This window comes from Diabrotica virgifera, chromosome 8 (assembly GCF_917563875.1).
Source record: "Diabrotica virgifera virgifera chromosome 8, PGI_DIABVI_V3a".
NCBI lineage: Eukaryota > Metazoa > Arthropoda > Insecta > Coleoptera > Chrysomelidae > Diabrotica > Diabrotica virgifera.
In genome coordinates, this window is record NC_065450.1 from 220905222 (window position 1) to 221475555 (window position 570334).

A 570334-nucleotide genomic window follows, 5' to 3' on the forward strand; every position below is an offset into this window, starting at 1 on the left:
ACTGCCCTATTTGTACAAACAAAAAACATGCTTATAATTTTTATCTATCGATTGCCTGTATTAAATAAACTTTAATAAAAATAAAATCGTGATAAACTTTTTGCCCTTAAAAACTCGTCTCCTTTCACATCCCGACCTCAGATGTCCCGTAAATTATTTTTGTTTTTGTTACATTTTCTTCATTTTCCTAAGGTTTCCATATTGTTACTATTTTTTTTCGTCTCAAAGATTATCGGCCTATCTTTGATCTGTTTGCTCCAAATCAGCTTGATATTAGTTCAGGTTTTTTTCAACTTTGTCTTTAATTTTGTTTTTATATCGATATGGCAAAACGAACAATTTGGTAAAAAGTCCGTAATTTTGTTTTCTAGTTCTTAGAGTCGTATTATTTAAGTATATTCTCTATATCTTATTTGCTTATATAATAAAGTGAATATGAATGACCTTAAATAGCCTGATATGGAACTGCAATAAAACAAAGATTAAAAATCAAAGAATAATTTTTATTTCACCCTGTGACATTGATATCAATATATTAAATTTCAATATTAGTCACTTGCATATAAATATATATTACCAATAGGTATCAAATGACTTAATTCAGATCATTTACATCTTGATTGATGGTGCAATTATTATATTTTATATAACGACATAATATTTATAATATATTATAATATATTTAAATTATTAAATAAAGAATTTTATTATTTTCACTAGCTACAGATTTTTCCCGTGGGCCATGCCACAGGGATCCAATTATTTGCCATCTACAGTCACTCCACTCAATTTTTTCAAAATTTTAGGATCAACAAACTTTCAAAAGAATTCTTCTTCTTCTTAAGGTGTCTTCCCCATTATTGAAGGTTGTCTATAACTACAGCAAATTGCTCTATATCTTGAGCGGTTCTCAGTATCTAATGTGTGTCCATGCCTGTCCAGTCTCTTACATTCTTCAGCCAGGAGCATTTTCTTCTTCCTTCCATTTTCCCTTCCATTATGAGTCGTAAAAAGTTGTATCTTTCTCCCCTGTAAATATGTCCTAGATATTATAGCTCGTTTTTCTGTTTTTCCAATATTTAGGAGTTCTCTCTCAGTCCCCATTCTTCTCAGCAGCTCGTTGTTGGTCATACAGTTGTTGTAAACTGTCTTAGTAAACAAACTCAATAATACTACAGTTATCACTAGATTGTTGTCACTGGCAAACTGTACTATTATATCTAACGCCCATGCCAAATCATCATCATCAATGGCGTTACAACTCTTCGTGAGTCTATGCCGCGTTTATTATTGCCTTCCATGTTTGTCGGTCCTGTACCACTAATTCGCATTTTCACTCCTTTTCTCCAGATCTTCTTTGACTGCCTCTTTCCACCTTTTTCTAGGCCGTCCTACAGACCTTATTCCATCTGGCCTTTCCCAGAGCACATTGTTTATAAGGCGATTGTCGTTACTGCGTATCACATGCCCTGACCATCTGAGTCTATTGGCCTTTATACGGGGTGTTTCATTAATAATTGTCCATATAGTAACTGGAGAAACCTTAGCACAAAATACGAAGATTTAACCTAAAACACTTAAACAGGGTGTTTTATCTAAAAATTTCAAAACTATTTCTGCTCAGCATTTTAAAACTATTATTACAGAGTGGAGACCATGGACATATAAACGAAAGAGAGGAAGACCACAGTTGAGATGGGCAGATGACCTAAAACACCAAGCAGGCTCAAAATGGATGCACATAGCTCAGGATAGAGAAAGATGGAGGAGCGAAGGGGAGGCCTATGTCCAATATTGGATGTCGCAAGGCTAATAGATAGATAGATTTTAAAACTATTCGACGTATCCTTTTCATACTTATACTTTTCATACTTTCTGCCATATTCGGCAGAAAATGCGACTACTATACACTAGGGTGGTGCGAAAAAAGTCAAGTTGATAATTCCATGTCGCTATAGTGCGGAAAAGTTGCGATTGGTAATTACAAGAAAAACAAAAAAAAAATATTCAAATCGGACTTTATCTTCCGATCCCGCAACAGGCCTAAAGATTATGAAAAAAAATGAAATTTTACATTTTTTCAAAAAATTTTTATTTATCCTTCGTGTACATTTTATTAATCGCTATAGTAAAATTTATTTACAGTTTGCATGGTAGAGTAATAAAAAAATAGATTTACGCATTTAATGAATATCTTCCGATCCCGAAAGGTCAATCAAAATCTATAAATATTTGAAATTTTTGATGATTTTGATAAATTAAAAAACAGTTATCTCATTTTTCTGTTACATTGTGAAGCTCTTCGCTTGTTTAGATATTGTATGACAATATTTAAACAACCCAGAAGTCAAAAAGAGGGGGTGGTGGCAGTTCTAGCTCCACACGCACCCCTCTCTCCAACCAACCAATGAGTGTGTGTTTTTTACATTATTTACATATGTACATTTCTTTTTCATCTGTTTGTGTCCAGCTCTTAAACATCAACTTTGTATTGTGATTTCTTGGTAAAATCTGGCAGCATGGACCTTGATTTAAATGTTTTCCTGATTAATCCATCTGTTGATTGGGGCCCACATACATTAGCATTAGACGATGCTTCCTTGGGCAACTTTAGACACCGCTCGTCGGCTTGCATGTGGCAGGGATAGTTTTGTACATTCCAGTCTGGCATGTCTCCCGATGTAATGCAAGAAGTTATATCTTCATTTGAAACTCTTCGAAGAACTGGTGGAGAAGATAGTTTTGTAACATTCCAGTCTATTATTTCAGTGTAGTCCTGTGCTTGAAAATTTAAAGGAAGGATGAAATTTCTAATACTTTTGCCCTTGGCTTTAGTCTGTCCGGCTTTTAACACTCTCCTTGGTCCTAGCTCTCTAATGTGTTTCCTTTCTCCCTACTACTTAAAGCACAGGACAAAACTAAAATAATAGACTGGAATGTTGCAAAACTATCTTCTCCACCACTTCCTCGAGGAGTTTTAAATGAAGATATAACTCGTTGTATTACATCGGGCGACATGTCAGACTGGAATGTACAAAACTATGCCTGCCACAAGCCAGCTGATGAGCGGTGTCTAAAGTTGGCCACGGAAGCATCGTCTAATGTATGTGGGCCTAAATCAAGAGATAGATGCATCAGGATAGCACTTAAATCAAGGTCCATGCTGCCAGATTTTACCAAGAAATCACAATGCAAAGTTGGTATTTGAGAGCTGGACACAAACAGATGAAAAAAAATGTACATATTGTAAATACTGTTAAAAACACACACTCATTGGTTGGTTGGAGAGAAGGGTGCGTGTGGAACTAGAAGTGCAACACCACCTCGTTTTGAGATCTGGGTTGTTTAAATATTATCATACAATATCTAAATAAGCGAAGAGCTTCACAATGTAACAAAAAAATGAGATAAATTAATGTTTTTTAATTTTTCAAATTCATCAAAAATTTCAAATTTTTATAGATTTTGATTGACCTTGCGGGATCGGAAGATATTCATTAAATGCGTAAATCTATTTTTTTATTACTCTGCCATGCAAACTGTAAATAAATTTTACTATAGGGATCAATAAAACGTACACGAAGGATAAATAAACATTTTTTGAAAAAGAGTAAAATTTCATTTTTTTCATAATCTTTAGGTCCCTTGCGGGATCGGAAGATAAAGTCCGATTTGAATAATTATTTTTTTGTTTTTCTTGTAATTACCAATCGCAACTTTTCCGCACTATAGCGACACGGAATTATCAACTTGACTTTTTTCGCACCACCGTACTAAACTATGATAAACAAACGTTTCTAGCTACTACCAGAGGCGTACGACAGGGGATAGTGAATGGTTGACCCTTCTCAAATTCTACGCCACTGGAGGAATTACTATTTTAGTGCCGTTTTTAGATTCTCCAATACTTTCTACGTAAATAATATACTCTTCACAAATTGAAGAGGCTCAGATGCAGAATCCACCATTAAAATGGTAAATAGTAATTTAAATCTGAGACTTTTCATGTTGAAAGTTCTTTCTGGTACATCCTTGATCTGCGACTTTAACAATTTATAAGACCGCAGACGATGAATATAGAAAACAAAAAGGATTCCTTGCAATCACATTCCGTTTTCATTCGTCTTGGAAAAGGACAGAAAAGGAACTTTCTAGTACTCAAATCTGAGTAAAGATTCCCGTGAGAATTCCCCTTAAATTGATGGTTGAGCTGTTTTTCGATTCAGAGGAGTGCACGCTAGCGCTGTTGAAAAAGCCTGAAACGGTGGAAACAGCTGTCCGGCGATTGTGCATCCCTCTGAATCAAAAACAAGCAAAATCATCATTTACTTTTCTATCTTTACTCAGATTTGAGTACTAGAAAGTTCCTCTTCTGTCCTTTTCCGAGACGAATGAAAACGGAATGTGATTGCAAGGAATCCTTTTTGTTTTCTACATTCGTCGTCTGCGGTCTTATAGATTGTTAAAGTCGCAGATGAAGGATGAACCAGAAAGAACTTTCAACATGAAAAGTCTCAGATTTAAATTACTATTTATGGTATGTTAAACAGTAAATGGTTAAGTTCAATTAGTTACCACTATAAACAGCCCGGATTAACCGATAATAGTATAAAAGGCCCGGTTTCAGGTAAAATTTATTTTAGGCTTTATTATGGGAGTACCGTCTAGTCAGTGTTAATTGGAAAAGACCAACTCTGTCTACCTCGGTGGCTTATCGCTCCAGGTGGGTCTTAACAATGGGCCAGGTCAGATACATTTAATAATATTTACGACCGCACTAATTGAACTCAAACCATTTACTTTTGAACAAACCATACCATTTTAATGGTGGATTCTGCATCTGAGACTCTTCAATTTGTTAGGAGATATCGCTGGATGGCGTCCCAATGGGAATTTGAATGATCTTTCAAATTCCCCTTAAATTGATGGTTAAGCTGTTTTTCGATTCAGAGGAGTGCACGCTAGCGCTGTTGAAAAAGCCTGAAACGGTGAAAACAGCTGTCCGGCGATTGTGCATCTCTCTGAATCAAAAACAAGCAAAACCATTACCTTACTTTTCTATAATATACTCTTCATTGGTAACGATCATAGATATATAATACTCTAGATTGCGCCCTGCGATCTTAAAATGGGTGACGGTTGCGACAGAGATAAATGAGCCTATTTGGTCGGTAGTCTCTTTTTAATTTAAGGGGAATATCGACGACGTGAATATCCCACTTTATCGAGTAATATGTGTTGACAGTTGGAGCGGGTGGTGACGGGAAATGGTCTTTGGTCTTCGGACGTGGATAATATCGTGGTTCGAATCCCATACCAACTTTACTTTTTTATTTTTATTTAACCAATATTGCGTTTATTAGATATTTTTACATCTGAAAAATGGACCTAAGTAAATCTAGCAGATAATAAATGTATGTATAGTAAGTTAATATTGGAATACATAATTTGTGAACTGCATAGTAAAATAAAAGTCATTCGTTATTAATATAAATTCGTCCTTATTCGAATGATGTGAATGTTTGTTTTGCTTCTACTTTTTTAAAAAATTGTAACAATAGTTTCATAAATAAAAATAATGTCTAAATATTTATAATTGAATCGGTCATTTCAAAAACAGCAAAGTCCACAATTTTCAGAAACTAACTTTTTGAGAGTAATAGACTCCTTTAAGATAAACGTTGTGTGCAAAAACGACACCAGTCCAGTAAAAACATTAGGAACAAAACTACAATATAACTCTGAATTTTGATGTCATCCATTTCATTCATCTTTCGACTATATAGTTAGTTTTCTTTGCTCTTCTGTAAAATTAGGAATATGTGACTCATGTTGTTTTTGAAATGACCGATTCAATTAATAAATCGATGGTACATTATGTTGATATTAATTATTGGTAATTTTTTACGAATATTCTTAACAATTACTTTATACAATTCTACAATTAACTTATTAAAAAAATAACATTGGCTTTTATATTTTTAAAAATCTATTGGTACCTACAAAGTTTTTCTTATTTGTTATATATTTCTTTGCATAGATTTACTTTAGAGATGTAATAATATCTAATAAACGCAATATTGATTAAATAAAAAATAAAAAAAGTAAAGATTGCTATGGGATTCGAACCAGGATTATCCACGTCCGAAGACAAACTACCAGTTCTCGTCGCCATCCGCTCGAACTGTCAAACCATCTAAAATACTCGACGACAGAGTAGGATAGTGACGTCGTCGATACTCCCCTTGAATTAGAAAGAGACTACCGACCAAATAGGCTCATTTATCTCTGTCGCAACCGTCACCCATTTTAAGATCGTAAGGCGCAATCTAGAGTATTATATATCTATGGTAACGATAAAGTCATCAGTTTTCGAGATATTTGAAGTTAAATATGAAACAGCACAGTTATTTTGATTAATTTATATGATTCATATTATTAAAATTTAAAAATTATTTGTACCCAGTACTAAACTATTTGGCGTATCCTTATCATACTTGGCAGAAAGTGTAGGTACTGTACACCCTACTAAATTAAGATAAATAAACGTTTCTAGCTACTACCAGAGGCGTACGACAGGGGATAGTGGCTGGTTGACCCTTCCCAAATTCTACGCCACTGACAAAATTGCTACAGTGGAACCTCGATAACTCGGATTAATCGGGACCGCGGTCGATCCGGGTTATCGAAAATCCGGGTTAACCGGAGAATATAGTAAAAATTAATAAAATACGCTATACTTACAGATAAACTCCGTTATAATTGAAACAACATGAAATATATATGCACAGTACACATCTAAAATACTAAAAACACGCAAAGACAAACCTAAGCAAACGGAAGCGAACAATACAAGACTGTACTCCACACAATACAGTCACAATCGGAACGATATTATGTTATTTAAGAACAGTGGAGACTAAGACCATTGTTTAAAAATAATTTTTTAGATAGCCTTTTTTAAACCGTGCTAAGACAGTTTGAAATGAATAAAGAAATACTACAGGTGCCTGTTGTTTCCGATAATCCGAGAAAATGAACGGCACTTTGCTGCCGTGTACCATGAGGCATTTTTACTATCCTATAGTTCAAATTACACAAATACACATCTCTCACAATTTACACAATATTATATTACATACATTTTTATTGTTGAAATGTTTGTCTTATGAAAATCGGTCCGGGTTAGCCGGACTTCCGGGTTATCGGGGGCCGACTTATCGGGGTTCCACTGTATTTTAGTGTATTTTTTTTATTTTCCAGTACTTTTTATGTAAATAATATACTCTTCATTCGGAACGATAAAATGATTAGTTTTCGAGATATTTGAAATTAAAAATGAAGCGACACAAAACATTAATCAAAATAACCGTGTCGTTTAATTTTTAACTTCAAAGATCTCGAAAAATAATGACTTTACCGTTACGAATAAAGAGTATATTATTTTCATAGAAAGTATTGGAGAATCCAATAATTGAACTAAAATAGCAGTTCCGCTAGTGGCGTAGAAAATGGAAATGGTCAACCATTCAAATTCCCCGTAGTACGCCTCTGGTAATAGACAAAAACGTTGGTTTACATCATTTAGTAGTTTGTACAGTACCTATACTTCCTGCCAAATATGAAAAGGATACGTCGAATGGTTTTAAAATGCTGAGCAAAAATAGTTTTTAATTTTTAGATAAAATCAGTAACTCAGTAAGGAACCACATTTTATTTAAGAGTTTTAGGTTAAATCTTCGTATTTTGTGCTCGGGTTTCTCCAGTTACTATATGGACAATTATATTAATGAAACACCCTGTACATCTGACTAGATTTTCCTTTCCGAATAGACTCTAACTCGTTAACCGGACCTATGCCGAATGATCCAAAAAAATATTAGGATTACTAAAATACATAAAAAGTCTGTAATTTTTATTGAAAAACAAACACAAAGCATAACTTAATGGTATAAGAATAACTTAATGGTATAAGATATACACGATTATTTAATTTCGCTAATTTATACAATCTCAACAAGTACACAGAATACTTTTACTTCTAAAATGACATTAAACCTTGTAAAAAATTATGATCTACTGACAACTAAAATCACATCACTATTGACTACAGTTTTAAAAGATAATCTCAGTCACCTGCATAATCTCAAATGATCTAACAAATATTCAAGAATAGATACACTTATTTGACTATGGCTATGCTCTGTTTTTAAACCAGGGGGTAATTCAAATTTACCGAGCCTTAATGCTTGTTTGTAATTGGTCTATAGCGGACAAGTTTACTCCACTGTTACGAAATTTTGACAGTATTGACATTTATGAAATTTTGACACGATTGACATTTCATAGGTTAATTAAGTTATATCAGCATTTTTTTGAGTTTTCTGCGTTATTCCTTTAATTTATACTATAATATTTATAGATTACCATCGAAATCTGACATGATCAACCATAAAAGAAGATGTATTTGGTGATTTTTCTAGTGACTTTCTTGGCTGTGAATCTGTCTTTTTAGTTTACTCCTCCTGGTTTAAAAACAAGACATAGTTATTCTTAAAGAGTAACTGAACAATCTTTTGTATCTACATAATATATCTACTTTCACAAAACTGCTCAAATATGCTACGCCGAACACAAAGAAATATTTACTTAAATAAAAATAATGAGAAAAAGACTCGCTCATCTATAATTTTGATAAACATCTCTGAATTTGTTTTTTCTGTCTTTTTTCTAAGTAGATATAGCAAACGAAGCAAAAACGAAGTACATGACTGTCAAAAGAACACCTGACAATGAGAATGCAAAGAACAATAAAGATGTTTATATTATACTTTAAAATTTAGTTCAAAGTAAGATACATTGAAATATGTACATAAATATACTAAAATAACTTGTTTTATGTGAGTCAACTTGTGGGAAAACCGTAATTTAAGATTTTTCAGTTACTCCGTATTACATAAAACTTATAAATATTATTATGGTACTTGTATAGTCGAGTCAATGTAGCCTCCAAATCCTTTACGATTATGTGAATAAGTTGAAATAAAAAATGGCATATTTTCCAAGCTACTCCAAGATGGACTGGAAATAATTATGGGTCATTGGGTAGATATTTAGAGTTTAACAAAATACCATTAAACAACAGTGTCTGCATAGATTGTGGTTTAAATAAGTACCTGAATAGGGAACTTGCACATTTTTCTTTATTACATAATGTTCAGTTTTGTTTAAAAATGAGATTTCCAAAATTTCACGCTTCAAAAGCTCGTAATAACTTAGAAATACAAATTTAAAGTATTCTGCGGTATAAAATAGTTCAAACGACCCGTGACGTCACATAGTTTTATTATATAGTTATGATTATGGTTATATTTAGGTATATTCTTCTGATCCTTCTTTAGTTTATTGGCCTCCACCTACTAGGGTATTTGGCCAGCTCATCGTCGCGGAATAAGGGAAAAATATTTATATTCTAATGACATTTATCGTTGTAATAATATATACCAGTTTATTGAGATTGGAGTTTGATACAGTTTTTGAAGGAAAGGAAAGAAGGTTTACTATGGAAAATAAAACCATTTTGTAAAAATACAAGTTTTCTATGAATAGTTCAAACGATCAAAAACACTTGTGACGTCACATAACTGTATTTTCTACTGACGTTTATAATGTCTAATTTAAAATTATATACAATTTTGTTTACTTTGTTGGCGCAGAATGTAAACACACAACCATATGACGTCACGACGCTTTTTGGGCTGGCTGGTATAATTTGAATCTTTAATCGTCTTTAGGTGCCAAACGAAAGACAAAAAAAACTTTGTTTCATGTTACATGTTACTATCTTTGATACATGTTTTAAATTATGTTCTGTTGTGATTTATAGCATTTTTTTCGAATTTAAAATTGTATGCAAGCTCCCTATTACTTCAGATTTAAAATAATACAGTACTAACACCCATTTATCTGCAACCGCAAAGAAAATACACGACAGGCGTTCGTTGATGCGTCGCACAGTGGGGCAGGAGAGCTAAAAAGTTGGCATAAAATGAAAATACTAAACGCAGTATTTTCTGTCGCATTCATTTTAATTAAATAGTACACAATCCTGCGTATGATTTGGCATCATTTTTTCCCCATTAAATCCCCCTCCAACAGTTGCGATGCGTCGCAAAGGGCACATGGTCCCGTGTTAACAATGCGTAGGCCGCGATAACGTGATTCGACTTACGTTTGATCCACTTATTTCAAGTGAAAAGTTAATTTACTAGTAAAATTGGCTACGGATATTTGATCTTCAGGAAAGTGACAATATTATTACAGATGTGATATAATAATTAAATAAATATAGTCTCTTATAATATATTGTTTAAAATTACCTGTACAAAATATCAAAATATGCATTTTTCAAAAAGAGCAAGTGATTTGTTAGTGTTCCCAGACTGATCCAACTTTAATTTTGTTTTATTTTGAAAGCTTGAGTATTATTCTTTAGAAAGTCATTTTAACTTTTTGCTCATATTTGCTCCTTTTTTCATAATTTTATTTTTTGTGAGGTTATGTTGACCTAATTAAATTGAATAACACTCTATTCTAATTTTTCGTTATTTGCATAATTCAAGCATAATAATTCAAGAAAGTGTAGTAGATGCAAAACAAATTAAGATGTATTCCACTTTTTGTTGATTAGTAGTGATCCACTGATCACAAACAAAAGAAACATAAAAAGAAAGAAATTAGAACACCTGCCAGTGGAAGCACTGCATATTAGTGCATAATATATTATGTTCAAATCTCCGAATGTGCAAGATGTTGACGTCACATCTGATGATTCTGATGATGATCTGTAGTTTAAGTTTTTCAATATTTTACCTACAAAATTTTATGTTATTCTTATAAATATGCGGTAAATGGTTTTAAAGAACAATTTGGTTAAGCAATTTTTCAAAAATAATGTTAACACAATTGTTTTGAGATATAAATAATATTAGATAATAATAAATAAATAAGATATAAAATAAAAATGACTAAACTTCAAATATCATTTAAATCAATATCGGTAGTAACTACGGACATTCAGCTTTGAAAATTTTGAGCAAAACATTTTTTGAACAATCCATCCTTCAAGGGAAAATATTTGTAAAGCGAGGCTCAGGAAGAAGAAGAACATCCTGGTTAAAGAACTTCAGAACCTGCTTTAGCACAACATCTGTGCAGCTTTTTCGCGCTGCTGCAGATAAAATAAAGATTGCCATGATGATCGCCAACATTAGTCACGGATAGGTACATTGAGAAGAAGAAGAAAACTTTGAAAAAACATCGTTTTTTTATGTACACACAACTTATAATATTTGAAAAAAAAAATTGGCCATAAATATATCGACAATGATTTAATGCCAACTTATGTTGTCTCTTGCCCCACTGTGCGTCGCAAGTGACCTTGAGGGTTTCAGTTAAATATTTTCAGTTATACAGAAATACTAACATTTAATAAAAATTATTAAATTCTGACCTCTATATGAGCATTAAGAAGTTTTCAGTATTTTAATAATACATTCACTTGACTATAATGATTAAGAAATAAAAATCCGTCATTAAGTAGACTAGTATAGAAATACAACATCAAAAAATATTTTTTAACACGTATTTCCCATAAAATAAAATCCTTACACTACAAAAATTACTGTTTTTATAGATTTAGGATATTTCTCGACTATAATATTTCACTAGGATTTTATAAAAATATATACAGGTAAGGTAATTTGAAAATCCAAAAAGAAAAACGATAGATATATATAAAGAATATTACTTAAATTTGCTGAGCGGATGAGAAATCGTATCCGCCAGTTTTTCCGGAACTCTGAGGAATGACAGGTCTGTCGAGATCTTCGTAGGCGTCACTTCCGGTACTATTTCCACCAGGGAATATTCCAGTTAGGACACCTGGAATATAAAAAATGCGCATTTATTCATCGTAAAACCTCGCAAAGTTAGCGAAATGCTTGAACATGTTACAAAAAGTTATTTGAAATAAATTCTCCCTCTCTGTCTCTCTCCGTCTCTTTATGTCTCTCTCTGTCTGTCTCTCTCTCTCGCTCTCTCTCTCTCTCTCTCTCTCTCTGTCTCTCGGTTTCTCTCTCTCTCTCTCTCTCTCTCTCTGTCTCTCGGTTTCTCTCTGTCTCGTTCTGTCTGTCTCTTTTTGTCTCTGTCTGTCTCTGTCTTTCTCTGTCTGCCTCTCTCTCTCCCCCTTCCTCACACTTCACGCACCCCGTTACTATCCTGCATACTCGTATCTCATTTATACCCCAGGCTGTGGGTGAAAAAACGTGATATAATTCAGGAATTTTTGAAACCTATCAGGTGTTGTAAAGGACGATGCCAGGAATAACTTCTACTAAAATGTAACCAAAAATATTGTGCGCTTTTTTTTTAATTGCGATTTTCATTTGTTAAATTTGCGATTTTTATTGATTTTTAATTTTGTAGCTTAGGATATTGATTTTAGAGAACAACTTTTTAATAGAAAGTTGTAGTAAATTAAAAAAACCTATAATTTGAGCTATGGTAAGTTTAATTTCGTTAATTGGTTATTGCAAAACAGCCTGCGAAAAGTCCAAAATGGCCGTGTTTTACAATTGCATTATTTATTGTACAAATAACTTTTTTTTATTTTTTAAAGCTTTAAAATGAAGATCTTTCAATTCCAAACATAAAAAAAATTGTAAAGCCAGATTAACGAATTTGTTGCTTAGATATTATAAATTGTTTATCCCAAGAGGTCAAATGTCGAAGGCTATAACTTTTTGAAAAAAATCGTAGAAAGTTGGTGAAACATCCAATCTCCTTCTAAAGAGTTACATTTTCATATTATGATGTAAATAAATGCGTAAAACATTTTTAAACCTCTAATTTTTGGATTTGAAAATAAGGGGGCAAATTTCGTTATAAACATTTAGAGCTGAAGCGGCCCTGTATATCCTATGAGTTTCTAACTTACAGATTATTGTTGCTAAAGACGAAATGAAGATTTATAAAAAATATAAAATTTTCACAACCAACTGGAGCCGAGATAATTGTTTTTTTTTCTTAAATCATAGTGCCTTTATTTATAACAATTAAGAAATTATTTTACAGTCATTGACTAAAGAAAGACTTATATTATCTTAAAATGAAAATTATTATAAAATATAATTACATTTAATTATTAAAAATTATTTTTTAAATCGGTGCTTTTGCAAGCGGCCGAATTTTGCAAATCGCCCGGCTCGCTTCAAATCCGCGCGCTCGAAAAATTTTTACGTAACTTGTATTAAATTTTGACAGAAAACAATTTAATAATACATATTACCATTATAATATACAGTCTATTTACCACTGTATTTGTTTTTCTTGTTAAACTTTTATATGTGAAATCCAAAAAGAATAGTCACTACAAGAAGAAAAAGTTTTATATTGTATATTATAGTAAGAAGTAACATTATTATTATTATATTTATATAACAAAGAAAAAATTAAAAATATAGTTATACATTTCATATATATGTATCATTTTTGTAATATTATTTCTTCAGAAATGAAATTTCACATATAAATGTTTATCAAGAAAAACAAATACAATGGTAAATAGACTGTATATTATTCTGGTAATATTATTAAATTGTTTTCTGTCAAAATTTAATACAAGTTACGTAAAAATTTTCCGACCGATTTGCAGGCGATTTCCGGGCGATTTGCAAAATTCGGCCGCTCGCAAAAGCACCGATTTTCAAAATAATTTTTAATAATTAAATGTAATTATATTTTATAATAATTTTTATTTTAAGATAATATAAGTCTTTCTTTAGTCAATGACTGTAAAATAATTTCTTAATTGTTATAAATAAAGGCACTACGACTTAAGAAAAAAATAATAATTATCTGGGCTTCAGTTGGTTGTAGAAAATTTTTATTTTTTTATAAATCTTCGTTTTCTCTTCAGCAACAATAATCTGTAAGTTAGAAACTCATAGGATTTACAGGGCCGCTTCAGCTCTAAATGTTTATAACGAAATTGTCCCCTTATTTTCAAACCCAAAAATTATCTCGGCTTCAGTTGGTCGTAGAAATTTTTTATTTTTTTATAAATCTTTGTTTCATCTTCAGCAACAATAATCTGTAAGTTAAAAACTCATAGGATGTACAGGGCCGCTTCAGCTCTAAATGTTTATAACGAAATTTGCCCCCTTATTTTCAAACCCAAGAATTAGAGGTTTAAAAATGTTTTACGCATTTATTTACATCAGAATATGAAAATATAACTCTTTAGAAGGAGATTAGATGTTTCACCAACTCTCTACGATTTTTTTTCAAAAAGTTATAGCCTTCGACATTTAACCTCTTAGGATAAACAATTTATAATATCTAAGCAACAAATTCGTTAATCTGGCTTTACAATTTTTTTTATGTTTGGAATTGAAAGATCTTCATTTTAAAGCTTTAAAAAATAAAAAAATTATTTGTACAATAAATAATGCAATTGTAACAAACGGCCATTTTGGACCTTTCGCAGGCTGTTTTGCAATAACCAATTAACCAAATTAAACTTACCGTACTTCAAATTGTAGGTTTTTTAATTTACTACAACTTTCTATTAAAAAGTTTTTCTTTAAAATCAATATCCTAAGCTGCAAAATAAAAAATCATTAAAAATTGGAAAATTTAACAAATGAAAATCGCAATTAAAAAAAAAGCGCACAATATTTTTGGTTACATTTTAGTATAAGTTATTCCTGGCATCGTCGTTTGCAACACCTGATAGGTTTCAAAAATTCCTGAATTATATCCTGAAATCGACCTATTTTTCACCCACAGCCTGGGGTATTAGCGCAGTATCAACTTGTTTGGTGTGGGCAGATCTGTTCCAAATGGGGCACGCATATTCAGCAGTTGGCAAACCCAGTACATGTGCCTTTGTTGTTAAGACGCCAGGGTATGCACCCCATTTACTTTCTGTTAGCTTCCTGAGTATGCTGTTCTTAGTTGTTACTTTCCCTCTCGTTTTTATGCAATGTTGACTAGCTGAGGGACCGGTTCAGAGTTACTCTGGTACAGACCGGTACAGAGTTTAATGTATTATCATTCCACGCAATTTATAGTTTTCGTTTACCTTCCTTTGCGTGAAGGTGGAAGGCGCAGACTTGGGTTTTATGAGGATTTGGTCGCAGGGAATTCTGAAGGTAGTACACAGGCATTGTTTTTAAGGCAGTTCGAGTTCTTCTACTTCTTCAAAACACTTTCCTTCTCCCACATATTGCGAGATCGTCAGCATACAGGAAGTGCTTGGTTTCAGTCGGCGTGGATTGGTCGTTGGTATACAGTGCTGGTCAAAAGTCCGGTTCTCCCTCGTATCTTTTGAACGGTTAGACTTATAATAGTGAAATTTGGAGGGACGAAACAAACAGACGTAAGCTTCTCAGACAGTCATAACAGCAGACGTAATAGTGACAGATGACGTTACAGAGTCACATAGTCATACTAATAGGCTATTGATTATGTACTATAGAAAGGAACTACAACGTTAACGGGGTTTTATTATTTCATATGGTCAATGAATCTCTATATATGAAAAAAACCGCGGAGTGCTACCATTTAAAGGGGTGCGTTTTTGAGTAATGGGTGAATTAGTCCCTGGGCACACGTTACATTAGGGTGAGTTCTATGCACTTTTGTTACAAACACGTCTACATAAAAATTGTTCCTGGTTAAATTTCCTATCTAAATATGTATAACTTTTTAAAGTCAAAGATACTTTTTTTTACAAAAATATATTCAAAAGAAAAGCACAAAGAAACCCAAAAGAAAGGAATTTTGTTTTTTGTCCCATAACTTTTGTCCACGGGGATATAGGTATAGACATTGCTTCAGAGAAAAAAACTTACATATTTTGTCTTCAAAATGATGTTTGGTAGCGGTCATTACGATTTACAGTTTTCGAAATATGATTTCTCAAAGTTCGTCACTCACAGCAATTTTGGGCAATTTTCCTTGTTATTTCGCAAATATTGTTCTATAACTTTTTTCTACGTAACTTTAGGCATACGCAATGGTACATGTAAGAGGAATAGAAATCAATTACCTTTAAAATATTCTACTGTATAATGTTGTACGACTTCATTTAAAGAGGTTATATTTTTCAAGACTTTATACTTTTAACGAGTTTTTATATTTTTTACGATTATTTTTTAAATTACCCATTATAACTTTTTTTCTACATTTAGGTATATATTACATAATAAAAAAGATAGCTTATTCTGTTTACTTTAAAATGGTGTATTATAAAAAATTCTAGGATTATTTTTGAATAAGATATGCTTTTTCAAAATGTAATAAGTACTTGCAACGGTTTTTGATTTTAGGATTATTTTTTAAATTCCCCATTATAACTTTTTTATGTGATTGTATGTTATGATTGAAGCTCATTTTTTATAGGTAATACTTTGGATCCACTTGACTCAGCCGGGCAAACTTCAAAATATGGATTAATTCCAATATTTACTGTCAAAGCTCCTGCACCACAAGCTTTGCTTGAAAAAATAGCATGTAAATGTACCAAAGGATGTATAAAAAACTGCGATTGTAGGAAGATAGGAATTAGTTGTTCAATATTCTGCAAAGGGTGCATGTGCATGGGTACTAAATGTGGGAACTCTAAGATAACTGAGGTGTCAGAGGAAGTTATTGAAGCTAATAATAACGAAGAGATGGACTTTGATTTTGAAAATTTTTTAAATGTCAACGTTTAAATAATTTTAACTAAAGTGATGTTTTCTAAGACTAATGTTTATGTAATTTTTGTAAAAGAAATAATATTAAATAATACAGGTAAAAAAATATCAAAGAATCACTCGGTTTCCATTACATATTTAAATATAGATGATACACCATTTTACAGAACAGAAAGTAAGCCCTCTTTATTGAGCAATATATAGTATATTCATGTATGTACAAGAAAAAAAAGTTATAATGACAAATTTCAAAAATAATCGTAAAAAATGTAAAAATAATATTTTTTTGTATTAGGTATTATATAATATATAATATATTAATATATTATATATACTATATATAATATAATATTACATAATATATAATATATTATATAATATTATTTTATTTTTATATTATATTATAAAAAATCGTTAAAAGTATAAAACCTTGAAAAACCATAATCTCTTTAAAAAAAAGTCGTACAACGATATACAGTAGACCATTTTAAAGGTAATTGATTTCTATTCCTATTACGTGTACCATTGCATATACCTAAAGTTGCGTAGAAAATAGTTACACAACAATATTTGAGAAATAACAAGGAAAATTGCCCAAAATTGCTGTGAGTGGCGAACTTTGAAAAATCATATTTCAAAAACTATAAATCCTAAGTACCTCTACTAAACAGCATTTTAAAGAAGAAATATGTAGATTTTTTTTCTGTAACGCAATGTCTATACCTATATCCTCGTGGACAAAAGTTATGGGACAAAAAACAAAATTTCTTTCTTTTGGGTTTCTTTGTGCGTTTTCTTTTGAATATGTTTTTGTAAAAAAAATTGTCATTGACTTTATAAAGTGATATTTAGATAGGAAATTTAACCAGGAACAATTTTTATGTAGATATGTTTGTACCAAAAGTGCATAGAACTCACCCTAATGTAACCTGTGCCCAGGGACTAATTCACCCATTTCTCAAAAACGCACCCCTTTAAATGGTAGCACTCCGCGGTTTTTTCATACATAAATGCCCAGTGACCATATTAAATAATAAAACCCCGTTAACGTTGTAGTTCCTTTTAGCTATCTTATTTTGAATATAATCAATAGCCTATAATTTTATTTGAGTTTAAGCTCATTTTGATGAATAAATCAAATAAATACTAAAATTGTAGTTTCGCATTTAATTAATAAATATTCAAATGTCCGCCTGTGGTTAGTTGTCAAAAAGTTGACGTTTTTAAATTCTTTTAACTTTTTTGACAAATAACCCCAGAGGCGAACGTTTGAATATTTCTTAATTAACTGCGAAATTACAATTCTAATACATATACCTATTCACTCATACTATTTTTTTGGGTTTAAGTTGATTTTGATGAATAAATTAAATAAAAATATAACATTGTAGTGTCGCATTTAATTAATAAAATTCAAACGTCCGCCTATGGTTATTTGTCCAAAAAGTTGACATTTTTGACAACCTTTTTGACAAGTAACCATAGGCGGAAGCTTGAATTTTTAGTAATTAAATGCGAAACTACAATTTTATATTTATTTAATTTATTCATCAAAATTAACTTAAACTCAAACAAAATTAGTATGACTGAGTAGATATTTTCAATACCTTTCAAACGAGGTATCACTTGCCATAAGGTCCTATTTAAACTTATCTGTCGCAGTAAAGTCATCTGCCACCTGTTACGACTAGTTCAGAAGCATATATCCGTTTATTTCCCCTCTGCAAATTTCAAATTTCACTATTATAAGTATAACCGTTCAAAAGATACGAGGGAGACCGGACTTTTGACTAGCACTGTATATATTTAAAAAGCATTATAAGAGAAAATATAGAGAAAATATATGAGAGTAATAATTATAAGAGAAAACTATCAAAATAAAAGTTTAAACATACCTAAATAAGAAAACAAATTACATTTTTTTTTTAAGTTTTACTCACCTGTGGCACCGCTTCGTTCTTCTAAATTCTTAACTAACAGTATTGTACTGAACGGGCGAATTATAAGATGTAATATTGCCATAGCTGCTGAAAATTTATTTCTGGCACCTATAAAATGTATATAATATCTATTAATTAATATTAATAAACAATTCAAAAACAATTTCAAAACCAACAACAATTCCTCATTGTCTGATGAATCAAAACGTCTCTAACTTTATGTATCACAACGAACGGTAGAAGAACTCAAAGAAATGAAAGACATAGGGATTGGCCAGGTAGAGAAAACGGCCAGGTGCTTCTTACTATAATGAAGGGGATGGTATTAAAGTCAATACTCCTACCACATATCCCCCAAGAACAATGTGTGACAGATTTTCAACCTGAAACAAATTATAGAAAAATCTAGAGAATTTATTCTAATAGAAACTTATTAAAAAAAACTTCGTCGACTACTCTAAACCGCTCAGGCGCTCGACAATGTAAAGTGGCATACAATTTGGCGAATACTAATTTATTGTATGTCAACAACACAGCAAAAGTATGAGTAAATAACACATATTCCTTTTATAAAAGCAAACACCCCACAATGGACAAGTAAATTGCCTATATAAAGGAAGAAGAAGAAAAACAATCAGACACTTAAAAATATCTGGAACACCAGATAAAAATAAGCAGAGACAATCAAACACATGACATAAAAAACGAATAGGCCTGACAAGGATCTCATCTAAGAAGTTTAATTCCCAGTTGTCTCAAGCAAAAGGTTTATAATCCATGTGTTTAGCGTGCTAAAACTTATGAAGAAGAGACTTAAACGCGGACGCAAAGGTCCTCCACTAAACTCACAAATTACATAACGGGTCCATGGGGCGTGGAATGCTAGGCGTCAGCCTTCGAGGCCACATAACAACATGTCAAAGCAACAAATCAGTCAAATATTTATTCATTTATTTATTGACGGGACACCACCCAATTAAATATAAGCACATAACAAATATAAATCACCTAAATTACAAACATTTTTGAAGTTATACTTCTTTACCGGCGATAAGAGGGTGAATTTTTATATGTTAAAACCTATGATCCCGGCGCATGTGCATTATAACTTTGTTCTGATTGGATGTTCAAATGACATGTCAAAAATTATTCAATATGGCGGCTGTGGCACAGCTGTACGTAGTTTGATTATTTATGTTTGTTGCGTTTTGAAATTTGTGGGAAAAGAAACAAAGTTAGTTAATAGTTAGGTATACTGCCTTTTTAAATAGTTTTCGTATACCTATATTTTTGGACTTTTGGACTATTTTGGACAAGGAAAACTCATTCTAATTTGGTAAGTAGTTTTTATTATAACCATATTGTAATTATACATTTGGATTAGGTTGGAATACATACATTTATTTTCTCAAGAATGGGGATTTTAGAGAGAAATCCCAAATTAGGTCCGATTTTTATTTTTAAATTATGATTTTTTGACGTAGATTTATTTATCTAGTAGGTATGTAATGCTTTGATTTACATACTTAATTTGATTACCAACAAAAGTTCTACCAATCTTCATCTAATATATTGTTTTCTTACTGTTTTGTTATATTTTAATATTTTCTTCCACAAAATTTAAACTACATAATTTAATTATATTCAAAACAACTGTCAAACAGTAAAACGTTCAGTTACCCTATTTTTCCACATGACAAATAATGTGGAATTGGACGAGTGAGTCTAGGCGTCGATTACGAATCAAAGCGTCCCGAAATTCACGGGTTCGATTCCCGATGCAAGTTTTTATTTTTTTATGCATTTTATGATTGTAAGTATATTTGTTATATAATTTTTTTTTCAGAAAATGCGTATTTAAAATTTTTGCCAACAATTATTATCGTTCAGAAATAATTTTTTCTTTGTGCCATTTTTCAATGTGTTTGTGTGCGTTTTATTCTTTTATTTTTTTAAATTTTTGGTATTGTCTTAAAAATCACATAATATGTAGTAGAAGTATAACTTCTTACGTGCGTACAAAGTACACACACATTCTTTTTTTACATAATGTCTACAAATGTTTTCGGAAGCGCACAGTAACAAATCGAAGTCTATTCTATTTCCATTTAGAATGATTCTACTCAGTGGAGAATGCCTACCAAAGTTGCAGCGATGAAATTTAATTGCAAAATTTTTGAGATATTCTAGTGACTCTAGAGGGAACATTAAAATCAATTAGAGACACTATTGCAATTTATTTTAGAATTCAATAGTTTATGTAGAAACAAAACATCAGCATAAGTCCGTCTAGAAGATAGCCTAGGAAGGTTTTGTATTTCTAATTTCTGAGTAGGAATGGTCATTTAAAGGTTTGTGTAGTTTAAAACTTAAATACCTAATGAATTTATTTTGAACTTTTTCAAGCTTGGCTATATGGACTTCAGAAGTGGGTGACCAAACCACTGAGCAATACTCAAGAACAGATCTAACTAGGGAAATATAAATCAGTCTGATGGAATTAATGTTATGCAAACATCTAGAAGTTCTGATAATGAAGCCTAACATTTTAAATGCCTGGTTATTCACATAATCAAAATGAGCACAAAAATTTAGTTTGGAATCTAATTGAACACCTAGATCTCTTACAGTTGATACAGCCTTCAGTGGTTCTTCAGCTAATTTGTAATTATAAAAGTGGTTGTTAACTCTTCTGCAGAAACTAATAAAGTGACATTTTCCAACATTAATGCTCATTTGGTTCAATTTGCACCATGCCATAATTTTATTAATATCAATTTGAAGCATTTCACAATCTGAGATGGATTCGATAATTCTAAAGATTTTTAAATCGTCAGCAAATAGCAGAAATTTAGAGTTAATCTGAGATTTAATGTCATTAACAAATATACTAAAAAGGAAAGGCCCTAAGTGGCTTCCTTGTGGAACACCAGATGTTACGGAAATTTAACTAGATTGAAAGTGTTTCATCTTAACAAACTGTATTCTGCTAGTTAGGTATCTACACAGCCAGTTATACAGATTGCCTGTAAATCCAATAGCTTTAAGCTTGTTACATAATAATTTATAATTCACGGTGTCAAATGCTTTAGAGAAATCTGTATAAATAGCATCTATCTGTAGTCTCCTTTCCAAAGCATCAGATATGTATTGTGTGAAAAGTAAGAGATTTGTCGAAGTTGATCTACCTGGAATAAAACCATGTTGCTCTGCAATTAGTACATTGCATAAAGGTATTGTAAATATCAAGAGTTCAAGACGTCATCAAAAAAATCACGAAGTTAAAGTGGAAGTGAGCAGGGCACTTAGCGAGAAGATCGACAGTGGACAAGACGAATCATGGAATAGAGTTCCAGAAACCATAAAAAAAGCAGAGGATGATCACCGACTAGATGGACCTATGACGTAAAAGAATAGGGAGAAAGAGGCCCAGTGTAATGAAAATTGGAAGAGACTGGGAAGGCCTATGTCCAGCAGTTAAAGCGATTAACTGAATGGTGAAGATTTTAATATGCTCGGAAGACACAGTAAACAGCGACGCACAAGCCCTTTTAGGAGTCCATATATGGAGAAGAGCAGTCACAGACAAGCAAGGGTGGAGGCAAAAAATAAAGGAGGCCAAGGCTCAATTTGGGCTGTGGTGTCGTAGAAGAAGAAGAAGATTGTAATGTATCTTTAAAAACACGGTTTAAAAAATTCCATTTTTCCACATGTATTTAGTAGAATGCGCCCTACTGTAGCCCAGACAAAATATATCGTGGGGTATTGGTTCTTTATTGACAATTTTTTTTTGTTTTATTAGTTTTAATTATCTTGGCATAATTTCTGTAGATTTTTATTATAACTATGTATAATATGACCTAATAGATAATACTTACTATCGTCAGAATGTGGAAAACCCATTACCAAGATTAAGATATCTAAAAATATTGAACTCCCATTTACAACAATGGCCTAAAAAGTAAAAATAACGTCATCGAAAATAATATACTATTGACATTAAGAGGCTACATCAGCGTGTCATCAAAACGGATAACGCGTTCCAAAAGATATTTGGCATACATATACGTAATATACTAAAGAATGGCGGTACAGAGCCCAATATGTTAGTATGTATGTGTAAATTATTCTATAATTAAATAAAATATTACAAAAACGAGTCTGTACCACCATTAAGAAGAACAAAAAAATACACTTTATTCAAATAAACTTTTTATCCCAAGCCTAGATTTTGTGTCACATTGGAACTACTAAAAGTGATTATCTATAACAAGAAATATAACGAAACTGACTGATTTGGCAACATAGAGAAATAGTCATCGTCATCACAACGTATATTATCACAATATAATGTGCCTTCATCTTTGGTAGTGTCACATACTGTTGCTGATGCACTGTTGCCAAAGGTTCGCAATACTTTCAACAAACTGTGTGGCTACTATCTCTCGAATTAATATTGATGACAAGCTGATGTAGCCTCTTAATGTTTTTACATCAAATTAATATTGACAGTAATTTAGACAGTTAATGGCTAAGAGTGCAAGCTCTACAATTCGGCTGCATGGACATGTGATTCCATATAAAATGTCTTTAAAAACACATACAATAAAAATATTTTTAACTTTTTCAATATCTAACCTTTTATTAATCATATCCCAATGACTCAAACTACTTTTTAAACATGTTGTAATGCATCACATATAAATTAACTGTTCTCTATCAGAAACAACAGTTGAAGCAACCAGCAATTTTAAATGTCAGTTTCATGAGCGAAAAAATGTCTTTTAAATAAAATTTGTCAACATAACAATTATATTCGATATCTTCTGGTCAGAGTGTCCTATCGACAAAAATGATCATAAAAGGTAAAGCGTGCAGCTTTCTTATGCAATTTATTATTAAACTCTTTCAAAAGTATAGTTTTGTATCTTAATTTCTCTGGTCTTATTTTCTCTTCAATTCAATATTCAATTCAGTTTATTGATGTCAATATACAAAGTATTTACATAAGTCAAAGTCTGTTAAAATGCATCATTGAAATACATTGGCAAGCTAACACTTAATAAGTAAAATCTATAAAATTTTATCACCTAGTCTAAATACTTAACACAAAGTTAGAATATTAGCATAAAAACACAAGAGCACACAGATCATTTAAGAGAGCTGTAGGACTATCACAACAGGGTAGCCCCGAGATATTCCTCCTGAGAATAGTAAGCACCCACCAAAAGAAGTTCTTTGATTTTTATTTTGTATGTATCTAAGGGCAGTTCTCGAATTATTAGGGGTAATTTATTAAAGAAATGTATAGCCAGACATGATGGGCCATCTCTGCACCTGTCCAGCCTACGAAACTTTTGGGCAAGGTTCCCTCTAAAGCGTGTGTTAATATTATGAATCTGTTCATGAGTCTGGAATTTATGCATATTGCATTTTACATATATAAGATTATCATATATATTCTGGCAAGGTAATGTTAATATTTTCCAATCTATAAAAACTTGTCTGCAATCGGCTCTATATGGCTCTTCTAGATCAGAGTAGATATTTTGTTTTTCCTTCGTTAATTTCTAGATCTCTTTTCTGTACTTCATTTGCCAGGATTGTTACTGCTTCTTTTAATCTCTCCTTGTCTCTTTTCATAAAAACTATGTCATCTGGATATGCTACTCTTTGTGTTGAGGAGTTAGCTATAGTTCTTTTAATTCCGGTGGTCTTGACTGTTCCTCCTACTGCTATGTTGAAGACTGTGTTTGACAGGGAATAGCCTTGTCGCACTCCTATTTCTATCTCAATTGATTTTGTGCTACCTTCTTCTGTTGTTACTTTAACTCGAGATCTATCCATAATCTAATTTTGTTAATCTAATTAGCTTTGCTGGTATATCTTGATTTTTCATTTCAATAAATAAGAAAAGTCAAGGAACAGGTTATCATTGTTTGTGTCATTATATGGTTCGTATCTGTAGTGTGTGCAATCTTTTTCTCTGTGAATTGAGTTTGTCTGATGAGGGCTGTACGAATTTTGTATGTTGTACTCAGTAGAAATATTCCTCTATAATTGTTACAGTCCATTAGTTCTCCTTTCTTAAATATTGGTATAATTCTGCCTTCTTTCCAATCCTCAAACATTTCTTCTGCTTCCCATATTCTAACTATAAGGGTCAAATGCTTGTTAACACGTTGACGGACAGAACGTCTATAGACATCTAATTTCCATTGATGTAATGTGACACAACGTCTATAGATGACATTTTTAAAATGAGTTGTGACCAGAGACATGTAAAAGGATAGACTTGGCTATTGGCTATTGATATGCCACTCAATGCATCGAGGTGTAACGTCGACATAGGATTGAGTGGCCTAACCATCTTTGTCAGTCACATGCGCGGGATCGCTTGGTTAAAAGAGATAGATAGACTACCGATCGACTGTTTCCATGCTGTTTCTGTGTTATGCTTTTTTGGTGAGTATGCAGAGTCTACGCTTAATATGTCAATGATTCTGGCAAAAAGTCGGTGTCAAAAAATGTCACATTACATCTACAGATGCGTATTAAATGTGACACAATGTCCATGGTCTTCGTCTACATGTTTACAAACAATTTTAAAAAGCTCATTGTTTCCATAAACTATAAAGGCTAAAAGAAATTCAGCAATTTCCCTATTCCACTTTGCAAAATACATATAGTGTCACAACACTTGCTTATACATTTGACGCACTGTCTGTCAACTTGTTAATAATTTTTCCCCTCCGATTTTATTTAGCTCATTGGGAATTTCATCTGGGCCAGGTGTTTTTATCTGTTTAACTTTGTTAACATATATGGTATATTTTATATATTTTGAGTTACTTAAACCGAATGTTCCGCAATATATTTAACATTATTTAACATAAACCTTGAAATATAAAAAAAATATATACCAATTGTATAGGTTCATGACTTTGGTCATGATACAAACTCCAAAGGAAGAGAAGAATAAGCAAACTGTTATAAAACAGATACGCATTGGAACTCCAATATCCCATCGTACTTAGCGACATAAAAATGAAATGAATCAGAAACAGGACCTGGAAATAAAGTTGATAAGTTTATCGATAACGTCTCAAAATAATATCAATTTACCTTGAGTCTGAAATTTCTAATTTGTGACAATTCAGGCATTTTGTATTCACTGTATTCTTACGTGGGTTGAACGAGATTACATTACATTAAAACTTGATATCACTAAAAATACTTCCTTTCTTTGCAAATGACTTCGTGATTGCAAAATGTTTAACCTAAAATTACAAATGTCAAAACATTATTTTTTGAGTTATTGACTAACGAACAAACTTATTTATAGGCCAGTAAATGACCGTCGTAGAGTCTAAAACTGTATAATTTGATTCTTGTTGATTTTAGATCACCTTTTTTATGAAAACCGTCTCCGATGAAAGCGCACCATCTTAAATTTAAATAATTATAATTTTTGTTAATTATTATTAAATTGTACGATAATAGAAAACGAAATGACTCTTTTTAATTTAAAATTCCTGATGTTAATAGTTTACGCACGCCCATGGGAGCAAATGATGGCAAGTGATAAGTAAAACGAACGAACTGATATCATCTGATATTTATTATTAGACTTTTGGTTAACCTCTGTTCCTGTTGTTGATATTTCTGTATCAGTGATTTATCATTTTGTTTTTGTAAAGACAATGTAAGAAAATGATTAACGGTAGCAATAGTTTTTTCTTATTTTTTAGCACAGTAGTGTTTTTATGTAGCTCTAATGCCGATACGTGTATCAATCACGATCCGTGCCTTTGTCGAATCAATGAAAACGATAAAATAAACATATCAGCACTCTCAGAGGATATTAAGGCCCCAAAATATTTGAGCGACACCGATGGAAACTTAACTTACACATTTTTAGGTTGTAAAGATGAGATCTTTCCGACAGATGACAAAACACAACAATATAAGGGAACTGTAAGTAATTTATACACCTGTATTATAAATATTATATTTCATCAGGTTTTTCATCTATTATTATTTCCCCAATTACTATTCCCTAGTACTTGCATGGACTAATTCATATTTGTCATGATTTTTTTCTTCTTCATGATTGATATCCACTGCATATTGTTGATTTAATGTATCCTGTTTTCTGCTCATTTAGTACAATATGGTGCAATTGGTTCTGTTTCTCCCCATAAAAAGGATTAACCATTAACCAAAAGCTCAGGTAGTAATACATTTTTTATAGAAAAGTTTCTATTAGAATAAAATACATGAGAAGAATAGCTGGAGTTACGAAGTTTGAAAGATTTAGAAATGAAGATATATAATAATACTTTATTTGAAATAGGATAACCTAATATAAACATGCTAAAGTACATATAGTCAAAACAATACAAGTATTGATATAGTCCATAACATAATTTAAAAAGTAAAAAACTAAAACTAATTTAAAATGTCAATATCTAAAGCCACAAACATTTGATAATTTAAAATTTAAAAAGTAAAAAACTCAAACTAATTAAATATACATTTGATACATATACATATAAACATTTGAATAAAATACCAATGCGATTAATGTAAGCACAATAAGTACACATATAAGGCAACACAAATACATTCAACACATCTTATTCTCTATAATATATTTTTTTAAACTGTACTTGAATGTATTAATGTTTCTACAAGTTCTTAAATCGAGAGGTAGTTCATTATATTCTTTAAACCCTTTGCAAATTAAAGAATTCATCATAAAGCTATTTTTAAACTCAACAATATGTAGATTATTTGTACCCCTTGTATTATAATCATGTACATCTCTCTGAAAAGAAACATATTTTTGAAAGTAAGATGGAGCCAACGAGTTCAATATTTTATACACAAAAACCATGGTTAGGTAATGCAAACGTTGACGAACTGACAACCATTCAAGTGATTTTAACATAATCAATATTGGCGTTATTCTACTAGTTCTTAATATGATGCGCATCCCTCTATTTTGAAGTTTTTGTAACTGACTAATTTTATTAAGACTGAATAAATATACAATCGATGCACAGTAATCAAAGTGTGGCTGTATTATTGTATTATATACAGTTACTTTAGTCTCAGTCGACAGATTTTGAGCTATTCTGGTGAAAAAATACAATTTTTTTGAAATTTTTTTACTTATATACTCAAAATGTCCATCAAATGACAGCACGTTATCAAGCTGAAAACCTAAATATTTTGCCGTTTTTACAACTTTGATCTCTTCATTGTTAATGTGTAAATTAATCAGATTTAAATTTATTAAACTATACTTATATTTAGTAGTAAAAATAACAGCTTTGGTTTTATCAATATTTAGTTTTAATTTATTCATGTTGAGGTATTTATTAACTCGATCAAGTGTTCTGTTCATCTTCTCTACAGCATTCTCTAACTTAACATCACTACATGCTATCAAAGTATCATCAGCAAAAAGATTGATAAATTCACAATCCAAAAACAAATCTATATCATTTATATACAGTATGAAGAGGAGTGGTCCAAGGACACTACCTTGAGGTACCCCTACCAAAATGTCTTTCTCAGTCGATACTGTATTATTAAAACATACTTTTTGCCTGCGATTGCTTAGATAATCTTCAAACCAACTTAAAACCTTACCGGAAACTCCATATTGTTCAATTTTAGCTAATAAAATGTTTCTATCAATGGTTTCAAAAGCTCTTTTCAGATCCAAAAAAATTCCAATAGTATATTTACCATCTTTTATATCATTCTTTAGCTTGCAGATTGTTAGTTGTAATGCAGTTTCACAAGAATGGTTCTTTCTAAACCCAGATTGATTTTCTATTAAAATTGAATTCCTTTTTACATGTTCCATTAATTGCTCATAAACAACTAGCTCCAGGAGTTTCTCAATTGTCGGTAATGTATTAATAGGTCTAAATTCCTCAGCCTTATTTGTATTACTGATCTTTTGGATAGGAATAATTGTACTAGTTTTAAGCTGATTTGGCACCTTACCAGCATCCAGTGATGTATTAATTAAGTTTAGTATGATGTGACCAATTGTCTCATAAATTTCCTTTAACGTTCTACCATTTAAAATTTCATAGTTAGAATATTTATTATCCAACACATTCATAAATGAACCTAACTCTTTCAAAGTTAATTGTACAAAATTGTCAAATGGCAAATAAAGATTACAATTTACATTTATCCAATCATTAAAAAAATCTGCATGACTTACAATACTAGAAATACTCTCAACAAAATATTCATTAAAACCCATAGATATGTCCATACTGTCTCTTTTAACGGCTATTTCACCAGTGATGTTACATCGAAATTGAACACATTTAGGTGTATCTTTTGTATTTGTATTGACCAATTTTTTTAGTGTCTTCCACATTTTTTTAGGATTTGATCTATAATTATCTATTTGATTATAATAGTATGCAGATTTTTTGGACTTTAAAGTACTAACTACATCATTTCTATGTTTTTTGAAATTATTCCACATAACTTGTTTTTGTGTTTCATGACCACATGATTTGAAATTCTTATATGCATCATCACGAATTTTAATTTTTTTATAAACCTCATTATCAAACCATGGTAATTTGGGATTATGTTTACAAGTCTGAATAGGTGCATTATTATCAATTTCAATTTTACAATTTTCATGTATTTGTTGGTAGATAACATCCACATCAGTAGAATCCAAATTCCAGTTATATGAAATTAAGTTAGTTTTTATTTTCAAATAATTTTTTTCATTTAAATTTCTATATTGTTTAATAATCATATTAGATGTGGATTTCGTATTATTAAGATTTACTGATATTACTGAGTGATCACTAATTTTAGGAGAATCATGAACGTTGGATGTGATTTGATCCTCATTTGTAAGTACATAATCAACTAACGTTTTACTTGTATTTGTTATGCGTGTTGGTTTGTCTATTACCTGTCTTATACCATAGTTTGATAATAGGTTTTTAACCTTCCTAACATAAAAAGTATCAGCAAAAAAATTCAAATTAAAGTCACCGACTAACACAAAATTGTAATTCCTAGCAATAATACAATCACACATATTTTCAAAATCATCCAAGAACTTAGCATCAGAACTTGAAGGCGAATGATAGAGACAACCCACCAACCAAATAGATGATAAAAAGTTAATTTTAACAACCTTGCACCAATAATTTTTGTTCAGAACAAAAGTTTTCACAACAGAATACTCATAACTACTTTGAATATATATTAAGACTCCGCCAGTATGGCGACTAGTTGAATCACATCGAATGCATTTGTATTTTTCAATGTAAATTTCCTTCTCTTCAACATCAGAAGTTGTTCTAGTTTCGCTAAGTAGCAACACTTTAGGATTATAGCAAAGTAAACTTTGACATATTTGATCATAATTACCAATTATACTTTGAGCATTTACATATATAATATCCGTATTAACAGGTATACTCTGATAAATACTATTTACATTATTACAATAAGAAAGCTGTTGGTTTACTGTATTGGAAGTTGTTAGTTTTTTGCTGCCATTATTTTGGGTACCCCCTTAATATACCTAATGGTTAAGTTAGTCTCACCATTCGCAACCCTACTAGTTAACTCAGTTCTTACTTTCAAAAGATAATCACGTTGAAGTTTAGTTGAATCAGATTTTATCTGTAAATTACCTAACACAGTCTTATCAACTTTATTTTTATTTTTCAAAATATTAAGCACTTCTGTTTCAGAGTTTAATACTACTTTGATTAACCTAGGCTTAGCATTGACTACATTAGTTTTTTTGCCAAGACGAAAAACATGTTTTACATTCACACTACTGCAAATGGTAGTTAGAGCAGCTACAACTCTGCTATGATCATCAGCTTCTTTCTCATGGACTGTAGGCTTGGTAGATTCATCCAAATTGTAAATAATCAGATTACTTGATTTCTTTTTTCTTTCTTCCAATTCTTCCAGAAATGCATCAACGTTACTTTCCAATGGGCAGATGGAGTTAGTAGCATCTATCTTGACATGCTTACTGTTAGAACTAATGCTCGAAGACTCATTTGCGGCGGTAGTTAAATTATTAATTGTATCCTCAATTCTTATGATACGTTGTTCAATAGAAATGAATTTTCCCTGAGTGTTGGAGTTATGATCTTGAACAGCCTCCTCTAATACATTGATACGTTTTATAAGATCTGGAATCCCAATCACATTTTCTCGACATGGGGGGCAATAAAAAGGCATAACTCTAGATACCATCACTATAACACGAATTTCAGAAGAGGAGAGGTTGGAACACTTCTTGCAATAAATTCTTTTACATAGGTCACAAGGAAAACCAAACAATTCCGTTTTGCTTTCTTTAAACACACAATCATAATTACATTTAGCACATTTTCCTGTTGATCCCATGGTACTGGATTATTTAATAAAATTTATTCAAGTTCAAAATTGATACGCCACTGCCTTTTGAGTTCAGAACTCATTAACATAAACAAAACGAGTCAGAAATGACCTGGTTCACACCATAAAAATGAAATTAGTTTTTATATTGTTAAAAAGAATTACGTTAATTACCAGTTTAATGCAATGTAGACCATTAAAATAAAACTGTTTTACGAAGTTTTTCTGACCAGATGAAAGGTTATCACTTGTACTTTACTTTGATACCAAACTTAACTTTGATTATTAAGTATTTCCACACAAAAACTTGAATTTAGAGGAGCACAAAAATACACGTACTGTTTTGGTGACCGGTTTTTTCAAAAATTTGAAGGAGAAAGCTGAAATGCTTGAAAGCTTGAAATTTTTATAAGGAGAAAGCTGGAGCAAGAGCCAATAATGAGGAAGGTCGAAAACAAATAATTGAACTGGTTTGGCCACATAGAACAAATGGAGCAAAAGAGACTAACAAAGAAGGCACATGAAGCCAAAATTGGTAACAAAAGAAAAAAGGGAAGGCCGAGGAAGACATGGATGGACCAGATCCATGATATAGGTGAAAAGAGAGACATGACTACTGTAAGAGACATGAAGAACCTGGCCACCAATAGAAGTGCATGGAAGAAATGGATAATAGGCAGTACCCTACATCCAACGCCCTGAAGGGCACTAAGGATTATGAGCAAGAAGAAGAAGAGTGCACATATAAAAGAATCAAGATTATGTTTAATGAAGATGTCTTGAGAACTTAAATGGAATTATTCGAATACCAGCTGAGGAAACAGTCTCTATATTATTAAGGTTCTCAGATGTCAGCTGCTATTTTTAAAGCAGTAGTTCATCATCATCCCGTAGCGCTACAATCCTGGGTGGTTCCTGGCTGACTGTACAACTTTCTTCCAATTTGTTCGGTCTTCCATCTAACTAGGGTCAAATGGAATGTTCATTTTTCGGAGATCTGATTGGATGTGATCTCTCCATCGCATTCTGGGACGTCCGAGTGGAATCTAGAAGTCTTTTGCCTGTAGGAATCTCCTCCCATACCAGTCTTACAAGTGTCTCGTTATGAAGTCTGTGCACGTGGCCTGCCTATCTTAGTTGCTGTGATTTAATTTCTTGGACAATATCGGTGTCATTGTAGAGTGCTTTTAATTCGATGTTGGTTCTGATCCTATACTGGTTTGTGTTAATGTAGTGGTGAGGTCAGAAAATTTTTTTAAGTATTTTTCGTTCAAAACGTCTGAGCTTTTCTTTGTTTGATTTGGTCATGGTCCACGTTTTGCATCCATATGTTAGTACAGGTCTGACAATGGATTTATAGATTTTGATCGTGGAATTTCTTGTAAGATTTTTTGATTTTATAAGCTTATCCAGTGCGAATAGACAGCGATTTGCTGATTGGATTTTGTCTTTGTATTTCTTCAGTAACATCGTTGTCACCTGTGATTACGGCCTCCAGATACTTAAAACATTGTACTCTTTCAAAATTGAAGGTGTTGACTGTCACATTTTGTTCTATCCTGTCTCTTCGTGTCGTTCTATTTATACACATATATTTCGTCTTCTCTTCATTAATCCTCAGCCCTACTTCGCTTGTTGCTCTTTCCACTTTGTTGAAAATGTCTTTTATGGATAGGATGGAGTCTCCAACGAGATCAACTTGGGACCTTGAATCGATAGCAGTTCTGTTTTTATTTCGGCCGACCTCATGGCTTTCTCTAATACAAGGTTAAAAAGTAGTGGAGATAACGCATCACCCTGTTTGAGTCCACTGTTGATTTCAAACCTTTCATACAGTTTATTATTTACACATACTTTTGATATTCATCCGAATGAGTTTCTTTGATATTGAGAACTCCGCCATGGCATTCCATACTTGGCTTCTTTCTACGCTATCATATGCTGTCGAAAGTCTATGAAGAGATTGTGTATGGGTCAGTTATACCCATATCCCTTTTCTAGAAGCTGTCTCAGCGTGAATAGTTGATCTATTGTGGATCAGTTTGCCCTAAAACCGGCTTGATATTCTCCTAGGACATTTTCAGCATAGGGGGTTAGTCTACTAAGAATGATGTTTGAGAGGATTTTATATGCAGTGTTTAGGAGTGAAATTCCTCTATAATTCGCGCATTTTGTTTTGTCCCCTTTTTTGTGGATACACTATGCCATACGATAAATAAATAAATAAATGTGGATGGTCACTATGATATTTTCCTTCCATCTTGCTGGTAGCCTTTCTCCTAACCATATTTGTGTTATTAACTGGTGGATTTGGCGATGTAGTGCGTCTCCGCCATATTTCAGTTCTGCTGCTATCTCGCAGTAGTTGCTGTATACCAATATAAGCAGAGAAGTTTTATAGATTTGTAAACGATTCTTTTTAGATGTCAAATAATAAATTAAACTAATGTAATGAAAATTCCGGCTGACAACAGGACTGCACAACTGATACTAATATTTATGTTTAACAAGATTTCTCATCCAACAAAGAAAACATGCTTATTCCCAAAATCATCAAGACACCAATTCAGCTTATCACATTTCTGTAAACATATTTCAGTGAGTCTGAGAGTCATTAATGAATATAAACATTATATAAATCAGGAATTGATGAATTTAAATCAACTTTAAAAGTGAATATGGTTCTCAGTACTTGTAAATGTTCTTGATTCTTAGAAGTTCTTGAGTACTGCGTTCTCGATTCTTGAAATTTTCTGCCCATTACTAGTTTAGATGCAAAGTTTAGATGCATAGGTAAATAAAGTTAGAGTAAATTATAAATGACATAGAAATATGGATCATGGCAGAAAAAAACAATAAATCTTATCAATACCTTTGAAAGCAGAATTTTGTGACCCATTAGCAACATCGTTGTCTGGAAAATACTATTCAACTTTGTATTATATCAGTATTAAAAAGGATATAGCAAATTCTGCAGAAATACCAAGACTGCACTGGGCAGGTTATAAGAATGGATAATAATAGGATACCTAGTGAATGCTTAGAATAACTATGGTAGCACATCAGTCAGTGGGAAGAATAATAAAGAGGGGGCTAGACAAAGTGAGCAGCTATTTTATAGACATGATATGTTTTTAATCAAACTTAATGAATATGCACTTTCAGTATTCATGGTTATTCTTCTTTTATGAATATCTTTTATGTTTTTTCCTTAATTACCCATTTTTTTTTTAAGAGCAACTGAAATAAAAGATGAATTTTAAAATATATATTTTTTATTTTCAGTTAATATTGACCAACCGCACTTGGGACTTTAATAAAACCAAAAACATTTATGACGTTATAGGAAGTTCTGCTTTGGCCCGTTTTAGTAAAGATGATGATGGATATATGCTGACATATGCCAATGGGTGAGTATAAGTTTCCCTGGAATATTATGTCTTTTTGTTTTATAAATTTGATCACTTACTGTTTCTTTATACATACCTACTATGGATTCTTTACAAGCTTTCATTTTTAGCTCTGAACCTCAAGCTATAATAACGCTTCTTTGCAATAGTTATAAAGAACCATATCTTAAGATCACTGATCTACAAAAACTGGTAAGTCATCCTCAATTTACATAATTTAATAATAATTCAAAAATGTAATTTTTATTTTTTTTTTCCTTTTGCTGTGGCTGTGGCATAGTTTTAACATTACATATTTTCACAAAACAAAGAAAAACCAATTTAAAATCAAAGTTAGTTGGGAAGAACATTCATCATCATCAAGGCCTTTAATTCCTGATGGAATGTTTGCCGCTCTTACTTAGAGTTATTTTATTAGTTTATTGCAGTGAATAAGTCCACATTCTTCTTGTGTATTGACATAGTTTGTTGTATAACTTGGCTTTCGTTACAATTTTCTTTCGCTTATTTAGATCTGTGCATAGGTGGATCTGTGGCTACCAAAAAGAGCACTGAATGCTAGAATGCAGGTAAAGAGACCGGTTGGAAAGCCAAGAAAGCGCTGGGAAGACACAGTAAACAGCGACGCACAAGCCCTTTTAGGAGTCCGTGTATGGAGAAGAGCAGCCACAGACAAACATGGATGGAGGCAAAAAATAAAGGAGGCCAAGGCTCAATTTGGACTGTAGTGCTGTAGAAGAAGAAGAAGATAGGTCTCTCTAGTTTCTCACTTTCAGGATTTTGATATCTCTCATGACCTGATCCTCCCGTCTCTCTATAGGTCTTCCCCTTGGTCTTTCAGGTTCTGGCTTCTTCTTCTGCGGCTCTACAGCGCAAATTGAGCCTTGGCCTCCTTTATTTTTTACCTCCACCCTTGCTTGTCTGAGGCTGCTCTTCTCCATACACGGACTCCTAAAAGGGCTTGTGCGTCGCTGTTTACTGTGTCTCCCAGCGCTTTCTTGGCTTTCCAACCAGTCTCTTTCCCTTCATTCTAGCATTCAGTGCTCTTTTTGGTAGCCTATCCTCTCCCATTCTTATCACATGTCCGGCCCATTGCAATCTTTCTATTCTAATGAAGTCTGACAGGGGTGCTTCTTTATAAAGTTGATAAAGTTCGTTGTTGTATCGACTTCTGAAGATTCCGTTTTCCCTCATAGGTCCTAGTATTCTCCTCAGTACTTTCCTTTCGAATGTGTCGAGTTTGTTTTTGGATGTTTCTTTCAGGACCCAGGCTTCACTGCCATAGCATGTGGTCGAATTAAAGTTTTATAGATTCTCATCTTTGTATTTCGGTGGACACTTTTAGATTTTAGCACAGTATTTAGCACAGATTTTAACACAGCTCGATTTAGGTTCTGGCTTCCTTCTGGTGATTTTTCCTTCCCAAATCCCCAAACATTTTTCCTTCTCTCTATGTGTCCCAGCCATCTGTCTCTGTGCTTTAATAAGTCTAACTATATCTTCTCCTTTCATTATATCTCTTATTTCATAGTTCATTCTACATATTAACGGTTTAATATTTGATTTTATGAATTTATTTCAGAGTCTAGTCTTGTCGTCTCCCAAGCTGTGCATACAAACCGAAGAACATGGAATGAGTGGCGGTTCAGTTTTTCTGTTAATTTTCTTTATAGTTGCTGGCGTTTACTTTGTGGGTGGAGCTGCCCTAATGTACTTCATTAGAGGTGCTCGAGGAGTAGAAATGATCCCTAATATTGATTTCTGGAGAAATCTGCCAGGATTGATCAAGGTAAGTTATGAAATGTATTTATATCTGTATATATAGTATACTCTCTCTCTCTATAACGAACACAGGTTCGTTATAGAGAGAGTATACTGTATATTCGTGTATAACGAACAGGTATATGTATACCTGTTTTTGGCGGTGACGACTATAAATAAATACCCAAGCTGCCTATACACAGAAATGCCTGAAATATGTGTGTTTATCGAGGCCAGTGATGTAATAAACTCCACCGCCTGTCAACTTCTCTCTTTTTATTCACATACTCGTTTTCAAAAGCTCCTTTCAAACAATATTTGGCATCTTATATTTTGCTCGGAATGGCTTCACTATATAGGAAGTTAATGTTTCAGAAAACTACATATTCATATGTATGCACAATATTATTGTTTTTTGATATAACGAGATCGGCTTATAACAAGGTAATTAGTCTGTCATTTCAGTTCTCGTTATAGGGGGAGTCTGCTGTATGTATTTATCTATACAGGGTGTGGCGCGACAAGTTTTGACTAAAAGTAATGGCAGATACAGTTATGTTAAAAATCTGAAATTACGAAGTTTTAGGACACTGAGTTGAAACTATTGGGACCGTGCAAGTTCGGCAAAGCGACACCTATTTCTACGCTCAGCAACTTTATTCGCACTTTTAATTATATTGGCCAATTGTATTAGTCCTGGTTAGGGGCCATTCAATAACGCAGGTTGGGGAGGGGGGGGTAAAAATCTTCAAAATTTGCGTTACGCAATAGTTAAACGCCCATTAGAGTGCGTTACGTAGGGGGGGGTCACAAATCTTAAAAAATCGCGTTACGAAATACTTGAACGCTCCCTTACTGGATAATTGTCAAGGCCATAGAAAAAAAAATAATAAGAAGAAAAAATTAGATTCAGGTTATGTTATTAAAACGTAAACATGTAATAAATAAAACACGTATGTAATAAATAAAATTAGTTATTAAAATGCAGTACTGCAAGCAAAATACAATTAATTAAATTTACCCTTATATAATAATTGCATATCATATCAATAGGGAGTTTTTGTTGCTACGTAACGTAACGCATCTCCGTATACGTAAAGCAACTAACGTGTCGTAGAGGATGAATGTTAAAATAGGTAGTTTTTGTAACTGCCTTAACGTAACGTAAAGCAAATCGTAAAGTCATTTTTAAATTCCGTTGACATTAAAAAAATAAAACAATGTTCACACAATATACAATTAATATACAAATGTAAAAAAAGATAAATGAATGATGAAATTGTATAGTTTTAATTGCTTCTATTTAAATATAAAAATATTATTTTTCCTTAGGTTAAATTTTTTTTATTTTTGTTTATACCTACTTTTTAGTTGTAAATTATTGTACCTACATCAGAACTCCAGTATAATGTAAATAGTTTGGTAATATTTATTTGAAAATTTTACTGAAACTAAGTCATTTGTTTATCTAGTTATTAATTGTGGTGATCACTGTATTTCTTAAATTAATACAAGATTTGTTTGCTTTGCTTTATTAATAGACAACTTAAACACAATAAAATTTTAAATCTATTATGAAGTTCCAATTTCCAATTACAAACAAAGAATAATTTTACTCACAAACCAATAACCAATATAACCTTAAAATGTTTATAAACGGGTAGTACGCTGATGAAATGTTCATTTGGTATTTAATCGGGCAAGATCCTCGTGTGCATTCGGTGACTTTCGTCTCGATAGGGATGCGTTCTCACGTACGTATCAGAGCGTTACTTTAATGCGCAAGCGTATATGTCAAAAAGATGCGTTACGTTTACGTATTTGTGTGCACAAAAACTCCCTAATATTGTGGAGCAATATATAATTTTTCTTCTTCAGTGACAGTAGGTATGAAATATACGTCAATTTGACAATTGTTGTAGATTTTATGATAGATAAAGTAGATTTTATGCGTAGATTCATCACTATGGATGAGGCTTGAGCCCATCAGCATGATCCTAAATCAAAACAAGAGGCAAAGAGTAATTTGAACCTGGTTCTTCGTTTGAAGATTGGTTCTTTTTCTGATTCTTTTTTGTGGATTGCGTACTTGCAAACTGGTAAAACAATAAATCCTGAATATTATTGTAACCTTTTAGACCAGCTGAAGGAAATAATTCGTGAAAAAAGACTCCGTTTGCAGAAGAAAAAAATATTTTTCATCAGGTTAATGCACCGTGTCATATGAGCATTTTAACAATGCATAAAATCCATGAATTAAAGTTCGAATTGTTAGACCATCCACCCTAGTCATCAGATTTGGCCCCTAGCGACTTCCATCCGTTTCAATACCTAAAAAAAATCATACGTGGAAAACTTATTAATGAGCCTTATTAATTATATTACGATTGTTGTATGTTAAGTATGTTGTACAATAATTTTGTATTTATGTTTCAGGACGGATTGATATTTTTGCTCTCAGGTTGTAAGCCTAATTTTGTAACAACGGCAGAAACCTACGATAGAATATAATTAGTGTAATTATCGGTGTAAGGCTTGACTGAATCGATCGAATGTTGTTATATTTTTGTTAATGAACACAAATGAATGGTTGAGTAACTCAGTTAAATATATTGTAGCTTATCCTTTTTTGCACAGTGGTACACTTTTTTATGCAGAATATATATTTCAGAAGTTTCTACTCCAGCGTTTTCGTAAGAATGTTTACCGACTAAAACGTTTTGATATTCGATGTTTATAAAATCGCGTGATACTCAGATTGCCTGACTCTGTATCAAAATATAATAAGAAGTGACTTATTCAACTTACCGTTTGTGATTTTTAATTCATTAGTTATGTGTAAATTTAATGTAGATAATGAAACTTAATAAATGTGATTTAATAATATAACTTTTATTGTATACTTAACCTTCGGACAAAAACCAAGTGGGCTTTGGTGACAATAAAATAAACAAAACTTGGAGCATAATGTTGGCCAAACAGTTGGGTAAAAGTTGGCTCCCACAGGGAGCATTGATATCAGAGAAGGTGTGCGACAGGGGTGTGTTCTCTCCCCTCTCCTTTTTATTACAGTGGAACCTCGTTAACTCGGATTAATCGGGACCGCGGCCGATCCGGGTTATCGAAAATCCGGGTTAGCCGGAGAAAATGGTAAAAATTAACAAAATACGGTATACTTACAGATAGTTGGCGTATTCCATGACGTTTTTTCTATCTATTCAGCCAACCTTGACTCGCAGTGAAATTTGGTTCACAATCAGGCAACATTTTATTCAGCTTGAGTACTGATTCTTGAATAAATGGTCCAGACACTGGTAAACCACGTTCGCATTCCGTACAAAACCACACATACAAAGTGTCGTCGAGAGTCTCATTTTTAGCTTTGTTAGCTTTGCGCCGATTGTCCAAACTGTCTTTTGTTATCATTTTGAAACAAAATTCTTCGATTTTAGTTCTGTTTTTCTTCCAATCCGATACTGTAGATGTACCGACACCATATGATGCTGCAATTGTTTTTGAAGATTCGCCTTTATCAATTCTACCTAATGCTTCTAGTTTCTTTTCCATTGTCACTACAACATGTTTACGTTTTGTTGCCCTTACGTAGACAAAAAAACACGCAAACACAAAATCTGAATAGATTTACGAACGATTACAGAACGGAAGCGAACAATACGACTGTACTACACACAATACGGTCTCAATCGCAACGATATTATGTTATTTAGTAACAGTGAAGACTAAGACCATTGTTTAAAAAATAATTTTTTAATAGTCTTTTAGTCTTTTTTAAACAATGCTAAGACAGTTTGAAATAAATAAAGGATACTACAGGTCCTTGTTGTTTCCGATAACACGACAATGAACGTCGTGTGCCATGAGTCATTTTTACTATCATATATGTAGTTCTAATTACACAAATACCCATTATCTCTCAAATATTATATTACATACATTTTTATTGTTGAAATGTTTGTCTGGGTTAGCCGGACTAGCACTGGATGAAGCAAACGAAGGTATAAAAATCAATGGAGAATTAACATCAGAATTGAGAGCAGGACCGGACCCGGAAGAAGAAGACACTCATGGCTTCGGGACTTGCGCCAATGGTTTGGACTAACATCGATGGAGTTATTCAGGAACGCCGCAGGAAAAATTAAAATTGCTATGATAGCCAACGGACAAGGCACATGAAGAAGAAGAAAGGAGTGTAATGACTTGTTTACCGGTGGAATAAGCACACACGCAGCTACGAGACCATGAAAACTAAGAACGACACAATGGCTGACTCCGTTGAAAGTCTAGCTTGTACTACTGTATTCACTGTAATGACCGGCTCGGTAGGTCCAAGGGATCATATCTCTTGAATCTTTTCGATTGTTGATGGTTAAGAAGATCGACTGAATGGGGAATAAACTGGAAGAGGAAATATTTACCCATCATAGACACATCCTATTCAAGATAAGAGAGAACATAAAGAAAACTAACGATGGTAGAAAAACGAAACACATCGATAGGCAGTAGCTAAAAAAAGAAATCGGAGCAATGGAAAAAATATCCCAACAATTATGAAGAGGGATGCAAAAAAATCAAAGATCTGGCCAGAAGGTGCTGCCCACAAGGCAGAAGAATAAGCAGCCGCCCATATTGATGGACAGACAACGTAGAGGAGATAAGAAGAGGATACATTGAACTGAGAAGAAAAGTCACTAGAGACAAAAAAAACCAACTGGTGGAGGAAGAGGCAGAGCTGTTAAAAACTTCAACGAAAGAACTCGAGTTCCAATATCTTAGAGGAAATAAACAATGAAAAGCAAAGGCGCTGGGTAGAAAGATGTACGAGAACCTCTAGAATGACCTTTGGGGTGATGCGTACAAGATAGTTACCAAAAATTTCAAAGGAAAGATCCTTAAAAAAGGAGAGAGCCGGTAGAAGAGCTATTACCACAGAGAGAGATAAAGAAATTCACACTTTTGCATGTAGAAATGCCGGCAGCAGACTTCTCTACAGAGGAGTTGATGGAAGCGGGGAAAGCACCTGGAGCCGACAGAGTTCTATAAGAAAGATGATCATAGAGAAGAAAGCACCATGGGTGAAAGAAATCATTCTTCTTCTTAAAGTGCCCTCTCCTCAATGGACGTTGGCTACTACAATTGCAATATCTTCTTTGTCTTCAGCTGTTCAAAATTTAGCCCTGCCCATTGTCGGATGTTTCTGGGCCACGATAGTATTTTCCTTTCACTATAAGTTGAGCATATTGATACTTATTATTTCTCAGTATGTGGCCTAGGTATGATGTTTTTCTAACTTCCACTATATTGAAAAATTGTCTTTCCTTGCCTGTTCTATGCAGCACTTCTTTATTTGAGGTATACGATGTCCATGAAATTTTGAGGATTCTGCGATAGATCCACGTTTCAAATGCCCCCAATTTATTTACGGTTGATGTTTTAAGGGTCTATGTTCTAACTGCATAGAGAAGAGTCGACCAGACGTAGCATTTTGATAAACGTAGTCGAATTTCGAGTTTTATTCGAGAATCACAAAGCAGTTTTTTGATTTTTTCGAAAGATTTTCTGCCCTGTTCTATTCTCGATCTTATTTCTAGATCAGGATTTAGGCTGCTATTGATCCAACATCCCAGGTACTTAAATCTGTTGACCTGTTCTAAAATGTGCCCATTTATTGTGCAACGTTGAGGTACTTTTTGGTTTTTTTCGGATTGACATCACTGTCAAATATCAAACATTCATTATTCATATCCGATATTTAACAGTATATTTTTATCACCCCGTATATTACATGAACCAATTTGTTATTATATTTAACCATGTGCGGGATATACAGAGTGGCCCAAAAATCTGGAAACGGCCAATAATCTCGTAAATTGCTAGTCATAATTGTACAAAATTTTAGGTACACCTATTTTCGGATACGGAGAGTCCATATTTGATATTTGCAATGTTGCCAGATTTGCCGTTTCTCTTATATTATTAGTAACTTTGGTTTTTCAAATTCATCACCCTGTATTTTCAGCCATTATTGGAATCTCCTATTCAATACGAGTTCAACCATATGTAACACTTATGATTTTATGTAGTCTGGAGGGTCTTAAATACATAAAACAGTGCAAAATATGTAGATTTTAATAAATTTAAATATTTAAATGTAGAATGCTGTGATTTTGACATTTGTTCACCATTTACATTATTGACTAAAAATGACAGTAGTTGTGTTTTGAAAAGTTCTGAAAGATAAATGGCTTCTCTAAAATGGCTCTTAACGAAAAAGAACGAATTACTATTCTAATGATGAGAGGGTACGGTGAAGTAGCCAACTTGTTCAATGATACTTTACCAAACCGTTCTCCTATTCATAAGGCGACCGACGGTACAAAAAACTGTAAAACGATTTGAGGAATCTGGAGAAGTAAAAGATAGATACCGATCAGGTAGACCGAAAAGAGTTATGAATGACAACAAAACTTTAGACATAATGCAAAGTTTTGTTGAAGATCCTCACGCAGGGTTGCACAAGTACAGACATGATGTAGGTCGTTCTTCAGTCTTACGTGTATTACGTAAGAATAAATTTAAATATTACAAAATTAACTTATTGCAAGAATGAAGAACTAATGAAATAAAAAAATTTAGTAGTTCCAAAATGACAGAAAATCTAGGCATCGGATAAAAAAGTTTATTTGAAGAAAGTGTATTTTTTTGTTCTTCTTAATGGCGGTACAGGCTCGTTTTTTAATATGGTATTTAATTGCAGAGTAATTTCCATATAATAATATATTTTTCAAATTTAGCTCTGTACCGCCATTCTTTATTATATTACGAATACGTGTGCCAAATATCTCGAAAAAATATTCGAAATTACAGCCGCAATCTTGGAACGCGTTTTTGCTACCTGTTAATCGCTACTGTTCCCTCTTAAGGATAAAATTGAAAATGATGAAAATTTCGTTAACAGAATATGTTTTTCCGATGAAGCAACCTTTACATTGTGTGGAAGTGTAAATCGACAAAATCTAAGGTACTGGAACGACGTAAATCCACACTGGATGCGTGAAAACCATACTCAAAGACCACAATAATTAAATGTATGGTCAGGTATAGTAGGTACTCGGTTAATTGGGCCATTCTTTATCGAAGGAAATTTAACGTCAGATAGTTACGAAATGTTACTTAGAAATTAAATTGTTCCTACACTGAGAAACTTGTTTGGGGCCAATTTTAATCAGATATGGTTTCAGCAAGATGGACTCCAGCTTATTTTGGTGTAAATGTTCGGCGTTATTTAGATGAGATATTTCCCGGACGATGGATTGGTAGACGAGGTAGAATTGAATGGCTTCCACGTTCACCTGATTTCAATCCTAAACATTATTTTTATTGGGGATACTTGAAAAATTCAGTTTACAAAACTAAACCAGCAAGTCTTGCAGAGCTAAGGCAACGAATTATCGATGAATCTCGAATAATTTCTAGACAATCATGAAGAAATGTGGAAGACGCATTCTACCATCGATTAGGGTACTGTCAACTCACAAATGGAGCACATTTTGAACACTTGATAAAGTAACCATTATGTTAAAAAATGTTGTAATCTATCAGTTGTTACGTATTAATGTAGTTGAAAATAGTTATTACTAAAAAATTTATTGAGACAATTTGACATTGCCAGACTTCTGTTTTATGTATTTAAGACCTTCCAGACTACATAAAATCATAAGTGTTACATATGGTCGAACTCGTATCGAATAGGAGATTCCGATAATGACTGAATATACAGGGTGATCAATTTGAAAAACCAAAGTTACTAATAATATAAGAAAAACGGCAAATCTGGCAACATTGCAAATATCAAATATGGAATCTCCGTATCTCAAAATAGGTGGACCTCAAATTTTGTACAATTATGTGTAGCAATTTACGAGATAATTGGCTGTTTCCAGACTTTTGGGCCACTCTGTATTTTATTTGTTTAATTGTTGCAATGCACAAACAATATTTTGGCAATGGACATTAATTTAGTAGCTGACAAAGTAAAACCTTTGTTCTTTTGTCATGTGGGCTATGATCCAATTCATGTTGCCAACAAGAGAGAATACATTTTAGAATCATTCATTAGGATCAACTCAACCAGGTAAGATGTGCCTTTAACTTCATTCACTATTGGGACCGTGAAAGTTCGGCAAAGCGACCCCTATTTCTACGCTCTGTACTTTTATTCGCACTTTTAATTATATTGGCCAATTATATTAGTCCTGGTTACTGGATAATTGTCAAAAGGCCATAGTCCAAAAAAATAGTAAGAAGAAAAAATAAGATTCAGGTTATGTTATGAAAACGTGAACAACTGTATGTAGTAAATAAAATCAGTTATTAAAATGCACTACTGCAAGCAAAATACAATTAATTAAATTTACCTTTATATAATAATTGCATATCATATCAATATTGTGGAGCAATATATAATTTTTCTGCTTCAATGACAGAAGGTATGAAATATACGTCAATTTGACAATTTCAATTGACAATATGAATTATTTAAGATAGTTGCAATATTTCTCCGCGACTCACGCACGGTCGTTTCTCGTTTCCCTTCCAAGTACTTGCACACCGCGAATAGAATCAATAGAGAGATATTGCAAATTTAACACAGCCTACGTTGCGCTATTTACACCGCGCTATTTTGACAGAATTGACATTTCTCAGACGTTTCATAAATGCAGATATTGCTCAACATCAACATTTTGGTTGCGGTATTTTACGGCTCAATTAAGATTAGTTGTTTATCTAATTTGTACTCAAAATCCAGAATTTAATCTAGATGGAAGAAAGGTTTGTATTTTCTTCCAAATATCGAGCAAGAGAAACAAATGATCCTTGAATGTTCTTATAAATAAAAGATTTTCCTGTTGCACTCTTCATGTTTTACTGAACTAACGTCCAATTTTCTGGAGAAGTCAATGGATTTTGACATAAAACTTGTTTTAATAAACACAAATCGTCATCAGACGTAAATCTAATTCGTTTGCTACTGTCTGAGGTACCAATTTTAGCAAATTATTACGAATACATTTGGTTTAAATGAAAGATAAACAACAAACATAACCTGAAAACAAAATAGCGCAACGAATACCGCACAGCGTAACGACTCCTCTAATAACGGCAGGCCGTATTTCCAATAACGCAGCGTAAGCCAGATAACACATCTGCGCATGCTCTACTGTCAAAATAACGCGTGCTGTAATACAGCAAATGCAAAAAAGACTCAGCAATATCTCTCTAATATGTAGCATCAAATAAAATCTTTAACTAATTCGCGTACAAACCACATATCAGTACTCAACGTTCACTCGGGGTATCTTTTACCCTGATGTCTACCGCTATCAATAAACAATCTAAGTGCTATTGGTGTTTCTATTACTGAAAATCAACCTCCACTGAGTACGAAGATTAGACATCACTTTGTTTTTTTTTAATGTTTATTTTCATACCAAATTGCTCACAGGTCGAGTTGGTCTTGTCTATGAGTCGTTGTAGACCCAAGTCGGAATCTGCAATCAACACTCCGTCATCGGCGTATCTGATGCTGTTGATATTTTACGCCATTCACCTTGACTCCATCCTTGGAATCGTTCAGTGCCTCTTTAAATAGAAACTCGGAATGAACATTAAACAGCAGGGGCGACAAAACACATCCTTCTGTAACTCCCCTCCTAATTTTTACTTCTGTGGATGTGGAACCTTCGATTCCACATCTGGCGTTTTGGTTCCAGTACAAGTCTTTTAGTATTTTGATGTCTTTTCCATCTAAACCGACTTCTTGCAGACGTTCTAATAGTAGGTCGTGTCTCACTCTATCAAATGCTTTTTCGAAGTCTATAAAGCATATAAATATGTCTTTCTGTTGGTCGTAGCATTTTTCTGCGAGAACTATAGTAAACTGAAGAGGGCTTTCCGATGATTGTTTCGCACTTTGTATAGATTCGATTATGTAAGACTTTTAAAAGAAATCATGAATGACCTGAAAAAGCAAAAATTTCCAGAAGCATAGAAAACTTATTACTTATTCTCAAACCCAGGTAAGAACTTTGGGAACAGGTAGCTTTTAGAGCGATCTGCCTATTAAACACAATGGGCAATGTCTTCGAAACGCATAAGTAAAGACGAGCCTAGAAAAAGAAGTCCTAGAGAAAGAGGGCTTGTCTGAACGCCAATATGGCTTTAGGTTAGGAAAGGGAAATCTGCAATAGACGCAGTCAGTCGGATTACGGAATTAACTGCCACGTATAGAAGCAAGCTGGCCACTAATAACTGGAATATTAAACAAAATAGAGGTCTTCCCATGCCTACAAAACATGAATAGGGATACTTCTCAAGTAGACATATATTAACATAGCGAGAAAAGATGCTATGCAGACGTCGGTAGATGTGCCATAGGGCTCGGTTCTAGAACCGTTGCATTGGAACATCCTCTACAATGATATACAAAGAGAGTAAGATTTAGGAGAAGGAGCACAGGCTATAGCTTATGCGGATGACCTGGTCTTTCTAATAGAGCACAATGAAAACAGGCTTATAATAAATACCAATCCTGCACTGGGAAGGGTGAAAACGTAGCTGACATATCAAGGGTTGACACTCTCTATGCAAAAGACGGATGGGACCTAGTGAGAATAGAGCCGAACAAAAAGGTTAAATATTTAGGAGTGATGCTGCTGGACAGTAAGCAGATATTTGGCGAACACGTCAAATATGCTGCAAACAAGGCCAAACAGTACAAAATACAAACAAATTCTACTCCTATTAGAACTCTCATATTGCACTTATTTCCGGGTATTCTCCTTTTCATGAACATTTTTCAGTGCGTCACAAATTATAGAAAAAAAGGTAAGTCCGTGATAATACACATTTATGACATTTGTGACATTTTAGTTAAATCTGACAGTTGTCAAATTTTATTTTCAATTTGGAATAAAACCAAATCAATTGTGTCTATTGCATTTATAAAATGGTATTTTCTTTCATTTGTATAGTCTTATAAATTGTACAGATTATATTGATAATATTATTATTTTATTTAATAAATAATTCTTTTTTGATTATGGCGCCATCTATCGACAACTAGAATAATCACCGAACTAGAATAATTACCGAAGTATTCCCAGACGTGCCTTTTTTTCTGTCACATACAATTTAATGCGTTAGAGAGAAATCGAAAAACTGACGCACTGAAAGATGATCATGAGAAAAAGAATATATGGCCGGTTATTGTGGAAGTTTCTGGTCTCATTTTAGCAGTGTATGTCATGATAGGCCTAAAACTACGGATTTATATATCTAGTTTTTATTTCTATGTTCTTTTTTGAGGTTGTCGATTTTTTTTTAATTTATCCCCAAATTCTCCTGTATTTCTGGCTGCCTAACTAGTAAATGCCACTATTTTATAAAAGAGAAGACTTTTTCTTCTTTCCAACTAATGCTCATCTCTTTATCTTAATAGGCATCAGCCATCTTAAAAAATATATTAAAATCAGCTGCTGATGCTAATGTGAAGTTGAGTTTGACAAATATTTAATTTAATCAAATTTAATTTAAAAAGGCATTCAAATAAACTCCTTATTTGTAAACATGCCAGAAGACGCAGCTCCACGAAATATTCTTGAAAAATTCATTTTTTCTGTAGCGAACACATTAGAAGCCCCAACTATATGGGTGAGAGGTGAGAAAATAGCTTAACCTAAAAATATGTTCCTGTAAAAATGTAGTATATTAAACTAAATAATTAAAATATTTGCAGTACTTATGTGTAGAAATCAATGATATTAGTCATTATGTTGCCTTTCAGAAAAGATCGTAGAACCCAATCAAAAACAATCTGCCTGGTACCATCAAAAGTTTCGAAGAGTACCTACCATTGATGAGTGCTACACTGATGATATCGTTTGTATTTCAGAAGCAAATATCCAATTTAAAAGAGACAAGTAAGATAGTCCTTTAATATTTGTATTATAACAAATGATTACATAATCAATTTTTAGGCTTGTTGATAGTGAAATACTAAGCATTATGAGGGAACGATTTGAAGAATGTACACTGTATGAAGCTCCTGATCATATAGAAAGATGTAAACCTCTTTTGGAACAATACCAAGAGGCTTCCACTAACTGGTTCATTAAATGTAAGTATATACAAGTACTTAAGTACATGTTACGAGCAATGCACGAAATCATGCAATTCTAGCATTACACAGAATATATTGTCCACTTTTGTGCATTGTATCCTTTTACTGTACAATCTCAAAAATAAATATGATTGTCGGACTTTGTGATTGTCAGAATTATTGTTTTACAATGTTCAAATATCAACAAGTAGTGATGTGTCAAAGTTTGAGAGAATATGACAGATATTGAGTCATATTAATTGTTACGATTATTCCCCATTTTTATAATTAACTCTTCAGCACCACCAAATTTTTGCTGCATGTTGCACAGTGGTCCTCAAAATGAACCACTTACTATTTTTTATTAAGTTACACCTACGCAAAAGGTTTGTATTACTTATTCCGGCTGTCCCTATTAAGTATAATCATTAAGTAGTACAATTTGCACGGTTTAATTATCAGCCAAACACAAATGGTTATCAGTTGTTTCTTGAAAAGTGAGGTCATTTTATATGTGCAATTAAATGTTTCTGTGCAACAAGGGATCTAGAAAATCTCCCGCCGCAAAGAGTTTTAAAGGCAAACAACCATCGATGAGGTTATAAATCCATTATTAATCAGGGTTTTTGACTTCTGGATTGTAGGATTAAATTATTCTTTGAATAATCTACCAGTTTTTATTACTCAGGAATATATTTTTAATTTGAAAGTGAACAATCTAGGTGGTACTATAAATAGTTTTCGAATTAAGACAGGAACAGAGTATAAAAACCTTATTAGTAAAGTTATGGAAGCAAAAAATAGAGAAACCAAAACTTCATGAGACTAAAAACAAATTAAGAGATATGATGTTTTAAAAATAGGAGATACATACAAGTTCATTGTCTGAAATGTTTCACTAACATTATCACTATTGTAGAACAGTTTTTTCAACATATTGTTTTAATAATTTTTGGTGATTTTTAATAAAAACGTTAATTTCTCTTCACTACTGTAACTATTAACTATGGATGATATAAACAATGACGTTGGCGTAAAAGTTCGAGATGTGAGAATCAATAATTGAATCCCACAGAAATTATTTCTGTAATTGGAATATTATTATTTATATTTTAGTTAAACACAGCATTTTATCACATTGGGTGGAATGCATAAAACGTAGTACCTGCTAATGCTTCAAGTATGTACTATATTTTTCAAGATTTTACTATACTATACTTACAAAGCATTGAATGCTTTGTAAGTGTAATAATGCTTTGTAAGTGTAGTAAAATCTTCAAAAATGTAGTACATACTTGAAGCATTAGCAGGTACTACGTTTTATGCATTCCACCCATTGTCGATTCAAAAAAAGAACAACTGTATATATAAATAGAATATACAAAAATATCAAATAATTAACCATAAGTATTCAATGTTTGATATGGTGTGTTACTTTTCAATAATATTTGATGCGAATCAATGAACATTTTGATAATCATTTTCAAAATTTTGACCATTTTGGACTTTGTACAATTTGGGGATACAATGCGAAAAGTGGACAATGTTTTCCGTACAATGCTAGGATTGTTCAATTCCGGGCTTTGCTTGTAACATATTTATACAGGGTGTAACAAAAATACAGGTTATAAATTAAACCACATATTCTGGGACCAAAAATAGTTCGAATGAACCTAACTTACTGTAGTACAAATATGCACATAAAAAAAGTTACAGCCCTTTGAAGTTACAAAATGAAAATCGATTTTTTCGAATATATCGAAAACTATTAAAGATTTTTTATTGAAAACGGACATGTTGCATTCTTAAGGTAGAAACATCTTAAAGAAAAATTATAGTGAAATTTGTGCATTCCATAAAAACTTTATGGGGGTTTTGTTCCCTTAAACCCCCCAAACTTTTGTGTACGTCCCAATTAAATTACTATTCTGGTACCGTTAGTTAAATTCAATGTTTTTAAAACTTTTTTGCCTCTTAGTATTTTTTCGATAAGGTAGTTTTTATCGAGTTGGGGCTCCTTTTTTAATATGTTTACATAAAAGTTTTATGAGAGTTTTGTCCCTTTAAACCCCCCAAATATTTGTGTACGTTGCAATTAAACTATTACTGCAGTACCATTAGTTAAACACAGTGTTTTAAAAACTTTTTTGCCTCCTTGTATTTTTTCGAGAAGGCACCTTTTATAGAGATGTGGCTTCTTTTTTAATATGGTTCAAAAAATACCTAAAAATGTAAATCATAAATAAATTTTCATATTATTACCAAGTCTCCATAAACGTACTTAACCATTATACAAATTGTGGTGGATTTGACAAATATTCAAAATATCTCGATAAAAACTGACTTTTCGAAAAAGTACTAGGAGGCAAAAAGTTTTTAAAAACAATGTGTTTAACTAATGGTACTACAATCATAATATAATTGGAACGTACACAAAAGTTTGGGGGGTTTAAAGGAACAAAACCCCCATAAAGTTTTTATGGGGTGTCCAAATTTCACTATAATTTTTTCTTTAAATGCTACTGCCATTATAATGCCACATGTCCATTTTCAATAAAAAATCTGTAATAGTTTTCGATATATTGGAAAAAAATCGATTTTCATTTTGTAACTTCAAAGGGCTGTAACTTTTTTATGTGCATATTTGTACTAAGGTAAGTTAGGTTCATTCGAACTATTTTTGGTCCCAGAATTTGTGGTTTAATTTATGACCTGTATTTTTGTTACACCCTGTATAACAAGTACTTTACACACAAAAAGGTTACGATTTTTAAAATCTTCTAACATTCGGGTGTCCTTCATTAATTTATTTAGACTTTTAAAATGTGCTTCTGTATGAATTAAGGTTAAATTGGCTAACATAAATGACAATATCTACTTTTTCTTCAAGTTATTTTAATGTCTATTCTTCTTTTGATGAGTATTGTTTCAAATATTGGCGATCATTCTGGCTATAATTATTTTATTAACTGATGCTTTAAATAGATTAGTTTTTGTTGTGGAGAACCATTTTCTCTATTTTTAACCATGATATTCTTCTCCCAATTCCTTGCTTTCCGAATACTTTGCATTGAAGAAATATTTTCAGTAATCTGTATTTAGTGCCGTTTTTCATTATGTATCAGAGATATTCTAACTTTCTCCTGTTAATTGTATACATCACTTCTCTGTCTTTTCCCATTTTTCATAGTACAGTCACATTGTCCGTCCATGATATCCTTGGAATTCGCATTTATAGCCACATCTGGAAGGCCTCAAGTTTTTTCTCCATCGCTTCAGTGAGTGTCCAGGATTCAACTCCGTAGTAAAATATTGAGAAGATATAACATCCTAGAAGCCTTACTTTTATCTCCAGATTACGGTTGTGGCTTTTAAAGAGTTTGGCCATGTTTATAAACTGCACTCCTAGCCTTCTTTATTCTACATTCTACTTCTTTGAGTTTGTTCATTTACTATTGTTCCAAAATAAGTGAACTGTTTTATTCGGTCCGCTGGTGTATTCTTGATAAGTAATGGGATGTCTCTAATTTTATTTTTGCTGATGACCATTTTGAGGGGTTCGAGCGAAAACCTGATATCTAAAAATAACATTAATAAGATTTTAGGAAGTTTGAAGATTTCAAATCGTCATAGGAAGTTCAATCAAATCGTCATTAAACTTTCTATGACGATTTGAAAACTTCTTCAAACTTCCTAAAATCTTTAATCGCGATTATCTCGAAACAATGTTATTTTTAGTTATCGGGTTTTCGCTCGAACCCCTCGATTTAGTCTTTGATATGTTTACTTGTAGTCCAAATCTTTTATTTACTTCATTTAATTTGTTTCTTAATTGCTGTAAACTGTTTAAACTATCTGCAAAAATAACGATGTCATCTGCATAGCGGATGTTGTTTAGGCGTTCTCCATTTAGGAGTATTCCATGTTCACAATTTTCCAAGGCTTCACTAAATATTTCCTCTGAATATATTTTTAATAACATAGGTGAAAGTATACATCCTTGTCCAACGCCTTGCAGAATCTGGATTTAATTTGGAAATAATCTGGAATTAATTCAATAAAACATTATTACAGATGGTGACTTGGGAGCTTATGGCAATGCTCATGATGCCTATATGAAACAAAAGCATAGGTTGATTTGGGAACGCAGACATGGTCCAGTGGGAGGTGGAATGAAAAGTGCTACTCCAACAGAAGAGTAATAAACACCTGTGCTAAATCATAATAGTATAGGGCACCAATTTGTAATATATTGTAGTTAATATTAAAATTTTCAATGTTGATTGTGTGCTTACTTTCATTTAGGCTAATTTCTGATCCAAGTACTTACAGATTAAAAGTAGTCAGCTAGTTGTAGCATTAAACTATTGATTTCTAAAATATTTTTATGTAAATCCTTTGTTTAACACGTTCCGTGCGGATGACATACATGTGAGCCACATGGTGCCTTCACCAATGTGCGGACGGTGCGCATGTATGCCATTGATTATACACATTTTTAATGTGTTTTTTGTCCGTTCAGAGTAGTCTTAGGATCAGACATCCGCACGTAATGTGTTAACAGTAAATGGTTATTAAGAATCATTAGTTTTATCCTAATATGTTATGGCTAGTTAAGATCAGCTCCTAATGAGGGCCATCCTGCTTCATTTATATACATAACGTGTGATCCAAAATTATTGTCACCATAGGTGGCTCTAAACAACAGAGATAGCTATACAGTGCATGTCTATTCTTAATTCAGATATACTTTCCAGTTTACGTCAACTTAACAAGAAAAGTTAGGTTATATACATCTGTTGGTGGTAGACATATACAGCATCGTGTTTGATTTTATTTATTATTGTTACTTATAATTTTGTTAATTCTTTTTATTTTTGATTAAAGTTCTGTGTTAAAGGTTTTGACTGATTTTTTATGTTTTATAATGTAAATCAAAACTAATTGATAAACCAATGATATAAATTCAGATTAAAACAAGACATACATAATTTTTTGCAGGGCTAGCTTTGATCCCAATAATTGTGGATCGTTCGTTATTTTTTTATTGAAATAATACAAATCAAATCAGTTGGTACTTCAAGATGGGGGATCTAATGGATGTGCATATCTATATGTGCATTGGACTATTAGTCCATGTGGTGAGACCGCTCCCGCCAGGAAAAATTTCTGATTCGGTTTCTTTGTGGATTCGTATTCAAAAATGTCCCCTTTAAACAAATCTGAAGGGTGCCGGGCGGAATTTTTGGGCAGAAATTGTTTAAACAATTTTTTTAAACAAATACAAAAGATCACCTTTTTTTGCTCCGAAACATATATGTTTAAGTTTTGTAGGTCATTCTAAACAAGAAAGGTATCTTGTAAATGTTCTCAAAAATTGATAGTTTTCGCGTTATAGGCGATTTAAAATCTGAAAAATGCGAATTTTCGAGGCCTAAAAACTCATATATAAATTAGTAGTTTGAGGTTGCCAGATACTTAAATTGAAGATTAAACATTCAGCTTCAAGATTCTGAAGAGTGATTGCGTCTAAACTTAAGTTAAACCGTAGTTTTTTAATTGTTAAATATGCATGTCCATCCGATTTTTTTGCCGGTGTGGCGCGCTCTATTTCAAAAATCTCCAATTTTCCTCCGAAAAATATTTTTTCTAGATTCTTTGGGACATTCTAAATAAAATAAGTTTCTTGGAATTTTTCTCAAAAGTTAACAGTTTTAAAGTTAAAAGCGATTGAAAATCCAAAAATGCTTTTTTGTCATTTTTTGGATTTTAAATCGATTATAACTTTAAAACTATTAACTTTTGAGAAAAATGTCAAGAAACTTATTTTATTTAGAATATTCTAAAGAATCTAGAAAAAATAGAATTTTTCGGAGGAAAATAGGAGATTTTTGAAAGAGCTCGCCGCACCGCCAAAAAAATCAAATAAACACGCATATTTAACAATTAAAAAACAACGGTATAAATTAAGGTTAGACGCGATCACTCTTCAGAATCTTGAAGCTGAATGTTTAATCTTCAATTTACCTATCTGGCAACCTCAAAAAATTGAAATATGAGTTTTTAAGCCTCGAAAATTCGTATTTTCGCATTTTTCAGATTTTAAATCGCCAATAACGCGAAAACTATCAATTTTTGAGAAAATTTACAAGATACTTTTTTTTTTAATATGCTTTATTGTCACTGAAAATTATACAAATTTTATGGACAAAGCTTAACATAAAGTCAGAAAAAATAAATAAATAATATCTAACAATAACAATAACATATACAATTTTCTGAAATTTGATAAATCGTCAATATAAAAAAAATACAAAAATACAAAATATAAGTTAATAAAGTAAAGAAAAAAAAAACAAAATCGATATATTGCAACAATTTATAGAAATTGCAAAGTGAACATACAACAAAGTAAACTATAGATATAGGAACTAATAAGTTTAAGCTGCTGCATGTGACACCCAAATAGATAAGTTTGGTTACTTACTACATTACTGTAATTTTTTAGTTAGTCATTAAGAAACTCTTCTACTGAATAATATGGTCTTTTAGATAGATGAGCTTTTGTCATTTTACGGAACTTGGGGAAAGATGTTGCAGATTTGAGTTGTAAAGGAAGATGGTTGTGTAGTTTTTTTGCGGAATATAATATAGATTTCTTTACTAACTCAGAGGACGGGATCGGTAAATAGACATCAAAATTTGAATTTCTGGTGGAGTAGTCATGATGAGGCCTTGCTAGAAAGACATGCATGTGTTTACGAAGTAAGCAAACAGTTTCTAAAATATATAAAGATGTAAGAGTTAAAATTCCGTGATCTTTGAAGTAACTTCTGCAATGTGTTGTTCTTCTGAGGCCAAACAGATACCTCATTGCTCTTTTTTGTAATTTAAAAATAACATCTAAATGGGCAGCTGTACTAGAACCCCAAAAAGGAAGAACCATATCGAAGATGAGACTCGAACAAAGAAAAATATGTTAGTTTAGAAGATGCTAAATTGAGTTCTTTCGAAACAGATCTTATAGCATAGCAGGCTGAGGCGAGTTTCTTACTTAACAAATCGATATGAAGGGACCATTTGAGGTTACTGTCTAAAAAAATACCAAGAAATTTTACAGAATCAACGGTAGAGATCTGGCTGTTATTAACAAGCAGGGGTTGAAGAGCAATTTTATAGGATAATGCTACTGTCTTATCCACGTTAAAAGAGAGTAAATTAGAGTCAGACCAGGTTTTTATCGTAAGCAAATCAGAAGTTATAGTTGCATGAAGAGATGCAATAGTTGAGTTGCTCAAAGTGATACTGGTATCATCAGCAAAAAGAAAAATTTTTCCATCGATTTTTAAGTTAGTGATGTCATTTATAAAGATAAGGAACAATAGAGGACCCAATACTGAACCTTGTGGTACTCCACATACAATGTTTTTGACACTAGAGTCGGTATCATTTGCTCTAACTAGTTGTTTCCTATGATTCAAGTAAGATTGGAACCAATTCAAAGAAATACCTCGAATCCCATAGAAATTTAGTTTTTTAATCAAAGTGTCGTGATTTACACAATCAAAAGCTTTGGCATAGTCACAGAAAACAGTGGCAGTATAAAGAATATTGTTTAGTGCTTGGTAAACCTCATGAAGCACAGAAAACATGGCATCAGTGGTACATTTATTAGTTAAAAAGCCGAACTGATTTTAGAATAAGATGTTGTTATCAATGAGAAAGGACATAAGACGGGTTTTTATGAGTCTCTCGATAATTTTTGAAAGTACCGGTAGTAAGGCAATAGGTCTATAGTTGCAAGCTTTAGATTTTTCACCACCCTTATGAAGGGGAATAATAATGGCTATCTTTAGGCACTCTGGGAATTTGCCTCTTTCTTGTTTAGAATGACCCACAAAACTTAAAAATATATGTTCCGGAACAAAAAAAAGTGATCTTTTGTATTTGTTTAAACAATTTCTGCCCAAAAATCCGCTCGGCACCCTTCAGATTTGTTTAAAGGGGACATTTTTGAATAGTAATTCACAAAGAACCCGAATCAGAAATTTTTCCAGGCGGGAGCGGTCTCACCACATGGACTATATCCCAACAAGCCACGATTTATATCGTGTTTTTTGCCTTATTTCTATTGAAAATGACAGAGATCAAATTATCTAAAAGAATATTAAACTGGGTAAATTGAAGAAAAAACATAAAAAAAAGTACATCAAAATATATTAAAATTGTATATCTATTTTGATGTCCTTTTTCTATCTGTTTTTTTTTGTTTTCTGTCAATTCTCCCATTTAGATTGTTTTAGGTATTTTTATCTCTGGCAATTTTTGGATATGCCTCCACCATCTTAGTATTTGTGAGTTTATGGCTCATAAATATTTACTTATACACTGCATTGCATATATATCTTTCTTTCTTCCCCCCTTCCTTTTACCCTATAAGGGCGTCTAGCTACTTTACTTTCCATTCACCCAGCTCTTCCATTAATTTCTTTTCCTGTCATTATTTTCAATTTTATTATTCTTCCGTGTCGTATTATCTTTTAGTATATTTTTGTTGATTTGTTTTTGATTCCTTTGTTTGAGTGTCTTTCTTTATATTAGCATATATCAGCTCAGCGGGGTACTATTCTTTGAGGCGTAAAGTTCTATCAAAAAGGGATCTACCTGTTTTATGGAATGATCCCTTGTTTATTTAAGTAGGTACACATTTCCAACAATAGTAACCGGCTGAGCTGAATATTAATGAAATAAAGCTGAATTTGTCAATATTAGACAACCGTCTATTTCACGTTTAAAAATTATCTAGGCGTACTACCTCCCTGTTTTACGAATGGAATAAAAATGTAAACCTACAACACTGACTCTTCGCATACAATTTCCATCAGCTATCGTCATTCTCCGAATGCATAACAAACAAAAAACAATCTACCTGCTATGCTAACCAACAATCTACCTGTTGTGAAGTGGTTTATTTTGGTTTATAAACATGGTTGTTGTATGCGTATGAAAGGTGCGTTTTACTGTTTTGACATCCGAACTGTGTTTGGAGTTGCATTAACAACGAAGGGTTTTTGCAATCTGAGCAAGTAATACGTAAGGCATTTTGTATGTCAGGGAAGTATCTCGCTTAGATAATTATTTTTAAAAATAAAATAGACGACTTTAGACGAAAAATTTTTCGAATATTGACAAATTTAACTTTATTTCGAAAAACAGTTTGAGCGATACATTATTAGCAAAAATTTTGCAAAGGGCGTCCCCTATTATCCCTTAAAGAATGTCCATCAACCTACCAAACACCCTGTATATCTAGGTATATTTAGTTAGGGATGATTACCTCATTAAGTTTATTGTACTCCTATAACAGAGGGGGAGGGGTGAAATAATATAAAACCGACAATAAAAAAGTACAAATTTATTTATTTATAACAACACATCATAATACATTTTTTTGGCAGAACCGATTTTAAAATCGTACAGACAAATTTTCTTACATTCTATACTTGAAAAAAAGTCACATATATTGTAAAAAAGTAATAATTACATTACAAAATAGTATTGCATAAAAATTGCATAAGCGCTGTTTTAAAAAAACAACCAAAAATTCAATAAATGCAATTTACACAACAGAAATAAAATCGGTAAGTCGATAGCAGTTTTTTGTTCGAAAGATATCGACTTATCTACTAACTGAATAATAATAAATAGTACACAATCACAGACACAAATCATAGGAATGATGAAACAAATTGGTCTTTTAAAACACAATGCCATAAACAATAGAGTGGACATTTCAATAATTTTAATTCTACCACTACACAAAAAAATAATGTGAATCAATCATGCTATAAATATAAACAAATCATTTTTAATCCCAAATAAAAAATTGCAATTTAAAAAAATGGCATACAAAATCGTTGACAATGACATTATTGACAACTGTAATAGACATCTTGTAAATGCAATTTCAGACAATAACCAATGCAAGAATGCAAAAGACAATATATCTCTCTACTATGCTTTTACAGTTTCTTTATTGAAAAAATGTATCAGCATTGAATATTCCCTTCATCTTACAAAATACGGCATAAACAAATAACAGACATAGTTTGCAAAATAAGTTTAAACAATCAGATAATACAAAGTCGTTGACAATGCAAAATTACATAATTGACAAATAACATCTGAAGTGACACACAAGGTTTGTTCCAACTCGATACAAAACCGTTCTTGAACGGTTACGAGTATGCGCAGTAACGAAAAATGTGTTACTGCGCATAATTATTAGTTATTGCGCATGCGCGAAACGATTCAAGAACGGTTTTGTATCGAGTTGGAACAAACCTTATAGTGAAAGACAAGAAAACCGTCTGAAAACCAAAATTTACGTCTGAATGCATGGTACAAAATTCGTTTTGGGCTAAAAACTATATCTAATAAAGATTTTTTAGCATGATACTTAAATAGAAAAGCAATTAACAAGTCCATATACTTTTTTTTAATTTGAATGTTTGATTCTCATGTCAGTATAGATTATTTATTCATGTAGGGTTTTCCTGGATGGAAAAACTGATAATCGAGTGCAGAGGTGAAGGAAAAAGATCTAGGGTAAGAGCTCCAGCTGTTGGATGGATCAACAAAAAATACTCAATAACTGAGTCGACGAAGTCCAACAACTAGCCCATAACAGAGGATTATGGAAGGGAATTCCTGAACAGGATTAGTACTGAGGAGGACGAGATTTTTTTCCTTCAAATTTTGTTTAGTGTTACAATTGAAAATTATTGAAATATTCAATTCAGCTAATTATTTACAGCAAGTTGTACAGAATGTAGCACCACATCTACTACTTGCTTCCGTTTTAAAGCAAATATTGAATCATTTGATAAACAATACGTAAAATAAAGTTTTATATATTACTAATATATTAATTTACTAATGCAATCACATTTTTTTTTAAATATTGAACCTGTCCGAACGCATAACGTGGGACATTCTGTACAAATTTCTCTCAGACAATCAGTTCAGCTAAAAATTATTGATACTTACAATACCTCCTACTTGAATGCCAGTTGAGCATTTAAATGTAGATTTTTTCGGATCATAAAAAGTATACGAGGTACAAGAGATGTCTGCAAAAAAGTCAATGCGAAGAAGGTTTCATAAAATGCACATTTAAATAAATGTTTTAAATGCACCGAAAAATATATTTTTTAAAAGAAATCTCTTGTAACTCTTTTGGTACGGACACAATTTTTGAATTAAAATTAGAAACTAATAAAAAATTAAGTAGCTAATGACAATTTAAAAAAATACGATCTATAACATTATAATCTAATCGTTGTTCTTACTAGAACTGATGGTAAATCATTCTCAAAGTATTTTTATGATCTAAAAAATATTTAAAATTCTTGAAAACCACATCTACGATATCTAGGTCGTCTTTGTACTACAAGAATATACTTTAACAAAAATATACTATAAGTGTAAAGTTGGAAACGGATTAGACTTTTGATAAAATTACCAGCTCCCACGTGGAACAACAGTTTCAAAAGATTTTTCGTTAAAACTTGTGCGTATGTTTTATTTCGTTCTTGGCAACCTAACTGCTAAAGCTTAGATAAGTTGCAAAGGATGGTTTTCCATTTTCACCTATAAAAGAAAGCAAACGTTTAAGAGGCTACAGTAGCGATCAACAGGTAGCAACAAACGTGTTCCAAGATTGCAGCTCTAATTTTGAATATTTTGTCGAGATATTTGGCACACATATTCGTAATATAATAAAAAATGGCGGTACAGAGCCCAATTTCAGAAATATGTTAGTAACCCCCTCTGTGGCTCAGTGGTAAGAGCGCCTACCTTTGGATCGAAAAATCTGTAAGGTCGTGGGTTCGAATCTCACCAGGGTCAGAAATTTTTCGTTTATTATAAATTAATAAATGAAAATAGTTTCTGTCCTTGTGGGATCGGTACTCACCGGAGGGACCGCAGACGTTCGGATACAATTAGCGTCTCTTTGCAAAGACAATGACGTCGATTTTGCAAAGTAACAAGACACTTACTCAACACACACACTACACATTACTTCCCTGAGTTAGTGATAAGTTACAGTCTAAAAAATCATTATGAAATTGACTGGCCAGTTGATTGTGAAAACCAGTGCCAATAAAACACAAAACACACACACACACAGAAATATGTTAGTAAGTGGAAATTACTCTATAACTAAATAAAATATTGAAAAAAGGAGCCTGTACCGCCATTAAGAAGAAAAAAAAAACTTTCTTCAAATAAACTTTTTTATCCCATGCCTAGATTTTGTGTAATCTTGAAACTACTAAAATTTTTTATTTCTAACAAGAAATCGAACATATTATAACTAAATAACTAATTAGGCAACATAGAGAAATTATAACTGTCATTTTGACAAACCTGAGTCAGATTTTCTCTAATCTGTTCTGTCATCTTTATCGATATCTGTTCAGTGCAGCAGTGTGTTAATTTAAGAATTCGTTTTTGTTGTTTCATAGGAAAGTAGTGTTTATTGATAGTTAATTTATTATATATTTGTTGTTGTTGTATAAGTTGTTGGCCTCTTTGAAAGAATAGATTGTTATTAATTGTGAGTTTTAGTTATATGTAGGTAGGTAAGTATATTTTACGTAAAAATATTTCGAATTCTAATGCGAGTATATAAAGTTTTAGGAGGATTTTTTATTCTAAAAATATTATCAATAGTTTAACAAAATGGAAAAAGTAAATCAAACGAAAAATAAAGTAAAACCTTCCAAGAAAAAGTCCATTAAAAACCGTGCCAAAATTATGTGAAAATCGAAATTTGTTTCGCTTCACAACAAAAAATGATTATTTATTATTGTTTTATTATTAGATATTGCATGCAAATACCTTTCTAAATACCTATCTTAACATAAAATTTTCACCCATTTTGGTTTATTTTTATAAATATCTATTTATTAATAATAAAATCGTTTTCTATTACTTCCATTTAGCGCGACAATGATATTGTCAAAATATTAATCTTTTATTGCTACCTGTTGATCGCTACTGTTTACTCTTAATTTCTGTAGTCTATAGGGCTTTTCATCGATTGTCATTTGTTTCGAGCTTCTGTCATGTGTCACATAATATTAATATAGCTACGTCATACGTCTTTGGTTTGTATCATTGGTAGATACCAATAACGTATGACGTAGATATATTAATATTATGTGACACATGACAGAAGCTCGAAACAAATGACTGGGAATGAAAAGCCCTATAGGGAACTTGTATAAAATTTTAAATTCGAAAAAAATGTTATAAATCACAACAGAACATAATTTAAAACATGTATCAAAGATAAAAAAGTTTTTTTGTCTTTCGTTTGGACCATAAACGACGATTACAAATTCAATTATACCAGCCAGCCCAAAACGCGTCGTGACGTCATCGGGCTATATGTTTACATTCTGCACCAACAAAGTAAACAAAATTGTATATAATTTTAAATTAGACATTATAAACGTCAGTAGAAAATACAGTTATGTGACGTCACAAGTGTTTTTGATCGTTTAACCTATTCATAGAAAACTTATACTTTTACAAAATGGTTTTATTTTCCATAGTAAACCTTCTTTCCTTTCCTTCAAAAACGGTATAGAACTCCAATCTCAACAAACTGGTATATATTATTACAATGACATACGATAAATGTCATTAGAATATAAATATTTTTCCCTTATTCTGAGACGATGAGCTGGCCAAATACCCAAGTAGGTGGAGGCCAATAAACTAAAGAAGAAGAATATACCTAAATATAACCATAATCATAACTATATAATAAAACTATGTGACGTCACGGGTCGTTTGAACTATTTTATACCGCAGAAGACTTTAAATTTGTATTTCTAAGTTATTACGAGTTTTTGAAGCGTGAAATTTTGGAAATATGTATCATTTTTAAACAAAATTGAACATTATTATGTAATAAAAAAATGTGCAAGTTCCCTATTAAAGTAACAAGAATAAACAACCGCCAAACGCAGTAAAAATGGGTGGCGCAAAAATGTATTTTCATTATGATGGAAAATAAAATTCTAGTTTTATTTTGAAAGATTTTTCCATGATATTTTTTTGTTAAATTTGAACTAAAACGCGCCACAAAAGAGCTTCAAAATGCAAACTGTATCAAAGTTACTATTAACCACGCTTACAGACTATGTAACAAATATGTTTCCTGCTATGCCCTATAAAAAATAGCTTTGTTTGAATAACTTAAAAAAATAAGTATTTGAAAATGTTTACCTAAATTTGTAGAAGTTGCAGCATCGTTTTCTGTATCTGAAGGAGAATTCTCTAATTTTATGTTAACACCAGAATCTTGTGAATCATCTGCAACTCCACCTGAAAAATACAAAAATGTAAAGCACGATATTTTGTTTTATAGACTTTTTTTCATATTTATATGTCAATAGATTTTATTTTATATTTCTATTGAAGAGCGTAGGCGCAAATATTTTATGGCTATCCCTACTATTTCTTTCTTTACACGGCAAATATAGAGATTAGTTGACAATGACATTGTCATCATTGACTTGGAGATGGCTTTTGAATGTTCTTGGATAACCGTTACTTGTGTAATCCCTTACATTATTAATTCAGTTAATTAATATGATTACTTTTTCACTAACTTTTTTTTTTTTTTTTTTTTTTTTATTTATTATTTATACATATGACCTGGCCTCTAGTGACTAATCCAGGTCGTTTTTTCCTGATGGGATTACAGATATTTTTTTTTTATATTTTTACATTTTTTACTCAACTATTAAATCTATTTTTACAATAACAATTTGCCATAATCTCTTAATTACGTATAACAAACAAATTTAAATAAACAATTTAAAATATTTTTGGTACTATCAACTCCCTTCTAAGTTATAAAGACAGTCCCTCTATTTTCAGAAGAGAGTTGGTAGTTTTTTTTTTTTTTTATTTTTTTTTTTATTTTTATTAATTATGTATTGAATTATTATTTTTATTTATTTATTTTATATTGAATTATTATTATTATAATTGTAAATATCTATTTTTGAATTTATATTTTATTTTATTTATTTTAACTTTATCTTACTCAACTTCATCAGGGTTGGATTATTGGTTGTCTTCTTCTATTATTATAGATTTCTTGTTGTTTTTTTGATATTATTTGTGCGAGATTGTTTAATATTTCAAAATATTCTTCATTTTGTAATATATCTCTTATTTCAATTCTTTCTAATCTTCTTCTCATTTCTCTGTGTTCTTCATTTTCTATAGAATTTTCACAATGTAACACTATATGTTCTGGTGTACCTAGTTCTCCACATTCACAATATGCATCATCTTTTAAGTTAAATCTTTCCAAATATGTTGGGTACGGTCCATGTCCTGTTAAAAAGTGTATTAAACCTTGTTTTGGATTAAAATAATTTGGAATGTTTTCTAATATTGGTATAAAATTGTATAAACGTCTAGATTTTGTTGAATTTTCCCATTCATTTTGTTTTTTTTTTTTTCACTAACTATATATTCAGCGATTTTTTAATAATTATTGTTACTATGGACAGCTTAGATAAATTTTGAACATACACTCACCGGCACAAAATTCCGCCACCCAAAATTTTTGATTAAGTTTGACAATTTATAACTTTATTATTTGTGCTCCGATTTTGAAGATTCTTGCACCAGTTTGTAGGTGCATGTATTGGTATTATTCCAGTAACAAAAAAAATTGTTTGCAAGTCATTCTACAGGGGTGAAAGGAAGCGTTGTATTTTCTCCTAACTTTAAAAAATTCTGTGGAAAAATGGAATAGTTGATTTTGTTTCATAGTCCTGTCATATTATCCCGGAGGCATCACCAACATTTTGTTTTTTAAATTACCCGAATATCTTTTTTCTTGTAAGAGCTGTACCATTTTTTGTAAATAACAACACTGATTGACTCATAAAATAGAGGTTGGATTGATAAGATTAGAATGGCCCGCATGCAGCCCAGATCTCAATCCTACTGAGCATTTGTGGGATTAATAAAAAAAGCTATTTGCCGTCATCCTAGGCCTCCAGAAAATTTGGTACAATTATGGCCCTGGTAAAGGATTATCGGGCTATTCCCCAGACAAGGAAAACACATCTTTATTCGATGCTAAACAGATTGCGAGCAGTCGTTGCTACAAGAGGTGGACATACCCGCTATTGAATTGTTTTGTTTTGTTGTTAATTTTGTTTTGTGTTGTTAATTTTATTGCGTTTAATATTTTTAATTAAATAAACCTTCAAAGCAGTGTTTTTATTTACAGCTCTTACTCTCTTACAAGAAAAGAGATATTGGGATAATTCAAAAAACAAAACCTTAGTGATACCTCCAGGATAATACAAAAGTAGTATGAAACAAAATCAGTCCTCCAATTTTTCCACAGAATTTTTTAAAATTAGGAGAAAAAACAACGCTTCCATTCACCCCCGTATAATGCCATCAAACGACATTACATGTACCTACAAACTGGTGCAAGAATCTTGAAAATCGGAGTACAAATAATAAAGGTACAGATTGTCAAACTTAATCAAAAATTTTGGGCGGCGGAATTTTGTGCCGGTGAGTGTATTTAACAACAAAATACTTAGATCACAGAATATATCCAAATGTAGTCCGTGCTTGGATCTTCCATTAATAATAAATAATAGATAACTTTTTCTTAATTTCTTAAATCAATTATTTATCCAGTACACTATCAATATTATTTAATAAACAACTCAAAATATTCCTGAAGCCGTGTCAAATATTTAGTAGCCTTGTTTGCCACTGTCTTATCACCAGATTCTGTTCGACTGAGTGCGTTGTATGACAAACATAGCGAATGTTCGATTTGGAAAATATCACCACGGAAATTTTGTTAATTTTTTTCGAATCCTGAAAAAAATTAATAAATATTTTTGAAAAATTTAAACGCAGAATGAAAGACTGCATTATTACCGAGGGCCGAAAGTTCCTTAGAATAAATAAAAAGTTTCTTTTGAATGAGATATTTAAAAATCAAAATCACACTAAATTTTCACCCCTGTAACTTATAGTTATTTTATTAGTTTTCTCAGGATTTGAAAACATTGAATGCATTTAAATAGCATTGGAGCTGAAATTTTGCGCCTATCCTCTTAAGGTAAAGTGTGTTTAAACATTTTAAATGCTTGATTTACAAGTACAAAAGTTACCAAAATTCTTTTTTTTTAATGCAAGAACATTTATTCTCCTTATTACTATATACAGTCGGAAAAATGAAAGAAACCCATGAACGATCACATCAATCACTTATTTGTATTTGCTATTTTTTCTATACGCTCTGAGCTTCGCTGGTGTCGCTCCTGGCGGATTACTAATTCAACTTTCACCGGTAATTTTTAAATTTATTATTTAATTGTTATCGCTTAATATTTACAACGCTAAAAAGTAATTAAATTATAACGGATTTTTTTAAGATTTTGCTAATCATTTTGACGTTCTATTGATGAAATATTAATTTCTTACTGCGGATACTTTCACAATTATCGTGTAGATGGCGCTAGATCAATTTATAATTACATATTACGGAACATTAAAAAAACATAAATTCAGTATTTAAAACGTAAGTATATTTAAGGTAAAAATATATACCACAGCTTTGACCAACTAATATTTTTTATAATTAATGTTTTTAATTTTAATTTTAAATTAATCACTTTGACATTTATGTATGTCAAATTTCCGGTAAACGTTTACAGATTTGCCACTACTGGCGCTCGCGAATTTATAAATATCCAACAGCGTATACGTTGTGAGCTCGTACGTAGAGGGGATATTTACAAATTCGCGAGCGTCAGTAGTGGCAAGTCTGTAAACGTTTACCGGAAATTTGACATAAATGTCAAAGTGATTAATTTAAAATTAAAATTAAAAACATTGATTATAAAATATATTAGTTGGTCAAAGCTGTGGTATATATTTTTACCTTAAATATACTTACGTTTTAAATACTGAATTTAAGTTTTATTAATGTTCCGTAATATGTAATTATAATTTAATCTAAAAATCTTAGCGCCATCTACACGATAATTGTGAAAGTATCCGAAGTAAGAAATTCATATTTTATCAATATCTTAAAAAATCGATTACAATTTAATTACTTTTTTGCGTTGTAAATGTTAAGCGATAACAATTAAATAATAAATTTAAAAATTACCGGTGAAATTGAATTAGTAATCCGCTAGGAGCGCCACCAGCGAAGCTCAGAGCGTATAACAAACGTGTGTTATTTATAGAAAAAGACAGTAAATACAATATAAGTGATTGATGTGATCGTTGATGGGCTTTTCATTCACAGTCATTTGTTTCGAGCTTCTGTCATATGTCGAATAATCCGTGTATATTAATATTATACATAGATTATACAACATATGACAGAAGCTCGAAACAAATGACAATCGATGAAAAGCCCTATTCTTTCATTTTTCCACGTACATGGCGGTCATCCTTAATTAGCTGACGAACCGCATCAATGTTTTGCCTTGTGACTGATGTTTTGGGTGGACCTGGTCTGGATTCGTCGCTGAGACTGGAGCGACCACGTTGAAATTCGTAATACCAGCGGGAAATAGTTGACTAGTGTGATGCTTCATTCCCAAACACAGAAACCACTTTAACGTGACATTGCTGTTGGAATAAACCTGTCCGAAAATTGTAAAAAATTATTGCTCGAAAATGTTCTCGCTAAGATCCATTTTTCGACCAACTTGCTAATTTCAAATATTTACTGTATCTACACGACTTGTTGTGTCGCAATCGCAATGAAACTGTCGATTTATGTCAACAAAAGATTGAGGTTACGTTTGTGTCGGAAGGTTTTATTGGTGGCGCCCTCTAAGCGGCTATATGCAAAACTAGAAAGACAGGCAACTAGCCAAGTTCGTTGGACTTACCTTTAACCATCAGTTTATCAGGCATCGGTAAATCTGACGGATCCGGAGAAGACACGATTCCATTCCACAGATATTTCATAGACGGCAGTAGATGGCGCGCAGGTGAAATCAATGTGTAAGGATTGCTCAACAGCTGTGGATTTTGAATGATGGGCATATGTATCGACAGGTTTAAGCGACCCTCGATCGGAGAATTGACCGACCAAACGTTCGAAGGATTGCTATCCTACAATTAAAAAAAAGTCAAGCTGCTGTGAACACGTATCTTTGAAAACCTACTAAACGCAACAGCAAGTGACAGTAAGTGACTTGCTGTTGCGTTTAGTAAATTTCAATTTCCGACTTAGCATCGACTTATTTCGTATGCTTTAAATGATGACGCACGGGTAAAGATTCAGAGACTCAACTGTATATTAGTTTTTATTGTTGTGAGGACAGAGAAAAATGCAAGTTTATAATTGTAGTGACTTTTTAAATAGTTTTTAAAAGCAACAGGTACGTAATTATAGCAAATGTTTCAGTATTGTAATAAAAAATTACATAGGTACTTAGCTATTTGGAAAATGTATGTACCTTTCTAGTAGGTAATGCTTTGATTTACATAAATTAATTACCAACAAAGTTTCTACCAATCTTCATCTGATATATTGTTTTCTTACTCTATGTTTTGTTGTGTTTTAATATTTTAATTTTAATTCCACAAAAATCAAACTAATTTGATTAAATTCAGAACTGCCAAACAGTAAAACGTTCAGTTGGCCTATCTTCGCACATGACAGGTACGTGTAGGTGGCAAAATGATAGAGGTTTCGACTACAAATCCTAAGCACACGAATAAACGTGGGTTCGAATCCCAATGCAAGTTTTTATTTTTTTATACATTTAAAATAAATTGCTTTACTTACTGGCGTCGGTGGAGTATCAGGCTTGGGGGGACCCGATCGCTTGATGTTTGTTGGTACCATCTCGAGAGGGGGAGGTGGGGGCCAATTATTGGGACTGTCTCTCTTACCTACCGGCTCGTTGTGCTTGAACATGTAGAACATGGACGGTGGCAGCGATACGAAATGCTCTGTAACAAATATTGTAAATCATTATTAAAACAAAGAAGAACAGAGAAGCTGCATATAAGGATGAAATACCAAACGAATTACTGAAATATTGTGGAGCACCAATGACAGAACAATTAACAACATTAATTAAGAAAATCATAAAACACAATAAAATACTGGAAGACATATTACTTGAGAACGAGCGAACTAATTCTACTATTCAAAAAAGGAGATAAAAAGCAGCCAGAAAACTACAGAGGTATCAACTTGTTAAATACTACCCTAAAAATTACAACTAAAATTTTACAAGACCTAATGAATCAGAGGATAAGTTTAACATATGAACAACAGGGTTTTCGTACTGGACGATCGTGTACAGATGCAATATTCGTCAAAAAGCAAATTATTGAGAAATCACTAGAGTATAATAGACCAGTACAGTAGAACCCCGATTATCCGTGTGCGGATTATCCGGGCTGCGGATTATCCGTGCTATGATTTTTTATTACTCAAATTGCATTTTTGAGGTTTTATCAAAGTAGCGTCACCGTAAATTACTCGACTTAAACCCTATACGCCGAGAAGGAGACTCATAATGAAAGATTTATTTTCTCTGTTATCTTTTTATGGTAGGTACATATTACAGTATTTCTCATGATCATCTTTCAGTGCGTCACAGTTTTTCGATTTCTTTCTAACGCATTAAATTGTATGTGACAGAAAAAAAGGCACGTCGGTGATTACATTTCGTCGGTGACATTTTTATAACATTTATTCTAGTTATTCTAGTTGTCGATAGATGGCGCCATAATAAAAAAATAATTTTTTTTAATTAGATAATAATCTTCTTCTTCTACGGCACTACAGCCCAAATTGAGCCTTGGCCTCCTTTACTTTTTGCCTCCACCCTTGCCTGTCTGTGGCTGCTCTTCTCCATACACGGACTCCTAAAAGGGCTTGTGCGTCGCTGTTTACTGTGTCTTCCCAGCGCTTTCGTGGCTTCCCAACCGGTCTCTTTCCTTGCAATCTAGCATTCAGTGCTCGTTTTGGTAGCCTATCCTCTCCCATTCTTATCACATGTCCGGCCCATTGCAATATTTGTAATCTAATGAAGTCTGACAGGGGCGTTTCCTTATAAAGTTGATAAAGCTCGTTGTTGTATCGACTTCTGAAGATTCCGTTTTCCCTCACAGGTCCTAGTATTCTCCTAAGTACTTTCCTTTCGAATGTGTCGAGTTTGTTTTTGGATGTTTCTTTCAGCACCCAGACTTCACTGCCATAGCATGTTATTGGTCGAATTAAGGTTTTATAGATTCTCATCTTTGTATTTCGGTGGACACTTTTTGACCGAAATATATGGGAGACGGCAAAATAAGCTCTGTTTGCCTGCGTTATTCTCTTCCTTATTTCTCCATCTTCTGATCCGTCGGCATATATTTCTACTCCCAGGTATGTAAACTTTTCAACCGTTTCAATGTCATCTTCATGTATAATGTTTTCTGGGACTATATTTCTTCTCGTCTGAGTCATTATTTTTGTTTTTTCTGTGTTAATTTCCAGACCTAGCATTTTTGTTTGTGTTTTTAACTCTGCATATGTTTCCTGTGCTCCTGTTGATGTTCTACTCATAATATTAATATCATCAGCATAAGCGGCCAGTTGAACCGTTCGGTTGGTCAGTAGATTTCCTCGTCCAGTTTGCATTTGCCTAACCGCATACTCCAGTGCCAGGTTAAACAATGTTGGGGCCAGCCCATCTCCCTGTTTTAGTCCCTGCGAAATGTTAAAAAAGTCTGTCCGGTGGTTTTGTATTCGTACACATGCCTGAGTTTCATCCATTGTGGCTTTAATGAGTCTTATTAACTTGTGTGGTATTGCCAATTCAGCCAATATATAGTATAGTTTGTTTCTTTTGACTGAGTCGTATGCCTGTTTGAAGTCTACAAACACGTTGTGAACATCAATATCGTGTTCCCATGCTTTGCTCAAGATCTGTTTTACTGTGAATATTTGATCCAATGTCGATCTTCCCCGTCGGAAGCCCGTCTGATACTCTCCAATAATATTTTCTGCTAGTGGTTGGAGCCGCTGGTTTATAATATACGTGAGGACTTTATATGCTGTACATAGTAGAGAGATTCCACGGTAGTTTTTGCACTGGAGTTTGTCTTCTTTTTTATAGATCGGGCATACTATACTTTTCTTCCAGTCGTCGGGTATTTTCTCTTCTTGCCATACGTCTCTGATGAGCGCGTGGATGTGACTTGCTAGGTGGTCGCCACCTACCTTATATAGTTCTGCTGGTATTTCATCAACTCCCGGAGCTTTATTGTTTTTCTGGGCCTTAATGGCTTCGAAAACTTCCTCTATGGTTGGAGCTTCTACTCCATTCTCTTCTACGTAGATCATACCCATTTCATCTTCCATGTCTACTTGAGTTCCAAGTAGTGTCTGAAAATAATGCTTCCAGGTTTCTGTGACTTTCTGTTGGTCACTGATTATTTGCCCACTTTCATCTTTACATAGACTTGTTTGAGGTTTATACCCACTTTTTATCTTTTTTAGGTATTCGTAAGCCCCTCTAATTTCGTTGTTTTTGAAATGTTCTTCCATTTTTTCTATTTGTCCATTTTCATAGGCTCTCTTTTATTAGATAATAAATTAGATAATAATATTACAAATATAATCTGTATAATTTATAAGACTATACAAATCAAAGAAAATACCATTTTATAAATGCAAGAAACACTTTTGATTTGTTTTTATTCCAAATTGAAAATAAAATGTGACAACTGTCAGATTTAACTAAAATGTCATGTTAGAATAAATGTCATAAATGTGTATTATCACGGACTTACCCTTTTTCCTATCATTTGTTACGCACTGAAAAATGATCATGAGAAATACTGTATGTATGTATATACGTACATATGTATTATATGAGAAATAAATGTTTGGATTATCCGTGCATTCCAATTATCCGTGCCAAGGTCTGGTCCCGAGGGGCACGGTTAATCGGGGTTCTACTGTATTTCTATGTCTGATTGACTTGAAGAAAGCATTTGACAGAGTAAGACTCAAAGTTGTAATCCATCTTCTGTATAATAGAGAAGTCCCCCTAGATGTCATAAAAACTATTGAAAACATCTACCAAAACAACAAAATGGAAGTCAGAATAGATGGACAACTTAAGAACCTATAGATATAGCAAAAAAAGAATGGAATAATCACATAACCAGAATGGAGGAGACACGTGTGGTCAAAATAGCAAGAGATAAATCACCAATCGGTAGAAGAAGTATCGGCCGACCGCGCAAAAGATGGAATAACAACCTTCCATCAATCCGCCAATGAACAAGCAGAATTGCTTATAAAGAGGAAGAAGAAGAAGGTAAACAATGACACAATTTTTTAAATACAAAACGGCATATTATGTAGCAAAATCATAATTTTTTCTTTTAACGTGGAGTATAAACTCATTTGTGTAATTGGTATAAAATTTTAAGAATTAAAAATTGTAAAAAATCCAAACGGATTACATTGATTGTTCAAAACGTATTCGGACTTACAGTCCATCTTCAGTGAACTCAGTGTCCTTGCTAAATAGCCACAAAACCAAACAGTAGTTGGATTAAATGTTTAGTCTCTATTAAAATTTCCTGCATATCTACCGAAACAATAGGGAACTTGCACATAAAAATATTTTTGCATAAAATTCTTAATTTATGTTTAAAAATGTTTATTATAATAATAATTACGCCTTAACAATAAATAGTGTACGTACAACAACTGATCAAAGTTCCGCGCCCAAAATTTCCATTTCAAACAACTTTAAAAGCGCGAGCTGGGGTCTGACGTCACCAACCAGTGTTCTCGTTTGCCCGTTCGGTGAGCTATTGCGTTGAATGCATTTTGCCATTGCTAGTTGTGCGTGTCGAATAACTGAATCAAAATTGAAAACAAATCTGCGCAATATAAGTACTATATAGCAGGGTTGGAAAAAACCCGGGTTTTTTTTAAAGCCCAACCCGATGGGTTTTTTAGGGTTTTTTCGGGTTTTTTTGGGGATTTTCAGTTTTTTATTTAGATTTGATATATAGTTTCTGCTCTATCAAAAGTTTTACAAAAATTATGAATTTTATTGCAAAAATAATAAAATAACAAAATATGCTTACAAAATAAAGCAACTTGACAATGTCAGCAATTTATAAGCAACTATCACATATATGTTGAAATTAGGACAGAGAAGGAGCAAGAATTTGATAAAAATATCTCCCAAATATTAGATAATGTCGCCATATATAGAGAGGCTCTGTATTTGCAAAAACAACTTGCCGTTATTGTGAAAGCTCTAGACAGATTCCAAAGTGATTCTTTAAACATTTCTGATGCAGTAGAAATATGGAAAGATGCCCTCGACCATGATTTGTTACAGTCATACAGACAAGAAATAAAAAAGAAATATGACTTTGCCATTCAACCATTTCACCTTTTTGCAAATACTATGGATCACAAATACATGGGAAGACGACTTCCAGGGGAAGAAGAGGAAACAGTCGAACAATGGGTTGCATCGAATCTTTCTGATGAGTTTTTGGCAGTGATGTTATCATTCAAGATTAAGGATACAGACATGTTCCTCGCAACACTTTTCAAAGAAGAACTTGTCAAAAAATTCTCAACAAAGAAATGGTGGAAGCTGATATCAATAAAAAATAAAAAAACAAATAAAATACCATATGAATTTTGTATTTATATGTTATCTTTGTTCTCATGTCCAGCTTCATCTGCATCTATTGAGCGGATTTTTTCTTCATATGGATTAATATGGACTAAGCTTCGCAACAGATTAGATGCCGATAGAGCTGCAAACTTGGTAAAAATATATAATCATTTAAGAACCGAGCCCTCGTCCTCGACCGAGTCTAACGAATAACGAATGGGAATTGGGAATGTGACAAAAATACAGATTCTGATTTTCCTGATAACTAATATGCTTTGCTGATGCTTTGTTTAACAAGAAACTTGTTTATTTTTTTATTTGTCTATATACCATGTTTAAAATAAGTGTTTTATTAGTTTAGTTTCAGTTTCTCTCGTTTTGTATTCACCTACTACTTACTTCATGGTATTTATGCTAGTTTTTGTTTTTATTCAGAAATAAATATGACGTTCATTCAACTGAAAATTTGCTATTTTTGAAAAAACCCCAAAAAACCCAATAATAGTGGGTTTTATCAATTGAAAAAACCCGAAAAAACCCGCTGGGTTTTATAAGATGGGGAAATTCTATGCCAACCCTGCTATATAGTGCCGAAATGCCATAGCACAACTGTCAGAACATCCAACAAACATTTTTTTACTCTACCAGTAAAACCAAAACGTCGATTAAAACGGCTTAAAGGCATGCTGGCGAGATAAAAAGGATATTTCACAAAGGTCTTTATGTCTGTGAGGATCATTTCGATGTGGATATTTATCTAATTAGGTACCTAATAAGACATTTTCTATTTCAAGAAAAAAATATGAGTTATCGTTTCATGAAATGTGCCTATTTAACTTGTTTATTGGTTGCAGTTGGGACAAGATATGGATAACTATATATAATTCAAGGTTATGGGTGGTCCCAAAATTATTAAGTCAGGTGTTGTCCCGCGCATATTTGATTGTCAACCAGACAGAACACGAGCTTTTTCTCAGCCTGTGAGGGAAGCAGCCCTTAAAAGGGTTAAACAGCAGCATCTTGAAGATGCCGCTTCTACATCTAAATCTATTCTAGAGGACAATGATGATAAGAGACAGTGTGATCCTAATTTCACAAACTTAGTTCAATCAGGACCTGAATTAAACCAACCAGCTTTACCTCAAAAACGGTATCTCAATAAAGTTATACAGTGTAAATTTCAAAGGAGTGTTACAGTCGGGTTGTCGCCATTGAAAATACATAATAATGATGCAGGAACTACACCTATAAAAGACTTGAAACATTATTTGAAGATACAAAAAGTGAATCAGGAAGTTCTGTATTTGAAGATAATAGTGAATATAGTGGTAGTGATGACTATTGATACAATTAAAGTGATTTTGTATCTTGTGATGAAGATGCGAAAGAAGAGGAAGCAAAACAATTTAAAAGTTTGTCTCTGAATTCTACAGTGATGAAGTTTCAATAGAGAACTAGATTGTATACGTTTCATTTTATACGTTTTAGCTGATGGAAAAATATTGTAAAACACTAACAATGCATCTATTTTTAACTCTAAAAAAGATAAGAACAGGACACACATTTATGTCTCTTGCAGATGATTTCGCCATAAGCGAAAGAAATGCTTCGAGAATATTTGCAAAATCTATTCCAATAATTAGTAAATATTTAAGATCTTGTATTTTTAATCCCCAAGTTAGTTCAATTAAATTAAACTTATCCTTAGCATTTCAATTAAAGACAATTAAAATGTACTATACAATCCCCAGAATCGCCAGAACAAATCGCTTTGTTTTGAAAAACCCTCGTGAGTAATTAATAGTACTTATCGTCGTCGTCAGAGTCAAACCTCGTATGTACCGGGTGTCCCAATAAGAATGGCTCTCGGCCATATCTCAGGAACCGTTTATAGTAGAGCTTTGAAATAAAAAATTGTATAACAAAAGTTGCCTCAGGAAAAGCCTGGAAATTATTTTTATAATTGTGGGACCACCGGTAGAGGGCGTAATTGAATATCAAAAATTAAAAAATCTAAATTTTACAAAATTTTCCTAATGAAGGGGCACTGGAAATCCGATCGTCGTATTCTTCATAAAATTCTACGCATATTTGATTTGACAAGTTTAGGTCTACCTTTGGAAATAAGAGGTGGGGGTGAGTGGGAACCTTGTTATGAAAAACTGGTTGTGAGTCCGGTTCTGCTTAATCAAATTTTGCAAACTTGGTCTTGTTGAAGACAGATCTTTTTCTTCAATGTAAAAGTTATGATTTCGAACCAACTTACTGAGTAATATGCCAGCTAGAAGGCGTTATTTAATTTTTTTCAGAAATCTAGTGTTCCTTGGAAAATATTAAATACAAACATGCATTTTTAATACCATATTACAAAATTAGACAAAATTAGCAACAGAATAGCGAAAACCGCATGTTAATACCTTTTTTCTATCTCAAGATATCTTACAAAACGTGTAAATTTAAAAACATAACTGTTACTGTCACCGGTAAACGAAACTCATTAAAAGTAGTGTGCTATGGAAACAACAAAGAAACATTTTCCAGCTGTCAACGTATATTAGGTCTTTTCAACGCTTCTCATTTGTTTCGAGCCTCGTTCATATCTCGTATATTAATATTATACACGGATTATACGGCATATGACAGAGGCTCGAAACAAATGAGAAGCGTTGAAAAGCCCTATTACAAAGAAATAAAAACAACTATTTAGTGATGACATAAACGTTCAAATTTTTGCCCATCATTTTCGTTGCAAACATTTGCTCTTTCAAGAGTAGATTGAACAGCAGTCTCAATTTCTGCTCTCGATATGCTTTGAATGGCGTTTAGTATTCTTTGGATAATGTATTCTAGAGTAGTGTATGATGGGCAACAATTTGAATATTTAGGTCGTCACTAAGTAGTTCTTTTTGTTCTGTGTTATATTTAATTTTAATAGTATTGTTTTTTTTTATATTGTTGTTTTAATTAATTATATTTTTATACGTTGACAACTGGAAAATGTTATTTTGTTTTTTTCCACAGCACACTACTTTTCATTAACTTAGTTTACCGGTGATAGTAACAGTTATGTATAAAATTTACACGTTTCTCGAGATATCTTGAGATAGAAAAAAGGTATCGACATGCGGTTTTCGCTATTCTATTGCTATTTTAATCTAATTTTATAAACTATGATTAAAAATGCATACTTGTATTTAATATTTTCCAAAGAAAACTAGATTTCTGAAAAAAATTAAATAACGCCTCCCAGCTGGCTTATTACTTATTAGGATGGTTCAAAATTATCACGTTTACATTGAAGAAAAAGATCTGTCTTCAACAAGACCCAGTTTTCAAAATTTGATTTAGCAGAACCGGACTTACAGCCATTTTTTCATAACAAGGTTCCCACTCACCCCCACCTCTTATTTGTAAAGGTAGAGTTAAACTTCTTAAATCAAATATGCGCAGAATTTGATGAAGAATACAATAATCGGATTTCCAGTCCCCCTTCATTAGGAAAATTTTGTAAAATTTAGATTTTTTTATTTTTGATATTCAATTACGCCCTCTAGCGGTGGACCCACAATTATGAAAATAATTTCCAGGCTTTTCCTGAGGCGACTTTTGTTATAAAAATTTTTATTTCAAAGCTCTACTGTAAACGGTTCCTGAGATATGGCCGAGAGCCATTCTTATTGGGACACCCGGTACATAGATATTTAATAGTACATACGAGGTTTGGCTCTGGCGACGACATTATGCGTTTTAAACCCTTCAGAAAGTAGCAATTTCTAAAGATTTATAAATTTCACTTTGAAACTAAATAAACTGATTGTAGAAACTATACAAGAATACAAATATTACCTACCTGGTAATTTCCAATTAAATACGATTAAAATGTAATAACAATTCCCGTAATACTCTAATCGCGTTTTTGTCGACTCGTAGCCCGCTTACTCGTGGTCCGTGACGTCAGACCAATAGAAGGACGTTCAAGCACCTCCTAAGATATTTGAATTTCATAGCATTTTCAAAGCCTCATAATAAACGTATGGGTCAAAAATATTTGTTTTTTTGCATGCAAGCGTTTTAAGATCATGTTACCTTATGTTTTTTAATATTATTTTAATATTTGAAAATTTATGCAAGTTCCCTATTAATATTACTAAAAATCAAATCCGTGCTTTATAATTTCCATAAATAAAATCAAATTTGTTCAACTTACCAGCTAGATTTCTATTGAGCACTACCACAGTCTTCTTTTTGCTGCTTCTGATGAAAAACATGAGGTTGAAGTGATTGTAGAAGTCGTCTATTGAATAAATTTGGTACGAACTCAGCTTCAGAGCTTTCCCGTAGAAGTCTTGATATAACTTTTCTAGGTTGCAATAGAGGGCGCTGCCTCCGTTCTTGTAGAGGACGTGATACAATTGAGCGGCCAGGACGTACAAGTTCGTCAAGGATATGTAGTTTGCATCATTGTTTAATGATAGCTATAATATATACACGATAAAAATAGGTAATGAACATAGGAATTTAAAAATATTACAAATTTATATCGACGCACTGTGGATCTAAATGCCGAAAACGTGGTCATGAACCTTTAAAAGCGTATATTGTTCATACACTTCGGAATTACTTTCGTACATAGGGCTTTTAGCATAGCTGATTACGAATCTGACATTATTTTTTGTGAAAAACAAAATGGCGGATCCAACATGGAGGAAACAAACATAAATAGGGACTTTTTAGTTTACCATTACCTCATGACCACGTGTTCAGCATTTGGAATCACTATGCGGTTGAAAGGTAAAAGATTGTAACCCACAAATCAACTTTTTTCAAGAAATAGCAAAAACGTTCCATTTAAGTAATTTGATGGGGAACTGCTAACCTAATAATTTGTTTCATTAATTTGTAGGTCAATAATTGATCTGATAAAGAACAAGAAGAATGAAACCAAATAAAAGTCATTCCCTTACCGAAATTACGTTCCCGATCTGTTGTAGTCCTTCCATCGAGAAGACGCTGTTGTACCTCGACTGATATTCATACCGGAAAGTACTAAGATCTAGACAATGTGGAGACTTCAGCAGTAATGCCCAAGATCTGATCGTTAGAACACTGGGAATCGTGTCTAGTTCTATCGCAACAAGCAATAAACCAGCATTGCTGTTGTTCACCTGAAAGTAAATAACATCAATCTACAGGGTGTCCCCAAAAATAGTGCGCCCCTTAAAGGTATAGGTAGAATTCACCATGTAGAACAAAAAAGTCTTATAATATTTTTTTCTAAATTCAACCGTTTGACCAAAAAACCAAAATACATTTTGGTATGCAAATTGAAATCTGGCAACTACGTGCAATACAAAAATCTAAAGATAGACGGTCACAATTCAAAAATAATAAGTTTCTTTGTATTACAGTTCTTATCTGGTAGTAAAGTAATAAATCATGTAAATATCAATCACAGGGATATCCATTTCGCAGGTAGCTTTAGTATTTACATTACACCCTGTCTTAGTCCTCAACATCAAACAAAACAAGAATAAATGGGGGGTATGGTTGAAATCAACATTTCAAGCACATTTTTGTGATTTTTTTGGGTACGTTTAATTTATTTTTAAATTAAATAAGCTTATTAAGTACAATTCAAAGAGTATTAAAAAAAATATAGAAAAATAAGCCAACTCGGATTTTGCAATCGACATCAGACCTCGTCACTGGATCATGTGAAACAAAAAATTCAAAAAGATTTTATTGGCTTATGAGTTTCTCGAGATACGCTGTCGAGTTTTTTTCTTTTTAACGATTTTTGAGTTATTGGTATCACTCGGAAGTAAAAAAAAAAACGAAATTCTTTGTAACAAAAGGATGAAAATAAAAAATTCTTAGCCTTCATTAATACAGATAATAGCAAATGCCACATTATTAAAGCGAGAAATAATTATTTTGCAGGTAGATACCTACATTTCTGGTGTCAACAACCTCAAAAACACACCTCAAATAGTAAATAAACAAGGGGTTCTGTTCTGTTAAATTTCCAGTCATAAACGAGTACGACGATGCCAGATTATTTAATTTTATGAAAATAAAAGTTCACTTATATGGAGAACAATGTATTTTTGAAGTTATACTTCTTTAGGCGCGATTGAGAGTAAAATTTCATAATTCTGCGCGCATGCGCACACAGACAGTATGGTATGAACGTTATACGGGATCTGATTGGGTGTTAAAATCATCTGTCAATAATTTCAATATGGAGATTTTGGATAAACAAATTAATGTTGTGTAGGTATATTAGTTTTTATTGTTGTGATGGCAGAGAAAAATGCAAGTTTATAATATTGTAGTGACTTTTTAAATAGTTTTTAAAAGCGACAGGTACATAATAAATGTAGATGTTTCAGTATCCTAATAAAAAATTTCATAGGTAGCACCTACCTATTTGGAAAATTTAAAAAGAACCTACTAAAATAGTATGTATGTAATGCTTTGATTTACATAATTTGATTACCATCAAAATTTCTATCAATATTCACCTAATATATTGTTTTCTTACTCTATGTTTTGTTGGATTCTAATATTTCTTTCAATTCTAAATAATTTCAATTCAAAATCAAAATAATTTGGTAAAATTCAGAACCGTCAAAAGTTTAATCGGTTTAGTTAGTTGATCTTCGCACATGATGACACATCGTCTCCGTGGGTAAAAGTTTAAGGTGAATGAATTTCAATACTAACTGCGCTGATAAGCGGATTCGAACCCCAATGGGAACTTTTATTTTTTTATACATTTTATGATTGTAAGTTTATTATATAATTTTTTTTTCAGAAAATACGTATTTAGTTAAAATTTATACCTACATTGTTCAGAAATCATTTGTGGCATTTTTCAATGTGTTTGTGTGTGTTTTATTCTTTTATTATTTTAATTTTTGGCACTGTTTTAATAAAAATTTTTTGAGAAGTAGTAAGTATTAAAACTAGTTTACTATTTAAATAAAATATAAATAAACTGTTTAAAGTATATTAATATCGTTGAAATCATATAATAGAAGTATAACTTCTTACGTGCGTACAAAGTACACACATTCTTTTTTTTTTTTGGAAACGGTTAACGTAAAAAAATGTTATAGGACTTTTTGGTTCTACATTGTGTATTATATCCATACCTTGGATATGGTTATGGTACATCGGGGCAGGGCCCACTTGTGACGCTTAGACCATACCATACCTTAAAGAAACGCACTATTTTCGGGGACACTCTGTATATCTCCATGTAGAGGACTAGAAAGGTCTTGGTTACGACCGAATACGCAGAGCTCTGCACTACAAGTACCCCAGTCTACTGCGAAAAAATCATCGATTTCACGAAGTCGCATTGTTGTTATATTGGTGTTGGCCAGGTAATATTTCGTAATCCGTGCTGTGTGACATCGAGCCTTATCATGTATTAGACCAGGACTAATCTGTAAAAAAACGTGTATTTTTGGATTTCGGACTTTCGGATTTCTGCAGATAAAGTTAGGTGACACCTTTAGTAATAATAATTGACTTATGGTCCTTCTCAAATATGCCCGGAACATTAATAAAAATATTAAAATATTTAAAAATTTCGAAAAACATCGATTTTTTTCTGCTTCCTTTGCTTATAACTTTAAAACGGTTCCTTTGGGAACAAGGTCGTAGGGAAATAAAATAATATGATATACGAGTGGTCAAAAATGTCTTAAAGTATTACCTTTTCTTCTACAATATAGCAATAAATACAAAATAAGGGGGCAAAATACGCCTGTTGTTATTCAATGTTTCTTAACCACTTTGGTGGCACTTAGAACCTTAGTAATTCGCTTAGAAAATTCTTATAACTTACTTAAATGGTCTACCAAATTTCATTAAAATCGACCTAATAGATTTTGCATAATAAATTTGCAATATAAATGTTTTTAAAAAAGTTCAAATTTTTTAGAATCTTTCTGAACAAAAAGTAGACCATTTAGAAGTTGGCTAATTTTTTCACATATAAAGAGGTGCTCTACCTATCTAATACACTTTACAGAATTATAATCGGATTATTTAAGGGGCCTCAGCAATGTTTTAAAATTATAAACAATTTTTTGGCTTATAAACAAATAGCTTTGTTTAATAATAAAAAAATTAATTTTTAGCAATGCAAATAATTAAAACCGGTATAGTTTGACTTAAACTTTCAAATGCTGTCAGCAGAATAGCTATTTTATTTTTTAATCAAAAGTTATTCTCGTTCAAAAATTGCAATTTTTCGATTTTTTGAATGTTCCACCGCGTTTATCTCGAAAACTATGCATCCTACGAAAAAACTTGTAAGAAAATTTTTTGCTTAGAATTACCCAAGAAATACAAAAAAAGAATGTGTGTGTACTTTGTACGCACGTAAGAAGTTATACTTCTATTATATAATTTTAACGAAATAATTGTATTCTATTTAAATATTAAACTAACTTTCTTATCTACCACTTTCAAAAAATTTTTATTAAAACAACTAAAAAAAAATGAATTGTAGAGGATTGAAACCCGGGACGTTTCGAACTCTGACCGAACGCTCAACAACTAGACCACCGAGGTCATGTGATTGACACGTACGTTTCGGATATAATTATGAGTGCAGCTGGTCTCACTACTACCAACTTTGTTAAATTTCGAAACAGTAATTTCACTTTTATTTAATAATGGCACGGTAAACAATCCTCATTTTTTAATATGTTATTCCTTACAAAAATACCTTTAATTTAAGCACAAATAATTAATAATCGTAAATTTGGGTCAAAAGTTATGAACTTTTTAAGAATTCCCATAAGAGCCCATGTTAAAACTTAACTTTGACCCTTAATAGTAATTAAACGGCAGGGTAAAACATTTTTTAAAAAATCAAGTCTTAGTTTTTTGAAGTAAACTATAACATACTAAAATTTCATGCAAATCCTTAATTCTTTGCCGAAGGTGTAGAACGTCATTAAACTTGTGATATTTTGAAAATTGATCAAATTATTTTAATTTTGAATTGAAATGATTTAAGTGCACTTTACATCAACAATAAATTGAACAAGAAATTGACAAAGTTATTCAAGGCCAAATTTGACGAGTACAAAATGTATGGTTTGTAAAAGAAAATGAAGGAATTTGATGAAATAGAACAATTGGATATGTTTTATTTTGTCAAATTTCTTTATTTTCTTTTTATTCACGGCAAAATTGGATGTAGAATTGTGTTTTGTATAAGCCAAATTTGACCTTGAATAACTTGTTGTCAATTTCTTATTCAATTATTGTTGATGTAAAGTGGACTTTAGAATTGAAAAAAAATACAACAAAACATATAGTAAGAAAACAATATATTAGGTGAATATTGATGGTAATCAAATTACATAAATAAAAGTATTACATTATTACATACTATGTATTTTGGCAGATCAAACAGGTAGGTTTATACCCATGATACATTAACAATTATTACGTACCTGTTGCTTTTAAAAACTATTTAAAAGTCACTACAATATTATAAACTGTTTTGTTTCTGTCCTCACAACAATAAAACTAATATATTATACATTTGTTTACCTTTACCTTTTCCTCCAAACCACAGCTGTCCTACAGCTGCCATATTGGATAATTTTTGACATGTCATTTGAACATCCAATCAGAACAAAGTTATAATGCGCGTATGCGCCTGGGTGATGCGTATGCGCCTGGTTTTAACATATAAAAATTCACCCTCATCGCGCGTAAAGAAGTATAACTTCAAAAAAATGTTTTATTTTGCGAAAAATCGATGTTATGTAATTCCTCAAGTTCTTTGTTTATAACAATCTTATCGACATCCGGATCAACTGTTACCCAAAAAATTCGTGTTCTACAGGTCAAAATACATAAAAAAAAACTTGGGTAAATCCATCTAAATAAAGGAGCCCCTAGCACCCCCTCCTGGACACAGCACTAATTTGTTTATAAGCCAAAAAATTGTTTATAACTTTAAAACATTGCTGAGGCTGCTTAAATAATCCGATTTTAATTCTGTAAAGTGAATTAGATAGGTGGAGTTCTTCTTTATATGTAAAAAAAATTGACAAATATTTGTATGTTCTAGTTTTTGTTGTGCAAGATTTTAAAAAACTTTAAAAAAAAAAGTTTAGATTGCAAAATTATTATGCAAAATCTAGTAAGTTAATTTTAATGAAAATTGGTGGACGGTTTTAGCACATTACAAAACTTTTCTAAGCGAATTAGGAAGGTTCCAAGTGGTAACCAAGGTAACCTAAGTGATGAAAAAATATTGAATAACAGGCTTGTTTTGCCCCCTTATTTTATATTTATTGCTATTTTGCAGCAAGGGTGTTAAATTAAGACATTTTTAACCAATCGTATCTGATAGAAAATTTAATTATCTTTGTTTTCTTCCTATACGACTTTGTTCCGAAATGAATCGTTTTAAAGTTATACCTAAGCAAAGAAAGTAGGAAAAAACGAAATTTTTTGCAATTTTTAAATATTTTATTTTTTTTAATGAATGTTCCGGGCATATTTGAGAAGGAGCATAAGTCAATTATTATTAACGAAGTTATCACCTAACTTTATCCGCAAAAATCCGAATGCCACCTCTCACATCCACCTAAAAACAGATCCTTCCTGGTCTAATTATGAATCACACGAGTGTACCTGTAATCTATTCGACAATGAGCAAGTGCTGTCGCTATTTTATCACTTTTAGTTATGTCGAAGGCTTTCTGGAAATCAACAAATATCAGTACTGGTGGTCGGTTATATTCGACAGTTTATTTTCTATTAATATTTTAGACGAGCTTACCTGAACATAATCTGAAATTTTCGTTAACACTTCCGACACTGACATACATTCATACAACTGCGGCTTTAGAGGATAACCATATTCCGCCAGGAATACTTTGGGTAGATCATTTAGAAGAAGGGACTCCTGCGGTGACGATTTGATTAATATCACTATTTGAGTTCCTAATACTTTCAAAGCCTCAGGTAATGTTAAACCGACGGTTCTTTCTCCGTCGGGTAATTCTTCGATCTAAAGGAAACAACATAATAGAAAAGGTCCCATGACATCCAGCAACGTGACAGTTCGTAACTCCACAAATAGTAACGCTGCCGATTCGTAACGGCGACAATTCGTAACTATACCTATTCGTAACGCCTACATTTAATTTTTTATCCAATTTAGTACATATTATTGATAAAATAATAAACTAAAGACAGATACACAACCGATGATTAATAGTCGGCAGATTATCGGAGAATAGGCCATTTTTCGGAAAAGTTATTTACCAGCAATTTTATTGCTGGAATATTAATAATATAGGTATGCAAAGTCCGCAGATAGTGTGTTACTTTTTTTATAAACAAAATGGCACCCGAAAATCGTGTTGTTTCAATTTCTGCTCTATAACTCCAAAGATTTTAACTTAACACCAAAAACACCCAAATAAAAATTCACCGTAATTAAATTCTGCATAGAGACGTGTTTTCCCGATTTACTTCGACGAAAATTTTCCTCAGAAAATGCGGGTTTTTCCAGCAAAATCTTTAATTTTCAACTAAAATTTTCGATAAGTAATTGTTTATCAATAATTAAATAACTTGGTAATATAAAAGTTCTTTTCGTATAGATTATAATTCCAGAAGCCGATGGAAATTGAATAAACAGTTTAGCAACAATTGAATTTTTAATTAAAAATTTACGGTCGCTATAATAACCAAAATAATTATGATAAATAAGAATAACTATGATTTTTGTATAAAAAGAGACTGTAGAGATAGTGCAAACACTCCTGACCACAGCGCAGTAGACGAAATTTGGTTTAGTCCCCACTTCCATGCGAAACGCACTGTATCTACAATAGAACCTTTCTGTCTTTCCGTGAATTTTGACATTTTGACTCCGCCTTCGCGCAGCTCCATGGTCAGGAGTGTTTGCACTATCTCTACCTATCTAATGTACTTTACAGAATTAAAATTGGACTATTTAAGCGGCCCCAAGAATATTTGAAAATTATAAACAATGTTTTGGCTTATAAACAAATAGAATATCTCGGGAAATATTAAATTGAATTCAATCATGAAAACGGTATTGGAAAAAAGCGGCAGGACGCTTCTTTTAAAAGAAAAAACGTTTAATTGTGATGAGTGGTTCCTGAGATAGAACCGGTCAAAGTTGACCGGCATTTACGGCAAAGATATAAACAATAGGATCATAATTTTCGAACCATCACCTTTTTATTTCGGTCCTCTTTCTCCACACCAATTTTCATATCTTTAAAGTACTCATAACATATATTATTATAATAAAAACTATCGATATTATGAGTGAAAATTGCCAAAAATAGCAAAATTCCAAACAAAAATTAGGTTGGTGAAAATGTAATCTCAAAGTTCAAAATCGGTATACGTTAAAAAAATGCATTTTCTCGGCTTCCCATGGAGCAATTTTCTTCATTCTTTTTTTTTTGTTCCCAAGTAATTCCAGTAGAGCCATCTAACTAACGCATTATTAAATGTCAAACTTGCTTTTGTTTTGTTATAATAAATTAATTTATTTATTATAACAAAAATTTTTAATTTGTAAAGATTGTTTAAATAATTATACAGCTTTTAAATGAGAAAATTTGTATTTTTACCGTTAAAAGGTACACTTGTAGTAAGTTTATCTAAAAAAAGTCTACAACTGGAAAAAATATGTAGTTTTCTTTTCTTATAAATAAATTAATCTATTATAACAAAACAAAAGCAAGTTTGGCATTTAATAATGCGTTAGTTAGATGGCTCTACTCGAGTTACTTGGGAACAAAAAAAGAATGAAGAAAATTGCTCCAAGGGAAGTCTAGAAAATGCATTTTTTTAACGTATACCGATTTTGAACTTTAAGATTACATTTTCTCCAATCTAATTTGTGTTTGGAATTTTGCTATTTTTGGCAATTTTCACTCGTAATATCGATAGTCTTTATTATAATAATATCTATATGTTATGAGTATTTTAAAGATTTAAAAATTGGTGTGGAGAAAGAGGACCGAAATAAAAAGGTGATGGTTCGAAAATTATGATCCTATTGTTTATATCTTTAGTGTAAATGCCGGTCATCAAAATGCTCAGGAACCATTCATCACAATTAAACGTTTTTTCTTTAAAAAGAAGCGTCCTGCCGCTTTTTTTCCAATACCGTTTTCATGATTTAATTCAATTTAATATTTCCTGAGATATTCTATTTGTTATAAGCCAAAAAATTGTTTATAATTTTAAAATATTCCTGAGGCCGCTTAAATAGTCCAATTTCAATTCTGTAAAGTACAGAAAAGATAGGTACAGTGTCTTTTATACGAAAATCATAGTTATTCTTATATACCAGGGTTGGCAAAAACCAAGGTTTTTTCGAAAAAACCAAAAAAACCAGGTTTTTTGGTTTAAACCAGGTTTATTTGATACAAAGTATAATAAGTATAAATACTTTAAAAATGAATAAATTATTTTATAAAATAATAGTAATAAATAATGAAAAAAAAAGGATTAAGACAACTTTTAGTTTTATTTCTCACACAAAAAATTAATATAATAAAAAAACATCTTAAAACGTAATAATAGTCAAAATAAAGTTCGAAAGCAAAAAAATATAATTTATTTATCTAAATTTCCTTTATTTGCGGCAGCTGTAGTTTAAATAAAAAAAACTTTAAATAAAAACACCAGCTTGGAGGCTAAATAAAAAAAAATAAAAATAAAAAACCAGATTTAAACCAACTGGTTTTTTTAAGAAAAAAACCAGTTGGTTTAAACCTTGGTTTAAACCTGCCAACCCTGTTATATACCATATTTATTGTGGTTATTATAGCGACCGTAAATTTTTAATTAACAATTCAATTGTTGCTAAACTGTTCATTAAATCTTCATCGGCTTCTGGAATTATAATCTATACGAAAAGGGCTCTTATATTACCAAGTTATTTAATTATTGATAAACAATTACTTATCTAAAATTTTATTTGAAAATTAAAGATTTTGTTGAAAAAACCCGCATTTTCCGGGGAAAATTTTCATCAAAGTAAATCGGGAAAAACACGTCTCTATGCAGAATTTAATTACGGTGAATTTTTATTTGAGTGTTTTTGGTGTAGAGTTAAAATCTTTGGGGTTATAGAGCAAAAATTGAAAGAACACGACTTTCGGGCGCCATTTTGTTTATAAAAAAAAGTAGCACACTATCTGCGGATTTTGCATACCTATATTATTAATATACACAATCATAAGATTCGATTCCAGCAATAAAATTGCTGGTAAATAACTTTTCCCAAAAATGGCATATTCTCCGATAATCTGCCCAGACTACATAGTAAACATTCTTGATTACTATACAGAATTATACTTGTCCAGTGTAGCAGACCCCGAACCCCACGATATGGAACGAAGAATACTAAATGTAGGATCTGAAACACTACCAGAAATTACTAACGAGGAAGTTATAACTGCCTTGAAACAGATGAAAAATGGAAGAACTCCTGACGGAATATCCGTAACCATTTATGGAGTTACCAACTGTCGCGTTACGAGATATCATGGAACCGAATAGTATGTATGGTTATCTGAAGATATTTTGATACTTGCCTTTACTATGTCTGGTATGGCTTCGAAAAGTTCTATCAATTTGGTAAAACCATAGTTTGATACTTTACATTGATGTCCGAAGTGGTGGTGGTATGCTGGGACGAATTTGTTGAAAAACATCGAGTAATAAGGAGAGTGTCGAAGTAAATCGATGACCTGAAGATATAAAACAATATGAATAACAAATAAAAATAGACGGTTTCGTTTTGATTCAATTCGAGTCTCTCGCAATCCCCTGACACGTGTTTCTAGGTTTACCCGTTATCAAAGAGGCTTTGCGAGAAGACTGAATTGAACCAAAACGCACCGACTAGTGATGTTGATTATGCACTCACCGGCACAAAATTCCGCCACCCAAAATTTTTGATTAAGTTTGACAATTTATAACTTTATTATTTGTGCTCCGATTTTCAAGATTCTTGCACCAGTTTGTAGGTACATGTATTGGTATTATTTGGTATTATTCCGGTAACAAAAAAAATTTGCTTGCATGGCTTTATACAGGGGTGAATGAAAGCGTTGTATTTTCTCTTAACGTTAAAAAATTCTGTGGAAAAATGGAATAGCTGATTTGGTTTCATAGTCCTGTCATATTATCCCGGAGATATCACTAAAATTTTGTTTTTAGAATTATCGAAATGTGTATTTTCTTGTAAGAGCTGTAACATTTTTTGTAAATAAAAACATTGATTGACTCATAAAATAGAGGTTGGATTGATACGATTAAAATGGCCAACATGCAGCCCAGATCTCAATCCTATTGAGCATTTATGGGATGAATTAAAAAAAGCTATTTGCCGTTATCCTAGATCTCCAGAAAATTTGGTACCGTTATGGCCTTGGTAGAGGAATATCGGGCTATTCCCAAGGCAAGGATAACACATCTTTATTCGATGCTAAACAGATTGCGAGCAGTCGTTACTGCAAGAGGTGGACGTACCCGCTATTGAATTGTTTTGTTGTTAATTTTGTTTTGTTTTGTTAATTTTAGTGCGTTTGATATTTTTAATTAAATAAACCTTCAAAGCAGTGTTTTTATTACAGCTCTTACAAGAAAAAAGATATTTGGATAATTCAAAAAATAAAACCTTAGTAATACCGTCAGGATAATAGAAAACTAGTATGAAACAAAATCAGCCCTCCAATTTTTCCACAGAATTTTTTTAAATTAGGAGAAAAAACAACGCTTCTATTCGCCCGCGTATAATGCCATCTAAGCAAACATTTTTTGTTACCGGAATAATAACTAACGAAATCAATACATGTACCTACAACCTGATGCAAGAATCTTGAAAATCGGAGTACAAATAATAAAGTTATAGATTGTCAAACTTAAACAAAAATTTTGGGTGGCGGAATTTTGTGCCGGTGAGTGTAGTTACTTTTGAGTATTCGTTACAAATCGTTACTTTTGTATAAAGAAATCATTTACAATATTCGTTACTTTGATTACTATGATTACTTTTGTTACTTTTGTATTTGAGTACCGGTAATCATATAGAGAATCGTATTTCTCAGTAGGTAGGTTTTGTTATTATTTTTTCATTCTGTGAATTTGTGAATTATCTACTATCTAATCTACATCGGCAAATCGCGTAGATCTAGATAAAAATATAGGGTTCTCGCATTCGATCTTTGTTAACCCTCGTAAAGCCAGGTCTCGTTTTTCTCATCTATCTTTTTTGCGTTTACGTGTTTTTTTTTTGGAAAAATGACTGTAAGGTGCAAATGATGAAAATTCCATCCTGAATTAGACGGTTCTGCTGTTCCACCTGGAACTAACAGAGCTATGGGACAATGTCGGTGTTATTTATGTCAGAAAAAAAAAGACCGAAAGTCCCGGCATAACTGTATTATGTGTAAAAACATTGTGTTGCTCACACTGTGAAAAATTTCATGTGTTTGTCTTGCAGCGATAATATTGTTTTTAAGAAGAAATGATTACTTTGTAAAAATATGTTTCACAATATGAAAATCAAGTCCTAATTATCTTTCAAATCAATTTCCCCAACGTTCACATATAAAAAAAAATAGATATACGGATGGGGTGCACCGTTGTTTACGTAAGAATCTAAGCACCGCCTTACGAAGGTTAATGACATACATTACATATTTTACGTAAATACCATTATACCTCCCTCTGTTTCATCTTCTATCTTCTCCTAACCCTCACACCCTTAAAACGCTTCATACCGATAAAGATATTCGATAACACTCGTAAAATACCGGTCCCGTCCGTTACTCGCTGGGATACGATTGGTAGAAAGTAATCAAATGTACTGGTTGTAGATATAGTAGTCGTTACTCGCTCTGATGCGATTGGTACGAAGTAACCAGAGTAATCAAAGTAATCAAAGTAGATACAATAGTCGTTACTCGAATTTATTCAATAATTTTGCCCCTCTCTGTATAAAATATATCAATTTACCTCCGCAGCGAACTGTTTGGTCCTCATGATCTCCTCAGCCGTTTGTTCTCTCTTGGGCACTGCTATAACAAACTCTCCGTTCTCGTTCTGACTGACAACCACCGTATTCTCAGAAATTTCTTGCAGTAAATCTTCAAAGGTGCACAGTCCGTATTCGAATGCGTTAAATGGTTTGTTGATCACTTTTTCGTACGCCACTGGAAAGTCAGTCAGGGATATTTGTTTGGCAGGTTGGACTTTGAGGACACGCAAGAGATCCGAGGTGAAACGACGCACTTGAGCCGAGTGTGACAGCGTTATGGCTCGTCTGGTGCCATCGCCAAGAATCTAAAAAATCATTAGAAAACGAATCACAAACTGGAGAAGAAGACTATATGTACAGTTCACCAAATATAGCTGAAAGTGTCAAAATAACTACGATCATGATGGGCATTCGTCAAACGACGGACCTCGCACTCGCACTGACGGTCCACACCGTTTGTTTGTGCGTTCTTACTTCATTGTTAGCGCGGGCAATGGGAATTTCACACTTTCAGCTATATTTGGTGAACTGTAATAATAATAATGTAACTATACTCGATTTATACAGTGCTAGTCAAAAGTCCCCTCCCCTACCCCCCGTATCTTCTGAACGGTTATACTTATAATAGAGGAATTTGGAGGGAGGAAATAAACGGACGTAGGCTTCTCAAATAGGCATAACAGATGACGTAATAGTGGCAAATAACGTTACACAGCCACTTTGACCGATAATTTTAAATGCGACCTTGTAACAAGTGATATCTAGTTTGAAAGGTATTGGAAATTTCTATTCAATCATATAGACTAAGAGCCGCTATAGGTGAAATTTCTTAATCATTTTAGGCACGATGGGACCCTATAACTTAAATAGTAGAACCTAAAAGAAAACGTTTAAACACTGTGCCGTCACTTTTCAGTGCCACATGCGTCGACAGTGGCGCATCAAACTTTCCACTTATGGACGGGATACATAAATTAAAAAATACCCTCCCTCATTACCAGAATTCAATTATTTTCATTTTTTTAAGTTCTATGTGAGTAAGACATAAGATTCATCGTAATTTTAACCCACCACCCCCTTCTCCCTGCCCCACCATCAAAAACTTTATTTTTCGATTTTATTTTTTTTTTTGGTGGGATGCAATCAATTTTAAAATTTCAAAAAATTCACGCGCATAGTTAAGGCTTTTATAAAACACGTCTATTTTTTATAGACCTGTAGGTTGAGTGTACATAACCTCAAAAATTTTTAATTTTTTTTAAACAATAATTTTTTTTGGAAAAAAGTATGTAACTTTTTTTTTTGGGGATAGCTGCAGATCTAATTTTTTCTTAGTCCTGTGTACTTTATCAAACACTATATTTCTAATTTTTTTCAGATTTTTCTGTAACGCTGGTCACTTTCAAAAATAAAAAAAAACTGTTTTTTAAGGGGGTTTTGGGGGGTTTGAACGCGTTTCTCCCATTTTTAAATATTCTAAAGAACTCAGTTACTTTAAGTTACATATAACCTATATAATCGAAATTGATTTGATATATTATGAAGTCTATAAAATAGGGAAAACCCCCCCAAAACCCCCTTAAAAAACAGTTTTTTGGATTTTTGAAGGGGGCGAGCCTTACGGAAAAACCTGAAAAAAATTAGAAATATAGTGTTTGATAAAACACACAAGATTAAGAAAAAATTAGACCTGCAGCTATTCCCCAAAAAAAGTAATACGCTCTTTTGGAAAAAAAATTCTTTTATTTTTTGAGGTTATGTACACTCTACCTACGGGTCTATAAAAAATAAACATGTTTTATAAAAGCCTAAGCTATGAGTGTGAATTTTTTGAATTTTTAAAATTGATTGCATCCCACAAAAAAAAAAACGAAAAATGAAGTTTTTGATCGTGGGGGCAGGGGGAAGGAGGTGGTGGGTTAAAATTACGATGAATCTTATGCGTTAATCACGTAGCACTTAAAAAAATAGAAAAAAATTAATTCTGTTAGTAAGGGAGGGTAACTTTTAATTTATTTATCCCGTCCATAAGTGGAAGTTTGATGCGCCACTGTCGACGCATGTGCCACTGAAAAGTGACGGCACAGTGTTTAAACGTTTTCTATTAGGTTCTACTATTTAAGTTATAGTGTCCCATCGTGCCTAAAATGATTAAGAAATTTCACCTATAGCGGCTTTTAGTCTAATACTAATTTTGTTTGTTAATTTTGATGAATAAATTAAATAAATATTAAATTGTAGTTTCGCATTTAGTTAATAAAAATTCAAAAGTCCGCCTATGGATACTTGTTAAAGAAGTTGACGTAAACACATCTAGGTAGATAATTCTAAACATCAACTTTTTTGACAAGTAACCATAGGCGGACGTTAGAATCTTTATTAATAAATGAAAATTATAATTAATAATATTTTGTTATGCTCTACTTTATCTCTTTAATTGGATTGATTAGCAAATTCTTAATTTAATTAATTACTCAATTAATTGTAAACAAAACCAAATTTAAATTAAATTTTCTAATAAACTTTATTCTCAGGGCTAATTTTGTATTCGATGCAATACCTTTAATTTGTGGCTTCTAGTATCTCTAGTTGCTTACTCCTTACAGGATAAACAGGAAAATTAAACACATTCAATATCATATAAATGTAATCTATTATTTATTTATCCAATATACCGTATACATAATATTTGAAAAAAAAAATACTAAAATCTAAATTTGTTGCAACAATTTCTTACTTAATAAATCAAGCTTTAATTCTGATGTCTCCTTGTTTAAAAAAAATATTTAAATAAATTATTGTTTATTCATACTAAATTTAATAAAATTTACTTTTCTCCTTTTGAATTGATTACTTAAAGTTGGAATGACTAACTGAGTTATAGAACTGTTCAATCCAAAAAAAATGAGGATATATGATGTGGATATAAATAAGCTCTCTCCGTTTCGACAAATGATTTGACTAACCTTTTTGTTTCTTCACTCCTTTTCCCAGATTGCGTTGTCCTTGATTCTCCCACACGTACTCTTTTGATGTTGCGAAAAGGTCCCTCTCGTCCAAACTGCTTCAAAAACAAACAAAACCAGGACTCGCTTGAAATTCTCCACTCAGTTTTCTCCTTGCTCGATATCTTGTGCAAATAGATGATAATCAGCTACTCGTTCTAGACAGAACAAAGGAATCTTCCTCGGACACAGGAAAATTTTACTTCTCAACCGATCAACAATTTCGTTTCAACTTGATTCTGCTCGCAAAGGCCGATTTCACCACTTTACACTGACTTCTCACTTTTCAAAAACTGGACTGCTCTCTCCCGATATTAATCACACAGTGACCATCTTTTCTCTCTCAAATTCAGACTCCACATTTTCATCCCTTCCATCGATATTTCTCTACCCAAAACATCCATACTTTCCTAAGAAACCAACTTAATTTGTATACCAACTTTCCATTTTGTTAAAATTCTAAGAGACATCAAATTACTATCGTTGTTTCAAAAAAACTAAACAAAAAGCCTTACATTCTAAACTCAATAAAATTTGTTTACCGTTTAAAACCTTCTAAGAATTATTTACAAAAAACCTATTGACGCACTTTCCAATATTTCCGAACCATTGTCTGTAAATCCTTTCAAAAAACCCATTAACAAAAACCACATTAACGATTTCACCTTCCCCGAACCAGCACTGTTTATTAACTAAATTAGACTCTATACAATCTTTGGTCATATACAGGGTGAAGAAAATCTATGATCTCGTGGTCTCTGATATAAATTTATTTTCTGAATTTTTCCAAAAAACAATTCTACAACAATTTATTTAATTCATTCATCAAAATCAACTTAAACCAAACGATGTTTAGTTCAAAAAAAATCTCAAAAATTTAATTCAAATGATATGACGTCTCAAAAAATGTAATTTTTGATAACTTCGTAGTTTTACAGAATTACCACCATTTTAAGACGGTATTACTCAAGTTTTAACAGAGTTATTACAATTTTATAGGTGATTTTTTAAATATTAGGATATAGTCTTTTAAATGCACTGAATTATTTTACTTTAGAAATAAAATAAACGATTTCTTTTTGAGAAAATTAAGAAAGATAACAAAAATGTAATACAAAAACCGAAAATTACCAGCTAAAAAAAAGTTTATACAAAGTGATCAAAACTTTTTTCTGTAAAACTTACTTAAAATACATTTAATAATAAACTTCAACAATAATAAATGTTCAACAAAAAAAATTTTTAGCTCTTATACAGTATGTCTGCGTAACTTGGAACCTATTAATAACTTTTCTATTATCAGTTTTACGAAAAATGTTATTCTTTATAAAACACTCTGAAACCTATATAATCTAAGATGCAACCATCAAATATTAAATTTTATTAATTTTATACGAGGTATGTCAAAAAATATGAATTTCACTCAAGAGTAAAGTACCTTTATATTTCACAATATCGAAAATTGTTATTAAGGAAAGTTATTTCTAATTAAAAAATATGTTTCAGTGTTCAATTACATCCTTCTAATTAAAATATTGTGAATAATAAAGACACTCTAATTCATATTTTTTACATACCTCGTATAAAATTGAAAAAGTTTGATATATAATGGTTATAAATATCTTAGATTTTAGAACAGGTAGAGCATTTTATGAAGAATAACTTTTTTTCGTAACTTTCGTAAAGGTACTTTGCTCTTTAACGGAATTCATATTTTTGACATAACTCGTATAAAATTGATATCTGATGGTTAAGTTTTAGATTTTTGACTATACAGAGCATTTTATGAAGAATAACTTTTTTCGCAAAATTGATAATAAAAAAGTTTTCCATGTGGTTCCTAGCTAGGCAAACATACTGTATAAGAGCTTCTGTATAAGAATTTTCAAATTGCAATGCCATATTCGGATTCAGCATAATCAAAAACAAAATAGAAACATATTTGATCAAAGTAAAATGATGAATTCAACTATATTTTTCAAATTATTTTTACAAAACAATTGTTATTGTTTGAACAATTAATAAACAATTAGCGGCCAAATCTGCGAGTAGAACTTTTTACTTTAACATGTATATAAACTAACAAAACAAGTTTTAGAAAAATATAAGCTTGTTTGAATTATTCCGAAACAATGCATGAAAAATGAAGGCAATTAAAACAGAGAGAACAGGACAAAAGAAAAAATATGGGACCTGGAAAAGTTAAAGAGGAACTAAGAGAACAATACGAAACGACTTTAAAGGAAAATCTAACAGAAACAAATAACACAGAGGAAATATGGAAAAATATAAAAGAATCCATTTTGAATTCAGTTGAAGAGGTGCTAGGATAGAGAGAAATAAAAAGAAGGAAATAATGTTTCGATACAGAATACAAACCAAAATCAATGGATAGCAACTAAAGAAGAACATCATCGAAAGGAATACAAAGAAAACAGAAAGAAGCAGACCAATGTGGCAAAAACAAAAAATTCTGTGGATAGAAAAGCTGTTTTAAAGGACCTAGAAAAGAATGGTAACGACAGCGCTAAACTATTTGGAAATCTAAAAGCTCAATGAAGAAAATGTAGACCAGTGGTTAAAATTGACAATGGATTGTGGGAAGCACTCTTCACAGAACTATATAGATGCGAAGAAAGCTTTGAAGAGGAAGGATGCGCAACAGAAGACATGAGAGATAATGAAACAGAAAAACACCTGACCAGATGAAATTCCCAAAGAGCTGAATAAAAACAGAGGTCAATAGAGGACCTAATAGTCAGAATATGGGAAGCAGAAGAATTATACTAATATTAAAAAAAAGAAATAACAGATTATAACAAGTACAGAGAATAGCTCTACTAAGGACAACATATAAAATTCTATCATCCCTTATCAGACAAAATGCACTCAACTGAAAGTATTTCTGAGAATTTCTGAGCTGGCTAGAATCAGCACAAACGTCAATTCAACCTTCATTTTTATAGAACGGTCAAACTTAAATGATAACAAATAACCCACTTACCTGTACGACATGTGGAATCGACTCGAAGAGATCCACCAATTTGGTATATCCATAATCAGCAACTCTACATTGTCTTCCGAAATGGTGATGGTATGCCGGAATGAATTTGCCCAGGAGTAACTGGCATCGGTCTTGGGTTTTCAAAAGATCTATTAGTTCGCGGCACAAAAGACTTATATTTGGTGCAAGCGGAGGTGGGACAGATCTCAGCACTGAATCTACAAAAGCCTTGTGTTGTATAATTATGTAAAAAAATTATTTCTGTTACTACATGACATTTTCTTTCTATTTAATAGTTAAACAGTACCCCCCGTTAAGATAATTATAATGACCTCAGTCAAGCCCTAGGTTTTCAAGGGGTATTCGAGGGATCTTTTATTCTATAGTAACCAAAAGGGTTAGAACAAAGATAATTATTTATTTTCAGGTGCTGGTTTTTTATAATATATCGTCGAAAAAAGATAATAGCAAATTTATCAATTAATTAGATAATTGATGGATTCGACCGTTATTTCGTGTTTTCTATACTTCCACAAAATTTATTATAACTATGTGACTACAGCTGTTTCGGCAGAGTGTCTTTCTCAAATGATTTAGTTTACTATGGGTTTGCCTTTTTAAAGTCTTTAACTGAAGAGGTTGAGGAGTGGGGAGCTATTTGTCTCGAGTTGATCATTCAGAATTATATCTGTATTTTTTAATTTATTAATTTCTATAGATTCTAATAAAGATTGCTTAAGGCCTTTATTTTGAATATGCAGAATTTGAAACTGTTCATTAAAAGAATGATTATGATCTAGAAGGTGAAGTGCGTATGTAGATGTTTTTCTATTGTTGAAAGCCCTTTTGTGTTCTGCTATCCGTTTGTCAAAGGTTCTGCCAGTTTGACCGATGTAAGTTTTCGGACAGTCACCACAAGTTAGTTTGTAAACACCACTCTGTAGTTGCTTTCTCTTTCGGCTCTTATTGTTCTTAATATTTCCTTTCTTTTTTATGTATCTGGCTATTTTTGTTGTTATCTTGCCTGTATATGTGAGAGCAGAAGGTACTGGGTTCTTTCTGTGGTGGTGGATAGACTAATTTCAGGGCTTTCTTTTGGAGTTTTTGGTTTAAAATTTTATTAATTGTTTGTTCGCCATAAGAAAGCCCTGAAATTAGTCTATCCACCACCACAGGAAGAACCCAGTACCTTCTGCTCTATCACATATATACTGGCAAGATAACAACAAAAATAGTCAGATACATAAAAAAGAAAGGAATAACACCAGCTTTCAGAACTAACAACAACTTAAGCAAATATATTAAAAACAATAAGAGCCGAAAGAGAAAGCAACTACAGAGTGGTGTTTACAAACTAACTTGTGGTGACTGTCCGAAAACTTACATCGGTCAAACTGGCAGAACCTTTGACAAACGAATAGCAGAACACAAAAGGGCTTTCAAAAATAGAAAAACAGACACTTCTACATACGCACTTCACCTTCTAGATCATAATCATTCTTTTAATGAAGAGTTTCAAATTCTGCATATTCAAAATAAAGGCCTTTAAGCAATCTTTATTAGAATCTACGGAAATTAATAAATTGAAAAATACAGATATAATTCTGAATGACCAACTCGAGACAAACAGCTCCCACTCCTCAACCTCTTCAGTTAAAGACTATAAAAAGGCAAACACATACAGTCGGAAAAATGAAAGAATACCCATGAACGATCACATCAATCATATATTTTGTATTTGCTGTTTTTTTTTCATAAATAACAAACGAGAGAGATAGATTATTAATAATCTGAATAATATGTGATTGATGTGATCGTTCATGGGTATTCTTTCATTTTTCCGACTGTAGTAAACTAAATCACTTGACAAAAGCACTCTGCCGAAACAGCTGTAGTCACATAGTTATAATAAATTTTGTGGAAGTATAGAAAACAAACGTTTTCAGTGTTTTATTGTTAGAATTAATTAAATGTGTGTGTGTATAGATGGTACGGTACCTTATTTATGCTGAGTAGCTCGTCTTCTTCTTCTCCCTAGCCGACTAGGCTGGATTGGCTGGGTTTTCTGGCACTTTGTATGGGTTTAAAATTACACAAAACTGTGTTGTTTCACTATACATATTTAAAAAATGCGTAAATCTGCTTGACTGGCCTAAGCCCTCTTAAGTGGATTTGGGCTTGGGGTAGTGCCTACAGGACCGTATTGGTACGTAATTAAAACATACACACACAAAGTTAAACTAAATATAAAGAAAATTATGTGTGGAGGGACGGAACAAGGGTTTTTACTGGATTTGCCCAACTGTTTTTTGTCTTTCCAATCATTAAGCAGCATGATTTAAAAAAAAATTATAAAATAGCATGAGACGACATATTACCAATATTCAGGAAAGCTACAGATTTCATGAAATATGCAAAAATCCCGGTTAAAAAAATACATTTTTAGGTAATGTGCACTCAATCAACGCGTATATAAAAGAAAGTTTTGAAAGCCTTGTGGGTGAATTTTTTGAAATTTTTAAATTAATTGCAACCCACCGAAAAAACAAAAAATTAAAAACGAAAAAATTACGTTGTTGAATAAAACAAAAAAAAATGAATTATAGGGGTGAGGACATGTTGCCTATCTTAACGGCGGATACCCTTTCCATGCCTAGAGATATTCGAACTCACTATTCTTGTAGTCTACTTACCTTCATCGGTTTCTTCGTTCGTAGAGTCAAGATATCTAATAATCTTAATATTTTTATTTGGTCCTACGAGTTTTATTTCTATATTTGGTACACAGGTAACAAGATGCTCCAAGGGCACACCTCCATCGTATACTGGCAAAGGCTCATGGAACTCTTGTTCGTAACACGCCTGAAAGCTGTAACAACAAAGTGGTACATTAGTCGACAGCTAGGAAAAATTAAGTGTATAGTACCCTTCAAGATATTTTAGAAAACTGCATCTTAATTCTATTACAAGTCAATTGTATTTGAGTAGTATTGTTAAATTTCAAGAGGTGAACATATCTGGACCGAAAACTTCACTCTGCAGCAACGTACCGAAAAAGCAGTACTAAAAGATGAAAATGTATATATGGAATTCCTAGATATGAAAAAAGCTTTTGACATAGTGAGCAGAGAGGGAATATCAATCTTACTTAGAACAGACAATCTTATTTCCAGCAAATTTATGAATAACGACGGAGTCAGACAAGGAGGGGTATTGAGTCCACTGACGAAAACAGCAGCAAAATTGAAAACACGCAACAATATAATACAGAAACTCTGCGGCACTACATGGGGGTCCACAGCATCAACATTAAGATCCTCTGCTCTTGGCCTGATATATCCGGTGGCAGAATACTGTGCTCCAGTGTGGCTAAATAGCAGGCATACCCAGCTGGTCGACACCCAACTAAACCGTACTATGCGTATGATAACAGGCACAATTAAGCCCACCCCTACAATGTGGCTACCTACCCTTAATAATATAGCACCACCCAACCTACGCCGCGAACATGCATTGGTTACAGAATATAACAAAATAATGGACAGTCGCCAGCTTCTAGTCCACAACGACATCCCCGATATTCTTGGAAACCGTCTCCGATCCAGGTTACCCCCTCTACAATCTGCTCAAGCGCTGCAGCAATCCAACTTTGACTTAAATACCCGATGGAGAGAAGATTGGGAAAGTAGGACAGATCCGCATTACCATAGTCTACCGGACATCATAGGGAAACCTGGCGAATTTGAACGTCCCCGTAAGATTTGGGCAGCCCTTAATCGAATTCGAACAAACTGTGGAAGATGCGCCGACTCCCTCCACAGATGGGGTAAACTCCCCTCGCCTTCTTGTGACTGCGGCGCTGCAAGACAGACGATCAGTCACATTGTTCAGGACTGCCCACGCAGAGCATACACAGGCGACCCTATAGACTTTGTAATGGCAACCGAAGGGTCAATCGAATATATAAAAAAATTGGACATCTGTTTGTGATGCATTGTATAATGCATAAATCTAAATATATTCTGTGATATACTTAAGCCATACGCTAAATAAAAAAATAAATGAGTCCACTACTGTTAATCTGTGTAATTGACGAAGTAATTAAAAAGTGCTGGCCAAAAACAAAAAAATATACCATAGGATACAGAAACCTACAACAAACAAAAATAGAAGCCTGTGTATTTGCAGATGATATTGTTATTGTGACAATGACTGAAAAAACAAAAGTCATGGCAATATCTAACAAAGAAGTTAATGTAAATATTAAAATAGAACAGCTAGACATTTAAATACCTTAAAATAATTTTAAATAAGAAGGGGACACAAGAAGACGAAATTGGAAATAAAATAAAAGTAGCCACAAGAACATATCACTCCCTATATAAAAAGGTAGACCTAGAAATAGTACTATCGGAGGATGGAGGGAGACAGATTTAAATCAAAACGAAACCGTAGATTTTCTTATTTTACTAATGCCATACTCTGTATTAGAGTACACAGACTCGTTTCATACAGGTTCTCTGAACCGCAAATTGGAATATTTTCCTAGCGGTGCCTTTTGGTATTGTCCTGATACCTGGGTTAAACAGAAAACTTGAATCGAGTCGAAATTCATTTCACTTATTCCCCGTTAGAGGGCGTTCTAGCCATACTGCGATATAAATAGTTTTAATTTATATCGAGAAACTACTGTGGTGTTGGTGTAAATTTGTCTTCCTCGGAGCCTCCTTGACAACAGGTAGACCTAGAAATAGTACTATCGGAGGATGGAGGGAGACAGATTTAAATTAAAACGAAACCGTAGATTTTCTTATTTTCCTATATAAAAACTTCTTAAATAAACAGGAAATAACAAGGAACACCAAAATGGTAATATTTAAAACAATGAAGAAGAGAATTGGTCATTGAACGACAAACAAGAAAATCGATTGCAAGCTGCGGGAATGAGGTATTTAAAAAAAGTAATGGGAGCTAGGAGAACTGATAGAAGACGTAGTGAAGACATAAGAAGAGAATTAAAAGTAAAAACATTAAAGGAAAAAATTCATGAAAAGAAATTAAAATGGACTGGACACATATTAAAAATGAATGACAACAGACAAGTTAAAATGACATGGGAAGCGAGGCCGACCAAGGAAAACAAGTGTGATGGAAATATTGAAGAATAGAGGAAAATCGTGGCAGGAAGCCAAATAATTAGCTAGAGAGAAAAAGGGGGGCATAAATTCGCAAAGAATAACGAGTAAAGAAGACACCTCGACCCCTTCCGGTATAAGAGGAACATGGATTATGTATGTATGTATGTATGGTATTTCTCGTATAAATAGCTTAGTAAGGTTTATTTATTTTGCACATATTGCTCACCTGAGAAGATGCATCACACCCAAATGTAATTTTAATAGTACCAGAAGCTTATTTGCAAATACTTTGAGTGACATCTTAACATTTGGCGTCTGAATTACGCTTAACTCACACCAACCTCGGCTCTGGACACCATTTGGACAATGTATCGAGCAGTACTGAACAAACGTCTGCAAAAGAAAATTAATAAATTCCTAAACCTGCCCCTACGACAAAGAAACACCCCTGATAAGCTGCCACTCCCACTTTCCAAAAATTAAAAAACAAATAGCGGTGATTTATGAGCTTTTCAAAAACTCAAAAAATCAATACTTTTTGAGCTATTAAAGATCAAAGATTTTAATTTTCGTGAAAAAAGTTGTATATTAAAGGGGTTTTTCATAAATAATTCAACTATAAGTCTTTACAAAAAAGTTTACACTAAAATATTAAATTCCTAGCCAGTGTAACGAGCTCAAACTTTTTAATTTGCGGAATACGAAAGCTCATAAATAGCTCATAAATCAGCGATATTTGTTTTTTAATTTTTGCAAGTGGGGGCCAGCTCAACAGGGGTCAAAGAAACATGTGAGGGACAAAGAAACTCACCCTGGATAAATTTGGTGGAGGCGACGTCTTAACGTCTTGGTTCAATGATATTATCCTAGATCCTAGACAGTCTGATATCTTACAAACGTCTTTCAGTTTGTTAACTTCTGACACTGATACGGTACAATGATAACGTGATTCCAATAAATTTATAAATTTAAATAGGGGCATGCATTGATCAGGTACTTCCTGAAAAGCAATAATTATGGTTTAGGTACTATATAAGTCAACGTTTCTATATTTCTGCTATTTTATTATCAATTGGCAACAACGCAATATTACACAATTTTCGTTATTTCCATATTTTGATCAAGGTAAACTGATGGCTTAATTATAAATACACCTAGAAGTTAATTTTAAACTGTTTTTTGTTAATATATTTTGAATATATTATGGTTGAAAGAGATTATTAAAAACTTTTATAGACTTATTGGTAAATATGCTGAAGGGTTGGTTCTCAAACAGCTCCTTAGGTCCTTTTTTAATTAATTATAATAAATACGACTTCAATCTGATAACATTATACTTTATTTACTGGTATTCAAACTAAGAGTCACACCATATTCATAGCCAGACAAATTGCTGAGAAAGCACTGGAATATAATAAACCTGCATTTATGTGCTTTATAGATCTTAGACTAAGAGCCGCTATAGGTGAAATTTCTTAATCATTTTAGGCACGATGGGACCCTATAACTTAAATAGTAGAACCTAAAAGAAAACGTTTGAACACTGTGCCGTCACTTTTCAGTGGCACATGCGTCGACAGTGGCGCATCAAACTTTCCACTTATGGACGGGATAAATAAATTAAAAGTTACCCTCCCTTACTAACAGAATTCAATTTTTTTATTTTTTTAAGTTCTGTGTTATTAACACATAAGATTCAGTGTAATTTTAACCCACCACCCCCTTCCCCCTGCCCCCGCCAAAAAAAACTTCATTTTTCGTTTTTATTTTTTTTTGCTGGGATGCAATCAATTTTAAGATTTCAAAAAATTCACACGCATAGCTGAGGCTTTAATAAAACATGTCTATTTTTTATAGACCCGTAGGTGGAGTGTACATAACCTCAAAAAATTAAAAAAAAAATTTGAAAAAAGCGTATAACTTTTTTTGGGGAATAGTTGCAGATTTAATTTTTTCTTAACTTGTGTGTTTTATCAAACACTATATTTATAATTTTTTTCAGATTTTTCCGTCAGGCTCGCCACCTTCAAGAATCCAAAAAACTGCTTTTTGGGGGGTTTTGGGGGATTTTCCCTATTTTATAGACTTCATAATATATCAAATCAATTTCTATTTTATAGGTTATATGTAACTTGAAGTAACTGAGTCCTTTAGAATATTTAAAAATGGGAGAAACACGTTCAAACCCCCCAAAACCCCCTTAAAAAACAGTTTTTCGGATTATTGAAGGTGGCCAGCGTTACAGAAAAATGTGAAAAAAATTAGTATATTGTTTGATAAATTACACAAGATTAAGAAAAAATTAGATCTGCAGCTATCCCCAAAAAAAAGTTATATACTATTTTCCAAAACAAAAATTTTAAAAATTTTTTGAGGTTATGTACACTCAATCTACAGGTCTATAAAAAATAGACGTGTTTTATAAAAGCCTTAATATGCGTGTGAATTTTTTGAAATTTTAAAATTTATTGCATCCCACCAAAAAAAAATAAAATCGAAAAATAATAAAGTTTTTGAAGGTGGGAGCAGGGGAAGAGGGTGGTGGGTTAAAATTACGATGAATCTTATGTCTCAATCACAAAGAACTTAAATAAATGAAAAAAATTGAATTCTGGTAGTGAGGGAAGGTATTTTTTAATTTATGTATCCCGTTCATAAATGGAAAGTTTGATGCGCCACTGTCGAGGCATGTGCCACTGAAAAGTGACGGCACAGTGTTCAAACCTTTTATTTTAGGTTCTACTATTTAAGTTATAGGGTCCCATCGTGTCTAAAATGATTAAGAAATTTCACCTATAGCGGCTCTTAGTCTACTGACTAAGGCCTTCGATTGTGTAAGATTGGAAGATGTGCCAAGATTGCTAAAGGAGAAAAATTAGCCCAATAAGATGCAAGGATAATTAAAGACATTAATACGAAGAACAAAACCAGAATAAAAGTCGAGCATGAACTAACATCGGAAGTAGAAATCAACTCGGGAATCAAACAAGGGGATAGCTTGAGCCCATTGCTTTTCAATTTAGTAATGGACAAAATCATAGAAAACATTAAAGGTACTGGAAAAGGATATAAGATGGCGGAAAAACAAATACAAATCCTCTGTTATGCTGACGACGCAATCTTAATCTCCGATAACGAGGATAACCTACAGCTAATGGCACAAACTTTCAATACAGTGGCGAAGAACTACAACATGAAAATATCAACAGCCAAGACAAAATCCCTGGTAGTGTCAAGGGAACCCATAAGATGCAAAGTAGTAATTAACAACGAACTAACTGAACAAGTCTCGAGATTCAAAGATCTGGGTGTCGAAATATGTAGTTATGCAGATGTTAACGGGAGCGTCCGAAAGCAAGCAAATAAAGCCAAGTCAGGATGTCTGAGGGATGTCATCTGGATAAACAAAGATATGAGGCTGAAAGGAAAAGTACGCATATACAAATCATGTGTAAGACCGATCATGACGTACGCGATAGAAACAAGATGTGACACAGCAGAAACCAAGAGGATACTGAGAACATCAGAAATGAGAACGTTGAGGTCAATAACTGGGAAAACACACACTGGGAGACAGAATACCGAACGACAGAATAAGAGATCTCCGTAACATACAAGATATAGTACGGTGGGGAAGACAGAGACGACGAGAATGGAATCAGCATGTGACGAGAATGGACAGCGAGAGAATAGCCCATATAGCCAGGGATTCGAAGCCAACAGGCAAGAGACCAATAGGAAGGCCCTTTAAAAGGTGGCGAGATAGCTGGCAATCAACATCACAGCTACGAATACAAGCTTAAAATCGGTAAGGAACAGGCCAAGAGGCCTATTATAAGAAGAAGAAGAAGAAACTAAGAGTATAAACAGTGCCGGTTTAACCTAACTTCGGGCCCTGGGCACTAGATATTTAGGGGCCCCCTTCACTGCTATTCGTTGTCAATTTTTTTAACAAAAAAATACATGCATTAGCTTGCATTAACAATAAACGTTTATTGTAAAACCCATACATTTTTAAAGATTTTAAGAAAGATTTTCGAAACGAACTAGAAAAATAGCAAAATAAATATATTCCAAAAAATACATTTAAAAATATAAAAAAAAAAACAGAAAGTTCTACAGAACAACACATGACAAACAAAAAAACATATTCTAAAAAGTTTGTTAGAAAAAAATTAGCTCATTTTTTTCTTGATTATTAATACCTTGCCATATTAATACTATCAAAATTCAGTTGCTCCACTTCTTCATTTTTTACAATACGATAGTGATAATGCGTCTAGGTTTTCTTGATCCTTTGACCTTCAATATATGTATCTATATTCTTTTTAAAGCCAAAAAAGACCGCTCGCCTGACGCATTAGAAATTGGTATCGTCAAATAAACTTGCAGTAAAGTTAAAAATTGGCAAAAGTTTTCTTTACATCCTGGATGACACCAAATTTTCAAATGTTTATTGAAATTTTGGCATAACGTTTAAATATATAATGAATAATTTCATTATGCAAGTTCTCTTTGGTTTCATCAACATCTTTTTTATATTTCTCGCATAAAATATTAATTCACTTTTTGACTTCATCTTTATTTAACGTAGAAAAACATCTAACAGCTGATGTAACATCTTTGTAGCATTATATTCTCTTTTAAAGATCTTGAGAAATATTATGGCATATAACATTAAATAGGTACTTCAATTCTGAATATCTCTTGCCCCTTTAAAATTGTTTTTTCTTTGTTTTTTGAAGACCAATTCTATATAATATGTTTGAGATTATTGCCTTCACAAAAAAAATATTTTTTCTTTCTAGTTCAATTTCGCTTAATTTATTTCTTACGTCTCCAACAAAGCTCAAATATCATTAATTCTACTCCAATTGACACGTCCAAGTTCACAGTTTCTAACGTTTTGCTTGTTGCATTCACTCGTTTTAAAATTCTTGCCCAAATCAGTGTCAATGGAGTATCCAAGTTAACCTGTCTCAAAGGTATCCATTTTAGTATGCAGTGCCTTGGCTTTACTTCTAACTGCTGATTTTTTGTATCTATTATTGCTTAACTGGAAAAACATGTTTGATGGATCCGTAGTTTTTAAGTAAAGAATTTACAGCGTCAAAAGTTTCTACATGTTTTGTTTTCATCGCTTCCAGGAATTCATTGCAAGTTTGGTCAGACAGATAGCTAACTGAACCTTTTTCTTTATTCGCATTCCGCTGTAAATGCTGAGCTAAGAAGTTTTTAAAAGCAAAAGCAAAGTATACAAGACAACTTAAGTAACTTCCCTTATGACGACTCGTTAAATTCTCATGGGAAAACGAAAAGCTAGTCCTTGAGAAGCAAGTAATTTAATGGTGACAACAACTCTTCTTAGGTTTTAGGACCTTTACTCAATAGTCAGTTTCGCGTTCTACTTGCTCTTTCAAGCCAGCGTCTACAACTCCAATTTAACTGATGATCCATCAACTCCAACTGATGATCTTGTTATTAATGTAACCATAGAGTTCAGATGAAATTAACTTTCTTCGTGAGATTTGAGTAAACTATTCAAAGATTTCTAGTGGGTAAAATATACCCAAAATCAGTTAAACTATTTTTTTTTCAATTGAAAATAATTTGCACGGGTAACAATAAACAGCTTTAACACTTCTCTTCGCCTCCATTGGGTTTTACTCTATAAGAGTTGCTTTCATTTAATCTTATAATAAGCTTTGTCTCCTGCTTCATACATTTTTTTTACAATTTTCTAAGGAATCGCTCTTTGGTTTAAAAGCTGTCACAGTTCTTATTTATCATTCTTAAAATCAGACCATATCGAAATCTCAGGCATTTTTCTCTATTTAAAAAAATATGGTCCTCGATTATTAAGCGGACTTTAATTTGTTATTAATAAAAGGAAGCGTCCCTACGGGCCCCTCCGGGGACCGGGCCCCTGGGCGCCCGCCCCAAGCGCCCAATGGATAAAACGGCACTGAGTATAAACATCAAAAATAATAGTAGCGACCTAGCACAAGACATGTCGCAATCATCTTTATATTAATAAATACTTAGCACAATAATTCTATATAGCTAGGATTATTGTTTATATACACCTTCAAATAATAACAAGCATGACATTTCAATGTTACTCGGGGTTACTGAATCCAAGAATTAATAATACCTCGATTATTGACTTGAGTGAGGTTTAAACATCTTTTATATAGAGTGTCCTAATATTACTACAACTTACTATTTTGACTAATATTATTATACTACTAACCTGTAATAGTTCTATAACCATAGCTCTAAGTTCTTCAGGATACGGCGACGAACTCTGAGCGTAGGATATGATTATTCTTTTGTGTCCTAACTTTTGTCTATGCAACTGTGAGATCGTGAACTGGGCTTCCCTTTGCCCATTTACCCTGATGTTTGCTATGGGCATACCATCGTTTTGTACTGTAATATTTAAGCTTAGTATCTGAAAAAAATATTCACTAGAGCATTTGCTTTTACAAATCGTTGAAATAGTATAAGGAAATACGTAGGGTGAAACTACCCTAGTGATGGGGTTGATTAACTGGAAGACACTATGTATTCATAACTACTTTATTTTGATGAACTAATACCATATAAATGTATTCAGTTCATAGGTGATTACATTATTCTGCTCTAACGGTAGTAAACCTAAAAAACCTAACTAACTCGTCTGACCCACTAATGACTCAAATCTGATCTCGAATCTAATCGTGTTCCCATATTTATCAAATACTTCGTTATGTAAATATGTCTGTATATATTTTTCGTTACTGTGTCAAATGAATAAACAACCTTGTTGATGTAAGCAAAACGTGCACTTTAACTACGATATTCTACTTATGCAATTACAAACATATGCCTGATGTTTATTGTTTTATAAGTAAATATCAAACGATTACTTTAGTTAATTTAAGGATTTTTAAAATATCTTAATAATGAGATAAATCCCATTACAATAGTCATTGTTGCAAAATTATTGTAAATGAGAACGAAATAAGAAAAGAATGGCAGCTGTATCTATATTATCAGAGTTGTTTGAAGATGACAGAAATAATAGGTTTGTTCTAGCATCAGTTTCAAACGGTTTGAAACCATCAGCGACTAGTGGACCAGCGCGAGTAGAGGGGATAGCACTGGTGACTGTATTATGTTCTCTCACTGACCAACTGTTTGCTGACGGTTTATGACTAGTTTGGCTGTTTGCTGGAATAAACCTAATATCACCGAATTCTACCAAAATTGTACTGACGGCCCAGAAATTATAAAATTATAGGTAGAACACGCTATAAAAAATGCTAAAATTAGAAAACCTTGTGGTCCAGATGATACATTAACTGAGTTGCTGTAGCTATTAGATGAAGAAAACATAAAAGTAGTAGCATTGTTTATCTACACATAGTTAGACAATGCTAATGTCAGTGTTATTTGACTTTTATTTTGCCGTGAGGTGGCGGCCTCTAGGAATTAATTTCGAAAACTATCACCAGAAATTTAATTGTATGCAGATTTCTACTCGGAGCAGATTTCTACTATGTAATTCTTTTTCTATTATGTACAAGGATGCCAGATTGTGAAGAAAATATAAGACTTAAATAAAACGCTTATTGTTATTACTGTTGCATTCCTTTTGTGACAGATTGATAATTTGACAATTTCGAGCAAATGTTTTAAATTGTTTTTAATAATTTGAGATTTGCTAAATCTAAATTGGCTGGTAATCTATTTAAATGATTTAAATGCTGCCGTAAAATTTTCTTTGAAAAATACTTATTTGTATACCAGACAATTAATTATTAATTTGTTATAAAAGAAATGAATATTTAATTAAAATATACTGGATTATTTTTAAATTGAATTAATTGACGCAAAAATAAGAATGTATGTAATTTATTTAACTCTAAACACATTTTAGTGCTGTATAATAATAATAATAGTCTCCCGTTTTATACCGCTGCCGCAGCTTTGGGATTATAGCAAGGTAGTCTGCTATCTCTAGAGCCATGGATACAAGGAAGATAACAGGGCCAGCGCTTCAACCGATTATTAGTACTTCTGGTTTTATCCAAGGTACTCATTTCATTTAGGCTGACTACCGCCTGAGCAATCCGGGCCGCTACTTAACTGCCTTCAGAGTGCCGCTACTTAACTGCCTTCAAAGTGCCGCTATTTACAAATATGTTTATTTCATCTCTCTCTCTCTCTCTCTCTCTCTCTCTCTCTCTCTCTCTCTGTCTCTCTCTCTCTCTGTCTCTCTCTCTCTCTATCTCTCTCTCTCTCTGTCTCTCTCTCTCTCACTTATATTTTTGGGTCTTACTCGTGTTTTTTTGCGGTTTGGTTGCATCCCATATTCGGGACAAAACTATGTGTTGGGTAAAATAATTAACAAAACTGAAATAAATAATACTATTTATTAAGTACACAAACCATTGTTTACATAAATGAAAATGTTTTTTTTTCAATCAATTCGTCCGATCTAAGATGTTTACTAGAAATATTCTTTATTGTCACTGAAAGTTAAATAATTTTATAGTCAAAATGAATACAATTTATTAAAGTTAGATACATAGTCAATATTACAAAATAAAAGGTAATGAAAGTAAAACATTAAACAATATATTGCAAAAACTTATATAAATTGCAAATTAAACATACAACAAACAAAATACAGACTTAGGAACTAATAAGTTTAAGTTGCTACGTATGACACCCAAATAATGATAAAAATACTTTAGTTACTTGTGGTCTTATTTTTATTCATTAAGATATACTGCTTCTACGTCTTTTAAATATTTTGTAATTTTACGGAACTTGGGAAAATATGTTGCAGATTTAAGTAGTAAAGGGAGATGATTGCAGTTTTTTGCGTCCAACGTTCGACACTATACAGTCGAACCCGCTTATTGGAATAGCCTTCGTACCAAGCAAAAATATTCCTATAACCGGGATATTCTAATACCCGATCATTGATGGCTGGTAGAAATAAGGGTACCTACTGAATAGACCTACACAATAATAGTACATACTACAGTGAGCACGTAAAGGTTGGAATAAATTCATTTTCTCGAGAATGGACGATTTTGGAAAAAATCCCGAAACAGGTCAATTTTTATTTTTAAATTACGACTTTTTGCCATATATATCATACTAGTGACGTCACCCATCTGGGAGTGATGACGTCATCGATGATTTTTTTAAATAGTAATAGGGGCCGTGTGATAGCTCATTTGAAAGGTAATTTAATTCTCTATTCAGTAATATAAAGATTAACATAATTCTTTATACAGGGTGTCCAAAAAAATTTCTTTTTAATTATATTTATTGACATAAAAAGAAGAATGCGTGTAATTTATTTAATTCAAAATACATGTTACTGCTCTTAGAAAACAAAAAACAATGTTTATTTAAAAATATTCATTGCTTTTCGCTTAAATTAAATGTTCAAACTGTCAAGAGGAATGTGAGTGGCTGCTTTAATATTGAATTTAAGCAAAAAACAATATTTATTTGTCAAATAAACATTATTTCCTGTTGTCTGATAGCAGTAAAATGTATTTTTGGGTTAAATAAATTACACAGATTCTTCTTTTTATGCCAATAAATTTAATTTAAAAAAATTTTTTTGGACGCCCTGTATGAATAATTATGTTAATGTTTATATTACTGAATAGAGAATTGAATTACCTTTCAAATGAGCTATTACACAACCCCTATTCTCATTTAAAAAAATCATAGATGACGTCGTCACGTCCAGATGGGTGACGTCACTAGTATGATAGATGTGGCAAGAAGTCTTAATTTAAAAATAAAAATTGACCTGTTTTGGGATTTTTTTCCAAAATCGTCCATTCTCGAGAAAATGTATTTATTCCAACCTTTACGTGCTCACTGTATGTATGTACCTACATTTACATTATATTTAGATGGTTTTAGGTCGCTTTATGTCAATGATACAGCAGTGCAACTTATTTTATTAAAAAACCAAATTACATTTTCTGTGCATAAATCCATTAATAAGCATGAGATGTGTGCAATATGTACAGATGTATATATTATCTTATTTAAAATGCATACGACAAAATTTCTTCTCATTTTTTTTTTAAATCTTTAAGTTATACAAATTAGAAAAAATTACATTGAATTGGCCCTCCAGAAATCTTCTTATAATATTACAAACGGTTAGGACTTGCCAAATTGGATGGAATATCCACAAAATCGAAAAAATCTTCATCTTTTGCCTCATCTTTCGCTTTAATATTGAGTTGGGTGGTTTCATGGTTTTGTTCCAAATCTTCAGTACCTTCGAAAACCGATAAATTATCGTCAAACGAAACAACTCTTAAAAATATTCGTCTTTTATTTTTTCGAATTCTGTGTTTTGATGAATTGGCACATTGGCAGGTAAAAAACGGATTGTTAAAATATTCAAACTCATGTCGGGTTTATGAATGGACAGGGCGGAATAAAAGAGAACATTTCTATTCTTGTCTGCCATTGTATTGTCGAAGTCAATAAACCATTAACCAATAAAATTTATAACTGCAACCAGATAGGTCGAAATAGAAATTTTTACAAGTTTTGTGACACAAGTTAAAGTAGGTAGTCTATGGCCTGTTGTATTTCGTAAAAGGGTCCAACTGGTGCGTAATAAAGTATTTATTATCTGAAAAATATAATAACCCAGACATAATTTTACTGAAAATTTTTTGCTCAATTAGAAATCCAATGAAATCAATTAATTTGTGGTCATCTGATTGAATACAACCAATAAAACCAACATTATACTGAAAACAGATCCCATGGGCTGTTTTCACTCAACCATGTAGCTATGGATACCTACATTTCGTTTCATTTCGATTTTGACATTTCAAATATTCAATATTTCAAAATGTCACGATTTGGTTGTAATACTGATGAGAATATTAATGAAATTATGAAATTAACTAACATGTCTGGATCTTCATTAAATTTTTCTAATTGTTCCTTTGTTAATTGCACATTTAAATAAATTGTTTCTGCTCTGTATTTTTTTTTTCATAACCAGCAAAACATTTTCTATCCGAATAACCCTCGAACATTGATAAATGCTCAAAAATTTTTTAACAACTTTCTCAAGCTTGTTGCTTACAGGCAACAGACCTCCACCTACGGCGTCGGTCTGTTTCCAAGCAACAAGCTTTCGAAATCTGTTATAAAATTTTTTCGATCAATTATCAATGTCCTTGGGTTATTACTACTGATAATAGTGCTAATTTAAAAATAACAAGTATTAACCGAAATAATCGTAAAACTCTAAAAAGTCTGTTAATGAACACCTCTCAGGAATTGTATTTTAATAAAAAAATAATAAATACATCAGTGATGTTGCAAAATTGACTGTATATTGACGCTATATTAAATAACACACATTTTACACAGCATCCATCAAATATGGTAGAAAACATTTTTGAAGACATATTTTGTGAATGTGCCCATCAAATCGGTAACATATTTTAATTGACAATTTGAATCATTTATTGCATATTCTTTATAAAACAGTAATATTTGTTGCTAATTTTCTATATATTTTGTGCCCTCTAATTTGTTTTTACAATTTTCACATTTAAATTGTTCAAAACATTTTTTAAATAAGTACCCTGCAAAATAATATACTGAACATTTTTCTAAACTTGAAGCCACTCTATCTAAATCTAAATTTGTTTGTTGCAATAAGTTATTTGGAGACGCCTTTTTTTTTGCAGATAATAATACTATACTGTTTTCTAATGCGCTATCACCTTCAACAGATTCTTCGTCACTATTGCATTCCCTACAACAATAATAATATTTAGCACAACTGAAAAAATGAACTTTCTGCACAATAAAGAAAAAAAAACAATTTAAGTCCTGTATTCAAAATACACTCACCGGCAGAGAAAACGGGCACCCCAAAAAATGGGTCATTTTTAATGTCTTGTATTTCCTAAACCTGATGTCCGATTTAAGTAATTTTTTTAATATGTTATAGCCTTATTCTTTATCAATATCGCTGTAATAATATTGTTGCTAGACAGGTACATTGTCATTGTATACAGGGTGTACGAATCAAACTGTGTTTTTTTCTCAAACTTTGGAACACCCTGTGGAATGTTCTAGCTTTTACAAAATACTGAAATTATAACCAAACTATAGCCTCAGGTTTTCTTAACATTCTGTTTTTTGATTCATTCGCTTATGTTGGATAATAAAAAAGTTAAGCACTTTAACAACTACCCCTGTTTTTCGTTAATACAGGGTGTTTTTAAATAAGTACGGCAAACTTTAAGGGGTAATTCTGCATGATAAAGTAATGACAGTTTGCTTTATAAACGTATGCCCGCAAATGCTTCGTTTCCGAGATAGGGGGTGTTGAAATTGTTCTTACAAACTGACGATTTATTTATTTCTCTAAAACGGTTTGTGATATGCAAATGGAATTTGGTAGATTTTAACAGGTAGTTATTGCGCATTTTTTGGCGTACAATTAATAATTTTATATTCACCACTGGCGTGCATACGGGTATAAATATTTTAGATATATCCCGTATGCACGCCAATGGTGAATATAAAATTCTCAGTTGTATGCCAAAAAATGCGCAATAGCTAGCTCTTAAAATCTACCAAATTTCATTTGCATATCACAAACCGTTTTAGAGCAATAAATAAATCGTCAGTTTGTAAGAACAATTTCAACACCCCCTATCTCAGAAACGAAGTATTTGCGGGCATAAGTTTATAAAGCAAACTGTCATTATTTTATCATGCAGAATTACCCGTTAAAGCTTGCCGTACTTATTGAAAAACACCCTGTATTGACGAAAAACATGGGTAGTTGTTAAAGTGCCTAACTTTTTTATTATCCAACATAAGCGAATGAATAAAAAAACAGAATGTTAAGAAAATCTGTGGCTATAGTTGGGATTTAATTTTAGTATTTTATAAAAGCTAGAACATTCCACAGGGTGTTCCAAAGTTTGAGAAAAAAACACAGTTTGATTCGTACACCCTGTATACAATGACAATGTATAGCAACAATATTATCACAGCGATATTGATAAAAAATAAGGCTATAACATATTAAAAAAATTACTTAAATCGGACATCAGGTTTAGGAAATACAAGACATTAAAAATGACACATTTTTGGGGTGCCCGTTTTCTCTGCCGGTGAGTGTATATTCAATTATATTCAAAATATCAAACTATCATTATGTATATTTTTAAAGCATAAAAAGTACCCTCAATAATATGCGAACGAAAGTATTCAACCAGTGCATATTACCAGTTATCACATATGGCTCACAAACATAGACTTTCACAAAAGATAACATTGACAGAATATCCAAAACACAAAGAGCAATGGAAAGACAGATGCTGGGTATCGGTCTTAAAGACAGGAAAAGACACTCATGGATGAGAGAAAAACAAAGGTGTACGATGTATGAAGACAGGTTGCACAACTTAAATGGAATTTCGTCGGCCACTCTCTGCGGCAAAAAGATGGAAGATTGAATAAGCGAATTCTACACTTGCGACCATGGGAATAGAAAAGAAAAAGAGGAAGACCGCAGATGAGTTGGACGGACGACCTTCGAAGTTTAACAAAATTAGATAGAATTAGATTACTATAACAAAATTAAAAATAAACTTATAATGATTTTGCATGTAAAGTTTGTTCAAATAGAGATAAACGTGTGCAATTAAAATTTCATATTGAGGTTAATTTACTTATAATGTATTGTTTATATATGATCCGCAAGTTTCATGGGTTCAAACTTATTTTTAAAAACGCTGTAGCATGCTATAATTAAAAGAGTTTGAACGAGTCACTAATCACGAGTGTGTGCAAATTTTGGACAGGCATATCTTAACCAATGTCTTACAAAAAAATAAAAATATTCAAAATATTGAAAAATGCAAAACATACATTTTTTTACTTTGTGAGATTTTTGGTATCACGAATAATTTCAATTAAATTCAAAAACACCTTCATTAAAATTGTAACATACCAAATGGCATATTCAAGGGATTCATGATGTTAATAATTAAGGGCATAGGCGCAAAATTTCGCACTCATGTGTTTTAAATGCATTAATTTTTTAAATCATGAGGAAACTAATAATTATTTTCGAAAAATTTAAAAGCTTGGAATTCCGGAAAAGATGATCAGACTCGTTAAAATGACCTTAATGAAGACCGAAAATAGAGTAAGGATAGAAAGAAGCCAATCAGGAAAATTTGAAGTTAAAAGGGGATTAAAGCAGGGAGAGCCGCTGTCCACAGTACTTTTCAATTTCTTGCTGGAGTCAATAATGAGAGAGAGTGGAATACGGACGAAAGGTATGCTCTTTGACAGCAGAAACCAGGTTCTGGTCTTTGCGGAGGATGTAGTGCTAATGGCAAGAGCGGAAAGGGAACTGCTGAGGATTTTCAAATTCTTTGAAGTAAAGGCTAAGCAGTAGGGACTGAGAATTAATGAGCAAAAAACAAAGTATATTGAAATGGGACAGACCTCGCAGATGAAGATACGCACAACTGAAAATTACCACAAACAACGAGAATAAAAAGTATTGCTTTAAAAAGGTGACGGAGTTTGAGTATCTAGGAGTAACGCTAACAAAATAGGGGAAGAAAGCCAAGAAATTGAAAAAAGAATTTCAAGAGGAAGAAAGACAGTCGGAGCCCTACACAAACTACTAAGAGCCAAAAACATCTCCAGAAAGGCAAAATTAAAACTCTACCGAACAGTGATCCAGCCCACAGTTTTTTACGGGAGGGAAACATGGGTCATGAACAAAAATCAAGAAAATATGATGAACATCTGGGAATGGAGTGTCCTAAGGAAAATATTCGGGGGAGTAAAAAACGATGAAGACGTTTGGAGGAGACGAACAAATGCAGACATCAGTGAGCTGTACCGGAAACCAGAAATAAGCCAGATGGTCAGAACAAAGAGAATTGGTTAGGTCATCTTGCGAGAATGGCTGACGGAAGGTGGACAAATAACTCACTGCTGAGAGGTGAAGGAAAGAAGAGAAGAGGACGACCCAGGAAAAAGTGGCTAGAAGCATGTAAGGAAGACCTGGAACAATCGGGATATCAAATTGGAGAACTGCCATGGACAGCAGAAAATGGAGAAAAACCGGGGAGAAATTCCAAGCCATCGGCCTCTAAGGCCTGTTGAGCTATACATATTATAAAATATATATTATATGTTATAAAATGCAGCATTTTCCCGTTATTTAAGCTTGAATACTTAGATTTGGGTACTCACCGAAAAAAATATAAAATACAATTACTTATAAATCACTTTCAGTTACATAAAATTGAAAGGTTTTTCTAGTAAAGAGTTAATTTTATTTTTTATTAGCTTAAATTTTGGTAAGAATAACTTTTTTGTAAAAACTTATCGTTTTTGAATTATTATGAAAAATCGGTTAAAAACCTGCATATTTCTTTCACGAAAAATTAAAATCTTTGATCTTTAATAACTCAAAAAGTTTTGACTTATTTTAATAACTTTATATAACAAATTTTGCTTATAATTTGTCCCTCTACCGCATTATGGGGTCAATTTTAATAAAATAATTTTCACCCCACGAGAAGGGGTGGCATTCACCCCCAGAATAAAAGCGCAAGTTGGCACCATGTCACCTTTGTTTCTTAAGATACCCTCTAACCACTAACCAATTTTCATGCAAATCGATGGAGGTTCAACGAAATCGGAGATCGGAGGTAATAGCTCATATCCACCTACAGTGACTGCACTAATATATTCACTAGCAAATAACTAGAAGAGTATTAATGAAAAAACTCTATAGAACAGGGTTGCTTAAAATTAATCATTTTATTAATTTCAGGACTTATATTGGACATAATATAGTATTTCACCGTCTAAAAGGGGTGAAACACAACCCCAGGGCAAAAGCACACATCGGTACAATATCACTTTTTTTCTTTGACTTGTTAGCTATGTGTGTGGAAAATTTGTCAATCCAAGCGGTTCTTTAAAATTTAGAGGTTTTGAAATATTGTACCGTTAACGAACTTACTAAAGGTTTGTTTTGAATGAAGTATTTGAAATTAAAAATCACACTAAATTTTTTTTTTCACCCCTGTAACTTATTAAAATAAAAATTATAGAAGTTTTTAGGGACTATTGACCATCTGTAATAAGGCAATCTTTCATTCTGCGTTTAAATTTTTCAAAAATACTTATTAGTTTTCTCAGGATTCGAAAAAAATGGTTGCTTTTAAAACACATTATCACGAAATTTTGCTCCCATGGCCTTAAAATACGCTAATATATAAGAATCATTTATATATTACCATTGTTTAAAAAAGAATCTTTGTGTAAAGTTTAAAAATTATAATTTTTTAAGAAAGAAAACAAAATGAGTTACTTTTTAAGGGAAACGGAACACTTCAATGTGGAACACGGAAATTTTCAATGTGTTTTAAATGAATTCTTTTTTTTCGAATCCTAAAAAACTAATAAGCATTTTTGAAAAATTAAATTATGAGGGCCGAAAGTCACTTAGCATAAATAAAAAGTTTCTTTTGAATGAAATATTTTCAATTAAAAATCACACTAAATTTTCTCTTTTATTTTCACCCCTGTATCTTATTAAAATAAACATTATAGAAGTTTTCAGGGACTTTTGGCCCTCGGTAATAATGTAATTTTTAATTCTGCGTTTAATTTTTCAAAAACATTTATTAGTTTTCTCAGGAATCTTAAAAAATGAATATATTTGAAACACTTTGAAAATTTTGACATGCGTCAAAATTTTCATTTTACTCCGTTTCCTTTACCTTACTTACAATCTTTCATGTGTAATTTTTTTATTTGAATTTTAAAAACGTAGGATTTAAATAATATTTTACTTACCTCGAAGATTTTATAGATTTTCTATACGGAAAACACTATATTCTGCATGGAAACACTAAAAGGTGTAAATACACTTGCCACTATGTCAGTAGTAGTGCTACTGTGTCACTGTCTAAGAGATATTGCAACCCTGGTTAATTTAATTTAGAGAAACCAAAATGGACGCTAACTTTAGCTACCGTGGCACCATCTATTAGAGCGTAGCTAAACAAATATTTGTAGATTTCTATTCAATTGAGATAGAAAGAGTGGTGACATCTAGTGACTGTCTCAAATAAAATCCAATAAAATTGGACATAGGGTTGAGTTACTATGGTCTAGTTATACAATGGTAGTAGTAAGATTTTTTATATACAGGGTGCAACAAAAATACAGGTCATAAATTTAATCGACTATTCTGGGACCTAAAATAGTTCGATTGAACATAACTTACCTTAGTACAAATGTGCACGGAAAAAAAGTTACAGCCCTTTGAAGTTACAAAATGAAAATCGATTTTTTTCAATATATCGAAAACTACTAGAGATTTTTTATTAAAAATAGACATGTGGTATTGTTATGGCGGTAGTATTTTAAGAAAAAATTATAATGAAATTTGGACACCCCATAAAAATTTTATGGGGGTTTGGTTCCTTTAAACCCCCCCCCCCCCAAACTTTTGTGTACGTTTCAATTTAATTATTATTGTAGCGCCATTAGTTAAACACAAGTTTTAAAAACTTTTTTCTCTCTTAGTACTTTTTCTAAAAGTCAGTTTTTATCGAGATATTTGAATATTTGTCAAATCCACCACATATTTGTATATGGTAAAGTACGATTATGGAGACTTGGTAATAATATGAAAATTTATTTATGATTTACATTTTTAGGTATATTTTGAACCATATTAAAAAAGAAGCCACATCTCGATAAAAGATGCTTTATCAAAAAAATACAAAGAGGCAAAAAAGTTTTAAAAACACTGTGTTTAACTAATGGTACCACAGTAATAGTTTAATTGGAACGTACACAAACATTTGGGGGGTTTAAAGGAACAAAACCCTCATAAAATTTTTATGTAAACATATTAAAAAAGAAGCCGCAACTCGATAAAAACTGCCTTATCGAAAAATACTAAGAGGCAAAAAGTTTTAAAAATATTTAATTTAACTAATGGCACCAGAATAATAATTTTTTTGAAACGGACACAAAAGTTTGGGGGGGTTTAAGGGAACAAAACCCCCATAAAATTTTTATGGGGTGCACAAATTTCACTATAATTTTTCTTTAAGATGTTCTTGCCATAAGAATGTCCATTTTCAACAAAAAATATCTAATAGTTTTCGATATATTCGAAAAAATCGATTTTCATTTTGTAACTTCAAAGGACTGTAACTTTTTTTGTGTGCATATTTGTACCAAGGTAAGTTAGGTTCATTCGAACTATTTTTGGTCCCAGAATATGTGGTTTAATTTATGACCTGTATTTTTGTTACACCCTGTATAACACCGGAGTGATTCCCACAGATTGGCTCAAATCCGTCTTTGTTGCAATACCTAAAAAACAATGCGAGAAAATGCTCAGAATGCAAAGAATACTACTTCACAACAGAATTAAAGGCAAATAAGATCTCGAAGATACTCAATTTGGTTTTAGAAATGCTATGGGAACCAGGGAGGCACTTTTTGCGCTAAACATCCTGTTACAAAAATGCCGTGACCAAAGAAAAGATGTATTTGCATGCTTCGTGGACTTCGAAAAAGCATTCGATAAAGTATAACATGTAAAATTAATTCAGATGCTGAAAAATATAGGAATAGGTGACAAAGATATTCGTGTCATTAAAAACTTGTACAGGAATCAAATTGCTATCGCAAAAATTGGAAATAACTGCACCAACGAAATCTCTATACAACGACGAGTCAGACAAGGTTGCATTTTGTCGCCAACATTGTTCAATGTTTACTCGGACCAATTATTTAAAAAGGCACTTAGAGAGACAGAAATATGGAATAAAAATCAACGGGGAACTACTTAATGTGATTAGATACGCAGACGATACAGTAATTTTATCAGATAATATTGAAAGTTTTCAAATTCTGCTTCGCGATTGGACAATACGCAGTGCCGAAAAATTATTTCGATTGGCTGAAGACCGTAAGCAACTCGCCAATGTAATTGCCATCGTTAGGGGGCCCTAACATGACACCAAAAGAAAAAACCACTAAATACTTTTCCAAAAACTTACCATAGCATACTCTTTGAGCATATTTGTAAGCAGTCTTTTGAGTTCCTTTGGTTCTATAGTTGGGTCTAAATTAGAAATTACTAAATCTACTGGTTGGTTGGATTGTAAACTCTTAACGTCGCTCTCACTGGAATATCCCGTCTGAAAATGAATAAAAGTTGGATTTAACATTTAGATTCTTGTTATAGAGGTCCATACTACTCAACCAACTGTCGTTTATCTGGCGGGGTCAGTGTCCTCGGAAAAAAACCTTATTTCCCTGGACTCATAACCTGTTATTACTAAATATTTTGGTGGTACTTACCTTCTGTTCATCGCTGGTATATTCTGAACTTCCGCTGTTCTTATGACTACGACTAGGAAGATTGCCTATAGCATTCAATAATTGATCTTGGGAGGACTTACGCTCTAGACCTTTTTTGCTCCACCACGAACTGTCGTAGCAAACATCCATTGGTGATACACTCGAAGCGCCCCTGATGGGTCTGAAGGCGCAAGCATCGACAAGCTGCTGAACTTGTTGGTTGCTGGAATTCTAAAAGAAAGTGTCACATTTAAGCATATGTTTTTTTTTTCTTGGAGTAATTTGTATGTTAGAGGGCATGTTCAGGTTTCGCTTAAAAGGTTTTATCAGCAACTTTGGAGGAGAACTCATTGTTTGATAATGGTCTCGACTCGTTAGTTTCAAACTCGGCCTTTGTTTTCATCATGATACTGCTTAATTTATATTATTAAGTAAAAGTCAAGTGTAAAATAAGTCAAAAAATCATTATTTAAAAATAAAAATCGACCTGTTTCAGGATTTTTCCGCAAAGTCTTTAGCTTACGAAATACCGAATTTATTCCTTTCATTTGCACCATACTGTAAAGTAGTATACAGGGTGATTGATTAGTGTGAGGAAGCTCAGTAGATCTGTTATAGTAAAAATTACAAAAAAAAGTTATTGACAAAAATTGTAGGCAGCTTTAAACTCCACATTTTAAAATTAGTAACAATCTTACAGGGTGTTCCATAAGATGGTGGCAGACCAAACTTATGTTTTTTTAAATGGAACACCCTGTATTTAATTTTAAATTTGAAATCTGCTTCACTTCCACATAACAACAATGTAAAGTTTTATTATGTTATACCGGGTATTTAAAAAGTTATAACCAATATTATCTGAAAATCGTATCAAGTTTAACTCCCTGTATAATTAAAAAGGAGTATAGGAACATTGATCTATTTCAACCATAGTTTTTTGATAATTGTTAAAAATTATAAAACATATTCGTTTTCATAATATTTGTTAAATCAAATACAGGGTAAGTCAAAATGCAAGTACATTATTTTCTTGGTAATTTTAAATAGAACACCATGTATTTTATATCACTATCGAAAAGTACTAATATCGTACTTCAAATTTTATGAAGTACTCCCTAAACCTAAAGTTATCAGTTTTCTAGATATTTTTATTTTTCCATCAAAGTATTAATTTGGTAGATATTTTAACGTTTACCAATAATTATTGTGAGTTGGCCCCACACATTTAGAGACCATCTTGTTTGACTATGTGTTACTATGTTGTATGGATTACTTGTTGAATAGTAGTGAAAGTTATGCCTATTAACAGAACCGTTTCGATGGAATGTAGCTTCACCACCAAATAGGACATAATCAAAAAAATCTCTGCTCATTAATTTTTTCTAAGGCCCATTCACAAAATACTATTCGTTTCTGAAAATCATCATTATTTAATTGTTGGTGCTTTTGAATATGATAAGGGTGCATCTTGTTTTCAGATAGAATGTTTTAAACAGAGTAGTAACTAAGTTCTTGTTCATTAGAAAAATACTCCTTATATTTGTGTGTGGGTTTTCTGTAACTGCCATCAACACACTCATTTCGTTTTCCTCTGTCACACTAGTTTTTGTTCGTTCATGTTTTTCATAATTTACTGAACCAGTGCGGTTAAATCGATCTTTCAATTTTTCAAATGTATCTTGTCTAGGTTGCTGCCTATCTGGAAATCGTTCTTGATAAATTCTAGCTGATAGTAATGAATTTTTATTGCATTCCCCCAAAATCCAGATCATTACTACCATTTCATCAGTAGTAAAATTCATTATTGCTAATTTAAATTGAATTAATTACTGAATTACTAAATAACAATTGTTGCTAATTTACGGTGTACCCAATACTGAATTAATAAACAATAATGTCAAACTGTCAGTTTCTGACAAATCAATCATGGCCAACTCACAATAATTTATTGGTAAACGTTAAAATATGTACCAAATTAATATTTTGATGGAAAAATAAAAATATCTAGAAAACTGATAACTTTAGGTATAGGGAGTACTTCATAAAATTTGAAGTACGATATTAGTATTTTCGATAGTGATATAAAATACAGGGTGTTCTATTTAAAATTACGAAGAAAATAATGTACTTGCATTTTTACTTACCCTGTATTTGATTCAACGAATATTATGAATACGAATATGTTTTATAATTTTTAACAATTATTAAAAAACTATGGTAGCAATAGATTAATGTTCCTATACTCCTTTTTAATTATACAGGGAGTTAAACTTGATACGATTTTCAGGTAATATTGGTTATAACTTTTTAAATACCCGGTATAACATAATAAAAATTTACATTGTTGTGATGTAGAAGTGAAGCAAATTTCAAATTTAAAATAAAATACAGGGTGTTTCATTTAAAAAAACATAAGATGCCACCATCTTATGGAACACCCTGTAAGATTGTAACTAATTTTAAAATGTGGAGTTTAAAGCTGCCTACAATTTTTGTCAATAACTTTTTTTTGTAATTTTTACTATAACAGATCTACTGAGCTTCCTCACACTAATCAATCACCCTGTATATAGTACAGTAGTATTTAGTCTATAATATTTAGAAAAGCGGTCGTTATATTGACGTAACTCTTCAACGCAGTTCTAAGACTGAATTGCTTCCCTTCACAATGGAAGGTAGCAGAAATCATATTAATTCATAAACAAGGAAACAGCCAAATAAACCTAGCTCCTATTGACCAATCAGTTTACTAACAGTCTTGTCAAAAATAATGGAAAAGTTACTGATGACGAGACTGATGGAAACTGTCGCACAAAAAGCTTAATCCCAGACTATAAGTTTGGGTTTCGTCAGAAACACTCGACAGTAGAACAAGTGCATCTTGTTGTTAACACAATTATCAAAGCATTCGAAGATAAAGGTTACTGTGAATCAGCTTTCTTGGATGTGAGCAAAGCATTTGACAAGGTGTGGTATGAGGGACTCCTTCACAAATTAAAAACGCAGCTACCAACAACAATATATTTGTTTCTAAAGTCCTATTTAGAAGAACGATACTTCAGAGTCAGATATGACAATGAAGTAACTAAACTACGCATCATCAAATCAGGAATCCCACAAGGAAGTGTCTTAGGCTCAATAGTATACGTACTCTTCACGGCTGATCTGCCATGTACTGATTACACAGTCACCTCTACGTTTGCGGATGACACAGCTATATTAGCAGTAAACAGAAATGCCGAAATAGCAGCGACAATACTACAAACCAGTCTCAACAATATAGCAACGTGGGCACGAAAATGGCGAATTACAATAAACGAAAGTAAATCTGCACACATAACATTTACAAAATGTCATAGTGAAACGCCAAGCATCACATTTGACAATGAACGAATACCTCAAACAGACAGCGTAAAATATTTGGGTATACGCTGTGAGCTCGTACGTAGAGGGGATATTTATAAATTCACGAGCGCCAGCAGTGACAAGTTTGTAAACGTTTACCGGAAATTTGACATAAATGTCAAGTGATTAATTTAAAATTAAAATTAAAAATATTAATTATAAAAAATATTAGTTGGTCAAAGCTGTGGTATATATTTTTACCTTAAATATACTTACGTTTTAAATACTGAATTTACGTTTTTTAATGTTCCGTAATATGTAATTATAAATTAATCTTAGCGCCATCTACACGATAATTGTGAAAGTATCCGAAGTAAGAAATTAATATTTCATCAATAGAACGTCAAAGTGATTAGAAAAATCTTAAAAAAATCTATTACAATTTAATTACTTTTTGGCGTTGTAAATATTAAGCGATAACACTTAAATAATAAATTTAAAAATTATCGGTAAAAGTTGAATTAGTAATCCGCTAGGGGTGACACCAGCGAAGCTCAGAGCGTATACACCTGGACAAACATCTAACCTGATGTATCCATATATGGAAAAAAAGAAAGCAGCTGGATACTAAATGGAAAAAGCTGTACTACCTCCTTGGCAGAAAATTACAATTAATTATCATTACGGAACAAATTACTAGCGTACAATACCGTTCTCGAACCAGTGTGGACCTATGGAATCCAGTTATGGGGAACGCATCTAAATCGAACATTGCTGTCATCGAGAGGTTCCAGTCAAAAGCCCTGCGCAGTATAGTAGATGCTCCCTGGTTCTTAACCAACCGAGACATGTATAATGATTTAGAGATACCAACGGTTACCGAGCTGTTTGGTTAGTGACCAAACAGCTTAGCACAAACTACCTAAGATGCTTAGAGCAATATCCAAACACACTGGCATTAAATCTGCTTGACAACAGTGAAGAATCCCGAAGGCTGAAAATAAGAACATCCTTGGATCTGCCATTCTAACAGCAATTGTACATATGAAATTAATTTTAAATCGTTATAGTTTCATTCTTTTAATATACAGTGCGCTGGAATAAGTGTTACCCCCCCCCCTTATTAACTTATTTATTTTAAGCACATAAGCCAAACGATCGGACAGGTCGATTTTTAAAATAATCATTGTATATTATAGCATCAATGTTTCGAACTTTACGCGATCCCCCTTCAGGTGACAGGCATAACTTTGATTTTTTTAAATGGGAAAGTACATCATGTCATACCTCATTTAAAAGCTTCAGAAATACTGATTACAAAAATGTTTAATACTTTAATCCTTTTTAAGAATGTAGGCGCAAAATTTCAATCGAATTATTTTTAAACGCATTTATTTTTTTTCGAATCCTGAGTAAACTAATAAGTGTTTTTGAAAAATTTAAAAGCAGAATAAAAGATTACATTATTACCGTAGGCTGAAAGTACCTTAGACCAAACAAAAAGTTTCTTTTGAATGATATAATGTGAAATTAAAAGTCAGACTAAATTTTCTCTTTTTTTCAACCCTGTGATTTATTAAAATAGACATTATAGAAGTTCTTAGTAGTATTTTTTGAAAAATTTAAACGCAGAATGAAAAATTACAGTATTATCGAGGGTCGAAAATCCCTGTGAGCTTCTAGAATGATTTTTATAATTCATCGGGGTAAAAAAAAAACAAAAAATTTTGTTTGATTTTTAATTTCAAATATATCATTCAAAAGAAACTTTTTGTTTATTCTAAGGGACTTTCAGCCCTCGGTAATAATGTAATCTTTCATTCTGCGTTTAAATTTGTCAAAAATACTATTAGTTTTCTCAAGATTCGAAAAAAATAAATGCGTTTAAAAATAATTTGAACGAAATTTTGCGCCTAGGCTTTTAAAAAAGATTAAAGTATTATACATTTTTGTAATCAGTATTTCAAAAGCTTTTAAATGAGGTGTCACATGATATACTTTCCCATTAAAAAAAATCAAAGTTATGCCTGTCACCTGAAGAGGGATCGCGTAAAGTTCGAAACATTGATGCTATAGTATACTATGGTTAGTTTAAAAATCGACCTGTCCGAGTGTTTTTCTTATGTGCTAAAAATAAATAAGTTAATAAGGGGGGGGGTAACACTTATTCCAGCGCCCTGTATGTAATATGTAATAATGTGATGTCATAATTTTTTATTCTTTTTAATATAAATGTAAGAATGTAAGAATGTATATAGAGAGTGGATCATTGGACAAATTCTATTTCACGACACTGTTATCAATCAAAATGTATGCTTATTGTTATTGTATGATGTAACAGATTGCAAAATAAACATTAAACAAAACAAAAATTAGTATATAAACTTACTTGAAGGGGCTTCCTTGTATCTTTGTTACTGGTTCCGTTAAGGTAAGAATCTGTGAAGCCTGGTGGCGGAGGAGGAGGCATATCATAAGAATGAAAAGATTGATCTGCATATTTGATTGTGTGACCTACAACAATATATAACAATAGCTGTATTTCTGTATCCGATCGTTGGCAGGAAAAAGGGGAGAGAAAAGGGTAGGAACAAGGAAGGGCAAAAACAAAGAAAGTGGAAAGGGAAGCGTTAAAAGTAACGAGAGAGATGTAAGTAGAAGAATATAATGAAAAATAGAATATAAAATGCAAGACAAGAGAATAATGAAACGAGGGAGGAGAAAAAATAAGTGTAGGGAGAGGGGGATGAAGATGAAAAGGAAAAAATGGGAAGAACAGAAAACAAATGAAGAAACAACATACAAAAGGGTAAGGTAAGAAAGAGGAAAGGCGTTTATACAAGGTATTCTGTGAATGTAAATATTTCCTTAATGTATTTCAATAAAAAACAAATAATATTCAAATTAGGAACAGTTTTCTGTATGAATTACATCATAACAATTTAGAATAATTAGGCGAAAGTGCACATTACAGATTATTTTAAAGATTAATGGAGAAAACATAACCTAAAAAATGTTTTAGAATGAGAAACAAAGACGACTTACAGGATAAAAGAAATAACTGAGCGGGTGGAAAATAAAAGAAAATACGGGATAAACGAAGAATCGACCAAACAAGTGAAGGGAGAGAAATGAGGAGATAAAATGGAAGAAATGGGAAGAACAGAAAATGTAGGATCAGAAAAGAAATGGAGAAACAATATAAAAGAGAGGTAAGATACGGAAGAGACCAAGATAGTGAGTTAAGAAAAGACGTGAATATAAACGTATAAACATTTCCTTAATGTATGTCAATATAAAAAAATAATATGTCTACAAATTAGGAAGTTTTTGAATTACATATAACAATTTACAATAAGTTGGCAAAAGAAGTGCACATTACAGTTAAAGACTAATGGAGAAAACATAACCTAAAAAGTTTATTAGAATGAGAAACTAACTGTTACCTTGCTGGAAAAGAACATACGGGATAAACGAAGAATCGGTCAAACAGGTGAAGGGGGAGAAATGAGGATATAAAAAAGTAAGAAATGTTAAGATCAGAAAATATAGAAACAGAAAAAGAACGGAGAAACAATATAAAAGGAGGGTGAGATAAAAAAAGAAAAAGTTACAAACAGATAAAAAAGTTAATAAAAGAGGTTCAATATTCAGTGTATATAAACATTTCCTGAATGTACACAGAAAGGAGATAGAGAAGCGGTTAAAGTAACCAAGAGAGAAGAGAAGACAACATTACTTAGTAATGATCAGAATTTCGAAGAAAATAATGAAAAATAAAATAAAAAATGCAAGCTAAGAGAATAATGAAAAGAAAGAGGAAGGAAAAGACAAAACGTGATGGCTAAAGTGGGGATTAAAATGGAAGAAATGGGAAGAACAGAGAATATACGATAAGAAAAGAAACGGAGAAACAACATAAGAGAAGGGTGAGAGACCAAATAATGAGTGACACTCGTATGAAAAATATAGAAATGAAAATGATACGGAGAAAACAAGACACTAAAGCACTCCAAGGAGTGATATGGAACAACACTCTAACCAAACAAAGAAAAAAAGGATGTTGTAGAGCAGTGGTTCCCAACCTTTTATGTCTGGCGACCCACCTTCTGATGTTTTTTCATATTCGCGACCCATCCCTCACCCATGATGATACGCTATTCTGTACTCTGTACGTCACTCAGTACTGTAAGAGCCACGCCGCGACCCACCTGAAATCTGTCCGCGACCCACTAGTGGGTCGCGACCCACTGGTTGGGAAACGCTGTTGTAGAGCATAGTGCTGAATTTTACCCTATAAGGAGTGAAAAGTATGATAACAACAATACGAAATAAAGTTAGAACAGTTGAATTGAATTTTATGAGAAGATGTCTACAAATCAGGAGAGAGGATAAAATAAGAACAGAGGAAATATGGAACAGAATGGAAGTAGAATGTACAATTACAAAAAAGTTGGAAAATAGAGCCCTGTAGTGGTACGAGCAGGTACAAAGAATGCCAGAGCAAGGGTGGCCAAAAAGAATATTGGACTGGGACTAGCCGGGACGAAGACGGAGAGGAAGACTTGCTACTACATGGAAAACTTACATAGGAGATGCTATCAGAGAAGGTGAATGGGAGATAAAGTGCTGTGGAGGACGAAACATTAGACATTATCGTAGACTTTTTTAACATAGTGGACAAAGACAAAACAGGAACCATACCAAACCAATGGTTACTCTTCACCTTTTGTGTTATCCCTAAAAATACAAACGCTAAAGATTGCAGTGAATACAGAACAATATTATTATTCTCAAATTATTCTTGAAAATAATACGATGACATGGTCGTATAAATAAAAAACTGGAAGAAGGAATAGATGATAGTCAGTTTGGGTTCAGAAACGGACTAGGAACCAAAGAGGCGTCATTTGCTTTTAATGTGTTAGCTCAAAGATGCATGGATATGATTGTGGATGTGTATGTTTGTACGAAGATTTTGAGAAAGCATTTGACAAAGTTAGACATGAAAAATTAGTCCAAATTGTAAAGACAAAAAACATAGACAAAAGGTACTTACGAGTAATAACAAACCTTTACTGGAATCAAAGAGCACAGATTGTAATAAACTTACGTGCATAGAAATCGGCCCACTTAAAAATTTGGTCATTTTTGATCTCATATTTCGTAAACCTGTTGGTCGATTTAAGTGATTTTTTGAACATGTTATAGCCTGATTCTTTGACAATACCGCTGTAATAATATTGTTGCTAAACAGGTAAATTTTCATTGTATACCGGGTGTACCAATCAAACTGTGTTTTTTTCTCAAAGTTCGCATCACCCTGTGGAATATTCTAGCATTTATAAAATACTGAAGTTAAAACCCAACTATAGCCTCAGGTTTTCTTAACATTCTGTTTTTTGATTCATTCGTTTATGTTGAATAATAAAAAAGAATGTGTGTGTCCTTTGTACGCACGTAAGAAGTTATACTTCTATTATATAATTTTAACGAAGTAATTGTATTCTATTTAAATATTAAACTAACTTTCTTATCTACCACTTTCAAAAAATTTTTATTAAAACAACTAAAAAAAAATGAATCGTAGAGGATTGGAACCCGGGACGTTTCGAACTCTGACCGAACGCTCAACAACTAGACCACCGAGGTCATGTGATTGACACGTACGTTTCGGATATAATTACGAGTGCAGCTGATCTCACTACTACCAACTTTGTTAAATTTCGAAACAGTAATTTCACTTTTATTTAATAATGGTACGGTAAACAATCCTCATTTTTTAATATGTTATTCCTTACAAAAATACCTTTAATTTAAGCACAAATAATTAAAAATCGTAAATTTGGGTCAAAAGTTATTAACTTTTTAAGAATTCCCATAAGAGCCCATGTTAAAACTTAACTTTGACCCTTAATAGTAATTAAACGGCACAGTAAAACATTTTTTAAAAAATCAAGTCTTAGTTTTGTGAAGTAAACTATAACATACTAAAATTTCATGCAAATCCTTAATTCTTTGCCGAAGGTGTAGAACGTCATTAAACTTGTGATATTTTGAAAATTGATCAAATTATTTTAATTTTGAATTGAAATGATTTAAGTGCACTTTACATCAACAATAAATTGAACAAGAAATTGACAAAGTTATTCAAGGCCAAATTTGATGAGTACAAAATGTATGGTTTGTAAAAGAAAATGAAGGAATTTGATGAAATAGAACAATTGGATATGTTTTATTTTGTCAAATTTCTTTATTTTCTTTTTATTCAGGCAAAATTGGACGTAGAATTGTGTTTTGTATAAGCCAAATTTGACCTTGAATAACTTGTCAATTTCTTATTCAATTATTGTTGATATAAAGTGGACTTTAGAATTGAAAAAAAAAATGCAACAAAACATATAGTAAGAAAACAATATATTAGGTGAATATTGATGGTAATCAAATTACATAAATAAAAGTATTACATTATTACATACTATGTATTTTGGCAGATCAAACAGGTAGGTTTATACCCATGATACATTAACAATTATTACGTACCTGTTGCTTTTAAAAACTATTTAAAAGTCACTACAATATTATAAACTGTTTTGTTTCTGTCCTCACAACAATAAAACTAATATATTATACATTTGTTTACCTTTACCTTTTCCTCCAAACCACAGCTGTCCTACAGCTGCTATATTGGATAATTTTTGACATGTCATTTGTACATCAAATCAGAACAAAGTTATAATGCGCGTATGCGCCTGGGTGATGCGTATGCGCCTGGTTTTAACATATAAAAATTCACCCTCATCGCGCGTAAAGAAGTATAACTTCAAAAAAGTTTGGTACTTTAATAACTAGACATGTTCTTCATCAATACACGGTGTTTCTAAATAAGTGCGAGAAACTTTAAGGAATAATTCTGCATGAAAAAATATTGACAGTTGGCTTTATAAACGCATGTCCTCAAAAATGTTTCGTTACCGAGATACGGGATGATGAATTTTTTCTTACAAACTGAGGATTTATTTTATTGCTTTAAAACCGGTTGAGATATGCCAATGAAAGTTGGTGGGTTTTAAGACGTAGTTATTGCACATTTTTTACATACAATTAAGAATTTAATATTCACCATTAGCGCTCATACGTGTAATATGACCGAGCATATCACCCGTATGCACGCTAATGGTGAATATAAAATTCTTAATTTTATGTCAAAAAATCCCCAATAACTATCTCTTAAAACCTACCAAATTTCATTTGCATATCTCAACTGGTTTTAAAGCAATAAATAAATCGTCAGTTTGTAAGAAAAAATTGAACATTCCGTATCTCGGAAACGAAACATTTGCGGACATACGTTTATAAAGCCAACTGTCATTATTTTTTCATGCAGAATTACCCCACTTAATTAAGTTTGTCGCACTTATTTAAAAACACTGTGTATTGATGAAGAACATGTCTAGTTGTTAAAGTACCTAACTTTTTTATTATTCAACATAAACGAATGAATCAAAAAACAGAATGTTAAGGAAACCTGAGGCTATAGTTGGGTTTTAATTTCAGTATTTTATAAATGCTAGAATATTCCACAGGATGATGCGAACTTTGAGAAAAAACACAGTTTGATTGGTACACCCGGTATACAACGAAAATTTATCTGTTTAGCAGCAATATTATTGCAGTGGTATTGCTAAAGAATCAGGCTATAACATGTTCAAAAAATCACTTAAATCGGCCAACGGGTTTTTAGGAAATATGAGACATCAAAAATGACTAAATTTTTAAGTGGGCCGATTTCTATGCACGTAAGTTTAGATAACGAACCCAGTACAGAAATTGAAATCAGGAGAAGAGTTAGGCAGGGATGTATTACTATTATTAGTGAATGTATTATTATTAGTGAAGCCATTTTTGAAGAAGCATTACTATCTCAAAGTAAAGGAATAATAATTAACGGAAGATCTATTAACAACATAAGATATGTAGATGACACCATGATTATGGCAAGCTCTGCAGAACAACTCCAATTACTACTAAACAAGACAAACAATTTTTGTGAAGAATATGGACTAAAAATGAACATAAAAAATACTAAATACATGATAATAACTAAGAATACAAACATACAAACAAGCATACTTTTGGTAAATGTACCGATAGAAAGGGTTGATAAATACAAATACCTAGGAACCTGGATTTCAGAGAAAAATGATCAAACAACAGAAATAAGGACCAGGATAAAAATAGCAAGAAATGCGTTTGTAAAAATGAAAACAATTCTCTGCAACAAAGACCTTAGATTAGAACTGAGAGTAAAAGCTTTGAGATGTAAAATGTACAATTTGACATGACTACGTGTTCTCTATACTGCATTATGGACTTGAAAGCTGGACATTGAAGCATGAACACATAAATAAACTACAGTCATTTGAAATGTGGTGTTACAGAAGGATGCTTAGAATAGCATGGACACAGTACAAAACGAACACAAAAGTATTGCGAGAAATTGGCAAAGAATGTGAAATAATAAACACAATAAAAATAAGAAAGTTACAATATCTGGGACACGTAATGAGGGGACCGCGATATGAAATGCTAAGACTGATAATACAAGGAAACAAAAGAGGTGGAAGAAGTATTGGAAGAAGGAGAGTGTCATGGTTGAAGAATTAAGGGACTGGTTTAAATGCAGTTCTGTAGAACTCTTTAGAGCAGCGGTAGAGAGAGTAAAGATAGTGATAATGATATCCAACCTCCGGTTAGGAGACGGCACTTAAAGAAGGAGGACTAAAACGGCGAACTCATAATTAGAAAAAGCCGAAAAAGAAGAAAATAAATATTCTTTCATAATACATACATATTCTAAAATATTTAAACGAAAAAAATAGATATAAAGGTTTACATACCTGAAATGTTTCTTATTGCCGGAGAAACCCTTAGTTTATTTCCGAAAACATCTTCTCCGTGAATTCTTCTTTGTGCCCTGCATACAAAACAAAACCAAATTAACGAAATAAAAGAAACTTAGTAAGTATTTGATATTTTTTTAATCGACCGCCACATGTTCAAGAACCTAAATTTCGGTTTTAAACTATTAAAAAACAGACAAATATTATTGAAAAGTATCCATACCTATAGTCTTTATCATAGGGCTTAAAATGTGCCATTTTTTAAATCACAAAATGAACATTCACTTCATTTAAATAAAATTTTTAAAGTCATAAAAGGAGAGATGTGTTACAATGCTTACGGACAGTCAGTAGATGAGTATTTTTGCCGCTTTTTTCGGCGTAAAGAATGGTTGGTAAAAAAGTCAACCAGTTCCAAAGTCATTAACGAAGAGAGTCGTTTTAATATTATATAGAAGTGAAAAAGAATTCTTGTGGAAGTGAATAGTAAAATATAGTTGAACAATTACTTTTTGAACATCTTACTTTAATGATAGTCCATTCACTCACGGTAAAATATTGCAAAACCTCCAGATTTTAAAGAACCGCTTGGATTGACATGAAATTTTGTATACACATAGCTAGAATTAGAGATTGCAATTGCTGGATCCAGCAAACCGTGCTGCATCCAGCAGCGCGGATCCGCAAACGTGTCAAATTCGAAATAAGTTACTTAATGTCTTCAAAGCCGTGAGTCGGCAACTTGCCATTCTATCGCGGTGGCAGTATCTCAATACGCTGAAAAGTTTCTATAGCTTAAAAGTTTGCATCGATAAACCGTTGATATACATTTACTCTAGGGAAATAAGGCAAAAATATACCATGTTCGGGACACGTGAGCAACCAGGTTGCAAATGGGTTTTTTGGGTACTAGGTATATACCTAATACATTATACATACAAAAATGCCCGTCACAGTTCGGACGAGAAATTTAGTTATTAACAAATAAGTGTCAAAAATGGCAGTTTTTTCGTTTAAATCGTTACAGGTAAAAATAGGGTAATTAAATATCTTATTTTTATACTATTATTCTTTTAGTAGATGAGCCAAGGTTTAAAATGGCAGTTTTTGAATTTCGGTTCGATCATTTGTTGCTTCAGAAATTTCAAAATAAGACTAAAATTTCGAAAATAAAAAAATTGCTGTAACTTTTGTGAAAATGGCCTTAATACTTTCATATTGCACAAAAAGTTGAGACAAACAGTCCATATAATGCACAAAAAATTTTAAGACGATTCGTCAATTAGTTTAAATTTTATTCAATTTGTTTATCCCAATGAGCTTTTTCTTCGCAATATTGTTGTTCAGAAAATAGTAATGTAATAGCAATTCTGTGAAAACCACATGAAAGAAGAAACGTCATGTTTTCAAAGTATTTTAAAAAAATCATTAAAAAGTCATTTTTATTATTCCGAAAACATTTTACTAAAGTAGGGTCATTTTTAGTTCATAAACAATTTGAATAGCTTTGTTAATATTAACTCTAGATTAAAACTGCTTTGGGATTTGAAAAGATGGTATTTTTATACGAATTTTCAAAAAAACACTTTTTACCAAGTTAATTACAGTCAAAGTTAGCTACTTTTTTTATTTAATTGACAGCTACTTTGTTTATAACTATTAAGCAACCCAGCTAGCGCCATTTCGAAGTTGAAGATATATAGTTTATGTGTAAAAGTTTAAGTAAACTTTAAACTTTAACAGAGTTGTTAATAAAGCTTTAAAAATAACGTTCTAACGAATTCGATTTGTGGTCGGTGGAAATGAATTATTAAAATCCGTGCACTCAAAAAATGAAACTGATTCTTCAAACATATGCTGCGATTAATATCTCCAGAGCTTGTTGATGGATTTTGATCATAATTTTTTTAAATTGTATGTACTCGTAGTCTTGCAAATTACGTTATGTACGTAAATCCCCACCTAACATTTCAAAATGTTAGGGGGAGTTCCCCTTATCACTCAGGGATATGAAAAATAGATTACGACCGATTCTAAGACCTACCGAATATACATATATAATTTCATAAAAATCGGTCAAGCGGTCTCGGAGGAGTATGACAACTAACATTGTGACAGGAGAATTTTATAGATGTAAATATATAGATGGGTATTAACAAATAAGGGTTGGTGATGGAAAAGTGTAAATTAAGGGTTGTATGTATTTTTTAATCCTACATCATATACAATTAAGATAAACAATCTTGTCCAAAAACATTTTAAAAAATGTCAGGGGGGCAACCCCACTTATAACTTATGGGTATGAAAAATAGATTAAATAGGTTTTCTCAGTCCTATAGGATATACTTGTAAAATTTCATAAAAATCGGCCAAGCCGTTTCGGAGTAGTATGGTAACTAACACTGTTACAGGAGAATTTTATGTATATTGAAGTAACTGTGAATTAAGTAATAAAAGTGACTAACTTTGACCGTAATTAACATAGGCAAAAAGTTTTTTTTGAAAATTTGTGTAAAAATACCAGCTTTTGAAATTCCAAGGTAAATTTACTCTACAGTCAATATCAACAAAGCTATTCCAATTGTTTCAAGACAGAAATGACTCTACTTTAGTAAAATGTTTTCGTAGTGACAAAAATTACTTTTTAATGATTTCCTTCAATAATTTGAAATCAAGACTATTGTTCTTTCATGTGGTTTTCACAGAATTTCTATAGAATTATTATTTTCTGAACAATAACATTACAAAAAAAAGCTCTTTGGGATAAACAAATTGAATAAAATTTAAACTAATTGACGAATCGTCTTAAAATTTTTTGTGCAGTATGTGAACTCTTTGACTCAACTTTTTGTGAAATATAAAAGTCGTAAGGTCACTTTCGCGAGAGTTATAGCACATTTTTTATTTTCGGAATTTTAGTTTTATTTAGCAATTTTCGAAGCAACAAATGATCGAACCGAAATTCAAAAACTGCCATTTTAAACATTGGCTCATCTACTAAAAGAAGAATACTATAAATAAGATATTTAATTACCCTATTTTTACCTGTAGCGATTAAAACGAAAAAACTGCCATTTTTGACCTTTATTTGTTAATAACTAAAATTCTCGTCCGAGCTGTGACGGGCATTTTTGTATGTATAATGTATTAGGTATATAGTACCCAAAAAACCCATTTGCAACCTGGCTGCTCAAGTGGCCCGACAAAAACCTTATTTCCCTGGAGTAATTGATTCTGCGATAAAATTCTCTGCTGGCGAGTAGTCAATAATCAATGAGTTAATCACCACTTTTTACCCGCTGTAGAAGCTCTTTGCAGAATAGAGTCCACTTTGATAACGACCGACACAACCATTAAATTTGTCTTAGACAAACTAAATAGCCAGAACTCTATCCTTAATGACGATCTATCAGAAGCACTACACAACAGAATCAGGGAACGGCGCCTCCGTGAGGTTACAGGTACATTAGTGTATTTACAAAATCAAAAAAAGTATGACGAAGGACTAAACAATCCTGGTTACTTCCCCATGCCGAAAAAGAATGCAATGCGATAAGAGATAAAACATTTGTTGATTCATATAAATAAACAAGTAACTGTGGAACCAGTGCAAGAGATAATGGAAGAAGATGGGCTAACTATTCTGGAGCCCGTGAATTTTACTTTGGAACAAGAACTAGAGATTAAATTTAAACGAGAAAGACAAAACATTTATAGCCAAAAAAAACTGGTTCTCAAAAAGATTACGAAAAGATTTTGGAAAAAAAATGGCGGTTTATGAGCCCGAAGGAGTGAAAGGCGATCGTTTGTCAATGGTCTATGACTATTTGATGACCTTAAAACCGACCAGCACAGAGGCCGGAAGGGCTTTCTCCGCAACCGGCTATATGTGCAGTTCTGTGCGAAGTAGGTAAGGCCTATGTTTTTAAGGTATCACTTTCAAAAAACTAAATAATTAATGTTTCTGTTGTTTAGAAATTTAGCATACAGACAAAAAAGAAACATTAAAATCGTGTTTTTATTTTGATTCCACATTTTGCTGGATCCGCGCTGGATTCAGGCCAATCTTGTAAAAATCCAGCTGGATTGAAAATGCTGCTGGATTGCAATCCCTAGCTAGAATATATACAAGTCAATAGTTTTCGAGATATTTTAAATTTTGATTAAAACAATTTTACTCTAAAACAAAATGTTTTCAAAAATAAACAATTTCAACCGATGAAACTTAAAGATCATATTTAACAATACATAAGTAAAGTAACTTGTGAAGCGGTAACGATTAATTTAATTTGGGATGTTAATTAGGGAGTGATTTTCACGATATTTTTAACCAAAAAAAGGGACCAACTTTATTTTGAGCGTAACTTGCTTACTTTTGATGCTAGAAACTTTTTTAAAAAACAAAAATATTAAAAAAAGTTGTGATCAGTTTTCCCTGAAAAGTGCTTCATTTTTTGGTTATTATACGTTAAAATATTCGATTTGGAATTTGACGAATAAGAACCTATTTTTCATTAGCTACAACTTTGCTTCTATTGGGTCTATGGACCTCACACATACACAATTTTTTCACTTTTTCATAAGCTATATTTTTGCTATCTAGCTTTTTTGCGATACTATCAAAATAGCGGACAACCTCCAAGACCTCCAAAAGCTAATGAACAAGATAGTTGAGTATGGAGAAAAATATGGACTATCAATAAACATTAAGAAAACTACATTTATGAGGATATCAAAAACCCAAAATAATGATGAAAGCCTGACAATTAACGGTAAAACTTTAGAACAAGTTGAAAACTACAACTATCTTGGCACAATAATTAAATCACACAAACGATTACTCCAAAGAAATCAAAGTTCGAATAGAGAAAGCACGAACAAACTTCAATAAAATGAGAAAGGTACTTTGTGCAAGAGAACTGAAATTAGACTTGAGAGTTAGGCTCGCAAGGTGTTATATTTTCTCGACTCTGCTTTACAGGATAGAAGCATAGACACTTAACGCGGCGACTACTAAAAAGTTAAAAGCATTTGAACTGTGGGTGTATAGAAGAATCCTGAAGATATCATGGACCGAGCATGTAACAAACAACGAAGTCGTGATAAGAGTCAAAAAAAGAATGGAAATATTGGAAACCATCAAGACACGAAAGCTGCAATACCTGGGGCATGTTATGCGTAATGAGAGATACACCATACTTCAATTAATTATACAAGTAAAATCCAGGGCAAGAGTAGAAAGGAGAAGAATCTCATGGTTGCGTAATTTGAGGCAATGTTACGGATGCATATCTACAGAACTATTCACAGCAGCAGCATCTAAGATCAGAATTGCCTTGATGATTGCCAACCTCCGTCGCGGAGATGGCACGTAAAGAATATTTTTGCTACAAATGTTTTTCCGATAAAATACCTACCTTTTAAGTTATTTGCGAAAAACTCGTCTAAAAACGTGGTCTTTTTGTTTAAAAATGAACATATTCACTCGCAAATACCTCGAAAAGTATTGACTCAGTGAAAAAACGCTATAGAACAAAAGTTACTTAAAATTAGCCAGTTTATCCACTACTGGACTTATTTGAACATATATTTTTTCACCCCCGAGAAGAGGTGAAACTCACCCCAGGACAAAAGCACACATTGGCACAATATCACTTTTTTGAAGTTATACTTCTTTAGGCGCGCTTGAGAGTAAAATTTCATAATGCTGCACGCATGCGCACACAGACAGTATGGTATAAACGTTATACGTGATCTGATTGGGTGTTAAAATCATGTGTCAATAATTGTTCAATATGGAGATTTTGGATAAACAAATTAATGTTGTGTATATTAGTTTTTATTGTTGTGATGGCAGAGAAAAAAGCAAGTTTATAATATTGTAGTGACTTTTTAAATAGTTTTTAAAAGCGACAGGTACGTAATAATTGTAAATGTTTCAGTACCCTAATAAAAAATTTCATAGGTACCTACCTATTTGGAAAATTTAAAAAGAACCTACCAAAATAGTATGTAATGCTTTGATTTACATAATTTGATTACCATCAAAATTTCTATCAATATTCACCTAATATATTGTTTTATTACTCTATGTTTTGTTGTATTTTAATATTTCTTTCAATTCTAAATAATTTCAATTCAAAATCAAAATAATTTGGTTAAATTCAGAACCGTCAAAAGTTTAATCCGTTTAGTTAGTTGATCTTCGCACATGATGACAAATGGTCTCCGTGGGTAAAAGTTTAAGGTGAATGAATTTCAATACTGAGCTGATAAACGGGTTCGAACCCCAATGGAAACTTTTATTTTTTTTATTTTTTTATACATTTTATGATTGTAAGTTTATTTATTATATAATTTTTTTCAGAAAATACGTATTTAGTTAAAATTTTTTCCTACATTGTTCAGAAATCATTTGTAGCATTTTTCAATGTGTTTGTTTGTGTGTATTTTATTCTTTTATTATTTTAATTTTTGGCACTGTTTTAATATAACATTTTGAGAAGTAGTAAGTATTAAAATTAGTTTAATATTTAAATAAAATATAAATAAACTGTTTAAAGTGTATTAATTTCGTTGAAATCATATAATAGAAGTATAACTTCTTACATTCTTTTTTTCTTTGACATATCAATCCAAGCCATGTATATGCCAAATTTCATGTAAATCCAAGCGGTTCTTTAAAATCTGGAGCAAAAACCGTGAGTAAATGGGCTATGAATCTACTAATATGGAAAAGAGAAATGGGAGTAAAAAACGGTCTAAGGATTAATGAAGAGAAAACCAAATAGTAATAATAATCAATCCAGTCCTGAAGTGGACTACTAGATTAAACTGCTCTTTGAATTCTGAATCACAATTCCGAATTTCAAAATAACTACATTAGTACCTATACAGGATGTAAAAATCTTTATAACTTTAAAAGCTAGTATAAAATCACTTTTGTGATACAAGATAGTTTGTAAAAATCACTTTTGTTTTAACGTTGCAGTTTATATTGACTGCAGCAAAATTATTGGAATTTATTATCATCTGTGGAAGAAAGTTGAGGTAAGAACTATGACTAGTTTTATGTAAAATAAACCAGTGGTTAGATTATTCAAATAATTTGTATACTATTTTCAAAAGAAGTAGTGAAAATTTATCGGAACTTCTTCTTCTCAAGTGCCATCTCCGCGACGAAGGTTGGCAATCATCATGGCTATTTTGACCTTCGAGGCAGCTGCTCTGAACAGTTGCCTTTATATTTAATACTTCACTTGATCTGATTGTCACCGTCGTTTGTAATTGCGTCCCAGAAGCCGTAAAAACAAAACCCTGATGGGTTATTGGTAGAGCATTCGACTACATAACGCGAAGGTCCCGGGTTCAAATCCTGACACGGACTATTGTTATCCTTTTTTTATTTTTGGTGTTGTTTTAATAAAAAAAATTTGAAAGTGGTAATATTAAAATTAGTTTATTAATTAAATAAAATACAAATAAACTTTTAAGTATATTTATTTCGTTGAAATCATATAATAGAAGTATAACATGGCCATGGCAACATGGACATGTGACCATCATAAGGCATTTTACTAAAGTATGCACTTTCAACTCATCTATGTTATATTTAAAGGGTTTTTACCCGAATATTTTACTTTGGTGGCTCAGCTAGCATCCAGTTTATCTAACACTGATGATGATTTTTTATAAAAATCGAAAACGTTTTGTTGTGATGTAGCCCTTTAAAGGGATTTTGATAAAATTTTATACCTTTTACAAAGGAGTTTTTCCCATTTTTGTGATTGATGGTATACAGCCAACTACAGGAAAAACATTTTCTTTTCCTTGTGGAGTTTGTAAATTATATACATTCTTCTTTTTGTCTCAATAAATTTAATTCAAAAATTTTTTGGCACCCTGTACAAATAATTGTTAATGTTTATATTAGTGGATAGAGCATTGAATAACCTTTCGAATGAGCTATCACACGACCCCTGTCCTCATTTAAAAAATCATCGATTACGTCATCACGCCCAGATGGATGACGCCACTAGTATGATATAATATATGCCAAAAAATTATAATTTAGAAATAAAAATCGACCTGTTTCGGGATTTTTCCTTAAAGTCCCCGGTTTACGAAATAAAGAATTTATTCCATTTGGCTTTGTCACACTGTAGAGCAGTGTTTTCTTTTCTTTTGATATGGTTTTTGACCAAAGTAGTGAGTAAACTATCGATATGTATCAAAAAAAAATTACAACGCAAAAGCCCTCTGAAAAACTGTGATATTCTTGAATAGCTTGTTATTGATATAGTCTGTTTGCTAAACTCAGACACAACTGGCTAGTGATTTTAGTAAGTAATTTTGCCAATTTGGTAAAATTGGCAAAAAAATAATTACTAAATAGTTAATAATTACTAAATAGTTAGTAATTTTGCCAATTTTGGCAAAATTGGCCGAATTTTTGGCAAAATTGGCCAAAAACAAAAAAATTAAGTATAGTCGGTTCGCTAAAGTCAGACCCAACTGCCTAGTGATTTTAGTCGGTAATTTTTTTGTTTTTGGCCAATTTTGTCAAAATTGGCAAAATTACTAACTATTTAGTAATTATTAACTATTTAGTAAAAAATTGGCAAAATTACTTACTAAAATCACTAGCCAGTTGTGTCTTGAGTTTAGCGAACCGACTATATCACATAATTTATTTCTTTTAATAAGCAATGAATGCATCTATGCATATTTTCTATACAACATAGTTGTGATATTTCATAACTGCCAGGCGTTCGTCCCGTTACAGTTCAATCTATTTTTGTTCAACAGTTTCTATTATAATTGTAACTCATAAAATCTCGCTTTAAAATGTATAGCGTCGAAATTCCTTTATCTGTAAACATTCTATGATAAGATATGTACATGGTACATTCCATGTCAAATCACTCAGGCAAAAAATTTTGGATCTCCGATTTGTCTGAAAATTGGTATATAGCTTCTGCGGGACGTAAAAATAAGATATTTAGTCAAAAAATCTTCTTCTTCTTTTTTTCTCAAAATGTTATTTTATGCGATTTTACAGTGATTTGGTGTTTATTTAAACAAATTTGCATTTTCTGTCGTAAAGTATCAATGAAAAACATAATATTTTAATAGAAAGAACTCAAAAATGTCATTATATGGCATTATAACAAGTTATTTTGAATCAAAACAAGTTTTTGATCAAATTTTATAGTGTAAAAAACGTTAAAATACCGTTTTTTACATTTTCCTCCATTCCCAAAATACATTATCATCGATTTGGCTGAAAATTTGCCCACAGATAGCCAAAACATAGGACTTTAAGTGGTTAGAAGGATTTAAATTATATTTCAATACCAAAAAAGTTACATGCAGTAATATCAGACTCAAAAGTATATATTAGTCCAGTCGGGATAGCATTTGACCTTGAATGCCGAGCTGCCCAAAATTTTATTTTTCTGATCTTTAGGGGAGTCAATAGTAGCCTAAATTTAAAATCACGAATGAATTCCTCCGTTACATTAGCCGCCATCTTGATTTTAAAGGAGAACCTTTTTTGCTCAATATCTCCGCCATTTTTAACTTTTCGACAAAAATGGTAGGAACTGAAATTGTTACAAATAAATCGTATTTACAATTATTACAATTTCTTTTTAACAATTTTTGTCGTGAGGTCGATATTTTCGAGTTAATTGTACTTACAGTAGACGCCTATATTTTTTACTATAATATAGCATGTAACTTTTTTTGGTATTGTAATATAATTCAAATCCTTCTCACCACTTAAAGTCACACAAATTTTCAGCCAAATCGATTATGATGTATTTTGGGAATGGAGAAAAATGTAAAAAACGGTATTTTAACGTTTTCTACACTATAAAATTTAATCAAAAGCTTGTTTTGAATCAAAGTAACTTGTTTAATGCCATATTATGACATTTTTGAGCCCCTTCTATTAAAATATTATGTGTTCCATTGATACTTTACGATAGAAAATGCAAATTCGTATAAATAAACACCAAATCACTGTAAAATCGCATAAAATAACATTTTGAGGAAAAAAGAAGAAGATTTTTTGACCTTAAATATCTGATTTTTATGTCCCGCAGAAGCTATATACCTACCAATTTTCAGACAAATCGGAGGTCCAAAATTTTTTTTGCTCCAAAATTGAGTGATTTGAAATGGAATGACCCGCACAGTTTTCTCACAATATTGCAACAAACAAATGGTGACTAATCCAGTCTAAAATCTAAATCTAAAGTCTAAAATCCAGACTAAAAAAACTTTCCCACAAAACAAATCGACCATTTAAAAATTAAATATTTTTTAAGATTTAAAATGATACTTGCTTAGAGCACTATGGACCTTATTTTTCTTCCTCTTTTTATGATTTTTCTCTAACTTACACATTCTAATTTTTTCTTCTTCATTTCTTATTGTCTTATTTGAAAATGCAACCCTACTTCTTGAAATACTCTAAAAGTCTACTTGAAATAGCCTAAATAATACTTTGTCAAAACATAAATATACCTAAACAATTAACTAAGCCTACAGAGATTTAAATAATTTGTAGAAAAAAATTGTTCATATTTTTCTCTTTGGTCATTTTTAGCAATTTTCATCCACTTTTAAAGCATAAATAATTCCACACTCTTGTTCAGTGATCTGTGGCGACACGTTTCAATTAGGTATTATTTTACTATTTTTTTAATTGCTAATTTTAAATATTAACTTTCCTTTTCTAAACGAAATAATATGGGTCATTTAAAATTCACATGTGTTTTCGCTCCTAAATTACAAAACCAGAATGTACAAAATAAATGGCTTTTTCATGGGAAACACAAATTCCATAATAGATTACGGTATCAGATTAGCCACCCTCTTTATGTCAACTTCTTAAAAACCACAGAAATGTTTTCAGCTTTTAAAACGCCAGATCTAATAAATTGTCGCTTATCTGGCCATATTGTAGAACACCAGACAGATTAAAGTGTTAGTGGCCTCGTTCAGTCGATTCACAGCCTCGAGTCGGTTTACACACCCCAGCAGGCTTACGAGATATAAGCAAAACACGTTTTTTTACCAAAAATAAATAAATATATTATTGACAGTTGTTTGCGATTTATTAACATTATTTCATTTAATTGTTTCCGTAAACCACCACGGAACAGATCTACTTCTTAGCCTTCTATTATCCATTTTTGAACATACACCTCTCCCAACTCCTTTAATTGACCTCTTAGTCGAGGAAATGAAGCTGGAAAAATGGCAAAACCTCGCAATTTTTTCGTCCAGCATCGATTTGTACAAAAATTTGGGATTAGGCTCATTACACTCTGTAGTTCATTTTCTATATTGAGCCGTTGTACGCTTTTGGTTTTTTAAGGGTGAAAACGACCCCTAATTGTAAAAAATTATAAAATAACATTTTAGACTAATATTGTCAACATTTGGTTACTATTAGTTGCATAATGATTGTTTTATGCTTTAAGATATACTATCATAATATTTCAACCCTTAAAATCACCCTTGTAGGAGTTATATATAAAAAATTTACTTATCCTAAAAGAATAATTTCGGCTTGCATCGATTTACATAAAAATTTGGGATTAGGATCATCTCACCCTGTACTTCATATTCTATATCATGATTACGGGCGTTGATTATTTTTAGGGGTGTAAACTAACCCTTATTGTCAAAAATTATATAAAAGCATTGTAAACTTTAATATGGGTAAAATTTGGTTTTGATTGGTTAAAATAATGATTGTTTTATCCTTTAGGATATAATATCGTAATATCCCAACCCTTTTAATAACATTACAGTTTTTATAAGTAGATATTTTAATAGATCTATACAGAAAAAAGAGTAGAATTAAAGAATTATAACAACATTTATTTACACAAAAATACGAATTTACAAATATATACAAATATAAATACAAATAGTTTTTTAGTCATCTTCCAGTATACGAACCGATTCTGTGGTATTATAGTCCAGAGAAATAAGATTTTTCTCGTGACACATCCCCCTCCAGGCCGAAACCAATTTTTTTGTGTAGTATGGACATCTATATTAATAACCTTTATGTTTCCTGCAGCCGATTTTGATGATATACATAGTTATAAACAAATGAAGATCAATACATACATACATACATAATCGGTTGCCTCTTTTACCATTAGGTGTCGAGGATTCCTCCTTTATATAATACTCTCTGCAAATTTACGCCACTTCTTCCTATCTGCTGCTAAAACTTTTGCTTCTTGCCACGATGTTCCTCTTTTCTTGAGTATTTCGTTTACACTAGTGTTCCAGCTTTTCCTTGGTCTGCCCCTCCTGCTTTTACCCACTGCTTTGGCCTCCCATGTCATTTTTACTTGTCTCTCACCACTCATTCTTATCATGTGTCCAGCCCATTTTAACTTCTTTTCTTCAACTTTTTCGTTGAGCGATTTTACCTGTAATTCATGTCTTATATCTTCGTTTCTTCTTTTGTCTAATCTTCTTGCTCCCACCACTTTTCTTAAGTATCTCATTTCTGTAGCTTGTAATCTTTTTCTTTGTCTGTCATTAAGTACCCAGTTTTCTGCCCCATATATTGTAATTGGCATATATACAGTTTTATATACTGTCATTTTGGTTTTCCTCGATATTTCTTTTTTGTTTAGGAAATTTTTATACAGTGAATAATAAGTTCTCGTTGCCAATTTTATTCTGTTTCCAATTTCATCTTCTTGTGTACCTTTGTTGTTTAACATTATTCCCAAATACTTAAAGAGGTCTACTTGCTCGATTTTTTGCCCTTCGATTTCAATATTTACAGTTGCTTCTTTGTTGGCTATTGTCATTACTTTAGTTTTCTCCATATTTATTATTAGGTTGTAGTTTTTTAGTTCTTCAGCCCAGATTCTAATGTTATCTGCGAGAGCCTTTTCAGTTCTTGCAACTAATACAATGTCATCAGCAAATGCACAGGCTTCAATTTTTATTTGTTGCAAATTTCTATACCCTATAGCGCATTTTTTAGTTTTTTTCCAACACTTTTTAATAACTTCATCCATAACGGAAATAAATAACAGTGGGCTCAACACTCCACCTTGTCTAACCCCGTCGTTATTAGAGAATTCGCCGGAGATTAAGTTACTTGTCCTGACCTGGTTTTTTGTGTTGACATACAAACTTTTTATTACACTTACAAGTTCTTCATCTACTTCCTTGTTTATCAGGCTTTGCCATATTCCTTCTCTATTGACCATGTCAAACGCCTTTTTCATATCTAAAAACGCCAGGTACAGTGTATCGTTTTTTAACAGTGTTTTTTCAGTAATTTTCAGTAAAATGAAGATCAAAAAACGGTAAATTTTCGCTTTTTTCGACTATAACCAAAAAGTTAAGCATTTTAAACAAATTTGAAAGTAAAAAACTCATAAATCGTCTAAAAAATTTCAATATGGCGTTCGCTGAATATGTCTATCCTTATTGGTTGCTTAAAAAATTGCAAAATAAATCATAAATTTTGAGTTTTTATAAATATTCATAACTTATGTAAAAATTAACTTAAAACCTTTTTATTACACGAAATGCTGAGACTTCTGGAGCTTAAATTATATTTTTAATTTCCAAGCAATTGGTCAAATAGTTTCAAATTTATTTAATTTGTTTATCCCAAATTCATTTTTTTTGCAACACTATAAGTCAGAAAATTATGAGGTTACAGTAAAACTTCTTATAGTTTATGGAAGAAGAACATTTATACTATTGACTTAATTAAAAAAAAATGACAAAAAGTAATTTTAAACAGTGTAAAATTATTTTGCAAAAATACGTCGATTTTTTGCTTACTTAAAAACAATTAGATTAACTTTTTAACCGTTACCCGTAGAAAAATTATTTTTCCATATTTAAAAAGACTGAATTTTTTTACACATTTAGAAAGAAAAACAATTGTCCTAGGACAATTAGGGACGAAGTTAGCCCCCCTTTTTTTTTATTCACATGTTTTTGCAAAATAATTTTGCAGTATTTAGAATTATTTTTTGTCACTTTTTTTTAATCAAATTAATAGTGCAGATCTTTTTCTTTCATAAACTATCCAAACTATTAGTGTAACTTCATAATTTTCTGACTTATAGCGTTGCAAAAAAAAATTATTTGGGATAAACAAATTAAATACCTTTGAAACTATTTGACCAATTTCTTTGAAATTAAGGGTATTATTTAAGCACCAGAAGTTTTAGCATTCCGTGTAATAAGAACGTTCTAAGTTAATTTTTACATAAGTTATGAATATTTATAAAAACTCAAAATTTATTATTTATTTTGCAATTTTCTAAGCAACCAATAAGGATAGACAAACATATTCAGCGAACGCCATATTAAAGATTTTTATACGATTTGTGAGTTCCTCACTCTCAAATTTGTTTAAAATACTTAACTTTTTGGTTATAGACGAAAAAAGCGAAAATTTACCGTTTTTTGATCTTCATTTGTTTATAACTATGTATATCATCAAAATCGGCTGCAGGAAACATATAGGTTATTAATATAGATGTCCATACTACTCAAAAAATTTGGTTTCGGCCTGGAGGGTGTTGTGTCACCAACAGGATATTTTTTTCCTTATTTCTCTGAACTATTATACATACATTGAAAATTATCCATAAGCGGACTATCCAAATTTTTCGAAAAAAAATTGTTTTATAAACATATCTCCTTCATTTTTGGCGATAAAAAGTTTCTTCAAAAATGATTTTGTAGGATTTTTACAGAGCTATAAGACTGTGTAAATTAAATTCCGTAAGATCCCTTAGTTTTTAATTGGGCGGGTTTAAAGGGCTCGAATAAGGGGGTGTTTGCTAGTAAATAGAGGATTTAAACAGCTTAGTCCTGTCGCCAGGGGGGGTACAACGGCCTCGTTAATTCAGATGGACTTACTCAAGTTTTTTTTATGTATTTTGACCCGTAGAACACGAATTTTTTGGGTAACAGTTGATCCGGATGTCGATAAGATTGTTATAGACCAAGAACTTGAGGAATCAAATAACAGCGATTTTTGGCAAAACAAAACAATATTTTGTATTTTTTGGGCCATTTTAAGTAAAAAATATTTCTACAAGTTTTTTCGTAGGATGCACAGTTTTCGAGATAAACACGGTTGAACTTTAAAAAAATCGAAAAATTGCAATTTTTGAACCCGAATAACTTTTGATTAAAAAATAAAATAGCAAGTCTGCTTACCGCATTTGAAAGTTTAAGTCAAATTATATCGGTTTTGATTATTTGCATTGGTAAAAATTTATTTTTTTATTGTTTAACAAAGCTATAAACACGTAGGGTTTCCCGTGCTTTTACATGCGTTTTAACGCATGTAACGTAGAAATAGTCTTGATTGCACTAGTACCTATTCTACCTACTCGTTCGATTTTAAATGAGAAATCATAGAAACATCACTCACGCACTAGTTGTTTGTAGCTTTGTTTAGCAATAACACAATAAATTTTTAGCAATGCAAATAATCAAAACCGACATAATTTGACTTGAACTTTCAAAGGCGCTAAGCAGAATTGCTATTTTATTTTTTAATCAAAAGTTATTCGGGTTTAAAAATTGCAGTTTTTCGATTTTTTGAAAGTTCAACCGCGTTTATCTCGAAAACTGTGCATCCTACTAAAAAACTTGTAGAAATATTTTTTGCTTAAAATGACCCAAAAAATACAAAATATTGTTTTGTTTTGCCAAAAATCGCTGTTATTTGATTCCTCAAGTTCTTGGTCTATAACAATCTTATCGACATCCGGATCAACTGTTACCCAAAAAATTCGTGTTCTACGGGTCAAAATACATAAAAAAAATTTGGGTAAGTCCATCTGAATTAACGAGGCCGTTGTACCCCCCCTGGCGACAGGACTAGCTATATCTCGCTAACTATTTATTATAATGAAAATCTATGCACAAGGGAATTTTAGTTATTAAAAAAGCTACAATTTGGTAATCTATCATTTTTTTCGTATCTCCAGTATTTTCGGAGATAATTTGAAGTAAAAGGTGAAAAATGGGAAATTACAAAAAATTAATTTTTCTTTAAACTCCAATTTTTCTAAAATTAGGCCTTTTAAATAGGTAAAACTTCTTGGTTGTATTGATAATATAAATATAAAAAGAACTACAGAAAGGTGAATACCAATTTTTAATTAGGAGGGTAGTTAGGGGGTTGTTTTCACTGATTTTTTCATAGAGAAAAGCAGGTACCGACCTTTTTTTGATCAGAAGTCGCTTAATTTTCAGGATAGAAACTTTTTATTATTATTTTTTGAGAGACTGAGCTGTATAATTGAAAAAAGGCAGGCCCGATTCTATAAATGGGCACGCTGGGCACGTGCCCAGGGGCGCACGAGCCTGGGGGCGCCAAGAGGGCGCAAGAAAAAAAATAATAAAAAAAATAAAAATTTTAATAATAGTTTAAAATAAACAAATATTTTCTGGAGATCGCGGCAAATTGTAAACAAAAACTACGAATAGCGATTTAATCATTGGGAGGGTATCAGCGTAAAATACACCACCACAACCCGACCTCAACGCCGCGCCCGCGCCGGTCCTAGACGACGGAACAAAGCGGAAGCGCGCCGCTCTACATGTGTCTATTTTTAGCCCGCCCGCCTCCCCCCACCATCCTCACCACAACATCCCTTTTGTCTCTTGACTCCACAGTCAGGTATTAGACACTGGACAGTCTATTGTGGCGTGGTCTTTCCACGGTTGCGCTGTTTGTTTACGTGCATCAGTTCTTTCAGTCGAGCGCTTCGCTGCTTCTTTTTTGATGTGATTGGTGACTAGTGAGTGTAGTAGGCTACTATGAGTGAGAAAAAGAAACCTAGTGGCGCTGAATTCCGTAAACGTGCAAATCAGAGAATAGCGCAAGAGGCGATCTTCCTAAAAAAGGTTCCTAGAATAAGTAATTTCTTTAACGTTGTATCTGATGTTCATACGAGTCAACATAATTCTAATGACAAAAATGTTGACACTCAAAAAAGCTTGCCTCAAAATGAAGCTTCTGCCTCATCATGTTCAGATAACATAAATCCAGCTTCAAATGATCAGAATTTTTGTTCAGCTTCTGAACTATCCTTACCATCCACCACATCTCGTACACATCATTCGCCTAGTAGGCCTAAGCAGGTTACCGTAGAACCACTAAACCCATATTCTAGAAATAGTTTTGATTTTACACTAGATGATCCGGCCACTTGGGACACAAAAAACGATGAACAAGTTCTTCAAATAATCAATTCAAATGTCAAGCAAGATTTGCAAGCAGATTTTTCAAAGTCAGAACGGTACTATAAAAATGATGTTAAAAAAAACCGTAAGCTTTCAGTAAATTTGTTTTCAGGCGAAATCCCGAACGGAGAACGTTTTAGAAGAGATTGGCTTTTGTATTCAAAATCCACTGGTTGTGTATTTTGCATTCCATGTCTTCTCTTTCAACCAGAAAATAAAAGAACTTCTTTTTGTGAAGGTTTCTGTGACTGGAAACATTCATTAACTTTAGCCAAGTCACACGAACAATCAAATGACCACAGGATTAATGTCCTTAAATTAATTTCAAGAAAAAAGTCTCTTTCCGTAGAGTCCTTGGTCTCTTCACAGCATCAACAAGAGGTGAAGTATTGGAGAGACGTTCTAACTAGAATAGTGACAGTTGTAAAATTTTTGGCATCTAGAGGACTTCCGTTTCGAGGTGACAATCAAGAATTAGGTTCAACTTCCAATGGCCTTTATTTAGGATGCCTTGAGCTAATTAGTGAGTTTGATCCATTCTTAGCACAACATTTCACTAAATACGGCAATAAGGGTAAAGGAAATGTATCATACTTGTCATCAGACGTATGCAATGAATTTATTACCGTCATGAGCAACGAGGTGCTTCGTACAATAATTGATGAGATTAATCAAGCACGATATTTTGCCCTGGTTGTTGATTCGACACCTGATGCGTCACATAGTGACCAGCTGGCGGTAGTTTTACGGTATGTGTCCCTAAAAGATGCTTGTGCCACAGAGCGGCTTGTAAAACTCTTGCCACGTATATCGCACAAGTCTGAAGGTCTTGAAGAGGCAATCCTTTTGTCTCTTCAAGATCTGAAACTGGACATTCGAAATTGTCGTGGCCAAAGTTATGACAATGCATCAAACATGTCGGGCCCTTACAGTGGATTACAGTCAAGGATTAAACGAATAAACCACCTTGCAGATTATGTTCCGTGCGTCGCACATTCCCTTAATCTTGTAGGCAGCTATGCGGCCGAAAAGGCTTGTGTGGAGGTTGTAATCTTTTTCAACTTTGTTCAAAACCTCTTCAATTTTTTTTTCAGCATCTACGCATAGATGGAATGTCCTAAAAGCATTAATAGGGAAGAGCAATGATGGAAAACCACAAAAAGAAAAGAAAACTCTGATGTTAAAATCCATGAGTGACACTAGGTGGTCAGCCAGGTCCGACGCACTACTTGCTTTGGTTACCAGCCATAAAGAAATCAAAGCTGCCCTTGAAGATTTGATTAAGGATAAAACACAAACACCAGACACACGGCTGACAGCAGAAGGGTTTGTTAAAACCTTGGAGAATTTCCAAACAGTTCTTTTAATTGTAATTTGGAATGATATCTTGCAAAGAGTGGACAAAGTTAGCAAAACGTTGCAAACAGAAGAATTAGACCTACTTGGTGCTACAAAAGAGCTTGAGTCTTTATCGTTGTTCTTAAACGAGAAAAGTGAAAAATTTGATGACTTTGAAGCTGAAGCTTTGAAAATGGCTAATTTAAGTACCCCTTCTTATGACAGAGCAAGAAAACGTACCATGTTTTTTGATGAACAAAGGGATGAACAGTTTGAGAAAATGGATCCTAGAACAAGATATAGAACTGGAGTTTTCAAACCCATTTTCGACCATCTAGTAGTGCAGCTCAGTAGCCGGAAAAATAGTTACGAAAATCTAAGTAAAAGATTTGAAATATTCAGTCAACTTCACGAGAAGAAGTATGAAGATCTAGTGGAACAAGCTAAAAAGGTTGCTCAGTACTACTCCAATGACATTTGCGAAAATGACTTCGTACAAGAGTGTCATCACTTTCAAATGTACATGAAGGCTGAGAAACTGAAGAGAATAAGAGACTGCTACTCATACATCAAAGAAAATAGTTTAACAAGCACATTTCCGAATTTGGAAGTAGCCATTAGGGTGTATTTGACTCTGCCAGTTACAAACTGTTCGGCAGAGAGGAGTTTTTCGGCCTTGAAGAAAATCAAGTCAGAAAATAGAAGTACAATTGCAGATGAAAAGCTAAACAGCTTGATGTTACTGTGCACTCAAAGTGACATAACCTTGAAACTTGACTGTGATAAACTGATTTCCACATTTTCAAACTTGAAAATGCGGAAGAAACCAATGTAAATAGAAACCGATGAACTGATGAACTTACAACAAAGATAATATAACATGAAAGTGTGATGTTATTATTAATATTGAACTAGTATATCAAGATGTAATGTTATAAAGGCAGAGTACAGTGTATATAGTAGAATAATAATTACAATTATAATAATAAGGGTGGGAGGGTGGTCCGTGATACCGTAGTAACAAAACCTATTGATTATTATGCTAATCTGTTATTGTTTAAGCGTCAATAACGGTTTTGTTTTGTTTTACGGTTGCCGGTTGCCAGTCCGGGACACGGCGGGTCCATAGGTGGTGGATAATGGAATATTCTCTATTTGTAAAGAGAATAGGGGTTAGATCCCCCCCGAACCAAAACTGGCAAATAAGAAAAAAAGTACAAGAAAAAGCGGAAATCTATTTCGAAATATGGCGCTAGTGGCCGGGTTGTGTTGGCGTATATTTGGTGGTTGGGAGGGGGGGGCGCTTGTCAAAATGGTGCCCATAGCGCCAAAGACCCTAAAAACGGGCCTGAAAAAAGGTTTTATAAGTTTTCTTCGAAAAATGCAAAGTTTTTCCGTTATTTTACTTTGAATATTTCAAATTATCCATTTGACGAAAAAAGCTAACTTTTAACATGCCCTATCTCGGTTTTTATTGGTCTTAAAGATATTACAGCAAAAGAATTTGATTTGTGTTACTAAAAGATACAATTTTGATATCTACAGTTTTTTTGATTAAATGCATATTTTTCGAGGTACTATCAAAAAACCCTCTACATGAGTTGATTTTTTCATGAAAAAACTGTTACTTTCAAGAAAGAATAACTCGAAAAATATTAGTTTTACGAAGGAAGTGTAAAAAACATTTTTTTCTTAGAATCACTTTTTACATCGATTTACATAGTTAATGTAATAAAAAATTCCCGCCCCCGAGATGGGGTGGCAACCACCCCCAAGGTTTTAGCGTACAGCGGCATGATATAGAAAATGATCCTTGGACTATTCCCTACCTTCTGTGAAAATTTCAAGTAAATCCATGCTGGACGAAAAAATTGCGAGCCAAAATGCTTCATTTCCTCGACTATCTATGCGGAGCAAGGTACTTCCAATTCAATCTGGCTATTTTTTTTGAAGTCATATACATATCCCATATGTGGTCTTCTTCTTGGTTGTATACCTTTGTAAGGTTTCCAATGTTGTATTGTGCCATTCCAATGTTGGTCTTTTTGTCTAGCAATGTGGCCTGCGAAGCTCGATTTGCATTTGGCGATTTTTTTTGTGATATCCTTGACTTTTTTATCTTACTATCTACCTAAAAATCGTATACCTAAAATTTCCCATTCTCTTGTGGCTAGTTTATTCATATTCATCTTGGTTAGGCTCCATGTTTGATATCCATATGTCATCATAGGAAGGATGCACACTTTGCTGCTCAAGTATTGAGGATAACAACAGTACTTCAATAGTTCGTAAATTATTGTTCATCATTATCATCATCACGGTGCCGTAGCCTTTAAAGGGCCTTGACCTTCTCAAGCTTCCTGTGCCACGCTGCTTTGACCCTTACTTGGATTTATCAGATGGAAACACCGATCTTCTCGGCATCCAGTGTGACCACATCTATCTGCTTCAGCTTTGGTCTACCCTGTCTTCTCATTCCCACTGTTTGCGCTATTATAATTTTCTTATCATGTACGATTCCGGGGCCCAGGCTACAGATATGTCCTGCCCACTGCAGACAGTTTCGCTTGATAATAATGGTAATATCTTTTCCATCAAAAGTATCTACAGTCCAGGGCGCATATGTTTTAAGATGGACGTTGAGAGGTGACTCAAATTTTTTTTGCAAAAATGTCTTGGAATTAACTCATATAGTAATAATTGAGTTATCCTCCCACTCAAAAAGATCCGGAACATTGTTTAAATAATCAAAATGTCAAAAAATGAACGAAAAATTCGATTTTTTTCTTCGTTTTTCGATTATAACTTAAAAGTATTCACTTCGGAGAAAAGTTGCTCCAACATAAAAGTTGAGTAATTAAATTTCCTACAATATACTACAATAAGGATTATTTAAAATTTTAAAAATTGTCACCTTTGTTGCAAAATAGCAATAATTGCGAAAAAACCATAAAAAACAAGTATTCGCATTTTACGTTTTTCGACCATTTGCGCTACACTTAGGACCTTCATATTTTACCCAGAAAAACTTTGTGATATAATAAAATAATACTGTAAATTTCATTGAATTCGGTTCAACAGATTTTCCACAATAAATTTTGCAATCCAGCTTTCGCAGAAAAAATTCGTTTTTTCAAAATGTCGCAGGACTGAAAGTAAAGCAGATAGGATTCATTTGCAATTTGGAAAATTAAAATCGTTTAACTACCACGGCGTCAGGATTTTTTTTAAATAATCATTAATTTTTGATGCTACGCGCAAGACAGCGGTGTTCGATTCAAACAAGTTGATTTCCACCAAAATTTCTGCCAATCTTTATCTCATATATTATTTTCTTGCTCTATATTTTGTTGTATTTTAATATTTTAATTTCACAAAAATCAAACTAATTTGATTATTGTTTGTGAAATATTGTTTAAACAATTGCATATGTTTTTATTTTGCAATAAAAAAATTTATTTATTTATATCGAAATGTACTAAAAATTAAAATTTATCAATTATTATCAAAGGTCATTGGAATGCCCAATCAGGGCAAACGTATCCGCTGTCCTGCGAGTAGCACCACAAATTAATGTTTATTTAAAACAATTTCTAACGTCGTGGTAGTTAACTGATTTAAATTTTGCAAATAGTAAATGAAAGGTACAGTATTCTTCTATATGCAAAAAAAATCAACTTTCTGCCTGCTTTATTTTCAGTCCTGCAACATTTTGAAAAAAATGATTTTTTTGCGAAAGCTGGATTGCAAAATTTATTTTTCAAAATATATTTAACCGATCTTAATTAAATTTACAGTATTGTTTTATTATATCATGAAGTTTTTCTTGGTGAAATATGAAGATGTAGCATAAATGGTTGAAAAACGTAAAATGCAAATACTTGTTTTTATGTTTCTGTCGCAATTATTGCTATTTTGCAACAAGGGTGACAATTTTTAAAAATTTTAAGTAATCCTATATTGTAGGACATATAATTATGCAACTTTTATGTTGATGCAACTTTTCTCGGAAATGAATACTTTTAAAGTTATAATCAAAAAACGAAGAAAAAAATCGAATTTTTCCTTAATTTTCGGAGATTTCGATTATTTAAACAATGTTCCGGACCTTTTTGAGTGGGAGGATAACTCAAATATTATTATATGAGTTATTTTCAAGCAATTTCTGCAAAAAAATATGAGTCACCTCTCAACATCCAAATGTACTAATATTTTTACAGATGCGCCCTGGTCTAGTATTGTTTCCAGGGGAAAAATTACTTGTTCAGTGGTATTAAAACTATAATAAGAATATAAATTCAAACACTATACCAACGTGGTCATAGTTTGACCATTTTAGGAGTGAGTGATACTCTCCTAATCAGCATGTGATTATCGAATCACTATTCAAATTAATCTCTCATACCTAGTTCACTTAAATAAAAAATAAAAAAAATACTAACCTGGTTGCATTATCTAAAGTAGTATACTTTACAGTTGCTGTCCCATCAATGGACTTGACGTTAAATATTTTCCCACCACAATTTTCAACTATAATTTTTAATCTGTTCTTAATCTTTAGATGTTCCACATGCTTCGGTAGATTTGTAATAGTTACATACACAGGACCTGGACTGAGAAACTGAAAAGATACAGATGTCTTAAAATGTCTAGAGGATGAAAAATTTGATTGTATATAGGGTGTGCCAAAAGAAGCAGATCAGTAGAATATTTCATGAAATTTACATCAAATTAAAAAATGGGAAACATGCCTTCAATATTTTTTAAAAATCTGTCGAATGACCCCATACAGGGCTCTTCACCCCACTACCTGAGTCCTTCATCATTTGGTGCCATTCGATAGGTTTTTGAAAAATATATCCTCCTCCTTCTCTATTGAGTTTGGCAATCGATATGGCAAATTTTTCTCTGTTCTAGGCTTGATGAATTAAGTAATTCCCTGTTGTGTAAGTCCAATTCGGAGCCAGGATTTTTTCTTTCTTCCTATACCCCTTTTACCTTCGATTTTGCCCTCTAATATTACCTGGAGCTACTCAAATTCCCTATGGCGCATTATGTGTCCTAGATATGAAGTCTTTCTAATTATGATTGTATTGACCAGATGAGGTCGTGTGTTCATTATTTCCAGTAGTTCTTTATTCCTAGTTCTGCTAGTCCAGCTTATTCTTAGCATTTGGCAGTACATCCACATTTCGAATGATTTCAGTTTGTTGACGTCATACTGTTATGTCCAGGTCTCGCAACCATGTAGTAAAAGCGACCACACATAACACTTTAGTGTTCTCAATCTAATTGTGACTGATAGCTTAGTTACAGAGCATTTCACGCATGTTAATAAAACCAGACCTTGCTATTTCAATGTGTCTTCTAACTTCTTTTGAGTGGTCTAGCTGACTATTTAGCTCTCTGCCCAGGTACCTATATGAAGCTTTGGGAACTCTGAAGGGTGATACCATTTATTTGTATGTTGGGTGTAATTTGTTCATTTGTTGAAAAATATATAGGTACCATTATTTTTTGGTTTTTCATTTAGAAGTGTATTTCTTGAGATATTAGACTTCTTTTTCTTTTATATAAGCAGTACTACCTGTTTTTCTTCAACGGTGCCTCGATAGTTTTTTGAAAAATATTGAAAACATGTTTTCAGTTCTTCGATCCGATGTTCGTTTCAGGTACTAGTACACTTTAGTACAATTTTTTTCTCAGTACCTTTATTAAAAATGAACATACAACTTTTTACATATTAATATCTAACTCTTAGAGAGTACAAAAAATATACCTTTTTTCATTTATGCACGTACGATAATATTATAGAGGGTTCAAAAGTCCAGGCCTCGAAAAATGATGGCGGGCAGTTAATCTCAGGATAGGGATATATGAAACAAAAAAATTGTACTGCATTTGAAAAAGGAAGGTTTCTTACGTGACAATTTACCACAATTTGACCAAAAAATAAAAAATAAATATTTTTTAACCATGAAAAACTGAAAGAAAACTGGCGATTTTTTTACAAAAATTTTTCAAATTTCCGTAAAATTTTTTTTTTGCGTAATTTTTTACTAACTGTGGTAAATTGTCACGTAAGAAACCTTCTTTTTTCAAATGCCGTACGATTTTTTTGTTTCAGAGATCCCAATCCTGAGATTAACTGTCCGCCATCGGAACTACTTTTTTTCGAGGCCTCGACTGTGGCGCCCTCTACAATATTAGTGTACGTGCATAAATGAAAAAAGATATATTTTTTGTATTCTCTAAGAGTTAGATATTTATCTGTAAAAAGTTTTATGTTCATATTTAATAAAGTTTCTGAGAAAAAAACTCTTGAAAAAATGCTTATTTTTGGTCTTCTAAAGTGTACTAGTACCTTCACAAAATATTTGACTGTACCCCTTTTTTTGGCACACCCTGTATGTATAGAAAATGTAGAAAAAATTAAAAGTCAAACAAAAAGTGCTTACCTTTGTTGTACAAACTGGTATTTCTTTCATTAATTGACAAAACAAATGATGCTCATTTGCACATAATATTAGAGCATCAGCTATATTATAATTATGTACTAAAATAACCCTGATTTTCCTTCTATACCTCAAGTCAGAAAGGTCTGCTGCAAAATTTATATCACTAGAAATTAAAACAACTGCAGAAGGTGGCGGATGTAGCTCCCCAAACCTTCGCAGCGATTGTCTTAACTTTTCATCAGCAGCATTTTTTGAAATTGAGGACACATGCACTAACATCACCTAAAAATGAAGAAAACGTAACATCTTGCATATCAAATTCATGCATATCTGTTCACAGTGAGGCATTATTTTTTATTTTTTTATTTTATTGATATTATTACTTAGTCTAGCTGAAAAAAACAAAATGTTAGCCACCATTAGCTTAAGCCAATAGGGAACTTGCATAAAATTTTAAATTCAAAAAAAATGGTAAAAATCACAACAGAACATAATTTAGAACCTGTATCAAAAATAAAAAAGTTTTGTTTGCCTTTCGTTTGGCCCCTAAAGACGACTAAAAATTCAATTCAACTTATACCAGCCACCCCAAAATGCGTCGTGACGTCACAAGGTTGTATGTTTACATTCTACACCAATTGTATATATAATTTTAAATTAGACATTATAAACGTCACTAGAAAATACTGTTATGTGACGTTACAAATGTTTTTGATCGTTTGAACTATTCATAGAAAATTTGTACTTTTACAAAATGATTTTATTTTCAATAGTAAACCTTCTTTCCTTTCCTTCAAAAACTGTATCAAACTGCAATCTCCACAGACTGGTATATTTTATTACAATGACATATGATAAATGTCATTAGAATATAAATATTTTTCCTTTATTCCCCGACGACGATATGGCTAAATACCCAAGTAGGTGGAGGCCAATAAACTAAAGAAGAAGAATATACGTAAATATAACCATAAACTGAACTACATAGTTAAACTCTGTGACGTCACAGGTCGTTTGAACTATTTTAAGATAAAGAAGACTTTAAAGGACATCGCACAATGGAAAATATAATGTCACTCAAATTCAATAAAATTTATACCAATAGATTCATTTTAAATTAACGATCAAATCTTATCATTACGCCAACTCTCTATTTTCAAAAATAAGAGCAGAAATTGATATAAATAAATCTGAAATCAAATGGGTAGGTACATAAGTTAGAGAGAGAAAAAATATTTTAAAATACCCAGATTTTCGGTACTCCATAAATCAGCGGATTAGTTTCACTAATCCGCTTAGGCCCAGCAGGATTTAAGCTGTTATGAATAGCACTCAGATCAATAATGATTGTAACTAACATTTTATGGACTCCAAAAATGTGATTTCGATAAACTTTAATTGCAATTTGCGCCGTAATTAATCATAATTAAGAGTTGGCGCAACGATAAGAATTGATCGTTAATTTAAAACGAATCTAATAGTATAAATTTTATTGAATTTGAGTGACATTATATTTTCCATAAGATGTGTGCGATGTCCTTTGTACTTCTTTTTATTTATTTATTTATTTATTTATTTACGGGCAAGCCCAATTCAGAAAATATTATTACAAAAAAATATATTATAAAGGCAAAAGCAAAACCATAAACAGTGTCAACACAAAGAACAAACATTATAATATGTATTGGATAACAAAGCTAATAAGTTAAAGGAAAAAAACACATTTTACGATATATATTCATAAAATATTCTCCCTTTTTCTTATTAACACAATAATGTGAATGAGCTGACAGATGACTTCATTGATATTCATGATGAAATCTACGTCAGCCTTCATTGATATTCATTATAATTTTAAAACATATATTGTTCAACTAAAGTTTTTTTGCCTTTATACAGGGTGTCCCGAAAAGATTGGTCATAAATTATACCACAGATTCTGGGGTCAAAAATAGGTTGATTGAACCTCACTTACCTATATACAATAGTGCACACAAAAAAAGTTACAGCCCTTTGAAGTTACAAAATGAAAATCGATTTTTTTTCATATATCGAAAACTCTCAGAGATTTTTTATTGAAAATTGACATGTGGCATTTTTACGCCAGCAATATCTTAAAAAAAAATTAAGTAAAATTTGTGCACCCCATACAAATTTTATGGGGGTTTTGTTCACTTAAACCCCCCCAAACTTTTGTGTACGTTCCAATTAAATTATTATTGTGGCACTATTAGTTAAACACATTATTTTTAAAACTTTTTTGCCTCTTAGTACTTTTTCGATAAGCCAGTGTTTATCGAGATATTTTGAATATTTGTCGAATCCACCACATATTTGTATATGGTTAAGTACGGTTATAGAGACCTGTTAATAATCTGAAAATTTATTTATAATTTACATTTTTAGGTATATTTTGAAAAAGAAGCTACATCTCGATAAAAGGTGACTTATGAACAAAAGACTAAGAGACAAAAGTTTTAAAAACACTGTGTTTAACTAATGGTACCACAATAATAGTTTAATTGGAACGTACACAAACATTAGGGGGGTTTAAAGGAACAAAACCCCCATAAAATTTTTACGTAAATATATTGAAAAAGAAGCCACATCTCAATAAAAACTGGCTTATCGAAAAAATACTAAGAGGCAAAAAAGTTTTAAAAACGTTGTGTTTAACTAATGGTACCACAATAATGAATTAATTGGAACATACACAAAAGTTTGGGGGGGTTTAAGGGAACAAAATCCCCATAAATTTTTTATGGGGTGGACAAATTTCACTATAATTTTGTTTTAAGATGTTCCTGACATAAGAATTATACATGTCCATTTTCAATAAAAAATCTCTAATAGTTTTCGATATATTGAAAAAAATCGATTTTCATTTTGTAACTTCAAAGGGCTGTAACTTTTTTTGTGAGCACATTTGTACTAAGGTAAGTTAGGTTCAATCGAACTATTTTTGACCCCAGAATGTGTGGTATAATTTATGACCATTCTTTTCGGGACACCCGCGGCTTCTTTTTTAATATGTTTACATAAAAATTTTATGGGGGTTTTGTTCCTTTAAACCCCCAAATGTTTGTGCACGTTCCAACTAAACTACTATTGTGGTACCATTAGGTAAACACAGTGTTTTTAAAACTTTTTTGCCTCTTAGTCTTTTTTTGATAAGTCACCTTTTATCGAGATGTGGCTTCTTTTTCAAAATATACCTAATAATGTAAATTATAAAGAAATTTTCAGATTATTAACAGCTCTCTATAATCGTACTTAACCATATACAAATATGTGGTGGATTCGACAAATATTCAAAATATCTCGATAAACACTAGCTTATCGAAAAAGTATTAAGAGGAAAAAAAGTTTTAAAAATACTGTATTTACCTAATAGTGCAACAATAATAATTTAATTGGAACGTACACAAAAGTTTGGAGGGGTTTAAGGGAACAAAACCCCCGTAAAATTCTTATGGGGTGCACAAATTTCACTTTAATTTTTTTTTAAAATGTTACTACTATAAGAATGCCACATGTCCATTTTCAATAAAAAAATCTCTAAGAGTTTTCGATATATGAAAAAAAATCGATTTTCAGTTTGTAACTTCAAAGGGCTATAACTTTTTTTGTGTGCACTATTGTATATAGGTAAGTAAGGTTTAATCAACCTATTTTTGACCCCAGAATCTGTGGTATAATTTATGACCAATCTTTTCGGGACACCCTGTATATCTGTAGTTCAGCATGGGTTTGCAGCTGGGAAATCCACTATTACTAACTTGGCAGTGTATGAAATGGATCTGTTGGAGGCATTGGAGAGGAAGGAACAAGTAGACTCAGTTTACACTGACTTCTCCAAGGCCTTCGACAGAGTCAATTTCGACATTTTGCTTGGAAAACTCCTAAATTTAGGATTTACTAAGGAGGCCATAGAATGGATATCAAGTTTTTTAAAGGATCGAAAACAAAGGGTGAAACTATTTAATTTCCTATCTGAATCATTTGAGGTTTTATCAGGTGTCCCCCAAGGAGGCCACTGTTCACCATTACTATTTAATCTCTTTATAAATGATATTTCTGATAATCTTGAATCATCAGTTTTACTTTTTGCAGATGACTTAAAGCTATATAGATGTATAAAATCTGTAGCTGACATAAATATATTGCAAAAGGATATTGACAGATTATGGGACTGGAGTATACAGAATAATCTTACATTAAATATCAGTTTTTTTAGGGGGAATAAACAATATGACTCAAACTATCTTATGAATAATGTTAACTTACGATATAAAAATCAAGTTAGAGACCTGGGCATCACTTTTAATGAAAGCATTAATTTCAATGACCATATTTCACAGATTACATTGAAAAGTCTTAAACTTCTTGGATTTATATTAAGAAACTGTAGTGAGTTCCCAATTGATGTAACGAAAGTTGTGTATTGTTCTCTTGTACTCTCACAATTAGAATATGGCATGCTAGTCTGGTCTCCTATGTATGACCCATATATCAATTCCATTGAGAAAGTTCAGAATAAGTTTCTTAGGTATTACGGTTACAAAATGGGAATTCCAGTCGCAAATATAGACAAAATAGTAATTTTAGATAGATTAAATCTAACAACACTTCATAACAGACGAATTCAGTTTGATTCTGTATTTATTTATAAATTATTAAATAATTTAATTCAATGTCCGGAACTTTTAAGTAAAATAAGCTTCAATATTCCACAGCATAGACTAAGATCTTTTGAACTTTTTCATATAACCTTTCATGTTACCAATTATGCCTGCAATAATCCATTTGATAGGGCCTTAAGGTTTTTAAATAATCACTGTGATATAGATCCTTTTAATTTAAGTTTAAATAAATTTAAAACCATGATTTATAGTAAACTCTAGAATTATTTCTAAGCATTGTAGTTTAAGTGTAGTTATAAGATAAATAAGATTAACAATATAAGGTTATTATAATGCTGTAATGGGGTGATCCCGTCTATTTAATAAATAAAATAAAATAAATAAAACCACTTTAAGGTAAAGCAAAAGGTGAAATTTAACTGTTATAAAATTTAATCATAATGTGTTTATTACATTTAAGTGCATCAGTATTTGAAACTAGCTTAGATGTAACAACTTTTGCTTGATCTTACAGTGGTCTTACTTATTTCTGGGTTTGCACTGATGATGGTCTGACACGACCGAAAACATGCTGTGATGTTCTTTACTAATCCATTTGGATAATTAAAAAATAATAATAAAAATTTAACACATAGCTGCGTTATGAGACAAATACAAATAGACCTTGTATTAGATTAACAGTTGGCTGCATTGACATTCTCATAAGGCACAGTGGCAAATGGGGGTATACGGGACATATATGCCTCTTAGCTGCCTCTTAGCGCACCCAACATAAGTTTATAAATATCTCTAAATGCAGCCAAGGTGTTAATATATTTTTTCCCTTTTAAATGTTTATTTCACTTACTTGTGCATCATGCAATTCCTGTACAAGCTGAGGACTTTCTTTCTTAACATCACAGACAACTACAAATTCAGACTCTCTATAATTCTGCAAAAATACTTCTCTTATCTTTTGCACGGCAGCCGTTGCGCTCTTATGTTTAGGTACATGGCAATTCTCAATGTCCCAGTATATACCCAAAGGGGGTAAATGTCGTGCTGGGGCTCTATGCCTCTTTTTGGATATGTTATAGCTTCTGTTGAATCTAACTCCATCGCTGGTAGATTGAGAACTGTCCGAATACGAAGAGTTTAAGGAATTGTTTGCACTTTTTGAGATCCTAGGAGGTGCTGGAAACTTAAATTTAGGTACAGCTCCATTGTTATCAGAAAAACTGCAGTTTCTACCTCCAGAACAGTCTCCACTAGAATCTTGATCTAAGCCAGTGTAATTCATGCTTATAAAATTTACATTGTGATCTGATATTTTACAAAAATAAAAAGATATTTTTCTACTGCCACTACATTATTTCAAAAATATGTTTTTGATTATGCATCTGCATTTTGCAGTTGTTTTCACGTTGAAGGTGAACAACGTTGCCAATTTTAACTAAAAATTGTAATGTCGTAAAGATATATGGTTAGTACAGTATAAATACCGTCATACGTCATCCCCTTTCTAGCAAGTGACGTCAAATGATACCAACACAAATTTAAGTCGTAGGTCTGTTCCTTTTTAGAAACATAACTTGTTTCATTTAATTTGTATAAGTGCTCCGTTTTTATGAAGCACACTTGCCCGGATTGCACTGTAACTGCGATCGAATGGAGGTGACATTTTGACAGAATTCAAGATTTTTTTGTAATTTGGCAACAATGTCATCTAGGATCTCTGACGTGTGTAATGACGTGAAACGGTATTTTTACTGTACCAAACATAGTCCTAAACAGAATAACTACATTATAAAATTCTTTTTCTTGCATGTTCATTGCAATCAATTACTATACAATATAACTTTTATGTAAATCTTTGTATAGTTTTATTTGTAGATGTCTTCATCTCATTCCAAGATTTTCCTTGACCTCTTATCTCTACTATGATTGATCTTCTCCAAATTTGGAGATATCACTTCTTTTTCCTTGGAGATTCCACTCTAGGGCAGTCTTTGCAATGCTGGAGCTATTTTTTTCGAATGCGTGACCGATCCAATCTCACTTTCTGGACGGTATTTCATTTTTGAAAGGAAAGTATTTCCAGTTGGTCAGTCACAACCTGGAACCTTTGTTCTATTCTAGAGAGAGGCAGATATTTATCCGCTAAAGGTATTTAGTTATTCATAAATAAAGTAATTTCTTAAAGTGTGATATTTAAATTGATTATAAATATACTTTAATGTTTTTCCATCATCACATTATTAAAAGTTAATATAATCAAGCAACCAACATTTCTTGCAAGATAATATTGGAATATAAACAAGACAAAAGAAAGTATCATTTTTATCCTAATAAAATTAGGATAAAAATAATTTATCATAAGAATATAAGATAAAAAAGTTAAATTTGACCTCCGCCTATGGACTAATTAGTTTATTTGACAGAAGAGTTCTGTGCTTGACATTATTGACAACTGCGAGTGACTGCCGTGACTGGACTGTCTGTGATTCGGTTCGCTAGTTGTGAAGTTGTAGGACATTTCCATTTCTTTGTACAGAAATGTCAAATTGTTAAAGAAAAATCATAAAAATATAACTTCCCCGCTGCTTACATCACTGTAAGTCACGAATAACTATGTAAATGAGTAAATTGCTTAAATGAGATACCAAAGAGCAACATATCTGTAAATAAGTGGCGCAGGTCGTGCATGGTGATATGTTTAGATTGTACATTATTTTCCACAATTAATACAAATTATATATCGAAATTCACGCCCACGATTTTGACGTTTATCTATTATAAATGAAAAAGTCGAGAAAAAACCTCGTTCTAGGATTTAACATCGCTTCTTAGGTAAGAATTCCCACGTATCTGTTATAGCTACTTTCCCATTATTTGACTATTGTTAAGAACAATCATACACAAATCTACTAAACTGCTATTTTACATTCTCTAAGTTGATGACTCTCTTACTGTTTATATTGTATTATATCTCGTTTAAATCTATTCTAAATATAATTTGCTATACAATTAATGGAATTTCAACTACTTGGAAGGTAAAGTTGTATTTTTGTTTATTTATCTTTAAGAACAAGCCCTGCTTATGATAATTAATATGATTTATACAAGAATGCAGTGAGTATGAGTAACTCAAGGATTTCTATACAAGTACCTATCTATCTATTTAATAATATATTACTAAGAATTATACCACAGATTCAATTATGATTACTTCATTGTGAAAAATGAATTGAGTTGCATTAAGAACAGTGATCAAATGTTTTTAATTGGGATATTGGGATGTAAGATGATTCAAGAGTTTAATGTACCTACTTGTAACAAGACATCTTAGCATCACTGGTTCTCATCTTCTTTGGAAAATGTGAGTTGAGTCTGCTTTTAAAAAGGAGATTTTTTCATTTGAGCAGTTAAAAAATCTGTAAAATATTTATGATAGAGTGGCTGAAAGACTTCAATTGATCGCCTTTTTTGTACATAGTATCAATAAAGTATAATTCTCTCTGTTTATGAAAAGGCACAAGAAAATTTTGTTAAATAGTTTAGTAAAGATATTTTAACCAATTAACACCCATATTATATTTTTTTCACATTTCAAAATTTTACTTATACACTGAGCAGCACAATTAACACACCACCTTAAAAATGAGACATTTTTGATCTCTCGAATTTTCTAAACCTGTTGTCTGATTTGAGTGATTTTTTTAGTATGTTATAGCCTTATTCTATGAGAATATCGATGTAGTAATAGTGTTGCTGGATAGGTAAATGTCATTGTATACCGGGTGTAACAATCGTACTGTGTTTTTTCCTCAAAGTTTGGAACGCTCTGTGGAATATTCTAGCTTGTATAAAATATTGACATTAAAACTTTACTGTAGCTTTAGGCTTTCTTAACATTTCGTTTTTTGATTCATTCGCTTATGTTGGATGATCCAAAAGTTAGGTACGTTAACAGCTAGCCATGTTTTTTATCAATAAATCCACATTTTCTGCTTAGTTTAATAAACAAGCCTAAAGTTGGCCATGAGAAATTAACTATATGGTATATGTCAAATGGGGCTTTTCATTCAGTCATTTGTTTCGAGCTTCTGTCATGTATCACATAATATTAATATATCTAGGTCATACGTTATTAGCATATACCAATGATACAAACCAAAGATGTATGACATAGATATATTAATATTATGTGACACATAACACAAGCTCGAAACAAATGACAATCGATGAAAAGCCCTATTGTTAATAGTCAAAAAGTGTCTGGTTTGTTGTGAAAATTAGTAGTTTTATTATTTAAAGTTTCAATTAAAGTCCGTAATTATTTTTTCTTGTTTCGTGGAAATTGAATGTGCTACAAGGAAATTATGGATATAAATGAAACTTTAAATAATAAATCAACTAATTTTCACAACAAACCACACACTTTTGACTGTTAACAATTTGGCATCTATCAAATTGTTAATTTCTCATAGCCCATTTTAGGCTTGTTTATTAAACTAGCAGAAAATGAGGATTTATTGATAAAAAACGTGACTAGTTGTTAACGCACCTAACTTTTTTATTATTCAACAAAAGTGAATGAATCAATAAACAGAATGTTAAGAAAGCCTAAGGTTACAATTGAGTTTTAATTTTAATATTTTTTAAATGCTTGAATATTTCACAGGGTGTTCCGAACTTTGAAGAAAAAACAGTATGATTGTTACACACCGTATACAATGACATTTACACGTACAGCAACAATATTACTACATTGAAATTCTTAAAGAATAAGGCTATAACATACCAAAAAATCACTAAAATCGGACAACAGGTTTAGGAAATTTGAGACATCAAAATTATCCAATTTTTTGTGTGTAAATTTTGCTGTTTAGTGTACATAATTGTCAGTATTATTCTTAACACATTCGTGAACAATATGGCATAAGAAAGTGTTCCCAGAGACTCACATATTTTAAGAACGTCAGTTTATCGAAAATAAAATTAAAAGTAGTTAAACATAATTTATTATTTGACTTATGCAGTGACATTTTACGAAATATTTTGATAGCCTCTCTAGTGCCAAGCCCATTTTTGAAACTAAACTGTCTCCAGCCAGTGACCTTTTCACATTTCTTAAATAATCTTGTGTGTAGTATTCTCAAGAAAAGTTTTAAAAAGTGGCTCATTAGGTTTATTAGCCAATGGTCCTTGCAGAATTTCACAGGTGGTGTTTGGGATAGGGTGATAAATGTAGTGAGGCCAATGTTTTGGAATCCGGTCTGTATCATGCTTAGATTAAATCGTTCACTGTCAGTGTAAAATATGAATAGAACCTCGGGTGCCAACTAATAAAAACATCGTTGTCCAAAAACCTGTACACTATGCCACTACAGTGTGGTCGCTATAGGGCGTACAGAGCTGAGTACGCCACAGTGGTCGGCAGTGAATGCATTGAAGTGCTTCAAAATAATGTCAAGACCTAGTCCTGGGGCTTTGTTACTTTTTAATAGTTTGATAGTGTGTATCAAACAAATCATTGTTTACTTACGATAATTTTTTGTGTTCGTAATATGTGCCAATACTTGGTTCATTTTATTTTCTATCCTTAGATTCTTTTTATTAATCGATTAATAAAAATTCCAAGTGTAGGCTTATCTGATATCTATTCCATTGATATTTTATATTTCCTCCACAACATTTTTATCCCATTATCTAATAATAACTATCATATAAATAAACTGTTTATAACTAAATTTAAAAACCACTGTTTTACTTGGATGATTCACTCTTATCAGTAAGTATTTATAAAAGGCTTGTGGGCCAATATTAAGCAATGTTATTCAATTACATTTATATAATGTAAGTACACAACAACATTGTTTTATGTGTTGTACTTGAAAGTTTTTCTGTTAAAAAGCTCATTGTATCCATGTGCAAATTAATTGTAATTAATGGAACAAACAGTGGTAATCTATATTTAATAGGTAAATAATTGTTTAGACGCATTTGCTTATAGTCCAAGTAATGAAGCTTAAAATAGGACAAAACTTCGCAATTTTTACAGAATGGATCGATTTGCTTGAAAAATTGAGAATAAGTAGTGGATAGTCCAAGGATCAAAATCTATATCATGCTGAAAGGCGCTTTTACCATGGGGGTGGTTTCCACCCCATCTCAGGGGTGGAAATTTTTTATTATATTTTAATCACAAAAGTTGGTAAAACGTTCATTCTTAGCAAAAAACGTTCTATACATTTTTTTAATAAAATTGATAGTTTTCGATTTATTCGCTATCGAAAGTGTTGGTTTTATATCGAAAAAATCAATGTTTTTAATAAGTTTTCTGCTAATAACTCCAAAAGTTTTCGTTTTATCAAAACAACTTTACTTACCAAAAATGGACCTTTTGAAAAAATAAACAAAAACGTGTTTTTAGATTTTCTTTAAGAACAATAGTAATCGAGCTATACTTTATTATATGTTGGCTCTTCTTCGTCAAATGCTAAATATTGTAGTTTCAAAGTCAAAAGACGAGAAAACTATGCATTTTTCGAGGTTGTTCAAACTAATTTAAAGTATTAAAAATATCTATCTCCAGAAATAAAAAAAAGTCTCTAGCTCAAAAATTAAGTAACTTATAATGAAAAGAATGTCAGTCCCTATTTTTTTCAGCAAAAAAGTGATTGAAAGCAACCCCCTAATCACCACCCTAATTAAAATTAGTCAATGACCTTATTTGGTCTTTTTTATTTATGTATTAATAGGTTCTAGAAGTTTGACCGGCTTAGAATGAACAGTTTTTAAAAAAATGGAGTTAAAAGCAAATAACGAATTTTTGAAGTTTGGAAAAAATTGCTTTTTCTTCAGAATAGCATGATTAGCATCAGAGATACGAAAAAATGTTTCAATATAAAATTATAGATTATTCAATTCTCAAGAACTTGGTTTGAAAAATTTTTTTCTACGGCAAAAATTGAGTGAATCGTAAATGAGTATACCTATCAAAACATTGATTTTTTCAATATAAAACTAACATTTTCGATGGCAAATAAATCGAAAACTGTTCATTTTATCAAAAAAATGTATAGAACATTTTTTGCTTAGAATGAATGTTTTTATCAACTTTTGTGGTTAAAATATAATAAAAAATTTCCACCCCCGTGATGGGGTGACAACCACCCCCATGGTAAAAGCGCCTGTCGGCATCATATAGATTTTGATCCTTGGTCTATCTACTACTTATTTTCAAATTTTCAAGCAAATCTATCCATTCTGTAAAAATTGCGAGGTGAAAAGCTTCGGTTCCTGGCCTATTAGTATTACCAATAAATATTTCCTCCTTTAATAGGAGGAAAATAAAGGAAAAGAGGAAAATAAAGGTGTTTTGTAATGGTGCATTATTTATTTATTTTATCCTCGGGATATATCCATTTTTACGAAAATTTAACAAAAATAGAATATCCTAACCTTAACGGGGGGTATGGTTTGAAATCAACATATCAAGCACATATTAGTGAATTTTTTTCGAAGCTATGGTAGAATTATTTCATTTTTAAATTAAATAAACATATTAAGTACAATTCGAAGAATATTTAAGAAAAAATTAAATTCAAAATATTGAAAAATTTTGTGACAAATTTTGGCAGGCAGCTTAAAAAAATAGATTTTGCGGTGGACATCAGAACTCATCACTGGATCATACGAAACAAAAAATTCAAAAAGATTTACTTAGCTTATGAGTTTCACGAGGTAACAACGTCGAGTTTTTTTTATTTTTAATGATTTTTGAATTTTTGGTATCACTCAAAAGTCAAAAAATGCGAAATTTTTGATAAACATTTTGTGAAAACCAACAGATTTAATATTGTTGAGCAAAAAATAAGTATAAAACGAAAAATATCTCAACGTTGTTACCTCACGAAATGTCTAAAGAAAATATATGCAAAATTTCAGGTAGATCGGTCAAGTAGTTTTTCAGTTACAATGTCCACCGCATTTGAAAAAGCAATTTTGAGAAAAATGCGTTTAAAGTTTTGACAACTGCATTTTCACCTTCTTATTTGTCTGCCAAATCGTAAAGTGATGAACATTGGAATATGTTTTTTGAATTGCGGAGTAATCTACAAAAGAGAAAGCGAACAGTTGTTTAACGTTTCTCACTACGCTCAAGCGTGCTGGCGCGAAGCCGCGGCAAAGCGGGTCTAAGGTAGGGATATTCAACACCCTGTATCTCTGGTAATTTTACTCCGATTTTTTTGAAATTTTCAGAGAGTATTCTTGAAAGTATGCACTTTTATTTGAAATAATAAAAAAAAATTAAATATTTCAAACCATCCCCCCCCCCTTAACAAAAAGACAAAAATACTAAAAACTAAGTATTAAATAAATTTTTAAATAATTATTAAATAATGTTAAACAAATTATTATCTACTCATCCCTAACATACTCAGTCAAAGAGTGCTTAAATCTTATAGATTTTATATCTTCCTCTAATTTAACTGTGTGTCTCTTTCCCCGAGCTCTTGCCTGTGTTTTATTTTCTGTTGTCTGTTATTTATTTCTAGTCTGCACTCTTTTGTCTCCGTTTTTCTTCTTCTTAAAGTGCCTCTCCTCAATGGAGGTTGGCTACTACAATTGTAAATCCTTGTGTGTCTGCAGCTGTTCTTATTAGCTGTTCAAAATTTAGTCCAGTTTATGTCCAAAAACACATTAGAAACATTCCTCACAGTACTTAATAGTGATAAAACAGTTTTTGAAGTTATACTTCTTTAGGCGCGATTGAGATTGAGGGTGAATTTATATTGATCTGCGCGCATGCGCACACCGACAGTTTGGTATTAGTCTTTATACGGGCTCTGATTGGGTGTTGAAATGATCTGTCAATAATTGTTCAATATGGAGGTTATCGGTAAACAAAAATGTTGTATAATATATTAGTTTTTATTGTTGTGAGGACAGAAATAAAACCAAATTTATAATTATAGTGACTTTTTAAATAGTTTTGAAAAGCCACAGGTACGTAATTCTAAATGTTTCAGTTGTATTCCAATAAAAAATTATCTTCATACCTATTTGAAAAATGTAAAAAAAATAATGTACTTACCTAGTACTTGCTATGCTACACCCCTAGTAGGCAATGCTTTAATTTACATAATCTGATTACGAACAAACTTTCTACAAATTTTCATCTAATGTATCGTTTTCTTACTCTATATATTGTTGTATTTTAATTCGACAAAAATCAAACTAATAAAAATTCATATAAACAAAATGTCAAAAAGTTGTTCAGTTTGTGTATATTCCCACATGACGTATACGCGAAGTTGGTGCAGTTTGAAATCGGTTCGCCACTCGTACGGCGGGATACACGGGAAGTAGGTTCAAGCCCAATGCAAGTTATATCATTTTTTTATTTTTTTATAGATTTATGATTGTAAGTATATTATTATATAATTTTTTTCAGAAAATACGTATTTAATTAAAATTTTTGGCAACAATTATTGTTCAGAAATCATTTGTGGCATTTTTCAATGTGTTTGTGTGTGTTTTATTCTTTTATTTTTTTAATTTTTGGTATTGTTTTAATAAACATTTTTGGAAAGTAGTAGAGAAACTGTTTAAAAGTATATTGATTTCGTTAAAATCATATAATAGAAGTATAACTTCTTACGTGCGTACAAAGTACACACATTCTTTTTTGTTTACTTTAGAACTTGCCAATCATGAAAAGTTCTCTTTCCCTGCCTGTTCTATGTAGCACTTCTTTGTTTGAGGTATGGGATGTCCATGAAATCTTGAGGATTCTGCAGTAGATCCACATCACTATCCTCCGTTTTTAGTTGAGAATATATTTCTGCTTCCTCTTCTGCCCTGCGAGATATAATACTGATGGTATTGGCATAGTCAGCAATCTTATTGGTTGCTCACTTTAGATGTTGATTTATTTGTTAGGTGGGGTCTTCCTATATTCAACTGTCATCACATATTAGAGAGTCTACTGTTACGGGTTGGTTATTTCAGATTACTCTAACTTTGCTCACAAGTTCTATTGCCATTTCTTTCAAATCTGAAATAGTCTTTTCCTTGTCATTATTTGTCATGAAACTTTGTCTTACTAGACATAATGTTGTTAGATATAATAAATGAATCAAGAGACATCAAAGTGGATTGTAGTTTTAAATATATTTAAAAGTTAAAGCCATAACGACAATATAGCTTGATCTGCTAGTATTATAGCCCATTCATATTTTGATTGTATTTTGATCAATTTTACTTTGATTTCGCTCATTTCTCGATATTCGCTTATCTCCTTCTTGACTGGCTTTCAGGGTTGCAAAAAAACATGTTTTTTTAATTTTAAACAAAACACACGTTTTTTTTTTGTTTTAAACGTTTTTTTTTTTGTTTTAAACATCTTTTTTGTTTTTGAATTGTATGTTTTAAACAAATAAAACTTGTTTAAAACACATGTTTTTTTTTGTTTTAAACGTTTTTTTTTGCTTTAACGATGTTTTTTTTTGTTTTTAAATTTTATATTTTAAACAAATAAAACTTAGAAGAAAACATTGTTTAAATCATATTTTCCTAAACATAATATTAATTGAAAGTGTTTGATCTATTATTCTACTAAATAATAGATAAGAAAACCAATTGCAAAGTTAGGAGCTATTGCCTGGGGAACCCCAGACTATTTACTATTTATAAATCCGCATTACAAGTTGGCTATTGCAATAACGTCTATAGTCAGTTATTTTGTGGTGTTTCTTGTGGTGCTTAGTGTTTTTTTAACATGCAAATGATTTGGTGACCCCAGCTCATTTTTTGGCCAATTTGCTTGATCATCGCTTTAGTGAAAATAAACTTATCATCCATCCATTATAAATTATCATCCAGAAGCATTTTCGATTATTATTATTAGCAAGCAAAGTGTGTACCCTTTAAACCATATGTTTTCTAAACATCTAATTGAGAATGTAAAACCATTGGCATGGTGGCGTTCTAAGAACAATATAAATACTACAGCATTGAAACTTGCTAAACAGCTTCACACAGCTATTGCATCGTCAGCCAACATAGAAAGACTCTTCTCATCATACGGTTTACCATTCCAAACTACGTAAACGGCTAGGCTATGTCAAAGCTGCTAAGTTGGTTTCAATTTTTAAAGAGCTTAATTCCATCAGTGATGACATGACTGATCAGATTGACGATTTAAATTACAAGATTACTATGAGTCTGAAACAGTTTTGAGAAATTGATTAACTCTTGTATCCAAAATGTTTTAAGTTTTCCAATTTTTTTGTGTTCCGATTATTAATAAATAAATAATATGTATGTTAAAAAGTTTATATAATGTATTTGAGAATTTTTTTGATGTTATATTAATAAAGAAAATGAAAAAAAAACACTTGTTTAATTTAAGTGTTTTAAACTGTTTAAACATAAACAAATGTTTAAAACGTGTTTAAAACAGTTGATTAAAACAAAATGTTTAAAACGAAACAACCCTGTGGCTTTACAACTCGGGCTGTTGTTGTACCGCAATCCTACATAAATCTGCTTCCACATCATCCTTCAATCTTTTTCTGGGACTGCCTACTACCCCAGGCTGTGGGTGAAAAATAGGTCGATTTCAGGATATAATTCAGGAATTTTTGAAACCTATCAGGTGTTGTAAAGGACGAAGCCAGGAATAACTTCTACTAAAATGTAACCAAAAATATTGTGCGCTTTTTTTAATTGCGATTTTCATTTGTTAAATTTGCAATTTTTATTGATTTCTAATTTTGTAGGTTAGGATAAGTTGTAGTAAATTAAAAAACCTACAATTTGAGCTATGGTAAGTTTAATTTCGTTAATTGGTTATTGCAAAACAGCCTGCGAAAGGTCCAAAATGGCCGTTTTCTACAATTGCATTATTTATTATAATTTTTTTTTATTTTTTAAAGCTTTAAAATGAAGATCTTTCAATTCCAAACATAAAAAAATTGTAAAGCCAGATTGACGAATTTGTTGCTTAGATATTATAAATTGTTTATCACAAGAGGTCAAATGTCGAAGGCTATAACTTTTTGAAAAAAAAAAAATCGTAGAAAGTTAGTGAAACATCCAATCTCCTTCGAAAGATATATATTTTCATATTCTGATGTAAATAAATGCGTAAAACATTTTTAAACCTCTAATTTTTGGGTTTGAAAATAAGGGGGCAAATTTCGTTATAAACATTTAGAGCTGAAGCGGCCCTGTACATCCTATGAGTTTTTAACTTACAGATTATTGTTGCTAAAGATGAAACAAAGATTTATAAAAAAATAAAAAATTTCTACGACCAACTGAAGCCGAGATAATTTTTGGGTTTGCAAATAAGGGGGCAAATTTCGTTATAAACATTTAGAGCTGTAGCGGTCCTGTACATCCTAGGAGTTTCTAACTTACAGATTATTGTTGCTGAAGACAAAACGAAGATTTATAAAAAAATAAAAATTTTCTACAACCAACTGAAGCCGAGATAATTGTTTTTTTTTTCTTAAGTCGTAGTGCCTTTATTTATAACAATTAAGAAATTATTTTACAGTCATTGACTAAAGAAAGACTTATATTATTTTAAAATAAAAATTATTATAAAATATAATTACATTTAATCATTAAAAATTATTTTTAAAATCGGTGCTTTTGCGAGCGGCCGAATTTTGCAAATCGCCCGGCTCGCTTCAAATCCGCGCGGTCGGAAAATTTTCACGTAACTTGTATTAAATTTTGACAGAAAACAATTTAATAATATTACCGTTATAATATACAATCTATTTACCACTGTATTTGTTTTTCTTGATAAACTTTTATATGTGAAATATCATTTCTAAAGAAATAATATTACAAAAATAATACATATATATGAAATATATAACTATATTTTTAATTTTTTCATTGTTATATAAATATAATAATAATAATGTTACTTCTTACTATAATATACATAAAACTTTTTCTTCTTGTAGTGACTATTCTTTTTGGATTTCACATATAAAAGTTTATAAAAAAACAAATACAGTGGTAAATAGACTGTATATTATAATGGTAATATTATTAAATTGTTTTCTGTCATTTAATATAAGTTACGTAAAAATTTTCCGAGCGTGCGGATTTGAAGCGAGCCGGGCGATTTGCAAAATTCGGCCGCTTGCAAAAGCACCGATTTAAAAAATAAGTTTTAATAATTAAATATAATTATATTTTATAATAATTTTTATTTTAAGATAATATGAGTCTTTCTTTAGTCAATGACTGTAAAATAATTTCTTAATTGTTATAAATAAAGGCACTATGATTTAAGAAAAAAAAAAACAATTATCTCGGCTTCAGTTGGTTGTAGAAAATTTTAATTTTTTTTATAAATCTTCGTTTCGTCTTTAGCAACAATAATCTGCAAGTTAGAAACTCATAGCGTATACAGGGCCGCTTCAGCTCTAAATGTTTATAACGAAATTTGCCCCCTTATTTGCAAACCCAAAAATTATCTCGGCTTCAGTTGGTCGTAGAAATTTTTTATTTTTTTATAAACCTTCGTTTCATCTTCAGCAACAATAATATGTAAGTTAAAAACTCATAGGATGTACAGGGCCGCTTCAGCTCTAAATGTTTATAACGAAATTTGCCCCCTTATTTTCAAATCCAAAAATTAGAGGTTTAAAAATGTTTTACGCATTTATTTACATCAGAATATGAAAACATAACTCTTTCGAAGGAGATTGGATGTTTCACCAACTTTCTACGATTTTTTTTCAAAAAGTTATAGCCTTCGACATTTTACCTCTTGGGATAAACAATTTATAATATCTAAGCAACAAATTCGTTAATCTGGCTTTACAATTTTTTTTTATGTTTGGAATTGGAAGATCTTCATTTTAAAGCTTTAAAAAATAAAAAAAAATGATTTGTACAATAAATAATGCAATTGTAAAAAACGGCCATTTTGGACCTTTCGCAGGCTGTTTTGCAATAACCAATTAACGAAATTAAACTTACCATAGCTCAAATTGTAGGTTTTTTAATTTACTACATCTTTCTATTTAAAAGTTTTTCTCTAAAATCAATATCCTAAGCTACAAAATTAAAAATCAATAAAAATTGCAAATTTAACAAATGAAAATCGCAATTAAAAAAAAAGCGCACAATATTTTTGGTCACATTTTAGTAGAAGTTATTCCTGGCATCGTCCTTTACAACACCTGATAGGTTTCAAAAATTCCTGAATTATATCACGTTTTTTCACCCACAGCCTGGGGTATACTGATCTTCTACCGTCTGGTCTCTCAAAAAACACTGTCTTTAACACTCTGTGTTCCTCTGATCTTACTACATAACCTGCCCATCTTATTGAACTAGCTTTTATATGTCTGATGATGTTTTCAGTATCATACAAAGTTTCAGCATTGCGGTGCCTTCTCCATTCGCCAGTCAATTCATCTCTTCAAGGGCCAAATATCATCCTGAGAACATACGTAACAACTGGGACAATAATTGACATGTACAGTCTTAATTTAGATTGCCTTTTTAGCAATTTAGATCTTAAGAGGAAACAGTAGCGATCAACAGGTAGCGAAAACGCGTTCCAAGATTGCGGCTGTAATTTTGAATATTTTTTCGAGATATTTGGCACATGTATTCATAATATAATAAAGAATGGCGGTACAGAGCCCAATTTGAAAAATATATTAATATGTGCCTGTACCGCCATTAAGAGAACAAAAAAATACACTTTCTTCAAATAAACTTTTTTATCCGATGCCTAGATTTTGTGTCATTTTGGAACTACTAATGAAATAAAAAATTTTAGTAGTTCCAAAATGACACAAAATCTGGGCATCGGATAAAAAAGTTTATTTGAAGAAAGTGTATTTTTTTGTTCTTCTTAATGGCGGTACAGGCTCGTTTTTTTAATATTGTATTTAATTACAGAGTAATTTCCACATATTAATATATTTTTCAAATTGCGCTCTGTACCGCCATTCTTTATTAAATTACGAATACGTGTGCCAAATATCTCGAAAAAATATTCAAAATTACAGCTGCAATCTTGGAACGCGTTTTTGCTACTTGTTGATCGCTACTATATTACTAATGAAGGTAGTAATTCGGCCTGTAGGTAATCCTTCAATTCAAAGTATTCGGAAAGCGAGGAATTGGGAGAAGAGGAATATCATGGTTAAAGAACCTGAGGAAATGGTTCTCCACAACAACAACTAATCTGTTTAAAGCATAAGTTAATAAAATAATTATAGCCAGAATGATCGCTAATATTCGAAACGAATAGGCACCAAAAGAAGAAGAATGATGATAGGGAGTATAATATCTATATAGGGGAGTATCATATTGTTTTCAGATTTAGTCATACAACTCACACTCCCTCTAAGGGGAAAATTGACTCATCCCAGGTACCTAAGGTACCAAAAGGATTGAGCTCTGATGGGACTCTTTCCATGTTATCGAGCCCTAGGTGACTTGGTATGCAGGTGTATCTTCCAAAAATGTTCGTACCGGGTGTCCCAATAAGAATGGCGCTCGGCCATATCTCAGGAACCGTTTATAGTACAGCTTTGGGAAAAAATTTTTATAATAAAAGTTGCCTCGAGCAAAGCCTGGAAATTATTTTCATAATTGTAAGTCCACCGCTAGAGGGCGTAATTGAATATCAAAAATTAAAAAATCGAAATTTTACAAAATTTGCCTAATGAAAGGGCACTGGAAATCCGATTATCGTATTCTTTATAAAATTCTGCGCATATTTTATTTCATAAGTTTAAGTCTACCTGTGCAAATAAGAGGTGGGGGTGAGTGGGAACCTTGTTATGAAAAAATCGCTGTAAGTCTGGTTCTGCTTAATCGATTTTTGCAAACTTGGTCTTGTTGAAAGCAGCTCTTTTTCGTCAATGTAATAGTTATAATTTGAAAACAGCCTATTACGTACAATGCCGGCTAGGAGGCGCTATTTATTTTCTTTTTAGAAATCTAGTTTTCTTAGGAAAATATTAAATACAAGTATGTATTTTTTTTCCTGTATTACAAAATTAGACCAAATTAGCAACAGAATACCGAAAACCGCATGTCTATACATTTTTTTCTATCTCTCGAGATATCTTAAGAAACGTGTAAATTTTAAACATAACTGTTGCTGTCATATAAGTGGAAATATATAGAAGCAAGCAGTGTGCTATGGAAAAAAACAAAGAAACATTTTCCAGATGTCACCGTATATAATAAATCAAAACAAAATATGAAAAACTCTACTACTGGGGTGACGTATTTGGGGATATTTCATTGCATATATTCTAGCCGCAACAGTTGCATTTCTTATGCATTCAAAGAATGTGGCTATGATGTCAAATGCTTCTTAGTTTGTAAGAATCATCTTGAATTTAACTCTGTATAAATTTTATATAAAATTTAATAGAAACAAACCGCAACAAACCATCAATACACAAATTTTTATGTTTTACTGATTTGACACATGATGACTTCTTGAAGTTAATACTTCTAATAGTTCTATTTTTTCCATAGCACACTACTTGTTTCCACTTTGACTTCCTTAACTTAGTTTACCGGTGACAATAACAGTTATGTATTTATCTTAGTTGGGAATAGGATAATTGATATTAAAATATAATGAAATAAAAATTAAAAATTTGTGTAGAAAATCTGACGTTTTTACATTTTCTACTATTCATCGAGAGAAAAGCAAATGCGCGGAGGCAACAATTAATAAAAATTTACATATTAACGCTATTTTTTTGGTATTAAAATTAGTGTAATATTTAACTAAAAATAAAATTAAACTGTTTAAAATATATTTATTTCGTTAAACTCATAATAATAGAAGTATAACTTCTTACTCGCGTAAAAAGTACACACACTCTTTTTTTGTTATATTTTATAGTGTTATTTGTCTTATTGTTGTTTTGATTCATTATATACGGTGACATCTGGACAATGTTCCTTTGTTTTTTTTCATAGCACACTACGTGCTTCTATATATTTCCACTTATATAACAGCAACAGTTATGTTTAAAATTTACACGTTTCTTAAGATATCTCGAGATAGAAAAAAGGTATCGACATGCGGTTTTCGGTATTCTGTTGCTAATTTGGTCTAATTTTGTAATAGAGGGAAAAAAATACATACTTGTATTTAATATTTTCCAAAAAAAACTAGATTTAAAAATAATAAATAGCGCCTTCTAGCCGACATATTACGTAATAGGCTGTTTCCAAATCATAACTATTACATTCACGAAACAGAGCTGTTTTCAACAAGATCAAGTTTGTAAAAATCGATTAAGCAGAACCGGACTTACAGCGATTTTTTCATAACAAGGTTTCCACCCCCCCCCCCTCTTATTTGCACAGGTAGACTTAAACTTGTGAAATAAAATATGCACAGAATTGTATGAAGAATACGATGATTGGATTTCCAGTGCCCTTTCATTAGGCAAATTTTGTAAAATTTCGATTTTTTAATTTTTGATATTCAATTACGCCCTCTAGCGGTGGACTTACAATTATGAAAATAATTTCCAGGCTTTTCTCGGGGCAACTTTTGTTATAAAATTTTTTTCCCAAAGTTGTAGTATAAACGGTTCCTGAGATATGGCCGAGAGTCATTCTTATTGGGACACCCGGTACACTTCTGACCGTCGCGAGCAGTACAGCTTTCTGCACGGTCTTATAAAGATGTTCATTGAGACCCAGCTTTTTTATGCTTTCGAGGAGGGTCTTCGGAATGACTCCAGTAGTAGACAAAATAATCGGTATTGTCTGGATACTCTGCATTCTCCATTATTATTTATATTTTTATCGCTATTAGTAATATTTTTATTTCCAGGCAATGGTTGTAGTAAGTGGTAACTGGGTGAAAAATGTTGCTACTTACTCACCAACGAATGTCATTGATAATGTGGTGATCGTCGAAAGTATGGCAGCCAAAGCAATCCTTACCTCTCGCCCCAATTCCCACCATTTTCAAGAAAGGACTCTCGCCCTTGATCAGCCCGTCAAAGTGGGCAGGGCAGTCGCGAGAGCCAAACCCGCCGCCAACAACGCCATCTTTGACTGCAAAGTGCTGTCCAGACACCACGCGCTGCTATGGTACGAGAATGGCAAATTTTTTCTACAGGTAAGTCTACAATTTTTAATCATTTCGATAAGAATAGGATTTATTTGGTTAGGAATAAATAGTCAAAAGGAATAGGGAACTTGACAATTTTTTTTATTTATTTATTATATTTGTCTACATACAGGGTGAGTCATGAGGAACTGTACATACTCCTACCTCGTATAGAGACCCCTATGGGGAATAACAAATGACTATTAAAAAGTGTCTGCTCCCATTGTCTAATAATATACAGGGCGAGTTTCGCATTTTGACAGAAATTTGTATTCGTCATAATTTTTGAACGGTCAGATCGATATGTCTCTTATTTTGGTCAATCGTTACACTATTACCACCTAATCAACTGATTTATTCAAACTAGAAAAAAATCAGGTCCGGCTTTAAAAAATTAGGTCGTTTGGGCCTTAAAAAAATTTCCACCTGTATACGCTTTTTGAAAACTCTAATATGAATTTTACAAATTAGACAAATAGCCAATTAAAATGGCATATTTATTTTTTCCCCACACGATTACCTAATTTTTTATTAAAAAATCAAATTTGACTATGAATTAAAAGTTTGGTAAAGTGAACCATACATTTAAAAAAATTAACTTTTATTACAAAAATAATTTTTTTTAACAAATATTTAATTTATGTTACCACCCAATCAACTGATTTATTCAAACTAGAAAAAAATCAGGCCCGGATTTAAAAAATTAGTTCGTTTTGGTCTTAGAAAAAATTTCACCATGTATACGCTTTTTGAAAACTCTAGTTTGAATTTTACAAATTAGACAAATAGTCAAATAAAATGGCATATTTATTTTTTCCCCACACGATTACTTAATTTTTTATTAAAAAATCAAATTTGTCAAAATCGGAATTTACCATAAAAATAAAAAAAAATAAACAACGTTTTTCTTAAAATTAAAAGCTTCACAATTTTTTTTTCTATACCACGTCTAGATCTAAAACCCATAACACTTCTCTTTGGACTCTATAGTTTAACATAGACGTGATCAAATAGATAAATTTTAAATTTTTTCACTTAATTTTTGCGATTTAACTTTGCAATTCACGAATCTACACCTTTTATTTTTAAAAATTCATAACTTTTATGAGAAGAAGACTGAAAGTCCACAACAATTTTCATAGTCTTCACAATGGTAAGAAATATGTGCTGTAAAAATTTCAGAAAAAAAAATATTAAAATGGAACAGAGTTGTAGCGACTTAAACCGTGATTTCATTTTTTGTTTCATTTTTAGTTTAAAATTCCGATTTTGACAAATTTAATTTTTTAATAAAAAATAAATATGCCATCTTAATTGCCTATTTGTCTAATTTGTAAAATTCATATTCGAGTTTTCAAAAAGCGTATATAGGGTGAAATTTTTTCTAAGACCAAAACGAACTAATTTTTTAAATCCGGGCCTGATTTTTTCTAGTTTGAATAAATCAGTTGATTTTGTGGTAACATAAATTAAATATTTGTTCAAAAAAAATTAATTTTTGTAATAAAAGTTATTTTTTTTAAATCTATGGTTCACTTTACCAAACTTTTATTTCATAGTCAAATTTGATTTTTTTTATAAAAAATTAAGTAATCGTGTGGGGAAAAAATAAATATGTCATTTTAATTGCCTATTTGTCTAATTTCTAAAATTCATATTATATTTTTCAAAAAGCCTATACAGGGTGAAATTTTATCTAAGATCCAAACGAACTAACTTTTTTGAAGCCGGACCTGATTTTTTTCTAGTTTGACTAAATCAGTTGATTGGGTGGAAATAGTGTAACGATTGACCAAAATAAAAGACACATCGATCTGATCGTTCAAAAATTATGACGAATACAAATTTCTGTCAAAATGCGAAACTCGCCCTGTATATTATTAAACAACGGGAGCAGACACTTTTTATTGGTCATTTGTTATTCCCCATAGGAGCCTCTATACGAGGCAGGAGTATGTACAGTTCCTCATGACTCACCCTGTATAGAAACAACACATACCAAATATCAACCCTCAAATCGCAATATTTAATTTACAATGAACATTTAGAGTTGTGATCGCCAGCTATCCAACACGAAAAGCGCAGCACGCTATGTGACGTCACGCTGCTCGTTCCAGGATAAGATAATAAAGAATTGGCAACACTGGAAGATTGTTTGTTTTTAAAATTGACAGTTCGTTGATTTAAAAACATTGTGTTTTGAATTGAAGGTTAGATTTTTTTCGTGTATAATTTCTTTTTATCTGTGCTTTAATAATATTGCTAATAATGGAAGCAACACAAAAACAGTATTACAAATATTGTATACTTTCCATTTGTTCCAATACCGCTTATAAAACGCCCTGAATACTATTTATTCGTGTAACTCAAGATCAAAAACGTCGTTTATAATGGTTAAAGGCATGCAAAAGAAATGAGAAAGATATTTCACAGAAGATATGTGAGGATCATTTTAATGTGAGTATAAAAATCATACTCTATTTTCATCTACATATCAGTTCAATAAGTACTTATTTTATGTTCACTTCTTTGCTACACAATGCAATAATAATATAATGCAATTATACAGGGTGTCCCGAAAAGAATGGTCATAAATTATACCACACATTCTGGGGTTAAAAATAGTTCGGTTGAACCTAACTTACCTTAGTACAAATGTGCTCATAAAAAAAGTTACAGCCCTTTGAAGTTACAAAATGAAAATCGATTTTTTTCAATATATCGAGAACTCTCAAAGATTTTTTATTGAAAACGGGCATGTATCATTATTATGACAGGCCCACCTTAAAACCAAATTATAGTGAAATTTGTCCACCCCATAAAAAATTTATGGGGATTTTGTTCCCTTGAACCCCCCCAAACTTTTGTGTACGTTCCAATTAATTCATTATTGTGGTACCATTAGTTGAACACAACGTTTTTAAAACTTTTTTGCCTCTTAGTATTTTTTCGATAAGCCAGTTTTTATCGAGATGCGGCTACTTTTTTACTATATTTACATAAAAAATTTATGGGGGTTTTGTTCCTTTAAACCCCCCAAATGTTTGTGTATGTTCCAATTAAACTATCATTGTGGTACCATTAGTTAAACACAGTGTTTTTAAAACTTTTTTGCCTCTTAGTCTTTTTTTGGTAAGTCAACTTTTATCGAGATGTGGCTTTGTGAGATTAACTTTTCCAAAATATACCAAAAAATTTAAGTTATAAATAAATTTTCAGATTATTAACACGTGTCTATAATCATACTTAACCATATACAAATAGGTGGTGGATTCGACAAATATTCAAAATATCTCGATAAACACTGGCTTATCAAAAAAGTACTAAGAAGCAAAAAAGTTTTAAAAATATTGTGTTTAACTAATGGTGCCACAATAATAATTTAATTGGAACGTACATAAAAGTTTGGGGGGGGGGGTTTAAGGGAACAAAACCCCCATAAAATTTTTATGGGGTACACAAATTTCACTATAATTTTTTTTTAAGATGTTGCTACGATAAAGATTCCTCATGTCCATTTTCAATAAAAAAGCTCTAGGAGTTTTCGATATATTAAAAAAAATCCATTTTCATTTTGTAACTTCAAAGGGCTGTAACTTTTTTTGTGTGCACTATTGTATATAGGTAAGTGAGGTTTAATCACCCTATTTTTGACCCCAGAAGCAGTGGTATAATTTATGACCAATATTTTCGGGACACCCTGTATAATACCTAATATAATAAATTATATTAATGCAATATACAATATAATAGGTATATACTATAGTATTACAAAGAACCTTACGTTTTTAATACTAATTCTTTTTAATTCTTTACGATTTTATGATTCCTTATGATTTTATCATATAATGTACCGTTGCAGCGTTGTAATACTTATTGCTTTCGCCCGTTTTTAGGGACGACCAACAAACTGTCTGACGTCACAACCGATTTCGCCCGTTGAAAGAATAATTTAAATTCTGCAGTTTTTAATTGCTTATATTTATTTCATAATAATAAAATATGTGTTTTTTTGTAAACTGGGGTTTTTTTAACAGCATTAAATAACGTTTATTACTAATAGTTCTGGAATTTTTATGCAAGTTCCCTATTGTGAAAATTATTTCATAGATCATCATCATTCTCTTCATCAGATTTCTCCATAAGTCCGTTTTGAGTCATATCAATATCAATCACCTTTACCGACATGTCCAGCCTAAGCGTCTTCCCCAAGTCTCCTTTCGTCTTTCTCTCTTACTGCTTTCAGGAACCAGCAAATCATCAATTCTTCATGTTGCGTGGTTAACGTCTAAACGTTGAACATTACCAAACTATTAGTCCATTATTTGACGGTTTTTGCTGTAAATTTTAAAGAACCGTTTGAATTGACATAAAATTTGGCATACGCATAGCCAACATGTCAAAGAAAAAAAGTGATATTGTGTCGATGTGTGCTTTTGCCCTGGGGGCGAGTTTCGCCCCTTCTCAGGGGTGAAAAACATACGTTCAAAGTAAGTCCGAAATTCGATAAACTGGCTAATTCTAAGCAATTTTTATTCTATACAGTTTTTTCACTAAGTCAATACTTTTCGAGTTATTTGCGAGTGAATATGTTCATTTTTCAACAAAGCAAACACGTTTTTAGACAATTTTTCGCAAATAATTCAAAAAGTAAGTGTGTTATCGAAAAAAACATTCTTAGCAAAAGTAAAGCTTGTAAAAAAGTGAAAAAAATGGTGTATACATGAAGTCTCTAGACCTAGTAGAAGCAGAGTTATAGCTAAAGAAAAATAGTTTCAAATAAATATATTTCAACGTGAAATAACCAAAAAATGAAGCACTTTTTCGAAAAAAGTCGTTACAACTTTTTTAAAGAGTTTAAAAAGCTTTATTTTCATTTTTATAAAGAAATATTCTAGCATCAAATGTAAGCAAGTTACGCTCAAAATACAGTTGGTTCCTTTTGATTTGGCATAAAAAAATCGGGAAAATCGCCCCCTAATTAACAACCTAAATAGAATTAATCGTTACCGCTTTACAAATTGCTTTATTTATATTGTGTTTATACGATCTGTAAGTTTTATCGATTCAACGTACTTATTTTTGAAAAAAATGGTTTTAAAATAAAATTTTTAATTTTGAAAAAAATGCTTTCTTTCAAAATAACTTAAAAATTATTAGTCATACCAAAAATCTCAAAGAGTAATAAAATATACGTTTTGCATTTCTGGATATTTTTAATTTTTTGTTTTCCTGTTAGACAAAAATTGGTTATGCTATGGATGTTCAAAGTTTGCATACACTCGGGATTAGTGACTCGTTCAAGCCATTTTAACTACAGCCTTTTCAAAAATAAGCACTTTGAACCGCTGAGACTTACAGACCGTATAAAGAATAAATAAGCAAAGTAACTTGTGAAGCAGTAACGATTAATTTTATTTGATATGCTAATTAGGGGGTGCTTTTCGCGATTGTTTTTACTAAAAAATAAAAGGTACCAACAATATTTTGAGCATAACTCACTTATTTTAATGTTAGAAGTTTTTTTATAAAACAAAAATAAACCTTTTTTTAAACACTTTAAAAAAGTTGTAATGAGTATTTCCCGAAAAGTGTTCTGTTTTTTGGTTATTTCACATTGAAATATTCGATTTGGAATTTGACGAATAAGAACCTACTTTTCATTAGCTACAACTTTGCTTCTACTGGGTCCATAGACTTAATATATACACAATTTTTTTCACCTTTTTATAAACTATATTTTTATTAAGAATATGTTTTTCGACGAAATACTTACTTTTTGAGTTATTTGCGAAAAACCGTCTAAAAACGTGGTTATTTTGTTGAAAAATGAACAAATTCACTCGCAAATAACTCGAAAAGTATTGACTTATTGAAAAAAGAATGTGTGTGTGTACTTTGTACGCACGTAAGAAGTTATACTTCTATTATATGATTATATGATTATAAACGAAATTAATATACTTTTTATTTATATTTTATTTAAATATTAAATTAATTTATACTTCTCAAACATTTTTATTAAAACAGTGCCAAAAAACACATTAAAAATGCCACAAATGATTTCTGAACATTAATTGTCGGAAAATTTTTTAACTAAATACGTATTTTCTGAAAATAAAATTATATAATAAATATACTTACAATCATAAAATGTATAAAAAAAAATAAAAAAATAAAAGTTTCTATTGGGATTCGAACCAACTTACCACGCGGCTGGTATTTGCGTTGTATTGGGATTCACCCGCATTAAAACTTCGCCACAGAGACAGCTTGTCATTATGTGCGAAGATCGTCTAACTAAACAGATTAACCTTTTGACATTTTTAACTTATGTAAATCAAATTATTTTGATTTTGAATTGAAAAAATACAACAAAACATAGAGTAAGAAGACAATATATTAGGTGAATATTGATAGAAATTTTGATGGTAATCAAATTATTAAATAAAAGTATTACATACTACTTATGTATTTTGGTAGGTTTAAGGTAGGTATCGGAGCCCGTATAACGACTAATAAATTTCGCAATCACTTGCGTCGTGCAAAGTGGCTATGTTCAAATATCATAACAAAATTTGATCGACTATTTATAAAACACTTACCAGTGAAAGATTCTTTAGCTTTGAATAAGCGAGATCTGCGGCACTCATACTAGGCACAGTTTGATGAGCTTTCACATTGGCATGCAACAATCATCTCTTCTATGTAAATAAGTCCAAAAATATAATATGAAAACTATTTAAAAAGGCAGTATAACCATTAACTAACTTTTTGTTTGTTGTTTCTCTTCCTACAAATTTTAAAACGCAACAAGCATACATTATAACCAAACCATGCACAGTCCCACAGCTGTACCACAGCTGCCATATTGGATAATTTTTGTCATGTCATTTGTACATCCAATCAGAACAAAGTTATAATGCGCATGCGCCCGGTCGCTAGGTTTTCCCATATAAAATTTCACCGTCATTACGCCCGTAAAGAAGTATAACTTCAAAAACTCTATAAAACAAAAGTTGCTTAGAATAAGTCAGTTCATCGAATTCCGAACTTATTTTGGACATATATTTTTTTACCCCCGAGAAAAGGTGAAACTCACCCCCAGGGCAATAGCACACATCGGCATAATATCACTTTTTTTCTTTGACTTATTAGCTACGTGTATGCCAAATTTCATGTCAATCCAAGCGGTTCTTTAAAATTTAGAGGTTTTGCAATATTTTACCGTTAAAGAAAGTACTATATCTTAACTTATGCTCTCTGATTTTGGCATCAATTGATGTCAACCCTAGAATTCCCCTAGTACACTCTTTAATTTTATCCTTTTTTGTTACTCCACTCATCCATCTAAGTATTCTCATTTCTGCCACATCAATTGCACTGCACTGCAATTTTTTGTGACATCCTCTTATTTTATCGTATCTCATTCCAATTTTTTCTGACATCCTCCATTTTTTTCTGATTCCCTCAATTTTTTCTGGCACACTCCAATTTTATCTGATATCCTCCATTTTTTCTGATTCTTATTTTTTTATATATGTTTTATTTTATAACTCGAGAAGGACTGGCTTGATTTGGCTGCTTTTGATTTTGAAATATTTATAGAAGTCTAAGGAAGAAGATCAAGTATATTCAAATGGGAAATAAGCCACAATTTTACCTAAAAATGATTTTATTAACGTTTCGACGCCCAAGTCGCAAAATACAAAATAATACTTCAGTATTATTTTGTATTTTGACAACGACACCCGACTTGGGCGTCGAAACGTTAATAAAATCATTTTTAGGTAAAATTGTGGCTTATTTCCCATTTGAATATACTTGATTATAAAAATGCCACAAGAAAATAGTTTCAGAACAACATTAAGAAACCGGTATGGGCCTAGCGTTTGTCAAAATTTTAGGAGGTTGGAAACTTTGTACGAGAAATTGGCACACTGTCAAAATTCAATTAAATTTTTAAGACGATGTAGAGACAACAATTTAATACCAAAAGGCTTGAGGTTACGGCCAGGATACTCAAGCAGAAGACTCCAAAATATTTTACATAGAGCCAGTGTGTCAATGATCCGGGAAAGGTTACAATTTCATAGATCAAATTTATTTTTTATTGAACAAGACATCGTAAGTATTGAAGATTTGCTTTACGGAATGATATCAAATTCTGATTTTGATCGAATTATTTTTAGTTTACACATAATTTATCAAAATTCATATCAGAAACAAAGAAATATACATTTAAATAAATTTAATATTCTTTTAGAACAAAATAGTATACATAATTTTGATAACTTCAGTATTATTTTGTATTTTGACAACGACACCCGACTTGGGCGTCGAAAAGTTAATAAAATCATTTTTAGGTAAAATTGTGGCTTATTTCCCATTTGAATATACTTGATTATAAAAATGCCACAAGAAAATAGTTTCAGAACAACATTAAGGAAGAAGATATTTGCAATATCCCATCAGATATCAAATTTTATTAATTTTATAGGAAGTGTGTAAAAAATGTGCTCCTTTTTCTGTGTAATGTGTAAAAAAATTATTTTTCAACATTTTCTCTGCGATAAAGTTGAAAATTCAACTTTGAGCATTAATGTAATACATTTTAATAATTATAAATTTAATGAAACAATTCTAAATAGAGTTGTCTGTCAAGTCTCTTAGTGATTAGACGTGTTTGATTTAAAAGTCGATTCACTAATTGCCGCAAAAAATACACAGTTTGTTTACCTTTTACTCATTTATTTGGTTAAGTTTTTTGGATTTCTACAAGTAAGTCGATTCATTACTTAATTTATCCTGGGAAATTATACTTAAAAATCCGACATCTGTCTGGGACGGATGTCGGGAACTTCACCTGGCGGCGGGAAGCCGCCGCGATCTTCAAATATAAGAATCGAGGATATCAGGGTTCTGGATGGCATGGAACTCGACGATTCAAATGTAAATATTAATCAAGATGGTTTTCGCGGATTTACAGAAGCCGATAAGAATAATATTGCAACAGGGGACAAAAATCAAGTTTTTCCAGCAGATAATGATAACAATAAAAGCTCATTAACAACAACAGCAAGTAATTTAGACCAGCCAAACCAGTCTTTCAAACGCGATATTTCCATTAATAATCGATTTACGTCAAGAGATACAGGTCCGTACTTAATTTTTGTGGAACACGAAGTTTTGAATGTGGGAAGATTGCATCCAATGAGACTTGGTGAAAAACTGTTAGCACTTTCGGAATACGAAAAATCGATCTTAGAAATTAGTAGCGTGGGTCGTAATAGACTTAAAATTGAAGTTAATTCAGGGTTAGTTGCGAACAAATTAGTGGAAAATTCGGTATTCAAAGACAATAAACTGATAGCTTATATCCCCTCACATTTAACTGAAAAAAAAGGTATTGTGAGATCGGTCGATACATATCTGACTGAAAATGATCTTGTTAAAGTTATAAAATCAGAGTGTTCTGTTCGTAAGGTGCAAAGAATGTTTCGAAAAGTAATAAAAGACGGAGTGATTGAAAAAATCCCCCGTCAAATGATAATTGTCACATTTGCAGGGAACAAAATTCCCCAATTTATTTATATAAATAAAGTGAGATGTCCTGTAGACACGTACGTTCATCCTGTTATGCAGTGTTACAATTGTCTTCGTTACGGTCACTCTGCATCTCAATGTAAAGGAAAAAAGAAATGCCGAAACTGCGGCAAAGAAAATGATAACGAATGCACTCAATGTGATAACTTCTGCATTTTTTGTAACTCTAATTCACACAACTCGACAAATCGAGATTGTTCAGAGTATAAAAAACAAAAACGAACTAAGGAAGCAATGGCACACCTTAATATTTCTTTCAAAGAGGCCGAAAAAGTTATTGACAATCCTGCCTACACTAGTATTGTTCAAAAAAACAGATTTGCTCCGTTACTGTCATCCACTACTGAATTCCCTTCATTAGTTTCCAGGCCAAATACCTATTCCAATATTGCTCAAAGCTCATCAAAACATTTGCCTTCCATTGCAAATATTTCAAATACTGCAGCTTCTACTAGAAAAAAACGAAAAATACACCCATCGTCTCCTACGCTTATTACCGCTCCAAGCGAATTTAGCTTTTGTGCTAGCCCCGTATTCCAGTTCGGAAACTATAATAAAAATGTATCTAAAAATAACGATGAACATCTTAAAAATGAATTCGCTACTACTTTGAAGGATTCAATCAATAATTTCTTTTCAGACATTCCTGCTCGAAACCCTGCGATTAATAGTTCAGTTCCCTCTATACAAGATGTAGAAAATATAATTAACAGCGTGATTAAACATTTCTTTACCTGATATGGCCGGTTTAAAAATTGTCCAGTGGAACGCTAGATCAGCGTACTCTAATAAAAACTCTATTACGCAACTTTTTACAGAAGAACACTTTGATATAGCTCTTATTTCGGAAACTTGGTACAAACCTAAGTATGAAATGTCCTTACAGGGATTTAATATTGTTAGAAAAGATAGACGTAATAAACGAGGTGGAGGTGTTAGCATAATTATCTCTAATAATATTAAATACAATAATATAGTATTCAACCAAACATTTAATAAAAATATTGAAGTTTGTGGCATTGATATTGATGTCAATGGCACCAAAATATCTGTGGTTAGTATTTATCGTCCAGGTAGCATTGCAGTCACAGTGAACGACTATGTTTCTCTTTTTCAACAAATTCCGCATAATTTTATTATTGGTGGCGACTTTAACGCCCATCATGGAGCCTGGGGCTCTATAAACAATGATCATAGCGGTAACATACTCATGGAAGCTTTAGAATACTTCGACAACTTTATCATTGCAAATGACGGATCTCCTACCAGAGTATCTGCCCCTGGCTCTCCTCCATCATGTGTTGATCTTACCCTCATTTCGTCCAACTTTAGCTCACAATTCTCTTGGTCTGTTAAAGCAGATACGTATGGCTCTGACCATTATGCTATCACATTTGTGTTACAACAACTCAGAATTGATAATATTAATATTACCCCCATTCATAAATGGTCTATGCGAGAAGCTGATTGGGCATTGTTTCAAACAAAAATTGATAAAGATTTCTCCGAGATTCCGCTTTTCAACAATACTAACGAAATGATTAACTTTATCACCAATTCAATGACATCCTCGGCGGATTCAGCTCTTAAAAAAACTTACCCCTTCTCTCCTAAAAAGGCTCCTCATCCCCCTTGGTGGGATGAGGAATGTCAACAGTTAGTTACCCAAAGGAAGGAAGCTTACAAAACGTACAAGCGCAATATGATAACTTCAAATTATATCAATGTAAAAAAAATAGATGCGCTCTGCAAAAGAACCTTCAAATTTAAAGCCAAACAGGCTTGGGCAGACTATTGTACTCAACTCAATAGGAATTCAAATCCCTCGAAAATTTGGCGCCGGATTAATAGATTTCAAAAGAAGAAAAATGATATCCAACCATGTGAAGAAAATGAGGCGGAAATACTTTTTCATAAATTGGCTCCAAGTTTTGTTAGTCCTTACATTCACTACACACCCACCAGTAATCATGATCATTCTCTTCTAGCCCCAGTTACACTAAGAGAGTTAGAACTTAATATCAAATCGTCAAAACTTACTGCTCCAGGCTTAGATGGCATCAATTATATGATGATTAAAAAGCTCCCTGACTCGGCGAAACACTTTCTTTGCAAAATATATAACAATATACTTTCAGGAGATACGGATTACCCCTCACTAAAACAGTGTCTAATTATTCCTATTCCTAAGGCCAGTGACAACAAAGCTCTGCGACCCATTTCTCTAATGTCTTGTGTATTAAAAACTTTGGAAAGAATTATCAAACTCAGATTAGAATGGTGGTTAGAAAATAATAACATCCTCCCCCAATCCCAGTTTGGTTTTCGGCGAGGTAAAGGTACTCTCGACTGTGCAGCCAATCTTGCAACGGAAATTCAGTTGGCTTTTTCAGAAAACCATTATTCAGCTGCCTTATTTTTAGATATCTCTAGTGCTTATGAAAGTGTGCTGTTGGATTGTTTATATGAAAAGTTAACATACATCCATATACCACCACAATTTGCATTTGTTCTTATTAATATGTTCCTCAGACGACAGATCTTTATAAAATGCAATACAAATACTCTAGGTCCTAGAGAGGTTAACTCGGGTCTGCCACAGGGGTCGGTGTTGAGCCCGCTTCTATTTAATATCTATACCCTCGATGTTCACAACCTTGGTATGAACGCAAGAATTTTACAATATGCTGACGATTTTTCTATATACACTACTCATAAAAACTACTCTCAATGTGTTAGTAATCTTAAGTATATAGTACATTGCTGCTTTAAATACTTTCCTGAACAGGGATTTGAAATATCACCTCATAAATCTGCTATTGTATTTTTTACCAGACACCAATTGCCAGAACTTAATAGCCTTACAATTCAAAATCACACTATACCTGTTTGCAAAACATACACATATTTGGGTATCACATTTGATTGCAAACTGACCTGGTCCGATCACATATCAAGATGCATTAAGAAAAGTGAAAAAAGTCTTAATATCCTAAGAGCAATTAACAGATATCATTGGGGCGCTGACCCTAACATTAACTTGATTTTCTACCGAGCGTACACTCGATCTATCCTAGATTATGGTTGTTTCTTGTATGGATCAGCCACTAATTCCAGACTTTCACAAATAGATAGGGTACAGTTCAAGGCTCTACGCATTGTTCTTGGTGCATTTAAATCCACTCCCACAGCTGCTCTCCTTGCAGAGTGTGGCGAACCCCCCATGCAACTTCGACGACAGTTACTAGCTGAAAAATTCGTCGTTAAACAAAAACGATTTACACACAACGACCTTATTAAAAATTTAGGCATCTTAACTGCATATAGCTACACTAATAAATACTGGCACAACAGAAACTGTCCCCCTCTAGCTGATGCATTTGCAACAGTCTCAAACATCGAACTACGTGATGATTCTGGTTTGCCGTTCTTCACGGCTAAATTCGATATATGTCTTACACAACCAAATATTATTTTTCCAGAATATAATGATAACCCAGCAATTAATAACATATCTATGCAAATAGAATTAGAGAAATTAGGTAATGTACATAAATTTTTTACAGGCGGATCCAAATCCCCTACTGGAACAGGATGTGCAGTGTACAGGGAAAACACAAACGAAAGTTTGTTGTTTAAACTAAACAAAAACTCTACAATCTTTACAGCAGAGGCACTTGCTATATTTAAGGCTTTGGATTGGGCAAACAATTCACTGCTACCCTTGTCAAACTTGGCTATAATATCGGATTCGAAATCTGTTTTATCAGCTCTGGTGTACCCGGTTACCTCCATATACAATAACTCAATAATCGTGGAAATTTTGACAACCTTAAGAGCCTTAGATTATAAACAGATAAATAAATTCTTCATATGGGCCAAAGGGCATTCCTCCATAACGGGAAACGAAACAGCTGACAAACTGGCAAAAAGAGCTATCACTGATGGCAAACAAGCCCCCGAATTAACGCTACAAGACGCATTATCTATATGTAAGCAAAACTTAAGAACTAAATGGGCAGACAAATGGACAACAATTAGATCTAACAATGCATTTCAGTACTGCACGCTTTTTCCAACACTTCCTTCTACAAAGCTTGCTAAAAGAAGCCATCCCAATAGAAAAATTAACACCAAATACATTAGGTGCCTCTTTGGACACGGAGCAGTCAACTCCAAGCTTTATAAGATGAAATTGGCCACATCCCCCCTCTGTGACTGCAGTGACAGTTTTGACGACTTTAATCACTGGATTTTTCAATGCAGTCATAATTCTAATGCCACCTCTTACCTTATTGCGGAATTAACTAAATTAAAAATCCCGTTTCCTCAAAATTATCTTTCCATTATGCTGGAGTGCATCCATAATCCCGAAGTAAGAGCTATTTTTTGTAACTTTTTGGGTCGTACGAGGAGACGCTTATAATTTCCTCAACTTTTAGGTCTGTATCAACCAATCCAAATTGTATTCAGTTAGGTATTAAATATATATGTATAGATTTGTAAAAACTGTATTTGTACCAAATAATTGTATTCAGTTACTGTATTTATATGTACAGATTTGTAAAAATTGTATTTGTACCAAATTTTGTTCAGTTATATGTATAGACTTTTAAATGTTATAAATTTTCGTGGCAAAACGGGTTCTTCCCAAAGCCAATAAACCAAAAAAAAAAAAAAAATTCTAAATACCACATTTAGATCAAACAAAGTGCCAAAGGCATGGATTTCATGGGAAACGTAAAAAAGTAAATAGACCCGAAGTTAGTCGCATTTTTAGTGACGTAAATCTAAAGGAGTATAACATAACTGTGTGTATAGGGCTTTACATTCACAGTCATTTGTTTCGAGCTTCTGTCATGTCTCGTATAATATTAAGATATCTACGTCATACGTCTTTGGTTTGTACCATAAGAATATACCAATAACGTATGACGTAAATATATTAATATTAGACGACAAGTGACAGGAGCTCGAAACAAATGACAATCGATGAAAAGCCCTATTGGCTGTGAGTTTCGACGATAGCGCTCTCTCGCGATTTGAAACTTGTACTTTTCTGATAAAATTGGTGTATGTGAAATATACAAAACGAGAAAAATACATATTTATCTAGAAAGCACAAATAATGAACTGAAATATTATTGTAACCTGATTACTGAACGAATACATAGAATTAATAGGAAAAGTAATTATGTTTTTTTATTTTATTGATTATAATTTTAATATTTAATATATAAATTCGTGCGACTGGATGACTGCATACGCAACAGGCCATTGAGAAAAAGAAGAAGTTTATATGAAATTTAGAGGTTACCTCTGTTTTTATTGGCTGTGTGTTTCGTCGGTAGCGCTCTCTCGCGGTTTGAAATTTGTACTTTTCTGATAAAATTCTTTAAATTCAATGCACAAAACTGCCACTAACAGCGCTGGCGAAAATTGTCAAATCCCCTCTACAAATCGGCTCACAGCGAATATGACAATAACATTGTTGTTTTTAGTATATTCTTTACAATTTCATCACATTTTCTCACCTTTTAAGCCTTCCTTGGACTTCTACAAATGTTTTAAAATCGAAATTAGCTAATTCGATTCAGCCATTCTGGAGCTGTTATAAAAAAGATATACCAAAATAAAAAGATGGTTAGTAAACGTTATTCAATGTTTACCCATCGAAACCGTACCGGACATACTGCTTAACTTGTCGCATTAGTTTATAAGATTAGATTTTTCAATTAAAAATAGTTTTGTTTGTTGAACGTTTTCATCTACAATGCGTAGTTTTTCACTATTATTGAAATGAAGGGTAACAGTTTATTTTTTGCGTAAATGTTGATAAAAAAAACATAACGCAGTAAAAATTTCGATGCTCACGAGATGGTACACCTTTTCTATTGACTTCCCAGGTATTCCAGTTAAAAATAGCACACAGTAATTTTTCAATTTTAGACCAGAGGTGGAATTACGAACACTCGATACGAATCGTATCCGCCATGTTTTACCATAGCGCATTACGGTAAAACATGGCGAATACGATTCGTATCGAGTGTTCGTAATCCATATGCTGGATTTTTTTTTTCAATTGTATAGACCAGGGCACATATGTAAAAATATTAGTACATTTGGACGTTGAGAGGTGACTCACATTTTTTTGCAGAAATTGCTTGGAAATAACTCATGTAATAATAATTGTGTTATCCTCCCACTCAAAAAGGTCCGGAACGTTTTTTAAATAATGAAAATGTCAAAAAATTAAGGAAAAATTCGATTTTTTTCTTCGTTTTTTGATTATAACTTTAAAAGTATTCATTTCCGAGAAAAGTTGCACTTACATAAAAGTTGCGTAATTAAATTTGCTACAACATAACATTAGTTAAAATTTTTAAAAACTGTCACCCTTGTTGCAAAATAGCAATAATTGCGAATAAAAAACAAGTATTCGCATTTTACGTTTTTCAACCATTTATGCTACACATAGGACCTTCATGTTTTACCCAGAAAAACTATATGATATAATAAAACAATACTGTGAATTTCATTAAGAACAGTTCGATAGATTTTGCAAAATAAATTTTGCAATCCAGCTTTCGCAAAAAATATTCATTTTTTCAAAATGTTGCAGGACTGAAAATAAAGCAGACAGCAAATTGAGTTTTTTTTACATATGGAAGAATACTTTTCCTTTCATTTGTAATTTGCAGAATTAAAATCGGTTAACTATCACGGCGCCGGCGTCAGGAATTTTTTTAAATAAACATTAATTTTTGGTGCTACGCGCAGGATAGCGGATAGTTTGCTCTGATTGGGCATTCCAAAGACCTTTGATAATGATTGATAAATTTTAATTTTTAGTACATTTGGATATAAATAAATAAATGTGTTCATTGCAAAATAAAAACACATACTCTGTCCTTTGAAATAACACTTTTTTTAGCAAAAACTTTCTTTGTCCATATATTTTAACTTAGATAATAAAAGTTTATTATTTTTAAACACATGCAATTGTTTAAACAATATTTCACGAACAATAATCAAATTAGTTTGATTTTTGTAGAATTAAAATATTTAAATACAACAAAATATAGAGTAAGAAAATAATATATTAGATAAAGGTTGGCAAAAATTTTGGTGGTAACCAACTTGTGTGAATCAAACACCACTGTCCTGCGCATAGCACCAAAAATTAATGTTCATTTAAACAAATTCCTGACGCCGCGTGGTAATTAATCGATTTTAATTTTGCAAATTGCAAATGAAAGGTACTGTATTCTTCTATAATATGTAAAAAAATTCAACTTGATATCTGCTTTATTTTCAGTCTTGCAACATTTTGAATTTTTTTTGCGAACATTTTTTTTGCCAAAGCTGGATTTCAAAATTTCTTTTGCAAAATCTATTAAATCGATCTTAATGAAATTTACAGTATTGTTTTATTATGTCATAAAGTTTTTCTGGGTAAAATATGAAGATCCTAAGTGTAGCATAAATGGTTGAAAAGCGTAAAATGCGAATACTTGTTTTTTATGGTTTTTTCGCAATTATTGCTATTTTGCAACAAGGGTGACAATTTTTAAAATTTTTAACCAAGCCTATATTGTAGGAAATTTAATTACGCAACTTTTATGTCAGTGCAACTTTTCTCGGAAGTGGATACTTTGAAAGTTATAATCAAAAAACTAAGAAAAAAATCGAATTTTTCCTTAATTTTTTGACATTTTGATTATTGAAGTTATACTTCTTTACCGGCGATAGAGGGTGAATTTTTATATGTTAAAACCTATCAGCCCGGCGCATGCGCATTATAACTTTGTTCTGATTGGATGTTCAAATGACATGTCAAAAATTATTCCAAATGGCGGCTGTGGCACAGCTGTACACTAGGTTCGCTTTCAAGATGCAGTAGAAATAGAAATAAACAAACCAAGACACGTTAAATGCCACTAGGAGCACAACCGGATCATAATTTACAATGCATATACATTGTACATTCCAAATCATGATTTCCAAAGTTTATACATTGTAAATTATGATTCGGAAGTGCTCCTAGTAGCATTTAACGTGTCTTGGTTTGTTTATTTTCTACTGCATCTTGAAAGCGAACCTAGTGTAGCTTGATTATTTATGGTTGTTGCGTTTTGAAATTTGTGTGAAAAGAAACAAAGTTAGTGGTTCGTCCACATAAATAGGAATAACAATTTTTAATTTTCTTGTTTCTGTAAAGAATATTTTAATTCATTTTCTTTTCAATATTATGGGACACCCCGTATATACGAGTAGGCCAATACCTAATTCAGTGAGTATGTATTAATTTTTATCATTATTTTCAAGTAAAAACCTTAAAGTTTTTTGTATGTAATTACCTGCCTACTCGCCTCATTTTAAAAAGACAATTCGCCAACCAACTCTCTTGGTTAACAGTCACTTACAATCATTCCGAAAAGTGTATAGAAACTCAATATAGTCCTCGCGAGTGATTTATACTTTATACTACTCAGCAATAGCAGTACGAAAAATAGCAGGCCTGCTCCAGCTTGTGCAACGAGAAATGACAAGGTAGGAAATATTTTTATTACAATTTACTTTAAGGTCTGGTTTTTTTACTGTTATTTTTTTTATTCTATTTTAAATTCACCCTATGCTAAACAGTCCACTAATAAAGCTCACTGAGTTAGTAATCTCCTCCAAGATGATTTATTGATCCGTTACGAGCCTGATAGATCCATTTTCTATATTTTTTTCTTGCATTTTTCATTTTTCTAAGAGGGTAATATAGTCGGGGAAAGTTTCTTTTAAACCTGAATTGTTTGATTTTATTGTCATACTTTGCTAATTTACAAAGATCAGAATCAAATTCAGGTTATTTAACCGCATTTCCTTTGACTTTATTTTTTGTTATTCTTTAACATAAGGCGATAAAATATTCTTTACAAAATTAAAATCACGTATCAATTAGTACATTGGTTTTTTGTTTGTGCCGATCGTTAGTGGTACCTATACCTCAGTTAATGTTGTTTTTTAAGTAAAAAAGGAACACATTAATGTAAAAGTAATTATTATTAAATTGTCAACGTCGGCCAATAGACAAATTTTGTTATAATAATTATTATACAGGTTGACTCTATTATAGATGAAACTGTGTGTTTATTTTACACAGTAATTTTTATTTAAAGGGTTTATGTTTTATAATTATTTTTTGTCTATAAATATTCAAATAGCAGAGGACATAGTTTTCTATTTTATTAGCACAAAGTTCGGTTGTATTTTATTAATTTTCGTGTGGTGAACCTATTTTATTTCCTAACGCTAATTTCATATTTTTCTAAATTTATTAATTCTACATTTAAATTTACAAAATGGCAGATAAAATTAAAAAATATCAATCTTTAAGACAAGTTGAAGTGCAACAAATGACTGAAATTCATGCTGTTGCTTTAAAGGTAGCTGCTGACGATAAGAATTTTTACCCGGTTTTGGAAGTTATGTATGAAGGATTGGAAAAAATTCGTGACAATTTTTATGATCTTCATAATAAAATAATTATGTTAGTTTCTGAGCAAGATAATGAGGACGCGCTATTTAAAGTCGAAGATGATTGCCGTAGTAATTTTGACAAATTATATTATAAAATTAAATTAACATACGTGCAAGCCTTTAGAAAATCTTCAACATCAAGTCAGCAAACTACATCAACTTCACAGTCTCAAAATCCTTTACCTATAAATTATTTTAATTTACCGAAACCGGAATTGCCATCTTTCAGTGGAAAAATAACTGAATTTAGAAGTTTTATAGATCAGTTTGATGCTCGCGTTCATACTCTTACTTACTTACAACCAATTGACAAATTTAATTTGTTACTATCGTGTTTAAAGGGTGCAGCGCGCGATGCTGTGGATCATATTGACATCACAGCAAACAATTATCCAATTGCCTATGATCTGCTTTGTGAAAGATTTAATAATGTTAGGGTAATCGCTGCCAATTTATGGAATAACCTTGAAAGTTCACCACAACTGACTTCAGAAGATCCAAAAGAACTACGCAAGTTGTTAGATACATTTTCGAAAAATGTGGCATCTCTAAATAAGCTAGGACTACCCACAGTACATTGGGATTTTATACTTGTTCAAATGATTTTAAAACGATTAACTGTTTCTTTAGTAACACGTTTTGAGCTTTTTCATAATAATTCAACCATCCCAAGCTATAAAAAACTGATTGATTTTTTAAATCAAAGTTGTCTCGCTTTAGATAATATTGATTTTCACACTAAACCAAAATCTAACTTTTCTAAAAAACCTAATTCTTCCAAATCTACATCATTGCTTGCTCAAACAGAACCTGAACCAAAATGTTCTATCTGTAAAACTAATGATACCCATGCCATTTATAAATGCTCCGTTTTTTTGGCAAAATCTCCTGTAGATCGATTTCAATTAATAAAAAAGAACAAGATGTGTATTAACTGTCTTGGATCACATCGTTCTAGCCTATGCAAATCTACATGGACTTGTCACTCGTGCCATAAAAAACATCATACACTCCTTTGCTTCTCCTCTTCTAAGAAAGAAGAGAATGTTCAAGATTCGGCGGCATCCACTTTAAATTCAACGACTGGATCATCCGTTTCTGTGTGTTTTTCTTCCGCTGATAAAAGTACTTTGCTTTCCACTGCATGTATTGAGGTGCTTGATTGTCACGGTAACTACCAACCTGTTAGGTGTCTGTTAGATTCGGGAAGCATGACGTCCTTCATCTGTCAAAAGACCCTTAGGCGTTTAGGTTTACGTCCCATGAAAACTTCAGCTAACATCCAAGGATTAGGTTCTATGCAGTCGACCACTAATTTAGGTGGGGTTACCATTTCTTTTAAACCAGTACGTAAATCTTCTCCTATTTTGACAACCGATGCGTTAGTCTTGACAAAAATATGTGAGGATCAGCCTTTATGTAATTTAGAAGTTAATACTTGGCCCCATATTGCTAATTTAAAGTTAGCAGATGATAACTTCTTTCGTAGAGGATCCATCGACATTCTTTTAGGAGCTGATGTATTCTCTACAATTCTTTTGGATGGACGTATTTACGGCAATCAAGATCAACCTGATGCAATTAATACTATATTTGGCTATGTGCTTATGGGAAAAGTAAATATTTCAAAGGCACCTACTCTTACTTCTTTATTTTGCCAAGTTGAAGATACGGTTTCTTTGGATCAGCAAATAAAGAAATTCTGGGAATTAGAAGCAGTCCCTGAAGTTTTTTGCTTAGCTCCTGATGACGCTAAAGTGGAAAATATGTTTATGAATACTTATAAGCGTGAACAATCAGGACGCTTTGTAGTAGATCTACCTTTTAAGGAAGAAAATCCTGTCTTTCCTAATATTAGATCACTTGCTCTTAGTAGGTTTTATTCATTAGAAAGAAGGCTTCAAAAATCTCCTGAACTTTATGACCAATACCGCACCTTTATGAAGGAATTTGTTGAGCTCGGTCACATGGAACCTGTCCCATTGAATAACTTCGATTCACCTTATGTTTACTATTTATCGCATCATTGTGTTTTAAGACCTGAAAGTCTAACAAGTAAATTAAGGGTCGTTTTTAATGGTTCCGGGCATCTTCCAAATCAACCCTCACTCAATGACAAATTATTCACTGGTCCTAAGCTTCAGACTGACATCTGTACAATTTTGATTAATTTTCGATTGCATGGTTATGTAATTACGGCCGATATTTCTAAAATGTATAGGCAAATTTTAATTAATCCTACTCAAACAGATTATCAAAGAGTACTTTGGCGTTCTAATAATTCTGAACCTGTTCGAGATCTTCGTATCAACAGAGTTGTTTATGGTCTCTCTTGTTCTCCTTATCTTGCTATTAGATGTCTACATCAGTTGGCTAATGATGACGGGGATTCGTTTCCTCTAGCAGCCGAGGCACTTAAAACTGGAACCTACGTTGATGATATCATTTCTTCCTGTCCTAGTTTCGAAAATGCCTTAGCACTAAGAGACGAACTTATTGCCTTACTTGCCAAAGGAGGTTTTGAGTTGAAAAAATGGTCCAGTAATGTACCCGATTTATTGAAAGGATTAGCTGTATCAGATTTAGCAATAAAACCTCTTACATTTAATGATGATATTTCGTCCAAAACACTTAAAGTATTAGGGTTGGAATGGGACGCTTCTTCGGATACATTTGCTTTTAAAGTTCAAGTTTTAGACTCTTCTTGTACAAAACGTCATCTTTTGTCCAATTTAGCAAAAATATTTGATCCTCTTGGATTTTTATCTCCAATAACATTTCTAATTAAACACCTTATTCAAAGAATATGGACTCAAAAGATTGGTTGGGATGATGCTCCATCAAAAGAAATTATCCGTTTGTGGAAAAAATACATTGATGATGTAGCATATTTGAGTAAATTAAATTTACCTCGTCGTTTATTAATTGACGATATTTTACGCTTAGAAGTTCACTGTTTTGGTGACGCTAGCGAGAAAGGTTACTGCGCTGTCTTGTACTTTCGATGCTTATCACCTTCAGGCCAACCTTTTGTTTCTTTTGTTATAGCTAAATCTAAGGTCGCACCCATTAATAAGGGACTTACTATTCCCAGATTAGAATTGTCTGCTGCGGTTTTAGTGGCTCGACTAGTCTCCTTTGTTTCTTCTGTTATTAAAGATAAAGTAGAAATCAAGGAAATATACTGTTATTCTGATTCTGCTGTTACATTACGTTGGTTACAATCTTCCCCTCATCAGTGGAAAACTTTTGTGAGCAATAGAGTAGCTTATGTGCAGGAACGAGTAACTTCTTCATGTTGGCACTATGTTCCTTCTGAAGAAAATCCTGCTGACATTGGTTCAAGGGGTTGCTTACCCTCTGAGTTAATTAACTGTTCCAAATGGTGGGCGGGGCCAACCTTCTTACAATCTGATCCGCTAACGTTCTTTGAACTTAATTCAAAGGAGTCTACTAATGTAAATTTGGAAGTGCGGACTGTCGCATTGATTGCTGAAATTCCCAATAATTTTTTAGATATTTTATTGGATCGTCATTCGTCTTTAAATAGGTGTGTTCGATGTTTGTGTTACATTATTCGTTTTTTCCATTATGTAACCAAAAACCGATATGGTAATCTGGAAATAGGTTGTTTAAGTTTATTGGAGCAACATAACTCCTTACTGGTTTTTGTTAAACGAACACAGCAGATCTTTTTTAATACTTTAATAAATTTTATCCAAGATAAACAGCTGCTTCCAAAAAATTTAAGAAAGCTTTCACCTTTTATCGATGCAAAGGGAATTCTACGTGTAGGTAGTCGCCTAGCTAATGCGCCCATTTCGTATGATCGCAAATTTCCGGCATTACTTCCTAACAGTTGTAAATTAACTGATATGATTATTGAATCTACTCATCTGCAATATCTACACTCCGGGCTTCAAACTGTTCAATACCTAATTTCTCAGCGTTTTTGGATTATATCTTCCAAACGAGCCATTCGTAGAGTACTGTCTAAATGTGTTAAATGTTTTAAGGTGAATCCTTTGTCCCCAGTTCCGTTAATGGGAAATCTACCGCTAGCTCGAATATCTCAACTAAAACCTTTCAGTAATGTTGGAGTTGATTTTGCGGGCCCTTTTCCTATAAGAGCTTCCAAACTTCGAAAGTCTCAAACTCTTAAAGCGTATTTGTCGCTTTTTATTTGTTTCTCAACAAAAGCTCTTCATTTAGAGCTCGTATCTGATTTATCCACTGACGCGTTTTTAGCTGCGTTTAAGCGATTTGTCAGTCGTAGAGGCCGATGTCAACATGTTTATAGTGACAATGGCACTAACTTTGTTGGAGCCAGAGCAGAACTTAACAGATTGGCATCACAAGCTGCTTCTCATGAATCTATTCAATGGCATCTCATTCCCCCTTCTTCTCCACACTTTGGAGGTTTATGGGAATCTAATATTAAGACGGTAAAGGGTCATTTAATTCGCACAATTGGAGAACAAGTACTAACTTTTGAAGAGTTATATACTATTTTTTCTCAAATTGAGGCCATCATGAATTCGAGGCCAATATGCCCGTTAAGTTCAGACCCAAACGATCTTAGTGCGTTAACTCCAGGACATTTTTTGACCATGGAGCCTTTGAGTGCTCCGCCCGAAGAAACGTTGCTCGATGTTCCGCACAATCGGTTGAATCGTTGGCAATTATTAAATAAGTTGCACCAACAGATTTGGGAACGGTGGTCTAAGGAGTACCTCCAAACTCTTCATCAAAGGGCTAAATGGAATTCTCCGTCTCCAAACGTCCAACTAGGTACCTTAGTGGTAATCCGCCAAAATAATATTCCCCCGCTACAATGGCCTTTGGGCCGTATAATTGAGGTTCATCCTGGATCTGATGGTATAGTTAGAGTGGCCACAGTGAAAACTAATAGTGGTATATATAAACGCTCTATAGTAAAATTATGTCCTTTGCCTTTTGAGCCGTAACAATACTGCGTATTGTGGTGGGCGGTTGTGGTTCGTCCACATAAATAGGAATAACAATTTTTAATTTTCTTGTTTTTGTAAAGAATATTTTAATTCATTTTCTTTTCAATATTATGGGACACCCCGTATATACGAGTAGGCCAATACCTAATTCAGTGAGTATGTATTAATTTTTATCATTATTTTCAAGTAAAAACCTTAAAGTTTTTTGTATGTAATTACCTGCCTACTCGCCTCATTTTAAAAAGACAATTCGCCAACCAACTCTCTTGGTTAACAGTCACTTACAATCATTCCGAAAAGTGTATAGAAACTCAATATAGTCCTCGCGAGTGATTTATACTTTATACTACTCAGCAATAGCAGTACGAAAAATAGCAGGCCTGCTCCAGCTTGTGCAACGAGAAATGACAAGGTAGGAAATATTTTTATTACAATTTACTTTAAGGTCTGGTTTTTTTACTGTTATTTTTTTTATTCTATTTTAAATTCACCCTATGCTAAACAGTCCACTAATAAAGCTCACTGAGTTAGTAATCTCCTCCAAGATGATTTAGTTAGTTAATAGTTATACTGCCTTTTTAAATAGTTTTCATATACCTATATTTTTGGACTTTTGGACTATTTTGGACAAGGAAAACTCATTCTAATTTGGTAAGTAGTTTTTATTATAATCATATTGTAATTAAACATTTGGATTAGGTTGGAATACATACATTTATTTTCTCAAGAATGGGGATTTTAGAGAGAAATCCCAAATTAGGTCCGATTTTTATTTTTAAATTATGATATTTTGGCGTAGATTAATTTATCTAGTAGGTATGTAATGCTTTGATTTACATACTTAATTTGATTACCAACAAAAGTTCTACCAATTTTCATCTAATATATTGTTTTCTTACTGTTTTGTTATTTAATATTTTCTTCCACAAAATTTAAACTACATAATTTAATTACATATATATTTAAAACAACTGTCAAACAGTAAAACGTTCAGTTACCCTATTTTTCCACATGAGAAATAATGTGGGATTGGACTAGTGAGTCTAGGCTTCGATTACGAATCAAAGCGGCATGAAGTTCACGGGTTCGATTCCCCATGCAAGTTTTTATTTTTTTTATTTTTTTTTTTCAATTTTTTGATTGTAAGTATATTTGTTATATATTTTTTTTTTCAGAGAATGCGTATTTAAAATTTTTGCCAAGAATTATTATCGTTCAGAAATAATTTTTTCTTTGTGGCATTTTTCAATGTGTTTGTGTGCGTTTTATTCTTTAATTTTTTTAAATTTTTGGTATTGTCTTAAACATCACATAATATGTAGTAGAAGTATAACTTCTTACGTGCGTACAAAAGTACACACACATTCTTTTTTTAAACAATGTTCCGGACCTTTTTGAGTTGGAGGATAACTCAATTATTATTATATGAGTTAATTCCAAGCAATTTCTGCAAAAAATATGAGTCACGTCTCAACGTCCATCTTAAAACAGATGCGCCCTGGACTATTTTTAAATTCTTCGTTTCGTGGAGTATAAATTGTTAATTACAGACCACCGTGCAAAATTGTTTATGATGATATATATCACGCAATTTATTGCTGACTTTTAATCAAAGTTTTTCCACCGGAAGCACATGTTTATCACTTTTGCTGTTAAATACCTATTGAAATTCCTTCCTTATCAAAATATTGACTGTCAAGGACAGTTCTTTACCTCTAATGTAAATATTTTAGATTTGACCGTCGACAAAATTGTCCTTGTGAAGTGTTGCTTTTAATTTGTTTGTGATACGAAAAATATAATGAAAAAGGTATGAAAAAAAATGTAAATTGTTCAAACGAATAGTTCCAAATGTCCCCTTTCTCTATACACTGTTTTAAACCAGGTGGAGTAATTCAAATTTACCGCGCTGTAATGCTTGTTTATAATTGGTCCAACCTTAGGCAAATAGCTTCAGAACAATATTTACTCCACTGTTATGAAATTTTGACACGATGACACGATTGGCATTTCATAGGTTAATTAAGTTATATCGACGATTGTTTGCGCTTTCTGCCATATTCCTTTAATTTTTAGATTTTTAGTCTGCTTTTATATACAAAACAGTTGTTTTTAGAACTCTTTAGCGACGTTTTAGTCTAAGATAATATTTATGGATTACCGGTGAAGGCCGATAAGATCAACCAAAAAAGAAGATGTATTTGGTGATTTTTCTACTGACTTTCGCGGGTGTGAATCTGCCTTTTTAGCTTACTCCTCCTGGTTTAAAAACAAAGCACAGACATATACAAATGTCAGTTGTTGTAACTACAAATGTCACTGTCATTTTTTCATTAAGATATGGTTCTTAAAAAGATTTATAAATTGTTATAAATTTCTTAATAATGGTCTCAAAGGTATGTATAATCTTTAAAGCAATTTATTAAATAGTAATAAAAATTAATGTGGACATTATTAGTTGAAATTTGGTTTGCTAATAGTAGATTGTGCGTAAAATAATATACACAGGGCGTACCCAGGCTCAAAACTACGTGAATACGACAAAATTTTGCTATGTAATTTTCCTCTAATTGTATGTCTTCTAGTAATATTATTTTCTATAATAAAAATAATTAACAAAAAATATCGCCATGCATATTTTTAAAATTTACACAAACATCCGAAATCATAGAGAAATAGGAATCGGTCAACAAATATAATTCTGTGAACATATTTTTAATGATTTATTTACTTTGACTGATTGGATTTTTTAGTTTATGGCTAATATATTTATCATCAAATTAAGCAATCATATGTGTGCTTCTACGCAGTTAGCAATAAAAAAGATACAGAAATAGACAAAAAAAATACAAGAAATTTAGTCAGAAATAGAAGATAACAGTATTTTTAATCAATAGTATCACAAACCAATAAAAAATTCAAGTTGTAATCAAAGTATTTAAACATGCAACATTCAAGTGTTGCATTGCTCAACATTATACGAGTGAAATGTGACATATTTTCAGCCTAAAATTGAAAAATGAGGAGAAACATGAAATACGGGAACTAAGTATGTGGAAGAAGTAATGAAAGGGGAAATAAAGAAATAGATGTTGGCTGCTACAATTGCAAGATCCTCTCTGTTTCAGCTGTTTTTGTTTACTATTCAAAATTTAGCCTTGTCTATTACTGGATAGTTCTTAACCACGATAGTCTTTTCCTTCCTAGCCTTCTCTTTCCCTCGATCTTTTCTTTCACTATTAGTTGAGCATATTGGTATTTTTTTCTCATGATCATCTTTCAGTGCGTCACAGTTTTTCGATTTCTTTCTAGCGCATTAAATTGTATGTGACAGAAAAAAAGGCACGTCGGTGATTACTTTGGTAATTATTCTAGTTCGGTGGTTATTTTAGTTGTCGATAGATGGCGACATAATAAAAAAATACTTTTTTTAATTAGATAATAATATTACAAATATAATCTGTATAATTTATAAGACTATACAAATCAAAGAAAATACCATTTTATAAATACAAGAAACACATTTGATTTGTTTTTATTCCAAATTGAAAATAAAATGTGACAACTGTCAGATTTAACTAAAATGTCATGTTAGAATAAATGTCATTAAATGTGTATTATCACGGACTTACCCTTTTTCCTATCATTTGTTACGCACTGAAAAATGATCATGAAAAGGACAATACTTAATGGCTCTTATGAATAACAATGAGAATGTAATTTATACTCCAAATATTGGTACATAAACAAAGTACATACTCCACATACAGAGTATATATATACTCTTATGTACTGTGAGTAGAAACTCATCACATCAAATTTGTATTCATATGAAATGGAGTATAAACTTATACTATATGCTCATACTTATGAGAATATACTACTGATTTATTCATACCACCCATTATTTCTCAGGATCTGCCTAGGTATAATGTTTTCTAACTTTCATTGTTTTGAAAAGTTCTCGTTCCTTGTGTATTCTATGCAACATTTCTTCATAATTTGAGGTATGCGATCAATGAAATCATGAGGATCCTCAGGTAAATCCACGTTTCAAAGGTCTTGAATTTATTTACAGTTGATGCCATTTTAAGAAGCATCCGAATCAAGCACTTAAAGACCCTGTTCTTTAGGATATCCCAGGGTTGGAGTAGTTGTAAATTTATGATTGAGTGTGGTGAAGGACAGCTGGCAGTCTGGTATCCACTCAAATGACAAAAATACCTTTCCAAAATATGTCACGAAGCGACTGTAGTAACTGCAAAGACCAAGGAAGCTCCGGATATCGTGTTTGTTTCAAAGAATTAGCTATTGGGCCGAGATATTCTTCAAATTTGGCCGAGATATTTTTCAAATTGGGCGGCAAATATACGGACACAAAACACCTCTTACTTGATGGACTTTGCGTTGATGGCGGGACACATTCTTCATAGCTTCATACTACAAGTCGGCGACAATGGCGTCCTTCAATATTTGGTAACGTTGTCGCTCTAGTCGTAATATGTGCTGGAGCTCTACATCACCAAGAAAGCATTGGATGGTAAATTGGTGCAGAAACTCTTCCGGGTCTTCGAACCAAGCGAGTCGTTCCATCTTTCCTACCTCCGCTGCGTAGTCTTACACAGATTCATTGGAGTCTTGAATACGCGCTTTCAATTGACTGTAGCTCTTTTATGCGTCGTGGAATGTTGTGGAGGATTTCGACAGCTTTACTTCAAAGTGCTATTATTTTAAGCAGCGGCTTCGAATTGGCTTCTGTACACTGGCCAAGTGGTCTCGCCGTCAAATGTAGGAGGCTTAATTATTCCGTTGACAGTGGAACAAATCACTTCTAGTTTACCTTCAACTCTCAGTTGTCTGGTATTTTTAATTTCTAGGTGGATATTTTCAAGAGTTATCTCATGATGAGTTACTCATAATGTCTTTTCTCTATCTCTACTAGACCTCTTATTACTTAAATTTCTTTAACTATGTCTTTTTTGTCTCTCTTTTCATATCTTCTTTTGTCTCTTCAATTTCTCTTTTCTTATCTTCTTTGTCTCTTCGATTTCTCTTGTTATATCTCCTTTACACATTTTTGTGTCCTCTAGTTTTGATATGACTCATGACCAACTCTCTGTCTTCGTGACGACATCTCTCTTCCGCGTACTTTCTTCCTGACGACGTCACTCTTCAGCTTCCTTTTCTTCCTGACTACGTCTCTTTTCAGTTTCCTTTTCTTCCTAACATCTTTCTTCGGCTTCCTTTTCTTCCAGGCAACGTTTCTCATCAGTTCCTTTTTGTTCTGTTCAACGTTGTTCCATTGCGGCAGACATGCCTCGAATTTCCTCCATCTGTGTCTCGCTTCCTGTTTTGACCATACAAATCCTCGAAAATAACTTTTTTCATTTAAGCCCGCTTCTGACACCAATTGTTACGTTTTTCTCTGGATTGAGAGATTATTATCGCTTATAATTTATATTAATATCGTTTACAAAACAGTTTGCTGATACTAATAATTCAAATGTCGCCACGGTGGCGTATATAATGAAAACATATGAAAACAGAAACAGAAAAAATCCGACATTCTCTAACGTTGTGGATAAAGAGAAAGAATTCGGCTTCTCGAATTACTTTACGCCAGGGCCGCAATTAGGGTGTTATGACTCACATTATAATTAGATCGTATTTTATGTTATTAATCTGTTGTTTATTTGTTTCTAGGATACAAAAAGTAGTAACGGTACTTTTGTAAATAATAGCCGATTGTCACCGGATAACGGCCACCACGAACTCAGCTCAGGAGACATCGTTCAGTTTGGTGTCGACGTCATAGAAAATAACAGGAAAGTCACTCACGGTTGTATAATTGCCACGATCAAATTGTATCTTCCCGATGGCAAGGAAGCCAAGGCTAGTCCCATCTCCGATGGAGGAACCCATGGTAAGTAAAGAATTAGACTTCATCAAACATCTATTGTTTATTATTGTAAAGAATTTATTGTGATTTCATAAGCTGTATTCGCGCTGCAATCCCGAACTTACTAAGAGGGAGAACGCCTGCGCATTACAAAATTGGACGTTCAATAAGGTCGAATTTTCCCTCTGAACACCTAATGCGCAGGCTATCTCCCTCTGGGTAAGTTCAGGATACGTTCGCGGCATGCAGCGCGAATACAGCTATGAATATCACTTTCAAAATACGAGTATAATCGTGAAGGATATATTATAATTGTAGAACGCTTTAAAGGCGGCCATATTTGACACCTTCTTATTTACAATCGACCAGATGCCGTTTTAGTAAGATAAGCGTTTTAGTTGGGAAGTATGTCGTTAATAGAGTGTAGACTGTTGTCTAGCATTTAGATTAGAACATTTTGTTCGACATGATGTTATAAGAATAGGAGGGTCCCTTTAATCATTATCAGCCTCTCTCAGTCCACTGCTGGACATAGGCCTCCCCTGTTTGTCTCCAAAGTGTTCTATCTTTTGCTTTCTGCATCCAGCTGTTTGTTGTCTTTAGTAAGTCGTCTTGCCATCGTGTTGGTGGTCTTCCTCTGCTACGTTTATCGGCTCTTGGTCTCTATTCAACTAGTTTACGAGTCCATCTTCCGTCCTTCATTCTGGCAACGTGTCCAGTCCATTTCCATTTTAAATTACAGCTTCTTTCAATGACGTCTATGACTTTGGTCTTAGCTCGTAGATCTTCGTTTCTAATCCTGTCTCGCAGAGTGGCTCCTATCATTGATCGCTCCATTCTTCTCTGCGCTACTCTTAGTTTTTGTGCGTTTTTCTTTGCGAGCGATAATGTTTCTGCACCATAGGTCATCACCGGTAGCCACCGGTAGCTAGATTTTCAGCTACCAAAATCGTTCTTCTATAGTTACCTTCTTGAACAATCAACAATCTACTTTCCTTTTAGCTTTTAGTTGTTTCTCGTTCAGACAATATTATTAGCTCTTGGACTATTGAATTACATTCCTTGTGAAGATAATGCCTATTTAACGCGTTAATTTAAAGCAGTTGACCTTTTCTTTGGCTGTTGAATAGAGTTAAATTATTCTTTTTCTACGCAATTGATTATTTTGTAATAAAATTCAATTGAAGAATTTATTGTTGGGTCTTTATTAATTTTATTTTGTTGTTTATCTTTATTAATGATACTTATATTTCGCTAAGGAGATTTAATCTTGAAAAAAGAGGAAGTAATTGCTAAAGGAATTATTAGTAAGGTTTAGTTATGGCTGTCGTACCTAAAATTATGCACCATTAATAAAAAAACACTAACTTTTCGGCACAAACAACTATAAACATTTGGTCCCATTTTTCTATCTTCTTCATGTACTATTCTTCTATGCTCTTAAATTAAATGTTCAAACCTACGACAATGAACGAATATAACCTCAATAGAACTATTCAGGGCGGCTGTAAATACGCTTAAATGGGCAAATGTAATGGCCAACGTCCTTAACCCTGGATTGCTACACTTATTTTCTAAACTCAATCTGCTACACCGGGGTACAGTGGTACCCCAAATAAAATTGACCTAAAATATTTATATATGTATGTTTTTAGAAGTTATGACAAAAACAATCTAAATAACATGTTAAGAATTTATTTTGCAAAAATATTTTATTATATCACAAGTTTATTTTCATATTTTCCACACCCACTACTGCAAATTGGTGTAACTTACAAACAAGGTTGGGGTACAAGTGTACCCCAGGTAGCCTTCCAGGGTTAAGGATACGGCACCGTAAGAAGAAGAATGCTCTTAAATTAAATGTTCAAACTGCACAAGAGGTATGTGGGAGGCTGTTTGTGCTTTAATTTAGACGAAAAGAAATGTTTATTTTAGGTCTGGATCCCGCGTATGAAAAAAAGTTGATTAATAGCAAGCTGAAAATTTGTTAATAGCTTAAGGGTGTCTAGTCGGACAAACTTTGATATATGGGAACACTGGAACAGGGGAAGTTTTAATTGTGGAACAGGTTAAAAATTTGGAACGGTCAGACCACGAAAACGGCACATGTATTTTGTCCGACAAAACAGACTTAAACTCTCCGAACAGAGATTAAACTCTCATGCAAAAATCAGACTGCTATTTATCACCTAATGGGCGTTTTAATGAGTGAAACATGTAAAATATGTCAATTGACAGGAATTATGACAGGTGATAAATGGTTTACTGTAAAGAGACCGAAATCATTAGACCGAAAGCAGTAGACCGAACTCATTAGACCGAAAAGCACTTTACCGAAACCTCACTAGACCGAACAGCAGAAGACCGAAAAGCAGTTCTTTTTACTTGTCGCAGTAAAAGAGATAAGACTAATGTAATTACAACTAAATGTTATTTGGATGGTTAGTTATTATAAACAGTTAAAATGGTGTTACGTCACTCTACCCTTGATTTATTTTTACCTTCACTAATTTTTTTAACGGATGAAAATTATTTCATATCAGACTGTACAGAGTAACAATTTACACAGTCTATACAGTGCGTCCATAAAGTAACGCATAATTTCGTTATTTCGTAAACCGGTTACTTTAAGGAAAATTCCCGAAACAGGTCGATTTTTATTTTTAAATTACGGTTTTTTGGCATATATATCATACTAGTGACGTCATCCACCTGGCCGTGATGACGTAATCGATTATTTTTTTTTAATGAGAATAGGGGTCATATGATAGCTCATTTGAAAGGATATTCAATTCTCTATCCAATAATATAAACATTAACATAATTATTTGTACAGTGTGTTCAAAAAACATTTTTTTAATTAAAATAAGTGAGACAAAAAGAAGAATATAATGTAATTATTTAATTCAAAATACATTTTACTACTGTCAGTAAACAGAAAAAAAATTTATTTGACAAATAAACATTGATTTTCGAAATGGTCAAACTGCCAAGCGACAGGTGGGTGGCAGCTTTAACATTGAATTTAAGCAAAAACGATATTTATTTCTCAAATAAACATTTTTTTTCTGTTTTCTGACAACAGTAAAACGTATTTTGAATTAATTAAATTACGTACATTCTTCTTTTTGTCTCAATTATTTTAATTAAAAAAATGTTTTTTTGAACACCTTGTATAAATTATTAGGTTAATGTTTATATTAGTGAATAGAGAATTGAATACCCTTTTAAATGAGCTATCACATGACCCCTATTCTCATTTAAAAAATCTTCGATTACGTCATCGCGCCCAGATGGATGACGTCACTAGTATGATATATATGCCAAAAAATCTGAATCTAAAAATAAAAATCGACCCATTTCAGGATTTTTCATTAATGTCGCTGGTTTATGAAATAATGAATTTATGCGTTACTTTATGGACGCACTGTATATAAAATAATACAAAAAAAATACAATAAACAAAAAGACAGATATACAAAATCTTAGCATAATTTACTTCAAACTTTTTAAATTTATTTACCATTTCGGTCTAATGCTGTTCGGTCTAGTGAGGTTTCGGTAAAGTGCTTTTCGGTCTAATGAGTTCGGTCTACTGCTTTCGGTCTAATGATTTCGGTCTAATTGTCGTGTACCGTGATAAATAGTAGTCTGATTTTTGCATGAGAGTTTAATCTCTGTTCGGAGAGTCTATTCTGTCGGACAAAATAAATGTGCCGTTTTCGTGGTCTGACCGTTCCAAATTTTTAACCTGTTCCACAATTAAAACTGCCCCTGTTCCAGTGTTCCCATATATCAAAGTTTATCCGACTAGACACCCTTAAGCTATTAACAAATTTTCAGCTTGCTATTTATCAACTTTTTTTCATACGCGGGATCCAGACCTATTTGTGAAATAAACATTTTTTTTTATATTTTCTGGCAGCAGTACAGTGTATTTTAAGTTGAATAAATTACATATATTCTTCTTTTTGTGTCAATTAATTTAATTCAAAAATTATTGTTTTTGTCACCTTGTATAAATTACGATATTAATGTTACTGCATATTACTGCATAGAAAATTGAACACCCTCGCAAATGAGCTACCACACGACTCCTATTCCCATTTAACAAAATAATCGATTACGTCATCACGCTCAGATGGATGACGTCACTAGTATGAAATATATGCAAAAAATTGCAACATAAAAATAAAATTCGACCTGTTTCGGCATTGCCAAGTGCCAAATATCGAGATGTACTCTTTTCTTTGGCCCACCTGTAGGTATATCAATCTGTTCTGTAACGTATTAAGTATTTTTAGGAATGGTACCTCTCGACGATTTGTACCGTTTGAACCAAATAATCCAGGAGGCGAACCAGAGAGAACAATGTCTCGAAACCAAACTGACGGCTCTTCAGCAGGTTGTCTACGACACCAAAAAATCCGCAGAAGAAAGTTGGCAAGCCTACGTCGGTGAGGAGCGCCTTTTGTCTAGGGTATCGGCTCTGGAAACTCAGCTGCAAAGGGCCAACAAAAATTGGGGCGAGGAGAGGTTTAGGGAAGAGTTAACAAGACTGCAGGTACGTTCACTTTGATACTTTTTGTCTATAATTTTTGACTTTAGAGTGTTGAATGTAATTTTGGTAATTCTACAGCTTTTGAGGCACATTCATGAAATTTTGTGGGTATGTCATTTTTAACCAAAATCAAAAAATCTTAATTTAGGTAACAGAGTATTTTCATTTCTGTGTTTCACTCTTCCATTGTTGATACTTTGGATGATTTCATCCATGATTAAATTGAAGAGCATCATAGGGCTCAATGAGCCCCTCTGTCTTGTTCCGCTGCCTATGTCTATAGGTTCTGTAAGTTGTCCATCTATTCTAACTTCAATTTTGTTGTTTTGGTAGATGTTTTCAATGGTTTTATGATATTTAGGGAAACTTCTCTATTATCCATAAGATGGATTACATATTTCAGTCTTACTCTGTCAAATGCTTTTTTCAAGTCAATCAGACATAGAAATGCTACGGTTTATTATACTCTAGTGATTTCTCAGTCATTTGCTTTATGACGAATATTGCGTCTGTACACGATCTTCCAGTACGAAAACCCTGTTGTTCATCTTCTTAACTTATTCTCATTCCTGTTGAATTCGTTCCTGTAGAATTTTAGTTGTAAGTTTTAGGGTCACTGCAAATAGAAAATACAGTGATGTAGTTAATAATGTAAAACAAACGGACCAAGAATTGGAAACCGAGAATACATTAAAAATAATATTAGAAAAACTCATCAAGATAGATGATAAAATAACACAAATAGATATACGCGTTACTAGATTGGAACATAGCGCTAAAGGAGCTATACCGAAAATTCGAAATGGCTAAGCAACTGCGAATCATGGAATGGAATGCCAATGGGCTTCTACAACATAAAAATGAACTGCAAACTATCCTAGATACAGAAGAAGTTGATTTATGTCTCATAGCTGAAACACATTTCACGAAACAATATTTTATAAAGCTTAGAGGATACAGGGTATACCACACTATACATTCTGACAATGCAGCAAAAGGAGGCAGCGCACTAATAATAAAAGACAACATTGAACATTATGAGGAGCTAAAGTATGAAACAGAACACATACAAGCAACTACGGTATGTGTCAAACTCAAAACTAATTGCGAAGTCAATGTAAGCTCAATTTACAGCCCCCCTAGGCATTCCATTAAAAAAGAACAGTATGTAGAATATTTGAAAAGTTTGCAAAAAAGATATACCATTGGAGGTGACTTTAATGCAAAGCACACCCAATGGGGATCAAGATTAACAACAACTAAAGGAAAAGAGTTACTGGCAGCCATAAAAGAACAGAAATGTGAAGTAATATCAACAGGTAGACCGACTGATTGGCCAACAGATACAAACAAAATACCGGACTTAATTGATTTCTTTGTTATTAAAAATATTTCATCCAACTATGTAGATATTAATGAAGCTTGGGATATGAATTCAGATCATTCACCCATAATACTCACTGTGAGTGACACGATTATCAGAAAGGATTGTAACCCAATACTAACAAATAAACTAACAGACTGGGAAAGTTTTAGATCAATCCTTGAAGATAGAATTGAATTAGCAGTACCATTAAAAAAACCTGAACAACTAGATGAGGAAGTTGAGTTGCTTGTACAAAATATACAAAAATCAGCATGGGAAAGTACTCCTACTATAAGATCAAACGTCAAAGGAAACAACTATCCGAAAGAAATTAAAAAGTTAATTAAAGAGAAAAGAAAACTTAGAAGGAAGTGGCAACAAACCAGAGCACCCCAAGATAAAACAAATTTAAACAATGCTAGTCAAAAACTTAAAAGAGAGATTCAAAATATAAAAAATGAATCAATCAGTTATTACCTGAGAGAGTTGACGGATGATAGTAGCACGGAGTGCTCTCTATGAAAAGCAACAAAAAGGCTAAAAAGACCAGTAACCCATTCTCCACCCATTAAACTAGAAGACGGTAGCTGGGCTAGAAGTAATGAGCAAAAGGCAGAGAGATTTGCCACATATTTAGAAAATACATTAAAACCGTATGATGATCAAAATAATGATCAAATATTGATAGAGCCTAATCAGACAGGAGAGAATCAGACCAACATCCCCGAAGGAAGTAGCTGATGAAATAAAAGACAATATAAATCCTAAGAAGGCACCAGGATATGATCTAATTACGGGAGAATTACTAAAAAACCTGCCTCGTAAAGCCATAGTCAAATTGACCAACATCATCAATGCTGCATTTAGATTGCGATATGTTCCAAATTTATGGAAAATAGCTGAGGTTATAATGATACCAAAACCAGGAAAATCACCAAATGAAGTGTCTTCATATAGACCATTATCACTTTTACCAGTGATGTCGAAGCTTTTTGAGAAACTTCTGCTAAAAAGAATAAAACCAATAATAGAAGAGAAAAAAATTATTCCAAACCACCAATTTGGCTTCAGAAATAAACGTTCTACGATTGATCAGGTACACAGAATTACTAACATAATTGAGAAATCATTAGAAGAAAAGAAAGTCTGTTCTACAATCTTTTTAGACGTAGCTAAGGCCTTCGACAAAGTATGGCATGAAGGTTTAGTCTACAAACTCAAAATTCTTATGCCTAAACAATACTCAGAAATATTACAATCATATATATCTGACAGATATTTCAGAATTAAGCAAGAAGACGTGTACACTGATCTAAAAGAAATCAGAGCAGGAGTCCCTCAAGGAAGCGTATTAGGTCCTGTTCTCTACCTGTTATACACATACGATATACCTGAAATGGAAAATGATACTATAGCCACATTTGCAGATGACACCGCTATCTTAGCAGTAGGTGATACCAGCGAAGAAGCAGCAGAAAAATTACAGTTGGCAATAAATAAAATACACAACTGGACTAAAAAATGGAAAATCAAATTAAATGAATCTAAATCTATTCATGTCAATTTTACAAATAAAAAAATCGAAAACATTCCAATTTGAATAAATGATGCCCAAATACCATATGCATCTACTGCAAAATATTTAGGTGTCACACTTGATGCAAGGCTTCGCTGGAAAGTCCACATTAAAAAGAAAAGGGAAGAATTAGGTATCCGTTACAAAAAAATGTATTGGCTGATGGGAAGAAACTCTGCAGTGTCCACATATAACAAAATACTTCTATACAAACAAATACTTAGACCAGTATGGATGTATGGTTGCCAACTCTGGGGCTGTGCCAATTCAAGTAATATTCAGATTATCCAGAGATTCCAGAATAAAGTATTACGGAACATCGTTGATGCTCCTTGGTGTATCCGAAATGTCGACCTCCACAAGGATCTTGAGATGGAAGATGTAGACAAAGTTATCAAAAAGATGGCAGGTAGTCACGAACAACGGCTCCATAGTCATGTAAACATCGAGACCATCCAGCTCCTCGATAATACTGGGCTAGAAAGAAGACTCAAACGAAGAAAACCATTTGAGTTAGTGTAAAGTGTTAGTGTAAAAGCAGAGCATAGTGTTGTATTGTGTGTTAGTTTTAGTTTTAAAATGCATACTTGTTAAAAAAATAAGAGGACACCATAGGGTTAATATCTTAGATTATGTATCATTTAGTAATATAAGTTAAAGAAGAACTGATAATTGGTCAACTGATGACCAGATTTCAGTAGTCTAAACACAGCTTGTGTTTAATAAAAAAAAAAGTTTTAGGGTAGTATTTCACAAGTTGATACCTTTGTAGTTTTCTGGCTGTTTTTATCTCCTTTTTTGAAAAGTAGTATTAGTTAGCTAGTTCTCCATTCTTCCGGTATTTATTGTGTTTTATAATTTTGTTAATTAATGTTGTTAATTGTTCGGTCATTTCTACTCCTCAATATTTCAGTAATTCGTTTGGTATTCCGTCTTTACCTGCAGCTTTTCTGTTCTTCAGTTTCCAAATTTTTTTCGAAACTTCCTTGTGTATTTATATTAATTTCTTCATTTGTGGTAATCTCTGGTGTTTCCGGATTTAACGTCATTTGTTCTTCTTCTACTTAGAGCTTTTTTAGAAAGCCAAATCATGTATCCTCTATATATTTTGGTTCTATCAGTTCCTTTACCTCCGTTTTTGGCCTCTTATAAAGCGCCATATTTCCTTTTTCAGGCCATAAAAATCGTGTCCATTTCTTTCGAAGAACGTTCAGTGATCATTTTTTACTCTTCTTACAAGTGCACATGTTTAGTTTCTCATTGTCTTGTAATCATCGTATGCCTCTTATGTATTGGTTGGTTGACATATATTTCAGGCAAGCTTTTTTCTTTTCTTCACATTTTCCTTCACTTCAGTACAAAACCATGGGGTTCTTCATCTTAAGAATCTTAAGGAAGAAGATCTTTCTTAGCTGAGGCTAAAATATTATACCTAATTTTTGCCCAGCTTTCTTCAACTCCATCACTTTCTGTGTTATATATGTTTCTGCTTATTTCTGTTATTATTTTTTGGAACAGGTATCTTATGGAGTGATCCTGTAAGCTTTCGACTTTTATCTTTTTGGTTTATTCTGGTGTTTATGTTATGTTAAAATGTATTTTAATGAAACTATTTGTTTTTGTGAACTATTTTAGGAAGACCACGAAGCATATCAAATATCTGCGAAGGAAGCCTTAGATAAACTCCATGCAGAACGATTGGAAGCAATTGCTTTGGCTGAAGATCAGGAAAGGTTGAGGATATCAACTAAACAAGAAGCTTTTCTAGCGATAAAACAGTTTACTCAAGCACAGACAGAATTAGAGGTAATTATTTCCTTTGGCTTTTTTGAAATCTTCACAATGTTGCCTATTGTTCCTATTATTAGTAGGTATAGAGAAATTTGAAAAATTAAATTCTAAAATAACTATGTTTAACTTCAAAGGTGTCAAATGGACAACATGAAATGGTTTTGTCATATTGTGACACTTGCAAAAGTTAATGCGAAAGATATCTCCCAAAGCTTTTTGTCGAGTCCATTCGTCTGCGTATGTGAAGATATCGGGTAGCAAATTCAGCCGAAGGCAGGATTCGTTTTTAAGATAATTATTTTAGAACCAAAACATACAAAAGATAAGATAATTAGCGTTAATTTAAAGCGTTTTAAATGTCCGCTCAGATGGGGTCAGGGATAAAATTAACTACATAGATACTGGGGGTCGAAATGGGGCTAAAGAAGAAGGAACAGACACTCAAACCTTCTTTTGCGAACGGCGGCTCAGTGGTTGTTCGGTGGCAGGTCGTGGAATCGTTTTAAGGAATGGGAGGTATTTAGAAGAAAGTAACTACCATTACCAAATAAATAAAGGATACTTGCACAGACTACAGGACCTTTCTACTATTTAAACAAGATTGGACGCCGTTTGAAAAATCCTCTGATTCATTACTGGGTACTTACTGGACATATATCTGTACTTACGGATACCAAATGGGGTGACATTCATGTGAGATTCCTCTTTTGGGTCTAATTGGGCAACTTTTAACTTCATCCTTGGCTTCTATGCCATTTTCTCTTTTCTCCTTTACTAAAACTCAATTTCAGTTGTATTAGAAATATGGTTAATAATTTTCCAGAGGGTTACAGAAATAAAAATAGGTACATTGTTAAAATGTTTATTAAAACGTCAGACTTTATTTTTATTATTTTGAGAAAACATTCTCAAACAGGAAATACAGACTTTACTACAGGAATGACAAATATAAAAAACTATAACCTTTATATGACTTTAACCAATTAAACTTTATTGAGCAGTGTATTTCAAAACAAAATTGACCTACATTTCAAAGTCATGTAGCTGTCAAATGTCATTCCAAATTATTTAATTTACATACTATTAGGGCTTTATTTTCGAACAAAAATGCTTAGATAGCTAGAATAACAAAACAGGACAAATATATTTAGATATTTAGATATTAAACGTTTTACAATTATTCTGTTTACAAAAAATTTTACCAACTGCAGTTCTCAATATTTACTTCGAATTTAATCACTTTTAGAAACAAAATTGTACAGTACCTCCTTTTTAAAAAAACATCTCCTTGTCACACTACACAACCAAAACTTTCCATTCTACAGGTGGGCCTTACAGGGGGACCTTAGATAATAAGAACAGGACAAAGCTGGAACAAAACCAGACATTTCTTCGGAAACTTCAAATAGAGGATAACATTGAACTTTACTTCAAAAAGAGTAACAGAAACTTCCACCATATACCGGCTATAACTGCGTATCTACTCCGTCACACAATTCATTTGTACTGCGTATCTGATTTTCACCTTAAAAATCCAAGATTATGGAGTGAAACTCTTCACGGGTATTCTTCTATAGACACAGAACGAATTGTAGACCATTCAATTGACTTCACATAGCGATAATAGCCAATTTATGCCGGTAGGTGTGGCTCTGTGAGTTCGACGTGATACCGTTGTGTACCATTCAAATATCCATTTCGAACTAAGAACTAACTCTCCTCCGCGCGGTACATAACCTTCACCGAAACTTGTTCTAACTGCGGACTTGCAAGCCAAATTCGTCCTTAACGTCTAATCAAACACAAGTAAATACCCAAGGGCATCGAGTGTTTATTGTTGAAAATTTCTATCTCATATTTACTAAAGCTTACAGAGTGGGTTAACAAAATACAATGCAACATATTAAATTTAAAATTATTCGTTGTAGCAATGGAATGTTTGGATTGTTGTGAACTAATTTGTAATATTTCTAACAGGGCGTGCTTTAGAATATTTTAATGAATGATATTACCAACACAAAATACAAGGAATAATTATTTATTAAGCGGGTTTAAAACAAAACTTTGTAGCGGATTTCCGAAATGCTACAAATTACTTGTTAATTTACTTGTTAATTACAATTTACATATCGGAATTTCGTAAACTTCGGGCCGATGCGCGATGTGACGATATTTGATACATGAATGAATGATACTAAACGACGATAGGAATTGCATTTATTTATTAATATGAGGAGAGGACATCCCGCTCAACTCGCCAGGGGGAAAGACATGTAAGGAATTACGATCACCTCTTGTATGGGATGGGTAAATGAAACGTCCAAATCGCTTAGCACGCCAAGTTGACGGGGTTCGGAAGGGTTTCGGAATATGGTCTGGATATAATTAACTCAACTATTATACCTTCTTGATTATTCCCCGTTCAGCACACCAGGAATATCCAAATGGGTTTCCGTTTCGTCTTTTATACTGTAAAAACACGTTTTGCATAATACATTGGTGTTCTCTAGACGATAAAATTATATTATCGTCACACATAATAATATTGTTTTTTTCTTCTTTCAGGAAGTAGCAAAGCGATTATCAGAACAACAATTAGAAGCAAGCGAACAAAAGATTAAGTTAGAACAGTGTATTCAAGATTTAGAAATGAAATTAGAAGCCAAAAGCGCCAACCTTCTCACTCTTCAGATAGAACTACAAAACATAAATGCCTTAAATTTACCAGGGTTAAAGAATCTCGGATCATTGGTATCAGATACAGTAAGTAACTGCATTTTGTATTGTATAAAAAGGATGCATTTTTACTTAAAATGCCAATCCTATAATTTACAAAACCTTTTCATTTTTATGATCTTATTTTTACATTCCTTCAGTCACACTTGCTTTGAGAATGCCGAATCTGAGCATATTTTTAGCACAATCCTCTGATGTTCTATTTATTAACTACAGTTCTCATTGATCACATTATATCTTTGTATTTTGAAATTTTTTATAATTATATTTGTCAGCTATGTACCTTATAGTCCAAGAGGCAACGCTGAAAAATCTCTTTGAATTTACTAAGGCTAGATTTTTCACAGTTGGTTACTGTGATTGTGTAGAGAAACATACTGCGGTCGGTCAAGCCAAAAGTAGAACAGGGGTTACTGAGAGGGTATCAAAGCTGCTTTCCTACGAAGGTAATTAAATCCATTTACTAAGGCTGAAAATCAGTACGCACATTCTAAATTATATATAAATAAAAGTGATTATAGTCGGTCAGCTGTATGACGGGACAGAGCCGGTCGGTCGGCCCCAGTGAATGTACAGGGTTATTTACTATATTTTGACCCCCTTGTAAACTGCTTTATTTACAGAATTAGAAAAAAATGTAAAATACCAAAGTTATTCGATTTTTAAATTAGGTATGATTTTTGACATAATATATATCGTACTAGTGACGTCATCCATTTGGGCATGATGACGTAATCGACTATTTTTTTAAATAAGAATAGGGGTCGAGTGCTAGCTCATTTGACAGGTTATTCAATTCCCTATTCAGTAATATAAACATTAACATGATTAATTATACAGGGTGTCCAAAAATTTTTTTTAATTAAATTAATTGTTTAATTAATAATTCAAAATTTTTTTTGGACACCCTGTATAAATAAGATCTTAATGTTTATGTTACTGCATAGAGAATTGAATAACCTTTCAAATGAGCTAGCACGCGACCCCTATTCTCATTTAAAAAATAGTCGATTACGTCATCACGCCCATATGGATGACGTCACTAGTACGATATATATGTCAAAAAATCATAATTAAAAAATCGAATAACTTGTGTATTTTACATTTTTTTCTAATTCTGTAAATAAAGCAGTTTACAAGGGGGTCAAAATATAGTGAATAACCCTGTGCATTCACTGGGACCGACCGACCGGCTCTGTCCCGTCATACAGCTGACCGACTATAATAACTTTTATTTATATTCAATTTAGAATGCGTGTACTGATTTTTAGCCCTAGTAAATGGATTTAATTACCTCTGCAGGTAAACAACTTTGACAAGCTGTCAGTAACCCCTGTTCTACGTTTCGCATGACCGACCTCAGTATGTTTCTCTACACAATCACCTCTTGCCTCTGCCTCTCCATCTAGTAGTGCGATCAACCAAAATGTGCATGTGCAGCCCTCTCTGCTGTGTACAAGGAGTATTGTATCGCTCTGCAATATCTGAGATTATTCACTAGTGTTCCATTAATTGATATTTTTCCGTTAATTTTGGTTTATATTTTTAGCAATTGGATCTTATTTACAAAGAAAACGATATGAAATGTAAGGAAGATATACTTAGTGAAAATGAAGACAGCGAATCTCTTATGAACCAGACAAATGGATTAGGTAGCCATATTAGTTTAACGGTATGTAGATCGCTTTACTTGACAAATTTTTGAGTTATTTTTTACCATAACAAGTACTAAAATTATCTGTGCATGATTTTTTACTCCTGACGATATTACCTGATCTATCAAAACAGTTTAGAGAGGATCTATAAAAAGAATGATAAAGCTTTTCACTAAACATTATTGTTATTTAATTTTGAATTATACCATGTTTCATCATGTTTCACTTGATATGTGGCTATATTCTGGACAAATTAGCAAAATACAAGGAAAAGTTATTTACCAGCAATTTTATTGCTGGAATCGAATCTTATGACTGTATATATTAATAATATAGGTATGCAGAGTCCGCAGATAATGTGCTATTTTTTTATAAACAAAATGGCGCCCGTAAATCGTGTTTTTTTCAATTATTGCTCTATAACTCCAAAGATTTTAACTTTACACCCAAATAAAAATTCACCGTAATTAAATTCTGCATAAATTTCCCGATTTGCTTCGGTGAAAATTTTCCTCATAAAATGCGGGTTTTTCCAACAAAATGTTTAATTTTCAACTAAAATTTTAGGTAAGTAATTATTTATCAATAATTAAATAACTTGGTGACATAAAAGCCCTATTGGTTAGATTATATTTCCAGAAACCGATGGAAATTGAATGAACAGTTTAGCAACAATTAAACTGTTAATTAACAATTTACAGTCGCAATAATAGCCATAATAATTATGATATATCAGAATAACTATGATTTTTGTATAAAAAGGCACTATACCTATCTAACGTACTTTACAGAATTAAAATTTCAGCCTCAGGAATATTTTAAAATTATAAACAATTTTTTGACTTATAAACAAATAGATCTCAGCAACTATTTAATTAAATTAAATTATGAAAACGGTACTGGAGGGAACGTGACAGAACGCTTCTTTTAAAAGAAAAAACGTTTAATTCTGATGAGATGTTTCTGAGATACAACCGGTCAAAGTTGACCGGCATATGCTGCGAAGTTATAAACAATAGGATGATAATTTTCGAACCACCACTTTTTCATTACGGTCTTTTGACACACAAATTTTCATATCTTGACGAGACTGATAAGAATATATTATAATCATAAAAACGATCGGTGTAACGAGTGAAAAATACCAAAATTCTATCAAAAATTAGGTTGAAAAAATAGAATATCAAAGTTCAAAATATCAAAGTTCCCAAGTAACTCGAGTAGTGCCACCTAACTAACGCAATACTAAAAATGTCAAAGTTGCTTTTGTTTTGTTACAATAAATTTTAGCTGAAAATAAAAGATTTTGTTGGTCTCTATGCAGAATTTAATTACGGTGAATTTTTATTTGGGTGTTTTTGGTGTAAAGTTAAAATGAACAAAAGCGAAATGTCAGTTTGACAGTATTCATGCACGATCTCCAACCAAATTCCCACCAAAAAAAAATACATCTAAATGAATCACCCTTTATGTATACAGTAAAACTGATACTACGATTTGTTATTTTATTGATGTACTGAAAATTATTTGCAAAGTGCCCATTTAAAATTTGTTAGTTGTGATATCGTCAGGAAAAATATTTTCTTTTACTAACAACGGAAATAATAACGACCATACATAAATGGTGTTGACATTTAGGTGGGACCTGTGGAAGAAAAATACGAATGGGAGGAACACGAGTCTGAACCGAACGCAGATGAAAAAAACTCGAATGATTTGAGGAATGAGCCTCAAGAAGAGGTCAAGCGAGTCACGTTTAAGATACCCGAGGAAGCTGAAATGGAACAGGTAGGCACCTAAATATATCTAACTTAATATATCTGTTTTTATTGTGTCTGTTGCATGGTTGTTTAAATAAAATAATTATAGCACTATAATTTATTTACTATACCATCTAAAAATTTACAAATGAATTTTTTTACTTACTCAGCGTCTAGCTACATCACAGTTAAGTTTTGTGTATAAGCAAAGAGAACAACACATTATAAGCAGTAAATAACAATAATTAATTTTTACAAACAAACATTTCTTCTTCTTCTTCATGCTCTTTTTGTATGGACATGACTCTGTCTGTTTTTTTAATGTGCCTCTGTACAGGATTTATATATTAGCATCCAAAAAATAAGAGCAATCCATATCGATTTAATTTTTAAAAAGTCTTAAACAAATATTATTTACATGTATTGTTTGCATTACGTAAATGGGTGACATTGGTTTTGCAATGTAGGCCACTCGTTTTGAAAACAGCGAAGTCAGCAATTATGTTATTATTAGGAATTCATGGTCACATTCGGGTGTAGTCAATCATAACAAAACAGTTACGATTTATGTATATATACGGAGAAAGTAAAGAAGAGATTATTCATTATTCAGACATCGACGTGGTTAGATCAGAGACGTTTTCCACCAACTAGTTACTGTCGTATTTAGTGTTCTAAATAAATATATTCTGGTAAATAGTGTTTTAACAAATCAACCCCATCATCGGGGGTAACAACCCCCAGGACCAAGATACCTCTAATAAGTTGTCGTTCCATCGTTTTCGTGGTCTTCCCACTGATCGTCTTCCTATTGGGGAACCGTCTTTCGCAGTTCTTACGACTCTATTTGTTGTCATTCGTCTTATGTGGTCATTCCATTCTACTCTTCTGTTTCTTACCCAGTTATTATTGTTGTCCACCTATATCTGTACTTCTAGCTCTGTCCCATAGAGTCTTACCATCGATTTTTCGAAGGGTTTTCGTCTCCCCTGTTTCGAGCAATCTTGTTGTCCTCTCTGTGTCAGGTCGTGTTTCTGCCGCGTATGTCATTATTGGTCTGATGATTGTTTTGTAAATTCTGCCTTTCACTTCTTTTCTGATATTTTTATTTCTCCATATTGTGTCATTCGGGCAACCTGGGGCTCTGTTTGCTCTATTCACTTGATCTACTTTTGTTTCGAGCTTTCCTTAGCTAGATAGTGTGATGCCTAGATTTTTAAACTCCATCACTTGTTCTATTATCTGACCCTCCAGCTCCAATTTACATCTTATTGGATTTGCTGTTATAACCATACATTTTGTCTTTTTTGAGAAAATTAACATGTTAAATTTTCTGGCAGTTATATTAAATTGTTGCAGCATACGTTGTAAACCTTCTTCACTTTGAGTGATTAGTATTGCATCGTCTGCATAGCAGATTATTTTAAGTTGTTTTTCTCCCATTTGGTATCTTTTTTTAGTTCTTACTTTTTTATTATTTCATCCATGATCAGGTTGAACAATAAAGGACTCAAAAATATACTTAAACATTATTGTTAGGTCATAGGCTTGATAAACTTTGTGCTACATAATATAATTTTTGTAATACCCCGGTAAGCTACAGTCTCAGAGAATTAAGGGAGTGAGTTTTTGAAATAATATTTATTAAGAAAAAAGTTAATTATTGGGCGCCATCAACAAATCAAAGTATACTGCCATACGCCTATACAAAAATTGAGTATAAATCGGTACTTACCATTGCTGTCTAAGGTAGTCTGTATGTTTTATGACAATAAGGATCAGAGATAGATTGTGCAAAATAAAAAGACATATAAGTTTAAAACATATTCATTGTTTATTTATAGAAGAAAAAAAATGGTTAAAAAGCAAAACTGAATTGGCAAGAAGTGAATAAACATATTAAGTCCTTCAAGTTTTCAAAAGTTCGAAGAAAAAAAATTAAACAGTTCGTTACAAATACCTGATGATCTGAGGTTGAACTGTTGGCTGGAGCTGGCCTTGTGTAGCTCGGCTGGTAGAGCGAGACTTCACTAACACTTTACAGTTTCTGATCGAAAGTACTATTACACAAATTGTTTTTATACGAAAGATAAAATTCCATAGTCTTGTTTGATTTTTAAAAAAGTAACTGCTTAATTTGATTATTAATGAAGCATTTCATAATTTTAATGATTAAAAAAATTGTTTAACCAATTGATCTTTAGTTAAAAGGTCGGGAACCATGTCCCACGAAGCTTGATTTAAGTTATTCTTGAAAAAGGCATACTCTACGCCACTACTACATACACTGTTCCATTTATTTTACCGGAACAATAACACAAGAATATACCGGTATGGTATTTACGACAAACACATCGCTCTTGCTACTTTCCCTACAGAATCTACTCAAGATTCCATCTGAGCCTAATATTGGCACAGCCAAAAAACTGGACTTCACTGCATGTCTGATCAAACTTGACTGTCTTTCCTCAGAACTTTGGCTCTCTGTCCTAAATTCTATTCCCTCTCCTTTCTGTCACCTAATTCTCTTTTTTGACCAATAAAAAAATATCTAAGCTTCCTACACTTATGATACGCTGTCTGATACCCAAAGCAGCACGTATTGTGTATATATTATAACTGCCAAGATTCGTGGAGCCAAAGACCATTACAATACAATGTAACTCTTTTTTACATCACAAACTGAACGGGCGAGAAATTAAACACAGGAAATCGAATGTAGATACATATGACTGTAAAATAATAACGTCTTTTTTAACAAGACGGATAAACTACAATTGAATTATTCTGACGTTTTTTCGGGACAGAAATAAATTCCTTGAATTTAATGTTATGTCTACAGGGTGAGACAAAAATGTTACAATACATTTACGATTTTTGGTTTCTGGATAAGGCAAAATAATTGCGTTCTTTTGAACCGTTTCACTCTTAAACTTGCTTCATTATAAATATAGCTCTGAAGCTATTTCTTTGTGACATTTATGTAATTTACTATTCTAATTGGAAAATAAGCCACTCATCATGAACACCTGTGAATCGAAACGGAACCAAGCCGATTATTTAAGCAGAATTATGAAAATAATTATATCGGACGCTGTAGCGGTAGCGACATCTATTAGAGAGAAATGAAAAGTCCCAGATCTAAACAATAAATCTGAAAATTCTCGTGGAACCACTTTCTGGTAACATCCTTAATCACTGCCCTTTACAATTTATAAGGCAAGGAGACGACAAATAAGGAAGACGAAAGGGACTCGACAATATGCAGTCACATTCCGTTTATTCATCTAGGAATTTTTGTTATTTTTCTTATTTGGTTTTCCACAGTCTCCTTTTCGATCAAATATTTGATATGAACCTTTTCTATCCCTTTCGGAAAGTAATATTCCTTGTGTTAGCTCGTAATAGTTTAAATTTTCGGTGACACCATTGTTCGTTGCAAAAATGCTTCCTCCGTCCACATAAAATAGTCACAAAGGGCTCAATCAGGCGAGTATGGTGGATGGATAATCAATTTGTAGCTAAATTGGTGTAATTTTGCTCCTGCAACAGCCGTTTTGAGTGGGTTTCTGATCGAATGGATTCGTTGGTGTGCCCTCGTCGCTTTTTCTACACTGTTTTAACTTAATGTTTATCGCTGGCATGTGGAAATGTATCCATGTTTTACATATCGAGGAAAAATAGTTCGAACATATCTCTGAGCACATAAAATAGTCACACGGCGCTAAATCAGGCGATTATGGTGGATGGATGAATGTGTATCCCAATTTGTGTAATTTTGCTCGTGCAACAATCTTTTTGAGCGGGTGTTTGATCGAATAGTCTTGGATTCTTGTAACTGCGTCACCTTTCTTGCATTTTTTATGAGGTTTTTTGATAGAGTTAGGTTTAAGATTATTGGCACAAAGTAATAACCCATTTAACTCACTTTACTTCCAGCTGCTTATATTACTAATATAACAAATCAAAGGTACACATAAATATACAGATCTGGGTATTTTGTTTAATGAAAGATACTTCTTCGTAGCATATTGTGTGAAATATATCTGCAAGGCTATATTATTTCATTGTGAGGTCTCGTCTTGAGTATGCGTTAGTAGTTGTTTCATCGCTTTTCATCAAAAGTTGATGTTTTAAATCCAAATATGGAATATGGGAGTAAACCGAAAAAGAAACTCTTTTTCTTCTTCTTCGTGCGACTAGGATTACTCCTGTTTGTCTGCCTCTTATTCTGTTTCAGTTGTTGTTGACTGTACATTGTCTTTCCACCTTTTCGGCGCCCTTACAACGGGTCTTCTGCTATACGGCTTGTTGTTTTTAAGTACAAATGTTCGCTGTCGGGTTCGAATTTTTCGAATTGTTCGAATCGTCGGGTTCCATTCGGTTTACATGTTCGTTCCAGTTTTTATTTCTTGTTTTTATCCACCTGATAATATTTTGAATTTTTCATCGTTCTCGTATACTTATGTTCCTTTGCCTGTTTCTTAATGATATGCCCGCTATTGATCTTAATACTGTCATTTCGATATTGTTGATGTGTTGTTTCGTCTTTCATGTATCACTCCTTGTCTCCGCTGCATATGTTAGGATAGGTCTTACTGTTGTCTTATATACTTTTATTTTGCTTTCCTTGGTCAGATATTTGTTTCTCCATATGGTTTCTTGGAGGCAACCACTTGCTTTTGTTGCTTGTGTTGTGGTCTCTGTTCTTATACTTGTTCTACAATTTTGCCGTCTATTTCTGACTTGCATCTACGGGGCTCTTTAGTTATCACTATACATTTAGTTTTTTTCTACTGATATTCTCATATTAATTTTGTTTGCTGTGATATTGAAAGTGTGGAGCTGCCTTTGTAGGTCATCCTCGTTATCAGCAATTAGTACTGCACCATCGGCATATCATAGAATCGTGATTTTATGCGCTCCCATGTGGTATCTATGTCGTTTTCTTACTTCGTGAATTATTTGATTCATAACCATATTGAATAACAATGGGCGGAGCGAGTCTCCTTGGCGGATTCCTCCTTTTAGTTCTATGCGTTCTGTTTCTCCTGTTGGCATTATAACTCTGGTCTTTTTGTTCTTGTTAATTTCATTAATTAGCCTTATTATCTGATGGTCTATTTGTTCAGCTTGTAATAAATTTAAGATGTCATCTCGCCTCATCCTGTCAAAAGCACTTTTTAAATCAACAAAGCACATGTATGCTGGTTTTCCATATTCAATAGATTTTTCTACTATTTGTCTGATAATAAAAATTGCGTCTATTGTGCTGCGGTTCTTCCAGAAGCCTTGTTGTTCATCTGATATGTTAGCTTTTTCCTTGATTTTATCTTTTATGACTGCCGTCAACAATTTTAATGTACTGTGTTTTACTGTATTATAAAAAAAATACTCTGGGTTAATTAGCAAAATACAAGGAAAAGTTATTTACCAGCAATTTTATTGCTGGAATCGAATCTTGTGATTGTACGTATTAATAATATAGGTATGCAAAATCCGCAGATAGTGTGCTACTTTTTTTATAAACAAAATTGCGCCCGAAAATCGTGTTTTTTTCAATTTTTTCTCTATAGCTCCAAAAATTTTAACTTAACACCAAAAACACCCAAATAAAAATTCACCGTAATTAAATTCTGCATAGAGACGTGTTTTTCCCGATTTACTTCGATGAAAATTTTCCCCGGAAAATGCGGGTTTTTCCAACAAAATATTTAATTTTCAACTAAAATTTTAGATAAGTAATTGTTTATCAATAATTAAATAACTTGGTAATATAAAAGCTCTTTTCATATAGATTATAATTCCAGAAGTCGATAAAAATTGAAACAGTTTAGCAACAATTGAATTGTTAATTAAAAATTTACGGTCGCTATAATAACCACAATAATTATGATACTTAATAATGTAGGATTGTAAATAGTTAACCTTATATTTTAAATTTCGCTGTATATCATTTTTCCTTGATTATTAGTAGAAATACGAAACGAACGGCCGTCCCTTGGGGCAGCTGTGTGGGCGTATCTAATTAGTGTGTTTATTTTCGATCGTTAAAGATCAACAAGTAGCGAAGTAGCTAGCTTGACTAATTTTTGTAATTTTGGGTTATTGGAAGATGTCGGTATATGCTTTGAACCAATTTTAATTGGGTTGTTTCACAGGAAAAAGGAGATTAGCCTAAAAGGGCTTGTTTTAGCGTAGGGAAAGAGAACGAATACATTCAGTCGATTATAACATCACAGCGACGACAGACGCCTTCTTAGGAATAAGACGTAAAAAGACGAATTAAGACGGGTATTATATTGATTAGACGCAAATTATCTATAAATACATTTCGTTTTTGTAAGAATAAGAACACGTAGGATTTTGGTCGCAATTACACACTTTTACACAAGTACTTTTACATTTCGTTAATTTAATGGTAGCAATAATTTAGTCATCTATTTTATTAATTAAAACTGTTAAACATCAAACGGACTTTTATTACGATTGTCTTTAAAGGAATCCTACAATAATAACTATGATTTTTGTATAAAAAGACACTGTACCTATCTAATGTACTTTACAGAATTGAAATTGGAGTTTTTAAGCGGCCTCAGGAATATTTTAAAATTTTAAACAATTGTTGGCTTATAAACAAATAGAATATTTCGGGAACTATTAAATTAAATTAAATAATGAAACCGATATTGGAAAAGGCGACAGGTCGCTTCTTTTAAAAGAAAAAACGTTTAATTGTGATGTGTGGTTCCTGAGATACAACCGGTCAAAGTTGACCGGCATTTACGGCAAAGATATAAACAATGGGATCATAATTTTCGAACCATCACTTTTTTATTTTTGTACTCTTTCTCATAACATTATTTTTTTGTTCCCAAGTAGCTCGAGTAGAGCCATCTAACTAACTCATAATTAAATGTCAAAGTTGCTTTTGTTTTGATATAATAGATTAATTTATTTATAAGAAAAGAAAACTACATATTTTTTAAAATTGTAGACTTTTTTTTAGATAAACTTACTACAAGTGTACGTTTTAACGTTAAAACACAAATATTCTCATTTGAAAGCTATATAATTATTTAAACAATCTTTATTTAAACAAATTAAAAATTTTTGTTATAATAAATAAATAAATTTATTATAACAAAACAAAAGCAACTTTGACATTTAATAATGCGTTAGTTAGATGGCTCTACTCGAGTTACTTAGGAACAAAAAAGAATGAAGAAAATTGCTCCATGGGAAGCCGAGAAAATGCATTTTTTTAACGTATACCGATTTTGAACTTTGAGATTACATGTTCTCCAACCTAATTTTTGATTGGAATTTTGCTATTTTTGGCAATTTTCACTCATAATATCGATAGTTTTTATTATAATAATAAATGTTATGAGTATTTTAAAGATATGAAGATTGGTGTGGAGAAAGAGGACAAAAATAAAAAGATGATGGTTCAAAAATTATGATCCTATTATTTATATCTTTGCTGTAAATGCCGGTCAACTTTGACCGGTTGTATCTCAGGAATCACTCATCACAATTAAACGTTTTTTTTTTTTAGAAGAAGCGTCCTGCCGCTTTTTTTTTTCAATACCGTTTTTATGATTTAATTTAATTTAATATTTCCCGAGATATTCTATTTGTTTATAAGCTAAAAAATTGTTTATAATTTTAAAATATTCCTGAGGCCGCTTAAATAATCCAATTTCAATTCTGTAAAGTACATTAGATAGGTACAGTGTCTTTTGATACAAAAATCATAGTTATTCCTGTGTATCATAATTATTGTGGTTGTTATAGCGACAGTAAATTTTTAATTAACAATTCAATTGTTTCTAAACTGTTCATTCAATTTCCATCGGCTTCTGAAATTATAACCTATAATCTATACGAAAAGAGCTTTTATATTACCAAGTTATTTAATTATTGATAAACAATTACTTATCTAAAATTTTAGTTGAAAATTAAAGATTTTGTTGGAAACACCCGCATTTTCCGGAGAAAATTTTCGTCGAAGTAAATCGGGAAAAACACGTCTCTATGCAGAATTTAATAACGGTGAATTTTTATTTGGGTGTTTTTGGTGTAAAGGTAAAATCTTAAAAATTTAAAAGTATTAAAAATAAAAAGGATTTATAGAGCAAAAATTGAAAAACACAATTTTCGGGCGCCATTTTGTTTATAAAAAAAGTAGCACACTATCGGCGGACTTTGCATACCTATATTATTAATATATGTAATCATAAGATTCGATTCCAGTAATAAAATTGCTGGTAAATAACTTTTCCCAAAAATGACCTATTCTCCGAAAATCTACCCAGACTAAAACTCGGAACAAACTTTTTAATGTGTCTTTCTTTCAGGAAAAAGAGGATCCTTCAGATGACTCGGAGGAACCCATCGAAAGAACCGACGCAGTCGACTCGAAAACGCTTAAATATCAATTTCACGCTGCACAAAGCGAACTCAAACGCAAAATCGAGACGTTAGAGACAATAGCCAATGCCCATAGAAGTAAGATAGAGGAATTAGATAAAGCACTGGAAGACGAGAAAACATTATCCAACGATCGTCTAGCAGAAAATGATGTACTGAAACAAGAATTAGTTTTACTTAGACAGAAATGGAAAGAAAGTGCTAATGAAAATCAACAACAAAAGGTAAGTAGATTCACTACTCAAACAGATTTTTTTTCTTATCTTTTATAGTTGAGCGTTGGTTAATCTCTTATTACATCAGGGAAGTAAGGCAAAAATATACCATGTTCGGGACACATGAGCAGCCAGGTTGCAAATGGGTTGTTTGCGTACTATATACCTAATACATTATAAATACAAAAATGCCCAACACAGTTTGGACGAGAACAGTCTAGTTCTAGTTAGTTTTTTCGTTTAAATCGCTACAGGTAAAAATAGGATAATTAAATGTCTTATTTATAATATTTTTATTTTAGTAGATGAGCCAAGGTTTAAAATAGCGTTTTTTGAATTTTGGTCCGATTATTTGTTGCTTCGGATATTGCAAAATAACACTAAAATTTCGAAAATAAAAAATTTGCTATAACTTTTGCGAAAATGAATTTAGGACTTTCATATTGCATGAAAAGTTGAGTCAAACCGTCCATATAATGCACAAAAAATTTTAAGACGATGCGTCAATCAGTTTAAATTTTATTCAATTTGTTTATCCCAAAGAGCTTTTTTTTCGCAATGTTATTGTTCAGAAAATAATAATGATACAGCAATTCTGTGAAAACAACATGAAAGAAGAATAGTCATATTTTCAACGCATTTAAAAAAATCATTAAAAAGTCATTTTTATCACTCAGAAAACATTTTACTAAAATAGTCATTTTTGGCTTATAAACAATTTTAATAATTTTGTTAATATTGACTGTAGGCTAAAACTACAATGGAATTTGAAAAACTGGTATTTTTATACGAATTTTCAAAGAAAAACTTTTCGCCTAGGTTAATTCTACCTAGGTTAATTTCGCCTAATGTCTGTCCCACCTTTACTTTACAGTACACGAACATACGGCAATACAATCCTTATGGGAGTTTTTAGCGCGGCGATGCCGATTTTTTTCAAAAGAATTTTCAATCGGACATTACCAAGGCCCTAAAAATGTAGGTCCCTAAAAATGTTAAATTAAAGCTAACCCGTTACAGTCAAGTAAAACAATAAATAATATTTTTCATTGTTTTTTTGTGAGTGATAGTCATTTTCGAAAAGTAATCAGCAATTTTATAATCGACATGCGTAATAACTTTTTTTGGTTAAGAATGTTAGAATATTCAACATTAAAAGTGGATGTTGTTCTATGGTTGTTAATTTATGTATTGTCAGTATAGACAGTTCTGAAGTAATGTCAAGAAAAATATAAAATAGATTGTCAGTCAAATTTAAGTAAAGTTTTATATTGTCCTACCAGGTCCTACAGTTGAGAATAAAAATAAAGTATAATTGTTGATGGTCAGTTCACCTAAATAAAATTATAACAAAGAATATTAAATAAGCTTAAAATTATTACTGATAACATTGTATTGAGTAACTCATTGCTTATTTGGAAAATTTGGATCCTAATTGCAGTTTATTGTTATTGTTAATGACTGATTTCCAAGATGAAATTAATGTCATTTTAATGTGTTTACACCCTACGACAGTGGCAGTGAAAGTGAGAAAGACGGGATTAGAGAAAGAAGCTAAAATATATAGTTTAAATGTATTTTAATTATTTCTGTAGGTACCTACGTATTTATTAAGGTTTAACATATTTATGCCCTTAAATAAAATGTTTTATACAAAATTATTTTTATTTTGTTCATATAAAGGTATTTTTCGAAAAAAAAAATGTTTTAGAACCCCTGACAGCTACAAAATATCAATAATATTAATTCCTAAGTTATTAATAGTTATCCTATTCGCGGTGTGCAAGTACTTGGAAGGGAAACGAGAAACGACCGTGCGCGAATAGCGGAGAAATATTGCAACTATCTTAAATAATTCATATTGTCAATTGAAATTGTCAAATTGACGTATATTTCATACCTTCTGTCATTGAAGCAGAAAAATTATATATTGCTCCACAATATTGATATGATATGCAATTATTATATAAAGGTAAATTTAATTAATTGTATTTTGCTTGCAGTACTGCATTTTAATAACTAATTTTATTTACTACATACAATTGTTTACGTTTGCATAACATAACCTGCATCTTATTTTTTCTTCTTATTATTTTTTTGGACTATGGCCTTGACAATTATCCAGTAACCAGGACTAATATAATTGGCCAATATAATTAAAAGTGCGAATAAAAGTACAGAGCGTAGAAATAGGGGTCGCTTTGCCGAACTTGCACGGTCCCAATAGAAAAAAGTATGTTTGCTTAAAACCTGTTTCTGATAAAATTTGGCATCACTGTTGGTCATAAGAACCTGTACTGTAAAGTCAAGGTGGGACGCACAATAGGTAAAAGCTTTTTCGTAGTCTACAAATGCTATAAAAACTGGAAACTTGTATTCGTTACATTTTTCTATTAATATTTTTGTGGTTAACAGGTGATCGGAAGTTGAATAGCCTTTTCTAAAACCTGCCTGTTCATATGATTGGTATTCATCTAATTTTCTTGTTAGTCGGGTAGTTATGACTTTGGTGAGTATTTTAAATAGGTGTGACAATAGACTGATGGGCCTGTAGTTTTCCAACTTTCGATTATCACCTTTCTTGTGTAATAAGATTACTTTAGAGTTGTTCCAGCTCTTAGGGACTTTGCCCTAGTGTAAACAACTGTCTATAAGCTTAGTTACAATTGCAATGAGTTCCTTACCTCCTTCTAATATCATATCTGTGGTAATCATATCTTCTCCTACAGCTTTATTTCTCTTCATGTTTCCCAGCCAATGCTGTAGTTACCTCTGAAATTGTTAATTTTGGCATTATTTCCGATCCAACATTTTTTATTAATTTCCGTGCTGGTCTCATTTCATCGTCTTGTTGATGTGTTCTGTAGAGTTCCGTGTAAAATTCTTCTATTCGTTTCAGTATGTTTTCTCTAGTTGTGATTTCATTTTCGTCATTTCCCATTAATGATATTATCTGACGTCGTCCTAGTGTTGGTCTGAGACATTTCATACTCTTATTTTTTCAATAGTTGTTATTAATTTTTCTTCTTCTTTTCTTTTTTGTTTTCTGATTCCTTTTCTAATCTGCCTATTAAGTTCTCTATATTCTGCGGTTCCCTTTTTGTTAGATTTATTTAAGATCTTCCTTTTTTCTATTTGTTGTAATATTTCTTTGTCTAATTCATTGTGTGTTGTTTTTGGTTTTTTCAGTTGCAGAATGCTTTTGTTCACTGTTTCGGTTATTAGGTTATTCAAATCATCAATATCATTGGAGTTTATCTGCTGCGTGTTAACTTGATTTAATGCATGCATTATCTTTTTATTAAATTCACTATTTTTATTTCTTCAGATGTCCATTTGTATCTTTTTTCATGTATTATTTTTCTTTCTAGTTTTTTGTTTATTACTAGTTTTGTTCTTATTAATCTATGGTCGCTTCCTAGGTCAAACTGATTTAATACCGATACGTCTTTTACTAGGTTTCTATTTTTCATTAAGATATAATCTATTTCATTCTTTGTCTTTTTATCGGGGCTCATCCATGTCCATTTTCTGCTTGGTTTTTTATTGAAAAAGGAGTTCATTGAGTACATGTTATGTTCATTCATGAAATTGAGAAGCATTTCTCCTCTATCGTTTCTTTTCCCGTAGCCATAATTGCCAATTAAATGTTCATAATCTTCTTTTTTGCCCAATTTAGCAATTGGGCACTGTGTTACAATCTGTATAATAGTCACCTAATACAATTTTGTTTTTCTTTTTCTAGGATCGACTAAGCGCCTTGAATCTAGAACTCGAATCAGCATTAGAAAATATGAGAGTAACAGCCTTACATCGAGAAAACGAATCAACCACGGAAAAATCCGAAAAAACTCTAGAACAAGAAAAAGTCGAACCTATCGCCGAACCCAATCTCCAGAAAGCCGTCGTACCCGTGGACCAATTGGCCCAAGTGGAAGAGGAGCTCGTTTTGATCAAAGAACGCTACGCTCAAGTGAGCGAAGAGAAACTGAGTTTGCGCCACGATCTGGCAACGCTGAAGGGCCAGTACGACGCAATGTGCAACCGATTCTACAACCAGTTCTTCTGGTACGTCGCCCCCCTAGTCGTAATGGTGCTGTATCTGCTGATAAGCGCTATGATATCCTGATTCGTGGCCATTTTGTTATTATTTTTTTATTTCTTCATAGAGTTTCTTTTGAAAATCATCAACGAGACGTAGTGAAGCGTCAACGGCAAGAGCAGGAGGATGCAGGAGCGTAGGAAAAGTAGTTCTTCGTAGAGGTACTTGGTTTTTAATTTAAAACAATGGGTTGTTCAGTAAAATGAAAATGGCAGATTTACAGACAAAAATTTGCAAACATTGTTAATGATGGCGTGTTTCTTACATTTTCAAAAGTTGATGAAACTTTGTACTCCTCTTTTTATACATGCAATTTACGTTTTTTCATTTTTTCCATACTTTTTCTCTTCTTTATACATATTTTACCAATTTGATAATGTTTGTATACGTACATACGTTTGTATGTTAGATACTGTCAAATTTTACAAGTAAAATGAAAATGGCAGATTTACATAATTTACAGACAAAAATTTGCAAAAATTGTTAATGGTGGCATGTTTCTTACATTTTCAAGAGTTGATGAAATTTTCTAGTCCTCTTTTAGTCTAGGGCGCATCTGTTTTGAGATGGACGTTGAGAGGTGACACAATTTTTTTTGCAGAAATTGCTTGAAAATAACTCAAATAATAATATTTGACTTATCCTCCCACTCAAAATGGTCCGGGACATTGTTTAAATAATCAAAATGTCAAAATATGAAGAAAAAATTCGATTTTTTATTGGTTTTTTGATTATAACTTTAAAACTATTCATTTCTGAGAAAAGTTGTACTGACATAAAAGTTGCGTAATTAAATTTCTTACAATATAGAATTGGTTAAAAATTTATAAAATAGTCACCCTTGTTGCAAAATAGCAATAATTGCGAAAAAAACATACAAAAACAAGTATTCGCATTTTGTTTTTTTTTTCTACCATTTATGCTACACCTAAGACCTTCATATTCTACCCAGAAAAACTTTATGATATAGTAAAACAATACTGTAAGTTTCATTAAGATCGGTTTAATAGATTTTGCAAAATAAATTTTGCAATCCAGCTTTCGCAAAAAAATTTCTTTTTTTTTTAATGTTGCAGGACTGAAAATAAAGCAGATAGCAAGTTGAATTTTTTTTTGGTTATAGAAGTGTACTGTACCTTTCATTTGCAATTTGCAAAATTAAAATCGATTAATTACCACGGCGTCAGGAAATTTTTTAAATAAACATTAATTTTTGGTGCTACTCGCAGGACAGCGGTGTTCGTTTCACACAAGTTGATTTCTTTCAATCTTTATCTAATATATTATTTTCTTACTCTATATTTTGCTGTATGTATTTTAATATTTTAATTCCACAAAAATCAAAACTAATGTTATTATTGTTTGTGAAATATTGTTTAAACAATTGCATATGTTTAAAAATAATAAACTTTTGTGTTAAAATATATGAACAAAGAAAATTTTTGCTAAAAAAAAGTGTTATTTCAAAAGATAGAGTATGTGTTTTTATTTTGCAATAAACAAATTTATTTATTTATATCGAAATGTAATAAAAATTAAAGATAGAATATTTATAATAGATATAATATATAATATAATAAATATAAAATAAAAATATATGGAGAGGAAGACCAAAGAAGACCTGGGGGGAGACGATAAGGCAGGACATGTTGGTAAAGGGGATTAACATTGATATGGCCCAAGATAGAATTGTGTGGAGAAATGCAATTAGGGAAGCCGACCCCGCATAGGGATAAGGCAAAGAGAATGATGATGAAATGTAATAAAAATTAAAATGTATCAATCATTATCAAAGGTCATTGGAATGCCCAATCAAAGCAAACTATCCGCTGTCCTGCGCGCAGCACCAATAATTAATGTTTATTTAAAAAAATTCCTGACGCCGTGGTAGTTAATCGATTTTAATTTGGCAAATTGGAAATGAAAGTTACAGTACACTTCTATACGCAAAAAAAATTTCAACTTGCTATCTGCTTTATTTTCAGTCCTGTAACATTTTGAAAAAATGAATTTTTTTACGAAAGCTGTATTGCAAAATCTATTAAACCAATCTTAATAAAATTTACAGTATTGTTATACTGTATCATAAAGTTTTTGTGGGTGAAATATGAAGGTCCCAAGTGTAGCATAAATGGCTGAAAAACGTAAAATGCGAATACTTGTTTTTGTATGATTTTTTCGCAATTATTGCTATTTTGCAACAAGGGTGACTATTTTATAAATTTTAACCAATTCTATATTGTAGGAAATTTAATTACGCAACTTTTATGTCAGTACAACTTTCCTCAGAAATTAATAGTTTTAAAGTTATAATCAAAAAACCAATAAAAAAATCGAATTTTTCCTTCATATTTTGACATTTTGATTATTTAAACAATGTTCCGGACCATTTTGAGTGGGAGGATAACTCAAATATTATTATTTGAGTTATTCTCGAGCAATTTCTGCAAAAAAATTTGAGTCACCTCTCAACGTCCAAATGTACTAATATTTTTACAGATGCGCCCTGGTCTATTTTTGTACATGCTTTTTTGTTTTTTCATTTATCCATACTTTTTGTCTCATTTATACATATTTTACCAATTCGATAATTTTTGTGTTACTTAACTGTGTTCAATTTCCTAGTTCAAATGGCCAACTATACAAAATGTCCAATTTCTAATGAAAAAGTCAAAGAAAATGTTTTGAAATATTGAAGAAAAAGCCCATAATCATTTTACAAAACTTTCAAATTTTCTGACATTTTTCTCAATCGGAGTTCTTTTATGTTACAATGTACAAGTTAACAGAAAATATTATAAACTATATGCAGTGCAGTAACTATTTGAATTTGAAAAATTCTTCACCTATTAATGAAAAAGTGATGTGCTGTTCTTAAAAAATGATGTACAAGCATTGTACCCACATTTTATACACGAATATCAAAAATGTCGTTCATGAAAAATAGTTGCCATATTTCTTTCACATTTTTTTCCATCTTTAGCTCTTCCTTTTGGACCAATTAAATGCAAAAGAGTATTTTTTTAAAGAAGTTCTTGTTTTTCGTCATTAATGGCTTGAGTGCCATTCAAAACCATTGCGACCAGAAAATCCGGGACGATTTTCTGTAAGTTTCATGGAAGATTCTATCTCCATAACGTCCTCATTGTTTTCTATATTCTCCTGTACTTCTTGTGTTTGTATAACTGGTCCCAAAGTTCTTTTTCCTTAAGAGGGCACCTTCTTTCGTACAATGCCTTTTGTCAGCTAGTTGTAGCTTTTTATCATCTATTTTCCTATAATAATAATAATAATTCGGACAAATAAAAAACAAAACATGTAACTTTACTGGTGAAAAAATTATAACGTAAACCACAACGTGGAGTCAAAAGAAACAAAACTACTTATTTTCGACCGGTATGAATTTTTTTTTATTTTTGCTTGAAAAATGGCTAGCCAGACTTGTTTGTGATTGATTGCAGATTCATAGTCATAAATTTCGTATTTCATAACGTAAGTACTACAATATTATTTTATGATATATTATTACAATCAACATGTACATATATTTAGAGTTAGAAATACAGAAAAAATTCCTCTGAATGAAAAAAAAATTGTTTGTTTTTAAAATAAAATGTCTGGCTAATTGGCTCAGCCAAGGCCATCAAATTCACACAAAAAAAAAAACTATTTTTAATGGGAAATAAGCCACAATTTTACCACAAAAATGATTTTATTAACGTTTCGAAGCCCAAATCGGGTTTCGTTGTCAAAATACAAAATACAGTATTTTGTATTTTGACAACGAAACCCGATTTGGGCTTCGAAACGTTAATAAAATCATCTTTTTGGTAAAATTGTGGCTTATTTCCCATTAAAAATAGTTGATTGTAAAAATACCACAATAGCTTCAGAACAACATGTTATTATATTATTTTTTTTATTACATATTTTAATTTGTGGTAATCACTTTTTTTACTTCTATTTTTTTGTTATTTTTTTTACTTGTTTTTTTTTTCTTTTCTTTTTTTTGTTTCTATTTTTTTTATTTATTTATTTTTTTTGTTATAATTATTTTATTATATGTTCTTTTTTATATATTATTTTTTTTCTTTTTAATTTTTTCAAACCAAACTAACAAATTATTCCTAGTTTACAACTTGTACTTACATAATTTAACATGTTTATACATGAGATGAAGAATTTCCATATCATTTGTAAATATTAAAGTATTAAGGTTTATTGGGAAACAACATTTTAAATTTTTTAATTCCTTATAAAGGTCGTTTATGTTATTTATCTGTAAATGACATTCTAATATGACATGTGTTAGATCTCCGATTTTGCCACAAGTACAATTGGGAGTATCTGCCGGTATGAATATCTAGCCAAGAAATATATACATGTATTATAAGCTAACGAGCGATCCACAGTTATTGGGATCAAAGCTAACCGTACAAAAAATTACGTATGTCTTGTTTTAATCTGAATTTATATCATTGGTTTATCAATTAATTTTGATTAACATTATAAAACATAAAAAATCAGTCAAAACCTTTAACACAGAACTTTAATCAAAAATAAAAAGAATTAACAAAATTATAAGTAACAATAATAAATAAAATCAAACAAGATGCTGTATATGTCCACCACCAACATCTCTACATAACCTAACTTTTCTTGTTAAGTTGACGTACACTGCAAAGTTGACGTAAACTGCAAAGTATGTCTGAATTAAGAATATACATGCATTGTATAGCTATCTCTGTCGTTCAGAGCCACCTATGGTGACAATAATTTTGGATCACACGTTATCATCAGCCTGTACTGAATTTACTACGAATCACAGCCCAAGGGTTAGACTTCGCGCAAGCGCATTCAAGAAAAATGAAACGACTTAGTCACGGGCGACTCCACGTTGTGGTTCTAAGGTTAAAATGTAATATGGTCCAAATATTGCCAAGATCGTCGATATTTTATTTGTTTTTATAATCATATTCCGTATTTTCTTAATTTTTTTGTTGGGTAGGTGCTATTTGTAACTGTGATTCACACATATACTATCTACAATCGCTGTAAGCCCACATTTATTATGGCTCTAAATCTATTAAGAGAGGTTCACTTACAATTCTTTTCTTTCGGTTGGTTCAACACATGCGTAGTTGCCAGATTTATCACTACAAAAAGCAACTAAAGACTAATCCAACAATTCATACACTGCATTACTAATTCTAAGTTGCTTATTGATTAAAATGTCAGAGATTTTCATTCATTTATTTAGTAAATCTCAAGTAGTAAGCTCCTTCTGCTTCTTGCCGGTCAAGGTCTTGGTGAGACGAGGTTGAAAAATAAAACTTTAAGACTATATTATCGAAATGTTAACTCTATATCTAAAAAATGTGTTCAACTGAATGCAGATGCTTTCAGTATTACAATTTGGTGCAATACACTGTTTCACCAAAGACCAACCAACAACGATCGATCTAGTTTAGAATCTGGTGGAGAAAGTGCTGAGAATGACGTCTGAGAAGTCGATTCGGGAGCGTTAGAATTTTTTATATCGAAATTTAGCAGTACAGAGCAGTACAGGTAGATATTTTTTTGTTTTTAGACGGCCAAGTGGGGACTGAATGAATCTTTGCCACTATTTAAGCTTTCTAGATACGCCAATTGGAATGAATTAGTCATTTTTATATAAATTTAGCTTGAGACTTTTATACAAATTATATCGGTAAAACTTTATCATAAAAACTTAATTATAAAATAATAAGTGGCTGAACAATCGGTATACAAAGGCTGAAGAAAGTTTGTATGAATTTACCAAACCAGTTCACAGGAACTGAACTTGATATTATAGAAAATAACATGTCACTCAGTTTCCAGGCTCAACTTGTGTCGAATTTGTACCAGGGTCGTTTTTTTTTCAACCTCCGTTTGTCCATAAAAAAATTCCTGTGAAGCGTTTCGCCATTGCGGTGCGCAGTGGGCGACAGCGCATCTCCCCCGCTACACTCTACATTAATCCCGACTTCCAGGCATCAGTCTGTACTGTGCTACACACGAAACAACATGGCCGCGACAATTAGTTCTCCCGCCAAGTGTGAATTACGCGCTGTCATTCGCTTTTTGCAGGCGGAAGGCAATAGTGCAGCTGCAATTCATCGTAGGATGTGTCAAGTGTACGGAGAAGGGTTTATGAGTGATGGAGTTGTGCGTGAATGCTGCCGAAAATTCAAAGAAGGACGAAATGATGTGCATGACGAAGGGGGTCAAGGTCGCAATTCTGTCGTTACAGATGAGCTTGTTCAACGTGTTGATGAAGCGGTGAGAAACAACCGTCGCTTCACTTTAACGTCGTTGGCAATGGAATTTCCACAAGTTTCATTTGACACACCCACTTGACACATACTTGATGTGTCAAGTGTGTGTGTCAAATGAAAGCGAATGACAGCGCGTAATTCACACTTGGCGGGAGAACTAATTGTCGCGGCCATGTTGTTTCGTGCGTAGCACAGTACAGACTGATGCCTGGAAGTCGGGATTAATGTAGAGTGTAGCGGGGGAGATGCGCTGTCGCCCACTGCGCACCGCAATGGCGAAACGCTTCACGGGAATTTTTTATGGACAAACGGAGGTTGAAAAAAAAAACGACCCTCGTACCAAGTCAAGCTTTCGACTTCCGATCTGCCGTCTTCATCACAACGTATTCCTTCTTAGTCCACAGGTAACTTTACTACTACACTCCCTGACGCTATAAACTGCACTATTGTAATATTTAGTGCCAGTAAGTGCATTAGTGAAGGAATCTTGTGATTTTGGACACTTAGATCCGGGAGTATGTCATGATGAAGACTCTAGCGAGTGGGTCGAATGCGCAACGTTGCCAAATTTCACATGTTTCAACCCGGAAAATGAATAAGTTTAATATTAACGATCAAATATAAGATGCAAGCTATTCTGGACTTTTTACGACCCTTTATACCAAGAGAGAATATTATACGACGCCGATGTGTTCTTTCATCTCACGAGAGCTCTTACTGATACAAAAACGTTTATATGAATACAATTGTCACATTGACAATTTAGTTTAAATATCAGTTCACTAGATTTTAAACTGACTACTAAATCTCAAAGATTCGACATCAAGAATGAAACATATATTGGTCATAAATATTTGTTTGCAAGTTGTCTTTCCACAACCGACACAACTATTCTTTTTGTCCAATTTTTGGGATCGTATCTATCCAATATCTTTATATGTGCATAAAGTGCTTAAATTTTACAAGATATATGTATATCAGTTGAAGTTTTATATTTAGTTCAGTCCCAATCATGATATATTTCACTAATTTCCTGTTATTTTATTATATCTAATTTATTTACTGTTTTGAACACTTTTATAGTTCCTCCACTAACCTCTTCGACTTTAGAGCAAAATTGCTGTATATTAATATGGCGAACAAAGTGTGGGCAACTTGAAAAAAAAAAAACGTACGTTATATTGGATAGATAAAAGGTCAGCAAATCGATCGATCATACTATAGATAGTATTAAATAATTGTAAATACTATTTATTACAATTTCTAGAGGTACAAAACTACGGAATGATCAAAATAATTGTTAAACATAAAAATATAATTTATTAAATAAAGCCTGTAACATTTCGTTTTTAAAAAAGATGTTTGTAGGATATCATACCGACATGGACGGTACTTTGTACGAATGATTTTTAATAGTTTTTGCACGATATTGGAGATTTTGAATCTGTTCGTTGTAGTGTCGTTGATACAAGAATTTGCTTATTTTAATATTTTTAGTGAGTTTATACAGGGTGTATCATTAAGAATGTCCAATCTCTGAGTTGTAGATTCTAGACCTCAAAATATTAAGATTTAACCCAAATCATTTAAATAAAATGTGTCTCATTACTGAGTTACAGGGTGTTTTATTTAAAAATTTAATAATTAGTTTTACCCAGTACTTTAAAACTATTTGACATATCCTTGTCATACTTTGCAGAAAGTGTAGGTAGGTATACCCTTCTAAATTATGATAAACAAACGCTTCTGGCTAGTACCAGAGGCGTACGACAGGGGACTGTGAATGGTTAACCCCCCCTCAAATTCTACGCCACTTGCAGATTTGCTATTTTAGCACAATTTTTCGATTTTCCAATACTCTCTATGTAAAGCCTTCACTCGTAACGATAAAGTCATTAGTTTTCGAGATACATATTTGAAGTTAACCATGTCACGGCACAGATATTTTGATTAATATAGTACTGGGTACTAGAAGACTGTAGAAGTATTGTATGTAATTTAAGTGATATAAGTAAATCTTAATATTTTGAGGTCTAAAATCTCCAATTCAGAGATTGGAAATTCTTAATGATACACCCTCTATACAGGGTGTCCCGGAAAATAGTGCGTTCCTTCAAGGTACGGGCAAACTGCACCATTTATAGCAAAAAAGTCTGATAATTTTTTTTTGTAAAGTCAACCGTTTTCAAAAAAATAATTTATTAATTTTAATACATTTGATTAATGTCCACAGAAATGCAAATACAGCCGGCAACGCTGCGTTCCTTCTGTGTAAAAATAATTTTACTGGAACTTAACTATCATGAATCATCGACCATTAGGCATAATATTATGTATTGATAAAATACTGATAACAGTGATAGAAAAACAGCATATTATTTGTGTTTATTAAATATATAATAAATAAGGTTAAGGTATTAAATATCTATCGGTAGAACATGTTACAAAAAATTTGAGTATTACATTTCTCCATTCAATCTTCTGGGAAGTTCGAGTGGTTCAATCAGGGGTCGTATTTTCGAATTCAATCGAATTTGTTCGCATACGAGTTAACTCGAATAAAAAATTTCGTATACGAATCTGAATCTGTATTTTTGAACGTTCTTCGAAATGTTATACGTGTACGAGAAGAATTTGCACCGGCAACGCTGCAAATTCGAACAACATTGGGCTCAACCTTCATCTGAAGAGTCACAGTGTTGTCATACTTATTTTATTAATTTCTTGTATAATTTCAATCAATGATATAATCACATTATTAAAAAAATAGCTAAAATATTAGCTGGAATCGAATCTTAAGCTTGCATAATATTAGTAATATCGGTTTGCAAAGTCCACTATTTTGTTTATTATTATTTTTGTATCCAGTATTTACACTAATATTTTACTAGTTTTTTGGTGTTTCAAAACAATTTTTTAAATGCACGTTTATATAATGTGATAGTATGAAAAAATTGAGAATTTACACTGATATTTTACTATTTAATTTTCAAAACAAACTGAGGTGTTTCAAAACTATTTTTAAAAACTTTATATAATGGGATAGTATGAAAAAATTGAGGATATGGCAACGGTGTCATATGTCAAGCTTAGAGCTTACATCCAATGCTAGAATACGTACATAAAGTTAGGTTAGGTTATATATTCAATGCATTATCGTACAGTATGTCGTTTCCTTCTATTAAAAAAATATTTTAAACCACCCATTGAAAAGAAAGTTCAATGTAAAAATATTGTATACAACAACGATTAAAACCATCAATGACAACTGAAATGACCTTGAAATGACAACAAAACAATTCGTATACGAGCATCCAAATTCGAATGGTTCATACCCATTCGAGTCATCGTATACGAAAAAATTCGTACACGAAGTATTCGAAAATACAAAAAACTGGATTTCGAGCGAAATTCTTCTAATTTCGTATGCGAAATATACTCGAATGAATTCGAAAATAGGGCCCCTGAGATGATTACTAATAATCCCAGCCTTTATATTAGTACTTTTGGCATTATTAAAGTAAAACACACACACACACACACACCATTTCTCGTAAAACAAGCTTTATCTGCACACAACACTTTACACATTTTGTTTTGAAACCATCTACAAATCCTTAAACTTCGAGGTAAATCGCCTTGGTGTACCTAAATATTGCACTAATTATACACTATAGGAACGTAATTAACATGATACTTGCGATCGAAATCATGACAATACCACAACAATACAATGTATTCTCGGGTTACAGGTAATTATGATATTATGACTGTTTGTGTTTACAATTTTAAATATCTTCGCTATGTCAAAATAAATAAAACTGCCGGGTTGCCAAATGTAAATTTTATTAAAAGACATTATTTAATTTTTTTGAGGCAGCAGATGACGTTAGAAAAAAATTTATAAGAAAGTTTTCTCTTAAATGGTGCATTCTACCCACACCTTTAAGGAACGCACTATTTTCCGGGACATCCTGTATAACATAAGCGTTTTTACAATATTGCACTTGTTTGGAGTATTGATTGGAGTAAAACACTATTTTGGTTATAGGAGATAGTGAATTTTGAAAAGTAAGTAGATTTGCCAGGAACACCAAAATGTTAGTCGTGTAGTGTTTTTTTGTCCAACTGACCGTCTGGGAATCAGTGCAGCTAACGTGTAGCCAGTTTTGCTACCAGCAAAAAGGCAAAATCTATCAAGAAAGTTACTAAGGCTAAAAAAACCGTATCGTAAACAGACTTATTTCTCATTGAGTGCCCATTACAGAATCTCACGAGGAACTATATCATATGCTTTCTCAAGATCAATGAATAATTTTTACTTAATTTTTGTATTTTTTCATCAACTGTCTTATAATGATAATTATTGCATGTTGTTGATCCGTCACTCACACAGTCAAACTGATTACTTGTAGCAGATATTTCATTTTCTTCAGTATCTTTCTCTCATAATGCTCTCCACACTTCCCCAGGAGTATCAGCTGGTCCAACCGCTTTTCCTATCTTTATTTTTTTAACTACTTCTTAGTGTTTGTTATTTTGGTAACCATTGCTGTTACTGTCTCCATTAACTGAACTGGTTTTTTGTCAAATTCTTATTTGATAAACCCATCTCTTTTTTACATCCTTTTTTTGATGATGATACATTAAAATGATGATAATTATATCTGACATAAAAAAAAATTGAAATATATTCAAAACATAGCTTCTATAACCAAAAATACTATTATCAGAACTACAAGTATACAGAAAAAGAACATTTAGTAGCATTAGATTTTTTTAATGCTGAATTTTGCAATACAGTCTTTACTTATTTAAATTTTTTTGCACTTTGTGGTTCTGTTGTAAGGACCATGAAATTTTCAGTATGATTTTTTTTTGGTAAATGAATATTTTTTTATAAAAGAACGAACATCAGGGATTATATATACGTAAAAACATAGAGTTCAATATTAGAATTTGTGAAGTATCTAATGTTCTTTTGGATATTAAATGTTTACAAACCCGAAATACACCTTAACACAAAATTAGAACAGACTCATAGTCTCTTTTTGTACATGAACAAATGTAAGTTATTTGCCATAATAATTTGAAAAGTTGTAGATTTATGTAGGAAGTGTAAAATTCATTCAAACGAGCGCATAATTTTTATTTACCAAAAATGTACGTGCTTAAGATTATATATTTTATTCTACAGCTTTTACTCCTATTATATTAAAAATTAAACATTAATAATTGTTGATTTTTACAATATAATTATTGAAGAAAACCACAAAAAACTAATAACAATAGATAATTTCGAATCATATACCGGGTGTTAACTTATATTTTCCCCCATTTTAACTGCCTATAATTTCTAAACGGCTCAAGATAGAAATATACGGTTTTCGCTGAAATGTTTTATTTTAGTAAAAGTTTTGTTTGAATAAATTGAAATTTTTATATCGCTTTTAAAAAAAATGGCGAATTTTTGAAAAAAAAAACGTTTTTGACTTTTTTTTTAATGAAACACTCATGTATATTTTTTTGTAAATTGAAAGAACGGTCATTCACGTATCCGGCGATATAAAGTTTTTTAAAATCGGTTGTAAAATGACTGAGTAATTAATTTTTAAAATGAGAGATGCAATGTGGAAATCACATAACATAATATCAATTTTCTTAGTTATGTGATATACACGTTGCATCTCTCATTTTAAAAATTAATTACTCAGTCATTTGACAACCGATTTTAAAAACTTTGTATTGCTGGATAGGTGAATGACCGTTCTTTCAATTTACAAAAAAATATATTGGGTGTTCCATTAAAAAAAGTCAACAACGTTTTTTTCAAAAATCCGCCAGTTTTTTCGTAATTGAAAGCGTAATAAAAAATTATATCCATTCAAACAAAACTTTTACTAAAACAAGACATTTCAGCGTAAACCGCATATTTCTATCTTGAGCCGTTTAGAAGTTATAGGCAGTTAAATGGGGGAAAATATAAGTGGACACCTGGTATTATGTGAAAGGGTACCCCCGTTAACAAAGGCATAAGGCCGTCTAACAGAATTAGTAAATTGCTTTTAAAAAACTTGAATACTCTTTATAGACCCCTTAGCAATTTATATTAATTTCCTTTCCGTGTAGCTTGAGTGTACATAACCTAGAAATTAATTTTTTAAGCTGCAGAGTTTATTTTTTTTTTATTTTTTTGTATTTTATCAAAAAATATATTTTTTCCGTAAGTTGTATCTTCAAAACCTATAAAATTGGTTTTTGGCAGTTTTCCTTATTTTATTGACTTCAAAATAGATAAAATTAAGGTTACTTTATACGTTTTATATAATTTGAAGTTACTAATTCCTTCAGAATGTTAAAAAATTATACGAAACACCTTTTACCCCCCGTAAAACCATGTTTTTCACGGTTTTTAAGTTTTATTGCGGGTATAATAATATTTTTTGAGATCGATGTCTCGTGTATTTTAAGAACATACTTTGAAACGTGACATTGAATGGCTCATAACTCAAAAAAAAAAATAGAAAAATTCAGCAAAAACACCCAAAAACATTTGAAAAACGGATTTTTTGCATGTTTCAAGAAATCTCTGAATATGGAAAATACATCGTTTTATGATATTTTATAAAAAAATTTAAAACATGTTTAATAATGTAAAGATTTTTTTTAAAGTAGAGTAAATCAAGGAAAAATCCCGGAATAACCCTCGAAAACATGGTTTTTCGCATATGATTGTATTTTCTTTTTTGAGGCCTGAAACTATTATTTTTCATATTTTTTTTAATATGAATGAATTGAAGACGCATTGATTCAGGTTGTATGGATCTCAAAAACTGGGATTAACCACACAAAAACCTGGTTTTTGGGGCGTTAAAGGCGTTTCGCCCAATTTTGTAATGCCCTGAAGGAATCAGTTACTTCAAATTACTTATAATAACCTATAAAATCTTGATTCAATATATTTTAAAGTCTATAAAAATGGAAAATACCCAAAAACCACTAAAAAACTAGTTTTTTGGTTTTTGAAGGTTGTGCACTTTGCGGAAAAATCTAGAAAAAACAGAAATATATTTTTTGATAATATACACAAATAAATTAGACCTACAGCCATCTCAAAAAAAAGTTATACACTTAAAAAAATCATTTTTAGGCTCAACTATGCGTGTGAATTTCTTGAAAATTTTAAATCGATTCCAACTGACGGAAAATAATAAAACAAAAAATTACGTTTTTGGGGGTATTTTGCCTATCTCAACGGAGCGCATCTTGCTTATGTTTAAGGGGGGTAGCTTTTAATTATAGGATATAAGACTTCTTGTTAACGACCCGGTTTTTTAGCTGTGTCAGCTGACAATCGAAGATGCGTGCCCATGGCTCAAACTGATCCTGTATCAACATCAATTTTATAACAGGTGATTCAGTAAAACGGTACGATTTGGCAACGCTGCTGAGTATAAAATAGAGGTGCCGCGGGCTTGCGACGTAAACGTTGTGAATCTCGAGAGGGGGAAGTTTAGAGTTTAGTTATCAGTTATCATGGAGACGTGGTCGGGTAAACAACGCGCATTTGCTGTGAAAGCTTATTACAAAAATGGTGGAAGTTGTGTGCGTGTACAACGAGCGTTTCGTTTAGATTACCATTTTCCGCTCCGCGCTGCAGTTCCGTCTAACATAGCTATAAGACTTTGTTTAGGATCTTTGAAAGTAGTGGTTCAACATCACAGAAAAGAGGTGGCAGTGTCAGAACTGACTTGGGTGTAATGGATTTCGCACCGCTTAAATAATCTGAGGTGTGTGAGCAGTTCTGATACTGCCACCTCTTTTCTGTGATGTTGAACCACTACTTTCAAAGTTCCTAATCCAAGTCTAATAGACATGTTAGACGGAACTGCAGCGCGGGGCGACAAATGGTAGTCTAAACGAAACGCTCGTTATACATACACAAAACTTTCACTATTTTTGTAATAGCCTTTAAACTTCCCACTCTCTAGATTCACAACGTTTACGTCACAATCCCGCGGCACCTCTATTTTATACTCAGCAGCGTTGCCAAATCGTACGGTTTCACTGAATCACCTTGTATTAAAATCCGTATAGTCAGATGAGGCACTGTAAACCTTACATAGCCCCGGCTACAAACCGGTCGTTCACAAAAGCTCTAAAGGTACAGGAAGTATCTGAAAATTTGACACATGTTTAAATAAATATATAAATACTGCTTGGATTGTAGGCATCGAAAAAAGATTGGTTCAAAACAACAAAGTGTGCCATAAACGTACAACACCTGTTTACTTTTAGTACAAACGAATATTATTCCTAAAGAGGAACTTTTATTTTTTATTATATTTTTTAATTTGTTGATATGCGCTCGAATTGATGGATTTTTGATGTCAATGCGTTTAGGACTAACCAAAATTGTTATCAGATTTCGTGTATCAAAAGATTGTTATCATCAGATGGTTAAGTAGTGAGATATGTTTGTTATGTTGTATTTTATGTTAGATTGTATAGTTTCATTAATATATTATTTCTTTTGTTTATAACTGAATGTATATATTGTCATTTAAGGTATTTAAAAGTTAAAAAATTATAAAAAACAAATTTGAATCTGTGTTTTATTAGCCCTTTCCCTCCTCTATATTTTCTTCTGTGAATAATATAATGAGTTTATTTGGACCATTTCTGTCCCAGTTATCTCTCTCCTGTGCATGTTGTTTTGTTTCGGAGAAAAGTAGCAGTCATGTCCTCTATTTGGTCTGACCGTTGTGCTGGAGATATTTAATAAATGCCGACGGAGGTCCGTTTTATCCATTAGGCAATATAGGCAATTGCCTAGGGCGGCAAAAATACTGTACAAAAAAATATTTGTATATAAAAATTAAAATCGAATAACATTTAAGTACATCCATCAATTTAATAGAAGTGGGAGTTCATTTCTAGAAAACAATTTGCATTCTCTTAACACTATTCATTCAAAAAGCGGTCAGTCATATGATAACGCATCCAACATGTCTGGCAAATATTCAGGAATGCAGGCCAGAATAAAAAATTACAATAAACTTGCTGAGTATGTATTACCTTGCTGTGGACATTCTCTCAATTTTGTAGGATCTTTAGCAGCAGAATCCTGTCTGAACGCCTCTTCCTTTTTTCATTTTTTTTTTTCAAGAATCGTAGACATTTTTCTCGGCTTCCACATAAATAATTTTCCCATTTATGAAGAGGAAGCCAAAAAATTGTGAAAAAATAAAATATATTAAAGAAATTATAAAGAGCAAAAGAAAAATTCAATTTGACGAGGGGGCCGATGATGAACTAAACTTTTCAGCTATGTAGTGATGAGATGAAAATCCACACATTGTATAGGTATTATAATCGACACTCTGATAAGAGCCATGAATAGACGTCTGAAATCTTATCGACTTATTTATCAACGTTTTCGTGTTACAGATTTGCCAAAATTAAACAATGAAGAAATTCACTTAAAGGGTCATTTGGATACCACAATAAAATCACCAATAATTGACATATCTAAATATTGAAAGAGTGGATTGAAAGATATTTTGACATTGCTTTGCGCATTTATTTGTGCATTCCAGTTGCAAACGTGTCCGCTGAAAGGTCATGTTCGAAAATGTCAAGAATTAAAAATAATTTCCGATCAAGTATGACGCAAGAACGTCTTAACAATTTGTCGATTTTTTCCATAGAAAGTGACGTAACAAAGGCGATAAATTATGCATTATAGATGATTTTGCCAAAGAAAAATCAAGAAAGAACTGGAATGACAAGTTTTTCTCTTATATGTATATAAACATCGTAATTTAAATTCATTTTTGGTGTATTCTTATTTAAATAAAAAAATCTGCAATTTTTTTTTTTTTTCGCAAAAATGGTAGGTACATGTTTGAAGGGCGGCTTCTAGAGAATTGCTTAGGGCATCAATTGACCTAAATGCGGCCCTGTGCCGACGCAAAGGAATCAGTAGAAATCAGTACAAACTCTTGAGAGTATATACAGTAGCGCGTCATCAATATAACTTCGGCAGATAGTATCATACCTTTTTTCGTAAGGTCTGCGAAACTTTGGCAACAGTGCTTCAGAATTGTTTGACATAACTTGAATGTGACATTAACTCATAGGCGCGCTAAATGTAAGAAATATAAAACAATATTAGTAAATAAATATTTATAAAAATAAACCAAAATGGGTGAAAATTTTATGTTAAACATAGGTATTTGCACGAAATAATAATAATAAATAATCAAAAAGAAAATCATCGTTTCGTTTTGAAATTATTTTTCACTCATTTAATAAATAATCATTTCGTTGTGAATCGAAACAAGAGTCGTCTTATTTTATTTAGTTCATAGAGCGCCAAAGGCACTTTAACTTTATATACTCGCATTAGAATTCGAAATATTTTTACGTAAAATGTACTTATGCGTATAACTAAAACTCACAATTAACAATAATCTATTTTTTCAAATAGGTCAACAACTTAGTTCTATTACACAAAAATATAATAAATTAACTATAAATAAACACTACTTTCCTATGAAACAACAATAACGAATTCTTAAACTGAATGAAAACTACTGCAATGAACAGATATCGATAAAGATAACAGAACAGATAAGAGAAAATCTGACGCAGGTTTGTCAAAATGACAGTGACAATTTCTCTGTGTTGCCTAATTAGTTATAATATGTTCGATTTCTTGTTAGAAATAAAAAATTTTAGTAGGTCCAAAATGACACAAAATCTAGGCATGGGATAAAAAAGTTTATTTGAAGAAAGTGTATTTTTTTGTTCGTCTCAATGGCGGTACAGGCTCGTTTTTTTAATATTGTATTTAATTACAGAGTAGTTTTCACATACTAATCTATTTCTCAAATTGGGCTCTGTACCGCCATTCTTTATTATATTACGAATATGTGTTCCAAATATCTCGACAAAATATTCAAAATTATAGCCGCAATCTTGGACCGCGTTTGTTGCTACCTGTTGATCGCTACTGTAGCCTCTTAACAAGCTATGGGCCCGAGGACTACCAAAAGAATGGAATGAGGATGTAATCGTTGATACCAGAAATTTAGAAGTGAGCAATAACACTGCTAGGCGCCACATCCAAAATAATTTCCAAGATTATATTGAACAAACTGAAGCCAGAGCTAGACACGAATCGACCACATTTGTACTCTAAGAATTATCTTGGAACAAGCTAGCGAATAGCATAGGGGAGTGCAATTAGAACGAAAACCTGCATTGTTTCGAAAAAATTCAAACAAGCCTATATTTTTCTAAAACTTTTTTTGTTAGTTTATATACATGTTAAAGTAAAAAGTTCTACTCGCGGATTTGGCCGCTAATTGTTTAAACAATAACAATTGTTTTATATTAATAATTTTAAAAATATCGTTAAATTCATCATTTTACTTTGATCAAATATGTTTCTATTTTGTTTATGATTATACTGAATCCGAATATGGCATTGCAATTTGAAAATTCTTATACAGAAGCTCTTATACAGTATGTCTGCGTAGCTAAGAACCACAAGGAAAACTTTTTTATTATCAATTTTACGAAAAAAAGTTATTCTTAATAAAATGCTCTGGATAGTCAAAAATCTAAAACTCAACCATCAGATATCAAATTTTATCAATTTTATACGAATGATGTCAAAAATATGAATTTCGTTAAAGAGTAAAGTACCTTTATATTTCAGAATATCAAAAAATGCTATTATGAAAAGTTGTTTGAAATTAAAAACTATGTTTAAATATACAATTACATTATTCTAATCGAAAAAAAATTTTCAATTTTTTCTCAAATTACGGATACTCATCATCATTTTATTACAATTATGATAACTATTTTATTATCACTTTTACGAAAAAAATTTATTCTTCATAAATTGCTCTCTGGTCTAAAATCTAAGATACAACCATCAGATATTAAACTTTTTTAATTTTATACGAGATTTAAAGAATATAAATTTTTCCTAAGAGTTAAGTGCCTTTATTATTCACAATATTTTAATTAGAAAGATGTAATTGAACACTAAAACAAATTTTTTAATTCCAAACTTTTCTTAATAACAATTTTCGATATTGTGAAATTTAACGATACTTTACTCTTGAGTGAAATTCATATTTTTTGACATACCTCGTGTAAAATTCATTAAATTTGATATTTGATGATTGCATCTTAGATTATATACGATGCAGCGTATTTTATAAAGAATAACTTTTTTCGTAAAATTGATAATAAAAAAGTTATCAATAGGTTCCAAGTTACGCAGACATACTGTATAAAAGCTAAAAAAAATTTTTTTGCTGAACATTTATTATTGTTGAAGTTTATTATTAAATGTATTTTAGGTAAGTTTTCCAGAAAAAAGTTTTGATCACTTTATATAAACATTTTTTTAGCTGGTAATTTTCGGTTTTTGCATTACATTTTTGCTATCTTTCTTAATTTTCTCAAAAAGAAATATTCTATTTCATCTCTAAAGTAAAATAATTTAGTGCATTTTAAAGATTACATCCTAAGCTTTAAAAAAGCAATTACAAAACTGTAATAGATCTGTTCAAACTTGAGTAATACCGTCTTAAAGTGGTGGTAATTCTATAATACTACGATGATTTCAAAAATTACATTTTTTAAGACGTCATATCATTTGAATTAAATTTTTGAGATTTTTTTTGAATGAAACCGTTGATTGAGGTATTGGAGATAAATGACCAAAACATGTTTTTTAATGAGTTTTTTTAACCAACTTAAACGTTTTCTTTTCAAAAGTACTAATCAGAGAGCAAAACCAACTTAAAAAATGTAACTAACTTAAAAAAAATAATGTAATGTAAATTAACATTAAAAGTTTTCTTTTGTGTGGTACTCCTCAAAACATGACACTACGCAAAGACCGACTCCGCATCTTGCACACATGTATCTCGATTCACTTCTTTTTTTTTGGTCTTTTCTGTGGCTACAAACGCTTCACCTTCTAGCAGCTACCTGTAAGCGTTGCCACCAGTGCTACAATAAAGCATATATCTAAAATATGTGAACAAATATCAGCGGCAATGGGTCCGCATGACCTGTCTTAGGTGCCAACATTTTGAGGCTTTGGGAACAATAATCTAACATTTTCGGACATATTTCTACCGCATTGGGACACCAATGAGTCTAAAATTTTATAAGCAACGCATATTTTCGGCTTTGGTAAATTGAGACCATAACACCTTGAACGTATATATAGGGCTGCTGGGAATACAGACCCACTTTTTCAAAAACATATATATGCAGCGTTGGGACAGAAAGGGTTAACGTACATGCAATCGACGGATACCACACTTTTTAAGTCATGGGCTGCATTTCTTGTATTGCACCAAAACATGCAATAGCTCCTAACCAATCCATTCCTCGGCTAAAAACTAAACCCGGACCTGAGATTTATGGAAGTCAGAGAGCTGTTCAACTAATAAATTTTTGAAAGGACAAAACCTCAAGCTTTATCAGAAATCAAGATCCGAAGTGAATTTCCACACCAACTGAAACTGTGACTCCATCTGTGCCTGATCTTCTGGGCTCTAAGGTAAGGGAAAAGCAGAGATATTCTCGGTAATAATGTAATCTTGCACCCTGCGTTTAAATTTTTCTAAAATACTTGGTTTTCTCAGGATTCGAAAAAAATCATATTACGATTCAAATGACAGTAAACTCTCGTGACGTAATCTCACCCTTAATGTTCATTGGTTAGTCGATTTAGGCAACCGTAGTAATGTCTAAGAACCGTGAGTCTGATTTTTGCATGAGAGTTTAATCTCTGTTCGGAGAGTTTAAGTCTGTTCTGTCGGACAAAATACATGTGCCGTTTTCGTGGTCTGACCGTTCCAAATTTTTAACCTGTTCCACAATTAAAACTGCCCCTGTTACAGTGTTTCCATATATCAAAGATTATCCGACTAGACACCCTTAAGCTTTTAACAAATTTTCAGCTTGCTATTAATCAACTTTTTTTCATACGCGGGATCCAGACCTAACTGTGAATGTATCGGAAACAGGTGTTTGTCCAATGTTCATGTTTTTTTATGCGTATTTTATTTATATTGTTAATTTAACCTTGCACTTCTTAAAAATAACGTTAACTAAAAATTGAAAAACTGAACTAAATTAATTAACAGATACATAATATGTTAATTAGAAACGGTGTCCCAACCGTCTTTATTGTCAAAGCCTTATATTAAATATGCCTATAAATAACAGCATCCATATGACTTGCAAATTGTAGAAGTCTTGGAGGCGTATATATGGGGATGTACCAGTAAGTTTTCAATTTAAAAATCTGTTAGTAATTTTTGATATTTTTCAATATTAATTATTTGCTATTAGGATTGAAAACTTGCTTCGTATTTTTACGGCCAGATGGCGCTAGCCACCCATTACCATCATTTTGGCTGCAATATTTGGGAAAACATTTCGATGCGATTTGATTGGATTAAGGAGAACAGTGCCTACGTTCCTTCTGATGACGCTCCAATAAGAGCAGAAAACTGCAGTTAAAGGGACTGGCTGCACTCCTTATTCTAATTAAAAAGTAAGATTGTTTTTCCTTCGTATTGCAGCCGAATATATAAAAATGGTACACACATTTTTATTTTATTTTCTTATTACTCAGTAGAGTAACTATGGTGCATCTTTCAGTTCCTAGCCGGCTGCAGACGGGGGATTTGAATTGCAAAGTTTAGAATTCCTTCCCTATCGTCTTTACTGCAGCATCCATATGACTTGCAAATTGTAGAAGTCTTGGAGGCGTATACATGGGGATGTACCAGTAAGTTTTCAATTTAAAAATCTTTTAGTAATTTTTGATATTTTTCAATATTAATTATTTGCTATTAGGATTGAAAACTTGCTTCGTATATAAATATGTATTCTATTTCAATCAAGGATTTAAATGAATATACTCTTAAATAAAATAAACACAAACTGGAATCCTATCAATTCATGTAATACAATACATATTGAAAAAAATCAAATGACAGTTACATTATATCAAACTACAAAAAAGTTGTTTCAAACAACGTAAATACCACCGTCCATTGAAATATTGTATTTCAGACCTATAATATATTTACAAGAAAGAATCATTTAAATTTTATGACTAACAAGAAATTTCTTAGATGTGGCAACAGAGCTGGTGTGTAAAAAGGCTGGCTGAGTCTCTTTCCTTGTCTAAGCGTCTAACGGTAAACGAAATAAAACAGGAAACTACAGGCTAACAGTATAGTTTGCGATGAATTCACTGGGGCAGTAGTTATCGAAGAATCTATTTTTCAATAATTTTCCAGTTTGTAAGAGACAGAAGATCGTATTCGCGTTTTTGAAAGAAGGATAGAGATACTCGGTGAATGTCGGTGATAGAATGCCTCAATTTTTAGTGAAGCATGAGAGATCTTCCCATATCAATATTTCAATCAACGATGAAACATCATTTAGTACGATGCTTGAAAGGTAAGTTGTGCAAAATTAAGGGTTTTATAAGAAAAATTGTATTAGTTACACATTTTTAAACAAAATTCATGTAAGGCTCACTTTTCGCCCCCACCGTACTTATGCCCATAGATTTTATTTCTTTTTATTATAACCATAAGATAGCTTGATTATTCTTCTTTTAAATTTCATTTGATCCATTAGTTAAAGAATTACATTAAAATAACTCAACTGTGAGAAGGGTGACTTTAGCGTTGTAAATAAAAAATTATAGAAGATACAGATTTAATTTTAGAAAATTCTTTATATAAGGTTTTTTTTTGTATAATTTTCTGAATTTTTCAATGGTCAATCAAGTCAGTTTTGTTCTAAAATTTATATTTTCGGAGTTATTTAAAAAAACATCAAACTTCATAGTTCATTTGTATAATAAAAAGGAAGCACCCACTTCTCGAGTAGAACTTTTTGATATGTTGTTTATTAAACATTTCTTAATGAAATTACAAAAAGTTCTATCTTGTTTGATTTTTTCCGAAGTGAAAATCTATATGCACTCCCCTAGCAAAGAAATATAAATATGTTTACTGACTTTGAAAAGGCTTTCGATAGTATAAACAGTAAACAAATGTAAAATATTTTTAGATCAGATTATTCTAAAAGGGATACAGAGGCACACTGGAAAATGTGGGAGAAATGGTAGAAGGTACAGCTATACACAGTGGAGTTGAACAAGGATGGGTACTGTCTCCGACTCCAATTCTTTCATCACTTGAAAGAAGAGTATCATACCACATTTTTCATCTGGCTATCGCAAATGAATTATGGAGTCCATAAAATAAATAGTAACAAAAAATAAAATAAACTACAAAAAAATCACAGTATATTCAAAAACTTTTTACAATACAATATAAATTAAAAATCAAGGTTAAACCTGTGAAACTTATCAGTTTTATTGATCATATTATAATAAAAATAGTCTGTGACATTTAAACCAAGGGTTGAAATTTCTTTTTCTGATCTGAAACAAAAAATGTAAGTTTATTCTAAATAACAGAATTCAAATAGAAGACCAGTACAGAAAAAAAACAACTGAAAAAATCTTATCAAGGTTTCTAAATAGTATATTATGAGGGATAGCTGATTCTAAATTATCTTTGTAAATTATAAATGATCCTTGAATTCTAAATTAAAATACACAAACAATTGACTGAGATTAATGAAAAAAAAACATTTATTTTTGTTGTAATTTATAAACTTTTGTTTTTTGCAAATTTACGAAAATATTGGTCATAAATTATACCACAGATTCTGGGGTCAAAAATAGGTTGATTGAACCTTTATTACCTATATACAATAGTGCACATAAAAAAAGTTATAGCTCTTTGAAGTTACAAAGTGAAAATCGATTTTTTTTTCATACATCGAAAACTCTCAGAGATTTTTTATTGAAAATGGACATGTGGCATTCTTATGGCAGTAGCGTCTTAAAAAAAAATTTAAGTGAAATTTGTGCACCCCATAAAAATTTTATGGGGATTTGGTTCCCTTAAACCCCCCAAACTTTTGTGTATGTTCCAATTAAACTATTATTGTAGCACCATTAGTTAAACACAATGTTTTAAAACTTTTTTGTCTCTTAGTACATTTTTGATGAGCCAGTGTTTATTGAGATATTTTGGATATTTGTCGAATCCACCACATATTTGTATATGGTTAAAGTTTGATTATAGAGACCTGTTAATAATCTGAAAATTTATTTATAATTTACATTAATAGGTATATTTTGAAAAAGAAGCCACATGTCGATAAAAGGTGACTTATCAAAAAAAGACTAAGAGGCAAAAAAGTTTTAAAAATACTGTGTTTAACTAATGGTACCACAATAATAGTTTAATTGGAATGTACACAAACATTTGGGGGTTTTAAAGGAACAAATCCCCTATACAATTTTTATGTAAATATATTAAAAAATAAGCCGAATCTCGATAAAAACTGGCTTATCGAAAAAATACTAAGAGGCAAAGAAATTTTAAAAATGTTGTGTTTAACTAATGGTATCAGTGATAACCCATATTGCGCCTGTGGTGGAATGGGAGATCTACAGCACCTCATATTGGAGTGTGGACTGTACAGACAAAATATTAAAGTAATGTATGAAAAGTTAATTGATCTAAATTGTCCTTTACCTGTCAATTTAAACGAAATTCTTTTTCCAAAAAATAAGCAGACGTTACAATGTCTTTACGAATATGTAACGTCCTGTAAATTTAAATTTTAAATAGGCTTAGATAATAAAATTATAAAATTGTAAAAATATCACACAAAATTGAAAAATGTATCCATTAATATAGTATAACACTCTGTAAATTTAGATAATAAGTAGGCTTAGATATTAACTTAAAATTGTTATTGTAATACCATACAAAAAAACACAAATAGTCTGGCTAATTGGCTCTGTCAAAGCCATTAATAAAAAAAAAAAAAACTAATGGTAACACAATAATAAATTAATTGGAACATACACAAAAGTTTGGGGGGTTTAAGGGAACCAAACCCCCATAAAATGTTTATGGGGTGGACAAATTTCACTATTTCAAGATGTTCCTGCCATAAGAATGATACATGTCCATTTTCAATAAAAAAACCTATAATATTTTTTGATATATTGAAAAAAAACGATTTTCATTTTGTAACTTCATAGGGCTGTAATTTTTTTATGAGCACATTTGTACTAAGGTAAGTTAGGTTCAATCAAACTATTTTTGACCCCAGAATGTGTGGTATAATTTATGACCAATCTTTTCGGGACACCCTGTATAACTATTAATGAGTTATTGAAGTGTGCTAAATCTCAGCTAGATCAACAAATTATTCAATTTGTTTATCCCAGAGAGTGATTTTTTGAACAACTTATTTGTCCAAACAGTGAATCTACAGGTATTTAGCAGATCGCAATTGATTCGTTGAGTGCGTTACAAGGCCTCTATGTACCATAGCGAACCTATGACACAGTCAATGCAGCCAACCGTTGGTGTAATAATAGGTCTATTTGTGTCTTAACACAGGAAACATGTGAAATAAAAACCTTTACGATTTTGCACAAAACCCAAAAACTAATTTAGGCAACTTTTAAATCATAGGACTTTGCATTAACATCTTTTCAAATACTACAGTAAGTTTTTTCCGATTTTAGAGAAAGAAGTTTCATTCTGGGTATGAACGAATTGTAAAATGAACTATATTATTATTAAAAGTTTTCATCCTAATAAAAATATTTAAAAATATTTTTAAAAGATATTTAAAAAACTTATTAGACCATTTACTATTATTTTATTTTATATTATTATTGTTTCAACTTCCGTGCAAGAAGTAAAAAAGTAAAAAATTGAAGATATTTAAAAATTTAAGAATCAGCATTAGGTTTGTTCCAACCAGAGTCAGAAACTAGTTGGATACATCAGGATTCTGCACAATAATATAAAAACCTGCACTTTTATGTTATTGCGCAGAATCCTTACATCTCCAAGTTGTTTCTGAATCTGGTTGGAACAAACCTATTATAACAATACTATGGTTGTATGAAAAAATTGTCCAGCACACAACTACATTAATAAAATATAAAAATTCTTGATTAAAGTCCCACTTTTTGCACTTCTATTCATACCTTGCTACATATAATATTCGGAATCATCATCCAACTGTCACATAACACTCAGTTCAGAATTGTCATCACCGTACGATATAGGTATTAATTCTGGTAATGTACTGTAACTATCAACAAACTCATGTGGGAGACTTGTTTTCACGTTCCCTAAAGGACTAAAACTCACAAACTGCGAATCTAGATTCAGTTCTGCCAAGCTCACAGTCTCCAACTCCTCTTCTCCTACCACAGTATCTAAATTACAAGGGATCACTTGTGGTTTCGTAATAGTAGAAGTCCTAAGCGTTTGTAATTGAGGTACATTTATTTTCTTCACATCTTGTACTTTCATACGGTCCGTAGAGAGAGCATCTTGCGATGAAATCTGTATTATTTGCTGCTGCATCTGCATATTTTGTACACCTTTAATATTATAGTTGTGTTGTGGTACAACTTTCTGTATATCAGATACTTTCATATGGTCTGTAATAAGAACATCTTGCGGAACCTGGAGTATTTGTTTCTGCATTTGAAGCTTTTGCAGTTCTTTATTATTAAAGTTTTGTTGCGGCACTTCTATTTCTTTAATTCCTCTATTTTGTAAACCGGTAATATTGTATAAGATCTTTGGTCCCTGTGATAAATTTGGTATCACCTTCTGGCCTTCCTTAATGTGTGGATTCCTACAACCACGACATCTACAACCAACACACGGTTTTTGGACTACGTAACAAGGACACCTTTGTCCACAGCAAGTTAACTTTCCTGGAAACCGTGTTGCATTACCACATCTACAGCCTTTTTTCTTAACGTTGGTTGTAGGTCTTTTAAATACTGGCTTTTCTGGATCCTTGCTCTGTTGAGGTACTACAGTCTTTTTCTTATCTTCTTTGTATTTCCTTTTTAGAGTAATTTTGCTACCGTTTTCTGGAGACAAGATAGAATAAAATGACGGTGGATTAGTTGAAGCCGAATTATGTATTTGAGGACTATTATATGCTGGAAGGTTAAAGCAAACAGGTTCTAATATTCCATTGCTATCATCGCAAGTATCTATAAATGTAGCACCTTCGTTAATTAAGTTAAACATATTACTCTCTCCTACTCCGTATCGTGAAAGTATTTTATACATTGGTTTACTTTTGATATACATACACATTGCATTGTAGCATTGCAACAAAGCGTGTAATCTTGGATTTTCCACATAATCAGTACAGTCTTTACAATTATCACAAGCAGGTCTAATTTTCTTTATGCCTCCCCTACACTTTTTGCATACAATATGACACTGGACCATTCTTGGACTATAAGGTTGGTCTAATAATTTTGTGCAAACAGCACAACTGAGAGAATTTCGTAAATTTGGTAGGAGTCTACTAAGGTCTTTCCAGTCTTCAGGGTCCTTTGCTCTCAAAATGATGTTTGTAATTCGAACATATAAACGTGTAGGATTCACTTTTGCTACATTCGTGAGATTCGCTATTGTATCCATTACGATATTTTAAGCACTATTCTATTTTATACACTATTTACTTTATTATTCCAGTTCTATAGATTGTTTATAATCTACAACTACAATAAACAAAATTTGTGGTTCTTTATAACATAACCAACAAATGTCAAGTCAATGTCAAATTGAGTTCTTCTTTGTTAGTGGACATTTTATATTTTGGTATTCAGTCACGACACGGATTATACATTATAGTTGTTCCACTTTATCTTTGCTCAAACGTCATGAATAGTGCAGTCATTGAAGCTATTTAGCTCAGAAATTTTTTACTACGAACCGATTTACATGATATTTTGGAGTTAGGTTTATCCTACCCTTAATTTCAAAAGTGATATTAACCCAAACTCCGTTTTTACCTTGGGGGTGGTTGCCACCCCTTTTCGGTAGTGGAAATTTTTTTCCAAAATAACCTCAAATATCGATAGAAGACCTAATTTTAAGGAAAAAATGTTGTATAAAGTTATTTCACAAACCCAATACTCTTCAAGTTATTGGCAATTGAACATTCGGAATTTTCTCACGATGTTTGACAGTTTTTTGCAAATATCTCCAAAAATATGCATTTTAACGATAATATTATAATGAATAAAATTGTAGCAGGTAAAAAAATAAACAAATTAGTTTTTTAAAGTGTTCTAAGTGCAATATTAAGCGAGATATTGAAGATCAAAACCGTTTTTTATTTTGTGTGAAATTTAATCGATGTATTCAATGCCATCTAACGGAGAGCGAATAAATTTTATACATGCTAATGAGAAAGGATTTTATAGTGCTTAAAATAAGCTTTAAAATAGAGCTGTTAAAAGTTTTTTGTACGTATAATAAGTAAGCTGTAATGAAAAAAAAAAAAAAAAATGTGTGTGTGCTTTGTACGCACGTAAGAAGTTAAACTTCTATTATATAATTTCAACAAAATAAATATACTTAACAGTTCAATACCAAAAATCTCCCAAAATCTTTGGGACCAAAATCTCATACTGTACTTAAGCCATACGCTAAATAAATAAATCGTTTAGGATATTGTCAAATTAAGAACGGAGAACATTTTGAACACTTGATTGGACAGGCATTAACAATTTAGCGACGTAGTAAACTTTTAATTATTACTTTCAAATTTAGTTTTCACAGTTTGAATCAAAAAGGTTATTTAGACGATTAGGCGTTTTAAGGCTTTTGTTTTATCTTTTTAATATGCTCCTGGCTACATAGTATCGAAAGTATTGTGAACGGTTGAACTGATATTGAAGTGACGATTTCAATAAAGGTACGATATACAGGGTGTTGTATTAAAAAAACAAAGTGATTAATGATATCAGAAAAATGCTAAATCTGGCAATGTTACAAATATAATTTCAAATGTTCATATTGCAAAATAGGTGTATCCCTGTTTTTGCATAATTCGGACCATTTACGAGTTACCTAATTACTGTAAATCTCATAAATTATTCAAAACTTACTTATCTCTGGTAATCTTCGAAGGTGCTCTGATTTGTGTCCACCGTGAGACTCTATGTTCGTTAAAAATCATAAGACCCAACACCGAAATCCATAGAGCAAACACTAGAGTCTCGTGCCTTTCCCAATTCTCCAAAAATCTAACTGACATACTCAAAACCTCCGCTGCTTTGGCGACATCGTTGATATCGCCGAAGTATTTTAAGTAATTTTCGAAAAGAAAGGAAGTAAACATTTGTGGTTGCGTTGAAAACTCGTCCACTAAAGATTCGATATTGTGGCTCAATCTCCAGGACTTTCCTACTTCTCTTCTTTTGGGGTTTAAGACTCTACCTAAGCCGTGAAAGAGACCTAAACTGAGATCTCTGGTCATCAAGCTTAAGGTAGTGCCTGTTGTTGACCGTTTTCGTTTTGTGGTCTTCTTTTCAGATTGTGTTGTTATTGTAGGAATGTCGCTGGTACCTAAAAGTATTGCAAATAAAAGACTAAAAGTAATATTTCAAATCAAAGTTTTTACAAAATCTATTAAAAGAGCGACGTCAGACGTCAGAACATTGTAGCAACTTATACTCCAATTGAAATAAACTAAAATGCATAGAAATCGGCGCACTTAAAAATTTGGTCATTTTTGATGTCTCGAAGTCCCTAAACCTGTTGTCCGATTTAAGTGTTTTTTTTAATATGCTATAGCCTCATTCTTTAACAATATCGCAGTAATAATATGGTTGCTAAACAGGTAAATTTTCATTGTGTACCGGGTGTACGAATCAAACTGTGTTTTTTTCTCAAAGTTCGCATCTCCCTGTGGAATATTCTAGCGTTTATAAAATACTGAAATTAAAACCCAACTACAGCATCATGTTTTCTCAACAGTCTCTTTTTAGATTCATTCGCTTATGTTGGACGATAAAAAAGTTAGGTACTTTAACAACTAGCCGTGTTTTTCATCAATACAGGGTGTTTTTAAATAAGTATGGCAAACTTTAAGGGGTAATTCTGCATGAAAAAAAAAATAATGACAGTTTGCTTGATAATCGTATGTCCTCAAATGTTTCGTTTCCGAGATAGGGTGTGTGAAATTTTTCTTACACACTGACGATTTATTTATTGTTCTAAAACCGGTTGAGATATGCAAATGAAATTTGGTAGGTTTTAAATGCAATTAGAATATGTAAATATAATACTTGAACGAGATTAGGTGATGCTGAAAACATACTTCTGAGCAATATAGCACTTCATTGGAATATTGTTAAAAGTATATTCTTCCCATATACTAAAAAGATGTGTGGTAGTACATTATAAGTATATAAATAGAAGGTTTATAGCACTTCTTTGGAATATTCTAAAAAGTATATTCTTGGTATATACTGAAAAGAAGTGCAGTGTTACATTCTAAGTATATAAATACAACGTTTAAGTATTGTAATTTAGTATATATTTCTTCTCTACACATTCCCAATGGTAATCACGCATATTCTCAGCATATACTTTTTTTGAAAAGTATGTTCCATAAATCTACTAAGAACATGAAATTGTTATGTGGGCAAGGAATGTTTTCAAGTAAAAAACTCAGTTTTTTGAAAATGTAGAAAGTAAAAGTCGAACCTTAATCAATGGCTTGGTATTATGTAGTGGTAAACATTTATAAAACAATCATTTTTTAATGTTTAGTATATTGTTTTATTTATGACATCCTTAATACATGAAAATATCCACTTACCTAATAAACTGGCAACATGGAATTGGTTCATGGCGTTTCTTATATCTCCAGATGATGATGCTAAAATGACATCGATAGTTTGAGACGAAGGCTGCTTCAATTTATCACTGTTTGCTTTTACTAACTCTTGTGCTCTTTTTACTGCAATTTTCATCAAAGTGGGAGCGCAGGCATTGAAACTAACAAACAAAAAATGAAAAGTTGACTGAATGACAAGTTTCTAAAGTTGCTCAGTAAATCAGTTTTTTAAACAACTAATTTTGATTTTTTTCCAAAAATTAAAACAAAATGGCAGCTTACCTAATCTGACCAATATTGAACTTTTGCATGATATCATCAGGAAACAGTGTTCTTTGTAAGTTTAGTCCCATACTGCTTGCTTCAGTGCAAATAAAAACTACTGGTTGTTTTGTGGTATATTTAAAAGTCCTAAAAATCACATATTCATATAGATATACGAGATTGACTACTTGGAGAAGCAAATTGGTACCAGATACGTGGAACTTGCAAAAGACAGTCATAAATGGAGTCTAAGTCATTGCAGAAAAATTATAGGTTTTGTCCTAGTAGCCTATACCTTGTAAAAAAATTTGTCAAATAACTAGCAGGGTCAGAGTACAAAATAGACTACTGTTATGACCAAAAAATCATTTAGAAATTAAAGTAAAATAATGAAATATAATGTATACATTAAAACATAAACATTTTCATCCTATCTACTAGATTTGGATCCTAAACAGAAAAAATAAAATTATAGAGAAGGGTTAGACAATGACATTCTATCTCACCCAAGCTATTTACTTTAGCTCCATATAGAAGATATGTTTTGAAATTTAGAATGAACAAATAAAGAAGTGATGATAGATCTGAACCATCTGCGATTTGCTGATACTCAACATTACACTCAGTGATCGCAAATACAATGCAAAAATAAGAAGACAATCAAAAGTAGCAGATGTAATCCAAAAGATTGCCATGTTAAAATGGAACTGTTTAGGAACCATAGGAAGAATGGAGAACAGCTGTTTTTATGAAGCAAATTGTTGAATGGTCCAAAAGCAAATATAAGGAGATGCAGATCTCAAACCAGACGGACTGGTGACATCAAGTAAATAGTCAGTCACAAATTAATTGAAAAAAACATGGAACAGTAATTAGTGGACACAACTAAGAGAGGCTTACATCTGACAATGTATGGAATAGCTGTTGATGATTAGTTCTGCGCATAATTAACATGTATAAACAATACTTCACATAAAACAGTTGTAAATAATCATTTGTTACTAGCTCAATGTCTTACTATAATTTACTTTTGCTCAAATGTTTAATTGTATTGATTTTATTTTACAGGTTATCAAAATAATTCATGTTCATTATTGATGAACAGCATGGTTTTAGAGGAGGTCATTCTTCAATGACCAACTTGCTTGTATACCATAGTAAGTTGTTGGATGCCTTGGAGAGGGGGTATCAAGTTGAGGCTGTATATACTGACTTCTCCAAGGCATTTGATAAGGTCAATCACTTATTATTGGCTGAGAAGCTGAGAAATATAGGTTTCTCTGATAGATTTGCAGTCATTTAAGACAACCCTTTTGGAAATATTTTAATGTTATATTGCTATTACTTATGTACCAGTTTACTAGTGATAACTAATGTACCGAATGGATTTATTATTTTAAGTAACTTTTTGTTAATTTTGAATATATGTATATATGTACCAATATGTATGTTTTAAGCTTTTCTTAATAGAATGCTTTTAGACTAGTTTTGATATAGCCTTTAATCAAAAATGTACTACAGTCGAACCCGCTTATTAGAATACCGGTTATAGAAATATCCCGGTTTAAGGAATAAAATTTGAGGTCCCAAAATGTTTCTACTAGTCTCCAATGATCGGTTATTAGAATATCCCGGTTATATGCTTGGCACGAAGGCTATTCCAATATGCGGGTTTGACTGTATTATTTTTTGTAATGGGGGTTTCCCGTCCAATAAATAAAAAAAATAAACTCACTCTAGAACTTCAAAGAAAAGCTGTGGATTCTGAATCACTGTATTTGGAAAATCTTTTACAAGAGATATTCTGCTACTCGAATTTTCAAATAGAGAACAATATTTGGACTCTGAAAAGAACTCTAAAAACTTCTCTAACTGGTTCATGCCTTTGTACTCATAATCTTGATCTACAGGGTTAATCCACTCTGTTATAGAAATATTAAGTTTCTTACATATAACACTAATCGTTGAAGTCTTTCCCGAACCGGTAGGTCCTGAGAGTAACAGTAGAGGAGTAAAAACATTCTAAAACATAACTGAATGAATAAAATTCACTACGTAATAAACTTATCCACCAATCACCTTCTTTTTGTCCAAAACAAATCTATTAAACCAATCTTCGACTTCTTGTATCTTTTTAGGATGTACAGCAAGCTCACTAATGGCCTGTGGTGCAAGTTGTTCATGAAAATTAAAGCATTTCTTTCCAGTCACTGGGATATTTTTTCTACTGCTACTTATTTTGGGCTCGTAATTTTCTTTAATTTGTTCTTTAGGTGAAAAATCAACTTTTTTTGTTGGTGGACCGAAATCAAAACATTTCCACTAAAAAGTGTAATTAATTAATTTCAAAAATAATAAATAAAAGTATAATACCTGTCTAGATCTCTTTGAAATGTCCATTATTGCATTAAAATTATAAAATATAATAATGAGGCTTAATAAAAGTTACAAATTTGGTTTAATTTTGAATTTGAGATTTTCAAAGTGTTTATATTTTCACTTTTTAAATACAGATTAACCTTAAATATTATTATGACATATGACGCATGAGACAGATACACAGAAATAAATGGTTCTGATAATACAATGGTGCATGTACAGCCACCTGATCATGTATATTCAGGCCCGGTTTTCCGGCCCAGGAATGTTTCTTTCATACCACAATTTTACGTATTTTTAATAAAAATGATTCCAGCCTGTAACAAAGTACAATCTCTTGTAGATGACGAATTCAGCAGGTAAAACTGGCTATTTATCAACCAATATTCTTTCTGGTCCCCCTCTAATTTGTTCCAACGGGCATCGGACGTCACTGACTACAGTGACTACTGACACTAACTGACATTTGACATTAATTGACAATGACAATTGACTTTTGAACATCTTTTGCTTTTGATCGAACGAAATGACGAAATGTTGCACGTGGTGTTACAGTTTTAATGAGTTAATTGATATATCTTATTAAAAAATAATGTCAGACAGCGATTCATCAAGTCCAGAAAATGACAATGAAAGCGGTAGCGCTACTAAAGAAGCTGTAGAACAACCAGAGCAGGCCCAAGTGGCTTGGAAAGATTTGGTAAGTTTTGCACGTGGCCTCCCGATGGAGTTGCACATGTTTACTATACATAAATTTAATTTAGGGTCTTGTAGATGCGCTTTGTAAAGCATGTGAACAGTTAAAATGGAAAGAACCATCGAATATACAAAAGGAGGCGATACCTGTAGCGTTGCAAGGAAAAGATATCATTGGATTAGCTGAGACAGGTTCGGGCAAAACGGCTGCCTTTGCTTTACCCATACTTCAGGCGCTTTTGGAGAACCCCCAGAGATATTTTGCACTGATTTTAACACCTACCAGGGAATTAGCATTTCAAATATCTGAACAGTTTGAAGCCTTAGGTATGAACAATTTTATACTATTTCGTCTGTCGTTCTGATACCTCATAACCCACAAAAATTGGAAAATGCGTTTTTTGCAGATTTGTATAATGTAAAGCTAAACTCGCATGCTCAAAAAACCTTGTAATGTAAGCCATACTTCATTACTTATATCTTATATTATTAAATGGGGTTTCTAATAGCTTGTATTGCTATTGCTGAGTGTATGAATAGTAATAGTTTTGGTTGTCTACTGAACAATCGTGATTTTGGGGTTATGAGGTATTGGAGCTGCCTTTTCCAACATATATGAAGTGATTGTGTGTTGCACATTACACAATTAACGTGTAATGTGTGCTATATTAGAAAGACATTTGTGAAACGTAGGTCACATAAACCAGTATTTGTGGAAATGCAAAGAATGCTTGGCGTCGACATCTATATGTGATGAATTATTCTTTTGTGGAAGTCATCTGACCCTTTCCCAACTAATAATCTGTGAGAAACTAACCTACAGGGAAGCAATAATAGGTGCCACCTCTGGAACTAGGGGGATTCGATGAGAATGGAGAACCCCACACTGTGGAGCTTGACTAATTCTATTTCTTCCACATTAAGTATCGTAGAGGATATATTTATGACTCTATAAGATGCAAGGTGTCCTAACCCACAATTTACCAAAACGCTTTTCAAAAAGTATTTTTAGATGCAGAGTGGCTCAAGCAACCAATTCTTGAGGTGTACTCTGCATCTGAAAATACCTACAACACTGTGGCTTTCTCTCCTATTTGTATCTATGATGCATACCTGAGTAATTGAATAATATATGAAATTACTACATACTATTCGTCACTACCTCTGAGAAATTTCGTTTAAACTTAAAATAGCAACTTAAGGTTTCACAATTTCCTAAAACGCATATTTTTAGGCTCAAGCATAGGTGTAAAATGTGCAGTTATAGTTGGAGGAATGGACATGATGTCCCAAGCACTGATCCTAGCCAAAAAACCTCACATTCTAATAGCAACTCCTGGCCGACTGCTCGACCATTTGGAAAACACAAAAGGGTTCAGTCTCAGAGCCCTAAAATTCCTCGTGATGGACGAGGCTGACAGAATTTTGAACATGGATTTCGAAGTTGAAGTGGATAAGATTTTAAAAGTAATTCCCAGGGAGAGGAGAACGTTTTTGTTTTCGGCTACAATGACACAAAAGGTTAAGAAATTACAGAGGGCCTGTCTGCAGGATCCTGTTAGAGTTGAGGTCTCCACTAAATATCAAACTGTAGAGAAGCTGCAGCAGTATTATATTTTCATTCCTGTCAAATTTAAGGTAAGAATATTGAATATGACCAAGATCTAAAGCCTTGCTTTATACACACAACGCAAAAGTCTAAGGATATTTTAATAATTTGACAATACCAATGACAGAAATTTCATGACCATATAAATTTGCTTGTACTATAACTGTTGATACAGACACTCACTTCTTATCAAAAAAAAAAATTGTAAAACTGATAGCAATACGTGTTTTAGAATGTTTTTTATAAGGGACAAAAAAATCAACATTTTATGTTTTGTTTACTTTTAATTTTAGTCACTTTATACCATTCTTGCTTAATAGGTGAGTTAAAGATATTTTCTTTTTACCATGCAACGACAACATTTAACGTTGGACGAGATGAATAGAGCCGAGGGGCTGCTTCAAGCTGGTATGCGACAAACTCAAGTTGCTGACCAGCTGGGTGTCTCCCAAAGCGTCGTAAGTCGTTTGTGGCGTCGGTTTAGAGCCACTGGGAGTCCAGCCGAGCAACATCCAGGACGTGGTCGCTCTATAACCGTCACTCAAGACCGATATTTAATTCTAAATGCCAGAAGGCAGCCAACAATCACAGCACCCGAGCTGGTTAATGAATTACAGCTTGCACATAATGTAACAATTAGCCGCAGTGCTGTGAGGAATCGTCTCCATGAAGCCAATCTTCGTAGTCGGCGACCACTGAGATGTCCACCTCTATCTAGAGGCAATCGCGCTGCAAGATTAACCTGGTGTCAAGAGTTCAGAATTGGACTGACAATGACTGGGCCACAGTTTTGTTTAGTGACGAGTCTAGATATGGATTTCATCCAGATTCTCGTCGGATAAGAGTTTGGAGACGACCCGGAAATGGAGAACGATTACGATATCTTCAAGAAGTGTATGCATGCAGAGATGGTACATTATTGGTATGGGGCGGATTTATGATTTACGGAAGAACTGACCTCATTTTCCCACGTGGCTTTCTCAGAAGTCAGCAATATTTGGACACTATTCTTGAACCTGTTGTGCGCCCGTTTGCTGCTGCTGTTGGAGAAAATTTTTACTTTATGCATGATAACGCTCGACCATATGTTGCGCATATTGTAACAAACTGGTTGGATAACAAGGGTATTGATGTATTGCCGTGGCCAGCACAATCACCGGACTTGAATCCCAGTGAGCATGTATGGGACATGCTCCAACGAAGAATTACTCCACATATGGGCAATATCTACAATGAGTTTTAATTCAAAGAGCTTCTGAGAGAACAATGGACACAACTACCTTAAGCAGACATTAACAATGTGATTCGGAGCAGAAACAGTAGATGTAGAGCTGTGATAAACCAACGTGGTGGCCATACTTCATTTTAAGTTTATATTTCGTATTTTTGACATTTTACGTTGGTATGTGAAACATGGGTGATTTGCAATATATTTTTTTTGCTCCAATTTTCTGTTTTTTTTTTTGCAATTTATGGTTTTTGACATATTAAACAACAATTTAAACTACAAATTTTGTATTATTTTTTTAAGTTGATTAGAGATAAACAAAATGCGCCTATTTATAAAAAGACTTTTGCGTTGTGTGTATTATTATTTAATACATTTTAAATATTCAGTGTAGTATTTGATAGACTAAAACAAATTCATTCCTTCTTGTTTAGTGCTTATCTTATAGTAAATCATTTTAAATTTATTAATCTATCAAAGTATCAGAAAAATATAATTTATTTTATTACACATTTTGCTCATGATGTATACATTATTTAATTGACGCATAATGAAAAGTACACACTTCTTCGTCACTACCTCTGAAGCCTTATTTCATTAAACAAAAATATATTATTTTGTATAAACCATAAACCAAAATCGTACATTAATTTTTAGGACGTCTACTTGGTGAACATTTTGAATGAGTTGGCCGGTAATAGTTTTATGATTTTCTGTTCTACCTGTAATAATACCATCAGAACAGCACTAATGTTAAGAAATCTGGGATTAACTGCTGTCCCTCTGCATGGTCAAATGTCCCAGAATAAAAGATTGGCTGCGTTAACAAAGTTCAAGGCGAAAAATCGATCTATTTTGATATCTACGGATGTGGCCAGCAGGTATGTACAGTATTTCTTTAATATCAAATGTAAAAACGTACTTTAGATTTTCTTAAGTAGCTCAGTTAAAAAAAGAAATATGTAAAAAATGTTTTGCAGCTACAGTAGAATGTCGATAATCCGGAGGTCAAAAATCCGGACCGTCAATAATCCGGATTTGTATCTAGCAAAAATATCTGATTCTTTTAAAATAAATTAAGAACTTCGCTGCGAAAAACAAACCTCTACCGCAGTTCAAAAATATTTTACACATTTTTTTACAAGCCCAAATAGTGTCTGATGTTTTTACTGTACACATGGTGCTATTATAAATTAATTACAATACAGTGTTTAAACATAAAAAAATGTTTTGATTAATTTCACCTCTAGACACTTTACTGTACAAGAGAAAACATAAAATTTTAAAACGTTTGTTGTAATTTAATGTGTATATTGGCCTTTTTTTTGAGGTAATTTCGATAATCCTGGTAATTTGACAATCCTGATGGGGTCCGGTCCCAATTAATCCGGATTATTGACGTTCTACTGTAGTTTATCAGTACAATTTCTCCAAAGAAATATGGCTGATCTGACAATACCTCAATACAAATTTTTCATTAACTATGTTCCCCCTGTGATTGTATAGAAAGAGATGGGCGCTTGTGGATAAGTGTTACTCATTCTATAGTACAGCTCCCAGAACAAACCATGGCCGATGACAAACACTGTTGTTGGTCATACACCCACTTAAACTTTACTCAGAGAATCTCTCTCACTGGCCACGGTTTGCTCAGGGAGCTGTGCATGCTTGCCCTTTATTTGCTGAAGTAATATGCCTAACACTATCTGGGTGCTGACTCAATATCTTGCTGCATTTATATTGTAGTGTTTTGGTAAAGATGACCCTGGGATTGCTTCATCCATAATATGAAACTAAACTGGCTTTATACACACTTTTGTCTGTATACTCAATAGAAAAACAACTTGTTTCAGTTAAAGTCAAACAAAGACCAACCTCTAAGTGAATGTTGTGAATATCCACATATGCCGCCTGAAGCCATCATGCACACCTGACTTTAGTAACGGTATGATGTTATAAGGTGTCATCAGCATTCAAAGGGTTAAAGAACATCAAAGAAGATATTTCCAACAAAATCCTGCGTTTGAATGGTTTTTAAATTGGTTAATGAATGTGGATAGCCATCAGCATTATAGAAGTTATTGTTATTCCGCATCCTATGGTCATGGGACTGTATGTAGCTACTGAATTTACTTTCAACTTTGCCACTGTCTTTTGGATAAATATACACAAAATAAAATTTGCCAAACAGCAAATAAAACTTCTAGTTTTTATGTTGTCTATGATGCATTACACTGTGGTTGATTTTAAATAATGAAATTAACAGTTCTATTATTCGTCACTACCTCTGAGACAATAATTATATTACTGAATAGGACAAACAGTGACAAAATGTATATTACAATTAGTTTTTGTTTTGTTTTAGGGGATTAGATATACCACACGTAGATGTAGTTATCAACTTTGACATACCAACACACAGTAAGGATTATATTCACAGAGTGGGAAGAACAGCACGAGCTGGAAGATCTGGTAGGGCTGTGACTTTTGTTACTCAGGTAAGATTATTTATGCTAAAAGTATTTACTTGTGACATCATATCGCAGCTCTGTATCTAGCTTTCTCTTTTCCTTAATTGCTATGCTTCTCGCATTTTCAACATTTTGGTGTTTTAGCTCCTTTGCTCTTTTTCTCGTTGATACTCTTCCTTTTTAACTCTCCTTCTCGCTTTTTGTAATTTTCTCATTATTGTTCATTATCTTGCCTTTTACCTAACTCTCTTGCTCTTGTTTATTTTTCTAGTTTATTTTTTTAGATAGTTCTCACTTGCTCCCCAGACCCCACCTAATTATTTTCGATCTTTTTCTCAATTGTTCAGTTTCTCGTCTTTCTTTATAACTCCCTTTTTCTTTATCTTTCTAGCTTGCTCTATTTTTCGATTATTCTTTATGTTGGCTCCTTTTGTTGTTATTTTGTATCTTTCTCTTCTGTTCATTTTCTCACTTCCTCTCTCTTGTTCCTGCTTTGGATTGTCTTCTTTGTGGATATTTCCCTTGGTAGTTCTTTTTATTACTATTTCTCTTCATTGCTAGTTCTCTTTCTTGCTAATTGTTTTTATAGCTAGCTTTCTCTACCTCCCTCTGGGGACATACAGTAAAGAATTTTTAGGTTAGTAACCCAAATTGTCTTACACTAAAATTTGGTACAAATTCAAGTCTTCAGTTTTTGTTATTATAATATCTAACATGTAAATTTTAATTTCAGTACGATGTTGAATTGTATCAGCGAATAGAGCAACTGATAGGAAAGCAACTACCGTTATACAAAACTGAAGAAGATGAAGTTATGGTATTGCAAGAGAGAGTTGCTGAAGCGCAGAGAATTGCCAAAATGGTATGTATATGAGATTTTGGCATATAAAAAATATGTAAACAGAATAAGCCAAATATTGTCGTTTGGTAGGGATTGAGATAATATTAGTTATTTCCGTATATTTTCATGAGCTTCAACTCGTATTTATTTACATTTGTCATCGATTTGGTTATTGAAAAAGCTTTTTACAATTGACACATCTATACTAACTTTAAATCTTCTACTTTTTGCCTCCTCTCTAATAAGTAATGTTCTTCTCAATGTTCTAATAAGCAATGTAGGTACTTAAAATTATTTACTCAAAAAAAAACCTTTTTTTTTTTCTTGACTTTTTCTTTCCTACTAGCTATAGCCAGTTCCAGTTCTTACGCTTCATTATTTCAAATTTTATAATGTAATATATTGTTCCTAATAATTGTGCAACTAATTATACTGTAATCAACATTCAGTGCTTCATTCATGATTTCAAATTATTATGAATATTCTTTTGTGCAGTATAACTTAAAGCAAGACCCTTTTTCATAAAGTGTCCTAAATATTTTGTCTTCATAAAGTTAAAAAATAAACCTTGTTTTAATGTGTCTGTAATACATTGATTCTTTTTCAGGAAATGAAAGATTTAACAGACAAGAAGGGAGGCAAGAGGAAGAAGGGAGGTGATGATGATGACACAGAAGAAGCAACAGGCGTAAGGAAGAGGTTAAAAGGTAAAGGTGGCAAACAAAAGAAAACTGGAAGAAAGAAGTAAATTTAGTATGTAGTTAATATTTATTTACATATATTTTTTAATAAAATGTTTACAGAATGAACATATTTTGTTTTATTGCAACATTCTAGCAGGTTTACAGTGTCTTAATGCCAATAAAGGTTCTGGTCTAGAGAGAATATCTTGTTTTTAAGGAATTATGCATTTTCTTTGTATAGACCTCTGTCTTATTTTTAATAAATCTTTGACCGAGAATAGGGGGTATCACTTTCCATTACAATTTTAGGTGATGGGTACGTATTTTCGCCTGCAATGCTATTCAAATGGGGATTCATTTTTTTCGAATCCTGAGAAAACTGATAAGTATTTTTGAAAAATTTAAACGCAGAATGAAAGATTACGTTATTAGCGAGGGCCGAAAGTCCCTGAGAACTTCTATAATGTTTATTTAAAAATAAGTTACAGGGGTGAAAATGAAGAAAGTCCCTGAGAACTTCTATAATGTTTATTTTAAAATAAGTTACAGGGGTGAAAACTAAGAAAATTTAGTGTGATTTTTAATTTCAAATATCTCATTCAAAATAAACCTTTTATTTATTCTAAAGGACTTTCGGTCCTCGGTAATAATTTAGTCTTTCATTCTGCGTATAATAAAACAATAAATATTTTTAAAAAATATTTATTGTTTTTTTCAGGGTTCGAAAAAAATGAATACATTGTCCGTGATAATATTTTCCAAATCTATCTTTGTCATACAACGCACTCAGTCGAATAGAATATTGTCAGTCGGACAGTGACAATTTTAAATATTTGACATGGCATCGGGAATATTTTAAGTTGTTGATTAAATAATATTGATATATAGTGTATTTGATAAATAATTGATTTAAGACGTGAACTTAATAAAAAGTTATTTATTGTGTATTATTTATGGAAGATACAAGCAGAGAATACATCAAGATATATTCTGTGATCCAAGTATTTTGTTGTTAAAGATGTTCAAAATTGTAAGCGTTCCATAGTTACAATATAATATTATTAAAAAATCACTTTAAACACTTTTCCTTTTTTCTCGATTGAGCATTAGTTTTTGTTGTACATATAAATTATTACAATCACTGAATACATAGTGAAAAAATTACAACACTTATTAACTGAATTAATAATTTACAATTATACAAATAACAGTTATCCAAGAACATTCAAAAGACATCTCTTTAAAGTTAATCATGACATTTTCAAGTAGAATGAAATTCTATTAGTAATGTTTACATATCCATACCAGCGTGCATTTTACTACACGTAATTTGCCGTGTAAAGACAGAAAAAGTAGGAATAGCCGTAAAATATTTACGAATTATGTACCGATGGCTTTAAGAGAGACTTTCCCACATAACAATTTCATGTTCTTAGTAGATTCATAGAACATACTTTTCAGAAAAAGTATATACTAAGAATATGCGTAATTACCATTGCGAATGTGCATAGCACATACTGAGTATATACTACATTACAGTACTTAACACGTTAAGCCCCATGTGTACCACACTGGCACACACTCTAGTTTTATCTGGGACCGTGTGTACCTATCAGGCCACAGCGAAGTGTCGTGTTCCTAATGCCGTGGCTCGTCGAGGATCGCATTTGCCGTGCTTTCTTATGTATAAATGTGTGTAAACGGTCTGTGGTAAACAAAATCAGAGGTTGGTCCGTTAAACCACGTGTTCACAAACAGGTTAGGTTATAATTTCTAACATGCTTCAGTCAGTATCGGTTCGAACGTCTAACGAGGCTAACACTATTTTCTCTTCAGTTTTTTGTTAAAAAGTGGAACTAAAAAATAAGATAATGTTCCGTAAAGGACTATCGGAAGACGAACTTCGCAGACTTGCTGAGGAGAGTGACTTTAGTGATAGTAGTATATCTGAAAGTACGTTTTATTATTCTGATGCCGATCCAGTGTACAATGAAAATGTTACTGATGGTTCTTCAGACTCATACAGTAGTGAATATGAGTCTCGTAGAAAAAAAGCTAAAATTTGCAAACAAACACAAAATTGCAAAGAATTTACTGCAGGTTCTAGTTCTAACCAAAAGGAGGCTGATACAAGAAGGATAGGTAAATTATTTAAGAATGCACAAATTCGGTTTGTACTTTACTTTTTTTTTGCTTTGTAGAAAAAGCTGAATCTGCAAACGTTAGCCTGGAAGCTGTTATTGACGATGTATCAAGAAATAAAATAACTGCAGGTCCTAGTTGTATCCAAAAGGAGGCTGATACAAGAGGGATAGGTAAGTTATTTAGGAATGCACAAATTCTGTTTGTAGTTTACTTTTTTTTTGCTTTGTAGAAAAAGCTGAATCTGCAAACGTTAGCCTGGAAGCTGTTATTGACGATGTTGTATCAAGAAATAAAATAACATGGAGCGATGTGCCAAATCCAGATGATCTCAATAAGTTCGAACTATCATTTACTTCAGGAATAAATCAGGAAGAACTCGCAAAACTTACAGACCACAAACCAATAGATTTCTGCCTACTGTTTATCGACCGTCAAGTGCAAGATTTGTTGGTTACTGAAACTAATAAATACGCCGAACAAACCATAATCGCTGGTATTGTAAATGAGTCAATAACGAAACATTCGCTTATGAGTAACTGGAGACCAATTGACAGAAAAGAATTGCTTCGATTTTTGGCTCTCATTATTTGGATGGGGTTAGACAGAAAACCGAAACTCAGAAATTATTGAAGTAACAATTTACTTTACAAAAATGAAGTTTCTAAAATGTGTGAAATAAGTAGAAGTCGATTTGAAATATTATTACACTTCTTTCACATTTCAGATAACGAGAGCTGCCCACCTGGAAACAGACTCTACAAAATTTCTCCTCTTGTACAAATACTAAATGAAAAGTTTCAGAAAATGTGTACTCCTAGAGAATCGTTATGTATTGACGAAACTATGGTGCCATTTCGTGGTAGACTTAGTTTTTTGCAATACATTCCTGGAAAAAGACACAAATATGGAGTCAAATTGTTTAAACTTTGCGTCGCAGATGGATATACGTACGCCGTTAAAGTGTACGGCGGAAAAGAGATGCAACCATCTGAAAAATCGTTAGCATCCAGAGTGGTGATGGAACTTATGCAACCGCTTCTAGATACAGGCAGAAGTTTATATACTGATAATTTTTATACGAGTGTTGACTTGGCTCATGATTTAAATAATAGGAAAACCCATTTAGTCGGAACATTACGTTCCAATAGGAAACATAATCCCAAAGCGGTAGTCAATGCAAAATTAAAAAGAGGTGACATGAAGTATCTACAGAGTAATACAAAAGTTGTTATCGGAAAATGGAAAGATAAACGGGACGTTTTGTTTTTAACGACCAAGGATATTCCTTTGATGATAGATGTTCAAACAAAACGTGGACCTGTTCCCAAACCATCGACCATTGTTGACTATAATTCTGCAAAATCTTTTATCGATGTGTCGGATCAAAAGGCTGCATATAATTCCCCTGTTCGACGAAGTATGAAGTGGTATCGTAAATTGGCTGTGGAATTACTAACAAATACCGCACTTGTGAACTCTTTAGTTCTCTACAAATCTGTTACTGGCAAACATCTCTCAATTACTGAGTTCCGTGAACAGATTGTTCAAAGTCTTTTAATGCCTCAAACAACTTCTGAAAACTCTTTAACAACTTCTGAAAACTCTTTAACAACTCTGCATACGTTGGACGAGAAAGAGAAAAGGGGAAGGTGTTCAGCATGTTACAAGAACTTTTCGAACCGTGAAGGAAGAGCATCAGCGATGAAGAATGCCAAAAGGGTATACACTTTTTGTCCGGCATGTGCCGTTAATACCGCATATATGTGTGTTAAGTGTTTTGTGAATATTCATACATGTTCTTTGAAAAAATAAATTGTTTTTGTATTTTTAAACTTAAAATATCTTAGGGAGAAGGTATTTGATTATCTTCCTGGTGTGAGCCAATATGGCACACATGGTCCACATTAAAACAAATTACAAAAATAATTATAAATAGACCGTGTGTACCCTGTTGGTACATGCTGTTTTTTTACTTAAAAAATGTATTTTGTTTTTATTTTAGAATAGAAATAAATAGTTATACACATTCTTATTTCAAAATTATTAAAAAAATGTTCCGGTCTGACAGAAAAATTATGTCATGATGGTCCGGGGCTTAACGTGTTAAACGTTCTATGTATATACTTAGAATGTACTACCGCACTTCTTTTCAGTATATACTAAGAATATACTTTTTATAACATTCCAAGGACGTGCTATAAACCTTCTATTTATATACTTAGAACGTACTACTACTGCAAATCTTTGTATTAGAAGAATATATTTTTAAGGATATTCTAAGAAAGTGCTATATTGCTCAGAAGTATGTTTTCAGCATCACCTAATCTCATCTTAGGTTCTACTGGTTCTACCAAATACCTATTATATTTACATATTTTAATGGCAAATGAGAATGTAGTTAGTACCTACATTCTGCAATATTACTTAAAAAGTAAGTACAGATTTATAAATTTTAGTTATCTATATAAACTATTATATTATAATATTTAGCTAAACTAAACTATGTATGAGTAACTAAAATTTATATACTTATATGTAGGTACTTACTTATATGTATTTATTAAATAATATTGAGTTATCAAAATAGATTATACCTATTTTGAAGCACCGCAAACAAAATAAAGGAGATTATGTATGTTCTTTAGTCCTAGTACTTTATCATTGGTCTTCATCCTACTTCATAGATACAATAAATACTAGTAATGTCTATTTTGGACTTGGATTTCATATTTTACCGTTGTTCAGGTAAGAAATGGTCAGAATAAGACAAGACGGACGGGGTTAGAGGGATGGGGGATATGTATTGTGGAATAACATCGGTGCAGAGCGGTGGTTATAGTGTTGCCAAACCGAGGGAAATTTCACTTTTTGCGGGAATTTTCAACATAAAAGGTGATAAAGGGAAAAGTTAACTCAAAATGGAATTTTTGTTCCAGTCCAAATTGTAAGATATTAAAAAAAATCAAAATATTTGAAAATAATTAAACATAATATGTTTAATTAGAAGATATTATCTTCTCAGATTTTGTAAACAGGAGGGAATTTTTTTATAAAAGTAAGAATTTTTAAGGTTGACGGAAAAATCTTACTCGACGGTTGGCAACACCAAAGCCGTGGGTTTTGGCCATAGATAAGGGGGTGGTTTATTGGCATGCTTTGGTTCTGGAATGGCCCGTATTGAATTGAATGTACCTAAATTCAAATTCCAACGATGTACCTAATGGTAAATGGTAAAGTTATTTCAATTATGAAAACGAATTTTTAATAATAAACGTTAATACAATTAATGTTTAAACTTTTTTACCATACAACAATTTTGAAATGAAATTCGTCCAATACTACCTACATACATAAATTTTATTAATTATTCTAAAATATAACGAAGTTGATAATCTATAAGGCTAATATTATTCATACTTCCTATACATACATATTATTTTTAAGATATTTTAAAAGTATCTACTTATAAGTATGTGTTAAGAATGTACTTATAAGTATGTGCTAAGAATATTCGATAAAGGTATATTCTAAGAATAAACTTTTACGAATATTCCGAGTTACTACGTACACGAATGTACTCAGTATATTCGGTACGAGAATATACTTTAAAGTATATGCAAAGAACATGAAATTTAGAATGTTTTTTAAGGTACATGCTATGCTTGTACTACGCATATACTAAAAAGAATATACTTCGACGAATGTTGGTAGTATATGCTTAGAACATGATACGAACATCATTGTTATGTGGGTTGTTACGCCCATACACACATTTGGTGATAAATCATCGATTTCTAATTATTCTTTATTATAATAATAATAATTCTTTCTGCTATTCCTAACCTCTTATTGTGGGTGGCAGTCAAAAAGTTTCTGAAGAATCAGCTTCGCACTGGTCAACATGGTTTTCCGCTTGATTGTTCAACCAACCTACTATACTAAATTTACAATCAAGATGCAGTAGAAATAAACAAACCAAGACACGTTAAATGCTACTAGGAGCATCTTGATACTGCATCTTGATTGTAAATTTAGTATAGTTTACAATGATTAATTTATAAATGTACCTACTGGAAACAGTTCTCAGATGGATTCCATTGTAATCCCTCGTTATCCGCGGATTCACTTATCCGCGGTTGTAATATCTGTTGAATCTTTAATGAGAATATTTTATTATTTTTATATATTTTTTAAAATTTGACCAGTCGCGTTAAATTACTCATGATACGCCTCTGGCGCTTGTTATTAGTAGTAAGACTATGGCAATTAGTTTATAATTCGGAAGGTTTAAAACGCCGTCTACACTCTCGCTGAAGTCAATCGAGGTTCAAGAAGTACGAGAGTGTAGATGGCCACCTTGTGCAATTTGCCTCGCTTCGTTCTACTTCCGTTCTCTGTCTGTCTCGAGCGTCCGAGTCAAAGGGATCTTTGTCGGTATCGCACCACTTGAATGTGTTCCTCGCGAAGTAGAACGAGTGTGTAGTGAGGTACTTCGGACAACTTTGGCGAAGTAACTTCGCCGAGAGTGTGGTGCGCGCATATAAAATACCGGCGAATTAGACGCTGATCTCAGCGTCTTTATTTTTATTGATATGATAATACTATTTCACAGATATGCAATTTCATCATATTTCTTTCTATGTACATACAAATATATGTACATACGTATCCAAATTGGGATTATGTCACATTCTTGTTTGGATCGTGGATCCCTCGCCAACCACGGTTTCACCAACCACACCTTTCTCTTCGGAACGTAACTCCCGCGGTTGAAGAGGGATTACTGTATACTAATTTATCTAAAGCATTTGACAGAGTCTATCATTGCTTTTTATTGCATAAAGTGGTATTTTTTGATGTGTTTGAAGTTGAATTTACTTCTACTGATAACTTTCCAAGCTCTGGAGTGTCCATTTACCTCTACTCTTTGTACTTTTTTGTGGATGATGCTATCCTTGACTGATTGTGAAGTCAGCATATTATATGCAGATGACAAAATTATTTCATATTTTTCGAGTATATTTTGATTGTATTCATGGAATATATCAGGTGATCCAGTTTTATCGAATTCTTCAGTTTTAAATTATAATTTAGAGGATATTATTATATTGATCGAGAGGGTCAATAATGCCACATCTATGTGTGGTTTTTCAGAGAATGTCCTTCAATCTGCGTGTAGATCTTATATGCAACAAGGCTAGGAAACAGTTTGGTTTAATTCAGAGGCATACTAGAGATTTTCGTAGGGTTGCATTTCTCATAAAATATATGTGTTATCAGGTGCTAAAATGCTGAAACTTGTAGGAAAAATAAATTACAAGTAGTTTTTACATGTATATATTTGTATAAGTATTAAAATAAAGTACAAAAGAAGTACATACAACTTTTTTATTATGTGTATATTGAAAACTTTAAATACATAATAAAGATAGATATAAAACACAAACTAAAAATACTAAATATCTTTGGTATTGTAGACTTCAAAAGAATATGGTATCAAGGTAATGGAAAAGTATTCTGAAAAGACCAATCTTTGTATATGCATCAGAGAAATGAACATTGTCAAAAAGTAATGAAAAACTTCATGAAGAAAACCTTTTGGGGCTCGAAAAGACTTGCCAGTTTGAAAATTATTATCAAATAATGTACCAGTGTACAGTTTGCCAAATATAGCTGAAAGTGTGAAATTCCCATTGCCTGCGCGAACAGTGAAGTGAGAACGCACATACAAACGGTCTGGACCGTCAGTGCGAGTGAGAGTTCCGCCGTAAGACGAATGCGCATTATGAGCGTGGTTATTTTCACACTTTCAGCTATGTTTGGTGAACTGTACGCTTGTTGTGACCTCTATTTGAAAAAATGAGAAGTTAAAAGACTTCAGAAGAGAGTCGGACAAAATCTTAGTTACTTTGATACCATATTCGTAGGATTAATATTAAAGTACTTTGGTAACTAAATTGCAAGTACTATGCTTTGAAATGTGAGCAAAATGGTACAATTATTTTTTCAAAGGTGATGTAGATCAAATGCGGCAAGAACTCTGCTAGTATTCTTTAAGAATCTTTCAATATGAGAGAAATATAAGCGGCAATTAAACACTATTGTTATAGAGCACGCTGCTTTAGAAACACATAAATAGATTACAGAAATACTATGGCGGTCTGATAAGTAGGTACTTAGCCTATAAAAGAAAAACGAACATTTTGGAAAAGAGGAGATTTATTGCTCAACATAGTCTCGTTTTAGCTGGATAAGCGATGCTCCAACTTCTTTAAACCATCTGAGTCGAGTCTGATAAACCTTTCCGGAATACCTTCGGTACACTTTTGAGAATAGTGATAAAGATCAATGAGTTTATTTTTCTTTTCGATGTTAAAACTTTTAATAGACGACAGGAACAGATTCGAAGAATTATTTTAACGTTATTGGTTTTTGGGGCAGTGTGCTGTGACAACTGTCGAGGAAGGACGATTTGAATTTTTTTCTTGGCGTGTGTGTGAGCGACGAGCGAATGAGGAGCATTATTAAGTGACGGGTTAATTCTTTGCGGAAAGAGTGCGATCGGGTGCGAATTTTTGCAATAGTGATCCGCGGAGAAAAATACGAATTCGCGTAATACCGTACTAACAATGTCGGAAGTTGTCGTCGAGAGTGTAGAATTGGAATAATAAATGACGGGCTAGCTGGGACCCGGGTGCAGTGACACAGTGACGGATACTGAAGGTGGTGTCTCATCGCAGGGGACGTCAACCGGTTCGTGTATTTGCTGAGACTTCGGAAGCCGTAGCTGTAAGGTAATTGACTTTTCTTACGTAGGACTTTAGAACACTATAGCGGGTTCAGTACAGACCTTTTCAAGCTTGGAAACAAAAAGAAGTCATTCGGGGTCAAATATGAAGAATATAGTGGATGAGACAGCAGCTCGTAGCCCAGTAAGGCCATGGCGACGGCGGAGGTGTGAGCCGCTGTGTTGGCATTGTGGAAGAGCACTTTTTTTTTTCGCCAATTGGGGTTGTTTCTCTGCAATTTGACGTCGAATCGGCCCAATAATTTGGTGTAGTAAAGCTCTGTGACCGTTTTGTCCTCTTACAAGAAGTCGACATAGATTACACCTTGTGTATCCTAGAAAACGGTGGCTATCGCCTTTCCGGTCGATAGAACAGTCTTCACATTCGCGGGATAAAGTCCACTGTTTCGACTATTCCTTGGTCTCTGGTATGTACCAGTGGATGCATGTTTCGTTGACATTTATGAAACAACGTAGAAGCATCTTCTGATTACGCTTCAGCAGCCTCAAATATGCTTCGGTGTTACATGTTCTCTACTCTTCTTTATGTCTTGGAAGCGTGGACATTAAAACAAGTCCATCTGAATAAGTTCGCCGCCTTTGAATTTTGGTGTTACAGAAGAATCCTACGAATATCATGGATGCAAAGAATGTCAAACGTAGAAGTAACTAGAAGGATAGGAAATAAAGCGGAAATAATATTAACCATCAAAAGACGCAAACTTGAGTATTTGGGACATGTGATGAGAGGGCAAAAATACTCATTATTACAACTTATTATGCAAGGCAAAATTCGAGGAAAGCGAAATGTGGGAAGACGAAGAACATCCTGGCTTAAGAGCTTAAGGGAATGGTTCGAATGCAGTAGTGCAGAGCTATTTAGAGCGGCAGTCAACAGGGTCCGCATTGCCATGATGAATTCCAAACTTCAATAGAAGATGGAACTTAAAGAAGAAGAAGTCTCAAATACTGCTCTGTTTCATGGTTGCTCTTGTCCTGAGTGAGCAAGAGTGACCGCGTGTGGGCACATAGAGGCGCCATCGGGCGGCGAGGCTAAGTACTTATCGGACCACCTATTAAGTTTTTGTTTAAAAATGAGTTGGTAAATTCAAATCCGATAATAAAAAGTTTTGTCCAAGTTTACAAAAGCATCAGTTGAAGATCCTATTTTTTCAAAATAATAAAACCTTGAAAAAATCAAGATGTGTTACTTAGTGCGTCAATGGTGTCCCGTCCTATTTTTCCGTCATTTTACAGTTTCTGTATGGGCTATAATAATTTGTGCGGAATTAATAGTTTTCCTCAAGACCTAACCCATCTGGTTGCACTGTTAAAGGCAAAAGCGACATATTGGATGATATCAAAGTGCTTTTAAGAATCAAAGTTTAAAACCGAAGAGAATGAGTAACTTGAGAAGGCGAAAGCCTTCGCTTAGAACTACAGTACCAGATTTATGAATCAAATTAGTGTCAAATATTCCGTTAGTTTCCAAATGCGTAGTTAACATCAATTAACAATTAATTCGTACTGTAAAAGGTAAAAGTGAACACAGCTTTGGTTGTCCTTTTTAAGGGGCTATCCTAGTGTAAAAGTACGAAATCATATACTTTTTTTGGGAATTTTTAAAATAAAAAATACTATACCTACCAATTGTTTTGTAAATTTGCATGAGTATTTCGTTCTATTAGAGGTAAAACTCATTAAGTGCCCTTTTTTGAGATTTTTAATTTTTCATCAATTTGAACTCAATACGGTACTGCCCAGCCCTGGAGAAGTCACCTGGGGCTCTAACCCTTCTAATTGCTGAAATAATTTATGGTACAACTCACTAAGTGCATTATTGTGAATTTCGGTTTCAGGGTAAAACTCATTAAAACTTATTATTGCACTTCTTGAATTTTTCCTTACAATCTGGAATGCTGAATCGGTACTTAGTGATCTTTCAAACAATACATTAAATAACATAATCTATTTTGTGATTAAGCAGCCGACTTGTTTGTTACATTGTATTGTTGAAACTGTACATTATATTTGTGTGTATTATCTGTTCGGCCATTTTAAAGAAATATGAGTTTAAATTTCTTTGTAACAGTGATAGCTTAGCTTACATAAAGGGTAACATAATCTATTTTGCGATTAAGCAGGTGACTTTTGTGGCTGTCATAAATTCTGAAAGAATTTCATTTATTTTCGAATAACGAAACTTATGTTAACTTTTTAAATAATGGACTGCTATTTTTGATAGTTCGTTTGTTGTAGGTCAGCGAAATTTTATGGAGACAAATTCATTAACTTCTCAATATCCAATAATTGTGTTCAAGGAAAAACTCAAGTACAAAGTGTAGTTTTAGTGAATTTTACCTCTAATAGGATATCAATATCCAATAATTGTGTTCATGGAAAAATTCATTAAGTACAAAAATTAATCTAATATTAATTGTATCATAGATCCTCTGACGAAATATGGCGTAAAATATCTGTTTTTATTTATTCTTTAAAGTTGCATTAAAAAAATTCCAATATTCAAGTCATGTGAATTTAAAAACAATTTGTATCTACCTTTAAATCGATTTTGCTCCACTTTCTGAAAAGTGTAGTTAGTGAGTTTTACCTCTAATAGGATGATTCATAATAAAAAGAAGTGCATGTAAAACAATTTTCATAAAAAAATATTAAAAATTAAACGATTTATGCGCCATCTTCTGGCACCGTGAAAGTATAAAAACATGGCCCCACTGTTGCAGTGATTGGGACTAATAGAGATCCTAAAACATACAATTTCAAAGTGATTATTGAAATATAAGTAATTTCCTATACCATTGACTAAGATTTTTGAAAAATATTAAAATTTGGAAAAATGACAAAATGTTGATTTTTTTTTTAATTAGCTAAAACACTTTCAGTTTCAATAATTGCCAAATTGTCATTTTTTATCCGATCAAAAAACCACTAGTTGATGGTATAGAAAATAACTTATGTTTCAATAATAACTTTGAAATTTTATGTTTCAGGATCTCTATTAGTCCCAATCACTGCAGCAGTGGAGCTATGTTTTTATTTTCACGGTGCCAGTAGATGGCGCATAAATCGTTTAATTTTCAATATTTTTTTGTGAAAATTGTTTTACATGTACTTCTTTTTATAATAAACGATCATGCAAATTTTCAAAACAATTGGTATAGTACTTTTTATTTTAGAAATTCCCAAAAATGTATATGAATTTCGTACTTTTACACTAGGATAGCCCCTTAAACGTTGAGTAGACCTCTTAAAATTCTGTAGACACTTCGTTTTTACAAACTTCTAACGAATCTACAAAAACTTCGTCATCTTGATCATAATCAACGTGTTTATCAGTCTCCAATTGAAATTTGGGAAGCGACCTAGGTTCTGCATAGATTTCATTATCTATTATAAAGTCTGTAGTATTTTCAGGTATCTGCGAGCAGTTGTTATTGATTTTGTCATTGTTATCGTTGTCTTTGTGGTTGGAGCTGTACCTTTTATCAATATATTTGTAATATTTAGGTATATAAATAGGATTTTCTATATCTTCATCCTCTTCCTCTCGAGGGGGCATAGGTGGACTACTTACATCTTCTTTTATAGATGAAGGTTGTTCAATTAACTTTTTGTCGATATATTTGTAGTATTTGGGTATATATACAGGTTTCTCCATCCCAGATTGTAGATGGAACGACGCTATTTTGTTTATATCAGCTTCTAAGGAATCAGGAGCATAACTGTTGAGTTGCGAGAGGCTTCCTGAATTGTTTCTAAAACAAACATGTAAATATATATTATAAGCACCTAAACACATAGAGGAATATTTGTTTTATACAATATACAGGGTGTCCAGAAACTCTACCGACAAACCAATACAGGAGATTCCTCAGATAATTTTACAGTTTAACCCAATTCACTTAGTCCGAAAACGCTTCTTAAGCAGAGGTGTAACCAGGATGATCCTAAGGGGGAGGAGGGTTACGTCTACTTGAAGGTCTCTGGGGGTATGGAATAATAATGGTGTATAGAGCTCAAAGTACATCCAAAAGGGGGGGTTATTACCCCAAAACCACCCCCTGGTTACACCTATGTTCCTAAGGGAGCTAGAGCTATTTGAAGATGGCGTCTGGTAATTAGTTTTTCTTAAATACCTCCGTAACGCTTCTAATTAGAAAAGCAAAAATTGGTATGCTTATTTATCTTTTAGAAATAAATCGATTCCATCCATTGCAAATTTCTAGTACCGGTCATAGCCGTCCGTTTTGGGTAGGGCAACGGTTACTTTATCGCATAACTTTTTTGTCTTTAACTTTTAAGCATTTTTGACTCTGGATTATTAAATTGTGAGGCATTCTTGTACTAAAAGGTTATTTAAGTCGATAATTATTTAAGTCGATAGGATACACCGTTTTCTACAAAAATCGATTTGAAAATTTTTCGTTTTTTAAATAAAAAAAAACTATTTAGAAAAACGAAAACTTGTACGTTTAATTATATTCCAGAGATGAATCGATTTCATTAATTGCGAATTTCTAGTATCGGTCATATGCGTCGGTTTTGGGTAGATCAACGGTCATTTTATCGCATAACTTTTTTGTCTTTAATTTTTAAGCATTTTTGACACTAGAATATTAAATTATGAGGTATTCTAGTAGTAAAAGTTACTCTTGATTTAAGTTGGTGTTAAAATACACCGTTTTTTTTTGAAAAAATTTTTCAATTTTTTTTCAAATTCAAGAGACGAAAAATTTTCAAATCGATTTTTCTAGAAAACGGTGTGTCTTACCGACTTAAATCAAGAGTATCTTTTAGTACTAGCATACCTCACAATTTAATAATCCAAAGTGAAAAATGCTTAAAATTTAAAGATAAAAAAGTTATGCGATAAAATAACCGTCACCCCACCCAAAACGGACGCCTATGACCTGTACTATAAACTGGCAATGGATGGAATCGATTTATCTCTTGAAGATAAATATGCGTACCAATTTTTGTTTTTCTAACTAGAAGCGTTCTGGAGGTATTTAAGAAAAACGAATTACAAGACGCGATTTTCAAAGAGCTCTAGTTTCCTTAGGAAGCATTTTCGGAATAGGTGAATTTGGTTAAATTGTCTTAAAATTATCTAAGGAATCTCCTGTCTTCGTTTGTCGGTAGATTTTCTGGACACCCTGTATAAATAAAACATCCGAATTATGAAGGACACATATTTTCTCCAGGCCATCACTATCAAATTAATGATGACCGCTCTAGATTCATGATTACCTTTCGGCTTGAAATGGATGATAGGGGAATATAATTTGTTTTAGTGAACACAATATATGAATAAAGCATCCGAATTATGAAAGACTCATATTTTCTCCAGGCCATCACTATCAATGATTACCGCTCTAGGTCCATGATCACCAATTTCTTTCGGCCTGAATTGGATGATACAGGCACCAAAGACATGTGACTTCAACAACACGCTACATTGGGCATTCTGCATGAGCAATTTGAGGTCATCTTATAATATGATCATTATCAAAATTTTTTAATAGCATGAACTTTTCGACTTAGAACCAATGGATTTACATCTTCGAGACGAGTAGGTACTTCAAAACGGCATTCCACAAGGAAAGAAAAAATATTCAATACGTATTACGTAATAACATAAAATACCTTGTATTTCACAGTTCTTAAAATTCACTGTTGGTAAATCTCCAGATGTTAGTCGCCGTTCCCCAAATCGCGTTCACCGAGAATATCGTAATATTTTTATATAAACACATTCTGTGAGACAATGACCGTGAAATGTATCTTCTTCTTCTTCTTCTACGGCACTACAGCCCAAATTGAGTCTTGGCCTCCTTTATTTTTTGCCTCCACCCTTGCTTGTCTGTGGCTGCTCTTCTCCATACATGGACTCCTAAAAGGGCTTGTGCGTCGCTGTTTACTGTGTCTTCCCAGCGCTGTCTTGGCTTTCCAACCGGTCTCTTTCCCTGCATTCTAGCATTCAGTGCTTTTTTTGGTAGCCTATCCTCTCCCATTCTTATCCACATTTCCGGCCCATTGCAATCTTTGTATTCTAATGAAGTCTGACAGGGGTGTTTCCTTATAGAGCTGATAAAGCTCGTTGTTGTATCGACTTCTGAAGATTCTGTTTTCTCTCACAGGTCCTAGTATTATTCTCCTCAGTACTTTCCTTTCAGTGAAATGTATACCTACCTAATATATATCTGGTCACTGATCACCGTTATCAAAATTCTTAAGGAATGGTAGTCATCGGTGATTTATAAATCACGGTGACTGAATAACTGGTAGTGAAATCACGCCCCATTACTATAACAAAATGTATCGATCAATTCCTTTTCATCATCGATGAGGAAGCACTATTTCATGAGGACCATGTAAACCTTTGTAAAAGGATACTGAAGATATAAAGAAAAAAAAAGATTTACACATGTTAAAATCTGGAAAATAATGGGATAGTGAAGGAAAAATCTAAGTCAGTAAAAGATATATAATAGTAAAATTAATATGAAAGATATTTTTTGAAAGAAGACACTGCATTGAATAGATGCAATCGTTATATCTGATCCTGATATTTGTACTTACGTTTTTTCTGTTATAATGACTCCAGATGGTTTTAAAACATGACCGAAGAATCTGGTAGAGCCTATAACATTCACGGATCCATCTTCTTTCTTCGGCACTAGCGTTAGTGATTTATGAGGCCGAGGAATATCATAATCCGGTTCTGAAAACCGTCTTTGTTTGTCTGGTAACAATTTTAATAGCTAAAAACGATAAAAATCTCGTCAATAATATAATTTGTAAAACTTCAAAAATATTAGATTTTTTCATAATTAAAAAATGAAAATAAGTGTAAGTAAGTAATTTGATCTGATGTGTGTTATTCAGTAGGGACAATTTGATAAACGTAACAATATGACGTAGAAAAACTAAGAATTCTAGAAGCCTTCTTCTAAAGGCTGGAATGATTCGGCCTTGTCTATACAGGGTGTTTCATTGGGAAACGGAAATACTTTAACGGTGAATAGAGGTCACCGAGCCGGTTCTAGATATACTATATTTTTTGTCCTACCGACTTTTATAACCGAGTTACAGGGTGTTTTATCGATTATGCCCATTTCTTTCCTAAGCCATAACTTCAGAACCACCCTGTATATTTTTTTGATATTTGGTACACATATGTCTCATTCAAAACCCAAACGGCCGGCATACTATCCATAAGAAAAACTCAGGTCCGGATTAACAAAAAATTATAAAGTGATTGTGACCTTAAAAAAACACCCTGTATATTCAAATTTTGAAAATCTTTTTGCATATTTGAAGAAAAGAGCACAAAAAAATAAGATTAATAGTTCGCTTCAAATTTTCGGCCAGACAATTTTATGACTTTAATTTTGAAATTATATTGAATTTTTTAAGAACTCCGACATTAAAAAGCAGGTATTATAACGTATTATAACCTTTAATTATAAATTATTAAAGTTAATGAATAAATACTCATTTTAAAAATAATTAATACTTATTTACCACATTGGAACGACCTAATTAGTAATGACAAGAAAAATCCAGGTCCGGATTAACAAAAAAATATAAAGTAATTGTGACCTAGAACAAACACCCTATATATTGAAATTTTGAAAATTTGTCTGCGCATTTTAAAAGTGCATAAAAAACTGTGATTAAAGGTTCATTTTAATTTTTTGCGCCATTGATTTAATTACATCAATTTTGAAATTATATCGAAATTTTAAAGAACTCTGAGATTAAAAACCAGGTATTATTAACTTTTAATAATTTAATGTTAATGAATCAATACTTATTTTAAAAATACTTAATACTTATTTACTACGCTGGCTTTATGGATTCTCTGGATTTGTATCTGTATATGCACATCATTAAAAATTAGAATTGCGAGAATTGTACTACGCACTAGCGCCAATTCTGAGGAAAAAGAATTGTCCCACGAAACAAAAATTAAAATATATAATACGATTGTGATACCGACGATACTGTATACAAGCGAAAATTGGACTTTACAGAAAAAGCATAATAGTAGGATAAATGCAATTGAGATGAGACATTTACGTGCTATAGCCGGAAAGACCAAATGGGATAGAATAAGAAATGAGACAATAAGAGGGATAACTAAACAGGAACCAATAATGAATAAAATAATAAAGAGGCAATTAAACTGGTATGGTTATCTGATGAGAATGAAACCTAGTAGACTAGCAAGGAAAATTCACGAAACAAGGAATATTACAAAAAAGAAAAAAGGCAGGCCGAAGAAAAAATGGATACAGCAAATAGTAGAAGCAGGAAAAATCAAACAGAAAACGCTAGAAGAAATGAAACTAATAGCACAGGACCGAAAAGAATGGAAGAGATGGGTGAATATGTAGCTAAATTAAACCCAAATCCGACACCTGAAAGGGTATAAGGAAGGGGAGAAAGAAAGAAAGAGAAAGAAAGAATTAAAAAAAAACAGCTATATCTAATAAAAAAAAAATTATTTAAACAATTGAACAATTTAACATAAATTAAAAATATTTGAACAGTTGCTCAAAATGTCCGTCATTTTGTTCGATGCATTTCCTTGCTCGTTTTAAAAGAATTCGAATCGATTTTCTAATTACATTGGGATCGTTCTTAATTTTTCGGGCAGCTTCTTGTCACCTTGACAGAATTAATTAATATGATTTCAAATTTGCCGTAATTAAATTATCTGTGCAAAAATTTGACATGCGCCTTTTAACGCAGTTTTCTATGCTCTTTTAAAACACGCAAACAAATTTTCAAAATTTCAATATACAGGGTGATGTCTCAAGGTCACAATTACTTTATATTTTTTTTGTTAATCCGGACCTGGATTTTTCTTGTGATTAGTAATTGTGTCGTTCCAATGTGGTAAATAAGTATTGATTATTTTTAAAATGAGTTTTTATTCATTAACTTTAATAATTTATAACTAAAAGTTAATAATATCTGCTTTTTAATGTCGGAGTTCTTAAAAAATTCAATATAATTTTAAAATTAAAGTCATAAAATTGTCTGGCCGAAAAATTGAAGCGAACCATTAAACTTACTTTTTTGTGCTATTTTCAAATATGCAAACAGATTTTCAAAATTTGAATATACAGAGTGTTGTTTTAAGGTCACAATTACTTTATAATTTTTTGTTAATCCGGACCTGGATTTTTCTTATGGTTAGTATGCCGGTCGTTTGGGTTTTGAATAAGATATATGTGTACCAAATATCAAAAAAATATACAGGGTGGTTTTAAAGTTATGGCTTAAGAAAGAAATGGGCATAATCGATAAAACACCCTGTAACTCGGTTATAAAAGTCGTTAGGGCAAAAAATGTAGTATATCTAAAACCGGCTCGGTGACCTCTATTCGCCATTAAAGTATTTCCGTTTCCCAATGAAACACCCTGTATAATCCGTTTGAAAATTATTGACAGCACAGTTTTTACAATGCAGGTCATTTGTATTGTATGTTAAATTGTATTCGAAGTTTATGACTTCGGGTACAATGCAACATACAATACAAATGACCTGCGTCGTAAAAACTGTGCTGCCAATAATTTTCAAAGGGACCATAAATACTATATCAGACATCAGAAGTTAATTATGGGAAACTCAAATTAAAAAAGATATTAAAGGGATGAATGATTTACACTGTTAAGTAAATGTATAACAGGCGCAATCGCCAATCAGCTAAGAAGAAAACAAATAGAGGAAGAAGAGGAACCATGACAAAGTGATCTGATTGTCCAGGAATCGTATTTTCCCTATCCCAAACGCTGCTTGACTGAGAAAATAGAGACGGTTCTGCTATAAAAATCTCAATTAACTATGTTCTGAAAACAAGCTAAGATTTCCGTCTGTAAGACCGATACCAAGACAACCAATATCTGACATGACTCAAAAGTGCTACCAGGTCTGTATAATTTAGCACTCACAAACTCTTTCATCCTAGCTAGATTATCTGGAAATCAGACGAGTCCATTGCGATTGAGTACTGCTAAGCCATTATATACAGGGATCGAAACCTACAGATAAGTGTAACAACATGGAACAAAGCTTTAAACAAATTGGACACAAAGCTGTGGGACAAGGAGAGATCAAAAGTAATGGTCACAGCAAAAGACAGAGTTCTTAAATTGGTGGAGATACAGTTCTTATATTGGTGGAGATACGTGGATGATATACTAGTATGCTTTACAGGAACTAACAGACAACTTGACCAATTTCTATCATATATTAATTCACTTCATAATAATATTGAGTTTACAATAGAAACAGAACAGAATAACTCCATAAGCTTTCTAGATGTAACGATTTCCAGACTACACAACAAACATGAGTTCTCCGTATATCATAAACCTACCCATACTGACACAACTATACACAATTCATCATCCCATCCTACACAACACAAATTAGCAGCCTACCATAGCATGATACATAGACTGACAGAAATTCCCATGACAAAAAATAACTTCGAGATAGAACTAAACATCATTAAACAAATAGCAGTAAACAACGGCTATAACGAACAAGCAGTTAACAAAATTTTAAACCAAAAACTCCATAAGAAAGCCCTGAAATTAGTGTATCCACCACCACAGAAAGAACCCAGTACCTTCTGCTCTCTCTCACATATACTGGCAAGATAACAACAAAAATAGCCAGATATATAAAAAAGAAAGGAATAACACCAGCTTTCAGAACTAACAACAACTTAAGCAAATATATTAAGAACAATAAAAGCCGAAAGAGAAAGCAACTACAGAGTGGTGTGTACAAACTAACGTGTGGTGACTGTCCGAAGACGTACATCGGTCAAACTGGCAGAACTTTTGACAAACGGATAGCAGAACACAAAAGGGCATTCAACAATAGAAAAACAGACAGTTCTACATATGCACTTCACCTTCTAGATCATAATCATTATTTCAATGAAGAGTTTCAAATTCTGCATATTCAAAATAAAGGCCTTAAGCTATCTTTTTTAGAATCTATGGAAATTAATAAACTGAAAAATACAGATATAATTCTGAATGACCAACTCGAGACAAACAGCTCCCCACTCCTCAACCTCTTCAGTTGAAGACTTAAAAAGGCAAACACATTGTAAACTATATCACTTGAGAAAGGCACTCTGCCGAAACAGCTGTAGTCAGTTAGTTATAATAAATTCTGTGGAAGTATAGAAAACAAACGTTTTCAGTGTTTTATTATTAGATAAAAGACAGAGTACCTAAGTAGGTATATATATACAAGTCTAGATTTAAAGCATGGAATTCAACAGGCGAAACCGTTTGAATACTCAGGAGTGGCAATTGAAGAAACTGGCAGACAAGAAGTAGATATAAATAAAAGGATGGATACAGCGAATAAATTATACCAGACAATAGGAAGACAGGCACCAACAAGAAAGAAATAGTGAAAACAAACTAAAAGAATTGCTTTTAAGGCTGTAAGTACTATACTATACAAACCTCTTCATCTCTCAAGGTGGATCCATTAAGACTAGAAGTGACTCCAGGTATCAGCATAGGAGCATTAGTAACCTTCACTAACTCTTCTAACAACCTACTCAGTTCATCTGAATGTATGTCGGGCCTATGGATGCCGCTCTTTTGGGTCCTTAAAACAACATCAGTGTCGTAAAAATCAGGTTCGCTGAATTTCTTAATCAGTTTTTTAACTTTGTTTTTCTTGTTTGTCTCTTGTTGTTCGTTGTCGAGTTCGTCCAAGATCTGGTCTAAACTTTTGACAGGTTCTGTGTTTCTTCTCTTTGGGGGTAATGCGACTGGTTTGTTGTTGGTGGGGACGTCGTGGAAAGGTGACAGCGCATCTTGTTTTTGAGCCTTCGGTGGTAAAAGCGGGCAAGGTGGTTCTAAAATATAGGTTGTTAATTAATAAAAAATAGTTATATTTAGGTAATGACTTACCTGTCACATTTTCTACGTTACTTTGTATAACATTTTCTTGTGTTTCTGCTATGGTAGGAGAGATACTGCCTGTTGGAGATTGTAATTTTGGTGAATGCGTTTCATTCGACATTCTTTCCTGTAAAGATTTAGTTAAATTATTTTTAGAAATTCAGAACATTATAAGAAATGTAAACACGATAACATTGCTGCCAAAATATTTAAAACTAATCCGCATCTAACTGCTGAACTTTTGTTCCCCATAATCCGAGAAGTGTGGAAACAAACCGCATTCCAGAGGAATGGAAAAAAGGTAACATTCCAATAAAGGGCAACCTCACACTGTACAAAAATTGGAGAAATATAACCTTGCTTACCGCCATAAATAAAATTTTCACGACTATCATACTTTAAAGATTAACAAACAAGGTTGCATTTCAAGCTAATCAAGCAGGCTTTAGACCAGAACTAGAACCCTCCTGAATAGACCACATTAATATTATGAGGGTAATAATGGAACAATCAGTTGAATGGAACACACCCCTATAGGTACATGATTTTTGTTGATTTCGAACGTGCATTTGACAGCTTATCTCATGCTGCTCTATGGAAAATTTTAGAGGTAAGAAACATCCCGATAATTTCCATTATAAATTCATTGTACACTGAGGCGAAATGTAGAGTGACACACAATGGGATCAACAGTGACGAATTTGACGTACTTACTGGAGTCAGACAAGGATGCGTGCTTTCTCCGTTTCTTTTTAATGTAGCTATAGACTATGTTCTCTCCAAACTAGACTCCGACGCAAGAGGGATACAATGGACGTTAACCACACGCCTAAGCGACCTAGAATACGCCGACGATATCTGCCTATTAGAACAAAGGTTCCATGATGTGGCTGACCAACTAGAAACACTTTCCACTGAAGCCAATAAAATAGGTTTGAAAATCAATATTATTAATTACTAAAGAAGTAAAAATCTTCCTTTGTAGATGGTATATAATTTATTTAAAATTTTTTCTAAAAAAGATCCAAGTTGGACTTAAAGTGGTACATCACTGGTACGATACAAACAAACGTTTTCGGACTAATCAGTCCATCATCAGGTTAAAGTTCCAGTTGGAGAAGGCCGTAACGTTCTTGATTTCTCATTACATGTCCTAGATATTCTAATTTTTTTGTTTTTATGGTTATGAGAATTTCACACAGAAGATAACATATAGGTTAGTACAATTACAAACAAGATATAACACATAAATCAATTCAGAAAATTTCTTCATTTAATGTTCCAAGGTGTAACGGTTTTGAGTTATCCAATACATACAGGTCATGTAACACTAATCACAATACAAAAGCTCTGGCCGAAAGTATTAAAAAGTTAAAAAGTTAGAAAAGAAATATTTATTTATTTATTTATTTATTATTCATTTACGGACCGAAGTCCATTAGTACATGATACAATTAAAATTTTTTACAATTAAAATGTCACACAAATTAGAAAAATAAGATCTAGTAGATACAAAATTGGTAAATACATAACAAACAATAATAAAGAATAAACTTACTTGCTCTCATTCAACAATTGAGAGCTAGAACATTTTGAAATTGACAAATACAACTTATCCTAGAACAAAGACAATAACAGTAGTTGACAAATCAGTCTTGAAATTAGAACATTAAGTTAAGTATAAATATAATTGTGTGGAAAACGCAGTAAAGTCGTTCACAAAGAAATCAATTTGCGGAGATAATGTGTTTGCTAATTTAAGAGTTTTAGAGAGATAGGAACTTGAACTATAATTTGTGCGGTTAATGACCTCGTGGAAGGTGGTCACAGAACGGGTGGTTCTTGAAGGTACATGTAGACCAATTTTATTTAAAAGTGGGATACAGAATTTATGACCATGAATTAAGTTATATAAGAAGCAAAGATCTTTATGTTGACGACGACTCTGTAATGAGTCAAGTCGAATAATTTGCAGTAAAGACTCATAACTTTGACCAGTGAGATGCATCTTATAAGCATAATAACGTAAGAATTTACGCTGAACTTGTTCGATTTTATTAATATGACAGTTATATTGAGGTGACCAAACACATGATGCATAATCTAAATGTGGTCTAACCAAAGAACAATAAAGAAATTTTAAAGAACGACCAGTCGTAAAGTCATAGCTGCATCTTTTAACAAAGCCAAGCATCTTTAATGACTTAGAAACCATGCTATTAATGTGTAGGTTGAAATTTAAGTTAGTATCAAGAATATGATATGATTTTTAAAGCGGGAAACTGATATATTAAAAATTTCGAGGTTATTTAATGAGTTAGCTAATTGAAGAGTTCTAGGAATAAATGTGTTGTAAGAATAATTGAATCTTTGAAAAGAAACATAAAAGGTTTGCACCTGCCTAGTCGAACGACTGGGGACAAATAGAGATATTTTGGAGAGAAGCTCGGGGCAGTTACACAGCCCGTTGATAATTTTAAATAAAATTATTAAGTCTCTTGGTTTTCTGCGTACCTCAAGAGGAGGTAAGTTCAGTATGCGCTCTAATGCAGAATAGTCGTAGTATACATGCATCTTAGTGGCAGTATATCTCAGAAAATTGTGTTGGACAGCCTCAAGTTTCAGTTTATGAGTAAAGTAATAGGGGGACCAAATTGTGGAACAGTAATCGAAATGAGATCTAACCAGGGAGAAATAAAGGGATTTAATAGCCGAGATGTTAGTAAAGTCTCTGGTGGTTCTTTTTATAAAGCCAAGCATCTTCATAGACTTCTGTATTGTACTGGAAATGTGTGATTTATAGCTAAGGGCGGATTCAAGGATCACATCTAGATCCTTAGTTTCAGAGGCAGAATGTAAGGTCAGATTATTTATACTATATTCGAAGATAATTGGATGATGAGTTCGATGAAAACGAAGAATATGGCATTTGGATGCATTCAAACACATACCATTTTGCATACACCAGTTAGATAGGCGATCAATATCACCTTGTAGACTAAGTGAATCAGCCTCACATGTGCTTATTTTAAAACATTTTAAATCATAAGCGAATAACAAAGTTTCACTTACTTGGAAACAGGGTATTATATCATTGATAAATATATTAAACAACAGAGGTCCCAAGTGTGATCCTTGTGGTACACCTGAGGTAACAGAGATGGTATGAGAATAGTAATGATTAACCCTGACAATTTGCGATTTTTGCGTAAGATAGCTCTTGAGCCACTTCAATATAAGGCCATCAACTCCGTATAAATAAAGTTTATGAATCAAGATCTCATGATTAACTTTGTCGAAAGCTTTGGAAAAGTCAGTATACACAGAGTCAACTTGTAAACCCCTCTCAAGAGCAACTGTCAAAAAATCAACATATGTTATGAGACCCAATTCTGCTGATTTTTTGGATGTAAATCCAAATTGTTGGGCCCCTATAATTGGCGAGCAGTGATAACTTAAATAATCGGAAATAATGCTCTCAAAAACTTTAGGAATAGTATTAAGAATAGAAATGGGACGATAGTTACATATATCCGATTTTCGACCTGATTTATAAATCGGAGTGACATAAGAGTTTTTCCAGTAGTCTGGAAATTCCCCTGTTAATAGAGACTTATTAAATATATAAAAAAGTGGGCGCGATAGAATGAAGCTGAATGTTTTAAGGAAAGTAGGGGGAATTCCATCAGGACCAGGATCTTTGTTGGTATTAAGTTCAGACAGTTTTTCGTAGATTTTTCAAATTTCAATGTGATAATTAGACACATTAACCAAAGATGAAATCTGGGTTACATGCGGATGTAAGGATTGGTTTGTATAGACGGAAGAGAATTGGTTAACAAAAAGGTTAGCGATATCAGTTCCATTGAAGGTAGTGCGATCTCCAAGAGTCATTGTATTAGGTATAGCGTTATTTTCCCTTTTACTACTTACAAATTTCCAAAAGGATTTAACGTTATTAATAATAGAATGTTCGGTGCGTTGAATGTAATCGGCATAACACTCTCTTGATAAAAATTTACATCTAGTTCTTAAGTTACTAAATGCTGCATAACTTTCTGGACACCTTGTGCTCTTGTATATCTTGTGCGCTGATTTCTTCTCGTGAAGCAACTTCTTCAGCTCAGAGGAGTGCCAACATGGATACTTCTTATCACAGATTTTTTTAGCGGAACAAAACGATCAATGATGGAATAAAAATGTCGTAAATTACAGAAACCATGTCAGAGAGCTCTTTTCCTTGAAGTGCACCATCCCAATTAATTGCTTCGAGGGAAGAACGAATTGCTGCATAGTCAGCATGAACAAAGTCATAATAATATTCTTCACCAGATGAATGACCATTTGTGATTTTGAGTGGCAAACTGCATTCAAGCGGAGGATGATGTGTGTCCACTGGAATTAAAGTGTCGATAGCCTTCAATACATCAATACCCAATGGAGATAAAATGGGATCAAGCGTAACTCCTTTATCGTTGGTTATTTCGTTGGTCTGGAAGAGATTGAAAAAAGCACAGATATTGGATATAGTTTCAATAGAATCAGCTTCAGATTGTGTAGCTGCAGGCTGAGGAGAAGCAACGGAACAATAATCATCGACATACCAAACTGCAGATGGAAGATTAAAATCACCCAATAGAAAAAGGTTTGCTCTATCGTATTGCTCGCTTATAGTGATAAGCTGTTCAAAGTACGATTGGTATAAAGTAGCTGTAGATTTAGGTGGAAAATATACAGTACCGATTATAGATCTTTATTAATTTTTATTATGGTATACAGCCAATGAGAGGGATTCTTTCCTTTTTATATTTACAATATTAGTAAAACCAAGTCCATGAGAATAAATGCAAGGATTAATCGGTAGAATTATTGGTCGGCCGCACAAAAGATGGAGTGACAACCTTCTATAGATGTATCAATTTGCCAATGACCAAGCAGAATTGCTTGTAAAGAGGAAGAAATAGAAAAATAAAATTTATAAAAAATGAACTTACTATGATAATTGGCATCTTATGTTCCAATATATTCTGCAGTTCCGATAACATCTGAACTGTTTTATTATCCGTAACAGCTACTTTTTCTACTACTGTCGGAGGTACAGTTTCATATATTTCCTCCTCATCCTCCTCTTCAACTTTATCTTCAACTTTATTTTCCACCTTCTCCTCATGTTTGTCTTTGTGTTTATCTTTCTTCTTCCACACTCTTTTAATAAAACTTTGCCTCTTCTTGACTTTCTTGTTTGGTTTCTCTTCATCGGCGTTTTCCTTCATCTTTTCGCGTGATTTCTTCTTCTTCGTTTTACTCTTTTCTTCTTTGTTTTGAAACGCACTGGGTTCGGCGTATTCTACATTATCTTCATAGATGTCTTCGTATACTTTATCAGTCTTATTATCGTCGTTTCGGTATGGTACGGAATAGGCATTTTCTTCTTCTGTTTTTAAAAGTTCATTCTTTACGTCATTTTCGTTTAAGTCTCTCGGTAGATCCTCTGGTTTTTGTTTGTTTGTTTTATCAACGGACGCATATGTGTCATTTTCCACAATAAAATCGACTTCATTGTATTCCTTTCTGTGCATAAAAAAAGATCTAGAATGTTTTAACTTCTTTTTCTTTTTTATGTCTTGCTCTGCAGTGTCTACAGACTTAGCTACTTGCCTCGATTTACCAGAAAATAGAGAACGTTTATTTTTGATATCGTCTTTCTTGCTTTCTTTCTCATTTGTGTTTGGTACTTCTTTTTGTTGTATACTTATTGCGTACGTATCATTTTCTATAATATAAGTTTTTCTTTTATTTTCTTCCGATTTTATCCTTAACGTGTTAACTCCTTGATTCGGCAAAGTCATTGCTTTCTGTACGATATTTTCTATCTCCGTGTTGTCAATCACAATATTCTTCTTGTTTAATTTGTCTAAATATTCGCCTGATATTCTTTCGTAAATATGTTCTGTCGATTTTGATTCTTCGGCTTTTGGTCTTAAATCTACTTCTTCGTCTGATTCGTAATTTAGTGCCTTTCTCTCTTTATTCCGGGAAGCTATTTTACTCAAAGTATCTTTTGGATTGCCGTATGATTGAGCTCCCATTTTTTGAAGTCTGTGGATAATATCCTCGCTGGAATTGTGAGAAGATTCTGACTCAGGCGTGGAGTTTCTTATTTGATCTTTGGATTGTGGGATATTCTCCATTGAGTACCTGAAGTGGCTCATTCTGTTGCTGGTTTTATTGGGATGCATTTCGGCTATGATCGCTTGCATCCATCGGTTTTGTTCCTCTAAGTTTTCTGCCCTCTAAAAAAGAAAACAAAAATTAGTTCTAAATATTTTGAGGATAAGCTTGTTCTAGGATTTAGTGCTGTCTCTAGTCCCAGTTAGGTAGAGGTCCCATAGGGCAGTCAATGAGGGTATTTGGCTCCGAATTCTACATCTTTCCTACTACATCGATTTACTTGATATTTTCACAGTAAGTATGGAATAGCTCATGAAATAAAGTCTACCCTATGCCGATGTGCGCTTTTATCTTGGGGTGGTTCCCACCTCTTCTCGGGATTGAAAAATGTTTTGGTTAAAATAGCCACGGAAGAGGCCAAAGAGGCTGTAGTTCCTTCATAAAATCTTCTAGTTAAAATATAAATAGGGATATGGTAGGTAAGAAGCGTTTGTTTTTTGCTGCATGCTCAAATCGTTGTATTCAACTTGAAATAACAGAGAAACGGTCGATTTTAGGTGTATAATGACACTTACAACTTTTATAGTACTTGAAAATATCTTTAAAATGAGCAATACTAAATGTTGATTTCATTCAAACTAAGCGAGATATTCTGCAAAAAAGTTAATGACTAATGTATTTTAAGAAGAAATGAGAAGTATATTTAACCCCTCATCCATCAGAATGAAATACATCGTTTTCCTTCTACAATACTTTTTATTATAGTGTTATTTATATGTTCAAATAGTTGGACTGGTTTAAAATGAATGGTTTTTGAAAAAAATAAGATCAAATTATGAAGAGCATTTTTAAATTTTCTTAAAAATTTTCCTATTTCTCCATGTAACTCGAAAATGATAAGAGATGTGAAAAAAAGATACCAAAAGATACCAAAGATAAAAATGTAGGGTTTTTTCAGATAAAAATTTACTTTTTATTTATGATTACTTTGTCTCTTATAATTTTCAAGTTACATGGAGAAAAAGGAAGATTTTTAAGATTATTTCATTCATAGGAGATTCCGACCAATAGAAAGCTACAGAAATCTGAATTAAATCGATAATTTTTGATAATCTCCCGTCGTTAAGTATATTACGTCAGATGCCCTTCGTTGCTACGAAAAAATACATTCAGTGACATTAATGACAATTAATGTTTTAAAAATTATAAAAGTGATGACTTTCAATCGTCAAATATTTATAGAAACTGTGTGTTTAATGGTACTTACATAAATAAATTACAATAAAATTTTGGTTTTGAACAGTTTTATTCATGAAATAACCGCAACAAATTGCACTCGACCTCTGAAATTAATAGAGAATTTTTGCTCTCGTGACACTTTGACATAATTTCACTCGCCTTCGGCTCGTGAAATTAAAACTGTCAAAGTGTCACTCGGGAAAAATTCAATAATTTCAGAGCTCTTGTGCAATTACTACTGAAAATTTAAAAATGCTCTCTATAATTTGATCTTTTTTTTTTCCAAAACCATTCATTTTAAACCCGTCCGACTATCTGAACATAGAAAAAACACTATAGTAAAAGGTATTGTAGAAGGAAAACAATGCATTTACATTTTGGCGGATGGGGGTTAAAATTTCTTCTCATTTTGTCTTAAAACACATTAGTTATAAATTTTGTTTGCAGCATATCTCGCTTAGTTTTAATGTAATGGACCTTTAATATAGCTCATTTTAAAGGTCTTTTCAAGCACCACAAAAGGTACTGGTGGAATTATACACCTAAAATCGACCGTTTCTCTGTTATTTCAAGTTGAATACACCAATTTCAGAATGAACCAAAAAACAAACTATTTTCACCTACCGTATCTCCTTTTGTACTTATTATAACTAGAAGAGTAATGGAGGCAAGTGTCTCTTTGTTTTTTTATAACTTACAAAAATGTAAATAAAGGTACAATATAATTTTTTTAGTTAAATGCATAGTTTTTAAGGTATTCGCAAAAAAACCTTTCGAAAAGGTATTATCTTTCAATAAAAATGGCCAATTTTCAACCACGAATAACTCAAAAAGTATTGAGTTTTAAAAAAAATTATAGAATAGTTTTGCTTAGAATTAGGTTCCCTAGTGAATTCCGTGATAATTTTAACCAAAAAATGTTCCACCCTTGAGAAGGGGTATGAACCACCCCCAAGATAAGAGCACACATCGGCATAGGGTAGACTTTGAATTAGGAGATAAGTAGAGGCTAGGCCCAAAATTTCATTAAAATCCATGCAGTAGGATAGAATTCGGAGGTAATATTCTAATCTTGCTCCCATTGACTGGCGTACTAGTACTTATACTGAAATCAGAAGTCATAAAAGCAGTATAGCAAGCCAAAAATAATAAAGCACTTGGACCAGGTCAAATCCCTGCTGAGCTACTTAAACTTTTGGACGAAGAAAATATTATCTACTTAACCACTTTCATTAACAAAATTTACAATGAAGGAAAAATACCAGATGATCATGGGTGGTCACTATTTAAAACATTACCAAAGAAAAGCAGCAGCTAGATTCCGTGCACTGTAGATATCTACAGTCGCTTTCTGTCGATGGCAATTGTCATGAAAATATTTGAATTTTTAGTTTTAATTCAAATATTTTCTTGTTTTACTAAGTGTCACTTCAGGATCAATTAGAGTATAACCTAGCAAAACTAGAAAATAATTCAATTAAAGCTAAAAATTCAAATATTTTCATGACACGTGACATCGATAGAAGGCGACTGTAGATATCTACAGTGCACGGAATCCAGGCCCAGGCCCACCAAATTCAGTGATTTTAGTTAGACTAATCAATGTAATAAAGTTTGAGCAAAATAAATAAAATCAATGTAATGAGTCACATACTTAAGATACTTTTACGAATTATACAAAAGTGAGTATTCCTTCTGTGCGAAAGTAGAATGGGTTCAAGCAATTTGGATTTAGAAATGGTTTAGGAACTATAGAGGTACTATTTTGTATGCGCGTTCTCTTTCAAAAAGTTGTGAGTTCCAAAAGAACGTTTATGTTTGTTTCATCGAGTTCGAGAAGGTATTCGATTGAGTCAACACGATACACTTTTCGATTGCCTGCGGCCTGCGAGCAGTAGGACCACTACCATACAAGACTGCTATGAATAGTTATATTACAATCAAGTAGACTCTATCCAAATTGGAGATAGTCATGTTGAAAAACTACCCATCAAACGTGGAGTACGATAGGGTTGTGTTTTATCAGCCAGTCTTTGTAATCTATACTCTGAAGAAATCTTTAGGGAGGGTTTGGTAGACAGACAAGAGGTAGCAGTGCCGGCGCTAGGGTATAAGGTGCCCGCCTGCAAAACTAGCACAGGCGCCCTCCTAACCACACACACATACACACAGATACTCGTACAACCCCAGCCTCGGGAACAATATGTGTGTTCAAATGGAACAGTGAGACCCACATGTCCGAAGATCAAACCGGTCACACTGCGTAACCTGACCCCGTATCTATCTGATCCCCCCAACCTGTACCACCACCCCTCCCCATCGCAGTACATAACGAATAAGGATAAAAGCATGCCGCAGATATATGGATGAGCGCGGTGTAGGTCGCGATCGCGGTCGCTACATGGATATCAAAACAAACCTTCATTTTCTTATGAGATCGCACATACCAAGGATGTGTCACCCGTTCACCCTCGCGACCTTGCATCGCGGTTTACAGCGATGTCGATGTCAAAACAGGATACGGAAAGTATCTTCGGTATGTTCTGCCAGTCATCAATGTATCCTCGACCGCGATCGCGACCTACATCGAGCTCATCCATGTATCTTCGGCATGTTTTTACCCTTACCGAAGATACTTTCCGTATCCTGTTTTGGCATCACATCGCTGTAAACCGCGATGCAAGGTCGCGAGGGTAAACGGATGACACATCCTTGGTATGTGCGATCTCATAAGAAAATGAAGGTTTGTCTTGATATCGATGTAGCGACCGCGATCGCGACCTACACCGCGCTCATCCATGTATCTTCGGCATGTTTTTACCCTTAAGAGGCTTTGTACTGAACGTTACCTTGGATGCACTGGATAATGGAACACATCCTCTGTATTACTTTATGGGTAGCTAGAAGAGCTTTTCTCCCTATTTGACTTGACTTTGGACTTGTGTCCTAAAAATGTGTGTTCCGGGCAGCGAGGCACCGACTTAAGTCGGTGTCCCGCTATCCGCAAATCTCCCCGGTAAATAAAGTTCGGTTACAGTTTTATTGGACCCCTCATCGGACAAAACAACTTCACTTTACCTTTTTTAAGAAATTGGCTAAGAGAACTAATATTGTTTTTTTGTGTCATTTCTTCTTTTTCAGCTTTTATTTTTCGATTTGTTCCCCAGATAATTTTTTTTGAATCCATTTTTATTTAACTAAATAAAAATAATAACTTAACCGTAAATTAATAACAGTACTGAGTAGTACTTAACAATAGTACATTGTTTACCGGGTAGGAAAAGCTTAACATTCCTGGACGACTGTGAAGATTGCTAAGTCGAGGCGCAAGCCGAGACTTAGCAACACAGAGTCCAGGAATGTGGCTTTTCCTACGAGGTAAACATACTATTTTTCCGCAAATCGTTTAAAATTCGACAGATATTGATTGATTTAAAAAAAACGCGATAATTTTATTCCCAAATAAATGGTGCTTTGAAATTCCTAATAAAATTACTTGGGTTACTATGGAAACGTATGAGGTTGAATTGTCAAACTTGACGCTTATAAATTTAATTGCTGGTGTTCTCGAAAGTAAAATGATAAGTGATGATGAAATTTCCATTCCTGGGACTCCTCCAGAGCTGGTTGAGGCAGTGAATACTGCTTCATTAGAATTATTGCCAAAGAACTCAAGAGAAAAGTACGAAAATGCATACAGACGTTTTATGGATTATTAATAATTTTCTATCATTTATGTAGAACACTAACAACTGTACGGAAATATCATTTCCTTACAGTAAGGAAATGACATTTCCTTACAGTAAGGAAGTCCTGACTTTTTCTTCAAGAAATTTTGACAGGAATGTCAAAATTTCCTGGCGATTTGCGGAAAATATAATTTTATATTAATTGAATGATATTTAGATTAGATTTTATGATGATACATAATATTTAAATAATTAGACACACGCAGGCGGCAAGAAAACAGAATCACAATCTTGTTTATTTTACTAGGAATCATTCATTTCCTCTCATAACTGCTGATACAAAACTTGCAAGAAATTTGAAGAATATAAACAAAGCATTCTCATTAAGCGCAAAGTTGTTTGGTTGAAATATGATATCTTTGACCAATAAATTACATTACTACATGGTATTTAAGAATTTTATGCTGCATTGCATATTTTTGTATATTATAATGTGATATGCAAAACTAACAAACACAGATTAGGGTATTATGACGAATTTAAACCACATTTAACAAATGAATTTTTCTATTTTAGTATTTTACATAACACCAGCAGAAAAAAAAGCTCATTTTGGCGCCCCCCAAACAGGCAGGCGCCCGCCTGCAATGCATCCCTTGCAGGCCCGCTATCGCCGGCCCTGAGAGGTAGTAAGAGTAAGCGGAGAAGTAATCAACAATTAGGGAGTTTTTGTTGCTACGTAACGTACGCATCTCCGTATACGTAAAGCCACTAACGTGTCGTAGAGGATGAACGTTAAAATAGGTAGTTTTTGTGACTGCCTTAACGTAACGTAAAGCAAATCGTAAAGTAATTTTTAAATTCCGTTGACATTAAAAAAATAAAACAATGTTCACACAATATACAATTAATATACAAATGTAAAAAAAAAAGATAAATGAATGATGAAATTGTATGGTTTTTATTGCTTCTATTTAAATATAAAAATATTATTTTTCCTTAGGTTAAAATTTTTTTATTTTTGTTTATACCTACTTTTTAGTTGTAAATTATTGTACCTACATCAGAATTCCAGTATAATGTAAATAGTTTGTTCATATTTATTTGAAAATTTTACAGAAATTAGGTCATTTATTTATCAAGTTATTAATTGTGGTGATCACAGTATTTCTTAAATTAATACAAGATTTGTTTGTTTTGCTTTATTAATAGACAACTTGAAAACAATAAAATTTTAAATCTATTATGAAGTTCCAATTTCCAATTACAAAGACAGAATAATTTTACTCAATTAGACTAAACCAATAACCAATAATAACCTTAAATATTTATAAACGGGTAGTACGCTGATGAAATGTTCATTTGGTAGCCATTGGTAGGTAATCGCCAATCGGGCAAGATCCTCGTGTGCATTCGGTGACTTTCGTCTCGATAGGGATGCGTTCTCACGTACGTATCAGAGCGCTACTTTAGGTAATACGCATCGAGATACGGGAGTTCAACCATTAATGCGCAAGCGTATATGTCAAAAAGATGGGTTACGTTTACGTATTTGTGTGCACAAAAACTCCCTCAGATACGCGACGATACAGTACTCCTTGCAGAAAATTTACAAGACCTGCAGACATTAGTAATTGGGCCTTAAAATTAACATTTTAACATGGTAGTGGATGGTAGTTGGAAAGATTAATATAATAGATCAAGGTCTGCTTTCTCTTAATGGAGAATAATTAAGTAATATATAAAACCGAATATGTTTTTACCAATGTTACAGTTGCTGTCCTAGTTTGTATTTGAAAAACTCCAACAAGATTGGAACCTGGCTTAACTATACAGGGTGGCCCAAGGCTGATGGATCCTTTACAAGGTGAAATACTCTCGTAGTCGTCTTTCGATCGGTAGTAAAGTAGAAGTCCACCTTCCAAAACGAACCAGTACTTCTTGTAAGACGAGATCATTTTCTGAAACAAGCGATTTTACCAATTTAGTTCAAGAAGAAAAAGCTAAGGTAAATATAAGTTTAAAAGTTGTTTATATCCAGGGTAAACGTTCTCCTAAGGGACGTTCTCCACTTCTTTAGTTTTCCTTTGTCTTATATGTATCTTTTTCTTTCAATTTCCTAGTATATATCATTTTCGTTTGGTTCAGATTTATTGCACGTACAGTCCGACAAGCCAGAGCTGGCGCGTGACCTTGAGCGAAAATACACAGCTAGAAATACACAATACGAGAAGGTCAACCGCCAGTTCTCGGTTGCCGGATTGTACTATATTTTAGACATGTCTGCCTGATGTGCTATTTGTCACAGTTAGAGATGCATCAAGTCAAACTAGTTTGATTTTACTCAACAAACTTGACTTGACTTGAAAATCAAACTTTTTGTATAAAAAAGTTTGACTTGACTTGATTTCGATATCTTTAGGTTTGACTTGAATTCAAACATCTTCAAACAGTTTGAAAAGTTTGAATATTACGCAACGTGTTTATTTTCAATTTTAAACGAGTCCGCCTACGCATTTATTTGTTCACTGGCGAATCAATAGTCCCCCCCACCCCCAACAAGGTCCAAAAAAACTTATTTGACAAATTTCAATAAACATAGAAATGTATTGGCTGATACAATATTTAAACCGCAGACGGACAAATTAATGAAACCCAATAAACGCGCCAGTTAGGATAATTATTAAGAAAGCCTTAATGCATATTTATACATTAATTTTTTTTTAATTTAAACCCAACATTTGTAGCCTGTATCCGAAAAAAATTTAAATTGTAGATATAAAACCATATAGACCTGTATCCCGCGTACCAAAAAAAGTTGATTAACAGCAAGCTGAAAATTCGTTAGTAGCTTAACGGTGTCTAGTCAGACAAACTTTGATGCATGGGAACACTGGAACACAAGAAGTTTTAATTGTGGAAAAGGTTAGAAATATGGAACGTCAGACTACGTAAACGTTCCATGTATTTTGTCGGACAGAACTTCCAATTGATTTGTTACCATTTCATTAAACTCTCATGCAAAAATCAGGCTGCTACTAACCAACATGATTTCTGTCATTTGACATGTTATTCGTGTTCCACTCATTAAAATTCCCAGTTGGTAATACACACCAGTCTGATTTTTGCATGAGAGTTTAATGAAAGGGTAACAAATCAATTGGATGTCTGACCGACAAAATACATGGGACGTTTCCGTAATCTGACGTTCCAAATTTTTAAACTGTTGCACAATTAAAACTTCCCCTGTCCAGTGTTCCCGTATATCAAAGTACACCGTTAAGCTATTAACAAATTTTCAGCTTGCTACTAATCAACTTTTTTTGGTACGCGAGATCCAGGTCTAATAACCCTATGGTTAGTTTTGAATTTTAAAGAAATACCAACGAATATACAGCAATACTAAACTTTTGTATTGTTGTACATATTTTCGAGTGAACTAGCAGCTTGGTACCACATGTTTTTTCGAACTGGCCCTAAGATAAATAAATGCCTTTTTTAATAAAAGAAAGTCATCAAAATTCCAAATCATTTTATTTTGAGCTGTTTTGAAAAACCAAATAGTCTTATTTTATTGTAACCCTTAATAAGGCCATAGGCGTAACATGTCGCTTATCAAAATGTTCAATGTGTTTTAAATGTATTAATTTTTTTCAAATCCAGAGAAAACTAATAAGAATTTAAAAAAAATTTTAAACGCAGCATGGAAGATTACATTATTTCTGAGGGACGAACATCCCTGAAAACTTCTATAATGTTTATTTTAATAAGTTACAGGGGTGAACATAAAAAGGAAAATTTAGTGTTGTTATTAATTGCAAATATTTCATTCAAAACAAACTTTTTATTTATTCTAAGAGACTTTCGGCCCTCGGTAATAACGCAATCTTTCATTCTGGATTCTATTCGAAAAAAATAAATATCTACATCTAAAAGTTTTAAATTAAAACACATTGAAAATTTTGACTTTTATGTGGCACTCATTGTATTATTAATTTTCTTATCTTAATTGGCACTTAACATGTCTATCTCGACAAAAAAGTATATCTACTAAATAAATTATTTTTCAAACTCTTTCAAACTAGTTTGACAAACAGTTTGAATTTTCAAACCTGTACGATTGACCAGTTTGACTTGACTTGAATTATTTGTCAGAAGGATTGACTTGAGTTTGACTTGAAATTAAGTCAAACTCAAGTCAAGTTCAAACATTCAAGTCAAACTTGTGCAACTCTAGTCACAGTCCCCAAATGGATTGATATCTCCATAAAAATCCCCATAAACAAGATTCTATATTATACTTTACCTTTTTTCCTTTCTTCTCTAGGTAACCAGATATTTTGTTACAATTTTTGCCGTTTTTGTCCATAGTAAACGCCTGAAATAAAAAAGGATATAAATAGTTATTATAATAGGTACAATTTTGTACTAAATATAAATATAGGTATTGTACCAATAACCTATTGGTTTGTTATACATAATACAACCTTATACTCTAGTATTTAAGATCGATTGCATACGTGGGTGGTCTGATAAGTAGTTAGCCTCTCCGCCCGATGGCGCCACTGTCGCAAGATAATTCTACCATCGTGTAATACATTCTTGTAGACGGCCGATGTCAAAATATCAGCCAAATCGGACTCGTAGTTTTGTTTTGATCGCGTGTGTAAGTGGGCTGGTTTGGGGATTAGAGAACAATGAACAAAGAGCAAAATCACTCGGTGATTCGATTCTTGCTTTTAGGAGAGAAATTCCGCATCATAATCAAAAAGCTCTTGAACGCTGTAAACGGTGACCCTTCTCCTTCGATGGAAACCGTCAAAAATTGGTTTAACGAGTTTCAACGTGAAGACTCGTTGGTTTTTGATAAATCACTCACAGGTGCCCCGAAAACGGCTACCCTGAAGATAACGTGAAAGAAATCCACGATCTCGTATTGGTAGACCGCCGACTGAAGGTGTGCCAGATAACAGATAGTAGGCATCTCAAAAGGTCTCGTTGAGAACATGAGACCCCTTTACAGCAGTGTCTGATGCTGTTTAAACGTAATATAAATGAGTTTCTACGTTGTTTCACAAGCGTCGACAAACCATGGTTCCACTGGTATATACCAGAGACCCAGGATCAATCGATACAGTGGACGTCACCCCGCGAATGTGCTCCGAGGAGGGCGAAGACTGTCCAATCGGCTGGAAAGATGATGGCCACCATTTTCTGGTATTCACAAGGTGTGATCTATATTTACTTCCTGGAAAAGGACAAAACGATCAAAGGGCGTTACTATGCCGCATTATTGGACCGATTCGACTCCGAATTTAAGAAAAAAGAGCATCAATTGGAGAAGAAAAAATACTCTTCCACCATGACAACGGTTCGGCTCACACCTCCGCCATCGCCACGGCCAAATTGATCGAATTGGGCTACAAACTGCTATTCCATCCAACGTATTCTCCAGATTTGGGCCTATACGACTTATTTTTGTTTCCAAACTTGAAAAAGTCACTTACCGGGCAAGAATTTAAGCCGAATAAGTAGTTCATCACCGCCACGGAAGCCTACTTTGCAGATAGGTTAAAAAAGGTGGAACATCGCTGGGTCAAGTGTATCGAGCTAAAAGAAGACTACGTTCAGAAATAAATCGCCACTTTTCAAAAATGTCCGTTTTTCTTTTGAAGGCTAAGTACTTATCGGATCGCCATATAGTCCTGTCGGCAGGGTGGGTACAACGGCCTCCTTAATTCAGATTGACTTACCCAAATGTTTTTTTATGTATTTTGACCCATAGAACACGAATTTTTTGGGTAACAGTCGATCCGGATGTCGATAAGATTGTTATAAACAAAGAACTTGAGAAATTACATAACAGAGATTTCTCGCAAAACAATAGTACATTGTTTACCGGGTAGGAAAAGCTTAACATTCCTGGACGACTGTGAAGATTGCTAAGTCGAGGCGCAAGCCGAGACTTAGCAACACAGAGTCCAGGAATGTGGCTTTTCCTACGAGGTAAACATACTATTTTTCCGCAAATCGTTTAAAATTCGACAGATATTGATTGATTTAAAAAAAACGCGATAATTTTATTCTTGGGTTACTATGGAAACGTATTGAGGTTGAATTGTCAAACTTGACGCTTATAAATTTAATTGCTGGTGTTCTCGAAAGTAAAATGATAAGTGATGATGAAATTTCCATTCCTGGGACTCCTCCAGAGCTGGTTGAGGCAGTGAATACTGCTTCATTAGAATTATTGCCAAAGAAATCAAGAGAAAAGTACGAAAATGCATACAGACGTTTTATGGATTATTAATAATTTTCTATCATTTATGCAGAACACTAACAACTGTACGGAAATATCATTTCTCTACAACCACTATTCAAAGTGCACTTTTCTGCATGGTTATATATTAGCAAACTTGATATTTTCTCACAGTAGAAGATATTTGACATTAGTGTGCAGAAAAGTGACGTTTCTGTGCCGCAAAATGACGTTTCTGTGCCGCAAAGTTCTTTTCTGCACAGTTGACTACCTCATTCTGAGTAACGTTATATTCTGTTTACATCCGTGGACTACCGCATTCTGAGTAACGTTATATTCTGTTTACATCCGTGGTTAAACTTTAGACAAATATATAACCTATAAGACAATTATTATATTTAACTATAACATAGAAACTAAATTATGGATGTTACAACTGTTTTATTTTACAATTTTATTCTTATTAAACATTTTATAATTATCAAATAACCAATAAGGATTTAGCAACCTGTGCAAGAGACGTCGAATGAAGTAGGTTTTGTGTAAATCCGTGACTGCATAAATACAATGTCAATAATGTGTAATAATTGTTTAAATTTAAACAAATTAAGGCAGTGCATTAATTTTTTAACTGATTTCTGTGCAATTTATTTAGGTATAAGGAATTTAAATTGATTAGTAGGTATTAATTAAATACAGTTTAAAATTTATCACATAGGTACCTATTATAATTAATCGTCGTTTGGAAATTGTGATTTCTATTTTTAGGAAAAACTGTGCTTGTAGAAAAAGTATAGTGTGAAACACGTGCAGAAAGGTAATTTCTCACTCGTTTGAATTGCGGCACTCGCTTGCGCTCGTACCGCAACTTTTCAAACTCGTGAGAAATTAGTACCTTTCTGCACTTGTTGCACAATATACTATTCCTTACAGTAAGGAAATGACATTTCCTTACAGTAAGGAAGTCCTGACTTTTTCTTCAAGAAATTTTGACAGGAATGTCAAAATTTCCTGGCGATTTGCGGAAAAACATTTTTTTGTATTTTTTGGGTGATTCTCGGCAAAAAATGGTCTTACAAGTTTTCGAGATAAACGCGGTTGAACTTTCAAAAATCGAAAATTTGCAATTTTTGAACCCGAATAACTTTTGATTAAAAAATAAAATAGCAATTCTGTTTTCTGCATTTGAAACTTCAAGTCAAATTCTATCGGTTTTGATTATTTGCATTGCTAAAAATTAAGTTTTTATTTGTTAAACAAAGCCATAAACACATAGTGTTTCCCGTGCCCAATGCATGCGTTTTAACGTAAGGTAAGGTCGCCAATAATGTAAGGGCCGGCGTAACGCAGGTGGTAGTGTGCTTGCCTCGCATGCCGGTGGTCCGGAGTTCAAATCCTACCGCCGGCAAGAACAACTAGACATTTTTAAAATGTCTATAGGCCCCAGGTCGACTCAGCCTGAATAAAATGAGTACCTTGGGTAAAATCAGGGGTAATAATAGGCGGTTGAAGCGTAGCACTGGCCCTGTTACCTTCCTTGTATACCGTAGGCCCTAGATATAGCAGACTACCCTGCTATACTCCTAAAGCCGCGTGCGGTATAAAACAGGAGACTATTATTATTAAGGTCGCCAATTAAGGCCACCTTAAGGTTTAAATATCTGTAATATTTTATTCAGGAACAATATGAGGAAAAACTTTTGTATACGTATTGCCTAACATTTTAGCTATCGAATTTCAGGATAAAATACTTACTAAATAAATAAAGAAATATAAAATTTTAATATTGAATAAATCTGGAATATTTGGCCTTATTAGGAACTGGTAGCTTAATAAGGCCAGTTTCATTTTTTACGCAAATTAAGGTGGATAATAAATTTTAAACCTAAGAATTAAAGAACAAATACAAAATTTAGTGAAAGAAACTTTTATTCATATTAAAAACAAAAATTTGTCAATACATTAAGCACACATATCGCACATTTACACACATCTAGGACAATTGGCTTTATTAGGATACTGTCTACTTTTTTTTATTTAACATAAAAAAAATAATAAAAAGCAATATAGAGAAAAAACAATTCCAGTTCCTTAAAAAGTATTAATTTACTATCGCTTTACAAAGAAAAAATAATTGGCTTATATTCATTAAGTACCATTTTAGTAATTTTATAACTTACCTAAAATTTATAAACGAACTTCCGCACCGTAACAAACACGTGTCTAGTCTACTTGGCGCTGCTATGTGATACTACCGACTGAAGGGCGTAGACGATTTTGACTGATAAAGACATTTACGGTAACCTCTAATATATAATATCTATATTTAAGAAAATATTTGCAATTGGCCTAATTAAGACACTGGCCTTATTTGGCGACACTACCTTACGTAATCTATAGTCCGTCCGCTATAACTTTTCCCATGTGGTACGATTCATTTTCAATCAAATTAAGTCAAAACAGAAAGTGAAACGTACGCCGATGTGTGTAGTATATAGTATACAGTATACAAAATGTATATACACATCGACGTTCATTTCAATTTATGTTTTGACTTAATTTGATTGAAAATGAATCGTACTGCATGGGAAAAGTTATATTGTCTGTATGCGCGGCTACTAAATAGTTCGATTTCAAATGAGAAAGGCATTGAAAACATCATTCAATCACTATGTGTTTATAGCTTTGTTTAACAATAAAAAAAATAATTTTTAGCAATGAAAGTAATCAAAACCGATAGAATTTGACATGAACTTTCAAATGCGGTAAGCAGAATTGTTATTTTATTTTTCAATCACAAGTTATTCGGGTTAAAAAATTGTAATTTTTCGATTTTTTCAAAGTTCAACCGCGTTTATGTCAAAAACTATGCATCCTACGAAAAAACTTGAATGACCCAAAAAATACAAAGAAATATTTTGTTTTGCGAAAAATCGCTGTTATGTGATTCCTCAAGTTCTTTGTTTATAACAATCTTATCGACATACGGATCGACTGTTACTCAAAAAATTCGTGTTCTACGGGCCAAAATACATAAAAAAACTTGAGTAAGTCCATCTGAATTAAGGAGGCCGTTGTACCCCCACTGGCGACAGGACTAATAGTATTTTGGTAATATTAAAAATTTATAGATATTTAACATCGAGAATTTATGGTTGTTTTATTGGGGATATTGTATAATGTACCAGCGATTTTCATTTATCTTTATATCCAATTTAAGGCCACTTACGAGTATAATCAAAAGACATGTAGGTGTTAATAAAGATGATAGTACATTGATAGAATTAAGCTACTACGGGAACTAAACTATGAACTTATAGCTATTTCACAAATGAGTCCAATCACTTTTATTGAAATATTTATTATCTGATTTAAAAAGTTCAAATTAAATATTTAAATTTCAGTTAAGATATTAGTTTATTTCATTTTATTACCTAATAAAATGATAAACACCCCAGATTGATAAGAAACTTGTATTGGAGATTGGAGGCAAAGTGCCAATATTACGATCGACGATCAAACATCCAGAAATACTAGTAATACTTATAAGAAAAGGAGTAAGACAGGGTTTTGTATTGTCTCCTATGCTGTTCAACTACTACTATCAATAAAATTTAGGGAGTTAAAATATTATAGAATTAGTTATAAACTAGTCCAAGAAATTAACGCACCACCTTAAAAATGGGTCATTTTTGATCTCTCGAATTACCTAAACCTGTTCTCTGATTGTTAAAGTGATTTTTAATAGATATGTTATAGCGTTATTCTTTAACAATATCGCTGTAATAATATTTTTGCTAGACAGGTAAATTGTCATCATTGTATTATTGTATACCGGGTTTACCAATCAAACTGTGTTTTTTCTCAAAGTTCACCACACCTTGTGGAATATTCTAGAATTTATAAAAACTGAAATTTAAACCCAACTATAGCCTCAGGTTTTCTTAACATTCTGTTTTTTATTCATTCGCTTATGTTGGATAATAAAGAAGTTAGGTACTTTAACAACTAGCCATGTTCTTCATCAATACAGGGTGTTTCTAAATAAGTGAGGCCAACTTTAAGGGGTAATTCTGCATGAAAATATAATGCCAGTTTGCTTTATAAACATATTTATGTCGCAAATGTTTCGTTTCCAAGATACGGGATGTTGAAATTTTTGTTACAAAATGATGATTTATTTATTGCTCTAAAACTGGTTGAGATATGTAAATGAAATTTGGTAGGTTTTAAGAGGTAGTTATTGTGCATTTTTTGACATATAATTCAAAATTTTATATTCTTCATTGACGTGTATACGGGTCATATTAATCTTATGCATTAATTTGTTGACTCTATTTCTGTAGCCCTCTGATTTAAAATCATACAAATAGACATTCTTTCGCACTTCCAATATTAACACTCCGATTCACGACGTGGTCTATTAGGACATATCACTCTTAAAAATTGACTTAACTCTAAATAAACATTCTGTATTATTGTAACCTTTTGTGTACCTTTCAGGATTTTAAAAACAATAATGTTGTAGATAAAACGTGATTTTTTTTTATTTTTTGAAATATATTTGAAAATGTCCTAATAGACCACCCTCGAGCTTTGGTGTGATTATTAAAATTATAATAACATTTGGAGAAAAGATAACTTCCTATAATAGACCAGGGCGCATCTGTAAAAATATTAGTACATTGGGATGTTGAGAGGTGACTCATATTTTTTTGCAGAAATTGCTTAAAAATAAATAATATAAATAATATTTGAGTTATCCTCCCATTCAAAAAGGTCCGGAACATTGTTTAAATAATCAAAATGGAGGAAAAATTCGATTTTTTTCTGAGTTTTTTTATTATAACTTTAAAAGTATTCATTTTCGAAAAAAATTGCACCAACATAAAAGTTGCGTTATTAAATTTTCTACAATATAGGATCAGTTAAATATTTTAAAAATTGTCACACTTGGTGCAAAATAGCAATAATTGCGAAAAAAACATAAAAAAACAAGTATTCGCATTTTACGTTTTTCAACCATTTATGCTACACTTAGGCCGTTCATATTTTAAACAGAAAAATTTTGTGATATAGTAAAACAATACTGTGAATTTCATTAAGATCGGTTCAATAGATTTTGCAAAATAAAATTTTGCAACCCAGCTTTCGCAAAAAAATTCATTTTTTAAAAATGCTGCAGAACTAAAAATAAAGCAGACAGCAAGTTGAATTTTTTTTTACATATATAAGAATACTGTACCTTTCATTTGCAATTTGCAAAATTAAAATCGGTTAACCACCACGGGCGTCAGGATTTTTTTAAATAAACATTAATTTTTGGTGCTACGCGCAGGACAGCGGATAGTTTGCTCTGATTGGGCATTCCAATGACCTTTGGTAATGATTGATAAATTTTAATTTTTAGTACATTTCGATATAAATAAATAAATTTGTTTATTGCAAAATAAAAACACATACTCTGTCCTTTGAAATAACACTTTTTAGCAAAAACTCTCTTTGTTCATATTTTAACTTAGAGAATAAAAGTTTATTATTTTTAAACATATGCAATTGTTTAAACAATATTTCACAGACAACAATCAAATTAGTTTGATTTTGTGGAATTAAAATATTAAAATACGACAAAATGTAGAGTAAGAAAATTATACAGAGTGAGTTTTATGTATGGAAACACTCAATTATCTCGAAAACGGCTTGCACGATTTTTATAGATTTTGGTAGGTGGGGGTTTTCTAATGCGTTCGATATTATAGTGCTAATTACATTGTTGTCAGATCTTCTGTTTTTCTGAAAATCTAATGAACTCTCTTATTTCAAATAGAACACCTTATATATTTTTTGCGTTTTGAAGTCCCTAAGAAATGCTGATTATTTTTCATGTTATATTCCCTATACCTAAATGCTATAATTTCGAAGTTATTGCTACATTTATTTAAAAAAAAAAATTAAAAATTTAAACAAATTATAAAAATCAATTTTCTCGGCCCAGGTGGACATTATTTTAGGTTCTTTGGATCATTGGGAACAAAAAAGGTCTTTTGTAGTTTTTCTTTAAGTTAATCGTTTTCGAGTAATCAACAATTTGAAACGAAAAAAAATCGAATAATGACGATTTTTAAGGTTCTAAAACACAAGTAAAAAAATATAATTTTTGAAATTATAAAGTACCTAAATTCAAGCCCAACTCTTCTTCTGATAGCTTGCCATAAGATTTTTTGTCTCTTTTTATTTTAAAACATTGATTTTTAATTTTTAATGAAGTGCATATGAGAGGACGGGCGATCGGGCTACATTAACATTTAAAATTACAATGTTTTAAAATGAAACAATCTTAAATTACTTATCGGTATCTGATAAAATAAGGCTTGAGGTTGAATTTGGGTACTTCGTAGATTCAAACATAAAATTATTTATTTGTATTCTTGAACCTTGAAAATCGTCATTATTCGATTTTTTTCAGTTTTAAATTGTTTATAACTCGGAAACGATTAATTTTAGAGGAAAATTATAAAATATCTTTTTTGTTCCCCATGATTCAAACAACCTAAAAGAGTGTACACGGGTCAAAAAAATTGATTTTTATAAGTTGTTAAATTTTTTTTTAATAAATGTAGCAATAACTCAGAAATTATGGTATTTAGGTATAGGGAATATAACATGAAAAATTATCAGGATTTCTTGGTGACTTCAAAACACAAAAAATTTACAGGGTGTTCCATTTGAAATAAGAAAGTTCATTAGATTTTCAGAAAAACGGAAAATATGACAACAATGTAATTAGCAGTATAATATCGGCCGCATTAGAAAACCCATACCTACCAAAATTTATAAAAATCGTTTAAGCCGTTTTTGAGATAACTGAGTGTTTCCATACATAAAACTCACTCTGTATATTAGATAAAGATTGGAAGACATTTTGGTGGAAATCAACTTGTGTGAATCGAACACCGCTGTCCTGCGCGTAACACCAAAAATTAATGTTTATTTAAAAAAATTCCTGACGCCGTGGTAGTTAACCTACTTTAATTTTGCAAATTGCAAATGAAAGGTACAGTATACTTCTATATGTAAAAAAACTCAACTTGCTATCTGTTTTATTTTCAGTCCTGCAACATTTTGAAAAAATGATTTTTTTGCGAAAGCTGGATTGAAAAATTTATTTTGCAAAATATTTTAAACCGATCTTAATCAATTTACAGTATTGTTTGACTATATCATAAAGTTTTTTGTGTAACATATGAAGGTTCTATGTGTAGCATAAATGCGTGAAAAACATAAAATGCGACTACTTGTTTTTTCGCAATTATTGCTATTTTGCAACAAGGGTGACAATTTTTAAAATTCTTCACCAATCCTATATTGTAGGAAATTTAATTACGCAACTTTTATGCCAGTGCCACTTTTCTCGGAAGTGAATACTTTGAAAGTTATAATCAAAAAACTAAGAAAAAAATCGAATTTTTCCTTCATTTGTTGACATTTTGATTATTTAAACAATGTTTCGGACCTTTCTGAGTGGGAGTATAACTCAATTATTATTATTTGATTTATTTCCAAGCAATTTCTGCAAAAAATATGAGTCACTTCTCAACGTCCATCTCAAAACAGCTGCGCCCTGGACTATAATTATTTCAAATATAAAAGGTCGTCCTGTTAACTCCTCTATATTTGTTTTGTTGAAAGACTATGGTAGTGTCGTTTGTACCAAAAAAAAAGGAAGAAACGTTTTAATGATACATATCATCTCTACATGACACTGATAATGTTGATGAAGAATGCTCTGTACCCGAAGTTATTTTATTTTACAATGAAAAATGAATAACCATTTTCAATTTCGTTGCAAAACAAAAACACAGCCGAACCATATTCTAGTCCAATCAGAGAGTGCTGCAAGCACCCCTACCGCTTTCGAAACTTATTAGTCTCTCATTAGGAGGCACATATGCTGCTCTCCCTGATCCAACCAAAACAAACCCCAGCGTGCAGTCCCGGATTGCACCGAACGAAAAGGCATAGATGCCCTAGCGGCAACTGCTAGCAAAAATACTAAGTTTTCACTCTAATGGCATATAAAACAACATAATGCTATTCTACACCCCACCAGAATGAAAACAATGGGAACCTTATCTGGTTACACCTCCGAGGCTTCTACAATTTGCAAGCCATACGTTTGTGTCATTTTACAATGACACAAAATGTGGTGTCCATTTGTTGATAAAATGGTTTCATCATACAATGTTGCTAGAAATACTAAGCGCTGGCCATTAACTATTTTTTTTTTGGAATTCTCAATGTAGCTAGCTTTAATGCGTTTATTATTACTAGACAAAATAATCCAGATGTGGATTTTAGCAAAAACAGAAAATTATTTGTAAAAGCTTTTAGGTTAGAGTTGGTCAAGGATTATATGACTTCTCGAGCAACAACATCAGGGTTACATCAATACATCCGTAATGCCATAGATAAAAATATTCTGGTCGGCCAATCCAACAACAACCAGATCCATCACCAAATAATAGTAGATTATACCACGAGTCAATAATGATGGCTATTATTCCCGAGGAATATTTACGAACCGAGCCGCGTTAGCGGCGAGGGAGTAACATTCCGAGGGAATGAGAGCCATTATTGCGAGTAGTATACTCTACTTTATCTACGACAAATTAATTAATTTAAGATTTTTAATGAACAACTTTATTTGTTAAAAACATTAAAATTAGTAATAGTACAATTAATAAACTGAATTGGTTGAGAATCATCATTAACTTTAGTAGAGTTTTTAATACAAATATTTGGGATCTCGATTGCTGTAGAACAAGAAGATGGTACATTACTGTTTATCTCTTTAGCGATAGTATCTGCTGTAGTCCAGATCAACGTCATGGTTTATTCTCAACATAGATTTAATCATTGAATAGAATGACCATAATGAAGACGGTTTATATTTTGCACTTAATTCAGCGAAATAGGCCAGCAGAACATTTTCGGAAAATGATTTCGCGTTGTTTCGAACACGCCATTCGTTGAAGGTTGCGTACGTTTTATTATAAATGGATTTCGATGTTTCAGGTATTAAGGTAGATGCTGTTGCTGTAGCTAGTTCTACAATTTCTGGTGGTGTACAATTAAAAGATTCTTCATTTTCGTCCATCTCAACACAAACTGTCAAATATACTATTCGTTTGAGAGTGACACTTTTTGAGGTTGATTATTTTGTTTCCGTGGTGAATTTTGTGATTGTTGTGCCAGAGGGATTAATAGCTATTAATCCCGCATTATTAATCCCTAAGGGATTATTATATGGCATTATATTGCAAACACCACAAGTATAATACATATATTATGTATCAGTCGTAGATAAAATAGTATTACAAAACCCGAAAAACTCATTATTTTTGCAAATTTTACAAATGTTGGCTCTGCATGGAGCATATGACGTAATATCCAGGAAATAATACCGAAATATTTAATGTATTTTAAGTTATTATAGTTTCTGCGCATGGGGTTAATATTTAGTTGAGTTGAGTTTATAAAAAAAAATTGTTTTGCATTTAAATTTTTTTTATGCTTTGTAAATTAGCAATAAAACGATTACCAAAAATTAGTGTTTTTATTTGGCGCCATATACCTATCTAAGAATACAAAAACATCAGCATTAACATTTTTTAAGGTTAGTATAAACGTAAACCAATAGGTATTACAAAAAAGAATTTAAATTTGTATGTACCAAAGGTTAGAAGAAAAATTACACAATATTTGGTCCTGACAGGCCACCGCGGTGGTATTGTGTATTGTATTCCAATGGAAAAAAAATTGAGTTTGATAGTGAACTATTAACACTCCGACGCACGACCCCTTTTAGAATTACATGAGTAACATGCGCGTTTTAATGACCTAAAACGCGCGTTAGCATGTGAACGGTCTCAAGTAGAATGTTTGTAGTTGTAATCATACGTTATCAAAAAGCGCGTTAAGCGCCTGTCATGTGAACGGGCTCTTAGGGTTTATCACGTAAAACGCGGCGTTAAGCGACGTCATGTGTACGGGCCCTAACGAGGTTATTCTAATTTTTTTCTATACTGTATGTTTTGAAAGGTTATGAAAGATTTTGATCGGTCATTCTGCTTGCTTGCGTTGAATAATACATGACTTTCATTTTTTCTTTTTGGTTCGCTTGTCTCCCCAAGTAAACTGATGGTTCATGTTTATATACCGACACTTTTTTCATCAGTCTTCTTCGATTTTTTATTTCAAAACATTTCAGATAGTTGTAGGTTTATTATTATAAATTATAAATATTACATATTTACATCGTGATCTGTACCTCCAGTAATAAGATTAATACCTATAAGTATTATAGTAGATCAAACGTAAAACATTTGATGAAACGATTTTGTAAATAGTTTTGAAAAAGAAGAAGTTTCTAAAAAAGCAATAATTAATGATATTCAGAATGATGGCAGTTTAATAAAAAGTTCATAAAAGTTACAGAAAAATATGAAATAGGGCAAACTGTACTATAAAGGCATATGAAAAGAGATGTGACCAAGAAAAAAGTGCTTTGTTCTGTAAAACTAATGAAAAGCTCTTGGTAGACAACATTTGCAGTGATTTGGAATACCCCATTGACTATTTTACTTTACGACTGCTAATTTATAAAATACTTTAACATAAATAAACGGTATGTTAAATATCTGAGGTCAAGAAATTCTGAATATTTTGCAAAAATAAACCTGCGTGGAACAAAGAGATAAGAAGATTAAAGACAAATGTATTATAAATGTGTTATGAATAACATGATAGCTCTTAGTTGCAAGGGTCAAAAGATGGAGGGAAGTTGCCAGGCCAGAAATCGACAGGAGTGGCAACTTTTTTGCGAGCAGGCCAAGAGCCACAACGGATTATCGAGCCACTTATGAAGATGATCTTTAAGTTCAGAACAATGGAAACATCATAATATAGTGGAAGGGTGAACAAAATGTAAATTTCACAGCTAATTCAAATTTTTTTTAACATCCCATTTATTTATAATAAGTAAATTGTTTAACAATTAAAAGAGACTTCCAGGAGACTGTCCAGTGACAATAACCTATGAAATCATAATTTTAGTACTTAACAAAATTATTTGTGACTAATAAATAAAACCCTATAAATAAAATTCTAATAAATAAAATATTTTTGAAAATTTAAAATTTAAAATCTTGTTCGTAGATCGCTTGGAGTGTTTCGCTTTAGTCTTCTGTTTGCCTGGGGTCTCATTAGGTTCTTCGCTAGCCTGTTGGGGTGGTTTTGTAGTCGGATATCGTATTTTTGGGCGTAACTGGCAATTTCTTCTTTGACAGTTTTCATTTGGAGATCACGATTGATGTGTTCATTGGGCATGTACCACGGTGCATTCGTGATAATGCGTAAGGTTTTCGATTGGAATCTCTCCAGGATGTCGATATTGGATCTCGACGCATATCCCCACAGTTGGATACCATAGCTCCATATTGGCTTAATCACTGCCTTGTATACTAAAATTTTATTGTACAAACTCAGTTGTGACCTTTTTCCTGTCAGCCAGTATATTTTATTGAGTTTCAGACCCAACTGTTTTCTTTTCCTGAATATGTGTTTCTTCCACGTTAATCTGCGGTCCAAGTGCATACCTAGGTATTTTACATCATCCTTTTGTTGTAGTACTTGATTATTTAATGAGACGGTTGGGCACGTATCTTTTCGATTAGTATGAACGTTATATGTACTGACTTGATTTTGTTTACTTTAATTCGCCATGTTTGTAACCAGATATTTATTCTGTCGAGATTTGTCTGGAGCAGTTGCGAGGCGATGTACGGGTTTGAGTGAGCTGCAATGATTGCTGTGTCATCTGCATATGTGGCTGTGATGATGTTTTGGCTTGTAGGAAGATCTGCTGTGTAGAGTAGGTAGAGAACTGGTCCAAGGACACTACCCTGAGGTACTCCAGCTTTGATTGGATATAAAGTTAGTGCACTGATCTTTAACTTTTACAAGGAAATGGCGGTCGGAGAGATAGGACTTGAGGATTAGAAAGTAGTTGAGAGGAAGGACTTTTCTTATTTTGTATAGCAGGCCAGTGTGCCAGACTTTATCAAAAGCCTGTAAGAAATTCAAATTAATTGTAATTATTTACCATGTTACGATCTGTTAGTACCTATCTAATTCATATCTTCATCATCATCAGTGGCGTTACAGCTCTTTATGTGCTAAAGCCTTCTTCAGAACGATCCTCCATTCGCCCCTGTCTCTGGCAACTTTTCTCCATGCTCTAATTCCAATAGATTTTAAATCGTTCCCTTAGTTATCTTGTTACCTAGGTCTCGGACTTCCTCTTGCTCGTTGTCCTTTGTCCTATCGGCCCTCTTCAGTCAAAAACTTTTCTGACTATGCCATCTTCCTCTCGCCTGATTACATGCCCTATCCATTTAAGTCGTGATATCTTAATGAATTTTACAACTAGGCCAGGGTAATAAGACAAAAATATACCCTGTTCGTGACACTTCAGCAGCCAGGGTACTGAAGCGTTTTTTCGACAAGTAATATCTATAGGAACAAATTATAACTATTTCCTGCTTAAGATCTGGCGGCCATTTTTATTTATAAACAATTAACTGTCAAAAAATGGCATTTTTCCTTTTTTTTTAAATCAATGGAAAACAGTGAAACTTATGATTTTTTTAGTACAAATATCTTTCGAGACTATGGAAAAAGCTTTAAAATGACATATTACAAAGTTTCATATACCTACTTATTGTTAATATAATTGCGAAAGAAGGTCGGAATTGCAAAACAAATATTTTCGCAATAACTGTTGTAAAAATTAGTGTACAGGTTTGAAATTTTTGTCAAATGAGGGTTTTTTGGTGAATATGTGATAAAAATTTCAAATCGATTCATTCAATTGTTTAAATTTTATTCGAATTGTTTATCTCAGAGAGCATTTTTTTTTGCAATAACATAAGTCAGAAAAAAATGACGTTGGAACCATTCCACAGATGTCAAATAGAAGAGCATGAGCTATATTTTCAACTTGGTTTAAAAAAAGTGAATAAAAAGTGCATTTATTAGTAATAAATAATTATGCAAAAGTATCGTAAATCTTCCCTTATAAACTTTTTTAATAACTTTTTCTAAAAAAATTAACTTTTTTACCCTGTTTTAAGTGCACAACTACCAAGTAATGTTATTTATATCATAATTGATAAAAAATTGTAATAAATATATATAATTTCTTATATAACAAAATAAAAAGTTTATAAGGAAAGATTTACGATACTTTTGCATAATTATTTATTACTAATAAATGCATTTTTTATTCGCTTTTTTTAAACCAAATTGAAAACACAGCTCATGCTCTTTCATTTGACATCTATGGAATGGTTCTAACGTCATTTTTTTTCTGACTTATGTTATTGCAAAAAAAATGCTCTCTGGGATAAACAATTTGAATAAAATTTAAACAATTGAATGAATCACTTTGAAATTTTTATCGCATATTAAGCACCAAAGAACCCTCATATGACAAAAATTTTAAAGCTTTACACTAATTTTTACAATAGATATTGCGAAATTAATTTTTTTTACAATTCCGACCTTTTTTCGCAATTATATTAACATTTAATGAGTATATCAAACTTTGTAATACGTCATTTTAAAGCTTTTTCCATAATCTCAAAGATATTTGTACTAAAAAACCATTAGTTTCACTATTTTCCATTGATTTGAAAAAAAAGGGAAAAATGTCATTTTTTGACAGTTAATTGTTTATAAATAAAAATGGCCGCCAGATCCTACGCAGAAAATAGTTACAATTTGCTCTTATAGGTATTGCCCACGACCGGTGAGCGGCCGTCGGCCGTGGGTAACGGCATAAACGCTGGCCTCATAAGCCAGTAGACGTGGGTTCGATCCCTGCCAAAGACAAACCATTTTCATTTCCAATAATGACACGAGCCGTCTCACCGTGCCTCGGAGAGTACGTTAAGCCGTCGGTCCCCCTGGGCTAGTGTACATCGACACTAGTTACTTGAAACAGGGTTAAAGATGTAATTGGCGCTGGAACTATCCGAAAGGATCTCCCCGGCAAAAATGCCATACGATATTATTATTATTATAGGTATTACCTGTCGAAAAAACGCATCAGTACCCTGACTGCTCGAGTGTCATGGGAAAAACCTTATTACCCTGGACTAAACGTCAGGTTCTCCAAAACTTCTAGGTATACAACTCAAAGTTGTAACGTCTGCGCCACAAACCTTTTTCTTTTATCACTCTATATATTCTTCTTAGAATTTTTCGCTCAAAACGTTTCAGCAGTTCCTGGTCATTCTATGTAAGTGGCCAAGTTTCTGAACCATATGTTAGCACTGGCCTCATTAGTATTTTGTAGACAGGCAATTTGATTTATCTAGGTATTTTTTAGGCAATCTGTCTTCTTAAGCCTTAGTAACACTTATTGGCCAGCACTATTCTTCCTTTAATTTCTTCACTGGCATTGTTATCTTTAGTTAGCAGCGAGTCTAAGTATATGAAGGTGTCGACACCTTCCAGTTCTAGGTCGTCAATTATTATTCTTGTAGGTGTCGAGTTGCTTGGCCTAGTGCAACACAATATTTGGTTTTTTGAACATTTATATTTAGTCTCATTCTCTGTGCAGATACTCTTAACGACCGAAATGCTTCAGTCAGAGATTCTGTGGAGCTTCCTATGATGTCTATGTCATCTGCGTATCCGACAATTTGTACTAATTTGTTAAAAATAGTAGTTACCATTCGTATTAATCTGGGACTCTCGAATTATTTTCTCTAATGCCGGGTTAAATAAGTGACACGATAGTCCAATAACCTGTCTTAGTAAATTTTTGCAATGGAGAATTGTCTTGAGAAATCGTTTTGGATTTTTACCACGCTCTCTGCTACTGTGTGTAATGTTATAATGTAACACGTGGTAGGGTTCCTAGGTTAACTTTGGAGGATAGGTTATAATGAAACAACTTGTATCTATCCAATCTATCGTGTCTAGACACAATATAGGAGGAATCCAGGGTTGCCAGACCGATTTATACAATTCCCCCAACCTGAACTACAAATTCCCCCAAAAATGCCATTTTTTTAAAAAAATCCCCCAAAATTAATTTGCCATTTCTTCTTCTTTTTTTCTGAGCTGTCATCTGTCATTTCTTCTTCTTTTTGGGCTGTCATCTGTCATTTTTTCTTCTTTTTTGGCTGTCAAGTGACATTTTACCAGCGTAGAATTTTAGTAAATTTTATACAATATATTATAAATCTGCCATTTACATATCTTACAAAATGATTTTGTGTCATCTTCTGATACAGGACCAATCCATCATACATAGAATAATTAATTATTAATGACCCACACCATTAAAATTCTATTAAACAGATTACCTTCCTTTAAGTTCAGCATCCGATTCCCAAGCGAGTCGGTATTTTCGGGTATACTCCTTTTCTTTAGGCATATTTTTAGATTAACACGTCTACAAACACTAATTTAAATAAATTATGCGTATTATTGAACACACCAGAAATACAACCTTCTTCAAAGTTAATTCTAGAAAAGCAAATAAAGTTAAACAATAGGAGATATGATTTTCTGTGTTTCACATAGGTACCATTATGAATATTTAAATACACCATCAAGCGCACAAAAACCAAATTTTGTTGTGTCGCTATTGAAGAAAACTGTAATGCTTTACAAAATAAGTTAAGTAGTTTGTACTAGATGGCAGAATCGATTTTAAATGAATTTATATTCAAAGATTTTTGTGAATCACAGTTTAACTTGAAATTTAAAATCGGCCAAGCAATGGAATGTGTTCTTAAAATTATACCCCAAAAAACCCCAATGCGAAAAAATTTTCCTCCAAAAAATCCCCCATTCAGTGTATACCCCCAAAAAATCCCCCAAACAAGAAAAAATACCCCAAATTTGGGGGAAATTCCCCCAATCTGGCAACCCTGGAGGAATCAGTAAGCTCACTCCCCGAAAAATGCATTGTTTTCAATGTTCCAATTTGGCGAATCTGCGCAAAGTCGTCCAAAATTCGTTTCACCGTGCGCATCCGATGAGAGCGGATACGTTTGCCGATTGGTCGTGACCGCCATCTGATTTTCATGAATTTTGTGAGGTTGTGTTTGGGAATTGTTTGTTGTTTTGGTTAATTTACCAATTTATTTTCATACATTTTTCATATTAATAATAGGTAGTTATGTATATTATGTACTGTGAATGTGATATTATTTTCTTAAATCAATCAAATGGAGATGAAGCAAGCAGAAAACAATTTTTACAAGGAACAATGTAAAATTAAAATCGAAAGTTCTGGACAACCTGTGTGATGCTGTAATAATTATGTTCCTATTCTGTTAAAACTGAGATAGAGAGTCTTTAAAACTGATAAAAATAGTTATTTCTATGATGGAAATTCTTTGGACCAAATAAATAGAGAAGTTATTATTGAAGACATCAAATAAAAGGAGGAAAATTTATGTGAAAAATGGTAAGTTGTTCTGATTATATTTCCATAGGTATCTGTAGTAAAATTAAATTAATTAAACATTAACACATTAATTAACTCATGCAAAGGCCAATTGTAGTGAACTACGGTCGGGGTTTGCATTATTAACATGGAGTTTATACATGTAAATATGTACTTCACTCCTTGTATGTACATACTTTCATATTTCAAAAGATAAGTACACACTTTCCAAAAAGATCCGATGTCTATGGATCTGATACCTACTGGCATTTTTGGATCATTAGACTTCTAATCACTAAATTTGTTTTAAATTATATACTTGTGTTAGTGAAAGTACATTTTATCTGTATTATTGTACATCACTGTAGCCTAAAATGTACTTTAATTCAACATATTGATGGCTTAGTGTGAAAACCAAAAAACAAAAAACTGATTTTCTGCATAATATAACCTAAAAACAAAAATTACGTTACATATTTTTAATTCGAGCACATTGAAACAAATATCTGATATTGGCCCAGAGCTAAAAGTGTTAAATGTCGCCATTAAATTTTAAATACAAATATTAACTATGATAAACACATAAATATCCTTGCAGTATATAGAGCCTTTGCCCAAGTAACTATGATAACCTCGTATATCTTGATATACATGTTTTATCTCAAATGAGGTTGTGTTTATTATTATTTATGAGGTTTTCATTTTTCATAGCTTATTGCTCACCTCCAAATACTAGGTCGATACAATACAAATCTTTTGATTTAAGGTTCATAAAATGTTTCTATATGCCGGAGTACATTTTGTTGTTCACAAAAAACACTTCTCCAAGTAGAATCTCTCAAACAAACACTTCAAATTAAGTACCAAATTCTTGGTTATGTATAGGTGGTATTCACACTAAATCAAGAGAGCGATTGATATACATGGTTTCTTTTTTCGGCTGTAGAAAATAGTCCAGTGTATTTGGATTTTTTCTAACAGTTTAAATGGCGAGATACAAGGTTTTCAAACTAAAACCACCAAAATGTCATTTTCGAAAAGAATTGAGATACGAGGTTTTCACACTAAGCCATCGATATGAAAGTTCACTGTAGAAAAAACCTTATATATTTGTATAAATTGTTTTAAGAGATTTAATTTAAATCAACATTATGATAGTCCACACTGAAAAATTCATGCAAAATATTAATATACTTATTTGGGAATATGTAACATACTTATTGGGAATAATATGTATGCAGACCTTACAATTCTCAACGAAGAATTGAAAGCCATAAAAAACTATTAATAGGAAGTTTTTGCAAATGTTTATATATGTATTTTTTAAATATACCTTAAAATATAACGTGGTATGGTTTTTCCTTTCAAAAATAATTAAGATAGATTAAAATCAGTATGATGGACTATCATTTGGTTGTACAGTGGAACCTCGATTAACTGTCTCTCCATTAACTGTCACCTCTGTTAACCGTCAGGGTACATACAAAAGTTGTATTGACTACATTAGCAATAATTTTAATGCAAAAAAATAAAGAAAGCTAATTTGATTTGGGGTGAGGACACAAACGGCTATCCATTGCTGACAGATAAAGAAATAATTGAAATGGCAACAAAGGCGGACCAAACAGATTCAGAAGCTGACACAGGCCTGGAATTTGACTGTAGCTATATTGATGGACCTATTGTAACTAACAAAGATTTGCATAAATAATCTAGAGAAGCTGCATCGCATATGCAATACTTCATCGAGTGGTATTCTCAACAAGAAGAAGCCAATAAAGTAGATTGCATGATATTATGCAGATTAAGAAATTCAGCCGTCGCAAGATGTGAAGCAACAGTAAAACAAACACCTATTTCAGAATATTTTAAATTGATTTGATTGTACGAACACAAATCCCTCTTATATTGTCAAACAAACCATACAAATGAAATTTGAGAGTTGTACTATGAATTTTTAATTTTTTTTTAATGTTCTGTTAACCGTCTTTTCGATTATCCGTCATACCCTTGGTCCGGTGCCCTGACGGATAATTGAGGTTCTACTGTAATTATGATTTTGTACACATAAATATATAATTATATTTTTTAAACTTGCCTAATTTTTATTTTAGATTTTCATAATAAAAGAAGAACTGACGTTATTATGAAACCAGTGTATGGACGGTGTGTTTTACTGACTTAAAGCAAGAGTACCTTTTATACTTGAATTTGTCACATTTTTTAATTTCATAATTTTATTTATGTAAGTTGTGATCGTAAAAATATTGTTAAGTTGTATTCATAGTTCTCTACTTGTTCTTTTGAAGTACTGTTTTTATTATAATTGGTATTGTAAAGTTGAAATCCTCAAATCAAAATATAATTTATAATTCGAATGTATTATTATTTTACTACATTCGAATTGAGTTTGGCTCAACTTATGTGTGCGAAGCCGCTTTATCAAGAATGAACTTTGTTAAAAATTGGTAGATATCTCACTTAACAGATGAATATCTCAACTCTCCAATGAGACTCAGTTGCACTAAACTCACTCCAAGCTTCAGACGGGTTGTACATAAAAAAATTCATTTCTCTCTCTGATTTTTGAAATTAAGTAAGCTGTGATATAAAATTGTCATGTGCATTTTTTATATTCATTTTTTCTCTACTAAATGTTAAAAAGTAGTACTTTTCAGAAGTGCATTTAATTAAAATAATTTTCAGACTTAATAAGTTTGCAACAAACACCTTGCATTGAAACTAATGTAGAAAAGATAACATGTTAATTAACATTTTGTACTATGATTATTTATTTTAAATTCCTCAGTTTCCTTTCTACAAAATTGAAGATGTCTAAAAACTTCATTAGCATTCAAAATATAAATTCCTAATTTTTAAAATATTCTCAGTAACAATTTACAATACTGCTGTTTTCAAAATATACTGATAATAACATCAAAACAATACACAATGAATTTATATTTTATTTATTGTAATAGGAAAACTTACATAAAAGTATACAGTAACCAAAAACAATCAGATATTATTAGTTTTCCTTTTCATATTAGTCCATGTAATGTGTGAGGCCACTTTCGTATGAAAAATGTTTCTGACTCAATTTCTTTGCGGATTCCTGTTTAAAAATGTCCCCTTTAAACCAATCAGAAAAGTGTCAATTTTTTAAGCAAATTCAAAATTACTTTTTTGCCTCGAAAAATGTATTTTTAGGGTAATTATAAACAATAAAGGTATGTTGTCATATTTCTGAAAAGTTGATAGTTTTTGAGTTATAAGCGATTTAAAATCTGAAAACTAAATGTTTGAAAACTGTTTTAATAAAATGACAGATCTTTTTTATTTAAGATGACCCAAAAATGCTAAAAACATATTTTCACTGCAAAAAAGTGATGCTTTGAATTTGTTAAAAAAACAATTTCAGCCCAAAAATTTCGCCCGTCGCACTTCTGATTTGTTTATAGGGGATATTTTTTAACAAGAATCCACAAAGAAACCGAATCAGAACAGTCAGACACAGGCAGCATAAATCCAGACCTCAGAAGTGTCATAGGTTGTCGAAACGGACCCTCAGGGAAACTATTTGGTGACCCCTGATATAGGATATCACTAATTTTGAGTCATTTTTGTCAAACTTCCGGTCACAACTTTTTAACAGGAAAAAACATCAAAACAAGACATAACATTCGGAAGTGTATTCTGCCCAACATTCAGTACCATACATCATAGTTCACATAGTGGGTCTTAAGCCAGTCTTACAGAACTTACCTTTTAGTTTTATTAGTAGCTTTCTATCACACACTACTCCGCGTACCACTTTCCACTTCATCTAATTCTCTACTTCTATTAACTTGATGTCCATGTACTTCCCCATGTCCAGTAATGTCGATCCCAGATACATAAAACTATTATCTTGTGTGATTTCTTGTCTATTTAAGCTAACTAATCTATGCAGATTTGGAATACTATCTTTAAAAAAATATACTGTTTTGTCCTACTTAAGTTTAAACCTTTTTCTTCAAGCGCCTATCTTAACTGCTTTACTTTTCCTACAGTTCTCTCTAATTTTTCTACCAACAAAATATCTTCTTACATTAACAACCAAGGATCTCCCATTAAAGTTCAGCTATTATCTGATCCAGGATGAATGAGAATAAATTTAGCAGGGAACCCTAATTTCACTCAAAATTTACCAATTTCACATGCATTTGCTATAATGCTAATTGTTACCATCTCATATTATATATCTTGCACCACATATTCAGCTGGCACTCCTTTCCTACTTAGTACCAGTACGTCTCTGGTAGCTTTGCCACATGCCTTCTCAAGATTAATAAAAACTATGTGCAAGTCTTTCTCTTTCACTCAAGTTTTCCATTAGCTGTCTTAAAATAAAAATTGCTGTTGTGGACCTGCCATGCATATATCCAAAACGACTTTTATCCATTTTTATTTCTAGAACCTTATACTAAATTTTGTTAGATTTTACCATAAATGTACAATAAAAACATATTTTAATTGGCTGCTATGGAAAATGTCTGAACAAAATTAAGCAAAATTTTACTGGAAATAACTATTGCAAACTAAATAAAACACTAAATTAATAGATGTTTATAATTTTTTTATTCTTTATTAAAAATCTGGGAAATCTAAGCAAGAACTTTCATGTCACTATCTTTAAATTTTACAGCACATTTCTTCCACGCACATTCATATGGTTTTCCTTCAGTGTGTTCTTAAACGGTTTTAAGACCACTTCAAACCATACTAGTAAGAATATTCAATCAAATTCACATTATTTTTTCAAAGTAATTTCAAATGAGTTGCAGTAGTATACTGCTTAGAAAAAATCACATTTGTGAGGTTTTTCCCCACTAAGAATTTTCATGTGAGGATGTGAGAACACGTGAACTGCCCTATTCTCAAAAGCAGCAACGAATATCTACTACTTTTGACGAGATGAGTAACCTCCAAAATACCAACATCTGGAGAAACTTCTTCAGGAGAAATCTGTTTTATTATTTTCTAGTATTAATAGTACCTTTACACCTTAAAAAAAAATTGTAAATACTTTCTCTTGTTTACTTTGACCTGTTCACTAAAAAAATCAATATTAGATAATGTTTTATTAAAATGTTGTTCTCAAGCCATTTCCTTGTGGCATTTTTGTAATTAACTATTCTAAATTGGAAATAAGCCCCAATTTTAATAAAAAAAAATGATTTTATTATCGTTACAACATCCGCATCGGACGTCGTTATCAAAATACAAAATATTAATGGTATTACAAAATATTAATTAAACATTAATATTTTGTTTTTGACATCGACATCCGATGTGGACGTCAAAACGTTATTAAAACCATTTTTTAGTTAAATTGTGGCTTATTTCCCATTTGAAATAGTTAATTCTATTGAAATAAAAATTATTCCAGTTACCATAATTCCCAAATATGTCAAAATAAATCCAATTGGTATGTAGTAAGTCAATGTTCAAGATATTTTTAGAAAATTTATATTAATTAGTTGTAAGTAATGAAATATTTAGCTTCTGTTGTTATCTAATCTTAATAAATTTACAGATTTCTCCTCAATTTATTTATAATTATTAAATTTATTATTGTTATTAAACCATTATTCAATGTTACGCACCTACAGAAGATGAGAAAGAAAATTTCTACCAACAATTAACAGATACTATCGGAAAGCTGACCAAAGGAGATATACTCATAGTCATGGGAGATCTGAACGCGAAAGTTGGCAAAGACAGTAAGGGAGTGGCAAAATGCATGGGAACATATGGACTAGGGAAAAGAAACAACAATGGAGAGAAATTTATAGAACTTAGCCTACAAATCAATCTTGTCATTGGAGGAACGTTTTTCTCACACAAAGACTGCCACAAAATAACCTGGATCTCACCAAATAATAAAACGCAAAATCACATAGACCACATCTTAATTAATAAAAAATGGAGAAGTATCCTTCTAGGTGTACGAAATAAAAGATCAGCAGATGTAGGAAGTCATCATTACCTACTAATAGCGGAAATAAAAGTAAAAATCAAGGCCAAAAGAGGGAGTAAACAATATAACAAACGAAGATAATATACAACGACTGAAAGACAGTGAAACCCGAAAAATGTGGAGTAACAAAATAAAGTTGAACACAGAAACTGTAAACAACACACAGACAAATATATCAAACAAATGGGAGATAATCAAAGAGGCTGTACACCAAACTGCACAAGAAGTGTTGGGCTACAACTGAGAAAAGAAAACAGAGTGGCTAGGTGATAACACATGGCAACTGATAAAAAAGAGAAAGGATTTAAAGGCCGAACTAAATAGAATACAAAAATTAGAAGATAAAATCAGAATAACCCAAGAGTATGCAGATATAAATAAACAAGTAAAAGGAATTATGAGAATTAGGACAAGTAAAAGGAATTAGGAGAATTACGACAAGTAAAAGAGTGCTGGGAATTACAAAAGAGAATGGACAGAGATGGCACGCTTAGCAGAAGAGGTAGCCGAAACAAATATTCAGAGAGAGCTGTATAAAACCACTAAACATCTTGCAAATAAGAATGTCAACAGTGACACACCACTAAAAGACAAACAAGGACAACTGCTTACAACAACAGAAGAGCAAACACAAAGATGGCATGAGTACTATAGCGAACTTACGGCAGAAGAAGAAAATGAGCCGCCATTCCAAGTTGGTAAAAGGGGACAAGCCATTGTAGCTAAAAATTGTATGTTAGGTTGATTGTTCCAAAAGAGGTACTTACAAAATAGTATAGAAAGTTTAGTGTACAAAGGGATATGTCAACATATTCCTTTTGGTACAGCCTATATCAGTATATCTATTAGTGAATAATGAGACAACTTGATTTGTACTCTTATTAATGGTTAGATTTTAATGTAATGAGCAACCAACTTAAACCAAATAACATTATTTTATTATAATAAGTGAAAATTGAAGAATGTGTAAAAAAACAAATTTTGAATATGAATAAATATGAAAAGAAGGCAGTCATCAAGGAAATATCTACCTTCACTCTACACTCTCACTGTTACATATTTATGAAACTTAGAAGATGTATCCAGATAATTTTATTAATTGTAAAATATATGAAAACATGTTTTACAGCCTGATTATCAGTATGAAGAAACATAAAGAAAGATACATGCGGTACATGTGACAAATTAAAAATGAAAATATGCAAAAATGAGGATGAACTAAAGTACATTTAAAAGAATACTATTTACAAGCTGATTGAGGGTATAAAAACTAAGAAGACAATAAATTTCTGTCACATCTTTGTCACTTTTTTATTTAAATTTGTTTTTGCAGTCAACAATTGCTTACTACAAATGTTGCATTCATAAGGTTTTTTACCACTGTGTGTTCTAAAATGTGCTTTCATATGACACACAGTGGTAAACGATTTCACATTTGTGAGATTTTTCCCGAGTATGAACTATCATATATTTATGTCGATTTAGACGAGAATTTAGAGAAAATTGCTTAACGCAGATTTCACATTGATAAGGTTTTTCTCCAGTGTGTGCTCTTAAATGTTTTTTCAAATAATCTACACAGGTAAATAACCTAAAACAAATTTCACAATTTCATTGTTTCATTTGCACACTTGCTAATGGGTTGTTCTTCTTGACAGGAGAATGTCCAGCCACTGGTTTTACAATAACTTCAGTTCTTCATTTATTATGAAGAAAATCTAAAACAAAAATTAAGTTTAAAGAATATAATTATTTATTTTCACTTATGTGAACAAACTACAAAATCATAATCATAACCGAATGATAGTCCACCATACTGATTTTGATCCACCTTCATTATTTTTGAAAAAAAAAACCATATTATCACTTATTATCTTTTAATAGTTTTTTATGAACTTCATAAATAACATCATTATCATAATTAGCTTGACAATTCTGTGTCAACCTGGGCCTGCTACCAGAGAAGTTGTCAATTCCTAGTAACTTCCCTCTATCTTTGAACCCTTAAGCCAGGATCACACGAGGCTAGTTATTCAAGTTAGGATAGTAAGCTAGATATCCTGGTATCCTAGCTTGAGTTACTGTCCTGGCTTGGCGCATGCTAGAACGGTTTACATGTGGCTGGAAAATTTTCAGCCAGTCACTGTACTATTGCGAGATCAACAACTGTCAACGACAGCATACTAACCCCCTCTGTGGCTCAGTGGTCAGGGTGCGTACCTTTGGATCGAAAGGTCGAATGGTCGTGAGTTAGAATCTCACCAGGGTTTTTCGTTTATTTTAAATTAATAAATGAAAGTAATTTCTGTCCTTGTGGGATCGGTACTCACCAGAGAGACTGCAGATGTTTGGATACAATTAGCGTCTCTTTGGAAAGACAATGACGTCTACTTTGCAAAGTAACAAGACACTTACTCAACATACACACTAAGTACATATTACTCCCCTGAGTTAGTGATAAGTTATAGTCTAAAAAATCATTATGAAATTGACTGGCCAGTTGGTTGTGAAAACCAGTGCCAATACACAAAACACACACAAAAACGCTTTACCAGCAAGAGTTTTAGAAGTATGTGGTTATCTCTTTAAAAAAATAAAACAGGTCGACATTATGCGCTTGCCGTTTAAAAACACTAGCTTTGCGGGCCAGACGAGGGTGGTACACATGCCAAGATAATAAAACCAATAGCTTAACAAAATAGAACTCCATGCTATTAGCCGATCCTAGCTTAAGACACTGACTTACTGTCTTTCTCATTAGCATACTAGCCTACATGCGAAGCTAATTCTGTATACATGGAGCTAGTAATACTAACCTGCTTGTTTAAAAGCGCTAGCTTGAAAATCTAGCCTCGTGTAATGCGGGCATTAGAATCATAAGGTCTGCTTATACATCATTCATAGATCAGGTCAAAATAAGAATAGTTGTAAATAATAAATAAGTTATTATCAATGAATATAGATGCTCTGTATTTATTGTTATTATTTAGAAAAAACTGACATCTTTAACATACTACATTTTAAGTAATCCTGATTGTTTTATTGATATAGTTGGTTCGCTAAACTCAGACACAACTGGCTACTGATTTTAGTAAGTAATTTTGCCAATTTAGTAAAATTGGCAAAAAAAAATAATTACTAAATAGTTAGTAATTTTGCCAATTTTCTCAAAATTGGCCAAAAAGAAATACCGACTAATATCACTAGCCAGTTGTGTCTGAGTTTAGCAAACCGACTAGGTATATGGTTATTTCCAAATATATTAATATTTTACACGAATTTTTTAGTGTGAACTATCATAATGTTGATTAAAATTAAATATCTTAAAATAACTTATACAAATATATGAGGTATTTTCTACAGTGAATTGGATCTTGATCTTTTTGGAAAGTGTGTACCTAGCTTTTGAAATACGTAAGTACATACAAGGAGTGAAGGAGTACATACTACATGTGTAAACTCCATGTTAATAATGGAAACTCCGATCGTAGTTCACTACAATTGGCCTTTGCATGAGTTAATTAATGTGTTAATGTTTAATTAATTTAATTTTACTACAGAGACCTATGGAAACATAATCAGAAAAACTTACCATTTTGGACATGAATTATCTATCCTCCTTTTATTTGATGTCTTCACTATTTATTTGGTCCAAAAAATTTCCACCATAGAAATAACTACTTTTATCAGTTTTAAAGACTCTCTACAGTCTCTACTCTATCTCAGTTTTAAAGTTTTAACAGAATAGGAACTATTACAGCATCACACAGGTTGTCCAGAATTTTCGATTTTAATTTTACATTCTTCTTTGTAAAAATTATTTTCTGCTTGCTTTATTTCCATTTTATTGATTTAAGAAAATAATATCACATTCACAGCACATAATATTTTACACGTACATAATATATATTATTAATATGAGAACAAAGTAGGAAATTAACCAAAACAATCCAATTCCCAAACACAACCTCAAAAAATTCTCAAAAGAAAATCAGATGATGAATGACACGATCCCGACTCCCGACCAATCGTAGCAAACATATCCGATCCGCTTTATCGGATGCGCACGGTGAAACGAATTTTGGTCAACTTCGCGCATGGAACAAATTTTTTGACGAGTGAGCTTACTGATTCTCCTATACTGTGGTCTAGATTCAGAATGGTTTTATTTCCGCTTCACTGTACTTGTCACTGTCACGTCACTCTTACAATATTACCAACTTGAGTGCGTTCCGAATACTACCTATTTACATACATCACATCCCCCTCTTTTTATAATGACAAAATAAACATAACTTTCTTTAACAAATCTTTAAATAAACACTTATAAATTTCCACAATTGTTTCATTCATCCTTTACCCCCTTTTATTTTATAATAAAATTACTTATAAATCTAGTCTATCAGGTTTTTTAACAATTCGACCTGAAGAGGTTTGTGGAGGTAAGTTTATTGGAGAGTGATGATCAGAATGGTTATCAGAGACACTTTCAAAATTTTGTGACTCACTAGTTTCAGATTCGTTATCTGAATGTTCATCGTCAGAAGTTGCAGGAATGCGAACTAAAAATTGTCTATTTCTTGCAATTTCTGACCCAGAATCTCTTAATTTAATCGAGTAGGTTTTATCTCTTAATTTATGTGTGATAAGACCTTCTCTCAATTTGTTTTTATCTTTAATATAAACTTTTTCATTATTTTTAAGCGGTTTTAAATTTATTGTCCCTCTATCATAATAAGCTTTTTGACTGTTTTGTCTTTTCTGAAAATCGCTGATTACTATTTTAGAATTACATAATTTTGGTTTTAGAATTTTGTCAGTGGTGGGAATCTGAGTTCTAAGTACTCGTGACATTAAAAGTTGAGATGGTGATGGTAAATTTGAATCAATTGGTGTATTTCTAAGTTGTAGCAATGTTAAATATGTATCTTTACCATCTCTAAGAGATTTTCTTAGCGCTTTTTTGTAGGTTTGAATATATCTTTCACTTAGACCATTAGATCTATGATTTTCTGGGCTTGACTTTATGCTTTTAAATTCCCATTCTTGACAAAATTTAACAAATTCATTGGCTGTGTATTGTGGTCCACCATCAGAGTAAAATATTTTTGGTATTCCATGACGAGCAAATATCGATTTTAAATGTGTAATTATAGTTGAACTGGTTGTATCGTTCAACAGACAAATTTCTGGATATTTACTGTAATAATCTACCACCATTAAATAACTTTTTTGACCTATGTAAAATATATCAGAGCCAACTTCCTCCCAGGGGAGTTCTGGGATATTGTGTGGAGTCAAAGGTTCTCTCTTTGCATTTTCAAATTGTGGGCAAATTGGACAACCTTTAACTTCATTCTCAATGTCAACTGTCATGGAAGGCCAATATAATGATTGTCTAGCTAACATTTTACATTTATTTATTCCTTGATGGCTATAGTGAATTCTTTTTAACATTTCTTTTCTCATTACATGAGGAATTATAATTTGACTATTCGTCATCAACAAACTATCAAAGAAGGTTATTTCATCTTTAATCTTAAAAATGCTTTTAAATCTTTATGTACATTATTTAATTCTTTTGGCCAACCTTTTTTTATGAAAGTCTTTAGATCAATTAAAGTTTTGTCTTTGCTAGTCTCTTCTTTGATTTTTTGCAGTTGATTGTTTGAAACATTAATGTTTAATCTTACTAAACAAATTTGTGATTCTAGTTCAATATCTAAATCATTCTTTATTACAGGCAATTCCGAACAACATCTCGATAGCGTATCAGCTATATATAGTTCTTTACCTTTTTTATACATCAGATTATAGTCATACCTCTGCAATTTAAATAACATTCTTTGAAGTCGTGGTGGCGCATTCATTAAGGGTTTCTTTACTATGGATATCAATGGTTTGTGATCAGTTTCTATATCAAACTTGGAAGCATATATATAATTATGAAATTTCTCACATGCCACCAGAACTCCAAGAAGTTCTTTTTCAATTTGTGCATAATTTTGTTGTGTTAAAGTTAAAGCCTTTGATATGTAAGCTACTGGTTGACCTTTTTGTAAGAGTACAGCTCCTATTGAGTCTTTTGAACAGTCAACCGATATTAAACACTTTTCATTTATATCAAAATGTCTTAATACTGGGCTTTTTGAAATTATTTCCTTAATTTTACTAAAACATTCATCATGTTTATGTGACCAATGCCATTCTACATTTTCTTTAATTAATTCCCTAAGAGGTGCGGTTAAGTCTGACAAATTTTTTATGTGTTTAGACAAATACGTTATCATTCCTAATAATCTCTGTATGTCTTTTTTATTTTCTGGCTTTTTCATATCTTGAATGGCTTTAATTTTATCACTATCAACATTTTGACCATCTTGATTGTTTTCTGGTGAACAGGCAATACCTTGCATTTGACACGTTGCTTTTTGGCTTGAAATGTGCTTCAAATTTTTTTATTAACAGTTCTAACTTGTCTTTTTCTTCTGTTGAGAACTTAAACGTGTTATATATTTTGAACCCTTCGTCCCCTATTAACTGTAATAGCTGTGCACACTGGGTTATTTCAGGTTTCTTTGTTAATTCTGTAGCTTGTAAGTAGTTTTTGAATCTTTGTATGAAGAATTTCCAATTTTCATACACGTTACCTGACATTTGCATCGAGTTTATAGCTGCCTTGAATTCCATTGCACTTATATCTTCTTTTTTAACGTATTCGATCTTGTTCGGCACAATGTAATGTTATAATGTAACACGTGGTAGGGTTCCTAGGTTAACTTTGGAGGATAGGTTATAATGAAACAACTTGTATCTATCGTGTCTAGATTCAGAATGGTTTTATTTCCGCTTCACTGTACTTGTCACTGTCACGTCACTCTTACAATATTACCAACTTGAGTGCGTTCCGAATACTACCTATTTACATACATCACACTGTAAGTGGAAGTTCAGTTAATTGGACAAGATGAAGCGGTATTTGAAATTCTACCATAACAAGTAGAAGTTTACCTCTATTAACTGAGTCGTATGCGGCTTTGAAGTCCACGAATATGTGGTGGGTGTCGACTCCGAATTCTAGGGTTTTTTCAAGGATCTTCTTCTTCTTTAGGTGCCGTGTCTGTATTCAGACGTTGGCCCTCATCATGTTTACAATTTCCTGAAATCTCTCTCTATCGGCTGCTGCGCGAAATAATTCTTCTACTGTGCAGCCACACCATTGTCTAATATTACGCAGCCATGAAAAATTCTTTCGACCAATCCATCTCTTTCCCTCCACTTTTCCTTGTATTATAAGGCGAAGCAGATGGTATTTAGGTCCTCTAATTATATGGCCGAAGTATTCTGTTTTTATCCTCTTTATGATGCTTATGAGCAGACGTTCCGAATTCATCATTTGAAGAACATCTTCATTGGAAGTGTGCGAAACCCACGATATCTTTAGGATTCGTCGATAGCACCACAATTCGAATGCTTCTATTTTGTTTAGCATTGTGGTTTTTAACGTCCATATCTCACAACCATACAATAGGATAGACCACACATAACATTTTAGCACCTTCTTTCGAATATTCATCGACAGGTTTCTATTACATAAAACTGGTTTCCAGGTCATAAAAGCCTTCCGTGATATTTCGATCCTAGTTATTATCTCTTCATCAGAGTCACAATTTACATTTAACCAGCTGCCAAGATACTTGAAATGATTTAGCCGTTCTAACTCCTCTCCATCAAGAGAAAGCTGACCTTGATCTATATTAATCTTTCCAACTGCCATCCACTTTGTTTTTGAAATGTTGATTTTAAGCCCTCTCCGATAGCTTGCTTCACTGACTAGATTTAGTAGTGTCTGAAGATCTTGTAAATTTTCAGCAAGAATGGCTGTATCGTCAGCGTATCTAATATTGTTGATTACTTCTCCGCCTAGCCTTACTCCCTCTTGTCTGTCATCCAAAGCCTCCCTAAAGATTTCTTCAGAGTACAGATTAAAAAGGGTGGGTGATAAAACACAACCTTGTCGTACTCCACGTTTTATCGGCAGTTTTTCAGTACGACTGTCTCCAATTTGGATAGAGGCTACTTGATTGTAATATAAGTATTTCAGCAGTCTTATATCGTAGTGGTCAAGTCCTGCTGCCTGCAGGCAATCGAAAAGTGTATCATGTTGTACTCGGTCGAATGCCTTCTCGAAGTCGATGAAACAAACATAAACGTTCTTTTGGAATTCACAACTTTTTTGTAATAGAACGCGCATACAAAATAGTGCTTCTCTAGTTCCTAGACCATTTCTAAATCCAAATTGCTTATTACCCATTCTAGTTTCACACAGAAGGAATACTCGGTTTTGTATAATACGTAAAAGTATCTTAAGTGTGTGACTCATCAAACTGATTAGTCTAAAATCGCTGCATTTGGTGGGCCTGCTTTTCTTTGGTAATGTTATAAACAGTGACTCCAACCAATCATCTGGTATTTTTCCTTCGTTGTAAATTTTGTTAAAGAAAGTAGTCAAGTAGGTAATGTTTTCCTCATCCAAAAGTTTAAGTATCTCAACAGGGATTTGATCTGGTCCAGGTGCTTTATTGTTTTTGGCTTGTTGTATTGCTTTTATGACTTCTGACTTCAGTATACTGGGACCTCTGTCTAATTGGTTGTCACAGGTAGTATTTGGAGCATTTTCTCGAGAAGCATCATCAAAAAGGTCACTGATGTGTCTCTCCCATTCTTTGCACTGTTGTTCGTGACAGGCGCGGATCCAAGGGGGGGTCAATGGGGTCAATTGCCCCCTCCTTGAGACTTCGCCTGGTGTCGCCTTTTTTAAGAAAGAGATAATTACGATTGAAAATAAATAGTGGGTTTTGTGTCTTGTTGATAACTGAATAACGGAATGAAACATAAAACAGAATTCCTTCTCCAAAGTACGTGTTCTCGGTCTTACTGTATGGTATCGAGTCTTGGACTGTGAATAAAATCGATCTACTTACCTAAATCGCCTTGAGGCTTTCGAAATGTGGTTCTATAGAAGAATTTTAAAAGTATCTTCGGCGAAGAAGATTCGAAACTCCACAATACTAGAACGTCTCAGCAAGACTACTGAGATTATAGAAGGCATCAACAAGAGAAAAGTGGAGTATTTTGGACATGTAATGAGAAGTTTCAGATATAGGTTGCTACAAAATATTATGCAAGTGAAAATAGAAGGAAAACGCAGCCCATGACGAAAAAGCACTTCGTGGCTGATTTAGGGTGGCAGTGAATAAAATTAAGATAGCTATGATAGTAACCAACGTTCTGAAAGGACATGGTGCATGAAGAAAAATAAAGTAACAGCCTATACCGAAAAAGAATCCTGCGTACGCGAGTGACGAGAAAATTTTTATTTCATTGTCCCCTCCTTGCAAGGTTGCTATCCGCCGTTGGTTCGTGATCACAAATTTTTCCGTCTGCGGTTTTAAGTACATACGTGAGCATTTTTCTGTTTTCTAATTCCGGAGGTATATTTAAGTTTCTTGTGGAGGTTGAAACTGTCATGCTTTTTTTGGAGGTCTTCTATTTCTTTACATGAATTCTCGAGCCAGGATTCTTTGGCCTGTTTAATTTTTCTTTTTATGAGTTTTTATGAGGTCAAGGATCTGCCTCACTGTAAATATCTGGTTGTTGATTTATTAGGACGGAAACCGCACTGATATTCTCCCACTATATGTTCAGCGTAGGGAAGGAGTCTTTTGTACAATACGTTGGAAAACACTTTATATGCCATGTTGAGTCAGTCCAATCCATCCATCCAATTCATATCTATCTCAATTTAAAAACATATAAAAAATGATGATGCTGGGTTACAGGAATCAGACATATTTGTTATTTTATATTATCTCATGATTCGTCCTGGACATGAAAGCGTACAAATAAAGTTGACGGTATTTTTCACCATAAAACCATCAATAACGAGCGAAATTTTTAATACGAGGTTAATTCAGAAGAAAAACGAACTACCACTAATTTAACCAGGTGTGGTTGTATTGTAAAATCAGAAATGTATTATGCGCTTCTTGTTATTATGGCATCATAACCCTGGGTGGGTCTTTGCCTGTCTGGCTATGTTCTTCCATTCAGACCTTTCTTGTCCTCTTCTCCTCCATTGTCTTATTCATGCAGGTCATCATATTTTTCGGTAAAATTTTTGAAAGCATTCTTAATACTCGTTTGATAGAATATCTAGAGAAACACAAAATACTTCACTGTAACCAATATGGCTTTAGAAAAAAGTGCAGCACTACACAAGCTATACAGAAAATTGTGAGAGATATAGTCGACGGCATGGAGGAAGGTCATTTCGTGTCTTTGACATTGTGTGATTTATCCAAAGCTTTTCACTGTGTTTCGCATAAAATAACGTTGGAAAAAATGCATAAATATGGTATAAGGGGAACCACTCTCAATCTATTTAGATCTTATTTAACAAATAGAAAACAGGCAGTTTTTCTTAATAATAGCTATTCTGATTTGAACACGGTCGAATACGGGGTTCCTCAAGGTTCGATACTAGGACCCACTTTGTTTCTTATTTTTCTGAACGATCTATTTCACTACACTTTTCCCATAAAATGTGTGTGCTTTGCAGATGATACCACTCTCATAAATACTGACATTAATCATCATAATTTGAAAATTAAAATAGATAGTGATACTCAGAAAGCAAAAAACTGGTTTTTGCATAATGGTCTGAAGCTAAATGAAGACAAAAATCAGAATTTGATGTTTAGTTCTGACCGGAAGTATGTCTTAGGAAATAGTGTTAAACTCTTAGGAATTTTCCTAGATGATAATTTGGACTGGAGTGCTCATACAGACTACTTAAGTTCTAAACTTGCTACAACTATATTTTTGATACGCAACTTAGTTTTTATGATCCCTAAAAGTACCCTTAAAATGATCTACTTTGCACTGTTCCATAGCCATTTAAAGTACGGAATAACTGTTTGGGGTGGCTCTTGTCACGCAGACAGAATTTTTAAGTTACAAAAGAAAGTAGTGAGGATACTTGCAGGAGCAGAGTATAGGGAACACTGTAAACCTTTATTTCAGAAGTTAGGTATTATGTCACTACCTTCACTCTATATATATGAGACGCTGATTGAAATTCATTCCAACAAAAGTAAGTTTAACATAAACTCCAACTTCCACGATCACCATACAAGATCGAGCGATGCTATTAGAGCACAACGTTTTAGGTTGACGAAAAGTATAAAAAACTCAACTGATGTTAGTTTGTACAATTTTTTGCCAGATGAAGTAAAAAGTCTTCATTTACAGTCGTTTAAAAATAAAATAAAATCACACTTTTTAAAACATTGTTTTTACACAAAGACAGAGTACTTAGGTACCGCTTATAATACATTATAATAAGTACACTAGTTTGGTCAGGGTTTTTTGCCGATTATGACGATATTTCATGTTTTTAAGTTTATTTCATGTCTTTACGTTTTTACATAGTGTGTTAAATTGTTTAAATTTGTTAGTACCTGTTTGTATATCTGTTCATTATAATTTATAATATTTATCTTTTAAATTTTGTCAAAATTTTATAATGTAGGTACGTACTCTTTTGACTTGTCAAAAACAAAAGAAATTTTGTATATTTGATGAAATAAATTCTATTCTATTCATGCCTCACCTGAAGCAGGAATTAACAACCATCTGATCTGAAAATAATTAGAAACCTTTACTGGAATCAGACTGCAAACCTCAGAGTTCAAGGTGAACACAGCGAATACGTGAAAATCATGCGTGGAGTGAGGCAAAGCTATATTTTGTCCCCTCTAATTTTCAATAACTACTCTGAAAAAATATTTATCGAAGCTTTGCACGAAACTGGAAAAGGTATTCTACTAAACGGGTACCGGCTAAATAACATCAGGTATGCAGATGACACCATAGTATTTGCGGACAACTTGTTTTCAAAAAAAGGTTATTTCCAAAAATGTAGTGAGGTAGGTACGTTTTTATAACAAAAGTTGTTTACCGAAATTTTTTCAGAAAACTTATAGGTTTTCGTACTATAGATATCTATATATAAACGTAAAAACTTGTCAAGTATCTATCTATTGAGATGTCCTGTGAAAAATTAATTTTCTTGGACTACACATTTGATTAATAGGCGTCTCTTTGTAAAGACAATGGAGTCGACCTTACTAAGTAACAAGACATTTACTCAACACACACACTGCTCATTACTCCCCTGAGCTAGTGATAGTAATTACGTGGCTAAAGGAACCTAGGCCAGAAAAAAATATTTGATAAACAAATCAGAGCAATAAAAGATAAAGGAAATAAATTAAGGACATATACGCTGGAAATTTTGGAAACATGGAGAGAACACTATGAAGAAAAATTTGGAAGTACACCGCACGAAAGGCTGGGAGAAACAAATGACATGGGGGAACAATTATTCAAGAGAAGAACTGGTAGAAGCGATACGAAAATTTTGAAGATAGGTAAAGCTCCATTGAGGATGAAATTGCACCATAAATGATCAAATACTTAGGAGAAAAAGGGAAAGACTGACTGTGGACAATATTCAAAGATGCGTGGAAGGAGAAAAGGATCCCAAAAGATTGGGAAAATCAATATTTTGTATTTTGACAACGTCATCCGATTTGGACGTCGAAACGTTAATAAAATCATTTTTTAGTAAAATTGTGGCTTATTTCCCATTTAAAATAGTTGATTACAAAAATATAAAAAGGAAATACCTTCCGAACAACATTAGGAAAACAATTTAATACTACCAATATATAAGAAGGGCGAGGAAACTCTTTGTGACAACTATAGGTAGAGCACTCTGCTTAGCTAAAGTAACTTATAAAATATACACAAAAATATTGGAAAAAAGACTTAGAGAATATGTAGAACTAAATCTGGAAGAAGAACAAGGAGCATTCAGATCTGGAAGACAGACTAATGACAACATATTCAATTTAAGAAGACTGATAGAGAGAAAAATAGAAAAAGGAGAAGAGTTGTTCCTAACATTCATAGACTTGAAAGCTGCCTTCGATTCAATAGATAGAGAGAAGATCTGGAAATGCTTAAAGGACTTGGAAGTACCCGCAGAATTAATCAAGATTATCAAAAGTACATACGATGTACAGTCCGACAAGTGAGAGCTGGCGGCTGACCTTCTCGTATTGTGTATTTCTCGTTGTGTATTGTCGCGCACTAGTGACCTGCCAGTTCTCGCTTGTCGGATTGTAGTGAAAGCTAAAGTACAAATTGGAGGTCAGCGGTCAGAAGAGTTTCTAATGGACAAAGGATTAAAACAAGGCAACAGTCTCAGCCCCTTAGTTTTTGTAATAATAATGGACCGAATACTAAAAAATATCACAGCAAGGGGAGAATAAGTTAACACCATAATCGGCTACAGAAATTTGGAACCAGTAAAAATAAATAGTCTACTATACGCAGATGATGTAGTGCTTATGGCTAATAATAAATATAAAATGCAGAAAAACCTTGATATATGGACTGAAGAAATTGAAATTATGGGAATGAAAATAAACATAAACAAAACCAAAACAATGATAATAAATAACAAGGAGGACCTAAACAACAAAGAAATAAAGTACAATTAGATAACATCAGAAAAAGTATCAACCTATGAATATAGTCGGATCGCTGAACTCAGACACAATTGGCTAGTGATTTTAGTAAGTAATTTTGCCAATTTGGTAAAATTGACAAAAAAATAATTACTAAAGAGTTAATAATTACTAAATAGTTAGTAATTTTGCCAATTTTGGCAAAACTGGCCAAAAACAAAAAAAAAATACCTACTAAAATCACTAGCCAGTTGTGTCTGAGTTTAGCGAACAGACTTTACTAAGGGAGTATAATAACTGACGACGGGAAAATAGACGCTGAAATAGCAAACAAAGGAAACACATCGACACGAATATTTTATGCCTTAATAAACCCATGCTAGGACATAAAGACATACAAATGGAAGTGAAAAGGAAGATTATAATACAATAACAAGACCAGTAATAACCTATGCAAGTAAAAATTGGACAATACAAAAGAAACATGAGTCAAAAATAGAAGCCATGGAGATAAAACACATAAGAAAGATTGCAGTAAAATCCAAATGGGATAGAATAAGAAATGAAGAAATAAGAAGAAGAACGGAAATAGAGCCAATATTATATCAAATCCAAAATAAACAACTAGAATGGTACGGACATGTGATAAGAATGAAACCAGAAAGAATGCGCAGGAAAATTCTGGAAATCGGAAACACGACAAAAAGGAGAAGAGCGCGTCCCCGAAAGAATTGGAGGGACCAAATAGAGGACATAGGAAATGCACGAGGGAACACGAAAGAAGAAATGAAACGCCTAGCCAAAAACAGAAAAGCGTGGAAAAAATGGGTGAAAGAAACAACAGACCATTAATCCGACGCCGTAATAGGCATAAGGAAAAAGAGAAGAAGAAGAAGATAAAAAAATCTATTACAGTCGAACCCGCTTATTAGAGTACCACCGGTTTTAGGAATATCCCGGTTTAAGGAATAGAAATTTGAGGTCCTGAAACGTTTCTATTTACTCCTTAATAAATTTATCCGCTTATAGGAATACGTTTTAATGAATTAATATCGCTCAATCGAATATTATTCAAGTGGACGAACAACTTTTTATTCATATTTTCCAAACAAATTAATATGATGTCTGGTTTATTATATTTTTCAGATAATAAATACTTTATTACGTACCAGTTGGACCCTTTTACGAAATACAACAGGCCATAAAATACCTACTTTTACTTGTCTCACAAAACTTGTCAAAATTTCTATTGCGACCCACCTCGTTGCAGTTATAAATTTTATTGGTTAATTGTTTATTGACTTCGACAATACAATGGCAGACAAGAATAGAAATGTTCTCATTTATTGAAAACCCTGTCCACAAACCCGACATGAGTTTGAATATTTTAACAATCCGTTTTTTGCCTGCCAATTCAACAAAACACAGAATTCGACAAAATAAAGGACGAATATTTTTTTTAAGAGTTGTTTCTTTTGACGATAATTTATCGGTTTTTGAAGATACTGAAGATTTAGAACAAAATAATGAAACCACCCAACTCAATATTAAAGCGAAAGATGAGGCAAAAGATGAAGATTTTTTCGATTTTGTGGATATTCCATTCAATTTGGCAGGTCCTAACCGTTTGTAATATTATAAGAAAGTTTCTGGAGGGCCAATTCAATGTAATTTTTTCTAATTTGTATAACTTAAAGATTTTTCAAAAAGAAATGAGAAGTAATTTTGGCGTATGCATTTTAAATAAGATAATATATACATGTTTACATATTACACACATTTCATGCTTATTAATGGATTTATGCACAGAAAATGTAATAATTCGGTTTTTTAATAAAATAAGTTACACTGCTGTTTCATTGACATAAAAGGACCTAAAACCATATAAATATAATGTAAATGTAGGTACATACATAGTATGTACTATTATTATGTAGGTCTATTCAGTAGGTACACTTATTTTTACCAGCCATCAATGATCGGGTATTAGAATATCCCGGTTATAGGAATATTTTTGCTTGGCACGAAGGCTATTCCAATAAGCGGATTCAACTGTAATTGTAATTCAATTTGTTGAATCTTTGATATTTTAGGTAAACTAACCTCGTACGTTTGTCATTTATTAACGCTTAAATGCATTGCACAACCGAGCGAATCTAATTGACCAACAAATAATAATCAATTAAGAAAATTGCGTGTCGTTATCCTCCAATTCGATTTATTTCAGTGCACTTGTTTCTTTTTTCTTATGTCTTAGTTTCCGTGCGTGATCTTGAAAGTGAAAACATACATTGCTTATTGCTGGATATGATTTAATGAATGACACACGTAGGCAGACATGCAATTTTGCATAAGCCAGGATATACGAAAATGAAAACGATAAGTCATTGTTCTATTTATGAAAAATGTTTTTAGATAATATTTTATGCTTGTTCCTCTTCCGTACACTTAGGTACAATTTTTTCATAAATGACTAATTTTAACAAGCGAAAGTTTTATTTTTTAATAAAATTAGAATAATATCAAAAATAAAACTTTATTGGGACTAGAGTTTGCAATTGCTGGATCCATCAAACCGTGCTGCATCCGCAAAGGTATCAAATTCGAAATAAGTTATTTCATGTCTGCATTAACCTCTATATTCATTTTATTTAAGCCTGGACACAGAGGAGAATGAAGAATTGGCAGTAACAATTGAACCAACATCGGCGAGTCCTGTTGAATTGATTCCCCGTTAGGTACAGCGATTTGTTCACGAAAATACGAAAAGTTGTTAAAACGTTAAAAAAATCTCATACCAAAGACGATGATGTTCTTGCAAAAATATGCCAAGGAAGAGAAAGAAAAGGAAGTTTGATTCTTGATTTGCGCACCATGAGGAACAGTTTGCTCAGAATGCTGGAACGTTTCTAGAGACTAAAAGTTTGCATCGATAAAGCGTTGGGTGTGGTGAACTTAAGGTAAGGTAAGTTAAGTACATGCAAGACAGTGTATAATTCAAAAATTTGACGGCTTGAGCGGTTCCTAAGGAAATGGGTGAATCACAAAGTTTCACAAGAAAAAGCGAATATTTCGAGAAATAAACGTCAGATCGAAAAACTAAAAAATATATTTTTTTTTATTTTATTCTGGCCTTTGTTCAGAACCTTTAGCTACGTAACTACATATAAACTTATTATTCTTCGTTCATAAGTATAAAATTGTCCAGTATACACTTAAAAATAAAAAATAAAGCTTACAAATAACAATGCTTACGTACTACGTTAATAAATACAACTATATTAATTTTTTTTCACTACGGTAAGAACTAAAACATACATAGGTTACAAAATAATATAATTAATTACAGTAAATATCTCATTCATACATTACATAATACAAAAGAAATACCTATTCATTCAAACGATTAGTTTTACATTCACACTTTTAATTTAATTTTTTGAAGAAATGTCATAATTAGTTTAAAAATTTTAATGTTATCCACACTTAATAGCACATTTAAGTCTAGGGGTGTACTTAAACCTGCTTTCAGCAATTCTTGTAGCAGCCACATACTTGCATTGAGATTTATGGGACAGTTAAAAAATATATGATTTAGATTAGCTATGCTAGTGCCACAGTCACATCTGTCTGTTGGGAGAACTCCGATTTTATGTAGATGCTTCGGGAAACATCCATGATCTACTTTTAATCTTAGGATGGTCGACACTGTATTTCTACTTAGTGCAACAACTTTGTAAAATTGGTTAACAGCTACTGTTGGTTGTAATTTAAACAAATTAGTGCCTGTACTTTCACCGAACTGAATCCAACGTCTATCCCATTTACATTTAATATGCTGTTTAAGGCATGCAAAAAGATCACATGTGTTAAGTTCTTCAATCAATATTTGAGGGTACTTTAGTGGATTTTTAGCTATTGAATCCGCAATACTATTACCTAATATGTGTGAATGTCCCTTAACCCACACAAATTTAACACTATATGTTGAAGCTGATAATTTTAGTAATTGTTGCAATATTTTTAATATAAATATATTGCTGTTAATTGTAACTTTAAAGTTTTGTAATGCATTTAATACTGATAGTGAATCACTGCACACAACAATTTTGTTCCATTGTTTCTCACAACACCATTCAAGAGCTTTATATATAGCACATGCTTCGGCGGAAAAGATGCTGGATTGATTATTTAGAGTAAATACTTTTTTGAAGTTTATTTTTGGTACAAAGTAAGCACTTGTTGTACAGTTTACTGATTTTGACCCATCTGTATAGATCGTGGTGTAATCTGAATAATTACTTAAGATTTCCTTGAGAGTATTATGACAAAATTTAGTTTGGTATTTAGGAATAATAATATTTGTAGATAGAACGCTTGTTAAGTGTGGTATATACAATGATTCCCAAATAAGGTTGCAAGGAGAGTTTGTTAAATTAAGTTCATGGCAAGTTACAAATGCTGTCACTAGTAGTGGAGAATTCTTTTTTGCAAAATGTGTAGATGTTAAATCAGCTGTATTTAATTGACTAATTATTTTTGCATTATACGTGCAGCGATAATGTTGGATTAGGAAATATTTGCTTGTCAAATATTCTCTACGTAATGGGAGTGGGTTTTTAGATGCTAGAACTAGTGTAGCGTCATTTGGAGTGCTTTTCATCAACCCTAACACATTTTTCAAAGCTTTCAATTGGATTCTATCAAGTTTACGTAAATTACTTATGCTCGCTGATCCATACACCAAACACCCGTAATCTATAATAGATCTAATATAGGCTCGATAAAAAGTCAATCCAGTAGTTTGATCTGCACCCCACGATCTCTTACAAAGCATTTTAAGTAAATTAATACCTTTTTCGCAGCGACTAATTGTGTAGTTAATATGTTGAGTCCAAAGCAGTTTTCTGTCAAGTATGACACCAAGGTATTTAAATTCCGAAACAATTGGAATAGTATTGCCCTGTAAGCATACTGTGCAATCTCTAATAGGGTGTTTTCTAGAAAAGAATACTACGGCACACTTTTGATACGAAATATTGAAGCCATTTAACCAAGTCCAGTTATCAAGGTTGTACATTATATGTTTCAGTTCAGTAGTACATTCCATATATGTTTTCTTCTGTGAATAGATTTTAAAATATATTTGTTTAATATTTGTTTAATAATTTGTACTAAAAAATATTTGTTTAATATTTTTCAAAAATCTATTGAATGATACCAAACACGTCCCCCCACGGGGGTGGAGTGGGGAGTTACTTTAAAATCTTAGATAGGAGCCCCCATTTTTTTATTGCATATTTGGATTCCTTGCGTAAAAATAAGTAACTTTTATTCGAGACATTTTTTCGAATTATATAGAGATGGCGCTATAATCGGAAAAAACAATTGTTGGAAATGGAAAATTAAATTAAAAAATGGAAAGTCCCCACTTAAATGGAAAACTTTACTTAACCTTTTTGGTGTTAGGACCTAATTTTCACAACCCAATAGGTCCCCATAACGCTTAAGTAACTGCAAATTTAGCATACTTTCCTCCGGTACTATAAAGAATAAGGCTATAACATATTAAAAAAATAACTTAAATCGGACAGCAGGTTTAGGAAATTCGAGACATCAAAAATGACCCATTTTTAAGGCGGTGCGTTAATTTCTTGAAGTAGTGTATTACTTATTTACCTTAATGATTAATCATGAAATCTTTCATAAATCGCCTTTGTACTCTTACTACTTTATTAATAGTTTGTCTAATTTAAAGGATAGAAAGCATAAAACTGAGACTAACGATACCATCTGCAAATCAGTATCACTAGTTAACTAGCATGATCCAAATACAAAGCTTATAAAGGTAACCAATTTTTATGGTAATCGTATACATTATCATTCGGCATTTACTTAAGCCTGTAATAACAATAAATTCAGGCTTTCTTTCCGCATTTTCGATTATGTACTCGTATATAATCGTACTTGCCATATGGTATCAACTAATTTCATGCCTACTGATCATTTATATATTTCCTTTTGATTTAGCGAAAGTCAAATATTATAGACTGGATTCTGTAAATAGAAGTAATTATTTTTATGATTAAAGAAATTTTGAAATTAGAAAATATTTTTATATTTCTACATGTTTAATGTAAGACCAAAAACAAGAATATTGATTTTTGAAGATGATTACTTTCTGTAGATGTAAACATATCTAGTTATTCTTTATTAAAGCGGTTTCTCAATTTTTTCTTCTTATGTCATAAGTCTAACAGTCCAGAAAATCATTTTTTTTCTTCCAGATTATCAGTGACGCAAAATTTAAAATAAGGGATATTGTTGTGTGGTGGGCAGGATTTGTACATGCTCAGACAATTTTTAATAACAGTAGGCTGAAGCACAAGTTTGAAAGTGGCATGTTTGGTCATTACATGTTGGTTGGTGACAGTAGATATGGTTTAAAACCATATCTTATGACCAATGTGCAGCAAATAGCAACATCGACTGATGATTTATATAATGAATCAATTATAAAAACACCGAAGGTAGTAGAACTGTGCTTTAGCTTAATAAAATAAAAAAAATCAAAATATAATTCCGTACAGGTTGGAATAAATTTTATATCAAAGTTTAGGTGAATACAAAAGATATTTTCAAAAAAGTATCCAAATCGTATGAGGGGATCATTGTTTAAATAATGAAAAAGGGGTCATTTTTGCACAATATTTACTTTTTTAATTGCTGAGGTAATTTACATTTTAATGAAGGTCTTTAGGGTTTTTTTCTACAAAGCTGAAGGACATATCTTTCACCTAAGACTTACAAAATTAAATTTGACCCCCACTTTATTTAAATAATGATATATAAAATTTAAAAATCAAATTTGCAAAAAAATATTTTTTGCGTTTTAAATAAGCACTATAAATTTATTTTATTTAATAGGAGAAGTTGCGCTATATTACCAGTATTACTTTTATTTTTATGCATAATTTCGATAAATGTATTGATAAGTTCAAATTTCAATTTAACTCCCCTCTAAAATGACATTTGAAAATTGTTCTAATTTGTTTATAATTTGTTTTTTTAATAACGTCGCGGGGATTAAACATTTTGAAATTCTGTAATCGGGTTCCTCGCAATTTTTCACTAATTAACAAAATTTTTTTGTCGTTTTGTCTTCTTCTTTTTTTTTCCTTATAGTAAAAGCTTTAGTTTTGCTTATAGAGGGGGTTTCATGAAAAATGTCCAATCTCGAGTTGTCGATTCTAGACCACAAAATAATAAGATTTAACCAAAATCACTTTAATAAAATATGGTTCCTTATTGAGTTACAGGGTCTTTTATTTAAAAATTTAAAAATTATCTTTGCTCAGTATTTTAAGACTATTCGACATATCCTTTTCATACTTGGTAAAAAGTGTAGGTACTATACACCCTATAAAATTATGTTAAATACAGGTTTCCGGCTATTACCAGAGGCGTACGACAGGCGGGCAGGAGAAAGCAAATGGTTGACCCTTCTCAAATTCTACGTCACTGGTGAAATTGCCATTTTAGCACAATTTTTAAATTCTGCAATACTGTCTATGTAAATAAGATCCTCTTTACTCGTACCGATAAAGTCATTAGTTTTCGATATACTTGAAGTTAAACATGTAAGGGCAGAGTTATTTAGTTATTTTGATTAATATATTGTGCCGCTTAATTTTTAAATTAAGCGGCACAAAACCACCAAAAAATCAAAATAAAATAACTGTGCCGTTACATGTTTAACTGCAAATATCTTGAAAACTAATGACTTTATTGTTACGAGTGAAAAGTAAGTTATCTACATTGAGAGTATAGGAGAATCTAAAAATTGCGCTAAAATGGCAATTTCGCCAGTGAGTAGAATTTGGAAAGGGTCAACCACTTGCCTTCCCATGTCCTCCTGTCGTACGCCTCTGGCAATAGCCGGAAACCTGTATTTAACATAATGTCATAGGGTGTATAGTACCTACACTTTCTATCAAGTATGAAAAGGATATGTCGAATAGTTTTAAAATACTGAGCAAAAATAATTTTTAAATTTTTAAATAAAACACCCTGTAACTCAATAAGGAGCCATATTTTATTGAAGTGATTTTGGTTAAATCTTAATATTTTGAGGTCTAGAATCGACAACTCAGAGATTGGGTATTCTTAATGAAACCCCCTCTATAAGCAAATCTATATCCTTTACTATAAGGAAAAAAAGAAGAAGAAAAAACGACAAAAAAAATTTTTTAATTAGTAAAAAATTCCCAGAAACCGGATTATCGGAACAGAATTTCAAGATGTTTAATCCCCGTGACGTTATTAAAAAACAAATTAGAACAATTTTCAAATGTCATTTTAGAGGGGAGTTAAATTGAAATTTGAATTTATCAATACATTTATCGAAAATATACATGAAAATAAAAGTAATGAGGTTTTACACAGTTTTATATTCCTTTGGTAACAACCGCGTTTTTGCAATTAAAAATATAGTAATATTTGAAAAACAAATGAAATATCTCATAAATTATTAAATATTTTTTAACCAATTTTTTTTTGCTTAATACTGGTAATATAGCGCAACTTCTCCGATTAAATAAAATCATTTAGAGTGCTTATATAAAACGCAATAAATACCAGTTTGCAAATTTGATTTTTAAATTTTATATATCATTATTTAAATAAATTGGAGGTCAAATTTAATTTTGTATATCTTAGGTGAAAGATTTGTCCTTCAGCTTTGTAGAAAAAAACCCTAAAGACCTTGATTAAAATGTAAATTACCTCAGCCGTTAAAAAAGTAAATATTGTTCAAAAGTGACCGCTTTTTAATTATTTAAACAATGATCCCCTGATATGATTTGGATACTTTCTTGAAAATATCTTTTGTACTCACCTAAACTTTGATATAAAATTTGTTCCAACCTGTACGAATTTACATTTTGATTTACATGTATAGTCTGTTCGCTAAACTCAGACGCAACTGGCTAGATATTTTAGTCGGTAATTTTGCCAATTTTAGTAAAATTGGCAAAAAATAATTACTAAATAGTTAATAATTACTAAATAGTTAGTAATTTTGCCAAAAAAAAAAACAACAAAAAAACTACCGACTAAAATCACTAGCCAGTTGTGTCTGAGTCTGAGTTTAGCGAACCGACTTTAGTGTAATCTTATTTTACTAGACTACTTAGGAATGGGATTAATATTAGAAAGCATCATGGCTATGGTTGTTGCAACTGGGGAGCTTCATAATATTGACAAAGATATAGATGACATAAAAATGTATACCATTTTTATTCAGTTGCAATGCTAAGCCAAAACTGTCTTAATTTTCACTCAGTTCAGAGAGCGCAATCCAGCACTCTAATCGACGATTTCGCATCTTATTAGAGGTATCATCAGAGAGGCATAGGTTTGCTATCTCTGACCCAAGTGAAAATTTTCAGCCAGCTAGTCCCCGCATTGCAACTAACGTGATGGTAGTAGGTGCTTAGCGGCATCTGCTAAATAAAAGTCAAAGTTTTCATCCTAATAGAAATATTTAAAAATATTTTTAAAAGATATTTATTTGAAAACTTATTAGAATAGAATAGAAATATGCTTTATTGTCACTGAAAATACAAATTTTATGGACAAAGCTGAATTAAAGTCAGAAAAAATAAATAAATAATATCTAACAATAACAATAACAAATACAATTTTCTGAAATTTGATAAATCGTCAATATAAAAAAAATATACATAAATACAAAATATAAGTTAATAAAGTAAAGAAAAAAAACAAAATCGATATATTGCAACAATTTATAGAAATTGCAAAGTGAATATACAACAAAGTAAACTGTTTATAGACATAGGAACTAATAAGTTTAAGCTGCTGCATGTGACACCCAAATATAGATAAGTTTGATTACTTGTACATTACTGTAATTTCTTAGTTAGTCATTAAGAAACTCTTCTACTGAATAATATGGTCTTTCAGATAGATGAGCTTTTGTCATTTTACGGAACTTGGGGAAATATGTTGCAGATTTGAGTTGTAAAGGAAGATGGTGGTATAGTTTTTTTGCGGAATATAATATAGATTTCTTTACTAACTCAGAGGACGGGATCGGTAAATAGACATCAAAATTTGAATTTCTGGTGGAGTAGTCATGACGAGGCCTTGCTGGAAAGACATGCATGTGTTTACGAATTAAGCAAACAGTTTCTAAAATATATAAAGATGTAAGGGTTAAAATGCCGTGATCTTTGAAGTAACTTCTGCAATGTGTTGTTCTTCTGAGGCCAAACAGATACCTTATTGCTCTTTTTTGTAATTTAAAAATAACATCTAATTGGGCAGCTGTACTAGAACCCCAAAAAGGAAGACCATATCGAAGATGAGACTCGAACAAAGAAAAATATGTTAGTTTAGAAGATGCTAAATTGAGTTCTTTCGAAACAGATCTTATAGCATAGCAGGCTGAGGCGAGTTTCTTACTTAACAAATCGATATGAAGGGACCATTTGAGGTTGCTGTCTAAAAAAATACCAAGAAATTTTACAGAATCAACGGTACTGATCTGGCTGTTATGAAGTGGCAAAGGTTGAAGAGCTCCTTTATAGGATAATGCTACTGTTTTATTTACGTTAAAAGAGAGTAAATTAGAGTCAGACCAGGTCTTTATCGTCAGTAGATCCGAAGTTATAGTTTCATGAAGAGATGCAATAGTTGAGTTGCTCCAAGTGATACTGGTATCATCAGCAAAAAGAAAAATTTTCCCATTGATTTTTAAATTAGTGATGTCATTTATAAAGATAAGGAACAGTATAGGACCCAATACTGAACCTTGTGGTACTCCACATACGATGTTTTTGAGACTAGAGTCAGTATCATTTGCTCTAACTAGTTGTTTCCGATTATTCAAGTATAAGTTCTTACGATGTCAGTTGGACCAAGAAGCATTTTTGGGGTCCGGTCAGTAATTCTACGAAGAGCATAGAAATAAAGATAAACCATATAAACATTTGCTTGCTTCAAAATTGATCACTCCTTGTATTAGTCCACATGGACGCGGGTGTGGCTTATTAATTTCTAACGTATCTTATTGGGCAATACTGAAGAGTAATTGGTCAAATTGTTCGGAAGTGCTTAGACTCAAATAATATCGTTATCTGGTCAAAATACCTTCTCATGTTTCAAAGGCGGCAAGCAATATAAACACTTTATAAACAGTGTCGTCGTCATAACTTACAATTATTTTATTTTTATAATACATTTTTTGTCTCATTTCTTTAGTACTTAAAAAATGACAAAAGCACATTAAATTGCATTTGTAAGTATTATATACTTTTAATGATAAATTTTAAATTTTAATAACTGTATGGTTTATACAGGATGTCCCATATATTATGCGAGATTTAATGACGTCAATTTGCTCAGTCCGCTGATTGGATAATGTAATTAATGGAATTTTTCATGTTTCATATTATTTTTTCCATATTTTCCTTTGTATGTGTCCATGTCTAAGAGCCATATATGAGGAGAGGGAGTGTACATTGATTGAAGACTCTTGATTTTAGGTATTGGGGGTATTTTTTTTTAGAATAAAAAACAGCTTTCCGATTGATGCCCAGGCCAATCTTATTATTTTTTTTATTTCTTCGGTCTGATTTTTTTTATTTAATTTAGTGATTTGTCCTAGAATATCTCTTTTACTTGCTTTATTCTTGTTTGTGCCACTGTAATTATTGGTTCTCCTTGTTGATGGGTCATGGCTTTTGTTTTACTGTAAGCGATGTTCAGTCCCATCTTTGTCGATTCACTATATAGTGCTTCCATCATTTTTTGTAATTCTTCACTATTTTCTGTTTTTATACAATATATATACTTACAAGTTAAAAGTGACATTTGGAAAAATTGTGTAGCTCATGTTCAAGTAAAATAAAAATATTATCTTGCTTTGTCACCAATATTAATGTCTTCTTCTTCTTTTCCTTCTTCTTCTCCTTGTGTAGACATGACTCTGTCTGTTTTTCAATGTGCCTCCAGTAAGTTGTCATTCCATCGTTTTCGTGGTCTTCCCACTTAGGTTTGGATCCCGCGTATGAAAAAAAGTTGATTAATAGCAAGCTGAAAATTTTTTAATAGCTTAAGAGTGTCTAGTTGGAGAAACTTTGATATATGGGAAGACTAGAACAGGGAAAGTTTTAATTGTGGAACAGGTTAAAAATTTGGAACAGCCAGACCACGAAAACGGCACATGTATTTTGTCCGACAGAACAGACTTAAACTCTCCGAACAGAGATTAAACTCTCATGCAAAAATCAGCCTACTATTTATCACCAAATGGGCGTTTTAATGAGTGGAATATGTAGAATATGCCAAATGACAGGAATTATGACAGGTGATAAATAGCAGTCTGATTTTTGCATGAGAGTTTAATCTCTGTTCGGAGAGTTTAAGTCTGACCGTTCCAAATTTTTAACCTGTTCCACAATTAAAACTGCCCCTGTTACAGTGTTCCCATATATCAAAGTTTATCCGACTAGACACCGTTTAAGCTATTAACAAGTTTTCAGCTTACTATTAATCAACTTTTTTTTTCATACGCGGGATACAGACCTAACTGATCGTCTTCCTATTGAGGAACCGTCTCTCGCCGTCCTTACTATTTTGTTTTTTGTCATTTGGCTCATGTAGTTGTTCCATTATACTCTTCTGCTTTTTACCCAGTTATTAATGTTGTCCACCTTGCATATCTGTCGTATATCTGCACTTCTAGCTCTTCCCATATCCCATCGATTTTTCAAAGTATTTTCATCTCTGCTGTTTCTAGCATTCTTTCTGTCCTTTCTGTATCAAGTCGTGTTTCTGCTGCGTATTTATGTCATTATTGATCTGATAACTGTTATGTAAATTGCGCCTTTCACTTCTTTTCCAATATTGATGTGGTAGTTATAAACACAACAAGTGTCGAATCAAGTTCTGAACACACGGATAGTGATATATTTCAACTTGTCAAAAATATGTCCCATGTACAGTAGTAAAAGTGATCTCTCCATTAGTCATGAATTAAGACAATTCGACTGGAAGACGAATTGTTCGTTTTCATGTAAGTATTTTATGTGTATATTCAAAGTGTAGTCTTATTTCTTTAGTTCTCAAATTAATAAGCACGTTAAATTTCATTTGTATTATGTATTTTTAATTATCTTTGGTGTCAATTTCATAAAGAAATGTGAACAATTAACAACATTATTACTGTTTAACAAATATTGAACCATAATTTAAAAATAAAAGTTTACTCATTAATTTCTATTGCGCCGCCTATGTTTTACAAACGGAGCCGACAATCGGTGTCGAATTTTGTTTTAATACTGGTCCAACTGACATCGTAAGAACAGTAGGATTGGAACCAATTCAAAGAAATACCTCGAATTCCATAGAAATTTAGTTTTGTGTAATCAAGATGTCGTGATTTACACAATCAAAAGCTTTGGCATAGTCGAAGAAAACAGTGGCAGTATAAAGATTATTGTTTAGTGCTTGGTAAACCTCATGTAGTACAGAAAACATGGCATCAGTGGTACATTTATTTGTTAAAAAGCCGAACTGATTTTGTGATAAAATGTTGTTATCAACGATAAAGGACATAAATCGAGTTTTAATGAGTCTCTCAATAATTTTGGAGAGTACCGGTAGTAAGACAATAGGTCTATAGTTGCAGGCATCAGATTTTTCGCCACCCTTATGAAGAGGAATAATAATGGCTGTCTTTAGGCACTCTGGAAATTTACCTTTTTCGAAGGAATCATTAATTACTGAGAGGAGGATTTCCAACATATTTTCTGTGAGATTAGAGAAAATTTTTATAGATAGTCCATCAGTACTACAGGATGATTTGCTTTTGATACAATTGATTGTTTGGATTCAGAGTTATCGACTGGTCGTAAAAAGAATGAATTCGAGACCTGTCTTGAATTAGGAAGATAGGAAATGGGATCTTGTTGCGACAAAATTGTTGATGTTATATTTTTACTCACATTAACGAAGTAGTCGTTTAGACTTTCAGGATTTGGTAGGGAAAATGATTGAGCTGTGTGAGTTTTATTTCGAAGATCGTTTATTATAGACCAAGTTTCTTTTGAAACACTTTTAGAGCTTCCCAGACGATTTTGATAATAGGCTTTTTTAGCTGACCTGACAAGTTTTAGATATGTTGTCCTGTACTTCATGATATATTCAGTGACAGCAACATTGGTAGTAAATTTCTTGATGTATAGTAGTGAACGCATATTCTTAGCTGATATGCGAATACCTTTCGTAACCCAAGGTTTCCGATGTTTTGGCTTAATAGGAATTAAAGGAAATGCCTTACTGAAGATGTGGAGAAGCTTATCTAGAAAAACACTGAAATTATAGTCCACGTCTATAGAAGGAAATTGCCACTCAGAAGTTAAGCATAAATTTTGGAATTTACCTAAGAAATGCTAAGAAATACCTACCTAATTGTACCTTATGGAAACTTAAACTTTTCAGTTTTAGCTTTTCAAGGCCCTTTGAGTTTTATAAATAAATAAAATAGGATTATTAGAATAATTGTTTAGAAAACATTTTAAAAATATTATTTTTAAAATGACGAAAATAAAACAATGTTCTTGAAAATATCATATAAAAGAAAACGATTAAAGTTTTATTGCTACCAAAACAATGGTTTCGAAAAGTGGACCAACCTCTGTGGGAAGGGTCTCGTCTATAATTTCTTATTTTTGTCTAGTCTAGAAGATCGCCACAAAAATGTTATTAAGTGTAATTGCCTAAAAATTGCTTACTTTCATTTCACTCGATCACGATAGGTGATTATCGTATAAATACCATCTTCAAACCACATGAAAAAACTCACATTCACTATCAAAATAACCATTGTTACTCTTTGTATTTTCTAGATAATAAGTTTCATCATATTTAGTAACATTAATCATTTTGCTTATCATATGTATACCCACATAATTTAGTTAATATTATTTTAGCTGAAGATTCTTTGACGCGAAAAAATGGTCTGTATTTCTAGTATGGACACGCGCCAACTCGTAACTTTTAATGACAAAAATTTTCAAATCACAATGTACACCAGCCAATTCGTAACCTTTCTATTACCTGACCTGCCAACTCGAAACTTTCTTCAGGTGAATTCGAAACCATTCATTAAATCTAATACCTTAAATCTAAACCGAATGTTTCTTGGTTTGATTAAAAACATTATATTTGTATTATATTATGTACCTATAAAAATAGCAAAAATTGAAATATCTTAATAACATAATTGAAACAATATTATAGTGTTTCATTAACAAGTGTTATAAATATTATTTCCATCAAGTATAGCTCTACACGAGCTTGGTTTTTATCAAGTACTTGTAAATTCAATATTTAGATGTTTAGCAATGATAAATTATTTAAATCCATCTGATAATTTAAAAGCAAAGAGATTTTCCATATGTTTATTTCAAGTCTAAAAGATTATACCTTTATTTAATTACGAATTCACCGGTAGTTGATTGGTTACCGAAAAATTACCTGAGGGCCAGAGTTACCAATTGGCCTGTAATTAGGATGGGGGATTAAAATAGTTACGAATTCACCGTGACCCTCTAGTATAAAACCAACAAAAAATTTTAATTAGGGTTAGTTGTGAAATCCCTGTTGATAGGGTATAGTCCATTGTTTCACGGTTTTTTCTCTAAATTTTAAAGAACCGCTTGGATTAACATGAAATTTGGCATACGTATAGCTTACATGTCAAAGAAAAAAAGTGATATTGTGCCGATGTGTGCTTTTGCCCTGGGGGTCTTTCACCCCCTTTTGGGGGTGAAAAAATATATGTCCAAAATAAGTCCGGAAATGGGTAAACCGACTAATTTTAAGTAACTTTTGTTCTATAGAGCTTTTTCGCCAAGTTAATACTTTTCGAGTTATTTGCGAGTGAATATATCCATTTTTCAACAAAATAACCACATTTTTAGACGGTTTTTCGCAAATAACTCAAAAAATAAGTATTTTGTCGAAAAAAAAACGTTCTTACCAAAAATATAGCCTATAAAAAATTTAAAAAAATGGTGTACGCGTTAGATCTCTGGATCTCGTAGAACCAGAATTATAGCCAATGAAAAATAGATTCGTATTCACCAAATTTCAAATAGAATAATTCGATGTGAAATATCCAAAAAATTAAGCACTTTTTGGGGAAAACCCATTATAACTTTTTTAAAGTGTTTTATAAAATCTTTATTTCTGTTTTTACAAAAAGTTTCTAGCATTAAATTTAAGCAAGTTACGCTCAAAATAAAGTTAGTCCCTTTTGTTTTTGCAAAAAAAATCGAGAAGACCACCCCCTAATTAGCAACTTAAATGAAATTAATCGTTACCGCTCCACAAATTATTTTACTTACGTTGTGTTTATATGATCTGTAAGTTTCATCGATTCAAAGTGCTTATTTTTGAAAAAAATTGGTTTCAAAGTAAAATTTTTAAAAATTTAAATTGTGAAAAATATGCTTTTTTTCAAAATAACTTAAAAATTGTTAGTGATGCCAAAAATCTCGAGAAATAAAAAAAGTCAGATTTGCTTTTCTGAATATCATGTAGTTTTTTGTTTTTCTGTTAGACAAAAATTGATTAAGATTTGGTGTTTCTAAATTTGCATACATTCGTGATCAATTACTCGTTCAACCCCTTTTAACTACAGCCCTTTCAATAATAAGGATTTTGAACCGATGAAACTTACAGATCATATAAACAATATATACACGAATCAAGAAACTTGTGAAGTCGTAACGATTAAGTTTATTTAAGATACTAATTAGGGGGTGATTTTCTCGATTTTTTTACCAAAACCAAAAGGGACTAACTTTATTTTGAGCGTAACTTGTTTAATTTTGACGCTAGAAATTTTTTTTATAAAACAAAAATGAAGCTTATTTTAAACACTTTAAATAAGTTGTAATGAGTTTTTCCCGAAATGTGCTTCATTTTTGGTTATTTCACGTTAAAGTATTCCATTTGGAATGTGACGAATATGAACCTATTTTTCATTAGCTATAACTCTGCTTCTACTAGGTGTAGAGACGTAATATATACACATTTTTTTTTATATTTTTTACAGGCTTTATTTTTGCTAAGAATGTTTTTTGACAAAATACTTACTATTCAAGTTATTTGCGAAAAACCGTCTAAAAGCGTGGTTATTTTGTTGAAAAATGAACATATTCATTGCCAAATAACTCAAAAAGTATTGACTTAGTGAAAAAACTCTATAGAACAAAAGTTACTTAAAATTAGCCAGTTTATCCATTTCCTGACTTTCTTTCGACGAATATTTTTTCACCCCCAAGAGGGGGTGAAAACCACCCCCAGGGCAAAAGCACATATCGGCACAATATCACTTTTTTTCTTTGACTTGTTAGCTATGTGTATGCCAAATTTCATGTCAATCCAAACGGTTCTTTAAAATTTAGAGGTTTTGCAATATTTTACCGTTAAAGAACGGACTAGTAGTACCTACTATGTAATGGTTTTTGAGCAAATTAAATAAAAATCGTATTCCTCAAAGAAAAAGGAAGATATAAACATAGTAGTTTAAACGATTATTTGTATTATAAATAATGTTGCCCATTCTTCTTCTCTAAGTGCCATCTCCGCGACGAAGGTTGGCAATCATCATGGCTATTTTGACCTTCGAGGCAGCTGCTCTGAACAGTTGCCTTGAGTTGCAACCAAACAATTCTCTCAGGTTCCTCAACCAGGAAACGCGTCTCCTTCCTACGCTTCTCCTACCCTCTATTCTTCCTTGAATTATAATTCTTCTTCTTCTTCTACGGCACTACAGCCCAAATTGGGCCTTGACCTCCTTTATTTTTTGCATTCACCCTTACTTGCCTGTGGCTGCTCTTCTCCATACACGGACTCCCAAAAGGGCTTGTGCGTCGCTGTTTACTGTGTCTTCCCAGCGCTTTCTTGGCTTTCCAACCGGTCTTTTTCCCTGCATTCTAGCATTCAGTGCTCTTTTTGGTAGCCTATCCTCTCCCATTCTTATTACATGTCCGGCCCATTGCAATCTTTGTGTTCTAATGAAGTCTGACAGGGGTCCTTCCTTATAAAGTTGATAAAGTTTGTTGTTGTATCGATTTCTGAAGATTCCGTTTTCCCTCACAGGTCCCAGTATTCTCCTCAGTACTTTCCTTTCGAATGTGTCGAGTTTGTTTTTGGATATTTCTTTCAGGATCCAGGCTGCCATAGCATGTTATTGGTCGAATTAAAGTTTTATAGATTCTCATCTTTGTATTTTGGTGGACACTTTTAGACCGAAATATATGGGAGAGGGCAAAATAAGCTCTATTTGTCTGCATTATCCTCTACCGTATTTCTTCATCTTCTGATCCGTCGGCATATATTTCTACTCCCAGGTATGTAAACTTTCCAACCGTTTCAATGTCATCTTCATGTATAATGTTTTGTGGGACTATATTTCTTCTCGTCTGAGTCATTATTTTTGTTATTTCTGTGTTAATTTCCAGACCTAGCATTTTTGTTTGTGATTTTAACTCTGCGTATATTTCCTGTGCTCCTATTGATGTTCTACTCATAATATTAATATCATCGGCATAAGCGGCCAGATGAACCGTTCGGCTGGTCAGTAGTAGGTTTCCTCGTCCAGTTTGCATTTGCCTAACCGCATACTCCAGTGCCATGTTAAACAATGTTGGGGCCAGCCCATCTCCCTGCTTTAATCCCTGCGAAATTTTGAAAAAGTCTGTCCGGTGGTTTTGTATTCGTACACATGCCTGAGTTTCATCCATTGTGGCTTTAATGAGTCTTATTAGCTTGTGTGGTATTGCCAATTCAGCCAATATATAGTATAGTTTGTTCCTTTTGACTGGGTCGTATGCCTGTTTGAAGTCTACAAATACGTTGTGAACATCAATATCGTGTTCCCATCATTTGCTCAAGATCTGTTTGACTGTAAATATTTGATCCAGTGTCGATCTTCCCCGTCGGAAGCTCGTCTGATTTCTTCGCCTTTCCAAATTTCGCTTTCCTCCGATTTTGCCTTGATAATAAGATGTAATAATGAGTATTTTTGCCCTCTCATCACATGTCCCAAGTATCTACTCAGGTTTTCGTCTTTTGATAGTTAATAATATTTCCGCTTTATTTCCTATCCTTCTAGTTACTTCCACCTTTGACATTTTTTGAATCCATGTTATTCGTAGGATTCTTCTGTAACACCAAAATTCAAAGGCGACCAACGTATTCAGATGGACTTGTTTTTAATGTTCACGCTTCCAAGCCATAAAGAAGAGAGAACACGTAACACCGAAGCATTCTTAGGCGTAGTTCTAACCTTATATCCCGACAACAAAGAAACTTTTTAAGTTTAATGAATGATACACGTGCTATTTAAATACGTGACTTAATTTCTTTGGTTTGGTCTACATTTGATGTTATCGATGTTCCTAAGTATTTATAGTTATTTACACTCTCAATTACAGTATCTTCAATAGTCAATTGGATGTTTGCGGGTACTGATTTAGTCATGATCATGCATTTAGTTTTCTTTAAATTCATCTTCAGTCCGGACTCATGACAGCGTTCATTAAGGCGTTGCATTACGTTCTGTAAATCATTGTTGTTATCTGTTATTATTACTGTATCGTCTGAAAAACGTAAGTTGTTCAAAATTTCTCCATTGACAAATATACCTTCTATTGAATCTGAGAGCGCTCCTTGAAATACCGCTTCACTGTACTGCCGTACTAAGCCCAAAGGCGGTAACTGATTTTTTATCGAAAATGAGATTTTTGTATTTCTAGGTAGGTTTGTAAACTTTGTAACTTTGTAAATATATTCTAAATACCCTGTTCAACCCTAGAAATACAACTATCTCATTTTCGATAAAAAATCATTTACCGCCTTTGGGCTTAGCACGGCAGTGTAGACATTGAAGAGTAGTGGGGACAACACGCAACCCTGACGGACTCCTCTCTGTATTTTGATATCTTAGGTATCTTGGTTGTCAACTCTTACCTTGTCAGTTTGATTCCGATATATATTAGATATAATTTTCATATCACGACTGTCAATATTTTTGCTTTTTAATATATCTACAAGATTTTTATGTTGAACTTTATCAAATGCCTTTTCAAAGTCTACAAAACATAAGTACATATCCTCCATGCATCCTATATCCATGCATCTCTGGACCAGCACATTTAAGACGAACAAAGCCAAATTGTGTGTCACTAATTTCATATTCAAGAGTTTTAACAATTCTGCTGTTTATTATTTTCAAAAATGTTTTAAGTGTGTGACTCATTAAAGATATTGTTCTGTGATCCGAGCAGGTTGTTGCACTTGACTTTTTGGGAATTGCTACAAAGGTTAATTGCAACCATTGTCTGGGGATTGTGGCAGTCTGATATATTAGATTAAAGAGTTCAACCATTACATAAATAACATCTTCATCAATAAGTTTTATTAATTCGATGGGCACATCATCTGGTCCAGTAGCTTTACCCTCTTTTGTGTTTTTAATAGCACAGATGACTTCTTCTCTTAATATTGGTTGTCCGGTATTCTCTGTGATTTCCAATGACAGTTCTTCTCTTTCATCATTAAATAGTTGTTGGATGTAATGGGTCCAGTGACACAATCTTCCAAAGACAACTTTATATTATTTTGTTTTTGTTAAAATTAAAGCCAATGAGTTTTGTGCCAAAACTTTTAGGACATAAGTTAAGAATTCGATGATAATATGATATTAGCAGACGTCACCGAATATTTCCTTGTCGTTGTAGATTAACAGGGTGAGACACCTATAAGAAGACCGAAAAAGCTATGGGAGAATGATGTAAATGAGGTCGCAAGAAATCTCCTTGGCAGTCGATCTTGGTCTTAACTAAGCTCTAACTATCTTTATAATCATCTCATATTTGAGGCCCCACACATAAAAACCATTAGGTCCTTATCACCTTTATATCTCAAGCATGTTAGAGATTAAAAATTAAGAGATAATTCGTAAGCTATAACGCTACTGGTGTTAATAACTTACTAGAAACAGTAAAACTGTTAATAGTTTAATTACTAACTTTCCTTTGTTTCGATCACGCCAATGGCGATATAACCATCACCTTCAGCAGCATAGAAAACTTCGTACTCACTATCGAAATAATCGTAATTTATTTTTAGAAAACTTTTAAACGTATTTTATTGCTATTACCGCTCATTACGGGTATTTAATTCGTTTTTGCACTAATGCTATTAATAAAACGAGACATTTTTCATCGTTTGCCCTATTTGTCACGCGAGCGGTTTTAATGCAAGAGATTTTTTAATTATTGATGTTAAATCTGCTATTTATACATGAATTTACATGAATTTTACGCCTAGTAAGCCTATCGAAAGAAATTGACTTTCTAACAGTTTGAAAAAATCTTGAAAATATTTATTTATTAACGAATAAAACATTTTATAAAATACAAAAGTTTATGTAATGAGAGGTTAAATTATAAGTAATATATTTTTTATTTTTTACAAGGAGAAAACACGCGGATGTTTTACACAAACCTCCCTATACTATTCATGCAAACATGAAAAATAAGCCTATTTAAAGCAGTCCTTGGTGGGTTGCTTTATACAATTTGATATATTACGTGATAAGCACACCCTTGTTTTTAATGGGATGTATCTTTATATACTACTATGTATAAATATTTCATTTGTTTTTTGAATTTTCAGAACAGCCTCCTACAGAGCTTTAGTTCTTTAGTATAGAATAAATAAAAGTTCAGTAACAAATAGTTTTTGGAAGTAATTTAGTAAATATAGAATGACATTAATTCATAAAACTTTATAGCTTAAATGCATTAAAATGTATTAATAACTAGGGGAATAACCCTTCTTAATACAGCTTACAAAATATTTTCGATTATCTTATATGGTCGCCTAAGTGCACATTCAGAGGAGCTGCTTGGAGAATATCAAAGTGGTTTTAGGCCACAGGTTTAGGTTGGCCTATCAATAACAGACCAGATCTTTGTGTTAAGGCAAATACTGGAAAAAACCAATGAATTCAATATCGACACATACCATCTTTTCGTAGATTTTAAATCGGCCTATGATAGTGTCCTAAGAAATAAATTGTATGAAGCCATGGATGAATTCCACATCCCTGATAAACTGATAAGATTGGTTAAAGCTACAATGCGTAAAGTCGTTTGCAAAGTCGAAATACAGGGCGAACAATCACAGGCGTTTGAAACGAATATTGGGCTGCCACAGGGAGATGCGCTGGCGTGTCTCCTCTTCAACATAGTTCTGGAAAAGGCGGTCAGAGATGCACGAATAGACAACAGAGGAAATATTTTTAATAAATCATCCCAAATTTTGGCACATGCAGATGACGTGGACCTAGTTGCCCGCACAACACGCAAACTAGAAGAAATGTATACCACCTTCTCAAATGCCTCAAAAAATATGGGAATGACAGTAAACGAGGAGAAAACTAAGATGGTGGCATCAACACCCAACAATAGAGCCATAAACATCGATCACCAATTCTCTGTTGATAACTCTACCTTTGAAGTGGTGGACTAATTCACATACTTAGGCTCCCTGATCACCAAGGAAAACGTCATGACAGAAGAAATCAAGCGAAGGATAATCCTAGCGAACAAATGCTATTTTGAACTGAGACATATGAGAAGCAGAAACTTAAAAAATAATCATATATAAAACCCTTATACAACCCGTGTTGACATATGGATCGGAGACATGGACCATCTCCAAGGCATATGAGAACCTTCTGCTTATATTTGAACGAAGGATCCTATTCGGTGGCATCTGTGAAAATGATATTTGGAGGAGGAGGTACAACTACCAGGTATACCACAGATATAAACATATATTTGGTGATAAAGACGTAGTATCTCTTATAAGAATAGAAAGGCTATGATGGGCAGAACATCTAGCAAGATCACAGCATAACAACCCTCCTAGAACAATCCTTATGTCACAACCTGTGGGAAGTAGAAATAGGGGTAGGCCAAAACTTAGATGGAAGAATGGTGTAGATTAGGATGAGAGAAAAATAGGCGCAGCAAACTGGCAGCAGCAAAACTGGTGGCAATGGATAGGACTTACTGGCGTAATAGACTTGGAAAGATCGAGGCTCTTTCATAGGGCTGTAGCACCATTGATGATGATGATGAATGTATTAATAACTAAAGCTGACAGATCTTTTGCGTATTTCTAAGATCTTTACAATAAAGATGGTTTTTACTAAAAAAGAACGGATTACTGTTTTAATGGTAAGAGGCTCCGGCGATAGAAAAAGGTCTAGATGAAGTAGGAAGTAGCCAACTTGTTCAACGATACTTTCCCAAATAATTCTCCTACCCTATCTATCATATATATCCTATATATTCTCCTATCTTTGAAGAGACTGGACGAGTAAAAGATGGCATTCGAACAGGTAGATCAAAAACTGTTATGGCAGGGGAACCCAAGCGGGGATTTTTGCACTTACTCGAGCGCGTCAGATTATCACATGGGGAAAAACCTTTTACCCTGTAAATGTACCTCTACCATATATTGGCTCTTAATACAGGGGAGTTCGTTAAGGGGGGTCCGAAAAAAATATATCCTTAGAAAAACTCGAAATCGTCAGATTAAGATAGGGTAAGTGAAGTACATGTAAAACAGTGTATTTTTCAAAAACCTGACGATTTGAGTGGGGCGTAAGGAAATGGATGAGTCACAAAGTTTCACAAAAAAGCGAATATTTCGCGAAATGAACGTCAGATCGAAAAACTAAAAAATACTTATTCAATATTTTTGAAAAATCTATCGAATGACACGACCCCCACGGAGGTGGGGTGGGGGATTACATTAAAATCTTAAATAGGAACCCACATTTTGTATTGCATATTATTAAATGAATCCATATTAATTTGTAGAGAAATTATGGAGAACTGTAATATGAGATTCTACCATCGTTTAGGATATTATCAAATTAAGAAAGGCGGAAAATTTCGCCTTGTCTAATAATAATAATAATAGATAAATAAGAACTGTGCTATTTTCTTGTTCAAATATAATATTAATCGAAAAAATTCCTTCGTCAACTCTTTCTTTATGTCGTATGAAATCTAACGATCTTATCTCTTGCTCTGTTATTGTTTCACTATAAATAATCCAAAAAAATCGAACGGAAACGTGTTATCATGTGTCTCGATTATAATGTTTGTTAATATTAACAAGTATTTAAAGTATTTATCATAAATGCGTGCAACGGCATATAAATATACATCAAAGTAACAATAGCCTAATAAAATAAATTTAAAGTTTAATTTCGTACAGGTTGGAACAAATTTTATATCAAAGTTTAGATGAAAACAAAAAATATTTTCAAGAAAGTATATGATTCATATAACGGTATCATAATTTAGAAATAACAAAAAATAGTTATTTTGCACACAATAATTTACTTTTTTAACTGCTGTGGTGATTCATGTTGTTATGATGGCTTTTACGATTTTTTTTTTGACAGATATTTATACCGGAGTTAGTTAGAACGGCCTCTAACGGTGAAAGATAAAATGAGTATCGAATATTTGATTATTTATACCAACCAGTCGGTGCTTTTTGGTTTAAATCAGTCTTTTTGCAAAGCCTCTTTGATAAGGGGTACACCTAGAAACAAGTGTCAGGGGATGGCCAGAGTCTCGAATTGAATCAAAACGATACCGTTTATTTTTATTTTTTTTTTCTTTATACTGGTAACATAACACAATTTCTTCTGCAAAATAATAGTTATTTAAAAATGTAAACCATTTTTATTCAGTTGCAATGCGAGGCCAAAAATGTCTTAATTTTTACTTAGATTAGAGAGCGCAACCAGCACTCTTATCGACGATTTCACCTCTTGTTAGAGGCTCTTCAGAGAATGCATAGGTTGCTTTTCTCTAATCCAGTAAATTTTTCGACATACACTGCGCGTCATAGAAAACGGGCACCCTAAAAAATGGGTAATTTTTGAGGTTGCGTATCTCCTAAACCTGTTGTCCGATTTAAGTGGTTTTTTGAATATCTCATAGCCTTATTCTTTGTTAATATCACTGTAATAATATTTTTGCTAAACAGGTAAATTTTCATTGTGTACCGGGTGTACAAATCAAACTGTGTTTTCTTCTCAAAGTTCGCAACACCCTGTGGAATATCCTAGCATTTATAAAATACTGAAATTAAAACCCAACTATAGCCTCAGGTTTTCTCAACATTCTGTTTTTTGATTCATTCGCTTATGTTGGATAATACAAAAGTTAGGTACTGTAACAATTAGCCATGTTCTTTTTCAGTACAGGGTGTTTCTAAACAAGTGCGACAAACTTTAAGGGGTAATTTTGCATTAAAAATAATGACAATTTGCTTTGTAATCGTATGTCCGCAAATGCTTCGTTTGCGAGATACGGGATGTTGAATTTTTTCTTACAAACTGACAATTTATGTATTGCTTTAAAACCGGTTGAGATATGCAAATGAAATTTGGTGGGTTTTAAGACGTAGTTATTGCGCATTTTTTGACATACAATTAAGAATTTTATATTCACCATTGGCGTGCATACAGGTAATATGATCGGTCATATTACCCGTATGCACGCCAATAGTGAATATAAAATTCTTGATTGCAAGTCAAAAAATTCGTAATAACTATCTCTTAGAACCTACCAAATTTCATCTGCATGTCTCAACCGGTTTTAGGGCAATGAAATAAATCGTCAGTTTGTAAAAAAAATTCAACATCCCGTATCTCGTAAACGAAGCATTTGCGGACATAAGTTTATAAAACAAACGGTCATTTTTTCATGCAGAATTGCCCCTTAAAGTTTGTCGCACTTATTTACAAACAACCTATACTGATGAAGAACATGACTAGTTGTTAAAGTACATAACTTTTGTATTATCCAACACAAGAGAATGAATCAAAAAACAGAATGTTCAGAAAACCTGAGGCTATAGTTGGAATTTAATTTCAGTATTTTATAAAGGCTAGAATATTCCACAGGATGTTGCGAACTTTGAGAAAAAAACACAGTTTGATTCGTACACCCTGTATACAATGAAAATTTACCTGCTTAGCAAAAATATTATTACAGGGATATTGACAAAGAATAAGGCTATAAGATATTCAAAAAATCACTTAAATCGGACAACAGGTTAAGGAGATACGCGACATCAAATATGGCCCATTTTTTAAGGTGCCCGTTTTCTATGACGCGCAGTTTATATTAGTCCCACACTACAACTGAGGTGAATGGATTAAGTGACTAGCGTCATCTGGCAATTGAAAGATTAAGTTTTTCAATCCTAATATTGAAAAATATTAAAAATATTACTAAAAGATTTTTAAATTGAAAACTTTTTGGTACATTTCCCTGGTGACACCTCCAAGGCTTCTAAAATTGCAAGCCAAATGGATGCTGCAGTGAAGACAAAAGGGAAGGAATGGTGAATAGTTATTTATGTACCAAGTCAGTAAAGTTACTCTTTATCGAACGAGTCTGATATTATAAGCAGACCGAGCGTAACGAGCGAGGTGAATAACAGACGAGTTTGATAAAGAGTTTTTACTGGCGTGGTGCATACAAAATTTTATCGCCAACAATTTGATATTGGTTTTAACACTTACTTACAACTTACAATTTAAGAATTTTTTAAATTTTAGACGTCATAATAATTTCATGACAGTGATGACCGATAACTTTTGCAAGATGGCCGCTTTCGATTTTTAATCGATAGTTATCAATATTAAATAATTACTAAATCGGTAAAGTTTTAATTTACTTTATATGAATATAATTATAAAATACTAGAGAATTTTGACATAAATTTAATTGATAATATCGCAAATTGTGTACAATATTTTTTACAATATTTTTAAAAATTAATGTAAATAAATTTTAAGTTTACTCAAATACTCGCCATTCGATTACTGATATCGACCACTTACATTCAACTCGGTTAATTTGATTAATCGCGGCGGGTAAATTAAAATTCTTCTTTCAGTACAATAAAGTGTTACTTTACTGCCGCAAATGGCGTCAAATGAGTACAATAATGAATGGCTTTAGTGACGGTTGGCGATAAAATATTTTATAGTGCTTATCTATAATGCAAATAATAAATTTTTGCAAATTTGTTTTTCATGCTTTATTTACTATACCTAATTATTTAAATAAATTTAGGGTCAAATTTAATTTTATCGTCAACCGTCACTACAGTCATTCATTATTGTACCCATTTGCCCTCATTTGCGGCAGTAAAGTAACACTTTATTGTACTGAAAGAAGAATTTTACTTTACCTGTTGCGATTATTAATCAAATTAACCGAGATTGAATGTAAGTGGTCGATGGCAATAATCGATTATTTATTTGAGTGAACTTAAAATGTATTTACTTTAATTATTAAAAATATTTTAAAAAAATTTACGTAATTATTAAGTAATTAAATTTATGTCAACAAGTGAAATTCTGTAGTATTTTGAAATTATACCTATTCATACAACACAAATCAAAACGTTGCAGATTTAGCAATTAATTCAATAGTGATAACAACTATCGATTAAACCTCGAAACCAGCCATCATGCAAAAGCATTCTGTCATCGTCATTACTGTCATAAAAATTTTAATTTCGTCAAAAAATTAAAAAAAAAATGTAATTCTTTTAAGTTAGGTATTAATGCAAATAGTAAAGTGCAAAATGGTGTTTAGTTAATTCGATTATATATAGGACGATGATAGATATTTACTGATAATTTTTTAGTAAATATATTTCTTTAGATTTTCTACGATTCATCAAGGGAAAAGCAATTGCAGGAAGCTACAGTTCATAAACAATTACGTAACTACTTATTAACGTTATTTTTAATTTTTGGTATTATTTTAAGTATTAAAATTAGTTTAATATTTAAATAAAAATACAGTTAAACTGTCCCAAATAATATTTATTTCGTTGATATCATAATAATAGAAATATAACTTCTGACGTGCCTACAAAGTAAACACACTCTTTTTCATTAGAAGGATATAATTAAGTAAGTGTTAATGTCTTTTATGATTAGTGATAAAATTTTGTATGCACCACATCAGTAAAGACTCTTTATCGAACTCGTCTGTTACTCGCCTCGCTCGCTTCGCTCCCTCTGCTACTCGTAATATCAGACTCGTAATATCGATAAAATGTTACTTTACTGACTTGGTACATAAATAACTATAGTAAGTCTTCAATGAAAGCTTTTTTATTATTTGAACAATGATCTCGTTATACAAAATATATATTTTCTTAAAAATATTTTGTGTTTTCACCTTAAGTTTGATATGAGGCGTCTATAAGCCAAGTGCAATTTTGTTCAAGTTGGAGATAAGTACAGTAATAGATAGTTAATACCCATTTTAATGTTGTGGCCAAAGGACACAAGCGAATTTAAAACCAATAGTGACATATATGGGCATTTCACTTAACTCCTGAAAATAGTTTGTGTATCATTTGGCAGCCATTGGATATAAGTACGCTTATATCCCTTGGCCTCCAAACAAGTGTTAGTTATATCGTTTGGCAGCCAACTCGTTAATACTTGTTAGATTAGTGGTACAATGTGTTAAAGTTCATACCAAACCATTCTTTCAGTGCGTCATTAATTTTGATGTCATATATAGGATTTTAAGAATGTTGCGAATCATTGCATCATATTTTAGTTAATGCGAGTTGACACGATCCAAGTGTACCTGGAAAAAGAAAGAAAAACTGAAAGAGAAATGTTTGTACCAGAACACTGGGTAGATATGGGATGAAATCACATATCAAGGCACTCTGGATAATATTTAGAAAGATCCCGACGAACCAGACAACTGCTTCGAAAGCGAAGATGACTATTAATATAAATAGTCTATGATTGATATTAATAGTCTATAACTATTATAGTTAAGTTTACTTCTAGTGTTGTTTCCTACTTTTTGCATTTTTATGCCAATTTTAAATTTTTTTTACAAAAATTATTTGTTTTATTGATCAAATTGTATTTAGAAGAATAAAGATACAAGTACAGAGTACAGTACAAGTATTTAGTTGGAATACAGTGGGTATAAGTGCTGCGTTTTATTCTAAACTATCTTATAAAATGCTAAGTTTTTTTAAATCTGATATAATTGTACTATTACATAAAAGATTTTGAAGTTAACAAGAACAGCCAATGACCAACTATTTTGAAAAACAAGCGGTAGAATTTAGGAAAGGTGTTAAACTTTAAACTTGATTTTCTCAAAACTACTAAAAATGCACTTGTATCCTTTGGCTTCTACACGCCCTATATAGGTATCTACAATTTGTTCCAACCTGTATGAAAATACATTTTTATTTACGTGTATTGCAATTTATTTGATTAGACTACAATTTATATTAGCAATAAAAATAAAATACTTTGAGTGTATTAAACAAACTGAATAAATGTTATTTTTAACTCTATTTGAGTAGTACCTGACGTGGTTAGATAATATTATGTTGGTTTTGATTTTTTAAAGATGTACTTAGTCTATATTGTAAACTTTATTTTAAACATAACACAACTCAACAATTTTCAGTCCATTGTTAAGTTTTAGTTGACTAATATGCGATGATCATTGTTTGTATTTACCTACATAACTTGTTTATTATTATCTTATCATAAAATGAAAAGAAAATAGAGTTTATTTTAAATTAGTCAATGTTTATTGTAAATACTTATTGTGATTATATGGGATTAGCCACAGTTGATTGTAATGACGTTTCGATTTCCACTTCGGAAATCGTCTTCAAAAACGATTGTTAAAGAATAATAAATAATCATTTCGTTGAGAAGCGAAACAATAGCCGTTTTATTTTAGTTAGTTCAGAGAGCGCCAAAAGCACTTTAACTAGTTTCAAACCTTCTTAGGTTTCTTCAGAGAGTGCATATTTGATTCTCCCTGAACCACTAAAATCCCGGCCGCCGGTATCGGTTCACAACGGAATAACATGATGGCATGGATGCCGTGGCGGCATCTGCTAAAGACGAACGAAAGTTTTACTTCTAATACTAACAATAATAAAAATAAAATGTTATCAGAACTAATCTTCCGATTACACCATTGGTGGCTTCTAAAATTTGCAAGCCAACGAATTGCCGGAGCTAAGAAGTCCGAGGGAGATCTATCAGATTGCATCTCACTTCCCGTCTGCCCAGCACTGTAAGACGGCTCTTGTTTTGCTTCACAACGAAATGATTATTTATTATTGAAGTTATACTTCTTTACGCGCGATGAGGGTGAATTTTTATATGTTAAAACCAGGCGCATACGCATCACCCAGGCGCATACGCGCATTATAACTTTGTTCTGATTGGATGTTCAAATGACATGTCAAAAATTATCCAATATGGCAGCTGTAGGACAGCTGTGGTTTGGAGGAAAAGGTAAAGGTAAACAAATGTATAATATATTAGTTTTATTGTTGTGAGGACAGAAACAAAACAGTTTATAATATTGTAGTGACTTTTAAATAGTTTTTAAAAGCAACAGGTACGTAATAATTGTTAATGTATCATAGGTATAAACCTACCTGTTTGATCTGCCAAAATACATAGTATGTAATAATGTAATACTTTTATTTATATAATTTGATTACCATCAATATTCACCTAATATATTGTTTTCTTACTATATGTTTTGTTGTATTTTTTTTCAATTCTAAAGTCCACTTTACATCAACAATAATTGAATAAGAAATTGACAACAAGTTATTCAAGGTCAAATTTGGCTTATACAAAACACAATTCTACATCCAATTTTGCCGTGAATAAAAAGAAAATAAAGAAATTTGACAAAATAAAACATATCCAATTGTTCTATTTCATCAAATTCATTTTCTTTTACAAACCATACATTTTGTACTCGTCAAAGGGCCTAGCCGGGTAAGATGGTGAAAAGTGCCCCCAGCTCGATTTAAATTCCATATAGGCCAATTTTTAGCACATATAGAGGAACTCACTTTCTGAAATTTTTAGCCCCCTAGGTGGTCACGTGACCCCCCTAGAGTCTAATTAGGCTTTTTATGTTTTTATTTTTTATCTCAGGCGCATCAAGAGCTAGCCAAAAACTTTATTAAAAAAAGTTGTAAGTTCCAAAAAGATCTATAAGAAAAAAATTTTTTTTCATTTTTTGGCGGGAAATTCGAATTTTTAGAACAATTTTAAACTTTTAAATGACTCTGAAAAAAAAACTAAGACACTCGTTTTTACGAAAATTAATTATAATGTGTATTTTTGCACAATCTTTCACCTTGAATTTTTTCAGACTTTTAAAATTGGTGAAACGTACCTTTAAAAATAAAAAACCGCATTTTTTCAGTTTTTTTTTCGTATTTTGAAACAATTTTATACATATTTTTCAAAAAAGGTAACACTGTTACTAGAATAGGTAAAAAACTGAAAAATAATTGGGGTTTGCTTAATAAAAATTTTTTGTAAAGCCATCCATTTTCAAAATACAGGGCGTTGAAGAAAACAAAATTTTACACATTTTTTACGATTTTGCTGAAACTACTGGCAACATTGTAATAAAACTTGGCGGGATTTAAGAGCTGGTTATTGTGCATATTTTGACATACAATTAATGATTTGATATTCATCGTTGGCTCGCATAGGGGTAATGGTCTGAACTTTTTAAAGAATAAAAATAGTACGCCACTGACATATTTCAAATTAACAATCGTTTTTGAATTCCCCGTTCAATTTGTGACAAAAAATGTATCTTCTTATTTTTTCATACGACGCGCCATTTTTATTCAAAAAATAAAAGATCTTAACCCTTACAAAGTATTCGAACTTCTAGCTTCTAGTAGTTTCTACATCTAATACATACATAATAAACTCATACATCCATTATCAAAATTAATTCGAATACTTTGGAAGCGTTAAGATATTTTATTTTTTGCAGCAAAACAGCGCGTCGTTTGAAAAAATGAGAAGATAGATTTTTTATTGCAAATTGAACGAGGAATTCAAAAATGATTGTTAATTTGAAATATGTCAGTGGCGTACTATCTTTTTTTCTTTGAAAAGTTCAGACCATTACCCCTATGCGCGCCAATGATGAATATTAAATCCTTAGTTGTATGTCAAAACATGCACAATAACTACCTCTTAAAACCCGCCAAGTTTTATTACAATGTTGCCAGTAGTTTCGGCAAAATCGTAAAAAATATGTAAAATTTTGTTTTCTTCAACGCCCTGTATCTTGAAAATGGATGGCGTTACAAAAAATTTTTATGAAGCAAATCCCAATTATTTTTCAGTTTTTTACCTATTCTAGTGACGGTGTTAAATTTTTTGAAAAATATGTATAAAATTATATCAAAAAAACGAAAAAAAAACGAAAAAATGCGGTTTTTTATTTTTAAAGGTACGTTTCACCAATTTTAAAAATCTGAAAAAATTCAGGGTGAAAGATTGTGCAAAAATACTCATTATAATTAATTTTCGTAAAAACGAGTGTCTTAGTTTTTTTTTCAGATTTATTTAAAAGTTTAAAATTGTTCTAAAAATTCGAATTTCCCGCCAAAAAAATAAAAAAAAAATTTTCATATAGATCTTTTTAAAACTTACAACTTTTTTAAATAAAGTTTTTGGCTAGCTCTTAATGCGGCTGAGATAAAAAATAAAAACATAAAAAGCCTAATTAGGCTCTAGGGGGTCACGTGACCACCTAGGGGGCTAAAAATTTCAGAAAGTGAGTTCCTCTATATGTGCTAAAAAGTGGCCTATATGGAATTTAGATTGGGTTGGGGGCACTTTTCACCATCTTACCCGGCTAGGCCCTTTGGCCTTGAATAACTTTGTCAATTTCTTGTTCAATTTATTGTTGATGTAAAGTGCACTTAAATCATTTCAATTCAAAATTAAAATAATTTGATCAATTTTCAAAATATCACAAGTTTAATGACGTTCTACACCTTCGGCAAAGAATTAAGGATTTGCATGAAATTTTAGTATGTTATAGTTTACTTCAAAAAACTAAGACTTGATTTTTAAAAAAATGTTTTACCGTGCCGTTTAATTACTATTAAGGGTCAAAGTTAAGTTTTAACATGGGCTCTTATGGGAATTCTTAAAAAGTTAATAACTTTTGACCCAAATTTACGATTTTTAATTATTTGTGCTTAAATTAAAGGTATTTTTGTAAGGAATAACGTATTCAAAAATGAGGATTGTTTACCGTACCATTATTAAATAAAAGTGAAATTACTGTTTCGAAATTTAACAAAGTTGGTAGTAGTGAGATCAGCTGCACTCATAATTATATCCGAAACGTACGTGTCAATCACATGACCTCGGTGGTCTAGTTGTTAAGCGTTCGGTCAGAGTTCGAAACGTACCGGGTTCCAATCCTCTACGATTCATTTTTTTTTAGTTGTTTTAATAAAAAATTTTTGAAAGGGGTAGATAAGAAAGTTAGTTTAATATTTAAATAGAATACAATTACTTCGTTAAAATTATATAATAGAAGTATAACTTCTTACGTGCGTACAAAGTACACACACATTCTTTTTTTTTATTAGTTCTTCTCCTAATCTGAGTATTGAGAACTAATCTTTGTTGGAATTTTATCGTGCTGGACAGGCGGGAAGTGAGATGCAATCTGATAGATCTCCGTCGGACTTCTTAGCTCCGGCAATTCGTTGGCAAATTTTAGAAGCCACCAATGGTGTAACCAGAAGATTAGTTCTGATAACATTTTATTGCAAAGATCAGGACATGTCATTATACAAAAGAATAGATAAAGAGATCAAAAAAGCAATTAGAATAGCTAAGGATACACGACTAAGAGAACAGTGTGCGGAAATCCAGCAATTGCAACATAAACACGACTCATTCAATATGCACAAAAAAGTTAAAGAAGCTGCAGGCTTATACAAACCTAGAAGAGTTGGGTGTTTGGCAGATAACCAAGGCAAACCACTGTTAAGTGTGGAAGAAAAACTAGACACGTGGAAGAAATATGTGGAAGTAACTTTTGCAGATGAAAGGCAGAATACCATTGAAGACACTGAATGCCAAACAGGACCCCCGATTACCATTGAAGAAGTCACGTCAGCTATTAAAACAACTAAAGATGGTAAAGCTGTAGGGCCTGACCAGTTTTATACAGAATTCCTAAAACTTATGGATGAACAAGGAATAAAATGGATAACAACTGTATTCAACAAAATATACATAACTGGAAAAATACCCAAAAGCTGGTTAAAGTCGACCTTCGTAACTTTACCCAAAAAAGTAAATGCCAAAACATGTGAAGACTACAGAACAATTAGCCTAATGAGCCACTTACTCAAAACGTTTCTGAAAGTGATACACGGCAGAATATATAAAATATGCGAAAAACAGGTATCATGGACGCAGTTTGGATTCCGCGATGCCTTAGGCACCCGAGAGGCTCTATTCGCTGTCCAAGTGCTTATACAAAGATGCAGGGATGTTGACTGTGACGTGTATATTTGTTTTATCGACTACAAAAAGGCGTTTGATAGAGTAAAACATGATAAACTCATAAACATCTTGAAAGAAGCGGGAGTAGGTGATAGAGACTTGAGAATCATATATAATTTGTATTACAACAAAACTGCCAATATTAAAGTGGATGACCAATTGACAGAGCCAGTCTCCATAGATAGAGGAGTGAGGCAAGGAAGCATTCTGTCCCCGGTGCTGTTTAATATATACTCTGAATGTATCTTCGAGCAAGCGCTGGGAGAACTACAGGAAGGCGGATTAGTCAATGGAGTGCGTCTGAACAACATTAGATATGCCGACGACGCTGTAGTTTTTGCAGACAGTCTAGATGGTTGGCAAAGAATAATGTCGCGCATATCAGATATAAGTAGAGAATATGGACTTGATCCCAATACGAAAAAAACAAAGTACATGGTAGTCAGTAAGCGCGAAATATTAAATACACAGCTTTTGGTTAACCAACAACTAATTGACAGGGTCGACAGCTACACATACCTTGGTACCAACATAAACAGCCAGTGGGACCACTCAAGTGAAATAAAACAATTCAGCGTTCATAATGATGAAGTCTCTTTTCAGAAGCCACGATTTACCTCTTGCTACCAAAATCTCTATCATCAGATGCTATGTATTTTCTACGTTATTATACGGAGTAGAGGCCTGGACACTTTCCGAGGCTTCTTTGAGAGAACTCGAGGCATTCGACATGTGGTGTTACAGACGCATTTTGAGAATTTCGTGGGTGGATCGTGTGACTAATGTTGAGGTTCTACGTAGAATAAGCAAGGAATGCGAGATTATTAACACAATCAAAAAGCGCAAACTAGAATATCTTGGCCATGTTATGAGGAATGACCAGAGATATGGCTTGTTGGAACTCATTCTTCAAGGCAACGTATTCGGAAAGAGAGGACCTGGGAGAAGAAGAATATCTTGGCTTCAAAACCTGAGAAAGTGGTTTAATACATCGATAACCGGACTATTCAGAATAGCAGCAAGCAATGTTAGGATAGCCATGCTGATCGCCAACATCCGGAACGGATAGGCACCTTAAGAAGAAAAAGAACATTTTATTTTTAATATTGTTAATATTAGAAGTAAACGTCCAAAGTAGACGTAATAAAAACTATGTAAAAATAGAATACTCACATGTTCCTGGAGGCAATCCATTGCCATCGACTATGAGTTATAATACATTATTTTTTTGTATTTATAATGTAGTAATAGAAAAGAAAAAGTGAAAAACTATGGTGGAACAAAGAAATAGAAGCACTCGTAGAAGAGAAAAAGCAAGCGTATATCAGATGGCTGAGCAGTAAACAACAAGAAGATAGAGATGAATACCTGGAACTCAAAAGAATAACAAGAAGAACAACAGTAAAAGCAAAAAGAGAAATGTGGGATAAGAAGTGTCAGGAAATTAATACCTACCTGGGAGGCAGAAAATGTACAGAAACATGGAAGTTCCTCAATAAAATAAGAACTAACGAAAGGAAGAGCACAAACATTCAATTAATATCCACACAAAAATGGGAAAAGTACTATGGGGAACTACTGACAGAAAATAGGGACGAATACTTAACTCAATCACCAACAGAGGTTAACATTGAAGGAGAAGATATAACAATACAAGTGACAGAAATTATAAAAGCTATAAAAGAACTGAAAAACGGTAGGTCTCCAGGACCAGGCGATATCCCAGCCGAACTAATAAAATGTGGATCGCAAAAATTGTTTGAAACCGTCACTTGGTGCATAAATCAATTTATAAATGGTTCTCCCATACCCGACGAGTGGAAAATTGCTTATATTTCGTCGATCCATAAGAAAGGAGATAAGCTTAAATGTAAAAACTATAGAGGGATATCAGTGACTAGTACATTCAGCCGTTTGTATGGACGAATAATTAGAGACCGCATTGAGAAGGAGTACAAAGACCAAGAGGAAGAAGAACAATCCGGTTTTCGAACAGGAAGAAGCTGTACTGATAATATCTTCTGCCTCAAACAACTAATAGAAAAAAAATTAAGCACAAATCAAGAAGCCCACCTCATGTTTATTGACTTGCAGAAGGCGTACGATACAGTTCCTGTAAACAAACTCTGGAACGTGTTACGACAGACGAATATTAGTGTCACCTTAATAAAAGCCTTAAGAAATTTGTATGAAGGGTCAACATCACAAATAAAAACTGGAAACAGATTATCGCAAAGCTTCCTGGTTAATAAAGGTCTACGTCAGGGGTGTTGTGTATCACCGACCTTATTTAAAATATATGTTGCAAAAGCATTGAAAGAGTGGAAACGAAAATGCAGAGGCATGGGCGTAGACCTTGGAAAGATTTGCTTATATACATTGCAGTTTGCTGATGACCAGGTTGTTATAGCAAACGATAAAGATGATTTAGAGTACATGGCAAGGAAATTACAAGAAGAATATAGAAAGTGGGGACTAGAAATTAATACAGAAAAAACAAAATACCTGCCAATAGGTACCGAACTAGCGAACATCACATTAGAAAATAATGAAATCATCATGCCCTGCGACCATTACACATATCTAGGAATCGTTTTTGACACAACGGGGAAAGATGATGAAGAAATAAAGAGAAGAATAACACAATCCAGAAAAACAATAGGTTGTCTAAACAGCGTACTGTGGAATCATGAAATAGGAAAAAGAAGAAAACACAATATCTACGAATCTCTTATTAAAAGCAGTCTATTGTACGGAGCAGAAACTTGGCGGATAACCGAAAACAACAGAAGAAAACTGGAGGCAGTAGAAATGGACGCTTTTAGAAGATCAGTAGGAGTGTCACGCAGAGAGAGAATACGTAATGATGAGATAAGACAGCGAATGGGGGTTGACGGCTCTCTAACAACAGACATAGAAAGAAAACAGCTGATATGGTACGGACACGTCCAGAGGATGGATAACTCAAGACTCCCTAAAATAATTATGCAATGGGTACCACCAAACCGCAGAAAGAGAGGAAGACCCAAGAAATCTTGGAGAGAGGGAGTAACGAAGGCGATGAGCGCAAGAGATCTTAGAGAGGGCCAATGGGATGATAGAGTGTCATGGAAATTAGGCATCGGACAACGTCGCAAGACGTTTTAAAACCGATTGATAGATAGATTTATAATGTAGTTCGAACATTTAACGTAACCAGTGTTTGGCATTGTGGCTATTTTGTAAGGACACGGACAGGGCCCCCGCTACCATATGTGCAAAGTGTGCAATGCACACGGGCGCCATCCTTTAGGGGCGCCAAAACCCGGGGTCAAAAATTGCAAAAAAAAACAAACAAACGAAAAAAAAACAACATTATCCAGTTACTGCCGATTCCCATTTGCGAGATCATGTTAGAAGTCAGGCATTTTAATCTATTTTGTTATGATTTTATTCTGTTTGTTTCATATTGATATTTTAGTCTACAAACAATAGTCCATTTACTTACGGTTTTTGCTGTTAAATTTAAAGAACCGCTTATATTGACATGAAATTTGTCATACACATAGCTAACAAGAAAATAAGTGGTATTGCGCCGATGTATGCTTCTGTCCTGGCGCTAAAGGGGGTATTCTCAGGGAATACGCCCGAGAATACCTGGGGGTATTTTGGTGGTGAAAAAACATACGTTCAAAATAAGTCCGGAATTGGATAAACTGGCTAATTCTAAGCAACTTTTTTCTATAGTGATTTAGTAATACTTTTCGAGATATTTTCGAGTGAATAAAATGTTAATTTTTCAACAAACAATCCCGTTTTAGAAGGTTTTTCGCAAATAACTCAAAAACGTTTAAGCAGAGTTGTAGCTAATTAAAAGTAGGTTCTTATTCGTCAAATTCAAAATGGTTTATTTCAACGTGAAATAATCAAAGAATTAAGCACTTTTCGGGGAAAACTCATTACAACTTCTTTATGTTTAAAAAAGTTTCTAGCAACAAGAACAAGCAGCAAGCATCCTTTTTTGGAAAAAAAAAATCATAAAAATCAAGCTCCAATTATTAGCAGTCTAAATGAAATTAATCGTTACCGCTTTACCATTTCATTTACTTTCTATGTATTGTTTATATGATCTGTAAGTTTCATCGGTTTAAAGTGCTCATTTTTGCAAAAATTTGGTTCTAAAGTGAATTTTTTTTATTCTTGAAAAAATTCCTTTTTTCCAAATAACTTAAAAATTAATACCAAAAATCTCAAGCATTAAAAAAAATTAGGTTTTGTTTGTCTCAATATTTTGGATTTTTTTGTTTTCCTGTAAGACAAAAATTGGTGAAGATATATGAATTTGCGTACACTCGTGATTAGTGACTATTTCAAGCCCTTTTAAATACAGCATTTTCAAAAATAAGCACTTTGAATTGATGAAACTTCAGATCATATAAACAATACATACTTATTGCAAGTAAAGTATCTTGTGGTGAAGCGCTAACGACTAATTTCATTTGGGATGCTAATTAGGGGGTGATTTTCATGATTTTTTTACCAAAAAGAGTACGTTATTCTAAGCGTAACTTATTGGTTTTTGATCTTAAAAAACTAAAAGAAAACAAAAATATAGGTTCTTTTAACACATTGCTTGCGGATGTCTGATCTTAAGACACTCTGAACGAACAAAAAAAAAACACATATTAAAGTGTATTTTCAATAGCATACATGCGCGCCGTCCGCCCAGTGGTAAAGGGATCATGTGGCTCACATGTATGCCATCCACACGGAACGTGACCCACTTTAAAAAGTTAGTATGAGTTTTCCCTCATAAGTGCTTGATTTTTTGGTTATTTCACGTTAAAATATTCGATTTGGAATTTGAAGAAGAAGAACATCCTTTTCATTAGCTACAACTCTGCTTCTACTGGGTCTGCAGTGTTCATATATAGGTACTTACACCATTTTTTCCCTTCTTTATAAGCTATATTTTTTTCGATAAAATACTTACTTTTTGATTTATTTGCGAAAATCCTTATAAAAACGTGTTTTTTTTTTTGTTGAAAAATGAACATATTTACTCGCAAATAACTTGAAAAGTATTGACTTAGTAAAAAACTTTATAGAACAAAATATGTTTAGTCATTTTATCCAATTCCTGGACATTTTTGAACGTATGTTTTTTCACCCCCGAGAAGGGGTGAAACTCACATTTAAGGCAAAAGCACACATCTGCCCAATATCACTTTATTCTTTGACATGTTAGCTATGTGTATGCCAAACGTTATGTCAATCCAACCGGTTTTTTAAAATTCGGAGGTTTCACAATATTTTACTTTCAGGAATGGACTATAAATATGACTTCTAAAGTTCAGTTTTTCGGTTTGTGTCAAGCACCTACCTACCTTAAAAAAATTAAAAAAAACATGATCCAAAATGCCTTAAGGGGCGCCAAAATCCTTTTGTGCACACAGGCGCCAGTAAACCTTACGTGGGCCCTGGACACGGAGTTCACTGATGATGGACGGATAAGTCCGAAAACGTTCTGAACAATGAATGTAATCCTTTTGGATTTTTTAGAATTTAATTCTAAATTAAATTTTATACCAACTACACCAGGGAGTTCTTTTACTTCACGTAAGTTATTTAACTAGATGGTATACACCCAACTTCCGGGAACTATCCAGTTTTATTTAAATATGTTTTAAATATATTCAATACGAAGAAGAAAGGGATCAAGAAGGAACTGGCCCTGTAGAGGAAATTTCGAAGGAGTAAAACAGAACAGGATGCTGTAGAAATCGGGAGAGAGAGAGAGAGAGAGTGAGAGAGACGTAGAGAGAGAGAGAGAGAGAGAGAGAGAGAGAGAGAGAGAGAGAGAGAGCTGCTGAATTTCCGAATCCTTCTATAACAGTTTCGGGAAGATGTATAACAAGAAGAAGAAATTGCTAGAGAAATACGGAATGCCTCCCAAGTATATCAGAATTATAAAACTGTTCTACGAAGTGTCCACAGCACGCATAGTCCACGAAGGCAAGTTAACAGAACAAATAGATATTGGTACAGGAGTAAGGCAAGGTTGTGTGCTCTCTCCAACCTTATTCCTGATAGTAATCGACTGGAACATGTCTAAGGCTACTAGTAATAAGACTGGAATAAGATGGAATGTTTTTAACCAACTTGAGGACTTGGAATGTGCAGATGACGTATGCCTTTTAACAGAAAAAAGATAACACATGCAACGCAAAACTGAAAAAGTAGCAGAGGCAGGGAAGAAGAACTTAACGTAATCGTCAGAAAAACTAAGATAATGAAAATAAATACACCAAGAGAAATGGGAATATCACTGGGAGGCACGGAATTAGAAACGGTAGAGAAATTTAACTACTTGGGCAGTATTGTGAACAACAAAGGAGGGAGAGAGGAGGACGTAAAACGGAGAATAGGAATAGCTCAAAACGCATTAAATATGCTAAGGAAAATGTGGTCTTCACGTCAGATGACAAGTAAAACCAAGATAAGATTATTCAACAGCAACGTGAAGACTGTGTTATTATACGGAGCAGGAACTTGGAAAGTGTCAACAAAATGTATCGGACAGATGCAAGTGTTTATAAATAAATGCCTAAGGAAGATTCTTAATATTTACTGGCCAAACCGCATATCAAACCAAGAGTTATGGACAATAACTAACTAGGAACCTATATCTAAGACAATATGCAAAAGGAAATGGAGTTGGATGGGGCACACACTAAGGAGACCTGATACAGACATAGCGAGGCAAGCCCTAGAATATACACAACATGCCAAGAGAAGACCAGGTAGACCCGTAGAAACGTGGAAAAGAAGTGTGGAGAAAGAAATTAATGCTATTGGGAAAACCTGGGCAGAAATAAAGTTTAGTGCAAAGGATAGGACAGAATGGAGGCAGACAGTTGACGCCCTATGCTCCGCATGGAGTTAAGAGGAATAAGTAAGTAAGTTAGTATAACAAGAAACCAGTTGTTATATTAGCCCTTCTTTTATAAAAGTTTAAAATAATTTTTGATTGACTATAAAATCGTTTTTGGAATAAATACGTAACTAAATATTTCCAAAGTCACAATAAACGCAAGCCAACTAAAAATAAACGTAAACTTACTGAAAAATTTTCATCTTAAATTAGAATCAATAACAAAGAAATAGAGGATTTTCTATATCTAAAAGTAGCCCACGCCGGATAGACTGCTTCCTCCCTTCGGATTTAAAAGTTTTGAGGATGGTTTGCGTATTTTTAGAACTGAAATTCGTTTTATAACTTCATTTATTTTATCGGTTTTCATTAAGGCAACGCACGGTGTGGCGTTTATGGCCTACATTATGATTCAAATTAGACAAAAAATTGTTAGAAGCAACTTTAATATTGAGGCGAATTTTCTTTTTCAGTGGAGTATTTTCATCATCTGGTGGTTCACTAATATTTTGATCATTTACACACGAGATCATTGATCAACTATATCTTTCTTCTTTTTTGTTCGCCGTGTTTGTTTTTAAGCCTAGGCTATCGTCGTATTAATACGCTGATAAATGTTTCTCGGTCCACAGCTATATGAAACAATTCCTCGACCGTTCCACCTGTCCATTGTCTAATGTTACGCAGCCAGAACAGTTATTTTCTTCCAACCTTGCGTTTTCCTTCGATTTTGCCCTGAATGATCAACCGGAGAAGCGGTATTTAGTTTTGTTGAGGATCGACGAAATTAAGAAGATGCAAAGACAATAAAGAAAATATTACAATAGAAGCTAACAGGCAGCCGAAAAAAAAGAAAGGTCCAAAACGAGATGGTTGTTAGACATAGAAGACGACTTGAAAACTATGAATGTAAAACAATGGGAGGGACAAAAGGAAGGTCTAAATGGAAGGCAGGCAAAAACCCATCCATGGTTATGATATCAAAAGAAGAAGAATAATTAAAAATACATACACCACTTACTTTCCTCACTTTTATCACCTACCCCTATTTTTTAATAGCCATATTAGTAATTTAATAAGTTTTAACCGTGTTCGATAAATGACTAATTATGACTAGACCAGTAATTTCGGCCGCATATGAAATGCCTCCTGAAGAAGGGTTTCTTACCTGTCGCTAAAATGGTTACATGCTTCTAATCTTTATGTGAAGGTGAGACGTTGCCACATCTTCGTCCCTGTGTAAATTTTTGGCAAAATTGGTATTTTGTTATTTAGGTAATTTATTTTGTTTTCAACCTTTATGTATAAACATTATTGACACTAGGCAGTATTTATAAATTTCAACTAACTTATACATATATAATTAGTTTTATAACCATTATATTATTTTTTGTTATTAATAATTTGCCAAAAAATACAAAAACATAATAAGTATTTTATAGATTTATTAAAAATATCATCACAAAAAACTTATTTCGAAAATATTACAAAATGTGTATAGAAATATAAAATTACAAAATATTTTTCGTAAATTTATATGATACTACTTTGACAAATTCTAATTTATTTTACATTCTGTTAATAATTCTAAATTTTTTTCATCTAGAAAATATATTTTTGCTGTACTTTCCGCATCAATTTCTTTTGGTATTGAAACAGAATTCATTTTATTGTAGGTATTTATTTGAAATTGTAAAATTATCTTAATAAAATTATTAATGTTAGGATGAGGACAGTAGAAAGAAGAATTATACTTGGAATGTAAATTTTCGCATGCGTTTGTGGTTTTTGTAAGGATGAAGTGTGCTCAGCTCAAATATGTGGAGGAAATGTCGAATTTTCCGATATTTGTAATTATCAACAAGATAGTCACAAAAATGGGTGACTCTTTCATCGACTGGTTTTACTTCTGCCAAATCTATAGCAAACAAATCGCTAACATCTTCAAGATGTATTTTTCAGATATATTTTTGGGAAGTTTAATTAAAGAATTAGTGGTTCTAGCATAATATAAATTTTGTCTCGACCCCCTCTGTGGCTCAGTGGTAAGAGCGCCTACCTTTGAATCGAAAGGTCCGAATGGTCGTGAGTTCGAATCTCACCAGGGTCAGAAATTTTTCGTTTATTATAAATTAATAAATAAAGATAGTTTCTGTCCTTGTGGGATCGGTACTCACCGGAGGGACCGCAGACGTTCGGATACAATTAGCATCTCTTTGCAAAGACAATGACGTCGACTTTGCAAAGTAACAAGACATTTACTCAACACACAGACTACACATGACACTAGCAAACATGATACTAACTGCAAAAATTCACTATTCCTACCATGCTAATGGCCATTAGTTTTCGGGGCATTAGCTAAATAAAAAAAAATTTTGTCTCACCCTATTGATAGTAAATGTCTCTATATTTTTCTTTACAGATGAGCTTCATTGGTTTTTCGCTGAGATCTTTCAAGGCTGCTCTTTTTATTGAATTGCTTACGGCTTTTCTATTGTAAACTTCGGCAGACAACTTCTCGTGGTTATTCTCGTGTTTTCACAAATGCTTTGCAGGTTTTTTTAGTACATGTCCACCGTGTTACTGTATCTTTGGTCAACATTTTTTGAAAACCTAATGTAAAACAATCAATTGATAGTAAAGGTTTGGCGTTTTCACTGACACTTGTCGTTGATTCCACTACTTCAGATGTTATGACTTAAACACAATTTGATCTTGAAATCGACGAACTGACAAGCTTGAAATAACAAATGCAAGAACTAATAAACTTTCAAGTATGTATACAACATTTAGCCCATTAACACAATAAACAAAAGAGTATATAAACAAACAAAAAGATTAAGGTAAATGGTGGTAAATGTACCTATTCATGGAATCATTAAGATGAGATTATAATTGAAACTGGAAAAGTCTAATAGCCAGAAAAGCTGGCTATTAGATTGTCGGGTAACAACTTTCTTTTCTAAAAAGAAATGTGTCATACGTGCAATATTTATGTTAACATATTTTATGTAAACTGCATTAAGAATTAGAAAAATCAAAATAGATAGATAGTACCTATTTAAATTATGATTTGGCAACATTGTGTCATTATACAGAGATTAAATAGACAAAATATCAGCCTAAGTGATTAACGAAACGGAGGCATTTCGATTGTACCTGGGAGGCATTTCATGTATGACAATTACCTGAAAAAGTGGGAGGCATTTCGATAACGCCGGTAATCTCCGCCATGCGTCTACCGGTGTCACTTCTTACTCAGTAAACATCAATATATAGGGTGAGGCAGATAACTGGCCTATTAGAAATATCTCGAGAACTAAAGGCAACAGAATCATGAAAATTGAAATATAGGGGTCTTAAGGGGTGATCTATTAAATGAAAATATTTTTATCTCTTTGCAACTTCCGGTTATACCGGAAGTTGCTTATTTATAACTTCGTTTTTTTTAATGGGACATCCTATATATTTTTACATTTTTGGATTCTCTTCGATGTCTTCTTTCTTAAAATATGAGGTTTTGTAATATTATACAGGGTATTTTAAAAGGTAATTACGTTTTTTTATTAATTTCGTAGCAATATTCACACCCTGTAGAATTGTAGTAGTTTGACGTCTAAAACTCTACTTATATTCAAATGATTTTTAATATACTCTACTATCGTTAAGAATCATTAGTATAGCTAAATTTTTAATTTTAGTATACAGGGTTGGTCGAAACTCGGAATGAGTATTTTCTGAGTTTTCTTAAATGGAACACCCTGTATTTTTGTATTGTAGTGAAATGATATTTTACAGTACTTTTTAATTTCTTAAGCATTCCCTATACCTAACTGCTTTAATTTGTGAGTTATTGGTGATTCAAGCTAAACATTAATTGCAACAAAAAATACGTAAAATTTTATTAGGTTGGCCGTGAAAATACTCAATCCCAAATAATTTTTCAGAAATAAATACATATTAATCCAGACTGGTCCTTAAAATTACCAATAATAATGGTTTAGCTATCAAAATACCTACGTAGTTAAGATTGTTGGTGCGATTAGCAATTACGCACAAATTAAAGCAGTTAGGTATAGGGAATGCTTAAGAAATAAAAAAGTACCATAAAATATCATTTCATTACAATACTAAAATACAGGGTGTTCCATTTAAGAAAACTCAGAAAATACTCATTCCGAGTTTCGACCAACCCTGTATACTAAAATTAAAAATTTAGCTATACTAATGATTCTTAACAATAGTAGAGTATTTTAAAAATCAACTGAACGTAAGTAGAGTTTTAGATGTCAAACTACTACAATTCTACAGGGTGTTAATTTTGCTACGAAATTAATAAAAAAAACGTAATTATCTTTTAAAATACCCTGTATAATATTACAAAACCTCATATTTTAAGAAAGAAGACATCGAAGAGAATCCAAAAATGTAAAAATATACAGGGTGTCCCATTTAAAAAAACGAAGTTATAACCGGAAGTTGCAAAGAGATGAAAATATTTTCATTTAATAGATCATCCTTTAAAACCCCTTTATTTTAATTTTCATGATTCTGTTGCCTTTAGTTCTCGAGATATTTCTAATAGGCCCTTTATTTGCCTCACCCTGTATTTGTTTGTATATGTATCGAGCGTAGTAGTGACGTTTTTAAAAGTTTTTTGGGAGTTTGCGGAATAAACTTTGAGTGTCCATGTTTCGGGCAAGGAAAATTAATCGTGCATTGAAAAACCGCCATCGTTTTATATTTACGCACGGCAAAAAATATTGCTTACCAGAATGAATTAAATTAATACTTTTATTGGGTAATACGTAATATTTTTTAAGTATTTTTTGATTTTCTGTTAATTTTTATTTTTTGAACTTTGACACATTATTGATTTATTTTTAAAGGCGGTACGAAGTTCGCCGGGTCAGCTAGTTTTATATAAGAAATTAATTCCATCGTAAGAATATGGTTTATGAAAATTAGTAGATCTAAGGATTATTGTACAGGCATGGTAGTATTATAGTAAAAAGAAGTGTTATTAGTGTAGTATTATATACAATATCTATTACCTATAATAATTACAGTATGGTAGCTAACACTGCAGACAAATAATGTGACGATCGTGTACTGACATTGAGTCAATAGTACTCACCTCTTAAGAGCATCACGTCGATCACGTGATTCTCAAGCTAAAGATTGATCAGGATAAAATCTTGAATAATATCCGTTAGACTTCTAGAATGTCTAAGAGCACCTGGTTGTACTTTGTACAATAATTAACCCCCCTCTCCCCAATTCCTAGTTTTATAAATGTTTGTTTTTGATTATAATGGATATCTTGATGTCGTGGTTTAACCTCAATCCTCGTCCGGTGTCTGTTTATAATAACCTAATAATAATTATTTCTGTGTCAAGTTCATATGAAAAATTATCTTAAAACCTGTGACGAACTTCAGTGGAATTATTGTAAAATTTATATACGTACATATTTCAAATAAATATTTATTTAAGAGAAAATGAAAGACAATTAATATTTCATTCTGTTTCAGAGACAACCACCATTTTTATACGTACGTTTCACCCTATTATTGAGATCTTAAGAGAGGCCCGTTATTCTGGGCTAATTAGCAAAATACAAGGAAAAGTTATTTACCAGCAATTTTATTGCTGGAATCGAATCTTATGATTATATATATTAATAATATAGGTATGCAAAGTCCGCAGTCAATGTGCTACATTTTTATAAACAAAATGGCGCCCGAAAATCGTGTTTTTTTTTCAATTTTTGGTCTATGACTCCAAAGATTTTAACTTTACACCAAAAATACCAAAATAAAAATTCACCGTAATGAAATTCTGCATAGAGACGTGTTTTTCCCGATTTGCTTTGACGAAAATTTTCCCCGGAAAATGCAGGTTTTTCCAACAAAATCTTTAATTTTCAACTAAAATTTTAGATAAGTAATTGTTTATCAATAATTGAATAACTTGGTAATGTAAAATCTCTTTTTGTATAGATTATAATTCCAGAAGCCGAGGGAAATTGAATGAACAGATTAGTAACAAATGTTTTTGTTAATTAAAAATTTACGGTCGCTATAATAACCACAAGAATTATGATACATAAGAATAACTATGATTTTTGTATAAAAAGATACTGTACTTATCTAATGCATTTTACATAATTGAAATTAGACTATTTAAGCGGCCTCAGGAATATTTTAAATTTATAAACAATTGTTTGGCTTATAAACAAATAGAATATCTCGGGAAATATTAAATCAAATTAAATCATAAAAACGGCATTGGAAAAAACGCGACAGAACGCTTCTTTTAAAAGAAAAACGTTTAATTGTGATGAGTGGTTTCTGAGATACAACCGGTCAAAGTTGACCGGCATTTACGGCAAAGATATAAACAATAGGATCATAATTTTCAAACCATCAGCTTTTTATTTTTGTTCTCTTTCTCCACACCAATTTTCATATCTTTAAAATCCTCATAACATATATTATTATGATAAAAACTATCCAACCTAATTTTTGTTTTAAATTTTGCTGTTTTTGGCTACTTTCACTCGTAATATCGATAGTTTTTATTATAAAAATATATGTTATGAAAATTTTAAAGATATGAAAATTGGTGTGGAGAAAGAGGACAAAAATAAAAAGGTTATGGTTTGAAAATTATGATTCTATTGTTTATATCTTTGCTGTAAATGCCGGTCAAATTTTACCGGTTGTATCTCAGGAACCACTTATCATAATTAAACGTTTTTTCTTTTAAAAGAAGCAACCTGCCGTCTTTTTTCCAATACCGTTTTCATAATTTAATTTAATTTAATATTTCCCGAGATATTCTATGTGAATATAAGCCAAAAAATTGATTATAATTTTAAAATATTTCTGAGGCCGCTTAAATAGTCCAATTTCATTCCTGTAAAGTGCATTAGATAGGTACAGTGTCTTTTTATACAAAAATCATTCTTATTCTTATGAATCATAATTATTCTGGTTATTATAGCGACCGAAAATTTTTATTTAACAATTCAATTGTTGCTAAACTGTTTATTCAATTTCCATCGGCTTCTGGAATTATAATTTATTCGAAAGGAGATTTTATATTGCAAAGTTATTTAATTATTGATAAACAATTACTTATCTAAAATTTTAGTTGAATATTAAAAATTTTGTTGGAAAAACCCGCATTTTCCGGGGAAAATTTTCGTCTAAGCAAATCGGGAAAAACACGTCTCTAAGCAGAATTTAATTACGGTGAATTTTTATTTGAGTGTTTTTGGTGTAAAGTTAAAATATTTGGAGTTATAGAGCAAAAATTGAACAAAACACGATTTTCGGGAGCCATTTTGTTTATAAAAAAAGTAGCACACTATCTGCGGACTTTGCATACCTATATTATTAATATATACAATCATAAGATTCGATTCCAGCAATAAAATTGATGGTAAATAACTTTTCCCAAAAATGGCCTATTCTCCGATGAATCTGCCCAGACTATGTGGTCAACTCTGAATCAAAACGAAAACCAACTCCCTTAATATGCAAAGTTATACGAAATAATTTGCTGACAGACGCTGTAGCGACATTTATAACATAATGAGAAGTTCACAAGGAAAAAGTTTTGCTGAGGCTGGCTGTATACCATGTAATACAAAAAAACAGTAAAATCCTGTATAACACGATTTTTTAAATATACCTTTTATATAAGATTTTACTGTTTCTTTTATAATGAGAAGTCTTAGGCCTTAGATCCGATAATCTAAAACTTCTATCGTTGGAACCAACATTCTGGTGACAACCTCAATTCGTGCTTTCTAAAATTTGCAAAGCAAAGGAACGATGAATTAGAAGAAGACGAGGGGGAATCTAAAGTTGCATTCTACATCATGTCAATTTATCTAGCTATAATTCTATCGAATGTTGATTCCGTGTACTCATAGTATACACCACAATATAGCATTCCGTAGAACTTATACCTAACTTATAACTATCTCTATCTATCAGCGAGGTTCCTACAGCCTCTGCCGCTTCTCGCATTTCGACCGCCATCGTTTTCTGTCCATCCATTCGTCTTCTTTGATGGCTCTATCTTTCATGATGTGCCGTACATTTTCTTCCCAGGCAACTGAAGGTCTTCCCCTTCTTCTTCATTGGTGTGGTATGTAATTTAAAGCTTTCTTTGGCCATCTATCTTCATTCATTCGTTTCACGTGACCATACCACACTAGTTGTCTAGTTTCAATTTTATCTACACTGGAATATACAGTATGTGTCCTCCTTCTAATATCTTCATTCCTGATGTGATCTTTTTTAGATATACCACACGCTCTCCTTAGATAATCCACTTATAACTAAATGCCCTAATATCTCTCGAATTTCTCATAGAGAAGTATGAACCACAGTATTCATAACAAATTAATAGATACTGTGTAGTTCTAAAGCTATTTCCTTGTGGCATTTTTATGATTAACTATTTAGATGGGAAATAAGCCACAATTAAATTGAAAAAATAATTTTATTAACGTTTCGAAGCCCAAATCGGGTTTCGTTGTCGAAATACAACTACTAAAATAAACAAAAATGTTGTTGCTAAGTAAAAAAATTCTTCTAATTATTTATTTAATCTGACTCATTTATATTGGCAATTCAGACATATATTATACATTTTAAAGTAGAAGACTTTATAAGATATCGCCAATATTTATGAGTTGCGTTCCTGGGACGACTTTACTAAAAGATAGTTCATTCGATTACATGAAATCAATCCCAACTCAAGATTATCCGTCACAAAAAAATTATAGCATGTGATCTGTCTTTAAAAAGACAACCAAATGCAACGATGACAGTAAAATTCTCGCGTTAGAGATTACATAGTAAATCACGAGGGAAAACCAGGAAAAAACGTCGTGATATTATCCCGACATCGTAAGTATTTGGTCTTACATTTAATTTACTTTCAAAAAACTAATACCAAATTGTGACTTTAATATGTTTAAGTTATTATTATAAATACGAAACGTTAATAAAATTATTTTTTCATTTTAATTGTGGCTTATTTCCCATCTAAATAGTTAATCAGGTACTGTGTATGAACCTCAGAACCTCAGAAGTTTAAACTTAATTGGACAGAAAGAAGAAAAGTGTAAGTCTTTAGAATATGAATTTTACAAAAAAAATCATAAGTATAATTCTGTTTGCCATTTTTCGTTTTTTTATGTGTCTCGGGAGAAAATAACTATTAACAGATGTTCGAAACTCAAGTCGGTGTAGGGTTGGTCTTTTCCGTTTTCTCGTTTGATGAGAATAATTTTATTGTAGTGAATTTGGATCGAGGACAACAAAAAAGACAGACTGTGGTGTGTAATAATCACGTGACCTTTTTGCCCAAGTTTAAAATAATGGTGGCTGTGCATTTTTCGCCTTGCGATATTTTATTGCAACGCGTTTTTGTTAAAACAAAAATTTGGCTATTACCTTTTTATTAACGTTTTGCTTCTATAACCTGTAGGGGAGTGCAATTAGAACGAAAACATGCATTGTTTCGGAAAAATTCAAGCAAGCTCATATTTTTCTAAAACTTTTTTTGTTAGTTTATATACATGTTAAAGTAAAAAGTTCTACTCGCGGATTTGGCCGCTAATTGTTTATTAATTGTTTAAACAATAACAATTGTTTTGTAATAATAATGTTAAAAACATCGTTAAATTCATCATTTTACTTTGATCAAATATGTTTCTATTTTGTTTTTGATTATACTGAATCCGAATATGGCATTGCAATTTGAAAATTCTTATACAGAAGCTCTTATACAGTATGTCTGCGTAGCTAGGATCCACATAGAAAACTTTTTTATTATCAATTTTACGAAAAAATGTTATTCTTAATAAAATGCTCTGGATAGTCAAAAATCTAAAACTCAACCATCAGATATCAAATTTTATCAATTTTATACGAGTTATGTCAAAAATATGACTTTCGTTAAGGAGTAAAGTACCTTTATATATCAGAATATCAAAAAATGCTATTATGAAAAGTTGTTTGAAATTAAAAACTATTTTTAAATATAGAATTACATTATTCTAATCGAAAAATTTATTTTTTTAATTCCAAACAACTTTTCTTAACAACAATTTTCGATATTGTGAAATTTAACGATACTTTACTCTTGAGTGAGATTCATATTTTTTGACATACCTCGTATAAAATTCATTAAATTTGATATTTGATGATTGCATCTTAGATTATTTATGATGCAGAGTATGTTACAAAGAATAACTTTTTTCGTAAAACTGATACTAAAAAAGTTATCAATAGGTTCCAAGTTACGCAGACATACTGTATAAGAGCTAAAAAAATGTTTTTGCTGAACATTTATTATTGTTGAAGTTTATTATTAAATGTATTTTAGGTAAGTTTTACGGAAAAAAGTTTTGATCACTTTATATAAACATTTTTTTAGCTGGTAATTTTCGGTTTTTGTATTACATTTTTGTTATCTTTATTAATTTTCTCAAAAAGAAATAGTCTATTTCATTTCTAAAGTAAAATAATTTAGTATATTTTAAATAGTATATCCCAAGCTTTAAAAAAACTGTAATAGATTTGTTCAAACTTGAGTAATACCGTCTTAAAGAGGTGGTAATTCTATAAAACTACGAAGATTTCAAAAATTACATTTTTTAAGACGTCATATCATTGGAATTAAATTTTTGAGATTTTTTTGAATAAAACATCATTTAGTACGATGCTTGAAAGGTAAGTTGTGCAAAATTGAGGGTTTTATAAAAAAATTGTATTAGTTACACATTTTTAAATCATTTTTAAACAAAATTCATGTAATGCTTAATTTCCGCCCCCACCGTGCTTATGGCCATACATTTTATTTCTCTTTATTATAACCTTAAGATAGCTTAATTATTCTTCTTTTAGGTTCAATTTGTAAAATTTCATTTGATCCATTAGTTAAAGAATTACATTAAAATAACTCAACCGTGCACTTCGCCGTACGCTAGTTTACAGTGCGCCAATGTTTGTGAGAAGGGTGACTTTAGCGTTATAAATAAAAAATTATAGAAGATACAGATTTAATTTTAGAAAATTCTTTATATAAGGTTTTTTTTGTCAAATTTTCTGAATTTTTCAATGGTCAATCAAGTCAGTTTTGTTCTAAAATTTATATTTTCGGAGTTATTTAAAAAAAAACATCAAACTTCGTAGTTCGTTTGTTTAATAAAAAATGAAGCACCCACTTCTCGAGTAGAACTTTTTGATATGTTGTTTCTTCTTAATGAAATTACAAAAAGTTTTATCTTGTTTGATTTATTCCGAAGTGAAAATCTATATGCACTCCACTGCTGCTTAAATACAACAATTCAAACTCATGGCCATGGCCCGCAAATACAACAAACCGTCATATTTATGTTTCTTGGACCTGAAGATGGCATTTGACAAGATCAAATTAAAGGACGTTAACTAATTACTCAAAGTCGAAATACAGGGCGAACAATCACAGGCGTGTGAAAAAAATGTTGGGCTGCGACAGGGAGATGTGTTGGCGTGTCTCCTCTTCAACATAGCTCTTAAAAAGGCGGTCAGAGATGCACGAATAGACAACAGAGGAAATATTTTTAATAAATCATCCCAAATTTTGGCATATGCAGATGACATGGACCTAGTTGCCCGCACAACACGCAAACTAGAAGAAATGTATACCACCTTCTCAAATGCCTCAAAAAATATGGGCCTGAAAGTAAACGAAGAGAAAACTAAGATGTTGGTATCAACACCCAACAATAGAGCCAGAAACATCGGTCACCAATTCACTGTTTATAACTCTACCTTTGAAGTGGTGGACAAATTCACATACTTAGGCTCCCTGACCACCAAGGAAAACGTCATGACGGAAGAAATCAAGCAAAGGATAATCCTAGCGAACAAATACTATTTTGGACTGAGTAGACATATGAGAAGCAGAAACTTAAGCCAAAAAACAAAAATAACCATATACAAAACCCTTATACAACCAGTGTTGACATATGGATCGGAGACATGGACCATCTCAAGGCAGATGAAAACCTTCTGCTTATATTTGAACGAAGGATCCTGAGAGGAATATTCGGTGGCATCTGTGAAAATGGTATTTGGAAGAGGAGGTACAACTACGAGGTATAGAGTAGAGTATTTATTGGTAATAATGTACAAATGTACTTTTACAGGTCAGCAATAATTAAAATTGTCTAAAATTACATTAAAAGTTGACAGTACTTCAGTAAAAAAAAACCTATTACTAAAATTTAAAAACTAAACACTAATTAAATTACAGGACAAAACAAAATTTAGATCTGAAGTACTCCTCAAATGAGTAGAAAGCACCCATCAGAAGATAATTTTTAATTTGTCTCTTAAATTGGTTAAAATCAAGACTTTTAATAGATATTGGTATACAGTTATAAAATTTCAATGCTAGGTATCTGGTTCCATTTCTGGTCCTCTCAAGTCGACTGAAGTCTGGTACAAGGGCATCATGATTTCTAGTCTGATAAGTATGCTGTTGTGTTTTATATAGATCTACATTTTGATGAACATACAACAGGCACTGCATAATGTACACAGAAGGTAGTGTGAGAATCCTCAGGTTTCTGAAAGACTGCCTACAATCGTCCCGATAACCCTGACCTGTGATTATGCGAATACACTTTCTCTGCTGACCAAACACCTTATCTATATGGCAAGAGTGTCCCCAGGAAAGGATTGCGTAAGTTAGTCGTGAGTGAAAGTTGCTGTGATATGATGTAAGAAGGGTTTGAAGGGAGGTAACCTTAGATAGGTTTCTAAATAAAAAGAGTTGGCTTGAGAGCTTTTGGGAAAGTTTCAGTATGTGCCGTTCCCAAGTGAGTCCCTGATCAAGATAAACACCAAGAAATTTAGCTTCCTGTGAACAATCTGTTAAAATGGGATGTGTAATGGTGTTATGTCTTAGGGTAAAGTTCACTGTTTGTGATTTTGAGTTATTGAGAGAGAGACGATTTGCCAAAAACCATTGGAACAAATTGCTCTCTGTGGTCTCAAGATCAATATCACTGATTTGGGAAGGGTGGTAACTTTGATAGCATGTAGTATCATCAGCAAATAGGACTGTGCTTACCGGGCCCTCTTGTGAAAATCCCAAGTCATTTATATAAATGAGAAATAATATTGGACCTAGAACTGACCCTTGAGGCACTCCATACATCAAAGGTTTTTTATCAGATTTAAGCTGGTTAAAAAACACATATTGAAATCTATCTGATAGATAAGACTCAATCAATTGAATAGACATAGGATGAAAATTATAGGCATGTAATTTTTTAAGAAGAATACTATGAGTGACACAATCAAAAGCTTTAGTAAGATCAAGGAACGAGGCAAGGGTATCAAGAAAGTTTTCAAATCCTTCCAAAATACTGCCTGTAAAATGATCGATAGCAAGTGTTGTTGTTTTGTTTTTTCTAAATCCAAATTGCTGCACTGCAAAAAGCCGATTAGATTCAAAATAGTCATTGATCTGCTTCTTTAGGATTCTCTCAAACACTTTGGAAAGAATTGGCAAAAGAGAAATTGGACGAAAGTTATTATGATCATCAGCCGAACCTTTACGTTTAAAGAGAGGTATGACTTTCGCAGTTTTAAACACTGAAGGAAAAATGCAGGATGAAATTGAGTAGTTTATTAGTTTAGTTAAAGGTAAGCTAATGTTGTGTTTAATTGCCTTGATTATTTTTGTGTTCATTCCATCCGGGTCCTTGCTCTGGCTATTTTTTAATTCTTCAATTGCTTTTACAACTTCCTCCAAATTTGTTGGCTCAAATCTGAAGGAGCAATGATTAGAGGCGAATGAAGGAGCATGTGGTATAAAACTAAGGTATGTATTGAATGATTGGTCAGTATGATTAAGTGTATTTATTACATTTTCAGCAATACCACAGAAGAAATCATTAAAACTATTTGCATTGAGTGATGAATTTTTTATTGGTAAATTCTTACATCTTGAGTTTATTAGGGACCACATAGCCTGTTGACGGTTGTTAGAGTTTAATATAAAATCATCATTAGATTTAATCTGTGTATACCACAGATATAAACATATATTTGGTGGTAAAGACGTAGTATCTCTTATAAGAATAGGAAGACTAAGATGGGTAGGACATCTAGCAAGATCATAGCATAACAACCCTCCTAGAAGAATCCTTATGTCACAACCTGTGGGAAGTAGAAGTAGGGGTAGGCCAAAACTTCAATTATTCAATTAGGGAAGCCGAATCCGCATAGAGATAAGGCAAAGAGAATGATGATGATGATATCAATTTAAATTAAAACTAAAATTTTAAATTTAAATAAAAAAAAATCAAAATACATGCTTTTAATAAACTTTCCACCTATGTATTTTGGTTTATTTTTATAAATATTTATTTACTAAAAATAAAATTGTTTTCTATTAGGTACTTCCATTTAGCGGGCCTATGAGTATATTGTCACAATAGTGTCAAAATCTACAAGATAGTGTCAAATACTGCCGACGCGCTATTGCCAAAGTTTCGCAGAAGTTTCGAAAAAGGGTGTGATACTATCTCCCGAACTAATATTGATGACACGCTGATGTGGCCTCTTAACTGCATAATATCTGTATGGTGATCTATCCAGATGTTAAATATATATATTATTAAACATTTAATGTTGATAATATCGCATTTAATTTACGCTCCAAATAATATGTTTCTTATAATAATTGATTTAAAAAAGTAATAAAAATGCTATTTAGCAGAATCTTTGGTAAAATATAAGAGCAATACGAAATGGAGCATAACTTTAAACCTTTTGTATCTTTTACGATTCTAAAGTATAAATTATTTTCAAAAACCTCAAACCTTGCACCTTGCAGGACGCCGTAAACAAAAAAAAAAAATAAAAGACTAAGTGACAGAAAAAAAAAAGACTAAGTTTTTCAACCTAATAAAAATATTTGTAAATTAAATATTTTTAAAAGATTTTTAATTGAAAAACTTTATTGGCCCATTTCCTGAATGAATAAAAATGGTATACATTTTTATTTAAAAAAAAAATATTTATTTTGCATTTTAAATTTCTAAAAAAAAATTGAGAAAAGTATCTACTGTCAATATGTGTTTATAAATAATCGTCTTTTATTTTTATTTTCTAGTTTTACGAGTAGATCATTGTTCAGGTTAGACAAATAACCTTGAGTAACCAAAAAATGTCTTAATATCCGTATTACCTGTTGGTTAAAATGTTTGTATTGTTAAAAATTTAAGATATACGATTACGATGTTTTATATAAATCTACCAAATAATTTTTTAAATCTACTAAATATAGGATATAAGATTGAAATACGTTTACTTAAAATTTAAAATTGCAAAATGTTATATCCTATTGTTGTTAAAACAGCTAAGTTGGTGGGGACATCTCCAACGTATAGAAGACCATCCATCCACAAGTTAGAAGAGTATGGGAAGCCAAAATATGGAAGAAGGCAAAGAGAGGAAGACCTAAAAAGACCTGGGACAAAACAGTTGGGGAACTGCTAGTAAGAAGAGGAATCACTTGGAATGAAGCAATACGAATGGCAAGAAATAAAAAAGAATGGAGAAAATTTGTATACCAGTAATGGTATACTGACTGCCACACACCATTAGATGGTATAAGTGACTCCTGATTATATAGGTACATGTCTGTGACAGGAGTATTTTATAAAATTCTACTGTCAAAGTGACAGTTGTCATACTCACTCTGATACTTCTAAAGGTGGGAAACTATGTAATGTAATGTTAATTTATACGTTTATAACGATCATTTCCATCTCCACTAGTTTCATCTCTTTTTGTTTTCGCAATGTATTATATTTTCCATCTTTTGCGCTATTTTGCCGGTTATTAGCGCGCTCATCACTGTATATATCCTATTGTTAAAATATATAGAGTACCAGTTTTATTACCCTGACCCGAAGATCTGGTTCTCCGTAATTTAGGAGTTCTTTCGGCATTCTGTTCTCTCCAGGTGATTTTCAATTTTTTAGTTCCCTAATTTTTACTTTACCTGTCCCTCACCAATGTTTATTTCTTAGTTTATCGTCACTTCTGGCATTACGACCATCTTTAGCAAATAGGGATCTAAAATAGTCTGAATGTGTCTCTTTTATGAGTTCGTTCATCTCTTTTATTTGTACTCTCATTATTCTTCATATTTCTATTTGTATTATTACAAATCGTGTTCTATCTGTTTTGAGAAACTCTCCCAGTGTTTCCTTTTCATTTGTCTGATTAAAGTATTCGTTTCAGTTCAGATTCAATTATGTATAATGATTGTATGCCTGTTGTGTTTGTTATGTTCTGTATTGTAAAAAGGCTTTCTTCTTTTCGTAATATTTTATCTTCACTTCTTCTCCTTCTTACGATGCCTATCCGTTCCGGATGTAGGCGATCATCATGGCTATCCTAACATTGCTTGCTGCTATTCTGAATAGTCCGGTTATCGATGTATTAAACCACTTTTTCAGGTTTTGAAGCCAAGATATTCTTCTTCTCCCTGGTCCTCTCTTTCCAAATACCTTGCCTTAAAGAAAGAGTTCCAACAAGCCATATCTCTGTTGATTCCTCATAATATGGCCAAGATATTCTAGTTTGCGCTCTTTGATGATGTTTATAATCTCGCATTCCTTGTTTATTCTACGTAGTACCTCAACATTAGTCACACGATCCACCCACGAAATCCTTAACATGCGTCTGTAACACCACATCTCGAATGCTTCGAGTTTTATTAAAGAAGCTTCGGAAAGTCTGCATCTGATGATAGAGATTTTGGTAGCAATGGTAAATCGTGACTTCTGAAAAGATACTTCATCGTTATGAACGCTGATCTCGCTTTTCCTATGCGTTGTTTTATTACACTTGAGATCATGGATCATCATCATATTGAAAGAAAGAAATTGATCTTGCTTTACAACGAAAATTCTCGAATGATGGTGATTAGAAATATGGGAGATGATATATGGAGATTAAAATACTGGCAAGAGCAAGCGCATTACGAAATTCATGATGGAATTTTGAAAAATTGTATATCTAGGTATCACACGAAAGGATGACTTTAAATAAATAACCGGAAATTAGTGGTAACAATTTTTAGATAAAGAAAATTTTAATATGATACCAGAGATTTAAGTTTAGTAGGTTGAAGGCCATCTCTATAATAATATGATAATATTATTGAGAGAAACGGGCTAAGATAGTTTATGTAGTCAATACATAAAAATAATTAATGTCTACAGTTAAATATTGTTGTTTGTAAATATTGATTGTTTACCTTGTTATCTGTTGTTATTTATTTCCAAATTTATTTATTTTTAGTGATGTTATATCTTCTAATCGCCCATGAGACTCATATTTCAAATATACACGAGAGCTCTAAAATTATCGATTTGTATCCCGAGTGATACTTTGACAGTTTTAATTTTACGACAAGAAGGGGAGTGAAATTATGTCAAAGTGTGACGAGGGCAAAACAAACAGGTAATTTTTAAGAGTTCTAGTGTAATTTGATAAGAATATTTTATGAATAAAACTGTTTTTTAAATCATTTTAACTAATATTTTATTTCACCTGAATATTTGCTAAACCTGTTCCTAGTGTTTTCTTTGACAAGTTGTAAAACATTGTCATTAATATCATTGAATGTTCATTTTTTCGTAGCAACGAAGGGCATCTGACGTAATACTTGACGACGAAAAATTATCAGTAGCAATTGCACAAGAGCTCTGAAATTATTGAATTTTTCCCGAGTGACACTTTGACAGTTTTAATTCATAATAAATAATTTAATATTCATAATAAATAATTCATAATAACTTAATTAATTTAATTAAGGCGAGTGAAATTATGTCAAAGTGTCACGAGAACAAAAATTCTATATTAATTTCAGAGGTCGAGTGCAATTTGTTGCGATTATTTCATGAATAAAACTGTTCAAAACCAAAATTTTATTGTAATTTATTTATGTAAGTACCATTAAACACATAGTTTTTATAAATATTTGACGATTGAAAGTCATCACTTTTATAATTTTTAAAACATTAATTGTCATTATGTCACTGAATGTATTTTTCGTAGCAACGAAGGGCATCTGACGTAATATACTTAACAACGGGAGATTGTCAAAAATTATCGATTTAATTCAGATTTCTGTAGCTTTCTATTGGTCAGAATCTCCTAGGAATGAAATAATCAGTAGTAATTGCACAAGAGCTCTAAAATTCTATATTAATTTTAGAGTTCGAGTGCAATTTTTTGCGATTATTTCATGAATAAAACTGTTCAAAACCAAAATTTTATTGTAATTTATTTATGTAAGTACAATTTAGTACAATTAAACACAAAGTTTTTATAAATATTTGACGATTGAAAGTCATCACTTTTATAATTTTTAAAACATTAATTGTCATTAATGTCACTGAATGTATTTTTTCGTAGCAACGAAGGGCATCTGACGTAATATACTTAACGACGGGCAATTATCAAAAATTATCGATTTAATTCAGATTTCTGTAGGTCTAGAATCTCCTATGAATGAAATAATCAGTAGTAATTGCACAATAGCTCTAAAATTCTATATTAATTTTAGAGATCGAGTGCAATTTGTTGCGAATATTTCATGAATAAAACTGTTCAAAACCAAAATATTATTGTAATTTAATTATGTAAGTACAATTAAATACACAGTTGTTATAAATATTTTACGGTTGAAAGTCATCACTTTTATAATTTTTAAAACATTAATTCTCATTAATGTTACTGAATGTATTTTTTCATAGCAACGAAGGGCATCTGACGTAATATACTTGACGACGGGAAATTATCAAAAATTATCGATTTAATTTAGATTTCTGTAGCTTTCTATTGGTCAGAATCTCCTATGAATGAAATAGTCAAAAATTATCGGGTATAATATCACAAGAGAGTGAGAATAAATTGAAAATAATGCGACAGTTTTTCGAAAATTTGTTGTCTCGAGCCCTGCGGGCTCTTGTGTCTATTGCCCAATGACAACAAATTTGAGTAAAAATGAATATTTTCTTAAATGTGACAGTTGCCAAAACTAGGAAACTGGTTGCCATTAAACAGAAACAATCTACTTAAAAAAATTCTATCGGTAATTTTCTACAGTAGATAATTCTCATAATAATTTTAATCTGATTGGACAGAATTAAACACGTGATCAAATATCTTACTATACGATTGGAAGTTAAAATCATGAAAAAATAATCGGCATTAATATCACAAGAGAGTGAGAATAAATTAACAATTATGCGACAATTTTTCGTAAACTTCTGGCAATAGACACGAGAGCCCGCCGGGCTCGAATGGCTATACAGAGAGTCTGTACATTTAGCAACTTCTATTTTAGTAGTAGCTTATAGTAGTATTTTATAGCTTGAACTATGAATTTTCGCTAATATGGACGCTGCAAAAGGATGGGATAAGGGATGACGTGATAAGGGTATATGACGTTGTAACAGAACAGCCTACCCTCTATCATTTTTTTGAAGTATCAGTGTATATGATTTGTAAAGATAATTTCTTTACAAGTTTTTTTAATGTATTTCCTGGGAATTGTAAATTTATCGAATCTTGTAAGTGATGTGTTAAATTGAGGGATGGAGGACCAAGGAAGATAAGGGGATGGAAGAAATGGAAATTTTTTTGGAACTATGAGATTATTTTAAAAATAAACTATTTGTGGTGAAATCATCTGAATTATCTAAGTATAATACTGAACTTCAAAGTACCAGGAAAAATGCACAGATATTTAAATGAATTTACACAAACACCACAAAATAAAACCCACTTTTAACCACAAAACTTCCATTATGCACAATTGTCAACAATAAAACCTTTTTCGATTGTTTTGTCTAATGATTTTACGACCAATTAGGCACCCAACGTGGAATAAAATACTGACACTGTTGATTTAGTAAATTAAATACATTTTTTACGTTGAATAAATGTTTATAGTAATATGACAATCGGCGTTCATAGGAGCTTCACACAGAGGATTTTGCTTTTGAAAAAATCGGTAGCAGAACGTCACAGCTCTCCGCAGGAGGAGTGAAGACACCAGTTGAGGGATGCTTCGAGGCTAATCGTAGTGTAGTGTGCTGTGGATGGCTAGAGTTCTTTGAAGCGCGACAGGAAGTAAAAGTAAAGCACATGAGCATTGCTCTACGCATGGTCTACATGTTTATTGCCTGTTATACCTTATACCAATACCTATAGAGAAACTGTTATATTTTGGGAAAAAATAAGTTGGTAATAGTCAGAGATCTTTTGGACGATAGGATGATCAGGAATAAAAATGATTAAGGCTACAGAGTTTGTGCATATAGCAACTTACTTTTTGTTTTGATAGCTTGAATTAACCCATTACTTGAGGAGCAAAGTGTTCTACCAGTGCATCCTTCCTATCATGACATATGGATGTCAAACCTGGACCCTAACCAAGGCAAATATGAATAAACTAGCCACAACAGAAAGAGCAATGGAAAGAGCAATGTTAGGTATACGACTGTCAGATAAAAAGAGGAACGACTGTGTAAGATCAAACACAAAAGTCGAGGACATAACAACAAAAGTTGCCAAACTTAAATGGAGCTTCGCAGGCTACACTGCTACACAAAAAGACCAACTAAGAAGACCACATATGAGATGGGTAGATGATATTATACAAACGATAGCTGGAACCAATTGAAAGTATGTTGCCCAGCATAGAGACCAATGGAAGAAAAGGATGGGATAACGGATGACGAGATAAGAGTATGTGACGTTGTAACAGAACAGCCTGCTCCTGTATCATTTTTAAAAGCATCAGTGTATAGTACTAGGTCGTACTTCTATGTAAATATAATTTATTTAAAAGTTTTTATAATGAATTTCCTGGGAGAGTAAATTTATTGTATCTTGTAAGTGATGTGTGGCAATTGGCAGGGCCTTTCGGCCCTGATGGTGGCAATTGCGAAGCCTATAATTCCGCACAGGTATCTATGATACGACTTATTTAATTTTAATGTAAATCTAAAAGAGGGCCGCTACAGTTCGTATATAAGATGATTTATTCGTATTTAAGGCTTTTGTAATGTAAACAGGTTTTGTTCTTCTACTTGAAGTAATTACGGGTGAACGGGATCCTTTTTTTCTTGGTAAGTATTTGTTGTTTTGTTCTAATATTGATATTGCATTGAAAAAATCTTCGTGTAGCTGTTGGTATTTGCTAAATAACATTATGAAAAGTTGATTTAAGAATAAATTGTAGTTGTTATTGCATTCGCTAATCTTTGGTATGGTCCTATAAAAGATGTATGCAAATGCCACCATAGGTGCTAAAAGTTACAAAAGTCGATTAAATAGATTAGAATTTATGACAAGATTTATAACAATGAATTCTTTTTAAATGAAATTCCTACAATTGTATTTTACGAAAAAGGAAAAACTGAAGTTAATGCGACCTTTGCCCAAGTAGAAGTTACTTTAGCTGCCCTGAATGACGACCGTTCTGATACACAATATGATGGATATCCAGATTATGATGGGGCTAATCTATCAACATCAGATGAGGATGAAGTAGCATTAGAAAAGGAAGAAATTCATCAAAAGGCTAAAAAAGTAACAAACAAAAAAATATTTGGAAGAATGGCACAATTGTACCTCCAAATGTTACTTTTGATCGATCAAGTGAAAGAAATTTTAGTTACGATGAAAGTGGTACTTCAAAAGAGCCAGTTGCTCTTCATAGTGTAATAGGAATTATTATTTTCCGAGAATAAGACTTTATTTTGCTCCCCCTACAAAATTCTGTTTGATTAACGATATTGGTATGTCCCGAAACCGATTTGAAAGTTTACATATCTCAGATGTCAACACCAACAAAAATACCAACGATTATCTTTGGAAAGTAAGGAAAATAAATACCAGCTTTGAAAACCGTTGCGAAAAATTAATGCTTGAAGAAAATAACTGCATAGATGGGACAGTTATGCCATTCAAGGGATAATTTTCTCTAAAACGATATATTAGAGGCAAGCTTGGGGTATAAAAGTCTTTAATTTTTGTGGTGAATCAGGAATATTATAAAAAACAGAAATTGTTTCAAAAATTATCATACAAGGCGCCAATAAAACATAATATATTTTTATACATGCTTTTTCTGTAGTAAACTATTATATATAATTTTATTTATTTATGCCGTAATAACCTTTTGGTGGCAGTTGCCACCAATTTGTAAAATTAACAGCGGAGGGGCGGGGCAAAAATTTTATAAAAAATATTTTCAGTATTAATTAAGTGTCCAATTGAATAAAATACCAACAGAAAAATTTTGCCTTTAAAAAAATAATTCAGGGCTAAAAGGGTTAAATTGAGGGAGGATACCAATGGAGGACCAAGGAGGATACGGGGATAGGAAAAATGGAATTTTTGGCGATAGAGAATTTTTTGGAACTATGAGATTATTTTAAAAATAAAGTATGTGTGGTGAAATCATCTGAATTATCTAAGTATAATACTGACCTTTCAAAGTACCAGGAAAAATGCACAGATATTTAAATGAATTTACACAAACACCACAATATAAAACCCACTTTTAACCACAAAACTTCCATTATGCACAATCGTCAACAATAAAACCTTTTTCGATTGTTTTGTCTAATGATTTCACGACCAATTAGGCACCTAACGTGGGATAAAATACCACTATACAGGCACTGTTGATTTAGTAAACTAAAAAATACATTTTTTACGTTGAATAAATGTTTATAGTAATATGACAATCCGCGTTCATAGGGGCTTCACACGCGAAGAAGGACTTTTGAAAACCGTGTAGCAGGAGCACTTCGCAGGAGCGATGAAGACACCAGTTGAGGGATGTCTCGAGGCTGATCGTAGTGTGCCGTGGATGGCTGGAGTTCTTTGAAGCGCGACAAGAAGTAAAAGTAAAGCACATGGGTATTGCGATCGGCTGCGTCGATGTCTGTAGTCGACTGTTTTTTCGCGGCCGCCTCACTGAAATTGAGTCCCTTGCGGAAGTTCACTTCCGTTTTTTGGTGATATACTGGTAGTTCGTAGTTTGTGTTGTGTGCACTGTTTTAGATTTGGAAGATAGAATGACGTTTGACTACACTGGAAAAAGGGCGACACTGTCTATAACGACTGAAAAAAATATAATTATTGGCAATTTCTTTTTAAGTCGTTGAATTTTTGCAAACATACATGCGGAGTTTTAAAATTAATCCTACAGGGTTAATCCAATATTTGGATCTGACCGTGATCATTATTAATAAAATGCATACACTCATCTCTATATTGATCAAAGCTCTAAAAGGCATTCGCTTGGGGCTTGGACGGCAGAGATGTTCGAATAATTGCAAATTTATATTGGAATCAAACAACATCAGCTTTAGTAGATGCTGTGGAATCACAGGCTTTTAATATTAAAAGAGGAGTACGGCAGGGATGCCTCTTGTCACCCCTGCTTTTCAACGTTTACTCCGAAAGAATTTTCAGAAAAGCACTTTCTGAAAAACAAGAAGGGATACTTGTGAACGGTGAAGTCATCAATAATTTGCGATATTCGGACGATACAGAACTCCTAGCTTCTAGCCAAGAAGATCTGCAAACACTACTTGATAGTGTCGTTGAGAGTTGTAGGGAGGCCAGGGCCTATTTTACCACTAGGCCCGTGAGGCACATGCCTCGGGCCCGCATTTTAATGGGGCCCGGAAAGAGTACCAAAAATTTTTTTTATTGCGATAACAAAATAAATTTTTAAAATTCTTTGCCTATAACAACAGTGCTTCACGACTTTGTGAAGCGACTTCACCTGTCACAAGTACATCTCCGTCATCTCCTATAGACAACTACAATGTCAATAACTCTTTTCCTAGCAATATAAGGAATTAGCCAAAACATTTAAATCTGTAATTTCAACAATATCTTATAAATAATTAACCAAATCAATATATTGATAAAATTAATGAAAGTGTTATACAACCGGATAATAATAAACCCAGACATTTGCAAAGTGCATTTTTTTTATAAAATGAAAGCCAATGGGGATAAATTTTTCCCGAGTTGTTAGCATACCTACAGTCCTAAATGTAGCCTTGTTTATTGTTCGTTTGTAAACTGATTTCTACTAAAATTATTGTTTTTCTAACTTTCGATGCGTATAATGACTGGAAATATATTGATAGGACAGTATTCAACATGAGCGATCTCCTGAACATATTGGTACGTAGTCTAGAGAAGTAGTACATCAGGACAAGTATTAACATTAATGAAAAAAAGTTATTTAGGAGAAAAGGAACATTGGAGAAACGTTCTACAACGAATAACAGCAATCAATAAATTTTTGTCCAAGAACGGTCTATCCTTTTATTGTGGTCAACAACCAAATTATTTACAAAAGGAATTGGCATGTACACAGTGTGTCCCTTTTAAGATAAAGACATTTTGCCTATCAAAATAAATACAGATCCGAAGTTTTGCACAGCCATACAGGTTAAATGTTTACATTTTTTAAGATATCTGAAATTTAAATTTTAAATACCCGTGTTGAGCTGGTCCCCCCCACTTGCAAAAATCAAAAAACAAAAAGCCCTGATTTATGAGCTATTTATGAGCTCTCATATTCCGCAAACTAAAATTTTTGAGCTCGTTCCACTGAGCAGGAATTTGATACTTTAGTGGGGGGTGCTGAGTCACCCCCCCCACTACTTAAAAATAGGAATATTGAATCGGTTTTTGCGGCAGAATTACGAGCTCTTTATGAGCTCTTGAAATTATATATTTTCGATTTTTGAGCTCATCCCCTTCACCCCCAAACAACCCTTTAATTGATTTAACTTAAGAGAAAAATGCTGAGAAAACTTAAAATATATCGTATTGCGGATATAACTCTTATAGCTTATATACTCTAAGAATAAACTATTAAATCACGTGCATTTCGATTATTGAGCTACAACCCCTTCGCAAGAAAACCACCCTATCTTCCCGGCTTAAGAGAAAGTTGTACTTAAAATGCATTAAACTAATTATTTGGCGTCAACATATCATTGAATAATTTATAAGCTTCCAAATTACGCGCATTTAGATCAGTAAATTGCAATTTATTTTGTATAGTGCAGTCACTGAAGGTAAAAATCAACGATTACCTTCAATTTCGGTGAACCTTCATCGATTTTCACAAAAATTGGTCAGTGGTTAGAGGATACGTCAAGAAACAAAGGTGACATGGTACCACCTTGCGCCTTAACCCTGAGGGTGGATACCGCCCCTTCTCGGGGGTGAAAATTATTTTATAAAAAATAACTGCACAAATCAATAAAAGACAAATTAAAAGTAAAATTTATTATATAAAGTTAATAAAATAAGTCAATACTTTTTAAGTTATTAAAGATCAAAGATTTTAATTATTCGTGAAAAAAATGCATGTTATGAAGCGATTTTTCGTAAATCACTGAAAAACTGTAAGTTTTTACAAAAAAGTTAATAGTAGTTTAATTCGTGCTTATATTCTAAGAATAAACTCTTAAATCACGCGCCTTTCGATTATAGAGCTACAACCCCTTCGCAAGAAATCCATCCCATATTCCCGGCTTAAGAGAGAGTTGTGCTTAAAATAATTTAAATTAATTATTTGGCGACTACATATCGTTTAATAATTTATGAGCTTGCAAAATATACGCATCTCAATTATTGAATTGCCATTTTCTTTCTATAGTGCAGTCACTGAAGGCAAAAATCAACTATGACCTTCGATTTCGGTAAATCTCCATTCATTTTCACGAATTAACAATAACAATTTGGGGTTTTAACCTGGGATATATGTCACCCGTTCTCGGGGGTGAAAATTACTTTATTAAAAATAACCCCACAAATCGAGAGAGGGACAAATTGTAAGCAAAATTTGTTATATAATGTGATTAAAATAAATCAATATTTTTGAGTTATTAAAGATCGATCAAATATTTTAATTTTTGTGAAAGAAAATGCATGCTTTAAAGCGATTTTTCATAAATAACTCAAAAACTGTAAGTTTTTACAAAAAAGAGTTCATCACTAAAATTGAAGCTAATAAAAAATATAATAAATTGCTTACTTGAAAAACCCTTTAATGTTAATTTAAAGTAAGTTATTGGTAATTAAATGTATATTTTTTTCTGCGACTGTTCAAATCTAAGGATTCAAGCTTAAATAACAGGAAAGAGATGCATTTTATAACACTTAGGTACTAAATACTTGTCAAAGTACTTAGAAATACGTATCAAAAATGAGCTCCAGAAAAAGTTGATAGCATCAAAATCCGCTCACCAATTTTCGTGAAAATGAATGGAGATTTACCGAAATCGAAGGTCATAGTTGATTTTTACCTTCAGTGACTGCACTATAGAAAGAAAATGGCAACTCAATAATTGAGATGCGTATATTTTGCGAGCTCATAAATTATTAAACGATATCTAGTCGCCAAATAATTAATTTAAATTATTTTAAGCCGGGAATATGGGATGGTTTTCTTGCTAAGGGGTTGTAGCTCAATAATCAAAAGGCGCGTGATTTAATAGTTTATTCTTAGAATATAAGCTATACGAATAAAACTACTATTAACTTTTTTGTAAAAACTTAGTTTTTCAGTGATTTACGAAAAACCGCTTCAAAACATGGATTTTTTTCACGAATAATTAAAATTTTTGATCTTTAATAACTTAAAAAGTATTTACTTATTTTAATATCTTTATATAATAAATTTTGCTTATAATTTGTTCTTTTATAGATTTGTGCAGTTATTTTTTATAAAATAATTTTCAACCCCGAGAAGGGGCGGTATCCACCCTCACGGTAAAGGCGCAAGGTGGTACCATGTCATCTTTTTTTCTTGAGGTATCCTCTAACCACTGACCAATTTTCGTAAAAATCGATGAAGGTTCACCGAAATTGAGGTAATCGTTGATTTTTACTTTCAGTGACTGCACTATACAAAATAAATTGCAATTTACTGATTTAAATGCGCGTAATTTGGAACCTTATAAATTATTAAATGATATGTAGTAGCCAAATAATTAATTTAATGCATTTCAAGTACAACTTTCTCTTAAGCCGGGAAGATAGGGTGGTTTTCTTGCGAAGGGGTTGTAGCTCAATAATCGAAATGCACGTGATTTAATAGTTTATTCTTAGAGTATATACGCTATAGGAATTATATCCGCAATACGATATATTTTAAGTTTTCTCAGCTTTTTCTCGTAAGTTAAATCAATTAAAGGGTTGTTTGGGGGTGAAGGGGATAAGCTCAAAAATCGAAACTATATAATTTCAAGAGCTCATAAATAGCTCGTAATTCTGCCGCAAAAACCGATTCAATATTCCTATTTTTAAGTAGTGGGGGGGGGGGCTGACTCAGCACTAGGGTATTAAATTCCTGCTCAGTGGAACGAGCTCAAAATTTTTAGTTTGCGGAATATGAGAGCTCATAAATAACTCATAAATCAGGGCTATTTGTTTTTTGATTTTTCTAAGTGGGGGGGGGGGGGCAGCTCAACACGGGTATTTTAAATGCAGCCTACTGCGACTCCACAAACAGGGTAAATTTTCGATATTTTACTTCGCGTTAGAGATATGGGAAAAATGTATTTAATGTTCCAAATATTATTCTAACCCCACATACCAAATTTTATGACAAAATTTGCAATTTTAGTTTTTCATTATTTGTAGTCAGGATCCTAAAACTTAAAATTGGCTGGCCCGAGATGCATCTCGGGACAGACGAATTTCAGGGTCCTGACTACAAATACTGAAAAACTAAAAGTGCAAATTTTGTCATGCAATTTGGTATGTATGGTTGGAAGTAGTTTTTAAAATACAGTGGAACCTCGATTATCCGTCTCTCTATTAACCGTCACCTCTGTTAACCGTCAGGGTCCATACATAAGTTATATTGGCTACATAAGTAAAAATTTAGTCATAAATTTATTTTGTTTGGGCATTGCGATAAGCCAAACGAAATTCGTTGAAATGTACACGTGCAGTTATGCCACCACCGCAATTTTTATGTATATAATTTTTGTTCTTATTCAGAGCTCTGGATTAAATTCCAATTTAAATAGGTAATGATAAATGATACCGTGCATTTAGAGTTCAATTTTTAGAATCGCATGCCAAAAATAAAAACGCACAGCACAATAATTATTACAGTCAATATCTGTGTGTCACCATAATTCAGTTTGATTCAAATTCGAACATTGATTGTGTCACTTAGTCGTTTGATCAATTTCAAAAGTTCAAGTTTTGAAAAATGGAGCCTTCCATATCTGGAGCATCTAAAAGAAAACGTGTGGTTTTGTCAATTAAAAAAAAATAGAAATTATTGCAGAATTAAAGAAAGGTGTTTCTGCAGTCGCATTGAGCAAAAATGTTTCGAGAATTTTTATTTTTTTATGTTCTGTTAACCGTCTTTTCGATTATCCGTCATACCCTTGGTCCGGTGCCCTGACGGATAATCGAGGTTCCACTGTAACTTTATCCGATATCTCTAGGGCGAAGCAAAATATAGAAAATTGAGCCTGGTTGTAGGTTCGCTGTAGGCCGTGATGAAAATTTAAATATCAGTTGAGTATCTTAAAAAATTAAACCTTCAACTTGTATGATTTCAAATCTGTATTTATTTTGATAACCGAAATATAGAGCTGTCTTCACCTTAAATGCGACACACTGTATTTAAAGTATGTTTAATGGTTTAAATATAAATTTTATTTATTGTTAAAAAAGATTTAAATTTCTGGTACAACAATATTTCTATTAAATATAATTAATTCATCTAAAAAAGTTGTTATTATTATCATTAAATCATATTTAGGGGCCCGAAACTTGTGTAGTGCCTCGTTCCTAACTTGAAGTAAAATAGGCTTTGAGGGAGGCAGGTCTGGATTTGAACATACGGAAAACCAAAATACTCGTAATAAGTAAACAACAGCATATAAAACCGTCTATATATGTAAATAATACCAAACTTGTAACGCAGAAAGTCACGGCGAAAATAGATCTAGGATAGAGCAGGCTAGAGCCGCTTTTAGAAGGATGTCCAAGGTGTTATGTAACAGAGACCTAAAATTGGCATTGAGGATCCGCCTACTTCGCTGCTACGTGTTTTCGGTCTTACTTTACGGTGTCGAGTCCTGGACTGTGAACAAAATCGATCTGAATCGCCTTGAGGCTTTCGAAATGTGGTGCTATTGAAGAATTTTAAAAGTTTCCTGCAAGACTACTGAGATCATAAAAAGCATCAAGCAGAGAAAGCTGGAGTACTTCGGACATGTAATGAGAGGTCCCAAATATAGGTTGCTACAAAATATCATGCAAGAAAAAATAGCAGACAAACGCAATCCAGGACGAGGAAGAACCTCATGGTTGAAGAACTTGCGAGATTGGTATGGTGTTGATACAAGCATACAATTTAGGGTGGCAGTGAATAAAATTAAGATAGCTATGATGGTAACAAACGTTCTGAAAGGACATGGTACATGAAGAAGAAGAAGAATACACTCATCATCATCATTCAACCCAGATCTATACACTGCTGGATATAGGTCTCCCTCAGTATTTTCCATGTATTTCTGTTTTGTGCTGTTTGCATCCAATTTTTGTCGACGGCTGTTTTATGTCATGACGGCCTCTACTTCGATATTCTTCTTGTTTTGGTCTCCAGTGTATTATTCGCTGTGTCTACCTGTTAACCGACATTCTAGCTATGTGTCCAGCTCAGTTCCACTTTAGGATCATAATTCTTTCTACGCTGGGTTATTCGTTTTTGCGTTTTTGACGAGTCTGCTGTCCTCTATATGCTGTCTGACTTGTCTGATCCACCTTCCTATGTCCTGTATTCCACAGTTTTGTCTGATGTCTTCACCTCTTATTCTGTTACGTAGAGTTTTACTTCTTAGTGTTATCATTTCTACTGTTCTCGTCATTTGTAACGTTCTATTTGTGTCTGGTCTTATTTCTGCCGCATATGTTATAATAGGTCTTATTGTTTTTTTTATATTTTGACTTTGATTTCAGTATTTAGATATTTGTTCTTCCATACGATTTCTTTCAGGCATCACGAGATTCTAGCTGTTTTCATTGTTTATTCTCTGACCTTTTTTGAGAGATTTCCATAGCTTTTGAGAGATTTCCGTAACAAGATATTTGAAGTGATTCACCTATTCCACAGTTTTGGAGTCAATTTCAAATTTGAATTTTACCGGTTGTTTGGAAATTATAAGTAGACCAGGCCGGATCTGTTTTGAGGTGGATGTGAGAGTTGGCATTCGGATTTTTGCACATAAAGTTAGGTGACAACTTCAATAATTATAATTGACTTATGCTCCTTCTCAAATATACCCGGAACATTAATAAAACATAAAAATAAAAATGTACACCATTTTTATTCAGTTGCAATGCGAAGGCAAAACAATCTTACTCTTCAATTAGAATACGGAGTGCAGTCCAGTCCCTTGAACCGCGATTTTCGGCTCTTATTGGAGCCTTCATCGGAAGGAATGTAGGCACTGTTCTCCATATTTTAACTGATTCGTATCGAGAGGTTTTCCCACCCATTGCAACTGAAGTGATGATAGTAGGTGGCTAGCGCCATCTGGCATTGAAAGACGAAGTAATTTAATTCAACAATTTAAATATTTAAAAATTTCAAAAAATATCGATGTTTTTCTAATTTCACTGCTTATAACTTTAAAACGATTCATTTTGGAATAAAGTCGTAAGGAAAGAAAATAAAGATAATTGAATTTTGTATAGTATATGACTGGTTTACAATGTCTTAAATTATTACCCTTTCTGCAAAATAGCAATAAATGGAAAATAAGGGGACAAAAAAGGTTTTTATTCAATGTTTTTAAACCACTTTGGTTGCACTTAGAACCTTCATAATTCGCTTAGAAAATTCTTACAACATACTTAAACCGTCCACCAAATTTCATTAAAATCGACGTAATAGATTTTGCATAATAATTTTGCAATCTAAATTTTTTTAAAACAGTTCAAATTTTTTAAAAACTTTCTGAACAAAAAGTAGACCATTTAGAAGTTTGCTAATTTGTTTACATATAAAGAGGTTCTCTACCTATCGAATACACTTTACTTTACAGAATTAAAATCGGATTATATACGCGGCCTCAGCACTGTTTTAAAGTTATAAACAATGTTTTGGCTTATAAACAAATACAGTGAGGACGTTTGAGTTGGAATAAATTTATTTTCTTGAGAATGGGCAACTCTGGAGATAAATCTCGAAACAGATCGATTTTTTTTCTTGCATTATAATTTTTTTGGATAAATATCATACTAGTGACGTCATGCATCTGGGTATGATGATGTAATCTAAATATTGTAATTTATTTAATTAAAAAAAAATTGTTTAATTGAAACCCTGTATAAATAATTATGTTAAGGAGGGGGTATGGTTTGAAATCAACATATCAAACACATTTTTGTGAATTTTTTTCGAAACTATTGTAGAATTATTTTATTTTTAAATTAAATAAACACATTAAGTACAATTCAAAGAATATTTAAGAAAAAATTCAATCCAAAATATTGAAAAACAAGCCATTGGCGATAAATTTTGGCAGGCAGCTCAAAAAAATGGATTTTGCGGTGGACATCAGAGCTCATCACTGGATTATACGAAACAAAAAATTCAAAAAGATTTTATTAGCTTATGAGTTTCACGAGGTAACAACGTCGAGTTTTTTTATTTTTAATGATTTTTGAATTTTTGGTATCACTCAAAATTCAAAAATACGAAATTTTTGATAAAATTTTTGTGAAAACCAACATATTTAATATTGTTGAACAAAAAATAAGCACAAAACGAAAAATATCTCGACGTTGTTACCTCACGAAATGTCTAAAGAAAATCTGTGCAAAATATCAGGTAGATCGGCCGAGTAGTTTTTCAGTTACAATGACCACCGCATTTGAAAAAGCAGTTTTGAGAAAAATGCGTTTAAAGTTTTGACAACTGCATCTTCATCTTCTTATTTGTCTGCCAAATCGTAAAGTGATGAACATTGGAATATGTTTTTTGAATTGCGGAGTAATCTACAAAAGAGAAGGCGAACAGTTGTTTAACGTTTCTCACTACGCTCCGGCGTGCTGGCGCGAAGCCGCGGCAAAGCGAGTCGAAGGTAGGGATATTCAATACCCTGTATCTCTGGTAATTTTACTCCGATTATTTTAAAATTTTCAGAGAGTATTCTTAAAAGTATGCACTTTTATTTGAAATAATAAAAAAATTTAAATATTTCAAACCATACCCCCTCCTTAATGTTTATATTAGTGAATACAAAATTGAATAGCCTTTAGATTGAGCTATGACACGGCCGGCACCTATTCTCATTTAAAAAAATCATCGATTACGTCATCACGCCCAGATGGATGACGTCACTAGTATGATATATATACCAAAAATTTAGAATTTAAAAATAAAAATCGACCTGTTTCGGAATTTATCTCCAGAGACGCCTATTCTCGAGAAAATGAATTTATGCCAACACAAACGTCCTCACTGTATTTGTTTATAAGCCAAAAAATTGTTTATAACTTTAAAACAGTGCTGAGGCTGCTTAAATAATCCGATTTTAATTCTGTAAAGTGTACTAGGCAGGTAGAGAACCTCTTTATATGTAAAAAAAATTAGCAAACATCTAAATGGTTTACTTTTTCTTCAGAAAGTTTTTTAAAAATATGAACTTAAAAAAAAAATTAGATTGCAAAATTATTCTGCAAAATCTATCAGGTTGATTTTAATGAAATTTGATAAACGATTTATAGTCTAGGCGCCAGAGGGGTCACCGTGTCATATTCAATTCTGATGGACAAACTCAACGGTTTCTTATGGATTTTTGGCTGCTGATTACGAATTTCAAGGGGGATTTCGATCCGAGTGGTCAAAAAATTGTTATAAACAATTTAATTGTTTATAAATTGTTTAAAACTTTATAAATTGTTTATAAATTGTTTATAAGGCTCTGGCTCATAAACTAAAAGAGATAAAAAAAATGTTTCAAATAAAATTTGTTCCTTAATAAAAAAACGAAGGAAAAACCGTTTACTAAACTTAAATCTAACAATTAAAACGCAAGATATTGTAAAATTAGTGCACAATGCAAATTGCAAATTGCAAAATAAATATTTTTCGAAGCTTTATCGATCGTTACTCGGCTTCTACGCATGCAAATAAGTCCTAGAAGATATTGTTTTAAAGAATAATTAACAGGCTTTCAAACAAAGTTTGTTAAATTACTTGATCTTCATTTGTTTTTAAGTTATACCCGTTTGAAGTTACAATTTTCTTAAAAATATTGTACATTCATTTGTTTATAAGGGTTTCAAGCAAATTTGAGCTATAAACATTTAAACTTTAATGAACAATAATGACAGAAAAACTCAAAAGGAACAATTTGAGGTTATGAAAATATTCATAAGTTTATTTTTGGCCAAGATGTCGATATTTTAATGGCGCGCGCTATGAGGCGCAAGATCGGCTCACCACGTAAAGGTTCACGCGCTAACTTCTCGATGCAAATTATAAATTCTATGTATACATACGTTATCTTCATTTTTCATTTTTAAAGATCCTAATAAAATTTTATCATATAATTCTTATAATTAAATCATCATACTGTACCTCGTATCACCTTTCATTCTATTTACATTGTCTTCTATTTTTTTACACTAAATGAGAAAAAAACATTAAAAACTAATATCTCAGAAGTATAACTAAAAAGTAAGCTGATATTATTTGTTAATACTATTTTTACAAACATTTTTTTTTCATGCATCTGCAAATCTGCATAGAGATACACAGGGAATATCAGCTTTTTTACATCTGCATAAGTTCTTAGCGAAATTTTAACAGTTACATGGTGGTACAAGTCTGTTCTTGTAGGCAGTAAAACTAAAACTTTTTGAGGCTTCAGAGTATAATTATCTATATGATATCCATATAAAGTGGATCTAGTTCTTTTCCAGCATCATCAAGGCCCGTTAATTGTGTGTATGCCGCCACATCATAAATGCTCGTTTTATATGCAATGATGATGCTGCAAAAGAACTCGATCCATTTTTATATGGATATCACATATTGGCTCATTTTCGTGCATAGAAGCCGAGTTACGATCGATAAAGCGTCGAAGAATACATACTTACAAGACTGTGAGCCAATCTTGCGCCTCATAGAGCGCCATTAAAATATCGACATCTTAGCCAAAAATAAACTTACGAACATTTTCGTAAGCTCAAATTGTTCCTTTTGAGTTCTTTTATCATTATTGTTAATTAAAGTATAAATGTTTATAGCTCAAGTTTGCTTGAAACCTTTATAAACAAATTAATGTACAATTTTTATAAGAAAATTATAAATTCAAACGGGTATAACTTTAAAACAAATGAAGATCAAATAATTTAACAAACTTTGTTTGGAAGCCTCTTAATTACGCTTTAAAAGTGCACCTTATAAGGCTCATTTGCATGCTTAAAAGCCGAGTTACGATCGGTAAAGCTTCGAAAAATACTTATTTTGCAATTTGCAATTTGCATTGTGCACTATTTTTACAATATCTTGAGTTCTAATTGTCGGATTTAACTTTAGTAAACGGTTGTTTCCTCGTTTTTTATTAGAGAACAAATTTTATTTGAAACATTTTTTTATCTCTTTTAGTTTATGAGCCAAAGCCTTATAAACAATTAAATTGTTTATAACAATTTTTTGACCACTCAGATCGAAATCCCCCCTCGAAATTCGTAATCAGCAGCCCAAAATCCATAAGAAACCGTTGAGTTTGTCCATCAGAATTGAAAATGACACGGTGACCTTTATTTGGCGCCTAGACTATTAAGTATGTTATAAGAATTTTCTAAGCGAATTACGAAAGTTCTAAGTGCAACCAAAGTGGTTGAAAAACTTTGAATAAAAACAGGCTTATTTTGCCCCCTTATTTTGTATTTATTGCTATTTTGCAGAAAGGGTAATAATTTAAGACATTTTAAACCAGTCATATATTATACAAAATTCAATTATCTTTATTTTCTTTCATACGACTTTGTTCCCAAATGAATCGTTTTAAAGTTATAAGCAAAGAAAGTAGAAAAAAATCGATGTTTTTCGAAATTTTTAAATATTTTAATTTTTTTATTAATGTTCCGGGCATATTTGGGAAAGAGCATAAGTCAATTATTATTGTTGAAGTTGTCACCTAACTTTATCTGCAAAAATCCGAATGCCACCTCTCACATCCAAAAATAGACGTTTTTTCACAGATCCGCCCTGGTCTATAGGCACTTAGTCTTCTCGGTGTTGATGAGCATACTTATACTAGGTTCGCTTTCAAGATGCAGTAGAAATAAACAAACCAAGACACGTTAAATGCTACTAGGAGCACTCCCAAATCATAATTTACAATGTATAAACTTTGGACATCATGATTTGAGATTTACAATGTATATACATTGTAAATTATGATTAGGGAGTGCTCCTAGTAGCATTTAACGTATCTTGGTTTGTTTATTTCTACTGCATCTTGAAAGAGAACCTAGTGTAGTTCTTCAGCTTTAATATTAAATGCTTGCAGTAGCCTTTGTAGATTGTCTTCAGAATAGGCGATAAGGACAGCATCGTTAGCATAGCAAACGACTCTAAAGAATGTGTTATAAATACCATTCATTTTTATTAGTAATACTTAGGCCAGGATCCCGCGTACCAAAAACAAGTTAATTAATAGCAAACTGAAAATTTGTTAATAGCTTAACGGTGTCTAGTCGAACAAACTTTAATGTATGGGACACTATGGGAACACTGAAAAAGGGGAAGTTTTAATTGTGGAACGTGATTTTAATAGGGACCTTGCATAAATTTTTAAATATTAAAATGATATTAAAAAACATAAGGTAACATGATCTTAAAACGCTTGCATGCGAAAAAAAACAAATATTTTTAACCCGTACGCTAATTACAACGCTTTGAAAATGCTATAAAATTCAAATATCTTAGGAGGCTCTTGAACGTCCTTCTATTGGTCCGACGTCACGGGCCACGGTCAAACGTGCTAGCAGTCGGAAACAACGCGATTAGGGTAGGTATCACGGGTATATTACATTTTAATCGTCTTTAATGGAAAATTCCTAGGTATTATTTATGTTAATCTTATATATTGTAATAAGTAGTTCCCCAATCAGCTTAGTTTTAAACTGAAATTGATAAAGTTGAGTGCTACTTTGTAAAGAGTTTAAAACGCATAATATGAAGGACGAGGGTAAGTCTGACAACTTACCTACATTGATGTCTTCATGGTGGCAACTTTTATAAAAAGTAGTGAAAGCTATTCTATTGGAGAAATGCGAGGTGTCAAGGCAAATAAGTAAAAGTTATTAAGGTGATACAGTAGCGATGAACAGGTAGCCAAAACGCGTTCCAAGATTGCTGCTATAATTTTGAATATTTTTTCGAGAGATTTGGCACACGTATTCTTAATATAATAAATAACGGCGGTACAGAGCCCAATTTGAAAAATATATTAATATGGGGAAATTACTCTGTAATTAAATATAATATTAAAAAAACGAGCCTGTACCGCTATTAAGAAGAACAAAAAAATACACTTTCTTCAAATAAACTTTTTTATCCGATGCCTAGATTTTGTGTCATTGTGGAACTACTAAAATTTTTTATTTCATTAGTAGTTCCAAAATGACACAAAATCTAGGCATCGGATAAAAAAGTTTATTTGAAGAAAGTATATTTTTTTGTTCTTCTTAATGGCGGTACAGGCTCGTTTTTTTAATATTGTATTTAATTACAGAGTAATTTCCACATATTAATATATTTTTCAAATTGGGCTCTGCACCGCCATTCTTTATTATATTACGAATATATGTGCCAAATATCTCGAGAAAATATTCAAAATTACAGCCGCAATCTTGGAACGCGTTTTCGCTACCTGTTGATCGCTACTGTTTCCTCTTAATAAGCATGTTTAAACCGTTTATAACAATAGTTTGGTACCATTATATTATAGTATAAGGTTTACCCCGTGGGTTTGATCTACCTACCTCTAATCGAAGGATTTCGTATATCCTGGAAAAGATTACGGTTTAATTTGCATTATAATAAAGATTATATTTTATTGTAATGTTTATTAGTACCTACTGGAGCCTTTCATCATTGTGTTCAATATTGAGTAATAATAGGCATAAATAAGAAGAATCATTATTGTAATTTTACAAGTTCGTATCTTTATCATCTCAGCTTATACTTACACCGCATCCCTCGGAAGACCGCAAGCTATAGTAGAAACCCGACTGTAGACCGCATACTATAGTAGCACCAATACTTTTTAATTACTCTTACTTTTATTACTAAAAGTTTTGTTTATTTTTAAGTTACTTGTTTCTTCTTTGTTCTTCAACACAAGAAACGACAAAAGTAATTTCATAAAAAAGAACTTTTTGATACATGTCAACAGCGATAAAATGTTAATATTTTGCCTGTCACAGAAAAAATCATTTTTGCCACAGAGTAAAACAAGATATTTCACCTATATTATTTATCTATGGGCAAACTGCATTAAATGCAATAGCCCACCGAACAGGCAAACGATATGAGTGGCCTATGACGTCAGACCCCAGCTCTCGCTTTTGAAGTTGTTTGAAACGGAAATTTTAGGCGCGGAACTTTAATCAGATGTAAGTTGTACGTACACTATTCATTGTTAAGACGTAATATTTTGAATATAACATATTAAAACATAAATTAACAATTTTATGCAAAAAATTTTTTTAGTGCAAGTTCCCTATTGTGGAACGTGTCATCGTGACAAGTTTATGATTGTGAAAATTAGCAGGTTGTTTTTAAGTTTATTCAATAGCAAACTTTATATATAATATATGAAAAAATGTTTGTCCGACAAATATGGTGGGCATTTTAATAAGTCCGACACGTAGAACATGTCAACTGACAGGAATTATGTTTGTGATAAATAGCAATCTGATTTTTGCATGAGAGTTTAATGAAAGGGTATCAAATTAATTGGAAGTTCTGTCCGACAAAATACATGGGACGTTTTCGTTGTCTGACGTTCGAAACCTGTAACCTGTTCCACAATTAAAACTTCCCCTGTTCCAGTGTTCCCGTACATCAAAGTTTGTCCGACTAGACACCGTTAAGCTATTAACAAATTTTCAACTTGCTATTAATAAACTTTTTTTTGGTACACGGGATCCAGGCCAGGCCTAATTCTTTCTGGCCATGCTCTTCAGAATTGTGTCCTTTTTTCAATTTTTTGTGCAATAATTATTATCGTTATTATGTTTATTTTCGTAGATGACTCTATAAAAACAATCATAATGTTGCTTTTAGTCGAAAATATACTGCCTTAATTTTAAAATTCAAACCGTTTAATATTTATGGATATTCAGACCTCAGGTGTTGGGAATATCCTGTAAAATTTAATAACCATCATCATGAACGCACTTTAGACTTTCCTTACAGGGAGATTCTGTATATCTAAAGTCTATCTGAAGGTTTAAAACACAAAAAATAAAAACCTTATTTTGCAAAAGATAATGTATTTAAAATCCCTAAAAAGGACTGTATCACAAAACGTTTTTGGAATCAATATTCCGTCATCAGTGTTATCACAGGTTTACATGCTTTAAGCCACCAAAATGTACGGGTAAAAACTCTTAAATTGATTTTAAACAGTTGAGGTCACATTGTTATCTGATAATATTTCCAGATTAACCCCTGGCATCACATGACATCAACCATATTGGTTGGAAAATTGTAGGTAGAACTTTCAATGGCAGAGTTTAGGTGACAACTCTGCCATGTAAGGTTCTACCTACAATTTTCCAACCAATATGGTTGATATCATGTGATGCCAGGGGTTGATCTGGAAATATTTTTAACGTTCTTGAAAATCCGATAACATAATGTAACCCCAACTGTTTAAAATCAATTTAAGGGTTTTTACCCGTACATTTTGGTGGCTTAAAGCATGTAAACCTGTGATAACACTGATGATGGAATATTGATTTCGAAAACGTTTTGTGATACCGCCCTTTTTAGGGATTTTAAATGCATATACCTTTTACAAAACAAGGTTTTTATTTTTTGTGATTTATGGTATACAGCCAGTACAGGAATTTTTCTTTGTGATATGTTTATAACACTCTCAAATATCGTCCACATACCTATACCAATAAAGAAAGATTTTTGATACCAGCAATTTTTCCAAAAAAATTTAAAAATTACTTTTAAAGTAAAGCAATATACACATAGTTTCAAAAGTTATGCATCACCTAAAAAGTATGGTATGGTCATTTTCAGAATTGAATTTTTCGTGAACTGATTAACGCATTCCACTAATTTTTGAAGTTATACTTCTTTAGGCGCGATTGAGATTGAGGGTGAATTTATATTGATCTGCGCGCATGCGCACACCGACAGTATGGTATTAGTCAGGCATTATACAGGCTCTGATTGGGTGTTGAAATGATCTGTCAATAATTGTTCAATATGGAGGTTATCGGTAAACAAAAATGTTGTATAATATATTAGTGTTTATTGTTGTGAGGACAGAAATAAAATCAAATTTATAATTATAGTGACTTTTTAAATAGTTTTGAAAAGCCACAGGTACGTAATTCTGAATGTTTCAGTTGTATTCCAATAAAAAAGTATCTTCATACCTATTTGGAAAATGTAAAAAAATAATGTACTTACCTAGTACTTGCTATGCTGTACCCCTAGTAGGCAATGCTTTAATTTACATAATCTGATTACGAACAAACTTTCTACAAATTTTCATCTAATGTATCGTTTTCTTACTCTATATATTGTTGTATTTTAATTCGACAAAAATCAAACTAATAAAAATTCATATAAACAAAATGTCAAAAAGTTGTTCAGTTTGTGTATATTCCCACATGACGTATACGCGAAGGTGGTGCAGTTTGAAATCGCTTCGACTCTCGTACGGCGGGATACACGGGAAGTAGGTTGAAGCCTAATGCAAGTTATATCATTTTTTTATTTTGTTTATAGATTTTATGATTGTAAGTATAATATTATATAATTTTTTTCAGAAAATACGTATTTAATTAAAATTTTTGGCAACAATTATTGTTCAGAAATCATTTGTGGCATTTTTCAATGTGTTTGTGTGTGTTTTATTCTTTTATTTTTTTAATTTTTGGTATTGTTTTAATAAAAATTTTTGGAAAGTAGTAGAGAAACTGTTTAAAGTATATTGATTTCGTTGAAATCATATAATAGAAGTATAACTTCTTACGTGCGTACAAAGTACACACATTCTTTTTTTTAATTAAGTATTTTGAATGAAAACAAAGTTGGAAATTTTTAGAAAACAATACAATAAAACCTATTTAACGATGTAGTTCCTTTTAGCTCTCTTTTTCTGGACATAATCAATAGCCTATGTGTTTCAAATGAATACATAAGTGAAAAAATCATGTTCTTTTTTTTAATATTTTCATCGGCGCTTTCCAGTATCACCCTCTGTTATCTTCCAATCTTTCATTTTCGCCACGCACGACGAAGGGCGCATCCTTTATCTCTGTGTGTAGGTATTCTTAACCCTAGGGAAAAGTTTCGAGAGCATGGCTACATAACTAATAAAAGAGATATATGAGCTAGCGGTCGGACTTGTAAAAGGGAGTGCTCTTTCATAAAAATGATTTCATCATTTATAAAAACAGCGGCACGCACGGAAAAGACAAGGACTACAACGGCGAAAGTTTTTTTCGGAAACTTATGAAGACAGTATTAAAATTTCCTGTACACTGCGCCACAGTGTTTGGAAAATTTAATTAAATTTGTATTACTGGGAATAACGCTGCTTAACAGCACTCTCAAAGTATTCACAAAAACTATACTGGAGCCAAGACTATAGCCATACGGGAAGAACGACAAGGTTTCCGGAAAATAGATCTACCATTGATGCAATATTTGTTATCAGACAGATAGCGGAAAAATCCATAGAATTTAATAAACCTACATATGTGTGCTTTGTCGATATGACCAAGGCTTTTAACACAGTGTGATTAAAGGACGTGTTAGAAATAATGGGAGAAAAAGGGCTAAACCACAGGCTAATTAATGTAGTACACGATATGAAAAAACAATCTAGAACAAAAATAAGAATAGGACATTTGACAAGAGAAGACATAGTTATAAACACAGGAATCCGTCAAGGCGATTCACTCAGCCCTTTCATATTTAATTTAATAATGGACAAAATAATAGAAAACCTTCCCAGAACAGCTGGATTTAAGGGGGTATGGTTTGAAATCAACATATCAAGCACATTTTTGTGATTTTTTTTTGAAGCTGTGGTACAATTATTTTATTTTTAAATTAAATAAACATATTAAGTACAATTCAAAGAATATTTAGAAAAAAATTCAATCCAAAATATTGAAAAGTCCATTGGTGACAAATTTTGACAGGCTGCTCACAAAAATTTTTATTTTGCGGTGGACATCAGAACTCGTCACTAGATCATACGAAACAAAAAATTCAAAAAGATTTAATCAGCTTATGAGTCTCACGAGGTCACAACGTCGAGTTTTTTTATTTTTAATGATTTTTTAATTTTTGGTATCAGTCAGAAATCAAAAAAATGAAATTTTTGGTAAAAATTTTGTAAAATCAACAGATTTATTATTGTTGAACAAAAAATTAGCAAAAATTGAAAAATATCTCGACGTTGTTACCTCATGAAATATCTCAAGAAAATTTGTGCAAAATATCAGGTAGATCGGCCAAGTAGTTTTTCAGTTACAATGTCCACCGCATTTGCAAAAGCAGTTTTGAGAAAAATGCGTTTAAAGTTTTGACAACTGCATCTTCATCTTCTTATTTGTCTGCCAAATCGTAAAGTGATGCACATTGGAATATGTTTTTTGAATCAAGGAGTAATCTACAAAAGAGAAGGCGAACAGTTGTTTAACGTTTCTCACTACGCTCAAGAAGATCATTATCAAATGCACAAGAGGGAAAAGCTGAAATACTCCAGCTAATACAACAAATATGGACACAAAACAGAGTTCCAGACGATTGGAACAGAGGTATAATGGTACCTATATATAAAAAAGAAGATCGGGAGGAGCGCGAGAATTACAGAGCAATAACTTTATTGATCACCGTATATAAAATTCTAGCAAACATAATAAACATGAGACTTGAATTATGCACTGAAGAAATATTAGGAGAATACCAAAACGGGTTCAGACCGGGAAGATTGACAATTAATTCCTAGTGGAGCAAATAATTCAAAAATCGAGAGAATACAACAGAGAAATACACCTAATATTCATAGATTTCAAAAGCGGTTTTGACACGATTAATCAAACGAAAATGATGGAGGCGCTGGAGAATCTTGGAATCCAAGAAAAATTAAGACATTCCGCTAACAGTGAGTCTAAAGAACACAACAGCAAAGATCAGTTTCAACGGAATAACTTCTAAGGAAATCAATGTAAAAAAGGCGTGAAACAGGATTGCTCCATCTCACCGACACTATTTAACCTGATGTTGGAAGTAATAATAATAAGAACAAACTTTGTAAACAAAGACAATATTACAAATCAACTTCAACTAGTAGCATATGCTGATGATCTAGTCATCACAGCGAAGACAAAGATGACACCTATAAAAGCCGTTGAAAAATTGAGTAAGGAAGCGAAGAGAATAGGTCTAGAGATAAACCAGCACAAAGCAAAGTACATGACAATAGGACGACACAATAACTCAGAAATATCTAATAACACAGAACCATAAATTTGAAACTGTATGCACCTTTAGCTACTTGGGAGTAAGAATAGGGAAAACCGGAAAAGAGAGAACAGAGAAAAGAATTCTGAAAGGCAAACAAACATATGGAATGAATAGAAATCTGCTGGGAAGCAAGACTCTAAGTAAGAGAACAAAGATGAACCTATATAAGACCCAAATACGACCTGTTGTTACATATGGGATGGAATCAACAACGATTAGCAAGAAAGGGGAAGATAGCCTTCTGAAATTTGAAAGAAAAATAATGAGAACAATACTGGGCCACAACGTAACAAGAGAGGGAGAAATACGAATGATAACAAATGCCGAAATCGAAGAAGAATTAAAAAGAGAAAATATGGTCAGAAACAGCTTCGCTTAGAATAGATAGGACATATACAGAGACGCCCACAATCAGATATGACCATAGAAGAAGATGGCTGGATAATGTAGAAAAAGACAAAAGAGCAATGAATGTGAAAGACTGGAAAGTTCAGTGCAAGGAGGACAAGAAGAAACGCAAAAGAGTCACGAGAACAGCAAAGACACACAGCAAGCTATAAATGACCATGGCGTTAGCTAATGCTTAAAGAACGAATGAATGAAATACAATTAGAAAAGCACCAAATGAAAATATATTTAATATATCTAATCTTAGTGAGGCAGATTCGTGCAAATATTATAAGAATTGTGCATTTAATGATAGAAGCATATAATTTGGACCACATATACTACACATATAAAGGTTCAAATTTAGATGCGAGGCCATCTCAGATTTTGCCTTTTACAAAAATGGCGGGCATTCAAAATGGCGACGATACATATGTGACTAATAGCTCGATAACTTTTTAACGCAGAGACCGATTTCAACCAAACTTGGTATGTAGGTTCTTTTTTTGATGTATAAGATCGAGCTCTTAAACCGGAAGAATCGCTTTACCAAAAGTTGTGATTTTCCTGATTTTTTTGTAAAAATATGTTGTTTATTTTTTCAATTCTTTCGCCCTGTATACAGAGAGCACGTAAAGGTTGGAATCAATTCATTTTCTCGAGAATGGACGATTTTGGAAAAAAATCCCGAAACAAGTCGATCTTTATTTTTAAATTATGACTTTTTGGCATATATATCGTACTAGTGACGTCACCCATCTGGGCGTGATGACGTCATCGATGATTTTTTTAAATGAGAATAGGGGGCATGTGGTAGCTCATTTGAAAGGTAATTTAATTCTCTATTCAGTAATAGAAATATTAACATAATTATTCGTACAGGGTGTCCAAAAATTTTTTTTTTGAATTAAATTTATTGGCATAAAAGAAGAATGTATGTAATTTATTTAATTCAAAATACATTTTGCTACTCTCAAAAAACAAACAAAAAATGTTTGTTTGAAAAATAATTATTGCTTTTCGCTTAAATTAAATGTTCAAACTCTCAAGAGACAGGTGTGTGGCTGCTTTAATATTGAATTTAAGCAAAAAACAATATTTATTTGTCAAATAAACATTTTTTCCTGTTTTCTGATGGCAGTAAAATATATTTTGAATTAAACAAATTACACACATTCTTCTTTTTATGTCAATAAGTTGAATCGAAAAAAAAATTTTTTTTGACACCCTGTGTAAATAATTATATTGATGTTTATATTACTGGATAGATAATTTAATTACCTTTCAAATGAGCTATCACTCGACCCCTATTCTCATTTAAAAAAATCATCGATGACGTCATCACGCCCAGATGGGTGACGTCACCAGTATGATATATATGCCAAAAAGTCGTAATATAAAAATAAAAATTGACCTGTTTCGGGATTTATTTCCAAAATGGCCCATTCATGAAAAAATGAATTTATTCCAACCTTTACGTGCTCACTGTATATTAATTTTTCAAAAAGGTAGTACCGGCATTGAAAAGAGCGTAAAATTATTTTTTAGGAAATGTTTTGAACTCTTTAGTTATATTAATTATTATCATTTAATAAATGCATAGCGTATCTTCACATGTAGGTACCTACCTCTGTGCGCCAGATTCGTGAAAATAATAATAAAGAATTATTGTGCATTTAATAGTAGAAGCATATAATTTGGACCACACATACTACACATACAAAGATTTAAATTTAGATATGAGGTCATCTCAGATTTTGTCTTTTACAAAAATGGCGGCCATTCAAAATGAATCTGCCGCCCATAGGTACATGCGAACATACGTTATGCATTTATTAAATGCTAATTAACATAACTAAAAAGTTCAAAATATTTCCTAAAAGATATTTTTACATTCTTTCCAATGGCGGTAATGCTTTTTTGAAAAATTTATATATACAGGGTGAAAGTATTGAAAAAGGAACAACATATTTTTACATAAAAAAACAATAAAAACACAACTTTTGATAAACCGATTCTTCCGGTTAAAGACCTCGATCTTACTCATAAAAAAAACCTATATACTAAATTTGGTTGAAATCTGACGTCTCGTTCAAAAGTTATCGTGCTATTAGTCACATATGTATAGTCTCCATTTTGAATGCCCGCCATTTTTGTAAAACGAGCAAAAACTGAGATGGCCTCATATCTAAATTTGAACCTTTATATGTGTAGTATATGTGGTCCAAATTATATGCTTCTACCATTAAATTCACAATAATTCTTATAATATTTGCACGAATCTGCAGCACATAGGTTCATGTGAAGATACGTTATGGATTTATTAAATGGTAATTAACATACCTAAAAAGTTCAAAATATTTCCTAACAAATATTTTATCTACTCCATGTCATATTATGTATAAGTTTTTAGTTTGTGAAAACTGTCATTATAGACAGCAGTGCGTGAAGTAACAATGTATTTTAAATGGGATTTACTTCTTCGCACTGTTTGTAACTTTCGAGTTGTCATGGTGACAATCCTTAACTTTCGCGTTGTCATGGTGATGACAATATGAGCAATGAAAAACAACAAAAGTTTTGACAGTTTTTTGGTTTGAAAGTAGTTAGAATTTTTAAATGTCAAAGTTCTAAAAATTGTAGAATAGAAATGAATTCCAGTGACGAAGAGTTACAGCTTTTTCTATTTGTTTATCGTAGATAAAATATTGTATGAAACTGTGCGTGAAGTACTTTTTGCGAACTTACGCGATTTATAGCACTCGCTCCGTTGTCGCTCGTGCTCTAAAAATCGCGTGCGTTCGCAAAAAGCATACTTCACGAACTGTTTCATAAATAACTATTTACGCTCTTTTCAATGGCGGTATTAACTTTTTGAAAAATTAATACATACAGGGTGAAAGAATTGAAAAAACAACAACATATTTTTACATAAAAACCAGGAAAAACACAACTTTTGGTAAACCGATTCTTCCAGTTTAAGATCTCCATCTTATACATCAAAAAGAGAACCTATATACCAAATTTGGTTGAAATCTGACGTCTCGTTCAAAAGTTATTGTGCTATTAGTCACATATGTACAGTCGCCATTTTGAATGCTCGCCATTTTTGTAAAAGGCAAAATCTGAGATGGCCTCCTATCTAAATTTGAACATTTCTTTGTGTAGTATATGTGGTCCAAATTATATACTTCTATCATTAAATGCACAATTGTTTCACATATCGGCTGCACTATCTGTGCGTCACTTTAAATAATTGTAATTCAAATAAAATATGGTGCAATGGCAACAAAGTTGCTGATAACCTGATCAATCCTGTTTCCATTCAAATTCTGTAGTATAATATTATAATAGGGTTTCAAATATTTATTCAAAAATGAACCAAATTAAACAAAATAATTTAAGTCTCTATTATTTCCGTACTCTTTAATGATTCTTTTCCTGACTTCATTTTTAGAAGACCAATCCAAGATATGTTTAGGCTAATGATATGATAATGATAATGAGCTAATTGAGACTCGTTGAGTCCATTGGGGTTCTGTTTAGCTTTGAACCCCCTTTCCACTAACTCAGGTTTTAGCATTAAAAACAATAATACTGTGGTAGCGAAGCTCAATCATCTGTTGTATATGGATGATTTGAAATTAATGACTTCCACTCGAGAACACCTAGAACAGATGCTAAAAACTGTTGAAACATTCTCTAATGATATTAGTATGCAGTTCGGTCTAGACAAGTGCCGTGTTTTAAATATAGTCAGAGAAAAGGTACAGCCCGGTAGATTCGATATGCAAAATGGCCAGAACATCGAGGCCATGGACGAAAACGATATGTATAAATATCTTGGAGTTAAGCAAGCGCGGAAAATTGACCATAAGCAAAAATGAAAACTGAGATAACTACTGAGTTTATACGAAGGGTAAAAAAGTTGCTTCGTTCACAGCTTAACAGTAAAAATTTGTTTAGGGCACTAAACACCTAATCTTGTTCCGCGCTTAGCTATTCATTTGGTATTTTTAAGTGGACAAAAACTGATATAGAAAATCTTCAGCGAAAAGTACGAACAGAACACACCTCACAAAGGCACAAAAACACCACCCTAAAAGTGCCGTAGAACGAACGACATTACCACGGTATTTAGGAGGAAGAGGACTTATGGATATAGGTGGGCAATTAGATAAACATATTGCTAATGTAAGAACTTATTTTCAGATGCAGGCTGAGACATCTACTCTTCATCGCGCTATTTGCGTATTAGATGACACAACACCGATCAAACTGAGGGAACCAGAAATGCGCAGAAACCACCTTACTAAGGACGAAAAAATGCGCACCTGGATGGACAAACCTCTGCACGGGCGACATCCAAATGAGGTCAGCCAAGACTATGTCGACAATACGGCGTCGAACTATTAGGTTCATAGAACCTAATCGGTCGAAATAGAGGATTCATTATTGGCCATTCAGGATCATGTTATACCAACTAAAAATTACCTGAAATATATCGTCAAATACCCTCAGATCCAGAACGACAGAAGCCAATATGGATGTCGAACCCAAGAAACCATACAACATTTTACAGGGGGCTGTCAGGCATTTGTTGCAACTGAATACAAGGAACTACATGACTCAGTAGGAAAGATCCTTCATCAGGAGATAGCTATCAAGCTGGGACTTCTTCAAACGGACCATCTCCCATATTATCAATACGTCCCTCAGAGTATGCTTGAGAATGACAACTACAAGCTATCCTGGGACCGCACTCTACTCACAGATCAAACAGTGGAACATAGTAGACCAGATCTCGTACTAGTTAATAAATTAACAAGACAAACAACACTAATTGATGTGGCGAAACCTAACAACAATAACTAATCTGCGAACTAAATTTACTGAAAAGATCGCCAAATACAGAGATCTGGAAATTCAAATACGAAGACAATGGAGAATGCAAAGTACCCAGACGATACCTATTATTATGTCTACTACTGGAGTCATTTCGAAGAACCTCCTCAAAAACGTAAAAAAGCTTGGTCTAAAGTCTAAATGAACACCTTTATAAAACCATGCAGAAAGCTGTACTACTAGCGACGGCCAGATGTGTACGAACATTTCTGGGAGATACTCCAGCATACCAAGTCACCTAGGGCTCGATAACACGGAAAGAGTCCCACCAGAGCTCAATCCTTTTGATACCGTAGGTATCTGGGATGAGTCAATTTTCCCCTTAGAGGGAGTGTGAGCCGTATGGCTAAATCTGGATGAGCTAATGATAATGAGTTAATTAAAAGAAATACCAAACAATAAGGAGATTAAATGTAGAGGAAAGTCGCCAATTATGGAATACCATTTTGTTTTGGGGATATAAAATATTACCTTTATAGAAATGAAAACAATTTAATGTTATGACACATCAGTCATACATTTTTGTGTAGTAATTAAAAGCCTTCTATTAAATAACTTAAGTAACAAAAAAAATCGAACAAAAAACAAAATCCCAAATGAGTAACCAAATATGGAATAGGTACCCATATATGGAACATAGGCATAAACCAACATATCAATAACAAAAATAGACATAAACATCTGAGATCAAATAAATTTAAATAAGAAAATTGTGAAAAATGAAAGAAGTAGCTTAATTCACTTGCAGACATCACAGAAGCATGTATGAAACTCTGGACCAGCACAATCATAATGAGCCCACTTACACTTAATCCACTATTCCATAATTAGGCACCAACGACTGTCCATATTTGGATTTGTACATTAGTTCAAACTAGTATCAACATTTTTTCAAGTCGTAATGTTTTAATTACAGAAGGTCATAAAATATTAAAATAAAGGTACTATTGATATAAGCAATAGCATATTAAGTCTGTATTCATGCATAATAACTAATAACACTCGTTGAATATATTTACCTTTGAAATTTTCTGCGAGACGATAAAACAAAACGCGCCTGTCAGACACGTATCGTTCGCGCATCTGACACAGAGGTGTGAATACGATAATAAAGAGAGCGACTGAAATAGAGGATGGTCTTGTAGTGCGCTTCCAACTTATATTTTCGGAGAAATCGAAGAATTCCATATTAGGGCACTATTCCATATTTGGTTACTTTCCTCTAATGGAACAATATTAGAAGAAATAAAAACGTACGAATATCTGGGCATTATTGTGACTGATGATGGCAAAATAGATGCGGAAATAACAAATAGAGGAAATATACATATCTACACGATTATACTACACAATAATTAATAAAACAATACTATACCCTGTTTTTAAAGTAGGAGGAGTAATGTTTGTTTATAATTGGTCCAACCTCGGGCAAGTTTACTCCACTGTTAGGAAATTTTGACACTATTGACATTTATGAAATTTTGATACTATTAGCATTTCATAGGTTAATAGCAATAATAGCAACTGGTTATATCGGCAATTTTTTGTGTTTCTTGCCATATTCTTTTAATTTTTAGATTTTTAGTGTGCTGTTATATAAAAAACAGTTATTTTTAGAACTCTTTAGCGACGTATTAGTATAATATAATATTTATGGATTACCATCGAAGACCGACATGATCAACCAAAAAAGAAGATGTATTTGGTGATTATTCTGGTGAATTTCATGGGTGTGAATCTGTCTTTTTAGTTTACACTTCCTAGTTTAAAAACCGGGTATAGGACACAAATATGTAAAATTTCAGTCATTTTCAGGGTCAGGGGAAGCAAATGCCCCCCTGACCCTATCAAATGCGCCCCTGGATTTGTTGGTGCAACCAGGCATTAGCTCTTGTCTTTTCGTAAATTTCCATAATTAATTAGTAGTAAAAATGACATTTTCGAATACTATTATATTAAAATGCTAAGATAAGATATCAGGTGCAAGTATATTTGCAACTATATTTTAATGAAAAACCATATGTATTTTGGATTTATAATGTTAGAATAGAGGCCCATAAAATACAAAAGACTTCTAAAATTATCGTATAAATATCCAAGATTGTCGTCTAAATACCTAGTAGTTAGAACCAGGTCTGGATAGATAATAATTTGAAATAAAATGGAGCGAAGGTCTGAAGTGGTTTATAAAAGTGTTTGTGAGAATGCAGATGGGAAACTTCTATCGAAGAAAGAAGATGAACCACAAAGAAGAAATAGAACCTTTCTGTATCTTTCAGCAGTCATAGGTAAAATAGATTTATATTTTTCATTGCCATATGTATCTATATAATTTAAATCCTAATAACTTATCAAGCAATTAAATGTTGTTCTGAAACTATTTATATGGGAAATAAGCCACAATTAAATTGAAAAAAATAATTTTATTAACGTTTCGATGCCCAAATCGGGTGTCGTTGTCAAAATACAAAATACTACAAAATTAAACAAAAATGTTGTTGCTAAGTAAAATATTCTTCTAATAATTTATTTAATCTGACTCATTTATATTGGCAATTCAGACATATATTATACATTTTAAAGTAGAAGACTTTAAAATGATATTGTCAATATTTATGAGTTGCGTTCCTGGGACGACTTTACTGAAAGATAGTTCATTCGATTACATGAAATTAACCCCAACTCAAGAATATCCGTCACAAAAAAATTATAGCATGTGATCTGTCTTTAAAAAGACAACCAAAATGCAACGATGACAGTAAAATTCCCGCGTTAGAGATTCCATAGTAAATCACGAGGGAAAACCAGGAAAAAAACCTCGTGATACTATTAGGCTATTGATTATATTCAAAATAAGATAGCTAAAAGGAACTACAACGTTAACGGGGTTTTATTATTTCATATGGTCAATGGACATCTATATATGAAAAAACCGCGGAGTGCTACCATTTAAAGGGGTGCGTTTTTGAGAAATGGGTGAATTAGTCCCTGGGCACAGGTTACATTAGGGTGAGTTCTATGCACTTTTGGTATAAACATACCTACATAAAAATTGTTCCTGGTTAAATTTCCTATCTAAATATCGCTTTTTAAAGTCAATGATACTTTTTTTTACAAAAATATATTCAAAAGAAAAAGCACAAAGAAACCCAAAAGAAAGAAATTTTGTTTTTTGTCCCATAACTTTTGTCCACGAGGATATAGGTATAGACATTGCTTTACAGAAAAAAAATCTACATATTTCTTCTTTAAAATGTTGTATAGTAGAGGTAATTAGGATTTATAGTTTTCGAAATATGATTTTTCAAAGTTCGCCACTCACAGCAATTTTGGGCAATTTTCCTTGTAATTTCGCAAATATTGTTCTGTAACTTTTTTCCACGTAACTTTAGGTATATGAAATGGTACACGTAATAGAAATATAAATCAATTAGCTTTAAAATGGTCTACTGTCTAACGTTGTACGACTTTTTTTAAAGAGATTATGGTTTTTCAAAGTTTTATACTTTTAACGATTTTTTATAATATAATATAAAAATAAAATTATATTATTATATGATATATTGTATATTATATAATATTATATTATATATAGTATATATTAGATAATATTATATTATATAATATATAATACCTAATATAAAAAAAATATTATTTTTTACATTTTTTACGATTATTTTTGAATCAAATCAAATCAAATAATTTATTCAACCACTTAGTTATTATACAATATACATATAACAGACCTAATTAATATACTTATACTGACTGATTCATCCGGAGGCAGACCTAGACACAAGGCATCTGTTTGTCGGATACCTCCCACTGATGTCAGTCAACATAATATACAATGTACATATAATTTATTAAATACACTGTCTATAATATGTATAAATTAAAGTAAAATATAAATCAAAACATTCAATAACAATAGCAAATCGATACATTTCTTTTTAGATTTTAACTGTTTATGTGATTTAGTTTTTTTTTTATTAGATGATTATTAGATGATTAGATGAATTTATGATGATTATTTTTGAATAAGATATTATTTTTCAAAATGTAATAAGTACTTGCAACGATTTTTGATTTTAAGATTATTTTTTAAATTTCTCATTATAACTTTTTTTTTTCTTGTGCATGAATATATATATTGCTGAATAAAGAGGGCTTACTTTCTGTTCTTTAAAATGGTGTATCATCTATATTTCGCTCATTAAATGCAACAATGTCATATCTCAAAAAACTTACTTTCGAGAAAATTCAATTTTAAGTTTTGGATGCTGCTAAAAAAATTTTTAATTTATTGAAAAAAAAAATGCTTAAAACCATTAGACAATGTGATTGTTTTGTCTAAGAATCAATTGAAAAAAAAGAGTTTTTTAATTTTAAGGGTTAATAAGATCAAATTATTAAAAAATGTTCCATTTTGTGACGTTATTGTCACTTAAATGCATTTGTAAAAGAGGTACAAATTGAAATATGATGATCTTGTCATTATTTAAACACAGTTTTTGGCAAATAATTTTAATATGTCAACTTGTTAAAAACAAGAAGTTACAAAATAAGAAAACTACAAATAAAAATACAGTTCAAGAAACATTAATAAAATATTTTGGCTTAGATATTTTAATGAAAATACGCATGTTTCGCAAAGGTCTTTCTTGGGTGTAAAGAAAGAAATATTAAATTCTTTGACAAAAACTTCATGGAAAATTGCGTAACTTGTAAAAGGTCTATTTCTTTGGTTACAGATTTCAATATAGTCTCTATGAATATCTGCCAATGAGCGGCTACCATCAATAAATATTCGGGATGTATTGGCGCGAGTAATAACTTTCAATTCTTGGGATTGATGTTATGTGCTGTCTAATATCTTCCCGAATTTCTGAATTTAGCGATTTCTGGTTTCCGTGTCTTCCACATTTGTCCGAATCAAGGAGGACCTCTAAAACTTTATTCCGTTTTTCTTGCACAGTTCTTATTATGCGATCAGGTATGTCCAAAGTATTTGCAAAAAATACTTTGCAAACTCGAATCTACTTACCTTCTTTTACAAAATAGTATGCTTTGTTTTTGTCTCTGGGTTTTCTTGTACCTCCGACACGAATATACCGATATTGGGGTACAACTGGTACCAACAGTTTGTTAATATACTCTCTCTGTTTTTGAAATTCACCGAGTGACCAATAGCTTAAAAAAATCTGTATTCCCTCCTCTTCGGTAAATTTAGATGGACACTTAAGTTTACAATCTTTGCACGGATACCTTACTTGTCTTTTTTGTCTCATCTTTTTGTTTTTTGAATGAGTTTGGTAGGCTTCACCACAACTTCTCATTTTTTTTTGTAAGATTTCTCTTCCAGTTTTTAGTATTCCGTTGATGTTTCTTGCCTTTCTTTGGGGGTGTAACAAGAATAGGAATGTCTTGGTTTGCTGATAAGGTTTGATTAGGCTCATTATTACCGTCGTCGTGGTTTTCTTTATCACACTCTTCTGATTCTTCATCACTCTTTGGTACATAGTTATGATCGTTAATTATGTCTTCACAATCTTCAGAGGACGAAGAAGAGCTACTACTACTGGAAGACCTACTAGAACACCTACTACAACAGCTGCTTGAAGATGATGAAGAACTTGTTGACTTAGAAACTCCAGGAACAGCTATATTCTTATCACCTGTAAAAAATAATTATCTTCAAACACTATTAACTTCCAAAATCATACCATTTTTAAATTTTTTAATTTTATATGGGAGTGACTAGGTGTCAAATAAAATACACCATTAAATCTTATACTGTTTTTTCCATATTATAACATAAAATACGTAGGCAAACTATATATTTTTTTTATTTTAATGTTTCAGAACTAATTTTTTTATAAAAATATTTTTCCTTGTAGCACCAATATTTCTAAACCGCAACGCCGCGCCCCCTCACATTTTTCCAAAAGCTGGAACAGCCACTGAAAAAATACTTACCTAGTGTACTTGAAGATTCTTGATTTTTTACAAAAAAAACTCATTGTCCATCTCTGAAACGTTTGTTTCATATTCTTGTTTGTTTTGTTGTTCATCATTGTCGAGCATATTCTTTGGGGTACCATTTTCACATTCAAAAACAGAAACTGTGTAGTCAGACATATACTGTTCGGTCGATGCATCCTCATTGGTAGATTGCTGCTGCTTTAAAAGCTGCTGAATCTTTTTTAAGCGAAATTTAGGACATTATTACGTTGAAAGCCTAAAATAGTATATTTTTTAAATTAGATCAAATAAAAAGTATTAGACAAATAAACATAATATGCAATTATTTTTGGTTTTAAATTTAAAAATTAGTAAAATTTAATGTAATCAATTGGTTGCAATCCCAAATGGAGAAAAAAGTTGTGTTTAAAGATTGACCTAACCTTAAATAAATATTATTCCTTTTAAATTTTTAAATAATATTTTGTAACAATAAAGTCATATTGTTTACAAAAACTCAGACACCTCCAGCAAAAAAAATATTAAATTCTTTGTAATAAAGTCTTAAGAAAAAATAATACACCAAACAAATATTTTTTTCAGAACAATAGCGTCATATTTTTAATTATTAAAACCTAAACGTTTATCATTTTTTGGCGAAAAAAGTACTAATTCTAAATAATGCGTTATTGAAATAAAATATTATCAAATAAAAGATCTTACCTTTAGTGAAATATCCTCATAAAACACAATAACACGTTTTTAAACAAAAGCGTAAGCACGTGCCACTTCAACTGACAAACCACAACTAAAATAAAACACTCTTGCGGTAAAAATTTAGACCTCGTCGCAGAAATACTACAATCGTTTGGCGCCATCTCTCAGTTAATTGTTAAGTTACAGATATATCGATCTAACAAAGTAAACTTTATACAATTTACTTTCTGTTAAACCACATAACTCAAAAATTCGATTTTTTGAGATATGACGTTGTTGCATTTAATGAGCGATTTAAATAATGGAAACCGAGTGATTCTTTGATATTTTTTTCCTGTATTATTTAAAATTATTTCTTTTACAAAAATTACATAAACATTAGTCTTAGAAAACATCACTTTAGTTAAAATTATTTAAACGTTGACATTTAAAAAATTTCAAAATCAAAGTCCATCTCTTCGTTAGCATTAGCTTCAATATCTTCCTCTGACACCTCAGTTATCTTAGAGTCCCACAATTAGTACCCATGCACATGCACCCTTTGCAGAATATTGAAAAACTAATTCCTATCTTCCTACAACCGCAGTTTTTTGTACATCCTTTGGTACATTTACATGCTATTTTTTCAAGCAAAGCTTGTGATGCAGGAGCTTTGACAGTAAATATTGGAATTAATCCATATTTTGAAGTTTGCCCGGCCGAGTCAAGTGGATCCAAAGTATTACCTATAAAAAATAAGATTCAATCATAACACACAATCACATAAAAAAGTTATAAGGAGAAATTTAAAAAATAATCCTAAAATCAAAAATCGTTGAAAGTACTTATTACATTTTGAAAAAGCATATCTTATTCAAAAATAATCCTAGAATTTTTTATAAAACACCATTTTAAAGTAAACAGAATAAGCTTTCTTTTTTATTATATAATATATACCTAAATGTAGAAGAAAAAAAGTTATAATGGGAAATTTAAAAAATAATCGTAAAAAATATAAAAACTTGTTAAAAGTATAAAATCTTGAAAAAGATAACCTCTTTAAAAGAAGTCGTACAACATTATACAGTAGAACATTTTAAAGGTAATTGATTTCTATTCCTCTTACATGTACCATTGCATATGCCTAAAGTTGAGTAGAAAAAAGTTACAGAAAAATATTTGCGAAATAACAAGGAAAATTGCCCAAAATTGCTGTGAGTGGCGAACTTTGAAAAATCATATTGCGAAAACTGTAAATCCTAACGACCTCTACTAAGCATCATTTTAAAGAGAAAATATGTAAGTTTTTTTTCTGTGAAGCAATATCTATACCTATATCCCCGTGGACAAAAGTTATGGGACAAAAAACAAAATTTCTTTCTTTTGGGTTTCTTTGGGCTTTTTCTTTTGAATATATTTTTGTAAAAAAAAGTATCTTTGACTTTAAAAAGTTATATTTAGATAGGAAATTTAACCAGGTACAATTTTTATGTAGATATGCTTGTAACAAAAGTACATAGAACTCACCCTAATGTAACCTGTGCCCAGGGACTAATTCACCCATTTCTCAAAAACGCACCCCTTTAAATGGTAGCACTCCGCGGTTTTTTTATATATAGAGATTCATTGACCGTATGAAGTAATAAAACCCCGTTAACGTTGTAGTTCCTTTCTATAGTACATAATCAATAGCCTATATAAGGTGATACAGTAGCGATCAACAGGTAGCCAAAACGCGTTCCAAGATTGCGGCTATAATTTTGAATATTTTTTCGAGATATTTGGCACACGTATTCGTAATATAATAAAGAATGGCGGTACAGAGCCCAATTTGAAAAATATATTAATATGTTGAAATTACTCTGTAATTAAGTACAATATTAAAAAAACGAGCCTGTACCGCCATTAAGAAGAACAAAAAAATACACTTTTTTCAAATAAACTTTTTTATCCGATGCCTAGATTTTGTGTCATTTTGGAACTACTAATGAAATAAAAAATTTTAGTAGTTCCAAAATGACACAAAATCTAGGCATCGGATACAAAAGTTTATTTAAAAAAAATGTATTTTTTTGTTCTTCTTAATGGCGGTACAGGCTCGTTTTTTTAATATTGTATTTAATTACAGAGTAATTTCCACATATTAATATATTTTTCAAATTGGGCTCTGTACCGCCATTCTTTATTATATTACGAATATGTGTGCCAAATATCTCGAAAAAATATTCAAAATTACAGCCGCAATCTTGGAACGCGTTTTCGCTACCTGTTGATCGCTACTGTTTCCTCTTAATTTACTCTCAAGAAACTAATACCTAATTCTGACTTTAATATGTTTAAATTATAAATAATATTAATAATACATATTGAGGTGATTGATTAGTAGGGTAAAGCTCAATAGCTCCGCTATAGTAATAGATAGCTATAAAATTTAATTACAAAAATTTTAGCCACCTTTGAGCTTCACATTACAAAATTAGTTAGAATGTTACAGTGTGTTCGATAACACAGTGGCAGACCAAACTTATGTTTTTTTAAATGGAACACCTTATATTTTATTTTAAATTCGAAATTCTGTTAACTTCTCCATCACAAAAATATAAAGGTTTGTTATATTATACAGGGTATTTACAAAGTTATAACCAATTTTATATGAAAATCGTAACAAGTTCAACTCCCGGTATAAATAAAAATAAGCAAAACAACAATGGTTTATTAAAGCCATATTTTTTAACGTATTGTCAAAATTTTCAAGAATGGTCGATATTGCTAATTTTCTTTATATCAAATACAGGGTGAGTCAAAACGCAAGTACATTATTTTCTCAGTAATTTTAAAAGGAATACCCTGTATTTTATATCACTATTGAAAAGTACCATTACCGTACTTTAATTTTTAGATAACATTCCCTATATCTACATTTATTAGTTTTCGAGATATTTTCATTTTTCAATGGACCAGTAGCGTGGCCACCCAAATCACCAGAATTTAATAAACTGGACTGATTTTTTTGGGGTTACGTTAATAATGAAGTTTATAAAATACCTCCAACAACAAGGGATGAGATTAAAAATAGAATACAAAGTGTATTTCGATGTGTTAATTTACAAATGCTCCGTAGAGTAAGTAGCTCATTCAATGATCGTTTTTAGGCGTACATAAATGTGTTAGGAGATAATTTTGAACACCTTATGTAATTAAATATTAAAAATATTTTATTAAAAGTAGCTTCTAATTTTTTCAAACATGTTTTTTTGCAAAATGTATTACTGATAAATTATATTTCGTTCTTTATTTGTTACATTGTTACATTTACATACAAAAGTAGTGTTTAATTATCAGAATTTAATAAACTGGACTGATTTTTTTGGGGTTACGTTAATAATGAAGTTTATAAAATACCTCCAACAACAAGGGATGAGATTAAAAATAGAATACAAAGTGTATTTCGATGTGTTAATTTACAAATGCTCCGTAGAGTAAGTAGCTCATTCAATGATCGTTTTTAGGCGTACATAAATGTGTTAGGAGATAATTTTGAACACCTTATGTAATTAAATATTAAAAATATTTTATTAAAAGTAGCTTCTAATTTTTTCAAACATGTTTTTTTGCAAAATTTATTACTGATAAATTATGTTTCGTTCTTTATTTGTTACATTGTTACATTTACATACAAAAGTAGTGTTTAATTGTCTTCACAAAATATTGTATTTTGTGTTTGTGTGTTTTTTTTGTAAAATTTATTACTAATTTTCTTTGTTTATTTGTTGCATTTACATAAAAAGATAGTTTTTAATTGTTTTAAAAATGTTGCATATAGTGGTTGTGTTTTTGTTTGTAAAATGTATTACTAATAAATTATTTTTATTTCTTTATTTGCTACAGTGTTACATTGATTACCGGATTGATAATCGGTAATCTTCAATTGTCAATTCAGTCATGGCTTACTTAAAATTGAGATAAATTTAAACACCTAAAATAATTTGCTCTGAAAAATGAAAATTTCTCGAAAACTAATAAATTTGGGCACAGGGAATGTTATATTAAAATTAAAGTACGTTAATGTTACTTTTCAATAATGATATAAAATACAGGATTTTCCATTTAACATTACTGAGAAAATAATGTACTTGCGTTTTGACTCACCCTGTATTTGATATAAAGAAAATTAGCAATATCAATAATTCTTAAAAATGTTGACAATAAATAAAAAAATATGGCATTAATAAACCATTACTGTTGTGCTTATTTTTATTTATACAGGGAGTTGAACTTGTTACGATTTTCATACAAAATTGTTTATAACTTTGTAAATACCCTGTATAGCATTACAAACCGTTATATTTTTGTGATGTAGAAGTTAACAGGATTTCGAATATAAAATAAAATATAGCATGTTCTATTTTAAAAAAAAACATACCTAAGTTAGGTCTGCCACTGTGTTATCGAACACCCTGTAACATTCTAACTAATTTTGTAATGTGAAGCGCAAAGGTGGCTAAAATGTTTGTTATTAACTTTTATTGCTATCTATTACTATAGCGGAGCTATTGAGCTTTACCCTACTAATCAATCACCCTGTAGAGATATACAATAAGTAATACTAAAATATAAAATATGTACTAACTCGAAACTCGATATGCTATTGATTTATTAATCGTGGTATTTTATTTCTATTTACTTCCTCTCTCAGTATGGGTAACCACATCCTACTGCATTCTACCGAGGAATTTGCGACACAATGGGTTTCATTTAGCACAATTAGAGCCGCTTCTTTGATTTTTTCTTTTTACTATCTGATTCTTTCAGGACTATACTTAAATCTCTTCACTGAACTCTATGTTCATTATCCCATGCGTGTTAACATATTTGAGATCTATCAAATTCTCTATTTTTAATATAAGACTGATGTTCACTTATTCTAACGTTTAATGGCCTTGATGTTTCACCTAAATAAAATTGTTCGCATCCACAAGGTATTTTATAAATGCAATTCTTTGTTCTTTCTTGTTCATTGTTAGGTTTAGTTTTAGATAGAATAGATCTCAATGTGTTGGTTGTTTTGAATGTTGTTGAAATGTTGAATTTATTTCCTATTGTTTTAAGTTTCTCGGATAGTCCTTTTATATTATATGGTATTGATATTTTCCTCGTATTCTTGTGAATGTTGTAGGATCCCGTTCTAAGTTGTTCTGTTCCATTCGATCCAATCTTGACAATTCCTTATTTATAAACGATAAAGGATGATAATTTTTTGATAAAACAGATCCTAAAAATTGTTTTTCTTTTAAAAACGAATTTCCGTTAGAACAAGTAATTTTGGCTCTATCATATTAGTTCAGAGAAATAAGGAAAAAAATATCCTGTTGGTGACACAACCCCCTCCAGGCCGAAACCAAATTTTTTGAGTAGTATGGACATCTATATTAATAACCTATATGTTCCCTGCAGCCTATTTTGATGATATACATAGTTATAAACAAATGAAGATCAAAAAACGGTAAATTTTCGCTTTTTTCGTCTTTAACCAAAAAGTTAAGTATTTTAAACAAAGGGCCTAGCCGAGTAAGATGATGAAAAGTGCCCCCAACTCGATTCGAATTCCATATAGGTCACCGTTTAGCATATATAGTGAAACTAACTTTCTGAAATTTTTAGCCCCCTAGGTGGTCATGTGACCCACCTAGAGTCTAATTAGGCTTTTTATGTTTTTATTTTTTATCTCAGCCGCGTCGAGAACTAGCGAAAAACTTTAAATAAAAAATTTGTAAGATTTAAAAAGTTCTGTGCGAAAAAATTTTTTTTTTAAATTTTGGCGGGAAATTTAAATTTTAGAACGATTTTAAAATTTTAAATGAGTATAAAAAAATAACTAAGACATTCGTTTTCACGAAAAAAATATATAACGTGTATTTTTACATAATATTTCACCCTGAATTTTTTCAAATTTTTAAAATTGGTGAAACGCACCTTCAAAAATAAAAAACCGCATTTTTTCGGTTTTTTTTCGTTTTTTGATACAATTTTATACATATGTTTCAAAAAAGGTAACACCGTCACTGGAACAGGTAAAAAATTTAAAAAGAATTGGGTTTGCTTAATAAAAATTTTTTGTAACACCATCCATTTTCAAGATACAGGGCGTTGAAGAAAACAAAATTTTACACATTTTTTAAGATTTTGCCGAAACTACTGGCAACGTTGTAATAAAACTTGGCGGGTTTTAAGAGCTAGTTATTGTGCATGTTTTGACATACAATTAAGGATTTGATATTCATTATTGGCGCGCTTAGGGGTAATGGTCTGAACTTTTCAAAGAAATAAAGATAGTACGTCACTGACATATTTCAAAGTAACATGTAACAATAATTATTACATGTACTTGCGTTAGCCAATTTTTTGTGTGACACGGTGACAGGAAAATACAGCATGTTTTATATGTTTGTTCATGGGTATTCTTTCATTTTTCCTACTGTATGCACTCGTAGATGTAGAAACTACTAATAGAAGTTCGAATACTTTGTAAGAGTTAAGATGTTTTATTTTTTGAATAAAAATGGCTAGTCGTATGAAAAAATAGGAAGATAGATTTTTTGTCACAAATTAAACGAGGAATTCAAAGAGGATTGCTAGTTTGAAATATGTCAGTGACGTACTATCTTTTTTCTTTAAAAAGTTCAGACTATTACCCGTATACGCGCCAATGATAAATATAAAATTCTTAATTGTATGTCAAAAAATGCACAACAACTACCTCTTAAAACTCGCCAAATTTTATTACAATGTTGCCAGTAGTTTCGGCAAAATGTAAAAAATGTGTAAAATTTTGTTTTCTTCAACGCCCTGTGTATTGAAAATGGATGGGATTACAAAAAATTTTTATTAAGCAAACCCCAATTATTTTTCAGTTTTTTACCTATTCTAGTGACGGTATCACCTTTTTGAAAAATATGTATAAAATTGTATCAAAAAACGAAAAAATGCGGTTTTTTATTTTTAAAGGCGCGTTTCACCAATTTTAAAAATTTGAAAAAATTCAGGGTGAAGTATTATGCAAAAATACACGTTATATATTTTTTTCGTGAAAACGAATGTCTTAGTTATTTTTTTATACTCATATAAAATTTTAAAATCGTTCTAAAATTTAAATTTCCCGCAAAAAATTAAAAAAAAAAAATTTCGGACAGAACTTTTAAAGCTTACAACTTTTTTATTTAAAGTTTTTCGCTAGTTCTCGATGCGGCTGAGATAAAAAATAAAAACTTAAAAAGCCTAATTAGGCTCTAGATGGGTCACATGACCACCTAGGGGGCTAAAAATTTCAGAAAGTTAGTTTCACTATATATGCTAAACGGTGACCTATATGGAATTCGAATCGAGTTGGGGGCACTTTTCATCTTCTTACCCGGCTAGGCCCTTTGAGACTGAGAATCTCATAAAACGTATAAAAAACTTCAATATGGCGTTCGCTGCATATGTCTATCCTTATTAGTTGCTTAGAAAATTGCAAAATAATAATAATAATAATAATAAGACGTTTATTGTTCCAAAAAATATATATAAATTTACAAAAAAAAAACATAGATTTGAAATGTGGTAGGAACAATGCGTTTTGATATCAGCATCTGTACTTTACCAGAAAATACAGGGCTGTTGAACGCCAACTATCTAAATAAAAAAAATTGTTACTTTATAATAATAATTAACCTAATAACCTAACCTAAACAAAAAGAAAAAAATCTAATTCTAAATTCACATAGAAGGAAGAAGAAGAAAAAAAAGGAAAGGAAAGATGAGAAAGAGAAAAATAAACGAGAATAAGAAAGAAAAGAGCTGTTTACACATTTTTTACTGATAATTTAATAGTAGAGCTTTAATTTTCTTTTTGAAAGTGATAGGAGATAAATTATAATTAAAAATTTTATATTTATTAATAAGTGATGGAGCGATATAAGAAAATATTTTCTTAAAGATTTGCTTATTATGCTGGGGAATTCTAAGTAAGGTTGTAGGTCTCAAGTTTCTTCGGTGCATTTCATTACTGAAGTTTAATTTATTGTACAGATACTTGGGTGTTTTTGTTTTAATGATCTTGTATGTAAAGTTTAGCGAGTGCAAAGTTCGCCTGTTGAACATGTTTAACCAGCCAAGATCAAGAAGTTTGTGAGAAACCCTCTGACGTCTGCGTATTCCAAAAATATATCTAAGACAAGAATTTTGTACTTTTTGTACCCTTTTTTTATTAACAACACTTAAAAATGGTCCATATATATGATCATAGTGATTAAAATGAGAAAGAATCAACGATTCACAAAGCATTGCCTTTGTTTTAATATTAAGAAAATGCCTGTGGGGGTATAAAGCCTTTAACATGGAGTAAGCCTTTTTTAAACACAAATTAATGTGATTGTTAAAATTTAATTTAGTGTCCATAGTAAGTCCTAAATTTTTGGCAGATGCTTGAAAAATAATAGTGTTGTTATCTATACAAGGTACAATATTCGTTGACAGATGCTCACGTTGATTTTCAGAACAGAACAACATGGCTACCGATTTAGAGGGATTTATTTTAAGTAGATGTTTGTTAGAGCTAGTTAGAATTTCCTGAAGGTCAGAATTAATTCTTGCATTGGCTAACTGCGCCTCATGAGGAGCGAAGGAATATTTTAGTTGTGTATCATCGCAGTATTGATGATAGTCACAATGTTTTAAGGACTTTATAATATTAAAAGTATAAATTTTAAATAACAAAGGTCCTAAGATACTTCCCTGAGGAACCCCTGACAGAATATTACATATATTTGATCGCTTTTCGTCAATTACCACAGTTTGAGTACGAAGAGTTAAATACGATGTTACTAAATTCAATGAAGCTTCATCGAAGCCTATATGTTTTAAAATTGATATTAAAATTTCATGATTGATCATATCAAAGGCTTTCGAATAGTCCAAGAGAATTAAAACTGTTGCATACTTTCTATCATCTGCGGATACTATATTGTCAATTATATCGGAAATCGCTGTCTCACAACTATAACCTGTCCTAAATCCTGATTGCTTAGCAGGAATAATATTATTTTTTTCCAAAAAATTGCTCATTTGCTTTTCCATAATTTTTTCGATTATTTTCGAGAACGTGGGTAGGATAGATATACATCGCAGGTGATTAAATTCAGTTGGATTCTTTATTTTAGGTAAAGGAATAATTTTTGAAAAATGGTCCATATATATGATCATAGTGATTAAAATGAGAAAGAATCAACGATTCACAAAGCATTGCCTTTGTTTTAATATTAAGAAAATGCCTGTGGGGGTATAAAGCCTTTAACATGGAGTAAGCCTTTTTTAAACACAAATTAATGTGATTGTTAAAATTTAATTTAGTGTCCATAGTAAGTCCTAAATTTTTGGCAGATGCTTGAAAAATAATAGTGTTGTTATCTATACAAGGTACAATATTCGTTGACAGATGCTCACGTTGATTTTCAGAACAGAACAACATGGCTACCGATTTAGAGGGATTTATTTTAAGTAGATGTTTGTTAGAGCTAGTTAGAATTTCCTGAAGGTCAGAATTAATTCTTGCATTGGTTAACTGCGCCTCATGAGGAGCGAAGGAATATTTTAGTTGTGTATCATCGCAGTATTGATGATAGTCACAATGTTTTAAGGACTTTATAATATTAAAAGTATAAATTTTAAATAACAAAGGTCCTAAGATACTTCCCTGAGGAACCCCTGACAGAATATTACATATATTTGATCGCTTTTCGTCAATTACCACAGTTTGAGTACGAAGAGTTAAATACGATGTTACTAAATTCAATGAAGCTTCATCGAAGCCTATATGTTTTAAAATTGATATTAAAATTTCATGATTGATCATATCAAAGGCTTTCGAATAGTCCAAGAGAATTAAAACTGTTGCATACTTTCTATCATCTGCGGATACTATATTGTCAATTATATCGGAAATCGCTGTCTCACAACTATAACCTGTCCTAAATCCTGATTGCTTAGCAGGAATAATATTATTTTTTTCCAAAAAATTGCTCATTTGCTTTTCCATAATTTTTTCGATTATTTTCGAGAACGTGGGTAGGATAGATATACATCGCAGGTGATTAAATTCAGTTGGATTCTTTATTTTAGGTAAAGGAATAATTTTTGCTCTTTTCCAAGATGCGGGAAAGTAAAACTCAATGATACAGCTATTAACAATATGCGTAATAAAAGGTACGATAAAGGGGCAACAAAGTTGAATTAGAGTTATATTAAGATCATCCTGTCCAAAGGCTTTTGATTTTACACTCAAGATAATATCGGCAACGTCCTCCATAGACACTGTATTAAAACGAAATGGCTCTTGAACTGGCATAGAATGATTTCTGTAAAAACTTAGAAGTTCATTACTGGGTTGTTGATTAATTGAACAAGCCGCTGTAAAATGTTGATTAAGTTTATTAACGTCTTTAAGATTATCTGGAATATGATTTTGTTTTCTGTTAAGTACATTAATCTTCCTAAGCTCATTCCACTTTTCTTTTACGTTGCAGTTTTGAAGTTTATTGTTTAAATAAATCTTTTTTTCACGTCTAATAGTAGAAGTAGTTAAGTTCCTAATCTGTTTGTAGTAATTCCAGTGTTCCGGATTCCTACTACGACGATATCTATTTAGAGCTTGGTTTCGAATTTTTTGCATAAGTCGTATATTGTCTGTAATCCAGGGGCAATATGGTTTTTGCTTATTTGTACAAGTTCTTAAGGGGGCATGCTTATCAAAAATACCGAGTAATGTATTTGTAAGAAATGTCACTTTTTCATCAATATCATTAATTAAATATAGGTTGTGCAAGGATGCACCCTCAAGATCCCGTTGAAACTCTTCTAAATTAATGCGACTTAATGCTCTGTATGTTAATGAAACATTATTTGGCGGAGGCTTATCAAACTTAATTTTACAGCATGTGAGAAAGTGGTCGGAGATATTGATATCTAAATTCTCCACATCAAAAACACCATCAAAACTTGAACATATTAAATCAATTAAAGTAGATGTTCTGTCAGTCACACGAGTTGGTTCATTAACTAACTGTTTTATGTCAAAAGACTCAAATATATTATTAAGTTGGGAAGTGTAAGAAAAGTTAACGTCTAATTGGTCTATATTAAAATCACCCAAGAACACAATTTTACCCGACTCAGCGTAAAACTGTGGTAAAAGATCCTCGAAATAATCCAAGAATTCTCTATGACTTGAGCCTGGCGGCCTGTAAATAATTCCCATTATTAATACATTATGATTTTGGGTGATTTTTATCCAAATATGCTCAAATAAATCATAAATTTTGAGTTTTTATAAATATTCATAACTTATGTAAAAATTAACTTAAAACGTTCTTATTACACAGAATGCTGAGACTTCTGGTGCTTAAATCTAAATCATACCCTATATTTCAAAGCAATTGGTCAAATAGTTTAAAAGGTATTTCATTTTTTTTTTGCAACGCTAAAGTCAGAAAAGATGAAGTTACACTAATACTTTGGACAGTTTGGATAGTAAAAGTGACAAAAAATAATTCTAAATATGTACTGCAAAATTATTTTGCAAAAACATGTGAATTAAAAAAGGGGGGCTAACTTCGTCCGTAATTGTCCTAGGACAATTGTTTTTCTTTCTAAATGTGTATAAAAATTCAGTCTCTCCAAATATGAAAAAATAATTTTTCTACGGGTAACGGTTAAAAAGTTATTCTAATTGTTTTTAAGTAAGCAAAAAATCGACGTGTATTTGCAAAATAATTTTACACTGTTTAAAATTACTTTTTGTCATTTTTTTTAATTAAGTCAATAGTATAAATGTTCTTCTTCCATAAACTGTCAGAAGTCTCACTGTTACCTCATAATTTTCTGACTTATAGTGTTGCAAAAAAAATGAATTTGGGATAAACAAATTAAATAACTTTGAAACTACTTGACCAATTGCTTTGAAATTTAAAATATGATTTAAGCACCAGAAGTCTCAGAAATTCGTGTAATAAGAAGGGTCTAAGTTAATTTTTACATAAGTTATGAATATTTATAAAAACTCAAAATTTATGATTTATTTTGCAATTTTCCAAGCAACCAATAAGGATAGACATATTCAGCGAACGCCATATTGAAATTTTTTAGACGATTTATGAGTTTCTTACTCTCAAATTTGTTTAAAATGCTTAACTTTTTGGTTATAGACGAAAAAAGCAAAAATTTACCGTTATTTGATCTTCATTTGTTTATAACTATGTATATCATCAAAATCGGGTACAGGAAACATAAAGGTTATTAATATAGATGTCCATACTACCTACTCAAAAAATTTGGTTTCGGCCTGGAGGGGGATGTGTCACGAGAAAAATCTTATTTCTCTGGACTATATAAGGATTTAATGATTCCCTTTTTAACGTTGATGTTGTGATTTGATTTGTAATTGAGATATCTGTTGGCATATGTTGGTTTTTTATACACTTGAGTCCCATATCCAGTATCCTTCTTTGAGACTAAAACATCGAGGAAAGGCAGGGTGTTATTGTATTCCTTTTCCATTGTAAATTTGCCAATATAAATGAGTCAGATTAAATAAATTATTAGAAGAATATTTTACTTAGCAACAACATTTTTGTTTAATTTAGTAGTATTTTGTATTTTGACAACGACACCCGATTTGGGGGTCGAAACGTTAATAATTTTTTTTTTCAATTTAATTGTGGCTTATTTCCCATATCAATAGTTAAGCAATTAAATCATTCATAGTCTTTCCTAAGTATCTTTCATCGGGTCTTTCTCATCTTCCAACGCACCTTCCAGGAACTTGCACCTCAGCGGTGCTTCGTATTATGTGACTCTAATCTACACTGTCATTTTTATATTTTATAAATTATTACAACTTGACAACAATATAGAATTATTATTATTATTTTTTTTTATTTCTGATGAAGTTATACCTATTGGTTGTATGCTGGAGTCTGGAGATTTCCATGTGTAGGGTATCTTTGTCGGCAGGACCAAGAGATAATAAAATCGTTCTCTTGGTAAAATTTAGCTAATATTTCCCTTCTCTCATTATTTCTAATGCATCTTATAATTTGTTGTAAAACTGTTTCAGCTCCTCATCTGGCTTTCTGAGGTGGAAGCATAATATACTTAAATTACATTGACTTTTAGGGGAGTGCAATTAGAACGAAAAGATACAATGTTTCGGAAAAAATCAAACAAGGTTATATTTTTCTAAAACTTCTTTTATTAGTTTATAAATATGTTAAAGTAAAAAGTTCTACTCACAAATTTCGCCGCTAATTGTTTATTAATTGTTTAAACAATAACAATTGTTTTGTATAAATAATGTTAAGAATATGGGTGAATTCAACATTTTATTTTGATAAAAAATGTTTTTATTTTAGTTTTGATTATGCTTATGCTGAACCCGAATCTGACATTACAATTTGCAAATTTAAAATGGCGGATTCAAAATGGCGGATTTTTTCCTAAAAGTCCTTAAAAAGTAGTTGTAAAATCCGAATTTTTTTTATTAAATGTGTTTGTTTACATATATGTGGATATTTTTGAGAGGTTGCTGAACCTGAATCAAATTTTGATAATTTAAATTATAAAATGGCAGATCCAAAATGGCGGATAACTTAAAAAATAGTTGTAAAATCATAATTTCTTTACAAAATGTATTTATTTCTACATATATTTAGTTTTGAGAGCTTTGATAAACCTAACTTAAATGTTAACATTATAAACTATAAAATAGCGGATCAAAAATGCGGATTTTCTAAAAAGAACATAAAAAAGAACATTTTTCTAAAACATTTATTGTCTTTATTTTTAACAGGTTGTTGAATCTGAATTAAAGATTAAAAATTTAAATTTCAAAATGGCGGATCCAAAATGGCGGATATTTAAATGAAAACAAGTAGAATCCAATCAAACAAATATGGAATTTCATTCTTAAAAAAAAGATAAACAAATAATTTTCACAATAATATTAAAAATTAAAATGTATTAGAAAGAATATTAAAAAAAAAAACAAATTTTCGATTAGAAGGATGTAATTACATATCGGGACATAGTTTTTAAATCCAAACAACTTTCCTTTATAAAAATTTTCGATATTGTGAAATATAAAGGTATTTTACTCATGAGTGAAATTCATATTTTTTTACATACCTCGTACAAAATTAACAAAATTTGATATTTGATGATTGTATCTTATGTTATATACGATGTAGAGTATTTTATAAAGAATAACTTTTTTTCGTAAAGCTGATATTAAAAAAGTTATCAATAGGTTCCAAGTTACGCAGACATACTGTATAAGAGCTAAAAAAAATTTTTTTTGTTGAACATTTATTATTGTTGAAGCTTATTATTAAATGTATTTTAGGTAAGTTTTACAGAAAAAAGTTTTGATCGCTGTGTATATACATTTATTCAGCTGGTAATTTTCGGTTTTTGTATTACATTTTTGTTATCTTTCTTAGTTTTCTCAAAAAGAAATTATTTATTTCATTTTTAAACTAAAATGATTCAGTGTTTTTTAAAGATTACATCCCAAGCTTTAAGAAAATAGCAAACAAATTGTATTAGATTTATTCAAATTTGAGTAATACCGTCTTAAAATGGTGGGAATTCTGTAAAACTATGAAGTTTTCAAAAATTACATTTTTTGAGACATCCTATTATTTGAATTAAATTTTTGAGATTTTTTTTGAACAAAACATCGTTTAGTAAGATGATTGAGAGGTAAGTTGTGCAAATTTGAGAGTTTTATAAGTAAAATTGTATTAGTTACACATGTTTAAATCATTTTTAAACAAAATTCATGTAAGGCTCACTTTCCGCCCACACCGTACTTATGTCCATAAATTTTATTTCTTTTTATTACAACCATAAGATAGCTTATTTCATCTTATTTCATGTCCAATTTGTAAAATTTCTTTTGATCCATTAGTTAAAGAATTACATTAAAAAAACTCAACCGTGCACTTCTTACAACGCTAGTTTACAGTGCGCCAATGTGTGTGAGAAGGGTGACTTTAGCGTTATAAATAAAAAATTACAGAAGCTAGAGATTTAATTTTAGAAAAATCTTTATATAAGGTTTTTTTTGTAAAATTTTCTGAATTTTTCAATGGTCAAGTCAGTTTTTTTCTAAAAATTATATTTTCGGAGTTATTTAAAAAACATCTAACTTCGCTGTTCATTTGTTTAATAAAAAATAAAGCACTCACTTCTCGAGTAGAACTTGTTGTTTATTAAACATTTCTTAATGAAATTACAAAAAGTTTTATCTTGTTTGATGTTTTCCGAAGTGATAATCTAAATGCACTCCCCTATTTAGACAATGCTATTTTAAATATTACCATCATATACAGTCGGAAAAATAAAAGAATACCCATGAACGAACATATAAAACACGCTGTATTTTCCTGTCACCGTGTCACACAAAAAATTGGCCAGCGAAAGTACATGTAATAATTATTGTTACATGTACTTGCACTGGACAATTTCCTTTGTGATACGGTGACAGGAAAATACAGCGTGTTTTATATGTTCGTTCATGGGTATTCTTTCATTTTTCCGACTGTATCTATATCCGAGAAATGATGGTAAATAGGAAACCAGGTATCACAAACTTCTAGGTGGCTTTGTCAATATACCTGGATCCCGCGCAGCAAAAAAGTTTATTAATAGCAATCTGAAAATTTGTTAATAGCTTAACGGTATCTAGTCGAACAATTTTTGATGTACGGAAAAACTGGAACATGGAAGTTTTAATTGTGCAACAGGTTACAGGTTTCGACCGTCAGTCTACGAAAAAGTCCCATGTACACAGATAGTGAATTAAATGTTGGTGTCAAAGATATTATAAAATGTAATGGAATGAATAAAAGTATGTAATAAATTTCATAAAGGAAGGGGAAATAAACTATGTGGCAGCAAAATCTAATTGACTTTATGTTGTTTTGGATGGACTGACGGAATTCGAGGAAATATACCTTGATAGGCTACCAGACGAAGTGATTAGTGAATGAAAAAAGACATGAGAGCTACTAATATAGGTCAAATTGTGGGTTGATGTCAATATGGAAAGAAGAATCTAAATTGAATGAGTATCAGAAATAGAGAACTATGAGTTTGATTTCCATAGGTGGTAGTGGAGTACTTTTGAGCTATTGAATGGAGTGCAAAAAATCTAAAAAAATCGCGATTTTTTGCATTAAATTGTTAATAATTAAAAAACGGACGTTAGCGGTGTGGGCAGTAAACAGGTAGGTTTTCTTCCTATTGCTCTACAATTACTAAAAAAGTAGTCAGCTACCTGGACCTTTGAGTGTCCCGAGAAAATCCTTATTACCCTGGACTATAAGGGCGATTAGATCCTACAGCTGAGCCGAAGGGGTTTTTATCCAGCATATGTAGTCGTTGGGTAGGATAGGGATTTATTAATTTCGTCCAACTCATCAAATCGACGGGCTTCAGTACACGTTCAGATGACCTGTTCCGACGGGTAGGAAGTTATTCTCCGTTCAACACAGCGATAATGGATTTCTGTTCGGTCTTCTTTACTGCCAGAGACGGTATATAATTGACATAGATTAATATAACTGCTATAGTCTGACGTAAGCACCTTTTTAATTGACATTTAAAAGCAGCTATTCCCATTTCCGCTTTCCCATTCTGCTCAGGGTTCCTACAAGTATAATAGTATATTATTCAACGAGCATGTAATGATGGCTATTACTCACGATGATGAAGTTTGCGACACGAGCCGTAGGCGAGTGTCGTAATTCATCAGAGTGAGTAATAGCCATTACATGCGAGTAGAATACTATACTTTTTCTATGACCTTTTTTTATTTTATTTTAATTAGTAAAAAATGTAATTATCAACTACTCGAGATTTAAATTATAATAATTTACAAGAATACCTAAATGCTATTTACCCCCAGTACGTGGCTGAATAATTGGTTGCCTACTATTACCAAATTATTACTTATTGTAAAAATACAAATAGAAATAGTCAATATAAGTTCTATTCGTTTCCGAAAAAATATAAGCTTAAATTTGTACCTACTGTCAATTAATCTAATAAATAGGAAATGTCTGTTGTCGGTGGACGTATTTCAATAGTTATAATGTATATTTACATTTAACTATATATAATATAATAATATAACTATACATAATATGTTATAACATATTTAACACAATATAACTTGAAAAATAAACACAATATTAGTTATAAATTCTAATTAAAATAAACAAAATGAGCTAATGTCACTGTCACTAAAATAAATGATAAACGTCAAAATTTTTAGTAAACAAGATATAAACGTAAAAAATATGCTGACATTGTTACAGTTAAAATTCGTTTAAAAATTTTTTGAAGTTAATTATTGATATAAATTACAATAATTATTGTATTAAATAAACAACTTGAAGTAATTTTATTTGCAGTTTATATACGATTAATATTAAAAGTGGCATGCGTCACTTGAATCTAACTTCAGCCCGTGAGTAATGACCCGTGAGTAACTTCAGCCCGTGAGTAATGAATTATTACTCACGGTACGGTAATGGGTGCTATTAACTATGAAAAAATAGCGAATAATGAGCATGTTATTAAACGGTCGTAGAAAAAATATATTACTGCACGATCCAGACGGTAATCTAATCTGGAAAACATTAGATAAATACGATAATATAAATAATACTAATTGTAATTTATATCTTTTTTTCAGCTAATTTATTTATGTTCAGCATATCGACCCTATCCAGTTGGTCTTCATCGGCAATAGAAAAATTAACCGCAAATAGTTCAGATATCAATCCATTGGGAGAACCAATAACAGCAGTACAAGAATCATGGATAGCCTCTTTACTGCCACTAGGAGCAGTAGTTGGCCCGCTTCTTTCTGGAAAGCTCTGCGACACACTAGGAAGAAAGAAGACTCTACTAATAATGGCAGTTCCAAACATCATTTCTCTGTTAACAATATGTTATGCAAGAAGCATAACTATTTTTTATATATGTAGGTTTATAAATGGTCTTATCACAGGAATGGCATTCGCTATTACACCTGTGTATCTTTCAGAAATCTCGGAAGTGAACAACAGAGGAGCCATCTCAACCTTGCAGGGGATCTTCATGAACGCAGGGGTCTTGTTTAGTTTTTTGTTAGGACCGCTCTGTTCTCTTAAGCTTCTAACGTTTCTGTGTGCCTTACCTGCAATTTTGTTTATTATTTTATTTGGTATATTCATCCCAGAAACGCCAGTATTTCTAGTATCTGTGCATAAGGAAGATAAGGCAAAGGAAGCTCTGAAAAAATTGAGAATGACAAAGAACGTTAATGATGAGTTTAAAGGGATATTATCTTCATTTCAAGCTTCAAATCAAAAAGAACAAGGTGCTTTGGAGGTATTTAAAGATGTTGGATCTAGAAAAGCTCTGATTATAATCATAGGATTAATGTTTACTTGTCAATGTTCTGGAGTTAATCCAGTCGTAAGTTATCTTGATACTATTTTTAAAGAGTCTGGTTCTACCCTACCACTCTACTTTTTAACAAACGCAGTGGGAGTTATACAAATTGTCGGAAATTGCATTTCGGTGGCACTAATAGAGAAACTAGGCAGGAAAATTCTAATTTTGACATCGACAGTAGGTGTTTTAATGACCGAAATTACACTTGCAGTTTACTTTTACCTCAAACATGTTCAACAATACAATATGGATGGGATGTCTTGGTTACCAGTTACTAGCACAATTACCTTCATCTTTTTTATAAGCTTAGGGTTATCTCAACTACCGTTTACCGTTATGGGAGAGATCTTCCCTCATAGTACCAAAGCTTTTGGATCAGCTCTCGGTTGCTGTTCTGGTTCTGTTTTCGCTTTTGCCGTCACCTTTCTATTTAGGGTATTTATGAACTTGTATGGCCTAGCATTTTGTTTCTCTTTGACCAGTTGTTTTGTGTTTTGTGGTATGCTCTTTATATACTTTGTGCTCCCCGAAACGAAAGGAAAGAGTGAAAGTGAAATTCAACGAATGTTAATAAAGTAAATATGTCTGCAAATTAGTGTACAGATTTTTCAATATAATCGGTACTTGCACCAAAAACATATGGAGACGATGAATAGGTTGCTTATATGAGTCCATAGTTAATGAAATAAAAATAGACTTACTCAAAATACCTTTTGTTTACCCCAGACGATCGGTTTCGCTTTCTACAATATGCAAAGCATCATCAGGTCTTGGTCAGTGCATAAGATTTTAAGATGCGTCTGTAACACCTAGCGTTACCAGGTGTCCCGATTTGCGCGGGACGTCCCGATTTTCAGGGGTCCAGGGACGCTTACCGATTTGTACCTGACCGGGACACTGAATGTCATGATTTTCACCAACTAAAACCAATTTCAGGAGGACTTGCAGTGAATTTTATAACTATGTTATAAAAACAAGGCACTCCTAAAAGCGGCAAAATCGAATGAAAAATAATTCTAATAAAAAATTAATAATTTTCTTTAATCTACGATTTTTTTTGTAATTTCGTCTGATTATTATTATTATGTAGGATTAAATACAGATTATAGAAACACCTTGTAGTCCAGTAAATGAACGGGAAATACGGCGATACCGTGTAATTTTCAGGATCAACTCCGAATTGCATGAAAATTTGGACGGCTTGTGTCGTTGGTTGCTTTTACTCGGCGGGTGACAGTGACCCCTAGTTGGTGGGTGAAAAACCGCGCGTTTAAAATAGGTCCGGAGATGGATAAATTGACTAATTCTAAGCAATTTTAATTTTATAGAATTTTAATTTAGTTAATACTTTTCGAGTTATTTACGATTGAAAATGTTTATTTTTCGACAAAAAAATCACGTTTTTAGGCGATGTTTACAAATAACTCAAAAAGTAAGTATTTGATCAAAAAAAAATATTCTTAGCAAAAATGTAGCATAATATAAAAAAATGAAAAATATTGTGAACTTGTAAAGTCTATAGACCCAGCAAAAGCAAAGTTGTAGTTCATGAAAAATACGTTCTTATTCGTCAAATTCCAAATCAAATATTTCAACGTAAAATAACCAAGAAATAAAGCACTTTTCGGGAAAACCAATTAACACTTTTTTAATAAAGCTTTATTTTTTTATGTTTTAAAAAAGTTTCTAGTAGCAAAAGTAAGCGAGTTGTGCTCAAAATCAAGTTGACTCCTTATTTTTGGTAAAAAAATCGTAAAAATTTCCCCCTACTTAGCACCCCAAATGAAATTATTCGTTACCGCTTTACAAACAATTTACTTTACTTATGTATCTTTTAAATGATTGAAAGGGCCTGAACGAGTCACTAATCACGAGTGTATGCAAAATATGAACAGCCATATTTTAACCAATTTTTGTCTTACAGAAAAACAAAATGAATCTATCATATTTATAAAAGCAAAACCTACCTACTTTTTACTCCTTGAGATTTTTAGTATCCCTAGTACTTTTTAAGTTGTTTTAAAAAAGGGCATTTTCCAATATTTTAGGAAAATTTTTTTTAGTATAAAACCAATTTTTTTCAAAACTAAGCACTCCCAACCGGTAAACTTTACAGATCGTACTTACAGATAAACGCTTTAAAAAGATGTAATAGGTTTTGCCCGAAAATTGCTTAATTTTTTGGTTATTTTAAGTTGAAAAATTCGATTTGGAATTTGACGAATAAGAACGTATTTTTGATGAGCTACAACTTTGCTTTTACTGGTTTTATAGACTTTCTGAACATACAATTTTTTTGCTTTTTTAAAAGCTACATTTTTGCTAAGAATATTTTTTTTTCGATAAAATTACTCGAAAAGTATTGACTTTTTTACTGGGCGGTCATTTACTGGGCTATTGTTGTTTATTTGTCCCGATCTACAACCCTAAATCCCGATTTGTTTTTGCTTATGTACCGATTAAAAACAAATCGGACATGGCAACACTAGTAACACCACATCTCGAAGGCCTCGAGCATTAGCATAATATGTATAATCTTCTGTAAGGGAGTTTGAAGAAAGTATTAGTAATCACAAACTTTTCTTATGCTCACTCATTTATTTCTCCAAGACCAAACTGTTCTATGAATTCTCCCGTTATCTCCTACCAAATTTGGTATTTACATCACCCATAATCAAAGTTGAATCTTTTTTGATGAGGCTTTTAAGCTGTTGGATAATTCATTATACTTAGATTGCTTCACTTATATCATCTGGTTATCAGCTGTAGGGGAATATACTTGGATAATATTAGTTGGAATTGGGCAAATATGACATTTAAGAGGATTTATTGATCTGAGTTTATACCTACTTCATATCACTGTCTTCTTCAATTTGTGATGATCACTAATTTCACATTTTTCAGAGTTTCGTCCATCATCCATCCCATTTCGTTTATTCTTATTATGTCTTGTGTTAGTCTATCCAGTCTATCTCTATAGCTGACTGACAGCTACAGGGTTACTATGTTTTAAAATCTTTATACTGAAATTATTTGAGCCTCAAACAATGATTCGACGGTTTTAGGCAAAATTTACAACTGTGTCATCGGCGTATGTGCCGATTGGCAATCATTTATATCCAATATACCTAATCGGTTCTGTTAGTAACATTAAATAACCTGGTTTACTATTTACTATTGTATGGTTTACTATTTTATCGTAGGGGAGCCCAAGTGGGGATTTTTGTAGTTACTCGAGCGCGTCAGATTATCACTTGGGGAGAAACCTCGTACCTTGTAAATGTACCTCTACCATATATTGGCTCTTAATACAAGGGAGTTTGTTAAGGGGAGCTCGAAAAAAATATATCCTTAGGATATTAGGATTGTGGCAAACCTATACTGGGATCAAACAGTAAGAGCAAAAATTAGCAATGAACTTACTGAAAGTGTGGAGATCAAAAGAGGTGACCGGCAGGGGTGTATCTTATCCCCACTCATATTCAATATTTATACCAAGAAAAGATTTAAATAATGAATGGAAAACGCAAGTGAGGGCATAAAATAAACGGTGAATTAATGACCAATATAAGCTGTTTTCGTTTGCTATAAATACGTTTTTTCCAAGTTAGACGGCTGTTCAAGTGCATGCCAAAATATTTGCCGGGATTAGCCAATTATCAATATATATAGGTGGGCATGTTTCTCTACGTATCGTGAATGTTACATGTATTGATTTAGTTGCATTAGATTTGATGCGCTACACTTTCATCCAGATCTGAATTATATTTAGGTTTGATTGAAGATTTCTTGATGCTGTTGATGGATCTGTGTGGGATGCCAGAATAGCAGTGTCATCTGCATATGTTGCAACTGTAGTTGTACTAGATGTCGGAATGTCCGCTGTGTATAAAAGATATAGAATTGGGCCGAGAACGCTGCCTTGTGGGATACCTGAGTGAGTAGGATAAGAATATATCTTAGTGTGCTCGGTACCGTGCTTCACAAGGAAGTGTCTATTCTCCTATGCCGGATTTTAAGAGCTGTAAGTGAGGATTACCGGCCCATAAGCCTATTAGACCACCTCTACAAGTTATTCACAAGAATAATAACAAATAGACTGGAAACAAAATTGGATTTTTACCAACCTAGAGAACAGGCGGGTTTTAGGAAAAACTTTGGCACTAACGACCACCTACACTGCATAAAAGGAATTATAGCAAAATCTATCTAATACAACCGACCATTGGTCCTGGCTTTCGTAGACTTTCACAAAGCATTTGATACGATAGAAATTAACAGCATAATGAGAGCATTGGAAGAAAGTCGTATAGATTATCGGTACTCCATACTGATAGCGAACATATACAATAATACAACCATGACCGTCCGACTACACAAAGATACCAAATCTATAAAAATCAAACAAGGAATTAGACAGGGAGACACGTTATCTCCACGTGTCTAACTCTTTACGGCAGTACTTAAACATGCTTTCAAACAATTGGAGTGGGACGCTAAAGGAATAAATGTCGACGGTGAAAGGCTCTCCCACCTACGATTCGCAGACGACATAGTTCTTATAACTTACAACTTAAAAGAGATTAGAACTATGCTTACTGAGTTAGATGCCGCCTGTAAAAAAGTTGGTTTAAACATAAATTTTGGAAAGACACAATACATGACAAACCTGGCACCAAACGAAAATCAAAAAGTCGACGTCAACGAAATAGCATTGGTCTACAAATATAAATACTTAGGGCATGAAATCCAAATTTCCAGGTACAATCAAACTGCCGAATTACAGAGAAGGTTCACCTTAGCATGGGCCGCATATGGAGCACTATCAGACATCTTCAAAAGCAACTTTCCAAATTATTTGAAAAGGAAGACGTTCAACCAATGTGTGCTTCCAGTCATGACTTACGGCGCCGAAACATTATCGTTAACCCAGACCACAGCAACGAAACTTAGAGTGGCCCAAAGAAGAATGGAACTGTCACTACTTGGACTGACTCTCAGAGACAGGGTCAGAAACGAAGAAATCAGAAGAAGGACAGGCGTCACAGATGTCATAGAGCGAGCAGCATGGCTGAAGTGGAATTGGGCGGGCCATGTAGCCAGAATGAAGGACGGGAGGTGGACCCAAAAAAATTACAGTGTGGAGACCAAGAGAAGAGAGAAGAAGTAGAGGTAGACCACCTACACGATGGACAGACGACGTCAAAAGGATTGCTGGGAATTGGTTGCAGAAAGCCCAAGATCGACAAAACTGGAAGAAATTAGGGGAGGCCTATGTTCAGCTTTGGATGCAGAAGGCTGGATTATGATGAAGTGAGGATAGGGTAGGAGCTTCTTTAGTTTTATCTGTAGTGATATGTGCCATACCTTGTCGAAAGCCTGAGATATGTCAAGGAAAGCAGCAGAATAGTATCTTTTGGCGTTAAAATCCTTGTTTATTTGGTTGACTAGCCTCTCTTCAAATGGCGACTGGGATGTGGTAAACAATGTGTGTTTCTATGTATTGCTTTTCTCATATTTTATTTACATAAACTTTAAGATTATTTTTATTATAGGTCTGGATCCCGCGTATGAAAAAAAAAGTTGATTAATAGCAAGCTGAAAATTTGTTAATAGCTTAAGGGTGTCTAGTCGGATAAACTATGATATATGGGAACACTGGAACAGGGGCAGTTTTAATTGTGGAACAGGTTAAAAATTTGGAACGGTCAGACCACGAAAACGGCACATTTATTTTGTCCGACAGAATAGACTTAAACTCTGCAAACAGAGATTAAACTCTCATGCAAAAATCAGACTGCTATTTACCACCTGTCATAATTCCTGTCATTTGACATATTCTACATGTTCCACTCATTAAAACGCCCATTTGGTGATAAATAGCAGTCTGATTTTTGCATGAGAGTTTAATCTCTGTTCGGAGAGTTTAAGTCTGTCCTGTCGGACAACATACATGTGCCGTTTTCGTGGTCTGACCGTTCCAAATTTTTAACCTGTTCCACAATTAAAACTTCCCCTGTTCCAGTGTTCCCATATATCAAAGTTTATCCGACTAGACACCCTTAAGCTATAAACAAATTTTCAGCTTGCTATTAATCAACTTTTTTTTCATACGCGGGATCCAGACCTATTATATCTGTTGACAAATAAAATATTAGATGGTACCAGGTTTTGACTAACAATTTTGCAGATTTATATTATAATTTTGTGCTAAGATTTTTCTTCTATAATACTTTGGGCTAATTAGCAAAATTCATGGAAAAGTTATTTACCAGCAATTTTATTGCTGGAATCGAATTATAAGATCCTATATATTAATAATATAGGTATTCAAAGTCCGCAGATAGTGTGCTACTTTTTTTATAAACAAAATGGCGCCGACAAATCGTATTTTTTTCAATTATTGCTCTATAACTCCGAAGATTTTAACTTTACAACAAAGACAATCAAATAAAAATTCACTGCAATTAAATTCTGCATAGAGATATGTTTTTCCCGAATTGCTCCGACGAAAATTTTCCTCGGAAAATGCGGGTTTCCCAACAAGATCTCTAATTTTCAAATAAAGTTTTAGGTAAGTAATTATTAATCAATAATTAAATAACTTAGTGACGTCAAAGCTTTCTTGGTATATATTGTAATTCCAGAATCCGGTGAAAATTAGACGAATATTTTAGCAACAATTCAATTGTTAATTAACAATTTACGATCGCAATAATAACCAAAATAATCATGATACATTGATCAAACATATAAAGATTGTAAAGTTGAGATGCTTATTTAATATTTTATCGACAAAATATGAATTTTTCGTTTTTTTACATAATCTTTAAATCTTTTTTTGAAAAAAAAATGGTTATAATACGCTGGTCTAATTAGTAAAGTACAAAGAAAGGTTATTTACCAGCAATTTTATTTAACCAGCAGGTATACAAAGTCCGCAGATAGTGTGCTACTTTTTTTATTCACAAAATGTCGCCCCCGAATCGTGTTTTTCTCAATTATTGGTGTATAACTCCGAAGATTTTAACTTTACACCAAAAACACTCAAATAAAAATTCACCCCAATTTAATTCTACATAGAGGCATGTTTTTAACGATTTGCTCCGACGAAAATTTTCCTCTGAAAATGTGGGTTTTCCCAACAAAATCTCGAATTTTCAAATAAATTTTTTGGGCAAGTAATATTTATCAATAATTAAATAACTTGGTGAAATAAAAGCTTTCTTGGTATAGATTATAACTGCAGAAGCCGGTGAAAATTAAACGAATATTTTAGAAACAATTCAATTTTTAATTAACAATTTACAGTTAAAATAATCATGAGACATTGATCAAACTTAGAAAGATTATAAAGATGTGATGCCTTTTTAATATTTTGTCGACAAAGTACAAATTTTTCATTTTTTGCATAATCTTTAAATGTTTAAAAAAACTAGTTATAAACAAATTAACATTTCTCAGAAATTGTTTATTATATTATAATTTTTAAAAATACTTAAAATGTGTATTTCAAAGGTCTTGAAAATGAATGCTTTAAATTTTTTTTCAACCATTTGCAAAAAAGTAATGAAACAGCAAAGTAAACATACGATTAGGGGAAGGGGGTATGATGGGGTAGCTAAGGAAAATAACAAAAATACAACATAATTACTACGTTTATTACTATTACTAATTGATGGCACGTTACGTCATTAATCTAACTATGATTTGGTACAATCTTTGGAAAATCAACCTATCACATTTTTCAAAAATTAGCCATTAATAAGAACATTATGAAAAACCATCTTGCCCCATACTATGGGGTATGATGGGGTAATGGAATTGGGGCATGATGGTGATGCTAATTGTGATGCAAAAATGTGTATTTGCTCCAGATCTTCATTGTCCACCCCAGCACAAGCATTGTGAGCTCAACATCCACAGATCTGGCAGCCTACCCAGGGTTCTGACGATGTCACTTTATCTATGGCCGTTTTCATAGCATCTCTCGACCACTCTCCTCTTTTTGTTTTTTTCTTGTAAGTACGTACCATGGTATTATCTAAAATAATAATCCAATGTTATTTATTAAGAAATTTAAATTAACCCAGACTTACCACCAATGTCCCATCATACCCCGCACCCAATACCCCATCTTGCCTCAAAAGGTAACTTTGAACAAAAAAAAATTCACTAATTAAATGTTTAACGTATTCACACAAACAATATGCCATTATCAAAATAAGAATACTAGTAAACAACGATAAAAAAGACATTAATGAGGTGATCATAATTACCTTAAAATAACGATGGTTGTCCTTGCACAAAATTAGATCAACGGATCGCTAAAACAGTTTTCCGTTTGTAAACAAAAAACGCGTGCACTCTCATTCACGGTTTCTCTTGCAGGGACCGTTAGTCGAATGACTCTTCCTATTGAGTTACTGCATGCTATTCACCAAAGTGTAGTTTCTTGTTTGTGTGCGGTACCCCGTCTTACCTCGAGACCCCGTCATGCCCCCCATTCCCCTACTGCGTTGGTTATAATTTATTTTAATTGTTTTAAAGCTTAAAAGTGAGTTTATGGTACAAACTAATTACTCTCAAAAAATATCAAACATTAGTTCAATGGTTATATGTTAATCAAAGATTAAAAATGTTTTTTTTTGTAATTTTTAGCGCGAAAGTAGGCTAGATACAGAGGCGCCTCTAAAATGTTCACTCGAAGCGACTGACACGCTTTAAATTCGCGCGAGTTGTGTATGTGGACGGGTTATGATTTATGATACATAATTGTATTTATTAACTACTCTACGTCGCGCGGCGGTCGTCGCTTCGAGTGAAAATTTTAGCTACGGTACTGTATTAGTCTACTTTCGCGCGTGTAAATTACAAAAAAAATATTTATAATCTTTAATTAAAATATAACCATTAAACTAATAATCGATATTTTTTGTAAGTAATTAGCTTGTACTTTAAACTCACTTTTACGCTTTGAAAGAATTTAAAAAAATTATAAACAACGTAGTAATCGTATGTTTACTTTGCTGTTTCATAACTATTTTGCAAATGGTTGCAAAAAAGTTTTAAACATTCATTTTCAAGATCTTTGAAATACGCATTTTACCTATTTTTTAAAATTATAATATAATAAAAACTTTCTGAGAAACGTTAATTTATTTATAACTATTTTTTTAAACATTTAAAGATTATTCAAAAAAATTAAAAATTTATATTTTGTCTACAAAATATTAAATAGGCATCTCATCTTTATAAGTTTTCAAAGTTTGATCAGTGTATCATAATTATTTTGGTTATTATTGCGACCGTAAATTATTAATTAACAATTGAATTGTTGCTAAAACATTCGTTTAATTTTTACCGGCTTCTGGAACTAAGTATAATCTATACCAAGAAAGCTTTTATGTTACCGAGTTATTTAATTATTGGTAGATAATTACTTATCTAAAACTTTATTTGAAATTTAAAGATTTTGTTGGGAAAACCCGCATTTTCCGAGTAAAATTTTCGTCGGAGCAGATCGGGAAAAACATGTCTTTATGCAGAATTTAATTTCGGTGAATTTATATTAGGATGTTTTTGGTGTAAAGTTAAAATGTTCGGAGTTATGGAGCAAAAATTGAAAAAAACACGATTTGGGGGCGCCATTTTGTTAATAAAAAAATTAGCACATTATCTGCGGACTTTGCATACCTATATTATTAATATATATAATCATAAGCTTCGATTCCAGCAATAAAATTGCTGGCAAATAACTTTTCCCAAAAATGGCCTATTCTCCGATAATCAGCCCAGACTATAAATCCAATTTGTAGTTCGTTATACTATATATACTACATCCTGCATAACGTTTGTTATGATTGATAAATACCATTTTCTCAAGCATCTTAAATAAACTGAATTGTAGTTAAAGTAAGCAAAATGCAGACGAAAGCTTTAGAAGATTTAGCTCTTATCTTTTTGTAAATTTCCATAATTAATCAGTAGTAAAAATGACATTTTAGAATATCATTATATTAAAATGCCAAGATAAGATATTAGGTGCAAGTATATTTTTGCAAACTATATTTAATGAAAGCCCATGTGTATTTTGGATTTACAATGTTAAAACAGAAGCAAATAAAATTCAAGAGACTTCTAAAATTATCGTATAAATATCTAAGATTGTCGTTTAAATACCTATACTAGTAGTTAGAACCAGGTCTAGATAAATAATAATTTAAAACAAAATGGAGCAACGGTCTGAAGTGGTTTATAAAAGTGTTTGTGAGAATGTAGAAGGGAAACTTCTATTGAAGAAAGAAGATGGACCACAAAGAAGAAATAGAACCTTTTTGTATCTTTCAGCAGTCATAGGTAATATAGATTTATATTTTTTATTTCCATATGTATCTATACATGTTAAATCGTGATAATTTATCAATAAATTGAATCACTCATAATCTTCCATAAGTGTCTTTCATCAGGTCTTTCTCTTACGCATCTTCCAGAAACTTGCACCTCAGCGATGCTTCGTATTAGGTGACTTTAATCTACACTGTCATTTTGGCATCAATTGGTGTAATGCCTAGGCTCCCCTAGTATACTCAGTCTTAACTTTATCATTTTTTCTCACTCCACTCATCCATCAAAGCATTCTCATTTCCACCACATGAATCCTCTGTTCTTATTTCTTTTTAACTGTCCAACATTCAGATCTGTGCATCCTAGAGTTCTTCTTTCAGCTTCATTATATTTTTTTGTCAGACCACGCACCTCTAGCTTCATTCTACTGACTTCATCCATCCAACCATAATCCTATTGCTTGCACATCTCCATATATTTCTCCATTACTCTTTAATACCGATCCTAGACACTTAAAACTATTACTTTTCACAATTATTTCACCATCCAAATTGATCATTTTATTTCTAGTAACTCCATCTTTAAATAAACATTCCACACACACACACATATTCGTACAACCCCAGCCTCGGGGAACATGTATGTTCCAATGGAACAGTGGGACCCACATGTACGAAGATCAAACCGATCACACTCCGTCATGTAGTGGTACCTATCTGACCCCCCAAGCTATACCACCAACCCTCCCCATGGAAGGACATACCGAATGGGGAGGCTTTGTACTTAACGTTATGGGACATCTTCTGTATTACTTGATGTGGTTAAGCCACCTGATTTTAGGGGTAGCTAGAAGAGCTTTTCTCCCTATTAATGACTTAGTTAATTTATTACTTGACTATGGACTTGTGTTCTAAAAAAGTGTGTTTCGGGCATCAAGGCACCGACCTAAATCGGTGTCTCGCTGTACTGACCTTGTGTGGTAGGTCACTCAGCCGCCGAACTGTAAAAATAAATTTTGTACTCCTCGACGGCTGAGCGCCCGAAAGGTGTGGCCATCAAGCCCACGGCTGTCGTTACGTGACCTCGATGCTCAACTTCCGCGACTATGGTCCATTTGACCTACCTGAAAGGTACTTAGTTCCTGAAGGGCGACGTCTGTGTATACAGTTAAAGTATTTGTTTGTTGCCTGATCTAAGTTATATCATATTGGTGATGTCAGACGCCTGTAACGAAAGGTTATTACTTTCGACTGTCACGTGGCTATATTAATTCTTCATTCTTAAGGGTTTTCTCTTAATCCAACTAACTGCTGTCTGGGCCGTCTATGTACCGTTCTGTGATTTTCGTCATAGTAAGTCATTTCTCTTAATAATCTGCTAGGATGGTTCCTAATAATGTTAAATATTTCGTGTGCTCTTTCGTCTATCATTCTCAGGACTCTCATTTGTTGTGTATGTCCAAATACGCATCTTAATGAGAAATATCCAGGTATATTCAGAGCTTCCCTGATCATGTGGATTTGGATGGTTTGTATTTTTCTTGCTGTTTTGCACGTGTGCAAGTTGAAGCTGAGGCGTATGTTAGTGTTGGCAAAACTATACAATTTGCCATACTAATCTTTGTCTTAAATCTCAGTTTACTCTTTCGATCTATTAGCGACGAGAGTTGACTCCTAAGGGCTTTAGCTTTGTTGACCGTTTGTTTCAATTGTTCTCTAAAGGTCAGCCTTTTGTCCAACATTACGCCTAGGTATTTGGCTTGATTTGACCATTCAATTTGGGTATCAAATAGGGATAGTACCTTATTTGGTCTGTCTCTTCTTTTTGCTGCATGATGGCCTATGTTTTGTCAGGGTTGACAGCTATTTCCACTGCACACACCATTCATTGAGTTTGGCTCAGTTGGGGTGTCAGCCGTATAGATGGTATATAAATATGGCGATAATACCGCCCCCTGTGGCACACCAGCCTCCATAGTTCAAACTTTGGACAGGGTTGGCCCTATTTGAACTCTCATTGACATAGATATAACTGCTGTCGTTTGACGTAAGCACCTTTTTAATTGACATTTAGAGAGAGAGCGATTCCCATTTCGTCACGCTTTCCTATCCTGTTCAAGGTTCCTACAAGTATAAAATATACTACTACTAGTCTAAGAGCTGGGAGCAGATTTTGTGCGTGATAAGTAATATGAAAAAACTATGCGGGGATATGTTGAATTAGTTGTGTACATGACTTTCCCCAACGGGCGGAAACCATAGTGTGTGACAAGGGTAGTTATAAGGGTCAAAGTCGCGATTTTCATTATTTTCTTTTGTGACGCTCATGATCGAGATAGTGCACCAAAATTTGGGAATAAGTAGACCATGACATAACTAAGTAAAATCCAAAGAGCCGGAAACCAGAGTGGTGGACGAAGGTAGGTATAAGGGGTAAAAGTCGCGCTTTTATTTTTTTTGTGACGCTCATGATAGAAATAGTACCTACACCAAAATTTGGAAATAAGTAGGTCATGACGTAACTGAGTAAAATCTCCAGCGGCGAAACGCTGCTTGGGGTACAAAGGGGTGGTAGGCAGGAGATAGTATAAAAATATAAGGGGGTTTTGCCGTTCGTGATCGAGATAGTGCACCAAAATTTGGGAATAAGTAGATCATGACATAACTAAGTAAAATCTCCAGGGGCGTAATGCTGCATGGGGGACAAATGTTGTGCTGCGTCCCAAAAAAAATAATACAAATTGCGACTTTGACCCCTTAAAACTACCCTCATCAATAACTCTGGTTTCCGGCTCTGGGGATTTTACTTAGTTACGTCATGTTCTACTTATTCCCAAATTTTAGTTCACTATCTCGATCACGAACGTCACAAAAAATCCCTTATAATTTTTAAATTCACCCCTGCCACCACCCCTTTGTGGGTCACGCAGCGTTCCGCCCCTGGATATTTTACTTAGTTACGTCATGACCTATGTACCTGTTTCCAAATTTTGGTGCACTTGTGATCATGAGCGTCACAAAAAAATATTAAAAACCGCGATTTTGACTCCTTATAATTACCCTCGTCCCCCACTCTGGTTTCCGGCCGTTGGGGACAGTAATGCACACAACTAATTCAACATATCCCCGTATAGTTTTTCCATATTACTTATCACGCACAAAATCCGTTCCCAGCTCTTAGACTATTAGATAAATACGATATATTTATAGTATTTGTAATTTATTTATCTTTGTTTTTCAGCTAATTTATTTATGTTCAGCGTATCGAGTCTATTCAGTTGGTCTTCATCAGCAATAGAAAAATTAACCGCAAATAGTTCAGATATCAATCCATTGGGAGAACCAATAACAGCAGTACAAGAATCATGGATAGCCTCTTTACTGCCACTAGGAGCAGCAATTGGTCCGCTTCTTTCTGGAAAGCTCTGCGACACAATAGGAAGAAAGAAGACTTTATTAGTAATGGCAGTCCCAAACGTCATTTGTTTGTTAACAATATGTTATGCAAGAATCATTACCATTTTTTATATATGCAGGTTTATAAATGGTCTAGTCACAGGAATGGCATTCGCTATTACACCAGTGTATCTTTCAGAAATCTCGGAAGTGAGCAACAGAGGAGCCATCTCAACCTTGCAGGGGATCTTCATGAACGCAGGGGTCTTGTTTAGTTTTTTGTTAGGACCGCTCTGTTCGCTTAAGCTTCTAACGTTTTTGTGTGCCTTACCTTCAATTTTGTTTATTATTTTATTTGGTATATTCATTCCAGAAACTCCAGTATTCCTAGTATCTGTGCATAAGGAAGATGAGGCAAAGGAAGCTCTAAAAAAATTGAGAATGACAAAAGACGTTAATGGTGAGTTTAAAGCGATATTAGCGTCATTTGAAGCTTCAAATCAAAAAGAACAAGGTGCTTTAGATGTATTTAAAGATGCTGGATCGAGAAAAGCTCTGATTATAACCATAGGATTAATGTTTACTAGTCAATGTTCTGGAGTTAATCCAGTTGTAAGTTACCTTGACACGATTTTTAAAGCGTCTGGTTCTACCCTACCACTCTACTTTTTAACAAATACAGTGGGAGTTATACAAATTGTCGGAAATTGCATTTCGGTAGCATTAATAGAGAAATTAGGAAGAAAAATTCTAATTTTGACATCGGCAGTAGGTCTTTTACTTACCGAAATTACACTGGCAGTTTACTTTTACCTCAAAGATGTTCAACAATACAATATGGATGGTATATCTTGGTTACCAGTCACTAGCACAATTGCCTTCATCTTTTTTATAAGCTTAGGAGTATCTCCACTACCATTTACCGTTATGGGAGAGATCTTCCCTCATAGTACCAAAGCTTTTGGATCAGCTCTCGTTTGCTGTTCCTGTTTCGTTTTCTCTTTTGCTGTCACCTTTCTATTTAGGGTATTTATGAATTTGTACGGTCTTTCTTTCTGTTTCTCTTTGACCACTTGTTTTGTGTTTTGTGGTATGGTCTTCATTTACTTTATGCTCCCCGAAACGAAAGGAAAGAGTGAAAGTGAAATTCAACAAATGTTAATAAAGTAAATATTAAATTATGTGAAAGTATCTGTATTATGTAGATTAATATACAATATTTTCAAAATAATCGGTACTTGCACCAAAAACATAAATATGAAGACGATGAATAGGTTGCCTATATGAGTCCATAGTCAATGAAATAAAAATAGACTTACTCAAAATAACTTTTGTTTACCCCAGACGACCGGTTTCGCTTTCTACATTATGCAAAGCATCATCAGGTCTCGGTACAATAACCTTAAATACTAAAATCGTAGCAGCCAAGATGGCCGAGATATTTTAATTTGCGCTCTTTAATGCAACACCACATCTCGAAGGCCTCGAGCATTAGCATATTATGTCTAATCTTGTTTAAGGGAGTTTAGAGAAAGTATTAGTAATCACAAACTTTTCTTATACTTCAAATTCGCCCAATTTGGCGAATTCCTCACTCATTTACTTCTCCAAGATCAAACTGTCCTATGAATTCTCCCGTTATCTCCTACCAATCTTGGTATTTAGATCACCCATTTTTTTTCTTGAAGCCGTCCGTGCATTCACTCCGGTGGCACTGCAGCTTTTCAGCTTATTGTGCTTTCTTCCATTTGTTCTCATGACACCCAATCCAATATAGCAGTGCCCTTCACTAGCCTGTAAAGGTCCATTGGGTTAGTGCCATATACTGTCGGACTTGGTTTGCAGTCTCCATATATTGCTTGTCTCTTACGGTCCAGAGTCTCGCAATCGCACAATAAATGTCTGACTGTCTCGGTCTCTCTATTGCATAGTCTGCAGCTGAGTATTCTTACAGCTGCAGCAGTATTCTTTGTGCTGTCTTCGTATCCAGCCTCTTAACCGGTCTCTGATTGTGCTTTTGGGCACTCCCAGTGCCGGTTCTGGACAGAAGTATCTTGTTGCTGATCCTGGTCTAGCAAGTTCTTCAGCTTTCTCATTACAAGCGATCCCTTGATGTCCAGGCACCCAAATGTGTTTTACCTCATTATGTTCCGCCAGGGTGTCAAGTTCTTCGCGGCATTCCCATACAAGCCTTGAGGTTATCCTTGGGTTCTTTAAAGCCCTCAAGGCCGCTTGACTGTCTGAACAAATATTGATTCTCTTATTAGTATAAGTCCTCAATCTGTTTATCCGTGCACAGTGCAGGATTGCATATACCTCCGCCTCAAATACAGAGGTATATTCTCCTAGTGGGATGGAACCGTTATAGTTCCTATCCTCACTATATACTCCTGTAGATCACCCATAATCAAAGTTAAATCTTTTTGATGATGCTTTTAAGCTGTTGGATAATTCATTATACTTAGATTTATGTCATGTGGTTATCAGCTGTAGGTGAATATACTTGGATAGGTAATGTTAGTTGGATTTGGGTAAATATGACATTTAAGAGGATTTACTGAATTAATTTTATACCTACTTCATATAGGGCTTTTCATCGACTGTCAATTGTTTCGAGCTTCTGTCATGTGTCACATAATATTAATATATCTACGTCATACGTCTTTGGTTTTTATTATTGTAGATACCAATAACGTATGACGTAGATATATTAATATTATGTGACACATGACAGAAGCTCGAAAGAAATGACTGAATGAAAAGCCCTATTCGTGTCTTACATTTTTGATGATCACTAATTTCACATTGTTCAGAGTTTCGTCCATCGTTCATCCCATCTCGTTTATTTTCGTTATGTCTTGTCGTGTTAGTCTATCCAGTCTATGTTTATCTGACTGATAGCTACAGAGTTACTATGTTTCAAAATCTTTATACTGAAATCCTTTGAGTCTCAAACAATGTTTTGACGGTTTTTAGGCAAAATTTACAACTGTGTCATCGGCGTATGCGCTGATTGGCAAGCATTTATATTAAATATAATCGGTTCTGTTAGTTTTATAATGGCTGATGTAAGAATAAAATAAACATTAAATAACATGGTTTACTATTTAATATTTTATAATTTACTATTTTATGGTAGGGGAGCCCAAGTGGGGATTTTTGTAGGTACTCGAGCGCGTCAGATTATCACATGGGGAGAAACCTTGTACCCTCTAAATGTACCTCTACCATATATTGGCTCATAATACAGGGGAGTTCATTAAGGGGGCCTCGAAAAAAAATCCATCCTTAGAAAAACTCGTATTTGTCAGATTACGATAAGGTAAGTTAAGTACATGCAAAACAGTGTATATTTCAAAAATCTGACGATTTAAGCGGGGCATAAGGAAATATGTGAGGCACAAAGTTTCACAAAAATGCGAATATTTCGCGAAATGAACGTCAGATCGAAAAACTAAAAAATACGTGTTCAATATTTTTGAAAAATCTATCGAATTCGAAGATATATCGAACTTTGATACGAGAATTATAAAAAAATGCATTGAAATCCAGATCCCGTAATTTTTTGAGCATTATACAGTGAGTGTGAGTACAATGGCATACATATTTTTTGTAATTCCATCTTCAATTTAGCCTGCACTTCTCGTAGGTAGACTATTATCGATAAGGTAGAGTTGTCACTATTTTGGGTTGCGCCCATGCGGGTCGCCCATGTTTCCCCAACTGTCATCAATACGACTAACTTCACGCGTAACTTTGATACGAGAATTATAAAAAAAAATATGCATTGAAATCCAGATCCCGTCATTTTTTGAGCGTTATAAAGTGAGTACAAAGACATACATATTTAAAAACCAATACAGAAGTAAAAACTTCGAGATGTATTCTGGTATAAAATCGTTTATTTAAAACTATAAAATGTCATCGATTGCAGAACGTTTTCGTTCTAAACAGAACATCTTCAGTGCCTAGAATGAAGTATTTCCACGTTAGTTTAAAGCAAAAGGTTAAAAATGTGACTGTTAAAATGAAAAATGTGGGAATACTTACATCCTGCCGAGTATTTTGAAACTAGCACACTGTAAATAGTGTTAACATCATCATATGGTTTACATAATGTAATATGTTAAAATGTTATGACTACAAGTCGATGTTAATGGATAAAGTGGAACACATGCTAAAAGGGTGCCATGGTTCCCTGCTCGAAGATGCTAGGTACTTGCCAATTCAATGGGCACAGACCAACTGAGAAATTATGAAGTGGATATACAATTTGACAAGGGTGACATGACATGACAAGATAAAGCCAATTTTTGGTTAAAGTTTCATTTGATTTTGGATTTTTTAATAAAATGCGAAGGTTTGTCTGCAAAAATAATTTAAATTATTTGAATAATAAAATCTACTGTAAAGTTTAAATTAGCAACTCTCTATTCCAGAATAACTTATAGATTCATTAAATTTAATGCAGATATATTACGTGGTTTAAGTTGTGACGTCATCGGATGTGAAATGACGAGATGAAAGTTGAGTTTTGTTGAAACAAGGAAATACACTACATAATAAAAGATAATTAGACTTGCGTGGAAAAACAAAGCTAAACAAGCCGAAAAAACCAGAATTTAAGAGTATTTTTATGTGATGAAATGTTGGTTGCCTAACAAGGCAAGCAGGCAACAGGTTGAAGGTAAACGGTAGAATATTGCGAGAAAACAGTATATATACAAAAGGTGGCTATTTATTGTGTTAAATTTATTATTATACTATTGTAATGAATAATTATGTCTGTTAAAAGTTGGAAAATAGTTGTTAACAAAATTAAATAACTAAAGATTACTGTTAGTGAGGTAGATATATGTGTGAAGGATATGATTGTATATAGTATTGTGAAATGAATGAAAGTATGTAATAATATAATAAAATTAAACTATGTGACAAAGTCTAATTCATCTTTATGTAGTTTTGAAAGGACTGAATGAATTGGAAGTAATGTATCTTGATAGTCTACCAACGTAGAATAGTGAATAAAATAATTAGAATGAGAGCTACCAATATAGGTCAAATTGTGGGTTGGTGTCAGTATGTAAAGAAGAATCTAAATTGAATGAGTATATGAAATAGAAAAGTATGAGATTGATTTCTATTGGTGATAGTGGAGTGAACAGACTGAACTAAATGAAATATATTTAAGTGCAGAACTTTATGAACGTATGTGATTGCAACTGAAATCAAACAAATGAAAAATGTGAAAAAATTTATTTTAAATTGGGATAAATGGATATTGGAAGTTGCCTGATATGAATGGAAATGAAAAGATAGATGAAAAAAGAAGAATAGTGAATGCAATAAAACTTAAATGTTATAGTCTGAAAGAAGTTTGACTGAATGGGTCGTAATGGATATAGGTGTGCAGTATCCTATTGTTAAAGTAAAGTCTAAGAATCTAAAAAGAAAGAAGTGACAGAATGTTACTAAGTAAGGAAAGTGATATATATGACAGACCAAAGTGATTGGATGTATGGTGTTTTTTATTATTGTAAGCGAAGATGAGAGAAAATGAGTAAGTAACATAACAGGCAACAGGATAAGTGAGTGTGAAGACATACATATTTCTTTCTTTGTAATTACAGCTTCAATTTACCGTACACTTCTCTCTGCCGATAAGGTAGAGTCGTGTTGGGGAAACCTGACCTGCCCGCCCATGCCGGACTTTGGGCTTAGTTTACAGCCACTAGAGTGAAGTTTGCACTTCGATCTTATAGGGGGACATTGGCAGAGGAATATTGATTGAAAATTGAATTAATTAAAAAAAAACAGTTTTTTTATATTTTGGCGCTTAGATCACTTAGATCGGCAGCTATCAGACAAATGAAGGATGGAAAGGTACCGGGACTTGCTGAAAATACGAAGAACAAATTGCGTCCAATCAGTTTGGATTTGTGAACGCAGTTGGTACGAGGGAGGCTTTATTTAGCGTGCAGGTGTTGTTTCAGAAATGTAGATATGTCAGCTGTGATGTTTTGGCATGCTTGATTGACTACAAAAAGGCTTTCAATAGAGTCAGGCATGAACAAATGATGGAAATGCTGAAGAGAACAGGGATTGACGGAAGAGACCTGAAAATAATAACTAATCTGTATTGAAATCAATCAGCAGTGATAGATAAAAAATATATAGATCAGGTCAAAAATCTTAAGGGGAGTGAGACAGGGTTGCATAATTTCACCGCTAATATTCAATATCTGTACTCAGAGCACATTTTTGAAGAGTCTCTAAACGCTATTGATGAAGCCGATGGAAATATAATGAAAAGTTTAGCAACAATTGAATTGTTATTTGAAAATTTACGGTCGCTATAATAACCAAAATAAATATGATACATAAGAATAAATATGAATTTTATATAAAAAGACACTGTACCTATCTAATGCACTTTAAAGAATTGCAATTAGACTATTTAAGCGGCCTCAGGAATATTTTAAAATTATAATTTTATAGCTTATAAACAAATAGAATATCTCGGGAAAGATTAAATTAAATTAAATCATTAAACCGGTATTGGAAAAAAAGCGACAGGATGCTTCTTTTAAAAGAAAAAACGTTTAATTGTGATGAGTGGTTCCTAAGATACAACCGGTCAAAGTTGACCGGCATTTAAGGCAAAGATATAAGCAATAGGATCATAATTTTTGAACCATCACCTTTTTATTTTTGTTCTCTTTCTCCACACTCATTTTCAAATCTTTAAAGTACTCATAACATATATTATTATAATAAAAACTATCGATATTACGAGAGAAAATTGCAAAATTCCAATCAAAAATTAGGTTGGAGAAAATGTATTCTCAAAGTTCAAAATCGATTGGTATTCGGTATACGTTAAGAAAATGAATTTTATCGGCTTCCCATGGAGCAATTTTCTTCATTCTTTTTTTGTTCCCAAGTAACTCGAGTAGAGCCATCTAACTAACGCATTATTCAATGTCAAACTTGCTTTTGTTTTGTTATAATAGATTAATTTATTTATAAGAAACGAAAACTACATATTTTCTCTAGTTGTAGACTTTTTTTGATAAACTTACTACAAGTGTACTTTTATTGTTAAAAACACAAATATTCTTATTTGAAAGCTGTATAATTATTTAAACAATCTGTATTTAAACAAATTAAAAATTTTTGTCATAATAAATAATTTAATTTATTATAACAAAACAAAAGCAACTTTGACATTTAATAATGCATTAGTTAGATGGCTCTACTCGAGTTACTTGGGACCAAAAAAAGAATGAAGAAAACTGCTCCATGGGAAGCCGAGAAAATGCATTTTTTTAACGTATACCAATTTTGAACTTTGAGATTACATTTTCTCCAACCTAATTTTTGATTGGAATTTTACTATTTTTGACCGGTCTATCTCAGGAACCACTCATCATTATTAAACGTTTTTTCTTTTAAAAGAAGCGTCCTGTCGCTTTTTTTCCAATACCGTTTTCATGATTTAATTTAATTTATTCTTTTAGCCCAATAAATGACCGTTTTGGAGGGTAATTTCCAGGGGCAACTCCGAATTGCATGAAAATTTGGATTTAGGTTCTACTTACCCTCCACTTCAAAGTTGAATTTGTGGCGTTGGTTGCTTTTACTTGGGGGTGACATTTACCCCTTCTCGGGGGTGAAAAACGCGTGTTTAAAATAAGGAAATGGATAAATTATCTTATTTTAAGCACCTTTTGTTCTATAAAGTTTTGTACGTAAGTCAATACTTTTCGAGTTATTCGCGATTTAAAATGTTGATTTTTCGACAAAAAAACTACGTTTTCAGACCGTTTTTCCCAAATAACTCACAAAGTAAATATTTTATCGAAAAAAACATTTTTAGCAAAAATGTAGCCTATAAAATAACGAAAAAAATGGTGTACCAGTAAAGTCTACAAATTGAGTAGAAGCAAAGTTGTAGCTCATGAAAAATACGTTCTTATTCGTCTAATTCCAAATCGAATAATTCAACGAGAAATCACCGAAGAAAGAAGCGTTTTTCGGGAAAACCTTATTAACCTTTTTAAAGCATCGAAAAGGGCTTATTATTTGTTTTTTTTACAAAAGTTTACAGCATCAAAAATAAACGAGTTACACTGAAAAAAAAGTTGGCCCCTTTTTTTTGGTAAAAAAAATCGTGAAAACCTCCCTCTATTTAGCACCCTAAATGAAATTAATCGTTTGGCTTTACCATCTATTTTAACTGTATGTGTATTGTTTATATGATCTGTAAGTTTGATTGGTTTGAAGTGCTTATTTTTGAAAACATTTGGTTTTATAATAAAAAAAATTTTCTAAAAATTTTTGAAAAATTTCATTTTTTCAAAATAACTTAAAAAGTATTAGTGATAAGAAAAATCTTAAATAGTAAAAAAATATAGGTTTTGCCATTATAAATATGCTAGTTTCATTTTGTTTTTCCGTAAGACAAAAATTGGTTAAGATATGGCAAAATTTGCATATACTCATGATTAGTGACCCATTCAAGCTTTCTCAATTACAACCCTTTCAAAAATAAACACTTTAAACCGGTGAGACTGACAGATCATATAAAAAATAGATAGGTAAGTAAATTGTTTGTAAAGCGGTAGCGATTAATTTCATTTGGGGAGCTAAACACAGCGAGATTTTCATGATTTTTTACAAAAAAAAATAGAGGGCCAACTTTATTTTGAGCGTAACTGGCTTATTTTTAATGCTAAAACTTTTGTTAACAATTAAACCAAAGCTTTTTATAAACACTTTAAAAAAGTTTAAATGGGCTTTTCCCGAAAAGTGCTTAATTTTTCGGTGATTTCACCTTGAAATATTCGATTTGGAATTAGACGAATAAGAACGTATTTTTCATGAGCTACAACTTTGTTTTATTTGATTGATAGACTTTACTGATACACCATTTTTTTGGGTTTTTTATAAGCTACACTTTTGCTAAGGATATTTTTTTCGATAAAATATTTACTTTTTGAGTTATTTGCGAAAAACCGTCTAAAAACTTAGTTTTTTATCGAAAAATCAACATTTTCAATGGCAAATAACTCGAAAAGTATTGACTTACATAAAAAACTCTATAGAACAAAAGTTGCTTAAAATCAGTCAATTTATCCATTTCCGGTCTTATCTTGAACGTATGTTTTTAACCCCCCATGTAAAAGCAACCAACGGCAAAATTTCAACTTTGAAGTGGAGGTAAGTAGAACCTAAATCCAAATTTTCAAGCAATTCGGAGTTGCCCCTGAAAATTACACGGTATCGCCGAATTTCCCGTTCATTTACTGGGCTATTTCCCGAGATATTCTATTTGTTAATAAGCCAAAAAATTTTTTATAATATTAAAATATTCCTGAGACCGCTTATATAGTCCAATTTCAATTCTGTAAAATGCATTAGATATGTACCTACAGTGTCTTTTTATACAAAAATCATAGTTATTCTTATGTTTCGTAATTATTTTGGTTATTATAGCGACCGTAAATTTTTAATCAACAATTCAATTGTTGCTAAAGTGTTCATTAAATTTCCATCGGCTTCTGGAATTATAATCTATACGAAATGAGATTTTATATTACCAAGTTATTTAGTTATTGATAAACAATCATATATCTAAAATTTTATTTAAAAATTAAAGATTTTGTTGGAAAAACCCGCATTTTCCGGGGAAAAATTTCGTAGAAGTAAATCGGGAAAAACACGTCCTATGCAGAATTTAATGACGGTGAATTTTTATTTGGGTGTTTTTGATTTAAAGTTAAAATCTTTGGAGTTCTAGAGCAAAAATTGAAAAAAACACGATTTTTGGGCGCCATTTTATTTATAAAAAAGTAGCACACTATCTGCGGACTTTGCATACCTATATTATTAATACAGTAGAACGTCGATAATCCGGACGTCAAAAATCCGGACCTTCAATAATCCGGATTTGTATCTAGCAAAAATATCTGATTCTTTTAAAATAAATTAAGAACTTCGCTGCGAAAAACGAACCTCTACCGCAGTTCAAAAATATTTTACACATTTTTTAAAAGCCCAAATAGTGTCTGATGTTTTTACTGTACACATGGTGCTATTATAAATTAATTACAATACAGTGTTTAAACATAAAAAAATGTTTTGATTAATTTCACCTCTAGACACTTTACTGTACAAGTGAAAACATACAATTTTAAAACGTTTGTTGTACTTTAATGTCTATACTGGCCTTTTTGGGGTAATTTCGATAATCCGGATAATTTGATAATCCGGATGGGGTCCGGTCCCAATTAATCCGGATTATTGACTTTCTACTGTATATACAATCATATGATTCGATTCCAGCAATAAAATTGCTGGTAAATAACTTTTCCCAAAAATGGCCTAATCTCCGATAAGATATTCGGTTCAAGTATATTTGCAAACTGTATTTAATGAAAGGCCATGTGTATTTTGGATTTACAATGTTAAAACAGAAGCAAATAAAATTCAAGAGATTTTTAAAATTGTCGTATAAATATCTAAGATTGTCTGGATAAATAATAATTTGAAAAAAAATGGAGCAACGGTCTGAAGTGGTTTATAAAAGTGTTTGTGAGAATGTAGAAGGGAAACTTCTATTGAAGAAAGAAGATGGACCACAAAGAAAAAATAGAACCTTTTTGTATCTTTCAGCGGTCATAGGTAATATATATTTATATTTTTTATTGCCATATGTATCTCTACATGTTAAATCTTGATAATTTATCAAGAAATTGAATCACTCATAATCTTCCCTAAGTGTCTTTCATCAGGTCTTTCTCTTACGCATCTTCCAGAAACTTGCACCTCAGCGATGCTTCATATTAGGTGACTCTAATCTACACTGTCATTTTGGCATCAATTGGTGTAATGCCTAGACTCCCCTAGTATACTCAGTCTTATTTTTATCCTTTTTTCTCAGTCCACTCATCCATCAAAGCATTCTCATTTCCGCCAGATGAATCCTCTGGCCTTATTTCTTTTTAACTGTCCAACATTCAGATCTGTACATCCTAGAATTCTTCCTTCAGCTTCATTATATTTTTTGTCAGACAACGCACCTCTAGCTTCATTCTACTGACTTCATCCATCCAACCATAATCCTATTGCTTGCACATCTCCATCTATTTCTCCATTACTCTTTAATACCGATCCTAGACACTTAAAACTATTAAAACTATCACTTTTCACAATTATTTCACTATCCAAATTGATCATTGTATTTCTAGTAACTCCATCTTTAAATAAACATTCCACACACACACATATTCGTACAACCCCAGCCCCGGGGAACATGTATGTAAAAAACCCAATTATAATTTTTATATTCACCCCTTCCCCCACCCCTTTGTCGGCCACTCAGGTTTTCTCCCCTGGAGATTTTAATTAGTTACGTCATGAACTAGTTATTCCCAAATTTTGGTGCACTATCTCTATCAAGAGCGTCACAAAAAAAAATAATAAAAACCGCGACTTTGAGCCCTTATATCTACCCTCGTCCCCCACTCTGGTTTCCGGCTCTGGGGATTTAACTTATTTATGTCATGGTCTACTTATTCCCAAATTTTGGTGCACTATCTCGATCAGGAACGTCACAAAAAACCCAATTATAATTTTTATATTCACCCCTTCCCCCACCCCTTTGTCGGGCACGCAGGTTTCCGCCCCTGGAGATTTTAATTAGTTACGTCATGAACTAGTTATTCCCAAATTTTGGTGCACTATCTCGATCATGAACGTCACAAAAAAATAATAAAAACCGCGAATTAAAACCCTTACAACTACCCTCGTTCCCCAATCTGGTTTCCGGCTCTAGGGATTTTACTTAGTTATGTCATGGTCTACTTATTCCTAAATTTTAGTGCACTTTATCGATCAGAAACGTCACAAAAAACCCAATTAAAATTTTTATATTCACCCCTTCCCCCACCCCTTTGTCGGGCACGCAGGTTTCCGCCCCTGGAGATTTTAATTAGTTACGTCATGACCTACTTATTCCCAAATTTTGATGCATTATCTCTATCAAGAGCGTCACAATAAAAATAATAAAAACCGCGACTTTGACCCCTTTATCTACCCTAGGCCCCCACTCTGGTTTCCGGCCGTTGGAGAAAGTAATGTACACAACTTAGTTCAATATATCCCCATATAGTTTTTCCATATTACTTATCACGCACAAAATCCGCTCCCAGCTCTTAGACTATATTTATAGTATTTGTAATTTAAATATCTTTTTTTTTTCAGCTAATTTATTTATCTTCGGCGTATCGAGTCTATTCAGTTGGACTTCATCTGCAATAGAAAAATTAACTTCAAATAGTTCAGATATCAATCCATTGGGAGAACCAATAACAGCAGTTCAAGAATCATGGATAGCCTCTTTACTGCAACTAGGAGCAGCAATTGGCCCGCTTCTATTTGGAAAGCTCTCCGACATAATAGGAAGAAAGAAGACTCTACTAATAATGGCAGTTACGAACGTTATTTGTCTGTCAATACTATGTTATGCAAGAAACATAACCATTTTTTATATATGTAGGTTTATAAATGGTCTAGTTATAGGAATGGCATTCGCTATTACACCAGTATATCTTTCAGAAATCTCAGAAGTACATAACAGAGGAGCGATCTCAACCTTGCAGGGGATCTTCATGAACGGAGGGGTCTTGTTTAGTTTTTTATTAGGACCGCTCTGTTCTCTTAAGCTTCTAACGTTTCTGTGTGCCTTACCTTTAATTTTGTTTATTATTTTATTTGGTATATTCATCCCAGAAACTCCAGTATTCCTAGTATCTGTGCATAAGGAAGATGAGGCAAAGGAAGCTCTAAAAAAATTGAGAATGGCAAAAGACGTTAATGATGAGTTTAAATCGATATTAGCTTCATTTGAAGCTTTAAATAAAAAAGAACAAGGTGCTTTAGAGGTATTTAAAGATGCTGGATCTAGAAAAGCTCTGATTATAACCATAGGATTAATGTTTACTTCGCAATGTTCTGCAGTTAATTCAGTCGTAAGTTATCTTGATACTATTTTTAAAGCGTCTGGTTCCACTCTACCACTCTACTTTTTAACAAATGCAGTGGGAGTTATACAAGTTGTTGGAAATTGTATTTCGGTAGCATTAATAGAGAAATTAGGGAGAAAAATTCTAATTTTGACATCGGTAGTAGGTATTTTACTTACCGAAATTACACTTGCAGTTTACTTTTACCTCAAAGATGTTCAACAATACAATATGGAAGGGATGTCTTGGTTACCAGTTACTAGCACAATTGCCTTCATCTTTTTTATAAGCTTAGGGTTATCTCCACTACCGTTTACCATTATGGGAGAGATCTTCTCTCATAGTACCAAAGCTTTTGGATCAGCTCTCGGTTGCTGTTCTGGTTTCCTTTTCTCTTTTGTCGTCACCTTTCTATTTAGGGTATTTATGAACTTGTATGGCCTAGCATTTTGTTTCTCTTTGACCAGTTGTTTCGTGTTTTGTGGTATGGTCTTTATTTACTTTATGCTTCCCGAAACGAAAGGAAAGAGTGAAAGTGAAATTCAACGAATGTTAATAAAGTAAATATTAGATTATGTGAAAATGTTTGCAGACTAACAGATTTTTCAAAATAATCGGCACTTGCCCCCAAAACATTTGGAGGCGTTGAATAGGGCTTTTCATTCACAGTCATTTGTTTCGAGCTTCTGTCATGTGTCACATAATATTAATATATCTACGTCATACGTTATTGATATATACCAATGATACAAACCAAAGACGTATGGCGTAGATATATTAATATTAACACATGACACATGACAGAAGCTCGAAACAAATGACAGTCGATGAAAAGCCCTATAGGTTGCCTATATGAGTCCATAGTGAATGAAATGAAAATACACTTACAATAATTTTTACAGTCGGAAAAATGAAAGAATATCCATGAACGATCACATCAATCACTTATTTTGTATTTGCTGTCTTTTTCTATAAATAACAAACGTTTGTTATAGAAAAAGATAGCAAATACAAAATAAGTGATTGATGTGATCATTCACGGGCTTTTCATCGATTGTCATTTGTTTCGAGCTTCTGTCATATATTGTCTAATCTGTGTATAATTATTAATATACACGGTTTATACAACATATGACAGAAGCTCGAAACAAATGACTGTGAATGAAAAGCCCTATTCTTTCATTTTTTCCGACTGTATTTACCCCAGACGACCGGTTTAGCTTTCTACAATATGCAAAGCATCATCAGGTCTTGGTCAGTACATAGGATTTTAAGATGCGTCTGTAACACCACATCTCGAAGGCATTGAGCATTAGCATAATATGTATAATCTTCTGTAAGGGAGTTTGAAGTAAGTATTAGTAATCACAAACTTTTCTTATGCTGCAAATTCACCTGATAGGTATTCTCGTTCATTTTTTTCTTTTAGCCTAAACTGTCCTATAAACTCTCTCCATTGTCTCCTACCAATCTTGACATTTAGATCACCTCTAATCAAAGTTAAATCCTTTTTTGGAAGAATTTTTGAAGTATTGGACAATTCTATGTAGAATGCTTTACTTATGTCATATATGTATGTAGTTTGTCAACTGTAAGAGCGTGTACCTGGATAAGGTGTAGTTGTAATTAGATAGTATACACGAGCGGGACACCCTCAAAAAAGCGCTTAATTTTCGAGATACTGACCACGGAGGGGTGAATGGCTAATTTTATTCATACTTTATATTTTCGAGGGTGCTGAAAACGAAAATGAAGTTTATTTTGAATTTTATATGGGGGAACTTTGTCAAAATCGCAATTTTAACCTAAAAATAAAAAAAATGAAATCACGTTTTTTTTTGCATTTACCTCGCTACAACTCTGTTCGATTTTAATATTTTTTTTCTGAAATTTTTACAGTATATAGCTCTAACATTTCTGAAGACAGCGGTTCCTGTTTCAAGCTTTTATTCTTATCCCGATAAAGATTATGAATTTTTTAAAGGAAAATGTGCGGATTTGCGCATTGCAAAGTTTAATTGCAAAAGTTGTGTGATGAAGTTAAAAATTTAGCTTCTTAATTACGTTTATGTTAAAGTAGAGAGTACAAAGAAGTTTTTTGGTAAGTTTTAGATCAAAATGTTTTATAAAAAAAATAGTGCAACTTTTAGGGCCGGTACTTTATGTCTCCGTTAACAGCCGGTTAGTTAACCGAGGTTTAATCGGGACAGAAATATATGCAAAACATAGACATAAACGCAATTATACTTATTATTATATTCATAAATAATTATAGTAATAATTATAATTGCTTTTATTACAACGCAAGAGGCCCTATGGGGTACTTTTCTGTCCCGATTAAACCCCGGTTAGCTAACCGAGGTTTAACCGGGACATAAAGTACCGGCCCTTAGTGTCGACATTAGAAATCCCCAATATAACGCTTATTTTTCGAGATACTGACCATGGGTGGAGAATGGCTAATTTCAATCTTAGATTATGTTTTTGACCGTGATGAAAACGAAAATGAAATTTATTTTAAATTTTAGGTGGGGAAATATTGTCAAAATTGCAATTGTACCCTAAAAATAAAAACAAAATAAATCACGTTTTTTGCGTTTAGCTTGCTACAACTCTGGTCAGTTGTAATATATTTTTTTAAAGTTTGTACGCTATATATCGCTCACTTTTTTGAAGACAATGGTTTCTGCTTTAAGCTTTTAGTTTTATTCTAGTAAAAGTTATGAATCTTTTAAAGTACAAGGTGCAGATTCGTGAATTGCAAAGTTTAGTCGCAAAATCTGACTGACAAAATTTGAAATATAGATTTTAAATCAAATTCAAAAATAAAACATGAGTACAAAGAAGTTTTCTGGAAAGTTTTGGATCAAAATGTTTTATAAAAAACAAATGGTGCAACGTTTAACATCTACGTTATAAATCCCCAAAATAACGCTAATTTTTCGAGATACTGATCATTGGTGGCGAATGGCTAATTTTGATCTTACTTTATGTTTTTGATGGTGCTCAAAACGAATATCAAGTTTATTTTGAATTTTAGGTTGGAGAAAATTGTCAAAATCGCAATTTTGCCCTAGAAATAAAAAAAGTTAAACCACGTCTTTCTTAAAATTTAAAGTTGCACCATATTTTTTCTATAACAAATCTAGACCTAAAACTTCTTTGAACTCTATGGTTTAACATAAACGTAATCAAATAGATAAATTTTAAATTTTGTCACTTAATTTTTGCGATTTAACTCTTCAATTCACTAATCTGAACCTTTTATTGTTAAAAATTCATAACTTTTATAAAAAAAAGAATGAAAGACTACAGTTACTTTCATAGTCTTCACAAAGGTAAGAAATATGTGCCGTAGAAATTTTAGAAAAAAAATATTAAAATGGAACAGAGTTGTTGCGAGTTAAACGTAAAAATTCGTGTCTTCACTTTTTTTTTCATTTTTAGGTTAAAATTGCGATTTTGACAATGTTCCGTCACATAAAATTCAAAATAAACCTCTTTTTCATTGTCAGCACCATCGAAAACATAAAATAAGACCAAAATTAGCCATTCACCTTCCATGGTCAGTATCTCGAAAAATGAGCGTTATTTTGGGGATGTATAACGTCTATATTAAAATTTGAGCCATTTTTTTTTTCTATTAAACATTTGTGACTAAAACTTTCCAGAAAACTTCTTTGTACTCTATGTTTTAACATAAACGTGAATAATAAGATAAATTTTGTTTGTTAACTTTTGCGATTAAACTTTGCAATTCACGAATCTACACCTTGTACTTTAAAAAATTCATAACTTTTACTAGAATAAGACTAAAATCTTAAAACAGATACCGTTGTCTTCAAAAAAGTGAGCAACATAATATAGTGTACAAACCTTAGACAAAAATATTAAAATCGACCAGAGTTGTAGCGAGTTAAACGCAAAAAACGTGATATCACTTTTTTGATTTTTATGGTAAAATTGCGATTTTGACAATATTCCCCACCTAAAATTTAAAATAAATTTCATTTTCGTTTTCAGCACCGTCAAAAACATAATCTAAGATCAAAATTAGCCATTCACCATCCATGGTCAGTATCTCGAAAAATAACCGTTATATGTATTGGGGATTTCTAATAATAAAAGTCCGTCGATAATAAAAGTTGCAATATTTTTTTTCTATAAAACATTTTCATCTGAAACTTACCAGAAAACTTCTTTGTACTCTCTACTTTAACATAAACGTGATTACGAAGCTAAATTTTAAACTTCGTCATACAACGTTTGCGATTAATCTTTGCAATGCACAAATCCGCACTTTTTCCTTTGAAAAATTCATAACCTTTATCAGGATAAGAATAAAAGCTTAAAACAGATACCGTTGTCTTCAGAAATGTTAGAGCTATATACTGTAAAAACTTTAGAAAAAAATATTAAAATCGAACAGAGTTGTAGCGAGGTAAACGCAAAAAAAAAACTTGATTTCATTTTTTTTTATTTTTAGGTTAAAATTGCGATTTTGACAATGTTCCCCCACATAAAATTCAAAATAACCTTCATTTTCGTTTTCAGCACCTTCAAAAATATAAAGTATGAATAAAATTAGCCATTCACCTCTCTGTGGTCAGTACCTGGTCATTTTAGGGATATCTCCCGCTCGCCTAGTATATATACGTTGGGCCAAACGTATAATACGATGTTACTAATAAATAATCTCATGTGTTTATGGTTTATGTTTATGGTTTTTTACCAAGAAAATTACGATACTGGATGGAGCTGTGTATTTCGTGTTTACCACACAAAAGTCGTTCGTTAACTAAATAATAGCAAAAGCTAATATAATACTGTCTGTGTGTTCTATTCACATCTGCAAAACATTAAAATATAAAAGAAATATTCAGACCACACAAAATTAGGGCATTGGACCATGTAGGCACCGGGCTCTGAGAGGCTATTTATGTGTTGGTGGTTGACAATACGCATCTCACAGCCAGGGCTGGATTTACATATGGGCTGAATGGGCTATAGCCCAGGGCGGCAGAATTCAGAGGGGGCAAATTTTGGTAAAAAAATGAAAAATTGCAGGGGAGAGGGCGGAAAATTGTGTATAGCCCAGGGGCGGCAAATCTTCAAATCCGCCTCTGCTCACAGCAACCTTCCAGAGGCGCAGTCTAAGGGTTTGGTTTCTTACAATAGGTATTAAGTTGAAGGAGGAGTATTATTTCCAATATGTCTGGCAGTTTCTTGATTTCAGATGATACCTACTCCATTTTCGTGTCTTCCGTTGAGGTTATTTGAATAGTATATAATGTATTATAGTATATAGGTAATATGATGATCACTAATTTCACATTGTTCAGGGTAAAATCCATCTCATTTCGTTTATTCTCATTCTGAAATCTTATTTATACTGAAATACTTTGGGCTCAAACAAAATTTTTATCCAATATAATCGGTGCTGTTAGTTTTATCATGGATGTGTAAGAATAAAGTAAATAAACGTTAAATAATCGGGTTTTACGAAAACGTACTATGTTTTTTATTTGTTTTATACTGTAAGAAGTTTTAGGATTAATTTCATTGTGCATTGTTTGTTACTTAGGCCTGGATCCCGCGTACCAAAAAAAAGTTGATTAATAAATTTTAGCAAGCCGAAAATTTGTTAATAGCTTAACGGTGTCTAGTCGGACAAACTTTGCTGTGCGGGAACACTGGAACAGGGGAAGTTTTAATTGTGGAACGTGTCATCCTGACAAGTTTATGATTGTGAAAACTAATAGGTTGTTTTTAAGTTTATTCAATAGCAAACTTTATACAGGGTGTTTCATTAATAATTGTCCATATATTAACTGGAGAAACCTTAGCTCAAAATACGAAGATTTAACCTAAAACACTTAAATAAAATGTGGTTCCTTACTGAGTTACAGGGTGTTTTATCTAAAAATTTAATAACTATTTTTGCTCAGAATTTTTAAACTATTCGACATATCCTTTTCATACTTGGCAGAAAGTGCGACTACTATACACCCTACTAAATTATGATACACAAACGTTTCTAGCTACTACCAGATGCGTACGACAGGGGATAGTGAATGGTTGACCTTTCTCAAATTCTACGCCACTGGAGGAATTACTATTTTAGTGCTATTTTTAGATTCACCAATACTCTCTACGTAAATAATATACTCTTCATTGGTAACGATAAAGTCATTAGTTTTCGAGATATTTGAAGTTAAATATGAAACAGCACAGTTATTTTGATTAATTTATGATATGATTCATATGATTAAAATTTAAAAATTATTTGTACCCTGTACTTTGAAACTATTTGGCCTATCCTTATTATACTTGGCAGAAAGTGTAGGTACTGTATATCCTACTAAATTAAGATAAATAAACGTTTCTAGCTACTACCAGAGGCGTACGACAGGGGATAGTGGCTGGTTGACACTTCCCAAATTCTACGCCACTGACGAAATTGCTATTTTAGTGTAATTTTTTGATTTTCCAATACTTTTTACGTAAATAATATACTCTTCATTCGTAACGATAAAATGATTAGTATTCGAGATATTTTAAATTAAAAATGAAGGGATACACTACACTAATCAAATTAACCGTGTCGTTTCATTTTTAACTTCAAAGATCTCGAAAACTTATGACTTTATCGTTACGAATAAAGAGGATATTATTTTCATAGAAAATATTGGAGAATCCAAAAATTAAACTAAAATAGCAATTCCGCCAGTGACGTAGAATTTGGAAAGGGTCAACCATTCACTTTCCCCCGTCGTACGCCTCTGGAAACAGGCCAGAAACGTTTTTTAAACAAAATTTAGTAGTTTGTACAGTACCTATACTTCCTGCCAAGTATGAAAATGATACGTCGAATGGTTTTAAAATGCTGAGCAAAAATAGTTTTTAAATTTTTAAATAAGACACCCTGTAACTCAGTAACGAACCACATTTTATTTAAGTGTTTTAGGTTAAATCTTCGTATTTTGTGCTAAGGTTTCTCCAGTTACTATATGGACAATTATTAATGAAACACCCTGTATAGTCTGTTCCAACGAAAATTTGACCCTACATAAACTCAGAAACCAAGAGCTTCAAAATTAAAAAAAAAAACGTCAATTTATATTGGGAGGGGGACGAATTTTCATGCAAAATCCATGCCCTCAAATGTAAGCCCCTACTGCCCCTCATCAACCCCCACTTTTTGTTAAATAAGTGTGGTCGAGTGGCACATAATTTGAAAGGTAATTTTTTCTCTACATGACAACTTAATTTTTTTTAAGTTATACTTCTTTAGGCGCGATTGAGATTGAGGGTGAACTTATATTGATCTGCGCGCATGCGCACACCGACAGTTTGGTATTAGTCTTTATACGGCCTCTGATTGGGTGTTGAAATGATCTGTCAATAATTGTTCAATATGGAGGTTACCGGTAAACAAAAATGTTGTATAATATATTAGTTTTTATTGTTGTGAGGACAGAAATAAAATCAAATTTATAATTATAGTGACTGTTTAAATAGTTTTGAAAAGCCACAGGTACGTAATTCTAAATGTTTCAGTTGTATTCCAATAAAAAATTATCTTCATACCTATTTGGAAAATGTAAAAAAAAATAATGTACTTACCTAGTACTTGCTATGCTATACCCCTAGTAGGCAATGCTTTAATTTACATAATCTGATTACGAACAAACTTTCTACAAATTTTCATCTAGTGTATCGTTTTCTTACTCTATATATTGTTGTATTTTAATTCGACAAAAATGAAACTAATAAAAATTCATATAAACAAAATGTCAAAATGTTGTTCAGTTTGTGTATATTCCCACATTACGTATACGCGAAGGTGGTGCAGTTTGAAATCGATTCGACTCTCGTACAGCGGGATACACGGGAAGTAGGTTCAAGCCCAATGCAAGTTATATCATTTTTTTTGTTTTTTTTTATAGATTTTATGATTGTAAGTATATTATTATATAATTTTTTTCAGAAAATACGTATTTAATTAAAATTTTTGGCAACAATTATTGTTCAGAAATCATTTGTGGCATTTTTCAATGTGTTTGTGTGTGTTTTATTCTTTTATTTTTTTAATTTTTGGTATTGTTTTAATAAAAATTTTTGGAAAGTAGTAGAGAAACTGTTTAAAGTATATTGATTTCGTTGGAATCATATAATAGAAGTATAACTTCTTACATGCGTACAAAGTACACACATTCTTTTTTTTTAATTTACGTAATAAATTTGAAGATAATTTTTGAGTTAAAAAATTTATTATAAACTAGTTAAATCCAAAATTATCTTTAAAGTTATTCCGCAAATTAAAAAAAATATAGAGGGTCGTATAGACAAAAAAAAAATACCTTTCAAATGATGCATCACTCAACTACATTTGCTATTTATAAAAACTGGGGTCAGTAGGGGGTTACATTTGAGGGCATGAATTTTGCATAAAAATTAGTAAACACGTGTTTGTGAAGACACTGATAACGCCTAGTTGGGGGGGGGGGTGAATATATGAAAAAATGTTTGTGAATACGTTTGCATTTTTAATAAGTCCGACACGTAGAACACGTCAAATGACATGAATTATATTGGTGGTAAAGAGCAGTCTGATTTTTCCATGTTTTAGTTTAATGAAAGGGTATCTGACAAATCAATTGGAAGTTCTGTCCGACAAAATATTGTACATGGGAAGATCTCGTAGTCTGACGTTCGAAATCTGTAACCTTTTCCACAATTAAAACTTCCCCTGTTACAGTGTTCCCGTACATCAAAGTTTGTCTGACTAGACACCGATAAGCTATTAAGCTTATTAAGCTATTTCAGCTTGCTATTAATAAACTTTTGTTTGGTACGCGGAATCCAAGCCTAACTGTTTTATAAGTTTAGATATACTATTGCGTTGTTTGTAATAGTCATAATACTGGTGTAATGCTGTTGTTTTTTGATGTTATTTAATTTCTGGCGTTTGTATAATTTGTGATAAATATTTGTTGTAGTAGAATTAGTTAGGGATGGGAAAAACCTACCGGTTTAAACCTAAAACCGGTTTTTTTACTTCGCAATAACCGGTTTTACCGGTTATTTTTTTGTCACGGTTATAACCGGTTTTTTCTTTTTAAAGAAAAAACCGGTTATTAGGTTTTTACGGTGATTAGGATTAGGTTAGGTATTATTTGGGATCCCAATCATAATAATTATTATTCTCAAGTAACTATTCCAAACAAAACCATAATTCAAATTTTATTTTATTTTATAAATACAGAAGCAAACTGAAGTGCAATCTCACATCAGCCAGCAGAATCAGTTATTAAGTTTTATGTAATATTTCCTTGAAAAGGTATTTGTAATCATAATATTTACATAAGAAGTGTCTGTATGAATTAGACGCAAGCCAAGCATCATCTATTTTTCACACTAAACTCTTAAACTCTTGACATTGAAAGTCGGTGAATGATTTTATCTGATTACCAAAAATAATGCTCTGCCTATGCATATCGTATTACTGATTACGAATACGAATCTCCAAGAATTTCCCTACGTTTTCAAAACGATACACCCATACAGGAAGTATTAAATTAGTTAAAATGTACCTATTCTAGAAATATATACAAACGTGTTAAAAGTAATACATGATACATTTTTTTGATTGTAGTAAAAATAAAAGATATATTGCATTATCCAATTTATTTTTAAGTAAAATATTTATGTTGATATTATTTTTTTTAAATCCCATTTCAAAGAGTCTGGGAAATTTTTTATAAGTTGAAATGGTTGGGGAATTTTTTGATTTTGGGAGGAGAGGAAAATTGTAATTGTAAATGTAACTTTGTAACCTATTGGATTAAAAAACCGAAAACCGGTTTTTCCAAAAACCGGTTTTTTTTGACCGGTTATAACCGCCAGGTTAAACCGTAAGCAAAAAAAACCGGTATAACCGAAAACCGGTTTTTTGTTAAAAACCGCCATCCCTAGAATTAGTTATACAGTGAGCACGTAAAGGTTGGAATAAATTCATTTTATCGAGAATGGACGATTTGTGAAAAAAATCCCGAAACAGGTCAATTTTTATTTTTAAATTACGACTTTTTGGCATATATGTCATACTAGTGACGTCACCCATCTGGGCGTGATGACGTCATCGATGATTTTTTTAAACAGGAATAGGGGTCGTGTGATAGTTAATTTGAAAGGTAATTTAATTCTCTATTCAGTAATATAAACATTTACATAACTATTTACACAGGGTGTCTAAAAAATTTTTTTTAAATTAATTTTATTGACATAAAAAGAAGAATGCATGTAATTTTTATTTAGTCCAAAATACATTATAAGGTTCTTAGAACACAGAAAAAAATGTTTATTTGAAAAATAATCATTGCTTTTCCCTTAAATCAAATGTTCAAATGTAAAAAAATTAAATGTTCAAAAAGAGGAAGGTGAGTGGGCGGCTAAAATGCTAAAACGATATTTATTTGTTAAATAAACTTTATTTCCTGTTTTCTGATAGCAGTAAAATGTATTTTGAGTTAAATAAATTACACACATTCTTCTTTTTATGTCAATAAATTTAATTTAAATAACTTTTTTTGGACACGCTGTATAAATAATTATGTTAGTGTCTATATTACTGAATAGAGAATTAAATTACCTTTCAAATAAGCTATCACACGACCCCTATTCTCATTTAAAAAAATTATAGATGACGTCATCACGCCCAGATGGGTGACGTCACTAGTATGACACATATGTCAAAAAGTCGCAATTTAAAAATAAAAATTGACCTGTTTCGGAATTTTTTTCTAAAATCGTCCATTCTCGAGAAAATGAATTTATTCCAACCTTTACGTGCTCACTGTATGTTCAGTTCAATGGAACTTAATGTATTTTTTACAAAGAATTTTATGAAATTTGTTTTTTTCATATGAATTAAATACCTAGTACTTCTATCAATTTTGTTTTCTTTTATTTTTTTAATAACACTAGTATTCCAAGCAAGGTATTTGTTTTTTCTGTAATTGTCCATGAATTAGGGTTGCCCTACGAAACGGCAGGGGATAATTTAATTTAATAAATCATCACCTATGCTGGATAATGGTCAAAACTGGAGGGTGTAGTGTAGTGGGTATGCCTTAGGAAAGCATGTCTTAAAAATGCTACAATAGCTCAGGAGAAGTAATTTGACATGGCGAGTATTCTTCTTCAGCCTCTATGCATCTACTCCTGGATAAATTTGAGGCCAGTTTCTACCACTTTCCGCCTACTGCTTCTATACAAATTAAAATTTACTCTTTAATACAAATTGTATACAAAAGCTGCACTCTCCACCCTTAAAACGAATTTTGAATTTTGTCAATAGGACATTCTGATCATCAAACACCGAATTTTTACCGTAGAGTTGATACAAATTTTATTAAAAAAAATTGATTTCTCACACGCAATTGACACTCAAAATCGTCGGTCCCTTCAAGAGTTATTTGTGAGAGAATAGATTATTCTACACAAAAAGTACTAATAAACATTTTTGTTCAAAATTATTACATCTATATTTCTCGTTTAAAACGTTTTCTTTTCTACGGCGTACATATTCTCGGTAAATCCATGATTAATGCCCCCTCGGAGATAAGGTTTTAGTGGGAAGCACAAGGGCAGCAGTGGCAAACTTTTTTGAATCTTTTTTGGGGTTCCAATCAGTGGCGTCTTAAGCGGGGGTGCAAGGGGTGCACGGCACCCGGGCGGCAGGTTATAGGGGGCGGCAGCTGGATCATAACGAATGACAAGTTCCATGTTTACATACGCATATGCACAAACGCTTTTTTACTAAGATGTACCTACCTACACTTAATATGCTGTATATTATATAGCCTACTTTAAAGTGTACGCCACTGTCTCGGCGTGAACAAATCTGAAAGTTTTTAGAAAATACTCAATTTAGGAAGCTTCTTAGAACTGAATCAACAGGGGGGCGTCTGTGAATCTTAAATGTGTTCGAGCGGAAGTTGTTACCAAAAAAAGGTCAATCCTTCTCGGTAAACCTTTGAAAAATGGTAAAAAATCTTTTGTATTAAATATCTATTTACGTAGAATAGATGACGTTGATATATTTTCTCTCTACGAAAATTAGGAACCCTTTAGATGGGAGGAGACATTTTAACAATTAAAGAAATAGGAGTCCCATTGGTTTAATGGGGAAAGGACCGCCTTTCAAAGTTTATAAAAATCGGTTTTCTTAAAAAATTTTTAGTTTCTATCTGAAATTTGAATTTAAACCAGTGACTTCTTGAGTTCCTGCTTTACGTTATTTTAACTTTACTTGATTAAATAGTACAGTGTCGTGAGTTTTGAAACACCGCAGAAGTGCCCATAGAGATACAGCATCGTCAAACTCAAGGTAAGAATGTTATTAAAGTTACTACCTATTAAACGAGGACTGTAAAACAATTCTTTTTGTACATTAATGAAACTCACGTCTGGCTAGAGGGTTGTAGTATTTTTATTTATTTTTTTAAATTATTGCAGATGGCTGATGGAAGACAAAAACTTTCTGGTTTCCAATATCGGAAACGGAAACTGGAAAAAGAAGAAAAAGTGAAAAAATGCACGAGTTCTATAAGCAAGTTTCTTCAGAAAGTTCAACCAGGACCATCAACAAGTTCAGATATGAATCCAATTTTCGAAAAAACTGTTGAAGATACATTGATGGGTGTTACTGAAACTTCTACTGATACTCCGATGGAAGAAATTTCAGCAACGTCAGCATCGGAAGCAACATTAACACCGACCGCAGCAGCCTCGGTAACAACTACTGCATTTTCTGATCATATCAGTAATAATTCGAGTTCAGTAATGAATGCGAATATCATCGATTCATTGACAGATCCTGCCCTTTGGCCACAAAGTATTTCAGATAATGTCAAGCTCTCACTACTTGAAATAGGTCCGGTACAAATAAAAAATTTTACATTTCCATTAGATGATTCTAATCGATCATTTTCAACTACGTATTTTCTTAAGAAACTAGGAAATAATGAAACGGTTATACGGGACTGGCTCGTTTATTCTAAATCTAGTGATTCTGTGTTTTGTTTTTACTGTAAACTATTTAGCAGTGCAATAAATGCTTTTAATGATGAAATAGGTTACAAAGATTGGCGTCATTTATCGAGAAATATAGAACGACATGAAAAAAGTGTAGCACATTTTCAAAGTGTGAGACAATATGTTGATTTAAAACAAAATATAATGAAAGGAAGAACTGTAGATTCGATTAATCAGGCCCAAATGGACCGTGAAAAAAAAGGTGGATGGCAGTTATTGAAAGAATTATATACATTATTCAGTTTTTGGCTAGACAAAATTTGGCTTTTAGAGGGCATACAGAAAAGATATTTCAAAATGATAATGGAAACTTTTTAAAACTAATAGAAAGTGTTTCAAAATTTGACAATGTTTTAGCAGAGCACATTAATCGCATTGAAAAAGCTGAACACCGCAATATGCCTCATTATCTTGGTCATAACATTCAAAATGAACTGATAACTGTAATAGGAGAAAATATCAAAAACACCATTGTTAACACACTGAAACATTGTAAATATTATTCTATAATTTTAGATTGTACACCTGACATAAGTCATGAAGAGCAAATTACAATAATTTTTAGATTTGTTTATCTTAACCCCTTAACAAAAAATGTTGAGATAAGAGAGCATTTTCTTGGATTTTGCTCTGTTACTGACACAACTGGACAAGGATTAATGACGTTTTTATTGAATTTTTTGGAAGGCTTAAATATTGATATTAATGACATGCGCGGCCAAGGCTACGACAATGGTGCCAATATGAAAGGCAAAAAAATTGGCTCACAAAAAAAAATTTTGGATATAAATCCTAGAGCATTTTATGTACCATGTGCAGCGCATAGTCTTAATTTAGTTGTAAATGATGCTGCAAAATGTTCTTTGGAAGTTACAAATTTCTTTGCCATTGTCCAAGAATTATATGTATTTTTTTCGGCATCAACATCGCGCTGGCAAGTCTTAAAAAAAGAACTGCCTACTTTAACTCTAAAATCACTTTCCGATACACGATGGGAAAGCCGCATTGATGCTGTGAAAGCCCTTCGTTTTAATTTAGAAAAAATTTATGATGCTTTGTTCTTTATTTATAGTGATTCAAATAAAGATAACGACACAAAAAATTTGGCATATTCTTTGATTTCAAAAATAAAGTCGTACAAATTTGTTTGTTCCTTGGTAACTTGGTATAATATTTTATTAAAAATTAATACTGTAAGCAAAATTATGCAGAAATCTACTGTGATACTTCCAGAGGCTGCTAAAATGTTAGAAGAAGTAAAAAAATATTTAACTGAATGTCGTACAGACTTAGCTTATAAAGAAATGCTTAATGAATCAAAAATTATTGCTGAAGAATTAGACTGCGAAATTAGTTTTCCAGCAGTTGGCACTGTACGACCTAGAAAACGAAGACCTATGTTTAATTATGAAGGAAGAGATGACGCTATACAAAATCCAGAGTTACACTTTAAAGTAAATTTTTACTTTTTTTTATTAGACACTGCCATAACTAAATTAGATGAAAGGTTCGAATTGTTAAGTGATCACAACAACTGTTTTTCGTTTTTACGCGGATTTTTTTAAAGTATTGCGCGGATTTGCAAAATAAATTGACAGATTTTCAAACTAAGCATTCTGATATAAATGCAGTCGATTTGCTGAATGAAATTGAAATTTTACCGACCTATTTAAAATCTACCTCCTCTGCAATTGATGTTTTAGGATATTTATTTAAAAATAACTTGATTAGCACATTTCCAAATTTGTCGATTGCTTTACGTATTTATTTAACATTACCGGTTACTGTTGCTGAGGGTGAAAGATCATTTTCCAAATTAAAGATTATAAAAAACTATTTAAGGTCTAGTATGACACAAGAAAGGCTTTCAAATCTAGCTATAATAAGCATTGAAAATGATGTTGACATAGATATTAATGACATTATAAAAGAATTTGCTATCCGAAAATCTAGAAAAATTGATTTTAGCTTTTGAAAAATATGGTCAAACATTAAATAATACCTACCAATTTCAAGATGTGTATTATTATCATAAGTATGTATTCGGATATAGGTATAAGTACGTAATTTTTTATAATTTGTTTTTACATCTGGTACATAATATGTATATACATATGTGACTTACTTTTCATTTAATTAAATATATATCTGATGTTATTAAATTGTGATATAACTAAATAAATAAAATTGTTTGGTTTATTTTAAGAATAGTTCTCTACCTATCTAGCTTCCCTTATGTCGTTCACCTTCTTCACGGTATATAGGAAATAAGTCTTATTTTCTAGGCTGTAACCTCCTTCAACTTATCGCCCAGAAGGGGCGGCACACAAGAGTTTGCACCCCGGCGGCAGGTGAGCTAGAGCCGCCCTTGTTCCAATGTTGACATTCTTAGCAAGATTCATCTTGTTATAATTTTTTGAGGTTCAGTAACATTTTCATCTTTTACGACTGGACTATAAACCAGAAAAAAATTAGCAATATTCAAAACAAAAAGAAAAAAAGCAAAAAGAAATCTAACGAACCGGAGAACTAAAGATTTCTTACCCTGGAAAACAAATTCTTCTGATTAGTTGCAAAAAGACAAGTGGTCTTTCATTAATATTCAAAACCCTTATCCTGTCAGTACTGACATTTTCTTCTTCTTCTTCTTCTTCATCGTGCGACTAGGATTACTCCTGTTTGTCTGCATCTTATTCTGTTTCAGATGTTGTTGACTGTACATTGTCTTTCCACCTTTTCTGCGGCATTCCAACGGGTCTTTTGCTAATCTGCTATACGGCTTGTTGTTTTTACAGATGTTCGCTAATCTATCTGGTTCCATTCGGTTTACATGTACGTTCCAGTTTTTCTTTCTTATTTTTATCCTCCTGTTAATATTTTGAATTTTGCATCTGTCTCTTAATAGTATGCCAGCTAATTGATCTTAATACTTTCATTTCGATATTGTTGATTTGTTGTTTCGTCTTTCTTGTATCGGTCCTTGTCTCCGCTGCATATGTTAGGATAGGTCTTACTGTTGTCTTGTATACTTTTATTTTGCGTTCCGTGGTCAGATATTTGTTTCTCCATGTCTCCATATGGTTTCTCGGAGGCAACCACTTACTCTTTGTCAACAAACCACCTATCAACTCTCAACCACTATGCTTTCTGTTTCTCCTGTTAACATTATAATTCTGGTCTTGTTGTTCTTGTTAATTTCATTAATTAGCCTTATTATCTGATGGTCTATTTGTTCAGCTTGTAATAAATTTAAGATGTCATATGGAGTACTGACATATGGATTGAAAATATGGACCATCTCCAAGAGATGAACAGATATATACCTCTCGCTTTTATTTGAATGAAAGGAATATTCGGTGACATCTTTAAAAACCGTATTTGGAGGACGTACAACTATGTATATACCGTAAATACAAACAGATATCTGGTGGTAAAGACGTAATATCTCTCATAAAAATAGGAAGACTAAGATGGGCAGGATCTAGCAAGATCACAGCAGAACAACTCTCCTCAGACGAATCCGTATGTCATAGACAGTGGGAAGTAGAGGAAGAGGTAGGCCAAAACTTATATGGAAGGATGGTGTAGAAGATGATAGAAAAATATATGCAGGTGCATCAAACTGGAAACGGTTGGCAATGGATTAGGAGGATCGAAGCTCTATTATAGGGCTCTAGCACCAACGATGATGATACATAACCCCTTTATGCTCTCACCTCTAATTTTTTTATTTAGCTTAAATGCTTCGACAATTAAGGCAATTGGGATGGTCCAGTTGATTTCGCAATCAAACTTATAGTATGTTAAGGGCCGGTTGTTCGAACGCTAATCAACAATGATCACTATCAAATATTTAATTACTGTCACCAAAACTTCCAATGTCAACTTTTATTGGGTTGCTGAAAACATAATTGATTATAATTATGAGATTAGTTAATCAATTAACATAACAATTATTAACATAATTGATTAAGTAATTTCATAATTGTAATCAATTATGTTTTCAGCAACCCAAACAAAGTTGACATTGACAGTTGGTGACAGTAATTAAATATTTGATAATGATCATTGTTGATTAGCGTTCGAACAACCGGCCCGTAGTGTGTATATTGAGTAAATGTCTTGCTACTTAGTAAAGTTGTTTTTTATTCTCTTTACAAAGGGACGATAATTTGTCTTCTAATTGAACTAATTGTATCTGAACGTCTGCGGTCTCGCAGGTGCGTACCGATCCCAGAAGAATAGAAATTATTTTTATTTATTAGATTTTTAATAAAGAAAAATTTCCTATCCAGCTGGGATTCGAACTCACAACCCTTGGATCCAAAGGTAGGCTGTCTTACCACTGAGCCACAGAGAGGGACCCCTGAAAATTAATTTCAATACAGGTAATAAATTTCTAATTATTTCTGTAATTTTTGAACGATAGTAATTTTTGCTACCTACATGCCGAGCAAAAAATATGAAATGTAGTAGTAGTCTAAGAGCTAATGAACCCTCCGACTAACAGTCGTCCTGTAAGGCTAGAAATTTTTCTAGTGATAATTCATAGCACACCAAGGCTAAAAACCATGACCTGGCAGGCATCAGCCTTGCACGTGTATCTACCAGGTGAATCGAAAAGTGAATTTTAGGGGTAAAATAAACTTTCTCCTGTAAAGTTTAAATTTAAGTATGTGTTTGAGTAAGTCATTTAGAAGAAATGTGTACAATAACAGGCGATTCTGAAGAGCATAAGACCTTGCCAGGCGAGGGGAAAGATTAGAAGTTTTTCCTAAAATTATTTTTTTTGCATCGAAAAAAGTTTTTTTAGGTTTTTTGAATCATTCCAAACAGAAAAGGTCTCTAGTGATTTTTCTCTTAGGTTAATAGTTTTTGTTATATAAGCGAGTAAAAATTTTGAAAATTGCGAAATCGGCCATTTTTAACCCTAAATCGGGCATTTAACTAAAAATTTCAATGTTGCCAAGGTAGGTAGATATTCTTTAAACATTGATTGATGAAATCCCGAAGAGTTTTTTGCAATACAATATCGAAAACCCCTTTGTTTCTTAATTGCTAATCAAACGGACGATCACACTGAGGAGGTTTGAGTTTGCATAAATTCATTATCTCGAGAATGGGCAAATTTAAAGAGAAATCCTCAGACAGGTCGATTTTTATTTTTAAATTAGGCCTTTTTGGCATATATATAATACTAGTGACGTCATCCATCTGGGCGTGATGACGTAATCGATGATTTTTTTAAATGAGAGTAGGGGGTTGTGTGATAGCTCATTTGAAAGGTTATTTAATTCTCTATTCAGTAATATAAACATTAACATAATTATTTATACAGGGTGTACAAAAAATTTTTTTCTTCTTTTTGTCTAAATTAATTTAATAAAAAAAATTTTTTGTACACCCTGTATAAATAAATATGTTAATGTTTATATTACTGAATAGAGAATTAAATAACCTTTCAAATGAGCTATCACACAACCCCTAATCTCATTTAAAAAATCATCGATTACGTCATCACGCCCAGATGGATGACGTCACTAGTATTATATATATGCCAAAAAATTTAAGAATAAAAATCGACCTGTCTGAGGATTTCTCTTCAAATTTGTCCATTCTCGAGATAATGAATTTATGCAAACTCAAACGTCCTCACTTATACTACAGTGTGATCACCCGCTTGATTAGCAATTAAAAAACTTTTCGGGATTTCATCAATAAATGTTTAAAGAATATCTACCTACCTTGGCAACATTGAAATTTTTAGTTAAATGTCTGATTTAGGGTTAGAAATCGCCGATTTCGCAATTTTCAAAATTTTTAATCGTTTATATAACAAAAACTATTAACCTAAGAGAAAAATCACTAGAGACCTTTTCTGTTTGGAATGATTCAAAAAACATAAAAAAACTTTTTTCGATGCAGAAAAATTAATTTTAGGAAAAACCCCTAATCTTTCCCCTCGCCTGACAAGGTCTTGTGCTCTTCAGAATCGCCTGTCATTGTACACATTTCTTCTAAATGACTTACTCAAACACATACTTAAATTTAAACTTTACAGGAGAAAGTTTATTTTACCCCCTAAATTTGCACTTTTCGATTCACCTGAAGATACACGTGCACGGCTAATGACTGCCAGGTCATGGTTTTTAGCCTTGGTGTGCTATGAATTATCACTAGACACATTTCTAGCCTTACAGGACGACCGTTAGTCGGAGGGTTCACTAGCTCTTAGACTATAGAATGGAACACGAGTAAGAAAATACATAAAAATTAGTTCTTATCTTTTCGCAAATTTCCATAATTAGTAGAAAAAATGTCACTCAATATAGAATATCAGTAGGTATATTAACATTGACAAGATAAGGTATAAGGTGACACGTGACACTATATTTGCAATCTATACATTTTTAACGGTAGGGGAGCTCAAGCGGGGATTTTTGCAGTTACTGAGCGCGTCAGAAAATCACATGAGGAGAAACCTTGTACCAGTGGCGTACTGAGCATGGTTCCGAGGGTTCCTCTAACGCGCTTTTTGCTTCTTTTGTTTCTAATTTGTTTGGGACATGTTGAACTACACAAGTAGGTACATACTACGGAATTGCTTAATAAATTTTAATTTTTGTGTAGGTATTTATAAATAAAAACAAAAAATATCTCTTTATCAAAAAATTTGAAAACCTTTATTAAGAAATACAGAGAACGAGATTGTAAGGTTCCTTCATTTTACCTGCTATTCAAAGCCCTTGTCTCAACACTTATTTAGAATAACTGCCGGTGCCTGCCTAAATACGTACTAACACAACCACTTTTGTATTTTTTATATTTGCACGGTCTATGAGTAACAGTTGTAAACTGCAAAGTTACAGTAATTCGGGAACAGATATTCAATGCAAGTTTTATACGCTGGGCCATAAAAATAATCCCAAGACGCTCGATGTTCCTTTTGTTCGTATGTATAGCACCCTCATAACACTGCATAAATATAGACAATTATAGTGGTAAGGATAATAACGGTAGGATTAATATTAATTTACTGCTTTAATAGTCCATTTACTCATGGTAAAATATTTCAAAACGTTCAAACCAACAAAATTTAAAGAAGGGCTTGGATAGATATCTAATTTGACATACACATAACTAATATGTCAAAGAAAAAAAGTCATATTGTGCCAATGTGTGCTTTTGCCGAGGGGGTGACTTTCGCCCCTTCTCGTGGTGAAAAAATATACGTTCAAAATAAGTCATGCATTGGATGAACTAACTAATAATTCTAAGCAACTTTTTTTCTATACTGTTTTTTCAGTAAGTCTTACTTTTCGAGTTATTTGCGAGTGAAAATGTAAGTAAGTTACGATCAAAATAATGTTGGTCCCTTTTTTTTTGTTAGTAACAAAAATCGTGAAAATAAAAAAAAACCTCTAATTGGGATGCGAAATGAAATTAATCGTTACCGCTTCACAAATTAATTTACTTATGTATTTTTATAAGATCTGTAAGATTCATTGGTTCATAGGCTCCTTGGTTCATATTTTTGAAAAGGTTAAATGGGCTAAACGAGTTACTAATCACGAGTGTATACAAATTTTGAATAGCCATACCTTAACCAATTTTTGTCTTCAGGAAAACAAAAATCCAAAATATTTACAATAGCAAAACCTATATTTTTTTACTACTTGAGATTTTTGGTATCACCAATCATTTTTAAGTTATTTAAAAAAAAATGTTTTCATAATTAAAAATCAATCTTTACTCAACCAATTTTTGTCAAAAATGAGAACCGATAAAACTTACAGATGGTATATAAACACTACATAGGTAAGTCAAGTAACTTGTGAAGCGGTAACGATTAGTTTCATTTGAGATGCTAATTAGGTGGTGATTTTTACGATTTTTTTTACCAAGAAAAGGGACCAACTTTGTTTTGAGCGTACCTTGTTTACTTTTGATGCTAGAAACTTAAAATAAAACAGAAATTCAGCTTTTTTAAACGCTTTAAAAAATGTGTGATGAGTTAAAATATTCTATTTGGAATTTGACGAATAAGTACCTACCTTTCATAACCTGCGACTCTGCTCCTACTGGGTCTACAGAGGACTTTTTGAGTTATTTCGGAAAACCGTCTAGAAACGTAGTTTTTTTGTTGAAAAATGAAAATATTCACTCGCAAATAACTCAAAAAGTATTGACTTAGTGAAAACGATCTATGGAACTGAAGTTGCTTAGAATTAGTTAGTTTATCCAATTCCGGACTTATCTTGAACCTGTGACAAAATCACACATCGGCACAATATCACTTTATGTCTATGCCAAATTTCATGTCAATCCAGACGGTTCTTTAAAATTTGGAGCAAAAATCGTGAGTAAAATGAACTATAAATTAGCTTGAGTTTTTATAAAAAATGTATGATACATTTTATGATATATGACGATTTATATTCTAGCTTTTGATAGGTATACAATGTGTGGTTTTATTGGGCAGGCGGGCCAGCATCCCAACTGGAACCAGGGCTCGCTGATCTATCAGTACGCCACTGCCTTGTACCCTGTAAATGTACTCTTGCCATATTTGGACTCTTAAACAGGGGAGATCGTTAAGGGGGGTCCGAAAAAAACTATCCTTAGAAAAACTCGAAATCGTCAGATTAAGATAAGGTAAGTTAAGTACATGCATAACAGTGTATGTTTCAAAAATCTGACGATGTAAGGAAATGGGTGAGTCACAAAGTTTTACAAAAAAGCGGATATTTCGCGAAATGAACGTCAAATCGAAAAACTGAAAAATAAGTGTTCAATATTTTTCAAAAATCTACCGAATGATAATAAACATGACCTCCACGAATTGGGGTGGGGGTAACTTTAGAATTTTAAATAGGAACCCGGCGATATTTCTCGAAATGGACATCAGATCAAATAACTGAAAAATACGTGTCCAATATTTTTTTAAAAATCTATCGAATGGCATCAAACACGACCACCCACGTAGTAGGGGTGGGGGTATACTTTAAAACCTTAAACAGGAGCTCCCATTTTTTATGGCAGATTTGGATTCCTTACGTAAAAATAAGTAACTTTTATTCGAGACATTTTTTCGAATTATGGATGGATGACGCTATAATCGGAAAAAATGAAAAGAAAAATGGAATGAAAAATGGAAAGTTCCCACTAAAATGGAAAATTTTGCTTAACTTTTTTAGGTTTTAGGACCTACTGTTCACAACCCAATAGGTCCCCATAGCGCTCGAGTAACTGCAAATTTAGAAATTCATGAATTACAGAAAAAACGATAAATTTGGATGCAAAAATTGGAAAGTTCCCACTAAAATTAAAAATTTAACTTAACTATTTTTGGTTTTAGGACCAATCTTTACATACGGGGTGATTGATTAGTGGGATAAAGCTCAATAGATCCGCTATAGTAATAGATAGCAATAAAAGTTTATAACAAAAATTGTAGCCAACTTTAAGCTTTACATTAAAAAATTAGTTAGAATGTTACAGGGTGTTCGATAACACAGTGGCAGACCAAACTTATGTTTTTTTAAATGGAACACCCTATATTTCATTTTATATTCGAAATCTTCTTAACCTATCCATTACAAAAATATAAAGGTTTAGTATGTTATACAGGGTATTTACAAAGTTATAACCAATTTTATATGAAAATCGTAACAAGTTCAACTCCCTGTATAAATAAAAATAGGTAAAACAGCAATGGTTAATTAATGCCATATTTTTTTATTTATTGTCAAAATTTTAAAGAATTATTGACATTGCTAATTTTCTTTATATCAAATACGGGGTGAGTCAAAACGAAAGTACATTATTTTCTCAGTAATGTTAAATGAAACACCCTGTATTTTATATCATTATTGAAAAGTAACATTACTGTACTTTAATTGTTATGTAACATTCCCTATGGCCAAATTTATTAGTTTTCGAGATATTTTCAATTCTTGAAAATTTTGACAATACGAAAAAAAATATGGCATTAATAAACCATTGCTGCTTTGCTTATTTTTTTTATACAGGGGGTTGAACTTGTTACGATTTTCATATAAAATTGGTTATAACTTTGTAAATACCCTGTATAATATAACAAACCTTTATATGTTTGTGATGGAGAAGTTAACATGATTTCGAATTTAAAATAAAATATAGGGTGTTCCATTAAAAAAAAAAAAAAAAAGAATGTGTGTGTACTTTGTACGCACGTAAGAAGTTATACTTCTATTATATGATTTAATTACTACTTCTCAAACATTTTTATTAGAACAGTGCCAAAAATTAAAATAATAAAAGAATAAAACACACACAAACACATTAAACAAGCCACAAATGATGTCTGAACATTAATTGTCGAAAATTGTTTTAACTAAATACGTATTTTCTGAAAATACAATTATACAGGGTGTAACAAAAATACAGGTTATCAATTTAATCACATATTCTGGGACCAAAAATAGTTCCACTGAACCTAACTTACCTTGGTACAAATGTGCACATAAAAAAAGTTACAGCCCTTTGAAGTTACAAAATGAAAATCGATTTTTTCGAATATATCGAAAACTATTGGAGATTTTTTATTGAAAATGAACATGGGGTATTCTTATGGCAGTAGTATCTTAAAAAAAATTATAGTGAAATTTAGACACCCCATAAAAATTTTATGGGGGTTTTGTTCCTTTAAACCCCCCCCCCCCCAAACTTTTGTGTACGTTCCAATTTAATTATTATTGTAGTATTATTGGTTAAACACAATGCTTTAAAAACTTCTTTGCCTCTTAGTACTTTTTCGAAAAATCATTATTTATCGAGATATTTTGCATATTTGTCAAATCCACCACATATTTGTATATGGCTAAGTACGATTATGGAGACTTGATAATAATAGGAAAATTTATTTATGATTTACATTTTTAGGTATATTTTGAACCATATTAAAAAAGAAGCCACATCTCGATAAAAGGTACCTAATCGAAAAAATACAATGAAGCAAAAAAGTTTTAAAAACACTGTGTTTAACTAATGGTATCGCAGTAATAGTTTAATTGGAACGTATACAACCATCTGGGAGGTTTAAAGGAACAAAACCCCCATAAAATCTCTATGTAAACATATTAGAAAAGAAGCCGCAACTCGATAAAAACTGCTTTGTCGAAAAAATACTAAGAACCAAAAAAGTTTTAAAAATATTGAATTTAACTAATAGTATCACAATAATAATTTAATTGGAACGTACACAAAAGTTTGGGTGGGTTTAAGGGAACAAAACCCCCATAACATTTTTATGGGTTGCACAAATTTCACTATAATTTTTCTTTAAGATATTCCTCCCATAAAAATGCCACATGTCCATTTTCAATAAAAAATCTCTAATAGTTTTCGATATATTGGAAAAAATCGATTTTTATTTTGTAACTTCAAAGGGCTGTAACTTTTTTTATGTGCATATTTGTACTAAGGTAAGTTAGGTTCATTCGAACTATTTTTGGTCCCAGAATAGGTGATTTAATTTATGACCTGTATTTTTGTTACACCCTGTATAATAAATATACTTACAATCATAAAATGTATTAAAAAAAACAAAAAAGAAAGTTTCTATTGGGACTCGAACCAGCGCTGATAAGAGCGGTTGGTATTGGAATTCATTCGCCTTCTCCGCTTAGCCACGGACTCTATGTGTCATTATTTACGAAGATCGACTAACTAAACGGATTAAACTTGTGATATTTTGATATTTTGAAAATTGATCAAATTATTTTAATTTTGAATTGAAATGGTTTAGAATTGAAAAAATACAACTAAACATAGAGTAAAAAAACAATATATTAGGTGAATATTGATAGAAATTTTGATGGTAATCAAATTATATAAATAAAAGTATTACATACTATGTATTTTGGCAGATCAAATAGGTAGGTTTATACCCATGATACATTAACAATTATTACGTACCTGTTGCTTTTAAAAACTATTTAAAAGTCACTACAATATTATAAACTTTTTTGTTTCTGTCCTCACAACAATAAAACTAATATATTATACATTTGTTTACCTTTACCTTTACCTCCAAACCACAGCTGTCATATCGGATAATTTTTGACATGTCATTTGAACATCCAATCAGAACAAAGTTATAATGCGCATGCGCCGGGCTGATAGGTTTTAACATATAAAAAAATCACCCTCTATCGCCGGTAAAGAAGTATAACTTCAACAAAAGTTTGGTCTGCCACTGTGTTATCGAACACACTGTAACATTCTAACTAATTTTGTAATATGAAGCTCAAAGGTGGCTAAAATTTTTGTTATTAACTTTTATTGCTATCTATTACTATAACGGATCCATTGAGCCTCACCCCACTAATCAATCACCCTGTACATATATGTAAGAAATAAAATAGAAATGAAAGTCAATGGAATAATAACAGAATCCATAGAAGCAGACACAGGAATCAGGCAAGGAGATTCACTAAGGCTCTCTGCTGTTTAACATAATGTTGGATGCAATAATAAAACAAGTGAAAAAAAGAGGATACAAAATGAGCGATAGAGATATGTATCAAAATACTCTGTTAAGCAAGAATCATATTATCATGCCCGCACCGTTCTAGCACGTAGCGTTTCGTTTCCGAAAAATATTGATTTTAATGGTTTTAAATATGAACAATTCATATGTCCGGGGCGTATAGTATCAGACAACTCTTTGTAAAATCAGGTTTTTCGGAGACTACGCTACGTGCTGGAACGGTGCGGGCATGATAATATGATTCTTGCTTTATGCTGATAATACCGTGTTAGTAGCACAATTCGAAGACGACCTACAAATATTACTGCACGAATTCAACATTAATGTAAAAGAAATGAATATGAAAATATCAGCCCAAAAATCAAAAAGCTTAGTAATAGCCAAAAAACCAATAAGATGCAAATTGGACTTAGACAATCAAATTATACAAAAAGTAATGACTTTCAAATACCTGGGAATTAATCTACCAGCCGACAACAATATCAAAGAAGAGGTAAAAGACCAAATAATTAAAGCCAGTAAAAAGACCGGATGCCTAAACGACACAATTTGGAAAAACAAACACCTAAGAGTGGAAAAAAAGGCCCGAATATATAAGTTAGTTATTAGGCCAGTTATGACTTACACGGCCGAAACAAGACCAGATACAAGCAAAACACAAAGACATCTGGAGAACAACGAAATGAGGATCTTAAGAAGGATTGCTAGAAAAGGACTAGAGGACAGGGTAAGAAGTGAGGAAATCAGACGCATATGTGGAGTAGACAATATAAATACCTGGGTAAAGAACAGAAAAAAGAGTGGAATCAACACATAAACAGTATGTCTGAAGCAAGGATAGTAAAAATAGTCAGAGACAAGTCAACGTTAGACAGAAGTATAGGACGCCCAAGGCAAAGATGGAATGACAATTTAGGGACAGAATGAAAGGACTGCCTTCATAAAAGAAAAAGAAGAAGAAAAGGATTTAATCTTCACAACCGAATAGGTCCCCATAACGCTCGAGTAACTGCAAATTTAGCATACTTGCCTCCCCTACTATATAATGAAAACCCATGTATATTTTATATTGTTGAAATTGAACCCAATAATATGCAAGAGACGCAAGATTATCGTATAAACAGTTGGAACCTAGTCAGCTTTAAAAACAAAATAATTGTTGTAAAATGGAGCAACGATATCAAGTGGTTTATAAAAGTGTTGGTGAAAATATAGATGGGAAACTTCTATTGAAGAAAGAAGATGGTCCACAAAGGAAAAATAGAACCTTTCTTTATCTTTCAGCAGTCATAGGTAATATATGTTTTTATCACCAAATTCCTCCAAATAATTTAAATCTTAATAATTATACAGGGTGTTTCATTGGGAAACGAAAATACTTTAATTGTAAATAGAGGTCACCGAGGCGGTTCCAGGTATACTACATTTTTTGCCCTATCGACTTTTATAACCGAGTTACAGGGTGTTTTATCGATTTTGCCAATTTCTTTCCTAAGCCATAACTTTAGAACCACCCTGTATATTTTTTTGATACTTGATACACATGTGTCTCATCCAAAACCCAAACGACCGACATACTAATCGCAGGAAAAATCCAGGTCCGGATTAACAAAAACTTATAAAGTAATTGTGACCTTAAAACAACACCCTGTATATTGATATTCTGAAAATCTGTTTGCATATTTGAAAAGAGCACAAAAAATAAGTATAATCGTTCGCTTTAATTTTTTGGCCAGACAATTTTTTTGACTTTAATTTTGAAATTATATTGATTTTTTTAAGAACTCTGACATTAAAAAGCAGGTATTATTACTCATTTTAAAATTAATCAATACTTATTTACCACATTGGAACGATCCAATTATTAATCACAAGAAAATCCAGGTCTGGATTAAAAAAAAACATAAAGGAATTGTGATCTTGAAACAACACCCTGTATAGTGAAATTTTTAAAATTTGTTTGCACATTTGAAAAGACCACAAAAATCTAAGTTTATCGGTTTTCTTTAATTTTTCGTTAAGGAAATTTAAGGACTTTAATTTTGAAATTAAATATATTGATTTAAGAACACTGAAATTAAAAAGCAGATTTTTAAAGCACTTTTAACAATAAATTATTAAAGTTATTAAATAAATACCCATTTTAAAAATAATCAATACCTATTTACGACATTCGAACGACCCACTTACAAATCACAACAAAAATCCAGGTCCGGATTAACAAAATATAAAGTAATTGTAACCTTGAAACAACACCCTGTATATTGAAATTATCAAAATCCGTTTACACATAGGTATGAATAGAGCAGAAAAAACTAAGTTTAATCGTTCGCTTCAATTTTTTTTTGCTTTTAATATTTTTTTAATATTCTTTTTATTTTTTGTTTTTTTTTTTATTCTTTTTTTTTATTATTTTTTTTAATCTTTTTTTTATATATTTTTTTCCAACATACATAGGTTACAAAATAATATAATTAATTACAGGAAATATCTCATTCATACATTACATAATACAAAGGAAATACCTATCCATTCAAACGATTAGTTTTACATTCACACTTTTAATGAATTTAATTTTGAAATTATGTCGAATTTTTTAAGAACTCTGGGAACTCATAAAAATTTCGATATAATTTCAAAAGTAATGTTATTAAATTGTCTGCACAAAAAATGAAAGCGCGACATTAAACTTAGTTTTTCGTGCTATCTTCAGATGTGCAAACATATTTTAAAAATTTCAATACACAGGGTGTCTTTTCAAGGTCACAATTACGTTGTATTTTGTTGTTAATACGGACATGGATTTTTCTTGTGATTAGTGAGTCCTTCTAACGCAGTAAATAATAAAAGATTATTTTTAAAATTAGTATTTATTAATTAACTTGAATGATTTATTATTAAAAGTGCTTTAAAAACCTGCTTATTAATTTCAGGGTTCTTAAAAATTTGAATATATTTAATTTCAAAATTAAAGTTAATAAATTTTTGCACAAAAAATCAAAGTGAACCGATAAACTTGGATTTGTGTGGTCTTTTCAAATGTGCAAACAAATTTTGAAAATGTCAATATACAGGGTGTTGTTTCAAGATCACAATTACTTTATGTTTTTTTTGTTAATCCGGACCTGGATTTTTCTTGTGATTAATAATTGGGTCTTTCCAATGAGGTAAATAAGTATTGATTCATTTTAAAATGAGCATTTGTTCAATAACTTTAATAATTTATAATTAAAAGTTAATAATACCTGCTTTTTAATGTTGAGTTCTTAAAAAATTCAATATAATTTCAAAATTAAAGTCAAAAAATTGTCTGGCCGAAAAATCGAAGCAAACCATTAGACTTAGTTTTGTGCTCTTTTCAAATATGCAAAAATATTTTCAAAATTTCAATATACAGGGTGTTGTTTTAAGGTCACAATTACTTTATAATTTCTTGTTAATCCGGACCTGGATTTTTCTTGTGATTAGTATGTCGGTCGTTTGGGTTTTGAATGAGACATATATATACCGAATAATAAAAAAATATACATAGTGGTTCTAAAGTTATGGCTTTGGAAAGAAATGAGTAAAATCGATAAAACACCCTGAAACTCGGATATAAAAGTCGGTAGGGCAAAAAATTTAGTATACCTAGAACGTCCACGTTGACCTCTATTCACCATTAAAGTATTTCCGTTTCCCAATGAAACACCCTGTATATTAAAGCTGTATAGGGTTCTATCTTATACCAATCTTGGATTATCAAATTATTAATCTACTTCGCAGTCTTCGCTAAGCGACTCTTTATTTCATTTCAAGAACTTGCAACTAAGTAACTCTTCGTATTGGACGAATACCATCAGATCTAGCTATCTTCTTCTTTAAGTGCAGTCTCTCAATCGGTGGTTGGTTATCATCATCACTATCTTTACTCTATCTGCCGCTGCTATAAAGAGTTTTATTGAATTGCTTTCAAACCAGACCTTTAAATTGTTCAACCTCGACACTCCTTTTTTTATTCATTCTTCCTCTTATTTATCTTTCCCTGTATTATCAATCTTAGCAGTCCATATTGTCCCAAATTGTCCCCAAGTCCCTTGATTGCGCGTCCCAAAAATTCTAACTTGCTTATTTTTACTGTGCTTATCACTTCGTACTCTTTGTCCATTTTTCGAAATATTCTGTGTCCATGCCATTCTAAGCACCCTTCTGTAACACATTTTAAATGACTGTAGCTTGTTTATGTGTTCTTCTTCAGGGCCTCAGTTGCTTCAATTTTAATCTAAGGTCTTTATTACAGAGAAATGTTTTCATTTTTACAAAGGCACTTCTTGCTATTTCCATATCCCCTTCTGACTTGGGTTCGTTATCTAGGTATTACAATTTGTGCTCTTTGATTCCAGTTAATGTAAAGTAATCTAATCTTAAAAACATTAAATAAATAAGATATATCGCATCTCCGCTCAAACAGTGTCATAACTCAAACAAAAACGATTTTATTGCACGATATAAAACTACAAAATCTTTTCTCAAAAAGTGTTACGTCTATAATTCGAGTATTCGTCTTTAGATGACACTAGCGTCATTATATGGTCAACCAAAATCAACGATGCATCGAGCATAAACAGTGTCACATATCGATTTGCCCAAGGCATTTGTACATCTAATATCTGTATAAAGCGTCATTTGTCGTTTGTCGAGTTAAGAGAGTAGAAATGTATAGTCCGTCCGCTATAACTTTTCCCATGCGGTACGATTCATTTTCAATCAAATTAAGTCAAAACAGAAAGGGAAACGTACGCCGATGTGTGTAGTATATAGTATACAGTATACAGTATACAAAATGTATATAAACATCGACGTTCGTTTCAATTTATGTTTTGACTTAATTTGATTGAAAATGAATCGTACCGCATGGGAAAAGTTATAGCGGACGGACTATATGTAATTACATACTTTATTCAAAACAATCTGCGAATAATATGCTTAAGAGGCTACAGTAGCGATCAACAGGTAGCAACAAACGTGTTCCAAGATTGCGACTCTAATTTTGAATATTTTGTCGAGATATTTGGCACACATATTCGTAATATAATAAAGAATGGCGGTACAGAGCCCAATTTCAGAAATATGTTAGTACGTGGAAATTACTCTATAAAACTAAATAAAATATTGAAAAAAGGAGCCTGTACCGTCATTAAGAAGAAAAAAAAACTTTCTTCAAATAAACTTTTTTATCCCATGCCTAGATTTTGTGTAAACTTGGAACGACTAAAATTTTTTATTTCTAACAAGAAATCGAACATATAACTAAATAACTAATTAGGCAACATAAAGAAATTATCACTGTCATTTTGACAAACCTACGTCAGATTTTCTCTAATCTGTTCTGTCATCTTTATCGATATCTGTTCAGTGCAGTAGTGTGTTAATTTAAGAATTCGTTTTTGTTGTTTCATAGGAAAGTATAGTGTTTATTGATAGTTAATTTATTATATATTTGTTGTTGTTGTATAAGTTGTTGGCCTCTTTGAAAGAATAGATTGTTGTTAATTGTGAGTTTTAGTTATATGTAGGTAGGTAAGTATATTTTACGTAAAAATAATTCGAATTCTAATGCGAGCATATAAAGTTTTAGGAGGATTTTTTATTCTAAAAATATTATCAATAGTTTAACAAAATGGAAAAAGTAAATCAAACTAAAAATAAAGTGAAACCTTCCAAGAAAAAGCCCATTAAAAACCGTGCCAAAATTATGCGAAAATCAAAATTTGTTTCGCTTCACAACAAAAAATTATTATTTATTATTGTTTGATTATTAGATATTTCATGCAAATACCTTTCTAAATACCTATCTTAACATAAAATTTTCACCCATTTTGGTTTATTTTTATAAATATCTATTTATTAATAATAAAATCGTTTTCTATTACTTCCATTTAGCGCGACTATGATATTGTCAAAATATTAATCTTAGATAATGTCAAAGATTACCACTGTTGCCAAAGTTTATGATACTATCTCCCGAAGTTATATTTTGTTGCTACCTGTTGATCGCTACTGTTTACTCTTAACAAAAGTGACATATTTATCTTTTTTTGCAGTTGTTTTGTATTTCAATGTTGTTACTTATGTTTAAGGGGATGGGTACGTATTTTCGGCTGCAATGCTATTCAAATGGGGATTCATTTTTTTTTCAATTTTTCAAAAATATTTATTGGTTTTTTCAGGATTCAAAAAAAAATGAACACAATTTCCGTGGTAATATTTTCCAAATCTATCTTTGTCTTGCAACGCACTCTGCACTCAGTCGAATAGAATATTGTCAGCATATTGTCAGTCAGACAGTGACAATCAGTGACAATTTTAAATATTTGACATGGCATCGGGAATATTTTGAGTTGGTGATTAAATAATATTGATATATAGTGTATTTGATAAATAATTGATTTAAGACGTGAACTTAATAAAAAGTTATTTATTGTGTATTATTTGTGGAAGATCCCAGCAGAGAATACATCAGGATAATATATTCTGTGATCCAAGTATTTTGTTGTTAAAGATGTTCAAAATTGCGAGGACTGGCCAAGTACCTAAGAGGTGGAGGCCATAAAACTAAAAGGGGAAGAAGAAGATGTTCAAAATTGTAAGCGTTCCATAGTAACAATATATTATTAAAAAATCACTTTAACACTTTTCCTCTTTTCTTGATTGAGTATTAGTTTTTGTTGTACATATAAATTATTACAATCACTGAATACATAGTTAGTGAAAAAATTTTAACATTTATTAACTGAATTAATAATTTGCAATTATACAAATAACAGTTATCCAAGAACATTCAAAAGCCATCTCTTTAAGTTAATGATGACATTTTCAAGTAGAATGACATTCTAATTAGTAATGTTTACATATCCATACCAGTGTGAATTTTACTACACCTAATTTGCCGTGTAAAGACAGAAAAGTAGGGATAGCCGTAACATATTTGCGAATTATGTACCGATGGCCTTAAAGTTAGATCATTAAAAAGTTTAACTCTGTTAACCAGATAATAATAATGATATTATATTCTATACTTCAAGAGCCACTTTTAATAAATAATATTTCGTAAATTTTTCGTTATTTTATTTGTATAGTGTCACAAATCCAAAAACAGAACGTTTTCACTCTCTACAAAGAGCATCATCAGTGTTATAAGTTTAACATTCTGAGCCACCCAAAAATACAGAGGTTAAAACCCTTTAAAAGTTGACTACATGTCTTACATATTGAAATAAATTATGGAATCCAAAGGAAGGATATAATCCCTATGTATAAAGCCCTGGGGCAACATATGACTCCCATGAGGTACGTGGGGTGCTAGGTTATAATTAAGTCTTCACATTGAGAGAGGTAAACTTGGGCAACTTGAGTTGGCTTTCACCTTTCTCAATGTGAAGACCTGATTATAACCTAGCAACCCACGTACCTCGTGGGAGTTATATGTTGCCCCAGGGTATACTTGGGCAACTTGAGTTGCCTTTTACTTTGGGAAAATACTCTTTAAAGCATCCTGATAAAAAGTTCTCATTGGCACAACTTAATTGTATGAAGGATTTTCAAGATGCACAAACTCGGAAAATGATAAGATTTACTGGGTATTCCAATTCCCTGAGTTACTGGTTATCTGGCAACATGTAGAAGTTTGGATCAAGGAAAAGTACTAGTAGTCTAGGATTTTTTCCTGGCTATCCAATGGCGACCTTTACTTTGACTTTGACCTTCAACGGACGTCATCTTCTAGAGTTTCAAGGGTTTTCGGCAATAAGTTGATATAAACAGATTACTCATGGGTTTTTGGGATCGCTAAACACGAATATGCCATCAGAATTGACCTCCGGAGGACGTGGTGGCCAGGGCCACTGCAAGGGAAGTCATCTTCTAGAGTTTTGGTGGTTTTCGGCATTTAATTGATTCAAATGAATTACTGGAGGCTTTTTTGAGGTCGCTAAACACGAATATGCCACCAGAACCGACTACCGAAGCACTTGGTTTCCAAGGTCAATGAAAGGCGCTCCTGGAGTTTCGAGGGTCTTTGGTACTACATGCAAGCGGCTTAGTTATAGTTTTTTGGGGTGGCTGAACACGAATACTTGATCAGCACAGACACTGGAACACCTGGTGCCTAAGACAGGTTATCTTCTGGAGGTAAAAACCTAAGAGTAATTCATTTGATTCCTCCGAAACACCAGAAGATAACCTGTCTTAGGCACCCGGTGCTCCTGTGTCTGTTCTGATCACGTATTCGTGTTCAGCAACCCCAAAAACCTATAATTAATCCGTTTGCATTAATGTAGTACCAAAGACCCTCGAAACTCCAGGAGCTCCTTTCGTTGACCTTAGAAACAAGGTGCTGCGGGAGTCGGTTATGGTGGCATATTCTCAAAAAACCCTCAAATAATTCATTTGAATCAATTAAATGCCGAATACCATCGAAACTCTAGAAGATGATGTCCCTTGCAGTGGCCCTGGTCACCACGTCCCCCGGAGGTCAATTCTGATGGCATATTCGTGTTTAGCGATCCCAAAAACCCATGAGTAATCTATTTATATCAATTTAATGCCGAAAACCCTCGAAACTCTAGAAGATGACGTCCGTTGAAGATCAAGGTCAAAGTAAAGGTCATCATTGGATAGCCAGGAAAAAATGTTAGACTATTAGTACTTTTTCTTGATCCAAACTTCTACATGTTGCCAGATAACCTGCCAGATAACTCATATAATTGGAATACCCATGCAGTAAATCTTATAATTTTCTGAGTTTATGCCTCCATATCTTGAAAATCCTTCATACGATTGAGTTGTGCCCATGAGAACTTTTTATCAGGATGCTTCAAAGAGTATTTTCCCAAAGTATGAACGAAATCCACTGTTACCTAATTTCCATAAGGTTTGTACGGGGTACTTTACTTGTAATGAATGGTATACAGCCAGCTACAGGAAATTATTCCTTGTGGACTAAAATAGTCGTCATTATACTAATTTTAATAGTATTTGAACTAAACCCGAAAAAGTTCTAGCGCACATTTTATCCGTCGTTTTCTCGTTACTTTGCTTTTTTGAATTATGACCCTGTTTGAGCGGAGGTGCGATATACACACACCGGCAAAATTAGCCGAACACGTTAAAAATGGGACATGTTTGATGTCTCGTCTTTCATAAACCAGTGGTCCGATTTCAGTGATTCTTTTAGTATGTTATAGCCTTATTATTTAAGAATATCGGTGTAATAATATTGTTGCTAGACAGGTAAATGTCATTTTATACCGGGTGTAACAAGCATACTGTGTTTTTTTCTTAAAGTTCGGAACACCCTGTGGAATATTCCAGCATATTTAAAATATTAAAACTAAAACTCGATTGTAGAATTATGCTTTCTTAACATTTTCTTTTTTGATTCATTTGCTTATGTTGGAAAATAAAAAAGTTATGTGCTTTAACAACTAGCCATGTTTTTTATCAATAAATCTTCATAGTAGGGGACAGGGGCGGTTCGTGATAGTACAAGATGGTGAGGCACACTACACTTGAGGATTATTATTATTATGGTTAGATTTTCTTTAATAGCCGGAAGGTCGATTTTGTGACGTCATAACGTCACAGAACGGCACCGTATTTATTTTAAGGCTTGCAAACGATATTAAATAACAATTTTATTCGCAAAAGAATAGCTACGAAAGTTCTAAGTCTCTAACAGGTTCATACTCATAGTAGCTGTTTTTTTAGCTAAAAATAATAATTAATATGATACCACATATCAAAACAGCATGAATCAGATGTTTGTCGTTGGCTCATCAGCGTTGAACACTTGAACAGTCATATTAAGCAAAATTTACATTATATACTACATGAAAACAACGGACAACTGATTCCAGTGGCGTAACTGGGGGGTTGGGGGTTATAAGCCTTAAATGCCTTAAATCCTTAAAGCCTTAAATCCATACCCCCAGAGACCCACCAGTTGTAGTCCCCCTTAGGATCATTCTGGTTTGGCCGTTGACTGATTCTGTTATTATTAATCACTTGCCAAAAAGAAATTATGGTACGCAAACAATATACCTGCAAACACGTGATAATTTCATTTTAGAACCAATTTTATTATATTGTAAATGTATTGCATATATGCAAATAGAAACAAGCAAGTAAGCAAATTACGGTTATATTATAAGATTGTTTTTTTATGTTAAATAAACTAAGGGTTAAATTTTATTTTTTTGGTTTTTTATTTATTTTATAAACAGCGTACTTAAAAGTAAATGAATTATTATGAAAGAAATCATAATTTCTAATTTTTTTATTAATTTATTTATTTAATTGACATTGGCAAATGACTTTCAGCCAGTCATAGCATAATAACATATTCTAAACATCTATTGTATCTCTTATACTAATAGTAAGTACACGTAACTAGAACAAACTGCTCTAACAAACTACCTAAAACTGCAAAACCACGCTAGAGGCATATTTTTGCCTGCCTCTGAAAGGATACTTAATCCCGCTTCCAAAAATTATTCTCAGTCATGCTGCCGGCCGATCTCCGTCGGCTTCGTAATATGCTAGACGAGGTACCATCAGAGGCAGTGCCTCTAATGATACCTTGTAGAGTAGGTATATCGGTGTGTTATGGTCAGGGCCGTACTAATTTTTTTTATCATAAAAATAAAGTTAATAAAAAAGTTTTATAATAAAAATTAAATTATTTAGCAATTTTCAAAAAGTTAAATTGTATTTAAAGAATTATTGATGATGATATAACGAAAATAAAGTTATTTAGCAAATTTCAAACAGTTAAATTGTATTTAAAGAATTGATGATGAAATAACGAAATAACGTAAATAGTCGATTGTTATACTGTGAGTTGTGAGGCACTGCCTCACCTGCCTCATAGGACCAGCCGCCACTGGTAGGGGAGAAAAGTATGCTAAATTTGCAATTACTCGAGCGTTCTTGTGACCTGGAGTGGATTGTGAAGAGTGGGTGCTACAACCAAAAAAAGTTAAGTTAAGTTTTCCATAAAGTGGGGACTCTCCATTTTTCAATTTAATTTTCCATTTCCACCAATCGTTTTTTCCGATTATAGCGCTATTTATCCATAATAGGAAAAAATGTTGCGAATAAAAGTTGCTTATTTTTACGTCAAGGATCCAAATCTGCAATAAAAATTGGGGGCTCCTATTTAATATTTTAATGTAACCCCCCACCCCACCTCCGTGGCGGGTCGTGTTTGGTGCCATTCGGTAGATTTTTGAAAAATATTGAATAGGTGTATTTTGCAGTTTTACGCTCTGATGTTCATTTCGCAAAATATCGCAGGGTTCGTATTTATAATTTTTAATTTACCCCCTACCCCTCTCCGTGGGGTGTCACGAGCCCCCACGGAGGTGGGGTGGGGGTTTTAATTTAAAATCTTAAATAGGAGCCCCCAATTTTTATTGCAGATTTGGATTCTTTACGTAAAAATAAGCAACTTTTATTCGACATATTTTTTCAAATTACGGATAGATAGCGCTATAATCGGAGAAAAATGATTGTTTCAAATGGAAAAATAAATTAAAAAATGAAAAGTCCCCCACTTTATGGAAAACTTAACTTAACCTTTTTCTGATTTTAGCACATACTCTTCACAATCCAATAGGTTCCCATAACGCTCGAGTAACTGCAAATTTAGTATACTTTCCTCCCCTACTATGAGGATTTATTGATGAAAGACATGGATAGTTTTTAACGCACATAACTTTTTTATTATCTCATATAACTAAATGAATCGAAAAGGAAAATGTTAAGCAAGCCTAAGTCTACAATCGAGTATTAATTCTAATATTTTACATATGCTAGAATATTCCACAGGGTGTTCCAAACTTTAAGAAAAAAACACAGTATGATTGGTACACCCGATATAAAATGGTATTTACCTGTCTAGCAACAATATTATTACAACGATATTCTTAAATAATAAGGCTATAACATACTAAAAGAATCACTCAAATCGGACCACTGGTTTATGAAATACGAGACATCAAACATGTCCCATTTTTAACGTGTTCGGCTAATTTTGCCGGTGTGTGTAGTATTAGTAATTGTAATTTATAGTTGTTTTTTTTTTCAGCCAATTTATTTGTATTCAGCGTATCGAGTCTATTCAGTTGGTCTTCACCTGCAATAGAAAAATTAACTTCAAATAGTTCGGATATCAATCCATTGGGAGAACCAATAACAGCAGTACAAGAATCATGGATAGCCTCTTTACTGCAACTAGGAGCAGCAATTGGCCCGCTTCTATTTGGAAAGATCTCTGACATAATAGGAAGAAAGAAGACTTTATTAGTAATGGCAGTCCCAAACGTCATTTGTCTGTTAACAATATGTTATGCAAGAAGCATAACCATTTTTTATATATGCAGGTTTATGAATGGTCTAGTCACAGGAATGGCATTCGCTATTACACCAGTATATCTTTCAGAAATCGCAGAAGTACACAACAGAGGAGCGATCTCAAACTTGATGACTTTCTTCATGAACTCAGGTGTTTTGTTTAGTTTTTTGTTAGGACCGTTCTGTTCTCTTAAGCTTCTGACATTTTTCTGTGCCTTACCTTCAATTTTGTTTATTATTTTATTTGGTATGTTCATCCCGGAAAGTCCAAAATTCCTAGTATCTGTGCATAAGGAAGATGAAGCCAAGGAAGGTCTAAAAAAACTGAGAATGACAAAGGACGTTAATGATGAATTTAAAGCAATATTAGCTTCAATTGGAGCTTCAAAACACCAAAAAGGCGCTTTAGAAATATTTAAAGATGCTAGATCTAGAAAAGCTCTGATTATAACCATAGGATTAATGTTTACTTGTCAATGTTCTGGAGTTAATTCAGTTATAAGTTATCTTGATACTATTTTTAAAGTATCTGGTTCTACTCTACCACTCTACTTTTTGACAAATGCAGTGGCAGTTATACAAGTTGTCGGAAATTGTATTTCGGTAGTATTAATAGAGAAATTAGGAAGAAGACTTCTAATTTTGACATCGGCAGTATGTGTTTTAATGACCGAAATTACACTTGCAGCTTACTTTTACCTCAGAGATGTTCAACATTACAATATGGATGCGATATCCTGGTTACCAGCCGGCAGCACAATTGCCTTCATCTTTGCTATAAGCTTAGGGGTATCTCCACTACCGTTTACCATTGTGGGAGAGATCTTTCCTCAAAGTACTAAAGCTTCCGGGGCAGCTCTTGGTTGCTGTGTTTTATTTATTTTTTCTTTTGCTGTCACGTTCACTTTTAGGGTATTTATGAGCTTGTATGGCATAGCTATTTGTTTCTCTTTGAACACTTGTTTTGTGTTTTGTGGTATGCTCTTTATTTACTTTGTTCTCCCCGAAACGAAAGGAAAAACTGATAGCGAAATTCAAAAATTGTTAACAAAGTAAATATTAGGCCTGGATCCCGAGTGCCAAAAAAAAGTTGATTAATAGCAAGCTAAAAATTTGTTAATAGCTTAACGGTGTCTAGTCGGACAAACTTTAATGTATGGGAACACTGGAACAGGGGAAGTTTTAATTGTGGAACGTGATTTTAATTGTGGAACGTGTCATCCTGACAAGTTTATGATTGTGAAAACTAGCAGGTTCTTTTTAAGCTTATTTAATACCAAACTTTATGTAATATATGAAAAAATGTTTGCCCGACAAATATGTTGGTCATTTTAATAAGTCCTACACCTAGAACATTTCAATTGGCCAGAAATATGTTGGTGAGGAACAGCAGTCTGGGTTTTTCATGAGATTTTAATGAAAGGTTATCAAATCATATAGAAGTTCTGTCCGACAAAATACATGGGACGTTTTCGTAGTCTGACGTTCCAAATTTGTATTCCACAATTAAAACTTCTCCTGTTCCAGTGTTCCCGTACATCAAAGTTTGTCCGACTAGACACCGTTAAGCTATTAACAAATTTTCAGCTTGCTATTAATAAACTTTTTCTTTGGTACGCGGTATCCAGGCCTATATGAGATTAGGTGAAAATAATCGGTCTTCTTCTTAACGTGCCCTATCAAGTCCCCTTGACTTTGGCGATTAACATGGCGAAATTGTCTCTGTCTCGAGCTATTCTAAATAGTTGTTCTGCTTTCTTTATTCCTGTCCACTCCCGGATATTCTTCAACCAAGAGGCCTGCTTTCTACCAATTCCTCTGCGTCCTTCGATTTTACCCATCATAATAAGTTGAAGAATATTATACCGGTCTCCCCTTACTACGTGTCCAAAATAGGCCATCTTTCTATATTTGATGTTACCAAGCAGCTCGCGGGTAGCATTTGCTCTCTTAAGGACTGCCAGATTTGTCAGCATAGCCGTCCATAGTATTTTCAGAATACGTCTGTGCAGACACATTTCAAAGGCCTCCAAACGGTTAATGGTGGATATTTTTAATGTCCATGCTTCGACACCATACAAGAGGACTGACCAAATGTAGCATTTAATCATGCGCTTTCGAAGTTGAAGTTGCAAGGTATCATTACAGAAGAATGACCTCATTTTTAAAAATGTGCGGGCTATCTCGATTCTTATCGGGTAAAAATAATCGGTACTTACAACAAAAATTATATTATGAGGTAGTAGGATTAGTAATATTTAAGTCCATTATATATTACGGTTTTTTATACAAATAATTTTAAGAAATTTTGTTATTCGTATGAATTAAATAATAATGATATTATGTTTTGTTTATTTTTATTTTTTTTTTAACAGCGCAGTTACTCCAACTAAATTTTTTGTCTTTTCTCCTAAGTGTCCATCCTTTGGGGGATGCCTCACAACACGGTATGGCCTATTTTACTTACTTCTTCTTAAGGTGCCTTCTCCATTACTGAAGGTTAGCTGTCTTCTTCTTCTTTAAGTGCTATCGTCGGCAATCATCATAGCTATTCAGATTTAAGAGACGGCTGCTCTGAAAAGTGCCACGATATTCTTCGTCTGCCTATGTTTCTTTTTCCTTGAATATTTCTCTGCATAATCAATTGGAGCAAGTTGTATCTCTCTCCACGTGTAATATGTCCGAGATATTCCAATTTTCTTCTATTGATGGTACATATTTAATATTTCCATTTCTTTATTCATGTTTCTCAGAACCTCTTTGTTTGTGAAGTGTTCTGTCCACGATATTTTCAGAATTCTTCTGTACACCCACAGCTCGAATGATTCTAGTTTTTTCATTGATGCAGCATTCAAGGTCCAAGCTTCCATTCCATAAAACAAAGTCGAGAAAACGTAACACCTAGCCAACCTAACTCTTAGCTCCAACTTCAAATCTCTTGTGCAGAGCACTTTTCTTATTATAGGTTGGCTATAACTACAGCAAATTGCTCTCTATCTTGAGCGGTTCTTAGTATCGAATGTGTGTCCATGCCTGTCCATTCTCTTACGTTCTTCAGCCAGGAGCATTTTTTTCTTCCTGAACCTCTTCTTCCTTCCACTTTCCCTTCTATTATGCGGCGTAAACAGTTATATCTTTCTTCTCTGTAAATATGTCCTAGATAACTCGATTTTCTGTTTTTTACAATATTTAGGAGTTCTCTCTCAGTCCCCATTCTTCTGTAAAAATTGTAAAAATAGATTTAGTAGTTTAGTAAAAAATGTAAAAATATAAAAAAAAATATCTGTAATCCCATCAGGAAAAAAACGACCTGTATTAGTCACTAGAGGCCAGGTCATATGTATGAACAATAAATAAATAAAAAATAAATAAATAAATAAGTCCCCATTCTTCTATAGATTTTTTTTATAGATTATCCCCATTCACTATAGATCCTGAAGTGCTTGGAGGCATAGCATATGCAGATGATTTTTTGTTGATCATAGATGCAAACTCAAGAAGAGAATTAGAAAATAAATCAAATGAAGTATTAATAAGAGTAAATGATTGGATGAATAAAGTAAAATTAGCAATATCAGATTTAAAAACAACATATAGTTTAATAAAAGGAAATTTAGAAAGAGATCCAATTATAAAAATTAGAGGGAAAACAATAAAAAGAAAAATGGAAACAAGATATTTAGGTATTATAATAGATGAACAAAAATTATTTACAAAACACATGAGTTGTGTCTGTGAAAAGACAACAAAGATCATGCATAGCATTGCTAGTCTAGCACAGAAGGAATATAGAATTTCGTTCCGACAGATGAGAATATACCTAAGTACAATACTTGCATCAATTGTAGGGTACGGTTCAAGTGTATGGGCACATAGATTAATAAATAAAAAAAATGCAGAAAAATTAAATAGAGCTCAGAGAGGATTTCTTGTAAGAATGACCGGAGCATTTGGAACAACTGCAACACAGGCACTCACAGTTTTAACTGGAGTAATGCCAATGCATTTAGAAACACAAAAGAGCATGTAATTATTGGCTAAAAAAAGAATAATATGAAAAAATAATACAAATAATAGGATTAGATATAAGAAATAAAAGAGAATTAAAAGAAATAATAAATAGAAAAAGACAAAATGAATGGGAAAATTCAACAAAATCTAGACGTTTATACAATTTTATACCAATATTAGAAAACATTCCAAATTATTTTAATCCAAAACAAGGATTAGTACACTTTTTAACAGGACATGGAGCGTACCCAACATATTTGGAAAGATTTAACTTAAAAGATGATGCATATTGTGAATGTGGAGAACTAGGTACACCAGAACATTGTGAAAATACTATAGAAAATGAAGAATATAGAGAAATGAGAAGAAGATTAGAAAGAATTGAAATAAAAGATATATTACAAAATGAAGAATATTTTGAAATATTAAACAATCTAACAGAAATAATATCTAAAAAACAACAAGAAATCTATAATAATAGAAGAAGACAACAAATAATCCAACCCTGATGAAGTTGAGTAAGATAAAGTTAAAATAAATAAAATAAAATATAAATTCAAAAATAGATATTTACAATTATAATAATAATAATTCAATATAAAATAAATAAATAAAAATAATAATTCAATAAATAATTCATTAAATTTAAAAAAAAGACTACCAACTCTCTTCTGAAAATAGAGGGACTGTCTTTATAACTTAGAAGGGAGTTGATAGTACCAAAAATATTTTAACAAATGTATATTGTTTATTTAAATTTGTTAAATGTATTTGTTAAATGTAATTAATAGATTATGGCAAATTAATTAATAAATTGTAAAAATAGATTAAGTAGTTTAGTAAAAATGTAAAAATATAAAAAATATCTGTAATCCCATCAGGAAAAAACGACCTGGATTAGTCACTAGAGGCCAGGTCATATGTATAAACAATAAATAAATAAATAAATAAATAAATAAAAAAGTCCCTATTCTTCTCAGCGCCTCGACCTCGTTGTTGGTCACATGCTATGTCCAAGAGATCTTCAGCATCCTACGAAAAACCAACATCTCAAAGGCTTTCATAAATATAGAAATATTTCTATACATTTTCTTTTTAGAAATTTATATAAATATAGAAATTGTTGTTTGAGCTGTTTTGGGGTTTTAGCCAAATTTGTAAACCAAGATTATTTAATTAGTGAATATAACATTTCAACCTATTTATGTACCGTATTCAAATAGAACATTAGTTGCATTTCTATTCATTTATGTTTTGCTTTGCATGTTGTACCAATTTTAAAAAGTAAACTTAAAATAAACGTTATGTATTAATATGAAATGTGCTTTATGCTTTAATTACATAATCGTAAAGTTCTCGGGGGCCGCTCGGGGTGATTTGGCCTGGGGCCGCAAGTACCCTAAATCCGGCACTGTCTGTTCCTTCTTCCTATCGGGCTCCAATCTGTTAGGTATTCTGTTTCTGTTTATCCAACGTTTTTTGTCTACTCTTCTAACATGTCCGTACCATTAATCTCTTCAGTTCTATGTAGTCTATTATATCTGAGTTACAGTGGCGACGCGTTACTTTTCCTGAAGTGTTACCAAAACCAGATGCAAAAAATCTTATTTAAAAAAATGAAGATATGGCTAAATGTATATATACACTCACCGGTACAAAATTCCGCCACCCAAAATTTTTGATAAGTTTGACAATCTATAACTTTATTATTTGTACTTCGATTTTAAAGATTCTTACACGAGTTTGTAGGTACATGTATTGATGTCAATTGCTATTATTCCGGTAACAAAATTTGTTTGCTTAGATGGCATTATACGGGGGTGAATATAAGCGTTGTTTTTTCTCCTAACTTTAAAAAATTCTGTGGAAAAATTGGAGGGCTGATTTTGTTTCATACTCCTTTTGTATTATCCTGGAGGTATCACTAAGGTCTTGTTTTTTCAATTATCTGAATATCTCTTTTCTTGTAAGAGCTGTAATTAAAAACACTGCTTTGAAGGTTTATTTAATTAAAAATATCATACGCACTAAAATTAACAAAACAAAACAAATTTAACAACGAAACAAAACAATTCAATAGCGGTTATGTCCACCTCTTGCAGCAACGACTGCTCGCAATCTGTTTTGCATCTAATAAAGATGTGTTTTCCTTGCCTGGGGAATAGCCCGATATTCCTCTACCAGGGCCATAACTCTACCAAATATTCTCGAGGCCTAGGATGACGGCAAATAGCTTTTTTATTCATCCCATAAATGCTCAATATGATTGAGATCTGGGCTGCATGCGGGCCATTCTAATCTTATCAATCCAACCTCAATTGTATGAGTCAATCAGTGTTTTTATTTACAAAAAATGGTACAGCTCTTACCAGAAAAAAGATATTCGGATAATTCAAAAAACAAAATGTCCGGGAAAATATGACAGGACTATGAAACAAAATCAGCTATTCCATTTTTCCACAGAATTTTTTAAAATTAGGAGAAAATACAACGCTTCCTTTCATCCCTGTACAATGACATGCAAGCAAATTTTTGTTACCGGAATAATACCAAACGATATCAATACATGTACCTACAAACTGGTGTAAGAATCTTGAAAATGGGAGCACAAATAATAAAGTTATAAATGATCAAACTTAACCAAAAATTTTGGGTGGCGGAATTTTGTGCCGGTGAGTGTAGCTTCAATAATATCATTTTTGTATATCACTTGAAACTCTCGAAAAAACAGATGTTTCTAGGTGCTGACAAAATTTTTGATCTTTTTTGGCAATTAATGTTAACAATTCCCTGTAATTGCTTGGATTGTCAGAGTCGTCGCACTCAAAATGACCACGAAACGCTAGTTCTTGTTTGGCACAAAAACAAACAGTATCTATTATAAGTGTGCTAAGGATATACCTATCTATTTTTTTAACAAACTCAATATGTTTAGCAATATTTGCTTTAAAAGCTTGGTTAAGAGAACTTTTGATTTTTGTTTTGCCAAACTGAATCAAATTGGGTATACATCTTACATGTAGGTAACGGAGAAATTTCATCTCTCCTTTTTAAAAATCTAACACTATTTAAATCGTGAACCTGGTCCACCCATTTTTTTGTAGAAACCAGAAGACATGACCAACAATACAGTATATTTTTCTTGCAACCATAATATAACCAAGGATCTTCACTGTACCAACTAAATTTAAAATATCGAACTACTTTTGTTGATTCCTTTTTTAAATTGTTTAAAATAGGTCTTTCATTTTTAGTCTCATTTTCTTCTTCAAAATTATACAAGGATAATTACTTTTCAAGTAGTTGATCGATTAAGAAGCGACACTCATCCACGGTTAACTGCACGCACACTTTTTATAGGTACTGTCACCAATTTTAAATGTGGTAACAGCGCTACTGATATACAGCGCGCTTATGCCGTTGCTTCTTCAAAATTTTCAGTCACTAGCCGGTCCCGAGCGCCAGCGGTGGGTATATAACCATTGTAACCAGAAATGAGTCTGGTAACAGAGTATAATAAAATGCAGCTGAGTCACATAAACTCGCCAATATTTTCGTGTCTACGAGTAGTTGGCTATTTACTGGGTTAGGTACTATTACCACATAATATAATAATATATTTCTATTGTTAAAAATATTGGTAAATAGAATTATTCATCGTCATAAAATATTTATTTGCAAGATTTTTAACTGTCACCAATGGTAACAGTGGTTACATGGACGCTTCGGCAGTGCTGAGTTAATTCCAATTATTTTATTAATCTCTATGTTATTTATTATATATCCCTTCTTGTTATTCTGCAGCTTCTCCATAGGAATTCCATCTCTGTTGTTCTTGTTTTGTTTTTAATCGTTCCTAATATAAATTAACTTATATTACTATAATTATTCAGTAACGACATGAGGTAAAAAGATCCACTTTTTACATCTCATAAAAAACAAATTGACTACCTATAAGAAATAGTTTTATCAAAATAAGTTAATTACAGTGCCTCTTAGGTGTCTTTTTCACGCATATTAAGTACCCTAATAAACCTTATCAAGATAATGTAAAAAAGAAACTAAACACAAAAGAGTTAAAATATGTCAAACAATCAAAAGTAAATACATTATGACTTAATAAAGATTAAGTATATAAATATTTTTGAACACATTATCTATTCAGAAGAAACTAGTGACACAGGTTGATATGTTAAATTGAGTATGACTTAGTATTAGTGCAGTCGTCTTATTTGGGAGAATTTTCGCAAAAATGGCTGACGAGCATACTCGACTCACTGAGCCTGTTTATAGGAGCCTTAGCATAGACAGACGGGACAATCTAAAAAATGGAAACTCACAAGAGAAAAGAAGTCGCTGGTTTTTGTACATGTCTGCTATTGTAGGTAAGAACTCTTTATGTTAAACTTAAAATCTTGTATCATGTAGTAGCTGGTGGTCTTCCTTTTGTCCTCCTACGTGATGGAGTGCAGTCAAAAGATTTTTTTGGCCATCTATGTTCTTCCATGAGCCTCATCAACTATTTTGTCTCTAGTTTTTCTTTGACAGTGTCATCAGCGTATGTTATGCTCTTTAATCTTTCCCCATTTATAAGTATTCCCTCGTCTATATCAGTTAACGTTAAGTTCAAAATGTGCTCTAAATATATATTGAATAATAATGGGAACACTATACAACAATGTCTCACACCTCACACTTTTGGCTTATTTCATTCTTGTGTAATTGTGATTCGGCATCACACTTATTCTTCTGGATATTTCGGCAGATTGATTTTCTTTGTTAACTTTCATTATCTGTCCCAAGTAGATGTATTCACTTATTGCTTCTAAATGTATGTCGTTCAACGTTATTTTTCTAATGTTCGGTGTATTCGTCATTTTTTTTTTCAAGTTCATCTTAAGACCTACCTTTTCCGAAGCTTGAAATAGTTGCGTCATCATCGAATTATTCGAAACTTGTAGCGAATATTACAATGTCGTCAGCATATCTCAAATGACTCAGTTTTATGTATTCCTCTATCTGCCCTGTTAATGTCTTTGAACAGGTCTTCCAGTCCCAGTGTGAATAGCTTTGGTGAGATAACGTCTCCCTGGCGAACTTCTCTGTTGATTGGTATAGCTTTGGTTTTCTCATCTATTTGTATTTTCATTGTAGCTGTCTTGTAAATATGATGTATGGGCATTCTGTATCAGGAATCTATCCTGCAGCTCTCTCTATTACCCAAAGTTCTATGGAGTCGAATGTCTTTTCATAATCAACGAAGCCAATATATAAGTTCAAGTGATATTCAATGGCTTTCTCTATTAGCGTTCTGATTGTAAGAAGATGATCCGCTGTACTCTAACCCTTTCGGAACCCGGCCTGCTCTACCGGTTGATAGCCTATTAAGCTTCGACGTTAACCTATTAGTTATTACTCATACTCTCATACATAAACAGATTTTACATTTGGAACAGCAGGGAGATTGGCCTATAGTTGTTCAGATCTCCCCTGTTTCCTTTTTTGAAGATAATTGTTGTCAATCTTTCTTTCCAATCATCTGGGACTTCTCCTCTGTGAAGGCATTCGTTGAAAAGATTTTTCAATTCTTCGAGAATAATGTCACTCCCCTCCTTCAACATTTCGGCAAGTATTCCATCTGGCCCTATCTATGCTCCAACTTTTACTTAACAAATTAATGTTTTTCATATCTCTTAATACAAATGAGGAATTGGACTTCCTCACACTAATGCAGCACCCTGTATAAACTCATATTAACCTAGTCTTTACAAAAAAAATATACGACGTATTGTGTTATATTAAATATTTGGTTCTTTTTTTAATCTTAACAATGCAAAATAATTAGCAAGAATTTGTCAAGAATTTAAGTTAAATAGATATAAATATTTAAAGTTATATTGCTGCAAGATTATTTTTATCTTTTTAACAAACATAATTATTAACTGTTCTGTATTACCAACACGCTTAAGTGATAAGATGTTAAAAGTCTTTATTGAAAGTAATAGAAATGTTTCTGCCTAAAATATGCATTTGTCATTCTTTAAAAATTACATGTCATGGACTACCTATTTATTTCTGTAAGTGCGCAATAATCTTCTTCTTAAAGTGAAGTCTCCCAATCAGACGTTGGATATCAGCATTACTATCTTTACTCTATCTACTGCTGCTCTGAAGAGTTCTATGAAATTGCATACCATAAATATGTTGTTCTGAAGTTATTTTCTTGTGGCATTTTTGCAATTACATAACTAGTTTTGATGGGAAATAAGCCACAATTTTACTAAAAAAATTATTTTATTAACGTTTCGACCCCCAAATCCAGTGTCGTTGTCAAAATACAAAAAATATTAATAAATTAAACAAATATGTTGCTTAGTAAAAAATTCTTCTAATAATTTATTTAATCTGACTTATTTATATCGGCAATTCAGACATATATTATACATTTTAAAGTAGAAGACTTTAAACTGATATTGCCAATATTTATGAGTTGCGTTCCTGGGACGACTTTATTGAAAGATAGTTCATTAGATTACATGAAATCAACCCCAACTCAAGAATATCCGTCACAAAAAATCATATGATGTGATCTGTCTTTAAAAAGACAACCACATGCAATGGTGACAGTAAAATTCTCACGCTAGAGACTCCATAGTAAATCATGAGGGAAAACCAGGAAAAAACCTCGTGATACTATCCCGACATCGTAAGTATGGATTTGGCTTTTCTACCCTGTATGTTTCTATCTTTTATAGCAACATCGAGTGTTTCATCTTGTAAAAATGATGTTGGGTCATTAATATCTAATATAAGCGTCCGCTAAAAAGGAAGCATTTTAATTTACTTAAGATGGCGTTAGATGTGAACAGAGGTCCTGGTCATGACAAAATACCTCCTATAGTTTTAAAGAAATGAAGTTTTATTTTGGCAAGACCATTGTGGAACATTTTTAATTCTTCTTTGTATACTGGTTACTTTCCTGATCCTTGGAAATTAAGTTTTTTAACGCCAATACATAAAGCTGGTAGTAGATCCGACATTACAAATAATTACAGACCAATTTCTGTATTAAGTACTATTCCTAAGTTATTTGAAAGCTTAGTGTCGGACTTCCTCTCGGTATGTTTCAAATTGTTTCCAGTAGATGAGCAATATGGTTTTCAGGAACACAAATCATCGGAATTAAATCTTCTTTGCTATTTGGATGCGCTGTCAATAAGTGCTTTGGAGGGAGGGTATCAAATTGATTCTATTTATACAGACTACTCCAAGGCATTTGACAGGGTAAATCATAACATCCTATTGTCTAAAGCAGAAGCTGCTGGAGTAAATGGGAAACTGCTTGAATGGCTGGAAAGCTACCTAATAGGAAGGCGCCAAGCAGTAAGGATCCAGGATTGTCTATCTCGGGATGTAGTTGTCAGTTCTAGTGGCCCTCAGAGTTCACATCTGGGTCCGCTATTATTTATTATATTTATAAATGATATTGCAGATATAAACTGTGGTAAGCTTTTGTTTCCGGATGATTTAAAAATCTTTTCGAAAATATCTAGTCCTGACGATTCCGAAAATCTGCAATTTCAATTAAATAAAATAGAGGGTTGGTGTAAAGAAAACGAAATGGAGCTAAATGTCAAAAAGTGCCATAAAATTAGTTTTTATCAAGGTAGAACGTATATTCCGTTTGAATATAAACTAAGTTTATAACACACCACTAGATTGTGTTAATACAATAAGAGATCTTGGAATACTGTTTGACAAATCGCTAAAATTCGCAGATCATATCGATTCTATTATTTCAAAGGCATTACAGATGCTTGGCTTCATAAAACGAAACTGCTATGATTTTAAAAGTCCCAATACCCTAAAATTGTTATACTGTTCTGTTTTTAGACCTCACTTGGAATACTGTTGTAGTATTTGGTCACCTTACTATAATGTTTACGCAGAAAAAATTGAAAAAGTTCAAAATAAATTCCTTAGGTTTTTATGATTTAAAATTAGAGCTATTAATGGGAGTAACAGGTTTTACAGTTATGACGAAATTAGAGCATATACAGGGTATATGGGTATATCCCGAAAAGATTGGTCATAAATTATACCACAGATTCTGGGGTCAAAAATAGGTTGATTGAACCTCACTTACCTATATACAATATTGCACACAAAAAAAGTTACAGCCCTTTGAAGTTACAAAATGAAAATCGATTATTTTTCATATATCGAAAACTCTTAGAGATTTTTTATTGAAAATGGACATGTGGGTCCTTCTTATGGCAGCAACATCCTAAAAAAAAATTAAAGTGAAATTTGTGCACCCCATAAAAATTTTATGGGGGTTTTGTTCCTTTAAACCCCCCCAAACTTTTGTGTACGTTCCAACTAAATTATTATTGTGGCACCATTAGTTAAACACAATATGTTTAAAACTTTTTTGCCTCTTAGTACTTTTTCGATAAGCCAGTGTTTATCGACATATTTTGAATATTTGTCGAATCCACCACATATTTGTATATGGTTAAGTACGATTATAGAGACCTGTTAATAATCGGAAAATTTATTTATAATTTGCATTTTTAGGTATGTTTTAAAAAAGAAGCCACATCTCGATAAAAGGTGACTTGTCAAAAAAATACTTAGAGGCAAAAAAGTTTTAAAATCACTGTGTTTAACTAATGGTACCACAATAATAGTTTAATTGGAAAGTACACAAACATTTGGGGGCTTTAAAGGAACAAAACCCCCATACAATTTTTAAGTAAATATATTAAAAAAAAAGCCGCATCTCGAAAAAAACTGGATTATCGAAAAGATACTAAGAGGCAAAAACGTTTTAGAAACGTTGTGTTTACCTAATGGTACCACAATATTGAATTAATTGGAACGTACACAAAAGTTTGGGGGGATTTAAGGGAACAAAACCCCCATAAAATTTTTATGGGGTGGACAAACTTCACTATAATTTTGTTTTAAGATGCTCCTGCCATAAGAATGATACATGTCCATTTTCAATAAAAAATCTCTAATAGTTTTCGATATATTGAAAAAAATCGATTTTCATTTTGTAACTTCAAAGGGCTGTAACTTTTTTTATGAGCACATTTGTACTAAGGTAAGTTAGGTTCAACCGAACTATTTTTGACCCCAGAATGCGTGGTATAATTTATGACCAATCTTTTCGGGACACCCTGTATATATGACTTATATTTAGTATCTACTAAATTGTTCCAAAATTTGTAAAAAATTGTAACTGTATTGGGCTTGTCCCGTGAAAATAAAAAATAAAAAAACAAAAACAAAGCAAAACTTTCATTTTAGCGTTAATTTATTAAATTATTTGTACTTTTTCAGTGAACCTACTAAGCTTCACCGTAGCCAGCGGCTTCAGTTGGACCTCCTCCGCCCTACAAAAGATCTCCTCCGACGACATGTCAATAAACCCACTAGGCAAACCAGCAACCCCAACACAAGAATCATGGGTGGCGTCGCTATACCCCTTGGGCGCAGCCGTGGGGCCATTAATAGCAGGCAAATTATGTGACACTTTGGGAAGGAAGAAGACCATGTTAGCAATTGCAGTCCCAAAATTAATTTGCTTGGTCGCGGTATGCTTTGCGAATGATGTTAGGATCTATTATGCCGCTAGGTTTATTATGGGTATGGTTTTAGGGACCTCCTTTGCTATCCTTCCTTTATATTTGGCCGAAATTTCCGAGATACATAATAGAGGCACCATCTCATCAATTTTCAGCGTGGCTCTAAACTGTGGGATTCTCTATTGTCTTCTCATAGGTCCCCTTTGTTCGATAAAACTTCTAACTCTCCTTTGTACTGTCCCCTTGATTATGTTTATATTTATCTTCGGCTTATTTATACCTGAGTCTCCGGTTTTTCTAGTAGCTGTAGGTAAGCATAAAGAAGCCTTGAAAGTACTACAGAGGCTTAGAAACACAGATGATGTCAAGGAAGAACTACAAGAGATAACAAAATCTTTGGAACTACACGCAGCAGAAAAGAAAGGAGTCTTGGATCTGTTTAGAGACAAACATCTAAGGAAGGCTTTGATCATAGTAGTTGGGTTGGTAAATGCTTTGCAGGTCGCTGGGATCAACCCAATAGTGGCATTTTTGGAAGCCATTGTCCGAGCAACTGGTTCCAACATGTCTGTTTATTTAACAACAAATGTAACAGGACTCCTGCAAGTTATAGGTACTGTTATCACTGTCTTCATAGCAGAAAAATTTGGTCGAAAGACTTTGTTGATATTTTCAAGTGTCGGTATTTTAATGTCCCATATTACTCTTACTATATATTTCTTTTTAAATGAGAGTCATTACAACGTAGAAAATATATCTTGGCTACCTGTAGCTAGCTTGTTCTTCTACATGTTAATGTTTAATTTAGGTATATCTGCCATGCCCTTTGCAGTCATGGGAGAAATGTTCATCCACAGTGTCAAAGCAAGTGGTGCATCCATTGCTACATTTACAAGCTTTGTTACTTCTTTTGTGCTTACGTTGGCTTTTCGATTAGTCTTTTCCCAATACGGCTTGTCCTATTGTTTTAGTGGATTGACTGTGTTTATTATACTTGTCTTGTTGTTTGTGTATTTTGTCGTACCGGAGACAAAAGGAAAAAGTGAAGCTGAAATTCAGCAGTTATTAAGAAAGTAAATTTTTTATTTATTTATAACATTATTTGTGTAGGTTAAATAAATTTTATAAAAAAATATTTTGATTTGAGAATCAATTGAATTCTTTTTCAGATCCATCTCATAATGACAATAGGTATAAAAATTCAGTAATAGTTATTTATGAAACAGTTCGTGAAGTATGCTTTTTGTGAACGCACGCGATGTTTAGAGCACGAGCCACAGCGGTACGAGTGCTATACATCGCGTAAGTTCGCAAAAAGTACTTCACGCACAGTTTCATACAATATTTTATCTACGATAAACAAATAAAAAAATTGTAACTCTTCGTCACTGGAATTCGTTTCTATTCTACAATTTTTAGAACTTTGATATTTAAAAATTCTAACTTCTTTCAAACCACAAAGCTGTCAAAACTTTTGCTGTAATTTATTGCTCATTATGTCATCACCATGACAACGCGAAAGTTAAGGATATTTGATTATATGAAAGTGTGCCAAAAAACAGTGCGAAAAAGTAAATGCCATTTAAAATACATTGCTACTTCACACACACTTATTTAAACCCTTCACGCACTGCTATCTATAATGACAGTTTTCACAAACTAAAAACTTATACATAATATGTATGACATAAGAGTAGATAAATAAATTTATCTACTCTATCTGATATTATGTATCAGTTTTTAGTTTGTGAAAACTGTCATTATAGATAGCAGTGCGTGAAGGATTTAAAGTGTGCGTGAAGTAACAATGTATTTTAAATGGGATTTAGTTTTTCGCACTGTTTTTGACACACTGTCATATAATCAAATATCCTTAACTTTCGCGTTGTCATGGTGATGACATGTGAGCAATAAATTACAACAAAAGTTTTGAAAGTTTTGTGGTTTGAAAGAAGATAGAATTTTTAAATGTCAAAGGTCTAAAAATTGTAGAATAGAAATGAATTCCATTGACGAAGAATTACAGTTTTTTATGTGTTTATTATGTAAAATATTGTATGAAACTGTGCGTGAAGTACTTTTTGCGAACTTACGCGATGTATAGCACTCGCTCCGCTGTCGCTCTTGCTCTAAACATCGCGTGCGTTCGCAAAAAGCATAGGTACTTCACGAACTGTTTCATAAATAACTATTTCCTCCGTCATACTTTCTGCAGCAGATTATTTGATCGGAAAAAAGAAAATAGTAAGAAATCTTATAGGGGTAAACAATCACTGTCAAGATGCTATTAGAAAAAAATACTCACATAGCTTTCAATATATAAAAAAAAACAGAAAACACAAGAAAGTCTTCTGGAATATACGAAATTAAGAGCTATTAGTAGAAAAGTAGTAAAACAAGCAATAAAGAAATCGTGGAAAATTTTTTAAATCAATATTAAACAGTTTTACCCCAGCAGTAATAAATAGTGTGGAAACAAATGAACAAAATTGCGGGGGGCCACACAAACTCTTCAGTAAGATATTTAGAATATAAACAAAATTCGAACATCTAGATATGAGATAGCTTTTTTCTAGTGATGTTGGCGATTTTACCCATCTTATTCTATTCATGGCAGCTCGAAATAGGTCAACTGACGTTAAACCAGTTCATTTCCTAAGATTGGTCTGCCGAATCTACGTCCAGGGCCATAGGCGTAGCCATGGGGGTTTTAACCCCCCCCCCCCATTTGGTTGTACTTTGAGTTCTATCGCTTAAAACCATTACTATTCCATATATCCAAAGACTATTCAGTAGTTGTAACTGTTATAAAATGAGTTAGGTGAGCTAACTAAATGACCATCAACGATTATAATTTATTCTTAATTACAGGACAATAGGAAACTTGACTGACATTATATTTTATAATTTTCTGACATTGACATTACTTCTATTATCAATACTGTCATTACATAGAGTATGTACAACTATAGAGCAACATCTACTTTTAACGTTGTATATTGTAACACTCTCCCTCAACGTGAAAAGTAGATAAGCCAAAAAATTTTGGTTTCTTTCTAACACGCATATTGTAACGCTTAGATTCTTAAACACCATCATCGCTTCTTTCTTCTCTATTCACTTCTTGATTTCACAATTTCATTGATACCACTTTTCCCTTCTTTTCATTTACACTAAAACATTCCGACTGATTCTGGTTAAGCGCGCCACGCACGGCGAGCTAAGCTATAATATATATTTCAGATTTCGGATTTATTCGCGCTGCATGTCTCTTTGACTTTTGTTGGTGGAGACAAGAGACAGTTGACAATTCCTGACTGTAAATTGTCAGATTTTTGGTTTGATTGTTGTTTTTTTGCCAAAAACTTTTTGGTTAACTTATTACTTATTTATTTTTAGAGGTGATAATACATATTTTTATATAAATATAACTAAATCTTACATTTTTTTAGTGGTAAAAATAAGATAAAAAAGTAAGTATTTATTACATTTTAATACATTATAAATATGGAACTAAAAACAGTACACATATTAGTTTTATCAGTATGTATTAATTTATTAATGAATTATTGTTATTTACAGATGAGTGATCATTTTACATCCATCCAGCGATGAGAATTTAGAAGGAATTGACACTTAGGGAGTACCAAAAAATTTAGATTATTTTGAGGAAACTGTGCCTTTGTTCGATGGCGATAAGTATGTCCTGGAACATTTTGGCATCATCAGAGTAAAAGTAGTAGGTAAGCTTATCAGAAAGATTTAGGCACTCTAAATATTCTCATTATCAAAAAGGAGATTCGCAAAAGATTTCTCCGTTAAAATGTTTGACCATTTTCATGCTAATGAGGTAATTACTTTTAGAGATGTTACAGGTCCATTCAACACATCCAAAAGTTGTTTACACAAAATAGTAAGGAGAATCACTTTTTTATCTGCTGAATACGTTCGTTGGCCAAATGAGTAAATGACAATGAAAAACAGACTATTTAAAGATATTTTCGTTATTGCAATTTCCCAGGGGGCTTATGTGAAAATCGATAAACCAAAGGAAGATCCAGATTCATATTAAAATAGGAACAAAAATATTCAATACAGGTAAAAATATGTAATATTTTTGTAATTACATATACAGAGTTAACCTAGTTAAACAGGGTTAAGGCCGGTTTTTCAGTGATGGGTTAACCTATTTATTTTTCAGTCACCGAAATATTTATGGTTAATCAGTTTTTCAGTACTAGGTTAGAGATTAAGGCCCGGTTTTTCAGTGAGCGGTTAAAATTTTGGTTAACTAACCTAGTTTAAATTTTAACCAATATTTTAACCCTTATATCGTTTTTCAGTGCTTTAAACCAAGATGTGAAATTCTATAGATTTTTGACAGAAAAATAAACAAAATAGAATTTCATAACCTATTTTATAAATAACAAATAACATAACATTACAAAAATGATTAATGCATTTAAGTTCCGATTCTTCATCTGATGAAGATATAATCAAGAATATAATAATACATACCTAATACAATATTTCCCGCGATAACACAAAATGTCATAATTTAACTAACCTCTTCTGTCAGCAAATATAGATAAACGTCTGTCGGAAAATTCGGAGTTAAACCACCTATGATAGCGAGTATCGGTTAAAATCTTCGTCAACTTAAACGGGTTTAAGCGATAACCTAGTATTGAAAAACTGATTAACCATAAAAATTTCGGTGACCGAAAAATCTGGGTTAACCCAGCACTGAAAAACCGGCCCTAAGCCCGTTTAAATTAACCAAGATTTTAACCGATACTCGTTAGATGGTTTAACTCCGAATTTTGTGGTTACGCTTGTGCATGGGTGCAGTGAATGCATCAGAGTCGAATTTGGAATGTTTATTTTGAAGAGAATAGTTAGGTATTTTGTTTTTATCGTGGGAAGTATTCTTCCTTGTTATTATTATAAGAAAATTATATATTATTATGGTTATTATAATAGGAAGGAATTGTAAGGAAATATGTTTTTATAACTGTAGCAGGTATCTATGTTTACACATACTTTAACAGGATTTAATGCATGATTCCTAGTAATATTTTTAAAAGATAATTATGTCTATACAGCAAAATAATTATTTACTACACAGTTCGACTTCTTATTTCCTGGCTACTAATTTCCAATAGCGATATCACCCTGGTCTTTGACAAACGAAATCGGCAAAAAAATTCTAAATCGTCCCAGTAATTGTAAATGGTCTCTTCTGTTATGAAACCGAGGTAGATGCTATGAACTAAATAAAGAATCCGAACTTGATATTCCATTAAACATTTTTTTTTAATTTGGTTATGAAATTGTTTTTATATATTCCTTTGAAGTTATACTTCTTTGCGATCGAGGGTGAAATTTTATACTTGCCTGGTGCATGCGCAGGACAGACAGTATGTAGTTCGTTGCTAATCTTTCAAATTATGTAGGTATGTATCAGCGCAAATAAGTCATTAAAAGAATATATTAGTGTTTTTAGTAAATGTATTATTATAATTTTTGTGTCTTTGGATTTGTCTTCCTCAGTAATAAAATATTTTATAATAATAGTAAGTATATTTCCTTTAAATTTTAAAGTATTTTGTCAGTATGTATGAGAAATCTTGTAACCTGTCAAAGCAAAGGGATTTAGCTCAGTGGTAGCACGTTCGACCGGAGATCGAGAGGTCCCTGGTTCAAATCCTTGTGTTATCTAACTTTTTTTTATTTTAGTATTGTTTTAATAAAAATTTTTGGAAAGTAGTAAGTAAAAATTAGTTTAATCTTTAAATACAAATAACCTGTTGAAAGTATATTTATTTCGTTGAAATCATATTATAGAAGTATAACTTCTTACGTGCGTACAAAGTACACACACATTCTTTTTTTCTGTCAAATTGCTCATTATTTCTCGAATTGCACATGCGCAAGTACAATTACTGCAGCCAACATAAGAAAAAAAGTGGTTAGCTAACTGAAATTTTTTAAACTTGGTTTAAAGCACTGAAAAATGCTAGGACAGTTAAAATATTGGTTAAAATTTAAACTAGGTTAGCTAACCAACATTTTAACCTCTCACTGAAAAACCGGGCCTTAGACATGCAATTTATTTGAAAATTAGTTTATGTATACAAATAGGGCCAGTTATCCATTCATAGTTTTCAAACCTCTCTAAACTATCTGTACTATCTATTACCCAAAGACATTGGATATTATTTTAAATGTGTATAAATATGAAACAATTTAACAGAAATTTTCATTAGACAATGATAGATACAATAAGTTGTCCTCCTCACCAACAAATACATTTTAACCCTTAATTACAGACATTCCATTATTACAATGTTACAGAGCCCCAGTATTTTTTACCGGTCATTATAAAATAGAGTCGATATATAGGTAAAGCTAATAAAAAGAAAACATAAAAATTATGCATTATTATTTTTCTGGAGTCTCTAGATATGGGAGAGCTGGTGAAATGAGTGATTTTTAATAATATAATACAAGTTTTTTAAAGAATAATCTAATAAACGATAATTGTGGTAACATTTTTGGTCTATTGGAACAAACGGCCATAAATGCTATGAACAAAAATTTTGATTTTTGTAACAAATAAACCTAACATAGAATTACAAAGAAACAGAAAATAGCATTTACAAAAATTTATACATCCATGAAAAAAAATCTGCAAGAGTTTAAATTGTGACAAAATTAAATGGCAATTCCATTTTTGCAAAGTTTCCTCCTCCAAATTTAATCTTCATTAAAGGTCCCCGATGATTTCCACAGTCCATTTCTTCACTTTTTCCATAAAAACACAAAAAAATATAAACATTTCACATTTCACCCATGTAAGACTAATTAATACTTACTTAAAACAGACCTCTGGTAATTTTTACCGGTTAAGATTTTTATGTGGGTTACAAAAGAAAAAAATATTGACAATACACACTACCCGCTTTGACTAGTACTGATATACAAACTGCCCGAGAGGTACAGAGACACATGAACTTAAGTGGTGAGGTTACCACAAAATTTGCATTGTAGGAATGCCCACCGGTAATAAATATCTGATCTCTGTAGTTAAGGGTTAGCGCCGGACTCCACTTGCGATTTGCAGTCGCGAAGATTGAACACATTGTTTCAAATACAAGTCAATCCATGATTATTTAGTCGTAAATGGATTGACTTGTATTTGAAACAATGTGTTCAATCTTTGGGACAAAACTATCGCACAACTACAAATCACAAGTGGAGTCTGGCGCTTAAAGTGCATTTAATATACCTATATTGATAAGCTTTACAGAAGATCTGTGCTTGGACCCACAATTTTGAGAATGCAGTTAATTTTTATATTCATATCACTCAATAGGCACATATTTTTGTTTCAGGCACAAATGGTTTATGATCACGAGAAAATGATCAGGGATATATTTGTTGTATATCCAGGTTCTGTACACTATAGCAGAGTTTTAAGGAGATCCAATTTGTTTGCAGCTCTTCCACAAAGATGTGGTGAATACTATATTTTAGGTGATAGTGAATACACATGTTTAAACATTTTTTGACTCCAGTTAAAGACAAGGGTCATTTAACAAGACAGTAAAGAAATTATAATTATTGTTCAAAAATACATATGGGATAGAGCATTGTTTTGGATTTCTCAAACAAAGATTTATAGGCAGCTGTATCACCATCCATTAAGAAATATTAGAGATATAGTCCCATTTATAAGGGCTAGTGCAGTGTTACATAACTTAGCAATTGATGATAATTTGCCCATCAATTGAATGTTGATGCACCTCATCTTCTCATTACCAACAAATATGAAATTGATGCTGTATATAGGTGGTGTTACAAAAAGAAATTCATGCAAGGTTTAAATTTGATTTTGTAATAATTGTGTTTAATAAACTATATTCAGACACTTTCAAATTATTTGCTTTATTAAAACAAACCATCATTTTATAATAACCTATGTATCGATGGCTTTAGTATGAAAACCTCCTATCTTATTTTGAATGAACTGAATTTCACAAGGTAGGGTCACCAGCGACCCCAAAAATATTTTTAAAAATAAACGACATTTCAATATTTTTTAAACTTATTTAGCAAACATAAAGGATTCGATTTCTAATCAGAAATTGTATTGTTACATAACAATAAGCAATACTAATATACAGAGTAAGTCAAAATATAAAAGCACTTATATTTGACATATCGATGGCAGAAAGGCAGGACCTCATAACTGAAAAATTTGTATAAAATGAGTTACTTCGGTTTTCACTTTAGAATAAGTGTATCAGCACCTATTACACATACACTTATTCTAAAGCGAAAAGCTAAGAAACTCATTTTCAGTTATGAGGTCCTGCCTTTCCGCCGTCGATATACTTTATAAGATATCATTGATATAAACAAAGTTAGAAGTTGAATAGTTTATTTTTATATTATTTACAATCTTTACAAATACTAAATTGATGTTCTGCACAGTAAACACAAATATAGCAGCCTTTTCTATCCTCAGGTGGGGTCAAAAATCAGAAATGTGCTGCATTTACGACTAAATGTGAACTTTCATAAAAACATACGTATCATCGGAGTAACTCGCATGTCAAAAAAATTTGAGCGGTGGGGTCACAGGTGACCCCACTTCGTGGTTCTAGGGTTAATAATAATTTTGGATATTGTGAAAAATGAAAGGTAGTTTACTCTTTAATAAAATTCATATTTTTTGACAAACCTAGTATACAACTGAAAATTTTTTATATTTGATGGTTGTTTAAAGGTTTCAAATCATGCAAAGCTTTTATAAAGAATAACTTGTTCCTAAAATTGATAATAAAAAAGTTTTTCATATGGTTCCAACCATGGACGTATAAATAAAGATATATCTTTATTTATACGTCCATGGTTCCAACTTACTGAGACATAAATTTCTTTGCATTTATTTTATTATATTATGATAAGGTTATTAAAAGGCTACAAATGTAAAAACATGCATTTTAACTTTTGTTCTGTGTCATGGATAACATACAATCAATATTTCACATAATGTTTTATGTTGTTCATAAAACAACAGCTAACACACTACATATTTACATAATTAACTATTTAGATAGGAAATAAGCCACAATTAAATAAATAATTTTATTAACGTTTCGACACCCAACTCGGATGTCGTTGTCAAAATACAAAATACTACTAAATTAAACAAAAATGTTGTTGCTAAGTAAAAAATTCTTCTAATAATTTATTTAATTTGACTCATTTATATTGGCAATTCAGACATATATTATACATTTTAAAGTAGAAGACTTTAAAATGATATTGCCAATATTTATGAGTTGCGTTCCTGGGACGAATTTACTGAAAGATAGTTCATTCGATTACATGAAATCAACCTCAACTCAAGAATATCCGTCACAAAAAAAAATCATAGTATGTGATCTGTCTTTAAAAAGACAACCAAATGCAACGATGACAGTAAAATTCTCGCGTTAGAGATTCCATAGTAAATCACTTTTTTTGCATTTGGTTGTCTTTTTAAAGACAGATCACATGCTATGATTTTTTTTGTGATGGATATTCTTGAGTTGAGGTTGATTTCATGTAATCGAATGAACTATCTTTCAGTTAAGTCGTCCCAGGAACGCAACTCATAAATATTGGCAATATCATTTTAAAGTCTTCTACTTTAAAATGTATAATATATGTCTGAATTGCCAATATAAATGAGTCAGATTAAATAAATTATTAGAAGAATTTTTTACTTAGCAACATTTTTGTTTAATTTAGTAGTCTTTTGTATTTTGACAACGACACCCGATTTGGACGTCGAAACGTTAATAAAATTATTTTTTTCAACTTAATTGTGGCTTATTTCCCATCTAAATAGTTAATCATAAAAATGCCACAAGAAAATAGCTTCAGAACAATATTTACATAAAGTACAAATAACACAGAACATACATTTTTCCAAACTTATTGAATTAATTTCTAAAATTAATTTGAATTAGCATTTGTTGGAGTCTTCTTCCTGTGAGCAGATCTCTATCACGAATTCTACCTTCTATATTTATTCCATTGACATTTCCATAATCAATATCTATATGATTGTTTTCTTCATCACCTAAACCAATAGGGGGTACATTATGCATACCAATGCACAAATTGTGCAGCACAGTGCATGCATTATTATTTATTTTATTCAGCCATGGTTGGAGTGTAAAATTCTATGCCTCCATTTTAAAATCCCATTGCATCTCTCTATAGAGGATTCAGTTCTTCTGTGATGAATATTTCTTCTAGAGTAGCAGGTAATGCATTTTGGATGGATGTCAACATCAACTGACTTAGAGCATATCCAGAATCACCTTAAAGTAAGAATAATTGCATTGCTACAAAATATTATGTACATTTATGGCCTGAAGACCATGGCAAATAGTTTATGTTAACTCACATTAAAAAAAAGACCTGTGTCTGTTGTTATTAATGTTTCTAATAAATTGGTAGGCTACACTATCATTGAAAATACTTATAACTAAGTATCATGACTGCTAATTAAACGAATTAATTTGTTGAATCGAAAAGATCTGCAAAATGAAATGAAACTACTTGAATTGAAAAGGAGTTTTGTACACATAAATCTATGTATTTACATCAAAATGATGCTGTTAGCGTGATTCCTTGGATAAATAATATGTGTAATAAATAAGGTGATGAATCACCTGTAATTTATTACAAATTACAATCGAAAGTAGCAGAAAATAATATGTATAAGAAAGACGATATTGTTCTGATCTTAATGACCCAGTATCAGATTGAATTATTAAAGAAATTTGGTAGAAACCTCATTTGTATAGATTCCACACATAGCACAAACAGTTATGATTTTCTATTAAGTACTCTTGTTGATGAGTATGGAGAAGGTATTCCTGTGCCATACTTAATTTCAAATAAAACGGATAAATTTTTTATGGCCCATTTCTTTTAAATTATTAAAACTGAAACTGGATCTATAACTGCTAAAGTATTTATGTGTGATGATGATGCTGTTTTCTATAATGCTTGGGTAAGTGTAATGAGTTTACCGCTACCTTGCTTATTTTGTGCTTGGCACGTTGATCAAAACTGGCAAAAACAATTAAAAACAGTAAATAATGGCTCTCAATAAGTTAAAGCTGAAGTATATAAATGTTTAAGACTTCTAATGAACAGTACCAGTGAAAATGAATTTAGCAATCTTCTAGAAAATACCCTAAATGAACTTCACAACAATGGCACTACAAAAGAATTTACTATTTATTTTCAACATAACTATGCTAATTGAGTGAAATCATGGGCATATTATTATAGGTATGGATTGGGAATAAATACAAATATGTATTTAGAAGCATTCCATAAAGGCCTAAGCATATTTTTTATTTGGAAGGAAAGAAGGTAAAAAGACTGGATAAAACGACAGATGATCTAATGAAATTTACTAGGGATAAACTGTTTGATCGATTGACAAAAACAATAAAAGGAAAGTCAACTTATCGAATTACCTTAATCAATAAAAGTCAACAAAGTAGCTTTGAAATAAGAGGAAATTACTGGCATTTTTCAAAATTATACAGGGTGTCCCGAAAAGATTGGTCATAAATTATACCACAGATTCTGGGGTCAAAAATAGGTTGATTAAACCTCACTTATCTATATACAATAGTGCACACAAAAAAAGTTACAGCCCTTTGAAGTTACAAACTGAAAATCAATTTTTTTTTCATATATCGAAAGCTCAGGAGATTCTTTATTGAAAATGGACATGTGGCATTCTTATAGCGGCAACATCTTAAAAACATTAAAGTGAAATTTGTGCACCCCATAAAAATATGGGGGTTTTGTTCCCTTAAACCCCCCAAACTTTTGTGTACGTTCCAATTAAATTATTATTGTTGCACTATTAGGTAAACACAATATTTTTAAAACTTTTTTGCTTCCTAGTATTTTTTTTGATAAGCTAGTGTTTATCGAGATATTTTGAATATTTGTTGAATCCGCCACATATTTGTATATGATTAAGTACGATTATAGAGAGCTGTTAATAATCTGAAAATTTATTTATAATTTAGATCATTTGGTATATTTTGAAAAAAAAGTTACATCTTGATAAAAGGTGACTTATCAAAAAAAGACTAAGAGGCAAAACAGTTGTAATACTGTGTTTATTTAATGGTACCAAAATAATAGTATAATTGGAATGTACACAAAGATTTGGGGGATTAATGGAATAAAACGCCCATAAAATTTTTATGTAAACATCTTAAAAAAGAAGCTGCATCCCGATAAAAACTGGCTTATGTAAAAAATACTAAGAGGCAAAAAAGTTTTAGAAACATTGTTTAACTAATGGTACCACAATAATGAATTAAATGGAACATACACAAAAGTTTGGGGGGGGGGCTTAAGGATAAAATGTTTATGGGGTGGACAAATTTCACTACCTATATAATTTTATTTTAAGATGTTCCTGCCATAAGAATGCCCCATGTCCATTTTCAATAAAAAATCTCTAATAATTTTCGATATATTGAAAAAAATCGATTTTCATTTTGTAACTTCAAAGGGCTGTAAATTTTTTTTATGAGCGCATTTTTAGGTACTAAGGTAAGTTAGGTGCAATCAAACTATTTTTGACCCCGGAATGTGTGGTATAATTTATGACCGACCAATCTTTTCTGGACACCCTGTATGATATGACAGAGAAAATTATTCAAGTAAAATTTATAAACCCCAATGCAAATACCTGAGGGATCAGTTCTTATTGTACTATTTTTTATTTGCATAAATTCATTATCGCTACTACATTTAGAAGTAAGATAAAATTATTTGCTGATGATATCATTATAATTCATTTTAATAATATCCAGAACAACATAGAAAGTTATTTAAAAACAGTAATTATGGAGGAAGATGATACTTTTTTACCTACATATTTTTAGTAATTAAATAAATGTAGTTAATTAATGGACTAGATAATAAATTGTTACATCCCTTTATTTACAGCGTAAGTTGTGATACAAATTATTAAACTTGAAGGCTAGAAAAAATTTGAAAATTTTGTAGGCATAAACATTTTTGAAAACATGATGTGCTTTATTTAATATCTTACTCATTAAAATAATGGTTAAAAATTCTTGTACCATAAATAAAGTAAATAATCACGTAATATAGAAATAATTAACAAAATGTTACATTTTTCTGAAAATTCATAATTTTTGGTGTTTAATCTTATGATCTTAAAAATCATAAGGAGGAACACATTTTAATTTGTCACTATTACCTGTATTGACTAAGGTTTGCTTAATACAAATTATTATTTGAATATACGTATAAAGATGTTTTGTTTGCGTCTTTTGATCCCTGAAAAATTAGGCGAAAATAAAAATTATACATTGAAATTGAAATTAAAATTTTTTTTCCTTGCATTCTTGGATGAAATGACAATGGGTGCGTTCGGACGACCATAGCGGCTGGCTGGCAGCAGAAATCGGCTGAGTGGTTGCATCCAGCCGTGATAGGGAAAGCTTAGTAAATCTCTCAGCGGCTGGCTTCCAGCGGTGACGTCTGACAGCTACTGCTGGCTCAGCTATCCAGCCGCTGTAGTCGTCCGAACGCACCCAATGACATCCGTCAACACGACTGCTTTCATTAATATTTCTTCATTCTACCACATGGCGCTGCCATCGCGTCAAAATATTTGCAAAAATATATCGCTCCCATATCGCTCGGGTAGGCATATTCGAGATATACATAGGATATTCGCGAAGACTCGCCTGCCGTTGGTGAACTGAAAATCAACTGTCATCAATACGCCTAACTTCACGCGCAACTATGATATGAGAATTATAAAAAAAAATGCATTACAATCCAGATCCCGTAATTTTTTGAGCATTATTAGTGAGTACAAAGACATACATAGTAAATTTGGGTCAATGTCTCCACCAACAAAACTTATATCCTGGGAAAAATCAGGATACGTTCGGGATATGCAGCGCGAATAAATCTGTAATATATATTATAGCTTAGCTCGCCGTGCGTGGCGCGCTTCACTGGTTTAGCTTTAACTTCAGAAATTCGCAAATTGCATGTAACCTCAGGTTTAAATCTTACGTCGTGACTCGATACGATTCTTCTTTCAGATGGAATCCATATTCTAAAACCATCCCTGTCATTCACGTAACCAACTAAATAACCATGTATCGCCTTGTCATCAAATTTACTGCGAAAATTTTTGTTTACGTGAACATAACATTCAGTGCCAAATATTCTTAAATGTTTCAAACTCCCAACTGGCTTTCCATACCACAATTCATAGGGACTTTTATTCTCAATTGATGACTTTCCTGTGTGATTCAGAAGATACACTGCAGTATTACATGCGTCTGCCCAAAATTCTTTGGACAACTTGCATGGGTTTAACATGGAACGAGCACACTCTACAATGGTACGGTTTTCCCTTTCAGCAACACCATTCTGCTGAGGTGTATAGGGTGGAGTGATACAATGCTCTATACCTCTACTCGCAAGAAGTTCAGATACATTTCTATTGTCAAACTCTCTCCCTCCATCACATCTCAGTTGCTTTACTACATGGCCATTTGTTTTTGCTTCATTTAAAAATTTTTCTAAGAAGGTACATACTTCACTTTTGTGTTTCATAAAGAAGACTTTCCGAAACTTACTAAAGTCATCTTTAAAACATACGTAATAACGTGCTTTTCCCAGTGATTCTATAGACATGGGTCCATTCACATCTGCATGGATCTGCTCACCAGTGACTTGTGGCCGATTGATTCTAGTTTTAAATGGCAATCTATGCATTTTTCCAATTGCACATCCATCGCAAAAGCTTTCTTTGCACCCATCAATGTCTATATTTATTTTCTTCAAGACCTTCTTTACGTGTTGCTTATGCTGATGACCAAATCTTTCATGATACACTTGTAACATATCTGTTGACTCTACTAAGTTCGCTTGAATGGGATTGGTCGGTTTCATAACACGTATATCAAGTGCATACAGGCCATTACTGAAGTACCCAGTCATTACAGATTCAAGAGTATTTTTATCATGTATATTTACACCTTTATCGTCGAGTACTGTAACGAACCCTCTTTGTGCAGCAGCTTTCACAGAAAACAAATGAGCGCTTGCTTCAGGAACATAAAAAACATTCTTCAGTTCAGCATCTTTCCATTTATTATTCAGACGCGTTTGAATTTTCACCGTTCCTTGTCCACAGGCTAGCATACATACATCCTTCTTACCAAGTGATATCTTTTCGGGTTCAGCAAACTCTGTATAAGATGAGAAATATTGCTTATCTGTAGTGATATGATTTGTGGCTCCACTGTCACAATACCATTTCCCAGCTTCAACACAATAATTGTTAGATGAGGCACTTAAAACAACAGACAAAAAAACAGCATCATTACTTTTATTCTCGCCTAAATTCTCAGCAGAATTTTTCAATGGACACTCTCTCGCCCAATGGCCTAATTTCTTGCATCTGTGACAAGAAAATTTTTCTTTTGCACGATGTACATTTTTCTTTGACTTTGTAGTAGCTGTACTTTGGCTCTGTTTGTATTTTTCTGTCGGGCTATTGCGTGCAAAAAACGCAAAAGATTCTGTGGTACTTTGGTCACGTAATTCAATGGCACACAATTTCTCAATCAATAAATTCAAAGTCTGATTCTTCGATAGTATCGTGTCCCACAAATCTTTGAAATTATCAAAGTCCTTACCCAAAGTTGATAAGATCCGACCATTTAACATTCTTTCGGATAAAACATTTTCATCATGCTTCAGCAATTCACCATTCAAATCTACAAACAGTTTCTGCAACTTCGCAACATGTGTGTTAATATCTTCTTTTTCATCACGCTGGACTCTAAAAAAGGCTTCAATTAACATGTTTAACCGTTGCGTACTGCTACGTTCAAATCGCGCACGTAATTTGTCCCATATTTCACTAGCATGAGTACATGTCAACACCAGCTCGGAAACAGTTTTTCCTAGCGTACCTGCTAACAAACTTGCCGCTTTTGCATCGTCTTTTAACCATTGTTGATGCTTCTCTACTTCCAATGAAGTTGAATTTCCAGCAACCTCGGGACACTTACACGTACCGTTCACAATGTCTTCAAGTGCATACGCTCGTAATAACATCGAAACGTGCCATTTCCATTTTGCCCAGTCTTCAGGACCCTCAAGTTTATCGACTTGAATTTTATAATCGTTATTGCTGGTCGCCATATTTTTTCACCTGTTCACAGTTCACGTGAATTGGGCCCGTAACCCGTTATAAAATGAGTTAGGTGAGCTAACTAAATGACCATCAACGATTATAATTTATTCTTAATTACAGGACAATAGGAAACTTGACTGACATTATATTTTATAATTTTCTGACATTGACATTACTTCTATTATCAATACTGTCATTACATAGAGTATGTACAACTATAGAGCAACATCTACTTTTAGCGTTGTATATTGTAACAGTAACCACCCCCCCCCCCCCCCTCTTAGGATCATCCTGGTTACACCTCTGTCCAGGGCCTCTCTTGCCTTGTAGAATCAACTGTACAAGTCGGAATTTACTATTACGTAAGCCAGTTTTGTTACTAATTTCTTTGTCTTTTCTTAGCTTCTGGAGAATAGTTATGTTAGTTGCGTGATGTATATATGACACCCTTAACATACGTCGGCAGCGCCACATTTCAAATGCCTCTAATCGTTTTATGGCATCATCTGTCAGACTCCAGCTTTCTACTCCGTAGAGGACACTAAAGACATAGCATCTAAGAATTATTATTATGCGTATAATATACTTAAAGATAAGTTTCAGAGAATATATAAAAGAGCATCTGGCTTTTGCAATACAAGTCTTTATTTCAGTCGATCTTTTTACTGTATCTTGGAATAATTCTTGCAAGTATTCTTTTCATCTTCTTAACCCGCCATCACACGCGCTATGAGGGAATCCCTCACCATATTTGTTTATAACTAATGAAATTGTGTAAACTAATACGACAACCTTAAGCACCCAGGAATGCCTTTAGCATGGTTCATGAGAGGGTATGAAAAAGTTATAGAATATTTCAGGCGGTCGGTGTGCTGTGTGATAGTTGAAAGAAGAGACATCCCTCTTCAAGTGAGGGAATTCCTCACTGCGCGTGCAATCACGGTGAAATCACGTTTCTGTTATCTCAAAGAAACTTTACAGGTTTTTATTTAATATTTAGGTAGGTTTAATTAAAATATTATTGTTTGAATTAGGTTGGGAACAGTGGCACACCGAGGGGGGTTTGGGGGTTAAAATCCTACCCAGAGCATATAGAAATATATATAAAAGAAAGTAGGAAAATGTAACTTGTCTTTCACAAATAATACAAAAAACTTTTGGTGCCCAAGCAAACCCCCCTCCCCCACCAGAGGAAAATTCTAGGTGCGCCACTGGTTAAGAACCCATTTTTAAATTTACCTATTCTAATTGGGAAATAAGCCACAGTTTAACTTGAAAAATTGATTTTATTGACGTTTCGAATTCCACCTCGGACGTCGTTATCAAAATACAAAATATTAATAGTTAATTACATAAATGCCACAAAGAAATAGCTTCAAAACCGCTGTTAATTTTAATTTGTATTTTTAGTAAAATGAATTCGCGTAAAGAACGTTAATTTCTTCAGTGGCCTGCTGAAATTGAAAATTAAGAAAACTTGCTTTTGATTTATATTATTTTTACTTTTGTTTTGTTAAATTAATAAAAAAAATTGGTTTACGAGACTTTCTATAATATGTGAGTACAAACCATTTTATATTTATACATGTTGACATTCATTCTTCCTCGAAATAAGTCGAATTTATGTAGGTGAGGGCGACGCTCATACGCGTGCAACCACGTCACAATAGAAGACGTTATAACGGCGGGTTAATTTATCTTTAATTCTGGCTTTGATGTCTACAACTATGCCTGTATTTAGTTGTTTCCTGGTGTTCTGTAGCTCTTTAATCTATTTGTGCATATTGCAATATAGTGGAGTCACTGAAGGTTTTCACCTCCGATTTCGTTGAACCTCCATTGATTTTCATGAAAATTGGTGAGTAATTAGAGGATACCTCAAGAAATAAAGGTGAAATGATGCCAACTTGCGCTTTTACCCTGGGGGTGGATGCCACCCCTATTTTGGGGGTGAAAATTATTTTATTAAAAATAATACCATAAGTCGATACAGGGACAAATTATAAGAAAAATTTGTCATATCAAGTTATTAATACAAATCAACAGTTTTTGAGTTAATACGACCAAAGATTTTATATGTTCGTAAAAAAAATGCATGTTTTAAATCGGTTTTTCACGTATAACTCAAAAACTATAAGATTTTACAAAATAGGTGTTATTACTGAAATTGATGATAATAAAAAGCTGAATTTTCATATTCTTTTGATAATAACCCCAAAAATATTCAATATAAGTAAAAAATGATATATACCCAAATTTTAGTTTTTTCTGTGTCAAATATTTTACCTGTTTTACTATTTCCATAGAGTAACAAATAACCGAGATAAAAACGTTTAAATCTTAAATTTTGCTGTGAAAACCATGCAACCGGAGCCATTTAACCTTTTATTAAAAAAAAATAAAGGGTCTAAAAGATTAAATTCAACGTGTTTAAATAGCCCTTGGAATTAACTTTCAAACGGTTTTTAGATAGACCTGATATCTTAAAAATAGGCGGAGTTATTAAAAAAAATAACATTTTAAAAAATGTTTAAAAATAAATTTTGAAAAAATTTTGGTGCATAAATTTTAATGCCATCAACATCTTCGGGTGCTCATTTAATAGATATTTTTAAGTACTTTGACAAATGTTTAATAAGTTTATGTTATAAAATGCATCATTTTTCCGTTATTTCTGTTAATATTTCCGTTTCAATAATACTTAGACTTTTTTACTCGCCGAAAAAAATATATATTCAATTACCTATAACTCACTTTTAGTTAACATTAAAAGGTTTTTCTAGTAAAGGGTTTATTTAGTTTTTTATTAGCTTCAATTTTGGTAATAATAACTTTTTTTAGAAACTTATAGGTTTTGAGTTATTGATGAAAAATCGGTTAAAAACATGTATTTTCTCAAGAAAAATTAAAATCTTTGATCTACAGTAACTCAAAAAATTTTGATTTATTTTAATAACTTTATACAACAAATTTTGCTTAGAATTTGTCCCTCTATCGAATTGTGGGGTTATTTTCAATAAAATAATTTCCACCCCCGAGAAGGGGTGGCATTTACCCCCAGGGTAAAATCGCAAGTTGGCACCATGTCACCTTTGTTCCTTGAGATATCCTCTAACTAGTCACCAATAATTTTCATGCAAATCTATGGAGGTTCAACGAAATCGGAGGTAATAGCTCATATCCACCTTCAGTGACTGCACTAATAGCATTGATTATAGACACGGTGTCTATAATGAATGCTAATACAGTATTTCTCATGAACATCTTTCAGTGCGTCACAGTTTTTCGATTTCTTTCTAACGCATTAAATTGTATGTGACAGAAAAAAAGGCACGTCGGTGATTACATTTCGTCGGTGACATTTTTATAACATTTATTCTAGTTATTCTAGTTGTCGATAGATGGCGCCATAATAAAAAAATAATTTTTTTTAATTAGATAATAATATTACAAATATAAGCTGTATAATTTATAAGACTATACAAATCAAAGAAAACACCATTTTATAAATGCAAGAAACGCATTTGATTTGTTTTTATTCCAAATTGAAAATAAAATGTGACAACTGTCAGATTTAACTAAAATGTCATGTTAGAATAAATGTCATAAGTGTGTATTATCACGGACTTACCATTTTTCCTATCATTTGTTACGCACTGAAAAATGATCATGAAAAGGACAATAGTCATGTTTGCGATGTAGTGTTTCAATTTCCGTATTTCTTCATCAGCCAAGCTTTTTTTATTTTTTTTTTTTTAGTTCCCGTGGTATATTCTTATGCAACTTTATGTATTCATTGACATTTCTAACTTTCCATCCACTCTTGCTTCTTTTCTTTTTTTAATTTAAGATTTTCATGCGAAAATATAGTAATAGATGCAGGGGCGTCATTTGATAGGGTGCCCCCCCTGCAAATGACTGAAATTTACGAAAAATATATAAATTTTCATCATTACATCATATATTATAATCTACTGTATATATAATGCTTGTCCCCCCCCCCACCCCAATCAAAATTTCAATTCCACTGTTCTCGATTTAGTAGTTTTTTATCTATTTTGGGCTTTATTTTCTTGTGAATTATTTTGAGTCGTATATATGTTGATATTTGCAATTAATAGACTATTATGATCTGAGAAGACATCTGCGTCTGGATGTGTTTTTTTTGAGGCGCGATAGAATTTTGAAATATTTTGGTTATGTTGATTAAATCAATGGACCGTGATAGTGTGACGTCAAAAGGTTTCCAAACAAAGCAAACGTTTGACATCTGTCAATTGATTATACACGTGGTTTGTGTAATCATTTTTACTTTTATTTTGTTTTAAAAATCATCTGCACATTTTTTATAAAGCGACAATCCTTGTCAGTGATATCAATCATATTCCTTTTAATTTTATAAATGTCCCTACACTAAATCAAGGATTTACACACTACATAGTACTTACTGCGTTTCTTTAGGTTCTTAACTTGTCCTATTTGGAAATATGGTGGGAAATATACTATGAGCATTGATTACAATCGCAAGTACCCAACACATTACCATTTTGTAAAAATTAAATATCTTACAAGCAATATATTCAAATTATAAAAACGAAAATAAGAATTTTTGACAGATTTTTGTTTTGTTTGGAAACTTTTCCAGAGTAGCCAACATTGAGTTGACGTCACGACTATCACGGTCCATTTGTTTTTCATTTTAATAAAGACCTCTATTCTCGCTCTTACCTCTTGTTTAAAATCAAGTTGATTGTTGAACCAGCAGCAAAGATATTAGTATTGGTTTACGTATTCAAGCTGCTGGTGGTTCACATATATTGGAAGGGGTAAATTTTTATTCTTTGATATTTTCATAAATTTGGTTTTCGTAGTATTGATCCTGATCCTCATTTTTTTCACAACTTTCAGTGACCCTATTTAACAGTATCTGCGGAGTCTGGGGTCTTACTTACTTACTCCTAATCCTTTCTACCTATAGGTGTAAGGCTGGTGGAGTTGATTTTGGCATTGTAGTCTCCATTCTTTCCGATCTTGCGTTAGGTTTCTTGCACTTTCCAATGTTCTCGACTTCTTTCCTGATTTCATCTACCCACATAACTCTTGGTCTTCCTCTTTGATTTTCCCCTGCACTCTCGTTTCGAACACTCGTTTTGTTAGCCTCTCGTTCGACATTCTACACACGGACACACGTGCCCGAACCATCTAAGTTGCCCCTCCACTATTTTTTCATTGATTGGTTCAAGTTTTAGGTTTTGTCTAATTGTTTCGTTTCGTATTTTGTCTGTCCTCTTTCTGTTTGCTATTTTCCTCAGGAACCTCATTTCCATAGCATTGACTCTGGATTTTTGTCTTCCCGTCAATGTCCATGTCTCACTGCTATACATGATTGTTGGTTTAACTACTGATTCAACGACTGCCGTTTTTACTTTCACTTGTATCTTTTTTTTTTTTCACCAAAAATGTTGTTTTCATAGTGTTAAATAACCCATTCTCTCGTTTATTTCCATGTCTTGTTTATCATTTGATTCGATTATTACTCATAAATAGGTATTTAAAATATTCCACTTGCTCTAGTTGTTTCCCGTCTAATTATATTGCGTGTGTCTTCCTCGTATTTGAAATTATCATTGTTTTTGTTTTCTCTGTATTAATTTTCATATTTATGTTTGATAGTTCTTCTTCTAGGATTTCAAGATTGTTCTGTAAGCCTTCTCTGTTTTATGCTATCAATTCCATGTCGTCTGCAAATAGCTCCGATAGTTGAGTTCGTTTTATTTGTCAGTATTCTAATGTTAGTTTTCTCATTCTTCTCTTGGCTTTTTTCATCAGTGTACTCAGCAGTGGACTCAGCACGCATCCCTGTTTGACGCCTTGACTTGTAGTAAATTCTCTGGATTCCTCGTTATTGGTTCTTACTGTATTTGTATTATTTTTAAACATATCCTTTATTACTTCTATTATGTGTCTGTCGACTCCCCTTTCTTTTAGTGTCTTCCATACGTCCTTTCTTCGGATTATGTCAAACGCCTTTTCCAGGTCAATGAAGCACATATGTATCTCTCTATTCTTCTTGATTACCTTCTCACCTACTTGTCTTAATGTGAATATTAGGTCTTGCGTGCTTCTGTCCTTCCTGAATCCACACTGTGTGTCTTCCATAGTTGTTTCTATTTGGGTTTTTATTCTTGTCTCTATTATTCTTGCGAGTACCTTCCCAGGGATACTTCATATGGTGATACCTCGGTAATTATTACAGTTTCTCTTGTCTCCCTTTTTGTGTATTGGTAATATAATGTCTTTCTTCCAGTCCTTTGGTAATTCTGCTCTATTTATGATATCATTCATTAGTTCTTTCATGCTATCCATTCCCTGTGTCCGCATGAATTTTGTCATTTCCGAGGTGATATAATCCTTGCCTGGTGCTTTGCCCAATTTTACTCTTTCTATTGCTTTCTCTAATTCCTCTCTTGTTATGGATTCCACTTGTTGTTCTTCATTCATTTTTTGCTGGCGTGGTCCGAATCAGTCATTAAAACAGTGCCATCTGCATAGCGGATATTATTTACTCTTTGTCCGTTTATATTGATACCTTCTGAAGAGTGCGATAAAGCGTTTGCAAATATTACCTTCAAGTAGACATTAAATAGTATCGGTGATAGCACACATCCCTGTCTGACACCTCGTTATCAATTGGCCTTGACGTGTTA

General features: G+C 32.3%; 14 protein-coding genes, 5 long non-coding RNA genes and 1 other non-coding gene across 23 annotated transcripts; 13 read left to right on the forward strand and 7 right to left on the reverse strand.

Moving 5' to 3' along the window:
* Positions 1-7902: 7902 nt before the first annotated feature.
* Positions 7903-26224, reverse strand: LOC114334857 (type-1 angiotensin II receptor-associated protein). Its single transcript, XM_050658078.1, has 6 exons — positions 26113-26224; positions 25829-25983; positions 25627-25773; positions 22582-22657; positions 18704-18811; positions 7903-11943 (listed from the first exon to the last, which is right to left on the reverse strand). The coding sequence occupies exons 2-6, from the start codon at positions 25865-25867 to the stop codon at positions 11810-11812; spliced, it is 504 nt and encodes a 167-aa protein (XP_050514035.1). The 5' UTR covers positions 25868-25983; positions 26113-26224; the 3' UTR covers positions 7903-11809.
* Positions 26225-26326: 102 nt separating this feature from the next.
* Positions 26327-39189, forward strand: LOC114334856 (cation-dependent mannose-6-phosphate receptor). The gene is made up of 5 exons (XM_028284967.2): positions 26327-26680; positions 34415-34539; positions 34650-34731; positions 36122-36328; positions 38737-39189. Exons 1-5 carry the CDS (start codon positions 26417-26419, stop codon positions 38809-38811), a joined length of 753 nt encoding a protein of 250 aa, XP_028140768.2. The 5' UTR covers positions 26327-26416; the 3' UTR covers positions 38812-39189.
* Positions 39190-39366: 177 nt separating this feature from the next.
* On the reverse strand, positions 39367-40130 carry LOC126889606 (jerky protein-like). Its single transcript, XM_050658079.1, has one exon. It carries the CDS (start codon positions 39865-39867, stop codon positions 39511-39513), a length of 357 nt encoding a protein of 118 aa, XP_050514036.1. The 5' UTR covers positions 39868-40130; the 3' UTR covers positions 39367-39510.
* A 7654-nt stretch (positions 40131-47784) lies between these two features.
* On the forward strand, positions 47785-52761 carry LOC114334855 (NADH dehydrogenase [ubiquinone] 1 beta subcomplex subunit 10). Its single transcript, XM_028284966.2, has 4 exons — positions 47785-48037; positions 48164-48299; positions 48357-48496; positions 52553-52761. The coding sequence occupies exons 1-4, from the start codon at positions 47947-47949 to the stop codon at positions 52678-52680; spliced, it is 495 nt and encodes a 164-aa protein (XP_028140767.2). The 5' UTR covers positions 47785-47946; the 3' UTR covers positions 52681-52761.
* A 5117-nt stretch (positions 52762-57878) lies between these two features.
* Positions 57879-164310, reverse strand: LOC114334852 (meiosis regulator and mRNA stability factor 1). 2 transcript variants are annotated; one of them, XM_050658068.1, is made up of 21 exons: positions 163742-164310; positions 158252-158533; positions 156236-156414; positions 133170-133246; positions 126659-126783; positions 120925-121155; positions 120621-120761; positions 107729-107929; positions 102287-102475; positions 101702-101868; positions 99031-99206; positions 96338-96555; positions 90307-90633; positions 87879-88034; positions 84065-84295; positions 78204-78404; positions 77447-77714; positions 68370-68536; positions 67465-67690; positions 62783-62881; positions 57879-60130 (listed from the first exon to the last, which is right to left on the reverse strand). In XM_050658068.1, the coding sequence occupies exons 1-21, from the start codon at positions 164171-164173 to the stop codon at positions 60081-60083; spliced, it is 4143 nt and encodes a 1380-aa protein (XP_050514025.1). In that variant the 5' UTR covers positions 164174-164310; the 3' UTR covers positions 57879-60080. The 2 variants fall into 2 exon arrangements, with proteins under 2 accessions (XP_050514025.1, XP_050514026.1); XM_050658069.1 differs by lacking the exons at positions 156236-156414; positions 158252-158533; positions 163742-164310 and adding an exon at positions 133396-133549.
* Positions 164311-165373: 1063 nt separating this feature from the next.
* On the forward strand, positions 165374-239319 carry LOC126889600 (sarcolemmal membrane-associated protein). Of its 2 annotated transcripts, XM_050658071.1 has the most exons (10): positions 165374-165723; positions 180749-181039; positions 210841-211060; positions 215344-215603; positions 220178-220348; positions 222899-223096; positions 224619-224741; positions 226363-226512; positions 234848-235144; positions 238881-239319. In XM_050658071.1, the coding sequence occupies exons 2-10, from the start codon at positions 180752-180754 to the stop codon at positions 239262-239264; spliced, it is 2091 nt and encodes a 696-aa protein (XP_050514028.1). In that variant the 5' UTR covers positions 165374-165723; positions 180749-180751; the 3' UTR covers positions 239265-239319. The 2 variants fall into 2 exon arrangements, with proteins under 2 accessions (XP_050514028.1, XP_050514029.1); XM_050658072.1 differs by lacking the exon at positions 226363-226512.
* Positions 239320-243027: 3708 nt separating this feature from the next.
* On the forward strand, positions 243028-254143 carry LOC126889609 (uncharacterized). Its single transcript, XR_007700100.1, has 2 exons — positions 243028-245127; positions 245881-254143. It is a non-coding gene; the product is annotated as an uncharacterized LOC126889609 (long non-coding RNA).
* Positions 254144-261897: 7754 nt separating this feature from the next.
* On the reverse strand, positions 261898-272182 carry LOC126889602 (E3 ubiquitin-protein ligase MSL2-like). 2 transcript variants are annotated; one of them, XM_050658075.1, is made up of 7 exons: positions 272018-272182; positions 271724-271966; positions 271380-271666; positions 269663-269791; positions 269363-269541; positions 267645-268104; positions 261898-262052 (listed from the first exon to the last, which is right to left on the reverse strand). In XM_050658075.1, the coding sequence occupies exons 1-7, from the start codon at positions 272042-272044 to the stop codon at positions 261947-261949; spliced, it is 1431 nt and encodes a 476-aa protein (XP_050514032.1). In that variant the 5' UTR covers positions 272045-272182; the 3' UTR covers positions 261898-261946. The 2 variants fall into 2 exon arrangements, with proteins under 2 accessions (XP_050514032.1, XP_050514031.1); XM_050658074.1 differs by lacking the exons at positions 267645-268104; positions 269363-269541; positions 269663-269791; ... (1 more) ...; positions 271724-271966; positions 272018-272182 and adding an exon at positions 264699-266785.
* Positions 272183-272493: 311 nt separating this feature from the next.
* Positions 272494-279677, forward strand: LOC126889603 (probable ATP-dependent RNA helicase DDX47). Its single transcript, XM_050658076.1, has 7 exons — positions 272494-272723; positions 272788-273046; positions 273954-274357; positions 276214-276437; positions 277922-278054; positions 278761-278889; positions 279476-279677. Exons 1-7 carry the CDS (start codon positions 272616-272618, stop codon positions 279614-279616), a joined length of 1398 nt encoding a protein of 465 aa, XP_050514033.1. The 5' UTR covers positions 272494-272615; the 3' UTR covers positions 279617-279677.
* Positions 277765-277859, forward strand: LOC126890830 (small nucleolar RNA SNORD70). Its single transcript, XR_007700482.1, has one exon. It is a non-coding gene; the product is annotated as a small nucleolar RNA SNORD70 (small nucleolar RNA).
* Positions 279678-287070: 7393 nt separating the features above from the next.
* Positions 287071-418568, reverse strand: LOC126889599 (ankyrin repeat domain-containing protein 12-like). The gene is made up of 8 exons (XM_050658070.1): positions 418092-418568; positions 315865-315936; positions 313322-313519; positions 305454-306752; positions 300469-300586; positions 300013-300413; positions 295087-295268; positions 287071-292259 (listed from the first exon to the last, which is right to left on the reverse strand). Exons 2-8 carry the CDS (start codon positions 315925-315927, stop codon positions 291752-291754), a joined length of 2769 nt encoding a protein of 922 aa, XP_050514027.1. The 5' UTR covers positions 315928-315936; positions 418092-418568; the 3' UTR covers positions 287071-291751.
* Positions 333831-336723, forward strand: LOC126889607 (uncharacterized). The gene is made up of 2 exons (XR_007700099.1): positions 333831-334366; positions 336460-336723. It is a non-coding gene; the product is annotated as an uncharacterized LOC126889607 (long non-coding RNA).
* A 27210-nt stretch (positions 418569-445778) lies between the features above and the next one.
* LOC114342152 (facilitated trehalose transporter Tret1) lies at positions 445779-469628 on the forward strand. The gene is made up of 2 exons (XM_028292937.2): positions 445779-446012; positions 468176-469628. Exons 1-2 carry the CDS (start codon positions 445886-445888, stop codon positions 469498-469500), a joined length of 1452 nt encoding a protein of 483 aa, XP_028148738.1. The 5' UTR covers positions 445779-445885; the 3' UTR covers positions 469501-469628.
* On the reverse strand, positions 448236-450490 carry LOC126890676 (uncharacterized). The gene is made up of 3 exons (XR_007700410.1): positions 450412-450490; positions 449704-449965; positions 448236-449402 (listed from the first exon to the last, which is right to left on the reverse strand). It is a non-coding gene; the product is annotated as an uncharacterized LOC126890676 (long non-coding RNA).
* Positions 469629-478990: 9362 nt separating the features above from the next.
* On the forward strand, positions 478991-485769 carry LOC114342141 (facilitated trehalose transporter Tret1). Its single transcript, XM_028292927.2, has 2 exons — positions 478991-479280; positions 482509-485769. The coding sequence occupies exons 1-2, from the start codon at positions 479154-479156 to the stop codon at positions 483831-483833; spliced, it is 1452 nt and encodes a 483-aa protein (XP_028148728.1). The 5' UTR covers positions 478991-479153; the 3' UTR covers positions 483834-485769.
* A 7265-nt stretch (positions 485770-493034) lies between these two features.
* On the forward strand, positions 493035-506643 carry LOC114342132 (facilitated trehalose transporter Tret1-like). The gene is made up of 2 exons (XM_028292919.2): positions 493035-493349; positions 494931-506643. Exons 1-2 carry the CDS (start codon positions 493223-493225, stop codon positions 496253-496255), a joined length of 1452 nt encoding a protein of 483 aa, XP_028148720.1. The 5' UTR covers positions 493035-493222; the 3' UTR covers positions 496256-506643.
* A 15789-nt stretch (positions 506644-522432) lies between these two features.
* On the forward strand, positions 522433-537104 carry LOC126889687 (facilitated trehalose transporter Tret1-like). Its single transcript, XM_050658203.1, has 2 exons — positions 522433-522617; positions 533452-537104. Exons 1-2 carry the CDS (start codon positions 522491-522493, stop codon positions 534771-534773), a joined length of 1449 nt encoding a protein of 482 aa, XP_050514160.1. The 5' UTR covers positions 522433-522490; the 3' UTR covers positions 534774-537104.
* A 4743-nt stretch (positions 537105-541847) lies between these two features.
* Positions 541848-548459, forward strand: LOC114342122 (facilitated trehalose transporter Tret1). The gene is made up of 2 exons (XM_028292910.1): positions 541848-542113; positions 547080-548459. The coding sequence occupies exons 1-2, from the start codon at positions 541981-541983 to the stop codon at positions 548399-548401; spliced, it is 1455 nt and encodes a 484-aa protein (XP_028148711.1). The 5' UTR covers positions 541848-541980; the 3' UTR covers positions 548402-548459.
* Positions 548460-549283: 824 nt separating this feature from the next.
* On the forward strand, positions 549284-555265 carry LOC114342109 (uncharacterized). Its single transcript, XR_007699973.1, has 4 exons — positions 549284-550797; positions 550907-551067; positions 551189-551422; positions 554722-555265. It is a non-coding gene; the product is annotated as an uncharacterized LOC114342109 (long non-coding RNA).
* A 488-nt stretch (positions 555266-555753) lies between these two features.
* LOC126889299 (uncharacterized) lies at positions 555754-561421 on the reverse strand. The gene is made up of 2 exons (XR_007699974.1): positions 560658-561421; positions 555754-557706 (listed from the first exon to the last, which is right to left on the reverse strand). It is a non-coding gene; the product is annotated as an uncharacterized LOC126889299 (long non-coding RNA).
* Between the last annotated feature and the right edge of the window lie 8913 nt (positions 561422-570334).

Coding starts and splice junctions, on each gene's coding strand:
- LOC126889606 (XM_050658079.1), bottom strand. CDS start 39,867: ATGGAAAAGAAACTAGAAGCATTAGGTAGAATTGATAAAGGCGAATCT.
- LOC114342132 (XM_028292919.2), top strand. CDS start 493,223: ATGGAGCAACGGTCTGAAGTGGTTTATAAAAGTGTTTGTGAGAATGTA. Junction 493,350..494,930: donor GTATCTTTCAGCGGTCATAG/GTAATATATATT, acceptor TTTTTTTTTCAG/CTAATTTATTTATCTTCGGC.
- LOC126889600 (XM_050658071.1), top strand. CDS start 180,752: ATGGTTGTAGTAAGTGGTAACTGGGTGAAAAATGTTGCTACTTACTCA. Junction 211,061..215,343: donor CTCCGATGGAGGAACCCATG/GTAAGTAAAGAA, acceptor AAGTATTTTTAG/GAATGGTACCTCTCGACGAT. Junction 220,349..222,898: donor AAGCACAGACAGAATTAGAG/GTAATTATTTCC, acceptor TTCTTCTTTCAG/GAAGTAGCAAAGCGATTATC.
- LOC114334852 (XM_050658068.1), bottom strand. CDS start 164,173: ATGAATTACACTGGCTTAGATCAAGATTCTAGTGGAGACTGTTCTGGA. Junction 120,762..120,924: donor ATACCAGCGATGAACAGAAG/GTAAGTACCACC, acceptor ATTCATTTTCAG/ACGGGATATTCCAGTGAGAG. Junction 88,035..90,306: donor CCAAACAGTTCGCTGCGGAG/GTAAATTGATAT, acceptor TTATATCTTCAG/GTCATCGATTTACTTCGACA.
- LOC114342122 (XM_028292910.1), top strand. CDS start 541,981: ATGGCTGACGAGCATACTCGACTCACTGAGCCTGTTTATAGGAGCCTT. Junction 542,114..547,079: donor GTACATGTCTGCTATTGTAG/GTAAGAACTCTT, acceptor GTACTTTTTCAG/TGAACCTACTAAGCTTCACC.
- LOC114334857 (XM_050658078.1), bottom strand. CDS start 25,867: ATGCCTGAATTGTCACAAATTAGAAATTTCAGACTCAAG. Junction 18,812..22,581: donor TTTTCCACATTCTGACGATA/GTAAGTATTATC, acceptor TACATTTTATAG/GTGCCAGAAATAAATTTTCA. Junction 11,944..18,703: donor AGAACGAAGCGGTGCCACAG/GTGAGTAAAACT, acceptor TTTATATTCCAG/GTGTCCTAACTGGAATATTC.
- LOC114334855 (XM_028284966.2), top strand. CDS start 47,947: ATGCCAGAAGACGCAGCTCCACGAAATATTCTTGAAAAATTCATTTTT. Junction 48,038..48,163: donor CCCAACTATATGGGTGAGAG/GTGAGAAAATAG, acceptor GTTGCCTTTCAG/AAAAGATCGTAGAACCCAAT. Junction 48,300..48,356: donor ATCCAATTTAAAAGAGACAA/GTAAGATAGTCC, acceptor ATCAATTTTTAG/GCTTGTTGATAGTGAAATAC.
- LOC114334856 (XM_028284967.2), top strand. CDS start 26,417: ATGATTAACGGTAGCAATAGTTTTTTCTTATTTTTTAGCACAGTAGTG. Junction 26,681..34,414: donor CACAACAATATAAGGGAACT/GTAAGTAATTTA, acceptor TTTTATTTTCAG/TTAATATTGACCAACCGCAC. Junction 34,540..34,649: donor ATGCTGACATATGCCAATGG/GTGAGTATAAGT, acceptor TTTCATTTTTAG/CTCTGAACCTCAAGCTATAA.
- LOC126889687 (XM_050658203.1), top strand. CDS start 522,491: ATGGAGCAACGATATCAAGTGGTTTATAAAAGTGTTGGTGAAAATATA. Junction 522,618..533,451: donor TTATCTTTCAGCAGTCATAG/GTAATATATGTT, acceptor TTTTTTTTTCAG/CCAATTTATTTGTATTCAGC.
- LOC114342152 (XM_028292937.2), top strand. CDS start 445,886: ATGGAGCGAAGGTCTGAAGTGGTTTATAAAAGTGTTTGTGAGAATGCA. Junction 446,013..468,175: donor GTATCTTTCAGCAGTCATAG/GTAAAATAGATT, acceptor TCTTTTTTTCAG/CTAATTTATTTATGTTCAGC.
- LOC114342141 (XM_028292927.2), top strand. CDS start 479,154: ATGGAGCAACGGTCTGAAGTGGTTTATAAAAGTGTTTGTGAGAATGTA. Junction 479,281..482,508: donor GTATCTTTCAGCAGTCATAG/GTAATATAGATT, acceptor TTTGTTTTTCAG/CTAATTTATTTATGTTCAGC.
- LOC126889603 (XM_050658076.1), top strand. CDS start 272,616: ATGTCAGACAGCGATTCATCAAGTCCAGAAAATGACAATGAAAGCGGT. Junction 272,724..272,787: donor AAGTGGCTTGGAAAGATTTG/GTAAGTTTTGCA, acceptor AATTTAATTTAG/GGTCTTGTAGATGCGCTTTG. Junction 274,358..276,213: donor TCATTCCTGTCAAATTTAAG/GTAAGAATATTG, acceptor ATTAATTTTTAG/GACGTCTACTTGGTGAACAT.
- LOC126889602 (XM_050658074.1), bottom strand. CDS start 266,169: ATGGATACAATAGCGAATCTCACGAATGTAGCAAAAGTGAATCCTACA.
- LOC126889599 (XM_050658070.1), bottom strand. CDS start 315,927: ATGGACAAAAACGGCAAAAATTGTAACAAAATATCTGGTTACCTAGAG. Junction 313,520..315,864: donor TAGAGAAGAAAGGAAAAAAG/GTAAAGTATAAT, acceptor CGCTTGTTTCAG/AAAATGATCTCGTCTTACAA. Junction 292,260..295,086: donor GTCATTATAACAGAAAAAAC/GTAAGTACAAAT, acceptor TGTTTGTTTTAG/AAACAATTCAGGAAGCCTCT.